At 37.0% G+C, this 576,716-nt stretch overlaps 1 protein-coding gene across 5 annotated transcripts; it reads right to left on the bottom strand.

Annotated features, from left to right (window-relative positions):
* Positions 1 to 209,679: 209,679 nt before the first annotated feature.
* On the bottom strand, positions 209,680 to 462,993 carry LOC131059841 (uncharacterized). Of its 5 annotated transcripts, none has more exons than XM_057992888.2 (13): positions 462,436 to 462,993; positions 422,691 to 423,378; positions 422,452 to 422,536; positions 365,885 to 365,972; positions 312,256 to 312,440; positions 244,914 to 245,046; positions 244,624 to 244,760; positions 211,812 to 211,886; positions 211,593 to 211,709; positions 211,314 to 211,415; positions 211,011 to 211,100; positions 210,075 to 210,327; positions 209,680 to 209,978 (listed from the first exon to the last, which is right to left on the bottom strand). In XM_057992888.2, the coding sequence occupies exons 1-13, from the start codon at positions 462,638 to 462,640 to the stop codon at positions 209,950 to 209,952; spliced, it is 2,187 nt and encodes a 728-aa protein (XP_057848871.1). In that variant the 5' UTR covers positions 462,641 to 462,993; the 3' UTR covers positions 209,680 to 209,949. The 5 variants fall into 5 exon arrangements, 2 of the variants coding, with proteins under 2 accessions (XP_057848871.1, XP_057848870.1); XM_057992887.2 differs by having other exon boundaries at positions 211,011 to 211,151; positions 462,436 to 462,992; XR_009110248.2 differs by lacking the exon at positions 209,680 to 209,978 and adding an exon at positions 210,510 to 210,681 and having other exon boundaries at positions 210,190 to 210,327; positions 210,881 to 211,151; positions 462,436 to 462,991.
* Positions 462,994 to 576,716: the final 113,723 nt, after the last annotated feature.

Genomic DNA, 576,716 nt, shown 5'->3' with positions numbered 1-576,716 from the left:
ATTATTCTTCAAGATGACATTCTTCCCCTCATGGATAGAACTAATCTCCCTCCTAAGGAAGATCATCAACCTATACCTATGGATCTGACTTTACCTTCTCTATAGGAGAACAAAAATATTCTTCCTAAGGTTAGACCTATACCTCCTCCTCATGATGGACCTAGTCTCCTTCCTACACCTAATATTCCTCCTTTCTATGGCACAGTTCCACCTCCTTCCTCTTATCGAGAGAAGAGGCATTCTTCTCCTATTGTTCAACCAAAAAGACCTCAACCTAAACCTTCCACTATCAGAGAAATATTCCTACTTTTTTTAGTGTTCCTCCTCCTTCTTAGCCTCCCACTAAGACTCAAAGAAATAATTATGTGAGAGAACATCGACGAAGACGTCGTCTTTGAGTTTGTAAAGTTATCCCTCAAAATACTCAATCTCCTCAGACTGCAACAGGTGACATGATTCCCTTTTCTCCTAAGAAAGATGTTCAACCAACATCTCCAAATCATAAGTTTCACAAAACATGTGATGGTTTTACTCCTATTCGTGTTCTTACTCCTCTTTCTTTAAACTTTGATGAAGAAATGGATGAAAATGTTATTCATAATGGTAATACAAATCCTAATGCTTCTAATAGTGAGTATGAGTATGTTGATGTGGACAAGCATTTATCAGATGAGTTTTCACAAACCCTAATCCTAGCTCCTAGAATCGAACAAAGTGACTTACAACATGAGCATAGTCCTTGTTTGGATGTTGTGATATATCCATCTACTGTGCTCGATATCGCTCCTTTGGCATGTTGCTCGCCTTCCCAAAATAGTGATTAGCAAGATTGGGAGGTAGATGTTGTGCTAGATTAGCAATATTAGCACTGTAGATCTTTCTCTCTCTCCTTTCTTTCTCTTTTGTGACCATTCTTCTTTGTATATCCCTGTTATTCTATTATTCCCTTAATGTCTACTTGGGGATGATGCAAATCATTGAGATCTTCTCTTGGTCTCTTTCATGTTGACTCAAAATACATCCTCTCTTCCCTTTCTTCTAAGGTAGTGTCCTTCTTTGAGGAATGATGATTATATGCACATATACATACATGATATACATGAGTTATCATACATCATACTAACCCCGAGGAAAGCAACACTACCTCATGTTTTATGTTCATTATCCTTGGGTTTATACCTGAATTGGGGGCTAAATCCTTGCGATAACATGCTCCCTCATTTTCTCTCTCTTGGGTGTATCCTACCTTAAGGCAATCACCCCGATAAGGCACATGCGATCACTTTAACGTGGGGGAATACACTCCACTCATACTTTCCTTCTTTTGATACTTAGAATTACTTAGTGAACCTTGTTTTGGTTTGTAATCTTTTGTATCCTTTCTTTCATCACTCATAGTGAAGGGAACTTTTCTACTTGGAGTCATGGTTCTCCCCTTATCAATCTTCCCTTTTACTTTGTCAATTGAAGTCATAAGATCCTAAGTCCACTTTGGGCTTGGTGCATCTTGCCTCCTTGATGTGGTAAAAGTCTTTGAATCTTGTTTCCTTGTACTTTACCGGTAGTATTGGCATACACTTATACTCCTGCTAAAGTGGGGGCTAAATGTAGTGTCATAAAATTGTGACCCTAGCAATTTTTTACTGCATTAGGGTCCTCACACATGTGAATTAAAATCCTCTAGCTTGATCAAAGACCAAAGATTGCTCAACTTGTGGAAACAGCTTCTTCCTTGGCCTTTGCATCACGCTGTCCACACTCTACCCTAGAGAAAGGGGTAGGACAGGGGCATGGCACCACTATCCCCCCTTGGATAGGGGCATGGCACCCTTTTCCTCCTAGGATAGGGGCATGGTGCCCCAGTCCCTGCCCTATTTTGGGGCAGGACCCTTCCTAGGGTTGCAATGCTAGTTGTGCCTCAGGCGGGAAACTCCCCTGATGTCAGCTTGTGACGAAATTCAAATCCACTAACATGTATTTAAGGGGCATTCATCCTCTCATTTATATAGGTTGGAGTTCAATAAATTGGATAAGTGGAAAATTCACAAGCAATCAAGCTTTCAAGAGCATTCAAGCATTCAAACATTCTTTTCTAGCATTGAGCATTCTCAAATCTCTTTTCAAGGCTAGGTGTTGCATTCAAGTCAAGGATTCAACCATTGAAGAGGAGATTGATTTCAACATTCAATTCCACACAAGAATTTCTATCAACATTGCTACTACAACCTCCCTTGAGGTGATTTACAATTGAGTCTTTCATTTACATCTACTTGCAAGTACTTTCTTTCATTACTTAGTTAATTCAAAAACTGGGATTTTACCTAAAGGCAAACCCCCAATCCCAACCCATCGTCCTCTCCTTTCTGTGTGTAGGTTGTAGGTGCACAGCTATAATTTTAGATTCTAGCTTAATTTGTAGAGGCGGAAATACCCTTTTCATTTCATGGATTTTTCAGAGGACCATGTACATTCCTGCCACGGTCCGGACAAGTTTTCGTCAAATTTGTAGGGTGACTTCGTCTCAACATTTTACTGCTAGATCTAGGTGCACAACTTCATCGCATATTTTGATCTCAAGTTATAATCAATTCTTTGTCACTTTTGCACTACATAATTCAATCAATTTCCTCTCCTCTTTCTAATGTAACATGGTGAAAAGTACTTGAATGGTAATTGATAGCAAAACTCACATCTCTCTTTGAGGGAAAGGGTAGTTTCCTTCTTGATTTATCATTCACCATTTTCCCACCATTACACACACACACACACACACACACACACACATATATATACTCTTATCAATTATTTTTGATTAAACTACATAAATTTTATAATAATAATTTTTTACTAATATATATTAAAATAAATAATAACTATTATTAATAAAATTTATATTTTATACTATTAATTTTATTTGATTAATATTAATTAATTTTATGATTATATAATTTAAAATCTAATTAAAATATTATTATTATATATTTATTACTAATAGTAGGCTCACGATCAATAATAAGCAATGGATTAACAATACTTAACACCAAGGGTACAAATAGTTTGATAGGGTTAACTTGTTGAAAACATAAAGCCTTTAATGGTTTTCAAAGACTTTGAGGGTTTGAGAAGTGACTTCCCTTTGCTTAGGGATGTGACAATATTTAGGAGATGGATTAGGATAAATCAGAAGTGATTAGAAGAATCTAGAAGGGGGTTTAGAGAGGCAAGTGGGAGATGTAGGATTTTGCAAGTGGATGGAGGGGAATTTTAATTAAAATAAATTACTTTATTTCCACAAAAATAGATGCAACTTGCATAAATACAAGTGGGGGATTAAAATAAATAAATTAGATTTATTTATTTGCAAGGATCAATTTAATTAAAAAGGGAGAAAGGGAAACTAATTAAATAAAGTGATTTATTTAATTAAAGGCTATGAAAGTCTTAGGTGAACTTAATTAAATAAATTAAATAATTCATTTAATCAAATAGATGAATGGGGAGAAATTAATTAAGTAGAATTTAATTAAATAGAGGAATGAGGTTAAAATGAATATTAAATATTCACTTAGGAAAGTGGTCATTTTTATACATCTACATTTTTCCCCTCTTTGAAGTGACATGTGTGCACATGTTGATTCAAAGAAAAATTTGTCGGATATGCTATCAAAATTTTATCGATATGATGTCATGTGTTGAGATGTCGATATGATGCCCCAGATTTGATGAATGATATTGATGATGCCCCCTTGGGAGATGAATCAAGGATTTTGAAAAATTTGTTGATTTGATGAGTGTTTTTGAATTAATTGCATTTTTAAAATTTTGACTGTGTTGAATGTGTTGAAATTGATTCATCTCCCGAAAATGATGTTGATAAGGTTAAAAATGAGGAAAATGAGGAAAATACATGCCCCACTTATGAACCTTGTTGACTTTGACCCTATAAAAGGGTAAAAAGTGATTTTATTCCTATCATTTGCACATTTGTCTCCTTGTGATTGTGACACCTTAGCTCTGACGAAAATATCGATTCCCTATGCTTCGCACCATTTTGAGCATGTTCATCTATACCGAAGGCCTGCTGCGTATGGCCCACCTGTAAGTCATCTAATTCTTGCCATGTTTTTTATTGATTTTTTTTTTTTTTATCACGTTTTTCATTTTTTACTTTAAAAATTGTCATTTTAGTGCATAGGGATCTTTTTGTAGCACATACGATAGGAACAATAGCGCGTAGGTTTAACCTAGCTAGGTTAGCGTTTAGGTTGCATTCTATAGTGCGTAGGATGTCTTAGCACATAGGGTAGATAGGTCAGCACACAAGGTAGATAGATTAGCGCATCGGATAGATTAGCGCTTTGGGTGAGCATGGTAGCACAATGGCAAAACCAATTAGTGCATACAGGAGTTTAGCACATAGAGCAAATTTTCTTGCGAATTGGTGAAGAAGGATAGCACATAGTTAGCAGCGTAGCGCATGGGAGGTTTGTTTTGGCATGTGGGAAAAAAAATGTGTAGAAGAAACTTAGAAGAATGCATCATGGGGGGGGGGGGATAGATGAGGTAGATGGTTTAGGAGTGCATAGGTGCATGCTGAGTGTTGTGGGATGGGTTTGAGCCAATGTTTTACTTGTTGTGATGATGTCTGAGTCTTGATATGATGATTTGGAGTCTCTTGAAATTGTTTTTGTTATGAAGTGCCAAGCTGATTATTTGTTTGAATGAGGATCCTGATTTTCTATTGATGTGGATCTTTGAGTTTTGCCTTGCAATATTAATTTGATGTCTAATATGAGTTTTGATTCTTGATTTCTGATATGATTTCTTATGTGATGCTTGCATTATGGATTTTGAATTGCTTGCGTTATGGATCTTTGATATGATTTCTCGATATGAGTCAGATTGTTGATATGGGTCTCTGATATGATTTCTCGATATGATGCTTGCATTATGGGTCTTTGATTTGCGATAAGGTGCTTGATTTTTGATATGGTGCTTGATTTTCGATATGGGTCTTTAATTTTCGATATGGATTTTTGATTGTCGATATGGTGCTTGATTTGATGCTTCGTTGTTTCAAGTTGATTTTGTTTTGATATGGATATATCAGATAGATGTGGGAACTGATGATGGACACTTGTTATTTTGCAGGCACATCTTGGTGTACTTCAGTCACAAGAGCAATTTCTGTGACCGTGGTCATTGATTCCGCAATTGTCATAGGCTGATAGGGATGTGATTGAGAGATGTGGTTTATCTTCTTTACTATAGACATGCCTTGGTATATCATTAACCGAGGTTTGTTGACAACTCTAGTAGAGAGGTGGCATAGTAAGACGAACACCTTCCATTTGGCTACTAGCAAGATAACAGTCACACCTCGAGATTGTTATCGCATTCTACGGATTCTGATTGTGGGGGCCTTGTTGCCATATGAGCAGACTAAGGAGGGTGGGATAGAGGCTCTTCATTGCATCTTCTAGGATGATCAGATTTGTGGATATGAGATCCCATGGAAAGAGTTTGTGGATCTAGATTATGCTCCCTTACCTTTGGTACTAGCAGGTTTCATTGGTGGATTTTTGTGTCCCGACTGTAGGTCGAAGGGACTAGCAGTGGGATGGGGATTGGTTTTGGAGGATATGGTTACATAGGGATGCAGGTTTACATGGGGGTCTTGTATGTTAGCCCACCTTTATAGAGAGCTTCACCAGGTGGTATATCTAGGACACAACAGTTTGTCAGCGGGGTGACATTACTACAGGTGTGGGCTTGGGAGCACATTCCTGTGGCGAGACCACTTGCAGATAGGGATAGGCCAGTTGGGCGGGCATATGCTTATGGGTATATAGGTATAGTTGTCCAACGTAAGCTGGGCAAACTAGAGCAGTGGTGGAGAGCATTGGATGATATTGATACAATCATCTTGAAACCATATATGGATTGTGAGGTGTGGGCTGAAGATGGGCTAGAGATGCCCTATGTGTATATATCTAGATATTTGATTGGGTGGGTGCCCTTTATTATTGAGTGATTTTTGCATAGCCATGTGCAATGACAGTATGGGAGATACCAAGGGATACCATAGGGAGCATGTTTATATGCTCATCAGAGATAGGATGTGCTCGAGTGGGGGCCCACAGTGGATAGTGTAGGGACAGTACAGTACATGCCATTGGCAGTCCAAATCTGGGATTATGGAACTGGAGTTTTTGATGTGGGGATGATAGAGGAGTTCTCGACCTACTTCATGGCACATGCAGTGACACGGATATCAGATCCAATAGAGATGTTACCTGTTTGATGATGATGAGGATGAGAAGCTAGAGAGGCAAGGGGGAGTTAGACAGAGAGATGAGGAGGGAGAGGAGGTCAGAGATGGAGGTGGGGATGATAGAGGAGGTGATGTAGGAGGGGGTGATGGAGGGAGAGATAGAGGATGAGATAGAGGATGAGGAGAGGATGGAGGGAGAGGAGGAGGAATTCTCCTTGGTCTTGGTGGTGCTAGTAGGGTAGGTGTTGTGTTAGTGGGGGTTGGGGGTATAAAGGATGTTAGGCGACCTGCCCAGAGGAGGATATCGGATGTTCTACCTCCACCAGCGCCTCGGATAGGGATAGGCATGGGTGGGACCACAACATAGGTACCCATTCAGATTAGGGTAGCTACCCATCGACAAGACTCATAGATTAGATCCCTACAGGTCATAGTGCAACAGCTATAGGCACAGGTGCTATCACAAAAGCGCTAGATTACACAAATTATGACAGAGAGGGATACGAAGAGAGAGCATTGGGACTAGGCAAAGGAGTTTGTAGAGAGATTGCAGAGAGCGACAAGTGGTGCCCCAATGCGGGACACAGTGAGGGAGATATGGTACATGACCAAGGAGGTCGAGTACTATAGGCGTTTATATGAGGAGCTAGTCCCTAGAGAGCACAGAGCTCCTAGCTATGTAGCCAGTCGATCCTCTTGGATTCTGATGGGGACAGAGAGCAGAGGTGTTACATGGCCTTCTCAATGTGATCCACTCGAGGGAGATCCAGGAGCTAGGACATCTGCTGCGAGACCATCAGCCTCAAGAGATAGTTATACCTGAGAGACTTGTCTCTATTGTATTTTGATCATTTTGTTGTATTTTGACAGACATTATACCCCTTGTACATTTCAACCATTTTTGAGATATATATATATATATATATATATATATATATGTATGTATGTATGTATATATGGCACTGATTTCTCTAATTCACATGTGATGTGTTATGGATGATGATTTATGATATGCATTGATATGATGCTGCTATGATGATGATGTAATGCTTAGATAGGAATACTTTTGATTTTGATTTATGATGTATGAGCTATGATGATAAAAATTTGATGATTCTTTGTTTATCTTGATTTCATTGATTTATGATATGATAATGATGTGAGATGTATCTTGAAAATGAGATGTATGATAATGATAATGATGTGAGATGTATCTTGAAAATGAGATGTATGATAATGATAATGATGTGAGATGTATCTTGAAAATAAGATGTATGATAATGATAATGTTGTGAGATGGATCTTGAAAATGAGATAGGTAGCTTTAAATGCAAGTGTAAAATGATATGCAACTAAATGCCAAGTTTAAAAATGATATGCAACTAAATGTAAGTTTTAAGAATGAAATGCAACTAAATGCAAGTGTAAAATGATATGCAACTAAATGCAAGTTTTAAGAATGAAATGCAACTAAATACAAGTGTAAAATGATATGCAACTAAATGATCATCTTCATTCTCTTGTTGTCATTCCCATTTAGTCACGTTTTTTTGCTCTATTTTTGTTTTGTCATCATCGTGCTTTTGATCTGTTGGAAGTTTATACAAGCATAATGGTATAATTGAACCATAATGACTTGAGTAAAATGTACATGCATTTTGATATTGTAAGACGACACAAGCGTTGAGATATAATTAAACCAAGACGACCTGAGTGTTGCTTATGTAAAACAGACAAGAGTTAACCATTTGTATGCGTAAAGTGGAACACTGTCTTCAATGATATGTTTTCAATCATGTCATAAGACAAATTTGCACCGTACAAGTGACCGCCTCACAGACAAAACCAAAAAATATCAAACTCCCCTATTGCTTTCTCTAGCTTGATGCCTCTTCGAGAGATTCAAGAGATCCAATGATTAAAAATTTAAGATACAAAATAGTTAAAACTTCATGTGAGATGTAAACAAATTATAATTCAAAAAATCATCTATCATGTGTGTGTTGAAGTTGTATTTGGATAATGGTCTTCTTTTCTTGACTGATGAGTTGTTGTTGATAGGGTTTCCTTAGCATTTTTTGATTCTTGTTTACTCATTGCGGGAATGCTTGAAGTTAGAGGAATGCTACCCCTAGTTATAGATATATATCGATGTGGATATACATAGTGATTACCAAGCCATGGTGGGATATGATGAACTGAATAAAGGACAGTGACTATGCTAAGTATGTTTGGGATAATGCTGCTTGAAAAGTGTTGGGTGATGGCCATTAGCTTTGACTTTGGATGGATGTAAAAGATATGAGTAGTGATAGATAGATTAGTTGTTCTCTCACAAATAGCACCTATTGCTAGGTTTTCACCACTTGTTTTTATTGCACCTTTTTTGTTCTTTTTTGAGTTTTTTGTATTTTTTTTATTTTTCACTTATTTCGTCCATTAGACGACTCAAGTGTATAATTTCTTCAGATGGATGTTGTTGGGTGGTTCAACGAGGACATCTCCTTTTGAAGTTCTTAGCTGATAGGCGCCTAATCCATAGGCTGATATGATGACATAGGGACCCAACCAGTTAGGTTCAAACTTCCCCTTCTTTTCTCAACCCTATTGATTTCTAGGATTTTCTTTGACTACAAGATCACCGAATTTAAAAATCCTAGGGACAATTGTGTGGTTGTAGCTTCTGCACATACCCTACAGGTATGCTTTGAGGTGATCATAGGCATGTTGTCGCTTTTCATCCAAAAGATCTAGTTCTTGCAATCTGTTTACTCAATACTCCTCATTTGGTATGTGGCCTTTTAAAGATACTCTAAGTGATGGAATTTCTACCTCAAGAGGTAAAATTGCTTCTAATCCATACACCAATGAATATGACGTAGCCCCTGTAGGTTTCTGAATACTAGTCCTATATGCCCAGAGTATCGGATTGAGTTGTACATGCCAATCCTTACTTGCATCATTTACTGTTTTCTTTAGGATTTTCAAGATTGTTTTATTGGCTGCTTCTGCTTGACCATTTCCCTATGGGTATTAAGGTTTAGAGAAGCGATGTGGGATTTTGAATCACTCACATAGTTCTCACACTGTTAGGGTTCCCACAGATACTGAGAGGGGGGGGTGAATCAGTATCTGACCAGTAATGAGATTTTCTTGAAACAGAACATGCAGAACATAAAGTAATAGTATACTGGTATGCAATAATTAATGTAATTAACAGAATCAAAAACATCCACATGAAAAGAACACCATAACACGAGATGTTTAACGAGGAAACCTGGTATGGGAAAAACCTCAGTGGGATTTGTGACCCACAATATTCACTTACTAGCCAATAAGAGAATATTACTTACAATAGGGGCCTGCACATGCAGGAAGGCCAACTACCTAGAGCACACTACTCAATAAGAAGTCACACTAACCTACAATGAGGATTATGCAAATCCAATGATCTGTACTGCTTTACAATAGCATCTTCAATGCCATATTCAGTACTGGTTCTTGCTCTGTTCTTTACATATACCCTTGACCTACAATTCGCACATTAGGTCTGCCTTATAATTTTTTATGCTTCCTATCCATATCCTACAAATCACTACAATGATCTCTTTTATATACAAGAGTCATTTTACAATTTTCCAAGTTAGCTTACAATAATAAACAAAATATTACATATCAAAAATCCTATCGGCCTCTGTGCCAGTATACATCTTTTCTTCTATGCCAGTGTACATCTTCTGTGTTGGTGCCGGTGTAGAGTGATCTTGCTGATGTCGGTGCACTGTCTTGCTTGAATGATGCTTTGCCGGTATAGTGCCTTCCTGGTGCCATAGGATTGCAAGGTTGCCTATGTAATGCTTTGCCGGTGCAAGGTTGCCATCAATGACAAAACCTTCAATCACACACAATGTCTTATTGGAGTGTCCATATGCCAACAATCTCCCCCTTTGGCATTGATGGCAACACTCATGAGAAATTTCAAAAAGATATCCAAAAATGTGTAGACCAAAAATGTTACGAAAAATGTGAGAGCTCCCCCTGAGCATATGATCCTTGTGTTTTTGAATTTTCTCATCCTACTACTCCCCCTTTGGCATCAATGACAAAGGTTAGTAGAGTTTGTAGTTGTACCAATCCATAACCTCAACCTTGTAGTTGGGTAGTTATTATTTGAAGAAGATCTCCCAAAATTAAATTTATGCCATCCATAAACTTCTTACTATCTTTTATTGTTGTCTCAGTTCTGTTTACTGTACCGGTGAGATACTGCAAGTGCTCTGCCGGTGTTTTGCTTCCTTGTGTTAGTGCCTCTGAGATTTCCTTTTGCAGAGATGCTAAATGGTCCAATCTTGGACTTAGTTTAGATCTCAAGAGTTTTGCCTTCTTTATTATTTTCTCTTTTTCTCTTTCCAATTTGAGTACTTCTTCCTCAAAATTTGTTATCTTTTCCTCAAAAACTGATAGTGTATTGGGTGAGTTAACAAAATTATCTGCAAGTTTATTGATCTCTTCCTGTACCTTGCTCATCTTTTTGTCTACATCTATGGTCAAAAAGTTTGTCTTACAGGTGTCTTTGTACAACGTTTTGTATTCTTTCAATAAATTACACAGTTCCGATAGAAGTGTGTCAAATTCCCTGTTACACTTCTTTATTCCTTCTTCAAATAATTTATGTTTCTCTTTTTCTACAATTTCCTTTACAGATTATACCTTTGTTTGCTTAAAATTTCCAAAAATATATTTACAAAGTGTATCCGAATGGCCTAAAGAATCTTTATTGTCTATATTACAATTAGGAGCTATTGATTTCAAAAATGGAATTGAATCATCTATTGCTTTATAAGCTTGTGAGCTATAATCAGTTATTTTCTTGATAGATTCAAGTAATACCTCAGTCACAGTTGTTGACTTTGATGGTGACCCAACAAACTGAGTACCGATGGAAGTTACCAAGCTTGTATTGACCTCTGGTAGGTTTGTTTGTGTCTGCATTTCTTTAAGCACTGGTTTTCCTGCTTCATTTCTTACTGGTGGCATCTATTTTGGAGCCTTTAGATCTGTTGGTTCCTCTGTTTGTGTTTTAGATTCCATCTTTTTCTCTGTATCTACTGTCAATTGCTCTGTGTTTCCTGTTACCAGAGGCTCTTTGGCTATACCTGATTTATCTGTTGTATCCTTGTCTACCACTATGTTGATCTTCTGAGTATCAACATAGGACTTCAGGATTAGGATTATTATCCTCTGTATCCATACTCTCAGCTACCGATTGATCTTCAGTGGTTGTTGTTTTTACCGGTGGAGTATTTAGAGGAGGTAGGGGTAAGTTGTCTCTAATCTTGATATTTGGTGGTCCACCAACTTTACCTTTCCCTTTGTCCTTCTGATATACCAGAATGGGCTTGGGATTCCTATATTCTTCTTGTTTTTCTTTTTCAACCAAGAATATATCCCAACCATTTTTTTTTCCTCTAAAACCTCTGTAACTCTACCTGCCATCAGTGAAATTTGCTGGTTTGCAGTGGAAAAAACTATCCGGTTGGCCTAAGCTATTAGATCATCAATTTTTTTAGGTGAGTTAACTGGGTATACTACAAGTAGTTTTTCTATTTTAATTTTCTTATCTAATTCAATTATTCCTTGCCTTCTGGCCTCAAGTATTTTGTATAGTTCATCAGGAATTTCATTCAAGACTTGCATCAAAAAACTTTTTATACATGTCCATGTGTAATATTACACTCTCCTCAACTTGCCCTTTCTCATCATTCAATAGGGTGTCATAAATTTTCCCTATGTTATTTAGTTTACCTTCCTCTATGATCTCATTTAGTAATATGTCAAGAGGGGCCAAGTCTATGTTTATCTTTTTCTTCCTTTTGGGTGTCAGCTTCTTTTTAGGTGTGACTTTCTTGACCGGAGGTCTCACAGCTTGTTGCTTCTGTCTTGTCCTTCTAGGTGAAGGAGTGGTTGCCGGTGAGGGGTCTCTTTTCCTAACAACTCTTTTGAAAGTTGCTGGCATATCTCCTTCTGAGGAAGTACCTACTGGTGATAGATGAGCTTCAGGTTGTTGGGCTGCCAACTCATCTTCAGTTATGTCGATTTTCTTTAATACATCTTCCTTTATGGCTTTTGCTTGTCTGGATCCTTTTCTCACAAATGCCTCAACCTTTTTCACTCTCTTCTTAGATTCAATTTGACTTTCTATGGTCTCAGCACTACCAAATATTTCTTCCTTTGGTTCCCTGGGTGCTTCCAGAAGTGCTTTAGCATAAGTTTCCACTATGTGGTCATTTGTTTCATACCCCATCTCTGTTACCCAAATTGTCCTTGGGATGACTGCTTCCATCTAGATCTCATCCTTTTTTATTACAAAACATATATCATCCTTGTATTTGTTGACAATTTCCTATGATAGTCTGATTCTTTTGTTCATTCTGACCTTTACTACTTGAAAATACTCATTGATATTCTTTTCTTTGTTTTCACCCATGTTGTTGAATAAGTCTGATAATTGTTTTCCTACCAGTATGTCAAATCCAAAATCTTTGTTGCCTATACTGGGAACCTATTTGGTTATGTGTAGCATCAAACATACTAACAGATTTCCAAATCTAAAGGTTCCTTTCTTATCCTTCTTGATTTTGTCTAAGTTATCAATCAACTCATCTTTTAACCATTCGCATACATCAATTTTCACATTTTCCTTAACCATGTCATAAGCACTCTTTATGCATAATCTGGAAACTGAGTTAAGCCTATTAGCATGAGTTGCTTTGTACCCTAAAATCATGCTAACAAATCTAACATTTGTATTGGTCACATCATTAACCCTCAGAGACCTATTGTCTGATGTTGCACCAGTTAACTTCATTACTAGCTTATTGGAGACCTTCTTAGTCTTGTCAGGTCTCTTACCAGTGGAAGGTAACCCTGTTACTGCTTTCACAGCTTCCTTTGTAATTTTGTGCACTGAATCAAGCCAAAAGAACAAACCATGTACCCTACTTAAAACTATCCTAATCACTTCCTTTGGAAATTCAAGAATGCAGAGGATTTTAGTGAATCCTAGGGTTTCAACAACTTTATATTCAGGTTTTACATTTCTGGAAATGTCACATATAACAGTCTTATACATATTTTTAATTTCTTTATCACCTAATTCATCTATGTTGCAATGAATATACATTCTAGGGTCTTCTGCATAAACAAAACCTTTTGGAATTTGGGAAAAAGCACCTGTATTGTCATCTTTCTTAGCTACCTTGGGAACTAGCTCAAACACGGGCCTAGGTCATTTTATAACTTTGACTACTATAGGGTTTGCTATGAATTCAGGTGCAGAGGAGGATGCCATGATGATAAATACCTTTTTCTACCTTTGGATGGATTGATTGCTGAAGTGCTTTGCCTCTTTGCTCAGAATGGCTTAGCTTAGAAATCTTCGCGCTCTCTGAAAGTTTGAATGCTCGGTGAAGTGAAATGGAGCCAAAACCTTATTTTATAAAGTCTTTTCTACTACCTACCACATTAATTGCTTGCCGGTAATGTATTAGCTTAACTTTATTTGCTGGTAATGAGTGATTTTTCAACTTCTTTTCTCTAGCCGAGGGAATAATAGCACATGTGTCATTAGATTGCCAAACCCTCAAGATAATTTTCTTCAATTAGATGAAGAACATCCTGCCGGTGGAGCATTGCTTTGTCCTACCGGTGGAGCATCACATTTTCCTGCCGGTGGAGCATTTGTTGGTTCTACCGGTGGAGGAGTATCCCCAATATTTAGATCACCTTTTCTAATCCATTGCTTTGAGAATTCTTGCTTAACCTCTTCAACCTTTTCTTTACCTTTCAAACTAGTACTTTTGTTGTCTACTGGTGTACCTTTACTTCTACAAAATTTAGCAATATGACCAATCTTGTTACATGCATAACAAGTTACATTATTTTTCTAAATAGCTTTCCCATAACCTATGTCGGTTTGTGTTCTGCATTGATTTGATAAATGACCAAATCTTCCACAAACATAACATCTTACATTCATTCTGCAATTTTTAGAGTTATGACCAATTTTGTTGCATTTGGAGCATTGACTAGTGGGAGGATTGATATTCTGATAATACCTAGACCTACATTCATTTTCCCTATGACCATATTTATTATAGTTAAAGCATTTTCCATTGAATTTGTAAGTATTAGAAGGTCTTACCAGTTTGCTGTGATCCTGGGTATTTGCAGTACCAGAGCTTTCTCCAACTTCAAATCCAATTCCAGAAGTGTCACCTTTGGGTTTTTGATTCTTCAATAAGGTACCAAGTTCTTTTGAGCTTTTCTTGAATTTTTCTTTGAGTTGATTTGCAGTTTCCAATTCCCTTTCCAAGATTTCTTTTTGTCTCATTAGTTCATTCAAGTCATTCTGAGTATGCATCAGATCTATTTTCAACATGTCATTTTCATAGCTAAGTCTTGTGTTCTCATTTGTTACATCACTTAGTCTTCTGGTCAATTCTTCTTCATTCTTCTTTCTGTCCTCAATCTCTTTACAAAATCTCATGGTCATATCCCACATTTCATTTTTTGTTGTCATGATCTCTTGTTTCAATTTGCTTATCATATCATTTAGTGATTCCTTTTCATCATTCTCATTTTGCAATTTTTCACAAAGTTCTCTTCTCTTATTTCTTGTAACAGTAAGATTTTCTTGAAGTGCCTGAATAATGTCCTGAGCTTCTTTTAAATCATCTTCTAATTTGATATTTTTCAACTTCTCTGCATCATAGTCAGTAAGAGCTCCTTCAAGTTGCTTCATCAGATTTTCCATCTTCACTGGTGTCAAGATCTTCCTCAAGCTGTCAGGCTTCTGAAAATAGAGGACCAGGCTCTGATACCAATTGTTAGGGTTCCCATAGATACTGAGAGGGGGGGGTGAATCAGTATCTAACCAGTAATGAGATTTTCTTGAAACAGAACATGCAGAACATAAAGTAACAGTATACCAGTATGAAAGAATTAATGTATTTAACAGAATGAAAAACATCCACATGAAAAGAACACCATAACACAAGATGTTTAATGAGGAAACCCGGTGTGGGAAAAACCTCAGTGGGATTTGTGACCCACGATATTCACTTACTAGCCAATAAGAGAATATTACTTACAATAGGGGCCTGCACATGCAGGAAGGCCAACTGCCTAGAGCACACTGCTCAATAAGAAGTCACACTGACTTACAATGAGAATTATGCAAATCCAATGATCTGTACTGCTTTACAATAGCATCTTCAATGCTAGATTCAGTACCAATTCTTTCTCTATTCTTTACATATACCCTTGACCTACAATTCGCACATTAGGTCTGCCTTATAATTTTTTATGCTTCCTATCCATATCCTACAAATGACTACAATGATCTCTTTTATATACAAGAGTCATTTTACAATTTTCCAAGTTGGCTTACAATAATAAACAAAATATTACATATCAAAAATCTTGTCAGCCTCTGTGCCAGTATACATCTTTTCTTCTATGTCGGTGTACATCTTCTGTGCTGGTGCCAGTGTAGAGTGATCTTGCTGATGTTGGTGCACTGTCTTGCTTGAATGATGCTTTGCTGGTATAGTGTCTTGCCGGTTCCATAGGATTGTGAGCTTGCCTGTGTAATGCTTTGCCGGTGCAAGGTTGCCATCAATGACAAAACCTTCAATCACACACAATGTCTCATTGGAGTATCCATATGCCAACAAACACATCCTAATTTTTGAAGGGACACCCATTGTCTATGATTATGGAACTTGGAATGTCATATCTCCAAATTAGATAATTGAGAATAAATGAGGCAATTTTCGTTTTAGTTATTGTGGTCATTGGGACTGCTTCAATCCATTTTGTGAAATACTTTTTTGCAGTGGTAATGAACTTGTGTCCATTTGAAGAGTAAGGATGGATTTTCCCTACTAAATCAAGTCCCCACTAATAGAAAGACCAAGATGTCATAAATGGCTGCAACTCCCATGTTGGTGCATGGATAAGATTGCCATGAATTTGGCACTTAGGACATTTCTTTGCAAATTTATAAGAGTCTTTCTCCATTGTCGGCCAGTAATATCCCATTTTCAAAATTTTTTTGGTGAGAGTAGGACCACTTGAATGTGTGCCATAGATACCCTCATGAAGCTCATGTAAAGAAGAGTCAGATTCATTATGATCAAGGAAACAAAGAAGAGTACCATCGAGACCTCAATGGTAAAGTGTGTCAATGGTTAATGTATAACGAGCAGCTTGCTGGATAAAGTTGTGTTTTTGGTTACGAGATAGGTCAATGGGTAGGGTATTTGTTTTAAGATATTCATAGATTGTCCCATATAGAGGAGAGTCTAAACTAGTTAAGGCATAGATGACATGGGAAGCAGAATTGTCATAGGCTAGGGAAAATAGTTGCTCTACTAGGAACTCATAATGACTCCATTGCTCTGGAATTTGTAGCAGTGAAGCGATAGTGGCCATTGCATCAGCTTCTCTATTGTCCAACCTTGGTATTTTCTCAAAGGTGATGTGTACAAAGTACTGTTTGAAGTCATCCACCATTCTTTTATATGGCATCAGCTTGCCATCCTTTGTCTGATATTCATTGTTGATCTTATTTATAACCAGTTGAGAATCTCCATAAATTTTCAATTCCTTAATTCTCCATTCTACTGCCATTTTGATTCTTGTGACCAAGGCTTCATACTCAGCGATGTTATTGGTGCATGGAAACATGAGTCTATACGATATTGGAATGATGTGTCCTTCGGGGCTGACAAACAAGATACTGACACCTAATCCATGTTGGGTGTAGGAACCATCAAAGTATAGGGTCCATTGCTTGAGTGTAAAAGTAAGGACATCCTTGTCTGGAAATTCCACTTGCATTGGTTGTTTATCTGGTAGTGGTGCTTCAACTAATTGATCTATAATTACCTGTCCCTTGATAGCCCAATGCTTTGTGTATTGAATATCAAACTCACTGAGAATCGTGGCCCATTTAGCTAGTCGGCCTATAAGAGCTACTTTGCTGAGTAAATACTTGAGAGGATCAATTTTTGCTACTAGATTGATTGTGTGAGCTAGCATCTAATGGTGGAACTTTTGAGAGGCGAATACCAAAACTAAACAATCCTTCTCGATGAATATATAAATTAGCTCATATCCATTTAATGTTCGGCTGATGTAATATATAGCTCGTTCCTTGCCTTCTTGATCTTCTTCTTCTAACAGTGACCCCAATGATACTTATGTTGTTGATATGTAGAGAATGAGCGGCTTTCCCGCTATTGGTGGTACCAAAACTTGTGGATTCATTAGATATTGCTTGAGTTGATAGAATGATTCTGCACACTTGGCTTCCCATCTAAATGGTATGTTCCTATGTAACAGATGATTCAAATGGTAAACTTTTATCTGCTAGTTGGGCTATGAATCGCCTGATTGACTGTACTTGTCCTTGTAGAGATTTGATTTGACTAATATTTCTGGGAGGTGGCATCTCCATGATGGCATGTATACTTCAATTCCTTTTGCAAACACAATGTAGCCTAATAATTTACCAGATGTCACCCCAAAGACACACTTCTTAGGGTTTAGCCTGACTTGGAATTGTTCCAATCTTTGAAATATTTTATCTAATATGTCTAGATGTTCTACTGGGTGAATGACTTAGCCAATAAATCATCCACATAGTCCTCCATGAAGGTATGCATCATATCATGAAAGGTTGTCGTCATTTCTCTTTGATAAGTTGCCCCACCATTCTTCAATCCAAAAGGCATGATGTTCCAACAATACATTCCCCAAGGATAGGTGAACGTAGTTTCATCTTGATCCTCTGGAGCTATCTTAATTTGATTATAGCTAGAGAAACCATCCATTAATGAGAGCATTGCATGGCTCGCTGTTAGGTCCATAATTATGTCAATGTTGGGCAAAGGAAAGTCATCCTTTGGACAAGCTTTGTTGACATCTCTAAAATTTGTGCATATTCTGATGCTTCCACTTGGTTTTGAAACTGGTACAATGTTTGAAATCCATTCAGCATAGTCTATAGGTCGAATGTATCTGATGTCTAATAACTTCTTTAGTTCATCTTTGACCATTAATGCTACATGCAGATTCATCTTTCTTAACTTCTGTTTGACTAGTTCAGCTTCTGGAGCAATAGATAAATGATGCATGATTAGGTTTGGATCTATTCTAGGCATATCAACATAGGACCAAGCAAAATTGATTTTCTTTTCTATGAAGAATCTGATAAACTAGTTTTTCCTCTTCTGTTAGTGATTCTACTAGGTGTATGTTTTTAACTGATGCTTCTGTACCGATGTTTATTGATTCAGTTGGGTCAATCAATATGGGTGATTACTCCTGATAGTGTTCAGGAATAGTGTCAATTCACCCATCCTTAAGTGCCTTAAAAAGGTTTTACCCTTAGATGCATCCTTTATTTTGACTTTTTTGTGATATAGTTCTGCCATTGACTGGTTTTCAATATTAGATCCTTTGTTTCTTTCATTTTTGCGACTAAGAGACTTGGCACTCTCCTGATTGCAGATATCATTATTTTGTTTGCTGGTAGTGCCTGTTTTCAGGTTGACTATACATAGGTAATGGACAATGGATTCATCATCTGGTAAAATAGGTATATCATGGTGTTTAGGTTCATCCCAGTCTATCAAATCAAGAAATAAGAGCAGTGGAGAGTCATTTGGTGGGTCGAGGTCGGTTGTGGTAAGTGTCATGATAGAGGTATCATTAAGGTTGTCTAGGATGTTAGTTAGGTTAATGATATTTTCAAGGTCTTTTATGGTATCATCTTCCATGTAGACTTGTTTGTAGTGTCGTTTCTCATTTTCCTTAGCCTTGTAGATATGTTGTGGACCGAATTCATGTAATCAAGACTCTGCACCTTGTCCCTCCTGAGAAAGGGATGTGTGTGAATGTATAGTACCTTTGGTGACATCCTTAGTAATATTTGAACTACTAACCCATTCATAGTCATTAGAATCAGTTTTAGACATACTATCTTAGAGTCTTTGAGTGTTGTTGATAGGTACGTTGTAGGGTGAGAAAAGATCTCTAATTATAATTGATACCAGTCTTGTAGTTTTTTTTAATTCAGAATCAGAGCCTGCTTGTACCCATTGCATTTGTTCGTACACTATTTCTCCTTTGGGAGAAGTGATTTCTTCAGGTGGTGACTCTGCCTTGTTTTGAATAGGTTCCTATACATGATGCTCTTTCTCACAAGATGCTTATTCCCTTTGAATGGTCAGTTCCTCTTGTCACTTCTCTTTTTCCTGGTGTTCTCTCTCTTTCCTTGTTGTTTTTGTTGCTTGGTGTAGTGCCTCTTGCCATGAGTCCTCGTTGTATTTCTTCTTTTTTTTCCACTGAGGTTTTTGATACTTATTTTGTTTTTGCCTTGGAGATATGTTGTGTCCAGATCCCAATCTTGTTTTGTCTTGAGAAAATTGTGAAGAAGGGTCTAGTGGTTTTGTAATGCCTTCTTGATGCTTGCCTATAGGTCCTTTGCCATTGTATCCCATCCGTTGCCTAATCAGGAATCTTTTTCCATATTGTTGTGTTGGTATGGCCACCTCCAGAGTAGAAGCTCTGACCTCTTCCTCGTCCTTGTATAGCCAACTAAGCATGTCTTTCTCTTTTGATTCATTTGCTAGTGTACCCAATTGGATAAATTTTCCATCAAACTTGGTGATGGGTTGTGTTGCTTGATGTGCTGATGCAGAAGGTTGTCCATGAGATTTTGGTGATGTTGGCAATTTGGATAGACACGTGGATTTGAAAGAGTATTCTCCCATGCCTTGCTCTTTGATTTTTATCTTTTGTTTGAAATCCATGGATAAAGACTTGAGCTTTTCTTGATGATGATCTAATGCTGAGGAAGTTGGAGCTTCCCTGTTGTGTGGAACCAAGGTGTTTTGAGCTACCCCTATAGCATTGCAATGTTGAAAAGGATTATTATTGGCAGAGATGGAAATTTGACACACTGATGGTATGTTGAAGGTACTACTTGCATTTCATGTATCCAAGGATGACCCAATAGAATATTATATGTTAAGTCTATGTCTAAGACTTAGCACATAGTGTCCCTTTGTATCGGTCCTACCTATATAGGTAGTATCACTATTCCTTTAGATGATCTTTCTTCATCATCATAGGCCTTGATGGTGATCTTTTTGTGTGGATCAATAGATTGTTCAGAGAAGCCTAATGCATAGATAAGTTTTGAAGTATAGATATTGAGACCAGCTCCTCTATCTATTAATACTCTTTTAACTCAATGTTTGTAGACTAAGACTTCAATATGAAGGGGAGTGTTATGTAGATGACTCAAAGAGATATTATCGTGTTTGGAAAAGGTGAGATTATGAGGCCCTATCATATGAGCGACCATGGCTTGGAATTTATCAATGTCTAGATCTTGAGGAACATTTGTTTCAACTAGTGCTTGTTCTAAGATGTCCTTATGTTTCGGCGAGAGTTTGAGTAACTCGAGTATGGATATTTGAGTGGGAGTTCTCTGCAGTTGATTAACCAAATCATATTGAGTCTTGGGGATAGTGGTGGATGTTGATGTATTCCCTTTCAAGATGTATTTTTGAGCTCTAGTTGTCACATTGATTGATGTATGGTCTTGTTTGTCGTTGATCTTTATGACATTCATTTAGTTATCATTTGTTGATATGTGATTGATAGTGTTGTTGTAAATGTGATTTATGCGAGCTCCCCTTGTATCATTTGATGATGAGGCTCCTTCCTTGTTGTAATTTGGAATAGGATTTTTAAAGGCATCATGATCACCATTTGTTTTGAGACCATCAACTGTTAAATTGCCTCTATCGATCATATCTTGAACAATATTCTTAAGCCTCATGCAATCATTTGTGTGATGTCCTTTGTTGCGATGAAAATCACATAAATGAGAGTCATTCCACCAAGGTGGTTTGATATGGGGTTCAAAGTTTTTTATTGTTGGCAATGTGATAATATTGTTTGTTAGGAGTTCTCAAAATTTTGATTCTAAGGTTTTCTCCAATGGTGTGTAGATGTGTCTATTTGGGAAAGTGTTGGTGTTACCTCTTTGGTTTGTATTATTCCCTTAGTTAGCATTGTTGCCTTGGTTATTTTTGTTGCCTTGGGTATTGTTGTTGGTGTTTGAAATTGAAGGTTCTTGATTGGTATTCTGTGGATAAGTGTTAGTGCCTTAGTTAACACTTTTTTTAATTTTTTTTAGATTGTGGATTACCTAATAAAGCTAATACTAGTTGTTTGGACTTCATATGATTAGCATCAGCTCCTCCCTCATTAACAATGTTTTTGTTTCTGGTCTAGAATCTGGATTTGTCTAAAGTGTTTTTGTTGTTTTGGTTCTTAAAGGAGTGAGTGTTGGATGAGTTAGTTCCTTCCTTAAAGAACTTCAATGTTCCTTTCTTAATCCAAGCTTCCTCTACTTGGATTCCATTTTTGATCAACTTAGCAAAAGATGGTATGCACTGGAGCTTGAGTTGATAACTCATCTTACTATTTAGATTGTCGATAAAGATCTTCATCTTCTCCTTTTCAGGAATGTCTTAAGGATATCTTGAAACCATATGTCTCCAATGCTGAAGAAACACCAAAATTGTTTCATTGTTTTTTTGTTTGGTGTTACATACATCAAACATGGTGATCGCGTGTTGAATATAATAGGAGTATTGTGTGATAAATTTGTTTACCAACTCATCAAAGAATTTAGACAACCACTCCATTGTTTGCCCTCCCATACTTCTTGGGAATAGTCTCATTAAGTAAGTGTCATCATGAGAAAATTCTAGGCTTATGGTAAAAAATTCCCAAACATGATCGCGGGGATCACTTTTACAATCGTATTTTGGTATATCAGAATTCAAGGGAAAAGATATCATGTTTAATCTCCTATAAAAGGGGTAAGGAAAAATCTCATCTAAGGAGTATCGCACTATGGTCCCCTGTTGCATGTCCTGCATTTGCCATTGCAGTACTTGAATTTGTTGTGTAAGAGAAACCATGGGTTCATTTGTACGTCGAGGGAAATCTTCTTCCCTTTCATTATCCCTAGTTTGGGCATGGTTGTGTTCAAGTATGATTTCAGGGTCATGGGTTTCTTCTTCTCTTTTTTGGTCTTGATAGGCATAATTTCTAGTCCTTGTCCTTAAAATTTGTTCGTCTACATTCTTCAAGTTTTCAATATCGAAATCTTCAGGAAGTCTAAATCCTTTACTAGTTAGCATGAACATATATTTTTCCTTGTCAGCTTCAATGAGTCTTTTCCATGAGCTTTTGGAATGAGGGATTTTCTTGACATTCTTGGAGAAGTTCCTCAGTGATCTTTGTATCTCCCAGATTAGTATACTCGAAAGGGTTTGATAATCTACGACCCATACTTGACTCTGGTTGTGATTCACTTTTCTTGTTTCTTTGAGAGTGAGTGACAATGGGCATTTATTTTAATCGGAGTTCTTGATGGTGTTTGGTGGATAGAATATGTTACTCAATAAAAACTTTTGGTTACAAAGGGAGTTTCATCTTCTTCTTCTCTCTCAGGGGTTGGTGGTTCAGGTTGAGCTTCATTATAAGTATACAAAACTATGGGAATAAAGTGGGATTGATCCTTCCTCCATGATTTGAGCATTGGTTGAATGTCATTTTCTAAATATAAGCTCTGCTTCTTAAAGGTTCTTTTTCAAATTCATTTGATTTTCCTTGAATATACAATCGCATGTGACGCAAGACTGCATGATGTGATTTAAAATGTTGGCGATTGATATAGAGGAACTTATTCCTTTTTGCAAGTTTTTTAGAACTAGGTTGTCTCTTCTTCAACTCAGTATCGTGATGAAGACTTGTTCTTCTCAAAATATGAGGAGTGGTCATACATGAATGATCAATGGTTTCCTTTGATGTTGGATTGTGATACTTTGTTTGAAAAACTCAAGATTAATTTATCAAGTAGAGGTTTAGATTCACCCCCACGATAAAGTGTGTCAAATGATATGGATAAGAGTCTCCCGATATGAAAAATTGATTTGATAGTTTAAGGATTAAAATCGGTATTTTGTTTGTGATAGGATCTGTTAGATGATGAAACTTTGATCAATATGATGATACTGCCTGATTTTGGCTGGATGAAGTCTTATCTCGAGCTAGTTTAAGATTCAACAAATTTGTTCTAAGGATGCTTGCTTGATTTTGGAATTGTTTTCTCTGATGATCTAGTTCAAATTCTAACTGGTGAGTTTGACAAAAGGCCCAAAAGGGTATTCAGGACTAGTGATAAATTTTTTCCAAAATGCCTGGTTTACTGTGTTTTTGTGTTTTTACCATGCACTAAAATAGAGACTGGATGCGCTAACTAATGATCTAGATGCACCACAGGAAATTCCCAATGCGCTAAGCTGCCTATGTTACATGCTACTCAGACTTTTGAAAATAGTTTTTGACTAGAAAAATTATGCACTAATGTGTCCTGATGACATGTTATAGTTTAGACTGAAAGCACTAAGTTATGCCTCCTATGCGCTATGCTGATGCTCAAAAGTGCTAGTATGGTCTCACAAAGTGCTACTGAAATTATAACCTTTATGATATCAGTTATGCACTAGTTTGATCTATGAAAGCACTATGGTCTGGTTTGTATGCTCTATAAAATGGTCGAGATTGGCTAGGAGGTTGCTCCTACGCGCTAAACTGCCCCGATTGCTCTGTTTTTGGTTGTTTTTTAGAAATCTTAACACTTTTTTTCTTTGCTGGATGATTTTATGAAAATAAATTGAAAACACGACATAAAAGAGAACCAATTTTGCCTATGCTAAATAGATAGTGTATGTTCTATGAGGATTTGTTCAAATCCCCAATGTTTTCACAGGTTTGGATAACAAATAATACAAATCAGATAGACTCTTTATTCAAGGGTCATCATTAATATAATAGCCCACTACTCTCGATACTCTGTCAGCTCAAACAACCTTGTCACCCCCTAGGGGGCGCCCATTTTTTTTTCTTTTGCAAAAAATTAACTCAAAGTGAATTGCTTCATAATTTAGTAGTTATCTTGGGAGATATATCGTGACTGATATTGGGGGCGGATTCTTCCCCACCCTTGCACTATGATATTGAAGATGTTTGGATACTAACTCAGCTCAAAGTTTCTATTTCTAAAGTTCTCAATTAGGCTTCCATTCGGTCTTCAATGATAAACTCCCTCGGGAGGCTTCCCAACCTTTAGGACAAAGGCTTTACGTATCTTAAAGATACTGGGGGAAGGATAATCACTAACAAATTGAAGGGACTTTCATCAACCTCTACTTTTGATTATAGTGGGTTGGAACACTTGGTGATAAAGTCATTTCCCACTTAGGTCGTTCCCCTCTCACCGACCATTTAAATGGTGCTCTAAGAGCAGCTCGAGAGGGCAGGCCTGCTAAAGGTTTTAAGTAATTGAAATGAAGAAAGAATGAAAGAATGGTATGGCTTTTTGGTCACCTAGTTCAGGGGAGAGCATATACCTTCCACTTTCGATACAAAGAAAACAATATTCTTTTTAACCATTAAGGAAATGATTTGCTAACTTCTATTCGGAGATGTTGCTCCAACAAGCATGATGTTCTTTTTAACCTTTCATAGCAAAGTGTGTATTTCCAAAACTTTTGTAAAACAAGTCTGGACAACAAAATAAATCATGATGTTTGGTGAACAAAATTAAAGTTGATAAGCAAAAACTTTCCCTCTTTACCTTGCACGAAATAAAGATGGGGTTCTTTTACTTTTGCAATGAATTGAAATTGATCCTTTTAGGCACCAAAGGAAGGTGAAGTTCATTTTAACCTTGCTAAAAGTAAATTTGCTTATTCTTTTTAGAGCCCCAAATGAAATGTTTTTCCTAACTTGCACGAATGAAAGGTTTGTTTAGTTGTTCTTTTTACCATCCAATGAGGAAAAGATGAAATTTTGTTTTAAACACCAAAAGGAAGTATGAATTTTGTTTTAAGCATCCAAATGAAATTATGAGGTTTATTTTAAGCTTTTGCAAAAAAAAAGAGTGAGTTCTTTTTAACCAACTTTTTGACAGAAAGCAATAAAAACTTAAACTAACTCCTGTCGCTCCTGCACAAAAAGATTAGAACCTCCATAAAATCAGTTAGCAAAAACAATGAAATTTTAGTGTTGGCTTATACAAGCCTAAAATGATCTTCCTTCTGTTACAATTTTTTCCTTTCTGTCACATCAATGTGCTACACTGTTACACCTATGTACTACAGAAACAAAAGTGCTACAGAATGATCTCTATGCGCTACACTAATTACTGGATGCACTAGTCTATTTTCCTAATGCACTTTAATTTTATAGTTAACAGTCAAAATATTATGCTCTAACTGAAACACCAAATGTGCTAATTAAAGGGTCTTGTGCGCTAAACTATAAACCAAATGCACTAGCCAAGGGTTTCTATGTGCTAACAAAATGTTCCAATATGCTAACTCATCTTTTCCGCGTACCTGCAATGTTACTCCTACATGAAAAATGATATGTTCTATGGGGCTATGCCCCATGGTGGGCAACGGAAATGTGTATAGGAAAAGTGGTGCAAGGAAATGGAAAATTCAAATTCAAAAAGGTCCACACACCAATGGGACTCTTGGTGCCAGTTATGGAGCTATATTGAATAGCTCAACTCCCCAAGGGATGTTCCATTGTTCTCTATCTCACAGGATCCCTCAAGTCAATGCCTTTGCTCTCATATCATTGAGAAAAGTGACTTCAGGAATGAAAACTCCAAGAATGAGGGACGTTTGATTAATTTATCATGAATGCATTCCTAGATGTGTATGATATTGAAACTAGAATAATTTAAACTACAATGAATATGATGTTATGATAAAGATGTCTAATCCTATCCTAACAATATATACTAGTCTAACATGGATGTGCTATGATATTTAAATTTACTTCTAAAATGCTTATTAAAATGATTTTATCAAAGAGAGGCTAAATGCTTAGTAAAATGACTATAGATTAGATGCATGAAACTTGGATATCTCAAAATGAGAGAATGAGAGCTCTATTTATAGGAAAAATAGGGAAATGGATGGTCAAGATTGGATAATCTTAACAAGGGCTAGGATTGAAAGTTAATCAATCCATATTTACAATTCTCACGAATGAAATGGTGACAATTGTCAACAAGAGATTGCTTGAGAGGAGATGTAAGAAGCATTAAATGCTTGAGAAGACATGATGGTTACCTTAGGAGGTAAGGGTTAAGGTTAGCTTAGGGTTATCCATTGGATAAAGCTTTCACCCAAAGGATAAACTCTTGTGCAAGGGTTAAAGGGATAACCAAGGGTAAAGCCATGAATTCTTGATGAGACCATTGGGTTAGATGAGGGTTGAGTTAGAGAGAAAGTCTCTAATTATGCAAGAAGGTTGAGTTAACATTAATGATTAGGAAGAGTTTGAGGGTTAACTTGTTGAAGACATAAAGCCTTTAATGGTTTTCAAAGACTTTGATGGTTTGAGAAGTGACTTCCCTTTTCTTAGGGATGTGACAATATTGAGGAGATGGATTAGGGTAAATTAGAAGTGATTAGAAGAATCTAGAAGGGGGTTTAGAGAGGCAAGTGGGATATGTAGGATTTTGTAAGTGGATGGAGGGGAATTTTAATTAAAATAAATTACTTTAATTCAACAAAAATAGATGCAACTTGCATAAATACAAGTGGGGGATTACAATAAATAAATTAGATTTATTTATTTGCAAGGATGAATTTAATTAAATGTAAATTTAATTAAAAAGGGAGAAAGGGGAATTAATTAAATAAAGTGATTTATTTAATTAAAGGCTATGGAAGGCTTAGGTGAACTTAATTAAATAAATAAATAAATTCATTTAATCAGTTAGATGAATGGGGATAAATTAATTAAATAGAATATAATTAAATAGAGGAATGAGGTTAAAATGAATATTAAATATTCAGTTAGGAAAGTGGTCATTTTTATACGTCTACACAAAGTAATCTAAAAACTCAATAATTGAAGGAGCAATTCTTACAATTTGAACATCATCATACTAAATAAATAAATTTATTCACAAATACAAAACAATAATTAATAATTACCATATAATAATTTTCCACACATACTCACTGTATCTGTATCTGTATCTATATCTATATCTGTATCTGTATCTGTATTTGTATCTGTATCTTTATATATATCTCTATTTCACTATCATTTACCCTCTCTTCACCTCACTCAATAACTCTCTCTACTACGTGTCTTTGTTACCTTCTTCCTCTCTCACTATTGCCCCCCTTTATCTTTAAACTGAATAAATCCTTATTTGTATATGTAACTCCATTTCATTATCTTCTACCCTCTCTCTGCCTTCCTTGATAACTCTCTCTTCTACTTGTCTTTGTTACCTTCTTCATCTCTCACTATTACCACACTATTGGTAGGAACTTGGTGCATTTCATTCCTTGTTTATCTTTCTTTCTTTTCTCCCTTTTTAGTTCTTGTCAAAGGATTTTCACAAAAATTCTATAATCTAAATTTCATTTTTATTTTAAATGACTATAAAACATCATTTTTCTTTATTTTTATTGATTTGTGTAAGTTTAAAATTTAATTTCTTTAAAAAATATATTATTATGCAAAGTAAATACATCATTTATTGCACTTCTAACATGATTATCATCAAATTTAGTTGGCATATTATTGCACTTTTGACATTATTACTTGTACACATTAATTTTTCTCCATATGTAATATTGAGATCAATCAACCCATCTTTTCTTTTCACAAAACTAGAACAAATTATTTCAGTTTAAAAATAAAAACTATTTACAATTAGGTATTATATTATCTTACTACAATTAGAGTAGAAATGACAAGGGCCATCGTAGGACATCGTTTATGTGGAAACTATTTTTGATAGAAAGTATTATAATATAATATTGTGTGATATATAGTATAAGCAAAATCATTTTAAAATGTTATAAAAAATATACTTTTGTTTAATTGAAAAATGTACACCTCATTCTAAATAAAAAATGTACGTCCATTTCTAAATAAAAAACATATATCCATTTCTAAGTATTTTAATGGTAATCTTTTGAAATTTCTTTAAATATACATAGATTGTTTTATAAGAAATATACATAGATTCTTAGTGGATCTTTATTTATTGGAAAAAAATTTAAAGATAAAAGAGATAATTATTTGATAATTGAGTTAGATCATTAAAGAAAATAAAAAAAAATTGATAGGTTATGGGCCAAAGCAGATAAGGTGTACATACCCTAGCCTCTTGTAGGATTTGAACTTGTGACCTCTCTTTCAAGAGCACAAAGTTCTCCACCACTAAGCCAAATCAAGTTGTATGGTCATTAAAATTCTTTTATTGATGGTTATTTTTGTTCATAATTTTTAACGACATATTTATCTTTAACAAATAATTTTATTGAAGCTCATTATTTTAACTGTATTATAATATTTGATAAATTGATTTAATAATTTATTTTTAATTATATTTCTTCTCATTTAATTAATTTATGTGAACACTATGTTCAAGGAAATAGTTATCATGTCAAATTTGCAAAAGATAAATAAAATATACCTAGAGCTAAATATAGAAAAATGCATTGATAGAATGATATATCCTTTGAATACCTTTCAAATGCAAACCATGATCCCAATAAACCAATCTGCAATCACCAGAGTAGGAATATGTTGACATCAATGACAACAACATATCGTAGCAGCAACAATGTCCAACACATGGGTCTTTTAAACTCACCAAAAGTACTTGAGGTATGCTTTCTTCCACAATAGGTTCATTATCTACTATCAACTTACATAATCCTCACCCTCTAACCAACTTGGTTGGCTTGATCTCAATGTTGTTAGGATTCCCACAAATACTAAGAGGGGGGGATGAATCAGTATCTAACCAGTGAGTTGAATTTCTTAACTTAAAACATGTAGAGCATATTATAATTGTGTACCGGTAAGCAAGAAATAATGCAATAAACAGAATCAAAAGCAACCACATGAAAAGCACACCATAACACAATTTTTTAATGAGGAAACCTAGTGTGGAAAAAACCTTAGTGGGATTTGTGACCCACAATATTCACTTACTGGCCAATAAGAGAATATTACTTATAAGAGGGATCTACACATGCAGGAAGGCCAAGTGCCTAGAGCTCACTGCTCAATTACAAAATGGAAGTCTCACTAACTTACAAAAATAGATTATACAAATCCAGTGTCTTGTACTACTTCAGAATAGCATCTATAATGCCAGATCCAGTACCGGTTTCTGCTCTGCTTCTTACATAGACCCTTAACCTATAATTCACATAATAGGTCTGCCTTATTTCGCCTAATTACATTCTACCATCTCTCCATATCAAATATCCTACAATGATCTATTATATATATGAGTCATTATACAAGGTTGCCAAGTCGGCTTACAAAGATTTTACAATAATAAACAAAATATAATATGACAAAAAGTCCTGTCGGCGTCTGTACCAGTATGCTTCCTTTCACTGTTGGTGCCGGTGTAGAGTCTGATCTTGTTAATGTCGGTGTGATGCCTTGCCGATGCCATAGGATTGTAAGGTTGCCATCAATGACAAAACCTTCAATCACCTACAATGTCTCATTGGAGTGTGCATATGCCAACAATCTCCCCCTTTGGAATTGATGGGAACACTCATGAGAAAATTCACAAAGTGTATCCAAAACTTGTAATCCAAAAAATTGTGTTACCAAAATATAAGAGCTCCTCTTGAGTAGATAAGTCTTCTACCGGTTACTTTCTCATACTACTACTCCCCCTTTGGCATCAATGATAAAGGTTGTCAAGGTGTCAATAGAGTTGTAGTCTCAACCTTGTAACTAGGTGGTTACAATTTGAAAAAGATTTGCCAAAATCAAGTTTATACTCTCCATAAACTTCTTGTTGTCCTTTATTGTTGTCTCTATTCTTTGAACTGTATCAGTGAGGTGCTGCATATGCTCTGTCGGTGTTCTCTATCCTTGTACTAGTGCCTCAGATATTTCCTTTTGTAATGATGTTAAATAGTCCAATCTCGGACTCAGTCTTAGTCTCAAATTCTTTTCCTTATTTACTATTCTCTCCTTTTCTCTTCCTAATTTAAGTAACTCTTCCTCAAAACTTGTTATCTTGTTTTCAAAAAATGATAATGTATCAGGTGAGTTAACAAAATTGTCAGCAAGTTTATTAATTTCATCCTGTACCTTGCTCATTTTCTTGTCTATGTTAGTTGTTAGAAGGTTTGTCTTGTAGATGTCTTTATACGGAGTTTTGTATTCCTTCAGTGAGTTGCATAGTTCTAGTAGAAGTGTGTCAAATTCCCTGGTACACTTCTTTATCTGATCCTCAAAGAATTTTTGCTTTTCAATTTCCAACTTATCTTTCAATGTCTCTTCCTTTATTTGCTCAACAGTCACTGTGTTCTCAGTGATGTATTTACACAAGGTGTCAAGTTGGTTTAAAGAATCCTTATTGTCTATGTTAGAGTTAGGAGCTATAATCTTCAAAATTGGGATTGTGTCATCTATAGCTTTATAAGCCTGTGAACTGCAATCTGTTATCCTTTTGATGGAGTCCAAAAGTACTTTAGTTACATTTGTAGATTTGTAACTTGCTGAGGAGGAACCAATATTCTGAATTCCACTGGCGGAGGAAGTAACTAAGATTGTAGTGACCTCTGGTAGGTCTATCTGTGTTTTCATTTCCTTAAGCAATGGTTTTTGTTCTTCTCCTGTTGTCGGTGGCACTGTTTCCATGTGAACTTGTTCCTATTCCAGAGCTTGTTGCTCTTCTTGTTTCTTTGTTTATTTCTCTATTTCAATCTTAGTTTGAGTCTCTACCTATTTTCCTATGTTATCATCTTCCATTTTTCCTTCAATATTGTCAATGTTGTCAGTTGTCGGTGGCTCACTAGCCATATCTGTCTTGCTGGTTGTATCCCGATCTATCATAATGTTGACTATTTGGGTATCAACATCTACTGTGTAAAGTACCTCTGGATTAGGATTAGTATCCTCTAAGTCCATACTCTCATCTGTCGGTTGATCTTTAGTAGTTGTTACCGGTGGAGTAATCAGAGGCAGTGGGAGTAAGTTGTCTTTTACTTTGATGCTCGGAAGTCCACCAACCTTTCCTTTTCCTTTGTACTTCTCCTTCCGATATACCTTTATTTGTTTGGGGTGTCTATATTCTTCCTATTTTTCCTTCCCAACCAGGAATATATCCCATGCATTTTATGTTTCCTCTGTTACTTCATTAACTCTTCCAACCATTAAAGAAATATGTCGGTGTGGAGTAGAGAAACTGACTGATTGGCTTTTGCAATTAAATCATCTATTTCCTTGGGTGAGTTTACTGGGTAAACAACAAGTAATTTTTCTATTTTGATTTTCTTATCAAGCTCCACAATAGCTTGTCTTCTTGCTTCTAATCTCTTAAATAGTTCATTTGGTAGTTCATCTACCACTTCCATTAAGAACTTCTTATAGATGTCCATGTGTAGAATGACACTGTTTTCAACTTGTTCTTTTTCATCTGCTGACAGTGTATCATATATCTTTTCTATTTTCTTTAGTTTCACTTCCTCTGTGATTTCATTTAGTAATTTGTCAAGAGGGGCCATGTTTTGTTGAGTCCTCTTCTTCTTCTTTGGTGTCATCTTTTTCTTTGGTGTTGTTTTTCTAATTAGAGACCTCACTGCCTGTTGTTTTTGTCTAGTTCTTCTAGGCGAGGGTGTGGATGCTGATGAAGGATCCCTTTTCCTTAAACTCTTTTGAAGATTGCAGGCATGTCATTCTCTGAAGAAGTAGCTACCGGTGATAGGTGAGTTTTAGGCTGTAAAGTTGCTAACTCATCCTTAATGATACCGGTTTGTTTCAGTACATCTTCTTTAATAGCCTTAGCCTGTCTAGAGCCTCTTCTCACAACTGCTTCAACCTATTTCACTCTCTTCTTAGATTGAATTTGGCTTTCTATGGTCTTAGCACTACCAAATACTTCTTCCTTGGGTTCTCTAGGTGCTTCCAGAAATGCTTTAGCATATGTCTCAATGATATGATCATCGGTCTCATAACCCCTCTCAATACCCAAGTTGTTCTTGGTATAACTGCTTCCATCCAGATCTCATCCTTTTTTATTACCAAACATATGTCATCCTTGTATCTGTTGACAATTTTTTGTGACAGACTAATTCTTTCCTTCATCCTAGCCTTTAGTGCTTGAAAATAGTCATGGATATTCTTTTCCTTGTTTTCACCCATGTTATTGAATAGGTCTGACAACTATTTCCCTACCGGTATATCAAATCCAAGGTTCTTATTGCCTATACTGAGAACCTGTTTGGTTATGTGTAGCATTAGGCATACAAGTAGATTACCAAACCTAAAAGTTCCTTTCTTATCCTTCTTGATTTTGCCTAAGTTATCAATCAACTCATCTTTTAGCCATTCATAGACATCAATTTTTACATTGTCCTTAACCATGTCATATGCACTCTTTATACATAAACTGGAAACTGAGTTAAGTCTATTTGCATGAGTTTCTTTGTACCCTAAAATCATGCTAACAAATCTCACATTTATATCCGTCACATCATTTACCCTTAGAGACCTTCTGTTAGATGTTGCACCAGTTAGGTTTATAACTAGGTCATTTGAGACCTTTTTAGTCTTGTCTAGTCTATTACCGGTGGAAGGTAACCGTGTTACAACCTTCACGGCTTCCTTAGTAATTTTTTGAATTGAGTCAAGCCAAAAGAATGAACCATGTACCCTGCTCAAAACTATCCTTATCACCTCCTTGGGAAATTCAGGAATGCAAAGGATTTCAGTGAATCCTAGGGTTTCAAACATTTTGTGTTCAAGCTTTACATTTTGGGAATCATCACAAATAACAGTCTTATACATGTGTTTGATTTCTTCATCTCCTAATTCCTCTATGTTGCAATGGATGTATATTCTGGGATCTTTTGCAAAAACAACTCCCTTCGAAATTTGGGAAAAAACACCTATATTGTCATCTTTCTTTACTACCTCGGGAACTAGCTGAAATACGGGCCTAGGGCATTTTATAACCTCGACTACAATAGGGTTTGCTATGAATTCAGGTGTAGAGGAGGATGCCATGATGATAAATACCTTTTTCTACCTTAGGATGGATTGATTGTTGAAGTGCTTTGCCTCTTTGCTCGAAATGCCTTAGCTCTGCAAATTTCATGCTCTTCAAAAGTTTGAAATCTCGATGAAGTGAAATGGAGCCAAAATCACAAATTTATAATGTTTATTTTCCATCTACCATATTTATTGCATGTCAGTTAAATAGTCACTTAACATAGTCTGTTGGTAATGAAGTAATTTCTAACTTCTCACCATTAACTGAGGGAATAATAGCATATGTCTCATTGATTGCCAAACCCTCAAAGGAAATTTTCTTCAATTCGATGAAGAGCTTCCTGCCGGTGGAGTGCTACTCTGTCCTGCTAGTGAAGCACTACTTTGTCCTGTCAGTGAAGTGTTGATTGGTTCTACTGGTGGAGGAGTATTCCCAACAATATTTATATTTGACTTTCTAATCCATTGTTTTGAGAATTCTTGCTTAACCTCTTCAACTTTTTCTTTTCCTTTCAAACTAGAACTTTTGTTGTCTGTCGGTGATCCTTTACTTCTGCAGAATTTTGCAATATGCCCAATCTTGTTACATGCATAGAAAGTCACATTATTATTTTGAATAGCTTTACTATAACCTATGCCGATATGTGTTCTACATTGATTAGATAGGTGTCTAAATCTTCCACAAACATAACATCTCACATTCATTCTACAATTTTCAGAGTTGTGACCAACTTTGCTGCATTTTGAACATTGACCGGTGGGTGTGTTGATATTCTGATAATTTCTAGATCTATATTGATTTTCTCTATGCCCATACTTATTATAGTTAAAGCATTTTCCATTTAATTATAAGCATTAGGTTACCTTACTAGTTTGATGTGATCCTGAGTGTTTGCAGTATCGGAGCTTTCTCCTGCTTCAAAGCCAATTCCACAAGTGTCACCATTAGGTTTCTGAATCTTCAATAAGTCACCAAGTTCTTTTGAGCTTTTCTTGAATTTATCTTTGTGTTGATTTGCAATGTCCAGTTCTCTTTGTAAGATCTCTTTCTGCCTCATCAGTTCATTGGAGTCATTCTGTGTATGCATCAGATTTGTTTTCAATAGGTCATTTTCATAGCTAAGTCTTGTGTTCTCATTTGTTGCATCACTTAGTCTTTTGGTCAATTCTTCTTCATTCTTCTTCCTATCTTCAATTTCCTTGTAGAATCTCATGGTCATGTCTTGCATCTCATTCTTAATTGTCATGTTCTCTTGTTTTAGCTTACTTATCTGATCATTAAGTGATTCTTTTTCATCATTCTCATTTTGTATCTTTTCACATAATTCTTTTCTCTTGTTTCTTGTAATGGTAAAATTTTCTTGAAGTGCCTGAATGATATCCTGTGTTGCCTTTAGATCATCTTCAAGTTTGATGTTTTTCAATTTCTCTGTATCATAGTCTGAGAGAGTTGCTTCTAGTTGCTTCATCAGATTTTCCATCTCTACCGGTGTCAAGATCTTCCTCAAGCTGTTAGGCTTCTAAAAATACAGGATCAAGCTTTGATACCAATTGTTAGGATTCCCATAGCTACTGAGAGGGGGGGGTGAATCAGTATCTAACTGATGAGTTGAATTTCTTAACTTAAAACATGTAGAACATATTATAACTGTGTACCAGTAAGCAAGAAATAATGCAATAAACAAAATCAAAAGCAACCACATGAAAAGCACACCATAACACAATGTTTTAACGAGGAAACCCAGTGTGGGAAAAACCTTGGTGGGATTTGTGACCCACAATATTCACTTACTAGCCAATAAGAGAATATTACTTACAAGAGGGGCTTGCACATGCAAGAAGGCCAAGTGCCTAGAGCTCACTGCTCAATTACAAAATGGAAGTCTCACTGACTTACAAAAATGGATTATACAAATCCAATGTCTTGTACTGCTTCAGAATAGCATCTATAATGCCAGATCCAGTACCAATTTTTGCTCTACTTCTTACATAAACCCTTAACCTATAATTCACATAATAGGTCTGCCTTATTTCACCTAATTACATTCCACCATCTCTCCATATCAAATATCCTACAATGATCTCTTATATATATGAGTCATTATGCAAGGTTGCCAAGTCAGCTTACAAAGATTTTACAATAATAAAAAAAATATAATATGACAAAAATTCCTATCGCCCTCTATGTTGGTATGCTTCCTTTCACTATAGGTGTCGGTGGTCTAAGTGCCAGTGCAGAGTCTGATCTTGTTAATGCCGGTGTGATGCCTTGTCAGTGCCATAGGATTGTAAGGTTGCCATCAATGACAAAACCTTCAATCACCTACAATGTCTCATTGGAGTGTGCATATGCCAACAAATGTCATATTCTTGCACTTTGGCTATCCATGCACCTCTATTTTTATAGTCAACTTCTTCTTGGGTTAAAATAATTTTGATTGCTAGATCTAACATAAACATAATGGTGTGTGACTATAGAACATAGAATTGAAACTTATTTATGTTGGCATTATGAATGCATTGATTATGTGTTGCATTGATGTTTTGTCATTGATGTCAATACTAGCTGTTATCGTTGGTTACTGTCAGACAGGTTTTGGTTACTGGTAGAAGATCTAGTGTTACCAGTAGAAGGGACTATCTGTTGGACACTTCCAACATGTTTGGATCTATGGATTATGTTTGACTTTATGTGTTACATGCTTCTGAAGCATGTTTTGGTCAGTTGGTATTGACTTGGTAATCAAATGCTATCACACACTCTTGTAAACCCTTATCGGCCTGGGTTTAAGGTTTAACTGGCAGAGCTTTCATTGAGAATCTTTCACAGAATGAATAAGTGGTGTTGGTGCAGCTTCTAGATGGAATTCAGGATGCCAAAGGTGATCCCTGATCATGCTTCAACTATTTGAAGACATTTCTTTGGTGTGGTGGACCCAGATTAGGTCTGATACCTATCTAGGTTATGGACCGATATCATGTTAACGTGTTCTCTACACATTACCAGGGTGATTTATGGATTGGTTATTGTTGTTTTGGTCTTAAGATGACATGGCATATCATTGTAATATAGATGTATGTAATAATATTATTGTAATATCTTTTAGGTGGCCGACCTAATTGGTTCAGGCCTTAGGGTTGGTATAATTTGATGTATGATATTATAGATCATCATATGTGAATGGAAATGTTATATCATATGCAAAGGAGATTTGGTCAATCATAGGTGATCAAATTGGGATTAAGGAAGAGGTCAAAGGCCTCCGGTATTGAGCTTAACCGAACTGTAATCAGGCATGGTAGATGTTATCTCTTACAGTTCATTATTCTAGATTGTTGTCTATTTATCTTGAGGTGGTTATAACCTCTCTGTAGTCAGTGAGACTCTTTTGTAATGATCAGTACGATCTAGGCAGTGTGCCCTCCTACATGTGCAAGCCCCTCATTGTATCATATACTTTTTGCAGAAGTATCATTTGGCTATGGGTAGGCTTCCCAACATGGTTTTTCCCTTTTCAAGTTTTCCATGTAAAAATCATGGTGTTATGTGGTATGGTTGCATTCAATTGATTATCTATTTTATTGTTAAGTTTTATTCCGTACCGGTATTTGTTTCTACTATTCTGGTACTTAATATTTTTGTGATCTAGTTAAAAGTTATTAAGTCATTTGGTTTGTATAACTTGTTAACAACTGATTCACCCCCTCCCTCTCTTAGTTATTCGCCAGTTATCCTAACAATTAGTATCAGAGCTTTGGTCCTCTTTTGTAGAATCTTAACTGCTTGAGGTAGATCCTATGACAGCTAACACTTCAAATCCACTAGCAACTATTTTCAAAAGAGAAATCCCTAAGCTTGATGGAACAAATTATGAGATATGGAAAATTCAAATGGAGAGTCATCTTAGATGTCTTGGAAAGGATATTTGGGAGATCACTGAGAAAGGATACACACCTTATGATCTGACATCTAGCAATCTTGCTCCTATAGACCTAGACAAGAATATTGAAAATGATTACAGAGCTAGAGAAGCCCTCTTGTGTGCACTTATTGATTAGCAAATCATGGGATTGACTGATAAATCATTGGCAAAGGTTATGTGGGATAAATTGTAAACTCTGAATGAAGGTGATCCTACTATCAAAATTTCTAAACTTAAAGATGGAAGATAATGAAAGATTTGTTGTGTTTATGGAAAGAGTAAATGAGATTGTTATGGGAATCCAATATTGTGGAGGATCTCTAAGTGAAGATGAAATAGTTTCCAAAGTCTTAAGAGCCCTTCCACCAGCTTACAAGATGAAAGAAACTACAATTAATGAGGTGAGAACAATGGCAAACACTTCAGTTAACAGAGACATTCTGATTGGGAAATTATCTGCTTTTGAGATTGAAGAATTTGGACCTTTTGGAGTTGCAAAGTTTGAACCTGCTTTTCATGCAGATCATCATCATCTACCAACAAAAGTGATTGGAAAGCCTTATATGCAAAAGAATTGGAAGATATGAAGAAAGAAGATGAAGAATTTGAGCAACTTGAAGCCTTATTTACTAGAAGAGTACCTAAAGGACCGACAGGAAGTAAGTATGAAGGAAAAGCACCATTTAAATGTTTTGCATGTAATAAGATTGGTCATTTTGCATCTACATGTCCTTAAAGGAATGCAAGATTTGAAGAAAGAGTTAAGAAATTATTTAAGCTTGATTAGAACAGATATAGATTTAAGAAAAGCAAATAGTGCTCCATAGCGGATGAGGAAGGAGAAATTGATGACTCTAAGGATGAACTAGTAGCAAACTCTGCTAATGGATCCAGCAATGGAAAGGAATGGGTGTTCTATGTTTTAAAGGAAGATGAAACGAAACTGGCTATCATGAATGAAGAAAAGGCCCTGGCAGAAAAAGTTGAAGATAAGGATGAATGGGTAATTGATAGTGGATGCTCACATTATATGACTGGAGAAAAGAAAAGTTATTTGCTTGCAAGAATACAATGGCAGTCAAGTCAGATTTGGAGATGACAAAGCATGTATGAACAAAGGTAGAGGTATTATTTCTCTAGATGGCAAGCATAATACTGATAATGTCTATTATGTAGAAGGTTTAAAGCATAATCTCTTTAGTGTTGGTCAATTGGTGGACAAGGGATTCCAACTTTAGTTTAAAGATAGAAAATGCAAAATCATTAACAAAACTAGTTTGGAGATTGCAACTGGTACTCAGACTGGAGGTAATATCTTTCACTTGAACACTGGTAATAAGACATGTTTGATTGATCATATTGATGAGAGTTGGCTATGGCATAAAAGGTTGTGTCATGTTAATTTTGATTGTATTGTTAAGATCAGTTCAACAAAGCTAGTTAGAGATATACCTAAGATTATGAAGCCTCATAATCCAATATGTAAGGAATGTCAATTGGGAAAGCAAGTTAGAATTTATTTTAAGAGCATACATGATAAATATAATGATGTGCTTGATTTGATTCACATTGACTTATGTGGTCCAACAAGGACTAGAAGCTTTCAAGGTGATAGGTATTTCATTCTAATAATTGGTGATTATTCTAGAATGATGTGGGTGACTTTTCTTAGGGAGAAGTCTGAAGCCTTTAAGAAGTTCAAGATCTTTAAAGAAAAGGTTGAAACAGAAACTCGATCGATAATCAAATGTCTAAGATCAGATCAAGGTGGTGAGTTCACTTCTCATGAATTTAATAGTTATTGTGAGACAAATGGAATTAGGAGATAGTTATTTGCACCTAGGAATCCTCAACAAAATGGAGTAGTGGAAAGGAAGAATAGAATCATTTTGGATGTAGCAAGATCTATGATGATGGAAGCCAAATTGCCTCACATCTACTGGAGAGAAATAGTGAGTACAACAGTCTACACACTCAATAGAGTTCACATCAAAGGTGAAACCGGTAAGACCCCTTATGAATTATGGTTTGGACATACACCTACTGTTAAATATTTTAGAATTTTTAGAAGTAAATGCGATATCAAAAGGGATGATTCAATTGGGAAGTTTGATCCTAGATTTGATGAAGGGATATTTCTTGGTTATTCAATTCAAAGAAAAGCATACAGATGTTATAAGAAAAGATTGTAGAAAATTGTGGAGAGCGCTAATGTGAAAGTGGATGAGAAATACAAAAATCAATCTATATCATATGACAGGGAATCGGCAGCAGAAATGATCATAACTAAACTGACAATGCCTCAACCAGTACAGGAAGCTGAGATAGTTACACTAGTACAATCAAAAAATTCAATTGTGGTTGATGATCAGAGCAGTGAACTTGAAGTTCAGAAGACACCAAAGTATGTAAGATTAGATCATTCTGAAGATCAAATTATTGGAGATAGGAACAAGGGAGTTATGACAAGAAGAAGAATGACAAATGAAGAGGTATGCCTTATTTCTCAAATTGAACCGACATCTGTTATTGAAGATTGTAAAGATAAACATTGGTTAAAGGCTATGGAAGATGAATTAGATCAGATAGAGAAAAATGAGACTTGGACTTTAGTTCCTTGGCCTAAAAATAAGAATGTTATTGGAACTAATGGTTTTTAGGAATAAACTAAATGAGGATGGTCAAGTTGTAAGAAACAAGGATAGATTGGTTTGTAAAGGATATTCTCAAATAGAAGGAATTGACTATAATGAGACATTTGCACCTATAGCTAGAATTGAAGTTGTTAGACTACTTCTTGCCTATGCAGCATATAAGAACTATAAGGTCTATCAAATGGATGTTAAATGTGCATTTTTGAATGGTGAACTTGAGGAAGAAGTATACATTGAACAACCTGATGGATTTTCACTGATAGATAATAAAGATATGGTTTGAAGATTGAGGAAAGCTTTATATGGATTGAAACAAGCTCCTAGAGCTTGGTATGCAAGGTTAGGTAAATATCTTTTGAAGCTTGGTTTTACTAAAGGCGGTGTTGATAGTAATTTGTATTACAAGATCACTGATGATGATATTCTGATTATTCAAGTATGTGTTGATGATATCATTTCTAGAGGAGAAGATAAATTGTGCATGGAATTTTCTAATAATATGAAGAATGAATTTGAAATGTCCATGATTGGTGAGATGAGATTTTTCTTAGGTTTGCAGATTACTCAAACTGACAAAGGCATTTTTATCTATCAAACTAAGTATTTGAGGGAATTGTTGAAGAAGTTTGGTATGGATAATTTCAAATCAGTAAGTACTCTTATGGTGACAAGTGAGAAATTATCTATCAAAGATACATCTACACCAGTAAATCCAACAAGGTATAAGTCTATGATTGGTGGCTTGTTATATCTAACTCAGACTAGACCGGATATTATGAATGCAGTAAGTGTTGTTTCAAGATATCAAAGTAATCCTAAAGAAAATCATGAATATGCAGTAAAGAGGATATTCTCATATTTGCAAGGAACAATAGAATGTGGATTATGTTATTCTAGAGATGATTATTTCACTTTATGTGCATATACTGATTTAGATTGGGCAGGAGATATGGATGATAGGAAGAGCACTTCTAGTGGAGCTTTCTTTCTTGGAAAGAAATGAGTTTCATGGATCAGAAAAAAATAGTCATGCATTTCTTTATCTATTGTAGAATTTGAGTATGTTGCAGCAGCAACTAATTGCACTCAAGTCTCATGGATGAACCAAATGTTGAAGGATATCAAGATAAATTGTAGTGAACCGGTAGTTATCTACTATGATAACTTTGCAGCTATTGATGTGTCTGAGAATCTGGTATTTCACTCTAAGACTAAGCATATATCAACAAAATATAACTTTATGAAAGGAAAGGTAGAAGAAAAGGAAGTCAAATTGGTTTATGTGAACACTAAAGAGAATATTTTAGATATATTCACTAAACCGATGTCTAAGGAATCATTTGAGTATTTGAGAGATAGGATAGGGGTTTATGCCCCTCTGGCAGAGACTTGATTGATGTAGTTTGTCATCAGTCCGACATGCATTATCATATATATTATTCATTCTGACACTGATGACTGGTGCTACTACTTAGGGGAGTAGTCTTCTTTGAGATTCAGAGGTTTATATTCTTGATTTGATATTTTTGTTATATTTCTGGCATTGATGTCAAAGGGGGAGAGATAGTGATGTGAAAAATAAATTCAGAACTTTACAGAAGATCGTTGGTTGTCTTCCACAGGGGGAGACTTGTTTGGCATTTTTGGTAATTAGATGTTTTTCACATCTAGTGTTGCCATCAATACCAAAGGGGGAGATTGTTGGCATTATGGATGAATTGATTGTGTGTATTGATGTTTTTTCATTGATGTCAACACTAGCTGTTATGGTTGGTTACCGGTAGATAGGTTTTGGTTACCGGTAGAACATCTAGTATTACCAACAGAAGGGACTATCTATTGGACACTTCCGGTATGTTTGGATCTATGGAATATGTTTAAATTTATTTGTTACATGCTTTTGGAGCATGTTTTAGTCAGTTGATATTGACTTGGTAATCAGATGCTATCACACACTCTTGTAAACCCTTACCGACATGGGTTTAATGTTTAACCGACAAAGCTTTCACTTAGAATATTTGACAGAATGAATAAGTGGTGTTGGTGCAGCTTCTACATGGAATTCAGAATGTAGAAGGTGATCCTTGATTATGCTTCAATTATTTGAAGACATTTCTTTGGCATTGTGGACCCAGATTAGGTCCGGTACCTATCTAGGTTATGGACCAGTATCATGTTAATGTGTTCTCTACATGTTACCAAGATGATTTATCGATTGGTTATTGTTGTTTTGGTCTTAAGCCGACATGGAATATCATTGTAATATGGATGTATGTAATAATATTATTATAATATCTTTTAGGTGGCCGACTTGGTTGGTTTAGGCCTTAGGGTTGGTATAAATTGATGTATGATCTCATTGTAGATCATGGTATGTGAATGGAAATGTAATATCATATGCGAAGGATATTTGGTTGATCATAGGTGATCGAATTGGGATTAAGGAAGAGGTCAAAGGCTTCCGATATTGAGATTAACCGGGACTGTAATCAAGCATGGTAGATATCTTTGGCAGTTCATTATTCTAGATTGTTGTCCATTTATCTTGAGGTGGTTATAACCTCTCTATAGTTAGTGAGACTCTTTTGCAGTGAGCAGTACGCTCTAGGCAGTGTGTCTTCCTGCATGTGTAGGCCCCTCATTGTATCACATACTTTCTGTAGAAGTATCATCTGACTATGGGTAGGCTTCCCACCATGGTTTTTCCCTTTCTAGATTTTCCACATACAAATCATGGTGTTATGTGGTATGGTTGCATTATGTTGATTATCTATTTTATTTTTAAGTTTTATTGCTTACCAGTATTTGTTTCTGCTATTCTGGTACTTAATGTTTATGTGACCTAGTTAAAGGTTATTAAGTGGTTTGGTTGATATAATTTGTTAACAACTGATTTAGCCCCCCCCCCCCCGTGCCTCTCAGTTGTTCACCGGTTATCCTAACAATTTAATACCTTGACCACCATGAAAGCATGCTTTTCTATTGGTGAATAATATAGTTTGTACCTTTTAAGGGAGTATTCATAAAGGCAATAGGGGATTCTATCTTCTGTTCATTCACTTGTAAAAGGATAGTAGACATGGTATGTTCTAATGCATAACAATAAATAATAAAATCCTTTTAGAAATGTGGATGAACCAAAATGGGGGCATGTGGAATGGCCTTCTTGATGTCATCAAAGGCTTGTTTGTCAATATCGTTTCATTTGAAACCTTGTCCTTATTTCATCATGTCAACTATATGTTTAGTGATTTCAGGGAAATTAGGAATGAATCTTCTCAAGAAGTTTACTAGGCCAAAGAATGATTCGATACCTATTTTGTTAGATGGAAAACTTTTCTACTGAATGGACCTCATGTTAAACCCAAGGAAGGATTGAGAGGGTGGGTGAATCAGTTCTGATTAAAATTAATGTAGTGGCACACAACACTTAATCAATTAAACAACAACACATAATCAACACATCAACACCAAAATTTTGTACATGGAAAACCCTAACTGGGAAAAACCATGGTGAGAAAGGTTTGTAATGTGAAAATTAGGGTTTCCACCATTGAATGTAGTAAAACCACTAATTTTACTTAAATATGATTACATTAGGGAAATAGAGGAATTAGATAGATATAAATCCAATAGATCTAGACTCTGATCCTATTCCAAGGGTGTTTAATGTGCCTATTATTTCCCTTGAGTTGAATTGATTTGTTGAAGATGTTGAAATTAGGGTAAATGTGTTGGAATTGATGGGAAAAAAATGCACAAACAATAAGCTATAGTCATCGAATCGAGCCATAAACTTGGATTTGAATATTGTAAGAGAATTCAGACCTATTCCTAGAAGGAGCTCCTGATTTGTCGAGACCAATGTGACGGTCGCTCTGATCCTCCCAACTTTTTGCACTTCAATGGGGGATCCATTCATCTATGTAAATAAAGCTTATTTTGAAGATCACATCTTTGTACCTTCTTCATACACACAAAAAGAAGGGAAATTGTGTTGTGAATAGGATTTTTCCTTAGATCAAACCCCAAGTTTGGAATTAACCCTAATTGAAATAGAAATTTAACTTGAGCTGAAATGGAAAAGTTTGCCTTTCAAGGGAAAGGTTGAAATGCTTAAATATAGATGATTATACCTTCAATAGGTGATGCAATGCTCTAAGGATAATTCATCCATGTTCTGATCCAATAATATGATAAATCACATAAAATCTATCATGAAATCATAATTGAAACATAAGTTGAAATGCTTTGATGTAGCTTGTTGCTCCTTGAATCAGATTTGATCTTGAATTGAGCATAGTTGAAATCACCTTTAGGCTAACTTAGAATCAATATATTTTTGCATGGAGCTAAATTTGAATAGGATAAGACTCCCCAATCATCCTCCTAATATTCAAGGAAAAAAGTGCACAACTAGAGCGACAGGAACTCCGGTCTTGACTATTTTTTTCCAAATTTCTAGGGATGTGAGCTATCGTGATTCTAATGCTAAATCTAGCTTGGTGGCTCAACTTGAGATATGTAGATATGCAAAATATGTTTTGAGAGTTGAAATTAGGGAAGGATTAAGGAAAAATCATAATAAAATGATAAAGGGGACACCTAGAATTAAGGGCCCAAATAAGAGTGTGATGATGTATAAAGTGAAATAAGACCCATAATATTGAATTAAATACTAATAAATTACAATTAAAGTCCTATAATGCATAGAGGAAAGGGAAATACTAAAATAGGTGCTAGGAAAATGTGAAATTCAACACACTAATAAAGTGTGCATAGTTTACAATGCTAGATTTAACCCCCACTTTAGCAGAGTATAAGTTTTCAATCATACTCTTGGTAAAGTAGAAAGATGAGAGATGGAGCATCTGAGAGCAAGACAAATTGGGGACAGGATAATACTGAGGGATGATCAATCCCCCAAGCATAGTATCCTATCAATCCATGCAAGTAACCTTCAAGTACAATCAAGAGCAAATAGTGTTAGTACTTAAACACAAAGCTCTAGGTCAAGTAGTTGATGAGACCTAGATAATCAAAATGTCTCAAACATTAATATCATTCCCAATATGTTATTACAAGAGGAAAACTGGACTTATAGAAAGAAAAAGGATGTAGACCAATTGAAAGTATAAGAAACCATGATCCAATGCAAGAAAATTTGTGTTATGCTATGGGTTCATGGGAGAGAAAGAAGGAACATGGATTCCACAGGCTAGCTAGCTACATCAAGATAGGTGATCCATGTTGGGGAGGAGAGTTGGAATAGTCTAGATATGTTTTGCTAGCTCCACTCATCCTATTGCATATGTTGTCTGGTTTTGGGTATAAAGCATCTCGTGTAAGACTTTGTTCTTTTATGGTTTCAAGAATGAACACCCCGTATAAGACAAATGATGCATAAAATGAGGATGAAGCATGAGGATGCAACAATCTAAAATGAAATAAGGATTAAGCATGAGGATGCAATAATCTGATAAATGATGAACAAAATAGGGATGAAATATGAGTATGCAACAATCCCATACTGATAATTGATGGTCAAAAAATGCAATTAGGAGGCCTCATATATGCCCCCCCTTAAGATGTCAACATAGTCCTGTGTTGATATCTTAAGGTAGATAGAAACAAGGACACCCACCTTCAACACTAGGGAGATATCCACTAATCAATAATGTATGCATTACAAGCTAGGAAAAAAAGAATCCTGAATAGGCTTCATTTCTTTAAGTAAGGAATAGATAATTGTAAATGATATATCTTGCAGCAAATGTAAAAGGGGTATTATTGAGGGATGCATGACTGACAAAGGAGGAAGAGATCTTTGCATTAAGATATCTACATCTAAGAGTAGAGGAGATCCTTAATAAAAATGACATCTTGGAAGGAGAATAGGACTAAGAATACACACCTTCTCCAATGTGTAGGAAAAAGAGGATTCTTAGGATTGCACACTTTCACTAAGGAGAGATTGTTCAAAAAAGATATACCATTTCAAACAAAGAATAGGTCCCAAACAAGGAAATTCTATTCAAGAAATGACATCAAATTATGAATGATGTATCTCAACAAAGGAAAAGACAATCTTTGGAAAAACAAAGAGAATTGAAATATTATTCTTGCCCCACAAGCATGGAGACAAGGACACCAAAGAGAGATCATTTATAAAAGACACACTTCTAAAATAAGGAAAAGGTCCTTAGTAGGGATGCATATCACAATGTAGAAGGTTTTGGTCATTTGGTGGAACTGATTATGTGTTGCATTGATGTTTTTTTATTGATGTCGACACTAGCTATTTGGATGCTTTACCGACACCCTTTTGGTCCCAGTAGGTTAAGTGGTTTCTAGTTAACTTGGATCTTGTATGATCCGGCAAGCTTCGACATAGTTTGGTGATGGATTTGGCTTGTTCATGATACTTATACTCATATTTGGTCAGTTGGTTTTGGTCTTATGATTGGACGCTATCCTGCTTGCTTAGAAGATTGGTTTCTGGTTCCGGCGAGGGTTTCACCAGCAGAGCTTTTGATGGAGATCTTTGATGAATTGCATAAGTGGTGTTGGTGTATCTTCTGATGGATTTTTAGGATGCTATTGGTGATCATGTTCAAGAATTGACATTTGGAGATCATTGCTGAAGCGTGTGGACCTATACTTGGTCTTGGTTGAGCTAGGTTATGGACCGAATTTAATATAATGTGTGGATAGGACCTATTGATGTATTTTTGGGATGTCTTATGTGTTGATATTACTTGTTTGGTCTAAGGCTGACATGGTTTGAAATTATGTAATTGGTTTATTATCTAGTGGCCAACTTGATTGTTTATGGTCAAGGGTTTGTATAAATAGATGTAAGATCTCATTATAGATCATCATGGTTAATGTAAGAAGTCATGGTTAAGGAACGTAATGTGGGAATAATGTAATATCATTTAGGCAGAGGATTTGGTTGATCATTGGAGATCGAATTGGGTTTATGTAAAAGGATTTAGTCCTCCGATATTGAGCTTAACCAAAACTGTACTCAGGCATACGAGATGCTATCTTTTGCAGTTTAACACTTCTCTGGATTGTAGTCTGGATTTATATATAGTTAGTGAGGCTCCTTTTGTGATGAGAAGTGTGCTATAGGTTGTTGGCCTTCCTACAAGTGTAAGTCCCTCCATTGTAATTCACATAATTACTGCAGAAGTATTATCTGACTGTGGGTAGGCTTCCCACCATAGTTTTTCCCTATACCAGGTTTTCCACGTACAAATCTTGGTGTTGTGTGGATGGATTTTATTCTATGATTATTGTTTATGCTTAATTGATTAACTAATATTCCAGTATTATTATTTTAGGTTCCAGTATTAAAGTTTTAATTTCTGAATGTTCTTGTAATCTGTGACAAATGATTCACCCCCCCTCCCCCCTCTAAGTTGTCTTCTAGTTATCTAAATTATCTAACAATTGGTATCAGAGCTTTGGTCCTCTCTATAGAAAGCTTAACTACTTGAGGAAGATCCTATGGTGACTAATAGTTCAAGTTCATCTAGTTCTTCTAGAGCTATCTTTCGAAGGGATATTTTGAGGCTTGATGGAACAAATTACACAATATGGAAGATTTAGATGGAGACTCATTTGAGATGTCTTGGAAAGGAGATTTGGGAGATCACATAGAATGGTTTTACACCCTATAATCCGGGATCTAGAAATCCTCCTCCGATAAACCTGGACAAGGAGCTTGAGAATGATTGTAGAGCAAGAGAAGCCCTCTTGTGTGCACTTTCTGATTAGAAAATAATGAGATTAACTAACAAATCATCTAGAAATGCTATATGGGATAAGTTGGAGACTCTTAATGAAGGTGACCCTAAAATGAAGATTTCTAAACTTGATGGTTACGGGGTGAGATATGAAAACCTGAAAATGGAAGAAGATGAAAGGATTACTGCATTTGTGGAAAGGGTAAATGAGATTGTTATGGGAATTTAATGTTGTGGTGGAACTTTGAGTGAAGATGAAATTATTTCTAAAGTTCTGAGAGCCCTATCACTGGCTTACAAAATGAAGGCTACTCCTATTAATGAGTTGAGAAAAATGGCTAATACATCTATCAATAGAGATATCTTGGTTGGTAAATTATCTACTTTTGAGCTTGAAGAATTTGGACCTTTTGGAGCTGTGAAGACTAAACCTACTTTTCATGCATCTACATCTACAACTCGTAAGAAAGACTGGAAAGATTTATATGCAAAGGAGTTAGAAGATATAAAGAGAGAAGATGATGAGTTTGAGAAACTTGAAGCACCATTTGCTAGAAGAGTACCAAAAGGACCAACAGGAAGTAAATATGAAGGAAAAACACCTTTTAAATGTTTTGCAGGTAATAAGATTGGTCATTTTGCATCTAGATGTCCTAAAAAAAATTCAAGATTTGAAGAAAGAGTTAAAAGATCATTTAAGCCTAATCCTAGATATCAAAACAGATATAAGTACAAGAAAAATAGAGACAAATCATGCTACATAGTGGATGAGGAAGGTATTATTGATTCAGATGATGAACCCACAGAAGACTCTGCTAGTGGATCCTGCAATGGGAAGGAATGGGTGTTTTGGGCTATCAAGGAAGATGATCCAGCACTGGAAGAGAATGTACCTAAAGAGAAGGCACTTGCTGCTAAAATTGAGGACAAGGATCAATGGGTAATTGATAGTGGTTGTTCACATCATATGACTAGAGATAAAGGGATGTTTTTGTCTTTGCAAGAATTTGATGGTGGACTAGTTCGATTTGGAGATGACAAGGCATGTATGATCAAAGGAAAAGGAACTATACCATTGGATGGTAAGAACAATATTGATAATGTTTATTATGTTGAAGGTTTGAAGCATAATATTTTGAGTGTAGGAAAATTGGTAGGTAAGGGATTTCAATTACAGTTCAAGGATGGAAAATGTAAAATCATTAATAGATCTCACTTGGAGATTGCAACTGGTACACAGACAAAAGGTAATATATTTCATTTGAACTTCGGTGAGAAGACATATTTGATAACACAGATTGATGAGAGTTGGCTATGGAATAAAAGGCCGTGTCATGTGAATTTTGATTGCATTGTGAATATCAGTTCAACTAAGAAAGTTAGGGATATACCTAAGATTATGAGGCCCTATAATCCGCTATGTAAAGAATGTCAAATGGGTAAATAGGTTAGAACCTCTTTTAAAAGTATACAAGATAAATCAAATGATGTTCTTGATCTTATTCATATTGATTTATGTGGCCCTACTAGAGTTAAAAGTTTTCATGGTGATAGATATTTCATGCTAATCATTGATGATTATTCTAGAATGATATGGGTTACTTTTTGTGAGAAAAATCTAAAGCATTTGAAACTTTAAAATCTTTAAGGCTAAAGTGAAAACTGAGACAGGATTGAAGATTAAATGTTTGAGATTAGATCATGGTGGAGAATTCACATCCGATGAGTTTAATAACTTTCGTGACAAGCATGGTATAAGAAGACAATTTTCTGCTCCTTAGACACCTCAGCAGAATGGAGTTGTGGAAAGGAATAACATAACTGTGTAGGAGAAAAAGTGACACTAAGCAAACATGCCCTAATCTCACTTTCAACCACACACTTGTGGAATACGAAAGAGCCTAGAGGTATCAAACAATTGGCTACTTCTTTTTGTGGAAGAGAGAGCCACGGGCTACCTATTAGGATTTCTATTCCTTTGTTGTAATTGAAAGATAAAATGATGCAAGTTCAATCCCTAACCCTAAAGTGCAAGTATGAACTAATAACAAGATTGCATAATTGAGATTAAACAATGGAAAGCTATAAACACAAGGACAAGATAAGAATGCAGATGTGTACCTGGAGTTAAAATCTGAGTGAAAATATTCGGGACGGTGGCGCAGGCGCCACTGTCCTGATTCTACTCCTGAAACTGCTCCTGAAACTGCTGTTTTGCAACCTGGAAAACTGTCAAAAATGCTAAAAACTGCTGTCTGTCAGGAGGACCAGGGTGCCTAGTGCCCCTGTCCCAGGGACCAGGGCACCTAGCGCCCCTGTCCTGGCAGGTTCAGGGTGCCCCATGCCCCTATCCCAGTCTTTTTCTCTGAAACTTGGTGTGGAGTGTTGTCTCGGTCTGCTTCTCCCTGATCTGTAACTTGCGGCATCGTCCGAATCCCAAAATCTGCAATTATATCTGAAAAGGTGTTTTGGGCGGCTATATAGGGTTTTGCCTTAGTCAAAACCCCGCTTTGGTGATTTCAACCTACATGAATAGCCAAGTTGTATTGTAAAAGTAATGTGTGTGCAGACCTTGTGTGTGTGCAAGATCCTAAAATGCAAGTAAGCAAACTAGAGCAACCTAGAAAGTAAACCCTAATTGCTTGTAAATGATAATGTAAATGCTCCAAATCAAGATGCAAAGTGATCTAAAGCATGAATACAAATGATATAATGAGGCTTATGCAAAGACATGAAAACAACATGAAATCATACCCAACCCCAAGGGAGGGGTACAAGCCAATCTTCAGTCGGTGATCCCTTATTGCTCTTCAATGCTTTCAAAGCCCTAAATGGATGAATGAAATTGATAGATTCTTGATAGATGGATGTTGAATGTTGTTGAAGTCTTCAAAGATCTACTCTTTCGTTGCATATGAGGTCCTTGAACGCCAAAATTCGGATCCCTTCCAATGAAGAAAGAGAGCTCTTATATAGGAAACCCTAGGTCATAATTTTGACTTTCGGCCGACCTAGAGATTGAATCTCCTGCCAATTTCTTGGGGTTAAGCTTTATTTTATGATTGGATCGCGCTCCTAAAATTTCAGGAAAAATGTCCGGGACCATGTGCACTCCGGGCGCCATGGTCCCGACAACTTTTCACCAAATTTTCAGGGCCGTCGGATATGATGATTTTAGAGAGAATCCCGAAGTTACAGGTGATTTCGAGATGTTTTGACCCCCGAAATCAAGCCCCCAAGTTCGAAATAGGACTTAATTAGGGTTTTTGATTAAATGATGTATTAGAAGGATAAAATGAAAGGGGCACACTTTAATGAAAAGGGCCCAACTTTATGATATGGGAGATGATAAAATAGGACCTTAGACCTAATTAATTTAATTAATTAAGTGCTAAAGGGGAAATGCAATGCAAAATGCGCCAAGGCGGGTGCTAAACTAGGTGTGAAATTGTACCACCCTAGCAAGTGCGTACAATTTATGACGCTACATTTAGCCCCCACTTTAGCGGTCATATGAACACTATGTGCATATGCAAGCTAAAGTATAGAAAAGTAAACATTATTTGAAAAAGGATATATCCATAAGTCTGTCGAACGAAGCCCCCAGTGGTATCTGCAGTACACAGTTAGGAACCGCACCCTACAAAACACGCGTTAGATCACAAAATCACCTAATGCTTACTATGGAAGGTGATGAAAATTCAAGGGTAGCTATATGCCCCCCCCTGTTTCGGCTTGCTAATTTTAGTGAGTTGAAACAGGGTATCATGTTTACCACTTTGAATTGTTAAAGAATATTGATGACAAATTCTCACAAGAAGATTTGATATGAGATCAAAAACTAATGGAGAATCATTTGGTAAGAAAGAGGACTAAATCTCAATTCCAACACAACAAAGAGTGTGAGGATTTGAGAGTTCTCTAACACAAGATGAAGGATGTAAATGGAAACAAAATGCAAAGAGAATAAAAGAAAAGAAAAAAGCATGAATAGACACATTGGTGATCCATGAGAAGAATAGTGAAAGGGAAAACATGGACTTCTCGCTCCTAGATCTTGTCTAGGTGATCCATGGGAAAAGGACATGGAAAACTAGCCCCTAGAGTCTGTCTAGGTGATCCACGTAAGGGAGGAGAGTGAGAAAGTCTAGCCTTATGCCGCTAGTTCCACTCAACCTCGTGCATGTGTGTGTAAGGGAGGTTAGAAGCACCTCATAGGAGTCTATGCCCAAGTATGCTACAACGTGACATCTCGCTCTAAGAGTCTGTGCTCTGGTTCCGAGAATAATCACCTTGCATAAAAGAAAAATGGAGACATCTCACTTTAAGAGTCTGTGCTCTGGTTTCGAGAATGACCCATTGCTCAAAAAGTGTAATGTTTATGTCATAAGCAAAGTAGAACAAGGATACCTACCTTCATCACAAAAGAAGATACCCCAAAAATGCAACAATGTCATAGATCCAAGCAAGAGAGTTTTGCACTCTTTAAGCAAGGATAAGATAGTTGAAAAGGGATATATTGTAGTATGTGTAAAGGAGATCCTTAGAGGAGAAGAGATCTTTGTACAAAAGACACCTATCCCCGAGAGGAATTGTCTTAGACAAATATAACATCTTCTAGAATAAGACAAAGAAGAGAATAAGAATGCAATACTTCCTTCTTTTGCGAGGTGAAAATGATTCTTAATGAAGGATGATGCTCTTTTTAACCCAATTGGGAGAGTGAATTCATTATGGATGTATTTTACCTAGTGAAAAAGAGGTTGTAGTCAAGGACTTACACCTCTTGTAAGAGAGAATCCTTGAACAAACAACAACAAATGCATACAAGGAATAACATCAAGTAATAAAGTTCACACCATCCACAAAATAGGAAAAAGTGGATCCTTAGATAAAAATAAAGAAAGATCATTGCCTCCCAAGGATAAGGACAATGAGAAGGACTTACACAATCTTCTAGGGAGAGATTTAGACATAATCAAAATGTACTACATACTCACATGAGTTTATGCAAGAAAGACATTAGTGTATGTAAAATGATCCTCACTAGAAGTGGGTAGGATAAGAAAGAGGATACACATCTTCTCCCATATCTAGGAAAAGAGGATTCTAAAGAAAAGATGATCAATATTTCCACACTATTACCCCAAAGGGAAATTTTAAACATAAAAAGAAGAGATGTATGAAATCACTCTTGTCCCCATAGGAACAAGAGATAACATAGAAAATTAGGCTATTATGTTGCTTCAAAAATATGATTGCACTTGAAATTGTACCATCATGAATGACAATGAACCCCCAGTAAATGAGCTACCAATGTCACATACTGATGAGCAACATAATAGCCATTAATGTTATTTAAAGACATGATAGATTGAATGAGGTATTTGAATATGACATGCTAAATGCTCAACTATAAGTGAGATCAAAAACATGTATAAAATGATAAAAATTGAGGAAGAAAAGTCACAAGAAATCTTAGAAGAGGGATGAGTGTAATTTATTAGAGCCTTATCCCTGGGGAATGAGAGTTGATAGGAGTAGAAGATAATTTAGTTGAAGTGAGATCATCATCACTACTAAATATAGCATTCACATTGAGAGATGGTCTTTTAGATGCTTTGGTGGGCTTAGAAAGATTATATCCAAGTCCAAATGAATATTCATGCATGTTATGTTCTAAAGGAACTTTAATTCCTTGTTCATTTGCACCACAACCATTTCCACTATAGCCACTCTTAGCCAAAATATGAAAACCACGACCATAACGATTAGCCATTTCAGAAAGAAAAGGTGGTTTTTCATAAGACAAAGAATCAAATTCTTCAGAATTAGAGGTGTGAGGAGAAGAAGTTTGAGAAGCAGCCACAAAATTATTGTTCATAGGTTCAGGTAAGATTGATTGATCTCTAGTTTCTTCCTTCTTTTTAACTTTAAGCTCTCTAGGAGGAACCCTATACTCACCTACAAAGGTGGGATTGAAATCAAGAGATCCCCAATTGTCTTCTGTGAGAACCTTCTCAGGATCAAAAGCCTTTTCATGTGTAGATTCAAGTTGAGAAGAATCTTCTTCAGGAACTTCAGACTCATCCAAAGAATTTTGATTATCAGAGGATGATGATTTGTTCATAGGTATCTTGTTTAAAGAGTCATCATTAGAAGAGGAAGATTTAGAAGAACTCCCTTTGGAAGTAGATGTTTGCAAACAAGCCTGAAGATTAGTATCACCTATCAAGGTATATGTCTTATTGTTATAAATAAATTTAACTTGTCTATGCAATGTAGAGGGGACAGCTTGCATACTGTGAATCCAAGGTCTCCCTAATAACAAGTTGTATGTTAGATTTCCCGACATAACATGGATAGGAGTAGGCAAAGTAACAGGTCCCACTGTGATGGGTAAGGTGATAATACCTAATGAAGACTTAGCCACATTATCAAAGCCTCGAATGGGATGAGAGTCAGGCTCAATAAGGGATGTATCCACATTCATCTTATGCAATAGATTAATGCTACACACATTAGAGCCAGAGCCATTATCTACCAGTGTTCATCTTATAGCAGTGTCATTTATGATAACCACAATCATCAAGGGATCATATTGATGTTGAATTTCACTAGTAGGCAATTCATCTTGAGTAAACACAATTTGAGCTTTAGGATTCATCACAGAGTTAACCAAAGACACTATATTACTAGATGTATTAGGTGGAGGAACATTCAAATCTTTCAAGGCATCTTGTAACATTCCATGATGAGCGGAAGAAGTTTGGATCAAATCCCAAAGGGATATCTTAGCAGGGGTAGCTTTAAGTTGTTCTATGAGATCATATTCCTTACCGAGAACTTGTGAAATACGCGAAACTTGCGGAAGAATAGGTTGGGAAGGAGGAAGTGAAGTTGGGATAACTGGAGGAGGATTAGGTTGCCTATTGTTTCTTGTGTTATAGGTATGAGCAACCACATTATAACTCTCTCTAGTCAGTTGCTTAGCATACTCATAAGGGATCTTAGAAGAATAACCTCCTTGCACAGTAATAATAGGTTTCTTAGGAGTGCAAAAAGAATCATTAGCATAACCACCTTGAACCACTAAGATAGGCTTATTTAAAGGTTGAGAATTTTGAGAAGGACAAGCACCTTGGACAGTGAAGAGAGGTTTGTTAGGTGTCTCATTCACATGTATCAAATTGATTGAGGATGGTTTAGAGGAATGAACAAAAGCATTGGAAGAATTATTGATAGTCTTCTCTTGCACTAAAATCTTATCACGGATTAAATCAATTTTAGGAGAGAGACAAGGGGTAGGCATTGATGTTCTAGTAGGAAAAGTAATACTAGGAAAGGTCATATCATCCTTTATCATCAAAGGATCTACATGGGGAATAAACTCTCTAGGAGAAGGATCAACATTACTCTCTAAAGTTTCCTTATGAGTAGAACCAAGTTGAGGAGATGGAGATGGAGATGCTTTATTTTTAGAGGGAGAATAATTGAGATTCAAGGAAGGTGAGAAATTATCAAGGGAGAGAGAATAATCTACACCTTCTTCTAATGGTTCATCCCAAATAGTGAAGTTGTTGAAAGGAATGTTTGAAGTATTGTCAATTTCGGGAGAGGAGATAACATTGTTTATTAATTCCTCATCCTTAGGAGGGAGAGCATCAATAGATGTGTTAAACTCATCCTCTTTCCTCAAAATATGTTCAATATGATCTTTAGGGGAGAGAGAATTAAGGAAATTGCTTATTATTTCATCTTCTTTCTCTAAGGGATGCTTATGGGTAAGACAAACTTTAGGAGAAGGGTAAGCATTTATCATTAATTCATCATCTCTAGTGGGAATTTTGTTGGAAAAGGAAATGCCATCACTAGGAAATGTAGGGATAATGTCATCTTCTTGCACAAAAGGATCCTCATGAAGGGAGTGTTTTTTAGGAGGAACATGAACATATTTCTCCAAAGATTCATTCTTAGGAAGGAGATCTTTGAAAGAAGTGTTCATAACCTCTTGTTGCACTAACATGCCCCCATTGGAAAGACCAACTTTAGGAGAAAATGAGTCAATGTCCATCAATACCTTTTCACTTAGAGAGGCATCATGTAGGGAAGGTGAAGAAACATTAAGAAAGGTGTTTATGATATCATTCTCTTCCTCTAAGATAGCTAAATAGGAAGGGCACATTTTAGGAGAATTGTCAAGATCACTCTTAAAGTCTTCATCCTTAGAGCATGGGAGAGTCTCAAAGGGATTGGTAGCAACTCTTTTAGGCACTAAAATGTTGTTATAGATGGGGGGAGGTTCTTTAGGAGAAGGAAAAATTGAAACAAGGGAAGCTAACCCATTATCACATCTATGAAATGAATGCATCATGACAACAATTTTTCTCTTTCAAATGATAACACATGCAAAATAGAAGGAAATGTCTAATTTTAACCAATGCAAGCACTTAGAATGTAGATTTAGAAAAATGAAATTTATGATTCAAATGAGTTCCTAAATCATATTTGAAATTATTGATCCCAATTAAGCTATCCACAAGTTCAACTTTAGGGTTTTAGCAAAAATTTCCTCTAAATTTTTGAATCTTGCAAGAAATTAAGACTTGTAAATACAAATTTGAATTTGAAATAGCATAAACACTCAAATTTGAAAACATAAATCAGAATTAGAGAAGATTGGAATTCACGTCGGGTTCACCAAAATGTGTAGGAGAAAAAGTGACACTAAGCAAACATGCCCTAATCTCACTTTCAACCACACACTTGTGGAATACAAAAGAGCCTAGAGGTATCACACAATTGGCTACTTCTTTTTGTGGAAGAGAGAGCCACGGGCTACCTATTAGGATTTCTATTCCTTTGTTGTAATTGAAAGATAAAATGATGCAAGTTCAATCCCTAACCCTAAAGTGCAAGTATGAACTAATAACAAGATTGCAGAATTGAGATTAAACAATGGAAAGCTGTAAACACAAGGACAAGATAAGAATGTAGATGTGTACCTGGAGTTAAAATCTGAGTGAAAATGTTCAGGACAAGGGCGCAGGCACCACTGTCCTGATTCTGCTCCTGAAACTGCTCTTGAAACTGCTGTTTTGCAACCTGGAAAACTGTCAAAAATGCTGAAAACTGTTGTCTGTCAGGAGGACCAGGGTGCCCAGCGCCCCTATCCTGGCAGGACCAGGGCGCCCCACGCCCCTATCCCGGTCTTTTCCTTTGAAACTTGGTGTGGAGTGCTGTCTCGGTCTGCTTCTCCCTGATTTGTAACTTACGGCGTCGTCCGAATCCCGAAATCTGCAATTATATCTGAAAAGGTGTTTTGGGTGGCTATATAGGGTTTTGCCTTAGTCAAACCCCTACTTCGGTGATTTCCACCTCCACGAATAGCCAAGTTGTATTTTAAAAGTAATGTGTGTGTAGACCTTGTGTGTGTGCAAGATCCTAAAATGCAAGTAAGCAAACTAGAGCAACTTAGAAAGTAAACCCTAATTGCTTGTAAATGATAATGTAAATGCTCCAAATCAAGATGCAAAGTGATCTAAAGCATGAATACAAATGATATAATGAGGCTTATGCAAAGACATGAAAACAACATGAAATCATACCCAACCCCAAGGGAGGGGTACAAGCCAATCTTCAGTCGGTGATCCCTTATTGCTCTTCAATGCCTTCAAAGCCCTAAATGGATGAATGAAATTGATAGATTCTTGATAGATAGATGTTGAATGTTGTTGAAGTCTTCAAAGATCTACTCTTTCGCTGCATATGAGGTCCTTGAATGCCAAAATTCGGATCCCTTCCAATGAAGAAAGAGAGCTCTTATCTAGGAAACCCTAGGTCGTAATTTTGACTTTTGGCCGACCTAGAGATTGAATCTCCCACCAATTTCTTGGGGTTAAGCTTTATTTTATGATTGGATCGCGCTCCTAAAATTTTGAGAAAAATGTCCGGGACCATGTGCACTCCGGGCGCCATGGTCCCGACAACTTTTCACCAAATTTTTAGGGCCGTCGGATATGATGATTTTAGAGAGAATCCCAAAGTTACAGGTGATTTCTAGATGTTTTGACCCCCGAAATCAAGCCCCCAAGTTCGAAATAGGACTTAATTAGGGTTTTTGATTAAATGATGTATTAGAAGGATAAAATGAAAGGGGCACACTTTAATGAAAAGGGCCCAACTTTATGATATGGGAGATGATAAAATAGGACCTTAGACCTAATTAATTTAATTAATTAAGTGCTAAAGGGGAAATGCAATGCAAAATGCAAAATGCGCCAAGGCGGGTGCTAAACTAGGTGTGAAATTGTACCACCCTAGCAAGTGCGTACAATTTACGATGCTACAGTAACTATCTTGGATGCTACTAGAACAATTATGATGGAAGGTAATCTACCTCATATCTACTAGAGAGAAGCAGTGAGTACAACGATTTATAATTCAATAGAGTTCATATCAAAGGGGAAACTGGTAAGACACCTTATGAATTATGGTTTGGAAATACACCTACATATAAGTATTTCAGATTTTTTGGTAGTGAATGTTATATTAGGAGAGATGATATTGTTGGAAATTTGATCCTAGATAAGGCATATTTATTGGTTATTCTATTGAAATCAAATCATATAGATGTTATAACAAGATATTACAGAGAATTGAGGAGAGTGCTAATGTCAAAGTAGGTGAGCTAAACAGAAGTCAAATTAGAGTTTATGAGAAGGAACCGGTAGTGGAAATAATTATATCTGAACTGGTAGCACCTTTACCAGAACAAAGAGTTGAACTAGTTACTCTGGAAATATCAGAGAACTATACAGTAAATGAAGAATAGGGAAGAGGAACAGAGAGTCAGAAGACTCCTAGGTATGTGAGATTGAATCATTATGAAGATCAAATCATTGGGGATAAAAGTAATGGACTGATAACAAGAAGAATACTGGAAACTAATGAGGTATGTTTAATTTCATAAGTTGAACCAGTATCAGTAATTGAAGCATGTAAATATGAACATTGGTTGAAAGATATGGAAGAAGAATTAGATCAGATCGAGAAAAATAACACCTGGGCTTTGGTTCCCCGGCCTAAAAATAAAAAAGTTATTGGAACTAAATGGGTTTTTAGGAATAAATTGAATGAGGATGGTCAAGTTATAAGGAGTAAAGCTAGATTGGTTTGTAAAGGATATTCTTAGAAGGAAGGAATCAATTATGGAAAGACTTTTGCACCTGTTGCTAGGATTGAAGTTGTAAGATTATTTGTTGCCTATGATGCTTATAAAAACTACAAGGCTTATCTAATGGATGTTAAATGTGTATTTTTGAATGGGGATCTTGATGAGGAAGTTTATATTGAGAAACCTGATGGTTTTTCACTATCAAATGATACAGATATGGTTTGTAGGTTAAGGAAAGCTTTATATGGATTAAAACAAGCACCTAGAGCTTGGTATGAAAGGGTCGATAAATACATTTTGAAGCTTAGTTTTACTAAGAGCAGTGCTGACAGTAATTTCTATTATAAAATCACTGATAATGATATCCTGATTGTTGAAGTATTTGTTGATGACATTATTTTTGGAGGTGAAGTAAATTATGTATAGAAATTTCTAAGAATATGGAGAAATAATTTGAGATGTCTATGATTGGTGAGATGAAATGTTTATTAGGTTTGTAGATTACTCAAACTAAAAAAAGGCATTTTTATCTATCAAACTAAATATGCTAAGGAATTGTTGAAGAAATTTGGTATGGGAGATTCTAAACCGATAAGTACTCCAATGGTTACAAGTGAGAAATTGACAAGAAAAGATGTTTCTGCATGGGTAAATCCTACAAGATACAAATCTATGATTGGAGTTCTGCTTTATTTCACTCAAACTAGGCTTGATATTATGAATGCTGTTTGTATTGTTTTAATATTTTAGAGTGATCCTAGAGAAAATCATGAGATGGCAGTAAAAAGGATTTTTAGATACTTGCAAGGTACATCAGAATATGGCTTGTGGTCCCCTAAGGATGATAACTTTACTTTATGTGCATATACAGATGTTGATTGGGCTAGAGATGTTGATGACCGGAAAAGCACTTTCGGTGGAGATTTGTTTCTTGGAAAGATGTTGGTTTCGTGGATCAGTAAGAAACTATCATGTACTTCTCTATCTACTGTTGAAGTTGAGTATGTTGTTGGTGCTACTACTAACTATACACAAGTTTTAAGGATGAAGAAAATGTTGAAGGATATAAAGGCGGATTGTGATGCACTGGTAGTTATTAACATGAAGAAAATGTTGAAGGATATAAAGGTGGATTGTGATGCACTGGTAGTTATTCATTGTGATAACTCTATTGCTATTGACATATCAAAGAATATGGTATTTTATTCTAAAACAAAGCACATATCTATCAAGTATAACTTTTTGAAGGAGAAGGTGGAAGCAAATGAAGTTACATTATTTTATGTGAACACTAAAGAGAAGATTGTAGATATTTTTACTAAACTGTTATCAAAGGAATCATTTGAGTACCTAAGAGACAGACTGGGAGTTTCTACCCCTTTGGTGGAGACTTGATTGATGTGGTTTGGCATCAGTCCGACAGGCATTATCTAGGATACTACTCATTCTGGCATTGATGTGGGATGCTATTGCTTAGGGGGAGTAGTAAACTTTGAGATTTAGAGGCTTATGTTTTTGTTTTGATGTTTTTGTCAAATTTATGGCATTGATGTCAAAGGGGGAGAGATATTGATGTGAAAAAGATAAAGAAAGAAAAAGAAAAATCACAGGGGGAGAGATATTCAGAGCTATATGTGGGTGATTGTTGGTTGTCTTCCACAGGGGGAGATTTGTTTGGCATTTCTTGCTACTTAGATGTTTTTCACATCTAGTGTTGCCATCAATGCCAAAGGGGAAGATTGTTGGCCATTTGGTGGAATTGATTATGTGTTGCATTAATTTTTTTTTCATTGATATCAACACTAGTTATTTGGATGATTTACCAACACCCTTCTAGTCCTGGTAGGTTAAGTGGTTTCTGGTTAACTTGGATCTGGTATGATCCAACAAGCTTCAACATAGTTTGGTGATGGAATTGGCTTGTTCATGATACTTATACTCATATTTGGTAAGTTGGTTTTGGTCTAGTGATTGGATGCTATCCTTCTTGCTTAGAAGATTGATTTGGTTCTGGTGAGGGTTTCATCGGTAGAGCTTTTGATGGAGATCTTTGATAAATTGCATAAGTGGTGTTGGTGCAGCTTCTGATGGAGTTTTGAGATGTTTTTGGTGATCATGTTCGAGACTTGGCGTTTGGAGATCATTGCTAAAGTGTGTGAACCTATACTTGGTCTCGATTGATCTAGGTTATCGACCAACTTTAATATAACATGTGGATAGGACCTATTGATGTATTTTCGAGATGTCTTATGTGTTGATATTACTTGTTTGGTCTAAGGTCGACATGGTTTGAAATTATGTAATTGGTTTATTGTCTAGTGGCTGACCTAATTGTTTATGGTCGAGGGTTTGTATAAATAGATGTAAGATCTCATTATAGATCATCATGGTTAATGTAAGAAGTCATGGTCAAGGAATGTAATGTGGGAATAATATAATATCATTTAGACAAAGGAGTTGGTCGATCATTGGAGATAGCATTGGATTTATGTAAGAGGATTTAGTCCTCTGGTATTGAGCTTAACCGGAACTATACTCGGGGATAGGAGATGTTATCTTTTGCAATTCAACACATTTCCAGATTGTAGTCTAGATTTCTATGTAGTTAGTGAGGCTCCTTTTGTGATGAGTAGTGTGCTCTAGGTTGTTGGACTTCCTACTGTAGACACCTAAAATTGTCCGATCTAATTAAATAAATGTTTTATTTATTTAATTACTTTAGCCTAATTCTTCTATTAATTAAATAAATCTTTATTTATTTAATTAATTCATTTATCCTCTTCTAGCCTTATTTCTCATTTAAATAAATACATTTATTTATTTAAATTATTCTTTTCCTAAATTAAATGAATATCTTATTTATTTAATTATCCCACTTCCTCTATTAATTAAATAAATCTTTATTTATTTAATTAATTCATTAGCCTTTTCTACCTATGACACATGTCATTCATCTCTTAATTCATACACTACCTACCCTTTCATTATTTTCTTATTTTCTCTACCTACCCTCTAATCATAGCCGACCATTTATCTTTTACACCTCCCAATCTTATCCCTTCATTTCTTATAGTGTCTTCTATATAAGGAGATGCTTCCTTCATTATCAACCCCTAGACAAATACATTCTAATCAAGCATCCTAGCATTCGATCTTTCAAATGCAATTCTGCTTGCAACCACATTTTCGTTCTTTGTTGAGCTCTTGTGCACATATAAAATCTGAGAGAAAATATATTGAGCAAGATCAATGGAGATAGGAAGAATGGAGATTCAAACCCTATTGGACATGTGATGGTATAATCTTTGTGATTTGATTTGATTTGCATTGTCTTAGGTAATCTTCATATGTTATGGTGGATCTTTGTTGTTGTTAGGCTAGGGTTTTGTGGTTGAATTCATTTAGTCTTTCAATATTGTTGTTTCCATTTTCACCATAAACATTTTGGCATGCCCAGTGGGACTCTTGTCCCGTTTGCATTTAACATCTTTTGTTGCAAATTTTGTGTTTTGAAGTTGCAGATCTGACATTTCTGACAACATTTTGATATTTTCACATCTGCATACTTTTGGATTGCATTTTTGATTTTCTGTCGTGCCTGTGACACCTGGAATCGCATCTGCGCCTTCGATAGTATTTTTTTTTGTAGATTCTAGGAAATGTGTTTGTGTTCCCTAGTCATGTCTATGAGGTTTTCAGACGTGTCTATGTTCAGGAAATGCGTCTGTGTGCAAAAACCGTGTCTGTGTCAAATTGAACCACGTCTGTGAATTTATGTAATGTTTGTGTTTTTGATAATCGTGTCTGTGTTTCTTTGATTTGGTTTTTTGTCATTTGGATTTCAGATCTGGTTTATTTTGAGCTAACATCTTCAGATCTAGCTAATGAAACTGGTGTAGCTTGTCTTGAAAGCAAAATCATTTTGTTGAAAGCCCCTATTTTCACAAATCCTTTTGGATCTAAAATTTACCTAACTTGTGTGCTTGCAGGAAGGGGTGATCATTTGAAACAATCCAAACTACTAATAGATCTTTGTTGTAGGACCTTGGCAAGAGTTTGATCTTTATTATGTGCCTTGTTTTCATAGATTAGCAAATACTTCAATTGGTGCACTAAAATTGAACCATTATTTTTTGTGTCTTGAGCAATAGGTTCTTTTGTTTAATCTCTAGAGGGCCTGTCTCCCCATGTGGTCATTAGAAATACTAGTGAGGAGATAATGACCCAAGTGGTAGTGAGGAAAACCCACCTCTTCTGAACCACTATAAACAACTGTATCCATGGTGAAAACTATGGATAACAAGTGCCGATTAGTTCATACCGACACTATGTCTCCCCATAAACCTATTTGATCAAATTTAGTTGATCATTTGTAGGGCGTAATCCCTACCGACTGGGAGCCTTCTATATTTACAGAGCTAAAAGTGTCACATGTATGGCCACATGAGCGGATGCCCTTACTAGCACCTTTTTGTTTTAGAAGCCAAAATCCTTCTAGTTGTTGGGGTAGGAGGTCAGACCTCTGGAGCGGCCCACACACATACGGTTCTTAGTAGAGATACAAAGTTTGCCATGAGGAGTTTTTGTGGGGACTGATGCTTGGCTGCCCTGAGAAGTGAGTACCGAGGGTGGAGCCAGTGGGGTCAAGCATCTAAGTATCCACTCTGAATAGCGTAGCCTCGGGGGAAACCCCATATGGGAATCAACAACTATTGTCTTGGCCAGCCATAAGAATCATGCTTGACTTATTTTAAACATTCAAACATTCAAGATCAAACATCAAAACATTGTGTCTTTTGTGTGTTCAAGTCTATGCAAAACAATTTTACATCAAACAACACACTTTTCTTTGAGTCATTTTGAGTCTAAACACTTGCAAACATTGAGTCTTCATCAACATTGTGTCCTTTTGTCACGAAAAATAGTCAAACATTCAGATTTGGTCACAACAAGCAACTTCACAAATTGGAAAAATTGCACTCAGTTTGTAGAAATGCGTCTATGTCTAACAGAATCGCGTCTGTGTCATCTAACCACATCTGTGAAGGGCAGAAATGCATCTATCTTTTGAGAAAATTTGCATTTACAACATCTCAGAAACGCGTCTGTGTTTCATAGAATAGAGTCTATCATTTAAGGGCATCTGTGAAGTATACAAGCACATTTGTGTTCAAGATTGAAAACTTTCATAATTCAACAAACAAGAACAGTCAGTTTCAGACCTATTGAGCTTCCTAGGTTATTTCTCTAGGTTTTCATCTAGCATTCAACTTGTCTTTGGGTCTCACAAAGTCCATCATTGCTTTACATCTTGCATTACATTCGCATTTGTCCAAACTTGAGTCAAAAGGTCACTTGCTTGTCCTCATCATACTTTGTCAACACACTACATACAACAACATTTTGCTAAGTGGTCCCTCATCAAGGTCTATCACCTTTGGGTCTCATTTGGTCTTACTTAGAGTCAAGGTCAACTTACCTCATCAAGAGAAAATATCATCTCTTTGGAAGCCACACCTACTCTACTACATACATACTTGGTCTTACACTTTGGACATTGCAAGTAAACTTCAGATTCATTTACATTTCATCCAACTCTTAGTCTTCCATACTCTTTTCATTTTCATCTAGTCTCACACATCTTGGTCAATACCTAGTTCATGGTTGAAACGTGTTCCCAAAAATCTAGAAGAAAAACTAAAGAGGCTCAAGAGTCCACAAACATGAGTGTCTATAAGTATGACAATGATATCTTTTTCAATTCTAATCATACCACATTACCTGACATGGATGCTTATAGAAACATTCCAAATGTTGAGAACATGGACACTACGAACAACAATGATACACACAATGACAATATGGAAAACATTTCAGTACATTCAGTAGAAGTGGAAGACTCCATTATGGATCCCTGTTTCAATCGATTGGTTGAGGAAATAATGAGGAGAGATAGACAATATTTCTTACAAGTAATGGCACAAACTAGAGCCAAGATCCCTCATGATTTTGACATGTCTCAAAAAATGGAAAATTGACCTTTGCAACAACCTCACCTCAACATGGATCAAAGGAGGCATAATAGTGGAGAAAATAAAGGACCACATCTTGTGCCTGAATCACCATCATCTTTGTTTCAAAAACCAGAGGTCCCATCCACACATGGTCAAGTATATGATACTCACCTTCGCAGACCATCATGGAAGTCTTATGCAGAAAAATATACTCAATCACATACCAATGCTAAGGACCAACCACCAAATCAATTGGATATCCAAAGGCATGTTCAAAATTTGGACACAAGGAAACCCCACGTCAAATTTGGGGGCAACACACTAGAACAAATTCATGACATGCCTATAGAGTATGGTATACATGGACAAAATAGATATTACATTCCTCATCATGACTCTATACCAAGTGGTCCATATATGAAGCATCACTATAGACCTCCTCCATATGAACATGTGTATGATCAATATCATCCATATATGCAACATGCTCCTCCTCCACCTAGTGGTTTAGGCATGGGGTATGGTCCAAGAAGTCGGTCTCCACCTAAGAACAATTTGGAACAACAAATCAAGGACTTACAAAGGAAAATGGAGGACATAATTACACCAAAGCCAACATACACAATGAGACATATGTCCTTATCCATTTGACAAGAGCATTCCAATGCCTCCTTTTCCTACACACTTTGTGACGCCTAAGTTTGATAAGTATAGAGGAAAAGGGGATCCTAAGGCACATATAAGATAGTTTTTCACAGCTTGCATTGAAGTAGCAGCAGAAGAGATTTATTTGATGAGATTATTCCCACAAAGCTTAGGTGATCAAGCTATGGAATGGTTCTCCCAACTCCCACCTAGAATTAAGTCTTGAGGTGATCTAGCAGAGGCATTTATCCAACATTTCTCATACAACATAGAGATAGACATATCAGTCACTACTTTGTGCAACACCAAACAAAGGGATGGAGTGTCTTTTTCATCATTTTTACAAAGATGGAGAAATCTAGCCAACAGATGCTCTTGTGAAATCCCACAAAAACAAATGGTAGAGATGTTCACCCAGAATGTTAACAAAAACATTGGTTATGATCTAAGAAGAGCTTGTTTGTCCACCTTCAAGGATGTCATTGAGAAAGGATTAGCAATAGAAAAGGTCCTAATTGAGCAAGGCATCATTAAGATATTCAAAGAAAACAAAGAGGACTTTAAAGGAAAAGACAAGCCAAGATTTTGGAATAAAAACAAGAACACAGTCAATGATGGTGTTGTTGATGCCAATACAGTACGACCCAAAATTGTTTTTCTGGATCAAGCTCTACAAACAATCAAGTGAATACTCAAACAACTTCAAAGTCACGAAGGAAGTACACTCCATTGGGAGAACCACTAGAGTCAGTTTTCAAGAAGCTAGTGGCAAACAAGATAATCACAATTCCAGATTTGCCTCCATATGAGCCAAAGGTCAAACCAAATTGGTGGAATGATGATGAGTATTGTGAATTCCATAAGAGCAAAGGACATAAAATAGGAAATTACCATCGACTGAAGAACATCATACAAGATCTCATTGATAGAGGTGACATTGAGATTGAAGGATACTCATCCAATCAAGAACATGAGATGTTTAAGGAACCATTCCCAAAACATGACAAGGGAAAAGCTAAAGCCATAGATGAGCAGACCAACTATACCAGATCATCCTATAACTATGATTCAACTGTCAATCACATTTCGATGGACAATTTTGTCTCTACCATTATCATCAGGGACAAAATGCCTAAGAATTCTACCCAAAGACCCAAGATTGTCCTAAAAGGCATTGGATCTTCTTTTGAACCAACCTCTGAATGTAATTTTACAACTCGTCAAGGTAAATTTACTTTGCAAGGTGTTCTAGCTAAAAATATCGCTTCCTCATCAACCAAACCTGAGTATGACCTTGTAGAACAGTTAAGGAAGACACTAGCGCTTATCTCAATCCTTGAGCTCTTACACATATCCCCTGCACATAAAGCCATTCTTGACAAAATCTTGATAGACACTGTTGTTCCTACTGATCTGAATGTAGACCAATTTCAAGCCATGGTGGGATACCTTTCTGTTCCACAATCCCTTACATTCACAGAAGCTGATGACGCCTCCGTAAGTCAGCCACATAATGCACCTTTACACATTGAAGCCTTTCTACATAAACATCAAATAAAGTGAGTCTTGATAGATGGAGGAGCAGGTCTTAACATATGTACTTTGAACACTATTAAACAATTGGGATATTTCAAAAAAGTTGTGAATGCTACAAACAAAATTACCATCAAGGCATATGATGATGAAGAACGTCCATCCAAAGGCATAGTCACCTTGCCTCTAAAAGTTGGACCATTTACAAAGGATGTGGTTTGTCAAGTCCTAGACCTAGATCTCACATACAACATACTCTTGGGATGCCCATGGATTCATGAGATGAGCACAGTCCCATCCACATATCATCGATGTGTCAAGTTTCCACATAATGGAGTTGAAGTAACCATCAAAGCTAACCCAAACCCATTCATATATTGCAACAATCTATGACCTAGATCAGAAATAACAATCCCAGTCAATCGAGAAGCTATTCCTTCATCAGCATATGTGGATCCAGAATCATTGAAAGCTTCTACATCAAAACAAACAGAGCTCAAAGAAAAATTCAAGATTAAAGACATGGGATGTGGTGAGTATATCTTTCATGTTGATCAACTCCCACTATCTCCTAAGGTATTCAGTCAATAGGAACAATCTACAAACAATTTGCAATATCAAGGAATTGGGTGTGAACCACCTAGTGTTGTGGCTACTGAGTCTAAATGCAAATATTCTCTAGTGGTGCAAGCAACTCTTGATATCAATAGTCCTAAGAGTGGTTCCAGCAAAGAATCTATTGAGTGTATCGCTAGCCCTCTTGAGAAATCACATAGCCTTACCATTTCATCCACTCATTCCATTTCCACTTCGCTTATAGACATGGATCAACATGAATCAGAAAAGCCCTTACTAATTGGGGATCAAGAATCAAGCTTTGAAAAGAAAAATCTGAAAGTCAAAAATATAGAAAAGTCCTTTAGTCCAAATCAAAATCAAAAGCTATTGGACTCTGAAAAAATCAAGGTCAAAAATAAAAATCCTATGAAGAAAAAAAGAACAAGAGTTGATCTCCCCTAATATCAAAATAACTGGGGGCAAAAGTTCTACAATTTTAAGTCATAAAGCATACTTGTTGATCCTAAGTCTCCAACATGCTATCCTAATTTCACTTCTTTTCATAATCATAAGCCTGCATTCCTCATCCACTTGTTCCACACATCCTTTCCCTTCTGGCAATACATCATGGACCTTTAATGGAGCTTCCTTGAAGGACTTTGTTATCATGGATGCCCAAACTTCTTTAGGTGACACACATATGGGCCTGTGCATAGGTTGTTCATACCCAAGTCCACACACTAGTAATTCTATCCCAGTTCCTTCATCAAGGAAGAAAGTCACTCGAGATACACATCATTCAGTCAAGGAACATTGCAGTTACAATCACAAGGTAAAACATCACACATTTGAGGTGGGTGACTTGGTTCTCAGAGAAAGTCCTAAAAATCAGCAAGACAAAGAGAAGAAGGGCAAGTTTGAACCAAATTGGCTTGGTCCTTACATCATCACAATAGCCTATGGCTCAGGTGCATATCACCTCTCAACCACAGAGGGCAAACCTTTGGAGGATCATATCAACAACATGCACTTTCGCAGGTTTTACACATAGCTCTTCAGAGTATCCTAATTCAAAAATACAAAAAAAATCAAAAAATTCAAAATACAAAAAAATCAAAAAAAATTCAAAAATACAAAAAATCAAAAAATTCAAAATACTAAAAAATCATAAACATAAAAAATCATTACTTGGTGAAAACCTGGCAAACAGGTGCCTTGTGACACAAAAAAAATTTAAAAATTTAAAAAGTAAAGAAAAACATTTTCATCCAATGGTGAAAACCACTTCGGTGGTGCCCTGGGCAAGTACTATGGTGAAAACCGGGTCACCGATGCCATGTGTAGAGACATTGCTCCTCCCTCCTTCAGGATTCCATTTCATCCTTTCACTTTGCACACACTCACAACCTCTTCATTCATAATAAACTTACCCATTCCCATCATGGCTTGTAATTGATCTACCCAAGATTGGTTAGCCATTCATAATAATCCCTAATTTTCACCTTTTTCCATCCACAATAAATCAGCTCCTATCTGTGGCTAAGAAAAATCCTATGTCTAATGATGGGTGTGGAACTAAGAGCATCACACATTCTAAGGAGTACAATTTCTTTCAATTTTCTTCAATCTATCCGCGTGCAATTTGTAATAAAGCAACATTTGCATCGCCAATCTGCAATAAAGTTTCATCTTCTCTACAATAAAGTATCAGTTGTATGGATTCAGTTAGTTTCAGATGAGACATAGCAGCAACAATGGGCTTCAACAAATCAAATCTTTCAATAGACTCAGACAACATTATGGTTTAGTGCTATCTATCCTTTTGTGAAATTAAACATTGTGACCACAATCAAATAAGACTTATACAAGTGACAAGAGACACTAAACTTGAGGACTACAGTGGATGTTGGTGTCGAGTCTTGGTTTTCTTTTGATTTTATCTTTTTGGTGACATGTCTTTTAGCTTTTTCGGGATGTCTCTGACTAGAGATTCTATCTCCAGGATGTCTTTGACTAGAAAGGCGAGGATAGGGTATCGTCACCTATTTTTCTTTGTTGTCTGTGGATTGTCTCTTAGTAATGCTATGACTTGTCCAAGGATATGAGGACACTGTGAGTCTAGTATGAATTGGGGCATTCCTTGTTTGTGACTATCTTATCTCCATGCAAACAGGTACAATGACTTTCTGGGTCAAACATATGCCCCAATTGTCATAACCTATTTTGCCATAATAAAGCTCAATGATGATAATGCACAAGAAGCTCTTTCACTTTCATATCTTCTATCTTCCATCCCCCTTTCTTGATTGAGCTCCATCATCCTTCTTGAGTCCATGTAGTCTGCTATCACATGACTGAGTATAATGACACACCAAAAAATATTTACATTTCATGTAGTTACACCTACATTATCGTATATTAAGCATTTCATACATACATATAGATATCACAATTGCATCACATCCTACACACAACACATGTTAGCACATTTTACATTCTCATCATGTAAATAGTTATTTGCATTATCATATTCATTTGCATTTCATACATTCGCATTTGCATCATACATAACATATAAGACATAAAAGAACTAAAAATATTGCATTTCATCATGTACATATTTGCATCCATATCATAATCATCACATAGAAACATACATCATGAAACATCTCATCACATAGGTACACATGCATATAACTACCGCAAGGATGAATCATCTCATATATATATATATATATATATATATATATAATCAAAAGTGTCATGATACAATGATTTCAAAATCATATGGCTACAATCACCCGAAGGTGTCTACATCATCATACAAAAATGGTATAAAAACTGATACATAGGGAGCCCTCTAAGGCTATGATGAACTCCCTCCCTCAAATCCACCTAGCCTTGATGGAGTCTGAGCCTTGGAAGGACCCGCCCTAGGATCATCTCTCCTGTCCCCCTTATATGGTGGTGGTGGAGGACCCATAACCCCACCACTAGATGCCTATCTCCTCTGACTCCCTCCAGTGGTCGTTGATGTACATGATGGTCTAAGAAAGCTCCTAGCCCACTAATCTGGTGGCACAACTCCATAATATAGGTCTCTCCAATAGCCTATCTCCTCCCCTACCCACAGAACATAGGCGTATCCAACCCTTGTGTCCTCTGCCACCTGCCTCCAAGCCCTCAATGCTGTCTCAGCCTCAGTGTAATGCTGGATAGCCTAATCTCTCTCCCGCTTAGTGTCCCTGAGCTGTCTCCTGAGTTGATCCCTCTCCCGCTTGAGATCCTGGATCTCATCTGCCTATCCCTGGTAGATCTCCCTCAACTCTAGTATCTCATCCTCCTCCTCGACTCCCTGTACCTATGGCTACTCCAGTGGCTGCTCCTGTGGTTGCCTCTGCCCCTGTCCCCATCCCTGTACCTGTCCCTACACCTATTTGGGACCCTGTGTTGCTGGCACCTATAATGGCAACCCACCTTGGCTTCTCACCACTCGAGCCTGTCTCTCCTCTCCACCCTCTCTTTGTGGAACCACCCTCCTCTCTCCTACTACACCCTGCCTCCTTCGTCGGCCTCTACCTCTACCATCTCCGTCAGGCTCTACCTCCGCCATCTCCATCATCATCATCCCCTCTGCCATCTACATCTATCAACTCTCCTGGATCTATCAACCATGGAAATGGATGCTCTGACCAATATGCAGTATACTCTGCATCCATCCCTGCATCCTCGATCTCTAGCCACATATCCCACAGCAAGGGAGTCATCCCTACCAACTACATCATGGCCTGATCATATGATAACAATGGCCTGAAGTGTGCCTGATCTCTCACTATCTAAGCATACATCCTGAAACCTCATGGCATCCACTGGATCCTACCGAACTACCTATATACTCTATCTACCAACTACCTCTCTAGTACATAGGGCATCTGCCCAATCAGATATCTGCTCCTGAAGATGTATGGCAGCTCCACTGTGTCAGCCTCCCACTCCTCACACTCTCAGTATGGCCTCCATACCACAGTGTCAATCTCATCAATCACTCGATGCTAGTACTCCAACCTGCTAATTCGTGGTTGTGATGTCATCATATCATACAAGTGAACAAAACTATGTCCATGACCCCTGCCTTTGAAATGTATCGATCGTGTCACCGGAAGATGCTCATATGCCCATACCTGTAACAAAGTCACTCCGCAGACCAATCCTATGGATCCATGGTAGACGAGCTGATGGAGCTCATAGTACAAATATGCCAGCATGCATGGTCCCTAGGCATATCTGGTATGCTATGTCACCAGTGTCTCCAAGTTGCTCCCCTAGCCCATAGCCAACCCTCGTGTTGCCCTATCTAGACATAGGAACCCATTGATCACTCCTCCTAGCACCATTGGTAGTGCCAATCCTGTCACTGTCATGGTATCCCAGGCAACATGTCCTGCCATCATCTCCAGTCCTGAATCCTAGAACACTCATCTCAGGGCATCCCTATCTCTATCTCGATCATAGGGTATCAACTCCCCATTGATCGGTATCCGTAATATCCTGTACACATCGTCTAAGGTGACTATCATCTCACCCATCGGCAAATGAAAAGTGCACATCTTTGAGTGCCATCTCTCAACTAAAGCAGTCAGCAACCCCTTGTTCACCCAAAACTCAGGCACATACAGAATAAATCTCAAACCCATAACCTCAATCGTGGCTCTATCCTCAAAGGTCAACTCTAGTCATAACCTTTGAGTCAATGGGAATCTCTCCCATGACTCCAACATAGGTAAGTACTCCTGCAGTCAAGAAAATCAATCATGTCAGTCATAATGGGATTCACTGTTCATCACAAAATGCTGCTTTTTATCCTAAGTGCTTATGATATTTTATTGAAGTGACACTCACTATTCATCACAAAGTGTTGCTATTTATCATAGTGGTACTCCCTGTTCATCACAAAGTACTACGTGTTTTTTTTTTGCACTCCCTATTCATCACAAAGTGTTGCTCATATTTTGCACTCATTGTTCATCACAAAGTGTTGCTCATATTTTGCACTCACTATTCATCACAAAGTGTTGCTCATATTTTGCACTCATTGTTCATCACAAAGTGTTGTTCATATTAGTAATCCCTATTCATCACAAAGTACTCTGTCTTGGTACTCATTATTCATCACAAAGTGTCTTGATCTACCCTAGTCTTCCCTACAGGACTTGCTTGAGTGTATCCTCTTAGCAGCTTATCCAATCGACAGTGTATGTTCATCACAGAACTGCTGATTTGACCTAGAAGACATAAACATGCCTTCATGACATAAACACGCTTACATATTGCACAAACATGCCTGCTCTGCATAGACACACCTGAAATACACAGACGTGCCTCTGCTCTGCATAGATGCACCTGCTCTACACAAACGTGCCCACATAGCATAAATGCACCTGCACAATGCAGGTGTGCTCGTATTTAGCATAGACGCTTTTTCTGGCATAGACGCGCCTGGCACAATCACAGATGTGCCTGGCTAACCTAGATGCGCCTGGCACCAACACAGACGCGCCTCGACATTTTTTGACATTTTGTTGACATTACCTAAAGTACATTTATTGCACTACCTAAGATGCATTAGTGACAACATTTATTACAACAAAGTACAAAGAGGTTTTGTAGTACTTACCGGTTCTCCTGCATCTACTAGCCTCTAAAATCGATGAATGCAATCGAATCTATGAACCAATGCCATCGTTGCTGACTATTTTATAGACTACCCTAGCCCTAGCCCTAGTCCTAGTCCTCATTTTCCTGAGTCAGTCTTCTTTATCCTATGACTTTGTCACTTTATCCTATCCGGTCAATCCATTCTACCCTTTCTTTCTTATCGAGAGATTGTCTGCAATCTTTCCAGACATTTTCATCCAATCTCTCGAGGGGGCATATTATTCCCATCTTGGGGCAACTTTGTATCAGTTCATCTTATCTTCTTTGAAACAACATGACAAGTTGCATTGTCTCAAAGAGGGGCAAAATGTAGACACCTAAAATTGTCCAATCTAATTAAATGAATACTTTACTTATTTAATTACTTTAGCCTAATTCTTCTATTAATTAAATAAATCTTTATTTATTTAATTAATTCATTTATCCTCTTCTAGCCTTATTTCTCATTTAAATAAATACATTTATTTATTTAAATTATTCTTTTCCTAAATTAAATGAATATCTTATTTATTTAATTATCCCACTTCCTCTATTAATTAAATAGATCTTTATTTATTTAATTAATTCATTAGCCTTTTCTACCTATGACACATGTCATTCATCTCTTAATTCATACACTACCTACCCTTTCATTATTTTCTTATTTTCTCTACCTACCCTCTAATCATAGCCAACCATTTATCTTTTATACCTCCCAATCTTATCCCTTCATTTCTTATAGTGTCTTCTATATAAGGAGATGCTTCCTTCATTATCAACCCCTAGACAGATACATTCTAATCAAGCATCCTAGCATTCGATCTTTCATATGCAATTCTACTTGCAACCACATTTTCATTCTTTGTTGAGCTCTTGTGCACATATAAAATCTAAGAGGAAATATATTAAGCAAGATCAATGGAGATAGGAAGAGTGGAGATTCAAACCCTATTGGACATGTGATGGTATAATCTTTGTGATTTCATTTGATTTGCATTGTCTTAGGTAATCTTCATATGTTGTGGTGGACCTTTGTTGTTGTTAGGCTAGGGTTTTGTGGTTGAATTCATTTAGTCTTTCAATATTGTTGTTTCCATTTTCACCATATACACCTACAAGTGCAGGCCCCTCCATTATAATTCACATACTTACTGCAGAAATATTATCTGATTGTGGGTAGGCTTCCCACCATGGTTTTTCCGTTTACCAGGTTTTCCACATACAAATCTTGGTGTTGTGTGGATGGATTTTATTATGTAATTACTAATTATGCTTAATTGATTAACTGCTATTCTGGTATTATTGTTTTTGGGTTCCAGTATTAAAGTTTTAATTGTTGAATGTTCCTTTAATCTGTGACAACTGATTCAACCCCCCCCTCCCCCTCATTTGTCTTTTGGTTATTTGAACTATCTAACAGAAGGGTTCATTATAAAAGATACAACCCAATAAATAGAATAATTTGATGAATGATTATAGGATGTCAACACTAAGGAATAGGTCCAATTAACATTGTGCACTTAGAATGCAAGGATAAGATCATTATGGATACTTGTTCCAATAAGAGGAAGGAGATCCTCAACAGAGATATACACCTCCATAATCGATAAGAGATCCTTAATAAAGGCCATACTTCACAAAGGGAAAGTGAGTTTGTAGAAAGAAAGGACAATTGAAAGGTTATTCTTGTCCCCCAAGCATGGAGACAAGAATAAAAGTACTATAATGTTGCTACCAAAGTATGATTGTACTTACAATTGTACCACCATGAATGACAATGTGCCCCCAATAGGTAAGCTACTAATGTCACGCAATGAGGAGGAGCATAATAGGAACTTAAATGTTAGGTAAAAGGAAAAACATGAGAGTCTAACTCATTGCTATGTAGTATTTGAATGGTACCAGTTACAATTTAAGTTGTTTAATTTTATCCACTAAATCGTAGCATTCATTAGTGTCATGGCCAAAGATTCGATGATACTCACAGAAAGAAGGATTGTGTTAAGTTTTCTTAAAATTCTTTCATTGATTATTTAAAGGAGAGTAATCAAGTTGGCTTTAAGAAGCTCATACATGATACTCTCTTATTGTGATGAGAATTTGTAAGAAGACATAGAAATATTAAGCAATGGGTAAGGGGATGGTGATAAAGGAGGACTTTGGAAACCTAGACCTTCTATAGGCTTATCATGACCATCAACACTTTTTTGCACACATCCTAAACCATGTCCATTATATCCATGTGTAAAATCAAATATATGTGTTGAAATTTCTACAAGAGAGGGTTCAATCCTAATATCAAAATCTAAAGAACCCTCATCATTATCAAGACATGTGTTGGAGGGATAGGTGGGAATTGATTTAGAATAAGTTTGTATAAATGACACACAAGGCTCCTCCAAGGATTCTTTATTATATTGATGAATCTTATACCCATTGAAGGAAGCTATAAAGTCTAATGTACCCTAATTCTTTGCTAAGAAAACATTATTGATGGTAGATTGTTTTATTGATAAGAGATTCTTTTATTAAAGGAATCATAGTATTAAAGGGAGAAATGCATCCTACTTCATCATGAACAAAATCATAAGGATTAAGATCAGCCTTGATTGTGTGAAGTTCATTTTTATATATAAATTTGATTATGCGATGAAGAGTATAAGGGACCGCTTTCATAGCATGAATCCACAGTCTACCTAGAAGAAGGTTATAATTAAGATGGTTGGGCGTGACATGAATAGGAATAGGCAAAGTCATGGATCCTACTTTGATAGGTAATATGACTATACCAAGTGACTCTCTAGCAACATTATCAAAGCCATGAACACAAAGAGCATTGGGTTGAAAAGAAGAATGATCCCAATTTATCTTGTCTAATAAGTCAACACAACAAATGTTAAGTGGTGACCCATTATCGATTGAAGTACCTTTTATATTTTGTTCATAAATGTGAGGACTATTCATAAGGGGATCTTTTCTATTTTTAACCTCTATAAAAGGCAATTCATCTTGTGAGAATGTAATATCATTTGGTTTTTAAGAAGGATGAGGAAACACTTTATGAAAGGCTTCTTGGATCAACCTATGTTGTGAAGGGGAAGTTTGAATCAAGTCCCAAAGGGATATCTTTGCTAAGATATCATGGAGTTTCTCAACAAGATCCTTATCAATGTGTTTCTTAGGGTGAGAGGGGGAAGAAAGAGAAGTGAGAAGAACATTGGGATCTTTCTTTTTGACACAAGCATTAAATGTGTGATTTATTTTGGAACCATATTTTTGTTCTAGTTGTCTTTCCATATCACCTCTTTCACATATGTATTTTGCAACTTTTTGAATATTACGAGTTTCCTTGGGTTTAGGCTTCTCATATTGAGAAACATGAATGGTATTGACTTGATTAATCTCTTTGTTTTCCAAGGATACATCTTTAGAAGGGGGAGCATCAAGTAAATTGCTAATGATTTCATCCTCTTGCACGAAAATATCTTTATGGGCAAGACAAGACTTAGGAGAAGGACAAACATGACTCAATAATGCTTCATACCTAGTAGGAAAACCATTGAAATGAAAAGAAGATATGGTATCACTAGGAAAATTAGCCACAATATCATCCTCTTGCACCAAATAATCCATATGTGGGAAGTAATTTTAAGAGAACAAGGTACCCAATTCTCCAAAGATTCATCCTTAGGAGGGATATCTTTGAAAGAAGTGTTCATATTCTCTTTTTGAACCAATGTGCCCTCATTAATGAGATTAATTTTGGGATAGGGTGGATCATAGTTATGACTGAAAGGGAGAAATAAATTATCATCATATGCATGAAAGGGAACATCATGAACGTCTTTAATGTAACTTGAAATTGAACTAGAAAAATAAGATAAAAACTCCATATGCTCTAATATTCAAACAAGAAGCTCATACATGTCATGTAATGCTCACTCAATATATGCATGGAAAATTGAATAAGGGAGGGAAATTTGAATTTGAAATTTGAAAATTATGACTAAACAATGGAACATTTTGTAAAAATGATTGATTAACCAATTAATGAAGCAATTGCATTTGTGAATTTGAAAGATAAAGCATCAGGAAGGGGAAATTGGCAAACTCTGAGAAAATATGAACTCCATCATGAAGCAAAGCCACATAATTTTGATGAATTATGATACTAAAATGAGCACCTTGGTGGATAATTTGGAAGAAAACCCAACAAGGGACCCTGTTTGTCAACTTGTAAGTTGACAAAGACAAAAGCCAGAAAGAGGATTCTGGCCCCTCGAAGAGGACTAGAGCCAGTCTGAAGAGAAAAGCAGATTCTGCACCTCAGGAGATCCAAGAGATGAAGAAGGTGGCTCAAGAGATGAATAACCTTGAAGCTGAGATTGTTGATACCTTGAAGTCCTTAGGTTAGCTTTGTTTGTCTAGTGTTGGCTTTTTGCTAACTTCTAGCTCATTGTTTCTATCCTTTTATGTCTGTTATGCACCTTTCCTTTCTGAGTGAACTTTGTTTGAATATTTTATCTTGCTTGTATACTTTGTGGTTTCGGGTCCCTATAAAACCTTTTTTTTCTTAATAAAAAATATATCATAAAGATTAGATCTTAAAATGGATTTGTAAAATTATAGAACTCTCAAATAATATTGAAAACTAGGGTTTCCACCATTGAGTGTAGTAAAACCCCTAATTTTACTTAGAGACCATTACATTAGTGAAATATAGGAATTCAATAGATATAAATCCAATAGATCTAGACTTTGATATGATTCCAGAGGTGTTGAATGTTCCTCTTCTTTCCCTTGAGTCGAATTGATTTATTGAAGATGTTGAAATTAGGGTAAATGTGTTAGAATTGATGAAAAAAAAGCGCAAACAATGAGCTACAATCGTCAGATCAAGCCACGAACCTAGATTTGAAGATTGTAAGAGGATTCAGATCTATTCCTCAAAGGAGCTCCTAATTTTTTGGGACCAGTGTGATAGTCGCTCTCGTCCTGCTAACTTTCACACTTCAATGGGGGATCAATTTGTCTCTATAAATAAATCTTATACTGAAGATCAAAGCTTCGTACCTGCTTCCTACACACAAAAAGGAGGGAAATTCTGTTGTGGGTAGGGGTTTACCTTAGGTCAAACATGTTGGATATTGCTAAAGAGTTTTCTAGAATGATGTGTTGTCATTGATGTCAGCATATTCTTCTATGTGCTCCAATGTTGTAGTCAGATTGGATGAGTTGGTTTGGCCAACGTGTTGCAGATGAGATATTGTGGTTTAATGGGTTTTGAGATATGAATGTTTAGTTGATTCAACAAAATTTTTAGAGGTTCACATGATGTTTTGATCAAGTTGTGTAATCTGGTATTTAGGATGTTATTTAGTTGTTCGTGTTATTCAGTTGTTCGTGTTTGTGCTCCACATTGCTCTGGAATTTCATTATCTTGGTGTGCAGATTTTCCAGAGTGTTTGAGACATTCATATGTGTCCCCAATTTAGATGCTTCATGATTTGGAAGTCCACAAGTGAATCTTTTAGTTTGATAGTTAGTTCAGCATGTGTTCTTGAAGTTCAGTATAATGATGATGGAGATTCTACTTGTTTCTAGTGCAATTTACATTATTTATGGATGTTTCTATATCAGGTCCTATTCATGTTGATGGTCTTCATTGATTGTTGTGCACGCTATTGATCATTTTCTTGATCTGGTTGTGTTCTTTGTGTTATGTAAAATTGTTGGTGATTGTAGTGTGTTGCATGGTTGTGGTATTGATCTAGGTCTAGACTATGTCTTAGCCAACATTGTTTTGATCTACATGTATTGTTGTAACATGTGAGGTTATTATTTTATAATTTGTATTGAGGATTTAGCCAACCTTGAAATATAGGTTGATGATTTGTACAAATATATATAATATTCATTTGTGAGATGTATCTGAGTGTGAGATCATTGAATTGAGCATTCAGCTATAGAGGAGAAGTATGAAAGAGTGTGAAGAACAAGAAAGAGTAGAGTTTCAGTATATGTTCTTTATCAAAACTGTAGTCAGGCATTAGGAGATTCTATTTTCATAGCTCATGTAATCCAGTTTCTTGAATGAATCTTGTAAGGGAGTGAGCCTTCCTCAAGGTTATATCCCTTCTTGTATTTGAGAAATGAGCTCTAGGCAATGTGCCTGAATGCATGTACATTCCCCATTTTAATATTTACACTTACTCCTAACAGGGTATTATCTCATTATGGATAGGTTCCACCATGGTTTCTCCCTTAACTAGGTTTTCCACATAAAAAATCTTGGTGTTATGTGTGTTATTGATGTGGTGTTGATTTGTTCTTTTTACTGTTTATTATTAGATCTGAATTTAAGTTTGATTTGTGTAGAGTTTGTGAGAAAATCAATTCACCCTCCCTCTTAGTTTGTCTCATTGTTTCCAACAGTTGGTATTAGAGATAGATCCTCTAAAAGAAGCTTGATCGCTTGAGGAGATCCAGGATGGAAACCTTTTCTTTTAAGAAGGATAGTCCAAGATTTGATGGAATGAATTACACTCTCTAGAAGAACCAGATGGAATTTCATTTGAGATGCATCAATGAAGACTATTAGAAGATTACTAAGAATGTGTATAATGCTCCTCAGAATGGTCCTACCACTTCGGATAAGGTTAAGGATGTTGAATTCAATATTAGAGCTAAGTAAGCATTGTTGAGTGCCTATTTGATTCTAAGATGACTAATGTGATGGATTTGCAAACTGCTCATGAGATATGGAATAAGCTAGAGACTTTGTGATGCAGTCAAGGTAGGAAGATCTAATGAAGGACAACCCATCCTTGTAGCCCAACACAAACACCATGCAAAATATACTGGTAACCGGTAATACCGTTGGGATCCAAGAACACTAAGAGGGAGGGGGTGAATCAGTGTTCTATCAGAATGATGAATTTTAACCTTATTAACACAACAACTCAACAACCGGTAAACATAAAAGCATAGAACAATAAGCAACAATGTAACCACAAAGATAAACAACATAACACCACAGATTTATATGGGGAAAACCTTAAAGAGGAAAAAATATGGTGGGATTGGAGACCCACAATATCTATCCACTAATCAAATGAATAAATATTACAATAAGGGTCCTACACATGTAGGAAGGCCAACAACCTAGAGTACACTACTCATTACAAAAGGAGTCTCACTGACTACAGAAAACATTGGACTACAATCCGGAATGAAGATTGAACTGCAAGAATAACATCTCCTATGCCTGATTATGGTTCCTCTTAATCTCAATACCGGAGGTCTTAAACCTCTTACACCAACCTAATTCAATCACCTATGATCGACCAAAACCTCTCCATATGATTACAACTTTATTCGCACACAGATAATTCCATAATCTACAAAGAGATCTTACATCATATTTATACCAACATAGGACCTAAACAATTAGGTCGGCCACCTAAAAGATAATACAATAATTCCGCTGCATAATCCTACAAACCAATGATAAACCAAGTCGGCCTAAAGACCGAAACACCATAAACCAAACAATAAATCTAACAAATAACACATTGGGAGCATCAACCAGCATGTTACATAAATTGGTCCATAACCTAACTGAATAACATTAAGACCGAACCTAAAATAAGTTGCCTTAAACCAAATGCACCACCACTGATCAAGTGGAACACGAACATGATAACCATCAACATCCCGATAACCTTCTAAAAGCCGCACCAACACCACTTATCGGATTCACCAAAAGATCTTCAACAAAGCTCTATCGATAAAACCCTTACCGGTAACTAAAAGGCTTACTAGATAAAATGATAGCTTCCTGATCATCAAATCCCAAACCAACTGAATGTGATACACATTAGGAATACATGAAAAACCATTCCAAACCAATTCCACAAGCCGAAACATATTGGAGAAGATCTCTAGATCCACATCATAATCCAACCACTCTACCGGAACCTGGTAGACAAAAAAATAGCTAGTGTTGACATCAATGATAAACATCAATGCAACACATAATCAATTTCTCCAAATTGCCAACAATCTCCCCCTTTGGCATTGATGGCAACACTAGATGTGAAAAACATCTAAGTGCCAAGAAATGCCAAACAAGTCTCCCCCAAGGGAAGGCATCCAACAATCTCCCCAAAATGATATGACAATGAAGTTCTAAAACAAATATCTTTATACCAATTAACCATCCATAGACTTGAACCGAAATCCCCAATGGGATACAACCAATCTGAAATTTTGTTCCTCCCCCTTTGACTGATATCTTTGTTAAGCTCTATTTTTCACATAAATATCTCTCCCCCTTTGATATCAATGCCAAAAATCTAACATAAATATCATAAAACCTCTGAACCACACAGCTGACTACTCCCCCTGATTAGTAGCACCACCACATCGATCTGTAAATGAATAATAGAATTGATAAATGCATACCGGACTGATGCCAGTCAGCATCAGTCAAGTTTCTACCGGAGGGGCAAAAACTCCCAATCTATCACTGAAGTACACAAATGATTCCTCAAACCAATCTAAATTCATTTGCTTCCACCTTCTCCTTCAGAAAGTTATACTTGATAGAAATGTGCTTAGTCTTAGAATGAAATACCGGATTCTTTGATATATCAATAGCATCAGATTTATTGCAATGAATAACTACCGGTTCATTACAATCTACCCTTATATCCTTCAACATTTTCTTCATGCATATAACTTGTGTACAGTTAGTGGCAGTCGCAACATACCCAGCTGCAATAGTAGATAAAGAAGTACATGATTGTTTCTTGATGATCCATGAAACAAGTTTCTTTCTAAGAAAGAAATCTCCACCGAATGAGCCTATCCAGTTACCTATATCTCCAACCCAATCCACATTTGAATACGCTCGTAGTGTAAAGTCCACATAAACCAAAAACTATACCTAAAAATCCTAGCTACTGGAGGAAAGATTCAAAATAATCAATTCCTTCCTTCTGAGAATATCTTATGTAAACCAATCAAGCCAATTTCCAATAACATCCAAGTCCATGTGTTTTCCTTTTCTAACTAATCCAATTCCTCTTCCATAGCTTACATCCAACAATCATCCTTACATGCTTCTTCCACTAATGCTAGTATAATTAAAGAAATTAAGCATATCTCATTAGTTACCAACCTTCTTCTTATCCAATTATCTGATCTTCTGAATGATTCAACCTTATATACCTAGGAGTCTTTAGACTTTCTATTCCTCTGCTCTAATCTTCAGTTACTATTGAATTTTCTTATACTGTCAGAGTAACTAGTTCAATATTTTGTTCCAGTATAGGTGCTACCAGTTTAGTTATGATCATTTCCACTTCCAGTTCTCTTTCATAAGTTATGATTTGATCCTTGTTCTACTCATCCACCTTGACATTAGCACTCTCCACAATTCTCTACAATCTCTTGTTATAACATCTATATGTTTTGCTTTCATTTGAATAACCAAGAAATATCCCTTCATCACATCTATGATCAAACTTTCAATTCACTATCAAAGATTCTAAAGTACTTAACTGCAAATGTATGAACAACACTAATACATTTGGCCTAAAATTCCAACGGAGGTTTCTGATAGAGAAGGTATATTGTGACCAAATTTGATTATTTTTTGAAAAATTATCTGCATTCGTCAAAATTCTGACGATAATTCAATATCTAGTTTCAACAGAGAAGTAATTGGCAATGAAATTTGTGATTTTTTACAAAAAGTGCCCGCATTCATCAAAATTCCGACGACCGTGGGCATTACTTTAAAAAATAAAAGATGAAGACATTTCAAACATTATTCTTGTGGCCTCTTCCCATTCTCACGTTCCCACCCCAGCAGTGTAATAATGGGTGGGTTTGGCTTAAACATACATTCCTACCCAGAATCAAACCCCATGGAACAAATAGGTTTCCATCATACATTCTCGCCCAAAATCAAACCCCATGTAACAAATAGGTTTCCATCGACATATCCGTGTTTATTTCCAGCGTACTTCATCTTTTGGATGAGGCACATGAACCATTTGACCAATTAATGCCTCAAAGAAATGTTGGCTCATGGAATAGGGATTAGCAAAAATGGGAGCAATGTAGACTCATGGAATAGGTCGGGTAAAGCTCTATCAACATCCCTTAGCCTATGCAAAAATGAAATCTTTGGAATAGGGTGTGGACATCCAGGAATTGTATTAGTTGGTGTAGCTATAATTGCCCTAGCAGTCATGTATGCAAAATGTGTGAGATGAGATCGGACACGCTGGCTATTTGACAGATTGCCTCAGAGAAATTGGAAGTTTTGGAACAAGGTATGCACATCTATCATAGGATAAATAATAGAGGAATTTTGTCACATGTTGTAGTTGCAATTGCCAAGGTACATGTTTTAAAGATGTTTTATATCATATAATCAACATTCCAATGTCTATTTATTTTTTAAAATTTGGATATTGTATTCCCAACTGATGTCTATTTTCATGAAACTATTCCTTTAGGCAAGCAAAAAGAGCCTGAAAAAACTACACAAGGCTTAAACCATTATTCATGGCCCCTAGAAAATCTCTTCATTAACAAAAAACCTATTCATACTTGAAAATATTATTCACACCTAAAACACTGTCCATGCCTAAGACATTAATCACAACATCAAATAATATTCATAGTGTAAATAAACACTATTCATGTTTAAACTATTTTTCATAGATTCATTTAACCTCAAAAATTACTCTAGAAGCTCTTGAGTCCAAATTTGTTGTTCTCTATATGAATTATGGGGTTTGAAATCTATTTAGTATGATTGCGAGCTCTTTTTTACACTAGTATGCATTGATTATACCCTTATGTGTAAAACTCGGAAAAATTAAACAAAACATTTGTAGAACTAGAATTTTGATGCCATGTTAGAGTTATGATCTTCAATACTTTCTCTTAGACAAGAGATAAAATTAAAAAACCACATGATTAATACAATAAATTTATTTTCTTATTAAAAATATAAATAATTACATTAGACATATATTCCACATAAAGAAAAGAAATGATGAAAATCATTTGTGTCTTAAATAATGAGATCAACAACTAAAAATGGGAAAATAATATCCTAATTACGACTCCCTAATTAGTATAAGATACTATTTCCAACATTTTACTAAGGGTAAATATTCAAAAAGTATAATAATTATACTAATACATATATCACTCTCATGCCTTCCTTAATTTGATATAAGGTCCCTCTATCCAAATATGAAGTCTCAAGGGAGTTGTATGTGTCAATTATTCAAGCTTCTTCTAAATCTATTCCAACCTCTTCTTCCAACACATGTCTTGATGATGGTTGAGGATCTTTAAACTTTGAAAATATGATTGAACACACTCCTCTAGACATTATTTAAATACCACATTTAATTATAAACATGGATGCAATGGACATGATTTAGGATGTGTGCAATGAAGTGTGGAGGTTCATGAGAAATACACATTACATTTTTTTGAAGAAGATTTAGGTTTCTATTCTCCTCCTTTGTTGACATCCCCTCCCCTATTGTCTAATATATCTAGGACTTTTCTAACAACATTTAATCACAACAAGAGATAATTTTGTATGAGTTTCTTAAAGCCAACTCTATTACTCTCCCCTTAAAAAATTGAACAAAAAACCATAAACAAAATTAGGACAATCCTTTTTTCAAGCATCATCAACTATTCCACTAATGAATGTCATGATTTGGAGATTAAAATTCAACAATTTATTGTAGTTATAGTAACATTTAAATAATAGGCGACAATGAGTTATACACTCATCATAACCCTTCTAAATGACATTTATAACCTATTATGTTTTTATCTTGCTATATGACATTGGTAGCTTAATTACCTATTAGGGTCTCATTATCATTCATGGTACTACGATTTCATGTGCAATCATACTTGGGAGGAAACGTAATAGCCTAGTTCTTCTTGTCTCTACATTGTGGAGCAAGAATAATAGTTGTCAATTGTTCCTCTCTTTTAAGTATCCACTTAACCTTTGTTGATTTTTATATTTTATAACTTGATATCCTTTCTTTCATAGAATTATCCTCAATCCAAATTCTCTCCTTTCTTGGACATGTGTGTTCCTTCATTAGGACCTCTTTCTTTCTTGAAACGGTATGTATTTTATGAACAATCTCTCTTTAGTGATAGAAAGTGTGCAATCCTTCATCAAGGATACCATTTCCTAGCAATATGGAAGGTTTGTATTCTTAATCTCCTGCCCATTTCTTAATTTAAAAAATGATATCTTTATTAAATATCTCCTCTATTTTTGGAGGTAGACATCTTTAGGAAAATATCTCTTCCTCCCTCTTTAAAATGATCCCTTTACACTTGTTGAAAAATATCTCTTTTACAACTATCTCTTCCTTTCTTATAGCAATGAGGCATGTACAAGGATCTTTCTTCCTAGCTTGGAATGCATGTATGTTTATTAAGGGTATCTTCTTGGTGTTGAAGGTGCTTATCCTTGATCACTATCTACCTTAAGATATCAACCTAGAGGTATGTTGACATCTTAAGGGGAGGCATATGAAATCTCCTTTTTTCTCATGTTAATTCATTTATGTATCCTCAAACTAGAAGTGTTGTGTTACATAGCACCCCCTAGGGAATAGTTATCCTTTTTTTGAGATTCGTTAAAGGTTACTTGGAATAGAATGGATTGCTAGTGTGATCATTGTTGTTGTTTACACCTTTGCAAGTGTTGGTTATTATTGTTATTTGTGTTTTGTGTCACTACAACAACCATTTTGTAGTAGAGTTTTTGGATTGCCTTGAGAACAAATGGTTTTGTTTGTTAATCTTCTCTATCATGGATCACCTAGCATAACACAACTTTCTATCCAATGAAATCCATGATGTAGCATGAATCACCCAACATTACACAACTTGTTACCTATTACTATTCACATTTCTTCTCTTTTCTCTTATCATATGACTAATAGTAAGCATCTCCTTAGTAGACCTAGAAGTCATATCTCTTCTCCTGTGATAGAGTGTTCAAGTAGAATTGTTAAGACTAGGAGGTGCAGATCGACCAGATCCTCCACCTGTCAGATGTAGACAAAATGAATGCTTTTTGGATTAGGATGGTACACAAAATCTACTATCAAAAGGTTGTCAAAAATTCCTGGGACTAGGAGGTGTGAACTGGCCTAGTCTTCTACTTTTCATGCCATCAGAATTCGAGTTTGATTGTCATCATTTACTTTGCCAAATTCTTCACACATAACTCCTGAATCAATTTCCTACACACAAAATGATGAAAATAGGTTTGTTGATGGGGGCTTTCCTAGGTCAAACCTTAGGTTGTGAATTAACCTTGAAGAATAATGTTTTCCTTTTAAGGTAAAGGATAGATCTAATCTAAAAATGCTTGAAATTGAACATGATACCTTGATGAATCTTTCTTGAATCCTCACACAAAGTTTTAGGATGTCATGCAGAATGTTGATCGTGAATGTTATGCTTTAACTTGAATTCTCCTTCAATGCTTCATGAATGCTTGATTGATTGTTCACTTGGAATTGAATTGATTTTATAATTAAGAGATCACTTGAATTGTAGGTAGACCCCTTCAAATGACAGAGTAGGCTTCCTTTTATACCTAATCATACATAAAGCGTTTGAATTTTTGGAGCCGACTGACATGAAGCTAAATTTTTTTTGCACACATGAGGAAAGAAATGAGGGGTCCTATTTTGGGTCCCAATCACGAGTACTAGGGCACCTAAGGCATCCTAGTCTTGTCAATGAGGACTTAGAATTGAACAGAGGTTGAGGAAGGAGTTGAAAATGCATATTTCAAGACGATGTGAGTAGAATCAAAGTGGGCACGAAGCAAAACATGCCTAGGGGATATTTAGGATGGGACATGCTAAAGTGGGCATCAATGTATCAAGATCAGATGAACCTTAAGTGATTGTCTCCCTTGGATATGATTTTTTTGGGTGATATACTTCACCATTCTAGTCACAAGAATTTTATTAAGTCTCAATATAGGGCTCATAACTTATTAATGATGCAGTGAAAGTCCTTCATGAAGGACTTCTAGAAGTATTTTTGGATAAGTCTTTGTCAAGTGTAGAGAAAATACAATTGAGGCTTAATGGATTTAAGGAACGTGCTTTCAAATTGGAAGCCAAATTTTTAAAGGATGTAGAGAAGAAGGTGGAAAAGAAAAGACTAGAAGTTTTGCTGATTAGATGTGCAACAACACATATCCAACTACAAGAAAGCATTATTTTTCTTTTAGAAAAGTGTAAAGGATGTAGTGGCAGCATACATGTTTTAAAAGCAATGGCCTAAATATACTAAGGACATTAAGGGTTACATAGATATTATAGCATCACAAATTGTACAACTATCCAATACTATAGACATGAAGAATGATGTAGAAGGAAACGAAAGGCTTCAAATAGAAAACTTGTACATGCAACTAAATCCATTGACTAATTAGAAGAACAAAATTAAGAAATGGTTCGATCATCTGAGAGATGTTGTAGACTTGCAACTCACCAGCAGGGTGAGACTGTTTGAAGACTCTTAGAAGCTTGATTTGGTGGTGAAGGTTTTAGATAACTATAGGGAGGCAGAGGATATTCTTTTGAATATTTAAAGTCAACACAATATTTTGGCCTCTACATAAGAAGATTGGAAGACCTCTTGGTATCAACTCAAGTTTTTTCACAAGGGCATCATGCCCCCTGCCATGCAAGCTACTTAGTTTTTGCGGGTAAGAATTTTTTTGTATTTGTACAAACATATGTAGATGAGTAGAAGATTTTTGGAGCACAATTTTGGTTCTCAGTTTTGTTCATAGACTAAGGGGGAGATGATGAAGATAGGGGAAGAAATTTTGTAGAGATTGATGGAGTTTCTACAATGATCAAGAGACGTCCTTATCTTTGATGTCAAAGGGGGAGAGATATATTGGTGTTTTGGTGGTTTCATGAGTGTTTCCATCAATGACAAAGGGGGAGATGTTTTAAATATGATTTTGTGTTGTCATTGATTTTTTCATACTCATCGAGATAACATAATTCGATGACCTCTCTTCTTGCTGATCGATGTGAGTTATCTCGCTAGTCTCACCGGGTATCGGGATAGCTTAAAATGTGTTCAGATGATGGGCATAGAGGTTGAATACCTAGTGGTTTGTAATGTGGTATAGTGAATTCAAGATTTTGAAATTATTGAGTTTTTATTTATCCCTTGCTATTTATGATTTTTTTGGTTATGGTTGTGGTGTTTGTAGGGAGACATTTACAAATTTATATCTATTTTCATTATTTTATGGTTTATGGTTTTGTAATGGTAATTTAATGTTCTTTCATATTTTTGTATAGATACTTTATAATAGCCTATTATGGTGATTTGTTCTATTATGGATAATGTTGTGGGTCAGACAGCTTGGCAGTCAGTGCATGAAAGCGTTGCATGAGTTTTGCTTTTAAAAATTACATGAAACATTTTTAATTTATTTGATTCAGTGTTATTGGAAAAAAATATTATCAATGATGTTTCCTTTCTCCAAGAATTGGATCTAGGATCTTCCCGCCACATAATATATGACATCCAATGACTAAATCTTTTCTTTACAAATGCTTATTTTATTTAATTATCATTTGAGCATGAATTATAATTTATATATATGCAAAATCAGAAGATACAAGTTGAAGAATCGTGTGCAAGTAAATTTTGTAAAAGAAAGCAAGCAGGCATTATCTTAAATGACATGGAAACAAGCTCATCAGCTGCCTAGAAGAGAGCAATTGGAGAAAAGCAGAGGAAAGTGTTAAAGGGTGATAAATACATAGAGAGTATGTAATACAAGCAAACAATGTCTGGAGTGTGTGATGTGACGTCTCTAATTTATGTCCAGAGGGACTAACTGGTTTTGGAATTTGTAGGAAACCTATTGGGCCACACTTGGAGGAAATCAATGTGTTCATGCAAGGGCCACCTTTTTTCTATTATGGGAATGATACTTTTGCACTGAATGATATTTGGAAGACAATATCCAAAAATTTATATAGTGTGGAACCAGAGTTGGTGGACTCGAAGTACTTTTCGGCTTTCAGAAGACCAAGAGGTTATGTACACAATCTCCCAATAGAAGGGCAATTTCAAGCATTACCTCTCCCCCCCATGACTATTTAGGATGAACTTCCTCAAACAAAGGACTATTGGCCTCCATGGGATCAAAGAAAAAAATTGAATTTCATAGACTCTAGATGATGTGGTGGTGTCCTTCATGAAGAACTCTACACTATAATTGAAAATTCACGAGGGAAACTGCAAGATAGTGAACAGAAATACATTCTTGAAAAGTACGAAGAATGGAACTTGGTTTGGGTGGGGCCAGGTCAGGTGGCTCCTCTAGAGGTTGATGAGATAGAATTTATATTAGGATTTTAAAAAGATCACACTCGTGGAACTTCGTGTGGGACTAATCGATTGCATTGTTTGGGTAATGTATTCCAAATAGATACAGTTGCATACCATTTATCTGTCTTCAAAGCATTTTATCCTGATGGATACCAAAACATCATGGCTACCAAAACATCATACCATTTATCTATCTTGAAAGCATTTTATCATTTCTTATATAGTGATACATACCAATATGATTCCTGTCGATTCTCAGCTTACCGATTCTCTTCTGATTCTCACTGTGATCTTCTCTTTTCTGCAATCTTCTTTTCCTTTTCCTTTTCGATTCAATCACTACCGGTGCACTCCTCTATCAGAATTAATGATAGACTACCAATTGCCTCACTCTTGTCGTTTGAAATCTACATAACAGTTCTCTCTCACACACTCAATCTCTTCTCTGATTGACATTGAGCACTTGAGTGTTTGGCTCTCTTCACTCACCTCACTCTCTCATGAAGTATAATCATTTACATCTTTGATTCGCACTCTTATAGCCAGAATTTCCTACCTAAATGTGAGTTCAAACATTTGTGTGCTATGGTTTCTGCTATTCACTGAATCTACATCCAATCTAATCTCTAATCATTATGGCACATCATATTTGATCAGATCTCATTTCATTGATTGATGACTTACAACTCATCAATTAGCATCGCCATATTATTTACCTTTCAACGCACGTCTTCTATCTGTAGCTGTCTGTGGCATGATTTTTAGCCTTGTGTCTGGTCAATCACGTGCATGATATGGTTTCCTTCACCCAATTCAATCTACAAGATCATTCTATACTGGATCTCTTTGTTTCCTTGATCTCAAGTTGCAATCCTCTACCTTCCTTCCTCGAGCTATGTAGTCATCTTTAAATGTTGGACCAACTGCCAACAACCTCAACAACACATCATACCGACCTGTGCATGCATGCCACTTCAACTCCATGTGGCCCCTTTTTTAGCATCCACCTTTGCTAGGTCTTCTTTGTCAGTCCAGACAAGATCACCGACCAACCACACAATCGGGTTCATCCATCGGTTCAGGTTCATAAACCTTGTCGGTTATACCCTAACTAGTCTTCCTTCAACTTTACACTTTGTTTCTCTTCTACTAGAACACTTAAACTAGTCAACACACTTGCCAACCTACCTCATGCACATCTTCAATATATGGGAGTCTTTCACTTATGCACCTAGTCAGCTTTATCGGTGGACATACTTATGGGTAACCACCTTGATGACACCATGTCATCAACCTCCAACAAACTCCATCTTCAATCCGATTGCACTCTCTATCTGCAACTACTCAACCTTGCCTTCTTCATCATTTGATCGGTTCTCCTATCAACTAGTTTGTCAAAGTGACAAGCATTTCCTTCCTCATCTATACTGGTAACTCATCATGTCTACCTGGCTGATCTGGTGCATATCTTTGATCTCATGCACCTAAGGTAGTTTAGTGTTTCACTAGTTCATCCGATGTGAGCCTTCAATCACCTGTCTTCTACTCTTGTGTCTTATCTTGGGGGTGTATGATGCATTCCATGTATAATAGGAGATAAGCTCCACTTACCGATGGGAGTGGATCCTTATTATCACATCTGACATTGCACCAATATGGCTTTCCTATTTTAGCATGCATATCTTCAAATAGGCACATATGATCTAGTTGGGCACATTTAGTGTCATTCACTTCTTCATATGGTGATTGCATCTTTATCTGGTGGGAGTCCTGCTATTTCACATCCACACAGCATACCATGGGCCTGCACATACTTCACCTTCGATGTTGATGTGATTTTTGTAATATTCTACCTCTTCATCACAATCAACAGCCCAACATTTTTCTCTATTGATGGTTGGCAACAATGCACTGCCAACATGTCACTTATCGGTCTTATACCATACCGGTCTCCAGTCCATGTCTTCAACACAAGTCAACAGTAACTTGTGTACCAGTGACTCCAATGATCATTATGTTGAATGACACTCTCTTCCTTATCGGTGACCTGCTAAGCTAGGTGACATCAGAGACATTAAAGACATCACTTCTGGTATGCATCAATAATAGTATTGCTCATCAATCTCCCATACTAGTTGCCATCCTAGACCAGTTGACATCAATGACAACACAATTCCAATAGATAGGAGATTTTTCCTCAAGGTTTCCAGAAAGAGAGAGAAATACTAAGAAGTCATTTAATCCCTATAAGCCTAAATATTAGAAGAAGTGTTATTTTGTTGTTGATGAAGGTGTGACAAATGATGAGTCTGAGAAAGGAAATTCAAGAGATGAGTTGGTGTTCATTGCTATCAGGGAACATGATATGTTGATTGCTTATTCTACTATTTGCATTGTTGAAGAGAAATCTTTGGCTGCTAAAGTTGAAGAGAAAGATGATTGGGTTATTGATAGTGGTTTCTCTCATCATATGATAGGTGATAAGAGTAATTTTGTTAGTATGGAAAAATATGATGGTGGTGTAGTAAGATTTGGAGATTACAAAACTGGTATAATCCATGGTAGAAGTTCTATTTCTCTTTATGGTAAGCATAACACTAATGATGTCTTGTATGTGGAAGGTCTAAAGCATAATACTTTGAGTGTTGGATAGATGGTTGATAAGGGATATGAATTGCAATTCAAGGATGGTAGATGTAAGATCTTGAGCAATTCCAGAACTGAAATTGTATCAGGTACAAAGACTAAAGGTAATATATTTCACTTGAATGTTGGTGGTAAAATTTGTTTGATTTCTCAGGTTGATGAAAGTTGGTTATGGCATAGAAGGATGTGTCATGTAAATTTTGACTGCATTGTTAAGATAAGTTCCACTCAAGATATGAGAGATCTACCTAAGATTGTAAAGCCTTCTAATCTGGTATGTAAGGAATGTCAGTTAGGGAAGCAAACAAGAGTTTCTTTCAAAAGAAAATAGTATACTTCTAGTGGGATATTGGATCTTGTGCATACTGATTTGAGGGGTCCCTCTAGAGTGAGAAGCTTGCAAGGTAATAGATATTTCATGATGTGGATTATTTTCTTATGGATTAATTTTTTGATTGAAGCTATTAGATTATTTCTTGTTTATGTTGCTTACAAAGATTTTAAAGTGTATCAGATGGATGTCAAGTCAGCCTTTCTTAACGGTGAGAAGGAAGAAGAAGTCTACATTGAGCAACCTAATGGTTTTTAGTTGACAAATGAGAAAGATATGGTTTGCAGGTTGAAGAAAGAACTATATAAATTGAAGAAAGCCCCAAGAGCCTGTTATGCAAGATTGGATAAGTATTTAATGAATCTTGAATTCAATAAAGGTACTACTGAGAGTAATTTGTACTTCAAGATTGATAATGATAACATCTTGATTGTTGAAGTTTTTATTGATGATATTATTTTTGGTGGAAATGATGGTTTGTGCAAGAAGTTTGTTGATGATATACATAATGAGTTTGAGATGTATATGATTGGTGAGATGAAATTATTTTGGGGATTTCAAATTACTCAGTCGAATAAAGTGTTTTCATATCACAATCTAAGTATGTGAAGGAATTATTGAAGATTGGATGATGCAAAGCCTGTTGGTACACCTATGGTGACCAGATGTAAGTTGACAAAGGATGATGATTCTCCAAAAGCAAATCAAACTAGATATAGATCTATGATTGGTGGTTTGTTGTATTTCACTCATACTAGACCTAATATTATGAATGATGTGTGTCTTGTTGCTAGATTTCAAGCTGATCCTAAGGAATCTCATGTTGTTGTTGTGAAAAGAATTTTTATATATTTGAAAGAGACAACCGACTTTGGTTTGTGGTATCCTAGAGATGATGATTTCACTTTGAATGCTTTTACTGATGTTGATTGGGAAAGTGATGTTGATGAAAAAAGAGTACTACTAGTGGTGCATTTTTCTTGGGTAAGAGATTGGTTTCATGGGAAAGTAAGAAGTAGGATGCTATGTCTTTGTCTACTATAGAAGTTGAATACATTGCTATTGCTAGAAATTATACTCAAGTGATTTGGGCGAAATAGATGTTGAAGGATATCAAAGTTACATTTGATGAGCCTATTGCTATATATTATGACAATTCAAGTGCTATCAATATTTCTAAGAATCCGGTGTTGCATTCAAAGACAAAGAAAATGTCAATCAAGTTTCATTTCTTGAGAGAGAAGGTGAATGAGAAGGAAGTCAGATTGGAGTATCTATCTACAGAGGAATAGATTACATATATTTTCACAAAGCCTTTTCCTAAAGATAAATTTTAGTATCTCAAAGAGAAGCTAGGGGTGATTGCCCCTCATGATGAGAACTAAGATGCATGGAGTTGCATTAGTCTAGTGGACTTCATAGAGATACCTTGTGATCCAGATTGATGAGTGAGGCTGCTACTTAGGGGGAGTAGTGAGTGGCGTTTTTCAGTTGACCAGAATTGTTAGAGTGTGTTTCAAAGGGGGAGCGAATCAAGATTTTTGTTGTATGTGCCTTTTGCATTAATGTCAAAGGGGGAGAGAAGAATGTGAAAAACACTATGAGGGAGAGAGCTATGTTGAGTTGTGTGTATAATCTTAGGGGGAGATTGTTGGTTGGTGATTTCCTTCTTTGCACTGATTGGTTTTCACATTCATATGTTGCCATCAATGCCAAACAGGAAGATTGTTGGATATTGTTGAAGAGTTTGCTAGAATGATGTGTTGTCATTGATGTCAACATATTCTTCTATGTATTCCAGTGTTGTAGTTAGATTGGATGAGTTGGTTTGGCCAGTGTGTTGCAGATGAGTTGTTGCAGTTTAATGGGTTTTGAGATGTACATGTTTATTTGATTTAGCATAAATTTTAGAGGCTCACATGATGTTTTGATCGAGTTGTGTGATCCAGTATTGAGGATGTTATTCAAATGTTCATGTTATTTGGTATTCTGATTTGTGCTCTGTATTGCTCTGGAATTGCATTATCTTGGTGAGTAGATTTGGTAGAGTGTTTGGGACATTCATATGTGTCCTCGATTCAGAAGGTTCATGATTTGGAAGTTCGCAAGTGAATCTTTTAGTTTGACAATTAGTTCAACATGTTTTCTTGAAGTCTTGTATAATGATGATGGAGATTCTAGTAAGTGGTGATGTTGCGGTTGTTTCTAGTGCAATTCACATTTATTGTGGATGTTTCTAGATAGGGTCCTATTTGTGTTGATGGTCCGCATTGATTGTTGTGTGTGTTATTGATCGTTTTATTGATCCGTTGGTATTCTTCATGTTATGCAATATTCTTGGTGATTGTAGTGTGTTGCAAGTGTTGCATGGTTGCAGTATTGATTTAGGTCCAGACTATGTCTTAGACGACATTGTTTTGGTCTGCATGTATTGTTGTAATGTGTGAGGTTATTGTTTTGTAATTTGTGTTGAGGGTTTATCTGACCTTGAAATATAGGTTGATGATTTGTATAAATATATGTAATATTCATTTGTGAGATGTATCTATGTGTGTGAAAATTGAATTGATCTTTCAGTTGTAGAGGAGAAGTGCAAAAGAGTGTGAAGAAGTGGAAAGAGAAAAGTTTGAGTATAGGGTATGTGTAAGATCATGGGGGGCCAAAAAGTGGCAATGGAGAAAAAAATGCATTTTAAACCTTTCCAAACATGCCAAAACCTGATTTGACTGTTTGTTTGGGTTAGCCAAAATTTGAATTTGGTTTGGTAATACCAAACCAAATCGGATATCCGATTTGTGATGTCACTATTGTGATTTCATACTTTTTTCAAATTGGATATCAGTTTTTCTCAACATAAAAAGTATAGTTTAGTAAAATGGGCATAACTTTTCCGTTTCTTATCAAAATTTTCATTTTTTATAGGTGTTGGAAAGGAAATTCAGAGACCTATCAAACGGATAAGGTATTTTTATGATATTATTAACCAAAAATTAATTATAATCATTCGAAGTTATTCCTTCAATTTTAAAACTTTAAATACTCACAAATTTTGCATACAAAGTCTCATTTTTTTCCTATCACCTCCTTTATCTATCACTTGTCTTTCTATACTTATATAAATATATTTTATTTATCTATTTCTTCTCTACTTATATCACTTATCTTCTTATCCCATTTAGATAAATAAATGCCCAAGTTACATGCATCTCTACATATATCGCCATCTTTCTATTCCTATCTCTCTCTCTCCCACTCCATCATTGTCACTCCTTATTTCTATATTTCTCTCTAATAATCTCTCTTCTCTCTATTTATCTCCCTCCTCTACCTTATCCTACCTATGCTTATATATTTATATCTCATTATCTATAAATCTCACTTATTCACTCCATCTCTCCCTCCATTTGTCTTACTCTCTCTATCACTTTCTATCCATATCTATCTCTATCTCCATATTCACATCTCCATCTCTTTCCCTATCAATCTCTCTTTCTATATGTTCCTCTATATTTATATATCTTCCTATATACATGATTAATCTACTTATCTGTCTCTTCCTCTATCACCCTCTTGAAGTGTCTTTCCCTTTCTCTACCTTTATCTCTTTATTTACTCCATCTTTATATATATCTAGCTCTCTCCCTGCATCCTTCTCTATAGTGCCTTTATATATCTCTATATCTCCCTCTTTCTCTCTCTCCCTCTCTATCTATCCCTATATATAATCTCTATCTCTCTTTAGTACTCTCTTACACTATCTATATCTCTCTATCTATTGATATTTCTCTTCCTTTATATCTCTCTATCTCTTCATTTTTTTATCTCACTCTCTTTACCCCTCTCTATCCATTTTTCTCCATCTCTTTATATATTTATCTTTGTCTTTACCTCTCTCTTTCTCTATATCTATTCATCTCCCTCTCCCTTTATCTTCATTTTTTATCTCTATCTTCCTATCTCCTTTTCAATATCTAGATATGTCTACCTCTTTCTATCCATCCTTGTCCTTTAGTTTTTCTCCCTCGCACTTCATACTCCTTAATATCTATATCTCTATTTATGTCCTTGTCCTTTAGTTCTTCTCCCTCTCTTTATCTCTTCATCTCTCTTCACCCTTATATCTCTCCTTATTTGAAATAGTACATATGGTCTCCTAAGGGGTTATATGGTGTCCTAAGGGGTCATAGAACACCATATGACCCATTAGGACACAATATGACCCCTAACAACACCATATGGCCTCCTAAGGTGTCATATGGTGTCTTAAGGGGTCATAAAACACCATACCACCCCTTAAGACACAATAAGACCCCTAATGACACCATATGGTGTCCTAAGGGGGCATAGGACACCAAATGACCCCTTAGGACACCATACGACCCCTAATAACATAATGTGGCATCCTAAAGGGTCATATGGTGTCCTAAGGGATCACAAGACACCGTACAACCCATAGCATCATATAGTGTCACAAGGGGTCATATGGTGTCCTAAGGGGTTATAGAACACCATATGACCCATTAGGACATAATATGACCCTTGACGACACCTAAGGGGTCATATAATGTCCTAAGGGATCATAGGACACCATACGACCCCTTACAACACCATATGGTGTTCTAAGGGGTCATATGGTATCGTAAGGGGTCATATAATACCATATGACCCCTCAGAACACAAGAAGACCCATAACGACAAGATATGGTGTCCTAAGGGGTCATATGGTGTCACAAGACACCATATGACCCCTTAGGACACAATATGACCCCTAACGATACCTAAGGGGTCATATGGTATCCTAAGGGGTTATATGATGTCCTAGGAACCTTTAGGACATAATACGACCCCTTAGCACACCATACAACCCCTAACGACACCATATGGTGTCATATGGGGTTGTAGGACACCCTATGACCCGTTAGGACACAATATGACCCCTAACAACACCTAAGGGGTCATATTGTGTTATAAGGGGTCATAGGACACCATATGACCCCTAATGACACTATATGGCATCCTAAGGGGTCATATTGTGTGCTAAGGGGTCATAGGACACCATATGACCCCCTAACTACACAAAATGATGCCTAACGATACCTAAGGGGTCATATGGTGTTCTAAGGGGTCATAGGACATCATATGACCCATTAGCACATCATACGACCCCTAATGGAACTATATGGTGTCCTAAGGGGTCATAGAACACCATATGACCCCTCAGTACACCATACAATGCATAATGACACCATATGTGTCCTAAGGGGTCATATGGTGTCCTAAGGGGTCATAAGACACCATATGACTCGTTCAGAGACCATACGACCCATAACAACATAATATGGTGTCCTAAGGGGTCATAGAACACCATATGACCCCTTAAAACACCATACGACCCATAACAACACTATGCAGTGTCCTAGGGGGTCATAAGACACATTATGACCCCTTAGGACATAATATGACACCTAACGATGTCATATAGTGTCCTAAGGGGTCATAGGACACCATATGACCCCTTAGGACATAATAAAACCCCTTAGGACACAAAATAAACCCTAATGACACCTAAGGAGTCATATAGTTTCCTAAGGGTTCATAGGACACCATATGACTCCTTAGCACACCATACGACCCCTAACGACACCATATGGTGTCCTAACGGGTCATATGGTATCCTAAGGGGTCATAAAACACCATATGACCCCTTAGGAAACCATACAACACACATAACAACACCAAATGGTGTCCTAAGGGGTCATATGGTGTCCTAAGGGCTCATAGGACACCATATGACCCCTTAGGACACCATACAACCCATAGAACCATATATTATCGCAAGGGGTCATATGGTGTCCTAAGGGGTCATAGGACACCATATGACCCATTTATGACCCCTTAGGACACCATATGATCCATCTATGACCTCTTAGGACACCATACAACCCATAGCACCATATAGTGTCCCAAGGGGTCATATGGTGTCTGAAGGGATCATAGGACACCATATGACCCATTAGGACATAATACAACCCCTGATGACACCTAAGGGGTCATATAGTGTCCTAAGGGGTCATAGGACACCATATAACCCCTTAGTACACCATACAACCCCTTACAATACCATATGGTGTCCTAAGGGGTCATATGGTATCCTAAGGGGTCATATAACACCATATGACCCCTTAGAACACAAGAAGACCCATAACACAATATGACCCCTTAGCACACCATACAACCCCTAACGACACCATATGGTGTCCTAAGGGGTCATAGGACACCATATGACTTATTAGGACACAATATGACCCCTAACAACACCTAAGGGGTCATAGGACACCATATGACCCCTTAGCACATCATACGACCCCTAATGGTACCATATGGTGTCCTTAGGAGTCAAATGGTGTCCTAAGGGGTCATAGAACACCATATGACCCCTTAGGACACCATACGACACATAATGTCACCATATGGTGTCCTAAGGGGTCATTTGGTGTCCTAAGGGGTCATAGGACACCATATCACCACTTAGGAGACCATACGACCCATAACAACATAACACGCTGTCCTAAGGGGTCATAGAACACCATATGACCCCTTAGAACACCATACAACCCATCACGATAGCATGTGGTGTCCTAAGGGGTCATAAGACACAATATGATGCCTTAAGACATAATATGACCCCTAACGATGTCATATAGTGTCCTAAGGGGTCATAGGACACCATATGACCCCTTAGGACATAATACGAACCCTTAGGACACAAAATAAACCCTAACAACACCTAAGGGGAAATATAGTTTCCTAAGGGGTCATAGGACATCATATGACTCCTTAGCACACCATACAACCCCTAACGACACCATATGGTGTCCTAAGGGGTCATATGGTATCCTAAGGGGTCATAGAACACCATATGACCCCTTAGGACACCATACAACAATAACAACACCAAATGGTGCTCTAAGGGGTCATATGATGTCCTAAGGGGTCATAGGACACCATATGACCCCTAACAACATTATATGGCATCCTAAGGGGTCATATTGTGTCCTAAGGGATCATAGGATGCCATATGACCCCTAACAACATAAAATGATGCCTATGATACCTAAGGGGTTATATGGTGTTCTAAGGGGTCATAGGACATTGTATGACCCCTTAGCACATCATATGACCCCTTAGGACACCATACGAACCATAATAACACCATATGGTGTCCTAAGGGGTCATAAGACACCATATCACCCCTTAAGAAACCATACGACCCATAACAACATAATATGGTGTCTTAAGGGGTCATAGAACACCATATGACCCCTTCGAACACCATACAACCCATAACAACACCATGTGGTGTCCTAAGGGCTCATAAGACACAATATGATGCCTTAGGACATAATATGACCCCTAACAACATCATATAGTGTCCTAAGGGGTCATAGGACACCATATGACCCCTTAGGACACCATATGACCCCTTAGGACACAATACGACCCCTTAGGACACACAATAAACCCTAACAACACCTAAGGGCCAATACAGTTTCCTAAGGGGTCATAGGACACCATATGACTCCTTAGCACACCATAGGATCCCTAACGACACCATATGGTGTCCTAAGGGGTCATAGGACACCATATGACCTCTTAGGACATAATATGATGCCTTAGGACACAAAATAAACCCTAACGACACCTAAGGGGTCATATAGTTTCCTAAGGGGTCATAAGACACCATATGAGTCCTTAGCACACCATACAACCCCTAACGACGCCATATGGTGTCCTAAGAGGTTATAGAACACCATATGACCCCTTAGGATACCATACGACACATAACAACACCAAATGGTGTCCTAAGGGGTCATGTGGTGTCCTAAGGGGTCATAGGCGACCATATGACCCCTTAGGAGACCATATGACCCTGAACAACACCATATGGTATCCTAAGGGATCATAGAACGCCATATGACCCCTTAGGATACCATATGACCCATAACGATACCATATGGTGTCCTAAGGAATCATAAGACACCATATGACCCCTAACGACATCATATAGTGTCCTAAAGGGTCATAGGACACCATATGACCCCTTATGACATAATATGACCCCTAATAATGTCATATAGTGTCCTAAGGGGTCATATGGTGTCCTAAGGGGTTATAGAACACCATATGACCCCTTAGGATACCATAAGAGCCATAACGACACCATATGATGTCCTAAGGGGTCATATGGTATCCTAAAGGGTCACGAGACACCATATGACCTCTTAGGACATAGTATGACCCCTAACAAAACCTAATGGATCATATGGTGTCTAAGGGGTCATACTATGTCCTGTGACTCCTTAGGACACAATATGACCCCTTAGCACACCATACAACCCCCAACGACACCATATGGTGTCCTAAGGGGTCCTAGGACACCATATGACTTGTTCAGAGACAATATGACTCCTAACAATACCTAAGGGGTCATAGGATACCATATGACCCCTTAACACACCATACAACCCCTAACAACACCATATGGTGTCCTAAAGGCTCATAGAACACCATATGACCCCTTAGGACACCATAAGACCCATAACAACATCATATGGTGTCCTAAAGGTTCATGAGACACCATATGACCCTTTAGGACACAATATGACCCCTAATGACACTTGAGGGGTCATATGGTGTCCTAATGAGTCATATAATGTCCTATGGCCCTTTAAGATACAATATGACCCCTTAGCACACCATATAACCCCTAATGATGCCATATGGTATCCTAAGGGGATATAAGATGCCATATGGTATCCTAAGGTGTTATAAGATACCATATGACTTGTTAGGACACAATATGACCCCTAACAACACCTAAGGGGTCATAGGACACCATATGAACCCTTAGGACACAATATAACCCCTAACGACACCTAATGGGTCATATCCAGTGTCCTAAGTGGTCATATGATGTCCTATGACCCCTTAGCACACCATACAACCCCTAGCAACACCATATGGTGTCCTAAGGGGTCATAGGACACCATATGACCCGTCAAGACACAATATGACCCCAAACGATACCTAAGGGATCATATATTGTCCTAAGGGGTCATATGGTGTCCTAAGGGGTCATAGGACACCATATGACCCCTTAGGACACCATACGATCCATGATGATTCCATATGGTGTCCTAAGGGGTCATAGGACACCATATGACCCCTTAGGACACAATATGACCCCTAACGACACCTTAGGGGTCATATGGTGTCCTCAGTGGTCATATGATATCTTATGACCCCTTAGCACACCATACAAACCCTAACAACACCATATGGTGTCCTAAGGGGTCATAAGATACCATATGACCCCTTAGGACACCATATGACCCATAACAACACCATATAGTGTTTTAATGAGTCATAAGGTGTCCTAAGAGGTCATAGGACACCATATGACCCTTTAAGACACAATATGACCCCTTAGCACACCATATTACCTGTACCGACATCATATGGTGTCCTAAGGGTTCATAGGACACCATATGACTCATTAGGACACAATATGACCCCTAACAACACCTAAGGGGTATATGGTAAAGTTAGAGGTGAGGATAGGTATGACAGAGAGATGGCATTTGGGGAAGAGAGAATTAGAGAGAGTTGGGGGTAATTAGGGGTTGGGAGGAGAGGGGGATGGTAAAGTATCAACAAAGGGAGAGAGAGAGAGAGAGAGATGAGGAGAGAGGTTCAAAGAGAGATGTCTAGAGAGAAGGTAATTAGGGGAAGGGGAGGGGGGAGAGAAAGGGAGGGAGTATCAAGAAAGGAACAGGGGGGAGATATGGGGAGAGAGCCCCCTGATTACCCTCTCTCTAGTCCATATCTTTGTTAATACTTCCCTCTTCTCCTCTGCTCCCCCTAATTATCCTCTCTCTATCACTCTCTTCACCTCTCCCCACATCTCTCCCTCTCTCCTTTTGTTGATACTTACTCTTCTCCCTCTCTTCTTATCTAATAATTACAACCAATTCTCTCTCTCATTATTTCTTTCCCTCAATTACCCTCGATCACCTCTCTCCTCATATGGGTTTATAGATACTTCCCTCTCCCCCTCTCCCCACCCCATAATTACTCTCTATTTCTCTCTTCACCTTTGTCCCCATCTCTCTTCTCTCTTTGTTGATAATTTCCCCTCTCCCCCTCTCCTTATACCCCCTAATAATCTCAAACTCTCCCTCTCATTCTCTCTTCACCCCAATCACCCCTCCCTCTCTCTCTTTGCCTTCCACCTAATTACCTATAGCTCTCTCTCTCTCACTCTCTCTTCCCCCCAATTAATTTCTTATTCTCACCTCTCTCCCCCTCTCATTTTTTTGATACTTCCCTACGCCTCTCCTTGTCCCCTCTAAATTTTATTGCTAGAGATTAGAAGGAAATGCAGAGAGACTATTCTAGATCTTAGGGAAGAGAGAGTGACATAGAGGAGGAAATTATGAAGAGGTAGAAATATAAGCACCTTGTAGAGCTTGAGAGAATAAATGAGGTATTCACTAACAGTTAGAGATATAGATCTAGAGAGAGATGTATAAATACGGACAAAAGAGGGAGGAAGAAACAAATAGGTGGAGTGATAGGTTTAGGAAAGAGAGGTGGAGAAAGGAACAAACATAGATAACATGGTTTATCAAAATTTATCGAACTCAATAAAATTCATAGATTTTCTATTATTAATTAATTACTTATTTAGTTTATTTTGAGATGATTGTTACAAAAATTCATGTAGTAGGGAAATCATAAGAAAAAGTCATGAGTTTTTTATGTTTTAAAAATCAAGGATGAATTTAAATGAATTATAATTATTTTTGAAAACAAATAATTTAAAATCTACCTATTCCATATCATAGATCTCTTAATTACCTTTCCAACACCTGTACAAAATCAAAATTTTGATATAAAACACAAAAGTTATGCCCAATTTACTAAAATATATATATTATTTATGGTGAAAATGGATAACAACAATATTGAAAGACTAAATAGATTCAACCACAAAACCCTAGCCTAACAACAACAAAGATCCACCATAACATATGAAGATTACCTAAGACAATGCAAATCAAATGAAATCACAAAGATTATACCATCACATGTCTAATAGGGTTTGAATCTCCATTCTTCCTATGTCCATTGATCTTGCTTGATATATTTGCTCTTAGATTTTATATGTTCACAAGAGCTCAACAAATAATGGAAATGTGGTTGCAAGTAGGATCGCATATGAAAGTTCAAAGGCGTAGTGTAGTTGAATAATCGTTGAGGGTTGATAATGAAGGAAGAATCTCCTTATATAGAAGACATTATAAGAAATGGAAGGATAAGATTGATAGGTGTAAAAGATAAATGGTCGGCTATGATTAGAGGGTAGGTAGAGGAAATAAGAAAATAATGAGAGGGTAGGTAGTGTATGAATTAAGAGATGAATGACATGTGTCATAGGTAGAAAAGGTTAATGAATTAATTAAATAAATAAATATTTATTTAATTAATAGAAGAATTAGGCTAAGATAATGAAATAAATAAAATATTTATTTAATTAGATAGGACAATTTTAGGTGTCTACATTTTGCCCCTCTTTGAGACAATGCAGCTTGTCGCATTGTTTCAAAGAAGATAATATGAACTGATACAAAGTTGCCCCAAGATGGGAATGATATGCCCCCTCGAGAGATTGGATGAAAATGTCTAGAAAGATCGCAGACAATCTCTTGATAAGAAAGAAAGGCTAGAATGGACTGACCAGATAGGATAGAGTGACAGAGTCACGAGATAAAGAAGACTGACTTGGGAGAGGATAGCTAGGGTAGTCTATAAGATAGAATATGAGGGAACACATCCTCATTGTCATCCACACATCCAAGAGATCAGAGTGTAGAGCGAGAATAGAGTAGCAACAATCAGCAATGATGGCATTGGTTCATAGATTCTATCATGTTCACCGATTTTAGAGGCCAGCAAATGTAGGAGAGCTGGTAAGTACTACAAAATCTCCTTGTACTTTTTTGCAATAAAGGTTGTCATTAATGCATGCTAGGTAGGGTAATATGTCTTCAAGGCTGAATCGGTAGTTTTGTGATGAACATACGTTGTCGATTGGATAGGCTATTGAGAGGATACACTCAAGCAAGTCCTCTAGGGAGGAATAGCAGATAGGGCTAGGATTGACAATTCTGTGATAGAACATACATTGCCAATTAGGAAACTACTCAATAGAATACACTTAAGAAGAGGCCATGGGATAGGATAGATTGAGGCACTTTATGATGAATAGGGAGTACCAAGACATATTACTTTGTGATGAACAAGGAGTACAAATATGAGCAGCACTTTGTGATGAACAGGGAGTGAAAATATGAGTAGCACTTTGTGATGAACAGGGAGTGCAAATATGAGCAGCAATTTGTGATGAACAGGGAGTGCAAAAACACGTAGTACTTTGTGATGAACAGGGAGTACCACTAGGATAAATAGCAACACTTTGTGATGAACAGTGAGTGCCACTAGAATAAAAGCAACACTTTGTGATGAATAGTGAGTGTCACTTTGATAGAGTATCATAAGCACTTAGTATAATAAGCAGCATTTTGTGATGAATAGTGAATGCCACTTTGTCTGACAAAGCTGATTTGTTTGACTGTAGGAGTACCTATCTATGCTGGAGTCACGGGAGAGATTCCCATCGACTTAGAGGGTACGACCAGAGATGACATTTGAGGATAGAGCTGTGATTGAGGTTATGGGCTTACAATTCATTCTGTATGTGCCTGAGTTTTGAGCGAACATGGGATTACTGACTGCACTTGCTGAGAGATGGCACTCAGAGACTTGTACGTTTCATTTGCCAATGGGTGAGATGACAATCACCTTAGAGGATGTATATAGGATATTGAGGATATTGATCGATGGGGAGTTAGTACCATATGATCAAGACGGAGATAGGGATGCATTGAGATGAGTGTTTCAGGATCTGGGATTGGAGATGAGGGTTGGACATGTGGCTTGGGATACTATGACACAGACAGGATGGTGGTACCAGCGGTGCTGGGAGGAGTGATCAGTGGGTTCCTGTGTCCAAATAGGGCGACATGAGGGTTGCCTGTGGGCTGGGGGAGTACATTAGAGACACTGGTGACACAGCATACCAGATATGCCTAGGGACTGTGCGTTTTGTCACATTTATATTATGAGCTTCATCAGTTTGTATACCATGGATCCATAGGATTGGGCTGCGGAGTGACACTATTATAGGTATGGGCTTATGAGCATCTACCAGTTACCCAACCGATTCATTTTAGAGGCAGGGGCCATGGGCACAGTTTTGTGTATTTATATGATATGATTACCTCACAACTGCGGATCGGAAGACTGGAGCACTGGCGCAGGGTCATTGATGAGATTGACACTGTAGTATGGAGGTCATACTGAGAGTGTGAGGAGTGGGAGGATGATGCAGTGGAGCTGCCATACACCTTCAGGAGCAGGTATCTGATTAGGTGAATGCCCTATGTACTAGAGAGGCAGTTGGTTGACAGGGTGGGCAGGCAGTTCGACAGGATTCAGCAAATGCCACAGGGTTCCGAGATGCATGCTCGGATAGTGAGAGATCAGGCACACTTCAGGCCTTTATTATCATATGATTAGGCAGTGATGCAGCTGGTGGAGATGACTCCCTTTCTTTGGGATATGTGGCCAGAGATAGAGGATGCAAGGATGGATTCAAAGTATACTACATATTGGGTTGAGCATCCATTTCCTCGACTGACAGATCCAGGGGAGCAAATAGATGGAGATGGTGGGGGGGATGAGGATGATGATGGAGATAGTGAGGTATGATAGGGGAGAGGAGAGTGGCTCCATGGAGAGAGGGTGGAGAGGAGAGACAGGCTCAGGTAGTGAGAGGCTGAGGTGGTTTACCTTTGTAGGTACCAGCAGCACAGGGTCCCAGGCAGGTACAGGGACAGGGACGAGGACAGGGGCAAGGGTAGCCACATGAGAAGCCATAGGTATAGGGGCAGCCACAGGTAGAGCCACAAGGGGGAGGGGAGGAGGAGCAGGATGAGTTACTAGAGTTGACGGATCTACCAAGGACAGGCAAATGAGATCTAGGATCTTGAGCAAGAGAGGGATAGGCTTCGGAGACAGCTGAGGGACACAAAGTGGGAGAGGGACCAGGCTATTCAGTACTATACAGAGGCTGAGATGGCACTAAGGGAAGGGAGACAGATAGTAAAGGGCACATGAGCTGGTTATGCTTATAATTTGTGAGCTGGGGAGGAGATAGGCTATTGGAGAGACCTATACTATGGAGATGTGCCACCAGAGCAACGAGCCAAGAGTTTTCGTAGACCATCACGAACAATGATGACCACTGGAAGGAGGGATAGGAGATAGGCGTCCAGCGGTGGAGTTATGGGTCCTCCACCACCACTAGATAGAGGGGGCAGGAGAGATGATCCTGGGGTGGGTCCTTCCAGGGCTCAGACTCTATCGAGGCCAAGCGGCTTTGAGGGAGGGAGTTCATCATAGCCTTAGAGGGCTCTGTTTGCATTTTTTATGTTTATGTTGTGATTGTCATTGATGGACACACACTTGCATTGAGATCCCCTTTATATGTATGAGTTAGAGCACAACCAGTATTTGTTCCAACCGGTATGTTGAATTATAGTCTTTAGACTATTGTTGTTTTGAAGAATGTGTTTCCCGATCTAAAGCGACATGTTGACCCCAAGTGGTTCGTGGATCCCAAGCGGTACGAAGGACCAAAGTGGCATAACACATTTTTACCAGTCTTCATTTTTGTCAAACCAGAAACTGACATTTTGTATGAACTGGTAATACTCTGTGATGAGTTACCAACTGACATTTTGTGATGAGTTACCATCCACCGATTGTTTGACAGTGTCGACACATTAACGGTGCTTTTTATGTCGTGTTACCAAGTTGGTCTAGGTGCATTGAACTTAGGAAATTGTAATGTAATCCTATTGGACTGACATGAAATCAGGTTCCTTTATAAGGAAATCATGTTTAGGGTTTTATGTTGTTGATGAGGTCGCAACAAAAGTTTATATTGTTGCTAGGGTTTAAGGTGGTTGAGGAGTTGGAAAGAATATGAATGTGTAGAAGACTGAAGTAATGCAGGAGTGCATTAAGAACAAGCTATCAAGGATCTAACCGAGTAGTTTGTGCTATTAGATAGATCAAACACTTGTTGATTACTCACATCTTTGACAAGTCTGTAGCCCTTAACCGGGTAGGCCCAAAAGCCTTTTTGTAAATCCTCTAACAAGATGGTTCACATCTGTGGATCTAAAATCCTCTAGCAAGGTAATCTTTAATCAGACTTGTCTCCTAATAGAGATTGAGATTCCTAACAAGATCTATTCTAGTAAAGAACATTGTAAGACCTTAACCGGTCTGGTTCCTATTTTGCAGATAGTTACTTGTGAGTTCCATCTCACCATGGTTTTTCCCATTTGGGTTTCCATGTCAAAATATCTTATGTTATGGTGTTTGTGCTTCTGTGGGTGAATACATTATTAGCTATTTGGTTTGCATGTTTGTTAACCGATTTGTCTATTAAACTATTTTACCGGTTTACTATTAGTCTTGCAAAGTGTTTAAGTGCAAAGAGTTTTGGCATACTAATTCACCCCCCCCCCTCTTAGTATTCATCAATTGGTATTAGAGCCTACCTTTCTATAAGTTTAACCACTTGGAAAGAGATATGGGGGAATACACTTTGAGGGAACTTACCCACCAACTCACTCAATCTGAGCAAGCCTATGATGATCTTATGGTCAAATACAAGGCATCTCAAGCAAAAAGGAGAGAACATGCAGAAAAACTGATGGAGCTATCTGAAAATAGTTCTTCAGATGAAGCAGACATGGAAGCCCTAATTGCTTAAGTAAATAAGTTGAATGAATCAAACTCTAACCTGAGAAAGGAGTTGGAAGGACTGACTATCCGGATGTGTCAAGAGCTTGAGAATTAGAGGAAAGCTCAAGATCTAGTGAAAGAAAGAGATCATGAGATCTCCAAGTTGAAACAAGAGATGAGTGCCCTAAATGCTCAACTCCATGCAAGAAAAGTAGAAAAGGAAGACATGCAAGGAGAACTAAACACTGGCATATCTAAGAATGAAAACCTATTGGAAACAAATGCTGCTATTTCCAAAGAACTCTTTGAGTCAAAGGAAATACTTACTAAGTTCAACAAGAGCACTGTCAAGCTAGAGAAAAAGCTTGAATCTGCCAAACCAGTCAAGAATAACAATGGACTTGGTTATTCCGGTCATGAGAAAGGTGAGACCTCTCGTACGAATGTTGGAACATCAAAGAAACAACCAACATCAAAGGATAAAGATAAGAAAAAGTTTAAACCTATTTTCTTTAACTATCTTAAAGAAGGACATACTGCAAATGTATGTAGGAGTAAGGCTTACAACAATTTTCCTTATTTTCTAAATGATAAGCCTAGATCCTATAGATTTGATGGTAACTATTATGCATGCAACAAGTATGGGCATACAGCATCTGAATGCACGTCTATTATGAATAACACTGGAAGATATCCTCAGAGGACCCAAGGAGTTGGTCCTGAACCTTTTGTGAACCGGAATTACAACCAGTTTAATGCCTTCAATCATTAGCCAAGAAGCGGTGGTTATCAAGCGGCAATCGGATGGAGAGCAAATTGTATGATCTGTCATGGTCATGGTCACACTACTACAACATGCAGAAGGAAGAATGGAAACAGGAACAATGGACCTTGGAGAGCACCTAGATTGCTTTGCTATCACTGCAAAAAACTGGGTCACATTGCCAGATTCCATAGATCAAGAAAGAACATATCTGATGATATACCAGTCACTTCGGAAGGAAACATTGATGTTGACACTGTTCAAGCGGACATGAACAAAATCTGGAAGGAGAAACCAGTGGTGTTACAAGAGGAACCAGTTTCTGCACCTGGTGTGGAAATCACGGAACCGACAAACTAAGATTCAAAAAGCTTAGGGGGAGCAAATGACAAAATATTTCAAACCCCCAGTTTACACCAGTAAAAGACCTTAACTGGTATGTTATACCTGTCATTTGGCAGAAGACTGAAAATGGTAAAAAGGCAAATTAGGGTTTACGCCCTAATGGAGGAGCATTAATGATGGTAGGTGAGGAATATGTTTAAAAGCATTTTTCAAATCATTTCTCACTATCAGTTTTCGAGCGAAGAAAAGTTTTTCAAAGAGCAGAGCGGTGAAAAGGTGATTTGAGTAGAGATTTTGAGAAATTGAGAAACCGCTAAGGAGATTCAAATTCAAACTGGAAACGGTCAAGTGGAGAACACAAAGCGGTGATTCAGCAACCGACGAAGTGTGAAGTGAAGGAGAATCGGCAAGCCCTAATTTCACATGTTTCAAAAGGTATTTCTTGAGTTCTGAAGATTTCTATCATAGCTTTCGCATCTCATACTAGTTCTAGTGCATCTGTTGAGTCTGCAAGTTTTATTCAAAGGAAGTCCAAGTATAATGCCCTATCACAAGTTCCGGCTGGTGTGATAGTAGAAGAGGGAATTTATAACTACGTAGATTGCAAGATAGAAGACCTAGGGTCTTTAGCTATCCACACCCAATTAGGCTTATTTTGTGGGAAAGACAAGAAGATCAAACCGGAGTTTAATATTTTGGAGAAGAAAAAACTCCACAATGTTGTTTACTTCCTGGAAGATTTCACAGAGGATCATATAAGGATCATTTTGAGTAGAGTTCATCATGATAAGCTGTACCTAGAGAGAATACATGACATCACGTCACAGGCAATTCATGCAGTCACTGGATTCTACAACACAGGGGAAGTGCCAACCCTGAGGACGGTAAGCAAAATTGAAATGTCCAAGCTCACCAGTTTAGTGAGCGACTCATGAGGCATGATAGTAAATTCTATCAAGGATGATCTGGTTAAGTATGCATATATGGTGATTGGATACCGGACATTCTCAGCCAGCAAAATTAACTCTGTATCTGCTACAACGGTAAATGCCGCTTACCGGATGATAAAGGAGGATGCATCATTTGATCTGTGCACCGGTATGCAAAGACAACTCCCGTTGAATCTAAAATTGATCAAACAGGATAATGCAGTTAGGTTCAAGTTTGGACAACTACTGGTTGGGTTGTTCTTCTATTTCCAAGGCTACTTTCTAGGAGTAGGAGATGTCCAATGGTCTAGTGACCAACCGGTGACCAAGCAAATTAAGGAAAGCATTGAAGCAATTGGAACCAGCTACCCTAATATTCTGAACAAGTATTTTGATGAATTCAGAAGGAAAATGAGCCAAAGAGTGAGGATATCAGGTGACATCATCAAGAAATATGAGGACGATATCTGTTTCACCATCAAGGTGGATCAATGCATAATGGAGGCTATTGAGCCTAGATAGGAAGAAGTGGAGCCAATGGGCTATGAGGTGATGTATGATATGTTGCAAAGGTATGCCTCTACCCTTATCACCTCACCTCTTGATCCTAAGGCAAAGAGAACCGGAACCTACCTAGAGAGGATAGCACCGGTTGAGGAACCACCAGCAATGAAAGAAAAAGAACCAGTAGTAAAGAAGGCAAAGGCAGTGCCTACAGCATCTACACCCGTTACTACTACAACTCCAAAAGTGACCAAGCGATCACCAGCCAAGAAGAAACCGGAAGCTGCACTAGCTAAAGTGTTCGAGAGAAAGAGGAAGACAAGGAATACCTCTCCAAACTCAGAAGAAACTGTGTCTGAGGACAAGCCAAAAAAAACATGCCAAGCAAAGAGGAAAACAAAGATTGAACTGACATCTTCTGCACCGGTAAATATAGATATCTCTTCCTACAAACCTTTGAAACAATGTCAAAGAACAATAAAGAATATTAGAAGGAAAGTGCTAAATGACTTAATTGAGTGTTTTGACGACTTTATTGATGATGAAAAGGAAGCGGTTGGAAAAGAAATAATTCAGTATTTATGTGCTAATGACTAGTCGCCCTCAAAGATTAAGTCTCAGACACCAGATTCTTTATATATGTCATTAGATAATAGATGGCGCATTTCTATAGAAAAGGAATAGGAAATTGGGAGAAAGTTTTTGCACAGTACTTTCCCGACCTGTCAAATTCTGAATTGTTTGATGTTATTGACCAAAATAAACGACTCTTCTTCACTAGAAGAAGAAGACTCTGGCTATTAGAAGGTAGAGTTGATGATGTCAAAAAAGACACTCATATGTATATGAGAACTGTTGTCCAGACTCACAAAGCATGTCTAGCCAACCGATAAGATGAAGAAGAACCGGTTATATCTAAACTGGATGAAGTATTTGATGATGAAGGAAATTCGGTTGTTGAACCGATCGACACCATTGATGTTGATGCTCTGGACATTGAGGATGTTACTCAGGAAACACCATCTGAGGCAACAGGGCAGGAGCAACAAGCTAAACAAGTTGATAAGCAAGCCAAGGACAGATAGGAAGTGGCTAAGGAAGAGGCAGAGCAGAAGAAAAAGTATGAAGAAGAGAAGAAGAAGAAAGATGAAGAGAAGGACAAGAAGAAAGATGAAGAGGAGAAGAAAAAGGATGAAGAAGAGAAGCGGAAAAGAGATGAAGAAGAGAAGAAGAAGAAGGATGAAGAATAGAAAAAGAACCAAGAAGAAGAAAAGAAGAAGAAGGAAGCAAAAAGGAAGAAGAAGGAAGAGGAAGATAAGGAATAGAAGAAGAAGAAGGGAGCAGAAAGGAAGAAGAAGGAAAAGGAAGATAAGGAATAGGAGAAGAAGAAGGAAGCAGAAAAGGAAAAGGTTGAGGAGAACAAGGAAGCGGAGAAGAGGAGAGAAGAAAAGAAGAAGAAAGCGGAAGAGGACAAGATAGGAGAAGCGGAGAAGAGCACCCAGATGGAGACTCCAAAGGCAACTGGGAGTCAAGCTAAATCAGCTGATCTCACCAGTCCTATCGATCTCCAGTCTGCAAGTGAAATGGAGCTAATGCAAAGCATCAAGGTAGCTCAAGAGCACCTTGAAATCATTCGATGGAAGAAGGAGTAGGATGTAATTCAAGCGATTGTGGATATGCTTACTAGTTTGATACCTAGCACAAACCTTCCCAACACTGATTCATCACTTGCTAAACTCAAGCTCCTATGCACAATAGTGGATGATTAGGTGCAGAGCCTTGAAGAGGCAGCATAGGCCAATGTCAAGAAGGAGCATCAAAAAACTCTTAATATAGCTCTGGTGAAGAAATTAAATGAGCTCCGGGCTGAACTGAAGAAACAACAAAAGGATATAAGGGATGCTCTAGATGAGGGGAATCTGCTACTCAGCAAGATCTGCCAACCCCATCTGTTCTATGATGATGTGCTAGCTCAAAAGAAAAAACTTGAAAAGGACTTGTAGTCCTACTTGAGCACATTCAAGACGCCTTATGATTCCTTTACAACTTATCAGCAAACCATTCACTGGTTTCACATCTAGTTAGAAAAGATGGAGCAAGAGATTAGGACTCGGTCTAGAGATTTGCAGGAGCTACAACTAGTTCTACTCCCCCCATTGCAAATTCTTTAGAAGTGCTATCTGAACTTGGATGCCTTAACTGTTACATAGGAGATGAGCACAATTGATGCCATGGAAGAACAAGTCTCCTAGATGCAGACAAAGAAAGAAGTAGCCACCTCCCTACTTGAGTCCTGGTCTTTGTTGATGAAACAATTCTTGCAGGACTTTAAATCTGTTTTTGACAAGTATCATTCCTTGTTGTCATAAACTTTTATTATTTTTAATATCAAATGAAAACAGAGTTGTTCAGCTGTACTTTGTCATTGTTGGCAAAGGGGGATAAGAATTCTGTTTGGAGAAGTATTTGGTAATCAAAATTTTGATTATATGCTCTGAATATCTCAATGTTTATGCTCTTTATGCAAAATTGTTATACATTGTATTGACAAGGGATAGTGTATATGCTTAGGGGGAGCAATTTTGCTAATGGCATGATTTTGTTGTAAAACACTTAGATGTCAAAATTTATTTTCCTAAGTGTTGCCATCAATGCCAAAGGGGGAGATTGTTGGCATTTTTGATGTTTATGTTGTGATTTTCATTGATGGACAGACACTTGCATTGAGATCCCCTTTATATGTATGAGTTAGAGCACAATCGGTATTTGTTCCAACCGGTATGTTGAATTATAGTCTTTAGACTATTGTTGTTTTGAAGAATGTGTTTCCTGGTTTGAAGCGGCATGTTGACCCCAAGCGGTTCGTGGATCCCAAGCGGTACGAAGGACCAAAGCAACATAACACATTTTTACCAGTCTTCATTTTTGTCAAACCGGCAACCAGCATTTTGTATGAACCAGTAATACTCTGTGATGAGTTACCATCCATCGATTGTTTGACGATGCCAACACATTAACGATGCTTTTTGTGTTGTGTTACCAAGTTGTTCCAGGTTCATTGAACCTAGGAAATTGTAATGTAATCCTATTGGACCGACATGAAATCAGGTTCCTTTATAAGGACATATGTTTAGGGCTTTATGTTGTTGATGAGGTCACAACAAAAGTTTATGCTAGGGTTTAAGGTGGTTGAGGAGTTGGAAAGAATATGAATGTGTAGAAGACTGAAGTAATGCAGGAGTGCATTAAGAACGAGCTATCAAGGATCTAACCGAGCAGTCTGTGCTATTAGATAGATCAAACACTTGTTGATTACTCACATCTTTGACAAGTCTGTAGCCCTTAACTGGGTAGGCCCAAAAGCCTTTTTGTAAATCCTCTAACAAGGTGGTTCATATCTGTGGATCTAAAATCCTCTAGCAAGGTAGTCTTTAATCAGACTTGTCTCCTAACAGAGATTGAGATTCCTAACAGGAACTGTTCTGGTAAAGAACATTGTAAGACCTTAACCGGTCTGGTTCCTATTCTGTAGATAGTTACTTGTGAGTTCCATCTCACCGTGGTTTTTCCCATTTGGGTTTCCATGTCAAAATATCTTGTGTTATGGTGTGTGTGCTTTTGTGGGTGAATGCATTATTAGCTATTTGGTTTGCATGTTTGTTAACTGGTTTGTCTGTTAAACTATTTTACCAGTTTATTGTTAGTCTTGCAAAGTGTTTAAGTGCAAAGATTTTTGGCATACTAATTCACCCCCCCTCTTAGTATTCATTAGGCTCCCTATGTATCAGTTTTTGTACAATTTTGTATGATGATGTAGACACCTTCGGGTGATTTTGTAGCCATATGTATTTTGACATCATTATCATGACACTTATGATTTTGATATATTTATGAGATGATTCATCCTTGTGGCAGCTATATGCATGTGTACCTATGTGATGCTTATAATATGGATGCAAATATGTACATGAGGAAATGCAATATTTTTGTTCTTTTATGTTTTATATGTTATGCATATGCAATTGTGGATGTATGAAATGCAAATGGATATGATGATGCAAATAACTATTTACATGATGAGAATGTAAAATGTGCTAACATGTGTTGTGTGCAGGATATGGTGCAATTGTGATATCTATAATGTATGTATGAAATGCTTAATATGTGGTAATGCAGGTGCAAACTACATGAAATGCAAATATTTTTGGCATGTCATTATACTCAATCATGTGATAGCAGGCTACACGGACTCAAGAAGGATGATGGAGGTCAATCAAGAAAGGGGGATGAAAGATAGAAGATATGAAAGTGAAAGAGCTTCTTGTACGTTATCATCATTGAGCTTTATTATGGCAAGTAGGTTATGACAATTGAGGCATATGTTCGACCTCGAAAGTCATTGTACCCATTTGCATGGAGATAAGACAGTCGCAAACAAGGAATGCCCCAGTTCATACTAGAGTCACAGTGTCCTCATATCCTTGTACAAGTCATAGAATTACTAAGAGACAATCCATAGACAGCAAAGAAAAAAATAGGTGACGATACCCCATCCTCGCCTTTCTAGTCAAAGACATCCTAGAGATAAAATCTCTAGTCAGAGACATCCTGGAAAAGCTAAAAGACATATCACCAAAAGAATAAAAATCAAAATAAAACCAAGACTTGACACCAACATCCACTGTAGTCCTCAAGTGTTAGTGTCTCTTGTCACTTGTATAAGTCTATTTGATTGTGGTCACAATGTTTACTTTCACAAAAAGGATAGATAGCACTGAACCATAAAGTTATCTGAGTCTGTTGAAAGATTTGATTTGTTGAAGCCCATTGTTGTTGTTGTGCCTCATCTGGAACCAATTGAATCCATGCAACTAATGCTTTATTGCGGAGAAGGCGGAACTTTTATTGCGGATTGGTGATGCAAGTGTTGCTTTATTGTGGATTGTGCGTAGATAGACTGAATAAAATGGGAAGAAATTTTTCTCCTCATAACATGTGATGCTCTTAGTTCCACACCCATTACTAGATGTAGGATTTGCCTTAGCCATAGATAGGATCTGATTTATTATGGATGAAAAGGGGTGAAAAGGAATGTTTATTATGAATGGCGAACCAATCTTGGGTAGATCAATAACAAGCCATGATGGGAATGGGTAATTTTGTTATGAATGAATAGGTCGTGAGTGTGTGCAAAGTGAAAGGATGAAATGGAATCCTGAAGGAGGGAGGAGAAATCTCTCTACACATGGCACCGGTGACCCGGTTTTCACCATGGTACTTGCCCAGGGCGCCACCAAAGTGGTTTTCACCATTGGACGAAATATTTTTCTTTACTTTTTTTGATTTTTCAATTTTTTTGTGTCACAAGGCACTTGTTTGCCAAGTTTTCACCAAGTAACGATTTTTTATGTTTATGATTTTTTTGTATTTTGAATTTTTTGATTTTTTTTTTTTTTTGTATTTTTGAATTAGGATATTCTGAAGAGCTATGTGTAAAACCTACGAAGGTGCATGTTGTTGATAGGATCCTCCAAAGGTTCACCCTCTGTGGTTGAGAGCTGATATGCACCGGATCCATAGGTCACTATGATGATGTAAGGACCAAGCCAATTTGGTTTGAACTTTCCCTTCTTCTCTCCATCTTGCTGATTTTTAGGATTTTCTCTGAGAACTAATTCACCCACCTCAAATGTCTGAGGCTTTATATTATGATTGTAGTTGCATTGTTCCTTGGTTGAATGATGTGTAGCTTGAGTGACTATCTTCCTTGATAAAGGAACTGAGATAGAATTACTAGTGTGTAGACTACACAGGCCCATATGCATGTCACCTAAAGAAGTTTGGGCATCCCTGATAACAAAGTCCCTCGAGGAAGCTCCATTAAAGGTCCATGATGTATCGTCAGAAGGGAATGAATGTGTGAAACAAGTGGATGAGTGATGAAGGCTTGTGATTGTGAAAATAAGTGAAAGTAGGATAGCATGATGGAGACTTAGGATCAACAAGTATGCTTTTTGACTTGAAATTGTAGAACTTTTGCCCCTAGTTATTTTGATATTAGGGGAGATCAACTCTTGCTCTTTTTCTTTCATAGGATTTTTATCCTTGACCTTTATTTTTGCAGAGTCCAATAGCTTTTGATTTTGATTTGGACTGAAGGACTTCTCTTTAGTTTTGACTTTTAGATTTTTCTTTTCAAAGCTTGATTTTTCATCCCCAATGAGTAAGGACTTTTGTAATTCTTTTTTGATCCAAGTCTGGAAGTGGAGTGGAAATGGAATGAGTGGATGAAATGGTAAAGCTATGTGAGTTCTCAAGAGGGCTAGTGATACACTCAATAGATTCTTTGTTGGAACCACTCTTAGGACTATTGATATCAAGAGATTCTTGCACCACTAGAGGATATTTGCATTCAGACTTCGTAGCCACAACACTAGGTGGTTCACACCCAATCCCTTGGTATTGCAAGTTGTTTATAGATTGTTCTTGTCGACAAAATGTGTTAGCAGACAGTGGGGGTTGATCAACATGAAAGATATACTCACCACATCCCATGTCTTTAATCTTGAACTTTTCTTTGAGCTCTGTTTATTTTGATGCCGAAGGTTTCAAGCATTCTAGATCCACATATGTCGAGGATGGAGTTGCTTCTCTATTAACTGGAATTGTTATTTCTAATCTAGGTCGTAGATTGTTGCAATATATGAATGGATTTGGGTCAGCTTTGATGGTCACTTCAACTCCATTGTGTGGAAACTTAATGCATTGGTGGTATGTAGATGGGACTGCACTCATCTCATGAATCCATGGACATCCTAGCAATATGTTGTATGTGAGACCTAGATCAAGGACTTGACAAACCACATCCTTAGTAATCAGACCTACTCTGAGAGGTAAGGTGACTGTGCCCTTGGATGAGCGCTCTTCATCATCATATGCTTTGATGGTAATTTTGTTTGTAGAATTCACAACTTTATCAGAATATCCCAATTGTTTAATAGTGCTCAATGTACAAATGTTTAGACCTGCTCCTCCATCTATCAAGACTCGCTTTATTCGATGTTTATGTAGGAAGGCTTCAATGTGTAAAGGTGCATTATATGGTTGGCTCGCGGAGGTGTCGTCAGTTTTTGTAAATGTAAGGGAGTGTGGAACAGAAAGGTATCCCACCATGGCTTGAAACGAGTCCACATTCAGATCAGTGGGTATGGAAGTGTCTCTCAAAGTTTTGTCAAGAATGGCTTTATGTGCGGGGGATATGCATAAGAGCTCAAGGATTGAAATGAGCATGGGTGTCTTTCCTAACCATCCTACAAGGTCATACTCAGGCTTGGTTGATGAGGAAGCTGTGTTTTTAGTTGGAGCACCTTCCAAAGTGAATTTACCTCGATGAGTTGTAACATTACATTCAGAGGTAGGTTCAAAAGAAGATCTGATGCCTTTTAGGACAACCTTGGGTTTTTGGGTAGAATTTTCAAGCGTTTTGTCCTTGATGATAATGGTAGAGACATAATTGTCCATCGAAATGTGATTGATAGTTGAATCGTAGTTATAGGATGCTCTAGTATAGTTCATCTTCTCATCTGTGGCTTTAGCTTTTCCCTTGTCATGTTTTGGGAATGGTTCCTAAAACATCTCATGTTCTTGATTCGAAGAATGCCCTTCAATCTCAATGTCACCTCTATCAATAAGGTCTTGTATGATGTTCTTCAGTTGATGACAATTTCCTATTTTATGTCCCTTGCTTTTATGAAATTCACAATATTCATTATCATTCCACCAATTTGGTTTGACCTTTGGCTCAAATGGAGGCAAATTTGGAATTGTTATTATGTTGTTTGCCACTAGCTTTTTGAAAACTGATTCAAGTGGTTCTCCCAATGGAGTGTACTTCCTTCGTGACTTGGAAGTTGTTTGCATGTTCACTTGATTGTTTGTAGAGCTTGATCCAGAAAAAATGATTTTGGGTCATACTGTATTGGCATCCACAACACCATCATTGACTGTGTTCTTGTTTTTGTTCCAAAATATTGGCTTGTCTTTTCCTTTGAAGTCCTCTTTGTTTTCTTTGAATATTTTAATTACTCCTTGTTCAATTAGGACCTTCTCTGTTGCTAAGCATTTTTCAATGACATCCTTGAAGGTGGACAAACAAGCTTTTCTTAGATCATAACCAATATCTTTGTTAACATTTTGGGTGAACATCTCTACCATTTGTTTTTGTGGAATTTCACAAGAGAATCTACTGGCTAGATTCCTCCATCTTTGTAAAAATGATGAAAAAGATTCTCCATCCTTTTGCTTGGTGTTGCACAAAGTAGTGACTGATATGTCTGTCTCTATGTTGTATGAGAAATGTTTGATAAATGCCTCTGCTAAGTCACCCCATGACTTAATTCCAGGTGAAAGTTGGGAGAACCATTCCATAGCTTGATCACCTAATCTCCATGGGAATAATCTCATCAAATATGTCTCTTTTGCTGCTACCTCAATGCAAGCTGTGAAAAAACTATCTTATATGTGCCTTAGGATCTCTTTTGTCTGTGTACCAATCAAACTTAGGTGTCACAAAGTGTGTAGGAAATGGAGGCATTGGAAAGCTCTTGTCAAATGGATAAGGACATATGTCTCTCATTGTGTAAGTTGGCTTCAGTGTATTTATGTCCTCAATTTTCTTTTGTAAGTCCTTGATTTGTTGTTCCAAATTATTCTTAGGTGGAGACCGACTTATTGGACCATACCCCATGCCTGAACCAATGTGTGGAGGAGCATGTTGCATATATGGATGATATTGATCATACATATGTTCATATGGAGGAGGTCTATAATGATGTTGCGTATATGGACCACTTGGTATAGAGTCATGGTGAGGAATGGAATATATGTTTTGTCCACGTATACCATACTCTATAGGAATGTCATGAGTTTGTTCTAGTGTGTTGCCCCCAAATTTGACATGGGGTTTCCTTGTGTCCAAATTTTGAGCATGCCTTTGAATATCCAATTGCTTTGGTGGTTGATCCATAGCATTGGTATGTGATTGAGTATATTTTTCTGCATAAGACTTCCATAATGGTCTATGAAGGTGAGTATCATATGCTTGACCATGTGTATGTAGGACCTCAGGTTTTTGAAATAAAGATGATGGTGATTCAGGCACAAGATGTGGTCCTCTATTGCCTCCACTATTAGGCCTCCTTTGATCCATGTTGAGGTGAGGTTGTTGCAAAGGTCGATTTTCCATTATTTGAGACATGTCAAAATCATGAGGGATCTTGGCTCCACTTTGTGCCATCACTTGTAAGAAGTATTGTCTATCTCTCCTCATTATTTCCTCAACCAATCGATTGAAATGGGGATCCATAATGGAGTCTTCCACTTCTGCTGAATGTACTGAAATGTTGTCCATATTTTCATTATGTGTATCATTGTTGTTTATAGTATCCATGTTCTCAACATTTGGAATGTTTCTATAAGCATCCATGTCAGGTAATGTAGTATGATCAGAATTGTAAAAGATATCATTGTCATACTCATAGGAACTCATGTTTGCGGACTCTTGAGCCTCTTTAGCTTCTCTCCTAGATTTTTGGGAACGGGTTTCAACCATGAACTAGGTATTGACCAAGATGTGAGAGACTAGATGAAAATGGAAAGAGTATGGAAGATCAAGAGTTGGATGGAATGTAAATGAATCTAAAGTGTACTTGCAATGTCCAAAGTGTAAGTCCAAGTATGTATGTAGTAGAGTAGGTGTGGCTTCCAAAGAGATGATAGTTTCTCTTGATGAGGTAAGTTGACCTTGACTCTAAGTAAGACCAAATGAGACCCAAAGGTGATAGACCTTGATGAGGGACCACTTAGCAAAATGTTGTTGTATGTAGTGTGTTGACAAAGTATGATGAGGACAAACAAGTGACCTTTTGACTCAAGTTTAGACAAACGTGAATGTAATGTAAGGTGTAAAGCAATGATGGACTTTGTGAGACCCAAAGACGGGTTGAATTCTAGATGAAAACTTGAAGAGATAGCCTAGGAAGCTCAAGAATACTAAAACTGATTACTCTTGTTTGTTGGACAGTAAATTTTGCCAATTTGTGAAGTTGTTTGTTGTGACTAAATCTGAATTTTTGACTATTTTTCATGACAAGAGGACACAATGTTGATGAGGACTCAATGTTTGCAAGTGTTTAGACTCAACATGACTCAAAAGAAAGTGTTTTGTTTGATGTAAAATGTTTTGCATACACTTGAAGACACAAAAGACAATTTTTTGATGTTTGGTCTTGAATGTTTGATTGTTCAAAATAAGACAAGCACAATTCTTATGGTTGGTCAGGACAATAGTTGTTGATCCCACATGAGGCTACGCTATTCAGAGAGGATACTTAGATGCTTGACCCCACTAGCTCCACCCTTGGCACTCACTTCTCGGGGCAGCCAACCATCAGTCCCCACGAAAACTCCCCGTGGTGAACTTTGTATCTCTACTAAGAATTGTATGTGTGTGGACTGCTCCAGAGGTCCGACCTCCTACCCCGACAACTAGAAGGATTTTGGCTTCTAAAAAAAAAGGGTGCTAGTAAGGGCATCCGCTCGTGTGGCCATACATGCGACACTTTCAGCTCTGTAAATATAGAAGGCTCCCAGCCGGTAGGGGTTATGCCCTACAACTTATCAAATAAACTTGATCAAACAGGTTTATGGGGAGACATAGTGCCAGTATGAACTAATCAACACATGTTATCCATGGTTTTCACCATGAATACAGTTGTTCATAGTGGTTCAGAAGAGGTGGGTTTTCCTCGCTACCACTTGGGTCGTTCTATCCTCACTAGTAGTCCTAATGACCACACAGAGAGACAGACCCTCTAAAGATTAAACAAAAAGAGCTTATTGCTCAAGACACAAAAGAAACTAGTTCAATTTTAGTGCACCAATTGAAGTGTTTGCTAATCTCTAGAAACAAGGCACACAATGAAAGATCAAAAACCCTTGCCAAGGTCCTGCAATAAAGATCTATTAGTAGTTTGGATTGTTTCAAATGATCACCCCTTCCTGCAAGCACACAAGTTAGGTAAATTTTAGATCCAAAAGACTTTGTGAAATAGGGGCCTTCAACAATGTGTTTTGTTGACCAATTTAAAGATCTGATTCATCACAAAAAAATAACACCTGTATAATTTCAATAAATTTCCAGAAATGTAAGAAAATCCAAAAAAATTGCTAATTTGCTCCAAAAATTAATTTTTTATGAAAAATAATAAAAAATTCATATAAAATGCAAACCGGATTCAAAAACTCTGAAATTTTTACTGGAAAATCTTGATGACCTTACAAACCTTCATAAAAAAATTCCCACAATATTTCCAAGCAACTTGTGAGATATGAGAAAACTAATGCAAAACCCTAATTTTCAAAGATCCGATTTTTTAGGAATGATTTTGCATAAAATTTAAAATCAAAAAGAACAGATCCTGTGTATAATTCTAAGGTATTTCCAAAAATGTAAGGAAATCCAAAAAAATCACTAATTTTCTCTCAAAATTAATTTTTTATGAAAAATCATAAAAAATTCATATAAAATGAAACTTTGATCCAAAAAAATCTAAAATTTTTATTGAACACCTCTGATAATTTTTCTAACCTGCAAACAAAATTTGATGCCAAAATTCAAAGCCGTTTGTAAGATTTGATTAAAATAACGAAAACCCCTAATTTTTAAAGATCTGATTTTTAGGGAAATATTTTGCATCAAAATTAAAATCACAAAGAACAGATCATGTGTATAAATCAGAGAGCTTTACAAAAATATAAGAAAATCTAAAAAAAATTCTAATTTTCTTTCAAAATTAATTTTTTATGAAAAATCATAAAAAAATCATGAAAAATTCAAATATGCTCCAAAAATTCTAAATTTTGGACTGAAAGCTCTTAATATTGTCTTCAACTTGCAAACAAATTTTGGTACAAAAATTATGAGCCGTTTGTGAGATCGGATCAAATATCTCCAAGATCTTGATTTTGTGTCCAAAACCCTAGCTGCACAAGGTTATTCTCCAAATTGTTTTACAAAACAGCAATATATAGTTAGGAAAACCTGCAAAAAAAATATAGATTTAACAAAAATCCATGTCCCACCAGGCATGCCAAAATGTTTATGGTGAAAATGGATAACAACAATATTGAAAAACTAAATAGATTCAACCACAAAACCCTAGCCTAACAAGAACAAAGATCCACCATAACATATGAAGATTACCTAAGACAATGCAAATCAAATGAAATCACAAAGATTATACCATCACATGTCCAATAGGGTTTGAATCTCCATTCTTCCTATCTCCATTGATCTTGCTTGATATATTTGTTCTCAGATTTTATATGTGCATAAGAGCTCAACAAAGAACGGAAATGTGGTTGCAAGTAGGATCACATATGAAAGTTCAAAGGTGTAGTGTAGTTGAATAATCGTCGAGGGTTGATAATGAAGGAAGCATCTCCTTGTATAGAAGACACTATAAGAAATGGAGAGATAAGATTGAGAGGTGTAAAAGATAAATGGTCGGCTATGATTAGAGAGTAGGTAGAGGAAATAAGAAAATAATGAGAGGGTAGGTAGTGTATGAATTAAAAGATGAATGACATGTGTCATAGGTAGAAAAGGTTAATGAATTAATTAAATAAATAAATATTTATTTAATTAATAGAAGAAGTGGGATCAATTAAATAAATAAAAGTATTTATTTAATTTGGGAAAAGGATAATTTAAATAAATAAATGTATTTATTTAAATGAGAAATAAGGCTAGAAGAGGATGAATGAATTAATTAAATAAATAAAGATTTATTTAATTAATAGAAGAATTACGCTAAGATAATTAAATAAATAAAGAATTAGGCTAATATTTATTTAATTAGATAGGACAATTTTAGGTGTCTATATATATATATATATATATTAAAAAACGGATATCCGATTTTAAAACATAAATTTTTCCCTCCATCTTTTTGTTCGGGTTTTCTTTGGGATTTGGCTTGTAAGTGACAAGCCTGGAAAGTCAACTGAAAAAAATGTGTTTTTCAGTATTCCTTGATTTTCCAGACTTTACACTAGTGGTTGACGACTTTTTTTTATAGCCAAAATTGATAAAACAAAAAGGGTTTTTTAAGGACATTCTCAGCTTTCCAACAATATAAGGCTTTTCTTATTTTGACTTTAATAAATTATTATTATTAATTTTCTAATTGAGTTCTAACAAAAGTCCCGATTGGTAGACTGATTGAAAAACACTCATAACTTTCAAACTGTATAACATTATTTGAATCTAAAACTTGTGTCACACCCTATTATTCGTCTACTATAGGGAAAAAAATGAATTTCATAAGGTTTTGACCAAGTTAAGGTGGTCAGACGTAGGAGTTTCTGAATTTCTGAAAAGCTGTAGTAAAAAAATCATAAATAATTATTTACTTTATAAAAAAATATGTGTCACATCCGGACATGAGTCTAATACTTATATTATAAATATTATAAAAATATATTGTGATTTTATTGTGATTAGGGTGGTCAGACATACACCTACTTCTTATCTTTTTCCTGAAATTTTTGTACCATTGCATTGAAATTTGAAATTTTCATCAAATAGGATTTCTTTTCTCAAAAAACAACTAGTAGCTTAGAAACTACATTCAATTTTCAATAGAATCTCTTCTTACATATTTTAAAAATAATGTTCATAACTTATTCAATTTTTCATGTCAAGCTGCATAACTCTGATTTTTTGAAATTTCATTGCCACTTAAGGGCCTGTTTTGGCACACCGTGATCCTGTACATACCCTATATGTGCTTAATCAAAACTGTAATCAGACATTGGGAGATGCTATTTCCATAGTTCATGTAATTTGGATTGTTGTTCGAATCTTGTAAGGTAGTGAGCCTTCCTTATGGTTGTATCCCTTCTTGTATTTGAGTAGTGAGCTCTAGGTAGTGTGCCTAGATGCATGTTCATTCTCCATTGTAATATTTACACTTACTCATAACAGGGTATTATCTCATTGTGGGTAGGTACCCACCATGGTTTTTCCTTTAACCAAGTTTTCCACGTTAAAAATCTTGGTGTTATGTGTGTTATTGGTGTGGTGTTGATTTATGCTTTAACTATTTATTATCATATTTGAATTTAAGTATGAGTTGTGTAGAGTTTGTAAGCAAACTAATTCACTCCCCCACCCCCCCTCTTCTCAGTTTGCTGCATTATTGCCAACAAAACCTTGGGTTTGGAATTAACCTTAATTGAAATAGAAATGTAACATGAGATGAAATGGAAAAGCTTGCCTTTTGAGGGCAAGGCTGAAATGATTGAATGTAGATGATTATACCTTCAATAGGTGATACAATGCTCTTAGGATAAGTCCTCCATGTGATAATTTGGAATAACATAATAAATCACATAAAATCCATCATGAAATCATAATTGAAACATAAGTTGAAGATGCCTCAATGTAGCTTGCTCCTCCTTGAATCATATCCGCTCTTGAATTGATGATAATGTTTGCATAAAGTGCAGTTGTTGAAAAGTGAATTGAGAGAGATGCCCTATCTAGGAATTTCATAATTGAAATAATCTTTAGGCTAACTTAGAATCAATATATTTTTGCATGGATCTAAATTTTAATAGGATAAGACTGCCCAATCATCCTCCCAAAATTCAGGGAAAAAAGCATGCGACCAAAGTGACAGGAACTCTGGTCCCAACTACTTTTTCTAAATTTCTAGGGATGCGAGCTACATGATTCTAATGCTAAATCCAGCTCAGTGGCTCAACCCAAGATGTGTATATATGCAAAATATGCTTTGAGAGTTGAAATTAGGGTAGGATTAAGGAAAAATCAAAATAAAATGATAAAGGGAATACCTAGAATTAAGGGCCCAAAGAAGAGTGTGATGATGTAGTAAAGTGAAATAAGACCCATAATATTGAATTAAATACTAATTAATTACAATAAAAGTCATATAATGCAAAGAGGAAAGGGAAATACTAAAATAGGTGTTATGAGTGTGAAATTGGACACACTAATAAAGGGCATACAATTTATGATGCTACAACACCAAATCATAAAATGTATCCACTATGTATATCAAATTACAATGAAAGAACTCACTACTTCAAACTTGTTGACCAAGGCTAAATACTCTTCGGGTAAGATAGAAAAGTGACTTACAAACCTGATGCTAATTACAACAGGGCAAGATACAACAAACTGATTTGTAAAGAAGGATATTTTGATCATGAAGTTGTCCTTGAACATTACATCAAGCGACCAACATCAACACACACAATTCTGATCTCATATGTCAATACAGTGTCTTACAGTTCTACCACAGTCTCAAACAACTTGCATATCATTCAAACACAATTCTTCTTTTTTGTTTTTTATTGAATTTTGTTATTTATCACACCATATCCTCTCATCTCCACACAACTCACATACATTCTTTATATACAAGATAGATCATCAAAACTTGAACTAAGTCAGCCAAAACCCAAAAAAACCTTTTGGACCAAAAATACACACATTGATCCACTCTACGAGAAAGAGGGGACCAAAACACACCTTCCTAAGTCCAATCTATCAATCCGCAAACACCAAAACATAATGCACAATATTCCAAAATATAATGTGTCCATATAGATAATCAACAAAGAAAAATACATTCTCCAATGCAAATTACTCTTATCCAGATCTCCACACACTATGGTGAGACCCATAACATCGAATTACATTCCACAAATCATATTCAGGCCAAAAAGTAGATATCATATTCAACCATGAAACATACCACAACATCCACATAACACAAAGATATTTCTGGACCACAAAACTAACATATCCATAATGCCAAAAACATAATTAAAGAAGATAACAACATCAATAACAATTTTTGATCCTAAACACTTTCGAAACAACAAATAGAATAATTGCAACACCAATATAGCAAGGTATCTCTACACCATAGGCTTCTGAACCAACATCTATCTAGAACAATAAGTTTGACATCATTGACAACCAGAGCAACACATAATTCCATCAATCTCCCCCTTTGTCATTGATGGAAACACTTGACCAAATTGCAAAAACATACTACTTTATCAAAAAAAATTCTAAACTACAAAACATATTTCTCTATCACAAACTACTTTCACTTTCTCTTCGAAGTAAATCTCCATGGCAAGCTCCATATTGTTTTTCAGTTTATTGGACACTAATGATCATAATTTATAATTAATTAAACTTTTAAAATATTTTTAAACAATAAATGAAAATGAAAGCTAAATAATTATCTTATATGTAAGATAGTTGCTAAATTTTAATTTATTTTTTTATATTTTAATAATTATTATATTATTATCTATAAAGTTAACTTAGTTTTGAAATTTAAAAAATTACGTATTTAAAAAATTGTAAATTTTGAAGTTTATTTTGATAATTATTATAATATAGAAATAATGGGAATATATATACTCGTGCAAAATTTTAAAAATTTAAAATTTTAACTTTAACCATATTAATATAGTTTATTTTTTTATTTTTACATTTTAATTAAAATTATAGTGTGTTAGATTGATAGGATAACCAACTACACCATGACACCTTGTGCTTTTAATTTAATAAAAAAAATATATATAATATATAATTATTCTATAATATTATAATATTATACTAGAAATAATTAAACAAAAATATTTAAAATTATTAAACATAAATACTATATAATATATTTAATATATTATCATATATAATCCTCTCTCTCTCTCTCTCTCTCTCTCTCTCTCTCTCTCTATATATATATATATATATATATATATATATATATTTATTTCTCTTATTCACACACACACACACACCTTGTTTCTCCTTCCCAATCTTTATCTCTATCTCTCTATCTTTACCCCTCTTTATCTCTCTCCCTATCTCTCTATACCTCTCTTTGTCTATTACCTCTCTCTCTCTCTCTCTCTCTCTCTCTCTCTCTCTCTCTCTCTCTCTCTCTCTTCCCATACCTCTATCTCTCTATCCATTCTCTCCCTCTTCATATCTCCCTTTATCTACATCTCTATCTCTATTTTCCTTTCCCCCCTCTATCTATAGACATGCCTCTCTCTCTCTCCCTCTTCCTAGACTGCTATATCAATATCCTGTTGTGTTTATAGCTCTATCTCTCCATATTTCTTCTTCCATCTCTCCCTCTATCTCTATCTTCTTATCTTTATATCTCTCTGCCCCTATAATCTTTATCATTTTATCCCTCCCATCTCTATTTATCACTCTCTAGATCTATCAACATACTTATCTCTTCAATCTCTATCCATCTCTCTCTCCTCTCTCTTTCCTTTTCACAACCATTTCCTTCTCCATCTTAATCTTCATCTCTTTCTTTATCCTCTAGATCCATCTCTTTACCCTCTCTCTATCTCTCTCTTTCTCCCTATTAACCTTATATATTGCACAAATATATGAATGATAGACCATTTTCTTTTTCTATTTGATCATCCACATCTATTCGACGTACCTATTGCACACCAAGATATAATTACAACTTTATATATATAAATATAAATAATAAAATTGTAAGGAAAAAATAACATGAATTGAATACATAACAAGAATTATGATATCTAGTTACTGGGAGTCACTTCACTAAATTTTGGGTTTCAACATTATTAATTATTTTTATTTATTTAATAGGCTTGAAAAGAATCGTATCGTTATTTAAGGAAACGAAGAGTATGGAATTGAAGAGTAAATTTATGTAAAAAATGTGTTACAAACTTGTCCAGTTACATTTACCGAAATTTTGCACTTTAACAAATACACAGGCAAATTTGAATTTAAACATGAACACTTTACAGGACAAAAATATTCTGGTAAACCGGTTTGATAGGTAAATCCACTACACATCCGTTCTCTTTTTTCAAGATAGGCATTACAAATAGGCAATGGCTATGTAGCGGACATAATGGCCTGTCCCATACCATACATCCCACCATCCCCGTACGGTGACTTCTACGAAAAGGACATATCCCCATGCCATTATTTCCTTCAATCTTACGGGAACTGTGCCCAAATTTCCTTCCCCACTCCCATGACATTTTTTCATTTTTTTACCTAGTCTGTGGGGGTGGAGGAAAGTTTTTTTTTTAAATGTATGAATATATTTTTAAATTGAAATAATTTATTTTAATATTTATTTATTATTTATTTGTTTTTTTTATATTTGTAAAATAATAAATTAATAATTAATAATGTATTTAAAGTTTTTTATTTATTATATTTTTCCTATTTTTTAAGTTATATTTTTAAAATAATAAATTTATATTTAATAACTTATTATTTTAATATTTAAGTTATATTTGTTTTAATATTTTTTCTATTTTAATTTATTAATTTGTTTGAAATAATAAGTTATAATAAATTAATAATTAATAATGTATTTAAAGTTTTTAAATAAAATCTATTATTTTAATATTTAATCTATATTTATTTTAATTTTTTTCTATTTTGTATTTATTAATTTGTTTGAAATAATGTTATAATTAAATTAATAATTAATAATGTATTTAAATTTTTTAAATAAAATCAAACATAAAAGAAAATACATAAAAACTTAAATTCAAACTATAGCATTTTTGTTCAAATTTGCTAAATAAATAATAAAAGTAGAATAATAATAAATATAATAAGTTAATAGTTAATTATATATCTAATTTTTTTAAATAATAAACTATATGTTTAAATTTGTTTGAAATAATAAGTTATAATAAATTAATAATTAATAATGTATTTAAAGTTTTTAAATAAAATCAAACATAAAAGAAAACACATAAAAACTTAAATTCAAATTATAGCATTTTTGTTCAAATTTGCTAAATAAGTAATAAAAGTAGAATAATAATAAATATAATAAATTAATAGTTAATTATATATCTATTTTTTAAAAATAATAAGCTATATGTTTAAATTTGTTTTAAATAATAAGTTATAATAAATTAATAATTAATAATGTATTTAGAGTTTTTATTTATTATATTTTATCTATTTTTTAAGTTATATTTGTAAAATAATAAATATAATAAATTAATAGTTTATTATATATCTAGTTTTTTTAAATTAAATTAATTTTTTTAAATATTTTTTATAATTTTTTATTTATTAATTTGTTTGAAATAATAACTTATAATAAATTAATAATTAATAATGTATTTAAAGTTTTTAAATAAAATCAAACATAAAAGAAAACACATAAAAACTTAAATTCAAACTATAACATTTTTGTTCAAATTTACTAATTAAGTAATAAAAGTAGAATGCATTAATAAATAAATATATAATTAAATATAAATTTATTATATTTATTATTTTACAAATATAACTCAAAAAATAGAAAAAATATAATAAATAAAAAATTATAAATAAATATTAAAATAAATGATTTCAATTTAAAATATAATCATACATTTTTAAAAAAAACTTTCATCCAACCCCACGGACTTGGTCAAAAAAAGACTTAGTAAAAAAAAGAGAGTCAAAAAAATGAAAAATGTCACGAGAGTGGGGAAGGGCACAGTTCCCGTATGATTGAAAGAAATAACGCACGGGGATCCGTCCTTTTCGCAGAAGTCAGCGTACGGGTGATGGTGGGATGCATGGCATGGGGCGGGCCATTCTGTCCGCTGCATAGCCATTGCTTTAAAAATAGTACACCGCTTATCTTCCCTTCGAGGAAAAAAAAACGAACTATCCTCGATAGCAAGATGAAACTTCAGTCTAACGGCTCTCGTTTGACCGCCGAGTAAATGGCGATCAAGAAAATCGAACCAGAATTTATCTAGCCATGGTTGGAAATTTTTCATACCGTTTAAAAGAATGTCTCCCATTACCAGCGGCCAATTGATCAATAGCAGAGCGTGGAGTTGCTTCTAATATCACCCCAGTTTCTTCCATTATCGCCTTCACTTTTCCCAAAGCTTTTGCAGCTTTACAGATGCGTTCTTCCTCTAAATTGGTCGCCCATTTCTTACAATCATCGGCTATAACACTTGCTACCTTTCTAATGCATGATGCAATCACATCTGCCAACAGCTCTTCCAGTCCATCCACCACTTCTTCCACATTGTTGAATTCATAATCATTTATTATGCTTCGGCATTGCCTGCACAAGCTGTAAGCTGCTGCCACCTCCTCCCACGCTCTTGAATTGTATTCATTGGCTACTTCTTTGCCTCTTTCAAACAGATTCTCTACAGCGACTTTGGCGGCTTCCGGAGACTTGTCAGCAGAATCGGTCATGGCAAGATGCTGATCCAGCCATTTGCGCTCCTTGTCTAGCCTCTCGAGTAATTCATCGGCTGCTGTGATAAGCGCAGATTCTTCACTATCAGAATAGTCAACCACATCCATGATATTCCAGGCTTGAGAACAAGCCTCAATAGCTTTGTCTGCCATATTTTTTGGGTCACCTTCGTTATGGATAAATGCGGAAAGCTCAAAAATGAGAATTATTATTGAGACTGCGGTCATCTTGGAAGACCGTTGACTGACATTAAATTCTGATTCTACTTCCAATCCGAGGGGATGACCAGGCTTCCGACATCTTTGGCCGCTGAAACCTGGAGAAGCTGTAGCAGTGAGCAATGATATTAACTCACTACATCTTTTGCCCTCTTCTTCCCCTTCTCGAAGCTGCTTTTTTAGTTCTTCAATGGATGTTCTGTTGGCGATCCATAACCCAGCAGTATTTTACCCTTGCATGGCTACACAAGCACTTTTATACTTTACATAAGCAGGATCTCGTTCCAGTTGAGTTTCACCGGAAGCTCTCTCTGTGTATAAACTGTAAAGTCCTTCAGACGCTGAGCCAACTACAAGCTTACGAAAAAAATTGTTTGAAAAAAACAGCTCTGCTAATAACCAACATCCTTTGCTGAAGGAAACCAAAACTATCTGCAACCAGACAATCAGAGGAAGTAATTTATACAATCTCACGCTTCTCAAGAGTCTTACAATTACAGTTGTGAGGTAACTTTCTCCTGCTATTCCCCACATGTGGCTTTTGGAGATGTCTATTAAGTCAAGCAAATGGCTTAACCAGAAACGTTCGATTTGCCAATATTCTCTGACTCTGCACAACTTCCAGCTCCTACCTCTGGGGTAGTAAACCGCTGCGGTGACACATCTGCAATAAATAACTGCGGATCCTAAAAAGATCACCATGTAATGAAGGATGAGAGGAATTGATATGGATGGCCGTACACACCCTTCATAATAGTATTTGAGGTAATCTCTGTCGCTTATATCAATCATGTTCTGTGGAAGATTAAGGTAAAAGAAGTCGTAGTCATCAGATGTATATATTTCTGTTCTGTACGAGCAGTGGGCTATTTCAACGACCAGTACTGCATTACAAAAGGTAATGATAAGGGCTACAGATGATGAGAGAATTGATCTTGAAATTATGTATTGAGGATTTGATGTGCGAACCACAATCCATGACTTGAGCACTTGTTCTTCAATTTTTTCCCACAGAATATTTGGTGGATACAAATGAGGGTTGAACTTTAAAGGAGAAAGAAGTAAAGGTATCTTACGAAATACAATTTCATGAATACCGACACTAGCTAAAGCAGCACAGCCTAGAAGGAGAGCTAAAGTTAGCATGGATAGTAATATTATTGCATTCGACAATTCCATGGAAATTGAATTCCACAGATATGTCGGCGGACATCTATAAACTTTGCGTACAAGAGTAGCATTGAAAGAATAATCTAAAGAACCTACATACCCAGAAATTTTCGAAGCTGTAGGAAGTATCGAGAGCTCGTGAGAAATAATATCGACGGCAACAAGCGCAAAACTAATGAAGAGTGCTGCCATGTCAGTTCTCAAATTATTGGAGAGAGGAAGGGCTACTCCCGGCAACAAACAGCCCATCAACACGCAGGTGGAGACTCTCCCAATCAAAACCAATATCCATTCACTGTGAGTCACATTTAGATACTTACAAGTGTATAGCAATGGGTTACTGGTTGAGGAGCATGAGAATCTGCAGAGCAAGGGCGCCAAGAACAAGAGAGTCGCCAGGAATCCAATGTTTTCTCTGTTTGAATGCTCTCCAGGTGTCGGCTCCCACAAAGACAATTGCTACTGCACACCCAAAAGACAGGCCCACAAAAGTTACGAGAATGGCCAGAATATAAAATCCACCATCGATGCTTCCGTCGTCCTCATAGCCTAGTAACTTAGACAAGGCAGACAGCCAAGTCTTGAAAGCACCCGTCTCCCTGATATCCCCCATCTTCTACCTATTGACAAGAGAACCTTCAGAAAGTTTTGCAGTGCTGGCCTTCCCGTTTAATACTCCTTTCAAGAAAGGAAGGGAGGGTTAATAGTCTCAACGTCTCTCTCTATGAAAGTTTTCAGGCGCTTATTTCATTGCATGCCTTGTGGCTGTGGAGGCACAAAGTCTACTTTCCTTGGTTTACTTTGTCTGATTTCTATCATACTTTACTCCCCCTGGAGGTGTTGGCTAACAATTCACCTCAAAAAAAAATTTGTTAGTCAATTTTACCAAATTGTAAATCCCTATCGATTTCGTAAAAGTAGTCTATTTTCAAACAAATGTTTTTATCTTTAATTTCGATGTCTGTCCGTTCAACAACCAAAACTAATGCGTTGTATGCCTGTTAATGGTGTTTTGACAAGAAAAAATCCTCTTCATTAACATTTTTCTTAATAAACGGATCTAGATTATTCTGGAACTTTATTAAAATTTTCATACACCATTATATGCTCATAATTCATTCACGTGTACTAATAAATTTATATTGTACACGACATTGGAATCCAAGATTTCTGTTATAGTATTCAAGATCAAATTTATTATGTTAAATGAAAGAAGAAAATTATGACCAAAACAATATAAGAATAGTTGAGAGAAAACGTGAATATGTATAAATGACGACAAATATTTATGAAGGAAGTTACTTTTAAAATAAACACTGAAAATAAGTCAAGTCAAGCAAGTTGTTCTCTTTTGGTAATTTAAAGAGCAGTTGTTGCTTATATGGGCGAAAAACCTACAGCTGCTATTCCGTGTTCTTTGTATTTTGGTGGTCAGAGTTTTTGTGCTCTGTTTTGTATTGTTCTAACAGTTTGTATGTTGACTTTTTTTTTTATATTCAACAGTTTGTATGCTGACATTTTTAGTCGTAGTACTGTTTGTATGTTGACCTGTTAAGTCATAATTTGCGGTTTGGCTTAGTGTAATAAAGTTGGTCAAAGCACGACTTTGAATTTGAAGAATTCTCTCATAAAAGTCTTCTATTGTAGCATAAAATGAATTAAAAATATAAGCCAAATTTTATCTCTTGGGAGATTGATGTTTAAGAATAGCATATCTGTCGTCCGAGTAATTGGCCTTCTTTTCAATAGTTTACCTCAGGAAAGCTGCAAACAGAAACTTGTCAAAATGAATTGCGACTGTAGGGATTCTTTCAATGGTACATACTTTGTTTCAAGACCATTGTTGAAGGCGGCAAGCGCGGCAGAGTCGGTGAGCTGGTCATGTGGCTCCCTCCTTGCGATTGCCTTTCTTGCACTAGATGCGTGGAGAGCATTCCAGAAAAAGCAACACTGGATTCCATGTGACTCTTTTCTTCTCGGCTCTCTTACTCTTCTACTCCTCACTCTCCTCAACATGCCATCCGCCCTATTTCAGTTTCCCCAAAATGGCACTCTCATGCAGGATGGTGTATACAACCTAGTGTGTTGTTCTGAGAATGTTTCGAGAAGGATGCTTGTCCTGTCTGGGAGGGTCTCCCTGTGTGTGGTGATGGGATGTATGTTGCCTGGACTTGCCCGCCCTCGCTCCTCAACTCTAAGTTTGTGGAGTGACGTGGCCGCCCTCATTATAACTTGCTCAGCACCAATTCTCCACCTTGGTAACGAGATTTACGTATTTGTAATAGTTAATTTTTATCTTGGATATCCTAAATTTAACCCTACAGTCTTAAAATTGTTGATTGGCACAATTGCGTTGTTAATAGCATTTGTGATTCTAATTCTTCTCCTAGTTTGTGCTGCTTTGGCGAGCATCACCGTTCATAAAATTGTCTCTCATAAGATACCCCTTATTCTTTCCAATTCCACTCTACAGATAAATCCTCTTGTCCCACATTTTTATCCACAGCCATTTTGGGAAAGGGTTGAAGATCAGATAGTCAAGTCATGGATTGTAGTTTGCACTTCGAATCCTCAATATGTAATTGCCAGATCAATCCTTTCCTCATCGGTAGCGCTGGTCATTACAGTTTGCAACGGAATTCTGGTGTTTGAGGTAGCACACACGGAATTCACGGTGAGTATTCACATGGTTCTTCATTGGTCAGTCATCATATTGGGATCTACTGTTATATATTGCAGATGGATCACAGCAGTAGTATTTTTCCCAAGAAGTATTGAAAGGAAATGGGCGTGCATTATAAAATATTTTCAGATTGAAGACTTCTGGAAAAGGTACTTGCTTGAGTTGAAAGATGGGCGTAAGAGCCAAAGACAAATGGGAGACAGCTATCTTAAAATATTGATGGTAAAAGTTGGCCATATAGTAAGAATCCATAAGCTGATTCCTCTGGCTGTATGGCTGCAGATATTATTGGTTCTTATTAGCAAAGTATGCTGGTTAGTATCTCAGCTATTGCTCTCTAACATTGTTTTTCGTAAGCTTCTCATGGGTTCAGCAAAAGAAGAATTTCCCGATTTATACGGAGGAAAAGGCCTGCGAGAATTTGAATTGGGCAAATTCTCATACTATGAGAAATATTCCAAAGCATTCATAACCATCAGTGGTGAAAATGCTGCGTGTCTGTGGGTAGCCAACAGAAAATGTATTGAAGGCATAAAGACGCAGATGAAAAGGGGCCAAGAAGAGGGCCAAACGTGTGAGGAATCGGTAGCTTTGCTCAAGAAGAAATCTTTTAGCGGCTACAAATGTCCCCATCCAGCAAAGAGCGTTCCTATCAGATTGGAAGTGGAAAGAGAGTTTGAGATCTGCCATTGCTCATGTAAGATGAGAGCAGTCTCAATAATTACTGTCATAGTTGAGCTCTGCCCATTTACTCAGGATGTGAAAAAGTCCATTAAAGCTATAGAAGCTTGTTCTCAAGCATGGAGCATCATGGATCTGGTTGAAAACTCCGACACTGAAGCTTTCCTGTTAAGTAAGGCAGCGGACAAGTTGTTTCAAGGTTTGCAGAAAAGAGGCAAATTGTTGCACGATCATCTCGGAACGTTCACTTCAATTGACAATTCTTCGGAAGCGGGCAGAGCAGCTATGGACAGACTTGTTGAAAATGCCAGAAAAATAACTGAAGAGTACCCCTACAGAACATGGAATGAGGTAGTGGAGGGTTACAGCTTGTGGATGGTGTGTGGGAATATCAATTTTGAGAAGTTCAAGAAGGTGGATGGCATCATGGATGAACTAGTGGGGATGTTGGCAGATGAGATGGGGTCATGCATGGGAAAGGCATTGGACGTGATAATGGAGGATAGTAAGAAGTGGGCAACCATGACCATGGAACAACGTATTTGGAAAGCTGCATACATCGCTGGAAAAGTCAAGAGTATCACGGAAAAATCGGGATGGATGTTAACATGTAACACGAAGGAGGATATTAACATTGCTTCGTCAAGTTCCACTGGATTTCCTACTCTTAGAAAGCGTCCAACTTTCCAGATTGGCTAGCATTACCAAAAGCTTTCCTTTTCGCCGACCGCCTCATTCTTCACTATCAATGTTTTTAGGGACTTGAGATTGCATGTCAATAGGTAAATAGCATATCCTGGTTTTATAGCATGGTTTGTAATTTCAGTTTTATATAATATACTGCTGGATAAGAACAGCTAGGCAGATTGGCCTGATTATGTACTTGGGAAACATATTGTTGATAATGTGAGGCTCAATGGTCATATGACCTTCGCATTTTGAACATAATTGTATAAATAACTATGTGCAGTCTATGTATTTAGTACTGGATATCGATCAATGAAGTCATTTCCAACTTGAGAGTGGACACAGTCTTTATGATGAACCACCATAAATCTTCTGTCTCATGATCTTGTTTGTCTAATTTACTTTCTGTTGTTTTGTGTTGTTTATATGTTTTGTTCTTCTAGTTTAAATTAACACATATTTTGTTTTGCCAAAATAAGGTATAGTGCTTTTTGTTAGTTCTTGCCTACAGATGACATTCGCTTCTATTGTCTACTACTTTTCTATTAGATTGTGTATATTAAGTTTAATGTTTAGTTTTTTGGAGTGTGGTTTCTATATATATTTCTGAATAAGTGTTTATATTGTCATTTTATAAAATAATGTTATATATATTTAAAAACAATGCAAGTGGGATAAACTCACATCTCTAAAGTATATATAAGCTTTAAAATTTGGAACATAAAAACATAAACAAGACTATTAGATAGCAAGACTAATAGTAGAGGGTAAAGAAGGAGGATTCAAAACATCCAACTTGCTCCATGTATCAAGAGTGTCTAGATTGTCCATAAAAGGGTTCCACCCATCGTTATTTTTATCTTCTTCTTTTGTACCATGACTAGGCAAAATTGTAAAAATCAATTTCAAGGACATGTTGAAATCAAAGTAGTTAGAAGTACCACTGGTATGACACTCAAAAGTTTCTACTATAGGAGGCAAGGAGGCAAAAGCACCCAAGAGCATGCCACAACCAACCCCACTAGCCCCAATCCCTTCCCATAGTTGTGGGATAAACTTAGGAGTTGGTCTCCTAAAAGGACACTACATCCATAATGATACAAATAAGAAGGTAAGTGGCCCCTAGAGGAAGAGAGATGGAGGAACTCTAGCAACTGCATAAGGGACACTTCCCTAGTGATCAAGGAGCCCTTGCAAACAAGCCACTTGAATTGCGACTTTGTTAAATTGCACCTAAATCTATAGTACAACATCAAAACAAAGCAATGATTTTCTATAAAGTAAAATATATAGATAAAATAATGGCAAGTTACTAACAAATGTATAGAATTGTTCACAACAGGCTTGAATTCAAATCCATGGAGCACAGACAAAATGATAAGGATACACTATAAAGTCAAAATATTAACTATAGTCCACATGCAAGTGCACTCATAGAAGTGAAGTAAAAGTAAGATAGTTGTATAGATAGTACAAAAGAGAGTAGTTGATAGTTACAACATCTAACAATATCAATTTTTTAATGATATATAAATATTCAAAGTCTTAGAATAAAGATTGTCTACTATGAGAAGTAATATCTATGTTGAACTTTTTTTTTTTATCTAACAAATAAAATAAATTTAGAATAATAGAGGAAAAAATAACTCCTTCATTAGATCATCGCCAAAGTCATAACAATGGTAGTATGGACAAATATTATTTCATTTTTGTTATATAGCACCATTAGAGTGGAAGTAAAAATGAATGGGTTCTATGTACACAACAGAAGCAATATAAATACTTAAGCTCAAAAAACAATCAAAAAAAATGTTCCAAAAAATAGATTCAAAAACACTCTCATAGAATGAATTCAGTTAGACTAGTCAAAAAGAGTTGCCAATTATGCATATGAGTTCTTCATTCGAAAGTAAAAACCTATGATTTTAGAAGCCAACTAAAAGAAAAGAATACAAAACTATGTTATTTTACTCAATGATTAAAACATACAATCAATTTTGAATGTTTTGCTTGATATTATGTTGGAATATTTTGTGATGTTCTACATCTCTTAGAAATTTATGATGGGAGTCATGTTTTAGAAAACTTGCAACAACTATATGACATATTCTAAGAGAGAAAAGGTCCTAAGCTATTTAGACTGGGCCATTTAAAACACGTTGGATGGTAAACCATTTTGAAGGTTTGTGATTTTTTAAATTCTACTTTCTCGTGACTATGAGTCTCAATTTTATAATTGTTATAGTCAAATAACATTGACAATGAGTACTGATCCCTTAAACATGCAATCAATTGTGAATATTATGCTTGATATTATGTCAAAATATTCCAACATGGTCTACAGCTCTAAGAAAATTATGATGTGTCACATTTAGAAAGGTTGCAAGAACTACATAACATAGTCTAAGAGGCTAGAGGTCCTAAGGGATTTAGAATAGGCCATTTAAAACATTTTGGATTCTAATTCATTTTGTAATTTTGTGATCTTTTCATGAATTCTTCCTTGTGACTATAAGTCACAAGTTCATAATACTCATGGCTAACCAATATTTACAATGAGAACTAATTCCTTAATATACAATCAATTTGACTATTGTGTTTGATATTATCTTGAAATATTCTATCATGATCTACATATCTTTGAAATTTATGATTGGGCTCATGTTTTAGATAGCTTACAAGTAGTACCTAACCACACTTCAAGTTGTAATATTTAGATACACTGAATACGAACATCACAATAAGCACTAACCCCTAAATATGTTGTCAATGAAGTTACAATTCAAACCTTTGAACATACTATCAAATTTTATTGTTTTGCTTAATATAAACTATATATCCCCTACACAAATTATAATGGAAGACACATTTCACCATCTAGCAAGCAATACCCAATAGCACTTCCATTATTTTAACAAATGAAAAAAAAAATTGAAAACATATATGCTTACTATGTTTGGTTCAAATTATTCTCAGAAGATAGGACCACTAAATGGAAATGGAGATGCTTCCATATCTAATAGAAATTCTTTTGTATAGATGGGATGACAGAAATTTGTGTGTCCTATGCAAATTTTTGTGAGAAAACAAAAACTTTATTCTTTCAATGTGAATATGATAAGTAAAATCATGGAAAGATGATAAGTAAGAGTTTTATGAAAGGAGATAGTGTAAATGCATTATTAATAAGTATAAAGAGACAAGAAAGAGAAGAATACGAAATAAGAGCATAGAAGCATGGAATGATAATGAGTTGGAAGAGTAACTTGAGAATGATGCATGTGAAAGAGTAGAATAATAGTATGAAATCATAAAAGAAGAATAGATGGAAAATATAAGACACACATGTCCACACATAAAATAAATTTAAAAAAAAAATATTTCCTCTTAAATTAAATTATGTCAATACTTCAACAATTAAAAACAAATCCAACCAATTCCTTGTCTTTTTTTTTAGAATGTAAACATTAGACACAAAATTTGAAATCACTTATATTCTAATCCAAAATTCATAAAACAACAATATAAAAAATGAGGTCATGAATATAATTTAATGAAAGGAATTCAAGAACAATTATGATCTAATTGATACTTATTTTATTTTGAGTTATGTTTTTCTCTTATAGCTTTTTGTTATAACTGTTATTCTTTGTAATTCTACTTTGATTCAATAAAATAAAAAATGATCTAATCAAAATTATAGAATATTTTATCCTCTACAAAGAAATGAAAAAGGTGCCTACTATTGAATCTTATTTGACTTCCTAAAATATTTAAGAAAAACTAGGGAGTGGACTAATATGATAATTTTCTAAATAAAATCTAAGACTTTATTAAAGTCCCTGAAAGTCTTCTGATTGTAGTATATAGATTAAGTTTTGAGAGAGCGAGAAAAATACTTACAACAACCTCTATTAAATAGCGGAAACAAAAGAGAAGGTCCATGTTTCTTTCGAGTCTGCTTCCTCAAGACTAGAGTCACGAGCTCGTAATACTCAAGAGGTAACGAATACTGACCAAGTCTAATTCATCTAGTATTTGAGTCCACTTCAAATCTATTTCAATACTGAATGAGTAGTAACCCTGAAAAAAGAAAAAAAGAAAAGAAAGAAAAAGAAGAAGAAGAAGAGAAGAAAAGAAAAGACGTTGTGAAATGACATAAAGTTAACGAATACTGACAATGAATTCTAACCCATGAAACAAGTTGTGAAATGACACAAAGTTATAATCAAACCCCTGAAACACGTTGCAAAAGTTACACAAAGTTACGATCAAACCCCTGAAATACACAATCAATTTTATCAGTTCAGTCATAGTCTTCATCTCTTAGAAATTTAGGATGGGAGTCACATTTTAGACAGCGTACAAGCACTAGGGGAAGCATACCAGTAGTCGTTATAGCTAACTTCGTGCACCCACAGATTCTAAATGGTATATCGGATTTTGATGATTTTTTTTTTGTTGTCTCCACATGCGACTTAACTACTTATAGCTATTGATTTGGCTTTTGGGTAGTAACGATGCACATTGTGGGATCCATTATGCGTGCAAAGGTCAAAAAGTACAATTTTGAAAGTGTTGCCCAATACCTATTTAAGGATGCCCCAATAACCGTGCACTTAAAATCACCAATACTTACGTATAAATGCCCCATTAGTTGTGTGTCATAGATACCAATAAAAATGCACAAATGAACGAATTATGACTCAAAAAAGCTAAAAAATGAACGGCTATTAGTACATGTGTAACTTATTAATGAACTTTGTTAGTAGAACATGAATGAAGGCCTCATGCTCTTCCCCCAGCATCACATGCATCAGACAGTCTATGAAGGCCTCATTGTCTTCCCCTAGCATCACATGCATCAGACAGTCCATGAAGGCAAATGATGTAGACTAGTCCATTTCAGGTCTACTTCGTCGTGACTATAAATCATCCGAAGAGTACTAACCCTTAATACACGCAATCATTTTTTTCGAGGTTCTATGAACACTAACCCCTGAAATACGCTGTGAAACGAGACAAAGTTAAATGTCAATCCCGTGAAAGATTTTGTCGTGGTCTATATCTCTCAGAAATTTATGATGAGAGCTACGTTTTAACAAGCAGCAAGCACTAGGTACCCGACCCCACGGACAAGATCACGTGACCTTACTAACTTTCTTTCCATATTTCGTGATTAATTCCATCTATTTTGTCATTATACATGTGCACGGTGAATAGGTGGCGAAAGGGCAAGGGTGCCGGGCACGATACGATATAAAATGTAATGTAGCTTACATGCCTGAATAAACCATCTTTAACCAAATAAAAGTCCAGTCAAATTTGACTTATGCGATCGATTCCTTCAATTCCTGACCATTGTGATACAACGAATCATTTAGAATTTTCACCCAAAACGCAAGTGTATCCATTACCATTCACCTAGGGCTCCTATCCTAACACATAAATTTGCACCCAATTTTGTAGACGTCTCCATTCTCATTTATTGTTTACATTGGTTGAAATGACGGAAGGGGGATCGGGTAGTGAATGTCGGCAACGTCTATCTAGCATTCATATTGTATCATTGACTGTGTTTAAAAATTAATTGAAAAATAAACATCTATTATATTTTAATTATTAATTAATTATTAAACACAGTCAATGGTACAATATGGGTGCTAGATAGACAAAGTTGTGAATGCTTGCACGCTGTCTAAAACGTGACTGTTTGTCAGTGTTAGTTGACATTACAAGCACGAGGGAAGCAAACTTGAAATCACCGCAGACCTATTGGAAGGTAAATTAATTGTTGCTGATCAAGTGTCGGCACAGACCAAGGGAAGCTTCTAGACATCCATGCCTTTCACGTGAAGTTGTTCCAGAGACTTCCTTCACTTGCCCACCATTAATGCTGCAGCTAACTTCTATCTACAGTAGACTTAATATTTAATGTGTATCTACCTATATATTGATTGAATGGAAATGAAATCTTAGAGCCTAGATATGGGTTTCTCCTGCCTCTTCTCGTCTACATTTCTATGTTTGTGCTATTTTTATCATGGTATCAGAGCTAATGGTATACGATCTTGAAGAGCTTGGAGAGGCAGATGAATCTGAAGGAATGTTGGTTTGAAGACAAGTTGCTTAGGAGCCGCCCAAATTGCAGGATACGCTGAAGCTACTGAAGGTGATATCACTGCTAAACAGAGCTCATATTTGCAATGAGAGCCAGATTTTGATTAGTTGCATGCCAATTAGTAGAGTTGATCTGGAAGAAGAGCAACAAGCGAAACATGGGCTGTGGATTGTGTTGTCAATTGTGCCATTGTCTGAGCCGTGGGTGATGAGTGGTGAGGAGAAGTGCTGCAAATAGAAAGCTATTGCAGTTTGTGTGTTTAGTGATGTGTGACAACTGGATTTAGAGAGCTCTTTCATAGAAGTTTCTCCTCTCCTATGTGTTTCTATTTCTTTCACAGAAGTTTTTCCTCTACATTATCTGATGCCTAATTTTTACCTGTGTGTGTTGTGAACTGGGTTTGACTATGAGCAAAGGAGGAGCTATGTTTTGTTATGGGCTCTACAGTGTTTGTTGTTTGGTATATGGGCCATGAGATAATCTTCTTTAGTGTCCATGTTTTTCTTTGTATGTTGTCAAAAGAAGGAGATTATGTTGTATGAATCTAGGTGGGCTTAGTATTACTTGTTGCTTATGTGGTCAACATTATAGAGTCTAAGAGGGATCACTATCATATGAGGAAAGCCTATGGAATTCTCTATTCTATTTGTGTTCTGTTTTCATAAGGAGTTTCCAGCAAGATGTCTGATCATATTTGAAATGTTTTTGGTTGGAAATGAAAAAATTAGTGTTTTGATGAAAAGGAGCAAAGTGTTCGGGTTGGGTGTGAAGGTTGTGTGTCTAATGTGAAGGCTATATACCTGTCAAAGTGGTTATGTAAAAGAAGATTGTTGAATTTCAAAGATATTCCCCAAGTGTTGTAAGTTGTGAATATGGTGAGAATTTGCAAAGGAATAATTCAGTGTTTGTGAAGTTAACAAGTGTGTTGATTTAAAGGGGTGCATGATCGATGGTACCCGACACCCCAGAGTTTCTGCTATACATTATTGATGAACCATGTATGTGAAAAGGATTCCTATAGAACTAGCAAGCACAGCGGCTGGTTACCCATGTGTCTCGGTAGATGGATTTCTTTTTATATGGAATCAATAATTTTAGTAAAAAAAACTCTGCAATGATGAAAGTTTCCCCATTGTGATGGTCATTGGAACCATGTTCGTGCTGAGTCTCTTGTGATGGTTTGTGGTAAGCCAAAACCACTTGTTAGGGTAAAAAAATCCAAAGTAATAAGAAATTCAAAGTGATTGTATCAATTGGGGAAAACCCAAATAGTTATGGGTAAACTGGTCAAAAACCCAAAAGTTGTTGTAAAAGAGAACTTTGTAGCGAATCAGTTAAGGGTAAACTGTGAAAACCCAAGTGATTAGGGGAAACAAAATTTGTTGTAAATGGGTACCTAAAAGGCTTAAAGGCCAGAACCAACCCTTTTGAGTTTATGGGGGGATATCAAAACCAATTAGACAATTAATTTATGGGGGGATGTTGGAAGGTAAATTAATTGTTGATGATCAAGTGTCGGCATAGACCAAGGGAAGCTTCTAGACATCCATGCCTTTCATGTGCAGTTGTTTCAGAGACTTCCTTCACTTGCCCACCATTAATGCTGCAGCTAACTTCTATCTACAGTAGACTTAATATTTAATGTGTATCTACCTATATATTGATTGAATGGAAATGAAATCTTAGAGCCTAGTTATGGGTTTCTCTTGCCTCTTCTCCTCTGCATTTATGTGTTTGTGTTGTTTTTATCAAGACCTCTAAAAAGGATTAGCAGCCAGCGTGTGTTTTTAACGGCTTAGGTAAGCGAATCAATAGCCGTTAACTCATAGATTCTAAATGGAATATGGGATTTTAACATTTTTTTTTGGTTTTCTACATGTCGCTTTAGTGTTTAACCGCATGCCTAAGACCATGCATTAAAATATAGATAGAGAACTACATAACTAATCTTCCCTTCAAGTAGAAAAATATGAGGTCCTTGACCACAAGATGAAGCTTACAGTTTAACGCGTTGGGTTTTGTAGGATGCAGGGGAATAAAACCAAAAATAAAGTATTCATAAGACAAAATAGAAGATATAATGTAAAGAGAATAAAGCATATAAATTAAATAGAAGACGACCTGTAATCAACAATATGCTACAATATACAAAATTTCTATTGTTCAAAATAAAAAATATAGTATTGAAAACTATAGAGTTCTCTTGCTTCAATACACTAGACAAAGTTACATAAAAAATATATTTTTAAGCAGTTGATGAAGAGGCGGGTATGAGACTTAGAGTACACTGCAAGCAAAAAGTCTCATAAATCTGATTTTCTACAGAGTATATAAGACTAGATAAGCATAAATTGGATTTTATGCAAGGTCGGTCTTTACCAACAATGATTCAGTCGGTTTGCAACAAAAAGACAAGGAAGAAATTAATATTTATTCCAACACTCCCCCTTAATTTCGACCATATATGCTTCATTAAATATGCTATTACATCATACAAGCTCCTATATTTTCTCTATAAATTTTAAGCAACTCCTTTGCCAAAGGTTTTGTAAATATATCTGCAAATTGATCTTCCGATTTGTAAAACTCCATGCAAATTTCATTATTGTTTACCAATTCTCGAATGATATGAAAGTTGGTGTCAATATACTTACTTTTCTTATGAAAAAATGATTCCTTGCCAACACAATAGAAAATTTGTTGTCACAATAAATTTGAGTTGGTTTTTCCTGTTTATGTGTCAAATTGGACAAAATTATTCTCATTAACTCAGTCTAACAAGCTACTGCTATCATTGCAACAAATCATGCCTCAGTAGTTGATAAAGTCACAATGGGTTGCTTCTTTGATGCCCATGCCACTGCACCTAATCCAAAACTAAACATATACCCAGATGTGCTTTTCCTTTCATCAACACTGCTTGCAAAATCACTATCAAAGTATCTAGTAAAATTAAAATATGTAACTAATGCAAAGAAAATACCCAAAAAAATTGTTCTAGCAATATATCTTAAGATCCCTTTTCCAGCTTTCCAGTGAATGCTAATGGGAGATTCTTTAAATCTATAAATTAAACTTACAAAAATATTACATCATGCCTTGGTGTTGTAAATACATGATACTTCCAACCAATCTGTTATATGAAGTCAAATCAATACTTGACCCTTGATCCTTCTTACTGAGTTTTGTACCGGTTGCCATTAGTGTTGCAGTTGGCTTATAGTTCACCATCTTAAACCTTCTCAAAAGATCTTCAGATTAAGTAATTTCAATACCAAGAAAATATTTTGTTAGTCCTAAATTAGTCATATCAAACTCAATAAATTCATTTTTGTCTAAAAGTCATCTATATGGACATCTCTGACAAAAAATAAATCATCAAAATACAAGAAAACTCTCAAAAAAAATTCTTCCTAATTTACCTTTATATATAAGGTTGGCTCACTTGGACTCTTGTTGAATCCTCTACTACTTAAGTATTCATCAATCTTGGTATACCAGACTTTGGGAGGTTTCTTCAATCCATATAATTGCTTATTTAACTTATAGACCTTATCATATTGTCCTTCAATTTCGTATCCCGGAGTTTGTTTCACATAAACCTCTTCTTTCAATAATCCATTTAAAAATGCAGATTTTATAGCCTTTTGATACATTTTCCATTTCTTTTGTACTGCAATAGCTAACACCATTCTCATCGTGTCAAGTCTAGCAACAGGTATAAAAGTTTCATTATAATCAATGTTGAGATTTTTAAACCCTTGAGCTACAAGTCTTGCTTTATGCTTCTCAACCTCACCTTCAACATTTAACTTAGTCTTATAATTCAGTTTAATAGCTAAAATATAATCTCTTTAGATAAATCTACAAGATTCCAAGTATTGTTTCTCTCTATGGCATTAATCTCTTCATATATAGCTTTTACCCAAACCTCTTCTTTAATAACTTCTTGAAAATTTAGAGGATCATATGCAATTAATACAAAATTTGAAACTTGATCTATTTCATCATTTGGATCATATAATTCTCTTAACCTTCTAGCCTTTTGACATTTAATTATATTCCTTGATGATGCTAATGTGGGATTTGATTCACTAACCTTTGAATCCATTGTTTGTTGTCCACTAGAACTTGATGGTTCACCCCTCTTGAGTTCTGGCCATTCTGAACTGTGATGACCTAACTCCTGGAGATTATCTTCCTAGCATACCTACTAGAGGTGTATGAGCCTATGGAATCAATTGTCTATTCTATACGACCTACTCATTTTCATCAGCATCATTTCCAGGAGATAATAAAACTCCCTCTACAATAAATTTATATATACTTCCATCCCAGGCCTCTTTTTCCATGAACTCAACATCTCTATTGATAATATACATTTTGGTGATGGGATTATAGAGTCTATATATCTTAGACTCCTCATTACATCCAATAAAAATACACTTTTCACTTCTATCATCTAGCTTCCTTCTCATCTCTTTAGGTACATGTGCATAAGCCACACACCCAAAAATCTTCTAATGAGATATGTTGCAGCTTTGCCACTCCAAGCTTCTTGGAGAACATGGTCCTTCAGACTCTTAGTCAAGCTCCTATTTAGGATATAAACTAAACAAATAGATGTTTCTCTCCAATATTCATTTGATAAATGCTTTCCCTTTGACATACTCCATTTCATGTTCATAATGGTTTGGTTCTTCATTTCAACTATTCCATTCTATTGAGGAGTAAAATGAGTAGTAAACTATCTCTTGATTCCATGATCTTGACAAAACTCCATGAAATCATTTAGCATATACTCACCTTTTCTATCTAATCTTAGAACTTTAATATATTTTCCACTTTCCTTTTCAACCAAGTCTTTAAAGATTTTGAATACAACAAAGGTTTCCATTTTTAGCTTTAGAAGATAAACCCAAGTCTTCCAACTATAATCATCTGTAAAGGTTAAAAAATAAATATTACTAGTCAATGATGATGTTTGAATCTATCCACACAAATTAGTGTGTACAATCTCCAATGGAGTTTTTGCTCTATATGAGACTCTAGAAACAAAAATCTCTCTGTGATGCTTTGCTAGTATGCAACTTCACGTGAGCTTGTTGGTTGTTGAATATTAGACAACCCTTTCACCATCTACTTCTTCTATAGAAAATCTAGGCCACCAAAATTTAAATGACCATACCGCAAATGCCACAACCAAGATTCTTCTAAACTCTGAATTTTATAAGCATTCAAAAGAGTTAGATAGTTGATTTTTTTATTGTATGTCTAGAAACATCCTATTGTTTGTAATCTTGAGTCTTGCTATCAGCTTCTTACTCGGATACTTGTCAATGATTGTACATAACTCATTTTTTACTACTCTTTACCTTTTTTCCATAAGCTATCCAATGCTTAACAAATTGCATTTTAAACTAGGTACATAATACACATCACCGACGGTTCTTCTTTCACCATTCTTGGTATACACAAAAATCACTCCTTTACCATTAACACTCGCCTTATTATCATTACCAAGATTTACCTCAGAGTGAATAATAGTGTCTAAACTGGTAAACAACTCTTTGTTTCCAGTATCCAAAAAGCTTGCTCCAGTATCCAAAAAATAAACATCATTTGAACTTTCCTAAGTCACATTACAAGTCAAAAATATAGGTTTCTAATTTTCTTCATATTCCTCTATGATGTGTGCAGATTGCTTGTTTCTTCCAACACTTGTTAGCAAAATGACCATACCTTATCATACCTTTCAGTTTCGATCATTACTCCTCAAATTAGAAGTGTTCTTCTAAGATTTCTCCTTAGGTTCATAATCATTTCTATTGTCTCTTTGATTAATGATTTTGCCTCCTCTTCCATTGTTACTAGACTGCCTATTCATTTAGTAACTTGCAGCTTACTTTTGAAAGCGTTTGCTAATGGATTATCATCATATTTGGTCATCTTGGATTCATGTGAAATCAAAGAACCAATCAACTCATCAATTTGCATTTTACTAATGTCTTAAAACTCTTCTATGGGCACAACTACAACTACAACTTCAAATTTCTTTGACAAACTTCTAAGAACTTTTTCAATCACTCTCTTATCTGAGAGGTTATCCACAATCTTACTATCTTTCAATTTCACGTTCTCAAAATCTCTCTTTAAATTCTACAGCTTCACATTCTTCACCTTAGATATCAAGAGTATCCTAAGCCTTCTTTGAAGACTCTACAAAAGAAACCTTTGGAAATATATGGTGTCAGTTAAACCTTGCTAAATAAATCTTAAAACCATATTACCTTTCTTTCTATTCTCCTTCAACAGATTTTTGTGGCCATTTTTGCAGCAGGCTCTGCATATCCATCCGTAACGAATCCGTAAAGATCGTGAGCATGCAGTAAGGTTCTGATTCTAATAGACTAGAATGAGAACTTGAGACTGGGCTAAACTATTTGAAGTCATCTTAGTTCAGCTTTCAGATTGCTACAATTTTCAGATGAAAGATAAGGGGTCTTTACACAATAGTCTTTCAACTCACTCACACTGAGCATAGCTCTTCCTTAATCTCTGAGCTCTGATGCCAAACTATAGGATGCAGGGGAATAAAACAAAAAAACGAATATTGAGAAGACAAAACACAAAATATAAAGTAAACAAAACATAGCATATAAATTAAATAGATGACAACTTGTAATCAATAGTATGCTATAGCATATAAAGAAATTATTGATCAAAATGAGAAATGCAGTACTCTGTTCTCTTGCTTCAACACACTAAACAAAGTTACATAAACATATATTTAGCCGATAGGCTATTTAACGTGGGCTTTGCCCACCAAGAAAGTCTCACGCCGTCAGAGAGATTTTTAACGGTTCCGCTCGTGAATTTATTCCATTGCCAACCTCTACAACATGGCAAGAAATAAACGAGAAATAAAATATTAGTATTTGGATGCTCCTTACCGAAGTAGCATCCAATAAATGTGGGACATAGCTTTTAATAGTCACACACTGCCATTCATACAACCCTACAAGTGCACGGTACATAAGCCACGTGAATGCTCGTGGACCAATGTAGCGATATATACATTAACATTTATTATTATGCATATGTTTAGCGTGGAAATAGAGGCTGTAGAAACCTCAGCAATGTAAGCTACTCTGAGTTTCGTACACTTTGAAGGTTTACTTCATGAGAGCTCTAAGAATTCAGATTTTATCTTCATCTTGCCCTACCAGGTACATTATACATAAGTTTTTTTCATAAAACTTAGAATTTAAATCTAAAATCTCTATTGTCAATCTGCATTCTTTTAATATTTTAAAAAAAACTTTGAACTTAAATGATGTAATTTTCTTATGCCGAAGGCGTCTCTTATTTGAAATGGACAGACTGATTTTTAAGCCGAGAGGAGTAACCTACAATGGCATCATATAGGGGTCATCAGACTTGTCGGTGTAAGAAAAGAGAAATGATCCATATTCGTGTTAGTTACAAACACAACACAATTATAAAGGGTTACAGAGATGCAGCCAACTGGAAAATTAACGCATTGAAGTTCAAGAGTCATTGATGTTTGCATACCATTGTCGTTTAAAACTCTTCACCGTTTCCGCACAAACAATTATGCATAAATAATTGGAGGACCTACAACTTCTCGCGTGATACGATGTTTTCCATCAAGATATATGCCTTTATTTTATTTGCCTTATAACAGTTTTCAAAAGCTTAACGTTTGATATAAATTTCTTTTAATTATATTTTGAGTTTTAAAAATAATTCCGATAGTTTCAAACACATAACAATTAACGCATTCAAGAGGAGAGGCATTTTTCTTTATAGGCGATTCCTCTTACATTTTTGTTTGGTTCGTGAAGAGATCCTGAGCTGGTGAGAAGAATTGGTGCTGCCACAGCTTTGGAAGTTCGAGCTACAGGAATTTCTTATGCATTCTCTCCATGTGTTGTTGTAAGATTCTGGAAGATTCAGGATTGGATATGCTTCAAATAGTAACATTCTAGCTTGCTTAAGGTTTCTTAATATGTGGGGTTATGAACAGGTTTGCCGAGATCCTTGATGGGGGCGATGCTATGAGAGCTACAATGAGGATCAAGAGCTGGTGAAGTCTATGACCGATATCATCTTTGGTTTGTAGCGGCAGCCCCCTGAAAACCACCGAAAGGGATTTCTAGACTTTCAGTAACATCTTCGCCTTCAACAGCATGTATACAAGAGCTTTTGAGTATGAGCCTCTCGATAAATTCATTACACTGGTTCCTTACATCTCTTGCTAGTTTTTGGAGTTATGTTTCATTGACGTCATTGGAATTAACACTTGATAAAGTGGGACTTGTAATGGAGACCTCAAACTCAGAATCTGGAACATCAATTATTTCGATTCCTTGCAGGTTTTCCATGACCTAAAATGAAAAATCAAAGAATTATTGGTAGATGAGAACAATTATACTTAAACTTATTGAGCTATAATTCTAATTGTCAATTTAATTTTCTATCTATATTTTTTCATTAAGTTAATAATTTTATGTTTTTTGAGAAATTTGTTGATTTTATTTATTTAGCTTTATAATAATTTTGATTATAAACTTACTCTAAGAACAATCATGCAACTAATGCCTAAATTGAAATGGTGAAGTCAGTAAATCATTGTTCTTTGATGGCACTACATTTGAGAATAAGTAAATAATGTAATATAACTAAATGAAATCAAATTTAGTTTAGTTTTAAATTTATTTTGGAAAAGAAATAAAATATTAACAAAATGTATGAAATTTGGACAAGAACATATAGAAATAAAAAATCTATATGTTCTTGTCCCAAATCTTGTCCAGATTCTTGTTAATATTCAACTATAGTCATAATTGTTAATTTCTTTTTCAATCTACATTTTTTATTTAAGTTAAAATTATGTTATATGTTTTTATAAATTTTGTCAAATTTATTTATCTTTTTAAAAAAATAATATAATATTATAATTCCAATTTATCATTAGCAATAAATTAAATATAGAACTAATTATAACACTAATTGAATTATTGGAAAACCCTAATCGATTTGTGATAGTAATCCTCGTCCTAACTATAAAAATTAAATATAGAACTAATTATAACACTAATTGAATTATTCAAAAACCCTAATTTATTTGTGATAGTAATCCTAACCCTAATACAATATAAACATAAAAATAATGACAAAAATAACCATAATAGTAATCATAATGATTAAAAAATAAATTCATTTGAGTTCCTTGTAAAGCTTCTCCATATCATTTATTAAACAGTGTGAATTTCTAATTTTATAAATTATTTACAAAATTGCAATAACATCTAACTGGCGGCATTGCCTTCCAGATAAGGAATAAACATTCTACTTTTATAAATTCATTCACAAAATTACAATAACATCTATTTGACGACATTGCCTTTCAAATAAGTAATAAACATTCTACTTTTATAAATTCATTCACAAAATTACAATAACATCTAACTGGCAGCGTTGCCTTCTAGATAAGGAATAAACGTTCTAATTTTATAAATTCTTTACAAAATTGCAATAACATCTAACTGGCGGTAACATCTTCGCCTTCAACAGCATGTATATGAGAGCTTGTGAGTATGAGCCTCTCGATAAATTCATTACATTGGTTCCTTACATCTCTTGCCAGTTTTTGGAGTTCTGTTTCATTGACGTCATTGGAATTAACACTTGATAAAGTGGGACTTGTAACGGAGACCTCAAAGAGAGTGGGGGACTCTCTGCACGCACTTCCTTCTCCATGTCCTATCCTATCACATGAATTTGCACCCAATTCCGTAGACGTCTCCATTCTCATTTATTGTTTACATTTGTTGAAATGACGGAAGTGGGTATATGGGATTTTAACATTTTAATATTTTTTTTTTGGTTTGCATGTCACTTTAGTGTTTATGCTGTTATTTTAGGCAGTGGTTGTAGAATCTAAATCGAACCCCTTATTCCTAGGCACTGGCTAGGCAGCGGACAAAATGGCCCGCCCCATGCCATGCCTTCTCCATGCCCCCCATGCCATGTAATGTGATGTCATGGCTCTTTCTTTCACGCATATCACATCAGTACCTGCAGTCAGTTTGTCCCTGGAGTCAGTTCAACCTCTCTTTCCCCGTAAAATAAATTAAATGGTTTGTTTTTGTTTTTTAGAAAAAAAAAATTCAAATCATTTTCATTCTAACTTGTATCTTTTACAATGAAATTATAAATAATGTAAGTAATAATATAATACAAATAATTTAAAGATATGTATAATTTTTTTTTTTAATAATTTAAAAGGTAAATCATAAAATTATTTAATAAAGAAAAAAAAATTATGTTTAAGAAAAAAAATTTAGATTGAAATTAAAAATTTTACTTTAATTTGTTTTTAATAAATTAATGATGTTAACAAATTTAAATATAAATTTATTACTTTTTTGAAATAATAAAATATATTAAATATTAACTTATTATCTTAAAATATATTAAATATTAACTTATTAGAATGCTATTATTATTTTTTAAAATTTAAAAATTATTTTAACTTGTCATAAATTTATTTTAATTTGTGGTAACTTATAATCTTGAAATATGTTAAATATAAAATTATAATAATTAAATTATAAAAAATTATTATAAATTAAAATAAATGATTGTTATCATTTTTTTATATTCTTTATTAATTATTCTTTATCATTATAATTTTTATTGAAAAAATTATGAATACAATACAAATAAATGATTTTTATCCTTTTTTTATATAATTCTTTATTAATTTTTTTAATAAAGATTATATTCTTTATTAATTTTTTTAATAAAGATTATATTCTTTATTAATTTTTTTTTATTAATGAGGAAGATTCATTTAGGGTTTGGAATGAGTCTTATTAATCTTTGGAGATCCTAAAATAGTAGAAATATAATTGATAGCTACATAATTATCAATAACCCTAAATCCTAAGCTTAATCATAAAATTAACCCTAACCCTAATCATCTAAGCCTAACCTCAACCATAATGTAAATCCTAACCCTAACCATAACCATATTTCTAATCATAATCCCCAGTAACCCTAACCCTAACCCTAACCATGTTGTATAACCTTATGATAGTCATGATGTAAATTGTAACTATAACCTCCTAACCCTAACCATAAGACTAGCATTAAAATTATACAAATTATTATAATTTAAATAAAAGATTTTTATGGTTTTTTATATTATTCATTATTAAGTATTTTGATTATTATAGTTTTTATTTTTACTACAAAATTATTACGCAGAGACAGTGGCACCCAGAAGAGGAATGAAAGTCCGTGTAAACTTTTGAAAAGTCAAAGCACTGGTAGCACTATCATCGTTTGGGTGAGATCGGTTTCCTCCTTTTGGAGTTGATAATTAAAAACTTCAACATTAATTTGTGGCTTTTAATTCCAAGCATCAAATAGATGGAGAAAGCCATTCCCCTCCACCGCTACCACTCCTCTTGCCTTCATCTGCTTCACAGAGGTTCTGTACTCCATTTATTAAAGTAGCACACAATTTACTGAGATGATGTTGGGATGGACAATTCTGGAGCTAGACTGGAAATTAGGGAAAAATTGCATGAAAGAGGCTGAACTTTGAATAATTCCATTAACTCTTCGGTGACTAAGAAACCTACCAATAAAATGAAATGGGGAGAGGTGATAACCATTTTTAAATAGATACAAATATAAATCAATCATGGTAACATTGTAATACATGTTGTCATTATATAATATAACAAAAGGAAAGACAACCACATCATTCAATTAAATTTGATTTAAATTGATTGAATTACTTTAATTAGGTTGATTAGTTTTAACTACTTTAAGAGTTTTATAAACCAAATGCATAAATACTACATGTGGATCAATAAGATCAAATTGTTTCCTAAATCTGGTTTTTTCCTTTTCAAGTAATGGTTTATAAAAGAACTATTTTGGTGCCAAATCCATCTATGGGTATTATCATCATTTTTAATTAAAAACTAGATTGAACCATATTCTTAAATAAACACTAAACCAAATAGAAGTCTATCTTAAATAAACACTAAACCACATTTAATTGAAATAACCCCTATCCTAATTAAACAATAAAAATATATTCAACCAAACCATAATATAATACTAAAATAGTAACCTTCAACAAAACGAAAACAAAAGAAAATTAAAACCTAACACTCAACCCACACTAAAACAAATCAAACCCTAACCCTAACACTTATCAAATGTAAAGCCTAACCCTAAACCAAATTAAAACAAAAGCATAAACCAAACCAAACCTTCATTTTAAGACTCACAATCCTATCTCTTAATGAAATTCAACCATAACCCTACTTCTAAACACAATTGCACCCTAAACCTAATATTACAAACAAACAAAACTAAACCTAAAATTGAAGATTAACTATATACCAAATAGATAACACCTTAACACTTACCCTAAAAATATTCTAAATTGATACTTAATCTGCACCCTTACCAAATTTAACTCTAACCTAACACTGTACAAAATTGAATCTCAACCTTACACATAATAAAACATGAAACCAAATGGAACCCTAACCCTACATCAAAGTGAACATATCTAAGCTAGGTAATGTATTATTGATGCATTGCAAAACATTAGTCATGATTGATGGATGATGTAGCTTGCTTGACTATCTTCATAAACTATAGTCATTATGCAAGAACCCCTCAAGAGAACATATCTTAAATTGAATCATAAATAGATACAAATATAAATCAATCATGGTAACATTGTAATACATGTTGTCATTATATAATATAACAAAAGGAAATACAACCAAATCATTCAATTTAATACTTTAGTATTTTCTTGATTAAAGAACACAAATAGAAACAAATATTTAGTTAATGTAATAAAATCATAATGCATGTTGTTGACATTATGTAATACATCACATGGTAATAAATCCTCATCATTCAACTTAATACTTTAGTATTCTCTTCATTAAAGAATACTTCAATTGATAAGTTTTTAATAAATACCCTTTTCAATTGTTAAAATATCAATACCATATATTTGATTAATATACATCATACAACATGTACCATCAACATGACCAAAGTATAAGAAATATGCTTTCAAATGTAAAACATCATCATGCAGCTAAGTTATAAAGAAAAATATGTTGGAACATAAAACATCAACATGCCCATGCAACTAAAATAATGAGTAATAATAAAATATTAAGTGAAAATAAAATGTATGATTGCTATTATTATAACTAATACCACATAAAAATATCATCATAAATAATAATGGTTATGATTTAATCGGGATTAATTATTTTGACCCTAATCATAAAAATAAACAGAATTGAACTTTGACCATAAACCAAATCAAACCCTAATACTTATAAATTCTAAATTTTTTATTCTACCAAAATTTAACTAGAACACTAAAAGAAACTACACCATTTAGTGAACATAAATCCTAAACCAAATTATACCCTAACACTAAAACAAATTGAACTCTAACCCTAAATGAAATCGAATATCATCCATTAAACTAATTAAATATTAAACCTAACTAAATCTTAATTGCAAACCTAAACCAAATTGTACCCTAACCCATCGTAATTGAATCATAAACTAAATTGAATGATAACCCTAAACCAAACAAGTTGTGCCTAAACCTAATGTTAAATCATATTAAACCCTAATTATGAATGTAATTCAACCCTAACATTAAGACTTAACATAATTGAAACCTATTTCTAGTACTAGAAACTGAATTGAACTGTAACCCTAAACTTAATTAAATAATAAGACTTGGGTTGGACCCAAACATTAAATCAAATTGAAACCTACCCCTTACAAAACCCTTATGCAAATTAAACTCTAACCCTTATTAAACAATAACCCAAATTGAACTCCAATTAAATTTAACTAAACAATAAACCATATTGAACACTAAATAACACAAAACCTTAAAAATTTAACCCTAACCCCATACTATATTGAAGCTAAATCCTAAACCAAATTTGACCCTATCCCCAACATTAAACCAAATTGATTGCTACCGATTCAACCCTAACATATAATTTAATTGAAAATAAAATAAAAATTAAACCATAACCTTAAACCTAAATAAATTATGAAGCAAATTGAACCTTGACTACAAACCAAATTGAATCTTAACCTTAATGATAAATCAAATCAAATGCTAACCGTAAACCATATTGTATTCTAACTTTTACACTGAACCTAATAAAACAAATCACAAATTGAATAAATCAAGTGTATCTTCTCTAAGCTTGCCAACACTAAACCAAACTAAACCTTGACCATAAAATTAAACAAAATTGATGGTTAACCATAAACTAATTTAAATCCTAACATTAGTCTCAATTAAAAATTAAACCAATTTCAACCCGAATCCAAATTCAAATTAAACATTCACCTTAATAGTTATCCTATCCAAATTCAACACTAAACCATATTGAACCCTCAAATATAAATCTCAAAAATATCAATTAGAACATGCTACTAATATTCATATAGTTCCTTTATTTATTAATATATTTCTCTTATATGTTTGGGGTCGCATTGCTACTAGCATATATATATATATATATATATATATATCTTTTGTTAGCATATATATCTTATTCGAGGTGTTTAATTTTTTCATTCAACTTTGATATAAAAAAATATTAAATTCAAAAAATTCAAAAAATATTAAATTCAAAAAATTCAAAAAATATTAAATTCAAAAAATTCAAAAAATATTATATTGAAAAAATTCAACACCTTGATTTATCTCAGCATAATTCATATATCTTAAAACAAAAGATATATATGCTAGTTATATTATATTGATAATAAAAAGTACTAATCTTGTAAAAACTATAATAATAAAAATAATTAATAAAGAATAATATAAAAAAAATAACAATCATTTATTTTAATTTATAATAATTTGTATAATTTTAATTGTTAACATTTTATATCTAATATATTTTAAGATAATAAGTTACAATAAGTTAAGAATAAATTTATGACAAGTTAAAATAATTTTATTATTTCAAAAAAATAATAAATTTAAATTTAAATGTTTTAACATCTTTAATAAACTAAAGTAAATAAATAATTTTATTGTAAAAGATACAAGTTAGAATGAAAATGATTTGTAAAAAAAAAAATTCAAAAACAAAAAAAAAAGCATTTAATTTGTTTTACAGAGAAAGAGAGGCTGAACGGACTGCAGGAACAAACTGACTGCAGGTACTGATGTGATGTGCATGAAAGAAAGAGCAGGGCATGGAGAAGGCATGGCATGGGGCGGGCCATTTTGTTCAGAATTCCACGCAGAATTTTTTTTATTGCAACTTAATAAGAAATTACAAATAGGTTGTCGTTAAATAAAGATCACAACCTTTATTAAAGTCACTGTAGAGAAAACTAACAACAGTTAACTCTGCTAATAAAAATTGTTTATTATAACAAGAAAACTCTAAAAAAAATCACAGCATGTGTAGCATGCTTTATTTAGCTGGAAAAACTAACTTTCTATGGGCATGTACGGTGGTTCTAAAGAAAGCTCTCTAAACTAATATTAGTCTAACTGCATGCACAACATGATTTATTTGCATGAGAATTAAAAACTATTAAATAATAATATACGATCCTAAATTAAGCTAGCTGCATGTTGGTGTATGGCAGTGGATTTGAGAATTTAGTTATGCATGGTAGAGAATGTTAATTTTACTGTGGGAGCTAAGAATAGATGCAAATCTCTGAGCTACATGAGCAACATCGTTTCTTCACATACCCTTGATGCTGAGAGGGCTCACAATCTTATCTCGTAGTGCTAAAAATTGAGCTTTTGCAACTGCCTTGGTGAATATATTCACTGGCTAGTCTTGAGTATCAATGTGCTTCAATTCAACATCCTTCTTCTACACCAAATCCCGAATGAAATGATATTTCATGTCAAAATGCTTTGTCCTATTGTGATGAACCGGGTTCTTTGCTAACTTGATGGTACTCACATTGTCACAATAAATCAATGTCAGCTGAATTTGATTTTCTCCAATTTCTTGCAAAAAAATTCTAAGCCAAAGAGCTTGTGTACTTGTTGAGGTAATTGCAACATACTCCACTTCTGTAGATGAGAGGGAAACAATGTTTAATTTTTTCGTGCTCCAAGTAATCCAGAACCAAAAGAATTTTTTTTTCTTGATGTAGACTTACGGTCATCCATACTACCTCCCCAATCTGAATCACTAAAGCCAACAAGATTGAACTTTTCAGAAGAGTAGTAATGAATACCAAAATTTAAAGTCCCTTTCACATACCTCAAAATCCTCTTGGCTACGTTCATGTGTATTTCTAACGGATTTGTCATATACCTTGAAACAAGCGAGACTGAATATGCAATATCTGGTCTCGTGTGGGTTAAAAACATCAAGCTCCCAACAAAACTTTTGTAAGCTGACTCATCATCTAAATCGTCATCATCATCTCTACACAACACAACTCCATGAGCACTTGTAGTGGAGGAAGGATTACAATCAATCATATCAAATTTCTTTAGCATATCCTGAGCATACTTTGTTTGACAAATGAAAATCTCATCCTTACTTTGATAAACCTCCATTCCTAGAAAATATTTTATGAGACCAAGATGTTTCATCTCAAATTCATTCATCATAGAAACTTTGAATTCATCTTTCATCTTGGAACTACTACCCATATACAATAGATCATCAACATACAAACTTATGATTAGAATATCAGTACCTTCTTGTTTGTAGTAAAGAGTAGGATCACTCTTACTTCTCTAGAAGCCATTCTACTGAAAGTATCCATCAATCCCGGAATACCACACTCTTGGTGCTTGCTTGAGGCCATACAAATCCTTCTTCAACCTATAGACATGATTCTCTTTTCCTTCCACTTCAAAACCTTGTGGTTGCTCCACATATACTTCCTCTTCTAAGTACCCATTCAAGAAGGTACTTTTCACGTCCATATGATGTATGCTACACTTCCTCTGAATTGTTAATGAAATAAACATTCTAATGGTCTCTTGTCTTGCTTCTGGTGCAAATGTCTCTTCATAATCAATTCCATATTTCTGTGTGAAGCCTTTAGCAACTAGTCTTGCCTTGTGACTTTCAACACTCCCATCACTGTTAAACTTGGTCTTGTAGATCCATTTGGTGCCAATCTTCTTCTTGTCATGTGGAAGCTCTGTCAACTCTCAAGTGTCATTCCTGTGAATGGAGTCCATCTTTTCTTGCATGGATTGCACCCAAACCTCATAGTACATGTATCTTCAAAACATGATGGTTCAAAATTAGCCTTGGCTAATAAAGAAAAATTCATTGTCTCACCTATTGTGTTTTCTTCATGTACTTGATTTGTAGTCCTCTGATAGATATCACTCAATCTCCTTACCTTCCTTGTAGAACTTGGAGAAGAAGCTAGACTTGAAAATGGTACTGAAGAAATTGATGAAGGGTTGCTTGGTGGAGTTACACCATAGGATACAAAAACATTAGTTGGCTGCTCATGATCAATATCAATAATTATATCATCATTCAAAATAGATTTTGACTTCTCAACTTGGCCTTTTTGATGACCATAGACTCCCCCTTCATAAAAAATTACATCTCTTAGGACAATAAGTTTATTAGTCATGGGATTATACAATCTATAAGCCTTTATTTTCTCACTATACCCAATAAAAATACATGACTCACTCTTTGTATCTAACTTTTGTCTATTCTGATCAGGCACATGCATATAAGCCAAACAACCAAAAACTTTGAAATGATTAACATTAGGCCTTTTTACATACCAAGCTTCATGAGGGGTCATCTTTTCAAGTGCAGTGGTGGGGCTCCGATTGAGTATGTACATAATTGTAGCTATTGCATCTCCCCAATAAGAATTGCTCAATCCCTTGGTTTGTATCACGCACCTTGCCATTTCTACCACAATACGATTCTTTCTTTCAGCCACCCCATTCTGTTGAGGTGTGTATGCAGTTGTGAGTTGCCTCTTGATGCCATTTAGATCACAATAACTCTAGAAAGCCTCAGAGAAAAATTATCCTCCATGATCAATCCTTAAACATTTGATCTTGCACGCTTTCTCATTTTCTACAAGTGCTTTGAACTTCTTGAATGTATCTAGGGCTTCATCCTTGGCCTTCAAAAAATATACGCAACAATTTCGAGAGTAATCATCAATAAAAGTGATGAAATCTGATGACTTACCCAAACTCTTAGTCTGCATAGGACCACATATGTCAGAATGAACAAGCTGAAGTGGGTGATGCACCCTCCATGCATTTCCCTTTGGAAACTTTTCCCTTGCATGCTTTCCTTTGGCACATCCTCCAACGATTTATCGTCACCAAGCTGGATCTTGGATTTGAAACTTCCATCCTTTGTTGAAAATAACTTCTCATTCCCTGTCACATAGTTAGAGCATCTAGAATCTAGGTACCAAACATCTTTACTAGTATTTTCACCTTTGGCATAAGATAAAAATAAGTGATTTGGAGGATTCTCACTACTTTCTTGAGCATAGTTAGTACTTTTACCTTCTTTCAATCTGCATTCTCTTTCAAAGTGGCCATACCTATTACAATGGTAACATTGGACATTTCTCTTATCAAATTTACCTCCACCTCTTTCTCTAGAACCACCTCTTCCTCTTGAGCCACATCTGCCTCTACCTCTTGAAGAATTTTGGCTTTGCCCTTTACCTTGGCCTTGATTAATTTTGGCACTACTGCTGCTTGCATCTTCATTCTTTGTGATTTGTAATTTAGAGGAGAATGTTTTCTCAACACTTTTAGAAGAACCTTTCAATCTTTCTTCATGAGACATTAGGGATCTAACCAATTGATCAAACTGTAGTTTTGTCAAATCCTTGCTTTCTTCTATGATTATCGCAACATGATTCCATTTGGGTGTCAAAGATCTCAATACCTTTTTTATCAATACTTCATTGCTTACAATTTCCCCAAGTGTAGCCATTTTATTGACCACATCTTTGACTCTGACACAATAATCACTTATACTTTCAGCTTCTTGCATCTTCAAATTATCAAACTCTCACTTCAATGTTGGAAGCTTGACCACTTTAACTTGAGCACTACCCTGGTAAGCTTCTTGTAGAGTCTTCTAGGCATCTTTAGCAGTTGTTCCTCCTGATATTCTTGGAAATAAGCTCTTATCAAGAGCTATCTGAATATGAAACAAAGATTGAGCATTCTTCTTCCTTGCCTCCTTTCTTGCCATTCTTTCATTGGTAGTGTAGTCACATAAATCTGTCCACTTAATTAAAATGAATATTTAGTATTTATTTGATTATTTAACCATCAATCGATAATTAATTAAATTAATATATTTAATTAATTCATCTTAACCCTCTTCTCCTATTAATTAAATAAATTATTCAATTTATTTGATTTAATTCACTTAACCAAATTCAAACCATTAATTAAATAAATAAATCATATTAATTTAATTAAATATTCTCTCACATTTAAATAAATTAACATTTATTTAAATCCCCCAAAATCCCACCTCTCACATTTAAATAAATTAACATTTATTTAAATCACCTTTATCCTCTACCCACTTGCATTTTCCTACAAATGCAAGTTGCACAATTATTTTAAATAAAATATTTATTTAAATCACCTTTATCCTCCACCCACTTGTATTTTTCTACAAAAGCAAGTTGCACAACTATTTTAAATAAATTATTTATTTAAAATCCTATTTATCCTCACCCACTTGAAACCTTTAATGGTTTCCCTTAAAGTCTTCAAACTTAATGGCTTCCTTCTAGAGTCTTCTCAAACCTTTAATGGTTTCCCTTAAAGTCTTCAAACTTAATGGCTTCCCTTAAAGTCTTCTTAAGACTTTAATAGTTTCCCTTAAAGTCTTCAAATTTAATGGATTCCTTCTAGAGTCTTCTCAAACCTTTAATGGTTTCCCTTAAAGTCTTCAAGCATTTAATGCTTTATCTTCCTTTTTCTCATTTAAATAAATTAATATTTATTTGAATATTTATCCAAATGCAAATTACACCATTTAATTGAAATAAATGATTTTATTTTAATTGAAAATACCAAAATTCCTCCCACTTGCATTTTCTTACAAAATCCACTTGCATGCCTAAACCCCTTCTAGATTCTTCTAAACCCTTCCTAATTAACCTAATCCATCCCCTAAATATTGTCACATTCCTAAGCAAATTGGAGTCACTTCTCAAAGACTCCAAAGTCTTTGAAAAGCAATTAATGATTTGTGTGTTCAACAAATTAACCTCTAAAGTCTTCCAAACCACTTATGGCTCTTACATGACCATTAATGGTTAATTCCACTTGCACCCATGGTTAAGGGCTTTGACCCCTAGCTTAACCCTCATGTAACCCATGTGTCTCTTCAAAGCATTTATTTCTTTGACTAGGGTAACCATCATATCCCCTCAAGCATCTAATGCTCTTTATCTCTTCTCTCAAGCCTCCTCATGGTGACACTTGTCAAACTAGGATTGGGTTGAAAGTCTCACATGGATTGAATATCTTTCAATCCTAACCCTTGTTAAGATTTCTCAATCTTAACCCTTCATTTCCTCATTTCTTCTATAAATAGAACCCTTCTCCTCAAGTAAAAAAGGAAGCATTAGAGTATTGTTGTTATACTGGTATTACAATAGAGCTTTTTCATAGCATCACTATCTACACTTGCATAGCATTTGCTTATCATATTCAACCATCTTGAATCTCCATATGGCATCCATGGCTAGTGCTAAAAGTTGAGAGCTACACTCATTTGGGACTTGGAGAGGGGAGAAACAAGGGAGAAGCATCGAAAGGCATCATGGAAGCATCTTAGGGAGGCTCTTCTCCTTTCTTTTATTTTGTTAAACTTCTTTCATGCTTTTTAAAATCTCTTTTGATATGTTTGGAATGGTTTTTAGTTCTTTTTTTTGTTTTTATGGTTGAAACTAACTTATTAACATTGAACTTTGTTGTTGCCTTGTCCCCATTTCCATGACATCAGGTAGTAAGAGTGTTCCAATTAGCTGGCTCCTTGTAACCTGATTCAACAATCTCCCACAAATCTTTTTCAATCAAAAAGGTCACCATCTTAATGCACCAATAATCATAATCATTCCCATCAAATTTTAGAATGGGTATGTTGTTAGAATTTGACATGATTATCTTTGGTGAAATTCTAACAATAAAGCTTTAACCCAAAACAATTTTACCTACTCTAATATGACTTGTAGAATCTAAATCGAACCCCCTGTTCATATAGCCAATTGATCAACAAAATATAATGGAAAAAATCTAAACAAAAATAGCAATAAATATTGCAGAGGAATAAACACACAACTCTGAATTAAAAGAAATGATTTATTTCAGAACTCCACACAGAAATTATTTTATTGCAACTTAATAAAAAATTACAACTAGGTCATGTCTATAAATAAAGACCACAACCTTTAATAAACTCACCATAGAGAAAACTAACAGCAATTAACTCTACTAATAAAATTTGTTTATTATAACAAGAAAACTCTAAAAAAATCACAACATGTGTAGCACGATTTATTTAGCTGGAAAAACTAACTTTCTACGGGCATGCACGATGGTTCTAAAGAAAGCTCTCTAAACTAATATTAGTCTAACTGCATGCACAACATGCTTTATTTGCATGAGAAATAAAAAATATTAACTAATAATATACAATCCTAAATAAGCCAGTTGCATGTTGGTGTATGGCGGTGGATTTGAGAATTCAGTTATGCATGGTAGAGAATGTTAATTTTATGGTGGTAGCTAAGAAAAGATGCAAATCTCTTAGCTGCATGAACAACATCATTTCTTCACAGTGGCTATCCAACCGAAAAACCCGCATTCCTAAGACCATGTCTTACCATCATGCCATGCCTCATGTCATAGAGGGCCCCACTAGTTGTCATCATGTGGCCCGTCAGGGTTAACATCAGGAATAGGAAAGACTATCATGGTTACTCAACTTCCTACAGGCAAATTTTTTTAATAAATCATATATTGATTGACAGCTATATTTTTGTTTCTTTTGTCATTTGTACGTTCAAGGCTCGTGGGGCTCAATGCAAGCAAGCAGTCATGAGAACCAAAAGCATGCAGCTGTAAATTTTTGTCGACAAGTGTGTTATGCTTACAATTTCTCAACAAGTGTCAAGGAGAATTTGGAATGCGTGCTTGTTCTCTAATTGTTTTTTTTTTGCATTCGGCCCTTTTTTACGATTTGTTTTTCTTGCAAGGTTTGGTTGGGCTATAGAGCACCCAGTGGTTTTGTTCATGGTTTTGGAGGTCGATTGTGTTGGAGAGTGGAGTACCAGGTAATCTATATGCACTCAACCTTTTATGTTAGTTTTCCATTCTACTAAACTGTGAGTTATGAGGATTTTAAAAAATGGTATTGACATGTTGGGGTGATGATATGTTGTGGTCTTTTACTCCACTATGTTATGCTTTTTAAAATAGGTACTGAGATGTTGAGGTGTTGATATGTTGTGGTATTTTCTAGGGTTTGAAATGCTAACTTTTAGCACTTTACCACAATTGTAATAAGGCATGCTTATGTTTTTGAATATGTAAGGTTTGTGGCATATATTGATTCTATTTGAGGTTTGAAAAGTTTGGTTTGTGCTATTTGTGTTGGATTTATTCAAACCCTCAAGGAGTGTTTTTTTTCGGCCCATGCTATATATGAATGATATCATCAAGCAAAATGTTTCATATGATGTGAACTGATTTCCAACACCTATGAGCTAATATGTAAGGGTTTCTTGTATTGTCTATTATGTTTGAGGATTGAAATGTGTGGTTTTTGATATTTTTGTTGTATTTTTTTAGGATGTGCTCTTTTTTAAAACCTAGTTATATATGAATTGTATCATCAAATAGTATGTTTGATTTTAATGTGAACTAATTCCCAACACCTGTGAGCTAAGGCATGGTCTCAACCCACTTTCATAGTTGTACACCTAGGAATACCATGATTCATAGGGTAGTACTAAAACTACACTTGACACCATTATAGTATCCTTGATATTATGTACTAATTCAATCATTCATTGCTTTGATTGTTAGTAACAATTGTGTTCAATGTGTTTGTGTATCAATTTGTGAAAGAGAATGACGAAAAAGTGATAATTAATTGATTCAATTGGGATGTATTATATTGTTGCACATTGGCTATTAGAAAGCAATCACGTTTTCCCATAAAATTAACATACGAGAATGTAGCTTCCCACAGCTAACAAAACTACTAACTTTTAAGTATAAATTAATAGTTATCGAAACCTTATAGAAAATTTAGTAGAATTCAGAATGTGGATGCATTTTAGAAAGTTCAGCCTACAAATATTAATATTGAATCTTTATCAATCAACATACATTTAATGTCCATAGAGTTAATACCAACCATGATAAAAAAAGATAAAGGAACTTTATAAGGGAGAAATGTAATCTCAATTGTGTTAGTATAAATATCTTCAATTAAAGATGTTATTTCAATATGTTTTTCAAAGGATAAAACATGTAATTTTTGTAAAGATTTTTGAAGTAACTTATGATAAGAAGGTGAAGTTCATATTAGATCACATGGATAAATTATAGCTTGTGTATCTCGCAGTTGTTCTAGATATAAGGTCATACTCTTTATTAATTTGAGAGTGAAGATGAGTATTTGAAGGAAGAATATCATTGGATAGAATGAGAAAAATAGGCATAGGGTTGGTTTGCTAGTTTTGTTAAGTATTACATGTGCCCCATTGCATGAAACTTATTGAAAGGAGCTATAAGGATATCTTCTAAGGAACAAAAGAATGAAGTAAGATGAACTAATAAAAGAGAAGCTATGAGGATATCTTCTATGGAATAAAAGGATGAAGTAAGATGAACCAATAAACAAAGTAATTTTTAGTGGTGAATTTTATCCAATTGACAAGTATTCAGGTTCGGGGATTTTAAAATTGGCGAATATGAGGTTCGAGGGTCTATCTCCCATTCACACAATTTTTCTGTGTTTTTATCGTAGACAAGGTGTTTCGCCATCGTCTTTCGAGGTCCATTCATACTTTTTGGTTTTCTTCTCCAACAACTTAGACAATTCCAATCTACATGTGCCAATTTATTCGCCAATTCTAGCTAAGCAGTTAGATACAACAATTGTTTTGTTTAGGAGGACCCATTTCGCCAAACATTTTTTAAGTTATCCTTTAGGAGGACCCATTTTCACCAACTGTGTTGTATGTTAATGGTAATTATAGGTCCATGATCGCCTTGGAAAATGAAACTTATCATTTCTTTATCTAGGGAGATTCACCCATTTTTACTCAACGATGCCAATAGATCGCTTAAATTCACCAAAATTTAGGATTGATTTTAAAATACCCCGCAGAATTCACCAAATCTAGATTAGTATAAATACAATCAAACATTGGTACTTTATTGTCACATTTTGTTTTTTTTAGAGCTCTCTATATTCGATTCAGATCATAGAAAATTCGCTACTACCGACATTGCTATGTAACGGACTTCGACAAAAGCAATTTGTAAGTGAGAGAAAATTTGTTTTTCAATATTATAAGATTATTTATCCGTAGAGTTTGAGAAAATTCATTCATTTTCAAAAACTATTTAGTAGGGTTTCATTCATTGCCTAAGTAATCAGGATACAACCATAGGGTTCTATCTTCTTAGTTCTTAGATTCTATTTCTTTCAATTTATATTTCTTGAGAGATGTCGAGCAGCTAGAGTCCTGAAAGGGTTGAAGGGAGGCCATCAAAACGCAGAAGTAGAAGCATAAGGTCATACTTCGGTAATGTTAATATTGGCAGATCATCAGATGGAGGTACAACATCTATACTTACACACAAACCCAAAAGTATTGTTGAAGGAGAAACCTCCAAGAAAGATCGAAATGAGATAATTGAGACAGATCCCAACACCACATCTGATGTTCCAATGGAATTGGATTCCCAAAATAGTCAGAATAAGTCAAATGAGGTTGATGTCAATGCCATAGTAAATGTTGATGTGAATGACCTAGATGATGTTGTTGAGAAAGGCAGAGATGATGTTGTTGGAAGTACATGAAAGGGAAAAAGAAAGGGAAAATCATTTGAAATCGGGCTACAAGTGGGAAATGACAAGAAGTTTTCAATTGGATTGGGTGTCAAGGTACCCATTCATTGAAGAAGTGCCAAATCCAAACAAAGACGAGCCTTCAACAGAATGAAAGTGTACGATCTGTAGTTGGAAACTAAAAAGGGACAAAAAGTTATAGCTAAAACTAGACACTATAGAGAAGCATATTGGTAAAGTGTATGAAAAATAAATCATAGATGGAAAAGAATGATCCATGATTAGATGGAAAACAAAGGAAGAATATTAACATGTTAAGTATGAAGAAGAGTATAAAGAGCATATGCAAAGAGAGGAGAAGAATGCTAAACATCGAGGTTTGATTGAGGCTCAATTCAAACATGTGATGTTAGAAACATTCAAGTCGAAAAATATTCAGTTGAGTGTTTTTTTCATCTTTTAAAAAATGGTCATCATATATCAGAGTACCCTGACTTGGCTACTTTATTAAGTTTTTTAAATGTTCTTGTATTTACTCAGAAGCATTGGTCAAAAAATGGTGGATGCGAATGGGCAAGTTGTCTGGCTGATGTAGAAAAAGATGATTTAAAGGAAAATATTAAATTGTCGAACTTTATTGCATTATCTTTAGATGAAGTTACAACAGTAGATAATACTTCTTGGATATGTATGCATATGTATACCATAATGAAAAATGTACACCAATCTCATTTACCCTGTGTTGTTAAAATGAAGGAGAATTCCACATCTTAAAATATATTTGAGTTATTTAAGAAATCTTTAAAACAACTTGCTGGTATGAATGACTTATCAATTATCAAAAAGTTTGTGTGTAGGAGTTGATGGAGCTGCAATGTTTCAAGGTCATAGGAATGGTCTCTGTGCAAAGTTATGAACTTCTATTTCACCATACGTGATTGGCATTCACTGCATGGCCCACAAACTAAATTTAGCTTTTAGAAGTGTGAGAAAATTTGATTCAGTAGCTAGAGTTGAAAATCTAGTTCGTGTGTTATACTCATTCTTCTACATCAAAGTCCCAAACGATTTGCAGAATATCATAAATTTGTCAAGTGAATAACTAATGGAAACAAGCTTCTTAAGGATGTAGATACCAAATGGATCTCCTTGTGGGGACCAACATAAATAGTTTTCTCTAAATATAAATCCTTGATTGGACTAATGTATGAACAAGGGTTAGTAGACAAAGCTTCTAAGAATTTACATAGGTTAAGTGATATAGAGACACTCTTAACATTGGTTGGTATTCTCCCCCTTTTGAATGAAATGAGCAAGCTTGTGAAAGTAGCTCAATAAATAACTCTATATTTCCAAAAAATACTAGTTTACGTAGAAGGTTAATAATGACCCTTGATAATATGTATCTATCATGAGATCCTTTTATAAAGGAAGAATTTGCTAGTTGGCATCTAATGACAGATCTAGAAAATCCTGATTTTTTTTTTTGGAAAGTTATGTATACATGTACATGTATATAAGATACCAATGCACAAGTATGCCACTAGTGGTTGTAGGCGCTCAAGTAGAATGAGAGATGTACCTGTTACCAGGGAAGCTTTTAACGAAATCGTCAGTACTGTAAAAAGATAATTTAAAGAGTATTACGATAGAGGTTTCAAATGAGATTGTAAGTATATTCCCTTGGGATGAACTATTAAACGCAATGTCTATTGTGTATCCTAATTATTGGCTCAGTTGTAGTAAAAGAGATTATTTTAAAAAGTTACAGTGCTTGATCGATCATTTTTGTAAGAAAACCATATGCAATGTCGATGGAAAGGAAATAGAAATAGAAATAGACAAAATTTTAGATAAAAATAAGCTCTCACACCAATCATCCAAATATTCAACAACAATGATGGAGCAGGCTAAGGCATTGGAAAGTCTCCATCGACTGGGATCAATAACAATGGTTTGGAGAAAAATAACTCAAAGCCCAGTATTGTTTGATGCACTATCAAAATTTGTTAAACTTACTGATTTACGTCAAACCCTGATTTTGGGACCTGTTGAGGATGAGAGAGCTTTCAGTGCATTGGGGTTATTGAAATCAAAGAAAAGAAACAAACTAGACAAGAATTTGGAAAATTGTTTGATGGTGTATACAACTAAGTATGATGTTGAGAGTTTTCCTTGTGAAAGGGTACTAACAATCTTGAATTCCATTTGTGAGAGGAGAGGATTGTGCAACACTTCAAATGTTGGTAGTGTTTCTATTCGAGAAATCGATGGTGGCAGATTGAATGATAGTGATGATTTTATTTTAAGTGGAGGTACACATATGCAACAAGATGATTCAGAGGACATAGAAGTCGAAGAAACTGTAGAATAGGAGGAGTCGGATTCTGATTGGCATTTCAAATTGGCTGGCACTGACGATTGACAAAACAATATTTTCTAGGTATTTATAGTTTTTACTTCAATTCATATTGAATCCCATGGGCCATTGCAAAATAAAAACTGTAATTGTCTAATTGATGATATTTTAAACTTTTTTACTGTATAAATGAATGTTGACGTGCAATTAACATTTTGAAATTTTCCATGTTTCATTGCATAATTTAAATTGCAAAAGTTGTCTTCAAATTTTATTTACTTAACATGATTTTTCAATTTGTGTGATCCTGATGTGAATCGTGTATACATTAATCTTTCCCCTAAATTACACTAATTCCCTAATATCATTGAACATAATGGAGACTGGTAGTTCAATAGAATCATTATAAACATCAATTTTACTAAGCAACATAGACATCTCGCTACCTCACGAGACATAACTGCATGATGAATAGACTGTGCGGGGTATGATTTCTTACTTGCCACTGTGTATCCCGCTACCCTGTGGCGCTTTCTTCAGTGCAAAATAAACATTGTGGGGTGATAGGGGAAGGCATAAAACATAATCCCCGCTACCCCATGATGCTTTCCTAAGCCCCGCTACATCACACAAGACTTCATCTTTGTAAGGTCCAATATTGAAATTCACCCAGCACTGCTCTCTCACCTCTTCCAAGTGATCATCTTTCAACCAAATCACCTTATAAGGACAAGGATGCTCAAGCCTCTTCAAACCAAGCTTCTCTATCATCTCCTTAGATATCAAATTATCAGTATTTCCGCTATCCATAATAACCTTACAACACTTAGCTCCAAATCTGCATAGAGTGCAGAAAAGATTCTTCCTTTGTGTAGGTTCGGTCTCCTATCTAATCTGCTCCACCAAGACTCTTCTATGCATAACAGATTCTCCTTGCCCTGGTTCTACCACACTCTCATCTATAGCTCCAGTTTCCTAGTCCTCACGTGCCATGAAATTCCTAGTCATTCCTTTCTTACTAGTTCCTTAAGAACACTCATAAGATCTATGTCCAGTTTCTTCACACTGAAACATTTACCCAAGAATTCCCTACTGCTACTGTCATTTCCTTTTCTTTGTTTCTTTTGATCCAGTTCTTTACTTCATTTAGATTTTGATTCTTCTTTAGTACTCTACTTCTCCATACTGTCACTTATCTGCGCTCTATTTGTTTCATATCTTTCTCTTCCCCTAGGGTTATTCTGTTGTCTTCTTTTCACTTTATGTTATGCCTTGAAAGCGTATTGGTAAGCCTAATCAACTGTATAAATCTTCAGCATAATCATCCCATCCTAAATGTTAAATCCAAGTCCATTTATGTATCTAGCCACCTTCTCCCTATCCATCTCTAGATGTCCAGATCTGATCATCATCTTGTAAAATTTCTCAGTATACTCTTTCACACTCATGTCCTTCTTCAAGTTCTACAACTTCTTGAACAATTCCAACTCATAGTCTCCTAGAATGAATTTAGCCTTTAATCTTGCAACCATCTGCCTCCATCGAGTGATTTTCATCTCACCATTCTCCATTCTATCCCTCTACAACTCTTTCCACCATAAAGTAGCATCCTTTCAACTTAGTTTGTGCTAACCTAACTCTCTATGGATCTTGAATATATTCAAACTCAAAGTAGTCCTCCAACTCTCATAGCCAATCTATCAAGTCTTTCAGATTCATTGTACCTAAAAAGTTAGAAACCTAAACTTTATGAATTTTACTCACTTGTGCCACTGCTCTAAGAAATCTTTCTTCTGCCTCATCTGTCGGTCCTTCAACGTCTTCGACCTCTAGCTCTTCCCCTGCCTCTTCATACTCTTCCTCTGATTCTGTATTCCTCTGCAAACCAGCCAGTTCATTTCGGATCTCATTCCTCATCTCATTTAGGAAATAATCAATCATCTTCTCTACCCATCTAAGGTTCATCCTTCTCAGCGGTATCTCCTCCTTTGATCTGGTGCAATTTCCTCAGCTCAACGATCTAACTACAAATTTCCAATTGCCTCAAAGTCAGTGGTCTATTGAACATGCTTCTAGCCTGCCCCAAATCGGCGATCTATTCACCCAAAGGAATGCCTCAAGGTTCGCAACCATGGTCCGAAGGGTCCTCAAGGAGAATAATCCAAATCATGTAGCAAGAGTAACACCATAGAAGCAACAACACAGAATAAAGAAAATGCAAGTTCAAACATCCACAATATCATGGATTCATCATAAATTATCTGGCTACATGCAGGCAAACATGTAGGCTTGCAGGCCTAGTTACAGAATACGTTCCAGATTACAATCCATCCGGACCTCCAAGAGGTGTTCTAATTATAGTTCATGAATCGATATCATCATATCTCTTCATTGTCCCCTAAAGAATCAAATACAACAATATATATAGCATCTGAAACACATCCAGGACGGCCACAAAAGATTACATTCTCCCAGATAGGAAAATGAAATGTGTAAAATAGGTTGGTCCCAAAGTGTGAAGATCTCCTCCTCCAAGGACAAAAATGAGGTGCAACCCACAAAGGAAGGTCGGCCAAGGGCCCGGGAACATTGTGTGTGCTGCTAAACAAGCCAAGAAAATGCTCCGCAAGAGAAGAAATCTCCAACCATCCGCTAAGCTCAAACTGTTCCAAGTACCAAGAAACAGACAATCTGGAAGCAACAACTTGTTGGAAAAGGGTCCAAACAAATTGAAAATCTAGAACAAGGAATGAGAACAAGTCTTGAAGCCAAAAATATGACCCGCAACGGAAAATGAACTACTACTGAAGAATGATGAAGAAACACAGAAGCTAGAACACATAACTGAACATGAACAAAACTGAAAAATAAATATTTTTGGTTGATGCAAGATTGCTCATCGACTAGGGATGTTCCTACATCATGAATGGGTAAGTGCACCAAATTATGGTACCAAAAATCTGCCACTTTTTTATCTTTTCATAAAAACATGTCATTGGCATGAAATGGTCATCCAAACCTTTGGGTTGGATGCCCAAGGCAAATCCAACCCAAAGCATTGGTACTTTCCAATGCAAACAATTTGGGGAGTGCCAAATTCAAAAAGTGCACTTTGCAAATTTCACAAGCACCAAATTTGGCACTTGCCAAATATTTTGCATTGGAAAAATTGTAGAAGGGGTTGTGAATGGGTAAATGTTCTAGTTTGGACACAAGTTACACCCAATCCCCAATGCAAAACATATACATGAAATATAACATTTAAGTATACGTCACATTTGTTATACTTTATGTTATATTTCATTCATATATTGGTAGGATGTTTGAGAGTCGTTTCATATTGGCAGGATTTTGAATGTAGATCCTAGGTTTTAAGGATATCTCTAGTTCTCCCAATTACTCCCTATATACATCTCCCTCCCTCCCTCCTTATCCCTTGATTTATCATTTTTCTTATCTCTCATTTACTCTCTCCCTCCCCTATCTCAATCAGATTGTCTCTCACTCTCTTGTATAGGGTTTAGGGAATAGAGAGTATGATATAGGGTTTACATATAGGGTTTAGGGTTGAGGGTATTGGTATATGGTTTAGTATGCCAGATTGATGGTGTAGGGTTTAGGGTACATAGAGTTGAGAGTATTCTGCATATTGATACCTCTCTCTCTCTCTCTCACCTCACTCCCTTATCTATATCTCTACCTCTCTCTTTATATCACCCTCCCTTCTTACCCTCATATCTATCTCCCTCCCCTAATATCTCTTATACTATCTCCCTCTTTATTCTCTCTCCATTGTCTAGGTTGTCACCTCTCCTCCTACCATCTATTAAATTAAATATTTAATTAATTTATGACATTCTTCTCAAAGTTAATTAAATCTAATTTAATTAATCCTTCCATTATAGTCCAATAATTGATTAATAAATTAATTAATTATTCCTTCTAAAGTCATCTAATCAATTAATTCTTCTAAGTCCCTTTTAGTTAATTAATTAATTAATTAACTTAAATTATGTGATTCCTACAAATCACTTATTCTAATCTTCACTTAGCCTAATTAATTCTTCTAGAAACATGATTATCATTATTCTTCAATTTCAAATTCCTCCACTCATTCTCTCTCCTCATGTCACATCCTCCTAACTTGTCCAATTGTTCTCTAATAATCCATTGTCCCACCTAATTTCTTCACTAATCATTTGCACAATCCTAATCACCATGATTAGTAACAAATTCAACTCCTTTCCATAAATGGCTTTCTCCTCTCACCTTCCAAACCTTAAATGCACCAACTATGGTCATTCCAAGGATTTCAAATTCTCCCACTTTCCTATGCACCCTCACTTCCCAAGGAATTTTTAATTCCTTTTCTCTCCTCATTCCCCCATGCAATCCAATATTTGAGAATTTTTAATTCCCTTGTTCTCCCCCAAGGAATTTTTAATTCCTTTTTATTCTCCCAATGTACTTGGGGATCTCTTACCCATACACCTTGTGGAGCGTGGAGACAAGAAAGACCTTATGGCGAATCTCTTGGTCTCCACACCTTGTCCTCTCAATTCCTTCCATAAACTTCTAGATTTTCTAGATTGTCCATAAAAGGGTCCCACCCATCATTATTTTTATCTTCTTCTTTTGTACTATAACTAGGCAAATTTGTTAAAGTCAGTTACAAGAATATGTTGAAATCAAACTAGTTAGAAGTACCATTGCTATGACACTCAAACGTTTCTCCTATAGGTGGCAAAGAGGCAAATCACCAAAGACCATGCCACAACCAACCCCACTAGCCATGATCCCTTCTCATAGATGTGGGTTAAACTTAGTAGTGGGTCTCCTAAAAGGAGACTACATCCATAATGATACACATATGAAGGTACATGACCCCTAGAGGAAGAGAGAGATGGAGGAAATATAGCAGCTACATAAGAGACACTCCCCTAGTGATCAAGGAGCCCTTGCAAACAAGCCACTTAAAGTGCAACTTTGTTAAATTGCACCTAAATATATAGTACAACATCGAAACAAATCATTGATTTGCTATAAAGTAAAACATAAATGTTAGTAGAAATAAGTCCCTAACTAGGTTTGAAAAATTATTAATGGCTTGGAACTAATGTGTCATCATTGAAAATAACTAGAAATGGATAAGCAAATAGGAGATATTTAAGAAATTGTACAAATTAAGATATAATAATGACAAGTTAATAACAAATGTATAGACTTGTTTACAATAGACTTGAGCTCAAATCCATGGAGCACAGAGGAAATGATAAGGACATACTATAAAGTCAAAATATTAACTATAGTCCACATGCAAGTGTATCAACATAAGTAAAGTAAAAGTAAGATAGCTATATAAATAGCAAGAAAGAGAGTAGTTGATAGTTGCAACAACTAACATATCCCAACCCCCTTTCCTCTCTTTTATATGTGTAGTTTGCAAGTGTGCAGTTGTACTTTCGGATTCGAGCTTCATGTGCAGAGGCAAAAAAACCTTTTCGTTTCGCGAAATTTTTGGAGGATCGTGTACATTCCCACCACGGTCCAGACAACTTTTCATCAAATTTGCAGGGTGACTTCGTCTCGACATTTCACTACCAAATCTAGGTACACAACTTCATCCCATATTTAGATCTCAAGTTAAAATCGTTTCTTTGTCACTTTTGCACTACATAATTCAATCAATTTCCTTTCTATTTCAAACAAAGGAATAAGGGGATCATCATAACATCCTTAATTCATTCATAATTCAATCTATCATCTTTGTGTGGAGATTGGATATAGTGAATTACCCCTTATCTTCCTAATGTAATGGTGAAAAGCGCTTGAAGGATAATCAATAATGAAACTCTCATCTCTCTTTGAGGGAAAGGGTTAGTTTTATTCTTGATCTATCACTCATCATTTTCTCAACAATACATTTTGGTGAACCTGATGTGAAGCATGCTATCCTTTGAACAACATTGCATGTTTTTCATTTACAAGTTTCAAATTTCTGCAAACTTAGTGGTTAAATCATTAAAAACCCTAGTTTTTAAATTTAAAATTGAACTTGTCATTTGTAAAAATTGCTTGTAGTTGTCTTAGATCTGAAAAATTGATTTGTTTATCAAATTCAATTTAATCATTGTCTTGTTCAATTTGCAATTAAAATTTACAAAATTGAGAGGTTACTTGTTAAAACCCTAATTTTTAAAAATCATATTGAACTTGTGCAAAAAATTGGATTTCCACTTAATTTTCAGATTTCTGATTGTTCTCAGATTGGTTTTCAGTTCTACAATTCAAATTTTCAATTTCCCCCCTATTTCCCAAAATTCAAAATCCAAAATTAAGTGGTTAGGACATAAAACCCTAATTTTTAAAATTTATTGGATTTTGTGTGGATTGCAAATCAATTTCAGTTATATTCATATTTCTAAACATTTTCCAAGGTGTCCCTATCCATTAGGTTGGACCCTTTTCAAAATTTCACTTCAATTCCTCTTTTTCTTCAAAACCCTAACAGGGTCCTATTTTCACCTTTGTGTCTTCATTTCGCCCATCTAGAAATTATAAAATTCACCAATTTTTTCGAGTTAGCTTTAAAATCATCGTAATATCCATCTTTGAAAAATTTCAAAAAAAGTTGGTCGGACCATGTGCAATCCTACCACGGTCCTTGTCTTTTTCCCTGAAATTTCAGGAGACTATTATGACTGTATTTATTAGCCTAAATCCAAAAGATTGGCTGATTTTATCAATTTTTGAACCCCCTAGAATCATAAATATCTTCAAAATTCAACATTGCAACTTTCAAAAAAAAAATTAAAATTAAGAGGTTAATAATAGTCTACCCTGATTTTAAAATTAAGTGGTCATCACTTGGCCCTAATTTTAAAATTCCAGTTTCATTTCATTTTTGGAAATTGTGTCATCCTCTTCCTCCAACAAAGTTCCAATTGTGTAATCATTATTTCCTTGAATTTTGCATTACTTAATTTTGTAAGCTTTGTTCTACAATTCAAAATTCAAATTTTCCGTCCAGTGCATGAGTTGTACCACTATTAGTCCTACTTATCCTATCCTCGTTAGACGAAGCATTATAATTAAGGTTTCCCAACATTTAATTACTAGGGAGATGGAGCCTAATTTGAGTGACTTCTTTAATGAGGATCATGCTAATCCTTCTCATCCTAATCATGTGCCTATTGATGGATCCCATGATGAAGAAGAAGCTTTAACTAGGGTTTCTTTAGATCAACTTTCTACATTGGACAATCAATTTGATAGCTTTCAACAATGGATGTCCCAAGAATACCCTAATACTGAAGCTCTTCAATTAATTGAAGGTCTTAAGCGCATGCTTCGAAGTGATAAGAATGGAATTGATATATTGCGTGGCATTGCACATATTATTGATTATAACGTCATGCCTATCAAAAGTTGTGTTGAAACCCTAGGTTACTCACAACCTTCAACACAAGTCAATTCCTCTAGGGTAAGTGCACAAAGATGGTGGTCAAAAAGGGGGGTATAAGTGGACATTTTTTTTCTGAAATCAGGTGAACCTAAACTTGGATGCAAAATTTGAAAGTCATCCACTCAAGATATGAAGATAATCAAACAACAAATATTGTAGTAATCTGAATCTAGTTTCCAAACTACTAAACTTTTTCAAAATTGGATAAGATTAAGGGGGTCAAATCCTTTGCGCACGAAAAATAGACCTTGATTTTTTTTGAAAAACATAACATAGTGTCTAATGTGCACATCAAAAAAGTCATAGTTAGATTTAGTATTTTGACAAATCCTTTGGCAGAAAGATAGTTGAGAGTTAGCACTAGAAGATGTGTATTTGTTTGTAATTTTTTGTTGAGTATTTTGTTTTTTATGATTTTTCCAATCGAGCACATCCTAAAAATTAGGTACATGTTCGTGCGTGAAGCATAAGTTGCACTAAACAAATCAAAAAATACGATTTTTTCTTTTTAAATTGTAAAGAATCAAGTGCACTACAATAATACTTAAAGTTTTTTAAATTTGGATAAGTATATCAAAAGTTATTAAAAAACTAGTGCACCTATGTCTGTGAGAACTATGGAGACAGTGGTAAAAGAAATTCAATAATAATATGTTATTGTTGTTCAAATTGAAAAAAAATTATATGGTTAGAAAACTCAAAAGATGGGTGAAAATATTGTGGAAATTTTAGAAATACCCACTTGATGAAGTGTAAACCTAATGATGACAAAGTCGATAAACCAAGTTGATAAAATAAAACACATCAAAAATGAGAGAAATGGAGGGAAATCAAACTTCCAAACCGTAGCTTTGTCATCCCGGCCTATTTCCAAGCCTAAACAATCAAAAGCATGTACGGGGTACTTATGGTATAGAAAGCGTGTACGGGGTACTTATGGTATAGAAAGCGCGTATGGGGTACTTATGGTGTAAGAAGCGCGTATGCACTCTTTTTACTATAAACAACGCGTATGCACTCTTTTTACTATAAACAGCGCGTATGCGCTATTGTATAATATGATATTATATATATAATAGTGTATAATATGATATTGTATATATAATATGTGTATATACATATAATATATAATATTTATATATATACATATATATGTATATATATAGTATATTAAGTATATATATACACATATAAATGTATTGTCTCCCCCTCTCAAATGCATACAAGGTGCCTCTCTCTCTCTCTCACCCTATCTCTCCCTCTCCCTCTCTCCCCTTCTCCCTTCCTCCATACCCCATCCCTCTCTCTCTCAGTCTCTCCCCTTCTCCCTTCCTCTATACTCCATCCTTCTTTCTCTTCTTCTCTCCCTACCTCCCTCCATACCCCACTACAACTGTGTCTACACTTCTATAGAAGTAAGTGAATTTATTTCTTGTCTGCAACTTCCTCTTTGATTTTTATCATGTATGCTCTCCTAAGAAAATTGACTGATGGATTTGTTTGTGTATATTGAATAGGAGGAATAGGGTTTGAAATTGAACCACGGGTGCATTACCGTGACAAACAAGGAAACCTACAGCAATATTCTTTTCGAATGTGTTTTTAATGAGCAGAGCAGATGTGGAAAATAGTGTCAACAAAGAAACATGATGAGTCAGAGTACCTGCAATACGTTTTTCAGAAGGAAACAACTGGTAGGAAGAGAAAGAGGGAGAGTAACACAGATGATGTCCTAGAGAATGATATTGGTGGGTATGCGAGAGTTCCCATGTTGTTACACAACGCCTGTCACCTACAGAAATTAAAGTTTGTTGTATATGCCTGGAAATGGTAGCATATGATGATCATCACTTGTCAAATGACTTGGAATGGTACATACCCATGAAAGAAATCAAGTGTGTAATTCCTATAGTCACAATCGAGATCAGTCCTATAACCTTGCAAATTTAATAGCATCACATGTTTTAGAACTTAGGCAATACTCTTAGGGTTAGGTCAAGCTCTTACACTTGCTTTTTAGTGAAGCCTCGTTGTTTGTTTGCTTGGAGTCTCTCTTATGCTAACAATGGTCTAACTTAGCTATATCAAAACTAAATTAATGATGTTCTATTGTATGATGTTCTATTCATAACTTTAAATTTAATATATCATTTTATTAGCCCACCATATGACCCCTTAGGTGTCATTAGAGGTCGTATTGTTTCCTAAGAGGTCATATGGTGTCCTGTGACCCCTTAAGACACCATACGACCCATAACAACACCATATGGTGTCCTAAGGGGTCATAGGATGCCATGTGACCCCTTGGGACACCAATGAGCCGTAACAACACCATATGGTGTTCTAAAGGGTCATATGGTGTTCTATGACCCCTTAGGACTCTATTTGGTTCCGTTAAAGGTCGTATTGTGTCCTAAGGGATAATATAATGTCATATGACCCCTTAGGACACCTTATGACCCCTTAGATTTTGTTAGGGGTCATATTGTGTCTTGGATTCGATCTCTCCTCCTCTCCCTCCCCCCTCCTTCTTCTCTCCCTCTCTCCCTCTCTCTCTCTCTCTCCCTTCCTCCATACCCAATCCCTCTCTCTCTCTCTCTCCCCTCCTCCCTTCCTCCATACCCCATCCCTCCTCTTTCTCTTCTTCTCTCCCTCCTTCTTTCTCTTCTTCTGTAATTCCTATAGTCACAATCGAGATCAGTCCTAGAACCTTGCAAATTTAATAGCATCATATGTTTTAGAACTTAGGCAATACTCTTAGGGTTAGGTCAAGCTCTTACACTTTCTTTTTAGCGAAGCCTTGTTGTTTGTTTGCTTGGAGTCTCTCTTATGCTGACAATGGTCTAACTTAGCTATATCAAAACTAAACTACTAATGTTCTATTGTATGATGTTTTATTCATAACTTTAAATTTAATATATCATTTTATTAGCCCACCATATGACCCCTTAGGTATCATTAGAGGTCGTATTGTTCCAAGAGGTCATATGGTGTCCTGTGACCCCTTAGGACACCATATGACCCCTTAAGACACCATACGACCCATAACAACACCATATGGTGTCCTACGGGGTCATAGGATGCCATATGACCCCTCGGGACACCAATGACCCATAACAACACCATATGGTGTTCTAAAGGGTAATATGGTGTTCTATGACCCCTTAGGACACTATTTGGTGTCGTTATAGGTCCTATGGTGTGCTAAGTGATAATATAGTGTCATATGACCCCTTAGGACACCCTATGACCCCTTAGATGTTGTTAGGGGTTATATTGTGTTCTAAGGGTCATATTGTGTCATGGATTCGATCTCTCTTCCTCTCCCTCCCCCCTCCTTATTCTCTCCCTCTCTCTCTCTCTCTCTCTCTCTCTCTCTCTCTCTCTCTCTCTCTCTCTCTCTCTCTCTCTCTCTCCCCTTCTCCCTTCCTCCATACCCCATCCCTCTCTCTCCTGCTCTCTCCCCTTCTTCCTTCCTCCATACCCCATCCCTCTTTCTCTTCTTCTATAATTCTTATAGGCACAATCGAGATCAATCCTCTAACCTTGCAAATTTAATAGCACCATTTGTTTTAGAACTTAGGCAATACTCTTAGGGTTAGGTCAAGCTCTTACACTTGCTTTTTAGCGAAGCCTCATTGTTTGTTCGCTTGGAGTCTCTCTTATGCTGACAATGGTCTAACTTAGCTATATTCAAACTAAACTATTGATGTTTTATCGTATGATGTTCTATTCATAACTTTAAATTTAATATATCATTTTATTAGCCCACCATATGACCCCTTTGGTATCATTAGAGGTTGTATTGTTTCCTAAGAGGTCATATGGTGTCCTGTGACCCCTTAGGACACCATATGACCCCTCGAGACACCAATGACCCATAAAAACACCATATGGTGTTCTAAAGGGTCATATGGTGTTCTATGACCCCTTAGGACACTATTTTGTGTCCTTATAGGTCCTATGGTGTGCTATTTGGTGTCATTATAGGTCCCTCCATTCTTCTCTCCCTCCCTCCCCCCTCTTCTCTCCCTCTCTCCCTCCCTCTACCTCTCTCCCTCTCTCTACCTTCCCTCCCCCTCTCTCTCTATCCCTCTCTCTCCCTCTCTCTCCATCTCCCTCCTTCCCTCTCTCTCTCTTCCTCTCCCTCCTCCCCACCTTTCTCTCTCCCTCTCCCTCCTTCCCTCCTCTCTTACTCCCCCTACTCTCCCCCCTCTCTCTCTTCCCTCTCCCTTCCTCCCCTCCCCCTACTCTCTCCCTCTCCCTCCTTCCCTCCTCTCTTACTCCCCCTACTCTCCCCCCTCTCTCTCTTCCCTCTCCCTTCCTCCCCTCCCCCTACTCTCTCTCTCCCTTCCTCATACCCCTTCTTCTCTCCCACCCTCCCCCCTCTTCTCTCATTCTCTCCCTCCCTCTACCTCTCTCCCTCTCTCTACCTTCCCTCCCCTCTCTCTCTCTCTCTCCCTCTCTCTCCCTCTCCCTCCTTCCCTCTCTCTCTCTTCCTCTCCCTCACTCCCCCCTCTCCTGCCCCTCCTTCCCCCCTCTCCTCTCCCTCCCCCCTCCTTCTTCTCTCCCTCTCTCCCTCCTTCCCTTACACCTCCCTCCTCTCTCCCTCCCCCTACTCTCCCCACTCTCTCTCTCTCTCTCTCTCTCTCTCTCTCTCTCTCTCTCTCTCTCTCTCTCTCTCTCTCTCTCTCTCTCCTCCCTCCCTCCCTTTTCATTCACATTTTTTCTACTACCATTAGCGCGTATGGGGTACTAAACCTATTAGTTCACTGCCCTGCCATAACTTTTTTAAACGCGTACAAGCGCGTATGTGGTACTTATTACTTGTAAGAATGTACGGGATACTGAGCCCATTATTCGCTACCCTGTGATAACAATTTTTAGGCTTAGGAGCACGTACATGCTACTTATTAGTACAGAATGGGAAAAAAATACCATTGGGCTTGCCAACATTTTATGGACTAACAGAGCATACATGGTTATTAATGTAGCGCATACGCAATACATAGACATAGTTTTAGTTTCCCAAGAGCCTCAATGTCCTCAAAAGAAGTTTTTGAGGTCGTTGAAGGCCCCACTAGAGCTGTGTTTGCACTTCTATCACTGTTTTATACATAGAAGTAAGTGATTTTTTTGTTTTTGCATGATTTCAAATAATTGAATTGTTGTTCTTATTAGTTTTGTCAATAGTATTGTGATTGTTTAATAGTTTGATTCCAAAAAATAGTGATAAGATGCATCTTTGCGGTTATTTGTTTGTTTATGAACTTTTGTTTACATATATATGTAATATGATTCTATTTAGGACAACCGATATCAACCATGGGAAAGAACAAGCGAGGAACGATGGAACAATGAGAGGTTGAAAAGGAAAGACAAAGGCAACATATGAAGAAATTACGTGACATAACAACAATGGGAGAAGAAGGTATGTCATCCTCAACATCTCAATTCGATTTACCAAATGAACATAATGCACCTAATGCAATTGAAGAAGAGACATTTGATTTACCATATGAACCTAATGCAATTGAAGAAGATACCGCATTGAATAATCAATTAAATGATGAACATACACCTTCTCTATTTGATGAATTGAATGTACATAATGCACCGATGTTAACACCTCCTAGAATCATTCATAGGAAACCAAAGTATATAATTGACATTGATGAGAATATATTGAAGCCAATGCCCAATAAAATGAATGAACGAACTTGTAGGAGAATGGTTAAAAGAATATGGAAAAATTATTTTGAAAACTTAAATCAAACCCCAAGATGTCAATTAATTGTTCAAATGATTAAAAATTTGAATTTTAGAGAGAATGAAAATTCTAGGCCTAAGATCATCTGAAAATAATAGCGAAAGAATTATTGTGAGAAATCTATTTGATGCATATCAACCTATTGGTTCAAAATCATGTACTAAAAATTCTAATGCTACTCGACGTGTCATTACATCAACCATAATGAGCAAGAAAATAAAAAAAGTTCATTTGATAAGCAAAACAAGTAAGTCATTAAACGTTAGTAGAACAATATTAAGTAAAGCATTAAAGAGGTGGGAAAAAATAGAGGAACCTAACAATAATTCTCTTTGGGCATTCTTGGGTAGACTACCACGCAAAGACAAGGTTGTTGTTGATGCACTAAGAACATTAATTGAAAATTTTTGGCATGACAACACAAGAGTTTCACCCCACCAAAGAGATGTTGTTAGAGGGCGAATTGGGTCTAAAACTTGTGAGCCACATGCCAAGCACTATTTGGATATGACTCAAACTAAATTTTATGAAAGATTCTTTCAAAAGTTTCCTCAAATAAGAATTTCTCAAAGATTTTTTGAAATGACAAAAGTTTTTTATATTAAGATTAATCATGTACGCACCACATGTTGTAGGATGCATATTGAATTTTCCACGCACTATGATATTTTTCATCATATTTGTTCTACTTTTCACACTAACGATGTTTTGCAGGAATGCAATATACAAGCACCTCCTAAGTTGGTAAGAGAATTTATTTCAAGTGTGCATTGTAATAGACATGATGGTTGCATTTATTAGAAGATGTCTTGTTTGGAAGGTTCTTGTGCTATATGTGGTGGTTTGCAACGTTTACCAAGATGCGTACATTTGGAGAGCACACATGAAATTGGTACAAAACTAGTTTCTTTTGGAAAATACAAGACAGTCACATATGGAGTTAAACATGGAAAAGATTTGAATAGATGTGAGCTAGTGAAAAATGATATATGTGTAGCTGAATTTATGAAAATGTTTCAGGAGAAACTAGTTTATGAGTACATAATGCATACACATAGAGCTCGATGGTTAGATGAGCAATTCAAGTTATGTAAGGACACATTTCCTCTTGGCACCAGTGTCTCTATGATTGATTTTGCTGAAAATTATACACTACAACCTCAAAATGAAGTGCAATCTATGTATTATCACTCTACACAAGTTTCTATTTTTGTACACATAGCATTCATGCATGCAAATGATAGCACAGAGGAGGATAGAAAGGTTGTAAGAGATTATCACTTTTACATAAGTGATGATCATACTCATTCATCAAAGTTTGTACAAGGATGGTTTAAAGTTTTCTATGATAGTTTAAGGGAAAAGAACATACGATACAACCGACACTTAATATGGTCAGATAATTGCACCACACAATTCAAGAATGCAAGGATGTTTTATTGCTTGAAAAGGATGCATATGACAAGCGGTGTACAACATTTTTGGAATTTCACTGAGGCTGGACATGGTAAGGGAGAGCATGATGGTATAGGAGCATGTGTGAAAAGAGCCCTAGCTAGAGAAGAATTGAAGTACGAAGGTGGTGCTGAGTTGATAGATGCAGAAATAATTGTGCGATGGTGTAATTCTATGATGGGTCCAGGTAATTCAGGTACGTCAATGGTTCATAGATATTTTTGGTTGATCACTGAATCTAACATTGAAAACTATCTATATTGTTGTACAGTTGCAGGATCGAGTGACATGCACTCATTTATGAGTTCAAATTCAAGTTCACTAGTAATTTATACGAGATGGATGGTATGTTTTTTCTCTTCATGCATGTATTGTTTGTGGGAAGAATGTGAATCACAAGAGTGGGTTGACAAATGGTCTTGTAGACCATTGGTTCCCATTGATTCATATCAAATTCCCAAAGCACTACAATTGAGCCAGATGGAGACATCAGTGGATTTTGACCATGTATCCGACCTAGTGGATTCAGGGGATTTTTTGAGTTAATTTTTTTGCAAGTATTCTTTTTGGTTCATTTTGTTGTACATCATACTTTATTTTTGGTATTAATTAACACTTTATAAAATGCAGGTCATGTGTATGCAGTTGTTACGGAAGAGATCAATGAAGAAGGAACAAATTACTATTTGTGTCGTTGTGTTGAGCCAAAAAGAAAATTGACAACCACAATCATTGACGAAGAGGGTATAGAGTACCCAATAGGGTCTTTGTCATGACAGGAACATGGCTTCGGAGATACCCTATCAAGAATTTTGATGTTTGGTTGTTCAAGGACTTTGAAACACACAGACATATTCTTCATTTCTCTAACCTTGTTGTTGCAACACATATTCATTTGATGAAGTATCCTAGTAGACCTCATAACAAGATTTTATGGAAAGTTCATGAATCTGACCACGAGGCAATACTTGACTCAATACGGATTAGAGACGATCCTGAAGGCTCACTTGATTGAATCTACGGTTCAAAGTAGAATGATTTTGAGAATTTTGTATAAATCGTCGACGAATTGTTTTATATTCTTTTTTTGTATATATAAATGCCCATGAGCTGATTTTTACATGTTTAGGGGCATAGTTTTGTATATTTAAATGGCAATGAACTGATTTGTACATATGTACATGCCAAATTTTGTATATTAAAATGGCAATGAGTTGAATTGCACAAGTTTCTCCCCTATTGTTGCACGGTCGAATATTTAAAATAGCACTTCACCTTCATCTAGTTTGAGCAAGTTCCTAGGACAACCAACAAAGATGCCAATGCAATGGCTACAATTGGTTCTCTCCTGTAGATGCCCATAAATAGCCAAAAATGTGAGTTCTCGGTTGATCATCTTTTAGTACAAGCATATGTTGTTCCTGAATCAAACATGGTATGTGTCCTTGTTGGTCTTGATTCCCCATGGTACCAAGAAACATTCACTTACCTTATAGATAACATAATCTTGTTGGCAAAAATGTAGCAAACTGAGAGGGGGGGTGAATTAGTTTGCACAAAAAACTTTTTGCAACTTAATCCACAAATCAAATCTGATAATTAACAGTTAAATTATGAAATAACACCACATCAATAACACACATTACACCAAGAATTTTGACGCGGAAAACCTAGTTAAGGGAAAAACTATGATGAGAACCTACCCACAATGAGATAATGCCCTATTAGATGTAAATGAAATATTCCAATGGGGAATGCACATGCATTCAGGCACACTGCCTAGAGCTCACTACTCATATATGAAACCCAGAAAGTCTATAACCTTTAGGGAAGGCTCACTGCCTTACAAGAAGTCTCCTTGACTTACAAAAGCATTCAGACAACAATACGAATTACATGAACTATGAAAATAGCATTTCCATATGCCTGAATATAGTTCTGGTTAAGCACATGGTTCGCTCTGCAACACTTCTCTTCTTTCCTTCACACTTCTGAAGTATCAAATCACTTGTTCATACATACAACTCGATCATACACATCCTCAAATATTGTAGAAATACATTTTACATGATTATTACATTTATTTATACAAGACATCAACCAATATTTCAAGGTCGGCTAAACCCTTAATACAAATTACAAAATAATAGATTCACACACTACAACAATACATGTGGATCAAAAGGATGTTGACTAAGAAATAGTCTGGACCCAAATCAATACCACAAACATGCAACACCTCCAATAGTTATGCCTCAATCATCCACAACATGCTACAACCACCAAGAATGTTGCATAACACGAAGAATATCATCGAACAAAGAAAATATTCAATAACATACACAATAATCAATACAGACCACAAATATGCATAGAACACGATCTAGAGATATTCAAAAGCAACGTGAATTGCACAACAACAACCGCAACAACTCGGATCATAAGAATCATCATCATCTCACTGCCAAAGCTCAAGAACACCATCATAACTGACTATCAACCTGAAAGATTCGCTTGTGGATTTCCAAATCATGAACCAATCAAACTGAGGACAAACATCAATATCCAAAACACATCCCATACATTTGTAACTAAAGATATAGTAATTCCAGAGAAATTCAGAGCACAAACTAGAATATCGATTAACATGAACAACTGAATATCAATCTCAATACCATATCTCATAACTCGATCCAAAACATCATGCAGACCTCTACAAATGGGAATAAACCATCTACAAACAACATATCAAAAACCCATTGATTTGCATCAGCTCATCTGCAATACATAGGCTAAATCAACTCATTTTACAACATTGGAATACACAGAAGAATATGTTGACATCAATGACAACACATCATTCTAGCAAACTCTCAACAACATCCAACAATCTCCCCCTTTGGTATTGATGGCAACATATGAATGTGAAAAACAATCAATGCAAAGAGATACATTATCTCACAACAATCTCCCTCAAAACCATAAGGATTAGCTCCCTTAGACAAATAAATCAAATTATAATTCTCAAAATGCTCTAGGGTTTTCACATGCTTCTCTCCCCCTTTGACATCAATGACAAAGGCTCAGGAATCAGGATTCTCCCCCCACAAATCTGAACATCAACACTATCTACTTCCCCTGAGTAGTAGCCTCACTCATCAATCTAAATCACAAAATATCTATGTGAAGTTCTCCACACTGATGCAAATCCATATATCTTAGTTCTCATCAAGAGATGCAATTACCCCTAACTTCTCTCTGAGATACTCAAAAGTATCTTTAGGCAAAGGCTTCATAAAGATATATACAAATTGTTCCTTTGTAGACGCATACTCCAGTCTAACTTCTTTCTCATTCACCTTCTCTCTCAATAAATAAAATTTTATTGATTTATGTTTTTTTTTGGAATGCAACACCGGATTCTTTGAAATATTGATAGCACTTGAATTGTCACAGTATATAGCAATAGGCTCATCATAAATAACTCTTATATCCTTCAATGTTTTCTTCATCCAAATTACCTGAGTACAATTGCTAGCAGCAACAATGTATTTAGCTTCTGCAGTAGATAAAGAAATAGCATCCTTCTTCTTACTTTCCCAAGAGACCAACTTCTTACCCAAAAAGAATGCACCACCTGTAGTACTCCTATGGTCATCAACATCACATGCTCAATCAACATCTGTAAAAGCACTCAAAGTGAAATCATCATTCTTAGAATACCACAAACCAAAATCAACTGTTACTTTCAAATATTTGAATATCCTTTTTATAGCAGTAACATGAGATTCCTTAGGATCAACTTGAAATCTAGCAACATGACACACAACATTCATTATATCAAGTCTACTCTGAGTCAAATACAACAAACCACCAATCATAGATCTATATCTGGTTTGATTAGCTTTCGGAGAATCATCATCTTTTGTCAACTTACATCCGGTTACCATAGGTGTTCCTACAGGCTGAGTCCTCAAAACAAAATTTCTTCAACAATTCTTTCACATACTTAGACTAAGATATGAAAACACCTTTATCTATCTGATTAATTTGCAATCCGAGAAAGAATTTTATTTCAACAATCATAGACATCTCAAACTCATTCCGCACCTCTTCAGCAAATGTATTACATAAGCAAACATTTTCTCCAAAGATAATGTCATCAACAAAAACTTCAACAATCAAATTATTATTCTGATTAATCTTGAAATGAAAATTACTGTCAGCAGTATCTTTATTGAATCCAAGATTCATCAAATACTTATCCAATCTGGCATACCAGGCTCTAGGGGCTTGTTTCAATCCATACAATGCTTTCTTCAACTAGAAAACCATGTCCTTTTCATCTATCAACTGAAATCCATCTAGTTGCTCAATGTAGACTTCTTCTTCCAACTCAACATTAAGAAAGGTTGATTTGACATCCATCTGATAAACCTTGAAATATTTATGAGCAACATAGGCAAGAAATAATCTAACAACTTCAATTCTAGCTACCAAAGAAAAGGTCTATGAGTAACCTTTACAAACAAGTCTAGCTTTATTTCAAATAACTTCACCCTGTTCATTCAACTTATTTCAGAATACCCATTTAGTTCCAATTACATTTTTATCCTTACGTCTAGTAACAAGAATCCATGTATCATTTTTCTTAATCTAATTCAATTCTTCTTCCATATCTTTATTCCAATTTTCATCTTTACATGTTTCATCAACATTTTTTAGGTTCAATCTTAGAAATCAAACAAATTTCTTTAGCAAGTCTTCTCCTAGTCATCACACCTTTATTCTTATCACCAATAATCTTATTTTGTGAGTGATTCAACCTTACATACCTAGGATTTTTAGGGTTTCCTTGAATTTCATAATCTTGAGCCCTTTCTTTTGCATTAGCATGTGTACCTTCATTCTTGGGCTTTTCCGGAGCAATCTGAAGTTGACTTTGGATCTGCACTTGTTTTTCTTTATCTGAACTAGCATCCTGATCATAAGAATCATATCTGCAAGATTAATTTGTCTTACATTACCTTCATCAACCTTCACATTAGCACTTTCAACAACTTCCTCAATATTTTACTATAACATTGATAGACCTTACTCTTTGTAGAATAACCAAGAAAGATTCCTTCATCAGATCTAGCATCAAACTTTCCAAGATCTTCATCTCTTTTAATATAGCATTTACTACCAAAATTTTTGAAATACCTAATAGTGGGAGCATGACCAAACGATAACTCATAAGGAGTCTTACCAGTATCAGTTTTGACATTTACTCAGTTAAGAGTGTATATTGTAGCACTCACAACTTCTTTGCAAAACATATACAAAACATTTCCTTCAATCTTCATGATTCTAGCAGCTTTTTGAACCGTTCTATTATTCCTTTCCAAAACACCATTCTATTGTTGTGTCCTAGGAGCAGATAATACTCCATGCTCTTCACAATAAGCATTAAACTCACTGGAAGTGAATTTTTCACCTCTATCAGATCTCAGACACTTCAGCTTCAATCTAGTCTCAGCATCAACTCTAGCTTTGAAAACTTTGAATTTCTCCAACACTTCACACTTTTACCTAAAGAAGGTAACCCATATCATTTTTGAATAATCATCAATCAACAACATGAAATACCTATCACTCTGCAAGCTTCTTACTCTAGAAGGACCACACAGATTAGTATGTACAAGATCGAACAATCTATTAGAATTATATTATTTGCTCTTATAAGTAACTCTTGTCTACTTCCCTAATTGGCATTCCTTACATACCAGATTAGAAGGGTTTATTAGCTTTGATAGATCTCTCACTGCTTGAGTAGAACTTATCTTAACCATGCAACCAAAATTTACATGACAAATCCTTTTATGCCGCAACCAACTTTCATCAATTTGAGAAATCAAACAACTTTTACCACCAACATTCAAGTGAAATATATCACCTTTACTCTTTGTCCCTGATGCAATCTCAGTTCTGATGCTACTCAAGATCTCACATTTGTCATTCTTGAATTGCAAGTTATATCCCTTATCAACCATCTAACCAACAATCAAAATATTTAAATGCTTTAATCCTTCAATATACAACACATCATTAGTATTGTGCTTACCATCAAGAGAAATAAAACCTCTACCATGAATTACACAAGCTTTGTTAGCACCAAATCTTAGTATACCACCATCATACTTTTCAAAATTTACAAATTTACTCTTATCACCTATCATATGATGATAGAAACCACTATAAATTATCCATTCATTTTCCTCCTCAACTTTAACAGCTAAAGCTTTCTCCTCATTAATGCAGCTTGTAGAATCTATAGTTACAAGATCCTCTTCCTTGATAGCAATGAACACAAATTCATCTCATGAATTTCTCTTATATGACTCATCATCTGTCACACCTTCATCAACAACATAATAACTCTTCTTTTGATATTTAGGCTTATATGGCTTAAATGGCTTCTTAAATTTCTATCTCTTTCTAGAAACCTTGATGCAAAATGTCTTATCTTATTACATGAAAATCATTTAAGAGGTAACTTTCCTTCATACTTACCGACACCTTTAGGCAATATTCTGGCAATAAGTGTTTCAAGATCCTCAAACTCTCTTTCTTCATCTTACATCTCTTTCAACTCTTTCTCATATCTAGATACTCTTATAGATTTTTCTCCCATATCATATCTCTGCTTCCCAAAAACAATAGCTTTGAATGCAGATTTAGTCTTAGGAAGAGAGTCTCCAAACTCACTCAGCTCAAAAGCAGCAAGTTTACCAATCGACATGTCTCTTGTCACATTTGTCATAGTTCAGATCTCATCAACAACAAAGACTTTATGTTTATAAGAAAGAGGCAAGGATCTCAACACTTTAGCAACAATATCAAATTCGACTAACACTCCACCGACAAATATGATTCCACACACAAGCTCATTCACTTTTTGCATAAAAGAAGTGATGTTCTCATTTTCACTCATCCTCAAGTTCTCATATTTACCCTTTAATCTTTGGAACTTAGCAATCTTCACATTACTATCACCTTCATGCAAGGTCTCCAATTTTATCCATATCTCATGAGTAGTCTCTAAGTCCATCACATTTGTCATCTCAGAATCTGACAAGGCACTCTATAGTGCTTCCTTAGCTCTAATATTGAATTATGCTTCCTTTATCTCATCTAGAGTAGTAGGACCATTCTTAGGAACATTATATACATTCTTATTAATCTTCAAGTACTCTTCTCCAATGCATCTCAAATGACATTGCATTTGGATTTTCTAAAGAGTGTAGTTTGTTCCATCAAATATCGAACTATCCTTCTTGAAAGAAAGGTTGCCATCCCAAATCTCCTCAAGCAATCAAGCTTCTTCCGAAGGATCTAGCTTTGATACCAATTGTTGGCAACAATGCAACAAACTGAGAGGGGGGTGAATCAATTTGCACAAAAAACTTTATGCAACTTAAACCACAAATTAGATCTGATAATTAACAGTTAAAGCATGAAACAACACCACATCAATAGCACACATAACACCAAAATTTTTGATGTGGAAAACCCGGTTAAGGGAAAAACCATGGTGAGAACCTACCCACAATGATATAATACCCTATTAAGAGTAAATGAAATATTACAATGGGGAATGTACATGCATTCAGGCATATTGCTTAGAGCTCACTACTCAAATATGAAACCCAAAAAGGCTACAATCTTTAGGGAAGGCTTGTTGCCTTACATGAAGTTGCCTTGACTTACAAAAGCATTCGGAAAACAATCTAGATTACATAAACTGTAAAAATAGCATCTTCATATGCCTGGATATAGTTCCAATTAAGAACACAGTCTTCTCTACAACACTTCTCTTCTTTACTTCACACTTTCGAAAGATCAAATCACTTGTTCACACATACAACTCGATCATTCACATCCTCAAAGATCACAGACGTGCATCTTACATGATTATTACATTTATTTATAGAAGACATCAACCTATATTTCAAGGTCGGTTAAACCCTTAATATAAATTACAAAATAATAGCTTCACATGTTACAACAATACATGTGGATCAAAAGGATGTCGACTAAGATATAGTCTAGACCCAAATCAATACCGCAAACACGCAACATCTCCAACAATTATTCCTCGATCATCTGCAACACGCTACAACCACCAATAATATTGATGCTGAGGAGACAACAGACCAGAAAGAGGGTGACCTTGAACCAATCAACTTCTAAAGGTTCACAGACTCAACTGGTAATCCCTGATTCCAAAGATTTGTGCACAACACCAAGTCAAGCAAAGGTTAAATGACACAAAACATCACCTTGGACAACCCAAAGGCTCCACTATTTCCACTTATAGACAACTAACACTTCTCAAGTTCTTGTGTGACTACATGCACCCTTGCATACAATGAGTGGGCTACTAATAGGCTTAAGGGTTTGAATGACCCACTTGACCAATTCAATACAAAAATCCTTGGAGGGGTGTTATCACAACACTTGAACACAAATGAAACCAGAATTCATGGTTTAGGTCCACCAGAACATCAATCTTGACTCATTCGCCCACAAACCTGAACCGGTTGCTATTAGGCCTCCTTTTGAAGGAATCGGGTGATAACTTTTAACACACTGAGGCTCTAGACAAAAAAATTATGTTTTCAAATACCCTTTTAAAATTACTAAACAATATCTCAATTTTTGGTACTGGATTAACTTGCAAATATTCCAACCAGTGTTGCACTAACAGACCTAATAGGGCTTTCGGACCTATTTGACTGAACACCTTTCACAAGTTGGTTTGGTTCTCCTAATGGATGACCACCACTGACCATGAAATTTCATGTAAACCTCCAAAGTACTCTTCTACCACATTCAAACCCTTTCCTAGTGCTCTACCTTTCAATTCTCACGCATTGCACTCATTAAACCGGTTTGTCATGTATAGAGATGTCAGACCTAGGGTTAGTTCTCCATCCTCTTCACCCTATTGTATCCTCTTAATGATTTTGGTACTGACATATGATAAAGTGGCCTATCATCTCCTGTAATGATAGAGAGTTTAGTTAAGAGTTGATATGACAAAACCCATTATTGCAGTCAAACCCTAGGGGTTTAAGGGTTTTAGGCTACCTAGTAGAGATTTTCTTGTAGAATAGGGTAGCGATCACTTCAAGACTTCACACTAATAAAAACAAAGGTAGAACAATCTAGTTATTGGATATAAACCATGAGCCTTCTTTCCAATCCACCTTCAGTATGCAATCAATATAAATTAGACTGTTTCTTCGAGTTTCCAACAGTTCTTGATGTTTCAATTTATTTCCAAATCAACCAAATCTCAACCAACATACATTCTTCAGTGTTTGGGGCCTTTAAAGGTGTTTTCCAAATGACCACAACCTCCTCCAACTTTTTTTTCAAACTGGCTGACCGTTGGTTAATCCCGACTTACAAAAAGTGTAAATTTCTCATGACAACAAATTGACAAAATGACAACTTTTGCATAATTCGACCAACTTAGACTCTGGACTATCCTAGTCCCCAAAAATGATTACATTTGATTCTAAAACATAAAAAATGACTCAAATAGACTTGTGATCACTTGATCCCTCAATTTAGACCATTGGGACCCTTATTGACTCAATTTGCTCTATCAGACCCTAGATGATAATTTGACCCAAACATTGACAAACTTGTCACACTCCTAGGACATTGAATTACAAAAAGGACCCATAGGGTCTTCTTACATTGCTTCTAACTAATAGAAAATCATATTGCTCTTGCCTCATGCCTTCATAGGTAGGTGCTCCTGCACTAGTTGCATAACATGAAGAACATCACCGAACAAAGAAAATCTTCAATAATGCACACAATAATCAATGCGAACCACAAATACATATAGAGAAAGATCTAGAGACATTCATAAGCAACGTGAATTGTACCACAACAACCGCAACAACTCAGATCGCAAGGATCATCATCATCTCACTACCGGAGGTCAAGAACACCATCATAACTAACTACGATCAACCTGAAAGATTCTCTTGTGGATTTCCAAATCATGAATCAATCAAACTGAGGACACACATCAACATCCAAAACACATACCATACATCTGCAACTAAATATATAGCAATTCTGGATCAATTCGGAGCACAAACCAGAATGCCAAATAACATGAACAATTGAATATTGACCTCAATAACGAATCTCTAACTCGATCAAAACATCATGTGGACCTCTGCAAATGGGAATGAACCATCTGCAGACAACATACCAAAAATTAATTGATCTGCATCAACTCATCTGCAATACATAGGCTAAACCAACTCATTCTGCAACACTAGAATACACAAAAGAATATGTTGACATCAATGACAACACGTCATTCTAGAAAACTCTTAGCAACATCCAAAAAATCCCTCCTCACCTCACTAAAACCCAACAACAAACATTCATCTGCCGCTCTACTCACTATACCATTCTACATGATACCCTATTTCGAAGGCACTTTGATTACTCCCTCCTAAGGCGTTTAGATAAAGAGGAGGCTAAACGAGCACTACGTGAGGTACACAAAGGTATTTTTGGAGCACACTCAAGTGACCTCACTTTGGCTAAGAATCTCTTGCGTACAAGATACTATTGTCCTACAATGGAATAGAACGTCTATCACTATGTGAAGAAATGCATCTCGTGTCAACACAAGGTGACAATATTCACACGCCTTCTTAGGATCTCTAGCCTTTTATTGCACCTTGGCCCTTTTCATAGTGGGGTCTCGATCTCATAGGAAAACTCCATCCCACCTCATCCAATGGCCACAAGTTCAAAATAACTACCACTAAATATTTCACCAAGTGGGTGGAAACCATACCACACACCTTTACCACTGGCAAATAGATTTCCAATTTTATCCTAAATTATTTAATATACCACTATGGAATCCCTAAAGTTATCATTATAGATAATGGTAGGCCCTTCAAAAATCAGGATGTCAAATAATTATTCCAAAAGTTCACCATCCAACATTACTTCTCCACCCCATACTACTCGCAAGGTAATGGTCAAGCTGAGGCTTCTAATAAAAACCTTATCAAAATCCTCAAGAATATAGTCAATGAAGTTGATTGTGATCAACACTTGCAATTCCATCCTACCCTTTCGGCCTATCACACAAGCATTCTCACACCCATAAGAGCTACTCCATACTCCTTAGACTTCGGTTCTGAAGTCATCCTACCACTTGAGATCAAAATCCCCTCACTCTAAGTATCATTGCAGAATATCCTCCCTGATGAAGAATATAGAGTGGCCATATTACAAGAGCTGGAACTATTAGATGAAAGGCATCTAAAAGCCTTAAACCACCTTCAGGTTTATCAAAATTGCCTACTAATGAGCTACAACAAGAAAATCAAGACTCGAGAATTTGACATTGGTGATCTTGTCCTTATGGAAAATCTGAGAAACCTTCGGGACCGTGAGAAGAAGGGCAAGTACAAGCCTAATTATCTTGGACCTTATGTCATTATTGCAAAATATGGATCAGGAGCTTATCAATTGGCTACACCTAAAGGAAATCCTTTGGATGAGCCCATGAATATCATGCATCTGAAGAAATAATATGCCTAGTCTTTAGAGGTTACCAATTTTCAAAACTTAAAAAAAATTTTAAAAAACCATAAAAAATACAAAAAATAAAAAAAAGGTAAAGAAAAATCAATTCGTCCACTAATGAAAACCACTTCGTGGAGCTATGGGAAAGTACCTTGGTGAAAACATCTTCTCAGGCATCAAAAATAAATAAGTCAGATCCATTGTCTCTTTGGACACTCATCCTACCTACTTGCATTATCCCCCCCCCACCCAATATCCATATCTCATTAGTGATGTCAGCAATTAATTTGCCACTCATCCCATCACCCACTCTCCTTATCTGTGTAGGTACTTTTCTTCATGATCACTTGCATCATTTTCCTCAACTCCTTGCATTCACTTCCCCCTCATGAGATGATGAGTTTTCGTCCAAGTTGTGCATAAGGATCATCCCAATACATTGAGCTTTCCCCTCTTTTTGAGATTTTCCAATTAAACAGAGCTTCTTCTTGACCTGTGCATCACTCAAGCACCCATCCACACCGTGCTTACCAAATATCAACAATGAGATTTTATAACTGCATCCGCTAGCACCTCCATCTTCTCTATTGCCTAAATCAATCCTATCAGTCACCTTTGCCCATCAGGATGCATCCTTTCCATGTCTGACGTGTTATCACAATCTTAGTTTGACCCTTGGCAAGAGATGCCAGTTGGCCATGTGTATGTCATTTGCATGTTTGGTCTTGTCGATTTGATTTTTATTTTGTGTCCTATGACTTCTCCTATCTCAAGCTACCTTGATCATCCCATATCTTGGTATGTACTAGGTTGGTGTATATTGGGGCATCTTTTGTGGTTTGACATGTTCGATGGTTTCTCTTGTATGAACCTGTAGTCTCACATTTACATCATCATGGTGTTTGTGATCCTATGTATATTGAGATACCTATTGTTTGAGAGTCTAGTCCATGCCTTGGATGTTCACAACATCCTAATTCCTATAATCAGTGGTTTAGATCATCCTCGGCAATAACAAACTAGGTTTTCTCTCCACATCTACACAACAAAAAATTCAACAATTCCCCCCTATTCATTTATCTTGGAGACTCCAATTTATTCATTTATTTTCCTTTCTTCTCCCTTTCGTCTATCTAGTCCTATTCATTGTATTATTGTTGTCTCATTACAAAAAATGACCACCCCTATCCCGTTGCATTTGCATGTGCATTCATATTAGTGTTGCATGTCCTAATTACATATGCTTTTGCATTATGATATTTCATACATTTTAAATGTTCATTATCATTCAGTTGCATATTGCATGACTGCATTAGGGTGCATTATATATCATATATGCATTAGGTTCATTTTTTTATCATTAGTTATAGTATGCATTTGTGTCTCATTAGAATTTATTACATCTCAATTTAGGAAATATAGTTATCTCATACATTTTCATCCCACAACATAGCAATTTCATTTTTCATACCATAATAATGGTATATACGTTTTTATACAACATCATAATCATTGCATCTCACTGCATATCATTTAGCTTTATTACATTCATCAAGTATCCATCTCATATCATAATCGCATGCACATATCAATCATACATAAATCCATACATATCAACATTATCCATGTCACTTCCTGCATACACCATAGGTTAGGCATAATCATCACATGTCAAAAAATCATCACCATAGAATTGAAAATCATGTACACTACATAAAAATCATGCATTCATCCTACACCAACAACATGTTAGGAACATGGCATATAAGCATTATAAAATAAAATAAAAATATGTGCATACATCATATAGGCAAACATTCATCCTGCATCACAAAGATGTCAGATAATTATAATCATGCATCATCATAAGCATAAACCATCAAACATAATCCATCAAATCAAAATCAATGATAAAGTACACATATACATCACAGCCAAAAATCATGATGCATCTCATATATATATAAAAATAATGTGTCCAATCATGATACAATGAATATCCCCGAAGGGTCAAAATATCACACATATAACTGAGAGCTAGCCTATTCTCTACCTTGTCACCTACCCCTGGGTCAGCCCAACCACTCGATGGACTTGTTGGTGGTGGATTCGGTTCCCTCATCCCCACTGACTCTCCTACAATTTGTGTCCAATTTTGTCTACTTTGTGTCCTCTCTGCAAAGGAGGGAACCCACTGATCTACAAGTACTTCATCCTGATACAACCCCTGATAGTATTGTGCCTCTCAAAGAGCCATTTCTACCGCTCTACTTTCATCCATAGACTCTATAAACAAATTCATCATCTACCCCGGATCTATGGCTCATTGATCCAAGTCTCTCTCCCCCCACAGCCGGATGGCATCTATCTCAGATCAGGCTAGTCGAGCCCTAGTGTATGTAGCTCCTTGTCCATCGTCCTCATCTCCTCCACTGCTACTCCTCCCCTAGCTACCTCTAGCATCTATGAGGTGGTTTTTGCCTTATTCCTATAGTTGTCTTTCTTTGCTATGGAAGCCTCAAGGTCCAACCTCAAGGAATCCCCCTCTGACCATACCCTCTCCAGCTCATCTTGAAGGCTATCAACGCTGGCCCTCTCTTTCTCTGATCTAGCCCTCTCTATTGCTAACTGATCCTATAAGCTCTGGGCTCAAGCTCTCTCTATATCCCTCTCCAAAATAGCCTGATCCAAAATGGCTTGAAAGATCTATCCCTATGTCTGCTCTCCCTCCACCTGTACCTCCATCTACTCTGCCTATGTCTGCACTAGGGGTGGGCCCTCAACCTTTGGAGATGGGCCTACCTGCTCTACTGGATGTTGTATTTGTACCTGTAGGGGTACCTATATATGTCCCCTCCCTCCTCTCTATGGAGCTCGCTGCCTAATCTTGGCTCCTCCTATCACTCCTCTCTCCCCCGCCACATCCCCCTCTCCTCCCACTATCTCGTCCACAAATGATGGAATCTCATACACCTCAAGAATACATGGCATAGTCAACTGAATTGGTTTATGGGCCTCTCACCATGTTGTGTATGCCCTTGTGCACCCCAGATCTGTAATCTCTGGCCTCTCTTACAGACTACAATCTTTGCACCTATCCAGCTAATGTGGACCTCAAACAACCCAACAACATCACCTCATATAGTAGCCTCCCTAGTAATGCGAGGATGAGTGCACTCCTCGCCCACTATATCTTGTCGCTCTTTGAACTGGTGCATGACTCTATATGGTAGATACCGATCTACAATGTGCACCATCCATCCAAACAACCAACACTACGTCTAGGCCCATGATAGAAAGATGTCTCTTCCCCACCACTCGCAATCATGATATGGACACCATGTGAAGTTCATCATCTCATAAAAAATGTGAAGCCAAAACTAGATAGCCCCAACACGTGTAATGCAGAAGTCCCTCGTATCTATCTGCATAAGGATATCTCCTCCTCCATGACTAAACTCCTAGTGGCCATGTAGCTACTATGTGCTCCCATGCCCATATGTGGAGGAGAGTGACACCTCTCCTGAGGTTCTTATAACCTCGGTAAACACACATATGCATGTCATGATATAACTGTCCCAAAATTGCAACACCCCATGCATAGTAGATGCCATCCTCCAACATATAGTATAGACACCTGGACCATCCTATAGAAAAACCATGCTCACTGAGGTCGAGCATCATCCTCCCACTAATCAGGTCGCATATGAATAACACAAGTCACGAAATCCCTCAATGCAGATCCATTGCTAGCTTGACAACCATCTGTGTTGGATCCATGGGTAAGTCGTCGAAGTCACGAATGCTCTACATGTACCACTCGGTGCCCTCCAATTTGTACTTAGGAATGATTCCACAAATAGTTACCTTCAGGATCTACCAAACATCAAGTAATGTGATGCGGGCCTCACCCATCAATAGATGGAAGGTACATGCCTCGCTATGCCATTAGCGTGTGGCATCAAACCTACGACCACTATGTGACAAATCCTAGACCAATCCATGATAGCATGATCCAGTCACTGTCACTCAACTGACTCCACAACACCATAGTAGGAGGTCGATGCTCTTGTGACCCAAGGATTGTAGGATTCTCCTACGACCATCCATAACCACATCATTAGCCCTTTCTTCTAAGCCTAATTCTAGCCTTGGGGCATCTTATCAAAGCCCTTTATCCCTATCTTTATCTTCTATTTTCTATTCCTTTATCCTTAAGAGGAGATAGTGTTTCTTCAAACGGAGATGCTGAACCGATGTCCTATGCATTGTTCCATAGGGCGGAGACAGTGTTCCATAGTGTCCTCCTCGATCTCCCTTTTGCCCATAACACAGACATTGATTTGGCAATCAGCGTCTGCGTAGGTGTTTCCATGCCTGCACATGTGTGGATTGTCTCCATAAATGATGATCCCTAGGCATAGACGTTGATTCGGCGATCGAGGTTTGTGCCCCACTAGACTTACCTCCTCATTAATTAGCCCTAATTAATGCTAACCTACTAAATCACTAGGTCAAGGTTAGGATACATATCGGTGGGCCATACTCAGCTGGTCTCTGCTAGTGGTGGGCTCTCTCTACGCTATGCTCGTGATGTAGAATGTGTTTCATGGTCTCCTTCACTCTGGTTGGTCTAGATTCTAGGGCTTATGTGTGTGACAATGACCCTTCATTGGGCCCCATGTGGCTTATATAGACCTCTCTGTCACTTGTTTGTCGTATCTTTCCCGCCCTTTCTCCTCATCAATCAATTTTATCTCACTTCTTCCATCATCTTCTCTTTTTTCTGTCACTTTCTAAGCCTTTTCTTCTTTTTTTGAGATTTTTTTTGAAATAAAAATCGACAAAATTATCGAGGGGGCATACACCACTTGCGTTTTTACGTCGGGGCATCTTTCTTCGTCTTTTACCCACCGCCAATTTTTGTGCTACGTAAAAGAGGGGCAAAATGTAGACGTCTAAAATTAATTAAATTAATATTTAATTAATTTAAGCCTTTCCACATCATTAATTTATTTAATTATGCCTATCTCATTCTTCTTAAAATTAATTAAATCAAATTTAATTAATTTTATCAATATAGTCCAATAATTAATTTATCAATAAATTAATTATTTCCCTATTCTTATAAAGTCGCCTACATCATTTTATTTCTTCTAATCTCACCTAGTTAATCTATTCTAATTAATTAACTCAATAAAGTGATTCCTACAAATCACTTTTTCTAATCCTCACTTAGCCTAATTAATTCTTCCCTAATCCTATCTATCATTTTCCTCCAATTTTTTAATTCCTCCACTCATTCTCTCTCCTTGTGTCACATCCTCCTAACTTTCCCACTTGTGCTCTAACCTTCATTAATCCACCTAATCATATTTTCTAATCACTTGCACATTCCTAATCACCAAGATTAGAAATAAGTCAACCATTTGTCATAAATGGTATATCCCTCTCATCTTTCAAACCTTAAATGCACCAACTTTAGTTATGTCAAAGGATTTCAAATCCTTTGTACATCCCCTTTTAATTCCTTTCTCCAATTATTCTTCCCACACATCCTTTATTTTGAAAATTTTAATTTCTCTCTCCTTCAAGGAATTTTATATTCCCTTCTCCTTTCCCAATGTACTTGGGGAACTCTTCTCCATGTACCTTGTAGGATGTGGAGACAAGAAATGCCTTTATGGCAAATCTCTTGAACCTCACACTTTGTCCTCTCAATCCTCTCCCACCTTTCAATCCCAACCCTCTATTTCAAATCAATCTTGACCCTCCATTTTGGCCTCCTCAAATCTATAAATTGGAGTCTCCTCCCCTCATTTTCATATCCATCATTCAAGTAATCTTATGCTGAGAATTTGATTCTAGAATCCATCCATTGCACCCTCATTATGCCAAAATCATCCCACACTTAGCCAAATCCTATTAATCACACTTATCTATCCATCCAATCCCCTTTGTTGTGTAGTGGAGAGAAATCCACAATATATCAAAAAAGCCAATCCAATCAAGTGGATGAGAGGTGCAATCTTCACTTCACCAAAGGCTCAATTGGAGGAAGAAGAAAAATAATATAGGTATAATGGTTGTGCTTATGCATATTTGAATGTTTTGATGTTTTTGAGTATTTATGTGTTTTGTATGACTAACCATTGCACTTGAATTTTTAGCCCTCTTCATTTTGGCACATTCAGTGGGACCCCAAGTCCCTAAAATTTCACATTTTCGTGTTGTTTTTAGTTTTTTTCTCACAAGTTTGTGGAGCGACATCTCCACCTCAGTTTTAGCATCTCCATTAGGATAATTCAATGTCTATGTTTGAAATTATTTTCCTGCTAATTTTATTTTCTGCAAGTTTCTTGAATCGACGTCTTCGCTACCCTAATCGACGTCTTTGCCGCTAACACTTTTCCAACTATTTTTTATGTTTTCAGTTTACCAAATTAATCATAAAATCCAAAAAAATCTAAATATAATTTTGTTTTTTAAAAAAAACAATAGTTAGCTCTGCTATTGACGAAATGTAGACATTATCTTTTTCCCAAAGAGTTTGTTTAATTTATTGATTATCAATATTTATAGTATTTGATTAGTCAAGGAAAGTTGAATCAAAGGCATTTAATATGGGTTGATTTTTTGCAAATTTACACTTTGTTTTTAAGCACAAGAGTGGAGGGTCTAACAGTATTTGCACATGCCTTGAGCAGAAGGTAGAATTTGTTGATAGAGATGTAGATCAAAGTTGTTGGGTCCAATGAACTCAACAATTCGTATCTAGAGGATCTTGATTTTGGAGAGGCTTGGAGAGATGGAGTCTATTACTTTAGATAGGACAAGGTGGTTGGATTTTATAATTCAAGATGGTTATTTATTTAGAGGAAGCCAATTGTGCATTCTGAAGAGTTCGATGAGGGAAAACCTAATTAAGGAAAAGTATAGTGGAGCATTAGTTAGAAATTTTGGTCAAAATAAGACCACTTTTCTTGTTAGTGAGCATTAGAATTAGCGACAATTGTAGCAAGATGTAAATGAGTTTGTGCAGAACTGCAAAGTATCTTGTCATGTCCCCTCTCTGAACATTATATATATAAAGCCTAATTGAAATAATTATTTTTAATTAGTATAATAATTATTTGAAATTTATTAAATATTATTATTTAATTAATATTTATATATAAAGATATAATATATAATTTATATTTATTAAATATTAATATTAATTTCATATTTATCAAATAATATTATAAATTTTGCAATGTTATATTATTGACAAAATAACAAAGTAATTAGAAAACAAATATAATAATAAATTAAATTCAGAAAAACTATTCAATAAAAATAATATAAAATAGAATAGCAAACATCCTAATCAATAAATAAAGTTAATTATTAAACTAAATATAAGTAAACTGCTGGTGTCAGAGTTGTCCCCTCACAAAAGACAGTGATATTCAATAATATAATCAAAACTAGTCACCACTTAGCACCAATTGAAGGGAGACATCAAAAGAATATTGATTAAGGACTTTATCAAACCCATTGTCTAGTTAATCAAATACTTGATTATATTAATCAAGTAATTACTGTTTACAAATGATCATGAAAAAGTTCGATGTCATATATAATAATCACTATAATTAATACAGAAACTCATGAAGATCTCTTAGGTATCGATCATACACAGTGATGGATGAAGATTAGTAGGTTACGATTCAAAGATATGATATGGCAGATGGTTAGAGATGGCTAATCAATAATGCCAATGATTCTACCAATCTTACGTGGCTAAGGAGGTGCGGTTTGAGAACATAAATAGATTCAGATTAACATCGAACATCACTAGTTATAAGACTACGATTATAAGAAACACCGTTAAGGATAAGTTGATAACAGGGATCAATTAGACAATAGCCATAATGGAAGACTAAATGAGTAGTCATGAAGAGGTACGATATTAAGAAATATTAATTAATCCTTGACAAAGGATACTTCTATTCCTGATAAGATGCAACCTTTCGATACCCAAGGATATTTAATGGGGGAAATGGGAGAAGGTCAGCATATACGAACCACAAGAGGAGATATTGGCATTTATAAGAGATGAAATATACAGCAGTTCAATTCAATTATGTAGTTGTGGTATAGGATACGTGACACAATATAGGATGTTCTATATATGCTCTGTTTGATTATTATAACCAGACATTGTTGGTCAAAGGGGGGAGAACTCAGAAAACATATATTAATTCAGCAGCATTTATAATTATCTTGTGATGTGGAAGCAGATTATAAAGGAAGGAATACCATGTGGGGTCTTTGATCTGACAAATATCAGAATTAAAGAAAAAGGACTTCAATAGAAATTCAGATTTATTAGTATTAGAATACACTTGCCAAAGTGCTTTGTTGGCCCCACACAATAATTATAATAAAAGAATCTCCAAACAACATTTGCAACAATTAGAAGAGGTTTTGAAGGTTTCACATTTTTTTGTGTTTTTAGCAGCAGCTCCACTAAATGGAATGGGACCCACTTGTAATACTTTGAAAAATTGGTTGTGTTTTTTACTTCAACCCCACTTAAGCTTTCACAAGGAATTTGTAGGTTATTACCAAAGGGTCAATGAATGTCTAAGAGGAGTCAACAACATATTGAAGATTTTTGTTTGGGAAAAATTACTTGTGTTTTTTACCCATTCTCCACTACTTGTGAGATACCAATCAAATAAAAGCTGTAGTAAATCATGATCAATTGAAGTGTCAACACATGATTAAGAGAGAGTTATATGAAGATTATGGGCATGGTATATATAAGGGAGACATATCAAGTACATTCATTAATTTAAGAAGAGGGAGAAAAACTACACAAAAGGATAAATAGGGGAAATTGGAGAAAGACACTTGAAGACTTTTATTTCTTGTTTTCAGATTTGAATCTCTCTAGTAGAGCATAAGTTTATGATATAGGAGCACCACTCCCAGGTATATAAATGGAGAAAGCTATCAAGATAAGTTCTACCTTCTGAATTATTCATAGAAATTTAAGTTAAATATTATAGTGAAATGTCCTCAGATTTGATAATATTTAGTTTATAAATGTATTATAATTCTCACTATAAGTTGAAATTGTTGTCTCAGGACTGAATTAGGGAAAATCCCAAGGAGGGACATTACATATCTCAAATGGTAAAAGGGACAAGTCAAAATACAAGCATATATTAGTCATTACTTGTACTAAAGAGACCATGAAAGGATATTAGTATGGATTTTCTTCTTGGTTTACCAAGGACATGGAGAGCACATGATTCCAATTTTGTGGTGGTCGTCAAATTTTTGAAGATGACACATTTTATTCCTTGTAAGAAGACTAATTATGTTGTTCATGTTGTAGAGTTTTTTTGAAGAGACACAGTGAGACTACATGGTCTACCAAAGAGCATAGTTTCAAATCAAGATACCAAGATTATTAGGTATGTTTGGAGGACATTGTGGAAGAAGTTGAAGAAAGATTTAAAGTTCAGTTTTGCACACCATCAAAAGAATGATGAGTAGATAGAAGTGGTGAATAGGAGTTTGGGTAACCTACTGAGATGCTTAATAGGAGATAAACATAAGGGATGGGATTTGATTTTACCATATGTGGAATTTTCTTACAATAATTTTGTCAATAGGACCACTAATAAATCACCATTCTAGATTGTATATGGAAGTAGTATAGGAACTAGTTGAAAGTTAAGAACATGAGCAAAGGAGAAAGAAAAGTGTCAAAATTGAAGATTTTGTAGAGCACCAGAAGAATTTGCATGAAGAAATGAGAAAACATATTAATAGGATGAATATTCAATACAAGACTAAGGTAGATCGGGATTCGAGATTTAACGAATTTCATAAATTGGAGACGAAGTCATGGTTCACCAGAGAAAAAAGAGGTTTCCAATGGAAACATATAATAAATTGAAGATGAAAAAGTTTGGGCAATGTAAAATCTTAAAGAAACATAACTCAAGAAATGTTTTTGAGGTAGAGTTGCCAAGTAGATTTAACATGTCACGTGTATTTAACATTTCAGATTTGACAGAGTATCATGGAGGCTTGAATTGAAAAAGAATTAACGAAAGCACAATGAAATATTCTAGCACCTACTTCAAAAAAGGAGATAGAAGAAATTTTGGATAGTTATGTGGGTAGAAACACGAGAAATAGGCAATATGAAAAGTAGCAGGTAAATGGAGAGGAAAAATTGTTGAAAATTCATAATGATTATCTGACGCTAATATTAACTATCTTGGTTTCACTCTATCTCCTAAGATGTGACAAGGTTACTTCTCAAATTACATCAGGTGTTTGCTAGGGTGTAAGAGCAATCTTGCATTACCCAAAAATATTGTTTCATTGTCAATAAGGACTAAAAATGGTAAGATTACTATTTTTAGTAAATTTGCATTTGTTCACATATAAACCTAGTAACTTACTCCGAAAAGCAAAACTGGAATATGAAGTGAATATCTTGTAGCATTCAAGAGATATCAAAGTTTTTATTCTCAAAAATTTCTTTAATATAGTTTTTCAAATTCAAATTTGAGGCCCTTTGAATTCTCCCATAGGTCCAAAAATTAGCGATTTAGATTTCTTCATGAACATTCCAACAATTTTTAATGATTAAAAATCCAACTGTTAGTTAACAATTATGGCTTTCGAAAACTGTTCTACCAAAATCCAAATTCCAATTTCCAATAAAATATTTCTTGAGCGAGAAGGTGGATGGTGGGACTTCTGGCACCCAAGATGAGAGTTACACTTTCCATAACATTCTAGAGTAGTTATACTCCCAAAATAAATAAGGAAACTAAAAGTTACAATGGACAATTTAGTGATGCATATTATGACTCCATCTTGCAGATTTTTCTAATCAAATAGTTTATGTTGTTGTAGTCTATCATTTTTTGAATATCATAATTTCATTCCATTGAGATAATAGAAAGCAAGTATTTCTTCATTGCATTTTCTATTTATTTATTTCTTGTGAGGAAAGCACCTTTCATCACTCTGTAAATCTTAAAGAAAAGCAAACTTATTTCAGGCTACTTTAAGTGTTTGTTGCCTCTCTAAAATATAAAATTTAGAGTTATTTCAATTTAAAAGCATTCTTTAGACACTTAAGTAACTTCTAAATTAATTGCCTTAAAGCAATTTGAATGGAATGAGAGTTGATGTTAGAATTATGCTGCAAAACTTCTCATTCAATCTTGAATAAAGTTGTGTGTAGATTTGAGAAGTTAATAAGACATTTTTGTTGAGCTTTCATTCACACATGTTTTCTATTCTTAATTTGTGGCTTTACATGCTTTAATAATTACCTTGATTTTCATATCGTATTCCATAGAAATGTTTCTTTTGTCTTACCATGAATGCAAATTCAGCATTCATTCGTCTTTTCTTTAACTATTGATTGGTATTTTATTTTCAATTTGTGTTTTCATTTGTTGCATAATCAAAAAAAAAATTATAGTGCGATAAGTACTTTCAATCTTGTGCTCCTACTTCAAGATTAAAAAAAGTAGAAATCTAGTTTACTTGGTTTGGAATTTAAGAGTAAAGTTATATTAGAGAAGTTCCCTTGCAAATTTGAAGTGTGGATTTGTTTTGTGTTGGCATGGAAGTGAAACTAAAACACTAATAGGATACATGGAACTTCAAGAACTAAATGATGTGGAGGTAAGTCAAGAGAGGAGGTGATATAAAAATGATACAAATCAGCTGAGGTGCCAATTAAGATAAACTTATATGATAAAAATCAAGAATTTGCTGATCAAAATCAATTACATTAAAATTACAAAATAAATGTTTTTCTCTAGAATATTTCCAGTAAAGCATAAATTTATCGATGAATATGTTTATGATATCAAAGATCTTTTTGTAGCTTAGATGGTGATTCCAGCACGTGCTTATATAGGTGGATTATTCAAAGGCATTAAAATGTTGCATGCATTCAAAATTTCATTAGAAGTCCCACTACTTCAATTTCACAAAGGAATCCTCGTTTAATATCTAATGAGATGCATATCACATTGGCAAGTATATCCAGTAAAAAGTCGAAATTATCAAGGTAACTAAATACTCCACTATCTACAGAATTTTGATTCATATGCCACTTGTAGAGTCATTTATTTACTAATAGGATACATAGAACTTCAAGAACTAAATGATGTGGAGGTAAGCCAAGAGAGGAGGTGTTATAAAAATGATACAAATCAGCTGAGGTGCCAATTAAGATAAACTTATATGATAAAAATCAAGAATTTGCTGTTCAAAATCAATTACATTAACATTACACAATAAACGTTTTTCTCTAGAATATTTCCAGTAAAGTGTAAATTTATCGATGAATATGTTTATGATATCAAAGATCTTTTGTAGCTTAGATGGTGATTCCAGCACATGCTTATATGGGTGGATTATTCAAAGGCATTAAAATGATACATGAATTCAAAATTTCATTAGAAGTCCCACTACTTCAATTTCACAAAGGAATCCTCGTTTAATATTTAATGAGATGCATATCAAATTGGCAAGTATAGAGCTGCATACATTAATTGTGTCCAGTAAAAGGTAGAAATTATCAAGGTAATTAAAATACTCCACTATCTACAGAATTTTGATTCATATGCCACTTGTAGAGTCATTTATTTCCAACACTTCAAATTTTATATCTTCAGATTAAAATTTAAATACATATTGCCAGACGTTGCAAGCTCTTCAAACAGACGTTACAATTAAGCTCAATAGCTTCAAATATTCCCTTCACCACAATCTTCTCCTGTAAAATTTAAAAGAGGAAAAAACAAAATATGAAGCTGTTGATTATATAAATTCCTAAATACTTTATTTTAACTAAAAAGCAATGACACATTACCTTTGAAAAGGTGTGAAATTGCATCTATAGCTGCTGAAATTTCTGCTTCCCTTTTTGAAGATGACAGACGCCCGCAAAACTCCATGCTTCCAACTCTCAAAGTACAGAAATAAAGCAATTTGTTGGCCGGTCCAATTATTTGTGACACATTGTATGTAGGAAGAGGAAGCAATTTACTCTGAGCATAATTCTGTAGCTCACTCTTCAAAAGTCCAGGCATTGGTAACCCCAGGAGATTGCAACTTGTATAGACCTAGTCATGGTTTTGGCAATGGAGAAAAGCACAAAATCACAGAAATGCCAAGAGGATTTTGAACTGAGGTATCAATTGACAATGGCTAGGAAATTTTAATAGTGATATTAACCATGTTAAAAGCTTTCTTAACAATATAGAAAAAGTTGTTTTCAAGCATCGCATATTCACTAAAAAGATACCCATTTAAGAGAATGCCCGGTATTTTATTGCAACAATTCTTCTATGGCAAAGTTGGACTTTAATCTATAAAACTGCAAACCACAGGTGCAAAGTAAATATATGGTTGCTTCAATAGGTATGTGCCAACTTTTCGAAGTTTGATTCCAAACTGCAAATTAACCAAAACGCAACCTGTATTTTAAAAGTATTTCATCACTGAAAATGTTTTGGAGTTCTGGATATTATTTTTAATCTTCCATAATTATATATGTTGCTTCACTTCCAGATGTTTTCAGATTCCACAAATACAAAAATACAAAGTGAATCTGATTTCTATTGCCACAGTGTAATTAAGAACCAACTACCTATCATACATTTACATAAAGCTCACCTCTTTTTGTTTACTGAAAACCATGCCCAGAAGATGAGGGAGGCAAAAGATTATAATCAAAAGCTATCAAGTCACACACCACAACTTGCTTTATCTATTCTCATCACCGCTCTCACAAATTAGTACTTACTAGCTCCTCTTCTAATATGCATGACACATCCATATTGCAACTTGCACGCATACTTGCTTCAGGTCCAAAAGCATCAACAGCATTGGATTCCTGGTCTGCATGCGGAAGTTTATCTTTGGCAACCAAAGATTTTGAGCAAACCTGCAGGAAATGGTGTCAGCAGGAAATAAATTATGCCTGGAGAATTTACTGACAATAGCAGATTTAATTTCTCTGCTCTGCATAACTAAGTGATATATGATCATTTTTCAGTTAACTTCTAATTTAGAGAAGGCTAAGATAAAATAAAACCCCAATCCATACCGTCTTAGCATCCATTTGAATAGCCTCTGAAGAAACTGATTGATCTTTCTCCTCTTGGTTTGCAGGGTTCTTCTTGTGACTGAAATTGGATTTGAAGCATTTCTGAAACAGTGATTACCAAAAATAATTTCACAATCAGGATTTCAAATTGCTTAAATCAAGCACTGTTGGCATTGTGAAATGCATTTTGAAAGGAATCAAAGGAAATTGAAATAAAGTTGAAAAATTCAATGCCATTAGAAAGCGCTTTCCATATAATGGGAGCTATTTGAATCTTACAACATGTGATTTCCAATCAGCGAGGACCTCACTCCCCTCTCCAAGGGCAAATTGTTGGCATGACACAAAATTAAAGATAGGAATCAAGACAGCTGCATCAAGGGCTGCATAATGCAGCTGAGAAGGAATACATAAGACCATCAAATCCATTTATCTATGAAGACTATCTATTTTAAAAATAGTAAAGACCTATTAGGCAAATGAAATAACTTTACATACCTGGTTAGGGCTCAAGGGACGCTTCTCCCAGTCAGTCATTCGCAATGCTTTATTCAAATAACCTCCCAATGCGGTCTATTTAGATATAGGACAAAAAATTACATAAATCAGAAATTTCACAAGTCTCTTTTAGACAGAGAGACAAACAAATAGAGAGATACATAGAGAGACAGAGAGATAGACACGGACATGACAGCATCTACATAGATAGATAGACAAACAGACAGACAGCATTTCTTAATTATTAATACCGAAGACTGCGAGGTAGCTATTTCTTGGAAGAACTTGCCAAGTACATATAAAATTGCAGTCTACAAGGTTCTACAGACTTATTTGCATGGGTCATAAGCGGCTCTTTATTTCTACAGTGGTGTCTTCTTTTCCAGTTTCCAGTATTTGGAATCCTTTGTTGCATTTGGGTTCGATTTATCCTTCCCAGCATCTGCTGGTAGCTGATTGACTTGATTTTTGTTTCATTGCTCTGTATTTCCTACAACTACACTAGTGGAGCCAACAACACTACTGTGAAGTGGCTCTGGAAATCTCCCTTCCATCTTAATTCTTATCAGGCAACTTAGGTTGGATCTCATGTTTTTCGTCAAATGATGCTCGAGGTTTCTGTTCTTCCAAGCCCAAGCTAAGAAGATCCAACTCAATAGTATGTAATGGATCTGTTTGAATGATGAGTATTGCTGTTAATGGTCCAGCACAGGTGGAAGGATTCCAAGATGATGGGATGTTGTGGGGTAGACAGAATAGGGCCAGATGTAGTGGATAGTGGAATGGTAGCTTAGTTGGCATTATGACATACTGCTCACCAAAATCTACCAGTTAATTAATATCAACAAAACAAGCAGGAAAGCTACCTTGGTTTACAAAGCGTGTTTGTGGTGGTGGTGATGGTAAAATCCATGTGCACCATACAAAAGGCAATTTTTGCACCTGTATACCCCAAAAATGAGGGGTCTTAGTCCAAATGGGGGGTCTAAAGAATAAAAGGAAAACTGCAAGAAAAAAAGTGAGTATTTGGAATTTCATTGTTGCATGTGTTTCAACATTTCCTACCAAGTTAGACCCCCATCTCAAATTTGCAGCATCTTGTGGGTTCTCATTAATTGCATCTGCAGTGGCTTTCCAAGCCATGTCAACATCTACATCCAGTCTCTTGGTGGTCATTTGTCATGTTATCTTGCTTTGTTTCTTCTTCTACAGAATAGGGCATTTTTTCTGCTCATTTTATAATGTTCTTCAATCTTTTGAACTGCCTGCTTGGCAGGCCTTGGATGTAGACTTATCCTTTTTCCTCTTTTCCTCTTCTTCTGCCCTTCAGTGGCTTAATTTTTCCTTTGTTGTTGCTGCAATTTTACCTCTTACAGTTATCTAAGGCACTTTGCCTTCTTTCTTCTTTCATCTTTTCTCTTTCTATTTGCATCTTCTCCAAAAGAAATGCACTTGCTTTGTTGCACACTTCCAATAATCACTTGTTCTAACTCTAGCTAAACCTCATTGGTAGGATTATTCAGCTTGGAGCAAATTCAAATTTTATTATTTTCATCTTCTTCAGTCTTCTGCCTGCAATGAGTTCAATAATTTCTCCCTTCTTTTGAGTGACTTCACAATGGCAGTTTCTTGCCGTTTTATGAAATCTACTAGAACCATAGTAGATAAAAATTTTGCTCCTGCAAGAGCATGGAAGATTGCTTCAGCCATAATAGCATTTGATCTTCATGGCAGCTAATGTGGCACAAGTGTAGTGTTTTTCAATGACAGAGAATTAATACAGGAGAAACATGGAAATTTAAAATTCATACAAAACAATAAAAGATGTCTTTTTGTTATTTCCTGCCTGATATAGGGGAAGTGTACCAATAGCCGTTATAGCTAATTTCATGAACCCACAGATCCTAAACAGTACATCAGATTTTGACGATTTTTTGGTTGTTGTCTCTGTATGCAACTTAACTGCAAGCTATTGTTCTGGCTTTTGGGTGGTAACATTGCACACTGTGGGATCCATTATGCACGAAAGGGTCAAAAAGTACACATTTCAAAGTGTCACCCGATACCTACTTAAAGATGCCCATACTTATGCACAAATGCCCGAGTAGTCATGCGGGTACCAATAAAGGTGCATAAATGGGTCAATTATGGTCCAAAAATGCTAAAAAGTGAGAAGATATTGGTACATGTGAAATTTATTAATGGGCTATTAGTTATCATTTTTTGGGTTTCTTTAAAGTTAGTAACTTGGGGGGGGGATTGGAACTATAATGGCTACTGGTACTCTTCCCCTAGTGCCTATATATCAAAATAAGCATATGGCATACATTAAATATGAAAATATGATAACAATGTTGTTAAATAGGTCAAAATACTCCAAAACATTTCAATGATACCATCAATCTTTCAAATCTTTCAAATCTTGGTGGTTATAGTATTGTTATTCAGCAAGAGGTGACAAATCATAAGCAATTCAAAATTCATCAAGTTTTGTTTGCACAGATTTTAAACATGTTTTTTGAATTGCTTATGATTTGTCACCTCTTGCTGAATAACAATACTATAACCTCAGCTATGCTAAACCCATTTTAGGTTATCAATTGTACCTAGTTCTCGCAGTAAGAATCTGTCACTGCTGGCAATTTAGCAACATTTCCCTTGATATTGATCCCAATTAAGTGGTAACTCAAGGGACAATAGACTAGTTGAGGAACCTAATGTATTATAACAATTAAACAATACTGAAGACAACCTAATTGACAAATTACTAAATATCAGAAAAAAATAGAGTTTTTTGAACTAAATACACATAAAATGGGAATACTCTATAGCAGAGATGTATTCCTTCTACACTACCTTCATGCTTCAATCCAACTATAATGTAGCTTTAAAATATAAAACTGAAAAACTTACAAGAAAAGTAAATTTGGGTTCTTGGTGAGAATCATAGAAATTTACCATACTTTGTATTTTTGGTTAAGATACTTAGTTTTGGTGGCGTTATGTGTCATTATTGTAACTCCTAGCCTGTAACTTTAAACTCAAAGTTCAATATTAGGTCATGAAATAACCAAGGTGCCTTGAAGGAATGTTAAAATGACCCCTTAAAGCACCAAGACAAAGTCCTTGTGCTAAACACTACTTTAAAGGGCCAAAAAATTGTAGAAAATACTAAGAAAACAGATTTTTGGAAATTTTCATTACTTAACCCAAAAATGTTGCCTTGGTGACCTGAGATGTTCTTTGGATAATGCATCCCCTTTAAGAAGCAAAGGGACCCATTGCTAACATTTTCTCTAGTGGAAAGGGAATTTTGTTAAATTTGATTTTTGGTTAACCAATCGCTTTGCTGCAGAAATGGTCTTGCCTTCACCACCTGATAGAGTGGAATTTGTTACTTCTTCATCATTTCCACCACTGAAATATACCTCCCTCTCAATTCCTGACAATTTGCCACTGGAACCTTTTCTTCAATTTTTCTGGCATATATATTTGTAAACAATGAAATCATAACTAAAGTAGCACATCACTCCTCATCAAGCTCCACAATAGCTTCAATTCTTCTTGATAGTGATGACTTGGATGTGAAAGCCCTACACTTGTTGATGAATTTTCCCATGATGGCTAAGTTGAGCAATTTGAATTCATTGGAGTGAAGATGATATTGAAGAATGAGACAGTCAACATAGATTTTCTTCATTCTCAAGCCTTCAACTCATTCCTAAAAATTAACTTTAGACACAAAACTACAAACAAAATATACAATATTTCTTCTAGGGGTTTTGTATAAATTAAATAACTGCCTGACTATCTTTTGGCCTCAGGATTGCTGCGGCTGGTGGCTACGAAAAAATAAATAAGTTATAATTTCCAATAATTCGTTGCCTCCCTTCACTTAACTCCAAATCTTTCTTATATGAAAACTTTGCAGAAACTCCATTTCCTCAAGTCCCACATCAACCTCACGGTAATGGACTGGCACAAAAATCACAAATATTGTCTCCAAATGCTAATGGCTGTGGCTGGCTTATTATCACGTCCTTTAAGGTATTATTAGTGGCAGCTAGTGCTGTGGGGTTAACGACTGGCCAAAAACCACACCGAAATTCTTCTAGTTCATTTACCCCTTTCAAGGTAGTGTTGGTGGCCAAGTGTAAATTTATCAAAGCCCCATAAAAATCTGCAGCGCCTCTCTTCAGTATGTTCGATTGACTCATTGGTAAGAGGTGGCAGCCTTGGAGGGTCCCACATCCAGCTCAATCAATGAAGATTTTATTTTTATTTTTCTGATGTATCCTCAAGACTTCTAACACCACCAATCCACACTTCTAAAACCAATGAATATGTAGACATTGAATTTGGTTCTCCCCTATCCAACAACCTCACTTTATCTCTGATTTCTGCAATATTCCTTCAATAGATGGTACGGCGCTATGCTATACTACTGAAAATGTACAGCGCCCTGGATCAGCTGCCAACAAAATAATTCCCAATCTGCCTACCATCGCACGTTTATTCTGTCCCTCTGAAATAGTACAGCCAGCTGAAATAAAATATTATTTATTTTTTTATTTCTCTATTTCCCTTTATCTACTAAAGTTTGTAAAACCTGCAAATTCCATTGTGCCCAAATTTGACTCGTGAATGAAGCCAACATAGGAAACCGGAAGATTTCCACCCTTCAATTCCCAAAGATCCAAGAGAATGTTCATCCTCAAGAAAAAAATTATTGAGCCTAAGCTCTCCAAAGGGCTTTTGAAAATTTGCAATGACAGAATCAATTGCTTTTTTCCAATATTTTATTTATTTATGCTTTGTTCCAGCCAATCCTAAAAACTAATTAAAAATCACTTTCTATTTTATTTTGAATATTTATCATCTCATTTTATGGTTTTTATTTTCTTTTTGGCTCAATCTAATAATAATAAATTAAGTGCCATTATTCTTCAATGTTATAATTAGGCGTTTTCAGACACTTCTAAATTATTATTATATCATTCCCCTACAAATCCTCCCTTCAACCTACGGGGAATAAAGATAAGTGTGGATCTGTTGATATGACTCAGTTTGAAAAGGAGGACATTACAAACACTTTATCAACAATTATTGGAGTGACATTATCAAGGTTTAACTCCATGCTCAAGAATATCTAATATGAATGTGCATAATCATGTCATTGATGACCTTCATTTGTCCATTTTTCTATGGATGGAATACTGTAGACTTCATCAATTTTATGTCCATTGCAAACCACAATATAGCCCAAAAATGTTAAGGAACCAGCTGTCCCTTTCTTAATAATGTAGGCCAACATGGACCCATATGTTTTCAAAGAAGAGCTTGGTTGTAGAAACCCTTTCTTTTAGGGCATCAAATTGTCTTCTTCGAGAAATTTTCAACCACATTAGATGCACAATTATGGCCATGTCTTGTCATGGGCAGACCTACATGAAATCCATGGAACAAAAATAACAAGGCTTTTTATGGACTGCCAAGGGTGTGCATGGACCTTGTTTTGAATTGGCTACTTTAACAATTTCTTAAATTTGTCCAAAGATTTGATGTAGATAACATCATAACTTAATTTTGGCTAGTAAAGTATTTCAATACAACTTCTCTATTCCAAAGTGGCCTACCACTCATTTTTGTTACTTTTTTAAAACATCTTTAGGAAGACAAATGTACCCCCATGTGGCACAAGAATTTTTTTTCTCTAGATGGTATTTAGGAACTTGTTGCTCAACTGCAAGTATCTAGTACATATCAAATGAGTTCGGATATCTAATGTACAACTAATACCAATTTTTATGACTCATGTTTGTACAAGTCAAGGACCATCATCAAGGCTGCAATTGGAGATCAACTCATGTAGTTAGCAACATTGTGGGTGATCCCTTTCTTGTTTTCAAAGTTGAGGTAGAATTGATGAAGGTTCGTTGACCACCTTTGATGATGGTCATTTTGTAGCTTTCTTTGAGTCTGCATGAATTACAAAGATGTGTTTAAGTGTGGATAATTGTCTCCTTATTCAATATATAATGCTTCCATTTCTTATAGCCCCAAACAATGGCATAAAGCTCCATCATATGTTGGCGATCTGTTCGCTATGATAGAAAAGGTTTCAATAGGCAGACAATTGGGTGTCCATGTTGAGTAAGGATTGTTCCAAATGCATATTTTGAGGCATTTGTCTCTATCTCAAAGGCTGTTGTACATTTGGGAAAACAAGTGTTGGCACTAAAAAAGCTTTTGTTTTAGTTTTGTGAATGCTCATTGTTGTGCTTCTATCCATATGACTGTTTTAGCTCCTTTATTGCCTCATTTGGAGGCCATGCAATGTGAGAGTTTGAGAACAAACATTTGTTATAATTTAGCTGGACCATAGAAACTCTAGAAATCTGTGAGAGTTTCCAGGGCCATCCAATTAGCAATTTCAATCTTCTATTGGTCAACATGTCCACAACCATAGTTGTCAAACTCGCAGAGTACTCGCAAGTCAACAATGGTGGTGAGTAACTTGCCAAAAAGCTCAATACTAGTTTTTTTCATTAACTCAGCAATTTTTTTGCAAAAACCTGTTATAACTCTGCAATTTTCTTTAGATAAATTTATCAAATCGGTATAAAATCATTTTTCCACCCAAAGTTAAGAATTTATTGTGATTTTAGCATTTTCATGATGCAATTAGGGACAACTGTGCCATCTTAGGGCATACAACTGAAAGCAACATAAGGCATGTGAATATAGAGATTTTCTTTACCTTTTATCTAATCGGTCCTTAGTCCTTACATATGTGAAAACTCGGAAATTTCATAATTTAAAATTTAAAAGTTACATCCAATCCGGAAGTTGTAGAATGCCTGACATTAGTGTCACATAACCACAGATATTAGATTGAATGTCCCCTACTAGGAGGCTGCCTGTTTCCCAATGATTAACATACATCACTATACATTATTATGCCTTAAATCAGATTATTAAAACTAGGGAACAATTAGTATTTATAATACAATTGATAATTACTATACTCAAGCCCCAATCCTTACTTCTTTCCTAATCATCAACCCTAACGGAGGATGGGGAATTACTTGTTAAGGCGCTATGAAACCAGTCTCCATAAATAGGCCCAAGAGTTTCAGGAACACCCATCCATACCACCTTTTGGGGCTCACCTATGTTGTGAGGTATCACTCCGCCTTTCCCTAAAAAAACCAATCTATCATCATGAGGGGCAATAGAGAATGATTAAGGATTAGGCTATGAGTATACTAACTTCTCATGTAATATGAATATATATGTACACAATTGAAATTAAGAAAATTGTTATATAAATTTAATTAACAAATATAGATCTTATTATTTCTGTTATATGTGTAAATAAGAATAAATGTAACACCTATACAATAGGACATATATCTGCCCTTATTCCTAATGGTATTCAAATATAATATGACCGTAAATAAGTATTTGATTCATAAGTTCAGACAGCATACCAATCTGTTGTAATAACAATGATTGCCAGTAATTCTATATTATCTGCCTGTAAATTAATATGATCAGCAGCAAGTATGATCTGCCAGTAATTAATAATGATCTGCTCCTTCAATGCCATAGACATTTAGTCTTTGTACCAGATTATTGGTACAATGTGTAATGACTGTATATCTGAAAGACCGATCCCTTATATCAGATTCTGTTCTCTCAGTGATGATTTTCTGATATATTTCTCCCCTCTTCTTCTTCTTATGATTTTTCTTTTATATCCTCATATTAATAGAAGGGACATAGCCTTTGGGATTGGATACCTCTTCCAAATAGGACATGTCTTTTCAGTATCTAATCACTGCTTTAAACAATAATTGTTGTGTTACCAATTCGTTGCTGCTTGATGTCTATTATTTATACTCAATATACACAATCTTAATCGCTGCTTTAATATTCTTTGAGGTCGCTACTATTTAACAATCGTTGGGCTCTCTTAATATGGACATTGTTTATTATATATTTTTAGTTTATTACTAATAACACTCAATATGACTTGCTGTCCCTAGAACAGCATCGCGACCTTTAATGATTACATTAATCATTATCAATCACACTTTATGGGATTTCTTTTAATCACTTCTTAAACCGATTTATGTGTCTTTAGTGGACAACATTTCTACCTTGGTTGTGGGCAATTAAACATTTAGCGGCTCCAGATCTTTAACCTCATTTTGATGGGCCATGACAATATTCCGTTTGATGTTGTTTCAATTGCTTACTGAGAGTAGTTGGTCAATGCATTGATTGTGGCAAGTAATGGGTTCAAGGCCTCAAATCATCATGAGTTGAGTGGGCCAATTGTAGGATGAGATAAAAAACAGACACCCACTAGTAGAAAAACAAAAGAATAATTGGAAAAAGAAAGGCTACACGATTTCATCTAACATGTGGACAAATAGAAAGAATAAGACACTCATCAACTTTTCAGTGGCATTAGAGGGCAACAAGTCATTTTAAAATGAGTTGATACCTTCAATGAAGATAAAAATGCAAAGACCTTGTGCAACATGTTGGATGCGGTGGGAGTGGAAAATGTCCTACAAATAGTGATCCTCAATGCAGCTACATATTTGGCAGCCAGTAGACTTCAAGAGGCAAGGCAGCCCACATTATTTTGGAGCCCTTATGCTATCCATTGTCTTAACCTACTTCTTGAAGACATAGGAGAACTAAGTTGAGTGAAAGATGTGGTTGAATATGCAAAGAAAATCACAATGTACATCTACAACCACACATGAATCCTGAATCTTATGAGAGAGCATACTGATAGAAAGCATCTCATGCAATCAGTACTCACACAATTTGCCACTAATTTCCTTACCTTGTAAAGTTTATTAGCTACAATGCCCAACTCTAAGCACAATTACCAATACACCGCGAATGTGGGATAAATAACTTCCTTTTAAAAAAATATCACTTCCCTCTTAAGTGAATAAAATGTACCTTTTAAAATAAAGTGACTTTATAAATCAATGTACTTTAATTTATTAGTCACTTTATTAATTTAAACTCCCTTTTTCCTCTGAAAATGACCCCTTTCAATAATATAATAATATTTTGACACTTAAGGTCACTATTTTATGCGATCAAAATTTAAAACTTTTCACTTCGATTCCAACGAGCTATAACACTAAGGTTGGAATTAAATTTAAGCAACCTTAGTAGAATAATTAAAATAACTCATTAATGCACCAAATTTGCAAAAACTTGTCAAAACACATCGGAATCAAATTATGACCGCACCAGAGTGATCCTGATGACGAATAATAGCAAACGAGGCCGATTGGGTGACTTACTAAAAATAGACGAATTCTCCAAGATTCTTGGATACCAATCCAGAGGCCAGAAATCACTTTGAAAAGTGGCGTATAACTCCACTAAACCAATTGAGCTCATTGAAAACATCAAATTACTCATTTGAACAAGCTGACGTGAACCCAGGGTGTCAGCAACTAAAGCTTGACCTCATCTTGTACAAGGGAAGGGTATACTTGACCCCTCAAACCAAATTCAAAAACAAGCTCCTAAAAGAATTCCATGATAACCCCCTGGCAGGACATCAAGGATACTATAAAACTTATAAACACATAGGGGAAAAGTATGCATGGAAAGACCAATAGAGAGATGTCCAAAAATATGTACAAGAGTACCTAACTTGTCAACACAATAAAACCGAACTCACTCACCCAGCCGGATTGCTTCAACCATTACCTATTCCCAAACTGAAGTGGGAGAGCATTTCGATAGACTTCATAACAGGGTTGCCAAGGACACAAGGAAAGGATAGCATTTTTGTGGTGGTAGGCAGACCCACAAAGTATGCCCATTTCCTTGCAGTCTCCACCGAATACAAAGCCTACCAAAAAGCCAATTTATTCTTCAAGGAAATATTCAGACTCCATGGACTCCCTCTTAATATTGTCAGTGACAGAGATAGCAAGTTTATTAGCCAATTCTGGCAAGAACTCTTCAGAATGGCAGGAACGGTCTTGACCCCTAGTACCATTTACCATCCTCAAACTAATGGGCAAACTGAAATAGTGAACAAATGGATAGAGGGCTACCTAAGGAATTATGTCACAGGGCAACAGACGGCCTGGGTCAAGTGGTTACACCTAGGAGAACATTGTCACAACACGACACACCACATGTCAATAGGGATGAGCCCTTTTCAAGCCTTGTACGGCTATGAGGCCACAAGCTTTGGAGAACTAATAAACCAAGATAGCAAAGTACCAAGAGCACAAGATTTTGTTCAACAGAGTAAGGATATCATGGAGACCTTGAAAGAGAATTTACAACAAGCCCAAAATCAACAAAAGATCTATGCAGACAGGAAGCGCACAGAAAGGACTTTTGAGGCCGGAGATCTGGTGTTTTTAAGGCTAAAACCATATAAGCAATCTTCCCTCAAGAAGAATGGGGCTGAAAAATTGAAACCCCGGTTCTATGGACCCTATAAGGTAATTCGAAGGATTGGGGAAGTAGCTTATGAGATAGAACTCCCCAAAGACAGTAAAATACATAATGTGTTCCATGTCTCCCGACTCAAAAAGGTTCTCGGGCAACACTTGGCTCCTTGCAGTGAACTACCACCCCTAGATGATGAAGGGAAACTCACCTTGTACCCTGAGATCATTCTAGATACACAGAAAAAAGAGCTTAGGAACCAAACCGTTATCAAATACCTGATTAAATGGAAGAATCTCCCAAATGAGGATGCTACTTGGGAAAAAGAGGAAGATCTAGAGATGCTTGAGGACAAGCAAAATTGAGATGGAGGGACTGTGATAACCCCTACGGTATCACCGATGTAAAATTATTTAATAATGTTAATATATAGATTAATTAAATAAGGTTATTGTAAATAAATGATTAAAATGATAATATAAGTAATATATTAAAAATAAAGGAAATGTATTTAATATATAATAATAAAGAAAAGTATTATTTAATATTTAATATATTTAAAATATATATAATAATAAAGGAAAGTATTATTTAATATTTAATATATTTAAAACACCCATATTCAAGATGTAATAAGCCCCACACAATGTAATTAAACTATAACAAGCCCCCCCCCCCGATTACCCCCGCACGAAGTGGTGCGACAGTACCATCGCATCCCTTCATGCGGAAGGGTACCCGTGGAGGGGTACAACCCTTCATGGGGTATAAAGGGGGACAGCAGCACGCAGATGGAGGGGGGAGAAGGCAGCGGAAGGTATAAGGAGAAATTGTGATCAGCAGAGGCAACCACAGATCGGAAACTACTACTGCGAACAAAACAAGTAAGTAATGAATTAATATTTTTATATATATGTTAATGCTTATTTACTATATATATTAATGAATATGAGTAATTAATATTCTAATATATACATTAATGAATGAATATTTTAATAAAAAACCATCTACACTCTATATTTCTCTCTATTTTCCTCTATATATCCATTCCTCTCTATCTCTCTCTCCTTATCTATATATTGAACTTTTTTAGGTCCATATATCTCTCCTCTCCCCATCTCCTTCTCTTTTTATCCATCTCCTCTATCTCCATCTCCATCTGCATCTCTATATCTATCTTTCTCCCTTAGCCTAATGGAGGGATTATGATAATCCCTAGTAGGCAGTATATACTGAATATCTATATGCATATATGTATGGCTTGGTTGACAAAGTTCATCCAAGAAGAGACGGATCTGGCCGGCCCCCTCTGGTAGACTTGGATGGGATGCATCAACCAAGGCAAGGAATTGACATATGGTCTTCCTTGGATGGCTTGGGTGTAAGAAATTACAACCAAGACAGGAATCGAATTAACCTTCGATTTCCTGGATGGCTTGGGTGTAAGTAGTTACATCCAAGACAAGAATTGAATTAACCTTTGATTTCCTGGATGGCTTGGGTGTAACAAATTACACCCAAGACAAGAATCGAATTCACCTTCGATTTCCTGGATGGCTTGGAACCAAGATGGGTTCCAAGAAGGAGCTTCACAACCGCCTAAGGACATATCTCTGTATGGCATTCATATCCTTTTTATTAGATGTGAATTGTGACTAGTGTTAATTAAATATTTTAAAGTTAAATTGCAAATTGGATTAGTTATATATATATTTGTTGTATTCTAACAATCTGTTTTGCAGGACAGTGATCCCCAACTAGTAGGGACATTACAAAGAACCAAAAAAATTTGGGGATATTATAGTCCGCCTTATCCAAAGATTGTTTGTCCTCAAGCAATGCCAATACAACCCCTCAATCTGCTATTTGATCCAGCTAAAACTAAGAATGATCACGGGGTCCCAAATCAGTCTAAGAAATCTGCAACACCATATACGGGAAGCATTGTCCTACAAGGTGCCCCAATTAGAGACCTCCTAAAAACCTCCAACAAGAAAAACAAAAACATACTATGTAAACTCATTCATCTCCTCAAAAAACAGCTATCCCAAAGAATCAAACTGCAAAACCATAGGAATAGACTCCAAAATGTCCACATAAGCTCTCACACTCCTATCAACTACAAAGCTACTAATCAAAATGATCTTAGGTTGCCTGATCGAACTCGAAATGGAACCACTATGCTGGCACTGTGTTCCTTTGATCAATACTAGCCAAAATACATCGTCAAACTACACTCTCATATCCTGGTTTCCCATTAGCGAATTATCATCAAAACCAATACTAAAAATCCTAAGTGAACTAAGATCTATCCCATTCAATATATACTGAAAGGTGCCTCAGAGAGATCCAAATCTGAAACCCCATTGCCTAGCTCGATCATGGGCAACAGGAAATGAAATCTACTCTACCTCAAAAGATGACCCTCAGCATCTCTCAACAAAATGTCCTAGAAGTGATGCCAATTAATACCTGACCGAAAGTCGGTAATCATAGACTCAACCTCGGAATCATACATCATGACAATGGCATTCCAATCATAGACCGTGATTCCCTCACCGTCACCTAATCTCCAAGTGTCTCGAAAAGAAACTTAAGAGCACCAACCAACCCAACTTACTGCAATCAACCAATCACCATCTAGGGGCAGGTATATTGACATCATGTGATGACTGTAGTGTCTAATACTCCCACAAGTAGAGATGGAAGGTAACTGAGCTATACCCAAGAAATCCTCCACAATTGTCTGCACATATGACTAGAAGTGCTAAAAAAAGTAAGCAAGACCGAAACCACAAGCTGCAACATCAAATCGACCAAAAGCCAAGTCCTAGACAAAATTTCCCTCCAATCCACCATGTTGACGCTGCATTACTCTGTCACCCTCTACAATCCAATCAAACCAAATCTCAAACACCGGATTTTGTAAACAACTAGCTGGTGAGAACAGGGTGTGAAACTTGCCAAACTTGGCCTCATCACTTGTCATCAAAAAACATGTCATACCAAGATGGCCCCCAAAGCTCCATACTCAAATCACCTTTCCTTGCCATCAGTGACTGTAATATCCCAGTAATTTTTTTTTTTTGAACTTTTAACAATAAGCAACACAAGCAATCACCACAACCTGTTAAGGTTAGAGAAATAAACCGAATTGCTGAAAGGGAACCCTTCCACCTTTTGTTCACCGAGAGCCCAGTTTGGGAGGGTGAGAGCATACGGTGTTCCAGGAATCGTTAGCAATGATAATCAAACTGAAATTACAATGCCTGGGCGGCAAGCCAGCCCCTTCTGCTTATCCAGCAAGATAGAAACCCAACTCTTTGCGGTAAACCGACCAAGGGAAAATAACAAGAAACTGAAATTCAATCACTCTACCGCGTGTTTCAACGGGAGGACATTACATTAAGCTATCACTCTACCGCATATTTCAGCGGGAGGACCATTGTATTGAACTTATCACTTGACCACTTATTCAGTGGGAGGACTGACTACAAAAACTGAATTACAAAACTTAGAAGGCGGCAAGCCAGCCTCTTCCACTTATGCAGCGGGGATTACAAATAAGAGCAGAAAGAAGGGATGATCAGTACTACTGAAACAACCTTACAAAATAGAGATGAGATGAGAAGAATAATTGCAGATTTCTACAACAAGACTATCATTTTCTGTTACAACTAATCTGCAGACTGAAAGTACAATTCAGCAGCCTATGGAAACATCAAAATACTCATAACTCCCTCATTTTTCACTTGAATCAACTCAAATCAATCCCAATCCCCCAATATAACACTAACAACAACATCCAATCCAAACTACAACCCCAAACAACCCTTATTTAATTTGCACGCATCCCAATGCAATATCAGAAACCCACGCCATACCTAGGGATTTCGATTTTGTCTAGAAAAATCAATGCTCAATCAAACTTGCTAAAAACTTACACAATGTATCGCCATGGCTAGGAAGGAAGGATGAGCCGGTACCTAGAATGATGGAGTCGCCTGGTTAAGGGATGTGAGCAAAATATACTTTCAGCAATCCCGCGACCAGCAACCAGAAACACTCAAATCCAACATAGAACACTCCATAATCTGCAACTCATTCACCAATCAGCAATGGGAACACAAGGACACAGCTAGGTACTATCTTGCAAGTATGAAACTAAGACTCAGTTAGGAAGCCAACTTCGAAGCTCAGATTTTCAGTAGCCAAACTGGCAACATAACGATGCAATTTTCAAAGATGTGGAAATGGGAGCCCAAGTCTCATATTTATAACTTCACACACCTCAAACCCAAATGCAATTTCCTTGAATTTCAACGCCTTTCATTTGCATTTCACTCCACTACATGTGGACCCCAAGAGTGGCGCCATTTCCCACAAGTCAAACCTCACGCCTAAGGCAAGGACCCACGTTACACTTTGGCAAATATTAGAGATAAGTTATAAAAAATAATTTCTTTCTCAATATTTCGACATCTCTTTAATAAACATGAAATTCGCCAAGAACTTGGGAAAAATAGGCATTAATCCCAATTTTAATAAATCAGTCATAAATAATCAGATTAATTAAATATTAAACCTTAGGATAAGGAATTAATATTCAATTATGTCGCATATGACTCCTGTACTGATTATTAACACCACTAGGATGAAACTGAGTTAGGACGACCACAGAACTGCTGCAGAATTAGAACCCTGTCTACTGCCAAAAATAGAATTGTGCCACACTGCCACTTACTAAAAATAGTAAGTCAAGAACTAATGCTCAAAAAAGCATCATCATCGCGTCCAGAGGCAAAACGTGGAGAGCTCAGTAGGACAGTAACACCAGAATGGCCATTCCCCGACTTACTAAAAATAGTAAGTCCTCGTTTCACCAAAGTTGGACCCTCATTCTTCATTCCACCTAGCCTACGGGTCAGGAATAGGCTAAGAGACCATTGGAAGGTCATCAGTGAGAAGGGGACATTACAGTCCGCCCTCCCCAAAATTGCTTGTCCTCAAACCCCTGTAAGGCTGGATGCAATTAAATCTCCTCATTTTCCCACGTAGCATCCTTTGTTGGTAGATTCTTCCATTTGATCAAGTATTCTCTAATCACTCTTCTCCTCAAAGATCGTTCCCTGAATTCAAGGATAGCTTCTGGAACCAAAATCAACTCTCCCTCCTCATCAAGCGGAGGTAACTCAGCTAAAGCAACAACATTATGTCCCAAAGCCTTCTTAAGGCGAGACACATGAAATACATTATGGATCCTGCTGCTTGCTGGCAATTCCAACTCATACGCCACTTCTTCAACCCTTCTACTGACTCTGAAAGGTCCATAGAATCGTGGCTTCAACTTCTCAACCCCACTCTTCTTGAGAGTAGACTGTCTGTAGGGCTGGAGCCTCAAATAAACCATGTCGCCCACCTCAAAGGTGCGCTCAATTCGCTGCTGATCAGCATACAACTTCTGCTGATTCTGTGCATGCTGGAGATTGTCCCTCAAAATCTTCAGAATATCTTGACTCTGCTGCATCATATCCCTTGCCTGAGGGGTTCTGCTATCACCAAATACCAAGTCCGCGAAGCTAGGAGCTTCATAACCATATAGTGCCATGAATGGTGACATCCGGATGGACATGTGATAGGAGGAATTGTAACAATATTCCCTTAGGTGAAGCCATCTCACACATGTATTCTACTGCTCCGAGACGTAGTTTCTAAGATAACCTTCCAACCACTTATTGTAATGTCCCTTTCCGCCCAGCTCAATAATATATACCATTGCCAACCTATTTTATTCCCATAGGCTAAGGCATATAATAATAAAGGGAATAAATTAATAATTAATAAAGGGTGGTCTTTGAATTTTAAGTTTATAGGATATTCCTAATTAATTATAACTAGGGGACCACTTCATTAATAAGCCAGGTGGCTAAGCTTTTTGGGTAATTTAATTATTATATGCCTAAGTCAAGACTTTAATGAAAAGGGCGACTTACTTATCTTGAGCAGCTAATGAACAATTACATGGACCGTCATAAATGAACAATTTTCAGACTTCTGAAGACTCAAGGACTGCAACTATACTTATGCATTCACACAGAGAATTTACAATGAACGCTACTCGTAAATGAACCTGATAATGATGCCTTGAAGAAGAAAGCAATATCCAATGTCCAAGACCCTCTAATGTGCCAAATCGGTCTTCATCCAAAATCGCCCTTACTGTTGCAATGTGAAGTCTGAGATCTCAATGAATGGCAGCCAAAAGCACTTCAAACCTCCACCAATAGGATGGCCTTCAATGCTGGGATGTATCGCTACTTTCGATGTAGAGTTTGGAAGACAAATTGACAAGCTAGAGGCAAATACGATGGGCCATGGCAGCCTAGGCTCGGTTCTGATTTTAATTCATAAGGGGCCGATTCCTCACCAATCCTCCTTTAAATTGTCATAAAAAGAATCGTCTAAGTCTATTATTAAAATCGCTGACCTCCATATGAAACTTCAATGCTTCAATGATGCACAATGAGCAAAATCAGAGGTTAGGAATATGCGGATCGGTCTTGGTAAACAACAATGGCGCTCTTCCTGATTTTGCTCTTTATGTATATGCAACCAGTTTATGCCAATGGCACTTGCTCACTTGAGCGGTCCAATAAGGATGTAAATAAAATAAGAAGTAATCTGCTGCCCCAGAGAGAATGGATTTGATATCCATTATATATCTTGCAATATTGAAGAGATTGCATCTCTTGAAGGTCTAAGGGGCATATCTCTTCTGAATCGCACCTCTTCCTAGCATAAATAGATTGGTTTGTTATACAAATCACATCCCTTCATGATACCAATTAGTTTATTATGCAAAACACTTTTCATTTGTATAATCGCTGCCCTCCATGATTAATCATTGCTTGTTAGTTCTTGTCTTAATCGATATTCTTTGGTTGTTACTTAGCATTCTATGGGTCGATCCTTACTATGCAGCGATAATTGATCCAAAGCAATCGGATGCTTATAATATCTTCCATTATCGGATATCTACTTAATGCTTGTTGGTTGCTCATTTATGTTTATCATGTCAATACCAATGATGTTTATTATTATTTTAACCAATTCATATATATTAAGCATTATATAGAATCGATTCATATATTAATCGATTCATATTAATTAACTCATAGAATCGAATCATATAATAGTTGATTCATATACATAATACAATGTATATTAATTAGTGAACTAAGTTGACTCGGTTAGTGTAATATATTCAATATATCTATTTTATGTTTTAATGGTAAAACTTCTTTAATAGTTAATATAATATTAATAATTGAAATATGAACGTTACATTAAAATAAAACAATAATAATAAATAATAATCATAACAAATAATAAATATTAATAATCATATATTAAAGGAAAATCGTGAAGTCTCATGAATGAGATGATTTTCCAATATCATTAAATGTTAATTTATAAATGTTTTAATTATCGTATTTATTTAATCCAATGTCCAAAGAGGGGTTATGACACTTATTCACTATCTCGGTCTGCCCATCAGCTTGTGGGTGATAACTGGTGCTTGAGGTGAGCACAATACCACACAATCTGAAAATCTCCTGCCAAAAAGCACTTAGGAACTTGTTGTCCCTATCACTCACAATGTTCTTCGGTAAACCATGTAATCTGAACACCTCCCGGAAGAACACTTCAGCAACTTGTGCTGCTGTAAAAGAGCTGGTGATGGCGAAGAAATGAGCAAACTTTGTAAGTTTGTCCACCACCACATAGATACTATCCTTCCCTTGAGCCCGTGGCAACCTCGTGATGAAATCCATGGAGATACTCTCCCATTTTTGACCGGGAATAGGCAAGGGTTGTAACAAACCAACAGGTAGAGTGTGCTCATCTTTGTTCCTCTGACATGTATGACACTCCTTGATGTACTTCAGAACATCACTTTTAAGTCCCTTCCAAGAGAATCTCTCCCGGATCTGCCTGTATGTTTTGAAATAACCTTGGTGACCAGCAAGGGGGATGTCATGGAAAGTCTTCAGAATCTTCTCTTTTAGCTTAGATTCAGCTACTATGAAGATTCTTCCCTTCTACAGGATCAATCCCTCAACCAATTTGTACCTTTCATCATGAAAAGTACCTTCTATAAGGTTGGTTGCAAACTGATTTTTGGCATAATCAGCAAGCAACAACTCTCTCCAATCAGCAGTAAGCTCGCAAAATGAGCTTAAATGGGGTCTTCTGGATAAGGCATCCGCCACAACATTGTTTTTACCCTTAACATACTCAATATCGAAATCCTAAGCCTGTACCTTACTCACCCATTTCTGTTGTCTCTCATTCAGATCCTTCTGATGCATGAAGTGTTTAAGACTATTGTGATCAGTCTTAACAATGAATTTACTCCCTACCAGATACTGTCTGAACTTTGCAAGGGCATGCATTATGGCAAGCATTTCCTTGTCATAAATGGAATACAGTCTCCCAGGACCTCTCAATTTTCTGCTCTCAAAGACTATAGGATGCTTATCCTGCATGAGGACCGCACCAACACCTTCCCCAGATGCATCACACTGTAGTTCAAATGGCTTGCTGAAATCAAGCAATGCTAAAACAAGGCAGGAACTCATGATCTCTTTAAACTGCTCAAATGTTGTTTGTGCCTTGTTGGACCATTCAAAAGCTCCTTTCTTTGTGAGATCTGTAAGGGGGGCAACCAACTGAGAATACCCCTTCACGAACCTCCGATAGAATCCACACAATCCCAAAAATCCCCTCAAATGTGTTATGTTTTCGAGAGTAGGCCAATCAAGGATGGCTCTAATCTTTTCGGGATCCACCTTCACACCACCCACACTGATAATGTGACCGAGGTAGAGCAATTCTTCCATCCCAAACTCACATTTGGCCTCCTTGGCAAACAGGGAGTCAGATTCTAATATGCCCAACACTTCATCCAACTGCTGTAAATGTTCTTTCCAAGATTTGTTGAATATTAGGATGTCATCAAAAAATATCAAAACAAACTTCCTTAATTGTTCTTGGAAGATTCTGTTCATGCATGACTGGAATGTAGCAGGAGCATTAGTCAAACCAAAAGGCATGACTAGGAACTCAAAATGCCCAAAGTGGCATCTGAAAGCAGTCTTCTCCACATCTGAAGCTCTCATTCTGATCTGATGGTACCCCAATCTGAGGTCAATCTTGGAAAAGAACACTACCCCATGTAGCTCGTCAATGAGCTCATCAATTCTCGGAATAGGATACCGATTCTTGATGGTTTTCTGATTCAGGGCTCTATAATTCACACACATATGCATGGTCCCATCCTTCTTTCTCACCAAAACAACAGTCGAATCAAAGGGGCTTTTGCTAGGCCGTATGTAACCCATGTCAAGCAATTCCTAGATTGCTTTCTCAATCTCATCCTTCTGCTTCTGAGGATATTGGTAAGGAGTAGTCATGACTGGCTTAGCTCCTTCTTCAAGCTCAACAATGTGTTCGACACCTCTTTCAGGGGGCCTGCCTTGCTTCTCTTAGTTATCAAAGCTTGAATGTCTTTAGGATAATTTTTGTGCTCTTGTTGTGGTTCTGAAGGCATTACCATGATCTTGCTTCCATCCTTGACTATTGCTGAAATATTTGAGGAATAGCTGCCCTTATCCACCAATGGATTGGAAGGCATTATCAAACACTCCGCTGCCCACTCCACCTGATTATGGTGGATCAGCCTTTCCATTCTTTTCAAGGATACAACTTTAAGTCCCCCATGCGACATTCCTCTCAAAACTACCTTCTTCCATTCAGACATGAATTTCAGCTCCATGGTTTGTAGGTTTAGGGTGATCTCACCAAGAGATCTCAGCCATTGAATCCCGAGGATTGCATCATCAGTCCCTCCAATACTCACCACAAAGAAATCATCTCTGATTTCATGATTTCCCAACTTCACAGACATGTTGGAAATCATTCGGTTACAGGATATAGTGGAGCCATCTGCTACCATGACTTCGAAGCCCTCAACTTCCTTTGCCACTAGTCCCTTTTTTGCAACAATCCTTTCAACAATGAGGTTGTGTGTTGCACCTGTGTCAATGAGAGCTATGACACGATGCTCTCCAATCACACCCCGAACTCTGAAGGATTCATTTTTGTGAATGCTCGAGAGTTGAGCAACCACTCCTCTATCTTCTGACCCAAATTCAAGCCCTTCATGAGCCTCTTCATACTCGCTGTCCTCAACTTCAGTTTGCTGTTCTGAAATTTCAGAATCTGATTCATCTGCTAAATAGCACTCCATCTGATGCAAATTCCCTTTTCCATGGCACCTATGTCCGGGAACCCAAGGTTCTCTACAAGAATAACAAAGATTCTTTCTCCAGAGCTCTTGGCAGAGCTCATCATCCATACGCAGAGGGAACCTCTTGGTCTAATTCGTGAACTTCTTCTTGTCCTTTCTGAAAGGGAAAGGCTTGGACTGAATTTTACTCTTTGGGGCAGCCAACTCCATACTTCTAGATTTTTTTATAGCTTCTACCAGGGTGGGCGGATCAAAAGCTTTGACCCATCCTCTCAAGGGTTCTTCAAGTCCTTTAGTGAAAAGGACAACCAACCGCTTCTCTGAGATGCTACTCACCATGACTGACAGGTTTTGGAATTCAGTCACTTAAGTATCCAATGAACCTTGCTGCCTGAGTTGTGCAAGTTCTCTGAACTTCACCTCTGGATCCCTGGTGTCGAATCTCTCAATCAGCTTGTTGGTGAAATCAGCATAGGTGGTGATTAAGTTATGACCAAGGGTGACCAACCCATGGTACCACCATTCGTGGGCCACTCCATCCAAATGCAAGGTAGCAAACTTGATGGCATCCTCCTCCAACATCAGCCAATGACAAGTAATTGTCCAACTTTTGTACCCATGCTCTAGCTGTACTCTTAGCACTTCCATCAAAGTGTGCTAAGGTCACTCTTCCAAGAGCTTGCTGATAATCTCTTGGGGCAGCAGACTTATAGTCATTCCTCCTTCCTCTCTTCATTTTCTGATTCATAAACTGATCTAGAGTTAGGATATCTCGGATCTCACCGGGAAGAGAAGCATACTCCATGTAGTTGTTTCTTATTTCATCAGCTGTGGGTATCTCTGTTTCAGCTTGTTGTACTTCTCTTGGCAGAAATACAGGTTGTTAAGGCCTTGGGGTTGAACCTCCATGGTTACTCCCGTTGTTACTCCCATTTCCATTGCCTACAGGAGCGTTAGAAGTGTTGGCTTCCGGTCCATTTTTGGGCTGATTAGGGACCCCAACAACGTTCTGGTTGAGCTTTGCTAGCAGTAAAGACATCATGTCCATCATGGCATTGAATTGCCTCTCTGCCCTCTTGTCGGGTGCCTCATTGGTTTCTGTAGTCTTATCTGCCATTGAATCCACTAAATCTGAGGTATCTAGATCCTTCCCTCTGTTTCTCAGTACTTCTGAAAATGTGTCCTCTTCGGGCACTATAGGAATCTGAAACTGTTGTCTCTTCTGCTCTCTATTGTAGTATCTGACGTCTCTGTCACTCATGGAGAATTTTGAACCCACTGACTCTCACAGGTTGGCAGGAAGACCAGCTTTGATACCATTGTAATATCCCAGTAATTGTTTTTTTGAACTTTTAACAATAAGCAACACAAGCAATCACCACAACCCGTTAAGGTTAGAGAAATAAACCGAACTGCTGAAAGGGAACCCTTCCACCTTTTGTTCACCGAGAGCCCAGTCTGGGAGGGTGAGAGCATACGGTGTTCCAGGAATCGTTAGCAATGATAATCAAACTGAAATTACAATGCCTGGGCGGCAAGCCAGCCCCTTCTGCTTATCCAGCAAGATAGAAACCCAACTCTTTGCGGTAAACCGACCAAGGGAAAATAACAAGAAACTGAAATTCAATCACTCTACCGCATGTTTCAACAGGAGGACATTACATTAAGCTATCACTCTACTGCATATTTCAGCGGGAGGACCATTGTATTGAACTTATCACTGGACCACGTATTCAGTGGCAGGACTGACTACAACAACTAAATTACAAAACTTAGAAGGCAGCAAGCCAACCTCTTCCACTTATGCAGTGGGGATTACAAATAAGAGCAAAAAGAAGGGATGATTAGTACTACTAAAACAACCTTACAAAATAGAGATGAGATGAGAGGAATAATTGCAAATTTCCACAACAAGACTATCATTTTCTGTTACAACTAATCTGCAAGCTGAAAGTACAATTCAACAGCCTATGGAAACATCAAAATACTCATAACTCCCTCATTTTTCACCCGAATCAACTCAAATCAATCCCAATCCCCCAATATAACACTAACAACAACATCCAATCCAAACTACAACCCCAAACAACCCTTATTTAATTTGCACGCATCCCAATGCAATATCAGAAACCCACGCCATACCTAGGGATTTCGATTTTGTCTAGAAAAATCAATGCTCAATCAAACTTGCTAAAAACTTACACAATGTATCGCCATGGCTAGGAAGGAAGGATGAGCCGGTACCTAGAATGATGGAGTTGCCCAGTTAAGAGATGTGAGCAAAATATACTTTCAGCAGTCCCGCGACCAGCAACTAGAAAGACTCAAATCCAACATAGAACACTCCATAATCTGCAACTCATTCACTAATCAGCAATGGGAACACAAGGACACAGCTAGGTACTATCTTGCAAGTACGAAACTGAGACTCAGCTAGGTAGCCAACTTCGAAGCTCAGATTTTCAGTAGCCAAACCGGCAACATAACGATGCAATTTTCAAAGATGTGGAAATGGGAGCCCAAGTCTCATATTTATAACTTCACACACCTCAAACCCAAATGCAATTTCCTTAAATTTCAACGCCTTTCATTTGCATTTCACTCCACTACATGTGGACCCCAAGAGTGGTGCCATTTCCCACAAGTCAAACCTCACGCCTAAGGCAAGGACCCACGTTACACTTTGGAAAATATTAGAGATAAGTCATAAAAAATAATATCTTTCTCAATATTTCGACATCTCTTTAATAAACATGAAATTTGCCAAGAACTTAGGAAAAATAGGCATTAATCCCAATTTTAATAAATCAATCGTAAATAATCAAATTAATTAAATATTAAACCTTAGGATAAGGAATTAATATTCAATTATGTCTTATATGACTCTCGTACTGATTATTAACACCACTAGGATGAAACTGAGTCAGGACGACCACAAAACTGCCGCAGAATCAAAACCCCGTCTACTGCCAAAAATAGAATTGTGCCACACTGCTACTTACTAAAAATAGTAGTCAAGAACTAATGCTCAGAAAAGCATGATCATCGTGTCCAGAGGCAAAACATGGAGAGCTCAGTAAGACAATAACACCAGAATGGCCATTCCCTGACTTGCTAAAAATAGTAAGTCCTCGTTTCACCAAAGCTGGACCCTCATTCTTCATTCCACCGAGCCTACGGGTTAGGAATATGCTAATGAACCACTGGAAGGTCATCAGTGAGAAGGGGACATTACAGTGACATAGTCAAATCCTGTATATGTGAGCTAAAAGTAAACTGGTGAACACACCTCAATATGCAGTTAAGATGAAACACTCCTATCTGCCCCAATTAAATGTCAGAGTGACCATGTGTAATTCCCTCCATACTGGCAACAACAGAAATCGACTCACCACTCACTGTAGAAAGATCTACTCCATCAACAATATCAACATGAGAACCATCCAAAACACCAAAGATACCTGAGCCTGTGACCAAGACTGTAGTGTCTGAGTCATCAACAATCCATCCCACCCATAGTGGTCTCTTGCAAATATGGATAACACCCAACCTAGGTGCATAAAAACAAGTTCCAACTCTTGTCAAGCCGTTGGTATAGATCAAAACAACACCATGTAACCAATAAGCCAGATTCAAAATGAAGAAATAAGTATCTCTACCACCCCAGGAAGGTAAGATGTAGAACTCGTCATTATCCCATCCTTTAACACCCAAAAGGCAGCTCCAATCTCTCCAATTCAATTCAATAGTCGTTGCTCTCATAGTATAACCTGACGAAATTCTAATCAGCAATGTAGGACAACCATCAATCAATGAAATAGGAGGTAAAATCCATGAAATAAGTGCTAGAATACTATAGCCAACATACTCCTCTCCAAACTGCAAACTGAAATCATCAGGAAAAGTATTGAAGTCCTCTTGTGTCATTTCATACTTATAGATTTCTTCAATTCCCTCTATGGTCTGCTTGATCTCTGAGGTTCTTACATCATGCTCATGGATCACTAATGGATTAGCAATGGTATCCTCTGCTTTGTGTAAGGAAGAGTGGGCCATGCTCAACTATAAGCAAAGATCATTGATTTCTTCTTCCTTCTCAAAGCATCTGAATAGATCTCGACCAGATTGAGAAGATGATCACGATCTGAAAGAAGGTGCAAATAATGTCTTCATTGTTCCCATACCTTCTTTGATCTTCTGCAAGCTATCAAGAGAAGACTCTGCTTCAGTTCTCTTTTGTCTTCTTTCCAACTGAACCATCCAAAGGTAGTTTTCAACTAATTGTGCATCTCATCATGGAGGGATAAGGCTGCCACAATCCCATCCTCATTCACCTTCAGCTGACTCCACAAACAATGCCGACTGTTAGAAGCATCTGACTGTGACTAAAACTCTTCTTTGACAAAGTCCTGTATGCACACATTATGCTCTGGAATTAGATCAACACTAATTCCACTTAAAGAAGGTATGATCTCATCATGCAATTCTACTGGAGCAGTAGTGTGATCACAAGTAGGTTCCTCAAGGAAGTTTCTTCCTTCCACTATTTTATCAATGAAAATCTGTACATCACCAATGAAGAATTTTGTATACCCCTCACTTGTAGTGATTGACTCAATCTCCCTAATATCCTCCTTAACTAAATGGAAGTCATTATCACTTTTATCTTAATCATCCATAGAAGTAGATGTACTCAAAGCTGTGACTTCCCTTTCAACATCTGAATCGAATTTCCCCTATAGAGAAGGTGAAACCTATAAGCCCAAAGTGATCAACTCTTCAGTAGTAAATTGTTCCCTAAACTTATCAATCTTGAGCTCAACCAAACTTCTCGATAGATCATAGACAGAAGCTGAAACATGCAGCTCTCTTCTCCAAATGTCTAGTAAATCAGATCGCAATTGCATTCAAACATCATCTTTTTCATCTAAGATCATGGACAAGATGTCGAACATATCTGACTTCACCTTGTCTGAATGGTGTTTCCTAATTTCAGCAATGAAACAGTTCAACATTTGCAGAATCAACTTATCACAATGGAGATCCAACATAATGACAAATTATCTGGTCTTTGCCACAATTTCTAAAATTTTAGCCCTCTTACAAAACAGTAGGGGCTTTGACATCTTGTAACCCATGTAGACTTTCAACAATCAGCTGTAGAACCTTCTTCAGTATGTCATCGTTATAGGGTGCTACCGGTGTTGTTATCCTTGTAATCTCACTAAGACAAGAGGCAACTGCAAGTCTTACCTCTTCACAAGGATGTTTCAATAAACTCTATTGGACCAAAGCAAGCATTGATGGCTTCAAAGCCCAATTTAAAATACTCCAATCTGATTGATCTACCTTGGACAAATATGAGTCTAATTACTCTAATTTAGAGAGAATATCATCGAATTCTTTCATAGACTCCAATCTTAATCCAAGTATATAGAGCCAATTCCCCACTTCATTTTCTTTCTGCAAATCCCTTAGCTGCTCACACTGAAAAGTTTCATTAAATTCTTTTGAAAGAGGACCCATGTCTTGTTCTGTTGTTGGTTTCATAATGTTTTCCTGAGTTGCTTTGCTAAACTTTAAACACTTTAACTTCCAACTCCACAGGATGGCAGGCTCAATAGCTCTGATACCATTGTAAAGACCTGTTGTGACGTATTCACACATCGCCCCATTGCAAATGGGGACCCCTACTTTTTGCTTTTTAGGGTTTGTTTTCTAGGTCTTTTAGGGTTTTGTCTGTTAGCCTTTGCAGGATGAGTGTTGTCGAGGGGATCGTTCGATTACAGGCTTTGCTTGAGCCAGGGTGAGTCCACAGGGCCCCAAAATTAGGGTTTCTTTGAGAGTCTTCCTTAGGGCCTGATTTTGCTCTCGTTGCTAATTGTGTCTTGCTTTGTAAGTGGATATCATTCTTGAAGGTCCGAGCTAGGTCGAGTTGGTGAGTGATGAAGTCTGAAATGTCATCCTGATCTTCAAATGCCCTGAAATTTGGCTAAGTTTGGAATGTCCTGATCCTGAAATTTGGCTAAGTCTGAAATGTCCTAATCCTGAAATTTGACTAAGTCTGGAAAACTGAAGAAACCTCCAAAAACTAGATTTTGCAATATAACTCCTGGAGGTCCAAAACCACTCTCAAACATCCTGAAAGTATATATGGAATATAACTTAAAGTATAAGATTCTTATACTTAAATGTTATATTCCATAAAATTATCCTAATGGAGAGTCCAAAATGTCAAATTTCGCTCCTGACCCTTCCAAAGGGTCCAGAGCAAAATTCTCCATAAGACATTCTACTTTGACCAAAACCTAGAACTAATGCATTCCTAGGCTTGAATGAAGGAAAAAACGCTTGTTTGAATGAAGAAATTTGAAAATGAAGTCAGGATTTTGGCCAAGATTAGGAATTTCACTCCTGACCCTTCCAAAGGGTCCAGAGCGAAATTCATCATAAACTTCATTTGCTACCTTGTTTGACCTTGAAACCTTCTTCCTCAGGTGGAAAATGATCTAAGTTTGCTTCTTGAAGTGGTTTGAAGTTTGAAAAGTGAGTAATCTAGCCTAGAATGAGATTTTCGCTCCCGACCCTTCCTAAGGGTCCAGAGCGAAAATCTTCCCAAAGCACATTTCATCTTAAGTTTGGCTAATCTTTGACTTGCAGGGTACCTTGGAAGGAAGCTGGGACATTCTTATTGCCTTTGAAAGGTTTGAAAGCATTGAAAATGAAGGGTTTTGGACAAAAAAAGAAAATTTCGCTCTTGACCCTTCCAAAGGGTCCAGAGCGAAATTTCTAAAATTCCCCTTTTTCCTTGCAATTCAAGATAAGATTTTGGTTTTTATACCATGGGAAGGAGAAAGACAAGATGTTCTATGCCTTGGAAGTGATTTGAAGTTGGAAGGATGGCAAGATAGCCCTAAAACAAGATTTTCGCTCCTAACCCTTCCAAAGGGTCCAGAGCAAAAATCCTAAAACCTACCCATTCCTTTCAAATTTATGCTAAGACAAGGCTTGATTAAGGTAAGAAATGCCCTTGAGGCTACCTTTGACTTGATGTTGGTTTCCAAAAGTGATGATTTTAGGCCAAAGGAGGATTTTCACTCTTGACCCTTCCAGAGGGTCCAGGGCGAAAATCCTAAAATCTCCTATTCTGCCTTGCAAAACGAAATCAAACTTGGATTGGGTGAAAGAAGAAAGATATTTCCTAGCATTGTGAGGTGGATTGAAGTTGGAATGATAAAAAATGAGCTACAAAAGGAGAAAATCGCTCTTGACCCTTCCAAAGGGTCCAGGGCGAAAAACACTAGAGTCACCTTTTTCTTCAAGGTTTGAGTAAACTAAGCCTAGATTGCAGTAAAAGAAGCCATTTGGAATGCCTTGAAAAGATTTGGATCTTCAAAAAATGTGAATTTTGAGCTCAAGAGAGAATTTCGCTACTGACCCTTCCAAAGGGTCCAGAGCGAAATTCTGGATAGGTCCTATCCCTGGCTAGTTTCTTGAGCGAATTCTCCTTTTTGGGCCTTGTGAAGATCGAACCAATGTTGCCAAGTTGAGAAGTGGGTTCAATATGGGGGATTCCAGATGAAGTGAAGTGAAGTGAAGAAAGTGAAATTTAGTGTAATAGGCAAGCAAAAAGTGAATTTCGCTCCTAACCCTTCCAAAGGGTCCAGAGCGAAATTCATCAAAGTCACTATTTCCTCATTGTGTCAAGACAAGATTTTGATTCCTAAGGCATGAAAAGACTGGAGAGAGATTGTTTAAGCCTTGCAAGATGAGTTGAAGTGAAGGAAAACAATCAAAGAGAGAAATTCGCTCCTGACCCTTCCAAAGGGTCCAGGGCGAAATTCTCCAAATCAACCATTTTTCCCTTGAGTGAAGCTAAAATGTTCATACCTCTGGCATGGTTGAGGCTGGGGTGAGATATTCTTGCCTTGTAGGGTGAAGTGAAGTAAAGGAAGTGTAAAATAAAGCCTAAAGAAGGAATTTCGCTCCTAACCCTTCCAAAGGGTCCAGAGCAAAATTCTCATTATCACCTAATTTGCCCATATGAGAAGCTAAAAGGATGGATCCCTAGACTTTGTTGGACTAAAACAAGCATATGCTCACCTTCCGGAGGATTTTGGAGTGAAAAATGGGGTAATTGAGGCCTAATCAAGAAAATCGCTCCTGGCCCTTCCAAAGGGTCCAGGGCGAAATCCTTTGAAACTGCTATTTCTCACCTTGTTGGGGCTAGGCGAGGAGCTAATTGTGAGGTAATGTTGAAAGGAGGTCTAAATGAGCCAGGAATGCAAAATTTGCTCCTGACCCTTCCAGAGGGTCCAGGGCGAAATTCTTATAGGGCCTGTCCCTGGAAAGAGTCTTGAACTAACTTCATTTTAATATCTTTTTTGTTGATGATTTAAGTTGAAAATGCTATGTTGAAATGAATTTATCATGTGTCCTTAATCATCTTTTGGTTTGTTTTGGCAAATGAAAGAAGACCAGGCCAGGACAAGGACGACCTTCTCCAGCCCAGCATCAACAAGGACGACCTTCTCCAGCCCAGCCTCATCAAGGACGACCTCTTCCAACATTTGAAGGAAAGACAAGGTGGCATCCCAGTCATCACTCCTCCAGTCGGGTTGGTCCACTTCAGCATGTCCAGATTCAATGTACCTGACTCATCAAAGATGGCACTAACTTCGATGTACCTACCTCGGCCATCCATTGGTCGAATATTCCAGAGAAGACATGTGTCCAAATAATGCAATTATTTCATTGGTCAGAATTAAGTTTGTTGTAACAAACCCTAATTAGGGTTTCATTGTAAAATCTCGGCCATTGATCTCAAAGTGATTTGAGCCATTGAATTGTATTGAGGGCGCTATATAAGCCCTGGCTCCTCATTTGTAAAGGCTAATAGTGAGTCAATAAGAGCTAATAGTTAATAGTTAGTAATAGAGGCCAAAATAGTAGAATAGCAATTAGAGTAGATTAAGAAAAGAAGGCAAGAAATTGTTGCCATTGATTGTAAATAAACTCCATTTTCATTTAAGTTATGGTGAAGTGTGTCGTTTCTTGCAATATGCATGGTTTCTTGTTGAATCTTCAATTCTAAATGGTAGATGATTAGATTGAATGAAGAAAATTGTTGAATGCACCTGTGTGAAATCCATCTAATCCAAACCACTAGCCTCTTACTGATGGTAAGTGCGCCCTGCGTGGTCAACTGGCATAAAATGAGCTTAATCTTAAGTCGTTACACGTCTATTGTTCATACATTTTCTTGAATGGTGATCATTGTCAGATGGTGTACGATTTGAACATATTGGAAGCATCCCTTAGAAGATCGCACTGAGTTGGTGTTGAATTGTTCAACCTGATGGTGAGACCCAGCCCAGTAGGACTCCACCTAGTCATTCATCCATTTTCTTGCATTCTAGGTAGTAGAGTAGACGTCCTGAACCCTGCATCTTTTGTCATTTGTTTGTCTTCCAATTAGTTAATAGGACTTGTGATTCCAGCAAATCTGACGTTCAGGTCATCAAGTGTAAGTCCCCTTGTGATTCCAGCAAAATCACATCATACCACAAAGAGCTTATCCACGAGTAGAGAACCTACATACAAAAACCTTGAAGCTTCTCCGATTGATCCTTCTGCAATATCTTCAGCATTCGGGAGCTTTACTCAAGAGAGGATAAGGTACCTCTGGGTATTTTATTTTGTGTTTGGTCGTGTACAAAATACACATCAACAAGACCCATGTCCTTCTGCACTAAATAACTCAGTTTACTTGGTTTAGCATTTCGTCAAACAGTTGGCAGGCTGTCAATGGAGTTCTGATTTTTTTCCTTAATTAGATGAGTCTATGGTTAAGTTCAGCCCTAGTGCGTTTGGGCTTTAAAGTTTGCAAATCATACATTCCATTTTACCATATTTTGTATAATGACATCATGAACATACAAATTACTTTTCCAAGGAATGCTGGAAATCAATTATACAAAACTATATAAATATCACAGTCCAATCAGCATTAAAATCTCAAACCCATCTTTATTTCAGTACATATAATGATCTAAATACAAGCCGAATTGACAACTTAAAACCTGGTTTAATGTTGTTGATTGGTTGCCAATAACTCTGCTGGAAGACCACGACCCAGTCATAATTTCCAAGTTCCAGATTTAGCTCAGCAAATCAATACTCCACAACAGGTGATTGACACATCCAGTAAACCAGTTGGTTACATTTGCTGCTGTTATATTTGTCACGCCTAGTCACAGGAAACAGTACATTCAGCCCAGATTTTACCACGCCCAGCCAGGAGAACTTTTCATGCCAGCTTAAACAAGTTTCAGACCCAGAATGGAAGTTTCAAATGCCCAGCCAAGATTAGTATTGACGCCCAGTCATGTATGGAAATTCCACGTTCAGCTATGGTGTGTTTTACGCCCAGTCAAATACAATTTCTTAACGCCCAGCAAAGGTAATGTCCTATGCCCAGGCAGGGAATGATTACACCCAGCAGATAGAGTATTCCATAGTTCAAATTAAGGGAGAACTAGGCTGTGTTCTTGCAACTTCACCGAATCTGGTATGCTGTAGTTTCTATGTGGTATAATGGTTCAAAACCACGGCTAGCTACTGAGAGTTCTACGCACACAGTCCTCGGAAACAAGAATCAATGACACAGAACTGAAAATTAACTTCTTACCCTTTTCAAAAGCTCTGCCATTGTAGAAAGCAATCCTGACTGTAGAATCGATCTTCCCCTTCAATGCCAATTTATTATAAGAGATTTCCCAAACCTGGTCTTTCACAGGCAAGAGAAATGTCACACTTGAGGGTTTATGTCCCCAAATGCCAAAAGGAATTTCCAAAATTCCTCCAAAAATCACCAATACCAAGATACACACTTTCCAAGATACCTCCATCTGCATTAAATGCTCTTATTTATAACTTCATTTGGGCATAATTACCAATACACCGCGAATGTGGGATAAATAACTTCCTTTCTAAAAAATATCACTTCCCTCTTAAGTGAATAAAATGTACCTTTTAAAATAAAGAGACTATATCAATCAATGTACTTTAATTTAATAGTCACTTTATTAATTTAAACTCCCTTTCTCCTCTGAAAATGACCCCTTTCAATAATATAATAATATTTTGACACTTAAGGTCACTGTTTTATAACACTAAGGTTGGAATTAAATTTTTTAATTAAATTTAAGCAACCTTAGTAGAATAATTAAAACAACTCATTAATGCACCAAATTTGTGAAAACTTGTCAGAACACATTGGAATCAAATTCTGACCGCACCAGAGTGATCCTAATGACAAATAATAGCAAATGAGGCCGATCGGGTGACTTACTAAAAATAGATGGCTTCTCCAAGATTCCTGGAAACCAATCCAAAGGCCAAAAATCACTTCGAAAAGTGGCGTATAACTCCACTAAACCAACTAAGCTCATCGAAAACATCAGATTACTCATTTGAACAAGCTGACGTGAACCCAAGGTGTCAGCAACTAAAGCTTGCTAGAGAACCTGAAAAATTGGGGACATTACACCAGCCATTATCAACAAAGTTTGATTATTACAATTGACCTGGATGCATGATTTCTTAATAGGAATAGTTTGCTGGCTGTTGTTTGTGCTAGACTTTTGTAGGACCAATCTACTTGATAAGTAGGGAAAGAGCTATGCAGGTACTGCAAGACTTCTTTCACCATTATAAGCTTATTAGAAGCTTAAATGGGTCTGTAGTATGATAAAAAAAATTGTCACTATGAACTCCAATTGAATAATTTCACACCTGTCACAAATTTTGATGAAAATTAGAGCATTTTGCTTGTTTCTATTCAATGTTTCATCCCTTGATTAACCTATCAAAACAGAAAAAAGAACTCTCAAGTCTATGTACTTCTTTATGCTAAAGATGAATATCCGGTTCACAATTGCAACCTCGGATTTAGAAATTCCTGCACTCACAAAATTGGAAAATTAAAAAATTTTACATCCAAGAAAATGGAGGAAATATAAAATAAATTTTGAAGGCAATCACCTTTGCAAGGCCAGAGAGACCTCCCTTAGAATGGCCACCAAGTGCTTGCAGGTCCAAAATAGGCTCACAGTAATGAAAACATGCCATATCTTTGTATGAATGCAAAAGCTGCCCCAAATCATTATGCAAGGCATAACCTTCAACAGTTTCAACCAGCAATATAAAAATGAATGTAGATTTAAATGCTTATGTCTCACATATAAATGAAACACAAACTCTTCCAGCAAGAAGTAATAAGATGAACCTTAATTAATGAAAAGTAGATACAAAAACAAGGATAAGTTTCATACCTAACTTCAAAATGTTAGAAGAATGAAAAATGTATCTAAGACAGTTGTCCAACTCATCCGGCTTCTCGACGTGTAATTTGATTAAATCAATGATGTACACCTTTTTACCCGTACCAATTTGCATAATAGAAACCTGTAAGATTTTAGTTAGGCCACTATATATTATAATGTTTTATACAGAATTGTAAAAACAATTAAATGCTAAGAAAATTTAGAGGATATAGCTGAAAGACTCTTCTTACTCAACCGCAATAAAACAATTTACAAAAGTTTCCTCTTTAATTGCTTGTGCCACAGATGATTTACAAATCAGATTTTGAAGAAAGATAATCAGTAAATAAATATATTATACATAAGCTTGCAAGTTAGTAAGATTTTAATGATTTACAAATTATTGATATGCTGTCGGTGTCCAAGACATTGATAAGGCAGTAAGCTTGTTAAAATGCAAAGGAGATAGCATCAAGAGAATGCAAGAACTTACTATTCAAGAGGTTTCCCACAATGGGTCTCTACAGGGTTTATCCCTGTCTATTCATTTTCTTAATTTTCATTATCTCGAGTCCTTAAGAAAATATAAGAAATATATATAATACAAACTTCTTGAATCAACTGAGTAAAAAGGTTTTTAACTGACATTTCTAGAAATTTTTATCACAATTTTATGCACTGCACTTTAATAAGATTGATAAGTTCAGCTGATTGCAGGCATACTACTTAGTGTGCATAGCAGAAATTAGAGGTTGAATACAAATCTCATCTACGTTACAGAAACAATATACTCTGTTGCACTGTTATTTTTGTGGCATAAAGAATACACAATGTGTAGCACCATAAAAGGGGAATGAAGCATGATATGCCATAATGACATAATATACACACAAAATTGCATAATGAGCATGTGACATAGATGGAAGCATAGAGCTGCAGGAACTAGGAAACATCAACTTGTAGCCTTGGATTGTTTTTTCAATACCATAGAATTTGAGGACAACACTGTTAGTAAAATATCAATCTGTGTTGGTAAATCATGTACTGGAATATCTTATCCAATTACAAATCATGATGTTTCAGGAGCTAACTAACATTATTGTGTAACATTTTTAATAGCTTATGAGAATTTAATCATCCATGAAGGAATTGTTCTCGTTATATTGAATATTTTGTAATATTAATATTTGTTTCATAGGTTTTAATTAAGTATTCTCCACTATAATTCTTAATTGCTTTATTTTTATCTATGTTACCACGTACTGATGGTAAATCCTGGGTGCTGGTATGGGTATTTCATGGGTACAGGTACAATTCTGGGTACAGCTTAGGTACGGCCTAGGCACCTGGGTTCGTGTTGAGGGAGTACCAGCTGCCGTACCCAAGCATAGTTTCATACATTATAACCTCAGTTTCACTCCATCAATTTTGGGTATGCCATTTCCCTTTTCCATCCAGTCCCAATTGTATTATAACTTCGTAACAGCATTTTATATCAGAATATACTAGCAAGCAAGCAATTAAATATCATTGCAGTTGCATCTGCGAGCTGTACCTGTGAACATAGGATTAGTATACTTTATATCGACATTAATGATATTGATTTCAGTTGATTTACTATAATGTCCCCAAAATTAATTAATTAAATAAATATATTTTATTTATTTATTTATTCCAATTTCCCATTAATAATTAATAAAGGATAAATAACAAATAAAATTGAGGAATAAAGTGTGAAATAAATCAATAAATTATTTGAATTAATTTTTTATTATTTATTGAATAATTGGGAGGCAATCAAGTCTATTTGTTTTTATCCTAGATAAATCATTTCTTTTATGAAATAAAGTTTTTATCCTGGTGGGGCCGCTGTAAGCCATGAAGTTTGATATTGCCTTGTCAACTATAGAGGAATTTTTAAATAATTGGCTCCAATTATATCCTAGACTTTATCGGCTAGAAAAAATAATTGTGTGAGCCAATAGAAAATTTTGTTGATAGGGACTTTAGCACAAGTCCAAATATTTCTTTCCTGGGCCAAATATTGCATTCCCAACTTTGGGAAAATTGGGAAATTGATTTTATCAGCCAATAAGGGAGCCGGGCCATTTTTCGGCGTCCATGTGTGAGTGGAAGGTTGGAGTCAAGTTTCAGTGGGAGCGGATTAACAACATATTTCACCAGAATTTGGTGTTGATTGAGGATCTAGGATTGAGGAGTTCAAAGATTGTTTAATCTGGAAGAAGAGAAGGGAGAGAGCTATCGAATTTTCTTGAATTTGTGAATTTCTAAGTCTACTACTTGCCACGATTTTGGCAATTAGTAGAGATTTTTCAACATACAAGGGTTGGACGTTCCTCCAACACTTACAGCTTCCACGCATCACACAGTAGATCCTTTCACTAGCCTCTACGCTATTTGTTTGAGCGTTGTTGTCGGCATAAATTGCCTATTGTTATGTTTGATAATATTTGTTATCCGACAAGGTATTAATTAATTGTATTGAGTGGGTTGTCAGTCTCGAGTGGTTATGTGTCGGTTGGTTGATGGTTGTGTACCTCTCGGCAACCGTCAGGTCCTTTAAATATGTCGTGTACAGTCAAGGAAGTGGCATGGTATTGTTCGATCTATTGTAATCCTTGGCCGACCATCTTTGGTCTCTTCTATGTAATAATTGAATGTGCGAATAAAGATATATTTTATTGCTGTGTCTGGTATGCATTGTCATGTACATTATTAATTCCTGTATTTAATTTACCAGTTGTACCACCAAACATTTTGGTGCCATTGCCTTAAAAGAAATCGGGTCAGCCTTGAGTGATTCATGTCCGTAGATCCCATCAAAGGTGAGAAGAGGCCACAGGGTGGTCAAGACCAAGCGATTAGGTGATCTGCTGACCCTCGGCCGGAAGGAGCACAAAGACAAGTCGAAGCCTGGAAGTACTTGGAGTGTTGGGACGCTGGAGGTGGACGTGTAGAGGACGTGCGCATGTCTGAGAGTGCGAGTGTAATATCCCTTGGCTAATCTGACCCTGTTTTTGCTTATTTGAACACCAAGGAATATTGTCAAACATTTGGCATACAATGTTTGAAGCCGCTGTAGTGAATTCTTTCTTTGTCTTCTTTGGATTTGTAGGCTGCAAATGAAGTTATGGAAAGCTTCTAACAATGCAAAGTTGTTATAGAAATGATATACTAGCTGTTTTAGACCTTTCCACACATATGTAATGACTGAAATTAACTAGTACAGCTAGTTGACATTAAGACAAACACTTGTCATGCATCCCAAAGTACACCTACAGCCATTAGACATTTAAGAAAACAATTGGCATGAAAGCTAAATGGCTGATCAATGTTGAATGTGGAATATGCAAATTATATCTCCATTAAACATATGCAACCTCCAAATATTTCATGATATAATCATAATAGAAAATGATGCAATGAAGTAATGATTTTCTAATACAATGACCATAGATAGAAAACCTGGTATTTCAATGGCTGCCTTGATATATTGGTTTGATTCTCCTCATATGCAAATCCCTTGTCACATATATATAGCTGCTCAACCTCTCTAAATCCCCTTCTATAGAACACCAACTAGTGTAGCGCAGCACTATTCATGCGCACTGTTCACGGGTACTGTTCATGCGCACTGTTCACGCGCACTGTTCACAGGTACTGTTCACGCGCACTGTTCATGCGCACTGTTCACGGGTACTGTTCATGCGCACTGTAGCAGCAAGAACAAATTTTAAAAAGAACGATTACTAATGGCTGCCAATGAATCTTCAGGTCTGCACTCGATAGTCCTCAATATTCTTCAAACCCTTGTAGAAAACTTCACCAATTTGCACAAAGGAAAAAACTGAAGTATTCTTTCCCACAACTGCAATAATTCAAGTGTTATTTCACACCTTCAAAATTACTATCAATAGGAAGTTTTCGTTTCCTATGATCAAAGAAGAAAATTGCCAAAGCCCTAGGCTCCACAATAAAAATCAATCAAAATACTATTCATCAACTGGATGCCGAGAATGAACTCCAGCCTTTCCTTTTATTCTTTCCTTAAGAGAGCTCAAACACCTTCCTGGCCAATGTGGGATAAAAGATTTATTCCCACATTAAATTATTCACTTAACGCACTTTATTATATTAAAGTGACTTTATTATTATAAAGTTACTTTAGAACTTTATAATAATATTAAAATATTAAATAAATCGCTTAAGTCACTTAAACTTTAATATCTCTTGATGTACTTGTCTGATTGCTAAGCCGTCTGAGCCAGGAGTCGACTCTCCCTATTCTCCATGTGATTGGATGCCTGTCTAAAAATAGAAACCCTGAATAGTGACTTACTATAAATAGTAAGTATGTGGAACTGAGTCTAGAAATAGCTGCAAAGGCCCAATCAAGGTCGACACTGCCAATAAGCTCTGCTCAGGTGTCTTTCTATTAATAGGAACCCTGACTCTCCCAAAATAGTAACTTACTATAAATAGAAGTGTGCCAATCTGAGTCAAAAAACCTGTGCAAAGGCCAAAACCTGAATCCAACTGAAGAGTAATGTCTCTAATCACCAAATAACTGCCACACGAGGCCCTCTATCAATAATTGTTAGCCTACGAGGGTCAAATGATAGGCTAATTCTTACAAACTCTGATGCTCGCAAAATGGGGACATTACAGCGAGGAGAGCACCGGAACGTAGCAGTCGAAAAAGTTCACTTAGGTCCGACACACCTGGAAGTACTCAAAGTGTTGGGGACGCTGAAGGTGGACGTGTAGAGGACGCCTACGTGGTCGGGAGTGCAGGGAAAGCACCGGAACGTAGTCGTCGAAACAGTCCACCCAGGTCCGACACACAAGGCGAATACACAAGTACCTTTCGAGTGAAAACAATGTTGAAAACCCAAGAGAAGCAGAAACTGCCAAAGTTCATGGGAGACGGGTTGAGGACCCAGCACGGCATTGCAAAACATGCATTCCATTTGGGAGGCAAATGGCAAAGATGACAGGGACTACTGGTTGAACGCGTTTCCCGCCACCCTTCGGGGGATCGCCATTGACTAGTACACAGACCTCGACGCCCAGCACAAGACGAGATGGAGTGATCTGAAGAGGGCGTTCCAGGAGGAATTCAAACTCTTGAGGGATGATAATGAGATCGTGGCCAAAATCTATAATACTAAGCAAGGGAAAATGAGAGTACGCGCTTACAACCGTAGTCTCAAAGAACTGTTGAACAAGATGGAAAACCAACCAGCCGACGGGTTGAAGAAGAGGTGGTTCACGGAGGGATTGATACCCTCACTGCGCAAGAAGATAAGAGTAGTGCCTCCGTCCTCATATGCCGACGCGTACAATCGAGCGATGGACATCGAGAGTGAAAATAAAACCTCCTCCCAAGAGAAGAGGAAGACCGATGATGATGAGAGCACTGAAGGTAGCAATGATGAAGAATCCAAAACCATACGAGCCCTTCGACGGGATATGTTGAGAATGATGAAAGAATTGAAGGCTGAGAAAGGAACCAGCAATGAAGGTAATGAACTATGGTGTATTAAGTGCAAAAGGGAGGGAGGAAAGGCATGAAACCCAATGATGAAGGGGTGCTCGAACTGGAAGATTGCTCTGAGGATGAGACGAGTTCTCTTAATGGATCATTTCACTGGCAGATGGAGGATTATGAAGCCTTCCACCCCGACTGTAACATGCTACAAATTGGCCAAATTGAGGAAGTACAAAGTCCGTCATAAGATATTCATCTATGCACATCCGGCGTTGGTGTGTTTGGGCTGTACGAACAGTCGCCAAGGGAGCCTATACCGTATGAGCAAAGGCTGCCAAGTGGGAATGGGGAAGTATCTAAGGTGTACGAAGAAGATTCACAGGGCGAGGATCTGAAATTGGATGTTGTAGAGCCTGGTGGAGATGCCCCGAAGAAGCTAATACTATACGCTAAACGGTTCACATCAGCCGAAAGTAATTCAGCCGTCTGGTTCAAATCGGCCAAGCAAGTTGACCATACAACCCATAAGAGCCGAGAGTACATGGAGCGTACAGTCCACAGGATCCAAGAGTGAAGTTGTCGAAGGATTGTCACTATACACCAAGAGTAAAGTTTTTGAAGAATTGTCATCGTACGCGGAGAGTAAAGTTGCCGAACGACTGACTAAGTCCATACTGTAGTACGTCGTACGATTCAAAGCAGACAAGAGCAAGTTGGCTCTTGAGAGTCCAAGTTGCGTCGACGTGATGAGGTTACCACACGAAGCTAAGACCCCCAGCTACACCGTACAAACTAGAGAAGCCGAGTGTTGGAGATTCGTACGATCAAGGGAGAGCCGGGGAAGCAGACTTGACAGCAGGGCAAAATCGAGAGAGGGAAGGAACATTCCCATCCAGCCACAGGAGAAGTTGAATCCATACAGTGTAGGTGAAGAAGCAAAAATACCGTACAGTGTACGATCAACACATACAGTCGGCACACAAGTGCAGAGCAAGGTGAGGAGTCCGTACGGCGTACTGCGTACGGCAGAGCACCATTCCGTACGGTGTAGCCCACCCGTATGACGTACCTCGTTCAATCAACCCATACAACATAGCTCATCCACCCATTCCGTACGGCATAGTCCATTCATTCGACCCATATGACGTACGACATAAACTGCATAGAGAACATTGTACGATGTACAGTGAAACCGTACGACGGATATCGCACAGGAGGCATCGTACAACATACAAGGAGCCGTACGGACATCGTATAGGAGGCATCGTACGGTATACACAGAAGCAATCAAGGAGAGGTCGTTCGACCATGCTACAGGGACGACAACAAAAGGCAGAGGCCGTACAGCAACCAAGAGAAATCCGTACGAACCACAAGAGGAATACCGCACGGTCAAGGAAGCAGTATATAAAAAACTTGAAGGCATCAGCCTTGAGTTGGATGGAGGGAGTCTCAAGCCACACACATATGCATCGTACAACCAAGAGAGAAGCACAAGCCTGTACGAACAAACAAGTCTATACGCAAGGAGGATAAGCCCATATGGAAGGAGAACAAGTCACAAAACACAATACCCGTACGGAAGAATGCATCTTGATCAGAATTTTGACTTCATTGGCCTCATTCCTAACGTCTTAAAAAACCAGAAAATTGATGCATGCCATGGAGTTTCGTGTGGGTTTGAAGGTTGTAATTTGGTGTTAGCGGCGGGGGCGCTGCCCCGGGACCCTGCGAGGGGCGCTACCCCTCGGCCCCGCAAGGGGCTCTGCCCCTTGACCCAGCTTGGGGCGCTACCCCCAGACCCCCGCAAGGGGCGCTGCCCCTTGAACCCGTTGGGGGCGTTGCCCCAAACCCCCATTTGATTTGGCAAGTACACTACAAGTTGGGGTTGTCCAATCGAAGTCGTTGTTTGTTGTTAGTCTTCCCAAATATTACTTGATGTTTGCTTGTCGTCTAGAAGACGACTTTTTCTTTTGGGGGGGATAATGTTGTCGGCATAAATTGCCTATTGTTATGTTTGATAATATTTGTTATCTGACAAGGTATTAATTAATTGTATTGAGTGGGTTGTCAATCACGGGTGGTTATGTATCAGTTGGTTGACGGTTGTGTACCTCTCAGCAACCGTCGAGTCCTTTAAATATGTCGTGTACTATCAAGGAAGTGGCATGGTATTGTCAGATATATTGTAATCCTTGGCCGACCATCTTTGGTCTCTTCTCTATAATAATTGAATGTGCGAATAAAGATATATTTTACTTCCGTGTCTGGTATGCATTGTCATGTACATTATTATTTCCTGTATTTAATTTACCAGTTGTACCAACAAACAAGTGTGCTTTCCTCAGGTTGGACGTTTCTCCAGCACGGGTTGAGAATCACATAAATTAAGAAGCCAGCAACCAGCACTCTTTGTCGTAGAAGTTAGAGATTTGGTATTTTTGTCTCAAACAAACTCCCAGGTGCAGAATTGAAGAATGGTGTTTGTTATCTTGGTTTTCTTCAGCAGTTTAGATAGATGATCTTGGTGTGCAGGTATCTGATGGATTCAGGCTCATACCATTGAGGATATGCTGATTGTGTATGGTTAGCCTAAGCCTTTAATTGTGTTTAGTTCAATTGCAGGTGTCCGTCTAAGTTGCACCAAAATTGGGTGCTTAGCCATGCATTTGCAATCTGAAAATCTTCCAAGTCCCCTTGAAGATTGCACCATTCATGCGAGGTTGTGAGTTATTTTGGCCAAGCAGGGATTGGTTATGTCGAATCTGTCTACCCGCATACCAGCCTGGTTAATTTTAGGTTTCCTAAACCCTTCTCTTTTGCTTTTATTTCCCAGTCCGAGAATCTGAAAACAGACCAGCTTGTTGCAAAACGTAAGTCCCCTTGTGCTCCTAGCAAAACACATCGACCGTTGAGTTATCCCGCAGTCAAGAAATGACATTTGGAACCTTGAAATTGTCCCCTTTGATCGATTAAAAGCAGCATTAGGGCTTCCTTATACAAGAGAGGATAGGATACTCGGCGAGAACATTCTATTATGCATTGGCCGGATAGAGTTGCAGCGATGCAACTTTAGCCATGTCAACAAATGGCAAAAAAAGTGAATTTTCTTTTTGTAAAAACTCGCAAAACCCTAGAAAAACTCATGAAATTATTGAATTGCTCAGAAATAGGGCCAATCTGTGATGGAATCAGAGTCAATGTGGAATCAACGTTGAAACAATTTATTATGTTGTCCCTCGGTTTTCTTTTCGACCTCTAAAAATCCCTAAATAAAGGGGTGGGAGGAGCAATGGTGGTCATCAACCAAATTTGAAAGGGTCTCAACCATCCTAAATCGTGCAGGGCATATGAGATATTGTCGAAGCAGCTGCCAAATTTGCTCTAAATCGCGGCTTCAATATGACTCAAGTTCTCTGTACAACCTGCCCCATGGATTCTGTTGTGAACAAGTATATAATTAATATTTTACACTAGCTTTAAAATTGTACACTAGCTTTAATATTGTACACTAGCAACATTTTGTTCAATTTCATTTTGCAAACATTTGACAAAATGCCAAATCATTAACAATACAAGGAAAGTGATTTCATAAAGTATAAACAAACAGCTGCTACACATGCATAATGTAAATGAAAGATTCCAAGTTGTGGATTTCCAATGTAACTGGATATGTTTTCTGGTTTCAATTGCACGGTTTTTTTTGTTTTGTTTTTATTTTTTTCTTTTTTGAGGTTTAGAAAGATGCTAAGAACTTGAATGCAATAAATTAAATTGGAATGAAACTGAATGCACATCAACTGATTGATAGGAATTTTCTGCAACTTGAACAAAGAATTTAACTATAAAGACTGAGCACTCTGGACACATACCAGGTACGATTTGGTCCCAAATTGATTCTGAATTTAGAAACATTAGCAAATAATATTGGTGACTTCGATGCAAGTGATGGACCTCGCTGATCAAGAAAACCTGAATTCCAGAGATGACCCAAACCCCTGAATGTATGCCTTCTGCCTTAGCATTGAAACTTCAATTTATTATGCATCTCGTGTACCCCTTATTCTGCACCTGGGAGTTTGTCTGAGACAGAAATAATAAATCTCTAACTTCTACGACAAAGAGTGCTGCTTGCTGGCTTCTTAATTTATGCGATTCTCAACCCATGCTGGAGAAACGTCCAACCTGAGGAAAGAACGCTCAGACAAATAGCGTAGAGGCTAGTGAAAGGATTCGTTGTGTGATGCGTGGAAGCTATAAGTGCTGGAGGAACATTCAGTCCTTGTATGTTGAAAAATCTCTGCTAATTGCCAAAATTGTGGCAAGTATTAGACTCAAAAATTCACAAATTCAAGAAAATTCGATAGCTCTTTCCCTTCTCTTCTTCTAGATTAAACAATCTCTGAACTCCTCAATCCTAGATCATCAATCAACGCCAAATTCTAGTGAAATCCATTGTTTAATCCGCTCCCACTGAAACTCGACTCCAACCTTCCGCTCATGCATGGACGCCGAAAAATGGCCCAACTTGTTCATTGGCCGATTAAACTGATTTCCCAATTTTCCCAAAGTTGGGAATGAAATATTTGGCTCAGGAAAGAAATATTTAGACTTGTGCTAAAGTCCCCATCAACAAAATTTCCTATTGGCTCACACAATTATTTTTTCTAGCCGATAAAGTCTAGGAGATAATTAGAGCCGATTATTTTTAAATGCCTCTATAGTTGCCAAGGCAATATCAAGCTTCACGGCTTAAAGCAGCCCCACCAGGATAAAAACTTTATTTCATAAAAGAAATGATTTATCTAGGATAAAACAAAATAGACTTGATTGCCTCCCAATTATTCAATAAATAATAAATAATTTATTCAAATTATTTATTAATTTATTTCACACTTTATTCCTTAATTTTATTTATTATTTATCCGTTATTAATTAGTAATGGGAAATTGGAATAAATAAATAAATAAAATATATTTATTTATTTAATTAATTTTGGGGACATTACAGTAAATCAACTAAAATCAATCTCATTAATGTCGATATAAAATACAATTGGGACTGGATGGAAAAGGGAAATGGCATACCCAAAATTGATGGAGTGAAACTGAGGTTATAATGTATGAAACTATGCTTGGGTACGACAGCTGAAGAGAACTACAGGTTAGAATGGTGTTTGTTATCTTGGTATTTCTTGGGTACGGCAGGTTAGAATGGTGTTTGTTATCTTGGTGCACACCAAGAAGATCTATCTAAACTGCTGAAGAAAACCATACAAACAGAAGAAAACCAAGATAACAAACTTCTTGCTTTCAATTCTCGTTGATCCTCTTGGCGCGATTTGAACCCCTTAAAGTTTTTGGGCAAACCCTCTAATTTCGGCGAGTTTCGCCGAATTGCGAACTTGCTTCTAATTTCGGCAAATTTGGTGTATCACGCGATTGTGAACTTTTTAAACTCTCTCAGCTTAGAAGCTCCTTTTGTGAGTTTTGGATCTATTGATCATTTTCGGCCTGGAAGCCGCTTTTTGGAGTTTTTGGCATGATTAGCTAGCTTTGGCAACTTGGGTCCGCAAATTCAAATTTCGGTATTCTAGTTGAAAATCATGCAACTTTCCTTGTGCTTCATTATTACACGCCCCTTCAACAAGCTTGCCAACTCGGGCAATGAGAGGGGTTTGCACGATTTTGAATGATTTTCGGCCATTTTTGGCATTTTACGCAATTTTCATTTTTCGGCCCCTTTTGACAATAATGCGCGATTTAAATATTTTAAGTTCAAATGCCCTTTCAATACAATTTCGGGCTACCAAGCCAAAATGCGTGATTTGTTTTCCCTCTATGCACTGTGAAACTCGAAAAAAAAGAATGTCGAGTTTTTACTATGGGATTGCAGGGGTGATATGAAGGCATCCGAAAATGTTTCCCTCACTTCACACTTAGCCCCAATGACCTTGCGCGATGCCCATGGGGGACTTTTCAGCCTTTTGAGGGATTCTGAGAGAAATGGAAGGTGAACTTTGGGCATTCTGTGAATATTGTGCGATTTTTAGACAAATGCTTGACCTCCTTTCTCTATGGCGTCGACACAAGGTTCCGCGGGTTTGAGATTGATGGCTTCAAATAGCAAGACCTTCATTCTCTCCTACCACATGGGCAAATCAGACTAAAAAAAGGGGGGGTCCTGTTGATGTGTATTTTGTACACCACCAAACACAGAATAAAATACCCAAAAGATACCTTATCCTTTCTTGATTAAAGTCTCTGAATGCTGAAGATGTCGCGAAAAGGATCAATCGAGATGACTTCAAGGTTCTTCGTTGTAGGATCTCTACATGTGGATAAGCACCAGTGGTCGTTGTATATGTTGTTTCTTCAAGGGGCCTTACGTACTTTCAGAGAAAGCTTGTCTGTGTTACTCTCTTTTTGACTGCAGGAACAGGATTTTCCTAACACTAACAGATTTTCAAAAATATCAAAAGATAAGGGTTTCAAGGGATGAATGTTAATCTAATCCTAAGAATGACTCAATGAAGGCTAGACTTGGTAAGATTCTACCAATTTCAGTATCGCCAAGAAATTACAACTCTACTGGAATTGATGCGATCTTCTAAGGTGATTCAGTAATTTTCCAATCATCAAGGATATAGATACTATCATACAGATACATATCAATACTTCCAGGAACAATTGAATTTTAAGCAATCTCAATATTCCCAGTTGACCACACAAGGCGTCCTTACAATCAGTAAGAAGCTAGTGGTTTGGAACATGAATCTCACCAAAGATCAAGCACAACACTTAGTCCTTCAAACTTAAACTTAAATACTATTTCGACTGAGAGTGATTCAAGAAAATAAACAATCATGAAGATAGCCACAGGTATTGCAATAAAACACCATAACTTCAATATTTTATTGATCTCAAAGCCAAATGGACAACAATTGTTCAAAAGTCTTTCTTCACTACTCAATCTTGCTACACAAATGACTTTCTTCTCTTCTAAGCTCTCTCTCTTCTCTAACTTCTAACTATCAAAATGAAAATGAGTGAAGGTATATATAGCATCCTCAAATACAATGAATGGCCGAGATCGAAAGAAGATCAATGGTTGAGATTTTGACACCTAAACCCTAATTAGGGTTTGTTACAAAAGGTCCCCATCTAGATAAACATCATTAAATACATAGTCAATAATTAACTGGCACAAATATCAAGGAAACATAGACCAATAGGAATTAAGCAGCCACATCATCCTATAACAACTTCTCATCTAGAATTTTGTTCCCTTTCCTATGCTCTTTTCTTAGCATATTCAATGAATCTGGACACAGCTCTCTCGATCTCAGCAATGGGAATCTCAGGAAGATTCTTCATTCGTTCTTCCAAGTGAAGGACTTGATCAAAAGAAGTGAGAAGAGCTGTCTCCCATCCAGGTTCAAGTTCTTTGATCTTCTCAATCAGGAACATAGTAGTGAACATCTGATCTCGTTGCTTATCTGTGATGATGTTCTCCTCTTTGCAAAAGATAACCTTGACTCTCTCCTCCAACTCTTGGATGTCCACATCTGTCTCAATCTCGATCCGCCTGCCAAGAATGGTACACAACACTTCAAACACCCTATCTTGAATTGGATGGATGATACCTTCAACTTGACTGCATTTGGTGTTGATGTCTTCAAAAAGAACTTCTTTCATCGGGAGCAGAGCTGACCACTGTAGGAGATTATGGGTTCCTCCATCCATTATCTTTTCCTGTGCCAAAATCCGTGTAATGTCCCTTACTAGGTTTAGGCCGGTTTTAACCATAATTAATCTATTTCAAAGTACTGATGACTTAAACTATCTTGATTAAGAGTCAAGGCTATCTTAACATGAAGCAGATCTGTGATATTCTTTCTTTAGTCTAACAAGTACTAGATAATTTAATCTTATTCCAGTTCGTCTATAAATCATTTACATATTTTTTAATTACTAGTTTTATGGATTATTATACGTTACTGTAGAGCAGTTTCTAAAAGATATTACATTAATTATATTTGTTGTATTAATATCTGTTATTGTATAAATATCCTTATTAATAACTCTTCTATTATTCCTTAGTGATATATATATATATATATATATATATATATATATATGTTGACAATGATTTTAATATTTCCTAATAACCTATTATTATTACTACTGCTGCCTAAAAATATTATTAGTGATGGATATATTTAGTGGCTAGTAGTGGGAGACAGATCTGATGCATGTCAGATCTAGTCTGCCACTTTCATGAAATTATGTATTCCTATAATACATATTTCAGACTGTTAATATTATTCTGCATAAAGAAATTATTGGGATTCATATACTAAGCATAATTATTAAGCACACCACCATGCATCCCACCAGAAATAAGCATGTCCTGCCTGTGACATTAATAATAGTTCTGATCTGTTTCAATCCTTCCTGATTGATGTCTAATATTTTGTACCAAACTATTAGATAGATAAGCAGATTCACTGATTAATATATCTATACTTATGTTTGAAGTTTCCTCTAAGTCAAATGCCTTATGCAATGGCTGTCAAGAGCGTTATTACTGAATTAGAAACAAGAGGTAAGTTCTCCCGATATTATGCCTATGGTATTTGCTTACTGATAGCCATCCAACTGAATGAAAAAATAAGAATATATCTTCCGACTGGAATAGAATTAATATCCTCCCATTTAGGAATCCACAGAAATATAAAAACTTCAGACACAGTATTGCTTCTAAATTCTTTCATGACTTATCCACAACATTTATTTTGATCAAGTAATCAGTTTATACCAATTTCTCCAACTATCGATTTTTGTCAAGCCAAGGTTGATTTCCTTAAGGACCATATTTGGCTTGTAATACAATATTCAATCTAAAATTATTATCATACAATATCCTCTGTGTCTTCCGTCAAAGATTATTCATCTCTACCTTAAGTGTATGAGAGGGGTGATTACGTATGATTCTCTTCTAAGATAGGAAGATTGCGTAATTATAACCGCCACCCTAATAGTTCCACAGTCAAGAACCCATTGCTGGGTATATATACTGCTGTGATAGATACTCCGAAACCTCAATTGCACCTTCATACAACTCCGTGGTTGAGATAGTTCTACTAATTCCTATTCATTCCCCTCCTCCCTTCCTTCCTAAGAGATCCTATTTTCGATAGATATATAGAAGTATCTTCCCGATGATCCCCCCATTGGGGAAGAAATGATTGAAATTATATACATCCACAGTCGATTGGATGTGTCTCTTAGATTATAGGGACGTGTTCTCTGGTTGATCCTAATCGCATCTCTTCAACTCAATAACCGATTGTTTATTGTTTTGCTCTATTTGAATATTTTCAGAATATTATTATTAATGAATACTAATTAAATTATGATATCTAATAAATAAACAACTATTTAATAATTTTAATTAATCTTTCATTAATAAAAATTAGTAATAATTATTTAATTCAGGTTTTATATTCGCTCTTTTTAAGCGTGGTTTAAGGAGAGCATAAATAATTTATATTGTATATCGGTTCTATTAATGGCATTGTATTAATACAATATTATTCCAAATAATACTTATAATGTGTTTTGACAATTCATGTTTATATTTTATATTTATTAAATAACACGTTATATGGTAAGTGTAATATATTCAATATATCTATTTTATGTTTTAATAGTATTTTATGGTAAAACTTCTTTAATAGTTAATATAATATTAATAATTGAAATATGAACGTTATATTAAAACAATAATAATAAATAATAATCATAACAAATAATGAACATTAATAAGCATATATTAGAGGAAAATTGTGAAGTCTCATAAATGAGACGATTTTCCAATATTATTAATGTTAATTAATAAATGTTTTAATTATCGTCTTTATTTAATCCCATGTCCAAAGAGGGGTTATGACAGTCCGCCCTTCCCGAATTTGCTTGTCCTCAAGCAAATGTTTATTTTAATTTCCTCAATTAAGCCATCTACCAACATGAGTTAAACAACACAGAGCATATACATGGGAAACACGAAGCATACACGTGGAAGGCACAGAGCATACACATGGAAAACACGAAGCATACATATATGCAAACACGGAGTATACATGTGAATACACACATTGTGAAATTTCTTTCTTGTTATGAGTAGAAACACAAATCAACACCAACTCGATGTAAAAACATAAACATCCAATCTAGTTTATGACCTCAGGTAGAGTATTTAAGAATTTCAAATGGAGTAAATATAATGAGTCTGATTAGCCATATCGACAAAGAGGATAGATAGCACAATGTTTGGATACTTTCCTCAAGTATTAATTAAATGGACTATGCTTAACTCCCTATTCGCCATTAATGAAAGAGAAAAGATTTAGACACAACGAGACGCTCGTAGCGCTTATCAGGCCCAGGAGCAGTACACTCCCCCTTGGCCCAACTAATGGTAGATTTTTAGTCATCCACAGCGGGTTGCCTACCTGACAGAGGCCTAGTTCCTGCTGACCTCATTGCTCTATCTCTCTCCCACACTAGTGGTGAAGTATACATCTATTATTAGTCAATTTTCTTTAAGATTATATTGTTATCAATGAGATAATTCCATACTCATTCCCTAGTGAGACCAAGGAGAAGTAGGTGCAATAGGATGCCTGTAGCGCTTATCAGGCCCAAGAGCGGTACACTCCCCCTTGGCCCAACTTGTGGCTGATTTTCGGTCATCCACAGTGGGTTGCCTACCTGACAGAGGCCTAGTTCCTGCTATCCCATAGCCCTATTCCCTTGTATCTTACTAGGTTTGGGTATGCAATTTATCCATTCATCATTACTTAATAATTAATCCATGGTTTCTTTATGGGACTAATCCTTGTGATCTTAAAATCACATTAATAATGCAATTCAATATTGACTTGTAATTTCAATAAATATTTGTGTATGCATTAGCCTTCTCCGTATTCACTTCCTTAGTGAGATCAAGGATTTAGACGCAATGAGACGCGCGTAGCGCTTATCAGGTCCAGGAGTGGTTTACTCTCCCTTGGCCTCACTAATGGCAGACCTACAGTTGCCCTAGTGGGTGATGTACCTGACAGAGGCCTAGTTTCTGGTGACCTCATTGCTCTACCCCATTTCCTCACTAATGGTCCATATGGAATTTATGATTAATTTATTCTCAATTTAAATGCCAACTTATATATATATATATATATATATATATATATATATATATATATTTTTTTTTATTTTTTTTGGGTCATTATTATTATTATATATATATATATATTAAGTATTTTAAATGCCATATGGATATGCCTAGTTATCCACCATTCTAATTTGAATTACTCTGAAGTCATACCCATTCAATATATTTTAAATTCATCTTACGAGATGGAACCCTTGTTGCTTATCCGTCATGGTACTTGCCTCTGTTTATTGACTAACATAATTTGTTGATTCAATCTTACCCTACAGGATGGCACGATCATTGCTCTGATACCATTTGTAATGTCCCTTACTAGGTTTAGGCCGGTTTTAACAATAATTAATCTATTTCAAAGTACTGATGACTTAAACTATCTTGATTAAGAGTCAAGGCTATCTTAACATGAAGCAGATCTGTGATATTCTTTCTTTAGTCTATCAAGTATTAGATAATTTAATCTTATTCCAGTTCGTCTATAAATCATTTACATATTTTTTAATTACTAGTTTTATGGATTATTATACGTTACTGCAGAGCAGTTTCTAAAAGATATTACATTAATTATATTTGTTGTATTAATATCTGTTATTGTATAAATATCCTTATTAATAACTCTTATATTATTCCTTAGTGATATATATATATATATGTTGACAATGATTTTAATATTTCCTAATAACCTATTATTATTACTATTGCTGCATAAAAATATTATTAGTGATGGATATATTTAGTGGCTGGTAGTGGGAGACAGATCTGATGCATGTCAGATCTGGTCTGCCACTTTCATGAAATTATGTATTCCTATAATACATATTTCAGACTGTTAATATTATTCTGCATAAAGAAATTATTGGGATTCATATACTAAGCATAATTATTAAGCACACCACCATGCATGCCACCGGAAATAAGCATGTCCTGCCTGTGACATTAATAATAGTTCTGATCTGTTTCAATCCTTCCTGATTGATGTCTAATATTTTGTACCAAACTATTAGATAGATAAGCAGATTCACTGATTAATATATCTATATTTATGTTTGAAGTTTCCTCTAAGTCAAATGCCTTATGCAATGGCTGTCAAGAGCGTTATTACTGAATTAGAAACAAGAGGTAAGTTCTCCCAATATTATGCCTATGGTATTTGCTTACTGATAGCCATCCAACTGAATGAGAAAATAAGAATATATCTTCCAACTGGAATAGAATTAATATCCTCCCATTTAGGAATCCACAGAAATATAAAAACTTCAGACACAGTATTGCTTCTAAATTCTTTCATGACTTATCCACAACATTTATTTTGATCAAGTAATCAGTTTATACCAATTTCTACAACTGTCGATTTTTGTCAGGCAAAGGTTGATTTCCTTAAGGACCATATTTGGCTTGTAATACAATATTCAATCTAAAATTATTATCATACAATATCCTCTGCGTCTTCCGTCAAAGATTATTCATCTCTACCTTAAGTGTATGAGAGGGGTGATTACGTATGATTCTCTTCTAAGATAGGAAGATTGCTTAATTATAATCGCCACCCTAATAGTTCCACAGTCAAGAACCCATTGCTGGGTATATATACTGCTGTGATAGATACTCCGAAACCTCAATTGCACCTTCATACAACTCCGTGGTTGAGATAGTTCTACTAATTCCTATTCATTCCCCTCCTCCCTTCCTTCCTAAGAGATCCTATTTTCGATAGATATATAGAAGTATCTTCCCAATGATCCCCCCATTGGGGAAGAAATGATTGAAATTATATACATCCACAGTCGATTGGATGTGTCTCTTAGATTATAGGGACGTGTTCTCTAGTTGATCCTATTCGCATCTCTTCAACTCAATAACCGATTGTTTATTGTTTTGCTCTATTTGAATATTTTCAGAATATTATTATTAATGAATACTAATTAAATTATGATATCTAATAAATAAACAACTATTTAATAATTTTAATTAATCTTTCATTAATAAAAATTAGTAATAATTATTTAATTCAGGTTTTATATTCGCTCTTTTTAAGTGTGGTTTAAGGAGAGCATAAATAATTTATATTGTATATCGGTTCTATTAATGGCATTGTATTAATACGATATTATTCCAAATAATACTTATAATGTATTTTGACAATTCATGTTTATATTTTATATTTATTAAATAACACGTTATATGGTAAGTGTAATATATTCAATATATCTATTTTATGTTTTAATAGTATTTTATGGTAAAACTTCTTTAATAGTTAATATAATATTAATAATTGAAATATGAACGTTATATTAAAACAATAATAATAAATAATAATCATAACAAATAATAAACATTAATAAGCATATATTAGAGGAAAATCGTGAAGTCTCATTAATGAGACGATTTTCCAATATTATTAATGTTAATTAATAAATGTTTTAATTATCGTCTTTATTTAATCCCATGTCCAAAGAGGGGTTATGACAATCCGTCTTGGTGTTTGTCTTATCACTTGTAAGACAGGAATGATAACATCTCTAGTGTGAGTGAATGCAGCTACAGTTATCATTAGATTATGGATAATCTCAAGGACCTGGATAGCTCGATGAACTGTCTTCATCATTCTTGTTGCAAATTCAACGGCTACCGTGTGGGATTTATCAATCCAAGAGCTCATAAGCTGAATTAAGCTCTTGACCCTTTCTGCCTCGCCAACTGATTCAAGAGGGAGTGCTTGTAAAGGAGATACTACTGGATCCTGAAGTCTCAAGGGCTGATTGAGATGACTAAAATAGCTTCTCCAAGCACCGACCTCTCTCTCAAGCTTCTTATTCTTTTCCATCTCTTCTTTAAGTTTGTCTTTAAGTGCTTCAAATGAATCGGTTGCTTCTTCCATCACTTGTTTGGTGGTAAGTGGACCAAGCTCAAATGTTTCTAAGTCATACTCATCTACAAGAATCTCATCCTCATATTTGTCCACTACTGGTGTAGCTACTTGCAATTTCTTGGATCCTGTCTCATCCCTTATTACCTTGGACATCTTTGTGGCCTTCTTCTTTTCCATTACCTCTTGAGAATTTCCTATAAGGCTTTCTAAATCAAATACATCATCTTCCTCTTCAACCACAACTACCCTTGTCAGTCTCTCTCTTAACCAATCCGGAATGGTGGATCTTGTTTCCCTTACTTGTATTTCTTTAAGCAGTGGTCCATCCTCTCGGAAAGGAGATGTCGTTTCATCATGATTCTTCTCTTCGTGTAGCTCATTAGCATTAACTTGGGGAGATTGACTTGATGAATGTTGAGGCGTCTGTCCCTTTTCTGGCTTGTCATTTTGTACCATGGATTCCATAGATTCATCAATTTCATGTACCATCCTCCCCTGATCTTCTCCTTGATTTGCCTTCTTTTCATGTCAAGAAGATGTGCTTGGTGGATGATTGGGGTTTGTTTTCTGCTTCTTCCTGGAGAGTTCCCTTTTATCAAGTCTTTCTTTCCTCTTTGAGCCTTTGGAATGAGAAGTATTCTCACTCACGCTTGCTTCTCCTTCTTCTGGTCTTGCCTCCAAAGTAAAAGTCATTGATACATTCTGCTCCTTCAACTTTTGATGTTGTACATCCACCCATCTGCGAGTGCACGATAAAACGGGAGCCATCAAAGCTCTCAATTCTAAAACCTCAAGCTCATTCCAATCTATCTTCACTTCTTTGTCTTCTTTCTCATAGGACGACTGGAGGTATCTACCATTATCCTGGGCTTGATCAGCTACTCTATAAACTTTGCATTTCCTGATGAGATCTAAGGGTAGCCTGGAATGCATCTTTCTTTTAACCTCTAAATCACTTGGGAGATTCATCCAAAAGTCCTCCACCTAAAACTCATGTTTGTACTTCTTACCGATTGTCTCCTCCATATAACCATGAGGATCAAAATTCTCTCGCGAGGCAAAGGATGTGAATGAGTATAAAGATAATTCCTTCTCTGCATCTTCCGAGGCTTGAGTGTTAGGACACACTTCAACTGAATTCCCTAGTATGATGGGCACGGGAATCCCATTTCCATGCTTGTGTCTGGATGCCTTTGCATAAGCTGCCAACTATCTAGTCACCTCAAGTAGCACTATCCTGTCTGTTGGATATCTTGGCAACATGTAGGGAGGTAAAGGACACCCCTGAACTCTGATGTATGTGAACTTTTGAAACTGGATGAACCATGCACCATACTTCTTCACAAGCTCTTGTGCATCCAGAGATAGTCGATTATGAATCCCACCTTGCAATATCCTGGTAATGTTCATCGTGAAGGTGTCATTGACTAACTTGTAGTCACTTCTAGGCGGATGATGCAGATGAACATAAGAATCACAAACTCTCATTTCTCCGGGTCCTCTTCCGATCACTCCTCTGTGAGGTAGCCCTGCATACTCGAAACTCCTGATTAAGGCATATATAACATACAAGCTCATGTGGAATGATTTGGTGGGTCTTAACCTTCTCAACTGCACGTCCAGACAATTGCTAATAATTCTGGCCCAATGAAGCATTCCTTTTCCTTGGACTATCACTTGAATGAAGAAGAACATCCACTTTTCGAAGAAGAAGGCTTGAGGAGCCCCTGTAACTCGATTGAGCAAAGTTATCAAATCTCTGTATTCCTCCTGGAAGTCGATCCTATGCGGTATATTGGGAATCTTGTTCAGGAGAGGCCGACTTTTGAGCAACCAATTCTTATTGATGAGATTCAAACAAGTCTCAGGATCATCTTCATAGATCGACCTCGCTCCTTCTAGGCTTTTGTAAATCATATCTTTATGGTCCGGAAGATGAAGAGCTTCGCTTATAGCTTCCTCTGAAAGGTAAGCTAAGATGTTCCCGTCTTTGGATACGATCGTCCTTGATTGTGAATCATAGTGGCGGGCACACTCGATCATTAGCTCATGACATTTGACAGCAGGAGGGAAACCTGCAGCCTTGATGGTGCCACTTTCAATTATCTTCCTTGGAACAGGTGATGGCTTGCCAATCTAGGGGACCTCTCAAAACTTCTTCACATTGAAGTTTCCTAAGTTGGTGTCTCCGATATTACTCCACTTGGACACGATCCTGGTCTCCAACTCGTCACTCTTCTGATCCTCTTTGATGAGAGCCTAACGACTTGTAGATCCTCCGGCCCTGGGAGTCGCCATTTGATGCCTACACAAGAATTTCAAAATTAATCCTTAAGCTTTATATCTGAAGTATAGAAATTAAGACTCTTCGAAGAGAAGATTCAAGATATTAATTAAGAAATTTCATGATAGATCTAGAATTCTTCATTTCCTAATTAATTAATCAACAAAAATAAGACTTAGACACTTTCCAAAAAATTGCTATGAAAACAAGTCTTGAATAAGGACATCAAAATGATTCCCCATACCTTCTCTTGAGCACTCAACTAAAAAAAAACTTTGAAAATGATGAAAGAAGACTGGATTTTGATGGACAAGGTTTAGATTATAATCCTCCCTTGGATGAATTACGCCTCCATTAGCCTTCAAAAGAGCTTCACCCTCTTCCACACTTAGCAAAATTTCGCCTCCAATCTGCTGGATTTCGCTCCTCAATTTGCTCCTCAATTTCGCACTTTAGAAGGGATGAATGAATGATTTGAAACTTGAAGCAATACTCCCCTATTATATAGAGCGCTCACCCTCTCTCCTCCAAGGCCGACTTGGCAAAAATGGGGAAAAAATAAATAAAAACTCCGTAAAAAAAGGTGGCCGACTTGCCTATAAAGGTAAAAATAATGTCTTTGAGCGCTCATGTGTATATTTTAATTTTAAAAATTAATTTTAGTGCCTCCAAGGTAAATTTTTTAATTATTTCAAGGCCTAAAAATTAATTTATTAAATTAAAAATGCCTTTAATTGATGCAAATTTAATTTAATCCTCCCAAATGTTTCGAACTTAGCAATTTTGGCGATTTGGAGAATATCAACGTTTGATCAAGGCCTAATGAAGATTGCTTAATAATTTCGCCCTAGACCCTCTTGAAGGGTCAGGAGCGATTTTTTCAATTTAGTCCTGGATATCTCGCACCTTGACTCTAAAATCTATTGGAGGGTGAATTCACATCCAATTAAAGTCTTGCATTTCAAATTTTGGTATTTCGCATGAGAAATTCAGGTGGAAATGTGGATTTCGCCCTAGGCCCTCTGGAAGGGTCAGGAGCGATTTTCTCGTTCTAGGCTATAATCCACCTTAGCTTGATTGTTAAACTCTCCTCACACAATCTCCAAGGTCCATTTCCTTGCATCATTGAGTTATTTCATCAAAATTTTGAAGGAAATAGTGCTTTTAGGGGAATTTCGCTCTGGACCCTCTGGAAGGGTCAAGAGCGAAATTCCTAATTGGACTCAAAATTTACATTTTTTCAAAGTTTGAGACCTCTTCAAGGTATCCCAAATAGGCCTTTTCATTGCATTCCAGACTTAGTTTTATTGAACTTCGGAGAAAAAGTGTGATTTTAGTTTTTCGCCCTGGACCCTATGGAAGGGCCAGGAGCGATTTTTCCTCCTTAGGTTAATTCCTTCATCATCTTTCGTTGAATCCTTCACTCATTGCTAGGCAATGCCCTTCTTTATCCACTCCACCCAAGTTTGTCTTGTTTCTACAAGGTAGAACAAGGGTTTTTCAAATTTTCGCCCTGGGCCCTCTGCAAGGGTCAAGAGCGATTTTCTTCCCTGGCCTAGAATCATCATTTTTTGAAACAAGCATCTACTCACAAGTGGTCTCAAAGGCCATTTCAACCTTGGTCTATCCCTGCCTTAGCAAAAACTTAGAAGGAATAGGTTGATTTTGTGATTTTCGCCCTGGGCCCTCTGGGAGGGTCAGGAGTGAATTTTGAGTTTTAGGCATATTCCTTCATTCCTTTAGCTTCAAATCACTTCTTAGGCATAAAACGTCACGTCCTTCTCCCACCTAAGTCATGAATAGCAAGATTTTGTCTTGAATTTGCAAGAAAAGGGGGGGACTTGGAAATTTCGCTCTGGACCCTCTGGAAGGGTCAGGAGCGAATTTCCCTCTTGGCATCAAAACTTTCACTTTCAACAATCTCTCTTCGCTTCAAGGCAATCCAAACATTGTTTTAAACTCATGCCTAGGCTTAGCTTTGCTCAAACTTTGGAGGAAAAGATAGGTTTTAGAATTTTCACCCTAGGCCCTCTACAAGGGTCAGGAGCGATTTTCCTTTTTTTGGGCTTGGTTGCTTCTTGTTGGCCATCCAAATTATCTTCAAAGGATAAAACATGCCTTTTCACATCCACTCCAACCATAAATATCATTTAGACCTTGCAAGAAAAGGTGTTTTTGAGAATTTCTCTTTGGACCTCCTGAGAGGGTCAGGAGCGAATTTTGCAATTTTGACCAAAATGTTTCACTTTTCACCTTGAAACCTTTTTGCCAAGTAAGATTTCATCTTGTACTGTGCTATGAATAGGATTTCATGTCCAAGAAAAACCAAAAAAATGTGTTTAAAAGGAATTTTGCCGTGGACCCTCAGAAAGGGTCAGGATGAGAGATTGTTATAGATGATGTGGCACCTTAATTATCATTGGTCTATATCTCCTAGGTTTTCGTGCCAAATTTAATATTTGGCTATGCATTTAATGTTGTGCAATAAAAAGGGGAACTTTTGTAATAAAACCCTAATTAGGGTTTAGGTGTCATAATCTTGGCCTTTGATCTTCTTTCGATCTGGACCGTTCATTGTAATTGAGGATGCTATATATACCCTCATTTCTTTTCATTTTGTAACTAGAACTAGAGAAAAATTAGAGATTAAGGAGAAATTAGAGAGATTAGAAGCAAGTTGTTTTTGTAGCAAGATTGAGCTTTGAGGGAGGAATTTCAAACAATTGTTGTACATGATGGCTTTGAGATCAATAAAATATTGAAGTTATGGTGTTTTATTGCAATTCTCGTGGTTATCTTCATGGTTGTTCATTCTCTTGAATCATTCTCAATCAAAGTAGTGTGTTAATTCAAAGGACAAAGTGTTGGACTTGATCTTTGGTAGGATTCGCTTTCCAAACCACTAGCTTCTTGCTGATTGTAGGAACGCCTTGCATGGTCGACTGGAGATATTTGAATCGCTTAAACCTTCAATCATTGTTGTATCTTGGATATGTACCTTCGTGATAGTGTCCTTGATACTTGATGTATTGAAAAATCATTTGTTACCTTAGAAGATCGCATCAATTTCAATTGAGTTGTTAATTTATGGCAATATTGAAGTTGGTAGAATCTTGCAAGTCTCGTCTACATGGAGTCATTCTTAGGGTTAGATTAGATTAGATCTCTTGCAAACCCTGCCCTTTGATATTTTTTATTTTTTTGAGAGCTTGTTTAGTTTAGAAAATTCTTCGGCAACGTAAGGCCCCTTGATGACACAGCAATCACAACGACCACTGGTGCTTATCCACACGTAGAGACCCTACTTACAAGAACATTGGAGTCATCCTAACTGATCCTTCTTGCGATATCTTCAGCAGTTAGAGACTTTATTCAAGAGAGGATAAGATGCGTTTGGGTATTTTATTCTGTGTATGATTGTGTACAAAATACACGTCAACAGAATTGGCGCTAGAGGGAGGGGGAGTACTATCATGCCTCGATCATTATCAAGTTGTTCATAGATAATCATATTCACAAGGAGTTGTGCAGGACTTTTGTCCCTCCTCCTGCGCTCAACAGAATTGGCGCTAGAAGGAGGGCGAGTACTATCATGCCTCGATCATTATCAAGCTGTTCGTAGATAATCATATTCGCAAGGAGTTGTGCAGGACTTTTGTCCCTCCTCCTGCGCTCAACAGAATTGGCGCTAGAAGGAGGGCATAGTATCCGAAGTCCGAAGATTTTGAAGAGAATACATTTCAAAACGTGATCATGAATCACGAGGGTGTTGCAACATGAGGGATTGAATCAAGTAGTGCAACCAAATTTGCAGGTAGGCAACACTCAAGAAGATATCGTTTCAGGATTAAATCATCTAGCGTGGAACATAAGGAGAAGTGAAGTTGAGTATAACAGAGTAAGGATCATCTTGGAACAAGAAGAAGATAGAGCAGAAGAACACCGAAGGGTCGCAGCTAGAGAGCTTCGTAATCAAAGGAACCTACAATAATCTTCGCAAGACTTCATGCTGGATCGCATTGGTTCTTTCTCGCCCAAGAAACATCAAAGATTATTGAGGTCAACACCAGGCATCAAGAACCTAAGTGAACTTCAGTTTACTTCAAAAGCGAAGCGAGTCAAAAGAGAGGACACTCCCAAGGAATTTGAGCTAAGACTAGAGGAATCTCCGGAGTCATCACAAGTTCTTCAAGAACAAGTACAAGCGGCAATCCAATCAAGTATCCAGGCAATCTCTCAGACAAAGGGCCAGGCTAGCTCATCAAGTCCCGCTTCAAATTCTCAAGCCTCGAAGAGTACGATGGCTCACCAGGCTCCACCTCCTCCTCCTCCTCCTCATGTGCTTAACGGCGCAACTTGGCTAATCAACAACCCATCACCATTAGAATTTGCAGTCTATCATGATATGCCAAAAAATCCAGAGCATTTCTGTTCCAAGTTCAATGTCAATGATTTCAATCGCACAGCGGAGGATCATATCAAGATGTTCGAAGACCTTCTTCGTAACAGACGAATTGAATATGGAGATGTAGCATGTAGGCTTTTTCCCTACTCATTGGGAGAAGAGGCATACTTTTGGTTCGTTCACTTGCCTACAGGGTCAATCAGGACTTGGGACGCGATGAAAGATGCATTCATTGCAAAGTTTGGTATACCAACCACACCAGCTGAGTTGTATAGACAATTTGTTGAAGTTCGAAGGAGAGAACATGAGCCCATCACTTCTTTCAACAACAGATTTCACCGCGCATATATGATGTTACGGCATCCTTATCTCATTGTGGACCCAAGGGAAATTTACTATGGAGCTTTGGACCATCTCACTGCTATGTTTGTAAGGACGCATCCAACTCCAAATGATCTAAACGCAGCATATGCAAAGGCTATTGAAGTTAGTAAGCACATGGGACAGAATATCACTGGGCCACTACTACACATGGGACCGGTAACAGCCCCAAACCAGATGCAGGCAGTTGGAATGGCATTGGCTAACCAGACTCCAGTTATGAATCCGATTCCACAAGCAACATATCCGAGCGTACAACCGACAAATCAGTTGGTCCTTCACCCTGGAGTTCCAATTTCACAAGCTCCACCAGCACAACCTGTGTACTTGCAAAATGCCACAAGCTCATCAAGAACACAGGAAGAAAAGGATGAAATGAAAGAGTTGATTGAACAAGTCAAGAAACTTTCGACCGAAGTAACTCATCTAAGGAACCAGAATAATCAACTCCAAAGTATGCACAGAGTCAATCATGGTCAACATACGAATAATCAAAATTTCCAAGGAAATAACAATCAAGGTTTCAGAAACAACTATCAAGGAAATAATAATCAAGGCTTCCAGAGGAGACCATGGAATACGGCTCCCAATAATGGAAATGTGGTGACACCACTAGATAATCCACCAAATTCTCAGAATCAAGAAAGTCCCTCTACCAGCAAAGTGTTTCTAGCAGAGGCGGCCTTGTCCAGTTGGTGCAGACTTCACAACACGAACCAACATTCCGAGTTACAGTGTCCTGAATTCAAAATCGCGGCCGACATATTCCAACAGGAGATGCGTAGCACTGATCCACCTGAAAATCCACCCACAACTGGATATGAAATGGTCCCAACTACACGGTATGATCAAGCCATGATTGTGGAAAGCTACAGATATTCACAAAAAGATGATAATCAAGCACAAAATGGGAGATTCCCACCAGAATCGGCTAATGGACCAATGATACCCCCAGGTTCCCAGTTCCCACCTGCATCTGCAAATGGACCCATTGAAGACTCAGAGTATTATTTTCCACCATTGAACAACAGTGTCCTAGTTGAAGGGATAAAGGAGGTATTTCACCAATCTTCAGGAGGTGTGAACCAAAGGGTTTATCACAGGAATCAGAGGAATCAAGAACCCCTAACTACATCAATTCCTCCGAACAATTTCTCTACTCCTCCCGATCCCCAAGCCAGCAACAATCCAGAATATCCACAAAACACGCAAGAATACAGACAGAGGAATATTACACCCCCCGTGGGCAATGAAATGAAAAGACTGGCCACGTTGGTGTTAGAGGAACTCAAGAAAGTAAAAGTTAGTCTACCACTTTACGAGTTGCTCAAAGTATCAGAAATCAAAGATGCAGTGATCAATAGTTTGAGTGAGTCTAGTACAGTAAGGTCAAATGTTCAGGACTCGACCAACAGAGCTCAAGCTACTGTCAATATGACCCAAGAGGAAGCCAATGACCAAGGACAATCCGAACAAAATGAATGCATGGTCCAGACCATAACTTTCCCAGCCAAAAAGGAAGATATGTTGGAAGGAAAGGTATTACTCAAAAGGGGCGTGACTAAGAAAACTCAGCCTACTATCAAAGAAGGCCTCGCCACTAGCCAGATTCTTCCAGAAAAGGAAGTCGCAATTAAGAAAGATGTGGTCAAGAAAGGGAAATCTTCAAACAAAACAGATCACTCAAAAGAAGAGAGTCTGGTAAAGGACAATCATTCAAAGGTCAATGAAGTGAAACATCAAGAACCCAGTGGGGATTCTTCAGCCCTTTCCCATGGAAAAGATGAACCGGCCCCGTTCCTGCTATTAGTTAGAATTTTTGGAAAACTATTACACAATTGCCTCTATGATTCAGGAGCTTCCAGTAATGTAATGCCCCTGGCTGTCTGTCAAAGACTAGGTATAACTCCCGCTCCTACTAAAAGAAAGGTCACTCAGCTAGACAAGACAGAAGTTCCAGTCATGGGCGAGTTGAACAATATTCACATGCAATTGGCCGCGGACCCAAGAGTCCAGAATTTCATAGATATATCAGTTGTGGATATTCCTGATTCATATGGGATGCTTCTAAGTAGAGATTGGTCACGAAAAATGAATGGGTATGTATCGACTGATTTCGCACATATGTGGCTACCATGGAGAGGAGTCCCAAACCAAATTAAGATCGATAGCACCCCAAGATTGAGACTTATGATCACCGAGTACGGGGAAGACAATGAGGTCCTGTTCTTAGAGTCAGATCTAGGAACGTACAAGCCTAAGGTGGAAGAAATCCTGATGATACAAAACATACAAGATAAAGATGACCAGCAAGAAGTAATGGAATCTACCGAAATCGTCGTCGAAAGTGATCAAGGATCCGACCAAGAAGACGATGGAATGTTTGAAAATTTCCGAAGGTTTGTACATAGAAACATACAGCAAAGTGTGCAACTTGGTAACTTGGCGTCCGTTCGAGATTTGCTTCTTCCAAATTGGTGTAGGATTCACAATGCCATCCATTCAGAACTATCTTGTGCTTTATGTCAAACCGCATTAGAACTAGTATACAAAAGAGCCCCGCAAACATTGATTATAGAAGAGATTCGAGATTCAGAGAATGAAAGTTCTGCGGAAGATGAAACCCTATCTGATATATCAACTGAAAGTCAGGAAGACCAAGAGACAAAAAACCAAGAAAATGCAATATGGACATTGAGGTTCGATGGATCTAAGTCTAAACAAGGATCTGGAGCTGGCTATGAATTAATTAGCCCAACAGGAGAGACCTACCTTGCCGCTCACAGATTACAATTTCCTTGCACCAACAATGTAGCTGAATATGAATCCTTGATTCATGGATTATTGTTAGCCATCAAAAAAGGGGCGAAAATACTGCAAGTATATGGAGACTCAAAAATAGCTATAAGGCAAATCAGGAAGCAGTATGTTTGCCATGACAAAAGATTGACTAGATACAGAAATCGAGTCTGGGATCTCATTGAGAGTTTTGAAGCTTTCAATATCAATTCTATATATAGACATAAGAATCAAGTGGCTAATTCCCTTGCACAAGCTGCCAGCTCGTTGATACCATTGGCAATGGAAGGATTGAAGAAGTTCACAGTTGAATTAACATCAATCCCTTCGGTCCCAGATAACATCACCAATTTTCAAGTTTTCGAAGACGACAAGCACATACTGGATTTCTTAACCAACACAGATGTCTTCCTAGCCCAGATCATTGATGAAGAAGAAGTGGGAGAAGCAGAATTTGATGCCGAAGGAGTTTTGAATTTAAAGACAAACACTATTCCAAAGGGAATGGTAGAATTAGAAAGAATTTTTGATCCCGACAAATTGAAGGAGATGAAGAACCACAGCATGGAAGGAAACATGTGTGACACAATCAACGTAGGTGACGACATACAAACTAAGAATGTGTTTATTGGTAAGTCTTGCACAGCAACTGAAAGAAATGGGATCCTGAAAAACATGAGGGATTTCCCAGATGTCATTGCATGGAGTTATGAAGATCTCAAGACTTACGACACTGCAATTATTACTCACACAATCCCTTTGAAGCTAGGAAGCAAGCCATTTAGGCAGAGACAAAGACCGGTTAATCCTTTATTGGAACCCTTGATATACCAAGAAGTGAAGAAGCTGCTCTCAGCCAAGATCATCTTCCCAGTAAGACATTCGACGTGGGTCGCCAACCTGGTTCCTGTCAGAAAGAAAAATGGAGAGATTAGATTGTGTGTTGATTTCAGAAATCTCAACAGAGCATCAGAAAAGGACAATTATCCGCTACCATCACTAGATGAAGTATTACAGATTGTCAATGAGTCACAGATGATGTCCTTTCTAGATGGATATTCGAGATATAACCAAGTTCTGGTCGAACCAAAAGATCGACTAAAGACTGCTTTCACCACCAAATGGGGAACATTTGCATACAAGAGAATGCCTTTTGGACTTCTCAATGCCGGGGCTACATTCCAGAGAGCCATGGATATCGCTTTCAGGGACTTAATTGGAAAAATTATTGTTATATATATGGATGACATCACAGTTTTCTCCAGGCAAAGACAAGATCATGTGGGCGACTTGAGAAGAGTCTTCCAAAGGTGCAGAAGATACGGCGTCTCTCTCAATCCTAAGAAATGTATATTTGGGGTAACAGAAGGAAAACTTTTAGGACATGTCATTTCAGAAAGAGGAATCTCCATCGATCCTGAAAGAGTAAAAGCTATATCCACTATCAATTTGCCGGCTAGTAAGAAGGAACTCAAATCATTTTTCGGCAAGATCAACTTTGTCAGAAAATTCATCATTGGATTTGCTGAGATAGTCAGACCTTTGAATGAGATGCTAAAGAAAGACGCAAAGATTGAATGGTCACCACAAGCAAAAAGGGCATTTGAGGAGATAAAGACGGCAATCGCAGGAGCACCAGTATTGATTAGTCCTGATTACCTCAAACCCTTCTATCTATATTCCTTCGCTTTCGACTACACTTGTGCCGCCATTCTTACCCAGAGAAGTGAAGAAAGGGACGAAAATCCAATTGCATTTATGAGCACCCCACTGAAAGATGCAGAACTCCGATATCCCAACATTGAAAAACAAGCATACGCACTGGTAAAGGCCGTTAAGAAATTTAGACATTACCTTTTGAGGGCCAAAATTTATGCAATAGTGCCAAATGCAGCAGTCAAGACTCTTCTCATGCAAAGTGAATTAGGAGAAAGAAGAGGCAAGTGGGTCGCCATTATCCAAGAATTTGATATTGAAATCCAGCCCATGAAACTTGTTCGAGGACAAGCTTTGGCGCAGACATTGGCAATTGATGGACCAGGATTAGTCCAGCAAATTTACAAATTAGAGGATGTCACCCCTGATGAATGGTACAAAGATATTGTGACATGCCTGCTTAATCACAGATGTCCTGCTCACATGACGCCCACGCAGAAAAGAGCACTACGGATGAAGTGTCAACATTACATGCTTCAAGGATCTGTTCTATATCGCAGAAATCATTAAGGAGTATATCTGAGGTGTGTTGGCAAAGATGAGGCTAAACAGATAATTGAACATTTTCATTCCAAGTTTGGAACCGGACATGGAGCCAACCTCGCAACAGCTCATCAGATCCTAAGGGCAGGATATTATTGGCCTACACTTTTCAAAGATACATTTAATCATATCAGGACTTGCCACACATGCCAAGTCGCGGCTTTTAGAGAAAGAAACCCTGCTATGCCACTGAATCCAATGATTGAAGCCAGACCATTTGCCAAATGGGGAATGGATTTTATTGGTGTCATCAATCCTGCATCCTCGGCGCAACACAAGTATATCATCACAGCTACTGATTATTGTACCAGATGGTCAGAGGCACAGGCACTCAAAGTTTGCACTACTGAAGTTGTAATCAAATTCCTGGAGGAAAACGTAATCACAAGGTTTGGATGTCCTTATGCGTTGGTTTGCGACAATGGCTCGGCATTCACATCATTGAGATTCTCGAATTGGGCTTTTGAATATGGGATAACCCTCAAATTTTCATCAAATTATTATCCTCAAGGTAATGGGTTAGCTGAGTCAACCAACAAGAACTTACTCAGCGTTATCAAGAAATTGCTAGAAAGAAGTCCGAGAGAATGGCACACCCAATTGAGATTTGCCTTATGGGCGGACAGAATTAGGACCAAGAACGCATTAGGCATTTCACCTTATTTTCTGGTTTATGGCCAAGATCCAGTCTTTCCCATGCAACTCAGGATCCCGACTTTAAGATTTATTCAGGAGTACATGGAAGACACCGATGCTGTTCAAGCCCGATTAACACAATTAATGAATCTGGAAGAAAAGAGAGATCAAGCATTAGAAAATTTTGCAAAACATCAAGGAGTCGTGAAAAGATGGTTTGATCGGCAAGCTAAAGTCAAGGCATTTCGGATCTCAGATCTCGTCTTGTACTGGGACAAAGCACACGAAAAAAGAGGAGAACATGACAAGTTTGATAAGCTTTGGAAAGGCCCTTATCAAATTTCAGAGATTTTGGGAGAAAATGCATTTAGGTTGAAGACATTAACTAGAGAAGACATCCCATTGCCTATCAATGGTAGATATCTCAAACATTATTTCCAATCTTGAGATGCCCAAGGCCTTCCCTTGTACATAGTTAGTTTAGTTTGCTTTCGTCGTTTTCGTTCGTTTGCTTTTCGTTTGTTTTGGTTTGCCTTTCGCTTTGTTTTCGTTCTTAGTTTAGATGTTTTGTCTTAGGTTAGTTGTTTTGTCCTGAGGGGTATCCATTTAAAATTGAGTGATTTTTGTTATGTAACACTCTGACTTCCCGCTAGATTGTTGGTTGCACTCGGACAATCATGAGGTCTTTTGGAACTACAAAGGGAGTTTCTTTTAGTAAAGCTTTGAGTCAGGACGTACTTGCAATGAAGCAAGATTAGCTTATTGAACTCACGTATTTTGTCCTCCAGTTATTATATCTTTTCACACTTATAATCTCCGAGTCATTGTGTTTTCCAGGCAAAGTTGTGATCGGTGAAAAATCTATAATCTGACTTCAGCGCCACCGCAATCCTCAAACCCTAGTGAGTTTTACTACTCACGAGCCAAAAGAATTGACGGAACTGAAAAGCAATATCAAAAGAAAAAGATGAGAAAATGAAAAATGGAAAAAATCAAAAGAAAAGAAGATGAGCTGACAAAGAAATATCAAATTGGCTAAAAGGGAATATACAAGTAACTCCATCGGGGCTATAGACGCCTGGCTGGCAATGGAGCAATGTTCGTGAGCTTGCGGCGATAACCTCGTCGGGACTATGGATGCCTGACTGGCAGCGAGGCTCTATCCAGGATGCTTTTGGAGTCCAGATAAACTACGTAGCTTATCACAGGGGAACCTGGAGACCATGATTGTCTTGTTGAGGGGAATTAACGCATTTGCACACACATGGGTAACTGTGGACTTGATACTTTGTCTCAATTTGATGGTCTCTTCTTGTAAGTGTTTCTTAACTCCTGGTTTTGTTAGGGGAGGTTTTCTGAGTTTTCTTTAAGAAAGATTGATTCCCAAATGTTTTCCAACATTTCTCAGTGGTGTCGCCAGATGTTGTGACCATTTCACACATCGCCCCATTAAAATGGGGACCCCCTCTTTTTGCTCGGTTTTGCCTGTTTCTCTCTTTGCTTTTAGGGTTTTGGGTTAGTGAGTCAGTCGTCTGGATTAGGGTCAAGCCTTAGGGTTTCCGTTTTGATCATTTTAAGCCAAAGTCCAGTCCAATTTTGAGAGATTGTTGAGCTTCCTCTCGTAGGATGCAATTTTGAAGTGGGGTAAATTCGTCAAAGGTCGAGTAGGTTGGTCTAGGTTCAGTCGGAATTTTGAATATAAATCCAAATTTTGCCTAAGTGTTGATGATGGAATTGTGGAATTTTGTCTGATTGAATGTTTTTGACCAAATTTTGAAAATTTTGATAATTGATTCCAGGCATTGGAAGAGTCTTATTGTTGCCTTGTCAAGTGTTTAAAACTCTAAAATCATGATATTTTGGCCTGTGGAAGCAAAATCGCTCCTGTCCCTCAACCAGGGACCAGGGCAAAAGTGATATTTTATGCATCCTGGTTATTAATTTGTTTCATTTGTCTCGTGCAGGGTCGCCAGGAGATGCGTTTGAACGCGAATTGAAACCTTTGAAGATTTTGAGATTTGAAAATGGCGAATTTTTTGGAGTTTTAGGACAAATCGCTCCTGTCCCTCAGTCAAGGACCAGGGCAAAATGTCTTGTCTGAACCATTCTGACTTCATTTTGATCAAGCTAAAGTGTTAAGCACATGATGAAAGGTGAAATCCACATGATCGAGCGTCCAGACTTAGTCATTTGCAACGAAAATTGAACATTTGCCCTCAGGGACAAAAATCGCTCCTGACCCTCACTGAAGGACCAGAGCTTGTTTCTCAAAATTTCACTGTCCTTGCAGGATCAAGACGATTTTTGGATTGAAAGATATAAAGGAGGGCATGTTCTGTCCATTGAATATAATTTGAAGAAATTTGCAAACAAGGAAATGTGCTAGAAGGACAAAATCGCTCCTGTCCCTCACTGAAGGACCGGAGCTTGAAATCCAAAATTGCCTTGTCCTTGAAAGATTTTAATGATTTCGCGATTTAAGGAGAACAAAGAAAATGTGTTTTATCAGTTGAATATAACTTGAAAGTACCATAATGAGGAAAATTGGCCCTAGAAGCAAAATCGCTCCTGTCCCTCTGCCAGGGACCAGGGCGAATTTTAGTGATAGCTCTCGTCCCTCTCCAAGGGACCAGAGCGATTTTTCTTATAAGACAAGTTTTGGGCAAAGATCAAGTGAGTGTTAAGTTTGAGGCAAGCAAAGGAGGCGTAACGAATCCATTGAAGATAATTTGAAGATTGCAAGACGCCAAGTGAAGCTCATATTGTCCTAGGCGCTCCTGTCCCTCTCCAAGGGACCAGAGCGATTTCTTCCCTAGACAAATTTCTCGCCAAGATGAAACGAATTCCATGTCAAAGGGGAATGAAAGGAAGCATGACAAGTCCGTTGAAGATAGTTTTAAGCATTGGCAAAAAGTGATTGAGCCTACAAGTACAAGTTCGCTCCTGTCCCTCAGCCAGGGACCAGGGCGAAATCAAGGTTATCTAACATTTCCTTCCAAGTTTAAGTCACTCCAAGTCAAGGTACAAGGAGGCAATGATGTTTGGAACGCCTCGACGAAGAATGAAGTTGCAAAGACCGCCTAATATGATGAAATCACCTAAGTTCGCTCCTGTCCCTCTCCTAGGGACCAGAGCGAAATCTCTAAGTATGCTTAAATTTTGAAGGCCACGTTCGTTTCAAGTGTTCAAGAAGGAATAAAGGACGTCATTTTATGCCTTGAAGACAAATTGATATCAATATGATGGAGGATTTGCACTATAGACCAAAGTTCGCTCCTGTCCTTCAGTCAAGGACCAGGGCGATATTCATAAAATCAATCATTCTTTCCAAAGATCACATCAAAACAAAGTCATACAAGGTTGAAAATGTCATTTGAAAGGTAACAAACAAGGAGTGAATATTTAAAAATCACAAATTTGAGCTAGAATGTCAAGATCGCTCCTGTCCCTCACCAAGGAACCAGGGCGATATTCACTCAAAATGTTAAATTTGCTTTGTAAAGGACAAGTGAGTATGCGTGGAATGAAAGAATAAAGTTGTTACTCGCCTTGTGATATAAATTAGTGATTAAGGAGGCAAAGACCAAGGAGTAAATGCAAGATCGCTCCTGTCCCTCAGTCAGGGACCAAGGCGATAATGATCTTAAAAGGCATTCATCTACAAAATTGAATAGATCAAGCTCGAGATTCCCAATGTAGATGCCAATTTCAACGCAAAGGAAGTGATTTTAAACGTAAAGGATGAGAAATTCAAGAGCAAAATGCTAGATCGCTCCTGTCCCTCTCCCAAGGACCAGGGCGATGTGGTTCGTACCTCTTTACATCTCCCAAATTTTGGCGCCAACATAATTTTCAAATTATATTAAATGCTAAAATCGATAAAATTTGAAATATTCAATTAAGTTAGCATTTAAAAATTGCACATGAAACATTTAAATAATTAATTTTGCCTCTTAAAAAATCGAAATAATTATTTACGAAGGCATTTAAATTAATTAATTAATTAAATAAATAAAAGGGTGACCGCTTGGATTTTATTTTTTATATTTTATAAAGTCGGCCCCTATTTTTATTAAAATTTGTTTTTAATTGCTTTATTTTCCAAAGTCGGCCTAGGGGAAATTAAGAGGGTAAGCGCTTATATAAGGAGGTGAATTATTGCATTTTCAAATCATCATTTAAACATTCCTTTGCATGCGATTTGGAGAAGACAAGGAAGAAGTGCGAATTTCATCAAGGAGGTGCGAAATTTCCATTCAAAGGGGGAGTGCAAACTTGGTTTGTGTTCAAGTAGAGCGAATTTGCCATCAAGACGTTGAGGACCCTCCAAGTTGGCGAAGTTGATAAGGAAGAGGCATCCGCTAGAAGAAGATCACGTTGAAATCTTCAAACCTCATTTTTGCCTAAGCGAATTTCCTAATTTTGCATTTTTAGAGTTAGCTCGCAAGAGAGGTATGGCGAAGATCCCTTGTCTTAATTTTGAATTTTGATCGTCATGGGTTTAAATTTTGAATTTTGAAATTTTGAAATTCCATTAGCTCAATCGAATTTAGGAAATGATAACTCAAAGACTTATCATGAAGTTTCCTAAATTCAATCTCTAATCTAATCTATGTTATACATTGCAAAATCTATTACTTATTATGAAATGTTGTGTAGGTGTTACGATGGCGACCCCGAAGGCGGGAGCATCCACCAGTCGTCCAGCTCTTATGAATGAAGATCAAAAGAACGAAGAACTGGAGACCAAGATCGTGTCTAAGTGGAGCAACATTGGAGATACCAACTTGGGCAACTTCAGTACGAAGAAGTTTCGAGAGGTCCCTTATATTGGCAAGCCATCACCTGTCGCCAGGAGGATAATTGAAAGTGGCATCATTAAGGCGGCCGGCTTCCCTCCAGCAGTCCAGTGCCATGAGTTGATGATCGAGTGTGCTCGCCATTATGATCCTCAATCCAGAACGATCATGTCCAAGGAAGGAGACACTTTTGCTTATCTTTCAGAGGAGGCTATAAGTGAAGCTCTTCACTTACCAGAACATAAAGATATGATTTATAAAAGCTTAGAAGGAGCCAAGTCCATGTACGAAGATGATCCAGATGCTTGCCTAAGCATCATCAACAAGAATTGGTTACTTAAGAGTCGTCCTCCCCTGAGAAAGATCCCGAACACACCACATAGGATCGATTTCCAGGAGGAGTACAGAGATTTGATAACAATGCTCAACCGAGCCACAGGAGCCCCTCAAGCCTTCTATTTCGAGAAGTGGATGTTCTACTTCATCCAAGTGATAGTTCAGGGAAAAGGAACAATTCATTGGGCTAGAATGATTAGCCATTGCTTGGACGTACAATTAAGGAGACTGAAGGCTACCAAATCATTCCACATGAGTTCATACGTCATATATGCCTTGATCAAGAGCTTTGAATATGCAGGACTACCTCACAGAGGAGTGATTGGAAGAGGACCCGGTGAGGTCAGAGTTTGTGATTCCTATGTCCACTTGCATCATCCACCAGGAAGTAACTACAAGTTAGTTAATGATACCTTCACGATGAACATCACCAGGACGTTGCAAGGCGGGATTCACAATAGGCTATCACAGGATGCACAAGAGCTAGTAAAGAGGTACGGTGCTTGGTTTATCCAATTTCCGAAATTTACTTATATTAGAGTTCATGGATGTCCTTCACCTCCATACATGTTGCCGAGATATCCGACAGACAGAATAGTGTTACTTGAAGTAACTAGACAGTTGGCAGCTTATGCGAAGGCATTCAGACACAGACATGGAAATGGAGTTCCTGTACCTATCATATTAGGAAATTCAGTTGAGGTATGTTCTAATGCTATAGCCATGGATGACGCAGAGAAGGAGTTAGCTTTATATTCATTTTCATTCTTTGCCTTGAGAGAGAGCTTTGATCCACATGGATATATAGAAGAGACAGTCGGTAGGAAATATAAGCATGAGTTTCAAATAGAAGATTTTATGATGAATCTCTTAGATGATCTTGAAGTGAAAAGGAAAATGCATTCCAGATTACCTTTGGACTTCATCAGGAAGTGCAAAATTTACAGAGTGGCCGACCAAGCTCAGGACAGTGGCAGACATCTTCAATCATCTTATGATCGAGAAAGCAAATCAGTGAGGCTAGATTGGAATGAACCCGAGGTTGTGGATCTAGATGCCTTGCTGGCTCCAGTCTTGTCTTGTACTCGCAGATGGGTTGATGTGCAGCATCAAAAGTTGAGAGCAGGGCATAGCTATGACTTTCACTTTGGAGGAGAGACCAGTTGAAGGTGGGGCAAGTGTAAGCGAAGGTAATCCTAATCCCAGAAATACAAGTGAAGGCAACCTTCGAAGCGCAAGTGAAGGCAATCTCCATCCTAGAGGCTCGAAGAGGAAAGAAAGACATGAGAAAAGGGAATCCTCCAAGAAGAAGCAAGAAGCCAACCGAGATCGTTCATCCGGCACATCTTCTCGACAGGAGAAGAGGACATTTGAGATAGAGGAATCCATGGAATCATTGGTACAGAATGATAAAGAAGGACAGGCACCTCGAAGGTCACCAGGTGGATCTCTCCAAGATAATGAGTTGCATGAAGATAGGGAAGATAACGAAGTGACATCTCCTCCCAGAAAAGAAGAATTGCTTAAGGAGATTCAGGTTAAAGAAACAAGATCTGCCATCCCAGATTGGTTAAAGGAAAGATTAACGAAGGTAATTGTGGTCGAGGATGAGGACAATGTGATTGATTTGGAGAGTCTCGTTGGACATTCCCAGGAAGTGACAGAGAAGAAGAAGGCTACTAAGATGTCCAAGATGATTAGAGATGAGACTGGATCCAGAATATTGCAGATAGCTACACCGGCCGTGGACAAGTATGAAGGTGAGATCCTTGCAGACGAATATGATGTAGAGACATTTGAGCTTGGTCCACTCACAACCGAGCAGACACTAGATGATGCCACCGATTCATTTGAGGCATTGAAAGACAAGCTTAGGGAAGAAATGGAGAAAAATAGAAAGCTTGAGAGAGAGGTCGGTGCATGGAGAACATACTTCAGCCATCTCAATCAACCTTTGGGACGTCAGGATCCAGCAAGATCACCCGTACAGGCACTTCCCCTTCAATCAATTGGTGAGGCAGAGAGAGTCAGGAGTTTAGTCCAGCTTATGAGCTCATGGATTGACAAATCCCATACAGTTGCTATTGAATTTGCAACAAGGATGATGCAGACCATTCACCGAGCTATTCAGGTTCTTGAGGTCATCCACAACTTGATGATAACGGTAGCCGCTTTTGCTCATACTAAAGATGTTATCATTCCTGTCTTGCAAGTAATCAGACAAACATCAAGGAAGGTCCTGGCACAGGAAAAGATAATGGATGGAGGACCTCATAGTTTGCTTCAATGGTCAACCTTACTCCAAATGAAGGAAGTTCTCTTCGAGGACATCAGTACTAGGTGCAATCATGTTGAGGAGGTTATCCACCCGATCCAGGACAGAGTATTTGAGGTACTACGTACCATTCTTGGCAGGAGGATCGAAGTTGAGACAGATGTGGATTTACAGGAATTGGAAGATAAAGTCAAAGTCATCTTTTGCAAGGATGCTAATGTTATCACAGATGAGCAACGAGACCGGATGTTTGCTACCATGCTCTTGATTGAGAAGACTAAGGAACTTGAACCTGGTTGGGACGCTGCTCTTCTCCAGGCATTTGATCAGGTCATCCACTTAGAAGAACGAATGAAGAATCTTCCTGAGATTCCCATTGCTGAGATAGAAGGAATCGTATCTAGATTCATTACATATGCTAAAAAGGAGCATTGGAAAGGGAATAAGATTCTGGATGAGAGATTGTTATAGATGATGTGGCACCTTAATTATCATTGGTCTATATCTCCTAGGTTTTCGTGCCAAATTTAATATTTGGCTATGCATTTAATGTTGTGCAATAAAAAGGGGAACTTTTGTAATAAAACCCTAATTAGGGTTTAGGTGTCATAATCTTGGCCTTTGATCTTCTTTCGATCTGGACCGTTCATTGTAATTGAGGATGCTATATATACCCTCATTTCTTTTCATTTTGTAACTAGAACTAGAGAAAAATTAGAGATTAAGGAGAAATTAGAGAGATTAGAAGCAAGTTGTTTTTGTAGCAAGATTGAGCTTTGAGGGAGGAATTTCAAACAATTGTTGTACATGATGGCTTTGAGATCAATAAAATATTGAAGTTATGGTGTTTTATTGCAATTCTTGTGGTTATCTTCATGGTTGTTCATTCTCTTGAATCATTCTCAATCAAAGTAGTGTGTTAATTCAAAGGACAAAGTGTTGGACTTGATCTTTGGTAGGATTCGCTTTCCAAACCACTAGCTTCTTGCTGATTGTAGGAACGCCTTGCGTGGTCGACTGGAGATATTTGAATCGCTTAAACCTTCAATCATTGTTGTATCTTGGATATGTACCTTCGTGATAGTGTCCTTGATACTTGATGTATTGAAAAATCATTTGTTACCTTAGAAGATCGCATCAATTTCAATTGAGTTGTTAATTTATGGCAATATTGAAGTTGGTAGAATCTTGCCAAGTCTCGTCTACATGGAGTCATTCTTAGGGTTAGATTAGATTAGATCTCTTCCAAACCCTGCCCTTTGATATTTTTTTTTTTTTTGAGAGCTTGTTTAGTTTAGAAAATTCTTCGGCAACGTAAGGCCCCTTGATGACACAGCAATCACAACGACCACTGGTGCTTATCCACACGTAGAGACCCTACTTACAAGAACATTGGAGTCATCCTAACTGATCCTTCTTGCGATATCTTCAGCAGTTAGAGACTTTATTCAAGAGAGGATAAGATGCGTTTGGGTATTTTATTCTGTGTATGATTGTGTACAAAATACACGTCAACAGGTCCCCATTCTAATGGGGGGATGTGTGAAATGATCACAACAGGTCCCCCGTCCAAGACGGGGTGGTGTGTGCATAACACACAACACCATCTTTTGTGGTTTTTAACATGATTTTAAGGTGATTTAAATGCAAAAAGTCATTGAAAATTGGGTCAATGATTGGTCAACGATTTTCTCGTGAATCGGAATTTTTTTAGGGAATAAATCGGCTGGCTCTAGCATTTGGGATTAATCGGATATAATCACAATTTTTTTGCAGACTATTGCTTCTTTAGATGAAACTATAGTTTGAGCAAAAAAATCATGCCTAATTAAAAATTTGATTTGTCTAAGTTTAGACACTATTCTTATATTATGTCACCTTCTAAGATTAACAATTATCCTTCTAATTTTGTCTTTCCAAAAAGTTGGTCAATTAGATTAGATGGAGAAGAAGCTAACATGCTTATACATGGAAGTGCCTAGTCTAAGAATTGAGTTTTCTCCAAAGTGTAAATCAAGTACACAGTAGCTATTGGTCAAAGATAAGCAGTTTACTGCAGAAACAATAGTACCGGTTTTTTATGAAAAAGTCCAAAATCTTTGCAAAATTAGGTCTGTCAAAGGAAGCAGTTCAAAAAGGATTTTATAGTCTTCATGTAAGCATATTTGTAAACACAATGTAGAGTGAAGATAGATTATCGAAGAAAAATATTCAAAGTTGTAATTTTTAGTCAAGGTTTGAAGCAAAACAATTAGTGTTCTGATTTAGGAAAGCATCGAATTGAATCATCAAAATTTAAGTAGTTTCAAAGGGTTTACCAGATTCACCATGAGAAATTCATTGAAATCAGTTAACGATAATTACTCAAAAGTCAATTTTTATCTAGCACTAAAAACAGCTCATCACCATATTCAAAAAGAAGAGAATATTCTAAGTTCACTATTTTTAAATGGAGCTTGTGTTATTTTTAGTTTTATCTTAGATCATCTATCCATAGATTATAGATTTCGTGCCATAGACATAAGCAATAAAGTGGCATGTCTTAGTTTTAGAATTAGAAGTTAAGAAGGCATGACGCTACCTTGGTAGAGTGACCTTTCTAATATTTGTTGCTTGCAATACACCTAACAAATGTATAAGTAAAATATTCATCAACATTTATCTACCATAACTCATACATTTGAAATATGTTAAGATCATATTTAATTCCTCTCTAGTGTGTTGTATCCATAGGAAACTTTTGTATTGTGTCAAGTTTCAAAGTTAAAACCTTCCGTTTCTATCCATTCATATAGTCATTGTTATGATCTCAATTAGACAACCTTAGGAAATAAATGAATTTTCAAACATTTCTAAGTTGAAAACCCCTATTTAAATTAGTGTTGATCAAAAACAATACAATTTACAAATCCTTATCAATCAAAAGAGTCAACAACAAACAGCTGAGTCAAACCCCACAAGCTGAAATAAATTTTGTAAAATGCCACATGCAAAATAATCAATTATTACAGCCATAGTTTGAGGATTATCTGGGGACTCTCTAGACTCCCAAGTCCTATCTCTAGCCGAGTCCACTTGCCATTGACTCCCAAGGCGAGTCCGAAAGAGTTTTGGGGAGTACTCGTGCGAGTCTCCCCTTAGGACTCGAAGAGTCCTAGACTCGAACTCCCAAGTTTTGGGCATCGACTCTCGGGTCCACTTGGGTGCCGGTAGGGAGCTATAGAAAAAATGAAAAAGTGGCTTTTCCTTCACTTTTAATTTGTCCAATCTTGACCAAAACAGGGCTGAACACCAAAATAGGAAAGGAGGGGAGAACATGAGCATTTGAGATCTAAAAAGACAATGTTGAAGAAACAATTCATCATCATTTTTATACTATAGCACCTTTTAGTTTGACACCTAACAAATTGAGTTATAGTGGAAGGGGAAAGAGGAAGATGTAGATTGTATTTGGTTGTTTTTCTCATTTCGACATATCATTATATGCAAACATTTATAAATTTATGATGCTATTATACATTTGAAAGTTTGAAACTATGAATATGAATAATGAAATTTCAAATATTGAGTGTTTGAAGATCATATGACATGTGTAATGTTTGATACATAACATGGAACTTGTCATTGTTTTCAAGAACATAATATAATTCTAATGGAATGTTCCAAAGAAGAAATTTTGATTTACTTCAATGTTGTCACAAAATCTGAGTTTGAAATCTATGGAAATTCTTATATATTGTAATTCATTCTCATTTTTGTGGGTTGGAAGCTATAAATTTGAAATATCGGTTTCAAACTTTCTATAAGTTTCTTAGGTAGAATAGGTAAGTTTGGTTTCATGCTAACTTTCTAAGTCCAAGTTTGATTTAGTAAGGAATATAATTGTTGTAACTTATTTGAGTTTGTTTCCTATAAAAAAGTAAAGTTTGGGCATTCAAGATGTATTTGTAAGTAATGTTGGCTACAACCTACAGAGATGTGTAGTGGTTCCCAACTTTTGTTACTTTGTCAAATATCAATTTATGTTTTATTTGTTTTTCCAAAGACAAGGTTGTAATCTATGCATAATTTATGGAGATTATTTACCAATTGCAAGAAATTTGAATCTGGAGAAGATTGCATTCAAGTTTTGTCTAGACTGATTGTTGCATGAATCTAGTTTTGTGTCTAAACAATAGGGACAACGGGCCTAGTGGCTACCTTTAGCTGAGTGGTTGTCTATTACCACTTAACTTATAATAGTTCTTTCAAATGGCACCTTGTGAGGCATCTATGGTACTCGCTCATCCTCCTTGTGTGCTTACAATTCAAGTTCTTCCAAGGTTGTGGAAGTTGACAATACACTCGCAAAACATGTGGGCATCTCTCAACTCCTTGAGGAGAATCTAACACTAGTCCAAAATGACATGTAAAATAAGGTGTATCAGCATCAAACACTAGTCCAAAATCACATGAAAAAGCAGGTGTATCAGCATCAAACAAAGCATAACTTTGACATTGGTGATTGTGATTTTTAATGCCTCAAGCTCTACAAGCAAGTTTCATTACGAGACAAGTGAAGTCATAAGTTGGGTCACAAATTTTACAACCTTTTTTGGGTGCTCCAACTCATTGGTGAGGTGGCATACAAATTGGCACTCCCACCTTCTTCTAAGATCCACCTAGTTTTTCATGTCTCCTCTCAAGAAAGTAATTGGGACTCACTCAAACTCCAACAAAGCTACCTATGCTAGATGAGTAGGGCTCCATATTTTTAGAGCCTAAGGTTATATTGAATAAACGAACCAAGCACATTCACAGTTGTTCACTTGTGAGGTTCGTGGTCCAATGGAAGGGCCTACAGCCTAAAGATGCCACATAGGAGCCCACCAATATTCTCTCGAAGTTTCATCTACTCGGGCTTTGAAGACGAAGCTTCTCAAATGGAAAGGCAATGTTAAGAACCCCATTCTGCTATATATGGTAGTTAAAACTAGCAAAGAACATTGCTTTGTAAGTCGCCCATTGGTAATATAAAATAAAGGTGGATGCAGAAGCTTTGTAAGTCATCCCACGAATTAGAATAAATTAATTATCCCACATGCATGGGATGGTAGGAGTTGTCTTTGGCAAGACTATATTTATTGTAATGACTTCTCAAATGAAAGGTTTCTTGGATATTTGTAATTAGTGTATATGCTCTATTGGAAGATTGCCCCCTAGAAGTAACATTGTGAAGATAATAAGAACATTTTGTTTCTCATTTCTGCATATTTTGTGTTCAATTTATTTTGTCTTCTAGGTTCATTGCATGAACAATTTTATATGTTTGTGGGAGATACTCAGCAACCAATGATTTTCATCCCAATTGACAAACTCACTTCACTTCCGTCCATATTTTTTTCTCTCTACCATTCTCTATAGTTAAAATAGGTTTCGTTGAGAAGTATATTTAGATTTTCTTTGTCAATTTTAGCATCATTGAAAAAAAATTCAAAGTACTTAATCAACAAACTAATAGTTGTTGATATATGTGTCATTAGTATTTTTCTAATTTAGTAGTTAATAGCTAGTACGTCATTTGTGTGTCAATTCAAATCTCACCCTTGTAAAGTTATCTCAAAATTTTAGACTAGGTAGTTGAAGCCTTAGGGAGTTTCAGCTTCTTTCAAACGCAGTGTCATCTAGAACATTTTAAGTTGGTGGAACATGTCGAAACACCCATGAACAAATATATTATACCTACAATCACATACACTACATTTTGGGGACCAGCCTCCTCAAGGCTTCTCTTAGGAACTAAACCAAATCTCAACAACCTTACATATTCCTGTTGGTGTGTTTTCTTTGCACCCGCAACTCAAAATAAAATACCCTAAGATATCCTATTCTCTCTTGATCAAAATATTCTATGTGCTAAACAAACTGGTTGTGTGATCACAAAGTTGACTCCAAGGTTCGAGATTCATGCAAATAGTCTCAGTTGGTTCATTGTGATATGTTGGTAATCTCAAGGGGGACTTACATAATTGTTCAAGGAGTGAATCAATCAAAGGATTTTGTTGATTGTCGACACTAGTAACTTTCTCTTTTTTGGAATGATTTTCAATGAGCTTTTTTCAATCCTACTTCTAACTAGACTTGAAAAAAAAGGCAAAAGGTTGAGGGTTTAGAAAAATCGTTCTAATCCTATGAATTCTGGTGACAGAAATTGCAAACGTGGAATCCAAACCAATCCTTGCTTCACCAAATTCAACAACTACACAAGAATGATGCAATCTTCTAAGGAATTCACAAGATTTTCATATCACTCATATTTACCAACATCTTGAATAACGAAATAAAGCGATCGAAGTTAAGTTTTTGTTTCGAGTTGAAGCTAACTTTGCACAATAACTGAAAAATCATCCAATTATCAAAAGTATGAACACTCTATTCCACATTGAACAATCTCTATTAGATCCTTCATTCAATCTAACAACGTGAAATGAAATCTATTCTATGGAGAACCAAGAAACCATGCTAACTTGCAGAAGTAGGCAAGATTCACCAACGATTGACCAATGAATATGTCTTAGCACTTAAGAAGTATCACTACAACAATTTCTCGAAAATCTCTCCATTTACAAATGAGAGGAGAGGGGTTTATATAGGCACCTAGTTACAAAGCAACAACCTAGATTGATTTAAGATTAATGGTTGAGATTAATAGATAAAACCCTAATTAGGGTTACTTGCAAAAAAACTCCTTTCGGCCAATGGGAAAATTACAACACTTTGGATAACCAATGAGAAAATAGGAGCCACTTGTTGAGTCTGGTTCATTGCATCTGGATATGTCCAACTTGGTACCCTTGGATTGCTCGATTGGTGACTGGGATGCCACCTCAGTTTGCCTTGTGGATTTGATTCCTCATCATGAAGAAGTGTTGATACCTTAGACAATATCTTTTGGATGATCGAGTTCTTCCAATTGCATCATCTTGGATGATCAAGTTTCCAACTTTGATTAATTCTTCTAAAACTGTCCCCCTTCCTTGATTCTAGAATTCCTTGCCTTCGACTTGGATTCCTGGATGGAGTTCTTTTGATTTTGGATGTCCAAAAGAAATCCACGGTCGATGTAGGACCTTTCATCCTTGTATGACTTGATCTTTTTGAATGTCTTGATGAAGTGTAGGTCCTTCTTCTCTGTTGCATTCATTCTTAGATTCCACCTTGAAGTGTAAATGTTGTCCTTCCATGCGTTATGGAATCATCTTTCCAACTGGTTCTTTGTTTCATCGGTGCCTTTCTGGAAATCCCTCCTTGTGCTGCATCTACTATCTGCAATATGAAGAAATTTACAAATTAGGAGTGATAAATTTGATGTCAACTTAAGATATTTCAAACGATAACTCTGATTTCTCCGAGTAAACTTTGAAAATCAGAATCAGATCAAACTGAGTATGGTCTAAGAATAAAAATCAGAGTTGGAATTTTCAGAAATAATGACTGATAATGAACATGGAATTGCCAATCAGACCTAGGAGTACTCTGGAGACTCAAAATTAGACTAAAAAATTTTGAAAACTAATGGGATGGAGTCTGATCAAAATAAAAGATTCTGGAAATCAGACCTAGACCTTATCAAAATCAGACTTTAAGTAAGGTTCTAGAATTTCAAATTAGACCTTATAATCATTCTAGAAGCCGAAGTTCAGACTCAGAAAACTATGAAACTTAGTCTGATCAAACTTTATAAATGTTCTGGAAATCCAAAATCAGACCCAAAATACCTGAAAATTATGAAATTTGGTCTGATTTGAACTCTGTAAAGTGGAAATCTGGTTAAAATGAAGCCTGAAAATCCAAATTAGACCTAATAAAAACCCTAGAAATCAAAATTAGACTGAGGATATATTTGGAAATCACGAAATTTGGTCTGATTTGAACTCCAAAACTTAAAATCAGACATGAAATAATCTTAGTTTCGTAAAACAAAGTCTGATTTTCAGGGTTTCTGCCCTTATGACCAAAAGAAATACAAAAAATCAGCCCCGTATCATGGATGGAACTCAGAAATTTGGAGAAATTAGACAGAAAAGAAGAAATTTGGAATCCACAATGTCAGAATTTTATCCTAGAAGCGCTTCAGACCTGCAATACATGGAGGAAGATCTCAAAGTATGTTGATGAATGCCTTGAATTCCTCTTGAGACCTGCAATAGAACTCCTAAATTGCCTAAGAAAAAACTTGGAGAGACTAAGAAAGTTCGAATTCCTAGAAATAAGTGTGAATAATGAAAAGGCCAAGGCCTATACTTACAGGAAATTGGAATTCTTTTTTTAATTGTTTTTTTCAGTTTTTTTTATTTTTGAAGGATAATGAATGTGGACACAATTAGGCTTCCGATTTGAACTTTCCTTGCTTTATTGTGTTTTTGTGCTTTAAGACTTATTGGCAATTCTTTTCTTCTTTTTTTTGTTTGAAATTTTGAACATTTTTGCCTAGGCGGACTTTGCTTATGCTCAAGGAAGTTTACCATGGAAACATGGAATTTTTATAAGGAATTTAGGAATTTTTCCAACGAAGTTTAGAAATTGTTTTCAAGGAATTTAGAAATTTTTCCAAGAAATTTTAGGAATTTTTCTTTTCGATCAAGGTTCGGACTTAGTAAATTTCTTGTGATCTTCAATCAACTTTTTAGAAATTATCCTCTAGATTCGAAAGTTATTTCAAACTTGGTGCATTCTAGATGAATCCTCCGACTTGACTGTTTTCCTAAACCTGAAACAAACGAAGACCTCAAAAAAGCAAAAAGAAACTTTCCAAAAAGGCAGGCTGAAAAGGCAAGTTCCCGAATTGGCCTTAAAATGCCAAAAACAAAACTTTCAAAATTTAGAAAAAAGTAAAAAGCAAAATTTCCTTAAAAAAGCAAGTTGTCAAAATTGACTGTAGGGAACCTCTTTGTCCTCAGTGCCGGAGATTTCCAAATACTCAATTTTAAGTGCAGTTTTTGTCTTTTGGTTTTCTTATTTTTTTGTGCTTTTTGATAGGGTTTGACAAATGAAGAATTTGCATAAAAACTTACAACAAAACTAATGCTTTCAAAACTGAAAATCATTCAAAGTTCAACTATCATGCTATGATCGCAAACTATTTCCTTGAAATGCAAAGTTTGAAGACTTATTTGGAATTTCTTACAAAAAGAAATTACTACAGCATTAATGAACCTGATATGAATGATTTGGCTGCTGAAATCATCTATCAATTTGCTCCAGAATTGTTGCGCTGGGCTCCTAATGTTAAGCCACCACCTTTTAATTTTTTTCAAGAACTTTTAAAGCTTCCCTTTGCAAAATCGCCTCCTCTGCTAATTCACCCTACTTGCAGCTGTATTGATGAGGTATTTGGAAGTGATTTGCAGCTCAAAAATGACAGGTGACTGCTGGCAAAAAACTGTCTATCTCAGGTCTCCAATCTACAACTATTAATCCCTCAAGTTGGCTAGACTGTCTATCTCAGGTCTCCAATCTACAACTATTAATCCCTCAAGTTGGCTAGATTCAACTCTCAAACTTCACCGATTTAGCACAAAGGGAACCCCTGTTTGAAGTCTCCACTGAAAGCCAGATTCACTGGATATTTTACCAATTCAGATGGTTGCACACTGGAGATTTTTCCGTTCTCCAATGGCTGATGAAGACTGAAACCCTTGGTCTCTACTCTCCACAAAGTCATGAAAACAAATGCCAAAACCATAATGAATCGAACTTCTTCTTGTTGAACATATATAATCCTCAAGAAGTTCGATTTTCTTCCATAAAGCACTTTAATAACATTAAATGTTATAATATTAAATTGGCATCATTAAATGCAATAATGACCTTGGGTTATGTGCACATAATTAATTAATATTTTGGCCCCCTTTTATGATGTCTAGACCCTCAACTTAAGTCACTTAAGTTATAATATAAAATTATATTATAACTTTATAATATAAGCTCATAAGCAAATAAACATTAATATCTCCTTAATTACTCAACATTTTTGCATGTTGTCTGAACAGGGAGCTGCATGAGGAAACTGCATATGAGCTTACCCCCTTTACTAAAAATAGCAGGGGTCCTTCTCGAACACCCCAATACTTACTATAAAAGAGAAAATGTTGTAAATGATGCCAAACGAAGACCAAACTAAAGCATTATGAACACTAGAGATGATACAATCCTCAAGAGACCCTCTAACCATCCTCATTAGCCTACGAGGGTCAGGATGATAGGCTAATCTCATTGAATATCTGATGTCAACAAGAAGGGGACATCACATTGACCTCGAGAAATTGCGATATTACTCCTTCAGCCTATCTGAAACCATTCGTAGCATTAAAACATCCATTCAACCATTGCTTCATTTTTTTACTCTGATGACTCCAAATTTCACAAAACTTGACTCATTTGCAAATGCGACAGATTGAAGACAAAACCCTAACCTACAAAGAAAAAGAAAAAAAAAGGGGGGTCCCCATTTGCAATGGGGCGATGTGTGAAAACGTCACAACAATTCCGAAGCAATCAATTGTCCTCAGGGAGTAAGGATTATTAATGCATGAAACTACAATGTTGATCTGTGGCCAATTTCTATTGTTTGTTTACAAGTCCACGGTTATTCTGCAACAATGTTTTATCTCGTTGGTTGCCTTCTCTTCAACCAATGGGGTTAAACTTGGTAAAAAACATTCCAAGAGAGTTGTCCTCACTAGGACCCACATAGCCACTACCAACTTTGCCTACCTTGGTGATAAGATCCTTGCAATTACGAGATCAAGCAACATCAAATGACATAGCATTACCAATATAGAAATTGGCAAAGGCCTCATCTATATCATCTTTTGCCTATATATTAATCATATCTATAATTGAGTTCAAGTATGATGAAGTTGTAACCTTCTATTTCCGCCTTCATGCCACTGCACTTACCTAAAATGATATAAATATGGGTTGACTACTCGACATTGTGGTGCGCATGAAACTATTGCACAAAGATGTTTTAAAATAACATAATCATCTTATCCCTCTCATCAAGTGTAAATTTTCTATAAGTTCCAACACCTTTACCAAGCATCTGTAATAAGTGTATATTAACCTCTGTAATGTTGCCAGTCCTCTAGCAAAATGTTACATTTCCAATGTTGACTCCCACCTAAATTAGTTGTCCTGTAAGTGTCAAGAAATGTTGCAAACTAGTGCAAAAGTGTTTTCTTGTTAAATAAGCATTTGGAAAAGGGTGTTGTTGATGTGGCTAAAATCATATCGCTACAACTTTCTCCGGCCAACGCAAAATAGAATGTTCTCGATGCGTATCCTATCCTCTCTTGTATAAGGAAGCCCTAATACTGTTTTAGATTGATCAATGGGGGAAACCTCAAGGTTCCAAATGTTAGTTCTTGACTGCGGGATAACTCAACGGTTGATGTGTTTTGCTAGGAGCACAAGGGGCCTTACGTTTTGCGACAAGCTGGTTTGCATCTAAAATGATGCTGCATTTCTCAAGTTGGGGAATAAAAGCAAAGGAGAAGGGTTTAGGAGACCTACAATTAACAAGACTGGTGTGTGAGTAGACGGATTCGACATAACCAATCCCTGCTTGGCCATAACCAATCCCTGCTTGGCCAGAATAACTCACAACCTTGCAAGAACGGTGCAATCTTCAAGGGAGACTTAGAAGATTTTCAGACTGCAGGTGCATGCCCAAACATCCAATTCTAGCACAACTTAGACAGACACATGCAATTGAACTAAGCATGATTTTAAAGGCTCAGACTAACTATACACAGGGATACACAATCAGCATATCCCCAATGGTATGAACCTGAATCCATCAAATACCTACACACCAAAAAGGATCTATCTAAACCTACTGAAGGAAACCATGCATACAAAAGAAAACCAAGATAACAAACACCATTCTTCAATGTTCATATATTGATTTTAGCTGTCATTACAACAAATTCTGCAGCAGTTCTACTCTATTCCTAACTACTAAAATCTAACTAGAATCTAACAATCTAACTGTCTAACCCTAAAAAATCTAACCAGAATCTAACAATCTAACCCTTTACAAGAGAAATGCTCCTTCCTTTTATAGATTTTACAATTTGAATCAATGGTCAGGATTGACTGCATCCAAGGGCCCTGATCTGTCTTCTAGAAGCCTAGTAGCTTTAACCCATGCCTAGTTACTATCAGTTATCCTCACAACCACATTTCCAACTACCTACAACTGTTTGGCTTCAATTTGGTCAATCAGGTAGCTGGAAATAACTAACGTATGTCCCCTCACTTTGATACGTTAGGTGGGGCCCACAGGTAGTTGTCTTTTCACAATAAACAATTTCAATTTTCAAAAACTGAATTTCTGGAATTATCCAGTTGTGCATTTTTCTGAGAATGCACATTTTGTAGCACTTTCTGTTCTTTGTCTTCAACCTCGTTGGTGGACTTCAACTCGTCGTCCGGTGGTGGCACATTTCCCCATGCTTTGTCATTTTGGTCCTGCGCACTACATCTTCACTTCCCGGCTCTGATTGTGATCAAGTCTTCTCAGCATCGTTGATCTGCAAACAATCAATTTCGACCCGCATTGATCATTTTGAAAAATTAAATAAATTAATTTAACAAATATTAAATTTAATTTTTAAATGCCCTTTGTGAAATTAGGGTTTTAAGCTTTGAATGGCAATTTTAATTTTCCTCTGGCAGGATGTGATTTTCATTCGATCATAAGCGTCTCCCTTGAGTGATTTTAGGTTGAACATTGTATCACTTAGATATTCGAGTTCTTTTGATCTTTTGAGAGATTTTAATTTAAAACACCCCTTTTCGGACATTTTAAGCAAAATAAGAGATTTTGGTTTAACTTCAAAAGCCCTACCTTGCAAAACATCAATTTTGGCCGATTTGGCCAGAAGGTACGAATTTTCCTCATGATGCAATATTGTATTTCAAACACCCCCTTTACTAAATCTATAACTCACAAATTTCACCCCCTTTGGGTGACTTTGTTCAAACACCTTTTAAACGCCCCTCGCCAACAAACTTCGGTCAGAAGTTAGAACTACCCTTTTGAGAGATTTACTTTAAGTTAAAATGCTTCTTACTAAGATTTTCGGGCCTTTTTGGTGAAATGCAAGATTTTCTTTTGTTTCCCTCTTCAAATTCGGGCACTTTAGGCTTTTTGTGAGATTTTAACTCTTTTTCTTTGAGTTACAATGCACCTGTGTTTGGTGATTTCGCACATTTTAGCTCATTATGTGACTTTCTTTATAAACGACCTTAGAATGCCCTATTTGGATTTCGGGTATTCACCCAAAATAAGAGATATTTGACTATTTTGGCGTGATTACAAACTTCCTCTAAATGGGGCTCTTTTTGCGAATGACTTTGTTGAGGCTTTTCGGCATTTGAGAGGACTGGCGAACTTGGACGCTCTTCACCTTTTCGGCTTAGGAGGAGATTTCGCGAGCTTTTAATTTGTTTCCCTCTTTTTCAGCCTACTAGCCGATTTTGTGAGTTTTTTGAGTCTTTCAGCCTAAATGGCCAAAATACACGACTTAGCCCTCCTTCAGTTTCAGCTTACAAGGGGATTCTGCGAGTTTTTATGAATTTGGGGCAAATGAGAGGATTATGCGAATTTACCCTTTGAAATTTAGTTTCAGCCTAGCAAGAGACCTTGCGCGATTTTGTTCTATTAGCCAACTTCGGCCTATGAGCTTACTTCGCAAGTTTTTACCCCTTTTATCATTTTCGGCCTGAAAGCCGACTTTGCAAACCTCATCGCCTTTACCGGATTTCGGGCTCCTAAGTCGTTTTACACGAATTTGTTCATTTTCAATCTTTGAGGCCCTTTTGCACGAACTTTCTCACATTTCGGCCTAGGAGGCCGAATTATGCCTTTTTCAACTTGAAAATCTACCTTAGAGGCCAAATTGTGCTTTAAGTTGTCGGCCTAAGTGAGTGAACGGCACAATTTGGTTATGGATGCCTCCCTCTATTACCTCGGCATTCTGAGTCGAAATGTCTCTCTCTTCGCACTTCAGAAAACTCACAAAAATGTCGAGTTTCTCCACTTTAGGGATTATCCCCTCCTACACGGGGATTTTGGTGATTGCAAGCGGTTTGCAGGAAGACACTTCAATCTTGAAGCACAAATGACCCACATTCAACGCATTATTGGTCATGGAGGGCTTTGACTTGATTGAACTATTTCGATAGTTTCCTCTCCTACCAAGGGCAAGCAAAATGGGGTCCTTGTCAAAAGGACGGGGATGTGGTGCAAAATGCATAACAGGTGTCAACGACTTGGAAGGAAAATTCAGATTGCAATGCACTCCTAGAAGAGTTGTTTATGCCTATGATAGGTATTCGCCTAGTCTTAGTTGATTCCCCCACAATTCCCTCAAATTCATCATTAAAATCAAGGGCATTGTCGCTAAATAAATTCATCTTTAACCTAAACAGAGATATCACAAAAAAATAACAATATGAATATTAAAAACCACAAACCTTATTATAATAATTAGAACAAATTTTGCAACCCAGTAACAACTGAAAAATAAAAAGCTTTTGCAAGCCAAAAACAATAAAAAATAGCAACTTTGCAAGTTTGAACAATTTTAATAAAAAAGGTTTAAGCAAGTTCAAATTTGCAAGATTTTAAGGTTTGGAGATTTGAAAATCTCCAATACAATGTATTAAGTTTGTAATAGCAGCTCTAAGGATTCAAAAACAAAATAATGAAACATAAAAGAATTTGCAGCTATTGTTTTGCCCCGTAGGGTATGTTTCAGAACACCACAGAATGCGAGCAAAACAAAATAATACACATATGCACGAAATGTAGAGAACTCAGAAATGTATAGCCATTAATGCCAACATTACAATGTATCTTCAGAATAACATCAGTATAACATAACACAGCACAATCATATCCAGAGATTGGGGTACACAGATATATATACACATGTTGTTGACCGATTGTCGGTGCCAACCGTCAGCAACCGTCGACCAACCGCCGACCCCTAAACATTTACTAACAAATCCTAGTTTTCCCGACAACATCATCCCCTCGAAAGAAGAGAGTCGTCTCCAAACGACACAACAAAATGGGGAAACAACTAGACAGAAGAAATCAAAGAGTTGGGGGTCTAGAGAGCGTCCCTGATGAAGAAGGAGCCGGTGGGACTGATGTAGCCAACTACTCCCGCAACTGGCGAACCTACTGCGTCCTATATAGGAGGTCCCTCTCGAGTAACAGGTGTTGCTCCCTTGAAGTCTTCACCATGAACACCGCCTCCATGACTTCCTTATGTTTCTTGTCCAACTCCTCCAAAACTGAAGTGAGGCAAGTCTCTACTGCTGCTCGCGTAGCCACCTCTTGTGCCAATTCTGCCTTTGCCTGGACCAACTCCTCCAACGCCGTCACTCGATCTCTCTATTGTAGGAGCTCCTCCTCAATGGTCTGCAGCTGAGTGGCTAGAGCTTCCCGAGCTGTAATGGTTGCCACCCGCTCTGCCTCTGCCCCAGATGCTAAATGTTGTGCACGTCGAAGCTCATAGTAGCCGTCTCGGAATGCTTGCTCCACCTGCGGCAACAACAAGTATGTCCCACCCTCGCCAGCTGACTTCTTGCACCTCCACTCCTCCATCATGGCAGGCGTCTCTACTGTAGGCCATCCCTTCGAATCAAAACACCTGGCAAACTCCTCTACACATTCCCTTGTGGCAAATGCAAGCAGATTCTCCACTGCAGTGTGTCCAAGAGCCAGTTCTTGAATTGAAGTTGCCATCCGCCGTGCACTAGCCTCCACATCTGCCAAGGCAACCATCTTTTGTGCAATGGCCTCCATCTCTACCAGAAACTGCTCCATCGCACCTGACTCATCTTGCATAGTGGATGCTACCTGTTGGTTGGGCTCAACAGCCCTATAGTCCTCTCCAAGCACCCTATCCTAGAAGATATACATAGCTAACTCCTAAACAGTTACTAACAAATCCCAATTTTCCCGACAACAGCTATGGGTAACTATTTTACATTCCAAAACAAAACAAAAATGAAAGATAAAAAATAAACAACCAAGGACATGTTACAAACCTTGTTGCTCCATTTCCTTTTCCCTCTTCCTCCTTTGACGTTGTTCATTTTTCTTTTCCTCCCTTTAGCTTTTAGAAATCTCTTCTTGCTTTCAAAGCAAAAATCTTAAAATGCAAATGAAAACATGAAAACAATTATGAGCTGCAGTAATTAGAAATAAAATATAGGATTTTTTATGTTGGGAGACCTTGTGCGGCCACTACAATGCTTAAAGATATTTTAATTGTAAAAATTTTTGAGTGTTTTTTTTTTCATGAGTCTAAACTATGAAGAGGTGGGAATGTTATATGTCCAACCCTTTTGTCCCCAAGATGTCCCTCGCCCCCAAAATGACAAAAAAATCATAGGGACACTTTTTCAAGCAACACCTCCCTAGGAAACCTTGCCAATTAGTGTTTCTTAAGACTTGCCAGCTCAAAGGCACTCCTAAAACTCAACTTGCAAGAAATCATATAAAAGAGGGTTGCAGGACAAATTTCAACAAGAGAATGGAAACATAGGTCCTTTGATTAATCTACACACTTAAAAGGTTGATGTAACCATAAAGACCAATCATCTGTTGCCATTTTGCATCCAACCAAAACAGTTCTACCAATTCAGGGCCAAAACTATCACCATATAGTCAAGGTTCATATGATAGCTCAGTTGATACCCAAAACAATCTCATAGGAGACACACCTATAAAGTCCAAAGAATCAAGAGTAGCCAAAGGTTTGGAACCCGGGTGTTTTAAGTTCTATAGGATGTTGGGCTTGTGTTGGAATTATTGTTGCACTCTTGATGTTCAAATAGACACCTTGAAGGCTTGCAAAAACAACAAACTTGTGTGAAAAATGCATTGATTCCTTGTTAACCTAATGCTTAGGGAATTTGATGCAAATAGGAATGTATGACTGAGCAAGCTGCAAAGGTTGTTTGTAAGTATTAGGAATCTATTGTTGTTGCAAAATGATTCTAGAGCCGTTGGGCAAGAGACTTGTGAGACTTGGAAGAAGATAAGAGTTTGAGACTTATACCTCAATCTTCCTTGAGTTTTTTTCCCATTTTGGGTTTTCTCCAAACCAAATTCTGTGTGTATGCTCTAATTTCTTATGTGCTAACACCACTCTCAAAATACGAATTACAAACATTCTCCCCTTAGTGTGAACATGGTAAAACGCTCACACTTTCAATTGAACTAAGCTCAACCCTTGTGGCTCATGATCTTGATTCAAATGAAAGGCACCTCTCATCAGCCTTGAAGTTTACCACAAACTCGGACAAGAACACTCATCCGTTCACCTCATATGGTTTTTTGGATTACTACTAACCGTTTCAAGATCCATGAACTGCATTACACTAGTGTGTTCACAACAATAATTTTTCACCAAGAGGAGTTACATCACATGAATTGGAAATAGAATTGTATGCCTATGCATACTTTTAGGTATGTATACTGCTATGGGGATCTTGCTAGACATGATCATCTACATACACACTTTCACTTCCAATGAACTCATCACCAACTGACCACACTTCCAAGAAGTCTGATAGTCAGAGGATCTTTGTAGCCAGCTGCTCTCCTCTACAACTATTTACAACATCAAAGATGTCTCTATTATCCTCTTTTCAAACTTAAAAAGGGAACACTTACAATGTTTTCGATTATAGCCACCATTGTTCCTTGCTGCCACTAGATCTCTAACAGAATAGGACACTGCCACTGCCACAGCCACTGGAAGTTATCCTTGACTTTAGTTAATATGGCGCAAGTAGTTTTGTCACTAACATAATTTTTGTGACCTCATCTCTAGTGACTGGCAAGAGGATGCTATTTATCCTCAAAGCTCCTATGCCTCCATCCTCCAATATCTTTACTACTTAATTAGTGAATTTGGCTTATAGACTTAGTGTTATAATGCCCCCCACAAGATGGGCATCACATACGAGCGATATTGCCTCCAATTACAATTGAGGCAATTTATATAGTTTTTGACACTATTGCATTTTGACACAACTCATGACATGTGAAATGGACCCTATTTTGAACAAAATAATATATACTTTGACTTGTTTTAACATTAAACAATATTTTTGTTTGACTTTTAGGCTATGATATAAAATGTCTCTACAAGATCTAATAAGACATTTTGAGACATTCAAAGGACAATGACTATACAATAAATTATAAAACCTATCACTATAAAGTATTAAAACGTAACTTTAGTTTCTTAATAAATCACCAATAAATATGTAAAATATTAAATGTTTTTAGAAAAATGTTGGGAGCAGATATGAGTTGATTCCAAGGGAAGACTATATACAGCTTGTATTGATGGTTGGGTTAAATGCATCTCCTTTGCAAGCAATGATTCATACTCCTCCTTGCAGGTCAGGAAGTAGGCATACATTGGAGGCTGTCCACAATGCTATTGGGAGCAGATATGAGTTGATTCCAAGGGAAGACTATATACAGCTTTTATTGATGGTTGGGTTAAATGCATCTCCTTTGCAAGCAATGATTCATACTCCTCCTTGCAGGTCACGAAGTAAGCATACGTTGGAGGCTGTCCACAATGCTCCAAGTGCATATAAAGCTGCAGACAAACTTGCATTTATCCAACTGCATGCTATTGTGTGGCAGAAAGGAATGCCACTTCTGCTTGGACTACTCTTTGCTACAAACTTCAGTTTGTACAAAGGCTTATTAAATTATTATTTGTGAGCGAGCAGTTGCTTCATACACCACAAGTCAGCCTCCACAACAAATATTCACAGCAATTTAAAAACTTAACAAGAATGACAATTTTTATATGCATTTATCATGATATTTAAGATGTATTATGACACAACTGTCTTCAGCTTTAAACTGCTTGCTCAATATAAACAATATCCTCAAACCTTTTTTGGGTTTTGTTCTTCTCATCATCAAACTTTCTAGATCATTTTGAATTTTTTAAAAATGACAGAGATATTGTAGTCTTACTAAGATTGTGTTAGATTGATATAAAAAAAAACCCCATTCCACGGGGACGCGTCCCCCCCCTTTTTGGGCGCGTTCCCCCGTCGGGGACGTCTCGGGGATGGGGGGACGGGGACGCGACGTCACCGGCCATCCCATCACCGCCACCCAATCGCCGCCGGGACGTGGAGACGTCTTCTCGGAGACGACTGGGCGTCTCCACGAGAGACGCCTAGGTGTCTCCCGTGTCCCCACGCCTAAACAAACAAAAAAAGCAACATTTTAAAAAACATGTGCCTTTTGGGGGGATTAAGGGGTAACCCTAATTGGACGTGGGCCCCACCCAACCCCCCAAAACAACACAAAAGCATGTTTTTTTTAGATTTAACTCTCATTTTGGTAAACTGATTTTTTTTTCCAGCAAGCTAAAGAGGAGGAAAAACTTGAAGAAGACTGATTGAAGGGGTGAGAAAAGTTGATTGCAAGTGTGATAGGAGCTAGAAGAAGCAAGAAGAAGATTCTTCTACATTTTGGAGAGATTTTTCAAGCACAAGGTAGGGTTTTTCAACTTTTTCTTGTTTTTTTTTTGTTTTATTTTTAATATTTTCTGATTTTCATTGTTCTATGTCATTTTTGGATTTTTTTTCCCTATTCAACATCAAATCTCATTTTGAGATGAATAGGAAAAAAATTTTAAAATATATTGTTAAACTAGGCTGATTTTATTTTCATTTTGTGAAATGCAGTGTCAATTTCACAATGAGCTCCCAAGGCATGAGTGAAGATGACATGGAAATCCATTCTCATAGTGAGAATGATTCAGAATATGAACCTGAAAATGAGGGGGGTGACCATGGGGCTTATCCTGGAGCCCAATCTAGTTCTATGGCAAGTGCACCAGCTAGTACAGGTTGCCCTTCAGAGTTGTTGGCACCATATGCTAGGGGTCATTTTGATCCTAAGTCTCCTCTAAAACAGTTTGCTTCACGAATATCAGTACAAGGCACTGCATCACATTCAAGTGGGGGAACAAGGAAGTGGAAGTGCAATATTTGTGACACAGAATGGTTCGGTAGCATTAGTAGCGTGAATGCACACTTTCTGTTTTGGAGAGGAAAAGGCGTGAAACATTGTAAGCTTTTGGAGGAAGCCAAAAATATACAATACAGAATTGAGTTTAACAGGATTTGGGGGGTTCTAGATGACACAAATATTTCAATGCCTACTACTTTGTCTGCTAGGGCAGCACTTCATACTTCTCATGCTTCACAGACGGGAGGAATGATGTTTGGATCTCCATCCACTTCCACTTCTACTGCCGCCAGGGCTGGGAAATGTAAGTTGCAGATAGCACAGAGCAACCCCATTACTGATATGTTTAATGTGCAGCTGAGAGATGAGATAGATGAATCCATTGGCAATTTCTTCTTTGCCAATGGCATTCCATTTCATGTTACACGGTCTCCTTATTATAGGAAGATGATGGATATGGTGGCCAAGGGAGGACCATCTTATGTGCCACCAGGGGAGACGAAAATGAGGACCTCGATCTTGGATAAAAGCTATTCCAAGATCAATATTTTGATGGAGAAGATGAAGGCATGTTGGGTGGCATCGGGGTGCAGCATAGTTATGGATGGGTGGACGAACATTAGCCATCGTCCACTCATCAACGTCATGGTCACATGTGCAGAGGGCCCATACTTCCTTAGAGCAGTTGATTGTACAAAGCATCGTAAAGATGCTGATTTCCAGTTTCAGGTCCTCAGGGAGGCTATTGAGGAGGTTGGGCCATAAAATGTGGTCCAAGTAGTGACAGATGCAGCCCATGTGTGTAGAGCAGCAGGGAGACTCGTTGAGGCAGCCTATAGACACATTTGGTGGACCCCATGTTGTGTGCATGCCATGAACAATGCACTCAAAGACATGGGGAAGATAGACTGGATTAGAGGAGTGGTCACCGATGCAAGAGATGTGCAGATGTTTATCTACAACCACCACACTTCACATGCACTCTTCAGGACCTTCGCAAAGAAGGAGTTCTTGAAACCAGTTGAGACTAGATATGCATCCTATTTCATTCTCTTGGAGAGAATGATTGAGTTGCAAGAGGCATTGCAACTCATGGTTATGACTAATGAGTGGAATAGGTCGGCTGAGGCCAAGAAAGAGCAAGGGAGAAGGGTGAAGGAGATAGTGAAGAGTGATGTGTTTTGGACTGATGCGAAATACATTGTCTCTATCATTACTCCAGTATTCCAGGTGATCAGATATGGGGATGGGGATGCACCTAACCTTGGAGAGGAGTATGAGTGCATTGACTCTATGCTTGACCAGATGAGGGTTGTTGTGCGAGTGAAGGACCCTTCTTTAGCATTCTACAATGAGCAAATCCAGCCTATCATTCAACGTAGATGGGACAAGTTGAACACTCCTTTGCATATGGCTGCCTTTGCCTTGAATCCTATGTGGTACAAGGCTAGACCGAGTAGACTGACACCGATTTAGGATGATGAGGTGAAGGCGGGTTTCTTTAAGTGCATAGAGAAGATGTTTGATTCCAGAGATGCCGGCACAATGCGCACTGAGTGGGGAAGATTTGCCACTCTTAGAGGTTATTCAAATGCGGCAAAGATGGATATAGACAACATGGCACAGGAGGACCCACTTTTATGGTGGAATTGTCATGGCCCGAAATCTTTGACCACCACTCTAGCCATCCGTATGCTATCCCAGATTTCCAGTTCTTCAGCTGCTGAGAGGAACTGGTCTACATATAGCTTCATCCACTCTCTTAAGAGGAACAGACTTACCTCTAAGAGAGCAGAGAAGCTTGTGGCCGTACACAATGCTTTGCGTCTCATTGACCGCAAGACACTTATGTACAAGGAGAGTCCAACGGCACAATGGGATGTAGAGCCAGAGGAGCCTTCACAGATTGATGAGGATGATCCTACCACTTCAGATGCAGGGCTAGTTGGTGTGAGCTTGAGGGACCTTGATCCTCAAGAGTCCAGCAGTTCCAGTGAGGAGGAGTTCGCAGATGATTAGAGGCCTCCATTAGCTACAGTTTGAGTTTTCACTTTTCAGTTTTGTCATTTTGTATTTGACTCTAGTCTCTTTTGTAATGCTATTGCTACACGTATTTGTATTTGGCTACTCATTGTAATGATGAATCATGTAATCATCTTTATTATTATAGACTTTGCAATGGCATCAAATATTCGTATTTTCGTTTTCCTTTTTCGATATTCATATGATAGAAATGAGAAATCTCCAATTTGACAATTTCATTTGTCAAATTTTATTTACTTTTAGCAATTAGCTACGTATCACTAATCTAAGTAATCTTGGTATTTCCTATAGTTTCATTTGAAATCTAATTCTTATACTGTTATACTGTTATACATCTTTTCAAAACTAGTTTTTCAAGTACTATATGTATATGTATAAGTATATGAGCACCACCACCCCGCCACCCCCCCGCCGCCGTCCCCCCTCCGTCCCCAAATTAAGACCCTTGGTCCCCCCGTTCCGGAGATGCATCCCCGCATCCCCCCGTCCCCGACGCCCGTGGAACACTGAAAAAAACAAATCAAAACAACATACCAACAAATAGAATGGCGCTCAGGTGGAACTAAAATAACATGATGGTGTTCTCTTCAACCAACAAAAATAATACACATCCCAGTTCGAGTGGTGCTTTGATACTATATTAAGAAAACTGAACAGAGTGTATAGAAGCCTGCATAATATTATACACAAACTATTGTGCTTTTATTATTCTATTCCACCACCACTCAAAATATGAATTACAAGCATATATATATGATTTTTAATAACTTATACTATGGGAAACTCCCTAAACGACTTCTCTAAATATAATGAGTTGTTTTAACAACTAATAAAACAAACCATCCTTAACAAATAATTATTTTCATATCTATAATAGCTATGTGAAATGTGTTAACAACTCACATTATTAACTGTTAATGTTTGTAGCTTCAGTCGAATGATCATTTAGAATACATATAATATATGTTGATTAATAATAATATATTATTATATTATTATTAATCATATAAAATTTAATATTCAATATTAATCTATTATATTATTCTAAATTAATAATTGATCGATGAAATATTATAATATTGATTCAATTATTATAATTAAAGGAGAGACATGTCCGTTCAAGGACATGCCTCTCCAAAGGAATATTTATAGTATAATGTTATTCAATTTGAGAACACATAGAATTCCAAGAATGCAAGTATCAGATTGAATCAGATATATACATTAAAATACATCCAATAAAACCTAGGAAAATCAACATTAACTTATGTGAACACTAACCATAACTTTCCCTACATTCCTTACAAAAGCAGCAAGCAGATTAAAATGAAAAGGTTGTCAAGATATCAATTTTAAATTAACTCATTGTTTACACATCAGGCTCAATGACCTTCAAATATTTCAAATCTATCTAGAATTGAATCATCACTGGCTATTTAATTCATCAGCTATGTATGTTAAGAAAATTTCAGATAGAGTTTCATAATGACACTCTTTGTGCTCCCCTAGGGCATCTTAAACGAAATCATTTTAGAGGGAGCATAAATGGATCTTGTATCAGCACCATCATAGTTATTAACAAGGGTGCTGGCTCATCTGGTGATATAGAATAAACAAGTTTGCCCTTACTGGCATCATCAGCACTATCTTCTTTTAGCCACGAGTCATCTCTCTTGGATTCTTGGACTATTTATAGACTTTTTAGTTTATAGTCATCTCACAGGCTCTTTAACTTCTATCAAGACTAGGTTTTACCCACTCTAGGTTGGCCCCTCCTTTTTCTCCATTTGAGTGCCTTTCAGCTTTTGTTTTGCATCTAGTAATATTTCATTTATAGCTTCTTTGGAGTCTCTTTTCGGCACCCCCTTCCTAGTTGTATTTGATTGTATTTCCTAGTCCCACTAACCTATTCTCATAGCTTGAGGACATTTGTAACATGCTAAAAAATTTAGGAAACATTTATTCAAAAATATAACTAACTGAAACGAATGTAACTGTTGCAATATATAGCCATTATCATAATCATTACAAGTAACATGAAAGGAAGCGAATTTATTTTTTTTTATAACAAGGATAACGATAACTGGAAGTAATTACATTGAACTAAAATCAAACATATATGCAAGATAAAGAAATAAAAAACATTGCAGGAAATGAAAGAGAGAAAGGGTTTAGAGAGTACTTTTCAACTGATAATAAACTTCTGAACTTCAAAACTTTGTCATGATACTGGTGAGGAGGGAAAGTATCATTAGAGCGTTTTTCCGCCCAACCACAGACTACTATCTAGTCCCCCGTGCCATATCCAACTGGATTGGCCCGGCCCTTCATAGGGAGGTAATGGAAAAAGAGAACTCAATGCCATCTGAGACTTGGCGTTAGGACCTACACGCATTAGTCGGTCATACACTAAGGGTAACTCCCTACTAGTATGACGCTTCTGACTACAGATGTATCTGGTACTAAAGAATAGACGAATGCATGCATTATGCAGCACCACCTTGGCCAAGGCTTTACACTGTAAGCACGAATTAACGCGCTGTCAATGATCTCACCCTTCTCGGCAATAAGTCTAGGTTCTAGGAGTTCAACTGAACTCAAATGGGAACTAAGTCCAAACTTGTGTTCAGTGTTCATTTGTAACAATTTAAGTACTCTAAAATGTTATCATTAATTTCTTTCTCATTCAAGACTGCAATGACTTATGATGTTTCAACTGAATCCCTGGCTTGGGAAAATAGGGAACATAAGAGCCGTCAGATTGTACGCACAATTCCTAAGTATGGAATATAACTTTGTTGGACATGTCTCTGCTGTCCTGGCATCTTGAGAGTGACCTCCCAATAGTGACGCTAACTGCATCAAGTACAATGGCGCTCTTTTACCCACTACCTTCCTAGGCTAGGGTATAGGTTAATTTCTTAAACTAGAGAGGATAATCTCAATTAGATAATTTTATCTTAGAGCTGTCCTGACTTCAGAAAGTTCCTAAATAACTTGATTACGAGGTCAAATTCTTCATTAAGTTGTCTCGGGTATGAACACCCTTAAATTGAATGGTATAAGTCTGCACCAGTATGCTGAAATATGCTTACCAGTAAATGTTAAGGTACACATACACGGACACACGAGTACAAATACCTTCACATATGCGTCAAGTATTACCAGTTATAAACCACACTGGTACATACTTGCCGATATATGTCAAAGTACATGTACAAGCATGCACCTGTACCCACACCATCACATACACTTAAGTATTATCAGATTCTTCAGGTTTAGGCTTAATTTTCTTAAAGCAACGTAACAGCCAGATCATAAGCAAAGGTTTGTTAATACTCTTAGGTTTTCACAAAGGCTGCTACCATAGTTTAGGTTTCATAACAGAGAGAATATAAATTTTATAACCAAGCATTGCTATAAGGAAGAGCCAGTAGTTCTATTAAAGAACTCAGATAACTACAGTTTGCCACAATTTTTATGAAGGAAACAGGGTTTTGCTGTTCAAAAGAAGCTAACAGCATAGTCACAGCAGAAAATAATATATAAATTTCCTTATAATTTGCAAACTATTCATACCCTTGTCCAACATCGGAAGTATAGGTTCTTTTATACTTTCACATTTTACATCAGACTTGTAGAGACTGCTGTGTAGGTTTTCATACACACATATTTATATATACTTAATGTATATACAAATATATACGTATAAAAACCTATTACATCTTCTCATAATAAGAGAAAAAGAAATGCAGTCACAGCTGCGTAAGCCCTTCTCTATGGATTATGAGCAGATTTGGAAGAAAAATTTACTTCCTAATCTTCCAACAACAGCAAGTAATTATAATTAACTACAGAATAATGCAGCTGTAGTACGTATTTTATCTTTAAAACTACATAAGGGTTAGCCTTTACCCATTCTAGAAAACTTTTCAACATCCAAACCACAGAATGAAAATAATTCAGAAATTTCAAGACATATTAGAGTACATTTCTGCATATCATGCTCTTCCTCTTTTTTTTTTGAAACTGAATTGAGAAGAGAAAAGAAAGAAATATCAAATTTGCAGGTATAAGCCAAATTGCATGACCTGAAAAATGATGAAAATGTCTACAGGTGGTTTCCAGCACCCCTCTTTTTCCCAACCTCTTCACTAGAAATCGTAGAGCAGAAAATGGTGATTCGCAGTACGAAAATGATGGAAGAGCAGAACCAAAATATGCTAAAATGCAGAGCAAACCCTCGTTTTCTTGTCGTCCAAGAAAAGAAGAATGAAGTGAAGTGTGGTCTTATTCTTCCCAATCCGCTTGTGTATTCCACAAAACGTTTTCCTCCTTCATTCGCCCTAATACCAAGCGGATTCATTTACCAGCAAGAGTCATGCCATTCCCATGCTTCTTCCCCATGTGATCAGCATTTTGGCTTCCTGAGGAAGCTTTCCCCGCTCACAAAAATCATGCCCCGTGAAAAATATCTTCTCCATATCGATATGTTATGAAGTTTTGACAAAAGAATTAAATCCCTATTCCTTCAAGTGCCCAATAAAGCATTTACCAAGGATGGGCGATAAAATGGTTTTAATTTGCATTACTCTATTTTTTATCAAACCTCCTATATGCCCGATAAAATATTATAACTTGCTCATCATAGCGTTTATGAATAAGGTAAAATGTTTTTTTTAATTAAAACTTATTTCCTCTCATCACTTTCAAATATTCCAAGCCAACTCACCTAGCGACTTTAGGAGAGATTTAATAACGTGTCTCCCCCTTTCATTTCATTTACTTGCTTTATTGAGTTGCCAAATAAAATTGGCTAAATATTAATTTATTTATAAAAAAAAAAACCTTGTATTGCAATATAATTAATTGATTTAAATATACATATTCATATATATTTATTTATACGACCCATACATCTTATGTATACCTAACTGCGGAAGTACGTATACGACCATGTATACATACTCTCGTACCCAGGTATTCACATAAGATATATATGTAATATGTATCTTCATATACATAAATATATATATATACAATAAAAAGAAACATTAGTCACAATAAAATTTGATTAATAATTAATGAAATAATTAATTAATAATAATTATTATTATAATTAAAAATTACCTCAAGAAGCAACAAAACCTAGGGTTAACATGTATCAGGGCATAAATAGTGTACATCAACAACTAGGGCACAAATGGGATGTAACAACATTAATATAATTGATTTTTTTCTTTCTTTCTGCCTTTAGATATCAAGTCAACATTGCAGTTATGCAGACAGTTTCTATCTGCTTTATGAAAAATTGAAAAACAAATCACATATCACATTCAACTTACCACAAAGGACCTACCAAAATGAGGAACATTGATCACCTTCTTCTGAAAAGGAAAGATGATTATCTATTGACAACAAGCAAATGATACCTTATTCATCTTCTCTTCTTTCAATAGATTAGGTCTCCATTCACAGTCTATTCCAGCAATCTTAATTGTGGAAAAATGTTGCTTAGCATTAGCCAAACCATCAGCCGTGTCAACCCAAATAACATTTTCTTCAGAAACATAGTCTAACACTTGCAAGTACTGAGTCTTAATAGCTCTGCCCTGGGCTGCAACCAACCATGCAGTAAATATAGGCATCAAAGTACTGTTATGGCCATTAATATTGAGTTTCTAAAAACAAATACATAAAAAATCACACAAGAAAAATGGATTTGGCACTAGGTATGTGATTATTTAATGGACTTATTAACCTATAAACATAGAGAACAAATTTAGGCTCTAATAAAATTATATCATGGAAATGCAATCTAAATCATAAATTCAATGATAAAAATATATTTATCACCTGAATCTTCTGTAAATAGTTTCTATAAACACGTCTATCGCATGTTTGATTACATATTAACAATTTAACAGTCAAAACTAATCCTTAGATGTGGAAAAAATAATAACGATTTTCTTAGGTGTCACCTTGATCACTTCAACAGGGTTTCAAGTTAGGCCTTGTTCAACAGTAACATCAAATTAAAGTTATCATAAAAAGCATATCCTAATTTAATGAACTTAGACATAACTTCAACAGAAATTCAACTTTGTTAGGAATTATCCAAACTGCATAAGTAGTTACAATCAAGTTGCTGAAGAACGATGTTGACATCATACCTTAATCCATGTTTTTGAGCATAGATGTGCTGATTGGAATAGCTTACTTGCCAATTTCTTAACTTTGTGATCGTACCATAAAAAAAACCTCACTCAGAAGTTGTCCAAAAGCTTAGAATGTATAAAACCCAATGAAAGGGTTCAAAACTATGCCTAGAAAAGTTTGAACCCCAAAAAAATCACTTTGGTGTCATGTCCAGTTTTTAGAATAAAAAAAAATAATATTTTTCAATTCGACCCAATCACTTTTATTTTCAAACAGGCAACTTAAATATTGTTATGAGGTCTATGTAACATTTAAATAAGTGTTTTAACACTTTATTTAATATGTAATTCAAAAAGAGATTTCGAAGCAATTTTAAGGCATATAAAAGAGAGATCAAGGCTCAAACAAAGCATCTGATTTTGTTATTTTCAAGTATTCATATCAATTTCAATTTTGGAGCATTTAGGGATGAAAAGCCTCTCGTCCATTAGAGGATGTTCCATCTAAGGATCACAATTGTGCTGATTAGTTAAAGACTCATAAATGATTTGAAGTCATTTACAATTTGCTATAGTGGTGTTACAGTACCAAGAGTGTTTAGTTGCTTGTTTTGAAGAAGTTTAATGTTATTGCTGCTAATAAGGGTTATATTTGTTCAGATTTTGTAATAACCTTCATAAGATGTTAGCTAAAATCCACAAAAATTTTATAACCACTCAAATTCTAGTTCTCTAATCACCAAGTCCCTAATTTGGGTAAAATGAGAGCATTGGAGACTAGAATGCACACGATGGAATTAAGTGAAACATATTGGCTGCTAGCCATCCAAATTACAATATAAGCAAATCACAGAATCAATCAAACCAAATGGCCGATAGTAAGATGCAAACTGTGATCAAGCCAAACTGGTTGAATGCAAATAGAATTGCATCAATGTCAAAAATGGCAAATTAATTCATCCAAATCTGATAAATGCCTTGTGTTGACCTGGCTAAAATCACGGAACTACGACTTCATCCGACCAACGCAGAATAGAATGCTAAGGATCCTATCCTCTCTTGAGGTAAGGAAATCCCTAATGTTGTTTTAAATTGATCAATGGGGGATGACCTCAAGGTTTCGATTGTCAGGTCTTGATTGCAGGATAGCTCAGCAGTTGATGTGTTTTGCTAGAAACACAAAGGGGACTTACGGTTGGACGGAATTGGTTTCGCACAGGTTCCCTAAAATCTTACAGTCTTATTTTATCTGATTTGCTTTTAACATGATGCTACTTCAGCTTGACTTGCGGGTTTCTTTTTAAAAAGGGGAAAAAGGGGGATAGGAATAGAGAGTAATAAGAACAGCTAGCTAACTTAACTAAGACAGCATATTCAAACACATAGAAGGAAATCTTAAAATAACTAGAAATTACTTTGCCAGCTAACTAGCACAACTAGGTAAAAACTAGTGCAATCATCTAGGAACTTTGAATTTTCAAGCTACTGAATACAAATGCTGGATCTTACACCCACTCATTCAAATTTAACAACCAAAATTAGCATAAAATTGGGCTCAGACTAAGCATGCAGAGGGAATAATAATCAATTATTTCCTAATGGTATGAACCAAGATTTCCATCAAATACATGTATAAACAAACTGTCTGGAAAGTAAATACAGTGCAGAAATTTAAAAGAGGTGGAGAAGAGGACCATGCACTCACAGTTAAAAAGACATCTTTAACATCCATTAAAATCTGTATATATTTTGCCAGAGTTTTTGCAACAATCTTTAACTTTCTGCCTAAAACAAAGGAGAAACTAACTCCTTTATATAGAGTTCTCAAAATGGATGGATGGCCAAGATTAAACTTAAACAAGTGGGACAGATTCATCCCCTAAATAAAGCTGCCCATACCCATAAATGGGAAGCAAAATATCAACACCAACCATAAAGTAACTAATAACTACCAAACATAAAGCTGCTCCAAAAAGTGCACTTGTACGGAGCTCGAAATTTACAATAACTTTGGCAGTTGGGAAAGAAACTTTATTTTTAAAAAAGTGCACTTAAATTTTAAAAGAAACATATATTTTAGAAAAGCACTTTTTCCTTCCCCTTGATGGACTTTTTCTCCACAAATTCGTCCTCTTCATGCAGGTAACCTTCCCAAATGTCCCGGTGTGTTGCACGTTCCTCCCAAACATACTCTTGTAATTTTATACAAATGGGAAACAATTCCTCATTAAGGGGAAAAGGAGGATTACGCATTTTGAACTTTGTTCGATTGCTGATCTTCAAAGCGCAATATGTCTAAATGCAGCTTGTTGATGCACTCTATATCCTCCACAGAGTATGCAGTTTTATCGGGCCTCAACCTGGCATTCCATCATGACAATACATCCGCATCCTTCATGGTATCCGTCCAACCAATGACCAATGCTTTATGAACATCTTCCTCGCCATTTTCAATATGGGATAGGTCCATCTCACATTCCTCCTGAATCCTCTTAACAATACATGCCATGTCCATCTTCTTGCAAACAATCCAGTACCGCTCCTTCAAAGTATTGATATTATGGGGATTTAGGATAGACTGGATTGTCGAAATCCGAGTTTGAGTCCAAAAAAGGGCCCTCATGAGTGGTTGAGCTAAGGCGACCACCTCTTGGATTTTGGCGTACTCCTTTTGCACCTCCAGCATTTTGATCCGTGTTGCTTGTATTCTGATTGCCACTTCGAATACATCACTAATAATCTTCTTTCCTTTCATTTTAATGCTCTGGACCCATTCCCTGACGGCCATGGCAGGTCACGCACTCCTTCAAATTCAGTTTTAGTCTTTTGTGCCAGTGCCAATGGGGGAAAATGGGATTCAGAGGCATGCTGCAGCGGTTTCAACAGGTGATCAATGTACCCCTCAGCTTGCTCAGCATGAGCTCGGTACATCTCTCCGCAGTCATTTCGTCGAGTTGTCTAAGCATATTCTGCATGTTATCTCTGAATTCTTCCTTCTCCTGCTCTTTGTTGGCTCGTCCTATTGGGATGGTCGCAACATTGTAATCAGCCAATGCAATCTGATCTGCTGGTTTGTCTGCAAGTGGGGTGGCAATATGAATCGTGCGGTTCCTTTGCTCGTCTTTAGTGATCCCGAATTAAGTCTTTGGCTTTTTCTTGCCTTTGGATTTTATTTCTCCTATTCGAGAGAAGATATCCTCTAGGTTAATTGGTGGCTTGACAGCTGCTTTCCGCTGCCCACGAGCAATTAGCCAGTCCTGAGGGATGGTCTTTCCAGAGGTAATTTCTAGATTCCCACTCTGTTCTTTGGAGGCTTCAGCTGATTCACTGCCTACTTGTAATTGATCGAGCATAGAAGGAACGGATGCAGTATCCAATCCCTTACTCTTAGCTAAGTTCTCTCCTACCTCGCTGAACAACTGTCGGGTATCCTCTTGTAATGGTTGCTCTTCAGTTTTGTTGAATTCTTGAGTCTCATCCCCTTTTTGCTCTCCCTCAATAATGGTGTCATCCTTGTTGCCGCTATTCAGTTGCAACTCATGCCTGCTTTCCTATGTGAGCTCATGCTTACCAGTCCCCTGTTCAGGTGCAATCTCTCCCTCTTCAACCGGATTTCCAAGTTTATCAAAGCCAACGACCCTTACCTCTGCTTCTTGCTCATTTTGTGTTTGAGGATTATTTGCCTCGAATGCAGCAAGATCACTCTGTGAAGGTGGAGCGGGTATGTAATCAAGTTCAACCACATCATCCTCTGAACTGGGGTCCCCGGATGATGAAGTAACCTCTGGCCTCCTGATGGGGATCTTTTCTCTCCTTGTTCTTTTTGATGTTCAAGTCCCTCTATTGGCCCTTGCTTTCTTTCTCTTCTTTTCAAGTTTCTCAACTTCTTCCTTTGGTGCACTTGAGGTTCCTTCATCCTCTGAAGACTGGGAATCGAGACTACCCATTAGATTGTATGTGAAATGGGTCCCTTCATGGGTTAGTCTCTCAATTTGTTGAGATAACCAGTAATCGGTGTACCTTCTTGGAGCTTCCATAACTACCTCAAAATCTGTGATTGGGTCCTAAGTCCAATCAATGCCTGGCAAGAGGTCCTTGACTGCTTCAAATTCTCGGACTTGCAAGCAGTTTCCATAGTCCGTCACCTGATCTGGGACCTGGCGGTACTCATAAAGCAGCATTTGCTGAACACTCAACCTAGAATATTCACGCCGACGGACTTCAAAGTCATCAGAACAATTGCTCCAATGGTCCTCTATCAACACCTTGGCCCTGTTGTGCCTGTCGTAGGCTCTTTTTGCCAAATTATCATGATCAAAGCATTTCCTCGGGAAATGTTCCTGTAAGCCATAGGATGCCAATTCAACAAATGACTCTTCATCTTGCACCGAATTTTTGAAGTGCGCATCACGAGTACCCAAAATCATGGAGAAGCTGAACCCGGATGGCTTTTTATCTCTGAGAAGACTGCCCGCTGGTTGTTCCTGTCTTGCTACCTCCATGAGGACTATTTTATCTGATGGATAGCATGGAAGCCGGAATGGTGTTCCCTCAAAGCCTGCTATTCTGATGTAAGTGAACCTGGGAAATTGGATGAACCACGCACCGTATTTCCGGATCAAAGTGATAGCCTGCTCTGAGAGCCTTATATGCAATCCCCCTTGCATGAATCTAACCAAGCGCATTGTAAAGGCATCATTAACACGCTCATACTAACCAATTCCGTATGCGATGTTATTCTTTCCTCTTTGGGCAATGTCATAATAATGCAGCTGAGGGTAGCAGTCGTACACCTTCACTTGATTCGGGCCATTCCCGATCTCACCTTTCTTAATTAACCCCATCAGCGGCTGGTGTCGGGCAAACATGTAGACCAAGTAGGAAGTCATGGTAAAGTACCTTTTTTCTTCAAGCTCAACCAGCTGTGTATGGATATTGTCGTTGATGATCTGAGCCCAGTCGAACTTAGACTTCCCAACAAAGACCTGCTCAGTGAAGAAGAACATCCATTCCTCAAAAAGATTAGATTGAGGAAGTCCCATGACCCAACTAAGTAAGGTAACCATATCACCGTACTCATTGTGAAAATCGCTTCTGGGGGTCTTTTTACTGATTCTAATGCTTGGGGGTCTTCTCTCTTTGTACCATTCTTCGTTTATCAATGTTTTGCACTTTAACAGGATTCATGTCATAAACGACCTGCGCCTCATCAATAGTTGTGGCAATGGGACTATCTAGAAATGGGATATCAAATGCTTCCCCAAGGACTTCAGGCATGAAGTCAGCTAGTACCATCCCCTCTAGCACCACTAATTTGGTTTCCGATTGATAATGTTTAGCAGCCTCAACCACTAATTCATAATTTTGCACAGTCGGAGGGAAACCAGCTGCCTGAGCAATATCACTCTCCATCATCCGTCAGTGCTTGCCATAAGCGTTTGGAGAGTACACTCTGTTTCTGAAATCCTAGATATCAATATGGCCCAAGTCCGTGTCTCCTTCTCCCATGCACTCTGGACCTTCGACTCCCTAACTCCTCCCCCTTGGTACTGGTACTTCATTTTTTCGACCTTGTGGGGGATGTCAGCTTTGGAAATCCGGGACGTTCCAGTTACACCAGGTGCCTTTGAGGACTCAGCCGCCGATTTAGGCATCTATCCTGTGCAACCGTACACAGATTATGAGACAAGATAAAGCAACAAAAACAAGTTAGCCAAAACAGAGGACGATGTTAGCATTTAAAATTGATGATCAACAGGGAAATCGGAATTTGAACATATGCTAAAACAAAACATGTCATTTCAATAAATAAAGCCTGATCATCCGGAAACTAGATGTAATTTGAAGCTGAAAGTCAGGTTGGTTTTGTTGACCATTGCTGCTTGGAACGGGTTTCAAAATGTTGCTTTTGATTGATAATGGCGTAAAGTTGCAAATGTTCTGGCTTGTGACTCAGTGTTTGAATGTTTTGATAATTGCTGATTTTTTCGAAAATGCACTTGGAAAAGAGTGTTTGTGTTTTAGTTTAGACTTGAATTTTCCAAAATTTCTCTCTATCTGAAATTCCAGTCTAAAGGCTGATTTCCCTAGTTGGTTGTTGTTGCATGTTATGTTGATATTTTCTTAAATCATAATCCGCAAAGTTTCACTCTTTCACCTACATTCTAACCCTAGTCTAGCTATCATGACCATTTTGCACAATTTTAATGACTTAAAGGAGAAATCCAAACTTACCTGGTGAAAAAGCCTTGCCCAATGCAGAATGTTTTCCGGCCAAACGTTGATGCTTGCGCAATTTTGGAAACTCTGGACACTTTGGTGAATAAAAGGCTATTCCCACAATCTCTTCAAACCTCGGCCTGGAAAAGGCGATTGCGGATTTGACCCCCTCCATTCTGCAAAAACTCAGGCCCTAAGGGGATTTTCTGGAGAACTCGCGCGACTATGGAGATTTTTGCGAATTTAGAAAATGTCCAAGTCTCAAGTTTCGGCCTGAAAGGCTTTCATGCAACTTTAAATTAAAACATCCTCTCTTTCTTTCACGTTTTCGGCCTTTGAAAGGGTTTTCGCAAACTTCGAACACGCCTTTCTCTCTTACTTGCATTTCACGCTTTCGCCCCATTCTTGGGTTTTCGGCCAAAAAGGCCTTGTAGCAAGGCTTAAAGTTATTCGCATTCTCCACACGATTTCGCGTTTTCGGCAAAAAAGGGTATTTTGCAAATTTAGTTAAAACACCCTCTCTCTTGCATGCGCGATTTCGGCTTGAAGAGGGTTTTTGCAAACTTGAACTTAAACGCCTTTCTCTTGCATTTTCGACTTCGGCCTGAAAGGCCTTTTTGCAAGGTTTCGAATTATAAAAACATCTTTCACTTACTTTTCACATTTTCGGCCTTTCTTGGGTTTTTGCAAATTTTAAGCTTTATGAAAACGCCCTTCTCTTGAACTTTCGTGTTTTCGGCCTAAAGGGGGATTTTGCAAATGTTTTAAAAATGACTTATGGCATTTCGGCCAAAAGGGGGATTTTGCAAATGTTTTAAAAATGACTTATGGCATTTCGGCCAAAAGGGCCCATTTGCAAAGTTCGCATTTAAAACGCCTTTTCACTTGAACTTTTCATGTTTTCGTTTTTCAGCATTTGAGGCCCTTTTGCAAACTTCGAACATGCCTTTCTCTATCATTTTCGGCCCAAGAGGCCATTCTGCAATTTTTTTAAGTTAATCGCCTTTCTCTTGCATTCACAATTTCGGCCTACAAGGCCTTTTTGCAAGGTTTTAAATGATTGACATTTTGCCCTCTTAGCCGATCTTTTGCAAACTAAGGGACTTAGACGATTTTCAAATTAAGATCTCCTTTTGCAATTCGGCCAACTTAGCCGAAATAGTCTCCTTTGTGAGAATTTTGAACATTAAATTACGAGACTTTTTGACATTTTCTCCTTCTTTGCACTCACCCTTCGCCTTGCAATTTAAATTAAAAACGCCCTATCTCTTCGTACGGTTCATGATTCATCCTTCTCTTCACGAACGGGATCATGCTTGACATTTGACACGAACTCCTCAGGACTAAGTGGGTGGGCTTATTCTCCTGTAGGATCATCTCCTCACATTTCTAACTATTGCATCTCCCTTGCGAATAAAATCAAAAATTTCCCACACCGAGCGCGAGATGGAAACCAAAAAAGGGGGACCCTGTTGGTGACGGGGAGTGTGTGCAAAGCACAACACCTTGCAAGGCAGAAAACATACTAAAATAAAATTGGATGCAATAAATGAATCAACCAAGATCAATTACAATGATAAACCAATATCCGGCAGCAAACCGTCCAAGATCTTCAAAAAAATATACCATTGGTGGTAAACTATCTAGTTTTACATTATTGAATGGATTATCAATATTAGACTTAAATAATCAATTCTATATAGTCTGGCAAATTGACAAATAACATTCCAGAGTTGATGATGAAGTGTACCTCTGAAATTAAGTGTATATTGCAACTGAGACTGACCATATATTGTTGCAAATAATAATGGATGACCCCGAGAGTAGTAGAAACCAAACTTGGGGAAAGGTACAACCTAATCAAATTGTTCAGTAAGTCTCGCAGAAAAATCTTGATAATTGAATCAGCAAATAGTAGGCCATTGTCTCATTGAAATCCTCTTCCTAAACTCAATTCTGCCTGAAATACTTTAGGAAAAAAATTTAAATCTGCTCATATCAGGTATGTTCGCGCTCTTGCTCCTTTCCTTTGGGGTCATATCAGGTATGTTCGCACTCTTGCTCCTTTCCTTCCTTGGATTATAGCTAGTGACTTTAATATTGTCTTAAGCTTGGCAGAGAAAAGGGGACAGACACCCAGCAGATTGGAACCTTCTTCTAGACTTCTATGAGACAATATGGAGTTGCCAAATCTCGTTGATGTAAAGCCATCTAATGGAATTTACACTTGGAATAATAGAAGGTGTGGAGCTAATGCTATTTTTGAGCAGCTGGATCGATTTCTTGTTTCTTGTTTTTGGGTTGAGGATAGTTGGACTACCAGCTTTGAGATTCTAGATTGGAGAGGCTCTAATCGTTGGCCAATCAAACTTTCAGCAGCATCTTTTAGGTATCCTGAGAATCCTTTGTCCAAGTTTCAACTCATGTGGCTTTGGGATTCCTCAGGGTCTTTGGTGGCGGCAAGGTAGTCCTACTTATGGTACAACGATGTATTCTTTTGTTAAGAAATTGCAGTTTGTGAAATACAAGCTCAAAAGGTGGAATCAGCAGTGCTTTGGCAACCTTCATGCCACCATAAGAGCAACTCAAGAGCGTCTTGTTGGTATTACTTGTCAAATTCGTGACCAAGGTTTAACAAAGGATTTGAGTAGAGCAGAGTCTTAGTGTTCAAAACTGAAACCAGAATGCTATAAACATAGATAAAAGAACTTAAGAAAACTTAAGAGAACAAGAACACAACAAATTATCCTGGGAAAACCCTCCACCTGAGGGTGAAAAACCCAGCCACACCAAAATAGATTTTATTGAAAGCTCAAAATAAGAACAAATCTGTCACACTTAGAAGACAGTCATTTTTACAATGATTGATAATGCTTCAAATAGAAGATGACTATCAGAAAAACTGCTTACAAAATAATGTAGAATAAGACATCAATAGAAAGAATCTGCACACCTCAAAGAACACAGCTGAACATAGATAATTTTCCCTGGAGATTAGAGAGATATACAGTCACAACATCCAACTCCTGAAATTTTTAATCAAGAGATCATCAAGACAAAATGTCAATCATACTCTAGATGACCCTCGCCAAATGTATAAATAGCACACACCAAGACCTGCAAGAAGGAGAATATGGAAAGTGGAAAGCCAATCATCACCGACATACACCATGAGCTAATGAACTGCAACAGAGGAAAAGAAATGTACGTCCAACTAGAGTCAGTGACAGCTATGAGGAAGATGAAACCATTACACATTACAACTATTTATGAAGCAAATCAAAAGCACATGTAGAGCTTGACAAGCATGATATCTGCTGAAGTTACCATCTTTAACACTCCCTCTTAACAAAGAAGATATCATTAACAGATATTCAAGTCATGGAGTCTCTCAACATGACAAACAACAAAATTTAATCACGGATTCTCTCAACGTGATAGGCAGCATGGATTCACTCAACATGATGTTCACCATGGCTACTCCCATAGGTGAAATAACAAAAGCTCTCATCACGGAGTCACTCAACGTGATGTTGTCATGGAGTTTCTCAACATGACATCCACCATGGCTACTCCCATAAGTGGAAAGAGCCTCAAAGGCTTTCACCTCAAATTTCTCCATCAAAGAGAAAAATGCATTACAAGGGATTTCACCTCGAACTTCTCTCACAGAGAAGAACTCATTAACAACATATATATATATAAAAAAAAAATCATTGAAGCTGAGATTCTCTCTTGGCAAGAGCAACATTCTCTACAATACCAAGGTTATCTCGAAAATTACAAAACTTCACTCTAGGAAGTGGCTTGATAAGAATGTATGTTGTTTGTTCTTCTGTGCAAATGTATTTGAGTTCCACTGCTTTCCTTTGAACCATATCTCTCAAGTAATGATATTTTATTTCCACATGCTTGGTTCTATCATGAAAAACGAGATTAACCAAAAGCTTCACACAGCTTTGGTTATCACAATGAATCACTGTAGGTTCCAAAGACTGTCCAAACAATCCTGCAAGCAATTTCCGAAGCCACACCGCTTCTCTAGCTACTGTAGCAGCTGCAACATATTCAGCTTCTGTTGTACTTTGGGCCACACATGATTGTTTCCTGCTGCACCAGGATATCATAGCTGAACCTAAGCTAAAACAACAACCAGAAGTGCTCTTCCTGTCAGGTACACATCTTGCCCAGTCTGAATCAAAAAAACCTTGCAATTTCAAACCTCCACAAGAAGTATATTTCAGACCATATCCCACAATACCACGAACATATCTCAATATATGTTTAGCTGCAACAAAATGAATATGTTTAGGCTCACTCATAAAGTGACTGAGAGTGTTAACAGCATAACATATGTCAGGCCTTGTATTGACTAAATACATCAAAGATCCAATTAATTTCCTATACATAGTAGGATCAACTAAATCTGAACTAGCTGCAAACTCATGTAACTTTTTCAGATTTGCTTCCATGGGAGTTGCCATAGACTTGCAATCTAACATACCAAATCTTTTCAAAATATCAATGGCATATTTTCCTTGACTCAAAATGATTTCATTTGGTCTTTGCCACACTTCCAAACCAAGATAATAATGCATCAAAGCAAGATCTTTCATTTCGAATTCAGAAGTTAACTCTTTCTTAAATCTAGCAATGAGATCATCCTCTCCAGTAAGAAATAAATTATCAACATATAGAACCAAAATTAAAGCTTTACTATCAATTACCTTGAAATAGATATTTGAGTCTGCAACATTTTTGAGAAAACCCAAGCTCAACAAATATCGATCAATTCTTTCATACCAAGCACGAGGAGCTTGCTTAAGGCCATACAAGGCCTTTTTCAATCTGCGTACATGTGATTCTTGTTTGCCCTCTCGGGTAAACGGTTAAATGCAGAAAGTAAATGCACAGAACATAATGGAAATACATTAAATAACCAGTCTCTATATTAATTCAACAGTCCATGTACATCAAGTGCTTATAACATTACATTTTACACGACTATCATGATCCTAATTCGAAGAAAAGTTACACAATATATAATACCCGAAGGGGTGCGACACAACCGTCGCGACTCCAACTACCTACCCGTCGGCCAACTAACTGACCGCCGTAACTCATTATTACCGACGACAACATAAACATAATATAACAACATAACATAATGATTATTCCCGGCAACAATTCTTTCTTATGAATCACAAATCCATCTGGCTACTCAATAAAAACTTCAACTACACCGTTCAAGAATGTTGTTTTACATCCATCTGATGCAATTTCCACCCTTTAACAGCTGCAATAGCAATAATAGTTCTGATAGAGGTATGATGTGCTACAGGTGCAAAAGTCTCTTCATAGTCTATGCCTTCCTTTTGTGAAAAACCTCTAGCTACAAATCTATATATTTTGCTACACTCCCATCAGCTACATGTTTAATTTTAAACAGCCACTTAGAGGAAACAACAGATTTACCTTTGGGCCTAGGAACAATATCCCACACATCATTTTTGATAATGGATTGATACTCCTTCATCATGGCATCCTTCCACACTTGTTGATTTGAGGCTACTTCAAAATGACTCATTAAAGCTACATATCCCTTAAACTTATGAGGCCTTTTACTCCCTCTGAAGGTGCCACGAGGGGCTGCATATTTTTCAGCCTCTTCCATAGTGTTTCGAGCCCACAAAGGTCTTTTCTTATTAGCTGGAATATTATTGGGGACCTACAGAGGTATCTATAGAATCAATTGGATCAATAGGATCAACAAGATCAGCATAGTCTTCTAAATCTATATTCTCCCTCTGAATCTCAGAAAGTGAATCTGGATCAGCCATATCCATATCTTGAGGAGGCTCAAAATCTTCTCTATCAGATTCTATGTAAGACTCTCTGGATTTCTTGCAAGCTACATCTTCATCAAAAGACACATCCATGTTGATTTCAATTTGCTTTTGACCAGGAATGTAAATTCTATATGCTTTTGAAGATTCACTATAACCAACAAAAATGCCTTTCTTTCTTGAAGGCTCTAACTTAGTTCTTTTCTCTTTTGGAACATGAAAATAGACAGGACATCCAAAAATCCTGAGGTGACTAATGTCAGGTTTAATACCTGAAAAAGATTCTTCCGGAGTTATGTTGTCTAGAATTTGATGACTATAGTTCTAAATGTATAATGTTGTCCTGCAAACCTCTGCCCATAAAAATGTTTAAAGACTTTGATCATGGATCATAGCCTTCGCTGCCTCAACAATTGTCCTGTTCTTTCTTTCAGCTACACCATTTTGTTGAGGATTATAAGGGACACAGAACTCCCTCTTAATCCAAGCTTCAACACAAAAGTTATGAAACAAACCAGAAACATATTCTCCCCCATTATCAGATCTTAGAATCTTCATCTTCTTGTTAGATAAATTTTCAACAAGTGCTTTAAACTCTTTAAATCTGGACAGCACTTCATCAGATTCTTTAGACTTAAGAAAATAAATCCAACACTTACAAGAAAAGTCATCAATAAAGGTAACATAATACCAAAAACCATTGAGGGAAGCAACTGACATAGGGCCACACAAATCAGAGTGATTTAACTCTAGAATATCCTTTGCTCTATTTTCACTACTATGAAAAGTACTCTTAACATTCTTACCTAGAGCACATCCCTTGCAGACACCTTCATGATTTTGATTCAGCTTTGGAAGACCAACAACTACCTTCTCCATTGAAGATAAAGTTCTAAAATTTAGATGACCAAATCTTTTATGCCACAACTCACTTGAACTTGTAGAATCATGAGCTAAAGCTTGAATAGGACGAGCTGAAAACTTGTAAAGACTATCATGACGAACACCAATCTCACGTGCAGACTGAATGTTGGTGTTCTTCTTCCATGCAAGAACTTTTCCATCAACAAAAGCAACATGATAACCCTTGTCTTCTAATGCTGAAATAGAAATCACATTCCTCTTAATACCAGGAACAAAGAGAATATCACTTAGAAGAAGAGGAATACCAAAATCCAACTGAAAAGAAGTAGAACCAACACCCTCCACAGAATAACATGCATCATCACCAATGATAACTTGAAGATGTGAATCTTTTTCCTTCAAGTTGGAGAGGTGTTCATGATAACCAGTGGTATGGCGGGAGGCTTCACTATCAATAAGTCACGTATCACTGTCAATAGAAAAGTTACTGGAGAGAGCATAAATAAACAAGAACCCTTCTAAATTTTCACTAGACTCTCTATGAGGAGAAACATTTTCAACATTTGTTGCAGCAGCTTGAGACTTGGGTCTTGAAGGACATTCTCTAGCAAAATAACCAAATTTGTCAAATCTGAAGCTTTGTACCCTAGATAGATCCTTTCTTTTCTTAGATTTAGGAGCTCAATAAAAATTTCTATCTCTATTCCTTTTGAAGTTTCTCTTTCTTCCTCTTCTTTTAGACGTATGGGCAGAAAGAACATGATCTTCTTCATGATGAGATTTACGTCCAATTCCTCTTGCCTCCAATCTACATTCCTCTTGAATGCAATCAGCCCTCAATCGATCAAACTTGGGCAATTCATTTATTCCACTAATACCTTGAATGAAAGATTCCCAAGAGTGAGGAAGACCATTCATGGCCAGCATAACAAGATCTTTATCCTCAATAAAATCACCAATAGCATTGAGTTGATCCTTTAATTCAGTAATCTTCATAAAGAAAGAAACAACAGATTCACCTCTAGCCATTTTGATATGAAGGAGTTGACGTCTCAATGCTAGACCTCTACTAGTACTGTTGAATTCATACAAGCTTTGAAGACACTCAAACATTTCTTTGGCTGAATTCAACCTGGATATAACAGGTACTAGATGATCCTTAACAGAATCAATTATAATCTTTTTAGCAATGAGATTATTCTTCCTCCATTGAGCTTTCTCGGTATCATCTGCAAGTTCATCTACAACAGACTTCACACAGTTAAGAAGATCATTCTCTTCTAGCACAATAAGAATCCTAAATTTCCATGAAGTGTAATTGGTTGCACCATCCAGTCTATCTTCAACTTTGAGTCCATTCACCATGATGAAAAACTTGAAATAAACAGACTAAGACTTCAAATAAAGAGAATTTCAAAATTAAGCAATCTGATTCTGGATCTTATTTTTTATACCCGCTTTGATACCATGTTCAAAACTGAAACCAGAATGCTATAAACACAGATAAAAGAACTTAAGAAAACTTAAGAGAACAAGAACACAACAAATTATCCTAGGAAAACCCTCCACCTGAAGGTGAAAAACCCAACCACACCAAAATAGATTTTATTGAAAGCTCAAAATAAGTACAAATTTGTCACACTTAGAAGACATTCATTTTTACAATGATTGATAATGCTTCAAATAGAAGATGACTGTCAGAAAAAACTGCTTACAAAATAATGTAGAATAAGATGTCAATAGAAAGAATCTGCACACCTCAAAGAACACAGCTAAACATAGATAATTTTCCTTGAAGATTAGAGAGATATACAGTCACAGCATCCAACTCCTGAAATTTTTAATCAAGAAATCATCAAGACAAAATGTCAATCATACTCTAGATGACCCTCGGCAAATGTATAAATAGCACACACTAAGACCCGCAAGAAGGAGAATACAGAAAGTGGAAAGCCAATCATCACCGACATACACCATGAGCTGGTGAATTGCAACGGGGGAAAAGAAATGTATGTCCAGCTAGAGTCGGTGACAGCTATGAGGAAGATGAAACCGATACACATTACAACTATTTATGAAGCAAATTGAAAACACATGTAGAGCTCGACAGGCATGATATCTGCTGAAGTTACCATCTTTAACACTTAGGTTATAAAGGAATTGGAGGAGTGGGAGATTTGGGAAGAAATTTTTAGGAAGCAAAAGGCACATGTTCATTGGGTTCCGAAAGGTGACACAAATACAACTTTCTTTCATCAATCTATTCGAGCTCGCAGGAATGAGAGTTATATTTCTTCTTGAATTACTTCAAAAGGCATCCAGCTTTCATCCCTTCAAGATATGTCCCATGAGGCAACCCGCTTCTATTCAACTTTGTTTACTAAAGATTCTCCTCCTGCTGGCATTGAGGAAATGTTGATTCTAGTTTGTGTTCCATCTTTAGTTAGTAATGTGATGAATGAGGCTCTAGTTCGGCCAATCACTTCATCTGAATTGGAGGAGGTTGTTTTTGGCATGGCTAAAGGCAAAGCTCCCAATCCAGATGGTTTCCCAATAGTGTTTTTTCAAGAGTTTTGGGATGTCATTAAATCGGATCTTTTGGAAGTGGTTCAGAAGTCTCAAAGTAGCAAACAAATGCTTCATGCCTTGAATTCTACTTTTTTGATCCTTATTTCGAAGAAAGAAGGGGCTAATAGTTTGGATTACTTTCGGCCCATTGCCCTTTGTAATGTGTTTGTATAAAATTATTACTAAATTGATTGCAGAATGGCTCAAGATTTGTCTTCCTTCCATAATCTCAAAAGAGCAAGGGGATTTGTAGCTAACAGATAGATTTTGGATGAGATGGTGATTGCTACGGAAGCTATTCATTCTATGGTAGTGGGTAAGCAAAAGGCCATGTTCATCAAGTTGGACATAGCAAAAGCTTATGACAGGGTTAAATGGCAATTCTTGCACAAATTTCTTCTAGCTTTTGGTTTTAGTACTGAATGGGTGAATTGGACTAAATGAGCCTTCTGAGTTATATGAGGCTTCTCAGGGTCTCCGCCAAGGAGATCCGTTATCTCCCTATCTATTTATCATCATGGCTGAGGGCTTGGGCAGATTCATTAAGGCTTGAGTGTCCCAAGGTTTGATTCAGGGCTGGAACTGGCATAATGGATTACCAAATCAGTCCCACTTGTAGTTTGTGGATGATACTACTTTAATGGTTATAGCTCGCATTCACGAAGCAAAGAATTTCAAACAAACTTTGGATATTTATTTAGCTGCTTCGAGCCAAAAAAGTCAATGAGCATAAGTCCTCTATCTATATTTTTCATACTCCTGAGCCTATTCAGATACGTATTGCCAAAATCTTGCGATTTCAAATTGGGTCTCTTCCTTTAGTTTATCTTGGTATTCCTCTGGTTGTCGGTAGCCAACTTAGGGGGTATTGGCAAGAGTTGTTGGATAAGTTGCGTAGGCAGATCAATCATTGGACACATCATTGGCTTTCCACTGCTGAGCGGGTGACTCTTCTTAACTCTATGATCCAGGCTCTCCCTATTTACAGGTGCTTTGTTCATGTGGTACTTTGATTTCTTTAAAGTGGAGTTTAGTTTAGTGGGAGTTTGTTTCTAGGCAACAAAAGGTTAGCGGCCTTGGTCTTTGCTCGACAACTCTAAATGGGCAAGCTCTAGCTGCTAAATTATATTGGCGATGATGCATCAATCAAGATCAAGTTTGGGCTCGCAATCTTTCTAATAAATATCTTACAGGAGTTAACAACTTGGAGGTTCCCTGCTATAGCCTTGAGAGGAAGGGCTCTATTATTGGCATACTTAGAAGATAGGTACAAGGCTAATTAAATAGGAGCTTTTTTTGATATGTAATAAAGGTTCAGAAGCTCTATTTTGGCTTGATTCTTGGGATGGCCACCCTCCACTTCTTTTAATGTATCCACACTTACAGTCACATTATGATAGTTTTATTGCATCTAGTTGGCACGCAATGGCTGATTATAAGACAGTTTTTCATTTAGGCTCAGTGGATGTTTGTAGATGGAAAGACCCCAAAGATTGGCCACTTGGGGGAACTGAGGGAGCTTGGCGAGAGTTAGTTCACATTCTTTGTAGTAGGAAGTGTAATTCTTTTACGAGGACGGATCTCCTGGCATGGGGTATGGATTCGGCTGGTATGTACTCTGTCTCTTCAAGGTACTTGGAGCTAGACAGACAGATGTTTGGGGGAGGAGTACCGCGGTGGAAACAGGTGTGGAACAAATTTTGTTGGCCCAAGTGCAATTTTTTCTTGTGGTTGGTTGTTCAAAACAATGGGATAATTTGTGCAAGCATGGTTTCCAAGGACCTTCTATTGTGTGCTTTGTCTTCATAGAAAAGAGTGTACTTCTTATCTTTTCTTTCAGGGTTCTTTCTCTAGGGAAATTTGGCATTTCTGGTGGGCAGTTTGGAATCAAGCTTGTGTGCATGCCTCCTCTTTGGCTGAATTCTAAAACTGCTTGGGTCAGCCTTCTGTTAAGACTTCTTTTCTTCAGGTTGCTAGGCTTTCAAAGCCTTCTTTCATTATATGGAATCTTTGGTTTGGACAAAATCATAGGATTTTTCAAAATGCTAAATTGGTTGTTCAACACTTATGGAGGAAAATTGTTAATACTCTTCAGGATACAGTCTCGACTAAGTGTGATCTTTCTAGTGCAGTAGATCTTGGGGATGTAAGTATTCTTCAATGGTGCATTTTTCTAATGATGCGGGAAGAAAGCAGATTAGGCAGACCAGGGGCCACCAGTCTTACAGGAGTATTGATCAGGTAGGTCGTTGGTTCCCTCCTCCTAAGGGAATTCTAAAGATAAATATTGATGGCTCCTCTAGGGGGAATCCTAGTCATGCGAGTATAGATGGTATTGCCAGAGATAGCTCCGGTGTTGTTCAAATTCTCTTTTCTATTTATAGAGCGTTTCATACATTCCATGGAAGCCCTTGCCATCATGTATGCACTGGAGAGAGCTTGTACTATTGGTTGGCAACACAATATTTGTGAATTTGACTACCAAGTGGTAATGCATATGCTGAATGAGAAGCACTTCGGTGGGGTTAATTGGCATTTAGCTGTGGTATTCGAGAGATTCTAATGTTAAGTGGGTCTTTAGAATCTGTTACTTTTTGTCATATTCCTAGAAAATGGAATAGAGTAGCGGACTCTAGCAAAGTGGGCATCTAATGGATTGGATGGTTGCAATATTGTACAATGGGGCCATTTGCAGACTGATTTATCTCATTTGTTATAGAATTTGGTTGAGGTGGATAGGAATGGTCAATTCTTTATTCTCTATTGGGCTATAGGCCTTTCATTCTTTGTATTCTTCTTTCTGATTAATAAATTTTTACCCCTTGTGTTTTCAAAACAAAAGTGCAGTCCCTCAAACAACACATGTGGCCGGCATTTTGTATGGCCCAGCCAAAAACTAATCATCACCAATTGTATGGTCCTTATCAAATTGCCATGAAAAGTGGCTGCAGACAGTATAAGAAGTTGTATGGCCAAGAAGAAGATTAGTAAGACCCACCAATGTCACGGACCTGTCAACATCTCTGCTACCACACTCACATTCATGAAAAGGCCACTGAAACAGCCATGGTAATATTATATTATTCAATATAAGCTCTACGATATTGAATTAAATAGGTGTGGTCTGCAGAGTATTAATCCACTAAAACGAACATGCTGAAAAGAAATCACATTAATATGATTATATTTCTAAAAGTCCTGGAATCCAAAACTTTTAAGGAATAAACCAAAACTACTAAACATTGGATAAATCTCACACCACACTAAACTAAAACACTGAAAACCATTGCCAGATGATGCACACTATAAATCCCCGTATGGAATTGGACTAAAAACCTAAGAGGGTTTTGTCCTCGAAACTTTACAAATCCAGAAGGGACATGAGATATTTATTTTCTACAACCAAATGGTCATCATTACCCACCTTTTAATAGACTGTGCCCAACATATAATAAGTGTTTTCAGCCCCACTTGGCATTGTGCCTAGGATTTAGAGTATTTGATTTCTGTTGGAAGACATATCAGCATTGAATCTGCTGTATTTAGGTGTTTTCCAGCCTTCATCATCAAGACGCCTAGGGTTTGAAGTATTGTTATTGTTTGTAAGATATTTCAAATATTTAAATCAACTCTGATTTAAGTTTCCAGCCACTTTGCGCATCATTTTCCTTCATGATAGCTAGTCATAGCCCTTAACAAAAGATTTCAGCATTTTATCTTAAACTAGGAGGGTTTTGTCCTCGAAGCTTCATGAATCTAGAAGGGACATGATATTTTTACTGTCTACAACAAAATGGTCATCATTACCCGCCTTTTAGTAGACTGAACCCAACATATAATAAGTGTTTTCAGTCCCACTTGGTATTGTGCCTAGGATTTAGAGTATTTGATTCCTGTTGGAAGACATATCAGCATTGAATCTGCTGTAATTTGGTGTTTTCTAGCCTTCATCATCAAGGCCCCTAGGGTTTGAAGTGTTGTTACTGTTTGTAAGAAATTTTGAATATTTGAATCAACTGTGATTTATGTTTCCAGCCACTTTGAGCATCATTTTCCTTCATGATAGCTAGTCATAGCCCTTGACAAAAGATTTCAGCATTTTATCTTGGAGAGCAGTATTGTTGTTAGGGCTTTTTGTGCCCTAGTCACCATACATTTCAATCATTTCCCTTTGGAGGTCATTTCGGCGTTTGTACAGCTGTATGATACAATTGTATGCTAGAACTTGATTTTTGCTATTGTTTTGTAATTGTTGGTAGCTTCAGATTTAAATGCAAAGTTATTGTTATAACTGGAAATGCTAATGATTTCACGGAGTTAGCATAAAATACTGCTATTTGGTTGCATTAATTCAAATGTGATGTTTACCGATGTTCTAATTTTTAGTCATCACAGATCAGCTCCAAGCAAAATAATTATCCTAGGGTTTATATCTTGCTCATGAAAAATCAACTACCAGATTTGAACATTTTGGCACATAAAATTCTGATCTGTTCTTGTAACTGATTGGCATTGCATTTAAGGGTACATATCAACTTGTGAGGGTTTGTATTAGTTTTTTGAAGTTGCATAAATGGTTGACAAGGGTATGCAATTATCATATCTCGCTGATCAGCATTTGATTTATTAGGGTTTCTGACATCTACAATTGGGGATTCGGTATTTGTATCTCTAAATGTAGGTAACATCATAAATTTATTAAGCCTATCCACTTGGAAACATTGCATCTAGAAGGCCCAAAATTCATAGAATAGGATGTTGACTTGGACTCTAGTATGCGCACCAAATCAATTGACAATATCCACAAATTCAATTTGTCCTAAACTTACCTAATATTTTCATATTCTTAAGGGGAATCACTTTATGTGCTCCTTCGAGCCTCTTCACATATTGATGTACTTGGTTAAATATATGGAAGCGCTTTACCAAAAGAGCGGTGCATGAATGGAAATAGACCATATATGTGTTGGTAGTATCGAAAGCTTTGCTAACAAAACTCTGATCCAAGTGCTAAGGAAACTATGGTCATAAAGCAGAAATATGACACAGATTTTCTGCATTAAGCATATGAGGAGAGAACTAAGAGATATCAGATCTAAAACATTTTCAGCAGCGTACTAAAACAATACTTAGAAACAAGAATGAGAAATAGAATAAATGTGCCTTCTTGCCTTCCATGAAGATCAATACTTGCAACTTGGAAGAAAACCTATAATATAACCCTACAATAAATGCATCCTTTGAAAACTCCATCTCAAGCATCAAATATATAGCTAAGATCAAAACTTGAAGCCACCAATGGTTTCTAAAACCATGGGAGAACACCATGCACTAAAATTGACACCCAAATCCCCATGCAAAATTCAATTCCTAAATAAAACTAAGTTAATTAAAAGTTAATTGGAAAATGCCTCTTTGAGCTTGAGCACTCCATTTTGGTTTTATCCAGATTTTTGGCGATGTGCTAGTAAGAACTAAACCATCCTCAATTTTCTCTTAGTCCACAATTAATTGCCCCTCTTCATGCTTTTTCCATTCTGGCAATTTTTTGGCAATTTATAAGCTGCCATAGCTGTATTTAGAACCCTCCATGACACTAAGTGAGACACACAAATTATCATATACAAAAACAAGTCACACAGAGTGTCATTCCAAGTGGAACACCCGAAATATGTGGATACATGATAAATATGCAAAAATTAAATTCATAATTGAATGTAAGGATATGCAAGGCATAATCTCAACATCCTCCTATTTGTCATATATGTTGCAAGAGTGTAATGTCCCTTTCAAATATTTTTATGAACTCTACAATTTTTTGAGATTCTTATCTATGCAATATTTTTAAATAATCAACAATAATGTCTAATATCAATATTTACTATTGAAACCCTTACACAAAATGATGATCACCTCACACAAATCACCCACTAATCAAACCACAAATAATTGAATATAAAATTATTGTCGAATGGCAGCACCAAACATACATGCAATAAGCTTAATGATTCAATTATAACCAACACATACATAAATACTGAAATTTGAAATGTAAGATTGTCACTATAATCTGTTGAATAGTCAATGTTGCACAATAGCAATCACATTGATATTTTGCAACCGCAAACTAACAAAAATATAGATATATTGGAAGATTAGCATTTTATTTGATAAAAATGCAAGAACTCGCATGCTAGTACAAAATACTATTGTAAATATTTGATGCAAGGGCATCCGGTAAATTCATCCAGTTGGAGCAGTTGACCGTGGAGTTGCAGATTATCGAGGAAGCGACCTTGGAGATTGTTGCGTTTCTTCATATTTGTGAGTTTAAAGCTGCGGATCTAGATTTAGCATCTAGAGACCCTTGACTTAAACATATTTGAAATTCATGGCATTTTGATTTGAATATGGTGAGATATCGATTGCGGTATTGTTCCGGTGTTGGTTTGTCCTTACCGTGTTGATCTTACAGATATCGATTCCGGTGTTGGTTCGGTATTGGGTTGCGGATCGTTTTCGTGACTTGCGGATCACCTAGGAGTGTTGTTTTGGACCTAGCCGATGTTCGTGGAGATCCGCTCGAAGTTCTAAACATTTTTGGAGGTGTTCTTGGTGATTTGGCTGCCAGGTTTGTGTTTACATGTTTCTTCATAAACCAGAGCATTTTGACCGACTTGATTAAGTTGTTGAGGCTCGTGGATGATATAAAGGGGAAGTAAGGAGATTCATTTGCAAAGGGGGGAAGATCCGCAAAAAATAAGATTCAAAAAAGATGTAGATTTTGGAGGCGCAGAGGTATTTTTGGTCCGGCAGACAAAGGTCCGGATCAGCAAACAAAGCAAAAGGCAAAGTTGAAGGCAGATGATCTACCGGATCAGGAAATTAAGTTGTTTGAATCATTTTGTTATCCTAGGTTGCGGCCTAGCATCTATAAAGCCTGAGGGCATATGTAATTCATCAAATTATTTTAAATATTGCTCTTTTTCCTTGTTTTCCCCTATTATATCTTGTGTTGTGTAAATTGGTTCCTCTATTATTCATGGTGTTTATGTTTTAGGCTACAAGGCGGGGTTGTCCTTCATTAGAACTCCCTACCTTGACTGCATTAGATGGTATCAAAGCGGGTAGTGAACCGGTTGGAAGGAGAGAACTTGAGGTAGCTTGAAGACTTGTTCAGATAGCCGAACATTGAGGCAGTACAAGGCTTGCAAGCAGACCGCCAAACCTAGAGGCAAGAACTTGAGGCAGTTGGCAAGTTGTCTTGAACAGATCACCGATTGAGGCAGGCTACAAGGGTGTCCATGTAATGTCCCCACTTTGAAATAAAATTTAATAATAAATGATAATAATAAAATTAAAATATTTAAATTAAATTAAAATATAAAATAATATAATTAAATATGATTAATTAAAAATTAATAAAGTTCATGAAAAGTCAAAAGACATGAAAGGAAAAGTTGTGACTCCCTCAACAATGAGATATAAAAGGGAGAAGAGAACCTCATTTGAGAGGGGGAATAAATTGGGAAATGAGAAGTGCAGATCTGATTTAAATAATAAGTGCAGATCTGATTATGAGAGGTTGTGTCCCTTTCAAATGGTAGAAATAATGAAGAGTTGCACTCTTTCAAAGGGTGCTAATGGTGAAAGGGTATGTCTCTTGCCAAAGGGCATACATGATAAAGAGGTGTGACCTCTCCCTCAAATTGAGAGATATAAAGGAAAGGAATCAAAGCATCCACTAACATCACCATCGATCAGCCAGATCAGAACTGTTGTTAGATCACAGTCCATATATATTTTTTTTTTATATAATACTTATAGAAGGGGGTTGATTGTATTCTTTCGGTGGCATTATAATAACTAATTGACCGATCAAGTATTGCGAATTATATTGGATACTAACTAAATGATTAATGAATGTTAAGCAATCATTAGAAGGGGTGTGATTGTTATTATTATTTTTTTCCGAAAGGTCATGATGCAGGTTAAGGGAGGGCAGCGACCTTTCCAAGGGGTTGCTGCCACCAATAGACGTGGCTGGAAGTGCACAACTCTCCATCCACGATGGATGGGATAAATACCCCAGCAATTGTGGAAAAGGGGGGGAAGAAAGTAACACGGGAAGCCTACATTCTGTCACCAATACGATCAGCCAGAGATTCAAACTGTACGAACTCTGCTATTTCTTTCAGGAAGATAAGAAGATCCCCTTCCTAAAACCTTCTTGACAGTTAAGGAAGTATAACCTAGGACAGAATAAGAGCCATTTAGGAAGAGATAGTTTTGTCTCTTAATCGATTTAGTTAAGTTATAAATATATTGGAAATCGATTAATTACGGTTAAAACTGTCTTGAACAAAGTAGGGGTCATTACAGAGGAATCCAGAGAGAGATTCATAGGGAATCTCTTAGAGACAATATATATATATTGTAGAGGTTAACCATATGCATATGTTAGAGATAGAGAAGTTTGAGCAGGGGTGGGATCTCTGCCAAGCTTTGAGAACATTAATGATTTCACTCATTAATAGAGATCCCAAATAGAGACCTTAGGAGGACGACATCCTGGGTTGCTCCTAACTGAGAAATATTTCTCAATAGAGGGTTGGGTCAATCCACGTAAGGTCCAACTGAGTATGTATCTTTTTTTTATAGATAACAATAAAGTTAGTTAGCATTATTTGTTAAATATGTAAAATAACATATAGCATTCTTTCTTGTATAATCGCACAAATAAATATATATGTTTAATTATCTTTCATATTGTTTGTATACTAACGTGTTTGCAGGACTTGAACGCCAAATAATCCAATTCCCAACAGGGAACATTACAGTCCAGTAGATCGCCGACAAGAGGCAATTGGAACTCGTAGCCAAACCGCCGAAGCTGAGGCAGTTGCAAGTACCTATGAATAGATCGCCGAACCAAATTCAAAAGATAGCATTGATTGTGGCATGTTGCGGATCAAAGTGAGGGGACTCACTTTTCAAACAACCCCGAGTGTCTCATGTAGGGGCATCCGAGAAATTCATCCGGTTGGAGCAGTTGATCGTGGAGTTGCTGATTACCGAGGAAGCGACCTTGGAGATTGTTGTGTTTCTTCATATTTGTGAGTTTAAAGTTGCGGATCAAGATTTAGCATCTAGAGACCCTTGACTTAAACATATTCGAAATTCATGGAATTTGGATTTGATTCTGGTGAGATATCGATTTTAGTATTGTTTCGGTGTTGGTTTGTCCTTACCATGTTGTTCTTATAGATATTGATTTTGGTATTGGGTTGCAGATTGTTTCCATGACTTGCGGATCACATGGGAGTGTTGTTTTGGACCTGGCTGATGTTCGTGGAGATCCGCTCGAAGTGCTAAACATTTTTGGAGGTGTTCTTGGTGATTTGGCTGCCAAGTTTGTATTTACACATTTCTTCATAAACCGAAGCATTTTGGCTGACTTGATTAAGTTTTTAAGGCTTGCAAATGGTATAAAGGGGAAGGAGATTCATCTGGAAAGGAAGATCCGCAAAAGATAAGATTCAGAAAAGATGTAGATTCTGGAGGCACAGAGGTGTTTATGGTCTGGCAGACTGAGGTCCGAATCAGCAGACAGAGCAGAAGACAAAGTTGAAGGCAGATATTCTATTGGATCAGGAAATTAAGCTGTTTGAATCATTTTATTATCCTGGGCTGCGGCCTAGCATCTGTAAAGCCTGAGGGCATATGTAATTCATCAAATTATTTTAAAGATTGCTCCTTTTCCCTGTTTTCCCCGGTTGTATCTTGTGTTGTGTAAACCAGTTCCTCTATTATTCATGGTGTTTATGTTTTAGGCTGCAGGGCGGGGCTGTCCTCTATTATTTATCATAATGATGTGGTGCTATAGCTGCACTATAGCGACATTACTGTAGCATGACTATAGCAAACTGAAATGCTAAAAACATACCATACTGATGAAAACTCATGAAACTTGCACACCAATTACAAACTAGAAACACGTTGCAATATTCTCAACTCAATTGTGATTCCTAGATGAAACCACCTTAAACAAAAAGAGGGTTTCTGTCCTTTGCTCTTGCTTGGAAGCCAAGAGGGTTTTTATCCTCTGAATCTCCACACTTAAAGTGTTTTCATCTAAGTTATCATTCTTGATATGGAGATGGGTATTCGATGTTTGGGTATGTTGGTATAACATTGCTTTTTTCCCTGGATATGAATATATATATATATATATATATATATGCATACATACATACATACATACATACATACATATATATATATATATAACAACAATACTCATAATTGCCAATAAATAAAATCTTTAAATACCTCATAATTTGCAAAAAAGAAAAGACTATTAAATTTGTAAATTGAGGACTTGTCAAATGTGAATACACAATGAAAATTACAATCAATATTCGATAATCTTCATATTGCTCTTCATCAAGAGCATCAAAGTCTACAATTGGTTCAATTTTGTTTGAAGCACAATGAGTTACAATGCCGCTTCCACTAGCCATGTCATGTGTAGAAGCTACCTCAACTAAAGAGATTTTTGGCAAGTTATGCAAGTCAACTCACTCAAGAGTTAGATCCCAATACCTCGTCAAACCCTCATTGTAATCAAATTTCTTATGTGACAAGAGATCCCAATAACTAGTGGAGAATTGGGAGTGGAGACCCCAATGGGAATGAGAGGCATCTCATGGGGTTCTAGAGGAAACAATCCCAACAGGGTTGAGGGGTAGTGCCCCTTGCAAGATCCAAGGGCAAGGCAGGATCAAGAGGCAAATCCCCAACCACCAAACCCAAATTAAGACTTTTGAAACCACATGAACCTTCATGGTGCATTCCATTTTCACAATTTTATCACTAAAGAGTAAAATTAGTTATTTAGCACTTACTGTTTATAAAAGTTCTTATAAGAAAATGTTTATAAAAGTTCTTATAAGAAAATGATTTTATTTAATTTTTTCTTTTGGGCAGCCCTTTGATCCTCTCAAATTCACCCAAATCCACCCAAAGTCTTCCCTAAGAACCCCAAATTCCTTATGAGTCCTTCACTTAAGAGCGAAATTAAGTATTTGGCATAAAAATGTTTTAAAAAAAATCTATTTTTCCATTTGGGTCCCCCTATGTTTTCCCAGAGCCAACCTTAGTTCACCCAAGGTCTACCCTGAGTGCCCATGTCAAACCTTGGTCGAATCCCATGTAGTCCCAGACTCAAAAACTAGCCCAAACCAAACCCATACAAGTACTAGGGGGTTTTGATTTCATAAATAATGGATGATTTCCTTTGAGCAATTCTCCTCCTTTTATAAGTTTTCTTTTTGGCCATTTTTATTTTTATTTCCTTATTCTTCAAACAATGTACAAAAACACTTTTTAACAAAATATTACATAGGGCCTTATAAAGTCTCATTTGGATGGCCACTTTGTTAAAATAATTATATTTAAGTTATCCCAAATAAAGTAATCGGGACAAACTTTAAATATTTATTAAATTGTTTCCCTAACTTTATCCGCCTAGCCCATAAGAAATAAAGAAATCAATCCCCAATTAATTTATTTAGAAAAGAAGACACAAGAGTGTGCTCTTCCACATATTCCTTATCCTCAAGCAATGCAAATTGTTGCCATTGCTCATCTATATTGTCCTCCTTCCTCAAGCATCATGGATTATTCTTGTACCAATTCCCACTTCTCATATAAGGAGAATACATTTGGTCTTTTGCAGCATCTTTTTTCTCTAATCTTTGCAAAAATTGATCAGCCATAGTAACATTCTTAATACTAGTCTCATCCCTAATGTGCAACCCATAAACTCAATAGTACTTTCCAATAGGTTTAAGAGCTGCATAGCTTTAATATCATCCAATAGTATCTATATTTCCTACAACTTTTGATATATGCTAATAACTAAATCTATTAGATTTATTACAATAATGTTTGTTGTGAGTTGACACGGGAAGTCAAACCTTTTTCCGCATCTATCCAGGTTTACACAGTTGATCCTCTCCTAAAGTATGTGATATGTTGTAATGGACTTCCAACTTTGCAACTACTAAAGTCACATAAATATTGTCATCTTGCAATGTCTCGACCTCTAGAAACTCTCCTTCATGCGTCCTAGGGTGTCCAACATGTTTTGAGCTTGATTCCAAATATATGATAAGTTGAGTTCCTTTGTCTAATTGTGATACTAGGGAGAAGTAACTCAACACCATTGTATTCTTATATAGAAAATCTTGAAAATCAAAATGACATCGATCTTATTTACCACCTTCATGTAGATACTATAATCATTCATATCCTAACCACACCCAACTTTATCCCCTTCCAACATTCATTAAAATATACTAATTATTTAATTAGCCTTTTGAACCATCTAAGTGGGCTTAAGATCACCCACATAGCTACCTAAATAATCTAGGTTGTTCTTGTTCTTAGCATGTTTTCTTGTTGAAACTCGCGAATCACCCGTTAAATCCAAAACATCAGACTTTTGCATCCATCAAATCAAAGTCCAACCTTTGAAGAAACAAAAATCAAAATCCAAAATTCTCTTGTAAACCCAAGATTGAAACCCTCATCTCATCATCCTAATCATTATCTAAATTCATCAATCTCAATCAACCATCTTGGTGGGCTTAAGATCACCCATACACCTACTTGAATGATCTAGGTTGTTCTTGTGCTTAGCATGTTTTCTTGTTCAAACTCATGAATCTCCAATTAAATCCAAAACATCAAACATTTGCAACCATCAAAATCAAAGTCCAACCTTTGAAGAACAAAAATCAAAATCCAAAATTCTCTTCCAAACCAAAGATTGAAACACTCATCTCATAATCTAGATTCATCCATCTCAATCATCCACACACCAAATTCACTAATCCAGATCATTAATCATATTCCTAAACCTAATCACAAATCCTAATCCAAAACCCTGCATAATCCAAGACAAGTTGAGAAAAATCCAAAATCCTAAGTCATTCTAATCAATTCCCTTCCCCTCAACCTAATCCAAATCATCTAATTCAAACATGACACCCACCTACCCAAATCAAAGCCCAAAATGAAGATCAAAACCATAAATCCAACAAAATCTAAACTTGCTTAGGAACTTTGCCTATACTAAGTGTGGCCATCAAACATAGACCTTGCTTTAGAACTTTGTCTATCCAATCAAATCCAATCAACCAAAGGTCAACTCCAACCACCTCAAATTCAATTCCAAAATCCAAACTTATTAAAAATATGAGCTTTAGTAAATAAAATCATCTCAAATCATTTGATATCAAAACAAATCTTAAATCCAAAACCCAAATAAACTCATTATCCATCCCAATCCAAATCCAAAAACATGATTTCATTTTGTTTTGACGAATCCTCTTATTGCCAAACCATAAATTCCTTTGATGATAATAATGATGCTAGCTTTGTTGACCAAGAAGAACATAATCGCTATGACAATAATAAGAATCTTGTAGATCAACACAAATACACTACTTAATCCTTAAACAACATTGTCATAAACAAGCTTGCCACAAACTCCAATCACCCAAACATAAACCATCAAAACACATGGAGCTAGAATCACTTAGCACAAGCTACTTTACCAAACCTAAACACATATTAATTGGTCATCCTTATGGAATCTTTCACAAGGAAAACCCATCTTTAATCCAAACCTCTCTATTGATGTGTTTTTTATGACACCTCGAACAAGTATTCTATCCTCTCTTGACCAAGGAAACCTTGAATACTAAACTCCGTGATCAAACAACGTGACCCCAAGGTTTACAATGCAAACAATCGACTTTAATGTTGGATAGACTCAATATATATGATGTGATTTTCCGGTAATCACAAAGGGACTCACACTTAGCTGGAACGTGGAAACTAACTGATTCAATCTCAAACAAAAGACAAAAAGGAAAGGATTTAGGGAAATCTAATCTATCACCTAATAATGCAAGAAATGATTGTTGACTAGATGAAACCAAACCAAGCTTTGCTTCGCCATGAGGGAACAACTACATAAAGATGGTGCAATCTCCTAAGCGTATGCAAATGGTTTTCAAATCACTTATGCACATCAACATCATGAACAATGAGCATAAAAGCAATTGAAGTTAAGCTTTCAATTGAGTTCAAAGTTCAAACTAACTATGCAGTATGCACTGAAATTTGCAATCAATAAATTCCAAATGGTATGAACAAATAGGCTTCACCATTAATTAGCAATAAGATCTTCCACTCAACTAATCAACTCCATGTAAACAAATCTAAACATGAGAAGTAGAAACCATGCAACATGTTGAAACAAAACACAAAAATCCACCCTTACAAATGAAAAGGTCAATCCTTTTATAGACTTTGAATTACAAATGAAGGGCCACAATTGACTCTAAAGCAATGGCCAAGATTAGGACAACAAAACCCTAATTAATGTTAGTTACAACTAACACCTCATTGACAAATGAGAAAATTACATTGCTTTAAATATACGTCCTTTTAGGTGAAAGACCAATAAGAAACAAGGTTTGTGATGCAAAGCATCCACACCAAAACCACATTAGGGAGATTTCTTTCTCCCAACTTACCTATTCAAAAGGTCTCATCCTTCCATAACTTCACAAATCCCTAACTGGGCTCTTACTCCACTCACAAGGCTACAATAGCCCAAACACATCTAATCCCCTCACACCCTTATCCAATCACTCACACACATTCAACCATTTTGAACCCACATCCATGCTCTAAAGCATTTAAATACCTTCAAATCCGTTTAAGATCATTCAGCCTAGACTACCTCCAATTAGGACCTCCACTCTTCCACCAATGCTAACACACAATATGCAATGGTTTCTTACAACACACATACTCTCTTGTCATCACCAAAAGGCTTCTCAACATGTTCAAAATTGACTCTCTCTACCCATCCAACTTCCCAAGAACTCATAATGAATACTGCTGCAACAATACTGGTCTAGACAGCCACAACGCTCATTCGGGACAGTCATGTTGACACTAATTATTCCTCACTCAAGGGCTTCCAAACACTACACAGGGCTTCAAAGAACCTCCTAGACCTTCCTCAATACTCCCCACTCTAACTCTCATCAACACTCACTCAATCTTACACAAAAATGGAGATGTTTTATCACTGTCAAATTAAGACAGTCAACTAAGTGCACGAACAGTCATAGACTTTGTCTTCCATCTCACTTCTATAATGCCTTCAAAGGTTATTAGGTACTGTTGTGACCATTTCACACATCGCCCCATCGCAAATGGGGACCCCCTCTTTTCGCTTGTTTTCGTTCGTTTTTGCTTTCGTTTTTAGGATTTTGTTAGTCTGTCGGTTGTCTGGATTTAGGGTCAAGCCTTAGGGTTTTTATTTTTGTCTTTTCAGGCCAAAATCCAGTCGTTTTTGAGATCTTTTGAGCTTCCTTTTCTAGGATGCAAATTTTGAATGCAATGAATTCGCCAGAATGGTCTAATTTTCAATTGGAATGTTGATGCAGAGCTTAAATTTGTCTAAGTGTTGAGAGCCAAATGTGAATTTTTTGTCCGATTGAATATTTTGACCAAATTTTGACCTTTTTGATTTTTGATCCTGGGCATTGGAAATGTTTTGTTTTCGCTTCGTGAAGTGTTAAAATGTGAAAAATCATGTTATTTTGGCCTGTAGGAGCAAAATCGCTCCTGAGCCTCAGCAAAGGACGGGAGCTCATTTTCAAATATCTCACTATTCCTGCAGAGTCAAGACGAATTTCAAATTGGAAGTGATGGAGAACGGCGAAATCTTTCCATTGAATATAAATTGAAGATTTTCATGAGCACAGAAATGCCTGCAAAAGGAAAATCGCTCCTGTCCCTCAGTGAAGGACCGGAGCTACAAATCAAATTTTGCCTTGTCCTTGCGAGATTTCGACGACTCGATGATTTGAAGACGTCCAAAGGGAGATGCTTTACCAAATGAATATAATTTGAGATGCAAAAATGGAGGAGAATGGTCCACAATGCAAAGTTCGCTCCTGTCCCTCAGGAAAAGACCAGGGCGAAGTATCTTATACCTCCCGTCCCTCTCCCAGGGACCAGAGCGATGTCCTTCATTAGGCAAAATCCAGGTAAAAACCAAGGCAAGTTTACGTTCAAAAGCAAGAGAAAGCATGAGATGAACTCATTGAATACAAATTGAAGATTTTAAAACGTCCACAGGGGTCCCAAAAGGCCTAGTTCGCTCCTGTCCCTCAGGAAGGGACCAGAGCAATTTTTGGTATAAATAATTTTCTGGCTAAGTTACAAGCAATGTTAAGGCATGGACGAATGGAGTGGAGTATGACGAGTCCGTTGAATATAAATTTAGAACCTGACAAAGTGAAATAAGAGCCACAAAAGGAGGATCGCTCCTGTCCCTCTCCAAGGGACCAGGGCGATACAATGGTTATATTGCCTTTTACTTAAGTTTGAAATCGATCTAAGTCAAGACGAAGGGTGGTAAGAGCATCTTTAGGCATCTTCATCGAGCACAAGCACTTAAAGGTCATCATAATGAAGAGATTTGCACTCTAAGACCCAGATCGCTCCTGTCCCTCAGGAAGGGACCAGAGCGATATCTCTATAATGGCATAAATTTCAAAAGACAAACAAGTTTTGAGCAACCAAGAGGGTCGAAAGGACATCATTTCACGTAATGAAGATAATTGCAAGTTGGCAAAAATAAGAACAAGCACATAATGATGAAGTTCGCTCCTGTCCCTCAGGAAGGGACCAGGGCGATGTTGGATATATTGGCCATTTCATGCAAGATTTACGTAAGGTCAAGGGTTTGCAAGATTTCAGAGGGTCCATGGTATGATAGGAAGGTGATACATGAAGATTTCAAACGTAAAATAATCACCAAAATGAACATAGGGACCATATCGCTCCTATCCCTCTCCAAGGGACCAGGGCGATTTGCCTTGGACTCTCCATTTTGTTTCAAATGCGTGCTAAGTTAAGACTTCACAAGGTTATACAAGGTCCAAGGCATCGTTTGAAGATCACATGCAAGTGTTTTGAACGTCCAAACATTGTCAAACATGCTAAAGGACTCACATCGCTCCTGTCCTTTGGACAAGGACCAAGGCGATCCCATCAAAGGCACTCATGTTCCTTCAAAACGAGGCAAGGCGAGGATAAGCAAGGTGAAGGACGGCGTTTGGAAGACATCACAACAAGGATCGAAGTTAGAAGTTGCCAAGGTCAAGGAGAAATCATGGATCGCTCCTGTCCCTCTCCAAGGGACAAGGGCGATGATCCCTTTAAACGTCCAAACACGTCATGAAAACAAATGGAACAAGCTTAGAAGGAACGAGCAAGGATGTTATTCACTCTACAATGAAAGATCAAAGGTCGAAGATGCATAGTGAGCGTGAAAATATGGAGATCGCTCCTGTCCCTCTCCAAGGGACCAGGGCGATAAACATCCAAAAGGCACCCATGAACGCATGCAAGATGATCTAATTCGGAGGACCCATTAAAATGATCGATATTGAACGTGGAGATGAAGGAGTTGAACGTAAAAAATGCAAAAATCACGACCAAATCATGGATCGCTCCTCTCCCTCTCCAAGGGACCAGGGCGATGAGGTACGTCCCTTTCATTTTCATAATTTTGGCGCCAAATAGACAATTCGAATTTCCTTAAATGCTAAAATCGATAAAAAATTGAAAATCCTATTTAATTTGGCATTTAATACGGCGTTGAACATTTATTAATTATTTTGCCTTTATTAGAATCGAAATTTGCAAATTAAAAAACGTAAGGCATTTAATAATTAATTAATTAATTAATAAAAATCGCATGGAGCGCTCATTTAAGGGAGGTCGGCCTTGTTATTTCATTTAAAATCATTAAAAAATTGTTTTATATCCTCAAGTCGGCCTAAGGGATGAATGCAATGCAAGCGCTATATATGGAGGGTGAGAACTATTATTGTCATATCATTATTTTTATCCTTCATGCGAATTAAGGAGAAGCGAAGATAGTGCGAAGTATTTCATGTGTGGTGCGAATTTAATCCAAAGGTGGCGCTAGTCTATCAAAGGGTGGTGCGATATTTGAAGACTTCATTGGAGCGAATTTGCCAAGGATCGAAGACCACGTCAAAGGGGCGAGACTTGGAAGATTTGTTTGGGCGAACTTGAAGGTCCATTTGAGCGAATTGTCAGAGGTGCAATTGAGGATCGCGTTTAATCCAAGGGTGGCGAAGTGGATTTTCTTGAGGAGATAACATTGAAGACTATTTATACCTCAATTTTGCCTAGGCGATCTTTTCCTTTTTGCATTCTAGAGTTAGCTCTCTATTGAGGTATGGCGATTTGATTTTATTGTTTTATTCATTCATCGTCATATTTTAAGTTTTGAAATTTTGAATTTTGAATTTCATTGCTCAATCGTTGTTTTTTAGGAAATGATAACTCTAGAGACTTATCATGACGTTTCCTAAAAAAAAATTCTCTCTCTAATCAACGTTATTCATGGCAAAATCTAGTCCTTATATTGAAATGTTGTGTAGGTATGGCGACCCCAAAGGCGGGAGCATCCACCAGTCGCTCAGCTCTCATGAAAGAAGATCAGAAGACCGAAGAGGTGGAGACCCCACTAAAAGAACCTTGGAGTCTACCTAACTGATCCTTTACGCGAATCTTCAGCAGTTAGAGACTATTTTCTCAAGAGAGGATAAGATGCCTTTAGGTATTTTATTCTGTGTATGATTGTGTATAAAATACACGTCAACAGAATTGGCGCTAGAAGGAGGGCTCTTAGTTTCCGAAAGTTCGAAGTCCGAAGATTTTGAAAAGAGAAATACATTGCAAGCATGATCATGAAGTACAATGGTGTTGCCGAATGAAGGACTGAATCAAGTAGTGCAACCCAATTTGCAAGTAGGCAATACCCAAGAAGACATCATTTCCGAATTGAATCAAGTAGCTTGGAACGCAAGGAGAAGTCAAGTCGAATATAACCGAGTAAGGATCATCTTAGAGCAAGAGGAAGATAGAGCCGAAGAACATCAAAGGGTCATAGCTAGAGATCTTCGCAATCAAAGGAACCCACAATAATCCTTGCAAGACTTCACGCTGGATCGCATTGGTTCTTTCTCGCCCGAGAAACATCAAAGGTTGTTGAGGTCCACACCCGGCGTCAAGAATCTAAGTGAACTTCAATTTACTTCTAAGGCGAAGCGAGCTAAAAGAGAGGACACTCCCAAAGAGTTCGAACTAAGGTTGGAAGGATCTCCTGAGCCATCACAAGTTCTTCAAGAACAAGTCCAAGCGGCGATCCAATCTAGTATCCAGGCAATTTCACAAACAAAGGGCCAAGCTAGTTCATCAAGTTCAGCTTCAAAGAGTACAATGGCTCAACGTGTTCCACCTCCTCCTCCTCCTCCTCATATACTTAATGGTGCGACGTGGCTAGTCAACAATCCGTCACCGTTGGAATTTGCAGTTTATCATGATATGCCGAAGAATCCAGAACACTTTTGTTCCAAGTTCAATGTTAGTGATTTCCATCGCATGGCAGAAGATCACATCAAAATGTTCGAGGACCTTCTTCGTAACAGACAAATTGAATATGGAGATGTGGCATGTAGGCTTTTTCCCTACTCATTGGGAGAAGAGGCATACTTTTGGTTTATTCACTTGCCTACAGGATCCATCAGGACTTGGGACGCGATGAAAGACGCATTCATTGCCAAATTTGGCATCCCAACTACACCAGCAGAGTTATACAGACAATTTGTTGAAGTTCGAAGGAGAGAGCATGAACCTATTACTTCCTTCAACAACAGATTTCACCGAGCATACACAATGCTACGTCCTCCTTATCTTATTGCAGATCCAAGAGAAATTTACTATGGTGCTTTAGACCATCTCACAGCTATGTTCGTAAGGACGCATCCAACTCCGAATGATCTAAATACGGCCTATGCAAAGGCCATCGAAGTGAGTAAGCACATGGGTCAAAATATCACTGGACCACTGTTACACATGGGACCTGTCGTAGCACCGGACCAAATGCAAGCAGTTGGCATAGCATTGGCCAACCAAACTCCAGTCATGAATCCGATCCCGCAAGCGACATATCCAAGCGCACAACCGGCGAATCAATTGGTCCTTCACCCAGGAGCTCCAATTTCTCAAGCCCCACCCGCTCAACCTGTGTACCTGCAAAATGCCACAAATTCGTCAAGGACACAAGAAGAAAAAGATGAAATGAAAGAGTTGATCGAACAAGTCAAGAAGCTATCAACTGAGGTCACTCACCTGAGGAACCAGAATAATCAACTCCAAAGCATGCAAAGAATCAATCACAACCAAAATTTTCAAGGGAATAATAATCAAGGATTTAGAAACAATTATCAAGGAAATAACAATCAAGGTTTCCAGAGAAGACCATGGAATACAGCTCCGAACAATGGAAATGTGGTGACACCCTTGGACAATCCGCCAAATTCACAAAGTCAAGAGAACCCCTCTTCAAGCAAAGTGTTTTTAGCCGAAGCAGCCTTGTCCAGTTGGTGCAGACTCCACAACACGAACCAACATTCTGAGTTGCAGTGTCCTGAGTTCAAAATTGCAGCCGACATTTTTCAACAGGAGATGCGTACCACTAATCCACCTGAAAATCCTCCCACCACAGGATATGAAATTGTTCCAACCACGCAATATGGTCAAGCCATGATCGTTGAAACCTACAGATATTCACAAGAAGAAATTAGTCAAGTGCAAAATGGGAGATTTCCTCCAGAATCGGCTAATGGACCGATGGTACCACCAGGATCTCAGTTTCCGCCAGCATCTGCAAATGGACCTGTAGAGGATTCAGAATACTACTTCCCACCCTTGAACGACAGTGTCCTAGTAGAAGGAATAAAGGAAGTGTTTCACCAATCATCAGGAGGAGTGAACCAAAGAGTTTATCACAGGAATCAGAGGAATCCTGAACCTTTAACAACGTCCATCCCTCCAAACAATTTCTCAACTCCGCCGGATCCCCAAGCCAGCAACGTTCCAGAGTATCCGCAAAACACTCAAGAATACAGACAAAGAAATATTACACCTCCCGCAGGAAATGAAATGAAAAGATTGGCCGTCTTGGTATTGGATGAACTCAAGAAAGTCAAAGTAAGTCTACCACTCTACGAGTTGCTCAAAGTGTCAGAAATCAAAGATGCAGTGATTAATAGTTTGAGTGAACCTAGTACAACAAGGTCAAATGTTCAAGCCACTATCAATGTGACTCAAGAGGAAGCCGACTCCCAAGAACAATCCGAACAAAATGAGTGCATGGTTCAAACTATAACCTTCCCAGCTAAAAAGGAAGATATGTTGGAAGGGAAAGTATTACTCAAAAGGGGTGAGACCAGGAAAGCTCAGCCTACAGTCAAAGAGAACCTCACCACTAACTTGGTTCTTCCCGAAAAGGAAGTCGCAATCAAGAAAGATGTGGTTAAAAAAGGAAAGTCTACAAGCAAGGCCAGTCACTCGAAGGAGGAGAGCCCAGCAAAGGATGATCATTCAAAGATTAATCAAGTCAAGCATCAAGAATTAAGTGAGGAAACTTCAGTCCCTTCTCAAGGAAAGGATGAACCGGCACCATTCCTGTTATCAGTTAGGATATTTGGAAAATTATTACACAATTGCCTTTATGATTCCAGAGCCTCAAGCAATGTCATGCCCCTGGTTGTTTGTCAAAGACTTGGAATAACTCCCGCTCCTACCAAGAGAAAGGTCACTCAGCTTGACAAGACAGAAGTTCCAGTCATGGGAGAATTGAACAACATCCACATGCAATTGGCCGCGGATCCAAGAGTCCAGAACTTCATAGATATATCAGTAGTGGATATTCCAGATTCATATGGGATGCTCCTAAGTCGAGATTGGTCCCGAAAATTGAATGGATATGTATCGACCGATTTCACACACATGTGGCTACCATGGAGAGGAGTCCTGAACCAGATTAAGATTGATAGCACTCCAAGGTTGAGGTTGATGATAACTGAATATGGGGAAGACAATGAAGTCCTATTTTTAGAGTCCGACCTGGGAACGTACAAGCCCAAAGTGGAGGAAATCTTGATGATACAAGATATGCAAGATGAAGATACCCAGCAAGAAGTCATGGAATCAACAGAGATAGTTATTGAAAGTGATCAAGGATCCGATCAAGAGGACGAAGGCATGTTTGAAAACTTCAGAAGGTTCGTACAAAGAAACATCCAGCAAAGTGTGCAACTTGGCAACCTAACCTCCGTCCGAGATTTGCTTCTTCCGAATTGGTGTAGAATTCACAATGCCGTCCACTCAGAATTATCTTGTGCTTTATGCCAGACCGCATTGGAACAAGTAAACAAAAGAGTCCCACAGACACTACTTATAGAAGAAATTCAAGATTCAGAGAATGAAAGCTCTACAGAGGCCGAGAGTTTTATGGAAGACGGAACCTTATCCGATACATCATCTGAAAGTCAAGAAAGTCCAAAAACAGAAAATCCAGAAGATCAAATATGGACATTAAGGTTCGACAGATCTAAATCCAAACAAGGATCTGGAGTTGGTTATGAATTGATTAGTCCAAAAGGAGAAACATACCTTGCCGCTCACAGATTACAGTTCCCTTGTACCAACAACGTAGCAGAATATGAATCTTTGGTTCATGGATTACTGTTAGCCATCCAAAAGGGGGCGAAGATACTGCAAGTATATGGAGACTCAGAAATTGTCGTAAGGCAAATCAGGAAGCAGTATGTTTGCCATGATAAAAGATTAACCAGATACAGAAATCGAGTCTGGGATCTCATTGAAAGTTTTGATGCTTTCAATATCAATTCAATTTATAGACATCAGAATCAAGTGGCCAATTCCCTTGCACAGGCCGCAAGCTCATTAATTCCATTAGCAATGGAAGGATTGAAGAAGTTTACAATCGAGTTAATATCAGTTCCTTCAGTCCCAGATAACATTACCAATTTCCAAGTTTTCGAAGACGACAAGCACATACTAGACTTCCTAACCAACACGGACGTCTTCTTAACACAGATCATAGATGAAGATGAGGTGGGTGAAGCTAAGTTCGATGCTGAAGGAGTCCTGAACTTAAAGACAAACACTATTCCAAAAGGAATGGTAGAATTGGAAAGGATTTTTTATCCTGACAAGTTGAAAGAAAAGAAGAACCACAGTTCGGAAGGAAATATGTGTGATGCAATCAATTTAGGTGATGAGACACAAACTAAAAATGTCTTCATTGGAAAGTCCTGCACAGCGACTGAAAGAGATGGGATCCTGAAAAACATGAGGGACTTCCCAGATGTCATCGCATGGAGCTATGAAGATCTCAAGACCTACGACACTGCAATTATCACTCACACAATCCCGTTGAAGCCAGGAAGCAAGCCATTCAGGCAAAGACAAAGACCCGTTAACCCTTTGTTAGAACCACTGATATACCAAGAAGTAAAGAAGTTACTCACAGCCAAGATCATCTTCCCAGTAAGACATTCGACGTGGGTCGCCAACCTGGTACCTGTTAGAAAGAAAAATGGAGAGATCAGATTGTGTGTTGATTTTAGAAATCTCAACAGAGCGTCAGAGAAAGATAATTATCCACTCCCATCATTAGATGAAGTATTGCAGATCATCAATGGATCACAGATGATGTCCTTTCTGGATGGATATTCAGGATATAACCAAGTTCTAGTCGAACCTGAAGATCGACTAAAGACTACTTTCACCACCAAGTGGGGAACATTTGCCTACAAGAGGATGCCTTTTGGACTCATAAATGCCGGGGCCACATTCCAGAGAGCTATGGATATCGCTTTCAGAGATTTAGTTGGTAAATGCATTATCATATATATGGATGACATCACAGTTTTCTCCAGACAAGGAGAAGATCATGTGGACGACTTAAGAAGAGTCTTCCAAAGATGCAGAAGATACGGTGTCTCCCTCAATCCAAAGAAATGCATATTTGGAGTCACAGAAGGGAAGCTTTTAGGACATGTCATTTCAGAAAGAGGAATCTCCATTGATCCTGAAAGGGTAAAGGCCATATCCACTATCAATTTGCCAGCAAGTAAGAAAGAGCTCAAGTCATTTTTCGGCAAGATCAACTTCGTCCGAAAGTTCATTACCGGATTTGCCGAGATTGTCAGACCATTGAATGAGATGCTGAAGAAGGACGCCAAAATTGAATGGACTCCACAAGCCAGAAGGGCATTTGAAGAAATAAAGACTGCAATTTCAGAAGCACCAGTGTTGATCAGTCCAGATTATCTCAAGCCCTTCTATTTATATTCCTTCGCCTCTGATTACACTTGTGTCGCCATTCTCACCCAAAGGAGTGAAGAAAGGGACGAAAACCCAATTGCTTTCATGAGCACTCCGTTGAAAGATGCAGAACTGAGATATCCAAATGTTGAAAAGCAAGCATATGCCTTAGTAAAGGCAGTGAAGAAATTCAGACATTACCTCCTGAGAGCCAAAATTTATGCAATAGTGCCTGATGCAACCGTCAAGACTCTTCTCATGCAAAATGAATTAGGAGAGAGAAGAGGAAAGTGGGTCGCCATTATCCAAGAATTTGATATTGAGATCCAGCCCATGAAACTTGTCCGAGGACAAGCTTTGGCGCAGACATTGGCAATAGATGGGCCAGGATTAGTTCAACAAATTTATGAATTAGAGGATGTCACTCATGATGAATGGTACAAAGATATTGTGACATATTTGCTTAATCACAGATGTCCTGCTCATATGACACCTACACAAAAAAGAGCACTAAGATTAAAGTGTCAACATTACATGCTTCAAGGATATGTTTTATATCGCAAAAACTATGAAGGAGTATACCTGAGATGTGTTGGCAAAGATGAAGCAAAGTAGATAATTGAACATTTCCATTCCAAGTTTGGGACCGGACATGGAGCCAACCTCGCTACAGCACACCAGATCCTAAGAGCAGGATATTACTGGCCTACGCTGTTTAAAGATACATTCAATCATATCAAGACTTGCCACACATGTCAAGTCGCAGCTTTTAGAGAAAGAAATCCTGCCATGCCATTGAATCCAGTGATTGAAGCCAGACCATTCGCCAAATGGGGAATGGACTTTATCGGTGTTATCAACCCCGCATCCTCAGCACAACACAAGTACATCATTACAGCTACAGATTATTGTACCAGATGGTCAGAGGCACAAGCACTTAAGGTTTGTTCTACTGAAGTTGTAATCAAGTTTCTAGAGGAGAACATAATCACAAGGTTTGGATGCCCTTATGCATTGGTTTGCGACAATGGATCGGCGTTCACATCATTGAGATTCTCAAATTGGGCTTTTGAGTACGGAATAACCCTCAAGTTTTCATCAAATTATTATCCTCAGGGTAATGGGTTAGCAGAATCCACAAACAAAAATTTGCTCAGCGTCATCAAGAAATTATTAGAGAGAAGTCCAAGAGAATGGCATACCCAATTGAGATTTGCTTTATGGGCAGACAGAATCAGAACAAAGAACGCATTAGGCATTTCGCCTTATTTTTTGGTTTATGGCCAAGACCCAGTCTTCCCCATGCAACTCAGGATTCCGACCTTGAGATTCATTTAGGAGTACATGGAAGACACTGATGCAGTGCAGGCCAGATTGACACAGTTGATGAACCTAGAAGAAAAGAGAGATCAAGCACTAGAGAACTTTGCTAAACACCAAGGAGTGGTGAAGAGATGGTTTGATCGACAAGCAAGAGTCAAGGCATTTCGAATCTCAAATCTCGTCCTGTATTGGGACAAAGCACATGAAAAAAGAGGAGAACATGATAAGTTTGATAAGCTTTGGAAAGGCCCTTATCAAATTTCAGAGATATTGGGAGAAAACGCATTTAGGTTGAAGACTTTAACTGGAGAGGACATCCCGTTGCCTGTCAATGGGAGATATCTCAAACATTATTTCCAATCCTAAAGTGCCCAAGGCCTTCCCCTGTACATAGTTAGTTTAGTTTGCTTTCGTTGTTTTCCGTTTGTTTGTTTTTCTCGCTTTGGTTTGCCTTTTCGTTCTTAGTTTGGGTTTAGGTGTCTTGTTTTAGGTTAGTTGTTTTGTCCTGAGGGGTATCCATTTGACATTGGGTGATTTTGTTATGTAACGCTCTGACTTCCCGCTAGATTGTTGGTTGCATTTGGAAAATCATGAGGTCTTTTGGAACAACAAAGGGGTTTCTTTTAATGAACCTTTGAGTCAGGACGTATTTGCATTGAAATAGATTAGCTTATTGAACTCACGTATTTTGTCCTTCAGTTATTATATTTTCACACACTTATAATCTCCGAGTCATTATGGTTTACAAGCGAAGCTGTGATCAGTGAAAAATCTAAAGTCTAGCTTCAGGGCCACCGCAATCCTCAAACCCTAGTGAGTTTTCAATACTCACGAGCAAAAGAATTGACAGAACTGAAAAGCAGTATCAAACGAAAAGATGAAAAATGAGAAAAATCAAAAGAAAGCAATGAGCTAAAAGGAAATATCAAGTTGGCTAAAGGGAATTTACGAGTAACTCCATCGGGGCTATAGACGCCTGACTGGCAATGGAGCAATATTCGTGAGCTTGCGGCGATAACCTCGTTGGGACTATGGACGTCCGACTGGCAGCGAGGCTCTATCCAGGATGCTTTTGGAGTTTAGACGAACTACGTAGCTTATCACGGGGGAACCTGAAGACCATGATTGTCTTGTTGAGGGGAATTAACGCATTTGCACACACATGGGTAACTGTGGACTTGATACTTTGTCTCAATATGATGGTCTCTTCTTGTAAGTGTTTCTTAACTCCTGGATTTGTTGAGGGAAGTTTTCTGAGTCTTCTTTTAGAAGGATTGATTCCCAAATGTTTTTTTCAACATTTCTCAGTGGTGTCGCCAGATGTTGTGACCATTTCACACATCGCCCCATCGCAAATGGGGACCCCCTCTTTTCGCTTGTTTTCGTTCGTTTTTGCTTTCGTTTTTAGGATTTTGTTAGTCTGTCGGTTGTCTGGATTTAGGGTCAAGCCTTAGGGTTTTTATTTTTGTCTTTTCAGGCCAAAATCCAGTCGTTTTTGAGATCTTTTGAGCTTCCTTTTCTAGGATGCAAATTTTGAATGCAATGAATTCGCCAGAATGGTCTAATTTTCAATTGGAATGTTGATGCAGAGCTTAAATTTGTCTAAGTGTTGAGAGCCAAATGTGAATTTTTTGTCCGATTGAATATTTTGACCAAATTTTGACCTTTTTGATTTTTGATCCTGGGCATTGGAAATGTTTTGTTTTCGCTTCGTGAAGTGTTAAAATGTGAAAAATCATGTTATTTTGGCCTGTAGGAGCAAAATCACTCCTGTCCCTCAGCAAAGGACGGGAGCTCATTTTCAAATATCTCACTATTCTTGCAGAGTCAAGACGAATTTCAAATTGGAAGTGATGGAGAACGGCGAAATCTTTCCATTGAATATAAATTGAAGATTTTCATGAGCACAGAAATGCCTCCAAAAGGAAAATCGCTCCTGTCCCTCAGTGAAGGACCGGAGCTACAAATCAAATTTTGCCTTGTCCTTGCGAGATTTCGACGACTCGATGATTTGAAGACGTCCAAAGGGAGATGCTTTACCAAATGAATATAATTTGAGATGCAAAAATGCAGGAGAATGGTCCACAATGCAAAGTTCGCTCCTGTCCCTCAGGAAGGGACCAGGGCGAAGTATCTTATAGCTCCTGTCCCTCTCCCAGGGACCAGAGCGATGTCCTTCATTAGGCAAAATCCAGGTAAAAACCAAGGCAAGTTTACGTTCAAAAGCAAGAGAAAGCATGAGATGAACTCATTGAATACAAATTGAAGATTTTAAAACGTCCACAGGGGTCCCAAAAGGCCTAGTTCGCTCCTGTCCCTCAGGAAGGGACCAGAGCGATTTTTGGTATAAATAATTTTCTGGCTAAGTTACAAGCAATGTTAAGGCATGGACGAATGGAGTGGAGTATGACGAGTCCGTTGAATATAAATTTAGAACCTGACAAAGTGAAATAAGAGCCACAAAAGGAGGATCGCTCTTGTCCCTCTCCAAGGGACCAAGGCGATACAATGGTTATATTGCCTTTTACTTAAGTTTGAAATCGATCTAAGTCAAGACGAAGGGTGGTAAGAGCATCTTTAGGCATCTTCATCGAGCACAAGCACTTAAAGGTCATCATAATGAAGAGATTTGCACTCTAAGACCCAGATCGCTCCTGTCTCTCAGGAAGGGACCAGAGCGATATCTCTATAATGGCATAAATTTCAAAAGACAAACAAGTTTTGAGCAACCAAGAGGGTCGAAAGGACATCATTTCACGTAATGAAGATAATTGCAAGTTGGCAAAAATAAGAACAAGCACATAATGATGAAGTTCGCTCCTGTCCCTCAGGAAGGGACCAGGGCGATGTTGGATATATTGGCCATTTCATGCAAGATTTACGTAAGGTCAAGGGTTTGCAAGATTTCAGAGGGTCCATGGTATGATAGGAAGGTGATACATGAAGATTTCAAACGTAAAATAATCACCAAAATGAACATAGGGACCATATCGCTCCTGTCCCTCTCCAAGGGACCAGGGCGATTTGCCTTGGACTCTCCATTTTGTTTCAAATGCGTGCTAAGTTAAGACTTCACAAGGTTATACAAGGTCCAAGGCATTGTTTGAAGATCACATGCAAGTGTTTTGAACGTCCAAACATTGTCAAACATGCTAAAGGACTCACATCGCTCCTGTCCTTTGGACAAGGACCAAGGCGATCCCATCAAAGGCACTCATGTTCCTTCAAAACGAGGCAAGGCGAGGATAAGCAAGGTGAAGGACGGCGTTTGGAAGACATCACAACAAGGATCGAAGTTAGAAGTTGCCAAGGTCAAGGAGAAATCATGGATCGCTCCTGTCCCTCTCCAAGGGACAAGGGCGATGATCCCTTTAAACGTCCAAACATGTCATGAAAACAAATGGAACAAGCTTAGAAGGAACGAGCAAGGATGTTATTCACTCTACAATGAAAGATCAAAGGTCGAAGATGCATAGTGAGCGTGAAAATATGGAGATCGCTCCTGTCCCTCTCCAAGGGACCAGGGCGATAAACATCCAAAAGGCACCCATGAACGCATGCAAGATGATCTAATTCGGAGGACCCATTAAAATGCTCGATATTGAACGTGGAGATGAAGGAGTTGAACGTAAAAAATGCAAAAATCACGACCAAATCATGGATCGCTCCTCTCCCTCTCCAAGGGACCAGGGCGATGAGGTACATCCCTTTCATTTTCATAATTTTGGCGCCAAATAGACAATTTGAATTTCCTTAAATGCTAAAATCGATAAAAAATTGAAAATCCTATTTAATTTGGCATTTAATACGGCGTTGAACATTTATTAATTATTTTGCCTTTATTAGAATCGAAATTTGCAAATTAAAAAACGTAAGGCATTTAATAATTAATTAATTAATTAATAAAAATCGCATGGAGCGCTCATTTAAGGGAGGTCGGCCTTGTTATTTCATTTAAAATCATTAAAAAATTGTTTTATATCCTCAAGTCGGCCTAAGGGATGAATGCAATGCAAGCGCTATATATGGAGGGTGAGAACTATTATTGTCATATCATTATTTTTATCCTTCATGCGAATTAAGGAGAAGCGAAGATAGTGCGAAGTATTTCATGTGTGGTGCGAATTTAATCCAAAGGTGGCGCTAGTCTATCAAAGGGTGGTGCGATATTTGAAGACTTCATTGGAGCGAATTTGCCAAGGATCGAAGACCACGTCAAAGGGGCGAGACTTGGAAGATTTGTTTGGGCGAACTTGAAGGTCCATTTGAGCGAATTGTCAGAGGTGCAATTGAGGATCGCGTTTAATCCAAGGGTGGCGAAGTGGATTTTCTTGAGGAGATAACATTGAAGACTATTTATACCTCAATTTTGCCTAGGCGATCTTTTCCTTTTTGCATTCTAGAGTTAGCTCTCTATTGAGGTATGGCGATTTGATTTTATTGTTTTATTCATTCATCGTCATATTTTAAGTTTTGAAATTTTGAATTTTGAATTTCATTGCTCAATCGTTGTTTTTTAGGAAATGATAACTCTAGAGACTTATCATGACGTTTCCTAAAAAAAAATTCTCTCTCTAATCAACGTTATTCATGGCAAAATCTAGTCCTTATATTGAAATGTTGTGTAGGTATGGCGACCCCAAAGGCGGGAGCATCCACCAGTCGCTCAGCTCTCATGAAAGAAGATCAGAAGACCGAAGAGGTGGAGACCCCACTAAAAGAACCTTGGAGTCTACCTAACTGATCCTTTACGCGAATCTTCAGCAGTTAGAGACTATTTTCTCAAGAGAGGATAAGATGCCTTTAGGTATTTTATTCTGTGTATGATTGTGTATAAAATACACGTCAACAGGTACCCAATAGGGCCTTCCTACACTCCTCCAAACCCTGACCAAAAACCCAAAAACATTCATTCATGCAAACACTTGAGTTCTTGTTGCATTGACAAACTAATATACTCACTGTTATTCTGGAACAGTCAATGTGTTTTTACTTTTGGGTTGTTTCCATGGCTTGCATCCACTAGACACACTTCAAAAACCTCTACACACACTCCTTACTTCCTTCCCTCACTCACCCAATGATCCCTTTTTCATGTGGTTCATCATCTACACCCTTCTCTTGCTGTTATACTCTGACTGAGACACAATTTCAGTCACTCTACAACTTGTTTGCACGTGCCAACCATTCATGGATCCCTGCAAGGAAAGTAAAAACAAAATATATACATAATTGGCAATATTTTCATTTAATGTCTCTTCTGAATAATATACTACATCCCTACCCGGCAATAGATATAACCCTCCCTAAAGGAATTGCAATGAGTAGAAAGTAAAGATGCAGTATTGCAATGAGTCTAAAATAAATATCTAGATCCCCATATCTATTGACACGTCTCACAGGGAGTAGATTTGTTCGACACAGAACTTGTACCCACGAGTAGATTTGTTCGACACAGCAGATGCTTGTACCCATGAGTATAGGAGTGGAGACAACAGAATTTTTCAATCAAATGAAAGGAAATGAGTATAAAATGACCTCCTATTTTGTAGGTGACACCCTACTTTCCCGCCTTGTAGGGTAGGTTACACCCTACTGAATTTTGACAGAAAATTAGTATAGAAGATTTAAATGACCTCCGGTGACACCCTACTTTCCCTCCTATTTTGTAGATTTGTTGGACACGTCGAATCTTTTGTTCACATTATAATATTCTCTTGTGGTATTTCCTAGACAAGGTTATTTAAAGTAGAAATGCTTCGCAGTTATTGAAAGTAGAGTTTAGAGTTCAGTTAGGGCAACTTGCCTCAACTTTCCCTCCATTCCACCAAGATTTGGCCTTTGATCAACGTGGAATGGAGGTGTAATACATTATACAACCTCACTGTTTACCCTAGTAGGGTTTTGACAGTGTTTTACAAAAATTAGTAGATCTCCCTCGAGACTTAATGAAAAAGAATGAAATAAAGACCAAACTATTGGCGGTTCAACCCTCTATCATTCCCAATTGTTTCTTGATGCAAATGAATAAGTTTTCAATAGTAAAAACTACTGATATCAGACTGTTACGTCTGAAAACACAAGAAAGTGCAGGAAATCACAAATTTATTGATATTCTCCTTCAATACATTGAACAACCACCACCTCCAAACGTGTATAAGGCTTTTATAATGCCTTTCAAGCTTTCATACGGTTACAACCACCCTCATAACCTATTTGGGACAATCCATGTCTAATTACCCCTTACAAACTCAAAAGTTGCTTAACCATTGTTGTCAACTTTGACAATTTTTTCTCCGAATTGAACATAATCCCTATCTATGACTTCCATGACCCAATAATGATTCAAATAGGTCCAAATACATCAAATAAACCCTTTTGCATCATAGAATTCCCTTACATGACTTGTTTTCACATATTTGCACCATATTGACAACTTTTGACAATTTTGTCAACATTACAACTTTGGGACTCAAAACCTTAACAAAGGGACTCAAAGACACTCATTACATCATAAATGGTCATTATTGACCTTATTACATAGAATAAACACAAAACCATTGTCCTTGTGCCAACCTGACCTCATTGTGCCATGAGGACATATTAGGTGCTCCTGCACCAGTTAGGTATATTCAATAATATTTGATGTAGTGCCACATGTCACTTGCTCCTCCCTTGAATGAAATTTCAATGCACCTAGACACGCTGTCTTGGCATCACTTGATTGATCGATGATGATAGGGCACCACCTCAGCTTGCACATATCCCTAGCAATATCTCTTGATACTCAACATCATCCAATTGCTTGATGCGATGGTTCATATTCCCAAATTGCATCATTGTGATCAAGTTTCTAACTTTCATTAACTCTTCTGAAACTATCGTTCCTCCTTGATCACATTTCAGTTTCACATCCTCATGTTTGGGAATCCCTCTTCTTGTGATGCTTTAATTTTGCATTGTCATCCTCATCCTTGAAATATTGAAATTCTCTTTGTTGGACATTCTTGATCCTGATTTCCTTGTAGTTGAATAATCCTCAATGTTGTAATTGACCCTTCATGTTTTGATGTAAACCTTCTTTATCATTTTCCTTGAAATTTTTGAGCTTGTCTTTCATCTCCATCCATTTCCTCGCATGACCTTGTTGAGTCCTTCATCTTCCTTGCCTTGAATGTGTGGATCTTGTCTTGCATTGGTGAGTCCTTCCATGTTGTAGATCAAATTACCATGTTTTGCTTGCATTGTTAAGCTTGTGAAGTCCTTCATCTTGCACACTCTCTTACATGACTTAGATCATTGGATTTCCTCATTCCATGGAATCAATCTGAAAAGGAAGTAAACACCTTGGATTATGATAGCAAATGAAACCCTCAGTTAGTAAAATGCAAGATTATTATGCTAAAATTGAAAGCTCAAGGTGCTCGCATTTGTAATTCATATTGAAGAAGTTAAAAGATGTCGCACAACAATGCTATGAAACGAATTATATCCTAAAACAACATTAATAATTCACAAAAGTTGCTGCACCAAATCCTTCCAAAAATCTGGAAATGATGTTCCAGATCCGAAAACACTCAAAAAGGTGAAGGGGAACACTCAGATCTGCTTGTAAAACTCTGATTTTTCTTTCCAATGATGACCTCCTTTGCTTCAGATCGACTCTAGCAAAATTCACTATCTCCTCTATCCTTGGGTCTGATTTCATGGTCTGAATTCCTTCACAAACTCAAATTGATCTCTGCTTGAACTCGCATTTGCTGTTGTTGAATTAGTTCTGATTGGTGTGGAATGATTGCTTTGATCTTCTATGCCCTTGCATTGATCTCCCACTTTTTGTTGGACCTAGTTCCTCTTTTTCTGCTCTAGAATGGTTCTGATTTGTTTTTAAGTGTTGAAAATTGGCATCTACTTCTCTGCGCTGTCTTTAATTCTCTTGAATTGAATTGCATTTGAGTTTAGAATGGAAGGTTTCCAATCTTTCCTTTATAGTGTTTCATCAAATGAATTTACAAGTCATTAGCAAGGCCAACCTAGGCATAAGGTATTGATTCAAATCACTTCATCAAGTCGGCTACGCTTATGAATTTTATTGCTTTGAAGTTGCCTCATCCAAATCAGGTTAGCCTATTACTTAATTGCATTTTTCTTCTTTCAAGTCGGCTAACTTGATTTGTGAATATTTTCTTGCTTGAGGGGTGGTATAAATATAAAGTCCAGTGCTCTCCCCTAAAACACAATTCAAACTTGGATACAATTAATTCTCTGCTCTCCTTTTAGGTCTGATTTGCACCTGGAATCTGCCTTAAATCCGTTTGAATAAGTTGCATTGGATTATTTAAATGAGGTCTTGACCTTATCTTTATAGCACGCTCAATGGTTGAATTCAACACTCCAACTAGGCCAACCTAGGCATAAATGTATTAGCAATTTTTAAAATTTAAATCACCCCCTAAACAAGCCGACCTTACCCTTGAGATTCCTCATTTTCACATGTCAAGCTAGAGTTCTTCCAAATATTCTCTTAACTCCCCCTTGGCAGGTTTAACGTGTGCTCATGGACAAGCTTGAGCAGATTTTAGGGGGTGTAAAGGGCAATGCAAAGCACAATTTCAAGGGTGTTGTGGAATTTGGGACGCTAATCCATGGTAGTCAAGGACAAAAGTGAACAGCTGAGCGCATTTCTTTGGGTTGCATGAACAAGTTTGAGCACTACGGAGGGGTAGTTCCGGATTAAAGGACACTATCAACATGGGGTAGTTCTGGATTGAAGGACACTATCAACATGTAAACAAGAATTTCCTTGAGCGCACCTTCAACCAAACTAAGGATTTATTTCAAAGTAAGGCAAACTTGATGAGGTGATCCGAGACACAAGAGCGCTAGAGATGAGGAAACCTGTATTATGGACCGCTAAAAGCACTCTGTCATGGAATTCCAAATGATGAGTAAGGTTGCACAAGCACTAAAGTGAGAAATGCAAGGATAGTTGAGCGCTAAAATGATGTGCACAAGGAGAAAATGACTTTGTGAAGAATTTTCAAACGAATTCCATAGATTCACCAAAGAAAAATTAACTTTGATTGTGAATCCATACTTAGACTTTGATTTTGCATCTTAACATTGAATTCCACATTTCAACATGGATTGCACTTGAATTTTGCATTTTTGTCCAAGGGTTTTCAAAAAAAAATCATTACTTTCCCTTCCAACCTTGACAAGGAACATTGAATTCTCATTATTTTCCCACACTTAACATCATTTGCCAAATCTTCACACTTTCTCAACAATTTTCCTCAACATTTTTTTGACAATTTTGACAACATTTACAAGATTTTACAACTTTTGCCAAAATTGACAACTTTTTGCATTCCTAACAATTTTGCCCTTAATTAACAATCTTGACGCTCAATCATGAATTCTAGACTTGAAACATGAATTCATGATTGGATCAGACCTTAGGATGAATTTACAAGACTTTACAAAACCCTCTCACAAACAAAGGCTAAAGACTAAAAAAAATTGCCAAGATAAGACAACTAAGCAAAAACAATCAAGCTAAGGAGCCAAAAAGAGTGGGGGTCCCCATTTGCAATGGCGCGTGTATGTTTACAACATAAGACGCTCCTCACCCACCCATATCTCAAATTCCCACCTCACATGACCAACATGTAACCTCCACCTTCTATGCCAATCCTTCATCCCCAAAATGGTTACAATCCAACCCATCCCAATCCAAACACCAATCAACCTATATCACTTGTACAAATTCCCTTAAAGGGCTATTCACAAAGGATTGTAAGCTACAAATCACAAGCCAAGCTGTGGAATCTTGCAACACCACTCACTCTATGTCATCCATCAAAACCTTCACATCCATCAAATATTCATAAACATCAAGATGCTTTCCCCATTCATGTGTACAACTCAGAGTCCATCCGCGCATTAATCGCTAGCAACACAAAATTTCCACCTCCCTCATATCATCCAAGCAAATCCATACATGTCAGGAGCATGTTCCAAAGCATGCCCAAACATATCACCATCTAAACAAGATCCAAGACTCCACACTAATCCCTTTCACAATCTCATACCATCTCAAGATCAAAGAACCCCTATTGAACCCATCCCAAACCACAATTATATCAGCTTTGTTCAACCACCTTTATCTGATCCAATTTTCTCACTATGAGGAAACTACAACCACCACTTCTTACCATCTGATAACAAATTGAGACATTGTTTCCAATACAAGTATCCCATTAAAAAATCAGATTTGTCAAAACATGAACTATAGAGACAAAAAACTAGTCCTTCACGAAAAAGGAACCCTAGAGCCCATACAAATCTAAGAAAATCCAAAATATCATAAGACTTAGTTACAGATGTCACGAAAAAAAAAAGCATTGTTTAGACCTTTGTGAATCCAAAAGAAATTTCGTTGAACATCCTAATTTAATGATTAAATCATAAGGTCTAACAAACACATGTAAAAACTAAAATCTAATATATATAATTGTCACCATAAATTGTGGAACAATCAATATTTTGCAATACCAATCACATTGATCTTTTTAGAAGAGTAAACTCACAGAAATATATAAGTACATCACATTGTTAAAGATACATATCATAATGACAAGGTACTATAGCGGGGCCACTATAGTGATGACATTGTAGCAGCACTATAGTTGCACTGTAGGAAATTGATATTCTAAAATAAACACATGCTAAAATACAAACACACACCAATCCCTTTAGCCCATAGGAAATAAAGAAATGGGTCCCCAATTAATTTAATTAGAAGAGTATTGACAAAAAAGATCAAAAGAAGAGCTACAACAAATTGTGAACTACCTACAAAGTTATAACCATCTTGTCCAACTCCTTTGTGTTCACAACCTTCAAAAAAGCATCTGCAACATCTACCAAGTGTCCACAATATTGACCACAATAATGCCATCCTCCATCACCTCTAAGGATGCAAGATTAAAAAACAAGCCAAAATGACACACTAAATGTCGCATAAAAACACCATTGTAACTATCCTCAACCCATTATCTAAACAGAAACTCACAAGTCCAATCTCCTCCAAAACAAGACCAAGATACACCATATACTCAATTTTGGCTAGAATAACCACAGCCAATCACTCACACATCCCACTAATCACATGAAAAAAATAGGGTTAACACACCCACCTATAGACCTCTTGCTACCCACATATGCATTGCAATCTTGCACAAAGTCTTCACTAGCACTACTACATATGTGATGCAAGTGACCTACAAAACCTCTACAAATGAGTTACAAATGACCTACAAAACCAGTCACGTGTGGAGCATTGTACTCAAACATCATACCCTCCCATTTTCCATTTCTAATATGCACTTACTGGATGATGCATTCTGAGTTCTCCATATAATTCTCTATTGAGTTTCTTTCTGCATGAGTCAATGCCTCAGTATATTGGAGACCGTGTACATTTTCAATATGATTACTTATATATGTCATGTTCATTTATGTATTTAATTTGTCAACATCATCCATAGAATAGTTATTTATGTATGTGAGGATTCTTGTTCAAATGTCTTTATTTAGAATTTAGTAGTCACAAGTCAACTAATTATATAATCAGATAAAGGACTTGCAAATTCAATAAAAATGTTGGTGAAGTTGATTCTAGGACAAATGAACTGTCTTTGCAGACCTTGATCAGCTACTAGCACAGAGTTTTTTCTGCATACCTGAACTCAAAGGAATATATGCTAACCCATGGCGATCACAGAGATCAGCTGCCTTTTCTTCATTGCCCACTTCTTGTGCTAAAGAAACCTTGGATGAAAACCACACAACAGAATCAAGGTTAGAATATTAAACACCAAAAAATGCAGATGACCAAGTAAACAGCCGGCACATTGTTTAGCTTTATCAAAAATAGCCAAACACTAATACAAATAGAAATCCCGAAAAAGGTATTTCTCAAAAAATATACATTATAAAAAAATTAAGAAACTGAAATCAACAAATAAATTAGTGGAAAACACTTAAACCATTCAAAAAGCAATCCTTCAAGACGTTTGGGATGGAATTGTAGGCAATGGATAGATATGATTAATTCTATTTAAGGCAAGAGTTCATTGATGATATATAATTAACCACAGTATTTCGCATACCCTCTAGGTTTGTGATTTATTTCTTCCACTTGTTTTGAAATTAAGCCCATGTAATAGTTTTATTGACAATTTGTATTTTTACAAGCTTCTCAAACTTACATGCACTCAGGAAGACTTGTAAATTTATAATAATAGTGTCACCAAAAGAACATTGAACAGATCCAGTAGTGATTAATATCAAAAATAAACTTGAGTGTTCAGAAATTGCATTATTAAGGGTATATTTACGAACAAAGGAAGTATCCATATGCAAGCAAATCTAACTTCATTCTAGCAATGAAACTCAAACAGTAATTAGATCACGCTGTAACCAAAGTCGTGCATCGATTCAGAAAATTTAAATCAAAAAGAGGGTTCTTAATTTTGCCCCACCTCCCTCCTTATTTAATGTTTGCCAATGTGGCCTCTAGGAGGAGGATTTTCTGGCAGGCCTCATTTGATTATCACATCCTCTCTATCTAAGTTAGATTGTATCCCTTTAATGAATAGCATGATTTGTTCAGCACACTACCCTCACCTAGACATCATTTTTTTTACTGATGGCTTGTGTGATTTTCCGAGGATACAAAAAAGGCCCCTCGCCCATGTTGAGCCTATGGATGGTTATATCTTCTCTTCTTGGGGCTCAACCTTGTGCATTGCTTATTTATCTGTAGCAATTTCCCTTTTCCAAAGTTGTTGTTTGAGTGCCTAATTTGGTTTTTTGGCTAAGTTTATGGCTTGAAGAGGTGTTGCTATTGGGAGGATCAACATTTTAAGGGTCATGTTTATGTTTGCTGTTTAAAAAGTATTTTTGGTTTTTCTTCTACAGGAGACATTCCTGTGATTAAAGATGCCCTCGGTCTGGGGGGTGTTGAAGACCTTGGGGTAAGTCATTCGTAAGCTTCTATCCTAGATTTCTATCACAATTTAGAGGCCAATTTTCCTAACCCAATTGTAAAAGGTTTCCATATCATGATGTTGGAAAGCCTAGGTTTTTTGAGGATGAGTAGGGTGCTTTTGTAACTTTTGTAATGCCACCATTTTATGCGATACTATTTCGTGAGCTTTTGGCAGCTTTTGAGTTTTCTCATAAGCTTCTAGGTGTGTTGAGGAGAACTCCAAACTTCTTGGAGGAAGCAAGTTCAATATTTCAGGTATTCTGAACTCAGTTGGCATTATAGATCATAGTGACACTTTCAAATGTGTTTTTGGACTCCAAGGGTGTCTAACAAACTTCTTGGAGAGTACGTCTATTTTTAATATGTCTCCGAGTTGACACCAACTATCATTCCACTGTTTCAATTACTTAAATGGCATAATCAAAACTGGATTTTGAATCCTTGACGATGTTTTCAGCAACTTGAGTATGTTGTGACGTTTTCACACATCGCTCCATTGGAAATCAGAACCCCCCACTTTTTTTGCTTTCTAAGATAGTGTTGCTGTAATTATTTATTCATTTTGGATATAATTACACTTTACTTAAGTTTACTTAGGTACATGCATAACATTGTAGTTTGCATATGAGACACTTAGGGAGATGTGCACACATTGGGAGTGTGTATGTAGGAGAACTTCCACCTTTTGTGGTGTGATCTTGTTATTACTTTATCATATCCACTTATTGTGGAGTGATAATTCCACCTTCGATGGGTGATCCACCTCATGTGGAATATTTTACTATTTCTCCTTCCTACCCTTGCATCTCATTGAGCCACATGTCATCATTGTGTTCTCTCTTATCTCATAGCCTTGCCTTTATAAGCAGGCTCATCTCCATTGTATGTAATAATTCTTGATAATCCAGTTGATCTCTTTTGCATCTTTATAGGAATACAGTTTATTCTTGTCATATTTTATCTCTCTTGTCATTGTGCTATCTTTTGGTCTCTTTGATCTTGGTTGCTTCAAGCATAATCTCACATGGTATCAGAGCAGTTGGAGCACCTTTGCATAGCCTTTGGAGAGATTTTTTTGCATCTTTGAAGGAGGTCAAGAGGCAGATCTGAGGAGCAGCATCTTATAGAAGCATCCTAGACTAGATCCAACCTCACCATTGCGTCCGAGTGGCCGTTTCCATGAATTTTGACTATAAATTCGCCTATAATGGGTGAAAATCAGATTTCGGGAGTTAGAGGAAAAATTTTGCCCAATTAGGGCGGTATGGTACGATTTTTGCAACAAAAAAAAATTGAAAAATATTTTTCTACGAATTAATTTAATTTCATATTTTTTTAAAAATAAATTCGGAGTTTTTTAAATTTATTTGTAAGTGTGTTTATTGAAAATTTATTGTTTGAAAAAAAAAAAAAAAAAAAAGTCTATTTTTTATGAGGGGTTTAACCCCCCCACGCTAACGTACTGCAAAATTTATTGTTTCGTAGGGATTGTACCACCTACGGTCATCGTGCCACCCTCTTGTCAGCGGCATCTGCTCTTTCCGGCTACCACCACCCATGCTTGGCCTCCACTCATTGCACGATCATCGTTGGTTGCTGTTTGGCCGCCTCCTCGCTGGTAACCCCTTTTTCGGTCGCCGCTCCGCCAGCCCCCCTCCTCCACACTAGCAGCTTCACTCCCAACCACCTTTCTCCTAGCCGTCATCCGCCGACAACCTTCGTCCAGGGATTTACCTTACTGTCCCACCACTGATGCCGATTCTTCAAACTTACGGCGACCTTCCAGCTCCGACAACTCACACAGAAACTCCGAGAAGCCACGCAAAGAATTTCTACTCGCCATCTCAATCAGCGCCTTGGACACATGGCCCCCTACTATTAACTGAACCTAGTCCAGTCAGTAGACCAGTCGACTAACACGTCAACAACACAATCAGCGTACGGCAGTCTACACAACCACCACCTCATCAAGACCACAGTGCCATCTGTGCGCCCAGTCAGTGCCACATCACCTGTCGGACAAGCACGTCATCCGCCATGCAGTTGCCACGTGTCATCTTGCGATTTGCCCACATCAGCAATCCATACTATATGGACATCCCGCGAACGGGGTGGTGAAGTTCTAGCGATAGCCATACGGCCGTCAAATTTAACATAGTGTCTTGTTGACGTATTCAATTTTTTGAAAATTTATGACCCCCTCTCATTGAGCTTTTCAGTTTTACAGTTCAACTTTGGAAGGCCATGTCTTGCTCATTTTTGCTCCTTTTTGGGTGCAATATTTTTTGAAATGGGATAATTTTTCGTGTACTTCCACATGGTGATGTTATTTTCTGATTTAGGTGGACAATGTTTTTAGAAAAATCAATTTTGGGTGATTGTACCTATCCATTCCCGTTTCTGCAACTTCCGGGACTTCGTTTGTGCTCATACAAACTCCTTTTCAGGTGCCGTTTTTTTTTTAAGTGCTTGATTTTTTGTCTACTTTCATAATCTGCTATCAGTTTGTAGTGATTTTGAGAGGAAATTGTACTTTCAACATATGGTCTTTTTTGGCCAATTTGGCACTTGTATTGCATAGATCTATCTTTTTGATCTTTTGCATTGTAGTTCTAAGCCTATTGGGGCAGTTGTAAAACAAAATCAGACGTCCACTTTGTCTTTGTTTGCAAGTGGCCTATTGTACATGCACTACATATAAAGTGTCAAATCATCATATTGCATCTTCGCAATCTATGTTTTCTACATTTGAGTCTTCCACCATGTCGCAGATTTTGATGGCTAATCGTACATACATGGATGTGATTGGGAAAGGATCTATTGCCATTGGGGATAACTCCTTCAATGATGTGTTGTGTGTACCCTATTTGACAAACAATCTTCTTTCCATCTATCAAATCACACATGGGGCAACAACGAAAACTGTGGAGTTCACACCTAAGTCAGTTATCATTAGAGACTTGGAGAGTAGAGCTATCATTGCGACTAAGGTTGTGGATCATGCATCTTGGTTATATTCCTTTTTTGATAAAACTGTGGAGTTCACACCTAAGTCAGTTATCATTAGAGACTTGGAGAGTAGAGCTATCATTACGACTAAGGTTGTGGATCATGCATCTCGGTTATATTCCTTTTTTGATTTTGTTCCTATTGATGAGGATGATTCTTCACATGATGATTCAGATTTCGAGGAGAACTTTGGGTACTTGAACTTGGGGATTCTCACATGTGACCCCGTTCTTGAGCCTTGCGTTTCATCTCCTCCTCTTGATATCACATCACCTATTGCACCTGATGATGCAGATAGTGCAACAATTTTGCCTTCTTGTGATTCAGTGCAGCAGGATATACCTTGTCTTCTAGCTTCAGTTTCTTGGGATGACTACTTGACAGACATTGCAGATTTGTTTGTGGAGTCCTACATTGCAGATTTGTTTGTGGAGTCATCATTGATGACATTCATCTTCTCTTTGATGAAGATGATCTTTCTTCGATTGTTGCGAGGGAACACTCTGACCCTCTTGTTCATTCTTTACATGATCATTCTTTCGAGGTTGACATGATTGTAGATTCTTATGTACAACAGTTGGAGGTCTCTTTATCCTTAGAGGAGACATGTGAGTCTTTGGATCAGTTGGGTTTTTCTCTCTTTCCCCGCTTTATGGGAGATTGCATTTGCATTTGTACATGGGTACCTAACATGGCCTAGTAGCCAGGACCCATCTTGCATTGTTTAGTTGCATTGTAAACTTAAGTGCATTCCCCTAAGTTGCACTTAAGGGGGGGTGTTGGTGTAATTATTTATTCATCTTGGATATAATTACACTTAAGTTTACTTAGGTACATGCATAACATTGTAGTTTGCATATGAGACACTTAGAGAGATGTGCATACATTGGGAGTGTGTATGTAGGAGAACTTCCACCTTTTATGGTGTGATCTTGTTATTACTTTATCATATCCACTTATTGTGGAGTGATAATTCCACCTTCGGTAGGTGATCCACCTCATGTGGAATATTTTACTATTTCTCCTACCTACCCTTGCATCTCATTGAGCCATATGTCATCATTGTGTGCTCTCTTGTCTCTTAGCCTTGCCTTTATAAGTAGGCTCATCTACATTGTATGTAATAATTCTTGATGATCCAGTTGATCTCTTTTGCATCTTGATAGGAATACAATTTATTCTTGTCATATTTTATCTCTCTTGTCATTGTGCTATCTTTTGGTCTCTTTGATCTTGGTTGCTTCAAGGATAATCTCACCAGATAGTCATAGAGTCGTTTTTCTATTAGCCTTTCATTTGGAAGAAGTGTAGTATCTCAGGTGGCTAAGATGTAATCAAGACAAGGCTCTCTCTTTAGGATGAAGTGAGGTACAACACTTCCTTTGCCCTCCTAAGCCTCTGACCTACCTCTCCCAGCACTACCAGTGGATGCCCAAACTCCAATCATTCCCACTTCTTTCCATCTCACTCCTTCATCCCACAACTCTACAAACTTCTCCACCTTCCCTTCCTCTCTATCTCTTGCCTTCCGTTTCCCACATTCTCCTATCCTCCATCTCACCTTCCTTCCTCACATTCCTTATACCTTTCTTCCCCCTCACTTATCCATCTTTCGTTCCTACATTTCCATTCCACCTCTCACTCCCATCTCTTTTCACTACCTCTCTTACCCTTCCCCTCCCATTACCACCTCACCTACGTTTTCTATCTCTTCCTTCCTTGCATCTTGTTGTGACGTTTTCACGCATCGCCCCATTGCAAATGGGGAACCCTCTTTGCTTTGTAGATGTGGTTAATTTAAGTGTCGTAGTTTAGCATAGTGTAGAGTAAGTGTTCGTTTTGAATCAAACATGCAAAAAAATTCAAAAATACAAAAAAATTGAAAATTTGACTAAGGCATGGAGAAGAACTCGTCACCCTTAGCTTTCGCACTTAGCTTTTGCACTCATCACACTTAGCTTTCACACTCGTCATGCGAAGCCCTTGCACATATCATTGATTTTATGCTTATCGTGTGAAGCTTACACATACGTCGTGCAAAGCTCTCATGCGTACTATTGATTTTTACACTAGTCATGCGAAGCTTTCACACCTAAGCATTCCCTTTTGCGCTTGTCATGCCTTACTTGCACACATCACACACTAAGCTTTGATCAAGATCAATTGCAACGAAGAGGAAGCAAAGCTTTAGAAACAACTCATGCAATGAACATAGAATGAGGGAGCATACAAGGCATTGGAATTCAACAATGTTGTTCCTACACTTGAACATTACACAATGACCTTGAGCATTACGCAATGCGAGTCATGTAGAGACAACAATTACCTTCATGAGGTGACATGCAAGCATTCAACTATGCCATCCTAACCTTTGAGCTTACACGATGCTACATTCAATTATTTTGCCTTCTATGCGTTTAATGAAAGATGTGAATCAAAATTTCAAAGGCACACACGGCTGACAATGAGGCATTTTCATTTAAAAGATGAAATAGTGATGTCGTTCATAATACAAAGTTCGAAGTATTTGTTAACCTTAGTGGCATCGCATTTAATATGGAAATACCAAACAAGGAAAGGTGAATTCATCTTGAACAAGTTCGATGCAACAAGGAGCTCAACCAATGCTCATTTTAAATTGCCTATGGAAATCAATTGCAAATATTAAAGGGAGTCGCACCATGTATCTAACTAATGTATGTGATATGGTTAATAGCTTATAAACACAGCCATTTTGCAATATGATGTTCCCATTTCACTAAGGCAAACATTAAAAGACTGTGATCAAGGCACCCAAAATGTTAATTGCAATTGAATGAAGATGGCAGCGATTGGTGAAGTGATGATCTCAAATGATTATAACTTTGAAATCGATCATTACATTTGATCAATTTCAAAATGATATTGCCTTGTATATGTTGTTCAACTCTTTCCAGGTTATCGATAATTTGGGAGTGTTTTAAGACTCGTGGACTCGCCACGGACTCGCGAGTCCATGGGAGCCACGAGTCCTGGTGAGTCCATATGCAAGACTTGCAAGTCTTTTGCAAGGACTCGTGCGAGTCTTTTGCTCGCACTCGCAAGTCTTTCATATGGACTCGCGTAGCCCAGTTTACACGCCATTTAACCAATAAAACTCAGGTTTATTTTATTTTTTCACCTCATTTGGCATTTTTGCTTGGTTATAACAGGTTTGTAGGGTTTGAAGGAGGGTAGGGAAGAAGATAAAATCAGCAAAAGAGATCTAGGTAAGGATTTTTTTCTCTTTTTTTTTTCATTTGAATCATTTCCATGTTTTGAAAATCCAAAAAATCTTGAAAAACAAGGGGATATGCTACCAAAAAAAATTCTATTTCCTTTCCTAAGTTATTTCCTCATATTGTTTTCTTGTTTTTGAATGTTATTTTTCCCAAATGATTCATTGTCATTTTTTTTGTTGATTTTCCATAAAATGTAATGTCCCCTACTTGATTAACATAATTAATTTATTTTAATATACTAAAATTGATAGATATTCTTCAATTAGTTATTAACAAGTTCTTATTTATTTTCCTCATTAAATGATTAATTTCATCATTCATGGTTCTTAATATAGATATCAGACCCTGCCACTACTTCAGTTTTAAGAGAGACGGATCTATTGTAATGTTCCCCAAATAAAGGAATAAACCGTGGAAATAAGATGCAATATTATTAATTATTTTTATATTAATACTCTAATCTGGGTTAATATAAATAATTAATATTGTTGATTTATTTGTTAATATTGTTAGCGTAATTTGAATAAAGGTAGTTCGTAAAACTACTTCACACGGGAATAAAATGGCGTAAGCGGGACATGTTTAGGCAGGCTTGGAGAATAGAATTTACAATCCGGAGTGACAGAAACAATCAAAATTTATCCTCCTTTCGTCAATGGGTAACTGGCCTATTGGTGGAATAGGGATCTCGTCAGCAGTGAGTGGCAACGTGAAGTTAGAGAGACGTCGCGTTGGTGTATGTCCACGGAAGTTCAACATCGGCTTAAGAACCAAGGCACATTCACATATGTTTTAAATAATCGTGTGGGAAGTGATTCCAGACGCAGAACCTGACGGAATGTATTGCTAAACACAACGTCGGGAATGAATACCGAACGTAGAGAGAAGTGTTATAGCCGGAAGTAGTATTGGGCGTGGGCATGTAACACATTATTGGCGTGACCTCCGAACGCAGTGACGGGGTGCTTCCAGACGTAGGGTGAAGACACTAATACACACGAACCCGTGGCCAGAGATCAAAGATCGCGGGAGTACTAGATGGCACGTAGTGACCAGACCCGTTAAAGTTTAAGTGGAGGGAGCAACAGCACTTTGGCATCGTGTCCTCTACGTTGCCTATCAACGAAGCAAGAGGTAACACTACCAAGGAAATCACTGCAACAAGTTTGATATTGCATCACTGCGAGCATGTTGTTGAATGAAACTTATAGACTTTTCAATAACCAACCAGTTGAATTAAATAATACATCTCTGCATTTTCCAGATATACTCATCTATTTGCAATCAGTTTTAGTAAGGGATTTTACATCTATGCATGTTACCAAAGCGCTTAGAGACCAAATACAATAGGTTCCCTCAAAGTTTACAGATCCAAGCCCTTACCTATCTTGAGTCTATACCCTCAAGGCTTATGGGTCGCTGATCCCCACCCTATCTTGGGACTTCACCTATCACTTGGATTTAGACTACCCCTCTTTGGAACATCTCATTCCCATCTTCTTAAATACTAACAACAATAACATGATTTAGACTATAAGTATACTAATTTCTTTTGTATTATGAATATATATGAAATTAAGTATGACTGTCATACATATTGCAGTCCATTTTAATATTACTATTGCATAAGAACATTATCAGGTTTCATATATTAAGCATACATACTCAACGCATCCCTATGCATACCACCAAGAACAAAGATGTCACTGCTTGTAACTTAATAATAGTTCTGATCTTATCAATCGATGGTGATGTTATTGGATGCTTTGGTTCCTTTCCTTTATATCTCTCAATTGGAGGGAGAGGTCACACCTCTTCATCATGCATGCCCTTTGGCAAGAGACACACCCTTTCACCATTAGCACCTTTTAAAAGAGTGCAACTCTTCATTATTTCTGCCCTTTGAAAGGGACATAACCTTTCATAATCAAATCTGCACTTCTCATTTTTCGAATTCTCCCCCTCTCAAATGAGTTTCTCTTCTCCCTTTTATATCTCACATTTAAGGAAGTCACAACTTATCATTTCATGCCTTTTGACCTTTCATTAACTTTAATCAATATTAATTATATTCTTTTATATTTTTATTTTTATTTTTATATTTATTCTTTTGTATTTTAATTTTATTATTATTTATATTAAATTATATTTCAAAGTAGGGACATTACATAAAACCCTACTGATTTTTTTATTTTTTCATGTTAAATCAACAATGGCAAGTTCAACTCCAAGGGCAACCCCAAGGTCAGGAAGACAGAGATAAAGCATGGAAATATGGGATTCCAAGAAGCAAAAAGGGGGAAGTCACTTGCACCGAATGTACAAAATGGATGACGGGTGGAATCAATAGATTAAAATACCACCTTGCACAAATACCTGGATATGGTGTGGAGGCATACCCCAAATCAACTCCTGAGATTATTAGAGAGATGAAGGCCATTCTTGCTGAGAATGATATGCAAAAGGAAGAAAGGCAAAAAACAAAAGAAGCCATGGCAGCTGCAATGAATCCCACATTGTCCACTTCGGGTCCCATTGGTCACACTCGTGGTCATCAGTCACTTTCATCTTTTGGTGACAATGAGGGTGAGGCTAGTGGCACTCCTGTTAGATCAGACCCTAATTTTTTTGTACCGCGCAATGTTCCAGGTGCACAACCTTCACTTGAAGGTACGAGATGGAATAGAGAGAAGCATGAACAAGCAAGGATAGCAGCTTCAAACTTTTGGTTTTACAATAATCTATCTTTCAATGCAGCAAACAATGTGTATTGGGAAGGTTTGGTTAATGCATTAACAGTTGTGGGTAAGGGGTTTAAGGCCCCAACAGGTCATGACTTCAGTGGACCATTGCTAGAGAAAGCTGTAAAAATTACACAAGTTGTGGTTGATGATCAGAAAAGGTATTGGAAGAGAAAAGTATGCAGCATTTTATCTGATGGATGGGCAGATGGACGGAATAGGACTCTTCTCAACTTCTTGGTGGCTTCAAATGGTGCAATGGTATTCCTAAAGTCTATTGATGCTTCAAATGAAATAAAAAATGCAGAGACTTTGTGTAATATGTTGGATGGGGCGGTTCAGAAAGTTGGAGTTGAGAATGTTGTCTAAATTATCACAGACAACGTAGCTGCATATGTATCTGCAGGTAGAATGCTTATGGAAAGGCATCCTATGATTAAATGGAGTCCTTGTGCTGCACATTGCTTGGACTTGATGCTAGAGGACAATGGGAAGATTGGATGGGTAAAAAAGGTGGTTGAAGAAACAAGAAGTGTCACCAAAATCATTTACAACCACACTTGGGTGCTTGCTTTGATGAGAAAACACACAAATGGCAAGGACCTTGTGCGACCTGGAGTGACACGATTTGCTAGCCACTTCATCACTTTGCAGAGCATTCTTAGTGCCATTCCTCATCTTAAGCAGATGTTTGTGTCTGATGCTTGGTTGGGGTCTGCATACTCCAAAAGACCTGAAGCAGAGAAGATTGTGAGCATTGTTTTTGGTGAAGGGTTCACCAAAATTGGAGAGGAGTAACAAACACAAAAGTAAACTTTATACAATCTTGTCTATTTGCTGATTTTATTTTTTAGGGGTTAATTTTGTACTAATTTAAAATTTGTTTTCATTTTTTTAGGTGGCAGAACCTTTGGTAAGGGTTCTTCGTATGGTGGATGGAGAGGGCATGCCAATGGGTTTCATTTATGAGGCCATGGATAGGGCCAAAGAGGCCATTTCACATTACTATCGTGGAAATACAGGAAAATGTGAAATCCTTTAGCGCATCATTGATCGTAGGTGGACAAACCAACTCCGCCTACTGATGCATGCCTTCGCCTACTTTTTGAACCCGAAATTCTACTTCTCTGATTCATTTAGTGTTGATGAGGAGGTCATGGCAGGTGTTATTGCATGCATTGATAACATGGCCCCTGATCCTAAGTTGAGAGACAAGGTTCTTGATGAGTTGGAGGTGAGATTTGACATTTGCAATTGCTCTATCTTTATTTGTGAATTCGGAAATGTTCATTATTGAATTTGAGTTTGACACTTTGACTATCTATTTATGAATTTGGAAATGTTCATTGTTCAAGATCTACAAGAGTGCAGAGGGGAGACTCTTCTCATCACAACTAGCAATTGATAGGAGAGGAAAACAACAACCAAGTAAAAAATTTAGTAACTTAGTTCAATACTGCAAGAAAAAAACTACAAACTTGATTGTTACATTTTTTTCTCAATTCTAATATTTCTAAATGTTTTTGTAGATTTATGGTGGGAGAATTATGGTGCTGGCACGCCTAATCTTCAAAAGATAGCCGTTCGTGTTTTGTCTCAGCCATGCAGTGCTTCTGGGTGTGAACGAAATTGGAGTGTATTTGAGAGCATTCACACAAAGAAGAGAAAAATATTGACACAAAAACGACTCAATGATCTAGTCTTCGTTCGGTACAACCTTCGCCTTCGAGTTAGACAAGTGGAGGGTGTTTCACATGAGGCCATTGACTTGGATGAAATTGATCCATATGGTGATTGGACCGTGAATGAACAAAATGATGGTGATGATGTCCTCCTTACCGAAGAAGAAATCGCAGAAATAGAGAGAGGAGCAGCACAAGATGCAGAAGGAGCAAAATTGGATGAAATGGAGGATGAAGATGAGGATGAGGACTTTTACTTTTAAGAAGAATCATCTTACCATTTAGAAACCACAACACCCACTGCTACTACTTCTAGCTCAAGGCCTGAAAATTTGAGCTATATTAGGAGAAATACAAAGAGGAAGACATAGTCTTCTCTTTGGTTTGTTCATTGTTGTTTTTCACATTTGGAGTTGGACATATCATTATATGTAATTTTGTGAAAATTTATAAACTTATGCTGCTATTATACATTTTAGAGTTCAAACTATGAGCATGAATGATGAAATTTCAAATATTGCGTGTTTGTAGATCATATGACGTGTAATGTTTCAATTATGGCTCTTATGTTCTCTAAAAGCATTAATTTTTTTATGTTTTTTTTGTAAAACTATGGTTGTTTTTTTTGCCAAGTCTTTCACGAGTCCGAGTCTGAGTCCAAATTTTTGGTTTGCTGAGTCCATGGCAAGTCTGAGTTTTAAAACTTTGATCGATATCACCAGGTTCAGCAAAATCATCTATTTAGGACTTTCATTTTGATCAGCATTGCTGTCACATAGCAAATCCACCCCAGAGCACAGCGATTTCATTTTTTGGTGGTTATGATTATGACATCGAATCCCTTATACATGTTGTGGCTCTTTGACATCAGCGATTTCAATTGGCAAATTGATATTAGTGAATTCCCCAAGTTGGACTTTGAATTGCATTTTGGCGATCAGCAATTCATAATAGCAATTGTAGTCAAGGCACAGCAAGTGTTCTTCATACTGCGACTACAGGCTACCTTCAATACCAACAAAAATTGGGATTACATTGATTGCGAATAATATCTTCATCCACAGCGATTGCATCTTGAAATGTGACCCCCAAACCACTGATCTGTGATTCACATCATTTGTGAATTGATGAGATTGCAAGCTTGGAAGGTAATGATGCTGTTCAAATTTTGTATAAACCAATGATTTTGTAAACCTCATTTCAACAGCGATTCTGATTTGTCCTCATGAACTGGCAATTTTGACATCAAAGTTTGACACCAAACTCATCTCCAAACACAGTGAACAACATTATCAGTGATTCTACTTAATCCATCGATCTAGTTATTAATCCGAGTTTTGATTGAAATCGATTTGTGTCTGGAGTATTTTGAGTTGATTCGATCTACAAATGATAATCAATGTGATTCTGATTCTTACATCAGTGAACATCATTTTGGTGGTAATTCCAAATTCAATCAGAATTGCATTCATTGACACAGCGAATTCAAACTTGATTTTCAAATTCTGATTTACAAACTTTAATTTGACCAGCAGAGTGTCAATTCGAGCATCACAGTGAATCATATTATCTTAGCAACAATTCCAGTCAAAATTCAGATATGCATAGTGACTTTTAGTTTGTCATAAGGCATTTTTGCAGGTTTGAAGTTTGAATATAATAAAGTGCTCAAAGTTGATCATTCCCTATCCATCGAAGTTGTGTAGTTCTGATTAGGAAGGTGTTGACGTGGCGAAAAACGTATCGCTACAACTCTATCCGGCCAACACATAATAGAATTTACTAGCTGAGTATCCTATCCTCTCTTGAAATAAGGAGATCCCTAATGTTGTTTAGATTGATCACTGGGGATGACCTCAATGTTTCGACTGTCAGATCATGACTGCAGGATAACTCAACAGTCTGATGTGTTTTGCTGGAAACACAAAGGGGACTTACGGTTAGGTAGAATCGGTTTTGTTCGTACGGGTTCCCTAAGACTCTACGATCTTGATTCCATCAGATTTTATCTCTGACATGATGTTGTTTAGGCTTCAACCTTGATTAAAAAAAGGAAAAAAGGAAAGGGAAAGAGAGAGAAAATATCTAATTAATCTATCTAAGATAGCATATTCAAGAAAATAGACAAAAACCTTAAAAAACCAAATTTAACATTATCAGCTAATAAAGCACAATGCTGTAAAATCTAGTGCAATCTTCGAAGGGAATTGGATTTTCATGTTACTAAACATAAATGCAGAATCTGACATACATTCATTTGATGTTTAACAACCAAACAAAAGCATATAAATTGGTTCAGACTAACCATGCAGGAGGAAATGGCAATCAGCCAATCCTTAATGGTATGAACACTAAGGTTTCTATCAAATATTATCCTAAAAATACTATCAGAAATCAGCATAAATAACAAGAAAATTAAAGGGTGAAGAAGTAGACCATGCACTCACAAGGAAACCAGACAACTTTAATTTCCATTAATTTTGCATAAATTTCGCCAGAGTTTCAACAACAATCTTAGACTTCTTACAAAATGAGGGAGAAACCATCCCTTATATAGATTTTCAAAAATGGATGAATGGCCAAGATTTAATCTTACAAGTGGCCCAGATTCATCCTACACAGTATGGCTGCTCATACCTATTAATAAGAAACAAAATATCCCCGACCAACCACCAACTAACTAATAACTACCCAACATAAAGTTGCTCCCCAAAAAGTGCACCTGCACGGAGCTCAAAATCTGCAATGACTTTGGGTAGTTGAATAGAAGTTTTAGCTTGGAAAAGTGCATTTGGAATTTTAAAAAAACAAATATTTTTATGAAAGCACTTTTTCCTTTACCGAAGCAGATTCTCTCTCCAAAAAGAGAACTTCTCCATCCAAGTAGACTTTCTAGATGTCTCAACCTGTTGCACGTTCTACTCGAACATACTCCTGAAATCTTATGCACAATTGGAACAATTCCTTGCTGGGAGGCATAGGAAGATTACGTATTTTGTACTGAATACCCTCTCGGTGGTGGTCCACGTTCTTCAGCTCTTCGCTCCAAACTGACTGACGAGCCTCAAAACTCAATGTTTGCATGCAGCCCACTGGCAAATTCTAGGTCCTCTATGGAGTACGTGCTTTTATCAGTTCTCAACTTATCCTCCCACCATGATCTCACATCGTTATCTTTCATGCCACTTTTCCAACCAGGAACCAACATGTTGAGGATCTTTTCACTGATACTCTCAATGCCAGCCAAAGCCTCTTCGCACTCCTCCTACACTTTGTCGATGTTGTCTGTCATGTCATTCTTCATGCTAATAATCCAGTACCACTCCTTGAAAGTGTTGATGTCATGGGGATCTAGGATAGTATGCAGTATGGGAATCTGAGTGTGGGTCCAAAATAGAGCCCTCATGATGGGCAAAACCATGCCAACCGTCCCCTCGGCATTGAAACATTATTTCTTTACCTCAAACACTTTGCCACGAGTGGACTCTCTGTTGACGGCCATTTCTCGTACATCCCTGATGATCTTCTCTCATTTTCTCATAATGTCCCGGATCCACTCTCTGACGGCTTTGGCGGTGTCACGCACTCCTTCGAATTCAGCTGTAGTTTTTGGTGCCAACAACAATGGAGGAATGTGGGTTTCAGCAATATGTTGCATCGGTCTAGACAGGTGGTCTATGTATCCCTCGGCTTGCTCAGCACAAGCTCGATACACACCCCTTTCTGCGGTTATTTCATCTAGCTGCCTAAGCACATCTGCACAGAATCCTTGAATTCTTCTCTCCTGCTCTTTGGTTGCTCTCCCTATCGGGATGGATGTGATGCTATAGTCGGCTAATGCAACCTGATCTGCTGGTTTGTCTGTAGGTGGGACAGCAATATGAATAGTTTAATTCATTTGCTCATCCTTGGTGATCCTGGAGTAAGTTCTTGGCTTTTTCTTTCCTTTGGCTTTTATTTCTCCTATCCGAGAGAATATGTCCTCCAGGTTAATTGTGGACTTGACTGCCGCTTTCTGTTGTGCCCGAGCTATCAATCAGTCGTGAGGGATGGTTTGTCCTAATGTGACTACCAAATCCCCACTCTGCTCTTTGGATGCCTCAGTTGATTCACTGCCTATCCGTAACTGATCGGACACAGAAGGAGGATTGGGTGCAGTATATGGTCCTTTACTCACCATTGATTTTTCTCCCACCTCACTAAGCAACTGACCTGTAGCTTCTAGTAGTGGCTGCTCCTCAGTTCTACTAGGTTCTTGGGTTCTATCTTCTTCCTTTTCTCCCTCAACTGTGGTGTCATTCTTGCTGCCACCTTCCTCATGCTATAACTAATGTTTGCTCCCTTGCGTGGGCTCTTGTTTGTCAGTCCCTTGATCTGGCACAATCTCTCCATCTTCAACCTAATTTTCAAATCTCTCCAAGCCAATGATCTGTGCCTCTATTTCATATTCAGTTGCGTATTTGGATCATTCGCCTCTGATGCCATTGGATCATTTTGTGAAGGTGGAGTTGGTAGATGATCAAGCTCGACCACATCATCATCCGAACTGGCATCCCTGGATTGTTGGTATTATGGATGTGTTGCATTGGTTTTGTCATTGATGTCAACACTTGCCAACACTTATTCTTCTGGAGATCTTTGGTTATGTTCACCGGCATGTTCAGTGACTTATGCACAGTCACCGATATCTAGTTCACCGGCAGGTTATATTGTTCACCGGCACTGAGGATGATCTGTTATCATCTGGAGATTACTTGGTTATGTCAAAGACATTGTTTGGACACTTGGTTTTGGTGATTTGGTTATTGGTCTAATCGAGTTTGCATATTTGTTGTTACCGGCAAATAGGTCTAGGTTATGGACCAGCAAGCGTTATCTATTCCAGATCAGCACGGCACGCTATGAAGATGATTTGTTATTATTGTAAATGCATTGAGTCGACATCATGCATCGCATATTGATTCATTTGTAATTGATTTTATTGTAATATCTTTAGTGAGTCGACCTACACATTTAGTCTTAGGTTTTGGTATATATGTAAGATCTCATTTGTGAGATTAGTGTGATTGTGGAAGAGGAATATAATAAGGTATATGGGAATATAAGCAGAGCTATACACGCAAACATCATTTGAAGATTCAAGGAAGGTATGAAGAAGACAATCAGAGCTTAACCGGTACTGAATCCAGCATATGAAGATGTTATTTTGAGCAATACATTATCATTGGATTTAACCATCCAATTGTAGTCAACGTGACTCCCATTTTGTGATTGAGCAGTGAGCTCTAGGCAGTTGGCCTTTCCGCATGTGCAAACCCCATTTGTAAACACATACTATCTGCAGTAGTATCATCTGATTGTGGGTAAGGTTTCCCACCGTGGTTTTTCCCCTTACAGGGTTTCCACATACAAATATCTGTGTTATGTGTTGTGGATGTTATTTGTCTTTTGTTTCATGCATTAAATCTTACTGGTATTGTTATTAACTGTCAAACTGTCTACCAGCATTAAGTTTGGTTTACCGATATTATGCACTAAGTTTGGTTAAGTCATATTTGGGTTGAAATTAATAGACAACTGATTCAACCCCCCCCCCCTCTCAGTTGCCTCCGGGTCCTAACAATTGGTATCAAAGCTAAGTCCTCTTTTTGCAGAAGTTTAACAGCTTGAGGAGATTCTATGACAACTAACTATTTCAGGAAGGACAGTCTGAAGCTTGATGGAACTAACTATGGTATATGGAAGATCAGAATGGAGACTCGTCTGAATTGCATTGGAAAAGACATATGGGATGTTACAAAGAATAGCTATGTTGGTCCTAATCAGAGTCAACCTAATCCACCAACCTTAGCTAAAGATGAGGAGAATGATTGTAAAGCAAGAGAAGCACTTTTGAGCGCATTGTCAGATCAGCAAATCATGGGATTATCAGACCGATCTACTGCTAAAGCTATTTGGGATAAATTGGAGACATTGAATGAAGGTGATACCACTGTCAAAATTGCAAAATTGGAATGCTTCCGAGTCAGGTATGAAAATCTGAAAATGGAAAAAGATGAAAGGATTTCTGCTTTTATGGAAAGAGTTAATGAAATTGTTTTGGATATACAATGTTGTGGAGGATCCTTGAGTGAAGATGAAATTGTTTCTAAAGTTTTAAGAGCATTGCCACCGGCATACAAAATGAAAGTAACTGCTATTAATGAATTGAGAACAATGCCTAATGCATCAATATCTAGAGATACTTTGGTTGGAAAACTTTAGGCTTTTGAACTTGAGGAATTTGGTCCTATTGCTACAATTAAGACAGATTTGGCTTTCAAAGCTTCATCATCTACAACATCATCATCATCATCTGAAAAATCAGATTGGAAAGCATTCTATGCTAGAGAACTTGAAGAAATCAGAAGAGAGAATGAAGAACTTGAAAAGCTTGAAGCACGATTTGCAAGGAAAATGCCTAAAAGTCCAGTTGGAAGTAAGTATGAAGGGAAAGCACCATTTAAATGTTTTAACTACAATAAAATTGGTCGTGTGGCATCTAGGTGTCCTGATAGACATGCAAGATTGAAAGAAGAAGCTAAAAGAACATACAAGCCTAACCCTGAATATCAAAGATACAGATTTAAGAAGAATACAGACAAATCATGTTACTATGCTGATGAAGGAGTTACTGATGATTCTGATGAGAAACCGACAAACAATGGATGGGCTTTTGTTGCAATAGCAGAAGATCAACCGGCACCTACTATTCAATCGGTAGAGCAGGCCCTAGTAGCTAAAATTGAAGAAAAAGATGAATGGATCATTGATTCCGGATGTTCGCATCATATGACTGGTGATAAGAGTAAATTCTTAACCTTTCAGGAATACAATGGAGGTCTAGTAAGATTTGGAGATGACAAAGCTTGTTTGATCAGAGGAAAAGACACTATATCTTTTGATGGTAAGCACAATACTGATAATGTTTACTATGTTGAAGGTTTGAAGCATAATCTTTTGAGTGTTGGTCAATTAGTTAAAAAGGGATTTCAATTACAATTCAAGAATGGTAAATGCAAAATCATGAATAGAACTGGTTTGGAAATTGCAACCGGTAATCAGACTAGAGGTAATATCTTTCATTTGAATAACAATGAGAAGACATGCTTGATTGCACATATTGTTGAAAGTTGGTTATGTCATAAGAGACTCTGTCATGTTAATTTTGATTGCATTGTGAAAATCAGTACAACTAAGGTAGTAAGGGATTTACCTAGGATTGTTAAACCTCACAATCCGCTATGTAAGGAATGTCAATTTGGAAAGCAAGTTAGAGCAACTTTTAAGAGTATTCTAGAAAAATCCAATAATGTTTTTGACCTAATTCATACTGATTTATGTGGTCCAGCAAGAACTAGAAGTTTACAAGGAGATAGATATTTTATGCTAATGATTGATGATTATTCCAGAATGTGTTGGGTTACTTTTCTCAGGGAGAAATCAAAAGCTTTTGGGAAATTCAAACTATTCAAGGTGATGGTAGAGAATGAAACCGGTAAGAAAATCAAATGTTTGAGATCAGATCAAGGAGGTGAATTCACATCTAAGGAATTTAATACATTCTGTGAAGTGAATGGAATCAGAAGACAATTATCAACACCTCGGACACTCCAGCAAAATGGAGTTGTGGAAAGGAAGAACAGAACTATTTTGGATGCAGCTAGAAGCATGATATCAGAAGCAAACCTACCTCATGTGTATTGGAGAGAAGCATTCAATACAGCTGTTTATGCATTCAACAAAGTTCACATCAAAGGTGAAACCGGTAAGTACACCTATGACTACAACTGATAAACTATCATTGAAGGATGAATCAGCACCTGTTAATCCGACAAAATACAAATCTATGATAGGAGGTTTACTGTATTTGACACAAACAAGACTTGATATTATGAATGTAGTGTGTATTGTTTCAAGATTTCAGAGTAATCCTAAAGAAAATCATGAATCAGCAGTAAAAAGGATTTTCCGGTATCTACAAGGCACAACAAATCTTGGTTTATGGTATCCTAAAGATGAAAATTTTGATTTATGTCACAGATACAAATTGGGTAGGAGATGTAGATGACAGAAAAAGCACCACCGGCGGAGGATTTTTTCTTGGCAACAGACTAATTTCATGGTTGAGCAAGAAACAAAGTTGTACATCACTATCAACAGCAAAATCAGAATATGTTGCAATAGCAACTAATTGTACACAGGTATTATGGATTAAGCAAATGTTGAAGGACATAAAGGTAAAATGCAAAGAACCTATAATCATTTACTGTGATAATATGGCAGCAATTGATATATCTAAGAATCCGGTATTTCACTCAAAAACTAAACATGTTTCTATCAAATTCAATTTTCTGAAAGAGAATGTTGAAGCAAAAGAAGTGAAATTGGTTTATGTGAATACTAAAGAGCAGATTGCAAATATTTTTACTAAGCCTTTGCCTAAGGAAACTTTTGAATATCTAAGAGAGCAGCTTGGAGTTATACACTCACCGGTAGAAACTTAGACAGTTGATGCTTGGCATCAAACCGGCAGAATTAACAGAGAAATCTTTTTTTCCGGCTTTGATGAAGGAGAGCTACTTCTCAGGGGGAGTAGATTGAAAAAATTTGGTTATAACAATTGGTATTTGTAATAAGTTATATGAACTGATTGTATTTGGTTTTGTATTGCTTTGGCATTTGATGTCAAAGGGGGAGAGATATCTATGAAAAAACACATTATCTTTTGGCGAGAGATTATTCATTGGGGGAGAGATTGTTACTCTCTGTATCTGTATTTTGATCTCTGGTTAATGATCTCTTTGGGAAATTGTTGGTTTTTGGTTTTTGGCATTTCTGTTTTGGGCACTTAGATGGTTTTTCCATCTTGTGTTGCCATCAATGCCAAAGGGGGAGATTGTTGGTATTATGGATGTGTTGCATTGGTTTTGTCATTGATGTCAACACTTGTCAACGCTTATTCTTCTAGAGATCTTTGGTTATGTTCACCGGCATGTTCAGTGACTTATGCATAGTCACCGATATCTGGTTCACCGGCAGGTTATATTGTTCACCGGCACTGAGGATGATCTGTTATCATCTGGAGATTACTTGGTTATGTCGAAGACATTGTTTGGACACTTGGTTTTGGTGATTTGGTTATTGGTCTAATCGAGTTTGCATATTTGTTGTTACCGGCAAATAGGTCTAGGTTATGGACCGGCAAGCGTTACCTATTCCAGATTAGCACGGCACGCTATGAAGATGATTTGTTATTATTGTAAATGCATTGAGCCGACATCATGCATCACATATTGATTCATTTGTAAATGATTTTATTGTAATATCTTTAGTGAGCCGACCTACACATTTGGTCTTAGGTTTTGGTATATATGTAAGATCTCATTTGTGAGATTAGTGTGATTGTGGAAGAGGAATATAATAAGGTATATGTGAATATAAGCAGAGCCATACACACAGACATCATTTGAAGATTCAAGGAAGGTACGGAGAAGACAATCAAAGCTTAACCGGTACTGAATCCAGAATATGAAGATGCTATTTTGAGCAGTACATTATCATTGGATTTAACCATCCAATTGTAGTCAGTGTGACTCCTATTTTGTCATTGAGCAGTGAGCTCTAGGCAATTGGTCTTTCTGCATGTGTAGACCCCATTTGTACACACATACTATCTGCAATAGTATCATCTGATTGTGGGTAAGGTTTCCCATCGTGGTTTTTCCCTTTACAGGGTTTCCACGTACAAATATCTGTGTTATGTGTTGTGGATGTTATTTGTCTTTTGTTTCATGCATTAAACCTTACAGATACTGTTATTAACTGTCAAACTGTCTACCGGCATTAAGTTTGGTTTAGCGGTATTATGCACTATGTTTGGTTAAGTTATATTTGGGTTGAAATTAATAGACAACTGATTAACCCACCCCCCCCCCTCAGTTGCCTCCGGGTCCTAACATGGATGAGGTAGTAACTTATGGCTGCCTGATTGGTATCTTTTCCCTTCTTGTCCTTTTTGATGTTCAGGTTCCCTTACTAGCCCTTGCCTTCTTTCTTTTCTTTTCAGGTTTTTCAACATCCTCCCTTGGCAAGCTTGATGTCCCCTCGTCTTCTGAAGACTGGAAATCTAGACTACCCATCATATTATAGGTAAATTGGGTTCCCTCATGGGTTAGCCTCTCTATTTGCCGGGCTAGCCAGTTGTCTGTATATCTTCTTGGACCCTCCATGACGACCTCAAGGTCCGTGATTGGGTCCTAAGCCCAATCAATGGCTAGCGGGAGGTCTTTGACTGTTTCATACTCCTGAACTTGCAAGCAGTTCCCATAGTCTGTTACCTGATTTGGGACCTCGCAATACTCATAAAGTGGCATTTGCTGAACACTCAATCTTGAGTATTCCTGTCGACGAACCTCAAAGTCATCTGAACAATTGCTCCAGTAGTCCTTTATGGATGCCTTAGCCCTGTAATGCCTTCCATAGGCCTTCTTTCCAATCCAATAGGATCAAAGTACTTCCTCGAGAAGTGCTCCTGCAAGCAATATGATGCCAACTCGTCAAATGATTCCTTGGCTTGCACAGAATTTTTGACGTGCACATCAAAGTTGCCTATGATCATTGGGAATGTGAATCCCGACTACTTTTTGTCCCTGAGTATGTTACCTGCTTGGTGTGCCTGTCTTGCAACCTCCATGAGGACCAATCTGTCTGATGGGTAACGAGGAAGCCGATACGGTGTTTCGGCAACGCCTGATATTCTGATGTAAGAGAATCTAGAGAACTGAATGAACCACGCACTGTACTTCTGAATCAGTGTGGTAGTCTGCTTTGATAGTCTTATGTGCAACCCCCTTTGCATTAATCTGACCATGCGCATTGTAAAAGCGTCATTTACACGCTCATATTGACCAATTGCATACACAACGTTGTTTTTCTCTCTCTACGCTATGTCATAGTAATGCAACTAAGGGTAGCAGTCATACACTTTCACCAGATTTGGCCCGTTCCCAATCTCACCCTTTTTGATCAATCCTGGTAGCAGCTGATGCTGAGCAAATATATAGACTAAGTAGGAGGTCATGGTGAAGTACTTTTCCTCCTCGAGCTCAACCAGCTATGTATGAATGTTGTCACTGATGATTTGAGCCCAGTCAAACTTAGCATTCCCATTGCAAACTTGCTCGGTAAAATAGAACATCCATTCCTCAAATAGGTTGGAGTGGGGAAGTCGCATGACCCAACTAAGCAAGGTAACCATGTCCCCATATTCGTTGTTGAACTTGCTTTTGCGGGTATTTTTGCCAATCCTAGTGCTCAGGGCTTTTCTTTCTTTAAAACATTCTTCATTTATCAGTGTTTTGCACTAACTAGGATTCATGTCATAAGCGATTTGGGCTTCATCAATGGTTACTGCAGTGGCACGCTCAGGAAGCGAGATATCAAATGTTTCTCCAATAGCCTTAGGTGTGAAGTCAGCCATTACCATCCCTCTCACCACCACTAATCTGGTTTCAGGCTAGCAATGATTGGCGGCTTCAACCACCAGCTCATAATTTTGCACTGTCGGTGGGAAACCAGGAGCCTAAGCAATACCACTCTCTAACATTCGTCTGGGTTTGCCATATGCATTGGGACAGTACACCCTGTTTCTGAAGTCCTGAATGTCTATGTGCCCGAGATCTATATCCCCTATATTGTCCCAAATACTTTGGACTTTTGACTCTTTGATTACTCCTCCCTGATAGTAATATTTTATTTTCTCGAGCTTACGAGGGATATCAAATCTGGAGGTATGCGATGCTCCTAGAGCATCGGGTGCCTTTGAAGATTTTGTCGCCTGCTTAGGCATTTATCTTGCACACCCGGAAACGAATTATGAGACAGGTTTTAATGTGAAAATATCGGTTAGTAGTGCCCGAAGACGGCGTTAGCAATAAAAAAGTGTTTAAACAGCCAAACAACTTAATATTTGAAAATGCTTTGAAACAAGCCTTTTAAACAATTTGAATTCTACGTTGGGGACTAAATGCAATTTAAATTTGAAAATCAGTCGATTTAGTTAGTTGGTTTGATTAAATTTTTTAAAAGTTTCTCTTTATGTTGTTGACAACAAAAAGGTTGAAAATGTTATTGATTTCGCGACTCGATGTTTAAGTTTCCAACTTTGCTTGTGCTAATCGTTTTGAATGCACGTTTTGAAAGATTGATTATGCGCTCGCAATTTCCTAAAGACGAGTTTACGTGAGTGTAACTGTGCCAGGATTCCTAAATTTGTCTAAGTCTCAAATCCCGACTGGAAGGGTCGATTTTCGACAATTGAATGCTGATTATATCTTGGGTGCTAAGTTTTTTAAATTAATTTGAATTTTTACTTTGTACTTCAACCCTAGGATAAATGACATGATCACTTTGCACAATTTTGACCCTTTGAAGGAGAAATTCAAACTTACCTGGCAACGAGGAGCTTGTCTTGGGTGCCCTTAGAAGGTAAAACTCGGCTCTCTTCCTACTTCGGCTAGATGAGGGAGATTATGCGCTTGGAGCTCTGAATGCTTTTCGGTCAATAAGAAAACCCTCTAGCGAGTTTGAAGATATATGGCGAACTTGTCTTCACATTTTCCTCACTTTTTCGACCTGGAACACTATTTTGCTCGACCTTTCTTTAATCCTTTTGCCTTCAAACTTTGGTCACATGAGCCAATTTGCACGATGCGATCCTTCGAGTGACTTTTGGTCAAAAAGAAAACCCTTTGCGAACTTGGAGATTTTACTTGCTTTGGTTTTCGATGAATGCAGAGACCGGTGCGATCTTTCTTCTACTTATTTTTGGGCCAAAAGGAGACTTTGAATCTTGAATAATTCTTCGGCTTAGCAAGAAAACCCTACTGCGCGACTTTCTTCTTGAATGATTTCGGCTCAAAGAACATATATAGCGCGAATTGAACTCCTTCCCTTTTCAGCTTATGAGAATATATCACACGATTTTAGGAGTTTTAATCTCTTCGGTAGTTTTGCACGAATTTGGATTCTTTACCCTCTTCGGCATTTTAAGATGATTTGCAAGCTTAACTCCTTTTCGGCATTTTGGTCCTTTTTGCGAGTTTTAGAAGTCTGTCATTTTTGGCTAAAAAGGGGGATATCACACGAATTAGAGCTTTTTTATATTTTCGGCCTTTTGGTAGCTTTTGCGCTTTAATTCATTTTCGGCCCTTTTTGACCTTTGGCGCGAATTTAGACTTTGCTCCTTTTCCCTTTTTTGGCTTATGAGAATATATCACGTGATTTTGAAGCAATTGTCATCTTCGGCTTTTTAAGCTATTTTGAATTCTTTGTTGATTTTCGGCCCACGGGTCCTTTTTGCAAGCTTCATCTCCTAAGTCGGCCTAGGACGTCGATTTTCCTTCTTTTCCTTGAATTTCAGTCTTTGGGGCCAATTTGTTAACTTTAAGTGTCATTTCGGCTTAGACGACATTTTGTAATTCGCACTTTGGCCTTTTAGGTCGATTTTCCTTCTTGGGCTCTCATTTTGGCCTTTTAGGCCAAATTTAGCTTTTAAGTTGTATTTTACTTGAATTTCAGCTTAAAAACCCGATTTTGGAATCTTTGTCTAGCATTTTGCTCCTTTAGGCCGAATTCTAAACTTTATTAAGCATTTTGGCTTGAATTTCGGCCATTCCAGCCGACTTGTGAGCCTTTGTTTTGGATTTCGACCTTAGAGGCCGATTTTAATCTCTTTAAGTTGTCTTCTCTTTGGCTTAAAGGGCGAATTTGAAAGCCCTCTCTTCCCCTAGGCCTAAAAGAGGCTTTTGCGAGAAATGTCTTGCTCACCTATCTCAACCAGCTTCAGGCTTGAATTTTGCCCATGAGCAATGTTGACTCGGCAAAATTTGCGATTTCGCCTCAAACTCTTCATTCAACTTTCCTTTGCGAACAAAATCACGATCATCTTTCAAGGTGCGAATTCCCAAGACTTAGGACATATCATCTTCTCAAAGCTCAAACTCCTAACTGCTGCATCTTTTCCGCGAAACTACCTAGACCTCCTACTCGGGACCTCAGCGAGGACGTGACTAAAAACGAGAACGGGGGGGGGGGGCGGGAGTTGTCGACAACGGGGAGTGTGTGCAAGGCACAACAGAAGGTTTTGTCATATTTGATTACCTTAGGAGGTTTAGAAGCAATTACATTCGATCAAGGGTTAGAAAGTTAGCCTAGGATTTCAAGGCTATTAATTAAGAGCTTCTTACTCTAAGTAATCCATTCATATTAATATCATTATATGAAACTAACTTGGTCAATTCTCGCAGATGCAAGACGGCGGGATCGCGACAAGCGCTTATCAAGTAAGAATCGAAGAACGTCGTTGTGGAGTCAAAGGTCATGTCATATTGGGGCAATGTAGGTGACACCAACCTTGGACGCATTGAAATGAAGAAATTTCAAAGCCCGCTTTACACCCCCAGACTAACAAGATGCCCAAGAGCGATGATGAATAGTGGCATTGTCAAGACAATCGGCTTCCCTTTAGCGGTGCAATGCAACAAACTCATCGTTGAATGCACAAGACATTATGATCCCGATAGGAGAGTGATTACTGCACCAGACGGGAGAGAGATAGCTTATCTCTCCAAGGAAGCAATCAATGAAGCATTTCAAATACCTCAATTCACGAACATGATATACAAAAGTTGTGATAGCACGAAGGCAGTTTACGACAATGATCCAGAAAAATGTCTTGGGATAGTCAACAAGTATTGGTTATCAAAGAGCAAGGCGAGCTCTCATCAAGAAGGAAGATAATGCATCATGTCACGTCACAAGCTTGAACAAGGCATCCTAGACAATGAAACAATTCGCTTGAGGCAATGACACCATCCATCCTAAGCAAAGACGAGGACCAAGGAAGACATTGCATCGCCAAGTCATAAGCTCATACAAGGCTGGGATAGGAGTCACTCTAGGCATAGTGTGCACTTCAAGGCACGATGAGGATCAAGCATAGGCAAGACAAGGTCTACATTGAATACAACATCAAGGCAAAGATGAGCGTCAATGTCAAGCACTCAAGGTGGAAACATTCACAATCTTGAATTTCCTTTGGAAATCCAAGAATCGTTGCCAGTATAGCCAAATAAAGCTCAAGAATGCAAGTGATCAAGACAGGAGATAGTTTCAGAAAAGTCAATCGCAGTTAGAAGATCAACTTGAGCAAAGTCATCATAACATTGGGAGCTCAATAATGTTGAGTATCAAGAGATATGCCTCATTCATCTAACTTGTAATGAGTTACAAGAAAAAGCTAAGGTGGCGCCTAGTCATCATTACATTCAATCACATTATTTCACGAGAAGGCATCTAGATTCAATGAATCTAGCTCATCCATCAAGGAAGATAACTACCACAAAGGCACAAAGTTCGATGTACCTACTGTCGTCACCTATTAGTTGAATTTTCTAAGGAGGACATGTGTCTCATCCAAAGATGTAAATATCTTAATGGCCATAAATCTTTTGGCCGAAAATTTTTTAAAAATTGGGAATCGGGAAAAAATTGACAAAATTATCGAACATTTGAAAATATATAATTTCTTAAAATATAAATAAATTAAAAAATTAAATTAAATTCACCATCATTTTTTATTTTGATTCTTAAATAATAAATATATTAAAATGATGGATGTGCAAAATCTATTAAAGGCTCGTTAAGTTAAATTAAATGGTAATATCTATTTCGAGAATTTAGAGGTATTACGATTACCATTAGAATGTGTAATGATGGATGTGTAATTACTAATATCTATTAAAGGTTCGATAAATAAAATTAAAAAACTCATTTGTGACCATAGTGCCTGATACCTCCAAATTCTCCAAATGGTGGCAAATCCCGTCTTGCTGAGTCTGCAAACCCCGTCGATCGTCACCTGAAGACTCGCGCGCTCAATTAAAACGAAATCGCAAATTCGCCCCCACTTTCTAGGGTTAAAAACATAGTCGCTTCTACAAACGCGATTTTTCCAGTTTGATCATGATTTGATCGCAATTCAATCCAGTCAGAAGTTCCCAATTTTTTTACAAAATCACCGACGATTTATTGGACGATTAAATCGTTTGTCATTCTAACTCGCAATAAATTGTGATTCAGACAATTTTTGAACGATTTTTTCATCTATGGTCCCATCAAATGTAATTGTACCATTGGTCAAGCATTAAATGTTTTGTAATGGGTTCAACAAACCCTAATTAGAGTTTCTATCTTTTGATCTTGGCCATTGATCTCAAATTGATTTGATCCATTGAATGTAATGAGAGCACTATATAAGGCTCCACTTCTTCATTTTGTAAAGTTAATAGTCAATAGACAGTATGTCAAGAATAGCGAATAGAGAATAGCAATAGCAATAGTTCAAGAACAATTAGCAGCTAGACTAGAATAGGAAGAGAAGGCAGAAATTGTTGCCAAAGTTGTAAATAAACTTCCTTTTCATTGAAGTTATGGTGAAATGTGTTGTTTCTTCTACAATTGCATGGTTTCTTGCTGGATCTTCATGTTAGATATTGATAATTAAATGAATGGAAGAACTTTGTATGATCAATGGTGAAATTCGCATATCCATACTACTAACAATTTGCTGATGGTAAAGTGCCTCGGGTGGTCAACTGGCTTAACTTCAATTATCATTTCTTCATTGATATGCATCAACATGATGGTGTCTATGCTTGTGGCAATGATTTGAAAATCATAAAGCTATCCTTAGAAGATCGCACTAGCCTTGTGGAGATGTTCACAGCATGTCAAAGCAAGACTTAGTTGAATTTCATCAAAGATCGTTAGTCACTCTTACATTCCAAGAGTTAGAATAGCCTTCTCAATACTTACCTTTTTCCTTTTTTTAATCAAGTCAAATCACACGTTCCAACATCATTCAAGCATTCAAGCATTCGATCTTGTGATATCAACAAAATCACATCATACACCATTGAAGCTATCCAAGAACAAGTCAAGACCTGGCATAAAAGAACCTTGAAGTCATCTTAAGTGATCCTTATGCGAATCTTTAGCATTTAAGAGTATTTACTCGAGAGGATAGAGTATTCAATACTTTATTCTATGTTCGATAGTGCATCAAAACACCATCAACACATCTTTATCCTTTACCTTCCACCCATCCTTCTTCCTCCATCCCTTATCCTTCCATTTCCATTTCCCTGCACCTCCTTACCTTCCATCTTCCTTCCTACCCTTCTCCACCTTCACCTATCATTACCATCTCTAACCTACATCTTCTATCCCTTCATCCTCCATTACTTTATTCTCCCACTTCCTAACTTTCTATCCTCACACCCTTCCTTCCACCTCTTATACCTCCCAACTACCATTTCTTACACCCTCTAACCCTCATCTCACATTCCTTACCCCCTCTCTCTCCTTAACCTACACATCCACTACCCATACTTCCTTACCATCCTTAGCATACCCCCGATCCCCTTATCCTACCCTTCTATTACCCCACCATCAACCCCTTTACTACCTCATACCCCCCAATCCTATCTTATCTTACCCCCCTTCCACTCCCTCCCTTTCCCACGGCATCCTTTATCCCTTATAACTACTCCCCATCTCCCGACACCTCCCTTACCACCTCAGCTTTCCTACCGCCTTCCTTTACCCCTTATGACCCCACTGCGTCACTTATCCTATCACATGTCCCTACCCTCTTACCACCTACCCCCCACCATGGCTTCTCCTCACCAGTCCCCCTTCTTCACCGCACCCTTCCAAACTCATCACTGTTACTCCCCTTCCATTCCCTTTCCACTATCATGCCACGCATGTTTGGGCCCCATCAAAACTAAGAATGGAGAGCAAAAATGTTTAAAAGCATTAACAATGCCACTTCAAACACCAAACCAATACTTCTTTTGACTATTCAAAGGCAAGACTAAGCATTGAACGGTTTCCATTGCCATACCAAAAGGCACGACTTAAACCTTGTCACATCCAATGCTCAGCCAAATCAGCAGTTAACGATTTCCTTTGCCTTAGGCAAAGTGCAACTTAAGGTTTTAGCGACTTCCAGCTAGACCCCAAAACATGAGTTTAGAGATGACCGACATCCTTCCTTGCTAATGACCGATTACATCCCTTGTCCAAGGATCCTTAAGCTAAGGATATTTCGTCCTTGAGCTAAGGATATCCGCACCTTAAACAATTCATGCATCCTTGAGCTAAGGACATTGAGTCCTTGAGCTAAGGATATCGGCACATTAAGCAATTCACGCCTTCCTAGCCTAAGGATATTGGCAACTTAAGGAAATCATGCATCCTTTGACCAAGGACATTGTATCCTTTGACTAAGCACATTAGCAACTTAAAATTTGAGACCTCCCTAAGCAAAGACACGATGCCTCCAAGGAATTACCTTCTCCCATGCAATCTAAATGTGATCTGATCAATGAAAGAGATATGTATGAAGTGCCCCTTTAGTTGGACCCCTTCCAAGATGCAAGTTAGAAGTTTTTTTTAATTTTTTGAATTCAATGAACCAAGTCGGCTGGGTATTAAAGAAAAGAAATGCAATGAGTGGTAAAGGGAAGACACATATAAAGAGATATCGCATTATTCCCAAACAAATACCAATCTGCTCTTTCAAATTCACATTAAGGAGAGGTAAACACAGAAAATCGCAGCATAGAGAGTTGTTTAAGAATCATGGCAAGGAAGGACTAAAAAGCAAATTCAAGGAGACGATATTTAAGATTTCAGTCAGCATGTAGATTCACTTCTAGATTTTGCTAGGGGCTGAGATTTTGTAAACCAGAACTTCATATGATTGAATTTCCAATTGGAAATAAGGAATTTTAAAGGACTGAATTCTTTGTATCAATATAAGACTTAAGCACAATCGTGATTCATAGCATTTTGTTTCGTAGGGTTAACTGTCTGGAACAAAGGCGGGAGCTAGTGCAAAGATCATTGGTTTCAAGAGGGATCAAGCATAAGCATCAGCATCAAGCATTCAAGGAGGAATTTTCACAATCTTGCATTTCCTTCGGAAATCCAAGAATCATTGCCAGTACAGCCAAACAGAAGCTCCAAGGCAGAAGCGATCAAGACAAGAGATAGTTTTAGAAGAGTTAATCAAAAATCGACATGAGCAAGAGATAGTTTCAGAAGAGTTAATCAAAGATCAACATGAGCAAAGTCATCATCACATCAAAAGCTTGGAAATGTTGAGTAAAAGCTGCAAGCTCATGTGATTGCAAAGGTAAACCCTTTCTGTCCCAAATCAGAAGTTTAGGCTCCTCTATGCTTCCATTGGATTCATCACAATTCACCCAATCTTGTCTCGTCACATGTCCATCCCAAGTGAACAAAGGTGGTGGTGTATCAAATGCATCTTCTTCAAACGAAATTACAAGGCTGCAAGGTGTTTCCTTGTGAAATTCTTCAATCCTTTCATCAACATTTTGGATGTCCCTAGTATGTGAATTGTTAGGATCATTGTCTCCCATTTCTTCCTTTAAGAGTTCATCAATCCCTACTACTATTTGTTTAATCTCCATTTCCCTTGTATCAACTTCTTACTCTTTGATTGTAGTCATAATAGATACCTGATTTTCTGATTTGTCTTGAGAGAAATGGGCCATGCTTAGCTAGTAACAGAGATCACCAATCTCACTTTCCTTGTCTTCCACAAATTCGATAGCAAGATCCCTATCCATTAAGAGCTGCAAGTAGTCTGATTTCATCTTTTCAAATGCTTCTTTGATTGTGTATAATTGCGTACTAGTGACTCCATATGAAATTCCTTTTTGCCTCTCATCAATTTGAGTTTTCCACATAATATCTTCAATATATTTGTGAGAATCATCTACCCTTGTTAATACTTGTACAACCCTCTCCTTTGGGACCAATAATCTGTTCATCAAATCTTGTAATGCTAAAGGTCTTTGTTCAAAGTCATCTAGAGTATATGAGCTATCACACATTTCATTTTCTAATCTGTTCTCAACTGTAAGAACGTTATCTTCATCACTCTTTGTTGTCTCTCTAGAAGTTGTCATGCACTCCTCATGTAGTACAAATGGGACAGCATCATGATCATATATGGATTCATCAAGTAAGTTTCTCTCTTCACATATTCTATCAATACGAATCTGCAAATCACTAATAAAGAGTTCAGAATACTCCTCACCTGTAGCGAATGATTCTTCCTCCATATCATGAACCTTAGCTAAATGAAAGCCATTATCCTTTTTGCTTTCATCATGCCCAGTAAGAGTTGTATTCAAGGCTGTAATTTTAGCTTGCTCATGAGACATGGAAGCATTCTCATCTGGAATTCTACCCTCATTACCACTTGGCTGCAATGCATCCTCTTCCTTATTAATTTCACAAAAATGATCAAGTGTCCAAGCCTTCTGAGAACTGAAACAAATCTGCTCTCTTCTCATTTGGTTCCTTCTCTTTTTTGGAGATCCCGAAACCTGAAAACCCATGGAAATTAGTTCCTTTTCAGTCATCTGATCCCTGAACCTTTCAGATTTCCGCTCAATCAACCCTTTGGAGAACTCATAAGCACAAGGTGAGACTACCAGCTCCTCTCTCCAAATAGCTAACAAATCTGATTGCAACTGCCTGCAAATATCATCCTCATCTAGGATCATGGACAATATGTCAAACATATTTGTCTTCACCTTATCTAAATGGCATTTCCTAATTTCAGCAATGAAACAATTGAACATTTGAAGAATCAACTCATCACATTGGAGATCCAACATAAGGACAAATGATCTAGTCCACGCCATAATATCTAATATTTTAGCCCTCTTACCAAAAGTGAGAGCTTTGACATCACGTAACCCATGAAAACTATCCACAGTCAATTGTAAAACCTCTCTCATAGTATCATCCTTATAAAGAACTACAGGTGTTGTAATCCTCATAATCTCAGATAAGCAGGTAGTCACCAACAACTTGATCTCCTCATCTAGATGTCTAAGCCACTTGTGTTGCTTCAAGGCATCCACTACAGGAGACATAGCCAATTGTAACAAACCATGAGGTGACTGGTCCACATGAATCAAACATTCTTCTACCTCATTCAAAGTGTTCAAAACATCCTCCCTTGACTGAAACTGTTCACTAAGCTCGCTGCCTTCTATATAGAGTGATCTAGCCAATTGTTTAATGTCCTTTGTTGCCATGGTTCACAGAACTCTGAATTTTGTTAGGCTGTAATAGGCTACCTATTCTGCAAATCAGGATGTATGAAATTTTTCGATTGCCCTTGTGGTTACGTTGTCCCTGTTGCATTTTGTTCGGAGTTTTTTTGGTTTCTTATATTCACCAACATACAAGGATGATGCAAAGAAAATACATGTCTATCATAGTACTTGCATTAAGCACAAAACTGAATATGATAATGAGCACTCTAACACTATATCATTTCCAGATCTAATTAAACAAGACACAGCAATGATCACAAGGTTTTGGAGTAATCTCAATGAATTTTGGAATTCAAATGCCAAACTATTAAGTTCGAGCCAATGGAACATGGGAATAAATTTCTCTGCAACTGCTACGGCTGGCTTAGGCGTTGTCCAAGTCTGCTACAGCAACCGACTGTAATACACACCCAGTTAGAAAATCAAATGGCATCCAATCTCCAGCTAACAACAAGTTCCTTCACTCACATCCAGCTAGAAAATCAAATGGCATCCAATCTCCAGCTAACGACAAGTTCCTTCACTCACACCCAGCTAGAAAATCAAATGGCGACCAATCTCTAGCTGACGACAGGTTCCTTCACTCACACCGAACACTGGGAATGATGGACTGTGTCTGAAACGGCTCACTAGGAAATGACTTCATTGCTGGCTTCCACTACGTCCAATAATATTCTCCACGCTGGTTTAACTTTGCTGTGATTGGAAATTTTGAGTCTTCACGCCCTTTGCCCATCCACACTCACTCAATAGCCACCAACTTCTTAACCCCGGGCTATGGTAACACTTAGGATGCCCGTCTGGACTCCCACTTTGCTCTACAACAGCGAACTGTAACAACTCGCCAACACACACACACACACACACACACATCGAATATTCAAACAAAACTCCTTACAGTTGGAACGAGTTTATTTGCTGGAAATGACAGCATGATATTTTCCAACATCGCCTATCTACACATTCGATCCAATCACAGTGAGCCACAGCCGACCCAACTCCTCTTGATGTCCGATTACTTTCAAATTCTCTACTTCAACACATATGGTCACTGCATATTTCCCAGTTACACCCTTGAATGGCGTTTTGTAGCAAGATGGCAGTATGAAACTGGTTGAATAAATACGTTGAACCCAGCAAGTTATAACCTCCCAGCCGTGGAGTAACTCCCAATCGTTTTTACTTGCAATCTCACTTGCTACGTAGGTTTATGTATTCAACATTTGACTATGCCAAAACGTCCCAACTGCAAGTCTATATTACCACGAAGGGCAGAGTATTAATCAATGTACTTGTTCAATTCAACGAGTCTACAAACTACACTGGTCAGCAATATTCTGTTAATTATCCAACCCTGTTCCCAATTTCCAACAAAAAGCTTCCATCAATCAATTTGTTTTTACATAACCTTCCAAAAATCAAGCACCACGATAGTTAATGCTGAGCAGCTCTTGATTGGCTAACTTAAGTAAATTATGACCCGCTGTTGAAAAAACAGCATCAAAGAATTAATTCGAGTTGCTTCAGCGAAGATCACTATAAACAAAGAGCTTCCATTGGGATTACGATAGCTAGCTGCAGAAAAGGATGGCTCACGACCTTTGAAAAACACAATAACAATAGAGGTAGCTCAGGACAAAAAAACCATTATGATAAAGTTGTGCCATAACAATTCATAACGGTTGAAAGGAAATAGATTCTCCTGCTACAGGAGAACTTCAAACGCAGGTGATGTCGAAACCAGCTACAAAAACTCGTGCTAAGAAATCTCATGAACCGTTACTGCCAGAACTCTTAACGTCACTCCAAAAAACGCTTGGACCAAGAACAGGTGCCACGATGAAGAGCAATATAAAATTCCCCTTTCCAAAATTGATTCCCAATGTTCTTAGAAAGTAATCGACCAAGCACCCATGGTGATATATCAAGCAGCCAATTTCAAGTCGGTTCTCCTTCAACAATTTTCCCATGCCTACTTGCAATGTGACCGTGTATGCTCTATCCAGCTACGCAATCCTCAAAGATAGCAACAATCAATAGGTTCTATCAAAAACTTGTATAGCCAATGTATTTATCTTTATCTACATTCACAGTTGACTCTATACCATCGCCGTTGAGGGCTATGTTTGGAGACATTAAAATTTAATCTCGACAATGAATGTTCCCAACACTATAAAGCCTAAGAATATAAGCTTAATCGGGACCCCGCCCAATTAATAATTTTCCCTGATCATTCTAGAACCATCCAACTGCTTCGAAGCCAAAGAAGAGTTAGAGACTCAAACGATTCAGAAATAGAAATATTGAAGAAGGAATTCGACCCAAATGATTTCTCCACCAACTAAGAAATTTTGCACAAAATCAGTTGTTTTGAAAGCAATGCCACAATTGTTGCTAGAAGAGACTATGGTTACTGCAACCACAGAATTGCACACCCAGCAACTAAACACAATCCCAAAAAGAAAAAAACGGCTCAGAAAACGGTTTTAAATATTCCTATGGATTGGTCACGTCGGCAGAGCAAGAGACCATTTAAAGAACCAATATGAATTGCGCTTCAGCCCATCAGATTAATTTGCGATCACCGAAGAACAACGCATCCCGCCATTTGACGCAAACTAATAAAATAATTATGCCTAAAAATCAAGGCTCGCGTTTGAATCTTCACGACAACAGCAAATATTGTCGGTGGCATGCACATTAATTTTCCCTTCAAGCTTCAATAATAATTTCTTCAAACCTACCCATAGAATTTCCAACAATATAATATTCATCAATAAAAATCCCTCAACCAACTACATAGAAATTCCTCAATGTTCATCTGGAATAGTAATGTCATAATCTTATTTCCATAGATTTTTACTTTTGAAAACACCACTTCTTCAAAATTATTAAAAGAATTTCTAAGAAATTTTATGCCTGAGTACCTTTATTTAGGAGGTTTGCACAAACACCTTGAAATTTGTCTTCAAACTTAAAATTTGAAACACCCAGTCTTTGAAACTCTACAGGCTGGTAGGAAAACCAGCTCTGATACCACTGAAATATCCCCCTAGGATATTTGTTCCAGATTTCTAACGAATGATTCACAGAAATATGAACAACAATTCAGCATGCAAAATGATTTCAATGCACCATCAAATTAACTGATAAACATTAATTTTTCAGACTAAAATAATGGTTCTGAATTTAGAATTAAACATGGCATTAAAATCCTCAAAAGAACAACAAAAATTACCAATCCCAGCCACAACATTTACAGTTGGATTGGAACAACCAGCAAGTTGCATTTGAAGCACATGTGAGCCATTTGCATGATAACTCCAACTGACAATGGGTTTTCGTCCACTGCCTCCAATGTCATAGCCCCTCTTTGGACATGGGATTAAATAAAGACGATAATTAAAACATTTATTAATTAACATTTAATAATATTGGAAAATCGTCTCATTTATGAGACTTCACGATTTTCCTTTAATATATGATTATTAATATTTATTATTTGTTATGATTATTATTTATTATTATTGTTTTATTTTAATGTAACGTTCATATTTCAATTATTAATATTATATTAACTTCTAAAGAAGTTTTACCATTAAAACGTAAAATAGATATATTACACTGACCGAGTCAACTTAGTTCACTAATTAATATACGTTGTATTATGTATATGAATCAACTATTATATGATTCGATTCTATGAGATAATTAATATGAATCGATTCTATGTAATGCTTAATATATATGACTTGGTTAATATATAAATCAGTTCTATGTTATGATTAGTAAGTCAACAATGGTTACCATAACTATTAATTTAATACATAATTGTTACCATTACAAGTCTTAACGATGTCCCAAGGGATGCGACTAATAGTTGTATAAAGAAAAGTATTAACGGACATGGGACATGTCTCTTACCAACGGGTTCATCATTCCAAACACATTATATAAGAAGGTGGACCCCTTCACTCATTCAGAACATAAGAAAAATAAAAAATAAAATATTACCTCTTCTCTTCCCATCCTTTGGATACGCTCTGTTTCAAGTCAATAGCCTATCGGCTTTATTGGTGCAAGTAGTATATATTAGAGACGGCATCTAAGGGATCATACACTCTAGATTGTGCATCAGATAGAGCATCCATTGAAGTGCAAGTATTTACTGACAACCAGACACTGCGCCAATCGCTTCAAGCAAGGTCGTTCCATTGCTTAATTTCATTGATATACTAGATATCGTAGCATTGCTATAAGCAAAGGACATTGATTACATGTTTCCATTATAAATCGGAGATATAAATGAGGGAATAAGAAAAATAAGACAATCTTTTTCCCAACAAGCGAAGCATATACGAATCAGAATACACCCATGAGAATTATTGGCTTACTTATTCACTCTTATTAAGCAACCAGCCCTTGGCTTTGGACATATATTTTCCAGCGATACATATTAGAAATAGCGCCTTTGGAATTACTATAATTCACAAGTTAAATATGGCAAGCATCCGTTTCTGAAGTTCATATGTAATCGCTACTGCTATATAATCATACATATCAGACAAGCATTCATATATAGACTGAGGGTCTGAATTGACCAATACAAAGTATATTACATATTGATATAGCCAAATCAGTCATAGCAATCACAGTATTGGTATAAGCGATATTAATGAGATCATTGCATACTTCAAGACTCTAATCAGAACAGCAAACCTCCATCATTTCTATAAGCGATTGAGGAAAGAACACAGCACATTGACATCAATATATCAGGAAAGGCTACAAGGAGTTGAGAGGTTACTTGCGGCATAATATGCACTGTCATATCAGAGATAGCGGAGTAAACTCCACCCTTTACAGATCAGAGATCACCCTTGCACAATTATTATAGGTTTTATCAGAGACAGCAGAGATACTCTAGACCATCCTTGACATTGATTGCATTACACTAAGTACAGATATTTAGATCAAGATCATTTGGCATACATTAAAGTGTTAAATCAGAGATAACAGTGACAGTGATTGTAATATTGTTCTATTATGAGTGATATCAATCATTTATCACAATCTATCATTCTTAAGGAGCATCAATTTTTATTATTCTAAGTGTTAGTGGAGTCTATCTTCAAAGGAAGTCTCTTGCAATTGAGCTTTAATAGAAAGAAGTCTTTTGCAAGCGATTTACGAGTCAATTGTTTGCTTATTTCCTGAGTATTACCATAAGGGGACATTACATCCAAGCTCAAGGGTTTGCGTCCCCAAACCTGTTGAAAACTAGAGCTTCCCAAAAACTCTCCAAGAGAATCAATTTCCAAACATAAATCAAGCATAACCAAAAATGAGCCTCTCCAAGCTATTAAATAGCTCAACCCTATGACTCTTCATTTGTCCACTGCCTGTCTCTCGGAATTCCCTTCAATAAATAAAGTGACTTAACTTTATAATTTGATGTTTGACATAAAAAGTCACTTTAGTCTGCTTGAATAAATAATTAAATTAAGTTGTCTTTAGAATTATTATGTTTATACAACTTAATATTAATTATTTGATGGATTTTCCTAATGTCCCAAAAAGGGGACATTACAGAGCTGTAGCGTCCTAAAATTGCGACACTTGCAATTTCGACTGCATTTCGGTCTTCACGATGGCGACGCAACACGCAACCTAAATGGAGACCCCGAAACCTGATTATGACACTGAAAACTGCATTTTTCAAGCACCCTGGCCTGAACCTCCTTGCACCCTGCTGTCCCGGGAGGTGGGACCAGAGCGCCCAGCGCCCTGGTCTTTCAGGACCATGGTGCCCAGCGCCCTGGTCCCTGGGCCTATTTTGGGCCCGGTCTCCTAAGGGGTCTCGGGTCTTTTTGTTTGCAAATTGGAAATTACATTCCCTGGTCGGCCTAAGGTCGGGAAAATCAGTCTTTTAACCCTAATTGACAAGTATATAAACTACATTTTTCTCTCTCATTTGGGATGAGGAGGACATATGTGTAAAAGCGTGAAAACTATACTCAAGCATTCAAGCATTCAAACATTCAAGCATTCATTCCAAGTCTCCATTCAAGGCTAAGTGTTGCATTCAAGACAAGGATTCAACCATTGAAGAGGAGATCACATACTACATACTACAACAACATACAACATCTATACCTTCGCACATAAGGATACAAACATCCTTAGAACAAGGTTGCAGGTACGCGGCTGAAATTGAAGATCTGGAATCCTTGTGCAGAGACGAACAGATCCCCCTTCGTTTCGCGGATTTTTCGGAGGACTGTGGCGTTCGGGCGCCATCGTCCCGACAACTTTTGCTCAAATTTGCAGGACAGTGCCGTATCGACATTTTACTGCTAATTCCAGGTCCGCAGCTTCATCCTATATCCCTATCTCAGTTTATAAGCGAATCTTTGTCACTTTCTATGCATTCCTAGCTTAATTCTTCTATGCACATTCTTTACAAAAGAGGGTAGCCTTGCTGTCATAACCCTTGAAACACATTTAGCATCCAATCTTGCATTGCGTGGGATTGGATCTTGTGGGTTTCAACCCCTCTTTTGAATGTAAAGTCTCTCCCCTAAGTGAAAACCATCAACCCTAGTGAATCTCCCTTCTCTCTCCTTGGAGTTGGAAGAGGGGAGAGCAACTAGGGTTCGATCGCGATTTTCCGCTTTACATTTTGGTGAACCCGACGTGAACATCCTTTCTGATTTTTCATGCTTAGATCTGAAAATTGATTCCTTGATTACATTTCCATGTTTGATCTTTTGCAAAATTTTAGAGGTGATTGCATAAAAACCCTAAATTTTCTTTTTAGTAATTGAACTTGTGAAATGCTTAATTGTTAATGTTTGTTTCAGATCTGCCCTTCTATTACAAATTATCAATTCATATTTGTGCATTAATTTTGAAAATTAAGTGGTTAAGTGTCAAAACCCTAATTTTTGGAAACCCTCTTGATTCAACCTTTGTTCGACAATTTCACTGATCAAAACATTTCCAAATCGGCTGTAACTTTGGATTCCGACATAAAATCACAATATCTTTCATCCCTGAAAATTTGGAAAAAAGTTGCGAGGACCGTGTTGCACTCCGAGCGCCATCGTCCCCGACATTTTTTCCGAAATTTCGGGAGCGAGATCTTACTGTATTTTCCTACTAAAATCCAGAATTTTCGCTGATTTTATCAATTCTAACACCTTCAAAATTACAATCAAAGTTGGTCTTGTGATTGCTTGGATTAAGGCTTCTAAACATTCAAAAATCATCGAAATTGAAATTTTGTGTCAAAATTGTGTTCTTACTGTCCTAAATCTGAAAAGTGTGTTTGCATTCATTCGAAATTTCAGTGCTTTATTCAAATTCTTGCAATTTGTGACTTTTGAAATTAAGTGCTTAATTACAACAACTTTGATTTCCGCTTTCAAAATTGAATTTTGCGTGAAATTGAGTCAATTTTTAAATTTCAAAACTTGCATTGCTCTTGACATTCCCTCTAAAATCATAAAATTCAAAATTTCAGTTTCCCTCTCTTTTTCAAAATTCAAATTTTTGCATTTTTCGACAATCTTGGTAGGGTTCAATTTCGAGATTGCAACTTTAATTTGGCCTATCTACAGATCGTATAATCTCTCAATTTTTTCAGATTAGCTCTAAAATCATCATACCTTTCATCCCTGCAAATTTCGAAAAAAGTTGCAAGGACCGTGTTGCACTCCGAGCGCCACGGTCCCGGACATTTTTTCCGAAATTTCGGGAGATTGTCCTGATTGTATTTAACAGCTTAAATCTGGAAGATTGGCTGATTTTACTGAAAATTGCTACCTCTAAATTCAAAATCTTCTCTCTCTTTCTAGTGCATGAGTTTTACAACAATAAGCCCTACTTACACTATTCCCGTTAGACGAAGCTGTAGAATTAAGTCTTTCCGAGGTTTAACTACCGAGGAGATGGAACCTAATTTGAATAGCCTTTTTAACGAGGACATGGGTAATTCCTCTAATCCTCCTAATGATGAAGAAGCTCTCCATGAGGTTCCTGTAGAACAACTTTCGAAATTGGATAACCAATTTGATGATTTTCACCAATGGATGTCTCATGAGTATCCTGATAGTCAAGCTCTTCCTTTAATTGAGGGTCTAAAACGTATGCTTCAAAGTGATAAGAATCGAATTGATATTTTGTGTGGTATTGCACACATTGTGGATTCGAATGTGATGCCTATGAAGAGTTGTGCTGAAAATTTGGGTTATACACAACCTCCTACTCAAGTCAATCATTCTATTCCTTTGATGACTTCTATTGCTAGCATACCTACCTTTACATCAAACATAATGGCTACTTCTACACAAGACATTCCTCCTGTGATCACCAGTCATGGGGGCAACCCTTCTTCTTCAATTAACCCTCTTCCTTCATTCAATCCAACTTCTTCATACATTCCTTCAATGAGTGTTCCTATTACATCTCCACAAATGAACATGACGCAAGGGGGCAATTCATTTAACCATTCTATTCCTCCTTGTAGTGTTCCTCCTGTCCAATCATCTCCTATGACTAATTATCATAGAGTCCCACCACCTTACTCTTTACCTTCTTTCAATAACATAACACCTCCATCTCAATCTAACACATCTAATATGAATTCTTCGACTGAAGCGACCATTAACAATCTTGCACAAACTATCTCTTCTTTACAGCAACAAATTGCCTCTATGAATCAATCTAAGTTTAGTGTGCCCACATTTGATGTTGCGAGCCCACTTTCTCTTGACATTGTTCGAGCTATCCCTCCTAAACATGTTGAAATCCCGCATTTGGAGCTGTATAATGGTAAAGGTGATCCTCTAACACATGTTAAGACTTTTCAAACAATTTGTACTGATTTTGCTTATGACCAAAGGTTGCTTGCAAAACTGTTTACTAGAACATTAAGAGACAAAGCCCTACAATGGTATTGCTCGTTGCCTTCCTATTCTATTACTTCTTTCGAACAACTTGCAAATGCTTTCATTCAACAATTTCAAAACAATATAAGTCCTAAAGTTACTTTGATTGATTTAATGCATTGTAAACAAGGTGTTAAAGAAAAAGTGACTGATTTCATTGGTAGATATAAGCATTTGTATGCTCAAATTTCTTTTCCAGTGCCTGACAATGATATTCAAAGAATCTTTATTTCTAATTTACAAAAAGATATCCGAGACAAACTTCTGTTTTCTGAGTTTACTTCTTTCCAATAGTTGTGTGCAACTCTTCACAATTATCAACTGACTGTGAGTCAAATGGAACAATCATATCCTATGGCTCCGAGTGATAAGGGTGATAGCAGTCAACAACCATTTGGGAAGTTTAAACCGAACAGAGATTCCATCAAATTCAATGAAAACATCATCAACAACAATGTGAATGCAGCATCAGGTGTGCCTCCTATTTCTAAATTTTTCAAGAAAGAAAGAAAGTATACTCCTTTGAATGAATCATTGCATAGTATTATGAATAAGTTATTGGAACAAAATGTGCTTACTCTTCCTCCTATAAGGCAAATTGATCCTACAAAGATTACTTCACCTTATTTTGATAACAAAGCTTTTTGTCAATTTCATCGTCAGCCTGGGCATGATACTGAAAAATGTTTTTCTTTAAAGGGTAAAATTCAAGATTTGATTGATAATAATACTATCTCTGTTTCTGGAGTGAATGATAAAGGCAATACATCTGTAGCTCCTCCTAATCAAAATCTTCAGATTTTCACTGATCCATTACCTTCTCATACCTCTAATGCGATTGATACTACTGATTCCTCCGTCTCACCTGATGATCTTGTGTCTATGACTCCGAATGTGATTAACTTTGTAGAGCAGCAAGAAAACCCTAAAGAACCTTCCATCACATTTGATTCTAGTGAAACCATTAGGGCACCTGATGGTCCTTTATACATAGTTGCAAAAGTCAAGAATACACCTTGCCGTGGAGTGCTTATTGACCCTTCGTGCATGGTTAATGTTATTACTGAAGAATTTCTTTTTACTTTGCAATTGAATCAAGTGATTTATGACAAAACAGATGTGATTGTGAAACTATTTGATGCATTTTCTTCTCCTGCAATTGGTTCTATTACATTGCCTATTGAGGTCCATAACAAATCCCTTGATGTGAACTTTGCTATTATTCCATCTTCCGAACAATTTCGTGTGAAGCTTGGCTATCCTTGGCTATCTTCCATGAAAGCTATTGCTTCTCCTATTCACAAGTGTTTGAAATTTCCCCATAATGGTGAAGTTGTTACTGTCAATCATAGTCTCTTTAAACCAGCTGAAAGAACTTCTAGCGTTCCTATTGATTACTTTTGGCCTAAACAATTCCAATCTCTTCCTCCGCGAAGTGATCATCTTTTCAAATCTTATCAAAAGTGGAAAACAGATATGATCCTATCTTTAAGTGAACCTAGAACACCTAAACTTGACATTCCTATCATTCTTGAGAAGGAAATTCTTCCTTTGAAAGATAAAACTAATGTCTTTCCTCAAGAAGATTCCCAACCCATTCCTATGGATGTGACTATGTCTATGCCTAATAAACCTTCTAAAAGTAGACCTATACCTCCTCGTCATGATGGACTTGGTCTTCTTCCTAAACCAAAAATTCCTCCTTTATATGGAGCAGTTCCTCCTCCGTCCTTTTATAGAGAGAAGAGACCTTCTTCTTCTCCTATTATCCAGCCTAAGAGACCACAACCTAAACACCCAAGTGATAAGGATGAGAACATTCCTCCTCCTCAATCTTCTCCAATTTCTACTAAGACTAGACGTAATCGTTCTGCACGTGAACGCCGACGAAAGCGTCGTCTTAGGGCTCAAGCAGCTACTTCTCAAACTTTGCAATCTCCAAAAACACCTTCAACAAGCATTATTCCATTTTCTCCTCAGCCGGACATTGAGCCTAAATCTCCTAAACATAAGATGCATGATGGTCTTGATCCTGTGCGAAGCAAAGACCCTATTTTTATAAATCTTGATGATGCTATAGATGAAAATGTTATTCATGATGAAAATGTTACTCCTCTTGCTTCTGATAGTGAATATGAACTTGTTGATATTGATAACCATTTATCTAATGAATTTTCTAAAGCACTTATCCTAGCTCCTAGACAAGAACAATGTGGCTCGGAACATGAACATAGCCCTTGTTTGGATCTTGTGATAGCTCCATCTGCTGTGTTGAATGTTCCTCCTCTAGCGTGTTCCCTGCCTTCCCGAAACATTGATCAGCAAGATCGGGGGGTAGATGACGTGCTAGACTAATTTCATTAGCATAGCAGATTCTCTCCTCCTCTCTTTCGTTACTTCGTCTATATGTTATTCTCATTCTTCTATTTGTCGTCCTTAGTGTTGTCTACTTGAGGACGATGCAAAGCATTGAGATCTCTTTTGGTCTCTCTCATGTTGACTCAAAAGACACATGTGTTCCCTTCTTCTAGGTGACCTTCCTTGATTGGGGAATGAAGAACAATTATGCATACATACATATGATATACATGAATTATCATACAGCATACTGACCCCGAGGAAAGCGAAGTCACCTTGTGCTTTGTGTTTTGTGTCTATTATCCTTGGGTTTATCCCACACTTGGGGGCTAAATCCTTGCGATAACGTGCTCCTTTCCTTTCTCATTTCTTATGTGTATCACTACGTTAAAACAATCACCCCCGGTGAGGCGTGTGTGATCGCTTTAACGTAGGGGGGCGTACATCCCGTTCATATCTTTTCAAGATACTTGAAAATTTCTTGACAAATTTGGCTTTGCCTTGAAAATTTTTGATATCTTTCTTGCATGACTCATAGTGAGGGAACCTTACTACTGACAGTCATGGTTCTCCCTCGTGATCTTCCCTTTTACTTTGTCAATCGAAGTCGTAAGATCCTTAGTCCACTGGGGGCTTGGTGTGTCTTGCCTCCTTGACGTGGTGAAAGTCTTTCAATATTGTTTCCTTGTACTTTACCGGAAGTATGAGCATACATACTCCCGCTAAAGTGGGGGCTAAATGTAGCGTCCTAAAATTGTGACACTTGCAATTTCGACTGCATTTCGGTCTTCACGATGGCGACGCAACACGCAACCTGAATGGAGACCCCGAAACCTGATTATGACACTGAAAACTGCATTTTTCAAGCACCCTGGCCTGAACCTCCTTGCACCCTGCTGTCCCGGGAGGTGGGACCAGAGCGCCCAGCGCCCTGGTCCTTCAGGACCAGGGCGCCCAGCGCCCTGGTCCCTGGGCCTATTTTGGGCCCGGTCTCCTAAGGGGTCTCGGGTCTTTTTGTTTGCAAATTGGAAATTACATTCCCTGGTCGGCCTAAGGTCGGGAAAATCAGTCTTTTAACCCTAATTGACAAGTATATAAACTACATTTTTCTCTCTCATTTGGGATGAGGAGGACATATGTGTAAAAGCGTGGAAACTATACTAAAGCATTCAAGCATTCAAACATTCAAGCATTCATTCCAAGTCTCCATTCAAGGCTAAGTGTTGCATTCAAGACAAGGATTCAACCATTGAAGAGGAGATCACATACTACATACTACAACAACATACAACATCTATACCTTCGCACATAAGGATACAAACATCCTTAGAACAAGGTTGCAGGTACGCGGCTGAAATTGAAGATCTGGAATCCTTGTGCAGAGACGAACAAATCCCCCTTTGTTTCGCAGATTTTTCGGAGGACCGTGGCGCTCGGGCGCCATCGTCCCGACAACTTTTGCTCAAATTTGCAGGACAGCGCCGTATCGACATTTTACTGCTAATTCCAGGTCCGCAGCTTCATCCTATATCCCTATCTCAGTTTATAAGCGAATCTTTGTCACTTTCTATGCATTCCTAGCTTAATTCTTCTATGCACATTCTTTACAAAAGAGGGTAGCCTTGCTGTCATAACCCTTGAAACACATTTAGCATCCAATCTTGCATTGCGTGGGATTGGATCTTGTGGGTTTCAACCCCTCTTTTGAATGTAAAGTCTCTCCCCTAAGTGAAAACCATCAACCCTAGTGAATCTCCCTTCTCTCTCCTTGGAGTTGGAAGAGGGGAGAGCAACTAGGGTTCGATCGCGATTTTCCGCTTTACAAGAGCATGTCGAAACCTGACATTCAAGAACCTTGGAGTCATCCCATTTGATCATGCAGCATAGCATTTGAAGAGTCTTTGTTCAAGAGAGGATAGAATACTTAGTATTTTATTCTGTGTTGCATGGTGTGTAGAAACACCATCAACAAAGTGGAGTACTTAAAATTTACACTTAAGTTTCTAACGTTTATTAAAATATTTGCTAAAGTGTTATATTTTAATAAAGTGTTTACTTTTCCCCTCAAAGTGGATGCCTAAGGAAAAGTGAGGGTGACTTGCACATAAAAAGACATTTTATAATTCAAAAAGGTCTTTTGGTGGGAAAATGAATTATTTTATATTACTTCAAATTGCCTTTTCCCTCAAAGCTATAAAAGGAGGTTGAGGGGTATCCTCTGCTCATATGCTGAAGATTTTTCATACTATTATGTTGTCGGATTGAACCTAGTTCTTCCACAATCTTCTATTGATGAAAACACTCTTAAGATTTCAGGCTTCGGATTTGAAAGATAAACCCTGACTCGATTGGGTCTGATTTCAGTTAGGAATCACCATTGGGTTTCAAACAGAGTTGAAGGTATTTGATGTTTTCTACTTGCACACATTTTGGGGATTTGATTGATGATCATCTTGCAGAGTTTGGTGAAAAAGTTGAAGGCTATTTGAAGGCTTTCTCTAGCTGCCCATACATATGCATGGCAGATCAACCATACCTTGCTCGTAGATTTGTTGATGTCTTGTTTGGGCACCTAGATTGAAGGTATTGTTAAAGTGGTGCCAGCCCTTCCATTTAAAGACTTTTTTCAGTACAGCCATGGGTTTTTGTGGTGATAAACGGTCATGGCAATGGAGTAGTGTGGCCATGATGCTAGCCACACAATTTTCAGACCCAAGCGTGAGCTTGCTGGTTCAAAGAACCTAGGTTTTAGGCCACTTTTCTTGATGATTTCGAAGCACCAGTTCTGCAAATAAAGTTCCATGAGGTTTGACATTGGGTTTGCTGATTCAACAGTGATTTGATGCTTTTTTTACTTATTTTAATACTTGATGTTCATAATTTTCCAGACCTGTGATATGCTGCTTTCCACTCTGAAATCCTTCCTTTTCTTGCCTATTCTTTGGCTTGGTGTTGGTGCCTGGACATTGTGTGGCTGTTGAAAAATATTTGAAGGATTCTCCTGCTTTAGGGCATCGAGTTGGAGAATAACTTTGTTGTCTAGAGTGGTTATTTGATGGTTTGGGTGGCTGTTTGATTTGCAACAGAGGTATAGCAGACCTGCAACACATCTTCCAGTCATATCAGACCTATTACATTGCATACAGCAGCTTATATTGTGTTTTCCAACTTGCTATGATAATTCCAACACTTTTTGCAAGGTATATCATTTATATTTGAAGTTGGGTAGGAGTGAATTTGATTATTGGCTGAATTTGATTATTGGCTGATCTTGTGAGATGGATGGAAATTATCAGGCTGGTCTCAATCTGATTTGAGTTATATACAGCAGCAAAGTTGCAAACATGTTAATCAAACCAGTAACATTCATTATTATCTCTTATCCAAGGTGTTGATCCAACTTGTGACCCATTTGGTGTGTTTGGTGAGCTTCTTGGGTTATCGTTTGCTGTCCCAGACCTGTACAACACTCTGTCAAGACATATCAGACCCATATCAGTAACTATTCTCGGCTTCATTGAGGTATATCATTTTTATTTCCAGTTGAGTAATGGGTTTATGCATTTTGGAATACTTTGGGAGTGATTTCAACTGCTAATTTGTATCAGCACTGTAAACCTTAATGACAGCAGATGTATCATTGTTAGACATGTGTATGTTGAGGTTACTGATTGTCAAAAAACAAAAATAAAAATTAGAGGGTGGTTATTACAACTTCAGCTTCTATGATTACTATCTGGGATCCCAAGCCGAGCTCTACATTGTGTAGGAGCTTAAGGAGGTATTTCTGGGGCATGCTAAAGTTAAGAAATCTTTTGCTGACATCAACTTGGCTGCTAAAAATTTGGCGATATTGTTGTGACGTTTTCATACATCGCCCCATTGCAAATGGGGACCCCCTTGTTTTTTCTTTTTAGGGTAGTGTTTTGGTGTCTCAGGGTTCTGTCTCCAGTCTCTCGCCTCTACAAATGAGTCAAGTTTTTCAAAAATTAACACTCATCAAAATCAGTGGGGAGAAAAGTGGTCAAATGGATGTTCTAATGTCACAGATGTGCTCAAAAAGGTCAAAGGAGTAAAATAGCAATTTCCCGGGGTCAATTCTGACAACTTCCTATTTTTAGGAAATTTTGCTTTTTTGCTTTTTTCTAAATTTAAAAAGTTTTGTTTTGGCATTTTGGGGCCAATTTGGGAACCTTCTTTTTCGGTCTGCTTTTTTTCTAAAAATAGAAAGTTGCTTTTTTCTTTTTTTAGGGTCATAGGCGATCATTGGGTTAGAAGAAGTGTCAAGTCAGGATAATTCATCCAGAACAAACTTTTGAATCCAAAGGAAAATTTTCAGAATGCTAATTGAAGATCATGAGAAAATGGCCAAGTCTGGAAGCGAGATCAAGAAATTCCTTGTTCAAATCATGAAAAATGCCTAAGGCATGAGGAAAGTTCCCTGAGCATATACAAAGTCTGCCCAAGACAGATAAAAATTTTCTTCAGCACATGCAAAGTCCGCCCAAGACACATGAAAAGTTCCTCAACCACTAGCAAAATCCGCCCTACCATGTATAAAATCATTTCCTAACCAGGTGTGAAGTCTGCCCAAGGAGGGGATAAGAGGGGAAAATTCAAATTTGGCTAAGTATAGGTGAAAAAGGCAAAGGTTGGAATCAAAAAGAATTAGCCTAAGTGTTGAAGAAAAGGGGATTAAAGCAAGGGTAAAAGCATAAGAAAATTCGCCTAAGTATAAAAGAAAAGATTAGAAAATTGACTAAGTGTTGATACTGATGGGATGGGCTTAGGGATAGACTAGCCCAGTCTATGCTCTTCGATCCTTTCCTTGGATCACCTGGTGTTCTCTACACACCCTAGGCTCTCTAGGACTTCCCTTTGCTTGAGGAATCCCCTGACCATGCCCAATCCACCCACCAATGAGTTGCAATGCTGCTCCTAAGGTCTCACCTACTCATGAGACTCAAAACCCCTTACTATGGCTAATAAGGGCTAATCTTATTCCACACCTTCCAAGGTCTTAGCAAGGTTGTTTCAGGTCTATTTCATGGTCTATCCACCCATTCATGAGCCCCCAAGAGGTTTCAAGATTCTAACCCCTTACCGATTTCACAAATTTGGGTTTTTGCCTTCAAATAGGCCTACAAGGATTAGGACCAATTAGGCCTCCTAACCGGTCTTCTAGGGCTCCCCCTCACAAACGATGCACAAACAACCCAATCTCCCAAAAAGGACTGCCATTCATTTGGCAAGGACTCAAGGATTTTCTAGGTTTTAGGCCCCCAAGTGTCCGTACACTGTCCTAGGTGGATTTTAAGGGTTTTAAGGGTTTTTGTGAGGGTTTTTAGGGTCTGCCTGGGTCACAGTGAGTGTTTTGAGTTTTAGCCACCTTGTTTGGATTGGTGGAGGCTCCTCCTTCACACCAATGATGCTTCACTCACTCCTCTGCACCTCCTTCAAAGGATGCACTCTCCACTAACCAACCTTGCTCTCCAAGACCTCTGCACCAACAACCATTCCTAACCGAGCACTATCCAGTCTCGCCTAGGAATGGGTCTTTGCTTGGCCTCCTTGCATTTCCAAGGGCCCTGCTTGCATGGGACTATAGTACAAGGTCTTCACTCTCATTCCCCATGGTTTCATGGTGATTCCACAACAGGGAATGGAGTTAAGACTTCATTTGCTCAAACCGGTCCAAAACTGGACAGTGAGACTGCAACTTACAAATTATTTACAAACACACTCAACCGGTAAACAAAAAGCTAATCTAATCACTCACAATGAAGATATATACACCAAAGAAGACATTTCACACAGGTTTGCTCGCAGATCAATCCATTAGTTTTCTCGGTAACTTCATTCAAACTGACAAGTAGCTCAAAAACAGTCACAGACAAGCTTTTCTTCCTTGGGCCATACAATGTCTGACATCCAACCCATTAATTTAGGGTTTGCAAATACTTATACTACCCATACCTCGGTCGATGTGCCAAAATTAGGGCTCTCCACACACAACAAGGGTCTATGACCATTTTGGGTGGAAAAGTTGCTTGACAACTTTTTAAAGTTGTCATGCAACTTTTGCATCTTTTGAGCAACTTTGCCATTGTTGCTTTTCATGACTCCTAAGCCTATTTTGGGCTATCCTAAGGACATCAACATGCCAATAAGGCCTAACACACATTCCAGGCACACTCAACCTCTCCTGCACAAGAAATCACAACAAAACACTAAGGACCTAAAACTAGGACCTAGTCTAGCACACATGAGCTCATGGCTCTTATTCATGTACAGCGGCTTCTAAAGAAGCATAACACCAACAAGACAAAGAAAGAGAAAGAGTCTGGAAGGGTGCTCCTACACCAGATCCCTGGGGAGAAAATCAAAAATTTGGTTAAATGTTTTGGCATGGTGATGAAATCCTTGACTAGGAGTGAAGTTCACCTAAGGTAAGTGAAGAAAATTCTCAAACAAGATCAAGTTCGCCCTTCTCCAAGCATAAAATTTCCTTTCTATCATGAAGCCCGCCCATGGATAGCACAAATTTCCTATTCCTAGGTGAAGTCTGCCCTCCAAAGCATAAGATTTCTTATCTCCTAGCAAGTCCGCCTTAGTATGTGTAAGGAGAAAATTTTCAAACCCTTAGCAAGTCCACTACAAGCTGTAGAAGTTTCCAATTGAACACCAAGTCCACCCAAGGAAAAGATAGGTGAGAAAAAGTGGTTAAGTGTTAGTACCTTGGGAAGAAAAACTCAAAATTATGGCTGTGTTGATACTTTGAAAAGAGAAAAATTCAGAAATTTGCCCAAGTATGGAATGTGGACAAACAAGATAAAGTTCTCCATAGGAAGAAGCTTCTAGAGGAAAGCCAAAAAGATTGCCATTGAAAATTAAAGCAAAGAGAAAATTCGCCTAAAGTGAAAGTGGAGAAATTCGAAAAAAAATTGGCTAAGTATGGCAACATAAGAAAATTTCCAATCAAGAGGAAAGTCTGTCATGGATTGCTTGGTGAAAATCCTTGTTCAAACAAGAAGAATATCCAATGCCTAAGGAAGAAATTCCTTGATTGCCAAGCATAAAGTTCGCCTAGGAACATGGGAAATTCCTCCAAGTAGCAAGGATTATCCCCAAGACCATAGGAAGTCCGCCCAAGAGGGGGATAAGAAAAGAGGAAGAATTTGAAAATTTTGGCTAAGTGTTGAGGAATAAAGCAAAAAAAAGGTTGAAATCATGATGAAATTTGCCGAAGTGTTGAAAATGTTCAAAATTGCAAATTTCCAAGACATCTTCCAAGAGAATTTCAAAGCCAATTTACACTCGAGAGCAAATTTGAAAGTGATTCCTTAAGCAATTTAGGGAATTTTATCAAAATCCTCAAGTTATAAGAAAAGAGAAAGAATTTGAAAATTTTGGCTAAGTGTTGAGGAATAAAGCAAAAAAGGGGGGATAAGAAAAGAGGAAGAATTTGAAAATTTTGGCTAAGTGTTGAGGAATAAAGCAAAAAAAAGGTTGAAATCACGATGAAATTTGCCTAAGTGTTGAAAAAGTTCAAAATTGCAAATTTCCAAGACATCTTCTGAGAGAATTTCAAAGCCAATTTACACTCGAGGACAAATTTGAAAGTGATTCCTTAAGCAATTTAGGGAATTTTATCAAAATCCTCAAGTTTAATAAGGATTGAGGATGGATTTTCATTTGAATTCCAAATTTATTTCAGATTTAAATTAAAATTTCTAATTTTTTGAGGAGTACATAAGAACTTTCATTTCGGATTCTTCAAATTAATTCAAAATCATCTCGCTTTTTTATGCTTTTTAGGGGCAAATGCTTAAATTTCCAAAATTTTACCAAGTCTAAATCCTGGAATTTCATAAGTTAAATAAGAATTATCCTTTGAAAATTCCTTCATACTTTGCACTTTAGGTTGGAAACAAACAACCCCCTTATTGTTTTTAACTTAGAAAATTTTCATGATTTTCAGGTGGTAAATGTCAACTCAAGGAGGGATTTCTAGAAAGGCACAAATGAAGTTCAATAACGAAGGACCAAAGCTGGAGTCCAAGATCATGATGGAATGGAAGAGAGTTGGAGATACTGACCTTGGCCATGTGGACCTCGAAGACTTCAAGATAAGATGAAGGCAAAGAAAATTCCTTAATCCATAAATATTTCTTAAAAAAGATGAAGATTCATGATGCCAAAATAGAAGAAACAATCAAAGCAATACAAGAAAAGGTCTTCGTCACAGTCTCTGATGTCTTGAGCAGGAAATAGTTTGAGACAAGGACATGAATGTAGAGAACCTGAAGACCAAAGTTCAAAGCAACTTCTTCACTTTCGCAAGTCCAATTCGGAAGCAACATTTTGGCAAGGCATCCTCATTTCTGTTTATTGAGGATGGTTTTCAAAAACTGATAAGATGGACCTGATGGAATACAAGGTCGACGTTATGCCAAGTGTCCCAATGGAAGAGGTCGACCCCATAGCGACTAGGTTCATTGAATTTTCTGCCAAAGAAAAGGATAAAGGACGCCCGCTTCTAGAAGAAAGTGGGATTTAGTGGTTGTTTAGTTCTCATTGACCCACTTCGGATAACTATTGTAACAAACCCTAATTAGGGCTTTAATGTTTTAATCTTGGCCGTTGATCTTGGATCAATCTGGGCCATTGTTTTGTAATAGGGTATCTATATAAACCCTCCTCTCATTTATAAAGGGAGAGATTTCTAAAAAATTGTTGTAGTGATACTTCTTAAGTGCTAAGACATTATTCATTGTTCAAAATGTTGGTGAATTTTGTCTACTTTTGCAAGTTAGCATGGTTTCTTGGCTCTCAATAGGAAAGATTTCATTTTCAAGTTGACAGATTGAATGAAGGATTTGATAGAATTGCTTAATGTGGAGTGATGTGTTCATACTTTTTATAATTGGATAATTTTCAATTATTTTGCAAAGTTAGCATGAACCAATAAATGAAAACTTAACTTCTATTGCTATATTCATTGTTCAAAATGTTGGTGAATATCAATGATATGAAAATCTTTTGAACTCCTTAGAAGATAGCACCATTCTTGTGTAGTTGTTGAATTTGGTGAAACAAGAATTGGTTTTGAATTCCACTTTTGCAATTTCTCTCTCCAAAGTTCATAGGATTAGCTTAGGATTAGAATTTTCTTAAACCCTCCTTTTGCCTTTTTTTTCCAAGTCTTAGTAGAAGTAGGATTGAAAAGGAACTCATTGAAAATCATTCTAGAAAAGAAGAAAGTTACAAGTGTCGACAATCAACAGAATCCTTTGATTGATTCACTCCTCGAACAATTGTGTAAGTCCCCCTTCAGATTACTAGCATATCACAACGAACCAAATGAGACTATCCGCATGAATCTAGAACCTTCGAGTCGTCTTTGTGATCACACAATCCATCTATTTAGCACATAGAAGATTTTCATCAACAGGGAATAGGATATCTCTGGGTATTTTATTTTGAGTTGCACATGCATAAAAAACACACCAACAGGTATCTCATATAAATGGTTTACCTTAAGTAACTAAAAGGAAGTGTCCACGATAGCACAACTAAACACAAGGAACTAATTCATGGTGTCCAATTCTCCAATCTAGGTAACAATATAAAGTCTTGTCTCACTTTTTGGTGTAAGAAAGCCATGCACAAATCAGCTTTTTTTTAAATTTCATTTTATCTCAATTGTAGAAAACAATCCATTTATATATTGGAGATAATGTAAATTATGATTTGGGAGATTTCTTATGTAAATTCTATTTTTATTTTATTTTTAAATGACAAATACTTTAGCTCACCTTTTATATATTTATTCATACAGCATTTCTTATATTTACAATATTTTTTTAAAAGTAACAGTTTTCCACAATGCATAACTTGGTCTGAAAATAAAATAATTTCATATTTTTTGAACTTAATTCATTAACACTAATATCTAAGACACATTTTTTCAGAATTTTTTGTTGTGCATTTTTATTTAATATTAATTTTATACATTAAAACGGCTATAATATAGACATATATTTCCTCGTAGCATGACTCTTGTTGTATATACCCAATTTTAATTTTTTTCTGTTGATAGGACATTAATACAAAAAGCAGTCTAATTTTTCTGAACTATTTCCAGTTGTTTGTTATTTTTTTATGTGTGTCAAAAAGGGATTTATTCTTTGCAATAAACCTATGATGATTAGAAAACAGATAATAAATATAATAATAAAATAAAAAATATACTAAAATCTATTTTCAAATAACTTGCTGGGAGGATTACTTTCATGCAAAAACTTTGTATTGTGATGACTTTGTTTGATCACAAAAAATGCGATCTAAATTGGCAATTTGTATGCAATCAAATACTTTTACGTGGCTTTAATGGAAAACAGTATCAGATGGAATTTTTTAGGGACACACAAATAACACATTGAGAATATCTTCTACAAACTTTATCTAATTTTCCTTGTGTCTCAAGATTGGAGCATGCTATTTTGCATAAATTGTTCAATCAGCATGTGGTCCACAAGTGAATCACACCTTTATGCATTTACAAATTTGCAGGAGTGCGGATTTCTAGGCTTTCTGCTCAAAGATGTTGTAACAGTAAGGGAGTGTCTGAGTGGTGATGGTAGCTATGCAGTGGTTGGAGGTGTGGTTGGTTAAGTTGTCCTATATGCTTTTTGGCTTGGTTTCGCATTCTGATTCTTTTCTGTTGTTTGAGACTATGGTTTTTGTCACAGTTTTTGGGTTCAATGTTGTCATTTATATGGCTTTGTAACCTTCTATAGACATTTTATTTCAAGGATACGGGTCCCAATAGAGCTCTCATTTAAAAATCAAGAACTATATATATATATATATATAGTGGGGTTTGTCCCCCTTGCCACACAACATAGGACACAATTCTATAACAAAAACTTTGTAGGTTCATAACTCTTGGACAACAAAGCAGTCACCCTCTCAACAAAATATGCAATCTTTTTTACACATTGCTTAAAATAAATTCCTTTAAATTATTTTAAGGATTTCTTTATAAGCTTCTTTTAGTTGCATGATGTCAACCCAGTTCGATTAAATGCATGAAACTTACTGAAACAAACAATAAAGTGTCCTTCACTTAATTTTACTTCCAGACATACTATTTTGGCAATTGTTTTGTGCTTTATTTATTTAAAACATTTATGAGTACATTCTTTAGTTACCTATTGTTTAACTTAAATCACATTCTTGGTGTTATTTTGTTCGGCTAGCTTAATCTTTGGTACTATCCTCTTCTATTTTGAATATAAACATTAAGCATTATTATTTAGTCATAGTTTGATTTGATTGGTTAAAATACAATTTGCCCTTACTCCCACAGTGGTTGAAGTTGAGGATTCAAACCTACTATCCATTTCTTTCAATGACTTAAAGTATTTGATCTACACCCCATGGGTGATTTAATTAGGAAAATTAGGTTTCTAGCAAGTTCCCATTATTTTTTCATAAATCAATCAAATAAGTATTTTTAGGTTTTTTTTTGTGACTAGTTTTCTCCAAGTAATTGAATCAGCCTATTCGCTGCTAATTTCAGCTACAATACATCCCAAAATCAGGTACCGCTTGGAATCCCTACAGAATTGACCAAAGTTTGAGTTAACAAACCAAAATGTTTCTACTCTTTGTTGGCTGATTTTGGGCAATTCCAACACTAGCATGGCATTTTGAGGCATAATCCAATGTGATACGACAATTGAGTGCAATTTTCGTTTTTGTTTTTACTTTTTAACTTCCAATACCCTAGCTAACTTATTTCATCCATAAAAACAGCAATCTTCTTAACTTTACAACATGTACAACAAATGAAAAAACAACACCGATGAAATCAAAAAAAGGAAAGCCCACAAAATATACAACACATTGTTGTTCCTTCACCCTCAACTACACAACCATCCTCCCTCACCAGCACGATCATACTTGTAACTTGAGCTTACCATGTATTGAACAAGTATGCAGTCTTCAGTGGCTATTGCCTCTGCAACATCCCAGCATTCTTTTTCTATGAGCTTCCTCAAGGTACTGAAAATTCCATACATCAAATCAATTATCTAATAGAAATTAGAAAAAACATAAAGTTGAGCCTAACTGTGACATTGAAAGTGAACTCCATGCTGAATGTAATGAAATAGAATAACAGGAAATAATTAATTTTCAAGGAATGCACTTTGGATACCTTTTCCTATATTGATGATATGCACCAGGAAATTCCTGCAGCAAATTATATTTTTCTACATTCTTATAAGCTTTCTTGAACATACCCATCTCTGTCAAGTGCCGTATAAGAGAGCAGATCATATACTTTCCCATGTATGCTGCCCATTCTTCTGCTGCTTCAAATTGATTGTCATGGATCATGGCAAGCAAGAAGTCATGTGAACTAGAGTGCTGAAGAGAAAATTGCTTTAACAGAGCAACCGCACTAGTGTACAAGCGCAATTTAATCAATCCTAAAATATATTTTTCTATACAGGTTGTTACTTTCATATTTTTTTCAGCCTCATCCAATTCAGGTGTGTGCACCACTTCCCTTATATCTCTCAACCGAATTCCAAAAACTGTTGCTAGTTTAACCAGGACACGCACCCTTAGAGTCACTGATCCTGTAATTACATTCTGGAACAACTTTGATGCCAGTATCCGTGCTTCAGCCGAATCAGCTATAGACATGTTCACTTTGTCCAAAGATGAAAGAGCTGATGTCAACAAGTGACTAAGGGCTTCATTGCTGTCAGCATCAAGGACAAGCAAAGCATTGAGGCAGGACACAACATAAGTGGCAGGTCCAGGTGGCGGAGCACTGGGCAAAGCATGTATAACTTGTTGACGAAGAGCCTGAAACTTTACGATTGCTTTTCCATTCCCTGAAAAGATAGAAATGAAATTATCAAAAGACACTCCGATTGCATCATCCGAGCAATATGTGCATCTGTGTCTTTGTTAATAATAACAACTGAAAAAATAGCCAAAAGTTGATAAAAATACAAAAGGCAGACACCAACCAGTAAATAGTCACAGAGAGTCACTAGTCCAGTAAGAGTCAAAATGGAAACTTATTTCAGTATACAAAGCTTTAAATCATGTTCACCTGAACAACAGAAAGCTAATCCAATAGAACAAAATAACTATATTGAAATCAGGGACCTGAACATCTTCAACTAAGCCACAATCAATAATTTTTACAGTTCCATTTCTTTATCAGAATATTATTGGCAAAGGTGTCTCAACCTTGCTTGTCGTTGTTATTTATATTAGTATTTATTTATTATTTATTTACTGACTTTTGTTTGTTTTGTTATCAAAATGTCATCAATTGATCATCTTTTGTAGGTCAATCCAAGTCAACTGTGGTGTCTCCAGTCAGTTTGCAAGATCATCTTGTCACAACCTATGTGTTTCAACTAATGGTTTTGCAAGGTGCTGATGATCATCACAAGTCTAATAAGAAGCAAATGATGATGTAAATGAAAATATCAAAGGCAGAAGAGGAGCAGGGACTGATGGAACAGATCAAAGAAGACCAGCAGCAAACAAGGGCATTTAGGAGCAAGTAAGCATGATGCATGTGAAGAGTTTTTCTGCCCAGCATTTAAAGGTGGCAACATTAACATGTCTTCCTGCCTAAGCACACTTTCTAGTGGTTCAACCAAGTGAAATTTCAAACCTAGCAATATTGAAGTGGCAACATCCAGGGTTTACTGAATCACAGCTGCACATTTGCAAGAGTCTAACCACTATTAAGTTCTACCCGCAAACATTAAAGTGGGTTTAAGTGAAACAATTTTCTGCCTTGGATAAGTGGAAAGATGGCAACAGTGATCAGAATTTCAACTAAGTTTTAGACAAAGTTAGCAAAGTATGACAAAAGCTCTGCCTCATAAACTCAGCACACATTTGCAATGGTTAAACCACTTAAATCTGCATTACACATAAAAAACATGGTTAAAGTGGTCCAAAAGTCTGCTTGCCAACAGCAAAAAGGTAGTTAATCTGTTATGGATGCATGCCTAGATTGGTTCAACCACTTAATTCTTCCACCAGCATTTAGAAACATGATCTAACTACTTATAACCTCCACCCAAAAGCCCAGGCACACTTTTCTAATTGTCCAACCATCTGATATCTCTGCCCGGCACTTGCAAGACATTCGTGAAGTGTTTTAAAGTTCACCTCTATGTTGTGAAGTTATCCCATAGGGAGATTCCCAAATGTGTGTTGTTTTCAGTGGCAGACTTAGGTGTTAGAAATCCTTGTAGGTGAAACGTCAGATTTTTAGTGCCAGCATAAGTCCTTTAAAGTAGCAAACATCTTTTGTTTGAGCAACTTACAACAGATGGGATGAAAGTGTGAATCAAAAGTGAAAATTTTGTGCAATATGGAGGCTTTTAGATCTGTATAGAGAGCAAAACAGGGCTTTTGGTCACCTATAGCAGCAGCTGTAGCAGCAACTTTCCAAGCAAAAATGATGGTAGTTTTCACACTTACCATAACTTCAATTCCAAGCATATACCAGTATTTTGTTACTGGAGCAATCATTCTTCAGGAAGAGAAAAGTCTTGCACTACTACTCGCAAATTAAGTATATAGTTTGAGCTCCTTGGGTTTTGTGAATCGCAGATTTGTGGTTGTTACTCATCATTTTTTATCAGATTTTGAACATATTTTTGGAGTCACAGGGATCCTGATTTGAGATGCAGATTCAGGGGAGAAAACTTTGGGTTTCAGGGCAGCAACCAGTTATTTTCCAAAGATCACAAATTGCAGATTTTAAGGATAATTTCTTGTATGACTATTGCCAGTTTCACTAAAACCTTGTTCATACAGCTTTTGTCATACCTTCATTCAAGAGAGTTGACCATGGCTTTTTAACTAAGTTGCTGATACTGGTATGGGACCTGGTACACGTACAGGACACAAATACACCGGTACGGAAAAAAAAATTCTTGCATGCAATATATGGGTACAGCTGTATTTTATATATATACGTACACAAAAACAAAAAAATAAAAATATAAAGAATTATAAACATACATTTGATAGTATGATCAATACCAAATGCCAAACCGATAGTGATAAAGATGGATATAAAATGTCAAATGATAGTTCAGAATTTCAATATATGTCATAAAATATATATCTTATATGGGTGAAATTGGGCATAAGGAGGCATTTTAGGGTGGGCTTGCACTTTTTAAATGTTAGATAAGTATTTTTTAACGCCCTTGGGAGCACGTGGGTACGTCCTAGAGCGCCTAGGAATGTCCAAGGATCACCTCAGATGCCTCAGGTTCTCTCTGGGTACGCGAGCGTGTACCTACAAGGAACCTGAGCCATCCAGGGGACTCCCCGGATGTTCCCGAAGATCCTTAGCAGGAACCCGAACCCAAACACTCCTGGAACCCTGGAACAGACACGGGATTCAAAACTAGAGAACCCAGTAGCTTAAATTTTAACTTTGCTAAAACCCTACACAATGGTTTTCACAATAGCTTATTTAAGTCACTTTAGTTAGTTGTTTTGAAATAGGTTTTCTTTCAAATTCCTTTTCTTTCTGCTTTTTCTACAGCTTTAGGAACATTTAATTTACACCATATCTTTTTGGGATAATTACTATTCTCAAATCTCCAAAATCATGTTCATTGCAACCTATAGATAAACACAAGATATTCTTAATGATAGTTTAAATTAATCTTATGCTATAGGGTTCAGTTAGCATACAATGCCTTTACAATGTTTCGGTTTTATTAATATGGTCCCACCATGTAATAATTATTGCCTGACTTTCAAGTGGCTATAAGAGTCAATTGGTAGAAGATTGTGTTCATCTTGGAAACCATTAGATTCTTAACATAGACTTTGTGTAGTCCAGGAAAGCAATCTGATCTTTGGTTAATAATCTTTGGTCTACTTTTGTAAGAACTACATATGAATAAAGATATATTTTTACTACAATATCTAGTATGTATTGTTATTTATGTTCATTATATCAAGTAAGTTTTATCAAATGGAAGGGTAAGCAATGGTGTTGCTGCCTTAAAGTAGTAGAGACCGACTTAAGATATTTATGCCCTAAGACCCCAATAAAGGCAAGAAGAGACCACAGCATGGTCAAGACCAAGAGATCAAGCAATCTCTAAGACTGATTAAGCACATACAATAGAGAAGGTAACTATAAAAGGCAGCCAAAGAGACTCCAATGGTACAGATTTGAAATTGAAGCCCATCTCAAAGCATAAATTGAAGTTTAAGTGTTAGTAAAAGTCGGAGTTGGGAGCAAATATATCAAAACATTCAACCCACAACAAATAACCACACAAAGGAAGAGTGGATAGATATAGCAAATCATACTCCATTACTAGAGCATGGATCAACCTTGAAGACCATGTTCAATACCAAGAATCACTACAGTTGGACGAGGAAAGTCTGCATTGGGAGATGGAGTTCAAAGACTCCTTTTAAATGGAGAAAGGGAAGCATATGAAAGCAACATTCAAAACACTAAAGAGTTGTTAATATGAAAAGAAGAAACAATTGTGACGTTTTCACACATCGTCCCATTGCAAATGGGGACCCCCCACTTTTTTCTGCTTTCTAGGCTAGTTTTTGTGTCTTTGGCTATTTAGCCTTGCATTTTGAAGCCTTGCATTTTGAAGAAGTGTAGTATCTCAGGTGGCCAAGATGTAATCATGTAATCAGGATGAGTCTCTCTCTTGGGATGAAGTCAAGCACAACACTTCCTTTGACCAACCAAGCTACCAACCTACCTATCCCAACATTGCCAATGGGTGCCCAAGCCCGATCGCTTCCCATCCATCTCCCCTTTTCATTCCACCTCACCTTCTCCTATTCTACATCCATCCTATATTTCATACTTGTCTCTCCTTCATCTTCTACCCCTTCCCTCATATCACCTCTTCCACTTCCCTTTCCTACCCTTCTCTACCTTCACTTGTCATTTCCATCTCACCTATCTCCACCATCTCTTCACCTCCCACTTCCCTCAACCTCCTACCCACTAACCTATTCCCTTTACACCCTACCTTCATATCCATCTTCCACTTCATAATACCTCTCATAACTACCACCCCCATCTTAGCCTACCTCTATCCTACCTCTATTCTATCCTACCTTACACCTCTCACCTACCACTAACCCCCCTTCATTGCCCTTTATCCTACCCATCCACTACCTATATTTCCTTACCACCTCCCCTCTTCAATTTCCTATACCCGAACTCATACCTTGCATTCTAAACCTCCCTTTATTTCCCATCCACCCTTAACCTACCCCCTATACTCACTAACCTTTTCCCTTAGCCTATCCTTTATACCTCCCAATCTCCCATCACCCACCTTACATCCTACACCTTACACCCTTACCTTTCCCTACTCCCCATAACCCCGTAGCTCCTAGCCTACCCCTCTTACCATCTACTTTACCCCCCCGTAGCTTTCCCTTTACTTCCTTACCCCTCTTTATTCCCTTTCCTAACCCCATATGCCTCCCACCGTAGCACTTATCCCTGCCCCCTTTCACCTTATCACCTTTGGTTCTCCCTTTCCACACACGTAGCATGCTTGGGCCCACCACAAGATTTAAACAAAGAGATTTTAAAATCTTTTTTTAAAAAAACATTATAATTTCTTTTGATTCCCTTCAAAACATGGCATTGCTGGCCCCACCAAAACTCTAACATGGAAAAGTTAAAAAGTTTTTTTTTGGGAACTTTTTTATGTGGTATGCTGGCCCCACAAAGCATAAGGAGGAAATTGAAAATGTTTTTTAAGGTGGTGTGTATGGTATTGTTTGGGCCCCACCAACTTCAGAATAGGGAGCAAAAATGTTTTTTAAGGCATTGATAATGCCACTTCAGCATGGAGCAAGGATCATTTTAAATCAAAAATTTAAAAAGTGAAAAATTCAAAAAATTCAAAAAATCAAAAAATTTGGCTAAGGCATGGAAAAAGTTGAGGCATTCTAGCTATTGGTTGAAAATTTTGTACACTTGGGGAAATATACGAAATTGTGGCTTCAACCACAGTGTGTGAGTATGATACTCTCCTAATTAAGGGAAGGCTCCCCCTATCTATCTAATACTAAAACTAAAATAGGATGGAACAGCAGTCTTTCTTCTTTTTTCAAGAAAGCCAATATCCTTTTCTCTCCACAGAAAAATGATAGCAATTTAACGCAAAACAGCAGTAACAACTTTTTGAAATGAAATGAGAGAAAGGAAATGATGTTTCTTGAAAGCTCAGAGACTTTTGTCACTTCCTTCAGACTAGACAGTAATATCAAGCTCAAAGACTTGAATATATGAAGTCCTATCTACCCTTTTCTATGCTAATGATATCAAGAACAAATTATAGCAGCACAAAGTCTAAAATATCTTATTCCCTTCTACACAAAACAGTAAGAACTAGTATGAGCTCAAAAACTCACAACTATTTCTTATCACAAAATCTTTTTCTAATTTCTTTCAAGAACAAGTGTAAGCACAAAGTCTTACAGCTCTTCCTAGAAGAATGTTTACTCTAATTTATATTAACCTCCAATACTTGCAGCACAAAGACTGCAAATCAAATTTGATTAAGCTCCCTAAGAAGCACTTGCAAGAAAGATAATATGGAACACAAACTCAAGAATGTAGCACAAAGACTCAAAACTTGAGCAATCTTCTTCTATTCCTTTCAATTCTTCAATTTACACATATAAGCTCAAAGACTTCTTTGCTGCAAATTTGGCAAAGTTTTTGCTTGCTTTCTAAAAGATAAAAATTACAATAGACCCCCTCAGGTATTTATAGGAGAGGAGTCATGAGAAAAAGGTTGGAGGATCCTAACTAACTTGAGAAATTCTCTCAAACAACAAGACTTATTCAATAACTAACTATGACTTATTAAAAGTTACAAGTCCTATTCTAAATTGACTTGTAACTTGTCCACTTGTAATTACAAAAGTGCAAGTAATGACTTGACTTGCAATTTACAAAATGCTTCTACAAGTAAACATGTCAAAAGAGAAACTACAACTAAGAGATTAAAATTCTAAAAATTGCATGCAACATGTGAAGACATGAATCCTTTGAACTTCTGGATGATCATTTGCAGCTCATCAGGATTCAGTTCATGGGTATTCTTTGCCACAATCATGGTTTTCACAATAACATCACTGCAACGAAGGATTGTAGCATTATTCTTCTCAAAGGAATACTGAATTTCCTGCAAGAAGACTTGATAGGCAACCAAAGCTTGAATAGATGCGGCTGAAAATGGTTCACTCCGCCACTCATGATGAATCTTCAACTGTAGATGTGAGAGAACCCTTTCTTCTGATAATAATTCCCCATTGTGATCCATGATATTGCAAGAAGCTTTCTCACAACGAGAAATAATATCCTGAAATACTTCCAATAGCAGTCTCATAGAATCATCAATGTCTTCAACAAGTGAGTTGAGAACAAGGGCTTTGTTCTCCAAGAGCTCCTGGTATTCTAGATATACAACCCTCGAAGAAATAACCTGATGTTCTAGAAGAACACTCAACTTTTGTTGAGGAATCTTGAGCCATGTTGTCAAGCTATCTTCCGCCTTTTCCAAAATCTGTTTAAAGCATCAGAAACCTGGTTCAATTGTTCCTCAATGGTCTTCAATTTGACCATCATTTGAAAAACCTCCTTCAAGACCTGTGCACATAAATCATGAAGCCGATCCACCCAAGATTCCAATGCTTGTACCTTTTGAGCAGCTCTCTCAACTCCTTGAATTGATTCTTGTGGACTGAAAGAACTTGAAGGATTGCTCCCTTCACTAGCGGATTTAGTAATCCTTTGAACAGCTGCTACTAGTTGCCTATTCTCCTCTTCTAGCTTGTCTTTCTTTGCTAGAAGCTCGTCATATCACTGTACTAGTGAAGCTACGGACTGTTGGGCATCATGCTTGACAACTTCATGTGTTTGCTTACCTAATTCTACCTTTGTGACGCAGCTTGCATTTGCTCATGTGGCTTGTCTACAAGAGGCTCAACAATCTCGGCCACCTTCATCTTGTTACTATCAACTGTCACCCTTGAAAATGTCTTAGCTCTTTTAGCAACCTTGGGTCTTGATTACCTAAGTTGTTGATAATCAAAGACATCAAGAGAAATTTCTTGCTTCTTTCTCTTGGGAGTGAAAGAACTAAGCCATAGAGATAAAGCCATTAGTTCTCCTTCAGTAACAGTTGTGGTCATCCTAGGGGAAGTATTTGTCTGGATAGCAACCATGGTTTGCTCGGTAACCAAAGGACATGAGGATTGTCTCATAAACTCCTCAAAGCCGAAAGTAGAGGTATCAATCTCTGACAAATGAATACATGCAGGAGTATCCTTGAAGATTTCCAGCAAACTCTCTTGTTGATAATCAAGAGGTGTCTCAACTGCTGAAATGGGAATGGCATCCTGAGGAGACTCATCCACTACTATAGGAACATCATGAATAATGGAGGAAGCATCCACATCTGTGTTAGGAGGAGATAAAGGTAGCTCCATGGGGATTGGGGAAGGAACCTCATGAGGTGACTCCAAAGTTAGTGACTTAGGAGTATCATCTGAATGTTGTTCTTCTTCTGGATCTTCAGGATCAATCACATGAATGTGAAGCTGTGATTTCTCCTTCCCACAAACTATCGCCTCTTCAGGAGGAAGTACCATCGCCCAACTAACTCGCAACTTGATTCTTGTGCCCGAAGATGATGCACCTTCCTTTTTATCTATCTGGATTTCAGATTTGCGTCTGAAGGGTCTTGTAGAACCATCATCTTTTCCAACCTTGATCTTGATGAGTCTAACACCATTACCTTTGAGCCAAGTGTTGGTGTTAGTTAGGATAGGCTGAAATCTCTCAAGAATGGAAGTGCATTCTTTATGTGACCACTGAATTAAAGGAAGTGGGGCTTCATCAACTCTTCGTGAAAGATATTTTGGATCAAGCACATTCTCATCATCAATCATTCCTTGCGGAATGTCCATTAGGTTCAAATCAATAATTTGTTCAAGGGTGAGCCTGCAATAATCCATCTTATGAACCTCCTTTTCTATACGAAGATCCACCCATATATCCTCTATGCGATGCACATGTATGAAGGCCTTTTTAGTTCTCACCTTCATATCTCAGTAGTCAAAATCAGCTCTTGACTTAAACCTTTTGAGTTTTATCTCCTGCATTTAGATCTCCATAGCTTTGGCTTAGGTGGATGTAACAAGGGAATACCAGCCAATCTTCAATGGGTTAGTTGTAGAAATCCCCATCCCAACCTTATGCTTGACATGATCTATCTTCCCAACTCCATAAGAATAATCTTATCAGTTGAGTATCTAGGGAGCATGTATGGTTGTCCGCTGTAACAGCCAACTCTCATGTAAGTGAAAGTTGGGAATTGAAGGAACAAGCAACCATATTCATTCACTCTTTCCCATGCCTCATCTGATACTCTTCTATTCTTAAGAGTCTTGTCAAACTGACACATGAAATAACCAAAGAATGCATCCTGAACCCTCCTGAAATGTAATCTTCTGGGTCTCAAAGGCAGCTGATCATAGTACTCCCACACAGATATAAGCGAGCGATCACCCTTGGTAGAAAGACCAAGGAAATGTCTAAGTGATGCTGCTAAATACACCAAGTATGAGTTCATATAGAATGTCATGGTAGTAGGGACTGTTGCAAGTTGTTCACACAAAGCGTCATTGATAATTTCTCCCAATTAGATGTTATGAGACTGCCATATGAACATGATAGACTCATGCATCCAGGGCTCAAAAACATTAGAATGCTCTAGTCCCAACATCCTGCTGAGAAGAGTAATGATGTCTCCAATTTCCCACTTGAAGTCACAACGGTACAACTTAGCCCACCATGTGAAAGCGGCATGTGGCTCATGGATCCACCTATTAATGTGACGTTTGCAATCTTTTTCCCACTTGACATAATAATCAGCTGCACTATCTTTGGAAATCTCCATATACACAGGTGTTGATGGTATTCTAAAAACTTTGTCAATAGTATCTGCATCAAGACGGATTATTGCCTCCCCATCATCATTTCTGACAGTTCTTGTCTCTTTATCAACAATGGTGAGCACAAGCAAGCACAAACTCAGGTTCTAAGGCAGCCACCGGAAAAGAAGAACAACAGTCGCTGCATATTACTATCTTGCGGATCCTCCACCCTTTTGATGAAATATGACATGTCAACATGCCCTATTTCCGTATCCTTGATATGATCCATAGGAAAGGAAACTTGTGAAGGAGACACCTCATTCTAGCGCTTATCAAATTCATATTTCATCTTCTTTGGAATGGAAGATGATGGTAAATCTGACATTGAAGAACAAGCTCGTACGCTGCAATGAAGACTTTAAAGTGTCAAAGCAACATCAAGATCTGTTGCAACTATGCAATGAAGACTTTAAAGTGTCAAAGCAACATCAAGATCTGTTGCAACTATCATCTTCTCTTCTTCAAATGGGAAAAATTCTAACCCTTACACTTCACAACTTTGTGAGAGGAAGATGGGAAATAAATAAGGATGCTTGAAACTTGGCTTTTGACCAATTTCGGATCTTGGGGAATGTTTTACAAAAATACAAGTGGGGAAGAACAAATGTGCAATCGAACTTTTGAAACCCGAATGCAAGTGTACTTGTAAAAAGGAAAATGAAGAAGTGGGTGAAAAATGAGATTTTGACATGTGGCAAATGGTGGGAATGGTAGGTACGGATGATGGTAATGAGTATGGAAAGATTTTGGGAAGATCATCTTTATGAAAATGGGAAGAACTTTCAACTTGTAATCAGATTTTAAAAACCCGATTTTGAAAGGATGAATATTTTTCAACTTAGAAACTTGGAATTTCACCAAAAAATGGTTAAGGTTTTTCAACCAAAGAGGAAGATCAATTATTTCTTACTTGCAATCGGGTTTCAAAATCCCGAATGCAAGTAAAGAGAAAAAATGGGGAAAGACAATGCAATTTCACAAATTGCTTTGCAAACTTGGAACAATGGGCAAAATCTCTCACAAAACCGATTTTAGGCAAGAACTAACAAAACTAACAAATTGACCGAGGAAACCAAAACAAACAAAAACAAGAAATGAAAACAAAGAAGAAAGGAAAGAAACATACCTTGATCAATCAAAATGCCCTCCAAGAAGCAAGAAGCAATCCTTGAAAGAGAAGACAATGAACCTCTTAAATAGATACAAGAAGGAGATTCAAACCCTAGCCACGTTTTCCAAAACGCCTTATGCAGCAAAAACGGCTATCAAAATGGCATGAGAATTGGTCAAATCTTCATCCAAACTCCACGCCTAGGCAAGACAAGCAAAAAAGGACTAAGGAGGAAGAGGATTTGTGGCAAATTCCAAAGGCAAATCGTGGTATTTCTACAACACGCGTTGCTGTTTCAACGCCTTATAACTAGCAAATGAATCCACCAAATGGCGTGAAAAGAGTTCTAAGATGCATGAAAATAGGCATGAAACTAAAACGCCTTCCTCCTAAGATTTCTCCACAAAAATCAATTGAAACTTTCAAGAACATCATCCAATATTGCTGATCAGGTTCTTGAGGAGAAATGACAAGTTAAAAAATGCATGAAACCAAAGAAATCAGGTTTCTTCAAACTATTTGCAAGTTAAAATGTTCACTTTTCCATGCATAAGGCAAAATTGGGTTTGTAAGAGCAAACAAGAAGTTTAAAATGCATGTGAAAGGGAAATAAAACTCCCTTTACAAGTTTTAAACAAAAGACTAGTAAGGGGAAAATAAAATTCCTTTTACAAGTCACAAAAACAACTTAAAAATAAAACTTGTTATAGGGAAATAAAATCCCTATTACAACTTAAAGTGAATTTATAAAACTTGTAATGGAGGAGAAAAACCCCTACCATAACTTAAAATCACTTAAGTGGAACTTTTTAAAGGAATTACAAGTTTTATTTAAACTTTATGATTTAAAGTTCACTTGTAAAATGTCCAAAAAGTTCCTACAATGACTAAAAAGCCAAAAAGCAACAAGGGGGAAATAAAAAGTAAGTTACAAGTTCTATTTTTCATAAAGTGCACTTGTAATTAACTTAAAATTTCCCTACAAACACAAAAACAAAGGAAAACATAAAACTTGCAACTTAAGGAAAATTTCCCACCTGCAGTCAGCGAAAAAAACCCGAAATTGAAGGAAAAACATAGCAAGCGAACTCAAAATACAATAAAATTTGAAACGTGGTTTGAGGATGGACTGAGGATTAGTCCAGTCTAAGGGTAAGGCGAAATTCTGCCTCGGGAATTGCCATAGAGTGAAATTTTAATTTTTTGACAAAAATCTTATGTAATGGTCCATCATTTTTTAAAACAAAAATGAAGACAACACTAGCCAAGACCCTCGTCCTTTGAACATGACCCTCGTCCTTTGAATAGGAGCCTCGTCCTTCGAACATGACCATTGTCCTTTGAATATAAGGACCGTCCTTGAACAAGAAGGTCATCTTTTGACTAAAGTACCCGTCCTTTGACTTCGATGATCAACTAAATGACTAATTTCTATGAGAAAGTACATGATGAAAGGTGGCAAATTTTTAACGCTTACTCAATGAAAGTAACCAAATGGACACGAGGAGCAAGAGGCAATGGCAAACTTGACAAAGCAAAGGGCAAGTATTCAATGATGTTTGAGCATACACGATGCAACTCATTCAATTCAACTTGTAAACAAGATTAAAGATTCAAATGATGATTGGCAGGCATTCAATGAAGAGTGGTTGTGCAAATAACACATTCAAAATCAATACCTTATGGTATTAAGTTCAAGGTGAATCATTTAATTCAAGACAGCAAATGCACACAAATGTATTGTGAAAGACATCGCAATTTTGAAAAAGAGCAGTTATTTATTTGAAATCAATGATTACAAAAGCATTAAATGGATATGATCAAGACAAGTTATTGTTTAGCTCCAAGACATTAAAGGAAATTGCTAGGCGATTTGTAATGAGGTATCCCAGATGACTGAGTCTTGTTGATCATTTCATTTGATCAACACCAAGTCGATATCCTCATTAACCTTGCAGCGATTCAATTCTTAGTAATTTCATCCAATTATGGTTACGATTTTGGTTATGAAAAAATGCAATCAGTATGCAATCATCTTCAACAGCAAATTGATAAGTGATTCATGTTATAGGGCCATATCCAAGTCATGACGAGTTTTCAACTGAAAGCAATCTTAATCAGCGAACTCTCCAGCGATTTCCTCTTTTTTGTCTCAGGCTGAATAAGACTCGACAGTGCTCTCCAATTGGGATATAATCAGAGAATTTGCCCTTTATGTTAATCAGCAGCACTTGATATTTCAAAGCAGCGACTTGATCACATACGTAATCATCCAACTTGTCATTTGTAAATCAGCGAATTTGTTTTGGGGAAGATCAGCGATTTATGTCAAGCAAACCAGTTATAGCGAATTCATCTCTAATGGCAACAATTCTGAATTTGATCAGACACAGTCATTGCAATCATTTATGATCACAGTGGATTACTGGCAAGACGATTTTGGTGAGATAATACAGCAAATGCATTGAATGAAGCTACGAACTTGATAAAGGCTCTGCCATCAATCAAAAGATCCATTCAAGGCAAGATTGGCTAAGAGGACAGCCTAATCACCTTATTAGTCTATTTGAACAATTCACAGGTTTGAAATAAAGCTTAGTTGGTAATTTTCATATATTAATCAGATTGTGTTCAATACTGATCCAGCTTCTTGTACAGATCATTTTTGTGTGATCTTGATTGTAACAGTACTCTTTGTTACATTTGATCATCTTAGAACTTTTGTAACAACTGATTATTATCAGTTAGGATGATTGCATCATATCTCAAGATAAAGGCTAGAGGTCTAGCCAGGGTTTCTGACTTATAATTTTGAAGTTAGGATTCCTTGCCAAAGCGATTAGGCTTTGTTTGCAAATCAACCATCATATCACAAAACTAATTTAAACAATTCTTACAGGTGAAGGATGACTCTAGCATGACATTACACTTGGAGTCTTTACAAGACAGCTGATCGGATCATCAAGTTGCAAGCTCACACAAGGAGTAGGACCAATACACTTCAAGGCATGATGAGGATCAAGTATAGGCAAGACAAGGTCTATACCAAAGGCAACATCAAGGGAAAGGAGTAGTTATCAACATCAAGCACGGATAGAATTTTCAAAATCTTGAATTTCTTTCCGAAATCCAAGAATCATTGCTAGTATAGCCAGATGAAAGCTCAAGAATGCAGCTGATCAAGACGAGATAGTTTCAAAAGAGTTAATCAAAGTTAAAAGATCAACTTGAGCAAAGTCATCAACACATCCAAAGCTTGGACATGTTGAGTATCAAGAGATATGCCTCATTCATTGACAACTTGTGATGAATTACAAAGATCAATCGAGCGGAAGTGGCACCCAGTCATCATTTATCCAGTCATATCATTTTAAGATAAGGCGTCCAAATTCAATGAACCTAACTCATCCATCATGTTGTCCGTAATTTGGTATTCATAAAATTGGACAGCTCCTTTAAAAAAATTATTCAAAATGAAGATTTTACTCTAAGGCACGCTTTTCGAGGCAAAATTCTTGCTCCTTTCTGAACTAGACTAATCTTCGGTTCGTCCTTGATTGAGATTTCAAATGTCATCGCATTTTGAGTTCGTTTGCTTGGTCTTTCCTTCAAAATCGGGTTTTCATCTCTATACTGCAAGTGGGAAATTTTCCTTCTTTTGCAAGTAAAAGAGACATTTGTTTTTAAGTTATAGGAGCTTTTTCAAACAATTACAAGTGAAAGTTTATAAAAGATGTGTAACTTGTAACCTGTTATTTCTTTTCCATTTCCCTTATTTGTCTTTTAAGTTGTTTTGTAGGGACTTTTTGATCATATTACAAGTGAATTTGAAAATAACAAGTTTATGAGAACTTGCAATTTCTCCTTAAAGTTCCTATTTTTTCCTTTGCTCTTTTTTATTTTAAAACTTGTAAATGGAATTTTAAAACCCGATTACACGTCTTTTAGTGCTTCTTTTACATGTCTTTGCTTTTGTGTCTTTGAAACCCGATTTTGGAGGTTTTTAAAGGAAGATGTTTCAGTTTAAAACATGTAGTCGGATTTTTATAACCTGACTACATCTTTCCTTGCTTGGGTTTTTTTTTAAGTATATGCCCTTTACATGTAGCCAGATTCTTATAACCCAACAACATGTTTCTCTTCAATGGGCATCAAACTTGTTATGTTAAACCAAAAATCCAACCCAAGTAAGAGTTAGCGCTTTTCTTGTAACAACGATTTGAACTTGTTGAATCCGTTTTGCATCTTGGAGATTCATTGTTCGATGTATATGCTCTAATTTTTTGGCGTTTTTGCTCATGGTTTCCGCCATGTTTGGCATTCGTGGCATTCAACATTCAATGCTTGGTGTTGGACACCAAAGAAGAGACAGTTTTTCTAAACGTTTTCTGTGCATTTTGTTCATTATTCATGTCATTTTTAATGCTTTAGAGCTCGGACGTGGAGGCTCTATTGTCCTCTTATAAAGCATTTCGAGGCATATCTTTTCTCTATTTCTTTTTTTCTAAGGCAATTGATCAAGCAAGGTATGTGTTTTTAGTATTTTTTTTAATTTCAAGTGGTTTTATTTGCTTTTTGGCATCTTTATGTTCTTGTTTGATCAAACTTGTAAATAAATCATGATCTTACTCAGATTTCGGGTTTCTATATAATCTTCTTGGTGTAGGAGCACCAACTTGGCATTTTTTTTGGTCTAAGTGTGACTTAAGAGTTTTAGGGGTTTTGATTTATTTTTTGGTTTGAATAAAGGTCCATGGTGACCGTTTTATATTTATCTCTAGTATGTTTCTTGTAGGGTCGGTTTTGTGTCTATGATAATAAAATGGAATATAAAGATGCTCAATCGGTTGTAACTGGAACATCAACAATCATGGTATGACTATTGGTATCCAGAAATTGTAGTTTTTATATGCCTCGAAAGCCATGAGGCAGGGGTTGTTGAATGTTACATTGCTGAAGGAAGACTGAAGGAAGAAGGAATAAAGACATTTCATTTTCTGCTGCTCAATTTGGGTGTTTTCTCAATTTATTTTCTGTTTTTGTTTGCTCGGCCTATAGAGTCTCTTTCAGTAGGAGTATTTCATATTCTGTTAGTGGTGTTATGAATTAATCTGTTCTTGCATTTTTTTGGAGTTCGGGTGTTAAGAAAGATAGGAGTTCTTGTCATTTCTGCGACAGGAAGTATTTGAACCTGAGTGGTCTGTGAGGTTGAGAGTCCAAAATGTAAATGATTACCATTCCACCTTGCTCTAAGATAAAACCAAGTGGAATGGGTAATGTTAGGGACATTATAATGGTAGTTTTGTGTTCTGCAGCAGAGGGTGGAGAGGGGATTGACTCCCTTCAAAGATAGACCTAGCATCCTCATGTGCTAGGTAAGGAAATTTACTGTTGTCTGTTAAGTCAGGAGACCCTATGAGAAGGATAGGTGAATGGTGAGAAAAATAGTTTCCACCCTTTGTTACATCACTTCCCAAGTTGTTTTTCTCTTTGAATACAACTTGTGAATTTGCATGTTTTCCCCTCTTGCAAATTTTCCACATTTACTTGTATTCGGGTTTTTGAAACCCGATTACAGATAGCAGTTGTAACATTGTCCATCCCTTTTGGTAAAAAGAGTAGAACATTCTTTTCACAAAGTAACAAATGTTGAGTTTTCAACTCATTTACTTGTTTTCAGGTTTTACAAATCTGATTACAAGTTGAAGTTTTTCCCTCTATCCAAGTTGCCAAGCTGAAAATGCCTCTTTCCATACCTGACCATGGTCATATAAGTTTGCCATCATTGGTCAGAATCATTTTTTTCATCATTTCCTTCATGTCAAAATCCCTATTCCCACCATTGCATTCGTTCATCACATCTTCATTCGTTTTTCCCATTCTAAGTCTACTTGCAATCAGAATTTTAAAACCCGATTGCAGTTGTGTCTTCACAAGAGTTTTCCCCCATTTTCATACTTACAGTATACCTCTAAAGATCCGAAATTGGTCAAAAGCCATACCTTTAAAACCTCTTGTTCATTCATTACTCCTTTGAGAGCCTTAGGGCTAGAGTTTGAGTTTTTCCCATTTGAAGAAGATAATATGGCTTCTTCTGTAGATCATGATGTTGCTTTGACACTTCTGGATTTTCATCGCAGCATTACAGATTCCTGTTCAATGACCAATTTGTCGACATCATCTTCCCACAAGAAGATGAAGTACAATTACGACAAATACCAGAACGAGATTTCTCCTTCTCAAGTTTCTTCTTCATTGGAGGAGATTAAAGATATAGAAATCGGACATGTGGATGTGTCAGATTTCCTTAAAAGGGTTGAGAAACCCAAGGATCACAATATGCAACACTTATTGGACAGTCATATTCATCTTGTTTCCTCTTTCCTGGTGGCTGCCCTAGAGCCAGAATTTATTCTTGCTTGTGCTGTTAATTTTGATTGGGAAACCAGAACTATCAAAGATGATGATGGAGAGGTTGTTATTCGCTTGGACGCCAAAACCATTGAAAAGATTTTCAAAGTACCTACAGCTCCTATTTATGTGGAAATCTCAAAAGAAAGTGCAGCAAAGTACTATGTACAAAAGGAGAAGGAATGCAAGCATCATATTAATAAATGGATTCATGAACCCAGACTTGTCTCACCCAGTGGGCCAAGTTGTTTCGCTGCAATTTTAAGGGAGAGATTGGTGACACAATACTCTCTTAAGCAGAATCATGGGTTTGGAGCATTCTTATATCTTCGAAACCATGGATGTACCAATTCATTGTGCTCATTAGGCAATCCTAGCACATCTTTTGGGGTGAGATTATTAGCGATGCTTTGTGTGAACACCTTGCCAAAGTTCCTACCACTTTGTCCTTCTACATGAATTCATACTTGGTATATATAGCAACGTCACTCAAACATTTCCTTGGTCTTCCTACCAAGGCTGATCACTCACTTGTGCCTGTGTGGGAATATTATGATCAGCTACCCTTGATTCCCAGTAGGATCCATTACAGAAGAGTTCAAGATGCTTTCTTTGGTCACTACATGTGTTTATTTGATAAAACACTCAAGAATAGAAGAGTGTCAAATGTTGCATGGGAAAGGGTGAATGAATATGGCTACCTTTTCCTTCAATTCCCAACTTTTACCTATATGAGAGTTGGATGCTACAACAAGCAGCCATATATGCTTCTGAGATACCCAACCGACAAGATCATCCTTATGGAGTTGGGAAGACAAATTATGGCAGTTGATGCACAACAATCAATTTGACACGAGGCTAGAATGGGGATATCATCAAGTAACCCATTGCAGATTGGTCAATATTCCCTCATGACGTCTACAAAAGCTAAAGCCATGGAGACTGAGATGCAGGAAATCAAGCTCAAAAGATTCAAAACAAGGAAATATTTTGATTACCGGAGCATGAAAGAAAGGATTAAAAGATGGTTCACACGTGCATAGCATAGAGAACATCTGGGTTGATCTTTGCACGGAAGAGGAAATTCGTAGGATGGATTACTACAAGCTCATACTCAAGCAAATTGTTGATTTGAACTTGACAAACATTCTTGAAGGAATGGTTGATGACAGGAACATACTTGATTCCGAGTATTTTGAAAAGAGAGTTGATGAAGCACCACTTCCATCAATTCAATGGTCACAGAAAGAATGTACCTCCATTCTGGATAGATTCCAAACTGGTTTGGCTAAACACCAATGCTTGGCTCAAAAGTAATGGCGTTAGACTTATCAAGATCAAGATGATGACTCTACAAGGCCTATTGGACGCAAGCCTGAAATCAAAGTTGATAACAAGGAAGGTACATCATCTTCTGCTACACAAATTAAGTTAAGATTCAGTAGAGCAATGGTGATTCCTCCTAAAGAAGTGAAAGTGAAAGGAAAAGAGAAACCGTAACTGCGTATTTAGGTTATTGATTCTGAAGATCTAGAGGAAGAACAACAACAAGATGATGCTCCTAAGTCCACAACTTCAGAGTCACCTCACGAAGTTCCTTCTCAGATTCCTTTAGATGTGCTTATTTCTCCTTTTGACATGGACATGGATTCTTTTTCCACCGTTCACATTGCTCCTATCCCATTGAGCGTGTCCGTTCAGAATGTTATTCCAGTTTTAGTATCAGAACCATCTCTTGATCATCCCCATAAAGACTTGTCGAACATTTTTTATGAGAATCCTACATATATTTCTTTGCCTAGCTTGTCGTTGGCAGAAATTGATACTTTTGCTACAAATTTTGAGAAGTTTATGATGGAATCATTACATCCTTTACCTGTTGAGCAAGCAATGATTGTTGTTCAGACAAGAACTTCTCCCAAGGAAACAACTCTAGTTCAAATGGAGCTTATTTCTTCACCACCTCTAGCTATTTCTGAAATAAATTTGATGGCTTTACCTCCATAGCTTAGCTCCCTCACTCCTAAGAGAAAGAAGCAGGAAATTTCTCCTGACATCTTTGATTTTCAGCAGCTTAAAAAGTCTAAACCCAATGCTACTAAAAGGGCTAAAACAGTTTCAAGAGTGATAGTAGATAGCGACAAAATGAAAGTTGCAGAAATTGTTGAACCAATTGTGGACAAGCCACATGAAGAGATGCAAACTTCAAATTACAAAATCACAAGGGTGGAACTTGGTAAACAAACACATGTGGTTGTCATGCATGATGCTCAGCACTGAGTAACTTCATTAATACAGAGATATGATGAACTTCTGGTGAAGAAAGACAAGCTGAAAGAGGAAAATTTGCAGCTTATCTCAGTGATCCAAAAGATCACTAAATCTTCTGAGGAAAGGATCAATCCTTCAACTTCTTTTGTCTCAAAAGAATTAGTCAAGCAAATTGAACGAGTTGCTCAAAAGGCGTGGGCAATTGATTCTTGGGTAGATCAACTTTCTGATCAATGTGCTCAAGTGAAGAAGGAAACGTTCCAAGTGATGGTCAAACTAGAAATGACCAAGGTAAGATTGAACCAGACTTATGAGAATTTCAAACAAAATCTGGAAAATATTGAAAGCAACTTAAGAGTTTGGCATAGGGTTGCCAAAAGAAAAGTTGGATGTTCTACAAGAAAATGACATTATTCCTACCAGAACCATGTATATAGAATTTGGAGAACTTCTAGAGAATAAATCCCTTGTTCTGAAAGAACTCATTCAAGAAATTGATGACGCCTCAAGATTGCGCATTGAAATGGCGCAAGATGATGTTTCTCATTTTGAGAAAATCTCTTGTAAGATTGTAAGTCAAGATGAGGAGTTGTTGTCTGAAGAAGAAGTTCTTTCTGACATGAGAAGAAAGATTCATCAAGAATGGGAAGTTGAACAGTTTTTAGTTACATCAATTCAAGCTTTGGTGAAATACCAAACCTTTGTGGAAGAAATTAAAATTGTTCTAGAGAAACATAGACTTACAGTTCTTAGCTGTTGTGATGTTGTTATCAAAACGGTTGTTGTTGATAACAATACCCATGAGCTGCAAGGAACAATCCAGAAGTTTGAAGAATACATGGCTAAATGTGCTGCTGCATATGTGCCTTTTGAAACTTAATTTTTATTTCAGAATGGTAAAATTGTAGTTTTCTTTTCAAAAAGTTTACATGTAAAAACAATTTTGTAATTGCAAGTAGGCTCAACACTAGCACTTTTGTAATTACAAGTAAACAAATTACAAGTTAATTTAGAAAAGGACTTGTAATTTTGAATAAGTCTTAGTTAGTTGTTGAATAGGTCCAAGTTGGTTGGAATACTCCCTTCTTTTTCTCAAGCCTCTTCTCCTATAAATACTTAAGGAGGCCTATTGTGCTATCTATCTTTTTGCAAGCAAGTAAACTCTGCAGGATTTTATACTCATAAAAACTTTGAGCTTTATAGTTGTAAGTTGCCATCTTTTGAGTAATATAAAGAAGAGTGGGATTTCAGACTTTGTGTTGAAATCTTGTTTTGTTCCCATTGTGTTCTTGTGCCATTTTGGGATATATCTTTGTGCTTACTTGAGATTGTGGAAGGCTGTTAAAAAGAGTTTCACTCCAAATAATTGCAGACTTTGTGTTGCAGATATTGAGGGTGAAATTAGTTTTAAGTTTGCAATTTGAAGTTGACAAGTGTTACAAGACTTTGTGCTTGTAATAATTCCCAGATAAAGTAGTTTTAGAGTGCATTATATTTGCAAACTTTGCGCTTATATACACTGCGCTTGTTCTTAAAGTTATCATTATAAAAGGGTAGATAGGATTGCGGATATTCAAGACTTTGCGCTTGATATTGTGTTCCCGTCCCTGGGGAGGTGACGGAAGTCTTTGTGCTTTCAGGAAACTTCATTTCCTCTCTCATTTTACTTTATAAGTTGTTGCTGTTATTTATTTCCAATTGCTATAACTTTTCTGTGAAGAGAAAAGAATATAGTTTTTCTTGAAAGAAGAAGAAAGACTGTTGTCTCACCTATATTAGATTAGTTTAGTTTGTAGATAGGGGGAGCCTTCCCTAGATTAGGAGAGTATTATACTCACACACTGTAGCTGAAACCACAATTCTGCACATCCCTCGGGTGTACAAAATTTTCAACCAACACATCAAAAGAGGATAACTACATGTGGGCACAAAGTTCGATGTACCTACCCTCACTATCTATTGGTTGAATTTTCACAGGACATGTGTCCTATCAATTGTAATCTTGCCATTGGTCAAGCATTAAATGCTTTGCAATGGGTTTAGCAAACCCTAATTAGGGTTTCTTTCCTTCGATCTTGGCCATTGATCTCAAATTGATCTGAGCCAATGAATTGTAAATGAGAGCACTATAAAAGGCCTCACTTCTTCATTTGAAAAGTTAATAGTGAATAGATAGTTAATAGCATTAGTTCAAGAGTAGAAAGCAAATAGCAATTAGAGTAGACTAGGAAGAGAAGGCAAAGATAGTTGCCAAGACATTGTTGCAAAAGAAGCATGTAAACTTCATTGAAAATATGGTGAATTCTATGTGTTGAATCAATAATTCACATGGTTTTTACTTCTCATTTGATTTTCATATTGTTTAGATGAATGGAAGAACTTTGTTTATGATCAATGTTGAAATTCGTATATCCATACTACTAACACCTTGCCGATGGTAAAGTGCCTTGCATAGTCAACTGGATCTATTTAGCCAAGCTTAACTTCAATCATCGCTTCTTCATTGATATGCATCAACTTGATGGTGTCTATGTTCATAGTGATGATTTGAAAATCATTAAGTTGTCCTTAAGAGATTGCACTAGCCTTGTGAAGATGTTCGTTGCATGTCAAAGCAAGACTTACTTGAATTCCACCAAAGGTTGTCCATTGCTCTTACATTCCTAAGTTAGATTAGCCTTCCTAAACCCTATCCTTTTTTTCTTTTTTTTCAAATCAAGTGAAATCCCACGTTGCGGCATCATTTGAGAATTCAGGCATACAACATAAGTCCACCTTGTGAAACAAGCAATATCACATCATATACAACTTGTTGTGACCTAATCAAACATCACCCCATCCAAAATAGGGACCCCCTACTTTTTAGGCCCTCTCGGTCTTTTGGTTTTCGTTTTTGAGGTCTTTTTGCGGCAGTCTCGTCGGTCTCTCTGAGTTTACAAGTGAGTGGAGCTAAATTGATTAAGTCTGCTTTTTGTTTGGGCAATTTTGGCCAAGTCTAGGGCTCATTTGTCAGCTTTAGGGTTTTTTCCTTCAGTCCTAGATTTTAGGGTTTTCGAAAACTAAAAGTTGCAATGAAGTTAGGACTCTCTAAGGAGCCGGCACGTGAAATTTGAGCGAATTCTAAGCAACTTTCTATTTTTAGAAAGTTCCTATTTTTTAGGGATTTCATTGCCTCCCGAAATATCTTCATTTCACCAAAAATCAAACTTACTATTTTTAGTAATTTCTATTTTTAGTAAGTTTCTATTTTAAGAAAGTTTCCCTTTGTCCTGTTTTGCCTTAACATGAACATTTCGAAACACTTTCTATTTTTGGAAAGTTCATTTGTGGCAGGTCCCTCGCAAGCAGACAGTGAAGACTGAGCATTCCTAAAGATTTGTCTAAATCCGGAAAGTCAAAAGCAGGCAAAGTTGATCAAAAATGGCTAAGTGTGGGCATTCTTTCCAAAAGTGGAAACGTTGAAGAAAATAATCTAAGTTTGGAAAATCCACCTCAATTCCTAAAATGGCATCCTGAATCTGGGAATCTCCAAATTGGCTAAGTTTGGGGAAAGCCATGTGAATTCCTTGCCAGCATGAAAATAGCGCCTAAGGAAGTAGGAGGGTGCCAAAATGCCCAAGGAAAGGAAAACTAAGAAATGATCAAATTCCTCCACCAAGAGATTTTGGCACCCAAGGGCCAGGAAGGGCGCCACAATAAGGTCTTCATGGAAAAAGTTATAAAGTTAAAATCCATGCCCCTGTCAAAAATGCGCCCATGAGGAGTGAAGGGCGCTAAAATGATGTCTTCAAGGAAAATCCTCAAATGGCAAATTTCCACCATGAAGTGTTTCTAACGCCCAAGGAAGGATTGAAGGTGCCAAATCCATGTGGTCATGGAAAGATGAAAATGAGCAAAATCCTTCATGAAGTGAAATTGGCGCCTAGGAGTCAAGTAGGGCGCTAAAATAAAGTCTCCATGGAAAATATGAAAAACGTTGAATTCCTTCATCAGCATGAAACAGTGCTCAACATGGATGAAGGGCGCCAAAACAAGGCAAGCATGGAAAATGTTAAAGTCGTCAAATTCCCTAACCAAAGTAAATCAGCGCCCATGCATAGGGAAAGGCACCAAAGTGAATCAGTCGTGGAAAACTCCAAAAACTTAAAATTCCTTCACAATGTCAAAAATGTGCCCAAGGAAGAGTTAGGGCGCTAAAGAAGAGGGTCATGGAGAACTCCAAATTTGACAAATTCCTCCTCCAAGTGGAAATAGCACCTAAGGAAGTAGAAGAGCTCCAAAATCACCTAGGCAAGGAGAATGTGCTTCAAGATGAAATTCCCCCCATCAAGGTCAAAATTCCACACCCAAGTCAAAATTTCAAGAAATTTTCCAATGCAAAGGGCAAGTTGAGGGTCAAGAATGGAATGAAAAAGCAGAAAATCCCCTCGGGAATTTTAAGAAAATTCCATTTTTAGACACCAAATCTCATCCGAATTTCAAATTTTTTGCAGATTTGGATTCGTAGGGAATTCTCTCTCTCCTAGACCTAGGTCCTAAATTTTAGGAAAGTTCCTAAAATAGGAGATGGTGAAAAATTGTTGAAAATCTCTTCCAAAGAAAGGAACATTGAAAAAACTTCAAGAAAATTCCTCCAAAGTCGAAGTTTCCATCTCCTAAAGTTTTCTCTCTCCAACAGTTTGTGCCACCAAATGGATGGATGAAGTGAATCTCAAATGAATCTTCCTGAATCCCTCCAAAATTCAAAAAATGGAAGGTTCGCGAGTTGGCAAGGAATATTCCAAATCATGGCACATGACTCAATGCATTAAAAAAAAAATCCATTTTCAAACTCAACTAAAAGGATGGGGCCCATTCGCATGGTGTCATGGAGAGGAAAGTATGACGCGTAATTAAAACAACTGCCTAAATTGATCTTTGCCAACTTAGCAGCGTGTTGGAAGAATTCTATATAAACGCACAAGCACAATTCATTCTCCAAGTGTGAATTTAGAGAAAGAAGAGTTGGAGAGCAAAAGAGAAAGAAGTCGGACTTAAAAAATATTTTATTCTTTTCAGGAAGCTTTGTTCGCAAGAAGTACTGATTTATTCCTAAAATGGCAGAATCAAGCAAGGCGACAACTGTTACCAAGCTAAAATGGCAGAATCAAACAAGGCGACAACTGTTACAAAGGCTAAAATGAAAGGATTCCGGTTACCAAGCTAAAATGGCAAAATCAAACAAGGCGACAACTGTTACAAAGGCTAAAATGAAAGGATTCCTTCCGGAATCCAAGATGGTGTCCAGGTGGAAGGAAATTAGTGATACAAATTTATGAACATTCAACATGGCTGCCTTCAAAATCAGGATGTTTGGGACAGCAGGCATAGTCCATCTCCAACCGCTGCCCAAATTGTCAGAAGTGGAATTGTTGCAGCGGCTGGTTTTCCCCCTGCTATCAAATGTCCAGACTTGATCCTGGAATGAGCGAAGCATTACAATCCGGAGAGGAGGACAATTTCAACATCAAGTGGCAAGTTGTTAGCCACCTTGACTCCGGAAGCAATTGGGGAAGCCTTCAAAATTCACTCTCATCATTCCATGACCTACAAGACCATGAATGGAGCTAAGGCAATGTATGAGGCAGGTCCTGACAGATGTGCAGCTATTATTAACAAGAGTTGGTTGCGGAAACCTAGACCGCACATCTCCAAAATGCCTAAGACACTCACCATTTTGGAATTCAAGCAGGAGTATGTGAACCTGATAATGATGTTGAGCAGGATAATGGGATGTTCGCATGTTGTAAATTTCGAGCCATGGATGTTTTTCTACATTAGCGATGCATGAATGCCAATGGGTTGGTAGATTGGACCAGATTAATCAACCATTCCGTGCATGAACAGCTGAAAGATTTGAAAGAAAAGAAGTCCCAGTCCTTCTATATGAGCTCCTATGCAATTTATATGCTTGCAAGGATGAGTGGCTTCAATGGTTTGCCAGGGAAAGGACTCATGGGTTGCAGACCGGCACAGTTGAAAGTTCATGAATGTTATCCTCAGCTTCATCTCTACATTACTAATTCCTTCAACCTGGCGAATGACACTTTCACCATGTACCTAACCAAACTTATGCAAAATGAGCTCCACACAAGAGTGTCGCCACAAGCTAGGGCTTTGGTTCAAAAATTTGGGGCCACGTTCCTACAAATTCCAAAGTTCACTTATATTAGGACATAGGGATTCTCTTACCAGGCATATAAATTGTCAGGCTATCCGTCCAACAAACTGGGGCTGCTAGAACTCATGAGACAATTGACAGCGTATCATCAAATGCAAAAGAAGAAAAGAAAGTTGTCTATAGAATTCCCAGTTGTCCTCGGTGATTATCTAGAAGTGTAACCGAACCTAGCAGCAGCTAAGAAGGCAACAAAGGAATTGGCATTCTACTGCCTAGAGTTCTACACATCCAAATCCAACTACGATCCATATCGTAAGATCAAAAAGGTTGTTGGATTGAAATTTATACACAAGTTTCACCTAGAAGACTATTGGACAGGTGCCAAGGATGACCTTGAGGTCGGGAAGAAAATGTTTTCCGGGCTGCCACTTGACACAATTCAGCAAGTAGTGTAGGTGAAGTAGTGCAGGTGTCGGATCAAGTGAAGGAGGATTTAGACTTAGTTCAACCTGAATTTGAAAAGGTGAAGGACCAACCTATTCAGCTTCCAAATTGGTCAAAGCCCAAAATTGATGATCTGGACATTTTGGCCAAACCCGTACTAAAATTCACCAAACATTAGGTAGATCAACATATCAAGAGATTGAGAGAAGGAAATGTCCACCTAACCTACCAGTTGATGGGAAGTCTAGATTCCCATAGTGAAGCCACTAAAGGATCTTCACGGGCTCAGGTTGAGGAAGGAGAAGTTCAATAGAAAGGAGTTGACCTTGACAAAGGAAAGAGTGTTCCAAAGAGGTTGAGTACAACAAAGAAGAAGATAGCCCAACAGGAAATCTAGAAGGAAGTTCAACAGGAAGAACCACCGCAGAAAAGAGCAAGGATGGAAAGGATGTGATCGTCGGCTAGCTCTTCCAGCGTGAGGGAGGTAGACATGTTTACACGAGAAAATCCAACAAATTCACCTCAAGGCAACATACTTGACAATGCTCTAGCGCAGGATGTTCTCAGCATCAACGCTTTGCACAAGCCAAATCAGCCAAGGATGCAAAGACAAGAACTTTGTTGGTATTATGGATGACTTCGTCATGTGTTGCATTGGTTTTGTCATTGATGTCAACACCTATCTTTCTGGAGGTCTACATTGTTGATTTGGCACTCTGGTTATATTGGTTTGTTGTTGAACCGGCACATTGTGGTCGCGGCATGGATATTGGCTTATGCACAGTCACCGGAATATGTTTCACCGGCAGCTCAGGAAGTTGATGATGACTTGTTATCATTTGGAGCTCATTTGGTTATGTCGAAGACATGGATTGGATGTTTACATTTGGTGTTTTGCTTATTGGACTAATCGGGTTCACATATTTGCCTTAACCAGCAGATAGGTCTAGGTTATGGACCGGTACAAGATATCATGTTCCAGATCAGCACGGCACATTTTGGAAATGGTTTATTGATTGGATAATGTGTAAATGTATTGAGGCCGACATTGTATTGCATCAAGACTTATTTTGTAAATGTAATATCTTTAGGGAGCCGACCTAATCATGAGGTCTTAGGTTTTGTATAAATAATTGTAAGATGTATGAATGTAGAAAAATATGTGTGTGCGAATATTGAAGATCATTGTGAAGAGTGAAAATAAGCAGATCCTTGTGCGAATCACGCAGATATTATCTGAAGGTTGAAGGAAAGGTTATGAAGGTGTTTGGCACTCATGGTCAGAGCTTAAACCGGTATTGAATCCAGCATCGTAGATGCTATACTGAAGCAGTACATTGTTATTGGATTTAACCATCCAATTGTAGTCAGTGTGACTCCTATTTTGTGATTGAGCAGTGAGCTCTAGGTGGTTGGCCTTTCTGCATGTGCAGACCCCTTATTGTATTCACTTACTATTTGCAGTAGTATCATCTGATTATGGGTAAGGTTTCCCACCGTGGTTTTTCCCCTTACAGGGTTTCCATGTCAAAATATTTGTGTCAAGTGTTGTGGATGAGTTTTGCTTTCTGTTTCATGCATTAAGTTATACCAGTATTAATATAACTGTTAATTTGTTTTACCGGCACTGAGTTTTAAGTTGGAATAATTTGTTTTGGGTTATAATTTATTGAAAACTGATTCACCCCCCCCCCTCTCAGTTGTCCTTCCCGATTCCTAACAAACTCTCCTCTCATCCCGAAGAGCCTCGCCACGATAGTTTCGTAGAAGCCATCCTTCACGAAATGGAAGAAGTTTCACAGGAGCATGAGCAAATGGAGATTCGGGATCAACCAATTTCTAGTCCTGATTGGTTGAAGGATAGATTGAGGAAGGAACCAGAAGAAGAAATTGATCCAACACGAGAGTTGGAAGAACTCCTGAATAGGATGGATAAACCAGCAAAGAAGAAGGCACCCCGAAAGTTCTCCAAGGTCATGAGAGATCAGTTTGGATCCCAAACTTCGCATATAGTTGAGCTTGTAGCAGATAAAGACAAGAATGAAATCACGCCAGAGGACTACGTAATCAGACAGGTTGATTTAGGGCGTGCTTCCATAGGGCAGGTGATGGAAGACTTTGAAGTTTCTTCTTTGGCTATGAAGGAGAAACTACAAAAAATGAAGCCAAAATGCAAAAGGTTGAAAGAAGAAAATAGGGCCTTGTGCGAATATATTAGAAGTCTCAAACAGCCGCTTAGGGGGCAGACCCATCTTATATTCATCCTTCCTCTCTCCCTAAGGAAGTCGTTAATGACACGGAGACAATTAGAGAAATGGCCCAATGTGTGGAGGACACCTTTGCTGCAGCTGGAAGGTTCATTGAAGACTTGGCTCGTCTTCACTCCAGATATTTTGCCCTTCCGAACAGATTGGAAGTAGCGGAAGTTCTGTGGGAGGATGTTCACATCTATCACGACTTAACCCTTCTGCGACTCAAAGCTCTAATGAAAGTTCCGAAGCAAGCATTAATTGATGGGAAAGTGATTTAGGAGAATGAGATATATGATTTCCCCCGGTGGTTCTGTGTCGATTGCTCCAGGAAGAATATCTTTGAAAGGTTTAACATGGAGTCTTTGACTTTAAAAGACTCAATTAGAAGGATACAATAAGAAATCATTAGTGTGATTGAAGCATTGTTCGCGAAGAAGCTAAATGAAGATGGAGTAACATTGAACTTCCTAAGAACCCAATTGCATGAATTATTCTTTGTAGTGTCATTTTCTAAGGAACATTTTGAGAATGTTTCTTCATTTTCCAGCACGATGAAGAAGACGCAAGAAATGATGATAGAATGGGAGAACTTCTCCAAAAGCGAAGAGGAAATCACCTTGGAGTACCAAATTGAGAGTGCGCCAAGTGTCGTTGTGGGAGAATTGGAAGCAGTCATCTCCAAATTCATCACGTATGCAATTAATGAGTGAAACAACGGTCATCCATTCCTGGACAAGAATATTTTGACCGAGTAGTGGCAGCACACTTATTGCTGGAATATTTTGACTAAGTGGCGGCCCAGTCAATGCATGAAGAATCTTTTGCATGCAGCCGCCATATTATGATTTTATAATAGATTCCTTCCACATGTCGATGTCATAAGGAAGAATGATGAGCATTTATTTCTACATGGGGAATATTTATTGTATGATGGGCGAACTTGATGTAAATGGTGCATTTAATGCACAAATGGATGCTATTTTGGGCATGTTTGAAGTAATTGTATATGGGTTTCATGGCATTAATTGCTGATTCCCACCTTGTTGCATCATGTGTGGGGAATCTTTTGAGTGAAGCCTTAATTAGGGTTTGCATGTCCTCGTGGTTTGAGGCCTATATAAAGGGGTGACCCCCCTCATTTGTAAGGGAGGAGAGATTGATTTCAGAGATTGTTGCTATAAGTTTTGAAGCAAATTACTAAATACATTGTTTGATTGTTGGTGTATTCTTGTGTTGTCTTAAGGCTTGAATGGTCTCAGTCTATTTATTTAGAATAGATTTGCTTTTAAGTTATTAGATGAGCAAGATTTGATAGGATTGCTTGTTGTAAAATCCAAGCTCATACCTTTTGTTTGCAGCTGATTGAAGCCTACTTTGTAAGGTTGTTTGAGCCTATTTTATCTGTGGACTTAACTTTGATTATCGGGTGGATGTTGTTCGAATTGATGGCATTCCTTGGTAATCTGAAAATTTATTTCACAACCTCTGAAGATTGCACTGCCTTTGTGCAGTTGTGCTATGCTGGCAAAGCGAAGCGTGATTTGATTTTGCACAAGTAATCCCGTCTCTTTGTTCTTAGGATTAGATTAGACTTAGCATAGCTCTCTAAACCTTTCCCTTATTTACTTTCAGCATTATTTCAAATCCTGAAAAGTCCCAAAAAACATTGTTATTCAAAGCTACATCATTCGCATTGAATCCTCGAACTTGCATAGATTGTTCAATCCTCTTCAAGTGAATACGTAAGGCCCCTTGGAATACCAGTAAACACATCAGCCAACTGAGTCACGTTCGTGCATAAAGGAACCTTGGATTTAGCCGTTTGATCTTTTTGCAATCTTAGCATATGGCCTAACCTTGATCAAGAGAGAGTAAGGTGATCGTTGGTAACTTTATTCTGTGTTAGACGCTGTCCTAAAAAACACGTCAACACAATTGAGTCTATCCAAGAGCACGTCAAGACCTGACATTCGAGAACCTTGGAGTCATCCCACTTGATCACACAGCTTAGCATTCGGGAGTCTTTATTCAAGAGAGGATACAATACTTAGTATTTTATTATGTGTTGCATAGTGTGCAAAAACACCATCAACAAAAACCAAGCCCAAGGCTCCAAGGCTACAAGTTGGCGCATTTAAAAGAGAATCTGAAGGAGAAACAAGTGTGCAAATTGTTGAAGCCTCCAAGAGTACCAAAGAACCACCAAAACGTCTAAATCAAAGCTTTATGAAGAGTAGGTCCAGGCACTAAATTTGCATCGCAGTAAAACCACGATGACTCCATCTAGAGTGTAGACAGGCAAAAGCTACCGAAAGTTTATAGGAAATGGATCATAGGATCCCATAAGACATTGTAAGATTGTAAGACATATTAAACTATTTGTGCAACAAATGGACAAGATGATAAAGCATATTGGTTATGGTCTTTTCCAGCCACCATGAGAGCTGTGGCCATCAATTGGTAAATAAAGATTGAACCAGCCTCCCAAAATAAATAAATAAAATTACAAAAGGATGTCAAAGAGGAATTCAAATTGCGTTGAGATGATAATGAATTGTTGTAGAAATCTACAATACAAGACAAGGTAAAACATAAAATTGTAAGAACTTATAACCATAGGCTCCAAATATTACTTGTGAAATTAGATAAATAGCCTATTGATGGTTTAAAGAAAAAATAGTTCATTGTAGGCCTTATCCCTTCACTAAGAAAAAAATTAAAGTTGAACCTCCTTCAACATATGTTCAAGCGTATAATAGAGAGATAGGCATAGAAAGTGAGAACAAAATGTCTTCACGATCTAAAAGAAAAGTAGATGAAGATGATGGATCGGATAGAAGAATGATAGTGAATAAGGAACTATATATGCAATACAAAGAGAAATTTCGCGAATTATGAAGGAGTTCAAGGCAAAGAAAGAAACTAGTAAAGAACTTAAAGAAATATGGTATGGTGATTGCAAAGGTCTTCAAACAAAAGTTAATTCTCCCAAGAAAATGTTTTGTGACATTTGTGAACTTATGGGTTACTCAATAAAAAAGTGCCCACACAATTTGAAGAGTAGAACACAAGTGCTTTTCATACAAGGAGAGAATTTCACTAATCAAAGCCACAAAAGGCCAACATCAACATGATTGATGTAGAGAGCCACAATTAAGTATTGGTTGTTACTCAAGCCAATGCAAAGAAGGTTGTATACCCAAACGCATACAAAAAAGAAAGACTTGCCAAAACAAGAGTATAAGTAAACCACGTGAAGGCAAAAGAACACCAATGCATCATGAACATGCAAGTACTCCTACAAGTAGGTTGAAACCAAATATAAATATAGCACAAGTACTACAAAATTTTGTACTAGTCAAGATGGAAGATTTCTTAGGATAGAATGAAGAATAGTCCAAGAGGAGTGAGAAGATTTAATAGTAGAACCTCCAATACAGAGTGATCAAGTGATAGACCCTATGCTACTCATAGTCAACCTGGCAAAGAAACAAACAGTAGTACATATGAAGATACACAAGGAGAATATTACTAATATAATCATTGATGGAAGCTCAAGTGTAAAAGTGTTTCCTAACGATACTTGGAAAAGTCTTACAAAATCGACCTTTTGGGCCCCAACTTTTCAACTAGTGGGTATAAATCAGCAAGGAAGCAAAGTGCTAGGAGTTTTATGGCCCAAAAGGAAAAAAATTATTGAACTTTGTGGGGACCTTATTAGGTTAGAAAGTGTGCAATGCAATATTGGGTTGAGGTTGGTGGGTACCAACCAAAGCCAACAACAACTGGAAAAATAACTCATACCATTGAAAACAAGGATCAAAAATACATAATTGAGTTAAAGAACCAAGTAATAAATGAGGAAGCAGCTTCCTCAAATTCGTTTGATTTGGACTTTGAATAAGAATGGACAAAGAAGCATGATCAAGATCCAATGGAGCTAAACACCAAAGAAATTTTGGAATTGTAGTCATATTCCAAAGATAAAACAAAATCCCTTTGTGGCCTATTTCACTAGCAAATGAAGGACTATAGAGTATTTTCATTGACCCGTATTTTATTGAAACCACAAAAAACAATGAAGTGAAACAAGGCTTAAGAGATGACAAGAAGCAACCAATTCAAGTTGAGGAAACTTGATCAAGCAATACTAAACCGTTTCAATTGTGCCAAACAAAGTTCATAGTTTAAAGTTGATGGTTTATTCTCAAAGGTCAAAAGCTTTGCATTTGATTGACTTCAATGTTCAAAAAACAATATCAAAGGCAATCAACAATCATAAAATTAATGGTGTAATTGAACCCTATAAATGCTTCTTCTGTTGATGAATGTTATAAAGGACCCTATTCATATTGTTTGTTTGACACGATATTGATGTCAAATTATTGCAAACTCCATAGGAAAAATGTGGAAAAGGGAAAAGTATCATTTCTATCAAACAAACAAAAATGAAGTTGGAGCAAAAAATAATAGATGGGCCCCACATGAGAAAAACCAAAAACAATAAATGAAAAAATATTACTTTACAATGGATGAAAAAGACAAAAAGGTTTGAAGTGAATGAAGTGTTGGTGAAAAGAGAAATTAGAAGAATATATTATTAAACTCCTATGTCCATCAAAAGGTCAAGAGAAGAGAATATTCAAACTTATGGAACTAAAAAAAATTCTTTCAACATATGACCCAACCCCAATATGTTGACCATACAACATAAAATGGATAATCCAATCAAAAATTATGATGTTCCCTACTTTTCCATATTACAACCCACAAGGAAGTCACAAGCATTTTTAAACTTATTATACAACAAACAAATGATAATCTCAAACCTTTTCTTTCCCTAATATATGGCTCTCAATGGATACTAAATTGAATTTTCATTTCCTATTTTTTTTTCATATACTTTTCTATGGCATACTATGAAGAACTTAAATGAAATTAATAGTTCATTGCCTCCATATGATCTCCCCCAACATTGTTTTTTCTTCATTGTACAATCCATCCAACAAGATCTCTTCACCATACGACTACCATAGACATTTCTATATTAGACCGTACAACCCCTACCAACAATTCACTTTTTACAACTTACCCAAAAAATCCTATCCATTTATTGTTCCTCCATTTTATGCAATACAAGATGATCACGATGCTAATAATTTGATGATACGATCATTATGAGTTGTTGATGATGTATGATCTACTCTTTATCATCTTCCCAATGATGTTGTACGGCCTTCTCAAGGAAATTGTACTATATGATCTAACCAAGAGAATCTTTCATCCTTAATTTTTGTTGTACATTATGTGTCTCCTGCTAAAATAGCAAGTGGCCCTTTTGTCACAACTCTATAGCATTTTACAATTAGTTATTCCTCAACCTATGATGTTGATATAAATAAAAAAAACAAATTAGGAGAAGGCACTTCCTAGACCTCTAGGAGAACTCCAAAAGATTTTCCACTAGGGGAAGCATTTTTAGAGTCTGCATGCAGTCAAATTGAATTCCTTGTTTGTTTGATCCTTCCCAACAATTCATTAATTTTAATGGCCATTGCCACATGTATTCTCTATACACTAGCCTACAATCTAGATATGTTGGTTCTATTACTAATTTGTGTGAATTTCAATCTATTAATGATCAATGTTTAATATGTCATTTCTCCTTTCCAGTTCTAGCTAAAACCATCCTACAAAACATTGTCCATCATTCACTAATTGTGGAACAGTCAAGTTATGTTCAAGTTGTTTTGAATACCAAATAAGTGTCAATACCAAGGTCCTCCATCCTCTATGGTGTTGTCACAAGTTTGGAAAACCTTGCCTAATATTAGTTGACAACTTGTTTGTTTTTTTGTTTTCTAGAAAACTTTTCTTTGGGGAGGGATGATGCAGTTAGCATACAATGCCTTTATTATGTTTTATTAATATGGTTGTATCCAACTATGCAATAATTAATAGTGAAATTTTGAATAGGATTCAATAGATTGTTGTGCTCTACTTGGCAACCATTGGATTCTTTTAATAGACTTTGCGTAGTTGAGGCAAATTGTCTAATCCTTGGCTAATCATCAATAGTCTACTTCTATAAGAATTACATGTTAAATAAAGATATATTTTTACTACTCTATATAGTAGGCATTGTTATTTTTATTCATTTTTTTTAGTACTAAATTTATCAAAGGGAAGAGTAAACATAGGGATCATCATTCAAGCATTTGACTTGAGTTTTATGTGTGTGTCACATGGTAGATTTCATTGGGTGAGTTGAAAGAAATGAGCAACGTTGAGCTTTGTATCACCATTGCAATTTGTCTAGCAATATATTTGTATGCCTCCTAGAGATTCATAGATCTTTCATTATCAATTTGTGTTAGAAATAGTTTGTTTGCTCAATTCTTGTGAATGTGGAGCTATTGGTCTTCATTTTCAATCAGTCAGAAGGTATTAGTTGAAATTGTTTATCTATTTCTTGCATCTAATTGTAAGTGTTCTAAATATTAAAAAAAATCCATTTGTCGGATAAGAATTTTTCAAGTCATATGCTCACTCCCTAATATCAAAAAGGTAGGATAATATTCAAAATTTCATTTATTTCATGCAAACCCCCTTGAGAAAATTGGACAACATTATTAACTACATATGTTGTTCATAGCTTAGTTTTCGGTTGTTCTTTACAAGGATCTTCACATTGAAACTTGAAGAAAGATTTGCCCTTGTGTACTATTTTGTTTTGACCTATCTCATGAGGGGCAAATTAAAACACTAACAACTTTGTGCATTAACACATGGCACAATTTCCAAACTTTTTATTTAAGCGTGTTTGGTGTAGTTTCTGTTAATGCATGGTAGCTTCGGTAAGATAAATGATTGAATGAGAGATAAATGAAGTCTCTCATTCAATCATTTATCCTATCGATAAACTATCAGGAAAACTTCAAGCTATTTCATTTGATGATCATCCTTCATTTGTATATATGTCCAATCTACTTAGTCGATCAATGTTCAAAATATCGATAATCATACCATAGCATAGTATACTGATTAATATCGGTTTGCATTATAACCGTGATCACCAATTATTATCGAGTTAACCATGTATCCCGATTTATATCGGTTATCTTCTCAACAGTAAAACAAATGATGATTAGTGGATTGTTATCGGGTGGCAAAGCATACACCGATTGGCATCTAACTATTAGTTAGTGATTGGTATCAGTTAACTTAGACACCGATTGACATCGGTTAACATGTCACATACACACCGATTGGCATCGGTTAATATGACCACGTAAATACCGATTGGCATTGGATACTAAGTTATGTAGACCCCGATTAGTATCGGGTTGTTGATTAGAATAAACAGTGATTGGTAATTACATATCAAAGGGTGAGATCAAGTAATGTCTTGATCGGTCATGTCCATAAGACATGACCGGTCAAGGTATTGCTTGATCCTCCCCTCTTGCATATATATATCCATCGATGTTTGTGAGAAGGATATTGAAATCAATAAATACTCCTCTCACCTGTCATACAAAAGAAGATAATCAGATTTATAACATAAGTATATAATACATAGATAGAGAGAATATAAATTAGAATACATCTTGCATATTGAATTGAAAATTGAACATCATTTACAGTTTCCAAAAAATTTCTTTACTCATATTATGTGTAGTTTCATGAAGTCCTCGACCATCATTTCAAATTAAAACCCATTCTTCTTGAGTCAATTCAAGCAATCACCATGGAAGCTTCTGGGTTGCTAGTTAGACTTTACTTGATTTCATCTGCAAACTAATGCCAACAAAAAAAAGATTTTCGTTAAAATAATAATAGTGAGACACCTATATATGCCATCCATTGTGCTATTATTAGATTACCCATATTTATAAATGGTATCTCCTTAAAATATTGTTATATCTTCCAACCTTTTGCATCTTAGAAAATATTGCACCTTATATCATTCTACATTGTTTTCTCCTTAAAAATTCTAGTTGTGCTGCTAACTCTAAATACACACTAGTTGCAAAATAAGCAGGACAAAGTTTCATTGTTTATGCACAATTTAGCCAACCCTCACACAAAAATTCATGACATCTACAACAAACTCAATATAAATTCAAAGCACTCCAATTGAAGCCCATCACATATGGATCTTTTATTAGTCTCCAAGAATTGGTCTTAATGCATTTTTCCATAAACTTCCAACTTAGCTTGTCCTCCATAATGTTATCAATGTAAGCAATCTGGAGTTGTAAGAGCCAAATAGCTTGGACAAAAAAAATTCCAATCACTCATTCTGAACTTACCATTCTCATTTTCCAAAAACCATCCACCAAAGGTACTTTTCTCAAATTTAGACTCACGCCAATCACAAAGGGCAAACCACTACTTACTACCATCCCATACTCTATTGACATGGGCCACATGGTTCTCCAAATCTACTTTTCCACCAAAATTACTAAATCTCATTTAGAAATTGGGGAAGAATGTCTGTAAGAGGGGAGGAAGCAATAACAACATACATTATGGTTAGTATCTCAAGTACAATTATAACTCAGTCAAATCAATTTGCAAGCAGCTTAATGGAATTATTTAAAGGTTGGAAAGAATACATATGATTTGAGGCACAGTTTGTTATAAGTTGGTAAGAGGGTTATAGAAACATTGAATGTCTGTGTAGTCCTGCCAAAAGGCCGTTTGAAACTGAATTTTGACAGGGCATCCAGGGGTAATCCTGGACTGTCTGTTGCTGGTTTCATAGTTAGAGATGAGAGAGGAAATTTAATCTAGGGAGGTTCAGTGAAACTCCCAGATGGCACTAACAATGATGCAAAGTATGCGGCTCTTCTTGGTGGCCTTAAACTATGCAGGGAGAAAAATATTCGACAGATCAACATTGAAGGTGACTCCCTCAATGTAATTCGAGCAGTCATGACTGGAAATACTCCGAGTTGGAAATCAACAATGTGGTTAAATGCAATCCATGAAACTTATAAACATATCTTCCGAGAAGGGAATACAGTAGCAATTTTTTTATCCAACTACGCCATAGACCAACAGTGTGACTCCATCTTTTTGAACATCACATCCGCCTGGAACGGGTTCATTCTCTCAGATGGTGCGCCATACCCGGACACCTCCACTGCGGTATGAAGTGCAGATTTTGCAGGAAGGAACAGTGACTTGGCAGTAAGGAAGAGATTTGCATCAATTATTTCAGGATTTGGTCTGATCCGAAATGACGATCGAAGGGAGATTTTTTGTTATAAAAACCACAGAATACAGAAGAGGTAGGCAGAGAAATGAGCGATGGTGGGCTCTGCAGCATCAAGCAATGGGGAGGTGGAATGCATTCACATCCCCGAATGCAAGTGTGACTGCTCTCAGTCACTAATGGAGCAATTGCAGACCATCTTTGGCTTCAACAGGGACATGAAGGAAGACGCCATAAGAAGGAGCATTGGTAGTAGGGTTTTGGAAGGATCACACATTCACAATGCAGATCTCCTGGAGCGATTCCTATATAACATAGCATGCACTTCAGGTGACTATGAAATGATAGAGAACGCCATCAGACGGCTGGTTGCTTCCAATCTGTGTGAAACTGCATTGGGAGCCATGAGGACATTGAAGAGGGAATCCTTTCAAGGCAAGGCAGACACTTTTATCATTGAAGAGGTCATCAAGGATGGGAACATGACAGACACTGTATTGGATATAAGGGACTGTTTGGGCAGAAATAATATGGAAACTTATGAGTATATGCTGACTGTAAATGGGAATTTGGTTTCCCAAGAGCAGATTGAGCGTGCCAAGGAGGTCATTGAGGCCATAAGAGTCTTGGCTTACACTCTCTGCTGATCCCATGTAATCTTTCTTATGTTTTAATGGAATGGGAGCTACCACCTTAGGTAGCAATTTGCCAAAAAAAAATGTCTGTGTAGAACTTTAGCATATAAATATAGGCTTATCATATGTAAATAGGCAATCAGAAATGGAAATCATATCACAGGAGTAGTTTAACTAATAATAACAATCCATGTCATTTACGGAACCAATTTGGTAAGATGGCAATTTTTTGTGACTTCCAGCTTGCATAATTGCCATTGTCTTCCTGTGTTAAATTGATTATCTGCAAACATTGCAAACTTTCATCCAAAATCCTCAGCTACAAGCTATGGAGCTATTACAAATGCTTTTCACTCAAGCTCACTACTGACGTGGTAAATACTTTTGGTATATTAAACAAAATTTCCTAAAGTCCTTAACCTAGATGAAAAGTTAAAACCAAATATGTCACCATATCCCCCAACTGGAAATGAATAATTTCAATGGAAGGAAATGGTTGTTTTGAAGGTCACATCCACGTCTGGTCTATCATACTTCCTTTTTGGAAACCCAAAAGAGCATTCCTCTCCATTGCCTTATAAATTGTTCAATTTTGCAACCAGGGGTTTATTGATTTTTAGAATATACAAAGGACTTGATTCAAGTTATTTTCAAAGCATTTCGCCAAAACAAGGGGCTCAGTCATGAGTTCGAGTCACATTTCTGCTTTTGAGTAAGTGCACAGTAACTAGCAGCGAAGTTAATTAAAAATCACAGGAATGCACGAAGCCCCAGTAGTTTTTATGAGCCTGATTTGTAATTGAAATCGTCCAGGGAAGGTTTCCAACTCCAAAAGGCAACAACAACCAACAGCCGCAGACTAACTCAAGCATAAATCATGCTCAAATTACGTTTGAGTGCATTTCCAGATTGCCACCAGCTTTTGTCCATATATCATATAGACCTGAAGTACAAGGGTTAATTTTATTGTGTAATAATTAGGACTTACTACTTTTTTTTTCCCCCAAAATGATTCTCAATTTCAAACATTTGAAAATGAAGATTAGCAGTAATTTCTACAAAATAATATAAGACATTAAATAATTTGAAGAAACTTAAATTAATGATAATTCCAGATCTTCTAGTTTAAAAAGTACACCCAGATTTTTACATTTCTGAAACGTTAAGGCTCCTAAAATCACCTATTAATTCCTTACTGTGGAGAGTTAACCAAGCCCTAACATAATGCACACTAAAGAATGTCTATATAGGTGCCAGAGAATTTGCGGTAGCATACAGTAATTACAAACAATATGAAAAAATATTGGGGTTTCATACACAATTATTAATAAAGAATTCCTAGTCACCATAAGGTCACGAGTTCCAGTGAGAAAAGTACTTGGAACGTAGGTGTTTTGGAGTATGTGCACGAAAACCAATGGTGAAACTCGAGACAAGTCCGCAAATGCATGAAGCACCAGGGATTTTTGTGAGCCTGAATTGTGGTTTAATTTGTCGTGGCTCTTGCGGCTCTTTTGTCTCTCAGCAGCAGCAGCAATTGGTCGAGACTGCATACAAATGCGCAGGGTCGAGGGCTGTAACATGTTATACCTCCGCACTGCTCTGCTTTGTAGTTGGATCTGAAGTGACTGTTTATTTCTCTGTTTTCTCTGCTATAATTTTCGACGGTCATTCCAGTCCTGACGTCTTCTGCTTAAATAGTTTTCAAGAAAAGGAAACACACGTTCCAGGATAAAAGGCTACTGTTGTTTGTGGAGCCAGCAGATTTGACCGTAAATAGGGTTTAAATTTGGAAAGCAGTTACAGCGGGGCAAATTTTCTTGTCAGAAATATTGTACAGGACGGTGTATATGAACTCCGAGCTCATGGACTGCGCTCCAAGTTTTGGGATTGTTTCAGATTGGTAAATTTGCACAACTTTCACGAGTTCCTTTTACCTTGATACTCGACTCGGTTAGTCAAGCAAATACTTTTTAATGGAATAGGGAGCACAATTTACTTATCGTAATTAAGTATATTCTTATGGAGTAGGGAGCACAATCTACTTATCATTCATTTAGTATATTCGTAACTTTATAAAAGCATGTCCATGATAACGGGAGAAAGGTAACTATAGGTTTTCCTGCTTTGTTTATACATGTATTTTGCAATTATTTTTATTTGTTCCTAAAACCAAGATCATAATTTTTTCTTTAAAGAGGAAAGAAAAACAAATTACTTTTCTTTTCAAAAACAATCTGTTGGAAATTGAGAAAGAATACAAGTACTTGGGATTGACTTCCACTATAAGCTTAGTTGGGAGACGTGCAGAGCAAAAAGGATTCAGGGAGGATGGAGAGCGTCACATCTACTTCAAAATAAGTGCAGAAATGCTTAATTATGGGATTGGAAAACTAAAAAAACTCTTTTTAGTTTGTTGGTCACACTGGTTGATCTCTATGGTTGTGAAGTTTGGGGAGGCAGTATGTCAAAATGTGGATGGAGAGAGTTAGAAAGAATTCAAAAACACCTAATCACAAGCAATCTCAAAGTTAAAACATTAGTGCCATATAAAATTATTTTGGCGAAAGCAGGTATGTTTCCATTGGAAGCATCAGCATTAACTCAGTTAATAAGTTATCTAAAGAAGGTTGAGAACATGGATTACCATCAGTGGCCCAAGATTGCGATGGAAGAAGGTCTTATCCGTAGGAAGAAAACTTGGATGAAACAAAACAGAAAGTGATTGAATAAATGGAACATCAAACTGCACGATTGTCCTAATACCAACAAGGAAATAAAGAAGTTTGTCATTGAAAAGTTTCAAACCGCCATGTGGAATAACCACATTGGACGCAAAAAGGTGTACTATAATAAAGAATTTAACCCAATTGGGGAACATGGTGAGAAAGCATATTTAGGGGTAGTCATTAAAGGGAAAGCTAGGCTGCTTGTGGCACAACTAAGGACTGGTTCGCATCATCTCAGGTATGAAACGTGTAGGTGGTCAAGGCCCAAGGAGATATGGGAAGAGAGAAATTGTTTGTTTTGCGGGATGGGAGCAGTGGAGACGGAATGGCACTTTCTTATTGAATGCACAATGTATGATGATATTCGGACTCAGTATGAGATCATTCTGAAAGCCGACAACATGCATCAGTTATTTGACGAGGACAAGATCAACCAAATGGCAAGCTTCCTAGTCAAGATTCATAACAAGAGATCAAACATGGAAAATTATATTCAGGAGGTTTAGTGTTGGTGTTTTTCTTGGTCCCATAGGTTGTTCAGTCTCGTGGACGTCAATAAAATCATTCATTCATTCATTCAAGTTCACTCACAAATTAGTGTTATATATTTAAACATCTATTTGTATTTATTTTCATCATTTATTTATATTGAACATGAGCATGTCACATCTCGTTCCTTTGATATCTCTTTTTTAATAACATTTTTAAATTTTAAAATGTGGTTGTCCTATCTAAATGTTTGTCTTTTTATTTCTCATAAAATTCTAACTCGTTTTCAATGAATTAAAAATAGGCAAAATCTGCTTATAAAAGAGGTTGAAAATAAAATTAACATAATGGAACCTATCAAACAGATAGGAGCAACTCTCACTACACTAACTTGAACACTTTTGTAGTGTTCCTCCTCGACTTATCTTTTGATTTATGCATCAATAGACTTATCTAGACTCTTATATGATGTTTTGATTTATATTTATGACTCTACTGTTATCTCAGATGCTAGACATTCATGTGGACATATGATATATGATGATTGATGTGGATGATGATATTTATCATGATTATTATGTTGATGGATCTATATTTGATGACTTATGAGCATTTATTATTCTAGATAGATTATGATGCCATTTTGATTATGCTAACCCCACTTCTTGATTATGAGTGATGAGATGGTGCTATGATGTGTATGATTGTCTTATTATTGTATTCATGATAGGGACAATGTCACACCACTCACTATGAGCATGATATGACATTGTGATTCTCTATCACTTGCCTAATCATTTATGATATATTGTTGTATATGTTGTATCGTGGTTTGGTGGTTGCAGGATTGCAAGTATCAGACATCGATTCCACCTTGTTTCATAGGTCTGAGCATATCTTTATCCCAATGGCAAGTTGTTGGAGATGGCATGAATTCCCTTTACACACTCTCGGCTTAAGTTGTTTGCCATCTGATTTGAGTAGTGTTATTTGAGGGCACTCATGCAAATTACAATCTTCTCTGCCTGATCATCTTCTATTTCAGTGGAGGTTCTTCAGATCAACAGTTATTCTTCGACAGTGTTTGCAAGTTCTTCATGCTTCAGTAATTCTTCTGCTCTTCTTTTGTTCCTATCTTTTGGAACATTCTTGTTTGGAGGCTTCTTCAGTCCTTCACTTGTATTTCATCTCTTTTTGGAGTAGAGTTTTTTCCCATGCAATTTTCTCTATTTCTCCTCTTTATAGAGATCTTTTGTTCTTGGTTACCTCATGAGGATTTGTTGTCGGGACCCAAATTTGCCTTCATCATGTAGTTGCATTTTTTTCTTCATGCATTTAGTTTTTTATCTACTCCCTATGTTCATCTTAAGGAGGGGTGTTAGAGTTATCATGTATTAGCTAATAATTATTTATTTAATTATTAGTCTATTATCCTCTACACTTAAGCTAAACTTAAGCATTTAATAATATTGTATGTATTTAATAATTATTATTAAATACACATTATCCCTTTAGGATTTCTTTAGGGTTGCTAATATCGTTTTATAAGGATTTTATTATACGTTTTTATTAATTCCCTCCCTGAATGATAATCTTCTTTTTCAGAGCCATTATTGCTTTTTGCCTCCATTCTTCTCTTGTGATAGGTATTTTGCTTGCAGGTGTTCTTGGGATCTCTAAAGTTGTATTTCTCAACTTCTTCAATTTCATTCCATTTCATGTTGTTTTGATCAAGTTATAGCATTTTTTGTAAAATCCACTCAAAACCCTACCTAGGGTTGACAGTGAACAATAAAAGTGTAAAACTCTTTTTATCTTTTATTACTAGACCCCCAAAATGAGCGGAACCATGCATTTTAGTGTTCTATTTCATTTTATATTGGCTGCAGGTCTCCATGATGCAATTGGCACGTGTTGAGGATGGATATAAAGATTAAAATATGTGTCTCAGTCTGCCATGGCAGTGGGGTTTGGAGAATTTGAATGGACAGGACGCCAGGGAAGGTTCATTGAAGGTTGTTGAGTGTTAGTGGGGTTTGTGAGGGTGTCACAAGTTTGTGCTAAACATTATTCATTTATGATCAAGCCAAAGCGTCAAAGGTTTTGTTGACTCTTCCCAACTTGTGTATGACTATCATAACATGACAATGGAGTGAGTTTACACATATTTTGCAAAGCTAAACTGATTGATGGGTTCGGTGTTGGGGTTAAATGTTAGAGGGATAGTATAGAGGTTCTCCATATTCCTCAAGTGTATTTGGAGGGTTAAAAACAAGGAGTGGATCATTGAAGTATGACTGCCCTAAAGTTGTTTTTGTCCCTGTGAATAGTGTCAAGACAACAAGGTGTTATGTTGCCTTCTAGGGTGGATGGGAGGGTTAAGATTTGTGTTTTGATGATAAGAGAGAGAGTCATTGATGTGTCCTTGAGTACCCTTGGGTTGGTGTGTGCCTAATTGGTATTGGGAGTGGTGTTTACAAGCAACTGAGAGTCATAATTGGAGAAGGACTTGTGGGAGTGAGATTTTGTGAGTTTGTGTGATTCAAGGGTTGAAAGATCTCAAGATGAATTTGGCAAGATGATTGTGCCTAGGATGATGTGTGTCAATAGTTGGAAGCAGGTAGATGAGCATGGAAGCGGCTTTGGGGTATTGAATCCATTACAGAGGCTAGTAGCCATGTGAGGCTCCTATCGCTTTGTGAAGAGTAATCACTTTTTTTATTAGGTAAGTTGGGAGAAATAAATCTCCCTAATTGGTTAAGTTTGTTGGATGCTCTACATCAATGCCATGATTGTTGGTATGCCTCTAGGAGTTTCTATGTTTTATGGTTTATCCTTGTGTTGTGATTGGCTTATGTTATAGGTTGTTTCTTGCTATGGTTTTGGAGTTGTTGAGTCTCATTGGTTTCTAGGTGTCAGCCTAGGTTTAGAGTGTGTGTGGGACCTTGTGTCATCTCCTAGAACGGGGGGTGCTTCCTGTGGTTCCACATGGTCGAGTGGTTTGATGTCTTCTTCCATTGGGATGATCTTTGGATTCTCTATGTGTGGATGTGGATTTTATGCTCTTTAGTTTATGAATGAATATTGTAGCAGATGGATGTACTTGATCTTATGGCATATGTAATTGTATCAAGTAGTATAAGAGAATGCTTTTGATGTAAATGGATAATGTGTATGTAATGGTAGATGATGTATTAGGATTTATTCATGACTCTTGTAAGAGAGAATTAGATGTATCATATTGTATCTTGGATAGTGATTCATTAATGGAAATATGTAATTGGATTCATTGTTGTATATTTAGTGTTATGCATATGTTATGTTGTTGAAAGAAATGGATTAGCAAGGTGATTAGGGCATATTGGAAATGGATTAATGATGTTGGGAAGGAATGAGTAAATGGGATTAGGAAAATTTGGATTTGGTGCCTTAAAATGAAACTTAAGGGGTTTAATAGTTTTGCATTATTAGCAAATGCATTCATGACAATTGGATAGGTAATGATCATATATTGCATGGAAGGAATTAATGATAATAGAATTATATGCATTGTATTATAGTAGTGTTCATGATGTTATTGTTTATAGTGTTGTATAAGTAATGACGTTGAGATGGCCTAGGGAAGATAGGTGATGAGTTGTGTTTATTTCCACTTGTGTAATTAGTTCATATGATTATGCTTATGTTCATGGTGATTATGTATATATCATGTTAATGTATGCTTATTGTTTATGGGTAATTGGTTACATGTGTTGTATTAGAGGATGTTTAAAAAAAAATTATCTCTATTTATGAGTTAGTTAGCTTTATTTCTCTAGGGTATTTTGGTGGGCATTACAACTTTAAAACAATTATTAGACCTTGATAATCACAACTACAATCTTGCACATGCCTATCTTCTCAGACACCTATGGTTTCACACACCCTAAGCATGTTCAACTTTTACAATTAATTTAGCCTAGGAATTTAAGTATGGTAGATCCCCTAAATAACAAATAGGAATGCCTATTTCCTTACAAATTATAGGTTGTAACACCAAAATTGCAAAGGATGTGGCCATGTGGAATAAGACTCTAGCACACAAATTGAGATAGGGTTGTCATTGTACAAACGTCAATGCACAAGTGAAACAAGATTGTAAGCATATAGACAACATTGTATTAGATGGAAGGTAGTCACACATATTTCAATCTCTAAGATTATTGTAGGATAACAAAGAATCCAAAATGTAAATCTCACAAAGAAAAACATCATTCTACCCTTCTACTTTGTCATTTGCATTCCTCAACCATCAAATCAAACATAATTTATAGTTTGTTTCTCTCCTTTCGTACTAATTTATCTAAAATTAACAATCATATCCTCAACTCTGAAATTTTCTTATTGTTTAAAAAGTGAAATGTTTCGTTGAATGTCTTTTACTCTAATTGTTTAGATTTGTATAAAAAGGGAGAAATTTCATAGTCAATTAAAGTACATCGCACCACTATATTTAGTGAAAGGTATATTTTTACTTCACATTATGGTGAACCCAACCTTCTTGAATGGCTTTTCTCTTCTCGATAAAAATTTATTTTAAAAATCACAAAAATGTATTTAAGTTATTACCCTAAATCCCACCTCTACAAGAGTAGGAAAGAACCACTTAAACTTTTTATTTCTTGTAGTTGTAAAATTTTGAGAATTAACTCAACTCTATCAAATTCAATCAAGATCACCTCTTTTGATATCAAGTATCTCAAAAACTTAAACTTTGTAACAATAAATATGTATTGTCTCAATATCACTACAACACTTTCCTTGTATCTTGAGCGTAGTCTACACATTTTTAGAGAAAACAATCGAGTCCATGCAAATAATTATGTATTTACCAACCAGCCTATGGAAAAGCAGTATTCATTTCCCTTTGAAATAGGTGCCATTATTAATTGAATCAAAAGACGTGTACATGAATAAAAGGTGCCATCATTTAATAGTGAAAGTTATCTTCATGTCTTGTTCATTGAGTAAAACTCGATTCAATTAGAGGTAAATTACATTATTTTGTTGTCTTAATATATTAAGTATCAAATTTATGGATTTTGTGACAAACAAAGAACAACCAATACCTAATACCTATGAATTAGCCACAAACCAAATAGTGTCATATATAGCATCTTCAATAGAGCGGTGAAAATAAATAAATGTCGAAGAGAGCTATGAGTTAAATTCAATCAAGAGATAAGTTAACTCTATCAAGTAAGATAAAGGTGACCCTTGATTAAGTAGAGATGACACCTTATTACAATCAATGAAGAATTGGTGTAGTGGTGGCACTTGAATATATTCAATCAAGGATGGTGTATTTCATTCTTAGCTACCAAGCTGAGAAAATATACTATCTTGTTTACAATTAATAAAATAAGTAAGTACACTAGAATAGCACACCAAACATAGAATTTGTGGAATAAAAAATGATGCAGGAGCATCCCTGGTTCATAGAAATCTTGCATCAACCAAAAACATGTTCCTTTATGTTTTGCTTTCTGTTTGCAGTTTCAGTTTTCCTTTTTGGCTCACTGAATCCTTTGGAGTTGGATTCTACTTGAAGACTTGATCATCTTTCTTGCTTCTTGACGACATCACATTTGGATCATTTTTTGGCAAGATATCACTATCGGTTTCTGTGATAGTTTCTTATTACTGGTTGACAGTCTTTTGTTACCAGCTGCCCGGACCTATTTTGGTGATCTACTGGAACCCCTTTCTAAATCTTGCGAAGCCTTGGGCATTAATTTTGATGTTCCTTAATGTGTGATCGACCTTTTCACATGATCTACATTTCATCCTTTGGATTTGGCGGAGGTCGACCTTGTTTATTTTGCACGTTAGGTCTTGTTCTTTGGGTTTGATCCCTTTTGGGCCAACTGGATCCTTTGGATCAATATATATAATTCTAATTGTGCATTAGAATGTAAGCAATCAGAGAATCAAGTAGCTAGACTGTGTGTAGAAGATAGATCTCAAGATTCAAGGTCTCAGTTGTGACCTATTTTTGTATGTTCTACTAGGCCTGTGTGTCGGTATGTTGTAACCCGATTGTTACCAGTTGGATGTAATCAATTTTCATGCAATAAAATAATCTGTTTTGCATTGCCTCCATCATATCTTTATGTTTCCATTGTGTTTACTCTTGATGACCAATTTGGATTGATCTCTTTGAGGTCCCTCCTCACTGGTGACTACTTCAAGTGGTATCAAAGCGAAGTTTCATTCTGAAGGTTGTGTAACCTGAAATTTTGTTGTAGGATGGCGGATTGCAGATCCGATCTGCAGCTGCAAAGGACTAGCATGAATGATGGTGCGAAGAGGAGCTAGGAATGGTGGAGCGCATGGGAATGCATACCCCATTGTGATGGAGATGTTGTGAGGTATAGCAACCTGGTTGGAAGTCGTAGAGACAGCCCAAAGAAGAGGCTGACATATTGAGGATGTAAGTGAAGATGAAGGATAAGAAGCCCTGATAGAACAAGCAAACCTACCGGTGGTTGATCTGGATGAGGAAAGGTTTTTGAGGGTTTTCAGTAGGCTGAATACTAAACCTCATTTTACCCCACCAAAATATGATGGGAAGTTAGATTCAGATGAATTGATGGATTGGATCTTGGAGATGGAGAAGTATTTTGATTTTGAAAACACTGTAGAAGAGAGGAAGGTGAAATGTTCCTGTACCTGGTTGAAAGGTCATGCATCTCTTTGGTGGGAGTATTTGCAAGTTGATAGTTAGAGAAGAGGTAAAGAGAAGATTAATACATGGGATCAGATGATTGCTAAGTTGAAGTCAAAGTTTGTCCCGACGAATTATCAATTGGATTTGTTTCGGAAGTTGCAGAATTTGGGACAAAAGGAATCTGGTGTGAAGGAGTACATCGAAGCATTTTACAAGCTGAATATCAGATCCAGACATGTTGATGATGAAGTTGAACAAGTTGCAAGATATTTGAATGGATTTTGGATGTCTAACAAGATGAACTCGGTATGACCAAATTGGAGAGTGTTGAAGAGGCTTATCAATATGCCCTAAAGGCAGAAGAGAAGTTAAACAAAAGACATGAGCAGAGGTGGAAGGTTTACTGGAGGAAGATTTCAAGGAGGAAGAGGATATACCGGAGGAAGAGGAACCAATAAAGATCAGAGAATGGAAAAAGAAGTGAGAAAAGAAGGTAATTCATACTAGAAGAATGATATAAATTACTACTGGAGGAGAGAACTGGATGGTTACCAGAATGAGAATTTTGGAAGACAAGACAAGAGGACATTTAGAGGAACTTGCTTTAAGTGTGGAGGAGAAGGACATCGTGCATTCAAGTGTAAGAGGACAAAAACTACTAGAAGAGCAACAATGGTGGAAGAAAACCCCACCGGATCAAATAATAAACTAGAAGATGGAGAATTGTTGATGATGAGGAGAGCTTTGTGTCATACCAAAGGAGATGTAGAGACTTTGCAGAGGAAGAATCTATTCAAGACCAAATGTAAGGTGTCCGATAAGTGTTGTAAAGTTCTTATTGATAATGGCAGTTCAAATAATCTTGTTTCAGAAGAGATGGTGAATAAGTTGAAATTAGAGAGATTGAAACACCCTAAGCCTTATCAGATAGCATGGATTTGGGATGAACTGAGTTGTTAGTAATTGAAAAATATTTGGTGAAATTGAAAATTGGGAATTATCATGATGAAGTCTTGTGTGATATTATGCCTATGGATATTTGTCATCTTTTGTTGGGTAGACCTTAGCAGTTTGATAGACAGGCAGAAAATGATGGGAGGAAGAATACATACACTATTGTGGCCAATGGGATGAAGCAAACCTTGTTACCTTTGGAGGAACCTTTGAAGAATGAAGTTTGTATGAATGCTAGAATTTGTTTGGTAGATGGAAGGAAATTCATGGATGGATTGAGACATGAGAATGTGTGTTTTTCCTTAATTCCTAAGAAGACTGAGAAACCGGAATCAGAAGGAGAACACCCAAAAGAGATAAAATATTTGTTGACAAAATATGATGACATCATTTCAGACTATGTACCTGATGGATTGCCACCTGTAAGAAGTATTAGTCATTGCATGGACTTGGTTCCCGAAGCTAGTTTTTCTAACAAAGTTGCACACCGGTTGATGCTGGTAGAGAATGAAGAATTGAATAGACAAGTCCAAGAGCTATTGAAGAAAGGTTTGATCAGGGAGAGTCTGAGCCCTTGTGCAGTACCAACAATATTAGAACCTAATTAAGAAGAATGGAAATTGGAGAATGTGTATGAATTCCAAAGCAATGAACAAGATCACTGTGAAATATCGGTTTCCTTTGCCTAGGATGGATGACATAATGGACTGTTTGAGTGGAGCAAAATAATTTGCAAAGATAGATTTGAAGAGTGGATATCATCAGATCAGGATTAGAGAAGGTGATGAGTAGAAGACAACATTTAAGACAAATGAAGGATTGTATGAATGGTTAGTGATGCCTTTTGGATATACTAATGCACCAAGTACTTTCACGAGGCTGATGAATGAGGTATTGAAGAAATTCTTGGGTAAGTTTGTTATTGTGTATTTGGATGACATTCTGATATTCAGTAGGACAAAAGAGGAGCATTTGTTGCAGTTAAGACAAGTTTTGCAGAGGTTGAGAGAAGAGAAGTTGTTGATCAATATCAAGAAGTGTACTTTCATGAAGGATGAGTTAGTCTATTTGGGATTTGTGATATCTGAGGATGGTTTGAAGATGGACCCTGAGAAATTGAAAGCAATTGTTGAATGGCCTACATTGGAAAGCATTGGAGAGGTAAGATCATTTCATAGATTGGCTAGTTTTTACCAGTAGTTTATCAGAAAATTCAGTTCAGTTTGTAACCCTATGACTGAGACCATGAGAGGAGATTAGAAGGAATTCAAGTGGACCATTGAAGCAAATAAAAGTTTTGAACTATTGAAGCAAAAAGTGACTGAGTCACCTGTATTAGCTTTACCGGATTTCAACAAAGTATTTCAAGTGGATTGTGATGCAAGTGGAACAAAAATAGGAGCAGTCTTGAATCAGGAAGAGAGAGCAGTAGCTTATTTTAGTGAGAAATTGAATGATGCCCGGAGGAGATATTTAGTGTATGATTAGGAGTTTTATGCCATAATTCAAGCCTTGAATAAGTGGAGACATTACTTGTTGCCTAAGGAGTTTGTGTTGTATACAGATCATCAAGCTTTGTAGTATTTGAACAGTCAGAGTAAGTTGAACCAGAGACATATGAGATGGGTAGAATTATTGTAGTTACAACTTTGTGTTGAAGCATATAAGTGGGAAATCTAACAAAGTTGTTGATGCATTGAGTCGGAGAAGGAATTTGCTGACAGAGATGAGAGTGACAGTATTAGGATCTAAAGATCTCAAGACCTTGTATGATGATGACCAGGATTTTGTAGAACCTTGGAAAGCATGTCGAGAACTGATTATTGTAGATAGAAGAAAGTGGTTGGATTACTTCATTCAGGATGGGATGTTATTCAAAGGAGTTCATTTGTGCATACCTAAGAGTTCTATGAGGGAGAATCTGATAAAGGAGAAACACAGTGGAGGACTAGCTGGAAATTTTGGCATTGACAAAACAATACCATTGGTGAGTGAGCAGTACTTTTGGCCCCAGATTCATAAGGATGTTAAGAAATATGTGCAGAGTTGTAGACTTTGTCAAGTTACAAAGGGTAGTAGTCAAAATGTGGGATTGTATAAACCTTTGACAGTAGCGATAAGACCTTGGGAGGATATAAGCATGGATTTTGTACTTGGATTGCCTAAGACACCTAGAGGGAATGATTGTATATTTGTGGTAGTGGATAGATTCTCGAAGATGGCTCATTTCATACCTAGTAAGAAGACATCAGATGCATTGCATGTAGCAGACCTATTTTTCAAGGAAGTGGTAAGGTTGCATGGATTATCTAAGAGCATAGTTTCAGACAAAGATACTAAGTTTGTTGGCTATTTTTGGAGAACACTTTTGAAGAAGATGAAGACATATTTGAAGTTCAATTCTACTTTTTATCCATAGACTGATGGTGAGAAAAAAGTTGTTAACCGGAGTTTTGGGAAAATTGTTGAGATGTTTAGTGGGAGATAAAACCGAAAGTTGGGATTTAATCCTTGCACAAGCAGAGTTTGCCTACAACAATTCAGTGAATAGAAGTACCAAAAAAACACCTTTTGAGATTGTTACCGAAGTGCATCCTAGAGGTATATCGGAATTGAGAGACACTAGTAGTGAATACAGAAGAAGTTCAGAAGCAGAAGACTTTGCAGATCACATGGTAGCATTGCATATTCAGGTTAAGAAACATTTGGAAGACATGAATAGAAAATATAAGGAGAAGGAAGATGAGAAGAAGAGACATAAGGAATTTGAAGTTGGCGATGAAGTGATGGTATATCTGAGAAAAGAGAGATTCTCGGTTGGAACTTATAACAAGTTGCAGATGAAGAATTTTGGACCTTGCAGAATTTTGATGATGTTAAGTTCTGGAAATGCATATAAAGTGGAGTTACTGGATACTCTAAGTATTTCACCTGTGTTTAACATTACAGATCTTCATGAGTATCATGAACCAGAATTCAGTGAAGACAAAATCGTAGACTTGGAGAAACAATTTCCCCGAAAGGAACCGGATCAGATTGAAGAGATTTTGGACAGTAGGATTGGGCATAGTACCCGGAGTAGTCAGTATAAGGAATATCTTATGAAGTGGAAGGACAAACCAGTTGAAGATCCATCTTGGATTTCTCAGGCAGAGGTAGACCGCCTTGGTTCCCTCTAACCCCGACAAAGTGAGAGGCTCACTTTTTCAATAACCCCTGATTTCTAATACAGGAGCATCCCCGATTCATAGCAATCTTGCATCAACCAAAATTTTTTTTGTGTTTTTCTTTATGTTTGTAGTTTCAGTTTTCCTTTCTGTGTGTCTTGATGTTGGCTCATCGAATCCTATGGAGTTGGATTCTACTTGAAGACTTGATCATCTTTCTTGCTTCCTGACCGCATTGCATTTTGATCATTTTTCGGCAAGATATCACTACCGGTTTCCATGACAATTTCCTGTTATCAGTTGACAGTCCTTTATTACCGGTTGCCTGGACCTATTTTGGTGATCTACTGGAGCCCCTTTCCGAAGCTTGCAAAGCCTTGGGCATTGATTCTGATGTTCCTTGGTATGTGGCCAACCTTTTCCCACGATCTAAATCCTTTGGATTTCTAGAGGAATCTCTTGGCAGAGGCCGATCTTGTTTATTTTGCACGTTAGGTCTTGTTCTTCAGGTTTTGATCCCTTTTGGGCCAACTGGATCCTTTGGATCAATATATATAATTGTAATTGCACGTTAGAATGTAAGCAATGAGAGAATCAAGTATCTAGACTGTGCATAGGAGATAGATCTCAAGATTCAAGTTCCTGGTTGTGACCTATTTTGTATGTTCTACTAGGCCTGTGTGTCGGTATGTTGTAGCTCAGTTGTTATCAATTGGATGTAATCAATTTTCATTCAATAAAACAATCTGTTTTTCATTGCCTCCATCATATCTTTGTGTTTCCGTTGTGTTTACTCTTGCTGACTAGTCCGGATTGATCTCTTCGAGGTCCCTCCTCATCGGTGTCTGCTTCAAAAAATTACACCAACAACCCCCTTGAGAGTAACTTAGGAAAAATTAGATATGGGTCTCAACAATAAGGCCATGTTATATACCCATGTACAAAGAAAAAACCCACCACCAGAGAGAAACACACACACACACACACACACACACACGGAGAGAGAGAGAGAGAGAGAGAGAGAGAGGTCCTCACATTTGAAGCCCTTCACACTTAAAATAGATGGACACTTGACTAAATGAAGAAAATCTACTTTAATCAAACATTTTTTCCCCTTAGGAAAAGATGAGCCCATCTATGCATTTTACAAGTTTTTTCATTCAATAAAAGGATTTAAATAAATAAACATGATAAAAATATTTATAAAATATTCATCAATCCCCATGTTTTTGTTAAGTGGTGGTAACATCTTATTACGAATCCTAGGTACAACTTTAGAAGATGACATTGCAAGAGGAGTTGAGAGAATTTGAGAAGGTTTATAAGTACCCAATTGTGCCAAATATGTTGGTCATCTTTAGGATAACTATCGTCATAGACAAAAACTAGGTTCTCAATAGTGTCATCCAAATCACAAAGGTAAGATTCAAAAAACAATACATCTCAATGATGTGTATCTAATAAACATTACTAATCCTACTATTATGTCATGCATACACACCGCATATTTTACTTGATTAAGATGGGGACACCTTTTATTTTTTATTTGTTAGCTTTTTCAATTGTTGTGTGTTTGTTTGCTTTTATTCTTCATTCTTTCTTCTATTTTCTTTTTGTTCTTTTTCTTGGTTCTTTTCCTTTGTGTTTTTGACCTTTTGTATTTAGTTCCAAGGTTTTCCTTTTCCTCAGGATCCTAAGTATGTTCTAGTTTCTGCCCCCTTTCGAATTATTTTTTCTTTACCCTTTTTGTGGAGCTTTTGGTCCTAGAAGGATTTTTTTATTAAGGGTCCACGGTTTATTTACATCCCTCTTCTTGCTTCCACCTTTTTTTCCTATATTTTTCAATTTTGGGACTTCAAGTGGTTTCAAATTTTTGGAGCAATATCCCAAATTCCAAGTTTCAATTCAATATCCACTCTTACACCTACCACATTTATTACTAGTCATTTAAATTTAATGTCAAAGGTATTTAATCAGTTTTAGCTTCTATTCGGGTCATTTTACATCCCAAATTTGAAATTTTTGTGTGAATTAGGTAACATGATAATTGCACACCTAACTATTTTGAAAATTGTTTGTGGGCTTTCAAATTAGGAAGGATTATTCACAACTTGGGAGGTAGGCTTTATGGAGCTCTTTCTTGTTTCGTCTTCAACTTGTGTGTGTTTCCAAGTCAAATTCTTTGTTGTGCGCTTTATTCTCTTCTTTTTTTCCCATTTCATGTATTTCTCTTTTGTTCTTTATGTTGTCCTTTTTTTATGTGTGATGGTTTAGGCTAACCAATTATATTAATGTTAGGTTTGTTAACCTAGTCAACCCTAAACATTCAAATTGCCTTAATTATTTTGAAGCGCTTGACCATTTGCACCTATTGAAATATCAAGTCTCATTGAAACTTTGCAATCAAATGCTCAATATCCAAAATTTGTCTTTTACCCTGAGTCCGGGGCTCTATCCATATAAGACAAATTAAAGTGTTAGAGTTTAAGTTGAAGCTCCTTGAGAAAATTCTTTTTGGTATGGATAATAAATAGAACACACTTTTGGATTAGAATCCTAAAAACCAAAATCCTTCCTAAGTTTTTTCCATATCCAATCTCTTGTATTCAAATCCTTTGAAATCTTAGGTCTAGACAAACTTTTAAGATTATGTCTTGATGTCTTTGTTCCTCTTGAGATCCTAGTCCCTACCTTCCAAAATTGAAATGCTTGCCTCATGATATATCTTCAGTACTTTGGAGATAGACAACTTTGTTCAAATATTTCAATCTTCTTGACTCTCCTGGGGTACCAACTCTTACCACTCATTAAGTAATAACCCTTTGGGAAATTGGGACTATATATAACTTTTTTCATTGGTCCCAAAATCCTTGGTCTCCCCACATTTTTTTAACCCTGGTCCCTACATCCTCCTTTGACCCAAAGTCCCACCAAATAACAAAACACTTAGAAATTGGTAAACTTAATTAATTGCACTATTTTGAGGGGTTTCTAAGGGTTATTTCTTGAATTTTAGGTATCATAAATGCCTAGACAAGTAGAACAAAGGGTTGAAAAGGAAGTTATCTCAAAAGAGAAAGGAAAAAAGAAAGGAAAGAATGTCAAGATTGATAAAGTTGCATTCACCATGAAATATAAGTTTCAAGGAGTACCTTAAGTATTCAAATTTAGCTCAAAACTAATACACATCACTTATGTAGACCTTAGAAACATTGACCTTCATGTATTCAATGAGAATGCATTCAATGAAAATTATTCTCCCAAGGCCAAGAAAACAACTAATTCAATTTTGGCTCATGTGGCTTCTTTTTCAGTAGCAGTACAATGATAGAGTTGATCCTTACTACTACACAATATTATGATTAAGAGAGTAGGAAACTTTATGACCCTTATGGGACTAAAATTCTTAACCTAGCTATTGCAATGCTTATAAAAACTTTTGACTTGCCTCCCATAGGGAAATCAACCCAATGACTAGAGAAGCTATACCAACTTATAAGACAAATGTGACATCCCACCTAAAGCACCTCAATAGAGACTAATTCAAGTCTAAAAGAAAATAAATAATGAAGATCGTAATAAAGCTGACAAGGGTAGGCTTTGTACCAAAGGATGTAGATCTCATCACACCTCTATGTAGAGCATTGGCAAAGGAAGAGTCCAAAACATATGAAATAGAGATATTTCATCTCATTAAAATCATTATGATAGGAGACACTTGGATTGGGTACAATTTTTCTTAGACCGAATCAATGCCCAATTGATCATAGTGGTTAATACAAAGAAATTTTCTTATGTCATCCTATATTATTTACTTGGTAGGAATTGTTGGGGTTTTCCCTCAACTTGGAAACTCATGGAGTAAGAGGGGAAGCCCTATGGAAGAGTAAGATTTGGGAAATATACTAGTTAGATCTGAAAGAAGCAAAAATGCACTACAAAAGGGTAAATGATATTTTCCTCTATGCCATAATCAACCAACTCATAGATTATCTTGGTTATAGAATATCCCCAGAAACTATGGCCTTGATAAAGGGATGGGTGGTAATTGGGTATTTACTTGATTAATTAAACAATATTTGTTTAATTATTTAAGTTCCCTATTATCTTTTACACTTATGCTAACATTAGGTGCATAATAATTAATTCTTTTATTAATTATTATGTGCAAGCCTAGGGTTTTCCCTTTTAGGGTTTCTTGACCTATTAAAGGTCAATTTTCTTTTCTTTGATTCATTATGTCATTACACATTTTGGTGAGTATAGAGCTCTCCTCTTTTGAGCATATTTTCCCGTGTTTTGTTCTGTAGATTGTTATTGCTTTCATTGCTTCTCCTTGTGACAGATTGTTTAGTTTGCAGAAGATCTTTAGGCTCCTATGGTTTATTGGTTTAGAGGTTTGGGATGCGAAGTAAGTTACCGGTAAGGGAGGACATAGTGAAAATCGGTACAGACAGTGCTTGAACAGGAACTCAGTTAGCATAGTAGATGCAATCTCTGAGTTCAAAATTTTGTTTGTAACTCCATATTTGGTATTTCTCGTTAGTGAGGCTCCTTTTGTGATGAGCAGTGCGCTCTAGGTTGTTGGCCTACCTGCATGTGCATGCCCCTATTGTAATATTTATGCATTTGGCTAGTGCATAGATATTGTGGGTCACTAATCCCACCGTGGTTTTTCCTCTTTGAGGTTTTCCATGTATAAATCTTTGTGTTATGGTGTATGTTCTTGTGGTTGCATCATTTCTACTTGTTGTTATATTCTTTTATGGTTACCAGTTACTAAAATACTTTGTTAATAAGGTTAAAAAAAATCTGACCGATAGAACACTGATTCACCCTCCCTCTCAGTGTTCTTGGATTCCAACAATTGGTATCAGAGCCTGGTACCTTGCAGTAAGTCTAACAGCTTAAGGAAGATCCTGAATCTGGAATTCATGGAGATGAGTGTGGAGAAACAAATTGAAGTAGCACTTGAAGACTATGATGCTAAAAGGATGAAGAACTTGAAGTTGCAAGATAAGTTGAATTCTGGAAAGGAATTCATTCTTATCCTACAGGAGAGGTTGTCATATGCTCAAGCTAGCAGGAAGGAACTTTTACAAAATCAGGATGATGAAGAAAAGAATGCCCTTAAAGAACAATGTCAGAAGCTGAGTCGGGAGAATAGTGTCATGAAGAATGAAATGCAAGCCCTAACTACGAGGATGTCCAAGGAGATTGAAGACCAGAAGAAGAATGAAAAAAATCTTGGCAAATCTCTGAAAGATAGATCTAAGGAATGCATTAGGCTGGCACATGAGAATGATATTTTGAGAACTGAGCTGGTGCAATCCTAGAATAATGAGGAGTTGGAAAAATTGATAACAGTCCTAAGGGGAGATCTGGATACTACAAATGAATATAAAGAAAAGTTTAAGGACAGTTCTGCAAATCTTGATGAGCTATTGAAGGATCAAAGGTGCAAGGGAGACACTAGAGGTCTTGGATTTGAGCATGGAGAAAGCTCTGGTACTACAAATGAAGTTGAAGCAACCGATTAGAAGGAGAATCTACCTGTCAACCAGAACCAGAAATCACCGGTAAGGCAACCCAATGCACATAAATTAAGTGGTAGATGTTTTGTTTGCAATAAACTTGGTCATATGGAAAGACATTGTAGAAATAGAGCAAATCGAGATAATAATGCAGTTTTCGGTCAGTGTTCAAACTGTAAGAAGTATGGTCATAGGACAAAAGATTATAGAGTGAATGTGAGATGTCATGCATGTGGAATGTTTGGACATATGGATAATCAATGCAGGTCAAGGAATGATCAAGGATACAGTAAGGCAATTCAGAAAAATAATGTCACTTGCTATGCATACAACAAAATAGGACATATTACTAAATTCTGCAGAAGCAAGAACAATCCAGTAGGAAATGATGAGAAAGAAAAACAAAAGGTTGATGATATCTGGAAGGAGCATGCAAAGAAATGGGTTAAGAAATCTGAAGATCAACCGACAAAGACAAACAACCCGATTACTCAACCGACATAGCAGAATGTTCCTGCACCGACAAGAAGCTCATCCAGTAACTAAGGCATTAGCCTTAAGGGGAGGCAAATTAATGATAGATCTTGCATTACCCCTAGTAGTAGTCTGAAAGCTTGTTTCAAATCTTGGAGAAGTCAATTTGAAGGTTTTTCGGCACTAAGGTTATGGATTTTGAATCTAGTATGATAGGCCAACATATATTTATGTCAATGTGAAATTAGGGTTTTCGCAGAATTAAAGGGAAATGTTGGTTCATTTATGATCTCATAGTATTTAGAGTGAAGCAGAGAAACTTTAAGGTGATTCAAGGTGATCAAGAGCATTTTCAAGTGAATTCCAGTGCATTTAGTGCGGATTTTCAAGAGCTTTCATTGGCAAAGGTTGTGAGGGTCAGTTTTTTTGCTATCTTTTGTTTGCATTGGCTTCTAGATCAACTCCCACATCGGTAGGTGTGGCTACCCCTATTGTTGTTGAAATCAAGGATCACCCACACTTAGTTTTCAAGCAATGCCCTCAAATTGTAGAGGTTGATGATTCGGTCTGTGCATTTTCTAGGGTTCCAGATGGAGTTTTGTATATTGAAGATGTTCGTGCATATATCCACTGAACTCTAGAGGATTTCGATTTTGCTGAAATCAAATCAATATACATGATAAATCTTCTAGGCAGGAAGGGATCGATGAAACCGAAATTCCAAATTATGAAGGATCAGGGTTTCACAGACATTTTGGAGATGCCAGAATTTGAAGATGAAATGATCTAATATGTGTTGAGCCGTGTCCACGGGAAATTCATGTGGCTAAAATGACCTTACAAAATCACCAAGGAGACAATGTGTGCAATCACCGGTTTGCCCCAGATTGGTCAGACTCCCAGAAAGGAGAAAATATCTAACAAACCGGTCAATGAGGATAAGCATTACAAAGACAAAGTTGTTCAATTTGCAAGCATGATCATCAGTTACAAGGTAACCCAATCAAACTGATTGAACTCTGTTTCCAGTTCATGCATTTACTGTGCTCATAAGATGGTCAAAGAAAATGATAGGTATGATCTCTATCAATGGATGTGTGAAGAGCTAATTTTAAACCTAGGGAAGATTAAGGGTAAGAAGAAAGGTGTTTTCCGGTATGGCAACCTTGTTGTTTGCTTGATGCTTTTCTTTTTGAATGAGTTACCAGGATTTGGTAAAACACAATGGGCATTTGATATGCTGGTAGGGAAACAAATCAAAAATGCTATAAGAGGTTTGGGACAGGACAAGGAGAGAGACTCAATTTTATGGGGCTATTTTAAATCATTTTAGAAGACAATGAAGAAGAGAGAAAGAGTGCCTAAACATATTGTTGATAAATACTCAACATAAATCTGCTTTATGGTGAAGAAGGATGAAACATTGATGGAGGCAGTGCAACCATGAAAGGTCTGGATCACTGAGATGGGCTATTAGGTTGATGCTGAGATCTTGGACTTATATGCCAAGACTCTTATTGATGCCCTAGTTGATGAAGCTGAGAAAACCTTTGGGACAACAAAGCCAAAGGAATTTGAAGTTCATATAGGTTCTAGAAAGAAGAGAAGGGAAGGGAAAATCAAGAAGGTTGGGGAAGTTGTGGAGAAAATGTCTTCTGAAATCAAACAGAACATTGGAGTAGCAGAAGGATCTTCTCCGATAGTAGTTCAAACTCCACCAATATCAACAACCGACAAGGGTGTATTGAAGAGAAAGAAACCAGAAACTTATATTGCCCATGTTGAATCTAGTTCTAATATTGATGTTGTGCCCCCAAAGATTCCCCAGACTTACATAAGGATATAGAGGAAGAAGCCTGAGGATGGAAAGAAACAGAAAGTAAAGGTCACCCCTCCAACAGCCCCAAAGAAAATTTTGAAGGAGAGGAAACTGGTTAAGGAGTCTACTTCTACTCTCGAGAAGAAGAAGAAATCAGATATAGATATAGCTCTTGAATCAGTAAGAGTATTTAAGTCACTCCTCCTCTCTTCATTACTGAATTGATTGATCCAATAACTAAAGATGGAATTTTGAGCAATATCCAACATTACTATGTATATATGGATGATAAGGATCAAATGGAGATTGAGGAAGCAGTTTTGTTATACTTAGATATATATAAGAAAGCATTAATTAAGATTGAAAAACAAATACCGGGAGATTTATACAATAAGCTAGATGCTAGGAGATTGTCTGCAGTTGAATAGGATATATATATATATATAAAGATGTAGGAGTTATTGAATGTTTGTGGTGCTATAACTGATGAGGAGATGTAGCAGTTTTTGGAATATGCAAATAAAACAAATTTTTCGGAGCAGAAACCGACATGTGAGTCTCATGGTGGGTAGAGTAAATGAAATAGTTAATGAGACCCACGAGGCATGGGTAAAATTATTTGTAGATAAGCCTAATTTCTTTACTCCACCGATATTCCCTCATAAGTTTGGTATTCAAGACATCTCAGTTGCTGGCAAGGGGAAAGGTATATTAGGTTTAGATTCATCGGTTTTGAAACATAAACTAACAGAGGATATTCCTCCGACGATATCACCTGTATACAATATAGAGAAACTAGTAGATAACATTGAAGTTGTACATGATAAGTAGGATACACCGAAACAGAACATTCGGGATGTAGAGGTTATTCATGTGGATATAGACAATAAACAAGTTGAGGATATTTAACCTTCGGCAACAAATATACATATAAAAGAGGCTAAGGTTGAGCAGGTTACTTGTGGCGAAGCCACCAGTGCCAGTCAACAGGTTGGAGAGTCTAGGCATTCATTGTTGGCACTTGGCTCATCCGATCAAGTTGATTTTGGATAGAGGAATATTGAACAACTTAGCAGTTTTGAATTGATGTTTGTTGTAGCTCAAAAGTTAAGGAAGGAAGGATCAGAAGACAAGCAAGTCATTGAGCAGGCCATTCTAATTCTGCAACAGCTAGTTCCATGATACACTAGTCCGATAGCTAGCTCCTCTGGTAAGCTTAAGAGTTTGACAAAACACACTGCAAAAGAGTTTCAAACTCTTCAACATATATCAAATCGACAGTTAATAGAGAGGTACAATGCAGCTAGGAAGGCCACTTGTAACAATATGATCATATCAGACAAGGTCAAGATGACAGAGCAACTAACAAAGATTGATGAGGCTCTTAATCAGTGTAGTTGTATATATAGGTGTAAAGCGGAAAATCGCGATCGAACCCTAGTTGCTCTCCCCTGTTCCAACTCCGAGGAGAGAGAAGGGAGGTTCGCTAGGGTTGATGGTTTTCACTTAGGGGAGAGACTTTACATTCAAAAGAGGGGTTGAAACCCACAAGATCCAATCCCACGCAATGCAAGATTGGATGCTAAATGTGTTTCAAGGGTTATGACAGCAAGGCTACCCTCTTTTGTAAAGAATGTGCATAGAAGAATTAAGCTAGGAATGCATAGAAAGTGAGAAAGATTCGCTTATAAACTGAGTTAGGGATATAGGATGAAGCTGCGGACCTGGAATTAGTAGTAAAATGTCGATACGGCGCTGTCCTGCAAATTTGAGCAAAAGTTGTCGGGACGATGGCGCCCGGCGCCACGGTCCTCCGAAAAATCCGCGAAACGAAGGGGGATCTGTTCGTCTCTGCACAAGGATTCCAGATCTTCAATTTCAGCCGCGTACCTGCAACCTACACACAGAAAAGCGAAGACGATTGGGGGGTTAGGGATTAGGGGTTTGCCTTTAGGTCAAACCCCGATTTTGGAATTAACCAAGAAATGAGCAAGTGTTGTAAATGTAAATGACTGTAAAACAAGCACTAATACCTTGTTCTAAAGATGTTTGTATCCTTATGTGCGAAGGTATAGATGTTGTATGTTGTATGTTGTAGCATGTAGTATGTGATCTCCTCTTCAATGGTTGAATCCTTGACTTGAATGCAACACTTAGCCTTGAATGGAGACTTAGAATGATCAATTGCTTGAAGGAATGCTTGAATGCTTGAATGCTTGAGTATAGTTTCCATGCTTTTCCATCATGTGTGTCTTATCCAAATGAGAGAGGAAAATGTAGTTTATATACTTGTCATTTAGGGCTGATAGACTGATTTTCCTGACCTTAGGCCGACCAGGAAAGTTAATTTCCAAATTGCAAACATAAAGACCCAAAGTCCAAAAGAGACCGGGCCCAAAATAGGACCCAGGGACCAGGGCGCTGGGCGCCCTGGTCCTGAAGGACCAGGGCGCTGGGCGCTCTGGTCCCACCTCCCGGGACAGCAGGGTGCAAAGCAGGTTCAGGCCAGGGTGCAAGAAAATGCAGTTTTTGGTGTCATGAGCAAGTTTCAGGGTCTCCATTCAGGTTGCGTGTTGCGTCGCCATCGTGAAGACCGAAATGCAGTCGAAATTGCAAGTGTCGCAATTTTAGGACGCTACATTTAGCCCCCACTTTAGCGGGAGTATGTATGCTCATACTTCTGGTAAAGTACAAGGAAACAACATTGAAAGACTTTCACCACGTCAAGGAGGCAAGATACACCAAGCCCCCAGTGGACTAAGGATCTTATGACTTCGATTGACCAAGTAAAAGGGAAGATCACGAGGGAGAACCATGACTATCAGTAGTAAGATTCCCTCACTATGAGTCATGCAAGAGAAATACCGAAAATTTTCAAGGCAAAGCTAAGTTCGCAAAGAAATTTTCAAGTATTTTGAAAAGATATGGACGGGATGTATGCCCCCCTACGTTAAAGCGATCGCACACGCCTCACCGAGGGTGATTGCTTTAAGGTAGTGATACATATAAGAAATGAGAAAGGAAAGGAGCACGTTATCGCAAGGATTTAGCCCCCAAGTGTGAGATAAGCCCAAGGATAATAGACACAAAACACAAAGCACAAGGTGACTTCGCTTTCCTCGGGGTCAGTATGTTGTATGATAATTCATGTATATATATCATATGTATTTATGCATAATTGTTCTTCATTCCCCAATCAAGGAAGGTCACCTAGAAGAAGGGAACACATGTGTCTTTTGAGTCAACATGAGAGAGATCGAGAGATCTCAATGCTTTGCATCGTCCTCAAGTAGACACCACTAAGGACAACAAATAGAAGAATGAGAATAACATATAGAAGAAGTAACAAAAGAGAGGGGGAGAGAATCTGCTATGCTAATGTAACTAGTCTAGCATGTCATCTACCCCCCGATCTTGCTGATCAATGTTTCGGGAAGGTAGGGAACACGCTAGAGGAGGAACATCCAACACAACAGATGGAGCTATCACAAGATCCAAACAAGGGCTATGTTCATATTCCAAGCCACGTTGTTCTTGTCTAGGAGCTAGGATAAGTGCTTTAGAAAATTCATTAGATAAATGGTTATCAATATCAACAAGTTCATATTCACTATCAGAAGTAAGAGGAGTAACATTTGCATCATGAATATCATTTTCATCTATAGCATCATCAAGATTTATAAAAATAGGATCTTTAACTCGCACAGGATCAAGACCATCATGCATCTTATGTTTAGGAGATTTCGGCTCAATTTCCGGCTGAGGAGAAAATGGAATAATGCTTGTTGAAGGTGTTTTTGGAGATTGCAAAGTTTGAGCTCTAAGACGACACTTTCGCCGGGGTTCATGTGCAGAACGATTTTTTCTAGTCTTAGTAGGAAGTTGCGAAGATTGAGGAGGAGGAATGTTCTCATCCTTAGCACTTGGGTGTTTAGGTTGTGGTCTCTTAGGTTGAACAATAGGAGAAGAAGAAGGTCTTTTCTCTCTATGAAAAGAAGGAGGAGGGACTGCTCCATACAAAGGAGGAATATTTGGTTTAGGAAGGAGACCAAGTCCATCATGACGAGGAGGGATAGGTCTACTTTTAGAAGGTTTATTAGGCATAGACATAGTCACATCCATGGGGATGGGTTGGGAATCTTCTTGAGGAAAGACATTAGTTTTATCTTTCAAAGGAAGAACTTCCTTCTCAAGAATGATAGGAATATCAAGTTTAGGTGTTCTAGGTTCACTTAGAGATAGGATCACATCTGTTTTCCACTTTTGATAAGATTTGAAAAGATGATCACTTCGCGAAGGAAGAGATTAGAATTGTTTAGGCCAAAAGTAATCAATAGGAACGCTAGAAGTTCTTTCAGCTGGTTTAAAGAGACTATGATTGACAGTAACAACTTCACCATTATGGGGAAATTTCAAACACTTGTGAATAGGAGAAGCAATAGCTTTCATGGAAGATAGCCAAGGATGGCCAAGCTTCACACGAAATTGTTCGGAAGATGGAATAATAGCAAAGTTCACATCAAGGGATTTGTTATGGACCTCAATAGGTAATGTAATAGAACCAATTGCAGGAGAAGAAAATGCATCATATAATTTCACAATCACATCTGTTTTGTCATAAATCACTTGATTCAATTGCAAAGTAAAAAGAAATTCTTCAGTAATAACATTAATCATGCATGAAGGATCAATAAGCACCCCACGGCAAGGTGTATTCTTGACTTTTGCAACTATATATAAAGGACCATTAGGTGCCCTAATGGTTTCACTGGAATCAAATGTGATGGAAGGTTCTTTAGGGATTTCTTGCTGCTCTACAAAGTTAATCACATTCGGAGTCATAGACACAAGACCATTAGATGAGAGAGAGGAATCATTAGCCTCAATTGCATTAGAGGTATGAGAAGGTAATGGATCAGTAAAAATTTGAAGATTTTGATTAGGAGGAGCTACAAATGTATTGCCTTTATCATTCACTCCAGAAACAGAAATAGTATTATTATCAATCAAATCTTGAATTTTACCCTTCAAAGAAAAACATTTTTCAGTATCATGCCCAGGCTGACGATGAAATTGACAAAAAGCTTTGTTATCAAAATAAGGTGAAGTAATCTTTGCAGGATCAATTTGTCTTATAGGAGGAAGAGTAAGCACATTTTGTTCCAATAACTTATTCATAATACTATGCAATGATTCATTCAAAGGAGTATACTTTCTTTCTTTCTTGAAAAATTTAGAAATAGGAGGCACACCTGATGCTGCATTCACATTGTTGTTGATGATGTTTTCATTGAATTTGATGGAATCTGTGTTCGGTTTAAACTTCCCAAATGGTTGTTGACTGCTATCACCCTTATCACTCGGAGCCATAGGATGTGATTGTTCCATTTGACTCACAGTCAGTTGATAATTGTGAAGAGTCGCACACAACTGTTGGAAAGAAGTAAACTCATAAAATAGAAGTTTGTCTCGAATATCTTTTTGTAAATTAGAAATAAAGATTCTTTGAATATCATTATCAGGCACTGGAAAAGAAATTTGAGCATACAAATGCTTATATCTACCAATGAAATCAGTCACTTTTTCTTTAACACCTTGTTTACCATGCATTAAATCAATCAAAGTAACTTTAGGACTTATATTGTTTTGAAATTGTTGAATGAAAGCATTTGCAAGTTGTTCGAAAGAAGTAATAGAATAAGAAGGCAACGAGCAATACCATTGTAGGGCTTTGTCTCTTAATGTTCTAGTAAACAGTTTTGCAAGCAACCTTTGGTCATAAGCAAAATCAGTACAAATTGTTTGAAAAGTCTTAACATGTGTTAGAGGATCTCCTTTACCATTATAAAGCTCCAAATGCGGGATTTCAACATGTTTAGGAGGGATAGCTCGAACAATGTCAAGAGAAAGTGGGCTCGCAACATCAAATGTGGGCACACTAAACTTAGATTGATTCATAGAGGCAATTTGTTGCTGTAAAGAAGAGACAGTTTGTGCAAGATTGTTAATGGTCGCTTCAGTCGAAGAATTCATATTAGATGTGTTAGATTGAGATGGAGGTGTTATGTTATTGAAAGAAGGTAGAGAGTAAGGTGGTGGGACCCTATGATAGTTAGTCATAGGAGATGATTGAACAGGAGGAACACTACAAGGAGGAATGGAATGGTTGAATGAATTGCCCCCTTGCGTCATGTTCATTTGTGGAGATGTAATAGGAACACTCATTGAAGGGACGAATGAAGAAATCGGATTGAATGAAGGAATAGTGTTAATTGAAGAAGAGGGATTGCCCCCATGACTGGTGATCACAGGGGGAATATCTTGTATAGAAGTAGCCATTATATTTGATGTAAAGGTAGGTATGCTAGCAATAGAAGTTGTCAAAGGAATAGAATGATTGTCTTGCGTAGGAGGTTGTGTATAACCCAAATTTTCAGCACAACTCTTCATAGGCATCACATTCGAATTCACAATGTGTGAAATACCATGCAAAATATCAATTCCATTCTTATCACTTTGAAGCATATGTTTTAGACCCTCAATTAAAGGAAGAGCTTGACTATCGGGATACTCATGAGACATCCATTGATGAAAATCGTCAAATTGGTTATCCAATTTCAAAAGTTGTTCTTCAGAAACCTCATGGAGAGCTTCTTCATCATTAGGAGGATTAGAGGAATTACCCATGTCCTCGTTAAAAAGGCTATTCAAATTAGGTTCCATCTCCTCGGTAGTTAAACCTCGGAAAGACTTAATTCTACGGCTTCGTCTAACGGGAATAGTGGAAGTAGGGCTTATTGTTGTAAAACTCATGCACTAGAAAGAGAGAGAAGATTTTGAATTTAGAGGTAGCAATTTTTAGTAAAATCAGCCAATCTTCTGGATTTAAGCTGTTAAATGCAATCATGACAGTCTCCCGAAATTTCAGAAAAAATGTCTGGGACCGTGGCGCTCGGAGTGCAACACGGTCCTTGCAACTTTTTTCGAAATTTGCAGGGATGAAAGCTATGATGATTTTAGAGCTAATCTGAAAAAATTGAGTGATTTTACGATCTGTAGATAGGCCAAATTAAAGTTGCAATCTCGAAATTGAACCCTACCAAGATTGTCGAAAAATGCAAAATTTGAATTTTGAAAAAAGAGAGGGAAACTGAAATTTTGAATGTTATGATTTTAGAGGGAATGTCAAGAGCAATGCAAATTTTGAAATTTAAAAATTGACTCGATTTCACGCAAAATTCAATTTTGAAAGCGGAAATTAAAGTTGTTGTAATTAAGCACTTAATTTCAAAAGTCACAAATTGCAAGGATTTGAATGAAGCACTGAAATTTTGAATGAATGATAACACACTTTTCAGATTTAGGACAGTAAGAACACAATTTTGACACAAAATTTCAATTTCGATGTTTTTTGAATGATTAGAAGCGTTAATCCAAGCAATCACAAGACCAACTTTGACTGTAATTTTGAAAGTGTTAGATTTGATAAAATCAGCCAAAATTCTGGATTTTAGCAGGAAAATACAGTAAGATCTCGCTCCCGAAATTTCGGAAAAAATGTCGGGGACAATGGCGCTCGGAGTGCACACGGTCCTCGCAACTTTTTTCCAAATTTTCAGGGATGAAAGATATTGTGATTTTATTGCGGAATCCAAAGTTACAGCTGATTTGGAGATGTTTTGATCGGTGAAATTATCAGTCAAAGGTTGAATCAAGAGGGTTTCAAAAATTAGGGTTTTGACACTTAACCACTTAATTTTCAAAATTAAAGCACAAATATGAATTGATAATTTGTAATAGAAGGGCAGATCTGAAACAAGCATCAACATTTAGACATTTCGCAAGTTCAATTACTAAAAAGAAAATTTAGGGTTTTTATGCAATCAACCTCTAAAATTTTGCAAAAGATCAACATGAAAATGTAATCAAGGAATCAAATTTTTCAGATCTAACCATGAATAATCAGAAAGGATGTTCACGTCGGGTTCACCAAAATGTAAAGCGGAAAATCGCGATCGAACCCTAGTTGCTCTCCCCTGTTCCAACTCCGAGGAGAGAGAAGGGAGGTTCGCTAGGGTTGATGGTTTTCACTTAGGGGAGAGACTTTACATTCAAAAGAGGGGTTGAAACCCACAAGATCCAATCCCATGCAATGCAAGATTGGATGCTAAATGTGTTTCAAGGGTTATGACAACAAGGCTACCCTCTTTTGTAAAGAATGTGCATAGAAGAATTAAGCTAGGAATGCATAGAAAGTGAGAAAGATTCGCTTATAAACTGAGTTAGGGATATAGGATGAAGCTGCGGACCTGGAATTAGTAGTAAAATGTCGATACGGCGCTGTCCTGCAAATTTGAGCAAAAGTTGTCGGGACGATGGCGCCCGGCGCCACGGTCCTCCGAAAAATCCGCGAAACGAAGGGGGATCTGTTCGTCTCTGCACAAGGATTCCAGATCTTCAATTTCAGCCGTGTACCTGCAACCTACACACAGAAAAGCGAAGACGATTGGGGGGTTAGGGATTAGGGGTTTGCCTTTAGGTCAAACCCCGGTTTTGGAATTAACCAAGAAATGAGCAAGTGCTGTAAATGTAAATGACTGTAAAACAAGTACTAATACCTTGTTCTAAGGATGTTTGTATCCTTATGTGCGAAGGTATAGATGTTGTATGTTGTATGTTGTAGCATGTAGTATGTGATCTCCTCTTCAATGGTTGAATCCTTGACTTGAATGCAACACTTAGCCTTGAATGGAGACTTAGAATGATCAATTGCTTGAAGGAATGCTTGAATGCTTGAATGCTTGAGTATAGTTTCCACGCTTTTCCATCATATGTGTCTTATCCAAATGAGAGAGGAAAATGTAGTTTATATACTTGTCATTTAGGGCTGATAGATTGATTTTCCTGACCTTAGGCCGACCAGGAAAGTTAATTTCCAAATTGTAAACATAAAGACCCGAAGTCCAAAAGAGACCAGGCCCAAAATAGGACCCAGGGACCAGGGCGCTGGGCGCCATGGTCTTGGGGGACCAGGGAGTTGGGCACCCTGGTCCTGAAGGACCAGGGCGCTGGGCGCTCTAGTCCCACCTCCCGGGACAGCAGGGTGCAAAGGAGGTTCAGGCCAGGGTGCAAGAAAATGCAGTTTTTGGTGTCATGAGCAAGTTTCAGGGTCTCCATTCAGGTTGCGTGTTGCGTCGCCATCGTGAAGACCGAAATGCAGTCGAAATTGCAAGTGTCGCAATTTTAGGATGCTACAATAGGTCTTGTACTAACACCGACAAACTTATAGTTGACTTGGAGATAAAAATAAAAGTGGAAAAGGTCTGGTTGGAACATCTGGCTAACGATTTTGATGGTACTCAGTCATTGACCAGTGCTATTGATGGTCAATTTTTGGTTACAGAATCTGAGATATCAGCCTTGGAGAAAGATATGGATAGATTAATCCGATGTGCAAGGGAATTGAGAGGATTGGTTAGTCCCCGGTTGAACACTTTGTTACTTCATAAGTGGGTAAGTATAGAATTGATGAATAAACCCACACCAACAGATCTAATAGAAGAAGAACTACATTCATACATTCTTAGTAGGTTTGTATCTATTTTGGGAACATTGAAAATTGGCTGGGATACTTACTTAGGATTTTTGAAGGGTGCTTACCTGGATATATTAAAGTACATCTAGATCCGGTAAACACATTTTAATTTCATTCTTTCATTCATTTGCCCCTGCCTTTTTCGTTGATGTCAAAGGGGGAGAGGTTGATGTGAAAAAATTTAAGGGACATAAGAAGTAATGTATAGCTTAGGGGGAGCAAGGTCATTTTTGACCATCAGTTTTGGGAGGAACTGAGATAGCACTTCAGCGATCCATTTTTTCACACGAGTGTTGCCATCAATGCCAAAGGGGGAGATTGTTGGCAATTAACACTCATATGTTTTAGTTGTGTTGTCATTGATGGCAACACACATCATTTTGGGTTGGACACTTAACTGATGCTCACCGGTATTCATGATTCGTCATCCTACATTTAGGGGAACAGGTATATGAGGCTAACATAGGAGATTGATCTGACAGGTTTACACAACAGTGATCAACGACATCGGTCACAAAGTTTAATGCATTTTTTTTTGTCTAGGCCGACATGAAAATAACTTGTAATATCATTGAAAGCCAACATAAGGCATCTATGTTTATGATTGGGAAGGGTATTTAAGTCAGTCTGGTCAAGTCATTTTGAATATACACAAATAGATAGAATGTATAGTGATGTGATATTTTGTGAGCGATGTTGATCGACCGAATGTGAATATAATATTCTGTAGTCAAGTCTTGGTTATTGGTTAAGAGGTTTGGGATGCGAAGTAAGCTACCGGTAAGGGAGGACATAGTGAAAACTGGTATAGACAATGCTTGAACTAAAACTCACCCAACATAGTAGATGCAATCTCCAAGTTCAAAATTTTGTTTGTAACTCTATATTTGGTGTTTGTAGTCAATGAGGCTCCTTTTGTGATGAGAAATGTGCTCTAGGTTGTTGGCCTTCCTGCATGTGCATGCCCCTATTGTAATATTTATTCATTTGGCCAGTGGATAGATATTGTGGGTCAACAATCCCACCATGGTTTTTCCTCTTTGAGGTTTTCCACGTATAAATCTTTGTGTTATGGTGCATGTTCTTGTGGTTGCATCATTTCTACTTGCTGCTATATTATTTTATGGTTACCGATTACTAAAATACTTTGTTAATAAGATTTAAATTTATCTTATCGGTAAAACATTGATTCACTCCCCCTCTCAGTGTTCTTAGATTCCAACATCATCATTGGAGGACTTTTAAGTAGACTTGAAGGATGATTTTAAATGCAAAAAGAGAGAGTATTGTAGACTAACTTTCTTTCAACCAAAGGCATTTGTGTCAATAAATGATATTCCTATGAAATTTTCTAATGATGCATATATTTTAGATCTCATGTATGGGTTGGACAATGTGGCAAATAAGTCATTGAACCCCATTAATTGGTCAAAAAAAGTTGTGCCACTAGACTCAGTTTTTGAAAAAGTACTTAGTTTAAGTAATGCATGGTTGGATGCTAGGATTAAATTATTTAGGGAAAGGGGAAGAGAAAGAAATGACTAGCCATTCAAGGGTCCACTTCATCCATCCATAAGGATTACAAGAGGCAAAAGGTAAAAGAAAAGCCTAACATGAAGGAGCCTACAAAGACATAAGAAATAGTAAAAGTGGTTAATCAAGCATTTAGAAAGGCCACAATTTCGTATCAAGTTGTTGAAGCTAGAGTTGTAGAAGGTCTTGGTGTAGTAGCTTGGCTTGTCTTTCCTACAAGATTTGTCATTGGTCAAGTTGATATAGAAGGTGAGGAAGCTGAAAAAAATAATATATTCATGAAATAGTTGTACCTCTAGAACCAACTATTATTTCCCCTTCTTCATCAAAAGCAAAAGAATCACAACCATGTCCACAAGATTTTTAACAACAACAAGATGATTCTCCAATAAAAGGACAAACATGTAAGTAGAGAAATCAAGTGGATATAGAACTTGAACCTTTCAAAGAAATTCGTTTGCATCAATAATACATTGAACTAGAAGATTTGAAGGAAAACATAAATGACGTTGAGGTGAATATGCATGAAGAAAAAATCACTCCTAAAAGTGGAGAAAGATACAAATCTAAGAGTTACGATGACTAGTGGGTGATATTAATCAAAATATTTTAGAAGGTTGTCTAGAAGAACAAGTGCTAATACGAGGAATAATAAGAATTGATTAGTCTTTTAGGAAATTAGACAAAGATTGTTGATACCATTTTGTCTAACGTACCCATTGTTGGGTTGCACAACAAAGAATCTAAGACGAAAGAAAACACAGAGACCAAAGTACAAACTATGGATTAGGGTAGCAAATATGGCTTAGTATAAAGTGATCAAGGAATAAAAAGTTCTTATTTGGTAACCAATTGGTTGAAAATCAACCTAGAAAAGAGGCAAAAAATTATTATCAAGCCCTTTACTTTGTGGTATATGGCTATAGAATTTTAGAAGGTGAAACCAGTTAAGAAGATAAGAGTCCTCTCCATCATTGGAACAAATGAATTGGGGGGAAGGATTGCTAAAATTGATACTACTTTGGTATACAAAGATGATAAAGATATTCAAATCCCTGACTATCAATTGTCAAAGGTCAACTTGGGAAAGCAAACTGGGAACAGAGAGATAGCATCCTTGAAATCAGTTGTTAGTATAGTATGGTTGCTACCCATATCTCTAAGAAAGAAGTTGGTTATAGAGATTTTGTACAAATATTAGTTTTGATTGCAGGATTATTCAAACTAGTTGTGATAGCAAAAGTGTAATATGTTTAGCCAAGAACCCCATGTATCATGCACAAACGAAGCATATGGATGTATAATATCATTTTGTTCATGAATTCATTACGAATAGATAGATTGAGGTAAATAAAATTGAGCACATTATAATGCTAGCGTTTTATAATGTGAGCATGTTATAACACAAGTGTGAACTATAATGTGAATATGTTATCATGCTCATGTTATCGTCGCCTTGGAAATTTCCAACCCTTCGGGATTGGATTTTCCTCGGGCATCCAATCAAAAGGCATTTCAATACCCAAAGACATGTTTTATCAAATAGTAATAGAATTGACACAATATCAATTGTGCTCTCTATCAAGTTTGCATATGTTTCAATTTCAAGTCAAAAAATGACATGGTAATGTTGAACTCTCTCTTAGCTTTCTACCATGTAATTTTTTCCATGTTTCAATTATGTTAAGATTTTGATCTTTAATTTCTTTTTCTAGTGTCTCCATTTTTCATCAAAAACCAAAGTATAATATTTCTGGTATCATTTTTTACTCATTCATCAAAATTTGAAAAATTTTACATTTTTTGAAACTAGATTTTATTCTACACACATTTAAAAAAATGATTTTTTATTATTTTTCAATAAAATTAGGGTGTACATTCTCAATTTTTTAATTTTTTATGATGTGTTCACTTTGAAAATTAGTAAATAATTATATATTCATTAAAAAACTAACAAAAAAATAAGCATAAGCTACATGGTGTTAGCTAATTTCTCACTCATCTAATTTTTGAAATACTATTTTTTTTGACATTTTAGGGGGGCCACACTAGATAGTATGTTATATGTTTTTGTTGCATCTTCAAATTTTGAGCATAACTATCTTCAATTTCTCATCCAAGATCAATCCTCAAACTTTTTTTTTCTAGTCTACAACTCAACCATCACTTTAAATTCTTCAAATTGCTCAAAAATATTAGGATTTCTCTTTAGAAAATATACTTATGTCCTTCTATAATAATCAAGAAATGAAATACAATGTATGGATTTTCTAATGTAAGGACCATCTATACAATGAAACATGTTAGAATGAATAAGATCAACACACCACAAGATTTATGACAACTTAGTAAAACATAACTTAGTTTTGTTTACCATAATGTAGCACTCATAAAAATCAAAATCAATATTACAATCAATAAAACCTTCAACAAGGTTTTGATTTTTCAAGGTCCTTAGACATTTTTCTCAAATATGGTCAAGTCTTTAGTGTCATAACATAGTCTTCTCTATAGGTAATTTTGATTCAAAATAAAGAGCACCCTTAGGTAACCAAAATCAATGACCATCTATTATAAATGAAACCCTCACCTCTTCCAACAAAGTAGCCACAAACTTGTTTTTCATATGAATCCTATTGCACTCAACATTGTATGCAACAAGATTATACAATATGCCAAAGATGATACCTCTAGCAATCATCATAGCACCTCTAACAATCTTTCATATTGCATTAGAATATAAACTTTTATTGTTTGCATCTATTAGTTTGCTCAAAGATAATAAATTTCATGCTAATCTAGGGATATGTAGAATACCATTAATTTTTTTTATTGTACTATCAAGAAACTTGATTCTAAATTTACTATGACCAAAAATATTTAAACAAGTACACCTTACCTCCATCAAATTATTCATGTTTGAAAAATCAATCTTTATCAAAAGTCATATGGAATGATACAACTAATTTAATTAAGCATTCATCATTACCTACTTAAGTGACCAATTTTGCAATGAAAACATCACCATCTTCCTTCACGTATTCAAAATCAAAATCAAATTGTTTTTCTTCTTCTTTTCTTCTTTGCACTCCTTACCAAATTGTCCAGGCTTACCACAATTCCAATAAATAACTTTGGACTTTTCAAGAGATTTGGATCTCTCCTTAGAATTGAATGTATCATGATTTTAATCCTTCTTCACTTTTTCCTTAGGTATTTTATGAACATTTAGGGCTTCATTGGCATTTATGGATACATTTCTCCTTTTCTCTTCACAAAGCAAAGAATCCACTACAACTTTAGTCTTCAAGATAACATTGTTGGAATCCAAGAACACTGAGAGGGGGGGGGGGGGGTGAATTAGTGTTCTACCATTGAAATCAATTTTAACCTTATTAACAAAGTAATTCAGTAACCGCTAACCATAAAAGAATATAACAGTAAGTAGAAATGATACCACCACAAGAACATACACCATAACACATATATTTATACGTGGAAAACCTCAAAGAGGAAAAAAAATAGTGGTATTGGTGACCCACAATATCTATCCACTGGCCAAATGAATAAATATTATAATAGGGGCCTGCACATGGAGGAAGGTCAACAACCTAGAGCGCACTAGTCATCACAAAAGGAGCCTCACTGACTACAAACTCTAAATACTGGTTTAAAAACAAAATTCCGAACCGAGAGAATGCATTTGCTATACAGGATGAGTTCCAATTCAAGCACTGTCTATACCAATTTTCACTATGTCCTCCTTTATTGGTAACTTACGTTGCATCCCAAACCTCTAAACCAATAACCAAGACCGACTACAAAATATGATATTCACATTTAGTCGATCAACATTGCTTGCACAATATCACACAACTATATACTCATTATCTTTGTATGTATATATATAAAATAACCTAACCGGACTGACTTAAATACCCTTCCCAAATATAAACATGAATGCCTTATGCCGACTTACAATGATATTACAATTTATTTACATGTCGCCCTAGACAAAAATAAATACATGAAACTTTGTGACCGATGCCGCTGATTGTTGTCGTGTAGACCTGTCAGATCAATCTCCCATGTCAGCCTCATATACCGGTTCCTAGTTAGCCGGTTGACTTGAATGTCGGTTGCCGAATCATGAATATCGATGAGTACCAGTTAAGTGTCCAACCCAAAATGATGTGTGTTGCCATCTGTAATGCCTCGCTAGGAACCTAAAGGAAAACAACACCACTAGTCAACTAAAGGGTGAAATAATATATTTTTTAAAAGATTAAGTGCATTAACTATAACCATTGCACGTCTAATAACACATCGAAAGACTAACACATAATTTCCTAAGGGTTACCAACGAAGATTAATTGTAGATTATATTAACACCATGGTTAATCCAATTGTCCATTTAATTAGATAAAGTAAACGCTTAAGTTTAAAACTACACATACATCTAAATTCCATAATGAAAGAATCAAGTATTCCCATGCATTCAATTTTCTATAAATCACTTATACATAATATCAAAGCAACTGAATTAACATACATTCCACTGACATAATATTACAATATCCATAAATACATGGCTTCCAATAATACCACGAATTACAAAGTTACAATATCAAGGTTACATAAAAATATGATACAATGACCACAAGGTCTCAACTGAACAATGATCACGGACATTAGATGGTACATGAATCATGAACCAAGAACACCAGCGAAGCCTTTCCTCCCCTGAAGATACAATCCAGAACATCCGATGGGAAGTGGCACTACCACCCGACCATGTGATCCCGAAATGGAACCACCCCACCGTGCTAGGAGATAGTAGAAAACCCTCAAGCAAGCAAAATAAGACAAGCACAAAAGAATTACAAGACTCCGCAAACATCCACGTGACTCAACTCACAAAACACTAGTGACTCTAAGGAGAGAGTGTCATCGCATAGCTTGATGGTTACCATGGTAGGCCTCCTAGGTCCCAACTCTCTGTCCTGGTAACCTCTCCTGGCTTCAGGCTCCAACTAAGTCTCATGCGGACCCTACCAATCCTTTCGTGAAGACAAGGTGGTAAGTTTGCCATTCCAGGCCTTCTCGTAACATTATGAGCCCTGTATAAGCACTACACCTATGCACGAGGTATATTATCTTAATTACTATTTATTTCACTCCCCCCCAATATATTATTAGGTTATCACTTTTTAACTGACTTTCGACGGGTTATCCTGTCATCCACTTCGGGCACGTCCCTCACTCGAAAGCCACTCTCTCTCATAGGACACTAACAGGAAAGGTCTCTCTATGAGAACTCTATGGCGAAATAGACAACCATAACTAATCCTAACAAACCACAGGTGAAGGATACACAATCACTAACCCAAGATTGATCATTTGGACAAAACACACAATGGCTCACATCAATAAGGTTATACAACAACACCTGACCAAGGGCATAAAATAGCATAGTACATAATGACAACTCAACCAGAATTGCAATGGAATTAAGCTTGACTGCAAACACCACTTACACAAGACCCTAATACAGGCAATCTTTTCTTACAACAACCAAAAGCATAAATAACTTGCAAATAAGGAATTTACAGATAATAAGAATTTACAACTATATTAATACAAATCATATTTTTCATTTGTCCAATAAGATTAAATCAATCACACAAAAATTAATCTCCTAATGTTTTCAAGCATAAATGTAAAATCTCCAAATTTACAATTTTTTTCTTCTGAAAACACCCAAACAATAATCTAATTACATTCATAAAATATAAATATAACTATAAACTAAATTATGTTCATATAATATAATTATATGAATACCTACAAATAATTCACTTATAATTATATTACAAAATATATATTTAACAACTCAAAATTTAATTTCCACAGTATTAAAATAAAGCTAAAATAATATAATACCCATATTAATAAAACAAACTACTTATATATAAATATATATATATAAATACATATATATAGATTTCACACACACACACACACACACACACACATTATATATTATAAATTAATTAATAAATAATTCAAAATACACAACCCCGGGCACAAAACCCGAAAGTGCTATGTCAAGGTACGCACGGAAAAAAAAACATTTAATCTCTGCCACTATGCACGGTAGCACATGCTACCGTACGGTAGCCGTACTACCGTCAGTAGTGCTACCCAGGGTTAATTTTTTTTTTTATATATATTTTTTAAATTAATTTATTTTCAGTAAATTCAATAACATAAATAAAACAATAATTTTTCCAATAAATTCATTTTTACAGAATTTAATCTTTTACAATTTTTTTTTTTGTAATTAAATAAAATATTTTCCCAAAACGTAAATAACCCAATAAATTTAATTTATAATTAAATTTATTTCTAAAGTAATTAACAATTTCACAATGATACAATTAAAAGACTGTCATAACCAATATCGGAATAAAAACAAACAAGATGAAATGATTTCTCTTATAAATCCCATACCTCCCAAATCTTGCAATTTCCAAGCACAACAAAATTCTTGGCAAAATTTGCCATAATAATTTTTCCAATTTTCTCAAAATTTAATCCACAAACACTCAGAAATACCTTCTTTCCATTAAACTAGAAATTAGCTTCAGGTATGGACTTTGGCTAAGAACAAAATTAATCAGACAGGATATGACAATCATCTTAACACACACATCATTCAGAAGATAGAAGAAATAGAAATATTTTCTTAAAATAACAATCAAAAGAAGCCACCCAACTTGGTATAGCTTTCCTGGAAGAAATATGTAGAAGAGCCCTAATCTTTTCAACAAGCTTCCAAATAAATTTCTTCACCTAAATCCCTGACCTGTTTCCTGTGTCTCCTAAAATAATGACCTCTTCCTCCTTTTTAAACTAAAATTCTAGGTTGAATATCTTTTTCCCAAAAACTTAAATTTAGTAATAAAAGCAATCTTATTTTCTTTTCCAATTTTCTAACAAAGGGATAAGTTAACATGCAATAATTAAAAATTATTTTTCTTTCTTTTCTTTTCTCATGCAACTCTAATTAATTTTCTAAATAAAGAAATTAAAGTAATACTATAATTTTAATGAATTCTTTTATTCATTTATTTATTCTTTTATTTATTTAAAATTCTAGGAAACAATAAATGAAATTAATCTAATTTATTTTTCACTAAAATCTAAATAAAATATATTTCTAATATCATGCAGCTTGCAACTTAATTTAATAACTTCTTTTAATTAATTAAATTTATAATCTCAATGCATACATAGATCAACTATGAGATAACTCCATAAACTTAATTAACTAATCAAATCCACTAAAACACACAAACTGAACAAATCTCAAGCCAATACTCATAAAAAGATCAAACAACAAAATACGAAGGCCGAACTAACTGACTGGACAACCAATTGACGACACTCACACGAGTGTAAATGAGTAAAATAGGGTCAACTACTATCTCCTCCACTTCCATTGGAAAATATAAGGCACGCTTAGACCTATGAAGCCAGGTGGAGACGATAACCCATACCTACCCAGTACTTGTACCTGCAATATCTTGTATCACCGAACCACACATGCATATATACAATATAGAAAACACGACATACACACCGATGAAGGAGAATCATGACGTTCCTTGTCTCACCGAAATGAGTGAAGGAAAATCATCCCCTTGCATCCAATACACTCTCAGACACACAACATATAATTCCACATTGCATAGATAAAGTAAAGTGTCAGTATATAGCAATAATCCATAAAATGCCATAAATCACAAGTACTGAAATACTCCAAATAAATTATGCATCTCATATCCAGATAAAGCATGAAATAATGTCATACAAATCTGAATAACACATCATGGTAATGTATCCATTTAAAACAAATAATAATAAAATATGAGTCTAATGAGTTCAAACGAGTAGGGGTACTACACCATCAATGACAACACAACTAAACTAGATGAGTGTCAAGTGCCAACAATCTCCCCAAACTCATGTGAAAAAAATGTGTCGCTGAAGTGCTATCCCGATTCCTTCCAAAAACTGACCCTGCTCCCCCTGAGCTATACATTACTTCTTATATCTTATCATTTTTCATAACAACCATTTCCACTTCTATTTTTACCTCCAAGTTAGCTGTAAGTTTGTTGGTGTAAGTACAAGACCTATATATACAACTGCATTGATTAAGAGCCTCATCAACCTTTGCTAGTTGCTCTGTCATCTTCACCTTGTCTGACATGATAATATTGTCACAAGCAACCTTCCTAGCTACATTGTATCTCTCTATTAACTGCCAGTTTGATATCAATTGAAGAGTTTGAAACTCTTTTGTAATGTGTTTTGTCAAACTCTTAAGCTTACCAGAGGGGCTAGCTACCGAACTAGTGTATCCTAGAACTAGCTGCTGCAAAACCGGAATGACCTGCTTAATGACTTGCTTGTCTTCTGATCCATCCTTCCTTAACTTCTGAGTTGCAACATACATCAATTCAAAATTGCTTGGTTTCTTAATATTCCTTTGTCCAAAATCAACTTGATCGAATGAGCCCAGTGCCAACAAAGAATTACTCAACCCTCCAACCTGCTGACTGACACTAGTGGCTTCGCCACTTGGTGCAGTAACCTGCACAACCTTAACCTCTTTTGTATGTATATTTCTTGTCAAAGGTTCAATGTCATCAACCTGTTTATTTTTTGTATCTACATCAATAACCTCTACATCCAGAATGTTTTGTTCTAGTGTATCCTGCTTATCATGCACAGCTTCAGTGTAATCTACCGGTTTCTCTACATTATGATAGGTGATACTGCCGAAGGAATATCCTTTGTTAGTTTCTGTTCCAAAACCGGTGAATCCAAACCTAATATACCTTTCCCTTTACCATCAACTGATGTGTCTTTAATACTAGACTTAGGAGGGAATACCAGTGGAGTAAAGAAATCAGGTTTATCTACAAATAATTTTACCCATGCCTCATGGGTCTCCTTAACTATTTCATTTACTCTACCTACCATTAGACTCACATTTCGGTGTCGCTATAGTGTTGTCCCGGTTCCTTCCAAAAACTGACTCTGCTCCCCTTGAGCTATACATTACTTCTTATGTCCTTATCATTTTTCACAACAACCACTCCCCCTTTGACATCAATGACAAAGGCAAGGCAAAAAAATATGTTTACTGGATCTAGATGTACTTGAATATATCCAAGCAAGCACCCTCCAAAAATCCTAAGTAAGTATCCCAACTAGTTTTCAATGTTCTCAAAATAGATACAAACCCATTAAGAATGTATGCATGAAGTTCTTCTTTAGTTAGGTCTCTCGGCGTGGGTTTATTCATCAATTTTTAACTTTCCCGATTATGAAGTAACAAAGTGTTCAACCGGGGACTTACCAACCCTCTCAATTCCTTAGGTTGCTGGATTAACCTGTCCATATCTTTCTCCAAGGTTGATATCTCATATTTTGTAACCAAAATTTGACCATCAATAGCACTGGTCAATGACTGAGTACCATAAAAAATTATAGCCAGATGTCCAACCGGGCCTTTGCCACTTCTATTTTTATCTCCAGGTTAGCTGTAAGTTTGTCGATGTTAGTAAAAGACCTATATATACATATGCACTAGTTAAGAGCCTCGTCAATCTTTTTTAGTTGCTCTAATACCAATTGTTGGAATCCGAGAACATTGAGAGGAGGGATGAATAAGTGTTCTACCGATGAAATCAATTTTAACCTTATTAACAAAGTAATTCAGTAACCGGTAACCATAAAAGAATATAAGAGTAAGTAGAAATGATGCCACCACAAGAACATACACCATAACACAAAGATTTATACGTGAAAAACCTCAAAGAGGAAAAACGCATAGTGGGATTGGCAACCCGCAATATCTATCCACTGGCCAAATGAATAAATATTACAATAGGGGTCTGCACATGCAGGAAGGCCAACAACCTAGAGCGCACTGGTCATCACAAAAGGAGCCTCACTAACTACAAACACCAAATACTGGTTTACAAACAAAATTCTAAACTTAGAGAATGCATCTGCTATGCTGGATGAGTTCCGGTTCAAGCATTGTCTATACCGATTTTCACTGTGTCCTCCTTTACCGGTAACTTACTTCGCATCCCAAACCTCTAAACCAATAACCAAGACTAACTACAAAATATTATATTTGCATTTAGTCGATCAACATTGCTCGTACAATATCACACCACTATATATTCCTTCTCTCTGTATGTATATATATAAAATAACCTAACCAGATTGACTTAAATACCCTTCCCAAATATAAACATGAATGCCTTATGTCGGCTTACAATGATATTACAATTTATTTACATGTTAGCCTAGATAAAAATAAATACATTAAAGTTTGTGATCGATGCCGCTGATTGTTGCCGTGTAGACCGGTTGGATCAATCTCCTATGTCTACTTCATATACTGGTTCCTAGTTAGCCAGTTGACTTGAATGTCGGTTGCCAAATCATGAATACCGGTGAGTACTGGTTAAGTGTTCAACCCAAAATGATGTGTGTTGCCATCAATGATAACACAACCAAACTGGATGGGTGTCAACTGCCAACAAACATAAGTACTCCCAAATCCATAACAAGAGAATCCCATGAATTAGGAAAAGAACAAAGCAAGATTTGATATTTCTCCTCCTCATCCATTTTGACACCAATATATTCTAATTGAGCCATCAATATATTGAATGCTTTTGGGCGGCCTGTAATTCATCCACCCTCTTCCATTCTCAGGAAAATCTTATTCACTAAAGATTTGGCTTGATACATCTCAACACATTTGTTCCATAATTTTTGTTCAGGGGTCTCTTCATTGACATTTATTAAAAGAGAATCTACCAAGTTCAACCTAATTAGACCCTTGAGTTTAGGGTCCATAACATCATATTGAGTAGCCAAAGTAGGTTCTATAGGCTTGAAAACATTATCATGAATATTCCACAAATCTCTATCTATTAAATATTCCTCCATCTTTAGCTTCCACATCTCAAAATTGTTATAAAAAAAATCTCTACCTCTATTCTCACTGATGAACTTAACATATAAAAATTCATGCAACAAGATCACACAATATCTTTTCCATAATCTACCACTCCAAAAAAATTATTTAAAAAAAAATGACAATCTGCAACTGAAACCTAAATTGGTCAAGCTTTGATACCACTTGTAAGGAATCTAAGGTAGTAGAACAAATTCTTACACTAATCTTGAGATGATGGTAATGCAAAAACATTTTAGATCTTTAAAATAGTTACAAAAATAAACATAACTACCATTCTATCCACAACACATAAGAAGAACCTTTTCGAGAGAAAAACCCCACACCCCAAAAGTCACCCAACATATTACTCAAAAATCAACAAAATCACAATATACTTGTAGAGAAATTTCCCTCAGAAGTATCACCAACTAGGGATCTGAAGGCAACTCAACAACTATCAAACTCTCACAATACATCACAATGCACAATCACAATACAATGCCCTAATAAAATAAGGTTTCCTTCTAGGGGAAGAAAAAACAACACAATTTCTCTACCATCAGATATATGAGCTGATGATAAATGGTCCAAATTTATAATATATGTGTGTGTGTTTTTTTCAAGGGTATATTACCCTTGAACCTCACATGGGGGGTCCCCCCTTACAACCCTCATGCTTCATATATTAACCTATTATAACTGCAAGGTTGATACACAATATTCTTAACAATTATGAATTAGAATAACTTTTAAAATTTCTTGGTTCTCTTCAATAGACTAGGTAAGTTACATATAAGTGTGGTAGTACAACCAACTATAATTGCCAATCCTAACTACTTTTATGGATACTATTTCCCAAAATGACCTAGCAGAGTCTAGGAGGGTAGAAGCATAATTAGTTAGAGCAATGGGAAAGGAAACAAGTGAAAACGCAATTGATAAGAACACAAAGAATTGATCTAGTTTATACAATCTATATATGTGCATTATATGAGGTTTATAATATATTATATACCTAAGACTGGAAAGAATGCAACAAATGGTGAGAAAATGACTATTAGTAGGATAAATCAACTAACCATTGTACTTTTCATTACCAAAGCATATAACCTAGGTCCTTTAAATAGAATGTACACCCTATACTATTAAAGAAGAGATTGCTATATATCTAGATTGAGACCCAACGGTAGTAGTTGAAACACCAAAAGTAGGGATAAGGTGGTAAAGAGATTTTAATAAAATTAGGTGAATGAGAACTATGTTACCTATTTCGCCTCATGGTAATGGTACATGCAACATGAAAATGGGAATGACGCCCTATTTCCTCTATATTCATAACTAGATACTAAATAAAATAGGACAACACATATAAAAATGTTTAACATGTATATTTAGTCACTAAAATATGATCAAATGATTCAATTTCCTTAGGAGGGTATAGAAGATGTTAGATCACAATTCTTGCATAACTAATATCATCCACCAAGAATAGGGGTTAGATTGGGTGTTCCCATTATTTATAGTTTACTTAGCTACTAGGAATTAATAGAAGGGAAAACTACCAAAGTAATGTGAAAATAATGAGATGTAGAAATTGAATAGTTAGGTGAACCCCGAGATAGAAGGACATTTATAGTTCTTATTTAAATTATATTTCACCATTTAAAGCCTCACCTATATTGACAATCATTTAATGATACTAATAATAGTCAATAAAGTTGACCTAGATATACCATCAATAGTAAAAATAACATCCATTTATGTAAAAAAGTAAGTACAGTTGAAAATGAATTGAGAGGGATGCCTTATATAGAGATTTCATAATTGAAATCACCTTTAGGCCAATTTAGATTTGATATATTTTCACATGGAGCAGGATTTGAAATAGATAGGACCACCATATTATCCTTCTGAAATTTGGGGAAAAAAGTGTCAGACCAGGGTGGTAGGTCTCCCTAGTCCCGACAACTTTTTTCTAGTTTCGGGGAATGCAAAATAATGGAGTTTTAATATCGATTCCAACTCAATGGCTCAAACCATAATGTATAGTGTTAGTTAAATGAGAGGGGGGGGGGGGGGGGTGAATCGTATAAACTCACAATTCAATGTTCTAATCAGATTCAACCTCGGTAGAACTTACTTGATATGCAACTATGATTGTAAATCATTCAAACTTATAAACTGATAAACTTGAAACATCAAAACACATTTAATACCAGATTTTACGTGGAAACCCAAATAGGGAAAAACCACTGTGGGATTTTAGACCCACAAAGAAAATATACTCTTCTAGAGTATGCTTGGTTATAAGCCAATCCTGTTAAAGATTACATAAACACATTGCTAGATGTGACCCAGTCAAGGGATTTCCCTCAGATCTATCAGAATCTTGCACTTTGTTAGAAGTGACCTTGTCAAAGGATTTCAAACACTCAATTAGAATGTTACCTTACTAGAGGATTTACAAATAAGACTATTAGGTCCACTCGGTTAAGAGATTTCCTGTCACTTACAAAAATAAATAACAGTAATAAAATATATCTGCAACTTCACATTTGAAATGTTATAGCAGACTCTATGTGCTCAAAATAATCTTGTCATAAGACTTATCTTCCTCCTTGCTGGGCTTCTTACTCTGTTCTTCAATTAGATCTTCAATCTTTTGTACTCTGTAATAACTTCTGCAACATCAATGTTCTTCTATTTTGCCGCATCTAGCATCCTCGACATATTGCATTCTCAGGTTTTTCCAAGCTCGGTAGACCTCTTCACGGTGCTTCTTACTTATTTTGATCAGGTTATCAAAATTTACATGACAAAACCTTTTATGCCATAACCAGGTATCTTCTATTTTTGCATACAGACAATTGTTCCGAGTTGAGTCAAGATGAAATGTATTACCTCTTGTTTGAGTCCCGGTAGCAACCAACTTTCCATGTTTGTCATGAACTTTGACAATTCCTTTCTGAAATTCTATTCGGTATCCTGTATTGTTTAGCTGTGCTACACTCAACAAATTGTATTTTAGACCTTCAACCCAATATACATCATCACATTTAGCATTGTCAAGAAGTGTGATAGAACCTTTACCTTTCACAGGACATGGTGCATCATTACCAAATCGTACATAACCTCCATCATAATCTTCTAATTTAACAAACTTGTATTTATCACCTGTCATGTGATGTGAGCATCCACTATCTATGATCCAAGAATCATTATTATTTATGTGTGATATTAAGGCTTTTTCTTCATACCTTTCTTCATACCTTTCTTCATCTGATCCATCTTTGATAGCCACATATACAACTTTCTCTGTCTCAGTCCCATCAGATTTATCATCATTGGATTCCTCATCAACTACTAGGCATGTCTTTCTATCTCTCCTTCTGAAGTCTCGGTGCCCTCTGTATTGGTTGTCTTTTTGTCTGTCATCTCTGTATTCTCTCTTTTCACTACATTCTTTGTCAGGACAGTTAGAAGCCATATGTCCAATTTTATCATAGTTAAAATATTTTAAAGGTAAATTTCCTTTATACTTACCTTTGCCTCTTGGTAACCTTCTGGCCAATAATGCTTCAAACTCTTCTTGCTTTCTGATTTCCTCATATAGTTTGTGTACTTCTTCCATGTTTTTGTGAAACCTCTCACTTGCTCCATTGTGATTTCCTTCAACATACTTATACATTCTATCATTGTAATCATCAAATTCACCAAGATGAAAAGAACTGAATGCAGATTCAACTTTGCTTACTGAAGACCCACTGTTATCAAAATTACTTAACTCAAAAGCATGTAGCTTACCGATAGTAGCATCCAAAGAGACTGGCATGTTTGGTACAGACCTTAATTCATTAATTACAGAGACTCAAATGTCATAAGCAGGTAGAAGTGTTCTCAGCAACTTACTTGTTACATCCTTTTCTTCAATAGTTCCTCCTGCTCCTTTGACTTGATTGATAGTTTCCTTTAACCTTGTATTATATTGGATTATGTTCTCACCTTCATTCATTCTCATGGATTTAAGTTGTCCTCTTAGACTATCTAGTTTTTCTCTTTGAACATGTTCATCACCACCATACACAAATATAAGCTTATTCCACATAGATTTGGCATCATTACAACCTTCTAGATCATTAAACTCTGAGTCGGTCAATGCTGATGTAATTTCAATCATTGCTTGAATATGTTATTGTTTTGCCTTTATTTCTTCCATTGTCATAGGGTAGATGCTAGGTGCAGTGTAATCATTCTCCTGAATAATATGTTGCATATTCTCCAATTCCTGATAAGTGCAGCTTCATCCTTTTCTGCCATGTGGAGAAACTTGACTTATTCAACTTTGGTGCATCCCTTTTATACATCTTCGGATCTTGCCTCAAGTTCCTTTAAAATTTTCTTTCGAAGTTCTAGCTCTGATACCAATCGTTAGTTAAATGAGAGGGGGGGTGAAACATATAAACTCACAATTCAATGTTCTAATCAGATTCAACCTTGGTAGAACTTACTTGATATGCACCTATGACTGTAAATCATTCAAACTTATAAACTGATAAACTTGAAACATCAAAACACATTTAACACCAGATTTAATGTGGAAACCCAAATAGGGAAAAACCACTATGGTAGTTTGGACCCACAAAGAAAATATACTCTTCTAGAGTATGCTCGGTTAAAAGCCAATCCTATTAAAGATTACATAAACACATTACTAGATGTGACCCGGTGAAGGGATTTCCCTCAGATCTATCAGAATCTTGCACTTTGTTAGAAGTGACCTTGTCAAAGGATTTCAAACACTCAATTAGAATGTTACCTTACTAGAGGATTTACAAATAAGACTATTAGGTCCACTCGGTTAAGAGATTTCTTGTCACTTACAAAAATAAATAACAGTAATAAAATATATCTGCAACTTCACATCTAAAATGTTATAGCAGACTCTATGTGCTCAAAATAATCTTGTCATAAGACTTATCTTCCTCCTTGCTGGGCTTCTTACTCTGTTCTTCAATCAGATCTTCAATCTTTTGTACTCTGTAATCACTTCTGTAGCATCACTGTTCTTTTATTTTGCACGCATACTTTGTTCATCAACTTTCCTTATTTATAAGCAATTCCTAACCACTTAATCTCCTTAATCACATTTCCCATGATTAATATTAGCCATCAGATCTTCAAACTTGACTAGGTTCATTGAATCCTTCGAATTGAAAAACGTTTTATCTTGCCTTGAAACTTGTATTCCTTCCTTGGTACTTGTGCTTGGTTATGATCGTTCAATCTGTGCTGTAGATCTAACTCTTGAATTTTCATTGCCGTTGATCCTTAACAAACTTCTTGCATGACATTCCAATCTTCTATAAATCTCCAGCTCATTGGCATCCTTCATTTAATAATGTATTTATTCATCCAATGCATTCTGTTACTGCTCGGTTGATACTCAATTAATTATGAACTTTACTCGGTAGACATTCTATATTTGTCTCGGTTACTGTCTCGGTAGCTTTGCTTGCTGACGATGCTTGGTGACTTCTTCCTTCTTTAACTGACACTAATAACCTTGGAGTTTACCGATTGGCTCCTTGCTCGGTAAAATAGAATAGTATCAAACCTTTACTCATTCTATTACATGAAATCTTTTCTCCTTCTTATTCAATCTTCAAATACACATATATAGGATATCAAAACAATCAAAATATCATAATCTCATCACTGTCTAACTCGGTAATAGTTGCCCATTGAATAACTTATTACTCCCCTTCATTTTCACATTCTTTCAGTGTCACTTACCGACATCTTTATACTCATCAAAACATACTCTTTAAGATATGGCAACATCATACTGAATCAGAAAATCAATTGCTCGACATCAATGACAAAATAATATTATTAAGACAGTAATCATCCTTTATCAATTATATCATCGATCTCCAACAACCTTCTCAATATCCTCATGCCAATAAACTTAATGTAATGCCAACATATAGATATGTGGAATATGCCTTGAAAATTGAAATTGGGGCAGGATAAGTATAAATTAGGATATTTAAAAAATAAAGGGCACACCTAGAACCATGGGACCAAATAAGAGTGTAGCAAACTGGAATAAGACACATAATATTGAATTATTTATTAATTAATTATAATAAATATCATATAATGCATAGAGGAAAGGGAAATACTAAAATGGGTGCTACGCGAGTGTGAAATTGGATACACTAATAAAGGTGTACAATTTATGATGCTACAGTATGTATGTATGTATGTATGTATGTATGCATGCATACATACATACATGCATACATATATAGATATGTATACATATACATACATACATACATGCACATACATATATACATGCATGCATACATATACATACATATAAACATATATATAGATGTTGACTTCCATATTAATGAGGATCTTGTCCACATTATTAAATAAAAAACAACAAAATATTATGATGATCACTCCATGTATCACATCATTAAGTTTGAAGAAATTATCAGAGATTTGGATAGAGTGAATCTTGAATAATATGGTTACTACTTTTGCATTATTAAATTTTAGGCATAATGAGGCCAAATATTGAGCTTGAGGATGCATTTTGAGTTTTGGAGGAGTTGTTACAATCATTGATTATCATTGGCTACAAGAGATCTTAAGTCCGCAACAAGAGATCTTAAGTACTCAAGCTTCAAGATGATGATGTGATTTTATGGCGATACATTATCTTATTAAAAATATGCTAATAAAACCTAATGTTGTTATGTGAAATTGATCACTTGGTGCCTATGGGGTTGCAGCGTCCTAAAATTGCACTCCTTGCAATTTTCACCGTATTTGAGGCCCTCGCCTTAGTGTTTTCATCCTCATGCTTGACAGGGCCCTGTTTATGCCTCTGCCATGTAATAAACTTCATATTTTCACTTTGTACCTTGCTGGGACCCCTTAACCTAGCCCAATTTGGGGTAGGACCAGGGCGTGGTGCCTTTGTCCTCACTAGGACCAGGGTGCTACACCTTGGTCCTCTCTAATTGGGACCCAATTCAAACCCCTGGCCCCATCTCAAATCTAAGCGGTAAACCTTGCTCTATGTCAGCCTATATCAGAAAATTAATAATTTTGATGACATACAAGTATATAAGGAGGTCTTCCCCTCTCATTTGGACATAAGGTGATAACATGATAACATAGAAAGGGACAGATACTAGATTCAAGCAATCAAGCATTCATCATCAAGCATCTCTAGAGGTCTTCAAGGCTGCATGTTATTCTTCTTGTTAGGCCCAATATGGAAAGTTAATGTATTGAGAGGGGAGGGGTGAATCAGTACTCCAAAACTTTTCTTCAATAATAACTTTACTGTTATGCATAAACAGAATAGTGCAGTAACATAAAATAAAGTTAAAACAAATAGATTACAATCATACATGATTCACTCCATAACACATATATTTTGGTTACGTAGAAACTCTTGGTTAGAGAGAAAAACTGCGGTGGGATCGCACCCACAACTTCACTACTGCAATAATAAAGAATGCTTGGTTAGAGCTACATTTTAGCTATTTTTGATAGCTTACCCTGTTAGGAGAAACAAGATCTGTTAGATCTACCTTGCTAAAGGATTTTACAACATTTATTCTGAATATTGTACCTGGTTAGAGGCTTTACAATTTATAGACTTGATTAGAGTCTTTTACCCTGTTAAAGGTTTCTCTTACAACTTCACAATATTACAATAAAATCATTACAAATATCTGCAACTTTACATCTGAAATGTTATAGCAGATTCTATGTGCTCAGAATAGATTACCTTGCTTATAGCATACCTCAGTAACCCATATAGTAACTCGGTAAACCCTTCTGTTTACTCTATTCTTTGACTGTTCTCTGAATACCTTCTCGGTGACCTCTGTGTCTCTGTAACAATCTTCTTTCATGCATACATACACTTAACTCATGCTGTATAAATAGATCTCTTAAAACGGTGATCCAATTCATTGCTTCGATCTTACAAACAAGATTCCTCGAATGAATAACCAAACAAAATATTTCATTGGTTAGATTGACCTCGTAATCATACACAATTTTCTAGTGCAATTTCCAATGTGATAATGGTTAGATGTGCCTCGATCTTGTAACATGTTTTCATATGCATGTCCAGGTTCAATGTATCTGGTAACACATTTCACTCGGTGTATGTCAACTCGACGTGTCTTCTTTGCTGCTCGGTAGCTATAAAAAGATACTTGGTAGACAACTCGGTGTTTACCGCGTTCTGTGACTGCTTTCTTTTGTAACCGACTAGACTATGCATATCGACTTCTCTGTGTATATCGACTGCATGATTTGGTAGTGTTAACTGACTAGAGTATATAGTATGACTTTGAATATAAAAACTAATGGCAACTTGATAAGTAGTAACAATCTCCCCTTTTGACATTAGTTGAGATGTTTGACAAAAACTACTTTCAAAGTCATAACTCAAAAATCTATATACTTTGCAAAATGACTATACTTGACACTATATACAATAGTCAATGAAATAGTATATTCAGATATACTCCCCTTATCATTATACTGTACATAACTCTGATTTTGCATGCTCGGTTCTATGCTTGTGTGCTCTGCTTACTCTGCATACTTTGCTCAGTATACTCCCCCTATATACTATACTCCAAATATTATATCAAAACTGTATCATTGTATCACCAAAACTGTATCACTCCCCAAATATATTATATTGCTCCCACTATATAGTATCACTCCCCCTTTTGGACAAACATCAAAAACTTAATTTCCATCCGGGTGTGGTAATTGATCAAAAATAGATTTATACTTTTTCCGGGCATCGGTGAGAGTGACTGAGAGTGCATCCTTTACACTTTCCATTAAAGAATTTTGTGTTTGAATATCAACCAATAGTGATATTAAGCCATCAAGAGTGCTTCCCTCTTGTGTAGTAGATAGGTGTGTAGCTCGGTTGATCTGCTCTTGAACTGATGAAAGATAAGGAAGGAATAATGTCTGGAGTGTCATTATATCCATCCTGATCTTGTGTTCTTCATTTCTTAGTTCCAATTGTTGAGCCATGAGCTATTGAAGCTTTGTATAAAGAATTTGAATTGAATTTGGCTCTGTGGTCAACTTATTTGAGAGATCAGTGATCTCTTTCTCAATTGCATCAGTTTTATTCTTGATATCTTTAATGAATATAGAAAATGTACAAAGTTTCTGAAATAAATAAAGAATATGCTTGAGTTGAGGGGACAACTCAGCAATGAATTTGACAAGTTTGACTTTGCCAATAGCTAGAGCTTTCTGGACTTCTTCTATCATTTTTGCAGTAAGCTCCTTGTCTTTTAGCTTGCTCAAATACTCAGATGCATCAACTCCGGATGTTTCTATTTGATTAAGGAGTTCATCTAGTTGAATGTGGATGGCTGCATCGGTTAACACTGTAGCTATAGGTAACATAGCTGATAGCAGTGTCTTCACCTTCTGAAGTACTTTATTCTTCTTTTGTATGGCCATCTATTTTTCTTGTCCGGCCTTTGCTTTGCATAGTTCACCAAAATCAATGAGTGCTTGCCCCTTTAATTTTGAGATATCCACATTGGGCAACACTATTGGTTTAGATAAATAAACTTTGAAACTATGCTTTTTTACCCTCTTCTCTTTACCTTTGGTTGGTTGGACCAAGACAATAGCTTGTGAGGTTTGTTGACCCTTGGTAGGTTGTTCGGTAGAGGCAACACTTTGGTCGGTTCCTGTAGCCGCTGTGGTGTCTTTTGGTGTCTCGGTACTGGGTGTCTCAACTGCAACATTTTCAGTGCTTGACAATGCTTGAGAGGTCTGTTCTTGAGTTGTACCTTCTGCTGCTTTAGACTGGTGACCTTCGGTGCCTTATGCTGTATCTTGAGGAGCTTCGGTAGAGATAGGTTGCTTGACCGGTGGATAAGGCTGAACTTGTTCTAAAACGGATTCACTAGATACAAGTTTTGCATATGTAGTGCCTTCTATCATTTCCTGCTCCGGTCCTTCTGCATCCATGACATCTTCATCAATTTGAATAGTGTCAGACGAGTCTTGCTTGGTAGCATCAGGACCTTGCTCGGTGACATCAGTTTCGTGCTCAGTGACATCAACAATTTCAACTGTAGCTTGTTCACCGACATACTTGATTTTGAAGATTTCCTGCCATTTTGCTTTTGTCTCCTTTTCTACGTCAATGTATAGCCCATTCATCAGTTTTAAGACTCTCTGTTTGACAAGAAAATTAGAATTGTAGGTTATCAAATGTTCCTTAATTTCTGCTACAGATATATCAGGAAATAGATGGACTAGACTTCTTTCTCTGATTTGTTTCTCTGAGTCCATTGCATATTTCCACCTATTATCAATATGCAAGTAAAGTTGATTTGGAAGTGACTTTACTAGTTCTAATGGAGCTAGCCGAAACTTTAGAAGTGTGCAGATGACAACTTCTTCAATTTGTCTCTTCTCATCATTATTTCTAGTCTCATACTTGACATATCTAAATCCTCCAAATCCACCATATTCTTTCAGATTAGCACAAAAGTTTTCAACACTATGTATATTTACCTTCTTGCTCTTTACAATCTGGAATTTGTTGGCATCTTCTGATTCTATATCACTAGACTCTTTTGCCAGAATGAGTCTCCAAGTAGATTTCTTATATGTCTTTGTTACCTTGGGAACAGTAACACTCTTTTGTTTCTTACTCGGTGATGCTCTAGATGCTCTTGTGTTAGGTCTCTTTGTTGGAGGTGGAGTCGGTAGGGCCTTTGAAGTGTCTAGTTTCTTTCTTTTCAACACTTTACCCTTAGGCAATTCGATGCTCAGTGTTATTGCTACCTCTTGAGCTTCTGATTCCTCTTCAGTGATGGCAAGAGTGCCTTTGACAAGTGTAGAGGAAGAGTCTTCTCCGAATTTCTTAGATAATGCCTTAATCATCTTTGTAGCCTTTCTTGTAGCTTTGGGTACTACAATGCTCATTTTAACCTTTTCCTTAACTTTTTCATAAGTACCATATATTAGCTCGGTAGCATGCCTTGGCAATGTAAGAAATGCATCAATTTGTTGTTGTGTGATGTCAAAGTCAATCTCGTAACCCATAGGTGGCAAATATTGAGTCCTTGGTTCCACAACATTCACATAACAGTAATCAGTGTCTACCTCAAAGCATATATCATCTTTATATTTCTCTACCAGCTGGAGTGGAATCCGGTACCTGTTGTGCATCTTCTCTTGAAATTTGCTAAAGTAATCATCCATTACATCATTGAAATTATCTCCTAGCTTCTTGATAAAGTCATTAATCTGATGGGTGATTGGTCGGTGTAGCTCCCAAACTACTTTACCAACTGATGGAAAGAATTTCTCAAAGTAGAAAAACATGCATACAAAAAGTGAACCAAACTTTAGTGTATTTGCCGAGTTGTTCTTCTTCGGCTTCCTTATTGTGTTCAGGTTCTCAAACAAGTTTTTCAATAACACTTCACATAAGTCAACTTTCATTCCCTTTTTCACAATTTTATAAGCTAAGTCAACTGCGGCATAGGGTACACTGTTTTCCCTTGCTGATTGGATTAAGCAGTAACCAATTACTCTAATGGCAAACTTAAGTTCTGCATCAGTGACATTGTTCAGTTTCAGTCCTCTGTAATCAGATTCTACTCCAGTTAAACTGATTAATTCCTTCTGTGATATCATCTTTTGAGCTCGTGCATAATCATAGATAGGATAACTAGTGATCACATGAATGATTTCCTTGGTGATTTGAATGGTTGCTCTTCTAGCCACATGAAATCATCATGAACTCTGCTCAAAACAAACTTAACCCATTGGGGCTTGAACACACGAGGACAGGTTAGGGCTTCAATCAATCCTTTGATTTTGATGTGTTCATACTTGTTGTTTAATACACCATCGGTACATAGTTCATCATAGGTGTCACTTATTTCAACATGACCGCGTTCTTCAACATGACATTTGGTGAAGAATCTCACATCTTCGACTAACAAGACTCGATCTGGGATGAGTGAAAAGGCAGTTTTGTCATCCGGTTCGGAGGCGACTTTAGGAGTCAAAGAGTATTTCAGAGAGGGCTTCTCTACATTCTTGACAACTACGGGATCTTGGATCTTGGGCGCCGTTATAGATTTCAGGTAAAACTAGCAAACTATCCTTAGGGTTTGACAGTTTACAAACGACAAACGTTTCACACTCAATAGATAATAACAATTCAATAAGATTGGTAAACTAGCTTAACAGTGTGATGAGATTGATGTAAATACCTTGGATTTGCTTTGAATGAGGTTTTGATCGCCTTGATTCGCTCTGCTCTACTCTCTTGAAAACTTGGTGAATGAAAATGACCGCGAAAATGCTTTTAAGTACACAAAATACCTTATCAGGCTCCGTGCGGGTTAGGTCAAAAACATTAAATGCACTCGGTTCACCTTTTAACCGATTTACTCTCCTTTTTCATTTTAATCGAGTAACCAAATTTCCTTCATTTACTGATTTGACAGGCTTCTTGTATACACCAACTTGACAGGTTTCCTATAAAGTACTTTTGATAGAATTTCAAACTTACTAATGCATCTTGACTATGTAGATTTTGAATTTAGTACATAATAGAATAGGAACTATTATGGTTTTAACTTTCAGAGAATGCAGTCCCTTCATACCTTTTCTAATTAATTTGGAATAGGTGCACCTAACTCGGTAGGTAAGGTGATTTCTTCATTTGTCATGATTTCCTTCTTTTTCCAAATCATCTTCAATTTTTCTTTTATCTCTTCAGTGTCTCCTCTAGGTTGATCTCTGCAATCTCCAGCCAAGTGTCCAACTTTGTGACAATGAAAACATGCCATACCAGGATTTCTCCATGATCTTCGGTTGTTCATTCCAAACCTTATAAAACAGTTGGCACTAATATGTCCATATCTTCCACAACATTCGCACCATATCCTTGTATTGTAATCCCATGGTACTACTGCATATTGTCGGTAAGGATCTGTGTGAGTTCAGTAACCTCTAGTGTTTGCTCGGTGTACAACCCACATGTAGTTCTTTTGCTTAAGCCAACACTTCTCGGTACTATGTCCATATCTATTGCAGTTTCTACAAAACCCTTTGAATTTTGCCTTCTGATAGTTGTTAACAGACTTTATCCTACATTGATTAGATGTGTGACCATATTTATTGCAATTGTAACAATAACCATTGGACTTAGTGATATTCGGTTGCTTACCTTTTCTGATTTGGCACATGTTGGCAGTATGACGTTGATTTCCACAGTAGTAGCAAATAGGCTTCTTTCTTTTGATGTTATTCCCGTTTCTAGCTTGCTTTGATGATTCTCCTCTCTTGGTAGTTTGAATTCCTTTCTCGGTAGAGTCTTTTCCTTTGTAACCGAGTCTTGCATCTTTGTTGGGTCTTCTTGTATTCAGTTGCTCATCCAACATCTTTGATGCTTCATAAATCTTCTTCAGTGTTTCTTTGGATTTCTTCTCTGTTTCAAGTTCATCGGTCAACCTTGATACTTCAAGTCTCAATGCTTGGTTCTCATCATTTTTCAGAATTGCATCAAGATGTGCATAACCTAGTTGATCTGATAGGTTTTGTTGAATCCCAGTCAACCTTGTGATTTCATCATTCTTATCAGATACTAAGACTTCAAGTTGTTGTTTCTCTCTTTGTAGATCTCTTTCTTTATCCTTAGCTATCCTCAATGCATCTAGATTTTCAGTCATCTGTGTACTGAAATGTTCATGTTCTCTTTTCATTGCTTTTAGTTGATCAACCAATGCTTTGTTCTTTTCTTTCAATACTCCAATCATTTCTTCAGTCTCTTTAGATATACTGTTCTCAGATGATGTCTCAATTTGTTCCACTAACTCTTGAGAATCCTGCAAATCATTAGATAATATTCTTCTTACTTTCAGAGATTTTTGCATTTGTCTTTGCATGTCTGCAATCACTTGATTAGCATGATCCAACTCTTCTTGCAGATACACAATCCTCCGAGATTGTTTATAGCCTTCCATTGATAAGATCTTTCTCTTTAGGTAGTTAAACCCTTTTCCAAGATTCAAGCTCTGATACCAATTGTTAGGCCCAATATGAAAAGCTAATGTATTGAGAGGGGAGGGGTGAATCAGTACTCCAAAAATTTTCTTCAATAATAACTTTACTGTTATGCATAAACATAATAGTGCAGTAACATAAAATAAAGTTAAAACAAATAGATAACAATCATACATGATTCACTCCATAACACATATATTTTGGTTACGTAGAAACTCTTGGTTAGAGAGAAAAACTGCGGTGGGGATGACACCCACAACTTCACTACTGCAATAATAAAGAATGCTCGGTTAGAGCTACATTTTAGCTATTTTTGATAGCTTACCCTGTTAGGAGTAACAAGATCTGTTAGATCTACCTTGCTAAAGGATTTTACAACATTTATTTTGAATGCTGTACCTGGTTAGAGGCTTTACAATTTATAGACTTGATTAGAGTCTTTTACCCTGTTAAAGGTTTCTCTTACAACTTCACAATATTACAATAAAATCATTACAAATATCTGCAAATTTACATCTGAAATGTTATAGCAGATTCTATGTGCTCAGAATAGATTACCTTGCTTATAGCATACCTCAGTAACCCATATAGTAACTCGGTAAACCCTTCTTTTTACTCTATTCTTTGACTGTTCTCTGAATACCTTCTCGGTGACCTCTGTGTCTCTATAACAGTCTTTTTTCATGCATACATACACTTAACTCATGCTGTATAAATAGATCTCTTAAAACGGTGATCCAATTCATTGCTTCGATCTTACAAACAAGATTCCTCGAATGAATAACTAAACAAAATATTTCATTGGTTAGATTGACCTCGTAATCATACACAGTCTTCTAGTGCAATTTCCAATGTGATAACAGTTAGATGTGCCTCGATCTTGTAACACGTTTTCATATGCATGTCCAGGTTCAATGTATCTGGTAACACGTTTCACTCGGTGTATGTCAACTCGGCGTGTCTTCTTTGCTGCTCGGTAGCTATAAAAAGATACTTGGTAGACAACTCGGTGTGTACCGCATTCTGTGACTGCTTTCTTTTGTAACCGACTAGACTATGCATATCGACTTCTCTGTGTATATCGACTACATGATTTGGTAGTGTTAACCGACTAGAGTATATAGTATGACTTTGAATATAAAAACTAATGGCAACTTGATAAGTAGTAACACTTCTATCCATTGTGGAGCAACATTACATCATTCATTTGCAAGCATGTGTTTGTGTGTTAGGGTTTTTTCATGTTCATGCCATTTCATACAACATATGTGATTACATTCAAGAAGCAAAGCATCGCCATCATTCATTGCAGATATGAAGGTATACCTTTCCATCATTTATTTAAAGCATTTGCAATATTTCATTCAAGGTTGATTCCAAAAAGGGGTTTGACTTAGGCAAACCCCTATTCCCAACCTTTTCCCCCTTCTTTCTGTGTGCAGGAAAAAGGTGCACAACTGTACTTATGGAATTAAGCTTTATTTGCAAAGACAAAAAAACCCTTGTTGACACACGAAAAATTCGGAGAACCAAGAGGTAGCACCACTGTCCCTGATTTTTTGGGGCATTTTTGCAGGGCATATCTGAATCAACTTATGTTACTTAGATCCAGGTGCATGACAAAATCCCGAAGCAGTAACTCATTATTTTCTCAGATTTGTCTTCAAATTAGATAGTTTACCCTAAATCAACATTTCAACTTACAAAAGAGGGAGAAACACATCATATTCAATCAATCTACTTAGTATTTAGTCCTTATCTCATTTTCTGATTGAATCTACTAGATTTTTCCCTTTTTTTGAATGTAAAGGAATTCCTCCCCCAAAAGCGAAAATTGATTTGGTGATTTCTCTAATGTTTCAAATTGCCAAATCAAATTTTCCCCTTTACATGGGTGAATATTAATATATGACTTCATGAATTCCAATTTATGTATGTATGTATGTATGTATCTATGTATGTATGTATACATACATATATACATTTATATATAAATATATAGCTATATATATATATATATACATACATGCATGCATACATACATATACATGCATACATACATATACATATATACGTATACATATATGCATATATACACATACATACATACATACATATGTATGTGTGTGTATGGATGTGTGTGTGTGTGTGTGTGTGTGTGTGTGTGTACATACATACATATACTTGTATGCATATGTATATTTATATGTGTATACATATACATGCATATATATCTATGTACATATAATATGTACACATGTGTGTGTATGTCCATATATACATATACATATTGTGCATATACTTATACATATATGTATACATATATCTATATGTATGTATGTATATATATGTGTGTGTGTGTGTGTGTTACATGTACATATATATACATACACACACACATACATAAATACACATACATACATGCATACATACATACATACATACATACATACATACATATAGATATGTGTGTGTGTGTACTATGACAAAGGTTGAGGTGGATAGAGCACAAGTGGCATAAATGGTATCAAAATCTCTTTCTATTCTAGAAGAAAGAGGATTATCAATAACACATATAGATGTGGAGTAAATTCCATAGTCATAACTAATAGAGCCATGAGATACTAAGGCATGACAATAGTCATAATTAATAGAGCCATGAGATACTAAGGCATGTATAAGAAGTGTAAGTATGTCAAAGTGTGGATACATTCATTATGGATCCTCTAGGTCGAGATACCAAGATAGATATCCAACATATCCAAATCTAGTAGCATTCAATCCATTTGATCCTACAATATTAATTTGATTGGTGAAAGATTCAAGGACAAATTCCCTAGTGTTAGGACCCGATGAAGTTGATAAAGAAGACCCAATAGATTAAGAGGTAGAACTAAAAGTAGAAAGAACAAGAAATAGAGTCATAATTAGTTTTAGAGAGAGCATTTGTACATGCTTTTTACTTCTTTTATACCTATAGCATACACAAGGGTTGTGACAATATATAAATAGTAATAGGAGAAATAGTTGATTGAAATTATATTTCATTCAAGTTAGTGTATGCAATGTGTTGGTGTAATTAATTATTCATGTTGGATATTATTACACCTTACTTAAGTTTACTTAGGTACATGCATATCATAGTAGTTTGGGTATGAGACACTTGGGTGTTTGTGCCGCATTGGGATAATGTGTGTAGGAGAATTTCCACCTTTTGTGATCTTTTTGTTACATTCCACCTTCGGTGGGTGATCCACCTCATGCAAAATATTTTATTGTTTCTCCTACCTACCCTTGTTTCTCATTGAGCCACATGTCATGTTTGTATGCTCACATATCCATATAGCCTTGCCTATATAAGAAGGCTCATATTCATTGTATGTAATTGATTAATTGATTGATTGATGATCGAGTTGATCAGTATTTTCATCTTGATAGAATATAGTTTATTCCTATCATCTATTTTGTCTCTCTATTGTACTTTTCATTGAGCTCTTGATCTTGGAATAATCTCACATGGTATCAGAGCCTAGAGGGCTTCATTGATTAGTCTTTTGGAGACATTTTGGAGGCTTCAAATTTTGGATCTGGGGTGCTGCTCGTTTTGGGGGTGTCATACAACGATTTGGACATCACAGCTGAGTCTGGTAGGCCATTCCCATAAAAATTGAGTATAAAGTTGGCCTATTTTGGTGAGGGAAATTTTTTTACCAATTTTGCTATTATTGTACGAATTTTGTAAAAAAAATATATATTTTAAAAAAATTTCTGCGAATTTTATTTTTCAAAATATTATTTATAAATTCACAGAATTTTTTTATGTCGAGTATATTGTAAAAGTTTTATTTATTTAAAAAATAAAAAAACAAATTTTTTTGGGGGGGTTTTTGTCAACCCCCACCCTGTACCCTGTCGTGTTCTGCATAATTATTTTTACACAAGGACTGTACCACCGCCACCTCGGCCAACCCTTGCCTGGTTTTCTGACAAGCGCTACCTGTGTTCTCCATCGGGTCTTCAACCTTCGGCGGTCTATGCTTTTCCCGACTCTCAGCTGCCTGCGCTCTGCTCGAGACCCCTCCCACGCTCAGCTCCCTATGCCACCGTGCTCTCTCCACCGTGGTTGGTGTACCGTGTACCTCCAGTTGGGGTTGTCCTTCGCCGGTGACTGCTATCAGCATCCCCAACTCCTCCGACCGGTCTATGTTCCCCACTGGTTTACCTCACACCACCACCCACCGACACACCCTATTAGACCGACAACTCCTCGTCTCCCAGTGACTCCTCCCTCTATGCACACTCCACATAGACAATCCACACCGACACCTCAGTTGCCACACGACATTCATTTATTGCACACTACCGCACAATCACTACATAGTTGACATCCGGTCAGTGCTAGGTCATCATATGGATTTCACAATCCCCATTGCCACGTGGACATACACATCACTATCTATATTGCCATGCCAGCTGTGCCTACCACTTGGTTTTGCCACGTCAGATTTTTTGTACAGTATAGAACCATTCACAGACTACCACGTGGCACTTTCTGTACGTCTGGCCAAGGGGGTTCGAACGACCATTTTGACGGGCATACAACGATCAAATTTAAGCTCATGATTTGTTGATGTCAGCCTACATCAGCAGTATTTTGAAATTTTTTTGGACCCCCTCTCATTTGCATTTTTGAAATTGGAGTTCAACTTCAAATGGCCATATCTTGCTCATTTTTGTTCCTTTTTTGGTGTAATTTTATTTGAAATGGGAGAATTTCATGCTCTTCGTAGTGGTAGAGGAATTTTCAGAATTTGCAGATTCTCATGACTATACCTGTCTAATCCCCGACATGGGGACACTTGAGCAGTTTTTAGAGATTTCATTTATCATGAGTATTTTTCCTACATCTTTCCTTCAAGATTGGGGAGAGTTCATGGATACAGCTTTGGTTTTGTTTCTTCATAAGAGGAGGAATATTGTTTGACGTTTGTGAAGTAGTTTCTTCATTCATCTTCAAGCTTCTACCATTGGTGTTGATTCTACATTGAGGGGGGGCTACCTAGTCTCTCTTCTTATCTCATATGGGGGAGAATTTTTCCTCACATGGGGTTCTGTCCTTCACATGCTTCTATGAGAGTTCTTTGTATATAGTTTTCATCTCTCTTTTTGGGGGAGGGTTTTTTCCCATTGGGTTTTTCTCTCTTTCCCCGCTTTATGAGAGATTGCATTGGTTTGTGTGCATTTGTATTTGTACATGGGTACCTAACATGGGCTTGTAGCCGAGACCCATCTTGCATTTCTTAGTTGCATTGTAGACTTAAGTGCATTTCCCTAAGTTGCACTTAAGGTGGGGGGGGGGGGTGTTCGTGTAATTAATTATTCATGTTGGATATTATTACACCTTACTTAAGTTTACTTAGGTACATGTATATCATAGTAGTTTGGGTATGAGACACTTGGGTGTTTGTGCCACATTGGGATAGTGTGTGTAGGAGAATTTCCACCTTTTGTGGTCTTGTTGTTACATTCTACCTTCGGTGGGTGATCCACTTCATGTGGAATATTTTATCGTTTCTCCTACCTACCACACCTATCTCCTACCTACCACACCTATTTCCTACCTACCCTTATTTCTCATTGAGCCACATGTCATGTTTGTTTGCTCACATATCCATATAGCCTTGCCTATATAAGCAGACTCATACTCATTGTATGTAATTGATTAATTGATTGATTGCTGATCCAGTTGATCATTATTTTCATCTTGATAGAATATAGTTTATTCCTATCATCTATTTTGTCTCTCTATTGTAATTTTCATTGAGTTCTTGATCTTGGCAAAATCTCACACAATGAAATGAGAGAAAGTAGAAACACTTGTAGAAGAACACATAGAAACATTAATTGACTTTTCTTACCCAATAATTATAGTAGCAAAAGACTCAATTGGGATTGAAGATAGACCCTATCAATAGAGCATTGATAAGGCGATCATATGCATATGCATTGATTGAATAAGGGATCAATAAATCTAGAGGAAAGATACATAGTTTTTGGCCTTAAATCATTAGTGACTAGGATTTTAAAAGTGATATTTATCCCAATTAATCATAGCCCATTTACCCATATGTCTAGTTATATATACTCTATTAAATTTTGCAACATGAGTATACCAGATCAAACAAAAAAATAGAACACCTTCCACAAACCGGTATGGGATGTCTACCGGTATGAGAGGAATAGGTTATGTGCAACACTGTCAAGGAGGAGTAATAGGGTAGTGATATCTTTGTATGTTGTAGAACACTGGTAAGGTAAGACAAAGGTTACCGGTACACAAGTTAGTGCCTAACTTATGTAGATGAGATGAGTAGGTTACCGGTATAGTGTAACACCGGTAAGGAAAGGATGTCAATTGGTAAGTGATGTGTTGACATAGAAGAGTCAGATCAACCAAGTGAGTGGTTGACAACCAACAAGATGATGACCAGTGTACAAGTAGGATGGGCAAGGTGCTTGAGCAGTTGTTTGTGATGAAGAGGCGAAATGCTATCAAAATCAAATCAACACAGGAGGAGAAGGATGAACAGGTCATCAGTTTGTTGTGAGGCTACAAAACAACAAGACTCCCACCGGATGAAGATGCAGTCATTATGAGAAGCCACATGAGTGCACTGCAGGATGTAGATTACAAGGATTCACTCTCACCGGTAAGTGGAACTTATCTTCTAGTATGAATAGTATGCATAGTAGTTCCATGAGATGAATCAAAGGCAAGTGTTTGAAGGCTCACACTGGATCTACCAGTGAAACAAAGGATTGCCTTGAGTGCATAAAATCAGGGTTATGCACTAGACCGACATAGATGGCATGTTCAGTTGCCTATACAGGTGAAGGACTGATAATTTTGTCATCTTGACAAACCGGTTGTGATATGGTACAAGCTGATCAAGGAGAAGGCAAGGCTAGACATATACAGTTAGAGGAGAATGACCTGACTAAAGATGAAGTCTGTTGAAGGTTGATGACATGGTGTCATCAAGAGGGTTTTACCGTATGAATGGTCACCGGTAATATGGACAAGGTGCAGATGTAGATGACTCTCCATCTGATGAAGTTGTGCATAAGGCAGGTTAGAAAGTATGCTGACCTATTGAGTAGTCCATCAGAAGATAAGTAGAGTGCAAGGTGGATGAGAAACCGGTTTGAGGGTTTAACCGACAGGGGTTAGTAAACCGGTTGAGTGTTTGGTCGATGATCCTATTTGGACCGACATGAAGTGCCAAGTTGGCAGTTGGTCGACATGGATGCCACATGGAGTCAAGGTGGTGAACCTACATGCAGCGGTAGAAGGAATGAATACCGATAAGGTAGTTGCAAAGTTGGTTGACATTAATGGTAGATTCCACAAATCATGGGACGTGTTGCAGAGGTTTGCAGCTCGAGGTTTGAGAGGACAACTTAGATCTTGCTAAGAGTGATTGAGGAGATTGAGGTGGATAAAGGAAACCGCAAGACCAATTTTGGTGGTTGACCAAGAGATCACTTGTTAAAGGAAAAAGCAGAACGCCAAAGATAGAAGGCGTGATCAAGAAGGCATTTTGATGGAGGAGTTGTACAATTGGCTATTAGGGAAATCAGATCGAGCAATCTGATTGGATTTGGTTTGCCTCAAGGATGAAGAGGAAACCATAACCACCTAGAATTTGAATTGTCTTTTGGCAGGAAAACCATACTATAAATATGCAGGCCAAAGACATTGTTATGTGCTGCTAAATAGAAGAAGGAAGTGTTTCTGCGAAGTGATTGAGAGTTACTTCTGCATATGAAAGCAAACCAGTCAAGTGCTCAATGTATATCTAAGAAGAAGGACTATGAGTGAGGGTGAACTGGGTTGAAGTGTTCAACTAGTAGCAGAGCAAAACCGGTAGCGTCCATACCGACAGAGCAAAAGTGAAGGAAGCTACAGAGAAGGCAAACATAGAACTGACAGGGTATAGTACTGGTAAAGAGCAGAGCAATAAGGAGGAGGTCTAGTAGAGAAGAAGAGAGGAAAGGTGAACCGATAGAGTTTACCCGCAATACAATAGCTGGGAGAGAGGTGTACTGGTGTAGTAGAGAAGGTATCTCACTGACAAAGTAAGGTATATGAAATGGTTACAAGATTCACTTGTAACAAGACAACTACTTTGATAATTGATGTCTTTATTGTGTTCACTAAGTTGTAGCTCTGTCCAGGGGTTGTAGCTCCTTTGGGTTGTAGCCCATAAACAAGACAGGGGTTGTAGCTCCTTGGGTTGGTATCCTAAACATTGTAATAGAGGTTTGATTTTGAGGCTGGATTGGAGCAGTAGTCTCCAGTAGCATTGCTCACTGAGGTTTTTCCCATCTTGGGTTTTCCTTGTACACGCTAGTGATATGTGATGCCTCTTGTGTGTGTTTGCATTTGAATTTGGTCTCCTTACTAATTGGTAAGTCTGTTCCTAGTTAGATCTAATAACCAGTATGCACACATAGGATAGCTAAAGAGGAAAGATTGAGAACAACTGATTCACCCCCCTCTCAGTGGTGCATTGTGTCTAACAATTGGTATCAGAGCCTAGGTTCCTAGTTAGACGAGCTTTCTCCAGCTTGGGTAGATTCTGGCTTAAGGACACAATGTTTTGTTTAGTGTCAATCCCTGCTCCTGTGTTTGATGGTTCAAACTTTTCTATTTGGAGTTGTAGAATGGAAGTCTTCCTATCCTCTCTAGGGTTTGATGTATGGATGTCAGTAGTTAATGGTCTCCCTAGGAATTGTTATGGCCTGCATATCTGGTCCCATCATTTTCATTTTTATGAAAATACGGGTCCCCTCTTTTGTCTTTTTTTCTTTTAGTTTTTCCTTTTCTTTTTAGTCTTTTCTTTTGTTCACCTCAAAACCCAAGTTCCCGAGTTCCTGAGGTGGGTTGTTTGCTCGTTTTTGTTTTCTTGTTCGGAAGTTCGGGTTCCCGAAGTCCCGAAGTGTTTGTTCGTCTTTTGGTTTTCACCTCGGAAGTTCGGATTCCCAAACTCCCAGGTTGTTTTTCTGTCTGTTTTTGGGAAACTTGGGTCCTCAAGGTTCCGAGCTTGTCGCTTGTGCATCTTCGTTTTCATGTATGCGTCCTCTTGTTGGTCGTTGTTGTCGTCTTCGTCATGCGTTCGTCTTTTTGTTCGTCGTCGTTGTCGTTGTCGTTGTCGTCTAGTTGTCTTCGTCTTCTGTAGGTTGTAGGCTTGGCATAAGTGTAAAAGATCCGCAAAATCAAAAAAAGGTGAAAAACACAAAGTCCCTAAAAATCGAAAAAGCCAAAAATCCAAAAAAGATTGAAAAATTTGAAAAATAAATAAAAAATTGAAAAACCATTTGAAAATAACAAAAAATCAAATATTTCCAAAAATACAAAAAAATTAAAAAATAAATAAATCACAAAAACAATAAATAATGCTAGAAACGAATTCAAAAATTTATTTGAATTAAGATTAAGTATTAAAATTGATAAAAGTTATTTTAATGTTTTGATTATTTTAAAATTCAAAACTTATTTAATTTTAACTAGGTTAAAATTGGAATTAGTTTAAATTTTAAACATATTTAAAAAATATTAATGTAAATTGTTATTTGCATTTTGATATTTAAAGTTAATTTAAATAAATTTTTAATAAGTTGCAATAAACATAAAATTAATTGTAAAGTTAAAGTTTAAATTTAGTTTATTTAATTCATAGTTATTTTAAAATTTAAATTTTATTTAAATTTTAAGATTTTTTATAGATTAAGTAATGTTAAATTTGAAAATTAAAATTATGATTAGTTTTGAAAATGAAATAAAGTTAAACTTTTAAAAGCTTAGCAAATAAATTTTAAAACTTTCAAAGTTTTCAATAATCAAACAATGCAATCTTTCAGAGTCTCCAAAACCCTAAAGCACATTCCAGACTCTAGTCCTCCCTAAACGCAAAGGAATTAAAATTTTCTAATTGAAACATTCCGGAGTTTCGGACTCCCAGAGAGCAATGTGAATGGCAAATGAATAGCCCAGATTCCTAAAATTCCCAGGATGCCCGAAACCTTGAAGTTTAGGACTCCCGAAATATTAAGTAATGCCAATATAAAACAAAAAAAAAAGAAAAGAATTTCGGAACTCCGGACCTCCAGAATATGAAAAATTATAACTTAAGACCCCAAACTCCCGGAGTGCAGGAGACAATGCATCCCAAACCCACGACCCCACAATGAATGCTCCACTAGCAAGAATGTCCCCCACAATGACATTCTATTTGTCTCCTCAAAAGGAGAAAACAAAGGCCAAACCTCCACAGTGAGAAATGGTCCCCGGAAGAAGGTTGATCTAGATACAACCGGTGAAGACTTGCAGACAAGAAAGAAGACCAGTGCTACAAGGAGGAACAATGCTGATTCCAAAGGAAAAGGGAAGATGGGAGAAGACAACTTCTCTGGAAGCAGGAACATGAGAAGACAACAAAGAAGATCTCCTCCCGGCAGCGGACAAAGAAATGCTACCACCCATAGGGCAAGGAAAATGTGGGAGAAGAAGAGACCAGATGGAAGAGCTGCATAGAATAGACAACCAAGGATCCATTCCCAAAGAAGAAGAAATGGGGATGCTAAATCGGTAAGATCTCCTCATGCATGACAAAATAAATTTGTAAGTCATATGCCATCCTTTACCGGTTACTGATTTGCATGTAATGCCTATGACCATAGGGCAGAGGAATGTAGAAAGAGATCTAGAAAGAATATTCCAGGATCTCATAGACATCATGCATATAGGAAAAATGTATCCAGGAGTAGATACATGCATGTCCCCTCTCCCGGGTATGCAAATGTTATTTGTCATAACTGCAATGATTTTGGACATAGAAAGCTTGAATGCAGGAAGAGGAACCTACAGTCACATGGAGACTAGTACAATGGCTATGCTTTGCAGAAAGGTGAATACAGATCATATGGAAGTCAGAGACCTGCATGGAACCAAAGGAGAAATGTCCCTGCAGGAGCAAGAGGTCCATCGGTTTCGGTTGCCAGTCACAACAACATGACCAAAAGAAGATGGTCAAACCAGTATGTCAAGAAATTCCCCAAACATGAAGTGGGGATGGATGCTACTTCTGGCTATGATGAAGAATCAGGAAATGAAAGGACCCATTAGCATAAGAAGGAAAGACCTGCTCCCAAGCCTAGAAATGGGGAGATGAATGAGACCAAGCAGGTATGGAGGAAGAAGACCATGGACCGACACTGTGCATCCAATGCACAGGTGATATCTCCTAAGGCCTAAAGGAGATGTAGTACCCTAGGGGGAGTAATACATTGAACTTATCTTTCACCCCCTCAGTGAAGATGGCAACATAGAAGAACATGTTGTTGTCAGTATGAAGGATGGAAATAAGATGATAAGTGGGTGTAGAAGCTGCCTTAACTACACATCTCCAGATCAATGTTGGATCACTACTGCATATGTCAATAAGTGTGGTTAACAATTGGTATCAAATATTAACCGGTATGTGCAGGATGTTACCGACATGCATGCTAATAGGTACTTGCAGGTTATGTAAGACAATGATGTTGGAAGTTCATTGCATTCGCCCCGATAGCATGGAATGAGGTGTCTATGTCTCAAGCGGTATTGGAAAAGACCTGAATGACATATGATTGGCCCGGTTGTTGATCATGCAGACTTGCATGTCTTTGAGCTAACTAGTTTAATGTATGGATATCTTTGTGTGTTGCAGAACACTGGTAAGGTAAGACAGAGGTTACCGATACACAAGTTAGTGCCTAACTTGTGTAGATGAGATGAGCAGGTTATCGATACAGTGTAACACCAGTAAGGAAAGGATGTCAACTGGTAAGTGATGTGTTGACATAGAAGAGTTAGATCAACCAAGTGAGTGGTTGACAACCGACAAGATGATGACCAGTGCACAAGAAGGATGGGAAAGGTGCTTGAGCGGTTGTTTGTGATGAAGAGGTGAAATGCTATCAAAATCACATCAACACAAGAGGAGAAGGATGAACAGGTCATCAGTTTGTTGTGAGGTTGCAGAACAACAAGACTCCCACCGGATGAAGATGCAGTCATTAAGAGAAGCCACATGAGTGCACTGCAGGATGTAGATTACAAAGATTCACTCTCACCGGTAAGTGGAACTTATCTTCTAGTATGCATAGTATGCATACTAGTTCCATGAGATGAATCAAAGGAAAGTGTTTGAAGGCTCACATTGGATCTACCAGTGAAACAAAGGATTGCCTTGAGTGCATAAAATCAGGGTTATGCACTGGACCGACAAAGATGGCATGTTGAGTTGCCTGTGCAGGTGAAGGACTGATGATTTTGTCATCTTGACAAACCGGTTGTGATATGGTCCAAGCTGATCAGGGAGAAGGCAAGGTTGAATAGATACACTCAGAGGAGAATGGCCTAATTGAAGATGAAGTCTGTTGAAGGTTGATGACATGGTGTTATCAAGAGGATTTTACTTGTATGAATGTTCACTGGTAATATGGACAAGGTGCAAATGTAGATGACTCCCCATTTGATGAAGTTGTGCAGAAGGTAGGTTAGCAAGTATGCTGACCTATTGAGTAGTCCATAAGAAGAGAAGCAAAGTGCAAGGTGGATGATAGACTGGTTTGAGGGTTTAACCGACAGGGGTTAGTAAACTGATAGAAGAGAAGAACCGGTTGGGTGTTTGGTCGGTGATCCTATCTGGAGCGACACGAAGTGCCAAGCTGGTAGTTGGTCGACATGGATGCCACATGGAGTCAAGGTGGTGAACCTACATGCAGCGGTAGAATGAATGAACACCGATAAGGTAGTTGTAGAGTTGGTCAACATTAATGGCAGATCCCACAAATCACGAGACGTGTTGTAGAGGTTTGCGTCTCGAGGTCTATGAGGACAACTTAGAGCTAGCTAAGAGTGATTAAGGAGATCGAGGTGGATAAAGGAAATCACAAGACCAATTTTGGTGGTTGACCAAGAGACTAGATGTTAAGGGAAAAAGAAGATCGCCAAAGATAAAAGGCATGATCAAGAAGGCGCGTTGATGGAGGTGTTGTATAGTTGGCTTTCTGGGAAATCAGATCGAGCATGATTTGATTGGATTTGGTTTGCCTCAAGGATGAAGAGGAAACCCTAACCGCCTAGAATTTGAATTGGCTTTTGGCTTGAAAACCATACTATATATATGTAGGCCAAAGACATTGTTATGTGCTGCTGAATAGAAGAAGGAAATGTTGTTGTGAAGTGATTGATAGTTACTTCTGCATATGAAATAGAACCACTCAAGTGGTCAATGTATATCTAAGAAGAAGGACTGAGAGTGAGGGTGAACCGGGTTGAAGTGTTCAACTGGTAGTAGAGCAGAACCAATAGTGTCGATACCGGCAGAGCAGAAGTGAAGGAAGCTGCAGAGAAGGTAGACATAGAACTAGTAGAGCATAGTACGGTGAAGACTAGAGAAGTGAGGAGGAGGTCCAGTAGAGAATAATAGAGGAAAGGTGAACCGGTAGAGTTTATTGACAATACAGTAGCTAAGAGAGAGGTGTATCGGTGTAGCAGAGAAGGTATCTCACCGACAAAGTAAGGTATATGAAATGGTTACAAGATTCCCTTGTAACGAGACAACTACTTTGGTAGTTGATGTCTTTATTGTGTTCACTAAGTTGTAGCTCAGTGCAGGGGTTGTAGCTCCTTTGGCTTGTAGCCCATAAACAAGTTAGGGGTTGGTGCCCTAAATCAGGGGTTGTAGCCCATAAACAAGACAGGGGTTGTAGCTCCTTGGGTTGGTTCCCTAAACATTGTAACATAGGTTTGATTTAGAGGCCAGATTGGAGAAGTAGTCTCCAACAAAATTGCTCACCGAGGTTTTTTCCATCTTGGGTTTTCCTCATACATGCTAGTGTTATGTGATGCCTCTTGTGTGTGTTTGCATTTGAAGTTGGTCTCCTCACTAATCAGTAGGTCCGTTCCTAGTTAGATCTAATAATTGGTATGCACACATAGGATAGCTAAAGAGAAAAGATTGAGAACCACTGGTTCACCCTCCTCTTAGTGGTGCATTGTGTCTAACACTTATATGATCCTATGATGCATATATGATGTATGCTTATAGATGCATGATGAAATTATGACCTGTGTGATGATGTTTATATGATGCGTTCTACTTATGATGATTTATATAATCCTAACATGAATACAATGCACGTTCTAAATGATGATTATAATGTTATATGATGGATACATGTATTTATGATGTTTATGTACTAATGCAATGAATGCATGATGCATGTATGACAATGATATTATGATGATATAAATGATTAACTATGTGGTGATGTAGAATGAATACATGATTTTTTTTTTGGTGTGTCATTATACTTAGTTAGATGATGTGTGGCTGCATATGACAAAGGGATATGATAGGACCAGACAATGAAAGGTAGAAGATATGGAGGTGTGTAAAAATTTGCCAATAATAACCAAGATCTACAATCCAATGAATAGCACAGCGAAAGAGAGAAAATGTTAAACAAGAAAAATCTTTATTCTCATCAAGATGCAAAAAATGATGAACTGTATAAACCATACAGTGAAGATGACCCTATTTATAAAGGAAAAGCCATATCAAAATGAGAGAACACAATCATGACATGTGGCCCAATGGGATACAAGGGTAGGTAGGGCTAGGTAGGAGAAATAATAGATTATTCCACTAAAGGTGGATCACCCACCAAAGGTGGAATCTGACAACAAGATATCACCACAAAAGGTGGAATTTCTCCTACAACCATCTTCCCTAGATGCACACTTCCCTAAGTGTCTCATATGCAAACTACAATGAATGCATTATCCTAAGTCAGCTTAAGTAAAGTATAATTATGAGACATAATTTACACCAACACCCCCCGCTTAAGTGCAACTTAAGGGAATATAGACTCAAGATAACAATGCAAGATGGATCCCGACTACTAGGCCATGTTAAGTACCCATGAAAAAATACAAATGCAATCTCATACAAATGGAGAAAGAGAGAAAACCAAGTGGAAAAAAAATCCCCACCAAAAGAGATATTAAAACACAAAATAACTCCAAAAAAAGGACAAAACCTCAAGAGAGGAAAAAGTCCCCACAATATGAGAGGAAGGAGAAATCAGTTGACCACCCGATGAAATATCTCGTACCCCTAAGAGAGCTCACAACTGATGAAACTTACTCTTAGTAATAGGTTTGGTGAATATGTCTACAACCTCCTCTATTGTAGAGCAGAACCAGTAGTGTCGATACCAGTAGAGCAAAAGTGAAGGAAGCTGCAGAGAAGACATACATAGAACCGGTAGAGCATAGTACCAGTGAAGACCAGAGAAGTGAGGAGGAGGTCCAGTAGAGAATAATAGAGGAAAGGTGAACCGGTAGAGTTTATCGGCAATACATTAGCTAAGAGAGAGGTGTACCGGCGTAGCAGAGAATGAATCTTACAGGCAAAGTAAGGTATATGAAATGGTTACAAGATTCCCTTGTAACAAGACAACTACTTTGGTAATTGATGTCTTTATTGTGTTCACTGAGTTGTAGCTTAGTGTAGGGGTTGTAGCTCCTTTGGGTTGTAGCCTATAAACAAGTTAGGGCTTGGTGCCCTAAATCAAGGGTTGTAGCCCATAAACAAGACAGGGGTTGTAGCTCCTTGGGTTGGTTCCCTAAACATTGTAACATAGGTTTGATTTAGAGGCCATATTGGAGAAGTAGTCTCCAACAAAATTGCTCACAAAGGTTTTTTCCATCTTGGGTTTTCCTTGTGCATGCTAGTGTTATGTGATGCCTCTTGTGTGTTTTTGCATTTGAAGTTGGTCTCCTCACTAATCGGTAGGTCTGTTCCTAGTTAGATCTAATAACTGGTATGCACACATAGGATAGCTAAAGAGAAAATATTGAGAACCATTGGTTCACCCTCCTCTTAGTGGTGCATTGGGTTTAACACTTATATGATCCTATGATGCATATATGATGTATGCTTATAGATGCATGATGCAATTATGACCTATGTGATGATGTTTATATGATACGTTTTACTTATGATGATTTATAGAATCCTAAGATGAATACAAAGAACATTCTAAATGATGATTATGATGTTATATGATGGATGCATGTATTTATGATGTTTATGTACTAATGCAATGAATGCATGATGCATGTATGATAATGATATTATGATGATATAAAGGATTAACTATGTGGTGATGTAGAATGTATACATGATTTTTTTTTTGGTGTGTCATTATACTCATTTAGATGATGTGTGGCTACATATGACAAAGGGATATGACATGACCAGACAATGAAAGGTAGAAGATATAGAGGTGTGTAAAATTTTTCCAATAATAATCAAGATCTACAATCCAATGAATAACACAACGAAAGAGAGACAATGTTAAACAAGAAAAATCTTTATTCTCATCAAGATGCAAAAAATGATGAACTGTATAAACCATACAATGAAGATGACCCTATTTATAAAGGCAAAGCCATATCGAAATGAGAGAACACAATCATGACATGTGGCCCAATGGGATACAAGGGTAGGTAGGGTTAGGTAGGAGAAATAATAGATTCTTCCACTAAAGGTGGATCACCCACCAAAGGTGGAATGTGACAACAAGATATCACCACAAAAGGTGGAATTTCTCCTACAACCATCTTCCCTAGATGCACACTTCCCTAAGTGTCTCATATGCAAACTGCAATGAATGCATTATCCTAAGTCAACTTAAGTAAAGTATAATTATGAGACATAATTTACACCAACACCCCCCACTTAAGTGTAACTTAAGAGAATGTAGACTCAAGATAACAATGCAAGATGGATCCCGACTACTAGGCCATGTTAGGTACCCATGAAAAAATACAAATGCAATCTCATACAAATGGAGAAAGGGAGAAAACCAAGTGGAAAAAAAAATCCCCACCAAAAGAGATATTAAAACACAAAATAACTCTAAAAAAAGGACAAAACCTCAAGAGAGGAAAAAGTCCCCACAATAAGAGAGGAAGGGGAAATCAGTTGACCCCCCAATGAAATATCCCGCAACCCTAAGAGAGCTCACAACTGATGAAACTTACTCTTAGTAATAGGTTTGGTGAATATGTCTACAACCTCCTCTATTGTAGAGCAGAACCAGTAGTGTCGATACCGGCATAGCAGAAGTGAAGGAAGCTGCAGAGAAGGCAGACATAGAACTGGTAGAGCATAGTACCAGTGAAGACTAGAGAAGTGAGGAGGAGGTCCAGTAGAGAATAATAGAGGAAAGGTGAACCGGTAGAGTTTATCGGCAACACATTAGCTAAGAGAGAGGTGTACTGGTGTAGCAGAGAAGGTATCTCACCGACAAAGTAAGGTATATGAAATGGTTACAAGATTCTTTTGTAACAAGACAACTACTTTGGTAATTGATGTCTTTATTATGTTCATTGAGTTGTAGCTCAGTGTATGGGTTGTAGCTCCTTTGGGTTGTAGCCCATAAACAAGACAGGGGTTGTAGCTCCTTGGGTTGGTTCCCTAAACATTGTAACATAGGTTTGATTTAGAGGCCAGATTGGAGTAGTCTCCAACAAAATTGCTCACCGAGGTTTTTTCCATCTTGGGTTTTCCTCGTACATGCTAGTGATATGTGATTCCTCTTGTGTGTGTTTGCATTTGAAGTTGGTCTCCTCACTAATCAGTAGGTCTGTTCCTAGTTAGATCTAATAACTGGTATGCACACATATGATAGATAAAGAGAAAAGATTGAGAACCACTGGTTCACCCTCCTCTCAGTGGTGCATTGTGTCTAACACTTATATGATCCTATGATGCATATATGATGTATGCTTATAGATGCATGATGCAATTATGACCTATGTGATGGTGTTTATATGATGCGTTTTACTTATGATGATTTATATAATCCTAACATGAATACAATGCACGTTCTAAATGATGATTATGATGTTATATGATGGATGCATGTATTTATGATGTTTATGTACTAATGCAATGAATGCATGATGCATGTATGATAATGATATTATGATGATAAAAAGGATTAACTATGTGGTGATGTAGAATGTATACATGATTTTTTTTTGGTGTGTCATTATACTCAATTAAATGATGTGTGGCTACATATGACAAAGGGATATGATAGGACTAGACAATGAAAGGTAGAAGATATGGAGGTGTGTAAAATTTTTCCAATAATAACCAAGATCTACAATACAATAAATAGCACAACGAAAGAGAGACAATGTTAAACAAGAAAAATCTTTATTCTCATCAAGATGCAAAAAATGATGAATTGTATAAACCATACACTGAAGATGACCCTATTTATAAAGGCAAAGCCATATCAAAATGAGAGAACACAATCATGACATGTGGCCCAATGGGATACAAGGGTAGGTAGGGCTAGGTAGGAGAAATAATAGATTATTCCACTAAAGGTGGATCACCCACCAAAGGTGGAATGTGACAACAAGATATCACCACAAAAGGTGGAATTTCTCTTACAACCATCTTCCCTAGATGCACACTTCCCTAAGTGTCTCATATGCAAACTACAATGAATGCATTATCCTAAGTCAACTTAAGTAAAGTATAATTATGAGACATAATTTACACCAACACCCCCCACTTAAGTACAACTTAAGGGAATATAGACTCAAGATAAAAATGCAAGATGGATCCCGACTACTAGGCCATGTTAGGTAACCATGAAAAAATACAAATGCAATCAAATACAAATGGAGAAAGGTAGAAAACCAAGTGGAAAAAAAATCCCCACCAAAAGAGATATTAAAACACAAAATAACTCTAAAAGAAGGATAAAACCTCAAGAGAGGAAAAAGTCCCCACAATAAGAGAGGAAGGAGAAATCAGTTGACCCCCCGATGAAATATCCTGCACCCCTAAGAGAGCTCACAACTGATGAAACTTACTCTTAGTAATAGGTTTGGTGAAGATGTCTACAACCTCCTCTGTTGTAGGACAATAGTCCAAATCAGTGACCTACTCTATAATCAATTCCCTAATGTAGTGAATTGGAATCTCGATGTGTTTGGTCTGCTGATGGTAAACTGGGTTGTTCAAGATCCGAATGGCACTCTAATTGTTGTAATGAAGGGCTGTATGTCGTGGACTGGTGAAGACAAACTCTATGAGAATATTCTTAAGCCAAATAGCCTCAATAGCTACATTAACAACTCCTTGATACTCAGCCTTAGTTGAAGAAAGAGAAATAGCATGTTGCTTCTTGCTCTCCCAACAAATGGGGCCCAAACCAAGATGAAAGTTGTAACCTGAAGTGGACTTATGATCATCAAGATCACCAACCCAATCTAAGTCTGTGTAACCAACCAAGGCAAGTCTTGTGCCTACTGCATAGTGAATCAGTTTGTGATGTGTACCATGTATGTAGTGCAAGATGTGTTTGACAACTTTCTAATGAAGCTCATGTGGTTTCTGCATAAAGCATGAAACCATGCCAATCACAAAGGAAATATCAGGGAAAGTGTGATTCAAGTAAATGAGACTCCCAACAAGTTGACGATACAATGTGGCATCAACAAGTGGAGTGGAACACGTAGCCTCAAGCTTGACTCTTGAAAAAAAGGGAATCAGTGCAGGCTTACAATCAACAATGTGGAACTGTGCTAGAAGGTCAAGAGCATACTTGGGCTGGGAAAGTGTAATCTCAGAAGGTGACTATGATATCTCTATCCCAAGAAAGTATTGCAAAAGGCCCAAGTCAATCATAGCAAATTCTCTCATACAAAGAAGATTTGACATTGCCAATGATGGATGATGTGCTGCTTGTAATGATCAAGTCATCAATAGAGAGCACATGTATCAAATGAGAGTCATCCTGTCATAAAATGTGGAAATTTTAATTGGAATGACACCTGATGAATCCTATGGAGAGAAGAAAGGAATCCATCTTGGCATACCAAGCCCTAGGGGCCTTGAGGCCATAGATAGACTTCCTCAATCTACAAACCAAATAAGAATCCTTAATGAATCCATGCGGACCTTGATCCATGTAAAACTTCTCATTGAGATCCCTATGAAGAAAGGAACTCTTCACATCCATCTAATGTACAACCCAACCATGAGTTGTGGCAATAGAAATTTTCAAGTGAATGGAGTTCATCTTAGCTACGGGTACAAAGGTCTCAATATAGTCAACATCAGGAACCTGTGAGAAACCTTTCACAACAAGTTGTGCCTTGTACTTATCCACACTACCATTTGCTACAAAATTAGTCTGATAGGTTCACTTACATTCAACCATATTTCTCCCCTTTGGGAGAGGGACTAACTCCCAAGTGTTGTTTCTAATCAAGGAACTATACTCTTTGATGTAGGAGCATCCCCGGTTCATAGCAATTTTGCATCAACCAAATATATTTCCTTTCTGTTTGTAGTTTCAACATTTCTTTTTGTGTGTCTCAGATTTGGCTTACCCAAACTTGTGGAGTTGGATTTTTCTTGAAGGCTTGATCATCTTCCTTATTTCCAAACCGTGGAGCATTTGGATCATTTTTCGGCAAGTTATCGCTACCGGTTTTTGAGACAGTTTTCTGTTACCGCTTGCCTGGACCTATTTTCATTGGTGTTCTACCGGATCCCTTCCATAACTTGCAGAGCTCTGAGCATTGATTCTGATGATCCTTAGCATGTGGCTAACCTTTTCCCATGATCTACACTTCATCGTTTGGATTTTCTGGAGGAATTTCTTTGGCAGAGGCTGACCTTGTTGGTTTTGCACGTTAGGTCTTTTTCTTTGGGTTTTGATCCTTTTTTGGGCCGACCGGATCTCCTTGGATCATATGAATCATTGTAATAAAACATTAGAATGAAATCAAGAAGATAGACTGAGCATAGAAGATAGATCTTAAGATTTGAGGTCCCAGTTGTGACCTATTTTGTATTTTGAGCATGTTTTAGTAGGCCTGTAAGTCAGTTTCTGTAACTTGGTTGGTACCGGTTAGTTGTAATCAGTTTTCATGATATAATTCAATATGTTCTACATTGCCTCCATCATGTCCCCATGTTTATGTTGTGTTTACTCTTGCTAAACGGTCTAGACTAATCTCTTTGAGGTCCCTCCTAGACGATGACTACTTCACTCTTCCTCCATGGTTGAGTCCCACTCATGAACTCTTGATGCTTCCTGAAAGGTCTATGAATCAAAAGCTATAGCAATGTAAGCATGTGGAAGCTCCTGATGATGTGACCAACTCCTTCGAGTGTTTGAAGGATCCCCAACAAGAGAACCCACTGACTCAAGAGTCTGGTGAGCCCAATGAGGTCTAGGAGGAGATGAAGGATTAGCTTCCTCAACTACAAGTGGACCCTACAGAGCTATAAGCCTACGAGTCAGAGTTGAGGGAGAATCATCATCTAAGTCACTATCATCACTATCCACAATGGAGGAAGGAGGAGGAGGATGAGAGGCCAAGCTAAAAGAACTTTCCTCAAAGTGAAAACTCATCTCAATGAAAACCTCATGTGTCTCTAGATCCATAAGTCAAAATGCCTTAACACCCTCGGGATATCCAAAAAATATGCAAGGCCTACTATGAGGTTCCAATGCCTTGGGTTTCTATGGAGGAATGCAAGCCCATGCTGGACACACAAAGACCCTGAAATGTCTCACAATCGGTTTTCTACCACACCAAGCCTCAAAAGGAGTGATACCCTTCAAAGCCTTGTGGGGAACTCGATTCTAGATGTGTGTGGCACAATTGATAGCTTTTGCCTAAAAAGTTGGACCAAGAGAATGAGCATGAATCATGTAGCTAGCCATCTCCTTAAGGGTTCTACTCGTCCTTTCTGCAACACCATTCTTGTATGGAGTGTAGGAAATTGAGTGCTAAAGATCAATCCCTTCAAGAGTACAAAATTCATCATCTATTGTTCACATATTTCCTTCCATTGTCTATACAAAGGATCTTGACTAACTTCCCTTATTGATTCTCAACATGAGCCTTGAAGGCTAGAAATCTATCAAAACACTTCACTCTTGTGAACAAGAAAGTAGACCCAAGTGAAGCGACAGTAGTCATCAATGAAGGTGAGGACCTATGGGTTTTGCTAAATGAAGGCATTAGAAAGGGACTTGATACATTGTTGTGAACCAATTGAAGAACTTCCAAAGCTCTCCAAGACTTCCCCTTATCAAACTTCTCTTCAGGATGCTTGCCCATGGAACACCCTACACATACACCCTCTGAAAAACTAATTTGAGGTTACCATTTCCTTAAAGCTAAGCTATTGAAGATAGCGGTAGTTGAGGTGTCCAAACCACTCATGCCATATCTTACTTTCTAAATTTGAATTTGAAAGATGGTAATAGGCGTGACGAAGCAGACCAACAGGCGGTCGGGGAGAATGCAAAGTGGCAATGCAAAAGAAAATAGTGGCCGACGGACAAGTGGTAGGAACTACGAACCCCCCTCCCCCCCAACAAAATAAATTATTATTTTTTAAATATTAACATAAAAAAATTTGCGAAAATATATAATATAAAATTTTAAAAAACTTTGCAGAACTTTTTTTAATGAAAAATCCTTAATGTACAGCCTAGGAGGTGATTTTTTTTCCTAATGCCCCAGAACAACTTTTGTCCAATATAGGCAAATTTATAGCTAATATTTATGGAAACAGCCTCCCAGAATCAATGGTGATGTCAGATTTGGTGTAGGATGCTCCCAATTGACACCACTCTTCAAATATGAATCTCAAATACACCAAGATCTCTCCAAAATGACTACACAATGGCACTACAATGGCTCTGATACCATTTAAGAATTTGCCAATAATAACCAAGATCTAGAGTGCAATGAATAACACAACACAAGAGAGACAAAGATAGACAAGGAAAAACTGTATTCTTATCAAGATGCAAAAAATAATCAATTGGATAAACCCTACAATGAAGATGAGTCTTCTTATAAAGGCAAGACCATATGAAAATGAGAGCACACAATCATGACATGTGGCTCAATGAGATACATGGCTAGGTAGGAGAAATAATAGATTATTCCACTAAAGGTGAATCACCCACTTAAGGTGGAATGTGACAGCAAGATATCACCACAAAAGGTGGAATTTCTCCTACAACCATCTTCCCTAGATGCACACTTCCCTAAGTGTCTCATATGCAAACTATAATGAATGCATTATCCTAAGTCAACTTAAGTAAAGTGTAATTATGAGACATAATTTACACTAACAAGGTGAAATAAGATTCTTGTGCAATTATCATCATTGAGTTTATTATTGCAAATGTATTGTGACCATCCGGATATAGGTTCAACCTATATAATCCTTGTATCATTTGCATGGAGATCAGACGGTTGCAAACAATGAATGCCCATGTTCACACTAGACCCATAACGTCCTCATATCCTTGGACAAGTCATAGTATTACCAAGAGACCATCCACAAACAACAAAATAGGTGATCATGCCCCTTCCCATCCACTCTAGTCCATAGACATCCTTGAGAAGCATAGGAAATATGACACCACAAAAGATGAAATCAAAAGAAAATCAAAGACTTGACACTAAAAAATATTGAAATCTTCAAGTCACAAATGCTTCTTGCCACATGTGTTAACATGTTTGAAACTGTCACTAAATAACCTTGTTGTAATCAAAGTCTGCCAAAAGATTGATTTGTTGAAAGCTCACTATTGATTATGTCTCATCTGAAATTGACTTGCTCCATGAAACCGATACTTTATTGCGGAGAAGAGCGAAAAATTTATTGTGGAGAGGAGCCAAAAATTTATTGCGGATCGACAATGCAAGTAATATTTTATTACAATTATGCACAAAAAGAAGGAAGGAATAAAAAGATGATGCTCCTCACAACATGCGATGCCAAAGATCCACTTCCATCACTAGGTTTAGGATATGCCCCTATATATACATAGGACCTGATTTATTATGGGTGAAAGGTAAGGGTGAAAAGATGGATGATGAACCAATCTCAGGTAGATCAATAACAAGTCATGATGGGGATGGACAAGTTTATTATGGAATGATAGGTTATGAGTGTGTGGAAAGTGAAAGGGTGAAATTTAGTCCTCAAGGAGGGAGGAGCAAAAGTCCCTACACATGGCGTCAATATCCCAGTTTTCATCATGGTACTTGCCCATGCCACCACCGAAGTGGTTTTCACCATCGAATGAATTTATTTATCTTTATTTTAATTTTTTTTCGCGTTCCAGGGCGCCTGTATGCTAGGTTTTCACCAAAGTGACAATTTTTTATATTTTTAATTTTTTTGTTGTTGTATTTTTAATAGGATTGTTTGAAAAGCTATGAATAGAATCTACGAAGGTACATGCTATTGATAGGATCATCCATTTTTTCTCCTTCTAGTGTTGATACCATATATGCACCTAAGCCATAAAGTATTGTGATGGCACAAGGCTGGTGCAGTCACAACGGGAGAGTCCTCAAAGAGAACAGTCTGGACCGTGCAACAAGAGTTGCACAACAAAAACAACTCAATGTGATGGAGGCAATGCAGAAACAAATTATATTATATCTTGAAAATCAGTTACAAACTGCCAGCAACATGTGAGCTCACAAAATTAGGCTTGTTGGCAAATTGGAGGAATTGATTATGTGTTGCATTGATGTTTTTTCATTGATGGCAACACCGACTGTTTTGGTTGTTTACCGGTTATCTGGTAGATTCCGGTAGAGCGGTTGGATTATGATATTGATCCGGTATGATCTGATATGCTTCGATTTGTGGAATTGGTTTGGATATGTCATTCATGCTATTCAGATGTGTATCACGATCAGTTGGTTCGGTATTTGATGACTTAGGAGCTATCATTTGTTCTAGTAAGCCTTTTGGTCACAGGTAAGGGTTTTATCGACAGAGCTTTGTTGAAGATCTTTTGATGCACTTGATAAGTGGTGTTGGTGCGGATTCTAGATGGATTTTAGGATGCTGTTGGTTATCTTGTTCCTATTCTTGTTGATCGGTGGTGTTGCATTTTGGACCAGACCTAATGCTATCTTATTCTGCTAGGTTATGGACTAGTTTATGTAACATGTTGGTGGATGATCCCAATGCATTTCTAGTTGGATGTATTGATTGTATTATGTTGTTTCGGTCTTAGGCCAACTTGGTTGATCATTGGATTGCGGGTTTATGTTATAAATTTATTGTATTATCTTTTAGGTGGCCGACCTAATTGTTTAGGTCCTAGGTTGGTATAAATATGATGTAAGATCTCTTTGTAGATCGTGGGTTTTTGGGATAAAGGATTATTTGTGCGAATAAGGTTGTAATCATATGCAGAGGTTTTGGTCGATCATAGGTGATCGAATTGGGTTGGTGGAAGAGGTTTAAGACCTTCGGTACTGAGCTTAACCAAAACTATACTCAAGCATAAGAGATGTTTTTCTTGTAGTTCACTCTTCTTTCCGAATTGGTCTGGATTTATTTTGTAGTTAGTGAGGCTCCTTTTGTGATGAGAAGTGCGCTCTAGGTTGTTGACCTTCCTGCATGTGTAGGCCCCTCTTTTTGTAATCACATACTTACTAAAGAAGTATTATCTGACTGTGGGTAGGCTTCCCACCGTGGTTTTTCCCTTTATCGGGTTTACCACGTACATATCTTGGTGTTATCTTTTGTGGATGTTTGGTATATGTTCTGTGGTTTATATTTATGCTTAACTGTTATATCTACTATTTCGGTATTTGGTTTATGTATTTTGGTTATAAGGTTTTAATGCTTAAAGTTCTATAATATGTGGACAACTGATTCACCCCCCCTCAGTTGTCCATCGGTTATTTGAGCTATCTAACAAGTCTCACGTGCCTAGTACAAAACATGTGTGTTATGCAACATTTAATCTCAAGCATGAATGTGAGCCAACTACGGACCTGCTAACCTTAGGATTATTCTTCTATGTTTTAACTACTGAATTCTAATGCTCAATTACATTGATTTATATGATCAAGAATGATCTGCATTGGCCCAAGATGGAACAAATGCCAATGAACAAAATGAAACGTGTAGAACAACCAGGTCGACCTCTGCCAAAGAGATCCTTCTTAAAGATTCATAGAATGAATTGCGGACCCAAGGAAAGGTCGACCACATGCCAAGGAACGTTGGAAACAATGAACTGAAACTTTGCAAGCTACGAAAGTCATCTGCAAGATCCGCCAATAGCCAAATACGTCCAAGTGGTTCTGGTGTTCTAAGCCAGAAAACTGTCTCAAATTCTGAAAGAAATAACATGTCTGAAAAAGATCCAAACGTCCCGCAGACTTAGGATAAGGTAGATGAACATGTCCACAATCAAAATATCGCTCTGCAAGATCTAGTGAGCAAATGCCAAGAATTCAGAATGAAATACTGAAATTGTAAAATAGTAACAAATTGAAAGAAAATATTTTTGGTTGATGCAAGATTGCCAAGAACCAGGGATGCTCCCGCATCAAAGGCCTAAGCCAAATTTCGGTTCAAATTTGCCCCTTTTCTCTCTGTCTTGTTGATTTTTAGGGTTTTCTCTTAGTACCAAGTCACCTACCTCAAATGTGTGAGATTTCACATTATGATTATAACTATGCCTCATGTGTTGCCGATATGCTTTCAGATGATTAAATGCATTATGTTGACGCTCATCTAACAATTCCAAATCCTACAACCAGGAGACCTTGTAGTCTTCGTCACTTATAAAATTACGTAAGGAGAACCGTTCCTTGATTGAATGATGTGTATCTTCATTGATTGTCTTCCTTGATGATGGAACTAAGGTATAATTACTAATGTGTGAACTACATTGGTCAATATGCATGTCAACTAAAGAAGTTTAGGCATCCTTGATAATAAAGCCCCTCAAGGAATTTTCATTAAAGGTCCATCGATATGATATACCACTAAGGGAGATGGATGTATGGAATGAATTCTTGTGAGGTGAAGGCTTATAAATGTAGGAAGAAGTAAAATTAGAATGACTTGATGGAGACTTAGGATCAACAAGTATGCCTTTTGACTTATAACTTTTGAAATTTATGCCCACAATTAATTTGGTATTAGGGGAGATCAATTCTTGTTCTTTTTTCTTCATAGGATTTTTATCCTTGAATTCATTTTTTGTAGAGTCCAATAGCTTATAATTTTGATTTAGACTAAAAGACTTCTCTTTATTTTGACTTCTAGATTTTTCTTTTCAAAGCTTGATTTTTGATCCCCAATAAGGGCTTTTGTGATTCTTGTTGATCCAATTCTAGGAGAGGAATGGAATTGGAAGGAGCAGATGAAATGGAAAGGATATACAAGTTCTCAAAAGAGCTAGAGATATATTCAATAGATTCTTTGTTGTAAATACTCTTAGGACTATTGATATCAAGAGCTGTTTGAACTATTATACCAGATTTGCATTTAGACCCAGTAACCACAACACTAGGTGGTTCATACCGAATTCCTTGATATTGCAAATTATTTGTAGGTTGTAAGCGCTCTAGAATTCCTTGCTCATGTACACCAAGATCTATTCCTTGATAGCCCATAATTTGTAACTTCGGCTTGTGTTCACCATTCTCATACTTGATATCTTCCTCTATGAAACTATTATCCATAGACCCCAATCTTGTCGACCAAATGTCTTAGGAGATAGTGGGAGTTGATCAACATGAAATATATACTCAACACATCCCATGTCTTTAATCTTGTTCTTTCCTTGACCTCATGTTGCATGGAAGTGGATGCTTTTAGTGATTCGGGATCAATATATGTTAAAGATGGAGTAGCTTCTCGATTTATAGGGACTATTATTTTAGGTCTTGGTTGAAGATTATTGTAATACATGTATGGGTTTGGATCACCTTTAACTGTGACTTCAGTTCCATTGTGTGGAAACTTGATGCATTGATAATAAATCCAAAGCATTGCTTTTAATGTATGTATCCAAGGCCATCCCAAAAGTATATTGTATGTGAGATCAAGATCAAGGACTTGGCAAACCTGTTAGGGTTTCAAGCAGATCCGAAGCAAATATGAACTAACAATTATATGCAGATTTAAAAACAAAAGATAAAGAAATAAAATAGGACACAGATAACATAGAGATTTAACGTGGTTCACCCAGAATGGGTTACGTCCACCATACACAACCGTCCAATCTTTCTTATTATCCAGCAAAAATAGTACATCAACCTTACAATGCCTTAAGCATCCCAACCGCTTATAACATGCATTTTTAGGGCAACAAACAAAGTTGGCCTTTTTAGGGTTTTATTACAATGTCGATTTTCATCAACGAAAAACGGCAAAAAAAATTTTCTCGAGGGCTGCCGCCCCCGAACCCCTGCCTGGGGCCCGGCCCGACCCTGGACCTCGGCAAGGATACATGCAGAGTGTACAGTACTTTCCTGATCAGTCGCCACATTTCAACAAAACCACATCCTTTATTACTAGCCAAATTCTTAGAGGTAGATTGACTGTTCCTTTTGAGGAGTGTTCTTCATAATCATATGCCTTTATAGTGATCTTTATAGAATCCACCGTGGAGCATAAAAAAGGAACCAAGTAACTAAGACCTAATCCCACTCTCATGTACACACATTGGAATATGAAAGAGCCTAGGGAGATATCTCACTTTGACTACTTGTAGGGAAGAGAGAGCCAAGGAATATCTCTTAGGGTTTATATTACTTTTCTGTAATGAAGAGGAAATGTGCAAAATGCAATGCAATTATCGACTATGCTAGGAGATGAACAAAGATGCAAATATAAACTGAAAATGCAAAAACTTACAGATCGAAAATTGAGATACTGAATACAGAGTAGGAAGGGGGATTCAAATATGCACCTATGCCTAAAATTTGGAGCTGATTGGGAAGGACCAAGGCGTTGGGCGCCTTGGTCCCTAATTGTGCATAAAGGTGAACTTTTGGATTTTGGATTCTGAGAGCTTGAAGTGCTAAACTACCAAAAAATGTTGTAGAACAGGGGGGACCAGGGCGCCATGCCCTAAACCTAGAATAGGACGCCATGCCCTGGTCCCTAGAGACTGGGATCTACTTCTGAAGCTGAGACTATACCTGTGTCTTCCGTCGGTCCCAACATTCGTGCGTCCGCCAGATTCATGTACCTACAGCTACAACTTGAAAAATGGTGTCTAGGTAGCTATATAGGGTTTTTCCTTAGTCAAACCCCTTGCTTTGGTGGTTTCCACCTTCACAAATAGCCGATAATGTATTGAAAATGTGTGTACAAGAATCTTGTGTGTATACAAGATCCTAAATGAGCAAGAAAGCAAATCTAGAGTTCTACCCTACGCTTTGGAGAGTAAACCCTAAATGAATGTAAATGTAAATTATTCAAATCACAAATACCATAATGGATCTAAACCATGAATGTAAATTTGAAAATGAATGTTATGAAGCTCATACAAAGACATGGAAATAACATGAAACCATACCAAACCCTAAGGGAGAGGTACAAGCCAATCAACAGTCGGTGATCTATTATTCTTTAATGTCTTTAAAGCTCCTAACTGTTGTTGAATATGATTGATGAAGGCTTGATAAATGCTTGATTTGTTGTTGCAGACTTCACATAACTTTCACTTTCACTTCACAAGAGGCTCCTTCAATCTCTAGATCTTAGATCCTTGAAATGAGGAAAGGAAGGCTTTATGTAGGAGACCCTACCTTTGTTTTGAGTCATAGGTTGACTTTAAATAATATTTTTCACCAATCGCTTAGATTTAAATATTAAAATACCGCCAAAACATGCTCTTGAAATTTGGGGAGAAAAAGTCGAGACCATGCGGGCATCCACATGGGCCGAACACACAGTCTGACCAACTTTTCACCAAATTTTCGGGAAGCAAGATATTGTGATTTTAAAGAAAATTCTAGGATTATGTGGGAATTTGCGACGTTTAGATATGCGAAATCGGGCCTTGAAGACCGAAATAAGACATAATCAAGGTATTTGATGAAATGATTAATTGGAAGAAAATAAAAAGGGGCACACTTAGGGTAAAGGGCCCAATTTTATGATGTGTAGAGGGATGAAATAAGACTTTAGATTTAATTAAATTCTTAAAGGGAATTAAGATGCAAGATGCAAACACACTAAGGTGGGTGATAACCTAAGCATGGAATTGTACCACCTAATTAAGGGTGTACAATTTACAACGCTACATTTAGCCCTCACTTTAGCGGTCATATGACACTATGTGCATATGTAAGATAAAGTATAAAAAAGTAAACATTTCATGACAAAGGATATATCCATAAGGTGCCAGACAAAGCCCCCAATGTTATCTGCAGTACACTATTAGGAATCGCATCCTACAAAACCACATTGTTAGATAAAATCACAAAATATCCTAAATGCTTACTAGAGAAGTAATGAAATTCACGGGTAGCTATATGCCTCTCCCCCACCCCCTAGTTTTGACTTGCTAATTTAGTGAGGTGAAACAGGTTATCATGTTTACCACAACAAATTGTTAAGGAAAATTCATGACAAATGCTCACAACAAGGTTTGATGCAAGATCAAAACCAATGGAGAATCATTTGGTAAGAAAGAGAACTAGGCCACAATTCCAACACAACCAAGAGTGTGAGGATTGGATCTCTCTAACACAAGATGAAATATTAAGCATAAAATATGGAATTAAGGTTTATAAAGGCAATTACCTTTTAAATATTAGGAATCTTTTTTTGATGAATAAGAGAATGAAGAGATCCTTATCCATATACATCCACCTTAAAGAATAGAGAGGATTATTTATAAGGATAAAATCTTTAAGGAGAGGAGAAGGAGGATAAGAATGCACACCTTCTCCAATACCTACAAAAAAGTTGATTCTAAGCGAAGGATTATACATTTTCACTAAGGAGAAGTTGTTCATAAAGGATGTATCATTCCCAAAAAAGAATAGGTCCTAAGAGCACATATATTCTATGGAAGAGATGACATCACATGAAAAATGCAACTCAACAAAGGAAAGGTGAATCATTGGAAAAAGAGAGAAAATTGAAATATCACCCTTGCCCCCCAAGTATAGAGGTAAGGTCATCAAAGAGAGATTATTTATAAAATAAACATTCTTCTAAAGGAAGGAAAGAGGTCCTCATCAGGGATATGCATGTTCACAACATAGAAGAGTTCCTTATAAAAGATACAACTCAATGAAGAAATGAATTTGATGAACGATTAGAGACTTCCAACACCAAAGAAGAGGTCCTAATTAAGGATATGTACAATATGAGAGAGGGAGTTCCCAATAGGAATGTATACCTCTACAATCAATAATAAATCCTTATAGAATATACTACTTCACAAAGGGGAAATTTTTAATCTTAAGAAGGAGAGATGTTTGAAGTCAGTCATGCCCCCCCATACATAGAGACAAGAGATGGGATAAAAAAGGCTATTATGTTGCTTCCAAAGTATGATTGAACGTGAAATTGATTGAACGTGAAATTGTACCATCATGAATGACAATGAGCCCCCATTAAGTGAGCAGGCATAGCTTTAAGTCATCCCATAAGATCATACTCCTTACTAAGAGTTTGTGATATATGAGGTGTTGGTGTAAGAGTAGATTGAGAAGTGGGAAGTGAAGAAGGGATAACCAGAGGAGGATTCAGTTGCCTATTGTTCCTTGTATTATATGTGTGAGCAACCACGTTGTAACTCTCTCGGGTGATTTATTTAGCATACTCACAAGGGCTCTTAGTGGGATAACCTCCTTACACAGTAATAACTAGTTTGTTAGGAGTGAGAAAGGAATAATCACTATAACCACCTTGAACCACCAAGAGAGGCTTCTTTAGAGGTTGATAATTTGAGGAAGGACTAGCACCTTGAACTATGAAGAAGGATTTATTAGGTGTCTCATTCATATGTATCATATTGATTGAAGATGGTTTGGAAACATGTGAAGAGGGGTTTATTATGTGTCTCATTCACATGCATCATATTGATTGAAGATGGTTTGAAAACATGTGAAGAGGGTTTAGAAAAGTTGAAATCATCAACCTTAAACATTTCTTCATGAGTAGGATTTTATTTAGATTGAATGAAAGGGGCATCCTCATTGAGGGTATTGTTAATGACATTAAACCCTTGTGATATAAGATCATTCTCTTTCTCCAAGGCATCCTTATAAGGAGTATGCATTTTAGGAGAAGGATCAACATCATTCATATGGTAAGAATTATTGAAAGAAGTGTTGACAGTCTCTTCTTGCACAAAAATATTATCATGAATAGGGTTACTTTTAGGAGAGGTATTACCATTAGTCATTAATGATTCATCCCTAGTAGGAAGAGTATTGAAATAAGCTTTAGTTTTAGTAGGGAAGGTAGGCATCATATTATCCTCTATCACCAAAAGATGCACATGGGGAAGATACTCTCTATGAGAAGGATTAGCATTTCTTTTTAAAGCTTCATCTTTAGGAGGGAGATCTTTGAAGGAAATATGAACAACATATTCTTGAACTAGGGTATCCTCATGAGTAGAGCCAAGTTGGGGAGAGGGAAATGCTTCATCTTTAGAGGGAAGGGTATTGAAATGAATAGGAGTGAGGTATTAAGGGAAATATCATCTTTTTGACCAGGGTACTCTCATAGGAGAAGGACAAATTAAGAGAATAATCAATACCATCATCTAATGGTTAATCCAAAATAGGGAGATCATTGAGAGAAGTGTTACAACAATCTTCTCGCACTATGGTGTCCTCATGGATAGGTCAATTTTGGGGGATGGAATAATAATATTTATTAATGCTTCATCTTTAGGAGGGAAAGAATTAATAAAGTTTTTATTGAAGTCATCCTCTTGCCTCAAAATGTCCTTAATAGGTTCCTTACGAACATGATGGAGTGTTAGAGAAAGATCAAGGAAACTATTATGATGCAAAGACAAGTCGATCAAAGACCGACGTAGGTAAAATGGGGTTCGGGGTAGCGCCCTGAAATTTATTTGAAAATGTCCTTTTTTTTTACAAAATGTAATGAGAAAAATAATGCAAGAAAAGGAAGTAAATTAAATGTCTAATTATGTGATACACTAAATTCAAGCATAAAAGTGCATGAACTATATGTTTAAGAAATGAACACACAATGCATAAAACAATATTTTGGGGTTTTAATGTTTTTGATAGAAATGAAACAAATAACAAGATTTAATAAAAAAATGTAGATCTAAGAATGTTGGATTGATGTCGCCTTCACCAAAATTTGGAACATAAAAATGGAACCAAGTAACTAAGACCTAATCCGGCTCTCATGTACACACATTGGAATACGAAAGAGACTAGGGAGAAGTCTCACTTTGACTACTTCTTGTAGGGAAGAAAGAGCCAAAGAATATCTCTTAGGGTTTCTATTCCTTTGCTGCAATGAAGAGGAAATGTGCAAAATGCAATGAAATGATCAACTATGCTAGCAGATGAACAAAGATGCAAATATAAACTGAAAATGCAGAAACTTGCAGATTTGAAATTGAGATATTGAATATAGAGCAGGAAGGGGGATTCAAATGTGCACCTGTGCTTAAAATTTGGAGTTGACTAGGCAGGACCAGGGCGTTGGGCGCCTTGGTCCCTGATCCTACAGAAAGTTGAACTTCTAGATTTTGGATTCTTAGAGCTTGAAGTGCTAAACTACTAAAAAATGTTGCAGAATAGGGAATAATGAGGTGTCACGCCCTAGTCCTAGACCGGGTTGTCATGCCTTGGTCCCTGGAGATTGGGATTTGTTTCTGAAGCTAAGATTGTACCTGTGTCTTCCATTGGTCCAAAAATTCGTGTGTCTGTCGGATTCCTATACCTACACCTACAACTTGAAACATGGTATCTAGGTGGCTATATAGGGTTTTGCCTTATTCAAACCCCTTGCTTTGGTGGTTTCCACCTCTAGCTGATAATGTACTGAAAATATGTGTGCAAGAATCTTTTGTGTATGCAAGATTCTAAATGAACAAGAAAGTAAATCTAGAGTTCTACCCTACAATTTGGAGAGTAAACCCTAAATGAATGTAAATGTAAATGTAAATGCTTCAAATCACAAATTCCATAATGGATCTAAAGCATGAATTTAAATCTCAAAATGAATGTTATGAAGCTCATACAAAGACATGAAAATAACATGAAACCATACCAAACCCTAAGGAGAGGTACAAGTCAATCAACAATCGATGATCTCCTATTATTCTTCAATGTCTTCAAAGCTCCTAATTATTATTGAAGATGATTGATGAAGGCTTGATAAATGCTTGATGAATTCTTGATTTTTTGTTTTAGACTTCACAAGTGGCTCCTTCAATCACTAGATCTTAGATCCTTCAAATGAGGAAAGGAAGGATTTATGTAGGAGACCCTAACTTTGTTTTGAGTCATAGGCCAACTTAAAAATAATATCTTTTGCTAATCTCTTGGATTTGAATATTAAAATACTGCCAAAACATGCTCCCAAAATTCAGGGAGAAAAAGTCAAGACCATGCGGGTACCCACATGGTCCAAACACACAGTCCGACCAACTTTTCGCCAAATTTTTCAGGGAAGCAAGGTATTATGATTTTAAAGCAACTTCCATGAGTATGTGAAAATTTGCGACATTTAGATATGCGAAATCGGGCCTTTAAGGTCAAAATAAGACATAATCAAGGTATTTGATGAAATGATTAATTGGAAGAAAATAAAAATGGGCACACTTAGGGTAAATGGCCCAATTTATGATGTGTAGAGGGATGAAATAAGACTTTAGATTTAATTAAATTCTTAAAGGGAATTAAGATGCAAGATGCAAACACACTAAGACGGGTGCTAACCTAAGCGTGGAATTGTACCACACAATCAAGGGTGTACAATTTACGACGCTACATCCAAAACATTTTTAGAGAATCTCAATGCCAAGACAAATTTCAAATTGCAAATATTGATACCTGCTCCTCCATCTTTCAAGATTCATTTTATGCGGTGTTTATGGAGGAAAGCTTCAATGTGAAGTGGCGCATTGTGTGGTTGTTATGGAGATGCGTCATCTTCTTTATTAAATGTAAGACAATGAGGGGTAGAAAGGTGTCCCACCATGGCTTGATACTAGTCTACATTTAGATTGGTAGGAACAAATGTCTCTTACAAAATGTAGTCCAAAATAGCTTTGTGTGAGGATGAAATGCGCAAAAGTTCAAGGATCAAAATAACAGCGAGTGTCTTTCCCAATTGATCTGCAAGGTCATATTGGCTATTGGACAATGAAATTGTTTTTGATGTAGCACCTTGTAAAGTAACTTTACCCCTTCGAGTAGTGACATTGCATTCAGGGGCTTTTCCTTTTATGGTTATGGTAGACACATGGTTGTTCAATTTGGTAATATGGTTGACAATGTAATCATAAGCCAAATTAGTGTAATTGTAATTATTGTTTGTCTTAGGGGCTTTTCCATTATCATGTTTTAGAAATGGCTCCTTGAACATCACACACTCTTCATTGGAAGTATGACCATCAACTTCTATTGCACCATCATCAATAAGACCTTGAATGAGATTCTTCAATTTGTGACAATTACTAGTCTTACGGCCCTTGCTCCTGTGATATTCATAAAATTCATTGTCATTCTACCATGAAGGTTTTACCCTTGGCTCAAATCATTGATTTCGTGATAAAGTAATGAGCTTATTGGCAACCAACTTATTTAATGCACTTTCAATTTGTTCTCCCAAAGGTGTGTATTTCCTTCGAGGCCTTGGTGCTCTTTGTGTATTTACTTGATTAGTAGATGATAGCATCGAGAAAACTTATCATTGGCTTGACCACATTAACATCCACAACCCCATCATTGAAAATATTCTTGATCATGCTCCAAAATCGAAGTTTGTCTTTCCCATTTCCTTCATCTTTGTTCTCTTTAAATTGATAGTGACTTGCTCAATAAGGACCTTCTCAATAGATAAACCTTTTCAATAACCTCTTGGAATGTAGGTAAACATGCTTTACAAAATTCATATCCAATGTCTTTGTTCACATTTTGGGTAAACATATCAACCATCTATTTTTTTGGAATGTGACAAGGGCATCAACTAGCCAAACTTCTCCATCGTTGTCAAAATGGTGCAGTCACCGGTTAGTAGGGACCTCAAAGAGATCAGTCCGGACTGGTCAGCAAGAGTAAACACAACAAAAACACAAGGATATGAGGGAGGTAATGTAAAACATAATGAATTATATCATGAAAACTGATTACAATCAATCGGTAACATCCAGGTTACAGAAACCGACTCACTGGCCTACTAAAACATGCTCAATTACATAACAGGTCACAACTGGGACCTCAAATCTTAAGATCTAACATCTATGTTCTATCTACCACCTTCAATCTGTATTTTAATGCTTAATAACAATGATTTATATGATCCAAGGGATCCGGTCGGCCCAAAAGGGATCAAATGCTGAAGAACAAGACCTAACGTGTAAAAAAACAACAAGGTCAACCTCCATCAAATAAATTCCTCTGAAAAATCCAAAGAATGAAGTGTATATCAAAGGGAAGGTCAACCACACACCAAGGAACATCAAAATCAACACTTAGGGCTCCACAAGCTACATAAGGGATCTGGTAGATCACTAATGCAAATAGGTCCAAGTTGTTGGCAATTGACACTCATCCGATAAGGTGAATCACATTTAGGGTTGTCATTGATGGAAACTCATCTTCAAGTGTTGGTATTTCTCATCTGGATTCATTGTCATCATTTTGTCTCCATTGGGCCAACCAGTATACACACACTTTGCTTTAGTCTTGTTAACCGGTTAGTCTTGGTACTGGTAACGTGTACTTTGGACCCGGTTAAGTAGAGAACCCGATTAAGGTATTTTCGGACCCCGGTAAAATCACTTGTGGAATTTATGGTAGTGTGTAGGCCGACATTAATTATGATCATTGGGATAATGCATATCATGCTTCGTGATTCAACACCTGATAGATTTATTTTCCTATGAAGGCTGACATGGTGGAAAGATACAAGGGTATTTAGGGGAGATCATTTTAGCAATGGATTTGATATGGGTGGTTATGCGATCTATGATGTGAATCAATCAATGATTGATGGTATGCATTTTCGTCAGTGAGTGGAAGCTTTTGTGCATAATGTCACATGCATAATCCTAACCGGTAGTGCGGAACATAACAGAAGAGCGTATCAGTAAATCGGTTCAGAGGAGGTTGATAGAGCTTAAACTAGAACTTATGCGACATGGTTAGATGCAATTTATAAGTTTATTTTTGTATGAAATCATTGTGTAATGTTGTGTAAGTCAGTAAGACTTCTATTTGAGCAGTGAGCTCTAGGTTGTGAGCTTGATTGCATGTGCAATCCCCTCTATGTAATATTTGTATACCTTGATAAAGTATATAGATATTGTGGCTATCAACCCCACTGTGGTTTTTCCCTTTACAGGGTTTTCCACGTATAAATTTTGGTGTTATGGTATTGCTTCTTTATGTGTTGTTTGGTTTATACACTTTAAATTTATTTTTAGCTAACTGGTTCATAAGCAATAAGTTCAGAAATTCATTTACCGGTAGAATACTTATTCACACCCCCCTCTTAGTGTTCTTGGATTCCAACAATTGGTATCAAAGCTTAGTTCCTTGGAATAAGTTTAAAAACTTGAGGAAGATCCAAAACTTGGAACCAATGGAAACCGGTTTGCAGCAACAACTTCAACTTGCTCTTGAGGATCTTGTTAATGAGCAAGTGGAAAACAATAAATTGAATAATGAATTAAGGAAAGTCTGAGAACACATCATTTCATTACAAGGAAAGCTATCAGTTGTTCAAGTCAAGAGGAAGGAACTCTGTGATCAACTGCAAAATCAGAGTAGTGATGAGGAAGATTCCTTGAAAGATCAATGTCAAAAACTTACTCAAGATAATACTACCCTGAAGAATCAAAAGCAAGCCCTAAACATGAGAATGTGCAAGGACATTGAAGACATGAAGAAGAATAAAGAAAACCTAACTCAAGCATTGAAGCACAAATCAGATGAAAGCAACAAACTGACACATGAGAATGACATGTTGAAACTTGATTTGATTGAGTCCCGAAATAATAAACAGGAACTTGAGAGACAGATCATAATCGTGAGAGATGATTTAGCCACTGCAAATGAGTACAAAGACAAGTTCAAAGCTAGCTCTGCAAGACTTTATGAACTGCGGAAGAGCCAAAGAGATGCTAATGATAAGAGGGGTCTTGGATATGAAGTAAGAGAAAGCTCCGGTACTACACAACAAGATCAATCATCCAGTCAGAAGAAGAATCATGTCAACAACCGGAACCAAAAATCACTGATAAGACAACCTAATGCTCACAAATTCAATGGTATATTCTTTGTTTGCAATAACTATGGTCATATAGCAAGTCAGTGTAGAAATAGGAATAATCAGAACAATGCATCATCTGTCAGTCTTGGAAATTTCATATGTCATGCATGTAGTAGATTTGGACATATGGATAACCAATGCAAATCAAAAGGAAATCAAGGGTACAACAAAGAAATTCAGAAGAACAATATTATCTGTTATGCATGCAACAAGATTGGACATATTGCTAAATATTGCAAGAGTAAGAATCCATCGGTAGCTGATCCAAATGCAGATGAGAAGGGAAAGGCAAAGGTTGAAGATATCAGAAAGCAATATGAGAGAAGATGGGTTAGGAAGTCAGATACTCCATTGCCAGATCAACTGGTAGAGCCATTAGGTCCTACACCGGAAGTAGGAACTACAACTGGTAACTAAGGCACTTTGCCTTAGGGGTAGGCAAATCATTGAAGATCATGAAAAAACCTCAGATTAGGTCTGTAGTTAGGGAATTCTGATTGCGGATGGATTCTCAGGCAATTTCAAGTGTTTACCGAAACCTATGTGCAGATTATGTGATGCGGTCAGATTCTTTGATAGCATTTATGACAGTGAAAAATTAGGGTTAATGGCGATAAAAGGGGAAAAAGATAAACAGTTTCTTCACACACCGATCGAGCATTCCGAGGAGCCATTTCGAGAGCATTTCAAGAGTCCTAAGGTGATTTGTGCGAGCATCTACATTCAAAGAGCATTTCATCATCTGATAAGATCTTGAGGTATTTACCATTTGTAGAAACCCTTGATATTTATCATGGCTTCAACATCGGATATTGATACTCCTTTGGTGGTGGAGATAAAAAACCGCTCTCATCCTAAATTTAAGAAGCATCCTTTCAAATCTCTTTTGGATGAACCATTGGGAGCATTCTCGAGTGTTTTCCTTGGTGTTATTCACATTGAAGACATTAGGGCATATATCCAATGTGATATTGAGGAGATTAAGAGCTATGAGATGTCTTGTGTTTTCACTAAAAATCTAATCATCAATAATCAGTTGAAGCCAGAATATGCACATTTGCAGAGGAAGGGTTTTACCCAATTTATGGATTTTCTCACTTTCGATGAAGATGAATGGGTTAGATATATTATCAACAACATTCATGGGGAATTCATATGGTTGGACCGATCATAAAAAATTACTAAGGAAGTCATCAATAATATCACTCCTTCATAGGGTTGGAGGTTTTCCAGGCCCTAGGTCAAAACTTTGTAACACCAAACTCTGCAAACTCACCGGCGCCACCTTCGATGGAAGATCAATGAGAGTTGATGATATTAGAGATTGATGTAAAATTTGCAGCAATGATGATTGGTTATAAAGTCTATTAGTCAAACTAGCTAAACTCCGTCTCCAGTAACAACATTCTTATTGCACATCAGATGGTGAAGGAGGATGCACATTATGACTGTGCAGTGTAATGCTAAAGGAGTTAATGACTAATCTTTAGAAGATAAAACAAGATGATAAAAATACATTCTGGTATGGATCTTTCATCATATGATTGACATTTTATTTTCTGAATATGATACCGAGATATGGTAAAATTCAATGGGCTTTTGATAGACTGGTAGCCACCCAAATGACTGAGATATTAGATAGTCAAGGTGATAAACAACAGAAGGCCAATCTTTGGGCATTTTTCAAAACTTTTCAAGAAGAAATGAAAAATAGGGCAAGAATTCCAAAGGAAATTATAGAAAAATATAAAGATACTATTTGTTTTATGGTTAATAAAGATGAATGCATGATGGAGGTAGTCCAACCTAGAATAGTCTAGATCATGCCTATGGGTTATGATGTGGATGAGGCCATACTTGATGCTTTTGCACGGCATTTATTGAAAGCTCCAATTGATGGAAAAAAAAGAAAAAATTGGGACAACTCAAGAAATAGGTTTAAAGGTTCATCAAGAACAAGTTGCACCCACTATAAGAAAGAAGATGACAAGGGTTGTAGTTGAGACACTAATTAGTGAGGGTCATGATAGGGCTGAAATTGAAGAAAAAGTGAAAATCCTTGAAGCTTGGAGAAAGGAAGAGATGAAGCAGAAGAGGAAGGAGGAGAGAGAAGCGAAGAAGGCAGCTCAGGCCACTCCTACTATGGTCCCAGTTACATCTGAGACATCCAAACAACTGGAAGCACTATCTGGTGAGCCTACCAGCCCCAAGCCAATGGAATCAGTGAAGAGGAAACAAAAAGTGGCTAGGCAATACGTGACTGTATCTTTTGAGGAAACTGAATCTGATGAAGAAATTAAACAAGCTCCAAAGAAGAAAGGTGTTTTTGTAAGGGTTGTGAGAAAAGAAGGAAGAACAGAAGAAACAAACTAAGAAGGAGCCTCCTCGGAAGACTCCCAAAATCACTATTGTACATAAGTAGAAACCTAAGTCAGATGAGCAGTCTAAACCAAAATCAAAGAGAAGAACCGGTAAGAAGAAATTAAATGAAGATTTTATTGATTAGATAATTAATGATGGTAATTTGGATAATATTTCTACATTCTTTGATGATTTTTATGATAAAGACAAGAAGCTGTTAGAGGAGGCAATTGTTTTATATCTTGATTCTTTTAGTAGGACTTTGATTGAGTTAGAGAAAATTTTGCCGAAGGAATTGTATGATAAGTTAGAGGTCAGAAAATTGCATGCATAAAATTTGGACTGACAAATAAAGGAAATAAATTGGTCAATCTTTGCCCATCAATAACTCTACCAAAGATTGTAGATTTAACTAATAAGATAGGTTCAATTAAATTCAATCCTAAACACCAAATTAATAACCTAATGTTAAAGAAATTTGAAGAAATCCAGAAGGAAACTATAGATATATGGGTTAGAATTATTTTGAGTCTTGGATATGAGTTGAGTCCCAGTTTTGTACAATCACAAAATATTCAATTACCAGAGGACAAGGAACCAGTAAAATCAAACGAGCAGAATGTAAATACAAATCCACCGGTTACTACTCAACAGACTAGTGAGTCCAATTTTGAAACTGAGGATACTTTGAATCCTCCAACAAATAATGTACAAAATGTAGAGGTATATGTTGCAAAGAATAAGGATATAGAGGAGAAGGTCTCTAATGATACACCAAAAGTGAGTGAGGCACCAAGTGGTGAAGCCACCAGTGCACAGGAGGCAAAGGCCATAGATGATAAGTCATCGGTTGACACAGGCAAACAAATAGTGATATACTTCCCTTCCAATTCAGCAATTGACACATCATCCTTAGACAAAGGGAAAATGCCACAATTTTTTGTTAGTTTTGACAAGCCTTATCATAAGATGTCACTGACAGAGAATTTTTTTGTAGTTGCAGCACTCCAAGCACAGGCAACATAGGAATTGGCCCAAGAGGACTCTAAAGACAAAATTAATTTAGAACACTTTTGAAGTCTTGAACCAATTAGTACCGAAATTCTAGGAAGAGGAGAGCGCAAGCTCAATTGGTAAATTACAGGAGATTATTGAATTCATTCCTAAGCGTTATGATTCTTTGGTTAAGATTTCTATAACTAAGGGTAAAGCCAAATTTTTTGAGGCCCGAAAATAAACATTTTTGCAGATGATTGCATCTGAGAAGGCTAAGGTTCAAACTTGTTTACATTCCATTGATGCAACATTAGCAGATGGTGGGAAGGTATAAAAGACTTGTCAACATTTTTCAAAACTCACAACTTCCATAGACAAGCAAATTTTGGATTGTAAAGATAACTTGCTCCAGATTTCAAACTCCTACAATCCGACAACAAATTTGACAAGTTCTTTAGATGGTCCAGTTTTGGCGGATATGGATTAGATTTCAAGGTTAGAGAAGGAACAGGACAACATAATAAAGAGAGCTACAAAGCTGAAAGTTTTTATTGGCCCCAGCTTGATAACCTACTATTTCACAAGACAAAATGTATATCTAACATACAACAGGATGATCCCACAGAATCCAAGGCAATTGAATATCATGCTAGTCTCTTGAATGGATTCACCTCCATTCTTGATTCTCTCAAGAAAGGTTGGGCTACACACTTCTCATTTTTGAAGACTTTATATGTTGACATTTTGAAACATGTATAGGAACCGGTATGTATATATTTGTACAACATTTTTGGTGGGTACCCCGCTTTGTCATTGATGTCAAAGGGAGAGGAGTACATTGAAAAATGGATGTATATAACTACATGGATGTACAAGTCAGGGGGAGCAAATTCAGAGATGATATCATTTTTCACATAAGTGTTGCCATCAATGCCAAAGGGGGAGATTGTTGGCAATTGACACTCATCTTGTAAGGTGAATCACATTTGGGGTTGTCATTGATGGCAACTCATCTTCGGGTGTTGGTATTTCTCATCTTGATTCATTGTCTGATCATTTTGTCTTCATTGAGTCAACCAGTATACACTATGCACAACTGACATATACACACTTTTCTTTAGTCTTGTTAACCGATTAGTCTTGGTACTAGTAACATTTATTTGGGACCTGTTAAGTATAGAGCCCGGTTAAGGTATTTTGGGACCCTAGTAAAATCACTTGTGGAATTTATGGTAGCATGTAGGCCAACATTAATTATCATCATCAAGATAATGCATATCATGCTTCGTGATATGACAACCGACATATTTGTTTTCTTATGAAGGTCGACATGGTGGAAAGATACAAGGGTATTGAAGGGAGATCATTTTAGTGATGGATTTGATATGAGTGGTTATGCGATCCATGATGTGAATCAGTCAGTGATTCATGGTATGCGACTTGGTCAGTGAGTGGAAGCTTTTGAGTGCAGTTTCATGTGCACAATCCTAACCGATAGTGTAGAACAGAGAAGAACAAAGTATCAATAAACTGGTTTAGAGGAGGTTGATAGAGCTTAAACCGAAACTTATCCAACATGTTCAGATGCACTTTATAAGTTCATTTTTGTATGAAATCATTGTGTATTGTTGTGTAAGTCAATGAGACTTATGTTTGAGCAGTGAGCTCTAGGCGATGAGCCTGATTGCATGTGCAATCCCCTCTATGTAATATGTGTATACCTTGATAAAGTATATAGATATTGTGGGTATAAGCCCCACCATGGTTTTTCCCTTTACATGACTTTCCACATATAAATATTGGTGTTATGGTATTGCTTCTTTATGTGTTGTTTGGTTTATGCACTTTAATTTTATTTTCTACTAACTGATTCATCAAAATAAGTTCAGAAATTCATTTACCGGTAGAACACTAATTTACCCCCCTCTTAGTGATCTTGGATTCCAACACAGGCAACCGATAGTGACAACTTGTTAGAAAATGATCCAAATGCTCCATGGTTTGGGAATAAGATAGATGATTGAGTCCTCAAGAGAAATCAAACTCCTCAAGATCTGATGAGCCAATGCCAGAAAATGCAGAAGGAAATGCTAAAAATGCAAAATAGAAAGCAAAACAGAAAGGAAATATTTTTGGTTGATGCAAGATTACCAAGAACTGGGGATGCTCCTGCATCTGACATTCGGGATTGTTGAAAAAGTGAGTCTCTCACTTTGCTGGGGTCAGAGGAAAACAAAGGCGATCTACCTCTACCTAAGAAATCCAAGATGAGTCTTCATCTAGTTTTCCCTTCCACTTCACTCAATACTCCTTATACTGACTGCTCTGGGTATCCAACTGTCCAAAATATCTTCAATCTGATCTGATTCCTTCTGGGGCAACTATTTCTCCAAGTCTACAATACTATCCTTACTGAATTCTAATTCATGATACTGATGTAGATCTGCAGTGTTGAATATAGGTGAAATACTCAAACTATCCGGTAACTCCACTTCATATGCATTTCCAGAATTGAACTTTCTGAAAATCTTGCAAGGTCCAAACTTCCTCATCTGCAACTTGTTATAGGTCCCAACTGGAAATCTTTCTTTTCTCAGATACATCATCACTTCATCACCAACTTCAAATTCCTTATGTCTCCTCTTCTCATCCATTTTCTCCTTATACTTGTTGTTCATATCCTCCAAATGCTCCTTAACCTGAATATGTAAGTCCTTTATATGATTTGTAAATTCTTCTACTTTCGAACTTCTCTAGTCTTCATTGCTAATATCTCTCAATTCTGATATACCTCTAGGGTGTGCTCCAGTAACAATCTCAAAAGGTGTCCTTCTGGTACTCCTATTTATTGAATTATTGTAGGAAAACTCTGCTTGTGTAAGAATCAAATCCCAACTTTTGGTTTTGTCTCCAACCAAGCATCTCAACAAATTTCCCAAGCTTCAATTTACTACATCTATCTTCATCTTCTTCCAAAGTCTTCTCCAAAAATAACCAACAAACTTAGTATCTCTGTCTGAAACTATTCTCTTAGGTAATCCATGCAATCTCACCACTTCCTTGAAAAATAGGTCAGCTATATGCACTGCATATGATGTCTTCTTACAAGGTATGAAATGAGCCATCTTTGAGAATCTATCCACCACCACAAATATAGAATCATTTCCTCTCCATGTCTTAGGCAGTCCTAGTATGAAATCCATGCTAATATCATCTCAAGGTCTCTCTGATATTGTCAAAGGTTTATACAATCCTACATTCTGACTACTACCCTTTGCAACTTGACAAACTCTACAACTCTGCACAAATTTCCTAACATCCTTATGAATCTGGGGCCAAAAGTAATGCTCACTCACCAATGCTACTATTTTACCAACTCCAAACTATCCGAATAATCCTCCACTATGTTTCTCCTTTATCAGATTCTCTGTCATATAACTCTTAGGTATGCACAACTGAACTCCTCGGAACAACATCCCATCCTGAATGAAGTAATCCAACCACTTGCTTCTATCTACCATAACTGGTTCTCTACATGCTCTCCAAGGTTCATCAAAATTTGGGTCATCATCATACAAGGTCTTCAACTCCTCAAATCCTAATACTGTCACTCTCATCTTTGTCAGCAAATTCCTTCTTCTACTCAATGCATCAACAACTTTGTTAGATTTCCCACTTCTATGCTTCAATACAAAGGTGTAACTCTGCAAAAATTATACCCATATCATATGTCTCTGATTCAACTTACTCTGACTATTCAAATACTGCAAAGCTTGATGATCTGTATACAATACAAACTCCTTAGGCAACAAGTAATGTCTCCACTTATTCAAGGCTTCAACTATGGCGTAAAACTCCTAATCATACACTAAATATCTTCTCCTTGCATCATTCAATTTCTCACTGAAATAAGTTACTGCTCTCCCTTACTGACTCAATACTGCTCCTATTGATCTTCCGCTTGCATCACAATCTACTTGAAACACTTTATTGAAATCTGGTAATGCTAACACAGGCTTCTTAGTCATGTTCTTCTTCAACAGTTCAAAAATTTTGTTTGCTTCGATGGTCCACTTGAACTCCTTCCTATCTCCCCTCATTGTCTCAGTCATAAGACTACACAAAGAACTGGAATTTCTAATAAACTTTCGGTAGAAACTAGCCAATCCATGCAATGATCTTACCTCTCCAATGCTTTCCGTTGTAGGCCATTCAACAATTGCTTTTAATTTCTCAAGGTCCATCTTCAAACCATCCTCAGGTATCACAAATCCCAAATAGACTAACTCTTCCTTCATGAAAGTACACTTCTTAAGGTTTATCAACAAATTTTCTTCTCTCAACCTCTGCAAAACTTGTCTTAAATGCAACAAATGCTCTTCTTTTGTCCTACTGAAAATCAGAATGTCATCCAAATATACAATAAAAATCTTACCCAATAATTTCTTCAATACCTCATTCATAAGCCTCATGAAAGTACTCGGTGCATTAGTCAATCCAAAAGGCATCACCAACCACTCATATAGTCCTTCATTTGTCTTGAATGTTGTCTTCCACTCATCTCCTTCTTTGATCCCGATCCGATGATATCCACTCTTCAAGTCTATCTTTGTAAAGTATTTGGCTCCACTCAAATAGTCAATTATGTCATCCATCCTAGGCAAAGGAAACCAACATTTCACTATGATCTTATTTATTGCTCTGGAATCAGTACACATCCTCCATTCTCCATTCTTCTTAGGTGCTAATACTGTTGGTACTGCACAAGGACTCAAACTTTCTCTGATCAAACCTTTGTTCAACAAATCCCCCACTTGTCTATTCAACTCTTCATTATCTGCCAGTGTCATCTGATGTTCAACTTTGTTAGGCAAACTAGCTCCAAGAATCAGGTCCATGCAATGACTGATACTTCTCATAGGCGGTAATTCATCAGGCATATTATCTGATGTGATGTCTTCATACTCTATCAGCGACTCTTTTATCTCTTCCGGGTGTTCTTCTTCATGCTTTGAATTCTCGATCTTCTTAGGAACTAATGCAAAACACACGTTCTCATGTCTCATTCCATCTAGGAATTTCCTTCCATCCACCAGACAGATTCTAGCATTCGTACAAACTTCACTCTTCAAAAGCTCCTCCAAGGGAAACAAGGTTTGCTTTATCCCATTGGCCACAATAGTGTATGTATTCTTTCTCCCATCTTGTATTGACTGTCTATCAAACTGCCAAGGTCTACCCAACAAAAGGTGACAAATATCCATAGGTATAATATCACACAAGACTTCATCATGATAATTCCAATTTTCAATTTCACCAAACATTTCTCACCAACAACTTATGTTCATCTTGAATCCATACTATCTGATAAGGCTTAGGTTGTTTCAATCTTTCTAAATTCAACTTAGTCACCATCTCTTCTGAAACAAATTTATTTGAACTACCCTATCAATAACAACTTTACAACACTTACTAGATACCTTACATCTGGTCTTGAACAAATTCCTCCTCTACAAGGGCTCTTCATTTCTTCTAGTATGACACAAAGCTCTTCTCATCATCAACAATTCTCCATCTTCCGATTTATTAGTTGATCCGGTGGGGATTTCTTCCACGACTATTGTTCTCCTGGTATTCTTTGCCTTCTTACACTCAAAAGCATGATGTCCTTCTCCTCCACACTTAAAGAAAGTTCCTTTGAACACTCTCTTGTCTTGTCTTCTGTCATCTTTTTCAAAATTCTCATTCTAGAAACCATCAGGTTCTCTTCTCTGATAGAAATTTCTATCATCCTTATGGTATGAACGATCATCTTTTCTTACTTCCTTGTCCTTATTTTGATCTGTACAGGTTCCTCTGCCTCTAGTATATTCTCTTCTTGCTTGAAATCTTCCTCCGAAAAACCTTCCACCTCTACCTCTCTGTTTTTGCTCATGTCTTTTGTTGAGCTTCTCTTATGACTTCAGGGCATATTGATAAGCCTCTTCAACACTCTGCAAATTGATCAAACTGAGTTCATCTTGTATAGACATCTGCAAACCATTCAAATATCTTGCAACTTGTTCAACTTCATCATCAACATGTCTAGATCTAATATTCAACTTGTAAAATGCTTCGGTGTACTCCTTCACAGTAGATTCCTTCTGCTTCAAATTCTGCAACTTCAACAACAGATTCACTTGATAATCAGTTGGCATAAATTTTGATTTCAACTTAGAAACCATCCGATCCCATGTCTTGATCTTATCTTTACCTCTTCTCTGTCTATCAACCTGTAAATTCTCCCACCAAAGAGATGCATGTCCTTTCAACCTGGTACAGGTATATTTCACCTTCCTTTCCTCTGTAGTGTTCTCAAAATCAAAATATTTCTCCATCTTCGAGATCCAATCCATCAATTCATCTGAATCCAACTTTCCATCATATTCTAGTGGGGTAAAATGAGGTTTAGTGTTCACCCTACTCAAAACCCTCAAAAACCTCTCTTCATCTGGATCAATCGCCGGTGGGTTTACTTGTTATGGGAGGGCTTCTTCTCCTTCATCTTCACTCACATCTTCAACATGTCAGTCTCTTCTCTATGATATCTCAATGACTTCCAACTGGACTGCAATTCCTCTTAACATTTCTGTCACAATCGGGTCTGCATTCCCACGTGCTCCACCATTCCTATTTCCTCCTCGCGCCTTCTTCTCGTTGGTCCTTTGCAGCTGCAGGTCGGATCCACAATCCGCTCTAGAACGAAGTCCTCTCTGATACCACTTGGTGCAATCATCAGTTAGGAGGGACCTCAAAGAGATCAGTCTGGACCGGTCAGCAAGAGTAAACACAACGAAAACACAAGGATATGATGGAGGCAATGGAGAACAGAATGAATTATATCATGAAAACTAATTACAATCAATCGATAACATCTGGGTTATAGAAACCGACTCACTAGCCTATTAAAACATGCTCAATTACAGAATAGGTCACAACCGAGACCTCAAATCTTAAGATCTAGCTTATATGTTCTGTCTACCACCTTAGATTTGCATTCTAATGCTTAATTACAATAATTTATAAAATCCAAGGGATCCAGTCGGTCCAAAAAGGGATCAAATACCGAAGAACAAGACCTAACGTGTAAAAAAAACAAGGTCGGCCTCCGCCAAAGAAATTCCTCCGAAAAATCCAAAGGATGAAGTGTAGAACAAAGGAAAGTTTGACCACACGTCAAGGAACATCAAAATCAATGCTCAGGGCTTCGCAAGCTACGGAAGGGATCCGATAGATCACTAAAGGCAACCGGTACCAGAAAACTATCTCAGAAATCGATAGTGATAACTTGCTAGAAAATGATCCAAATGCTCTGCAGTTTGGGAATAAGGTAGATGATGAAGTCCTCAAGCAAAATACAACTCCTAAAGATCCAGTGAGCCAATGCCAAAAAATGCAGAATGAAATGCTGAAACTACAAAACAAAAAGGAAATATTTTTGGTTGATGCAAGATTTCCAAGAACAAGGGATGCTCCTGCATAACAAAATGGAGCGAAAGATTCTCCATTTTTCTGCTTTATGTTGCATAAAGTTGTCACCAATACTTCACAATCAATGTTGTATCAGAAATGTTCACAAGTGAGAAATGACAAGAAATTCAAGTGAGAATATTTGGTTTGGAATGGGAGATTCTAAACCGGTAAGTACACCTATGGTTACAAGTGAGAAATTGACAAGAAAAGATGTTTCTGCATCGGTAAATCCTACAAGATACAAATATATGATTGGAGGTTTGCTCTATTTGACTTAGACTAGACCTGACATTATGAATGTTGTTTGTATTGTTTCAAGATTTTAGAGTGATCCTAGAGAAAACCATGAGATGGCGGTGCAAAGGATTTTAAGATACTTGCAAGGTACATCAGAATATGGCTTATGGTACCCTAAGGATGATAACTTCCCTTTATGTGCATATACAGATGTTGATTGGGCTGGAGATGTTGATGATCGAAAAAGTACTTCCGGTGGATCTTTCTTTCTTGGAAAGAAGATGGTTTCATGGATCAACAAGAAATAGTCATGTACTTCTCTATCTACTGTTGAAGCTGAGTATGTTGCTGCTGCTACTAACTATACACAAGTTTTATGGATGAAGCAAATGTTGAAGGATATAAAGGTGGATTGTGACGCACCGGTAGTTATTCACTGTGATAACTCTATTGCTATTGATATATCAAAGAATTTGGTATTTAATTCTAAGACAAAGCACATATCTATCTGTTTATGGTGAAAATGGATAACAATAAGAGCAATATTGAAAGGCTAAATGAATCCAACCACTAAACCCTAGCCTAACAATGAACAAAGATCCACCATAACATATGAAGATTACCTAAGACAATGCAAATAACTCAAAATCACAAAGATTATACCATCACATGTCCACTAGGGTTTTGATCTCCATTCTTCCTATCTCCATTGATCTTGCTTGATAAATTTGCTCTCAGATTTTAATATGCACAAGAGCTCAACAAAGAACGGAATGTGGTTGCAAGTAGGATCGTAGTGTAGTCAATTGATCAAGTGGTTAGGGTTTGACAATGAAGAAAGCATCTTCTTAAATAGAAGACACAATATGAATTGGAGGGTTAAGATTGAGAGGTGTAAAAGGAGGTCGGCTAGGATTAGAGGGTAGGTATAAGAAATACCAAAATAATGAAAGAGGTAGGTAGTGTAGGAATTAAGAGATGAATGACATGTGTCATGTGTAGAAAAAGATAATGAATTAATTAAATAAATAAAGATTTATTTAATTAATAGAAGAATAAGACAATTAAATAAATAAAAGTATTTATTTAATTTAGGAAAGGGGTAATTTAAATAAATAAATGTATTTATTTAAATAAGAAATAAGGCTAGAAGAGGATAAATGAATTAATTAAATAAATAAAGATTTATTTAATTAATAGAAGAATTAGGCTTAGATAATTAAATAAATAAAATATTTATTTAATTAGACTGGACAATTTTAGGTGTCTACATTTTGCCCCTCTTTGAGACAATGCGGCTTGTCGCGTTGTTTCAAAGAAGATAAGATGAACTGATACAAAGTTGCCCCAGTATGGGAATAATATGCCCCCTCGAGAGATTGGATGAAAATGTCTGAAAAGATTGCAGACAATCTCTCGATAAGAAAGGAAGGCTAGAATGGACTGACCGGATAAAGTGACAAAGTCACGGGATGAAGAATACTGACTCGGGAAATGAGGGCGAGGGCTAGGGTAGGCTATAAGATAGACCACGGGCAAAAGACATCCTCATTGTCATCCACACCCTTACAAGATCACAGTGCAGAGCGAGAAAAGAGTAGTAGCAGTCAACAGCGATGGCCTTCGTGCATAGATTCGATCATGTTCGTCGATTCTAGAGGCCAGCAGAGGCAGGAGAGCCGGTAAGTACCATGAAACCTCCTCGTACCTACACACATTTCAATTTTTGTCATTAATGCTCAATAGGTAGCAATAAATGCGCTAGGAATAGGGTAGTTTAAAAAATGCAAAAATGAGCAACCGTGTCTGTGTCAGTGCCAGGCGCGTCTGTGTCCAACAGGCGCGTCTGTGTCGGTTCCAGGCGTGTCTATGCCTGGGACGCGTTTGCGTTGATTGCGGGCGCGTTTGTGAATTTTAGAGGCGTTTATGTCATGAAGGGACGTCTATGTTCCCTGGCCGCGTTTGTGCATGATATAGGCACGTTTGTGTTCTTAAAGCGCGTCTGTGTTGCAGAAGCGCGTTTGTGCAGTATATAATCACGTTTATGAGTTTTAAGTGCGTTTGTGTGTCAAAATGCATGGGTTTAGTCTTCTAGGTCAAATCGGCAGTTCTGTGATGAACATACGCTGTCGATTGGATAAGCTGTTGAGAGGATACACTTAAACAGGTCCTCTAGGAAGACTAGGATAGATCAAGGCACTTTGTGATGAACAGGGAGCACCAAGATATGCAGCACTTTGTGATGAACAGGGAGTGCGAATGTGAGTAACACTTTGTGATGAACAGGGAATGTCACACACGTAGTACTTTGTGATAAACAGGGAGCACTACTAGGATAGATAGCAACACTTTGTGATGAACAATGAGTGTCACTAGGATAGAGAACCATATGCATTTAGATAGCGAGTAGCATTTTGTGATAAACAGTGAATGCCACTATGACTGACATGATTTGATTTGCTTGACTGCAGGAGTATCTGCCTATGTTGGAGTCACGGGAGAGATTCCCGTCGACACAGAGATTGCGACCAGAGTTGTCGATTCAGGACAGGATTACTATTGAGGAGATGGGATTAAGACACGTATTATATGTGCCTGAGTTTTGGGAAAACATGGGTTTGCTAACTGCACTGGTGGAGAGATGGCACTCCGAGACTTGCACGTTTCACTTGCCTATGGGGGAGATGACAGTGACGCTCGAGGATGTCTATAGGATTTTGCACATACCGATCGATGGAGAGCTGATTCCATATGATCGAGATGGAGACAAGGAGGCGCTGGGACGGGTATTCCAGGATTCCGGGTTGGAGATGAGAGCAGGGCATGTGGCATGGGATACCATGATAGCCACAGGACTAGCTTTGCCAGCTGTGATCGGAGGAGCCATCAGTGGGTTCTTGTGTCCAGACAGAGCGACACGGGGGTTGGCAGTGGGCTGGGGAGGAGCACTAGAGACATTGGTGACTGAGCACACCAGATATGCATGGGGTCCATGCGTCCTGGCGCATCTGTATTATGAGCTGCATCAGTTCGTTTATCATGGATCAGTGGGACTGGGCTGTGGAGTGACACTCCTACAGGTGTGGGCATATGAGCACCTTCCTATCACATGACCAATTCACTTCAGAGGTAGAGGGCATGGACGGAGCTTCGTACACCTCTATGATATGATTACGTCACAGCCTCGGATTGGCCGGCTGGAGCACTGGAGGCGTGTTATAGATGATATTGACACAGTCATCTGGAGGCCGTACCTGGGGTGCAAGGAGTGGGAGGACGACGCCTTGGAGCTGCCATATACATTCAGGAGCAGATATCTGATTGGATGGACGCCCTACATTTTGGAGAGACAACTGGTTGACAGGGTAGGCAGACAGTTCGGCCGGATCCAGAGGATGCCGTGAGGCTCGGGCATGTATGCCCATACAGTCAGGGATCAGGCACAGTTCGGGCCATTATTATCGTATGATCAGGCCGTCACACAGCTGACAGAGATGATACCCCTACCCTGGGATATGTGGCCGGAGGTTGAGGATGCAGGCATGGATGTAGAGTACTCCGCGTATTGGGTAGAGCATCCGTTTCCGCGGTTGACAGATCCGGGAGAGCTGCTGGAGGGAGAGGTTGGAGGGGATGAGGATGATGATGGTGGAGGGGATGGAGGTAGGGGCCAACAGAGGCGGAGGGGAGTAGTGGGAGAGAGGAGAGTGGCACCTCGGAGGGAGGGAGGATAGGAGGGACCAGTCCAGGTAGTGGTGAGGGGTCGCGGTGGATTGCCCCTGCAGGTACCAGCAGCACACGGACAGAGGCAGGGACAGGTGCAGAGACAGGTGCCAGTACAGGCACAGGTACAGAGACAGGTGCAGGTTCCTCGGCATGTACAGAGATAGGCACTGGTTCAGGCACTGAGACAGGTACAGGGGGAGGCATAGGTACAGGCACCCGCAGAGGGAGAGCCACAGGCAGAGGCTGAGGGTGGGGATCCTGAGGAGGATGAGCTGTTGGAGCTGAGGGAGATCTGCTAGGGCTAGGCAGACGAGATCCAGGAGTTGGAGCGGGAGAGGGATCGCCTCAGGATCAGGCTCCGAGATACAGAGCGAGAGAGGGATCAGGCCATTCAGCGATATACTGAGGCTGAGACAGCTCTGAGGGCAGGGAGGCAGGCGGCAGAGGACGCAGGAGCAGGCTACGCATATGTGCTGCGAGCCGGTGAGGAGATTGGCTACTGGAGAGACCTGTACTATGGTGCAGTGCCAGCGGATCAGCGGGCGAGGAGCTTCCATAGACCATCGCGGACAGCGATGGCTACGGGAGGGAGTTGGAGGAGGCAGGCCTCTAGTGGTGGGGTTATGGGTCCTCCACCACCACCAGACAGGCAGGGTGATCTTGGAGCAGGTCCTTCTACAGCTCAGCGTCCGTCGAGGCCAGCGGCTCCGAGGGAGGGAGTTCATCATAGCCATAGAGGGCTCCCCTTTGTATCAGTATATGTACCATTTTTGTATTGTAGACACCTGCGGGTGATTGTAGCCATATGATTCTTTTGACATCATTGTATCGTGACACATTTGATTATATATGAGAGATGATTCATTTTTGCGGCAGCTATATGCATGTGTACCTTATGTGATGTATGTTTCGATGATGTTTGTGATATGGATGCAAATATGTATATGACACAATGCAATATTTTTGTTCTTTTATGTTTTGTATGGGATGCATGATACAAATGTGAATGTATGTAATGCCGATGAATATGATAATGCAAATGATTATTTACATAATGAAAATGTAAGATGTGCTAACATGTGTTGTATGCAGGATGTGATGCAGTTGTGATATCTGAAATGCTTATATGTGGTGATGCAGGTGTAACTATATGAAATGCAAATGTTTTTGGTGTGCCATTATACTCAATCATGTGATAGCGGGCTACGCAGACTCAAGAAGGACAATGGAAGTCAATCAAGAAAGGGGGATGGAAGACAAAAGATATGAACGTGAAAGAGCTTCTTGTGCGTTATCATCATTGAGCTTTATTATGGCAAAATAGGTTATGACAATCGAGGCATTTGTTCGACCCAGAAAGTCATTGTACCTATTTGCATGGAGATAAGACAGTCACAAACAAGGAATGCCCCAGTTCATACTAGACTCACAGTGTCCTCATATCCTTGGACAAGTCATAGCATTACTAAAAGACAATCGACAGACAACAAATGCAAATAGGTGACGATACCCCATCCTCGCCTTTCTAGTCAAAGACATCCTGGAGATAGAATCTCTAGTCAAAGACATCCTGGAAAAGCTAAAAGACATGTCACCAAAAAGATAAAATCAAAAGAAAACCAAGACTCGACACCAACATCCACTGTAGTTCTCAAGTTTAGTGTCTCTTGTCACTTGTATAAGTCTTATTCGATTGTGGTCACAATGTTCACTTTCACAAAAAAGATAGATAGCACTGAACCATATGTTGTCTGAGTCTGTTGAAAGAATTGATTTTGTTGAAGCTCATTGTTGTTGCTGTGTCTCATTTGAAACTAACTGAATCCATGAAACTGATACTTTATTGCGGATCTATGATGCAAATGTTGCTTTACTGCGGATTGTGCGTGGATAGACTGAAGAAAGCTGGAAGAAACTATACTCCTCAAAACATGTGATGTTCTCAGTTCCACACCCATCACTAGACGTAGGATTTGCCTTAGCCACAGATAGGATCTGATTTATTATGGATGGAAAGGGAGTGAAAAGGGAGGGTTATGGATGGCTAACCAATCTTAGGTAGATCAATAACAAGCCATGATGGGAATGGGTAAGTTTATTGTGAGTGAATAGGTTGTGAGTGTGTGCAAAGTGAAAGGATGAAAGTGAATCTTGAAGGAGGGAGGAGCAATGTTTCTACACATGGCGCTGGTGACCCAGTTTTCACCATGGTACTTGCCCAGGGCGCCACCGAAGTGGTTTTCACCGTTGGACGAAATTATTTCTCTTTACTTTTTTCCGATTTTTTCAATTTTTTTGTGTCACAAGGCGCCTGTTTGCTAGGTTTTCACCAAGTAACGATTTTTTTGTTTTATAATTTTTTTTTTTGTATTTTTGAATTAGGATATTCCGATGAGCTATGTGTAGAACCTACGAAGGTGCATGCTGTTGATAAGATCCTCCAAAGGTTCACCTTCTGTAGTTGAGAGCTGATATGCCCCAGAGCCATATACTGCTGTAATAATGTAAGGACCAAGCCAGTTTGGTTCAAACTTGCCCTTCTTCTCTCTGTCTTGCTGATTCCTGGGGTTTTCTCTGAGGACCAAATCACCTACCTCAAATGTGCGAGGCTTGACCTTGTGATTGTAGCTGTGACTCATTTGTTGTTGGTAAGCCTTGAGATGATTAAAAGCGGTTTGTCTCCGTTCATCCAGCAGTTCTAGTTCTTGTAAGCGAGAGACCCTGTAATCTTCATCGTTGATGATGTTTCTCAAAGAGACCCGTAAAGAACGTAACTCGACCTCAATAGGCAAGATGGCTTCAGCGCCGTAGACAAGTGAGTAAGGTGTAGCTCCTGTAGGTGTGCGGACACTTGTACGGTAGGCCCAAAGTGCAGGATTGAGTTGGATATGCCAGTTACGGCCAGCGTCGTCGACTGTCTTTTTAAGGATTTTGAGAATTGTTTTGTTAGACGCCTCAGCTTGGCCATTACCTTGGGGGTAATATGGTGTGGAGAAACGATGAGAGATATGGAAGCAGTCACAGAGTTCACGAACATCCTGATTTTTGAAGGGACACCTATTATCAGTAATAATGGAAGTAGGAATCCCGTATCGGCAAATGATGTAGTTCAGGATGAAGGTAGCAATTTGTTTCCCTGTAACTTGTGTGAGAGGCACGGCTTCAATCCACTTTGTGAAATACTCTGTGGCTGTGATAATAAATTTATGACCATTGGAAGAAGGAGGGTGAATCTTGCCTATGAGATCGAGTCCCCACTGACAAAAGGGCCAAGGAGACGCGAGTGGTTGTAGTTCTTGTGCTGGTGCATGTATGAGGTCTCCATGAATTTGACACTGCTTACATTTCTTGACAAACTGATATGAGTCTTTTTCCATAGTAGGCCAGTAATATCCAGTCCTGATGAATTTCTTGGCCAAGGTAGGACCACTAGTATGCGGACCACATATCCCTTCATGCACTTCTCGTAACGCAATCTGAGCTTCGTCACTCTCTAAACATCTAAGAAGGGTGCCATCTAGACCTCGTCGGTATAGGATATCAGCTAGAATGACGTATTGAGAGGATTGACGAATGAAAGTGCGGCGTTGGTTGTTTGATAGATCGGGAGGTAAGATATTGTCGCGAAGGTATGTGAATATGGAACCATATAACTGGGATTCAGGACCAACAATGCATATCATTTCAGTAGGAGTGATCTCGTATGAAGGAATCAACAAATTATCTACCAAGAACTCATAGCAGGTCTCATTTTGTGGTAGATCAATGAGCGAAGCAATCGTAGCCATGGCATCTGCAGCACGATTCTGTTCTCTTGGTATCTGCTCAAAATCTATCTTTGTGAAGTGCTGTTTCAAATCATCTACCAGTTGTTTGTAAGGCATTAATTTTTCATCTTTTGTTTGGTAATCATCAGTTGCTTGACGGATGACCAGTTGAGAATCCCCAAAAATGCGAAGTTCTTGGATCTTCCATTGAATGACAATTCTTAATCCAGTTATTAATGCCTCATATTCCGCTATATTGTTGGTGCAAGGAAATGATAAGCGGTATGATTTTGGTATAGAATCGCCTTGGGGAGTTATAAAGAGAATACCCACTCCTGCTCCATGCTGTGTGTATGAGCCATCAAAGTATAGTTGCCATGGCTTCACATGTGATATT

Source organism: Cryptomeria japonica, chromosome 10 (assembly GCF_030272615.1).
Source record: "Cryptomeria japonica chromosome 10, Sugi_1.0, whole genome shotgun sequence".
NCBI lineage: Eukaryota > Viridiplantae > Streptophyta > Pinopsida > Cupressales > Cupressaceae > Cryptomeria > Cryptomeria japonica.
The sequence above is the reverse complement of the archived record's forward strand: the minus strand, read 5'-3'. Positions and strand labels throughout refer to the sequence as shown.

Coding starts and splice junctions, on each gene's coding strand:
- LOC131059841 (XM_057992887.2), bottom strand. CDS start 462,640: ATGTTACAGCCCTCGACCCTGCGCATTTGTATGCAGTCTCGACCAATT. Junction 245,047..312,255: donor AAGAAGAGAAGATGAATAAG/GTATCATTTGCT, acceptor AAAATCTTACAG/GTTTCTATTATGCAAATTGG. Junction 210,328..211,010: donor GCATATTAGAAGAGGAGCTA/GTAAGTACTAAT, acceptor AACCATGACTAG/GTCTATACAAGTTGCAATCT.